This window comes from Canis lupus, chromosome 15, assembly GCF_003254725.2.
Source record: "Canis lupus dingo isolate Sandy chromosome 15, ASM325472v2, whole genome shotgun sequence".
Lineage (NCBI taxonomy): Eukaryota > Metazoa > Chordata > Mammalia > Carnivora > Canidae > Canis > Canis lupus.
The window spans coordinates 15,559,872-16,131,563 of record NC_064257.1 but is presented as its reverse complement, the minus strand read 5'-3'; the positions used below and the strand labels follow the sequence as shown (position 1 = coordinate 16,131,563).

Sequence of the window (571,692 nt, the reverse complement as noted above, 5' to 3'; positions counted from 1 at the left end):
ATTTCAATGACCTTTATTTTTTTTTTTTTTTTTTTTTTTTTTTCAATGACCTTTAAACAACAAGAGCTCCTCCTTCTGTGCCTCTTTCCTTCTGGTCTTGACATATTAGGTTGAATTATTTGTTCTGTTTTACCAATTAAAATAGGTTTTGTGTAGGATCCTTCCAGAAGCCCTCTCTGAGTCAGGGACCCATATGGAAGTGGCTTAGTAAGGAAAGTCCTCAGGAGAACAAGTGAGGGAGTGGTGAAGCAGTTTCCCAAAGGGCCAGGAACCAGAGTCAGATTGCGTGTGATGCCCCAGACACACCTGGACCTGCTGGGAGCTCTAGGGTAACAATTAGGCTTCAGTTTGTCCTGTCCTAAAGACAGAGGCTTTTGTACTCCTAGCCAATGACTGCTCAAGGGCTGGGGTGGGAGGTCAAGTGGATTTGTAATACTCCCAGGCACTTCCAACCCTCTGCACTGTGAGGCGGAGTTCAATGGTGTGTGGGGGTGGGGGAAGGCGAGGAGCAGCAGGAGTCCAGTGCTCAAGGGCAATCCTCAGAAAGCTGCAAGTGAGTGTAAGCTTGTAGCAGCAGAGCGTGCAGAAGCTGGAGGAAGGGTGTACAAAGCTGATAAGTGGGAACTGAGAACATGGGTGGGTGGGGGGAAGCCCTGCAGTGACCACTTCTTGCAGATCAATCTTTTCTCAAAGTACCTGTTATGCGCTGAATTGCTTTTCCCCCAAATTCGTATGCTGAATTCCTAACCCCCAGTTGGCCTTAGAATATGACTGTATTTGGAGATTAGGTCTTTAAAGAGGTAATTAAGTTAAAATGAGGACATTAGGATGAACCTTAATCCAATCTGACAGTTATCTTTATAAGACAAGGAGATTTTGACACAGACAGATATACAGAGAAGACCGTGGGAAGACCCAAGGAGAACAGAGACATCTACAAGCCAAGGAGAGAGGTTTCAAAAGAAACCAATCCTGACAACACCTTGATCTCAGCCTTCTAGCTTCTAGAACTGTGAGAAAATAAACTTCTATTGTTTAAGCCACCCAGTCTATGGCAGCCCTAGCAAACCAATATATATCCTTTGCATCAAGAAGCAGAAGAAGGTATCCCTTCTATAACTATATCACTTTTAACAAACAAACATCCAACAAGAGCCTTTCTGTACCTAGATACTTTGTAGGAAGGCCACAAAGTTAGTAAAAATACTTATATTTTAATTCAATATTTCTACTCTCTTAATGAAACGTTACTGCCTTCATTTCCAGTTGCCCCTAATTCAGCCACAACACTGTCCAACATGCCAACTACTGCTAAGTATTTTATAATAACTTATATAGCTTGATTCTACCTTCTTTGTTCCAACCTACGTAAAAGACATTCCAAGGCCTATGTATTTTACCAAACGATTTTAAAAGGTTTAAATAATATCATGTTTCCTGATTGCTTAGTCTCATTTAACATAATGATGATCTATTGCTCTTCCTTCAGTAGATGCCTGCAAAGAGAACAACTATCTTTCCTGTAAAGCCTAAACAAGCCATACTGCTTTTTTGAAAAAAAAATTACAGTTTTGGTGCCCTGAGTCCACTACCTGGAACATAATATCTCTGCATGGGAATAATATCTCTATAAGAGCCAAGAAACAGCTATTTTCGAGAATTCCAGACATACTACAATTTCACAGATGTACTCTTTACTGGGTATGATTAGATATGTTCTCTTTTCCTTTCATGAATAAGAATAAGAGAAATAAGACAAACCTATGACTAATGGAATTCTATATTCAAAAAATTTTTTTTTGTATTTAAATTAACATTATCCATAAGTATGAGATACCAGAACTACATACAGCACTTAACAAGCCTTAGTTGGTGATGCTTCCAGAGACATGGTGAGCAGGGGAAACAAATCAACATCAGAATGAGTGTCTATTCCATTGGAGGCAGGTCAGTACCACTTTATGGTATGATCAACCTGCCCCAAGGTGCCTGGCTGTCCCCAAGTGCATGTGGCTAAAGATTAGCCACTTTGCTGGTACATCGGGTAATAGTGATGTCAGTAAGCACATTAGTAAGGGGAAATCCATGTCATTGAGCCCATTTTATTTATGAATCCATTGAGCAAGTTCTGGGGTGATGGGGGGAGGAAGCTGACCAGCACTCACAGAATAGGTCCAGATGGTGGAAAGTCTCCTTCATTTTGAAGATGCACAAGATGCATAAATACTTTCATAGTCTAGACCCAATTTAAGAGGATCTTAAATCTATCCACATATCTCTTATCTTCCTTGTCATCTATTTTCTTACCTTCCCCCTCCAAGTCCCTGACATACAGCTAACAATTGGCCTCCTTTTTTTGTATCACTGTAGGACCTTATCTCAACCCAGCTCCCCTAATAGGGAAAGTGGACAACAAGATGTGCTACCTGAAGTTCTACCCACTAGAAGGAATTTTCTTCTCTACAGAATATAATATAATGGCGCATACAGTATAACAGTATAATTTTCACCACTGCCAGTCTCCTGTGCTGAGTAGCCTATAAAGGCTAAAAGCTTTCTCTCTTAGCTCACTGATCATAGGAAGCTCTCCGTGAGGTCCTAGGCATAGGCTGAGCATGGATGACACATGATAGGAGTAGACATACTGGGAATGGAAGCAGCTCATGTGGCTTACTTATATAGTTAGACTTGAGCCTGGTCTTAGAAGTATCACTTGTAATTAATGGGTGATGTGCACTCTATTTTATGGTTTGGGATCAGTTTGGGCTGTGGAGTCACCAAGTATTTCATGGCTGAGTGTTTTTATACCGTCCTGGAGTTCAGTAGCTTCTCAAAAGAGCCATTTGCTGAAGAAATGCTTTCTCAATGATACTCTATTAGGGCAAAGCTAGCTTCACCTGGCAATTTCAAATGCTTATCCTGCTGGCCTTAATGTACATATGTTTCTATCATACCAGTGTATCTCAAACCAAAGAGCCCTCATCTTTGCTTTGCTCTAACTGGTCAAATAAGAGATTATTTTATACCTCAAATTTTCTCCCACTTGCTCCTCCTACCTACTGATTAAAAAAAAAAATGAGGAAGAAATAAAGTATGGAGAGTTAGAGAGCCCTTTGGGAAATTTTCCTATATTGGGCTCTGGATCCCATAAAACTGCCATATAAGTATTTATCCTTCTCATGGGAAGCATATGGGATTAACAGACTGTGACAATGGTCTTTTATTTTTTCATAATATTTTAACTTCTATCTGTTAAAAGCCTTTCAAGACCAAAGAAAGCAACTTAAAGAAAGCAATTTATATTATAAAACTTTTATTCGATCTAACACTTTATCTTGCTCTTTTGAGTTCAATGGCTTCACCAGGGGAGATGTGAGTGAGGGAATTCATACCTTTTTATTATGGAAAGTTTCAAACATACATAGAGAGAATGGAATCTTAAGCCTCTATACACCCATCGCCCAGCTTCAGTGATTATCAACACTCTGTTCCTCTTATTTATATTTTGTCCTTCCCACCACGAGTTTTTTTTCTTTTGCTAGAGTATTTTAAAACAATCCAAGACATCATATCATTTCACTTGTAAATACTTCAATAAAAATCTCTTAACACATACAAATTTTATAGCCATAACATAACCATAACTTTATTATCATACCCAGCAAAATTAATAATTCCTAATTCATCTAAAAATCAGTCCATGTTCAGTTTTCCCCAGTTGTCTCAAAATGCCTTTTTATAGTTGGCTGATTTAAATCAAGATCTAAACATAATCTACATATTGCATTTGGTTGGTAGGTATCTTTAGCCTCTTTCTCTTTTAAAAAAGTTAAATACAAAAAAAAAAAAAAAAGTTAAATACAGGCTTTCTGCTGAAGTAATTTATATTTCTTCCTGTTTCCTAAAATAGACATCACATTTCTAAACCCAACAAAAAAGCCTTAGCTGAAGAGTCATGTATGAGACATTCAGACTGGCCCAAGAAAACTGATAATGAATAAATGAATTTGAATACATTAAGGTGAACTTGCACAACAGAACCATAGCCTTGGGCAGCCCCGGTGGTGCAGCGGTTTAGCGCCGCCTGCAGCCCAGGGCGTGATCCTGGAGACCCTGGATCGAGTCCCACGTCAGGCTCTCTGTATGGTGCCTGCTTCTCCCTCTGCCTGTGTCTCTGCCTCTCTCTGTCTCTATGAATAAATAAATAAAATCTTAAAAAAACAAAACAAAACAAAACCGTAGCCTTTAGTTAGAGACACCCGAACCAAAGGCAAAAATCTGCCAAGATTAAGGCAGGTTTCTTTCTTTTTTTTTTTTTTGTTAATTTTTTTTTATTGTTTATGATAGTCACAGAGAGAGGCAGAGACACAGGCAGAAGGAGAAGCAGGCTCCAAGCACCGGGAGCCCGACGTGGGATTCGATCTCCGGTCTCCAGGATCACGCCCTGGGCCAAAGGCAGGCGCCAAACCGCTGCGCCACCCAGGGATCCCTAAGGCAGGTTTCTTATTGTTACTTATTTATTTTTCTTTTACTGCTCCAGTCAATGAGAGGAAAACTTTACCGAGGCCCCAGGGCATTGGGGCTCTGGCAGGAGGCCACCCCCAGCCAAGGAAGAGCTGGTGCAGGAGCCTTATTCGACCTTCCTGGGGCCAGGTAGTTGGTGGGGCTGCACTACTTGGCAGGTGACAGTGCCGGGGTGCACTGAGCCTAACACTTGTGGCCAATCATCTTGTCGCAGTTGTATTTCTGGGCCAGCTGGCGGAGGGAGGCTCAATGATGCCCCCTCTCAGGTGAAGCACCGAGTGCAGGATGGACTTTTTCTGGCTATTGTTGTCTGAGACAATGGGGCTGTCCTCTGACTGTTGGCCAGCAAAAATCAGATGCTGCTGGGTCAGCAGGATGCCCTCCTTGTCTTGGATTTTGGCTTTGGCATTCTCAGTGGTGTCCCTGGGCTCGACCTCGAGGGTCATGGTCTTGCCGGTGAGGGTCTTCACAAAGATCTGCAACTCTGCGTCTGCCACAAGGCCATCTCCTTGAAGAGGAAATGTCTTTTATTTTTTAAAAATATATACAACACTACATGTTTTATTTTTTTCCCTCCAAGTTCATGTTGTGTTCATCTTTATATTATATAGTGTGAATACAAGCTTTCATTTTTTAAAAAAGATGTTATTTATTTATTCAAGAGACAGAGAGAGAGAGAGGCAGAGACACAGGCAGAAGGAGAAGCAGGCTCCATGTAGGGAGCCCGATGTGGGACTCGATCCCAGGACTCTAGGATCACGCCCTGGGCCGAAGGCAGGCGCTAAACCGCTGGGCCACCCAGGGATCCCACAAGCTTTTATTTTATTTTATTTTATTTTATTTTATTTTATATTTTATTTTTTAAGATTTTTTAATTTATTTATTCATTCTTGAGAGAGAGAGGCAGAGACACAGGCAGAGGGAGAAGCAGAGTCCGTGCAGGGAGCCCGATGTGGGACTCAATCCCGGGTCTCCAGGATCACACCCCAGACTGAAGGTGGCACTAAACTGCTGAGCCACCCAGGCTGCCCTTCCACAAGCTTTTATTTATTTATTTTTAAATAAATTTATTTTTTATTGGTGTTCAATTTACCAACATACAGAATAACACCCAGTGCTCATCCCGTCAAGTGCCCCTCTCAGTGCCCATCACCCAGTCACCCCACCCCCTGCCCTCCTCCCCTTCCACCACCCCTAGTTCATTTCCCAGAGTTAGGAGTCTTTATGTTCTGTCTCCCTTTCTGATATTTCCCACACATTTCTTCTTCCTTCCCTTCTATTCCCTTTCACTATTATTTATATTCCCCAAATGAATGAGAACATATAATGTTTGTCGTTCTCCTTTTTACTTATTTCACTCAGCATAATACCCTCCAGTTCCATCCACGTTGAAGCAAATGGTGGGTATTTGTAATTTCTAATGGCTGAGTAATATTCCATTGTATACATAAACCACATCTTCTTTATCCATTCATCTTTCGATGGACACCGAGTCTCCTTCCACAGTTTGGCTATTGTCCCACAAGTTTTTAAATACAGTTTAAAAATTTAACAGATATGGGGCCCCTGGGTAGCTCAGTCAGTTATGCTGCTGCCTTCGGCTGGGGTCATGATCTCAGGGTCCTGGGGTCAAGCCCTGACCTGCTCCCTGCTCAGCAGGTAGTCTGCTTCTCCCTCTCCCTCTGCCTCATGTTCACTCTCTCTCTCTCAAATAAATAAATAAAATCTTTGAAAACAAATTCAACAAATATTTAATGCAATTTCAAAAAAAGATGGCATAGAAAATTCCCTTTGGTTTAAATCTTGTACAAAAAAAAGTCCTCCTTGTACATATCAGCAGGATTTCCTTTTTGCCTTCACATACTTAGTGTAAGATATTACTGCACAATCGTGTGACTCCAAGGCAAACACTTGGGCACCGAGCAGGGTGACTGTCATTGTATGGAACTGCTTTTTTCCTGTGGGAGAAGCCACTCGCGCACATTGGTAGTTTCCAAGGAGGAAGTGGAAGGCTTCGGCAGAGATTGTTATCCGTCTCCAAGGGGCCACATCTAAAATAACTGTTTAGGATGTCCTCACAAAAGCGACATAGGCTGGAGAGCTGTTTCAAATGTTCTTATAACCAAACTTTAGAAAAGTACACTTTATTAAGAGGTGCAGGAAAACCAAACACACAGGCATCCAAAGTAGGCATATCTCCAAAGGAAAATGGACGTGTCCCCAGTCTGTTTGCCAGAAGGCTTAGGCACCCCCTGGCATGTCTGTGTATATGTGCTTCCACTTCTCAGAGGGGAGATTCTCCTCCCATCAGGAGAAAATTATGTTCAGTGCTCCTTAAGACATCCTTCCAGGCAGGATCAAACCAAAGAGAAAAGGAATTCGTGAAGCAAACCCAATAATTTTGTCACAGTAAAGAATTTGTGCCTCTCAATCAAGTGCCTTTTCTAGGAGAGCAATGTAAGCCAGTGTATCTGCCCCCTGTTTTGCCAAGAATTCATAGTCAGAACTGTACTTGTGTTCTTTTTTAATTTTTTGAATTTAAAAAAATTAATTTTAAAGATTTTATTTACTTATTCATAAGAGAGAGAGGCAGAGACAGGCAGAGGGAGGAGCAGTTTCCATGTGGGGAGCCCATGCGGGACTCGATCCCAGGACCCTAGGATCACCACCTGAAATGAAGGCAGATGCTCAACTGCTGAGCCACCCAGGCGTCCCCCCCCCCTTTTTTTAAGGTTTTATTTATTTGTTTGAGACAGAAGGAGAGAGAAGCATGAGTAGGGCAGAGGGAGAGGGAGAGGGAGAAGCAGTCCCCCACTGGGCCTGGAGCATGATGAGGCACTTGATCCCAGGACCTGGGGATCATGCCCTGAGCTGGAGGCAGATGCTTAACCGACTGAGCCACCCAGGTGCCCCTATATTTGCGTTCTTAAAAAATTTAGTGTTTTTGTCAGCTGAGAAATCATGTTGGTACCGCTCCTCTTGAACCTCTCAGCGTATTATCTATGACACTGATGTCCAAGAGTGCATCAGAAAATTTGGCCTAAACCATCACCACCAGGTTACACCACTGTGTACAATGGGAGCCTCCCCCCACTTCCCCAGCAGCTGAGCTCCAAGGCAGCCACCATCTTGCTGGGCCTGAACTTTGCCACTTTTAAGTCTCTCTCAATCAGTAGAATGGCTACTCTGTCTTTGTTACTGGTTTCATTTTGGTTTTGTTTTATTGAAGTAACTGGGTAATTTGTCATATGGGATTTCTCACATTATGGATTTGGGTTTGTAATCTTGTGATGTCATTTAACATTTTTCTAACCTCCGTATTCTTTATAAACTGATAACTGTATCTAGAGGCTTGATAATTTTTGTTTTTGTCACTCAGTACTTTGTGAGCAGTGCTCTCTAGGCTCCACTGCATCAGATCAGGGCGTGGTCCAATTTGTAGTGATGTTGAGATTAATCAGTGGGTTCAGGAGTTTCCAGCCTGGTTTAAAGTTTGTCATCAACTTTCCACCCCAAACTTTTAATAATAATTGATGATGATTGCTTAGATCCATTATTTCATAAAGGAATGCAAAGTAGTGATTTTTCTGTTTCCACCTTTTTTTTTTTTTTTGCATTTGTTAGCTGTGGTTTTTCTGTAAATTATTTTCTCTCACCATTGATTCTGATAGTTTGAAATACAAGACATGCAGGAAAGGCACCTGGATCTTTCCCTTTAAAAGAAAAATTTGGGATCCCTGGGTGGCGCAGCGGTTTAGCGCCTGCCTTTGGCCCAGGGCGTGATCCTGAAGACCCAGGATCGAATCCCACGTCGGGCTCCCAGTGCATGGAGCCTGCTTCTCCCTCTGCCTGTGTCTCCGCCTCTCTCTCTCTCTCTGTGACTATCATAAATAAATAAAAATAATAATAAAAAAAATAAAAAGTAAATAAAATTTAAAAAAATTTAACAGGACACCTGGGTGGCTCAGCAGTTCAGCGTCTGCCTTCAGCTCAGGTCTTGATCCCGGGGTCCTGGGATCGAGTCCCACATTAGCTTCCCGCAGGGAGCCTGCTCCTCCCTCTGCCTGTGTCTCTGTCTCTGTCTCTCTCTCTGTGTGTCTCGTGAATAAATAAATAAAATCTAAAAAAAAAAAAATCAACTTTCAGAATAATGAGATCATACTCTAGCAACGTCCAGGGGTGATCAACGAGGTTTTGTTTTTTTAAGCCATCACATTTTGGGGTGGGCTTATTATGCAGCAGTAGGTATGAGACACAAAGGGTTAGCATGTAGCAATGATGTTTCAAAAAATTATTATCATTATGAATTCATGGATGTTTATAAATTCCATGTGTTTTTATTCTTTGTAGTCAATAGTTTTCTTTATGCTGAAATTGTATGTAAAATTGTATATAAGGGACGCCTGGGTGGCTCAGTGGTTGAGCGTCTACCTTTGGCTCAGGGCGTGATCCCAGAGTCCTGGGATCGAGTCCCACATCGGGCTCCCCATGTGAAGCCTGCTTCTCCCTCTGCCTGTGTCTCTGCCTCTCTCTGTGTCTCTCATGAATAAATAAAATCTTTAAAAAATTATATATAAAGGTATGTATATTTATATACTTTTATTTTCCTTTCATTATTACATAAAAAATATAATACTATACACACCTTTTCGCATGTTACTTTTTTCACCTTTATTCTAGAGATCACTCTTCAGCAATATAGAGAGATTCTTCATTCTTTTTAGAGTTTAATAGTATTCCAGGGCATGTATGTCCCATGGTTTATTCACCTGTCCCATCCTCTATGGAAAGACATGCAGGGGGCGCCTGGCTGGCAGTTGGTAGAGCATGGGACTTTTAGCCTTGGGGCTGTGAGTTCAAGCCCCAGGTTGGATGTGAAGCCTACTTTAATTTTTTTTTTTTATTATTTATTTATGATAGGCAGACAGTGAGAGAGAGAGGCAGAGACACAGGCAGAGGGAGAAGCAGGCTCCATGCACCGGGAGCCCGACGTGGGATTCGATCCCGGGTCTCCAGGATCGCACCCTGGACCAAAGGCAGGCGCTAAACCGCTGCGCCACCCAGGGATCCCTGAAGCCTACTTTAAAGAAAAAAAGAAAGATATGCTGGCTGTTTGCAGCCTTTTATTATTACAAAATGTGCTACAATAAATAACCTTAAGCTTCCATCATTTCAAGGTTTTACCACTGTATCTCAAGTATATTTACCTAGAAAGGAGGTTGTTTGGGCAAAGGGTAAATGCACAGGTAATCCTGCTAGCTATTGTCAAATCTCTGTCCAGGGTCGTACCATTTTCATCCCCATCAGCAACACAGGAAAGCACATGCTTCTCTGCAGTCTCACCAACTTGGTGCGTTGTCAAGTTTGGGATTTTTGCCAATCTGATAGGTAAGTAATGGATCTCAGTTTAGTTTTAATGTGCAATTGTCTTATTATGAGCAAAGTTCAGCATTTTTCCATATATTTAAGAGCTATTAGCATTTATTTTTCTATAATTTTCACATTTTTCTACTGGGTTGTTAGACTAGGATTTGAGTTTCTTTTCAATATTTAGAAAATTTGGGTATATTAAGGATATTGGCCCTTTGTGATATTAGTTACAATTTTGTCCCATTTTTTAATTTAACTTTTGATATTCTTTTTTTAATACATATATTCTTGATGGTATGTTGGGTAGGCATTTAAATTTTAAAAAAATTTTAGACAAATTTTCCCATTTTCCTTTATTGATTCCAGATATAGAATCACAGTTAGGAAAGTCCTCCTCCTTCCTAGGTCGTAAAGAAATTGAGCTATATTTTCCTCTAGTATTTGTATGACTCAATATTTTTTACATGTAGGTATCTGATCCATTTGGCATTTATCCTAGTGTAAGGTGTGAGGAATGAATCCAATTTTATCTTTATCCACATGGCTATCAGTTGTTCCAACGCTATTTGTTTATCAAACACTAAATTTCCATATGCCTTTGGAGTCTATGGATTTTATGTTCTCTTCCATTAGCCATTTGTCTATTTATGCACCAATAGCATAATGTTTTAATTACAGGGGCTTTATAAATGTTTCAATGTGTAGGTAGTCCCCCATTGCTATTTTTTGGGGGTAGGGGGAGATTCCTGGCTAGTCTTGCATTTATTTTCCAAAATAAATAATAATCAACTTATCTAGCTCCAGAAAAAAATTAATAACTTGGATATTTTTATTGGAATCCCATTAAGTTTGTAAATTTTAACTTGGAGAAAGTTGATATCTTTCCGATATTGATTCTTCTGATGAAAAACATGGCATCTTTTCCCATTTGTTCAAGTCTACTTTTTGTCCTGTAAGAATGTTTTACAGTTTTTCTCATGTAGGTTTTACACAATTCTCATTAAATTTGCACCTACACTCAAAGGTTTAGCGCTTGCCTTTGGCCCACGGCGTGACCCCAGGGTCTGGGGATTGAGTCCCATGTTGGGCTCCTTGCAGGGAGCCTGCTTCTCCCTCTGCCTGTCTCTCTCTCTCTCTCTCTCTCTCTGTCTCTCATGAATAAATAAATAAAATCTTAAAAACAAAAACGTGTGCCTACATTTTGTTTTATCTTGCTTCTGCTATTGTAAATGGGATCTGGGATCTTTTCCATTATTTCTTCCAAGTGGTTACTGTTTCTTCTAAATGGTTATGAAAACTATTTCTATATGTTAATTTTATATCTTGCTACTTTACAAAATGGTTTTACTATTCATAGGAGGTTGTCATTTTAGGTTTCCTAGAAACATATCATCTGCACATGTATGTAATTTTATCTTGTCTTTTTAAATTCTTATGCCTCTAATTGCTTTTTGTTGTATTAAAATAGTGGCCACCCTTGTCTTGTTTCTGATTTTTGCAGTGAATTCCAACACCAATTATCTGATACTGAGTGTCCTACAATTCAGTTCAGTTTTGACAGTAACTACCTACAGGGGGTCTGTGAAGACCCTGACAGGTTAAAATTCTCAGTCATGATAGCACATGCAGCGTCATGGCCCTGCATCAGAAGCTGGCTGAAAATCCTGGATGGTGGGATACCTGGGTGGCTCAGTGGTTGGGTGTCTGCCTTTGGCTCAGGGCATGATCCTGGGGTCCCGGGATTGAGTCCCACATCGGGCTCCCGCGAGGAGCCTGGTTCTCCCTCTGCCTGTGTCTCTGCCTCTCTACGTCTCTCATGAATAAATAAATCAAATCTTTAAAAAAGAAAATCCTAGATGGTGTTCTTAAGCCATTTATGCTTCTGCCTTGCTGACTACAAACTGGAGGCTTCTTAAAACCTCCTCAGATTGGTAATTCACTATTTATAGTTATCATTTGATTATAAAGGATACTATTGAACAGCCAAATGAGGAATAGGGCAAGATCTTTAAGGGAAGGGCTTGACCAGAGTTCCCATGCCCTGTCCTTACAGAATCTAAGCCTGCTACCCTCTGAGCCTATCAAAGTATTTAGCAACTGGGGAAGCTCCCTTATGGTCCAGGATTATTAAATCATTGTTTTCATGGGTATCCCTGGGTGGCTCAGCTGTTTGGCGCCTGCCTTTGGCCCAGGGCACGACCCTGGAGTCCTGGGATCGACTCCCGCGTCCGGCTCCCGGCACGGAGCCTGCTTCTCCCTCCTCCTGTGTTTCTGCCTCTCTCTCTCTCTCTCCCTCTCTCTATGTCTATCATAAATAAATAAATCTTAAAAAAAAAGTCATTGTCTTCATGACTTATATCCAGTCCCTCTCCCTTTCCTCAAGTTGGTGTGTGTGTATGTTGGATGGCAGGTTGCTGAGATTTTCCAACCCTCTAATCACATGGTTGGTTCCTCTGGCCCTAGCCCCCATTCTGAAGCTATCAAACCCATCCCCCCCATCAATCATTACCACGAATCATCTTATCCTCATAAACTCAAGTACTGATCTTATAAAGTATTGAGTTTATAAACTCAACTATCAAGAGATTCATGAATAACAAGACATTCCTATCATTCAGGAAATTTCAAGGGTTTTTGAAGCTCTGTACCAGGAACCTGGGAAAAATACCAAATTTATTTTTTATTAGATCACAAACAAGGAAGACTCTAGTGTTTAATTAATTTGATGCCATTAATATTGATGCCAAATTTGGAATCAAGATATATAATGGAAGTATCCCTCAATTTCTGTTTCATTGAGTCTTTAACATGTATGGGCTTTGGATTTGTCAAATGCCTTTTCAGGGTCTGTGGAGTTGATCAGTTCATTTTCTCATTACATGTATAAATTTGATACATTATGTTAACAGATTTCCTGATGTTAAATGATCTTTGTATTCCTGAAATAAACCCTACTTATGTATTTATTTAAATGTGCTGAATTATGTTTGCTAATGTTTTACCCTTTTTATTGATTTACTATCAATGTTATACTTTGTTTCACAAAAAATAAATTGGAAGTATTTCTTCACCTTCTATGCTCTAGAATTGTTGAAGTAACATTCAGATGATCTTTGCTTTAAAGATTTAGTATAAATCCTCTGTGAAGTCATGTTGATCTGATACTTTTTTTTTTAAGATTATTTATTTCTTTATTTGAGGGAGAGAGAGAAAGACAAGATAGAGAAAGCAGGGCAGCCCGGTGGCTCAGCGGTTTAGCGCCGCCTTCAGCCCAGGGCCTGACCCTGGAGACCTGGGATCAAGTCCCATGTCAGGCTCCCTACATGGAGCCTGCTTCTCCCTCTGCCTCTCTCTCTCTCTCTCTCTCTGTATCTCTCATGAATAAATAAATAAAATCTTAAAAAAAAAAAAAAAAGATAGAGAAAGCATGAACAGAGTGAGGGGAAGAGGGAGAAGCAGACTCCACACTGAGCAAGGACTCTGGGATCATGACCTGAGTGGAAGGCAGATAGATGCTTAACCAACTGAGCCACCCAGGTGCCTTGGTCTGATAACTTTTTGTTGGGTTTCTGTTTTACAAATTTGTAGTTCTACATATGAGACTATGTCTCTACTGGGTTCAATTTTGGTAAATTATATTTACCTAGAAAGTTATCCATTTCATTGAGACTTTCATCTTCATTTACATAAAATTATACAACTTAGTAAGCTATGTTTTGGTGGCCACTATCCCTTATCATTTAGCTTGTATATTTGTACTTTCTCTCTTAAAGAAAAAGTTATCTAATAGTTTGTGTATATTATTAGTGTTTTCAAATAATAAGCCTTCTTATGTATGTACTACTTTTACCCTGTTTGTTTTTTTAATTCACTAATTTTTCACTCTTATCTTAATAATTCCTTCCTTATGCTTTCCTTTGATCTTTTTCTTTCTTTTTTTTTTTTTTTTTAAAGATTTCATTTTATTTATTCATGAGAGGCACAGAGAGAGAGAGATGCAAAGTCACAGGCAGAGGGAGAAGCAGGCTCCACGCAGGGAAGCCCAACGGGACTCGATTCCGGGTCTCCAGAATCATGCCCCGGGGTTAAGGCAGCGCTAAACCGCTGGGCTACCGAGGCTGCCCTCCTTTGATTTTTTCAATCAAATATTTCATTTATTTACCTTCATTTCATTGATATAGATATCTAGTGTATGAATTTCCCTCTGATGATTTTTACTGTAGATTGCTTATTCAGATGTGATGATTTCATTATTAGTAGTAGTATTTCCAAGAGTTCTACTTTTTCATTTTCCCTTTTTTTGCAGGAAGTACTTAAAAGTATGTGCATTAAAAAATTCGAGTGGAGGATCCCTGGGTGGCGCAGCGGTTTAGCGCCTGTCTTTGGCCCAGGGCGCGATCCTGGAGACCCGGGATCGAATCCCACGTCGGGCTCCCGGTGCATGGAGCCTGCTTCTCCCTCTGCCTGTGTCTCTGCCTCTCTTTCTCTCTCTCTGTGTGACTATCATAAATAAAAATTAAAAAAAAAAATTCGAGTGGAAGAAACTTGATTATCAGCTCTATCAGTTTCTAGCATTGTAGTCAGACAGCACTGTTGTGTTATTTGCATTTTATTGCAGTTTTTCTTTATGGCCTGACACATCCATATGAACATTCCAAGTGCACTTCAAAATGAGGCATATTCCCTAATATTGGGATTCATAATTTGGTATGTATTGATTGATTATGTCATTAGGTCAGCGCGGCTCAAAGTGGCCAGTCTACTGTGTCACCGTAAGCACATAACAGTTCAGCTGATCCCCCTGCTTTGGTGGCAAGACTTTATGAAGGAAGTGGTGTGTTGATTTATATTCTGGAGCAAGCTTCCTATCTCACTGCATCTGGTAACCACTGTTCATGAACTTGAAGCTGTCTCTAACCACATTTTTGGTGGCACTGGATTAGGTTTCCTAAATCCTTATTCATTTCTTCGTCCACTTGACTTGTCTTCAACTGAGAGTAATGTGTTAAACTTTCCTCTTATTGATATGTTTCTAGTTCATCTGCATCTCCTGTAGTTTTGTCTTTTGCTGGGTTGTGAAACAGATATATGTGTCCATTGTTAAATTCAGCCAGTAGCATTATAAAAAGCCCTTCTTTTTCTTTTTAATGCTTCTTGGTCAGAATTCTAACTTGATAGATAGGTGGAGGTCAGAATTCTAACTTGACCCTTGCATTTTCTGTGTTTTATATTTTGCCTGGTATATATTTGCCTGTCGATTCTTTTATTTTTAAACAGTCTCAGTATCTTTGTTTTCAGGTGTCTTCTATGGAACAGGGTTAGACTTTGCTTTGTTTGATGATTTGATGATTTGAAAATACTTTCATTCAATATGTGAGTTTGCCTCATTTATATTATTGATAAAGACTGACATCTTTTTTAATTTAAAATATTTCACTATATTGTCACCTGTTTTCTCTCTTTCTCTCTCTCTTGAGCTTCAAAAAATATTTCTTTTGGCATTTAGGGAGTTCTACATTTTGTCCTGTACATTTTCATAATAATACCTTTGCAAAATACTATGTCCTTCTTTTTTTAGATAATAGTACACTGGTCTTCTACTTTGAGCAATATTAAAGTTAATAAGCAACACGTTTTTCACATTCTGCTCCCTCTGCCTGACATCTAGTTAAAATGATACGTTATTATTCACTCTTAATAACTATAAGGCAGGGATCCCTGGGTGGCGCAGCGGTTTGGCGCCTGCCTTTGGCCCAGGGCACGATCCTGGAGACCCAGGATCAAGTCCCACATCAGGCTCCCGGTGCATGGAGCCTGCTTCTCCCTCTGCCTGTGTCTCTGCCTCTCTCTCTCTCTGTGACTATCATAAATAAATAAAAATTTAAAAAAAAATAACTATAAGGCAATTGGTGAGTTTACCCCATTTTTCATATATTCTCCTTTTCCCCCATTTTTGGAAAGGATTTTATTTATTTTTTCATGAGAGACACACAGAGAGAGGCAGAGACACAGGCAGAGGGAAAAGCAGACTTCCTGTGGGGAGCCTGATTCAGGACTCCATCCCAGGACCCTGGGATCATGCCCTGAGCCAAAGGCAGTCACTCAACCACTGAGCCACCCAGGTGCCCCCTTTCCCCCATTTTTGATATTGCACTTTACATACGTCATCAGAGCACATAACAACTACATGCCGTTCTATCATCCTTACTCTCGACATTTGCTTTTAGTTCTACAACTAAATACATTCAGTGTTTACTGCCAACCCTGTGTTGAAGCTTTTCTAATTATTTCACGGTTTTATGAAGTCCATGCTCTCTCTCTCTCTCTCTCTCTCTCTCTCATTTTTTTGGTTGAAGTCCATTCTCTAGTAGATTCCTCAGGATTGATCTCATGGGAACATTTGCTGAGTTTTCACATGTTCATAACACTTGTCTATGGCATTATACTTTCTGGTCATGTTAGCTGGATATAAAATGTTTGGTCCATATTTTCTTGAGTATTTTAAGGTTATTACTTTATTATCTTCTGGTATGAAGTGTTTTGATGAAAACATTGATGCAAAACTGATATCCTGGGATTCCTGGGTGGCTCAGCGGTTTAGCGCTGCCTTTAGCCCAGGGCCTGATCCTGGAGACCCGGGATCGAGTCCTGTGTTGGGCTCCCTGCATGGAGCCTGCTTCTCCCTCTGCCTGTGTCTCTGCCTCTCTCTCTATGTCTCTCATGAATGAATAAAATCTTTTTTAAAAAACCTGATTTTTAAAATTTATAAGTAATTTAGTCTTCTGGCCTCACTCAAGGTCAATCCCCTCCCCAGGATAGCCCACATCTGATGACTGGTTGGAATGGGAATACAAAGGCCTGGTCTCCTCACTCCATCTAGAGACAACTCTGAAGGGTCATCTCTCCTTCAGAGCACCTCACGTGCCAGCTGAGGACTTGCTGGGATTTTATCATAGTCCAACGTCTCCCTCAGACTAGTACAATAATGTTAATAATAGAAAAGCCCAAACCAGCTTTTCCCTTTTCCCTCTACAGATATTGGTACCAAGAGTACGATATAGGAGATATAATATCTCTGTTCCAGAGTATGCTTCTCAAGGACCTTAATAGTACTGTTTTTATGAGAAGAGAGGCAGAGACTCAAAACAATCCCTCATCCCACCTCCAACTTACTCTGCTCATTTGCTCTAAAATAACCTGTGTTTGCTCTTTCTTAGAGAAAGCTAAACCACAACTTTCTTTAGAACTCATCTGGATGGGGTTTCCTTTCTTCTTCTTTAAAAAAAAGGAATTGGGGCACAGTGGCTCAGTCAGTTGTCTGACTCTTGATTTCAGCTCAGGTCATGATCTCAAGGTTGTGAGGTAGAGTCCTGCATTGGGCTCTGTGCTCAGCCTGGAACCTGTTTAAGATTCTCTCTCTCTCTCTCTCCCTCTGCCTCCTCCACCCCACTCTTTCTGTCTTGTCTAAAATTTTTTTAAAAAGAAATAAACCTAGACTTTTCAGTATCTAAAACAAGGTAAAGTTGAGATAGGATATCAAAAGATTCCAACACTTCTGAGCATGAGGAGAGTAGTGAAAGGTGCCAGAGCCATTGGTATGACAGCATTTGTGCCCTTAGGGTGTGGCTGTCCCTCACTCAGACCCTCCTTTGTGCCACCAGCCCCCATTAGTTCATTGCCCTCATTTCCCCATTGCCAAAACCAGCTCTGGGTCTTAAATCTCTCCCTCAAGCAGAGGATAGGGACAGTCTGAATAAAATCTGGATAGTACTTGGCAATGGCTTTGATAGGTTAAAAAAAAAAAAGAAAAGAAAAGAAAATAAGACCCTTTGGGGGCACCTGGGTGGCTCAGTTGGTTAAGTGTCTGCCTTCAGCTCAGGTCATGATCCCAGGGTTTTGGAATCAAGCCCTGTGTCAGGCTCCCTGCTCCTCTGCCCCTCTCCTTGCTCACATGCTCACTCTCTCTCTCAAATATAAAATCTTTTTAAAAAGTAAAAAAATAAAAAAAGTTAAAAAATAAAAATAAAAAAAGAAAGTAAGACTCTTTTTATCAGTATCTATATCTGAGTGTGATTTCAACTTACATCCTATTTGTATAATATGAAACCAAAGTAGTCTTGTTTACAGAGGGGGCATTCCCCTGTATATTTTGTCAGACTCTGGAATGAGATCTGGTTAGGTTGTTACTCCCATTTTCTTTCTTTCTTTCTTTCTTTCTTTTTTTCTTTCTTTCTTTTTCTTTCTTTCTTTTTCTTTTTTCTTTCTTTCTTTCTTTCTTTCTTTCTTTCTTTCTTTCTCTTTTCTTTCTTTTGTTCTTTCTTTTTTAGATATATTTATTTATTTGAGAGAGAGGATACGTGTGTGGGGGGAGGGGCAGAGGGAGAGAATCTCAAGCAGACTCCCCACTGAGCATGAAGCTCATCACAGGGCTTGATCCCCAAACCAATGAGATCATGACCTGAACCCTCCAGTCGGTTGGATGCTCAACTGACTGAGCCACCTAGGCTCTTCTGTTACTCCCATTTTCAAATTCTGTTTCACTTTTACACGAAACAAATTTTGAGGGGCAGTGATAATTGCTGCCTTCCTGTTCCTGACTTTAATGGCAGTGCATTTAGCCACTTAATATGATGTTTGCTCTTTGTTTCTTGGAAAAGGAAAATTGACTAACTATTTATCATAGTTAAGGAATGTCCTGTGTCTTTTGTTTTACTTGGTGTTTTTTCCAGAAATGGTTCTTGAATTTCCTCAGCTGCTATGTAATTGTATAACTTTGAATTTGATTTTATTAATGTCATTAATTGGGTTGATGGATTTTCTAATTTTGTACTCCCTTTATTGGCCTGAGATAAATTCTATTTTTTAGGTTTATTCTTAGGTGGTTAATAGATTTTGTTGCAATTCTGAATGTAATTTTATTTTCTATTACATTTTCTAATTGGTTATTGCTGGTATATAGGAAAGCTATTGATTTTTGCACTTTGATCTTGTATGTAGTTACCTTGGTAAATTCTCTTATTCGTTTTAATAATTTGTCAGTTGATTTTTTTAGGTTTTTCTATGTAAGCAATAGTGTTATCTGCAAATAATCACAATTTGCCTCTTTCTTTTCTAATGTTTATACCTCTTATTGCTTTTCTTCCTTTCTTCAATTAGAACATCTGACACCATTTTGAATAGTAATGGTGATAAAGGTCATTCTTGTCCTATTCTTGACTTCAGTTGGAATGTATCTATTGTTTCACCAGTAAGTGTGGCATTTGCTGTGGAGTAGTTGTTGTTTTTAAAGATTTTATCTATTTTTAGAGAGACAGAGAGAAAGAGAAAGAGAAAAAGCAGGCAAGTGAGAGAGAGGGGCATCCCAAGCAGACTCTATGCTGAGTGCAGAGCTAGACAGGGGGCTTGATCTCATGACCCTGAGATCATGACCTGAGCCAAAACCAAGAGGCAGATGCTTAACCAACTGTGCCATCCAGGTGCCCCATTTGCTGTAGGTTTTTATCATTGTTTCATTAGAAATAAATAATGTATCAAATTAAGGCTATTCTTTTCCTAGTTTGCTAGGAGACTTTTTTCCTTTAGATCACTAAGGGGTATTGAATTTATTAAAACCATCATATTTAAACATTTAAAATTATTAATATAATTTAAATTGATTACATATTCATTATTTTTTTAAAATAATTTTTTGAGAGAGAGCCTGAGTGCATGCAGCAGCAGACAGGGGGAGGTGCAGAGGGAGAGAGAGAGAATCTTAAGCAGGCTCCATGACCAACCAGCACAGAGCCCGAGGCCAGGCTCAATCTCATGATCCTGAGATCATGACCTGAGCCAAAATCAAAAGTCAGAGGCTTAACTGACTGAGCCACACAGGCATCGCTAAATTGATATATTTCTAATCCTGAGCTATCTTAGCAATTCTGGGATAAATCCTCTTTGGATTTGATGAATTGTTCTTTTAAAACACTGCTAAATTTATTTATTTATTTATCTATTTATTTACTTATTCTTTTTACACAGCTGAATTTAGTTTGTTACATTTTATTTAAGATTTTGCTTCACTGTTCTTATGTGGGATCATGCATATATTTTTTATCTTGTCCTTCTCTAGCTTTGTTTTTCAGGACATACTAGTTAGTAAAATGTGTTAGATAGTTTTCTATCTCCTCTTCTCTTTCTTTTAAAAAATCTTTTCTTTTTTTGATGAATGACAATTTCATTTTTTACATTTAAAGGCTGATAAAAAATGATTAGTTATAAAGAAAATCTTATATCTCAACTGAAAAGTATGGTAACTATATTTACTCAATAAATAGTATTTAAGTTTTCTAAAACAACTGTAAAACATCCAATATGCATGTTGAATTTCAGTACAATGGTCTCAAGACCAAGTATACATGTTACATGCATCAAGGTTGGACTATAAATGATAGTGGCCATTGTCATCACTCTTATTACCATCTTCACATTTTGTTTTAATGCCTTTGATGAGTCATTGGTATTATTTTGCAATGAAAACGTTACTGGTGATGGATTAATCAGAACATTCTGAACTGCTGATATGGCAGGAATTGATGCTTTCACAGCTGAGAACTTTGAAATGGGTATCTGTACTGCAATCCTTTGCCTTGTGAGGGATGTTGGAGTCCCTGTCTTAGCCGAAACAGACATGGTTTGTGGGGATTGTGTGCCCATAGTGGGAGTACTTGGCCCGCTAGCAACTGAACCAACATTCAGTCATGGAACTGTTTTTCTTCTTGCCGAAGTAGTTGCTTTTTTTGGTAGAGGCTTGAGTGTGTAATTTGGAGCAGTTAAACAATGTCAATCAAGTGGCACTCTAGGGCCTGAATATGGCTTGATCAATGGAAAAGAGGGTTGATTACTTTGCCTGGAAATATCTTTTTTTTTTTTTAATTTTTATTTACTTATGATAGGCACACAGTGAGAGAGAGAGAGGCAGAGACACAGGCAGAGGGAAAAGCAGGCTCCATGCACCAGGAGCCCAGCGTGGGATTCGATCCTGGGTCTCCAGGATTGCGCCCTGGGCCAAAGGCAGGCGCTAAACTGCTACGCTACCCAGGGATCCCTGCCTGGAAATATCTAATAAAAACTCTCTCTAAGGAAGAGAAGTAAAAGACTGGTCAGAGCAACACTGGGTGGCCAGCGCACATGATCTGCACCAACAATAGCTATCGTAGCATGGCTTTGCATGAATTTTTGCATCATTTAGGATGGTGGTCATAATTTGTAAGGCAAACTCCAACACCTGATTTACAACTCATGCCTCGCATTCTGTATCTCCATATCCTTCAGGATTTCAGCCATCATCTGTGCATCTTTTGGCATCCTCTTGGGAGAAGCCTTCTCACCAGACTCCATGACATCCGGTGTTCAGACGTCTTGAGCTAAATCACTCACATGAATGTATTTCAGTCCTGGTCTTGATGCAAGTTCTTTGCCTGGCATGGTTTTTCCAACCTCTGGAGTAGCTTGACTGTCCCACTCTCCAGCTCTGCCCCACCATACATCCTGACTGGTGAGCAAAATGTTCAGCCTTTTCTGATTTCCTTAAATTGTTTATATAAGATGAGAATTATGTTCTCTTCAAAGCATTCCTCTCTTAGACTCTGATATGGTGCTAGTCTCAATTTGAATTGAGAAAAATGTCAATTTCTTATATGCTGTAAAGTCAACTTGAATAAATGAGAAATATTCTGTTCCTTGAAGGTCAACTAGAACTTATCTATTTATAATCTTCAGTCTGTTACCTTTTTTTTAAATAAAGATTTTATTTATTTATTTATTCATGAGAGATACAGAGAGAGAGGCAAAGACACAGGCAGAGGGAGAAGCAGGCTCCATGCAGGGAACCCAACATGGGACTTGATCCCGGGTCTCCAGGATCAGGCCCTGGGCTGAAGGCAGCGCTAAACCACTGAGCCCCCCGGGCTGCCCCAAAGTCTGTTACTTTTTAAAATTGAAGCTCAGTAACAATATTTTTAGTTTTTCTATGGTTATTGCTCTATTTGGTCTCCTAATTCTTCTTGGAACAATTTCGGCTGCTTGTTTTTATTAGAAAACATAACTAAAAATTATGGCTTTAACTAATAAAGACAGTCATGAATTTGGTATTTATTTTTGGGCAGTGAAAACCCAACTAACATCAAAGGCAGCCCTGGGCCTGCCACTAATTTACACCCACAATCACAATTGATTATCATCTGAATGAAAGTTGCACTGAAGGCAAAGCTTTGGGGAACTAAAATGGCCTCTGCTACGGAGCAGCATGAGGACTGGGGGCTTTGGGAACTTCAGTGAAGAGGGGTTTTTTTCTAGACAGAGTAAAGAAAAAGAATGTTGAGCTCCTGAAATTTTGGCTCAAGACAAGTCCTAATCCATTGACTTTTTATGTCTATAATAAAAATGATTTCTCTCTTGTAGTCATGGGGCTGATAATAATTGAAAATTAGATCTAAAGTGTGATACTGAGAATTGTTGTAGTACAATATCAGGTAAAAATGAGAGCCTTGCCAGGTCTCTTATGTGAATGTTGAAGCACTGATCAGAAAATAAAGCATTTGGGGAAAGGAGAAAACATAAGTGGGAAATATCCGAAAGGGAGACAGAACATAAAGACTCCTAACTCTGGGAAACGAACTAGGGGTGGTGGAAGGGGAGGAGGGCGGGGGGTGGGGGTGACTGGGTGGCGGGCACTGAGGGGGGCACTTGATGGGATGAGCATTGGGTGTTATTCTGTATGTTGACAAATTGAACACCAATAAAAAATAAATTTATTTTTAAAAAAGGCATTTGGATGACTTGCAGCATCCCAAATTTTACCTCCTTGAGCCTCCTTGCTGACAGAAGTTCCTCTTTCTTCCTCTGCTGAGGTTAATGAGTGACTCCTGACAATCCTGGTCAACAGGAGGAAATAGTGACATAGTTCTGTGAAAGCCTGTTGACACCTTCCGGTCAATCAAGAATGTGCTGAGGGCGAGGACACGCCTGGGTGGCACAGTGGGTTAAGTGGCCGTCTCTTGGTTTCGGCTCACGTTGTGATCTCAGGGTGGTGAGAGTGAGCCTGGCATCAGGCTCCACACTCAGCATGGAGACTGCTTGAGAGTCTCCCTCTCCCACTGCCCCTCCCCCCATGCTCTCCCTCTCTCTAAAATAAATAAATATGTTTTAAAAAGAAAAAAAAAAAGGCGGCGGTGGCGGGGGGATCCCTGGGTGGCTCAGTGGTTTGGAGCCTACCTTTGGCCCAGGGCATGTTCCTGAAGTCCCGGGATTGAGTCCTGAGTCGGGCTCCTGGCATGGAGCCTGCTTCTCCTTCCTCCTGTGTCTCTGCCTCTCTCTCTCTCTCTATGTCTATCACAAATAAATAAATAAATCTTAAAAAATTAAAAAATTAAAAAAAGAAAAAAAAAAAAGAATGTGCCAGGATCACAGCATCTGAGATTCAATGAAATCAAGTAAAACCCATGAAAACACACTTCAGGAGTGTTTCTGGAGGTCCAGTGTTGTAGTGAGTGTCACAGTGTCCCCTCTTAAGTACAGGTTGCTTCACCTTACGCCCTCCTACCATATGAAAGGGACAGAAAACTCTATTTCATTGGTTCACATTAAAAAAATAAAGTAAAATACACATAACATAAAATTAACCATTTTAACGTGAACAATTCAGTGGCATTTAGTACATTCACAACGTTTGTTTCCTCACATTTTAACATCTCTAACATGAGAATTCATCTTACAATTAATGGTATATTGTGGCTTAACTGATAGTACCTTTAAAAAAATCTTCATAGTGGAATATAAATGAAGGTGCACTCTTCAGTTGATGGTGACTTAGATTAGTTGAAATATGGTACTTGGTGTTCTTCTTGGATTTTTGAGGAGCATACATCATATTTGGGTGTCTTGCACCCCATTCATTTACTGAGTGACCTGAAAGGCTGTCAGCTTTGAGAGGAATCCAGAGCAAAGGAAAACTGTCCAGTTGGTCTAGGCTGCAATGTAAATAGGCCACTTGGTCTCCATGACCCACCAGATCCAATCACGTTGATGCCCCATGCTGATAGGGTCTATAGCAAGCCAGGAGGAACATTGCAGAAGAAGCCCCTGGGATTTATGAAGAAAGTCATGCCCTGTTTGGCAAGCAACTGATCTCCCTTTGAGAAACAGTTTTATCTTACTACGGGGCCCTGGTAAAGACGGAATGCTTGTCCATGGGACAACCAGGTGACCTTGCAAACTGAAGTGCCCAATGCAGCCTGCAAACTATTTGGTCCACTATAAAGTCTGTAGTGTCCACTAGCATTCATCATCAAGAAGAAAGGATACAGATGAGGCCAGGCTTAAGCTTGTTCTTTTTTGCTACCCATCCAACACCTATGGTCTCAAGAGGCAGAGATTGTCCAAAAGGATGAAAAAGAGTAAAAGTCAAATATGTATAACAGATGCAAAATGTAAATATACCAACAAGATGAGAGAAAATGGCAGGAAAAAGATATACCATGCAAATAGCAAGCTTGCAAAGGCTGGAGTGGCTATAATATCAATTAAATTACACTTCAATAAAAAAAGACTATTCCCAGAAATAAAGATAGATATTTCATAATAATAAATGGGTCAATTCACCAGGAAGATATAGCAATTATAAATGTGTATGTGCCTAGTAACAGAGCTTCAAAATATATGGAACAAAAATGGACAGAATTAAAGGAAGAAACAGATGATTCCACAATCATTGTTGGAGATTTTAAACCCCCCTCAGCAATTGATACAATAGGCCAAAAAAATCAAAAGAGGAGATTATTTGAAAATACTGTTTGGACGCCTGGGTGGCTCAGCGGTTTAGCATCACCTTCAGCCCAGGGCGTGATCCTGGAGTCATGGGATCGAGTCCCACATCGGGCTCCCTGCATGGAGCCTGCTTCTGCCTCTGCCTGTGTCTCTGCCTCTCTCTGTCTTTCTGTGTGTGTCTCTCATGAAGAGACATTAAAATAAAATATTTTAATAAAAAAAGAAAATACTGTCAATCATATTGACCTAATTGGTATTTATAGAACCCTATACCAAACTGTGGGACACATATTTTTTATACATGTTATATTCATCAATGGATCATATGCTGGGTCATAATACAAATCTCAATAAACTTAAAAGGATTGAAATTACATAGAACGTGTTCTCTGGCCACAGTGGAATTAAATTAGATATCAATGATCATAAGATACCTTGAAAACGCTCAAATATTTGGAAATATAGTAAGCCACATAGTTCTAAATGATCCATGGATCAAAGAAGCAATTGCAGGGAAATTAGAATGATAATGAAAATGTAACAAAATTTGCAGGATGCAGCTAAAGCAGTGATTATGGTGAAACTTAGAGCACTAAGTATTTATAATGGAAGAGAAGAAAGGTCTATATAACCCTTACATTTTATTTATTTATTTATTTTTAAGATTTTATTTATTTGTATGACAGAAAGAGAGAGCAAGCACAAGTGGGGGGTGGGTGGAGCAGAGCAGGAAGCCTGACGAAGACAACAAGGATGACAACATGAGCTGGGAGCCTGACAACAAGGATGAGGAGTGGGGAGCCCGATGATGAGCAGGGAGCCTGATGAGGGCTCGATCTCAGGACCCTGGGACCATGACCTGAGCCAAAGGCAGACACTTGACTGACTGAGCCACCCAGGAGCCCCTACATACTCCTTACATTTTAGCATGGAATGCCGACTTGCATCCCCACCTGTATGGTTCAGGGGATAGGACAATCCTCAGTTCACGTGGGGCAGTTCCAGTTTCCTACTTAGTGTCTCATGGGCAGGCACTGAGTTTCTACCAGTGGTACCAGAAACTGCTTTCCAAGTGGTAGCCACCTATTTGCAGGCAGGATCACAGCCTTACTGCAAAATCCTGGGTGCCTGTGCTGTGAGTCTCCCACTGGGGTTGCCTGAAGGTGCATATAAGATCCTTGGCACAAAATACTTCCCAGGGATCCCTGGGTGGCACAGTAGTTTAGCGCCTGCCTTTGGCCCAGGGCGCGATCCTGGAGACCCGGGATCGAATCCCACATCAGGCTCCCGATGCATGGAGCCTGCTTCTCCCTCTGCCTGTGTCTCTGCCTCTCTCTCTCTCTCTCACTGTGTGCCTATCATAAATTAAAAAAAAAAAAAAATACTTCCCAGACCACTGGGTCTGTTGGATAATCAGGCCAAATTGCTAACACAGCTCACATTGCAACCTGGATCTAATGGAGAACCTCTTTTTTGAGCCAGGCCCCTCTCTGACCTTAACGGTTACCTGGTGAATGAATCAGAGCAGCCTGTCCAAATGTGGAATGTGTGGCCTCCAAATCCAAAGAGGACCATTGAGCTCTGTAACACTTTATTTGACACGGCTGGTACAAGGTGCCATGTCTTGGGTCTGACATTGCTTTTTATTTATTTGCTTAATTTAGAAAAGCAAAAGAATTGACTTACAAAGATTTGTAAGGGACTCCAGACTTTAGAAGGATTGGCTCGCCAAATACAAACATGTATTTAAAAGAAAAATGTTTCGGTTTGAGCTGTTCTAACAGAACTATTACAGGCTGGGTGGCTTAAGCAATAGAAACTTATTTTATTTTATTTTTTTTAATTTTTTTTAAATTTATGATAGTCACAGAGAGAGAGAGAGAGAGAGGCAGAGACATAGGCAGAAGGAGAAGCAGGCTCCATGCACCAGGAGCCTGACGTGGGACTCGATCCCGGGTCTCCAGGATCGTGCCCTGGGCCAAAGGCAGGCGCTAAACTGCTGCGCCACCCAGGGATCTCCAGAAACTTATTTTATCACAGTTCTGGCAGCTGGGAAGTCCACTCTGCTAAAAAAATAAAATAAAATCAATAAAGAAGGAGCCAAATTATATAAAACAGTCCAGAGGTGAGGGTGGGGTGAGAGAAGGAGTCAGGAATCCACTCTGGAAAGCTGATAACTGTTGATAGGACACTGGCAGAGGAAGGAGAAGAGAGATGCATGCAAGGGAGAGAATTCCAGAAGAGTTGAAATGGCAAGGGGAGAGAGCTCCCCAGAGACCCTGGAGGTGAGGGGACCAACAGCAGTATTTTCCTTTGTGGCAGATGCAGGAGGAGGGACCCACTGGGCTGAACAACTGAAGACTCAGTGCTGGGGGTTGGGGGCTGCCCAGAGAGCCCTGCAAGAAGGCCTCAGTCCGCTCTGACTGCTGGGTGCTGGCGCGGGCTGTGTCCTTCAGTCATTCCTGGAAGAGGTCATCTTTCTTGATCACAAAACTGATGGGGGCCCACACGGTCCTCGTCAAAGCCCTTGTCCCAGCTTCTTGCCCCAGACATCCTGATCCCCAGCTCCCGATGGGCCTTTCCCCCAAAGGATCTTCCTGGAAGTCTGGGTGCCTTGGAGAGGGAGAGGGAGAAGCAGGCTCCCTGCTCAGCAGGTACCTGGGATCATGACCGAACTGAAGTCAGATGCTTAACCGACTAAGCCACCCCAGGTGCCCCTACTTGTTTCTTCTTCTTCTTCCTCCTCCTCTTCCTCTTCTTCTTCCTCCTCCTCCTCTTCTCCTTCTTCTTCGATTTTATTTATTTGAGAGACAGATTGAGAGACACAGAGGGAGGGGCAGAGGAGAAAAAGAGAGAGAATCTCAAGCAGACTCCCCGCTGCATGCAGATTCCCCACAAGGGGCTCTGATCCCACGACCCTGACACCATGACCTGAGCCAAAATCAAGAGTCAGACACTCAACTGACTGAGCCACTCAGTGCCCTGACTTGTTTCTTCTTATTAAGGAATAACTCTCATAGGATAAAGTGCACAGCTCTTAAAAGTACCAGCTGAAGGCAGCGATCACGTTTGTCTTTTCTGCTGTATGCTCAGGGCTAGCACAGGGCCTGGCATAGAGTGCCATGTGCTGCTGCTGCTTCTTTTTTAAAACTTTATTCACATAATCTCTACACTCAACATGGGGCTTGAACTTAGGACCTGAGATCATGAGTCGCGCGCTCCGCTGACAGCCAGCCAGGCGCCCCGAGTGCTGCACGTCTAAGTCGCTTATGCTTAGTGCTAAGCAATTTGTTGAGTGAACTAATGACCAAAACCAGGCCAATTTCCATTCTCATCAACAGGGTAGGCGGGTGGCTATTTCCGTAGTACTCTCATCAAGAATAGGTATCACAATTATGATTTAGGTTTTTACCTACCTGATAAGGCAAAACCTGGTCTCTCATTATAGTTTTCAATTTTTCATTTCTTTGAATACCAGTGATGCTGCATATTTACCTCTACAGTAATTGTAGCACTTTTTCTGTGACTTTCCTAATCACGCTCTTTGCCCATTTTAAAAAATGTGAAATTGGTCCTCGTTAGTTGGAAAATGTTCCTTATAATTAAGCTGAGCAAGACCAGGTCAGATTGAGATGCTCTGGATCTTGATCACACCACACACACACAGTGCCTCCCCTTTTTCACACTTTCTAAGGAGCCCGTGAAAATAAAGCACACACTCACCTGCTGGGGACGAGGAGACCCACTGCCATGGCTAAGGAGTGCACAGTCTGGGGGAGGAGCCTGGGTGGAGGTGGGAGAGGAAGAAGAGGAAAGGGAGGAGGGAGCCAGGCCAGGCACTCAGGAGCTCTGGTCTACTATTTCTAGGCCCAGGTGAGGAGGGATGGGCTACCAGGTCCCTTTGAAATTCTGCTTCCTCTATCCCCATCCAATGGGTTCCCGATTCCACTGCCTCCCCCCTGGTTCTCCTGCCTCCAGCTCTGCCCTCCCCACTGGCAGGCCAGCCAGCCTGCTCCCAAGCAGTGGCTTCCTGCTGTTCTTAGGGTTAAGTAAAACTTCCTTTAAAGTTGGCTCTGGGGACACCTGGGTGGCTCAGTGGTTGAGGTCTGCCTTCAGCTCAGGCCATGATCCCGGGGTCCTGGGATCGAGTCCCGCATCAGGCTCCCTGCATGGAGCCTGCTTCTCCCTCAGCCTGTGTCTTTGCTTCTGTCTCTCTGTGTCTCTCATGAAATTAAAAAAAAAAGAAGTTGCAGCCCCAGAGTGTCCCCACCTGAAGTCCCTCCCCCTGGCTCCTCACTCACTAGGTCACTGTAGTGCGAGAGCCTCTCCAGAAGTGATGCTGTGATCCCACAGAGGATTGGCTGGGTGAGTACAGCGGAGCAAGCCCCTCTCTGGATTGACGGTGGAACCTGTTGCCACCTGTAGTCTGGTTGAGGAAGTGTGGGCAGTGGCTCCTCTGAGGGTCAAGAGAGAGGCATCCTTCTCTTGTCCCCGTCTCCCAATCCTTGGACTCAGCTTCCCCAGGGGATGAGAAGCTCTGGACCGGTCATCCGGGGACCTTCCCAATGCCATCAGCTACTTGTTATTCTTCCTGCCTGAAACATTCCTTCTCCAGGTATGCTGTGCGGCTGCTTGCAGCAGTTAAACCTCAGCTCAGATTTCGGGGAAGGTTTCCCTGACCGCACTACTAAAGTAGTCCCCTATCCTATTACCCTATTTTATTTTTTTCGTAGCTCTCGTCACCATCAAAATGTACATTGTTTTATTGTTTATATGCTCAGTGTTTCTCTTCTCCCACTAGATATAAGCCCCACCCAGGGACATTTGTATTTCATTCACCCACTGCATCCCCAGAGCCTAGAACAATGCCTGATACACACATATATTTACATACCATGATTCTCATGGAAATAAATCTATCAGGGGTAGGGCACCTGGGTGGCTCAGTCAGCTAAGCATTGGACTCTTGATTTCAGCTCAGGTCGTGATCTCAGGGTTGTGAGATGGAGCTGGCATCGGGCTCTGCACTGGGCATGAAGCCTGCTGAAAATTCTCTCTTGCTCTCTCCCTCTGCTCCCCCACTACACCCTCACTCATGTGCTTTCTCTCTCTCAAAAAAACAAAAACAGGGATCCCTGGGTGGCGCAGCAGTTTGGTGCCTGCCTTTGGCCCAGGGCGCGATCCTGGAGACCCGGGATCGAGTCCCACATCGGGCTCCCGGTGCATGGAGCCTGCTTCTCCCTTGGCCTATGTCTCTGCCTCTCTCTCTCTCTCTCTCTCTCTCTCTCTCTCTCTGTGACTATCATAAATAAATAAAAATTACAAAACAAAAACAAACACCCCCAATAAATTTCAAAACAAACTCTTTTTGGGGAGATATATATTAAACAAATAATTACACAACTAACTACAAGTAGAGTCAAGTGTTTGAGGCAGAGGTGCAGGACTCTTTCCCATTGCTCTGTCCACTTCTGGCTGCAAGGACCATTCTCTTCTCCTGTGGGCAATTTCTGTAGCAAGACACTGGCTTTGCCTAGGAACTGTCTAGAGCCCACAGGTTTCACCCAGGAATCAGGTCTCTGGAAGAGGGCAAGGTTTCTACCTCCAGGCCCAGTTCTCCAAAGTTGTGGGGTGTAGCTGGGCTTGCAGCTGCAGCTGCTGTGTCCCTGTCTCCTCCAAGCCAGAAGAGGCTGCACACGGAGAGTTAACTTGCAGAGGCTGTGTGCCCTCCCGTCCCTGCTTGGTTCCTTGGCAGGCCGGCCTGGGGTGTGGTCTCCCCAATGCCTTAGGAAGCCTTCTTCCATGTTTGCAGGCGGGGATGCTGAGGCTGAAGTCTGAGCGCCTTTCTCTTTCCTCCTGCCCTCCTCAGGCGGTCCTGTTCTAGACATCTCTCTCTCCAGGGAGATTAGTTTCTTCCCTCAAAAGAGTTGTTCTTCTTCTTTTTCTTCAAGATTTTATTTATTCATGAGAGACACACAGAGAGAGGCAGAGACACAGGCAGAGGGAGAAGCAGGCTCCATGCAGGGATCCCCATGGGGGACTCGACCCCGGGACCCTGGGATCACGCCCTAAGCCAAAGGCAGACGCTCAATCCCTGAGCCACCCAGGTGCCCCTTGAAAAGAGACTTGTTGGGGCGCCTGGGTGGCTCGGTTGGTGGCCTCCTACGGTGACCCGGGGGGCCTGGGATGAGCCCCACAGCGTGCTCTCTGCTCAGCGGGAGTCTGCTTCTCCCTCTCCCTCGGCCTGGTGCTCCCCCTGCTTGTGCGCTCTGTTAAATAAATAAAATCTTAAAAAAAAAAAAAAAATCAAAGAGACTTCCTCCCTGCCCCCTGCTTGGCTGCAGTGCAGGCCGCCGCCGCCGGGATGCCCGCCCTGACCCGCTGGTCTCTTCGTCTCGGGCGCTCAGCGCCGGGCCTGGTACACGCTTAGCATTTCAGGGACAGGGGCGATTAACACCACTGATTCATTTAATAAAAAAAATTTTTTTTTTTTTAAACGTGCCAGGCTACTTGCTGATGTGTTGCGTGGACTGTCGGTGCCTCATTTAAGCAGGTGCCAGCACGATTTCCGTTTCGCAAGCGAGACGGGTGCGGAGGAATCAGGCGACTTGCAAGGTCACCGAGCGCTGTTCCTGCGGCGCAGGGCGCGGCGGAGCTACGGCGAGGCAGGGACGCCGGGGGCGCCGGGGGCGCCGGGGGCGCCGGGGGCCCGGGAGCCGAGGCCGCGAGCCGGGGCCCCGCAGGGTGCGGCTTCCCCGCGAGGCTGCCAGCCGGCCCCATTTCCGCGCAGCGCACACCGGAAGTGCTCCTGCCGGCGGAGTTTCGAGGGCGCACGGCCGGAAGTTTCTGTCCGCGGGTCTGCGGGGAGAGGCGAGCGGCGGCGGCGGCCGTCGGGGGATCCGGGTGCGGAGGCTCTGGGCCTGGGCGGCGGGCCGGGCCGCGAGGGAGACCCCGGCGGAGCCCCGCCCCGCGCCCGCTGCCCTCCCGCCGGCGGCCCGCCTCTCCCCGCTCCCGGGGGGCTGCAGTGGCTCCGCCCCCCTCACCCGAGCCTGCTCCCTCCCCAGGCGCTGACCCCTGACCTCGGGGCGCTCCCCCTGCTCTCCGGCGCGATGGCCACCGGCGCGGATGTGCGGGACATCCTGGAACTCGGGGGCCCAGAGGGGGACGCAGCCTCCGGGACCATCAGCAAGAAGGACATTATCAACCCGGACAAGGTGGCGGGGCGGCCGGGAGCCTTGGGTCCTGGGAGGGGGGCGGGGGGCAGAGCGGTGACGTCAGGGGACGGAGACCGTGTGCTGCCTCGGCGAGGTGTGGGGCACGCGTGGGAACCGGCGCGACCCCGTCAGCGATGAGCGGAGCAGCAGAGACGCTTGTGGGGTCGGGGGGTGGTGGCCCCAAGTCGCTGCCACCTGCCGAGAGGCGGTGGAAACGGATCTCCTAGTCGGACGGGTCGGAGGAGTGCCCCCGGGCGCGCTTTCATAGCCCGCCCTTGCCTGTGGCGGGGATTGAGCTCTAGCCTAGCTAGAGAATTTCAGGGAAGGAGGGGTCCAGGCTGTGCTTCCTATCCTGTGGCTTCCCTTCTCAGAAAAAGTCCAAGAAGTCCTCCGAGACACTGACCTTCAAGAGGCCCGAGGGCATGCACCGGGAGGTCTACGCGCTGCTCTACTCCGACAAGAAGCAAGTATTGGAACCCCACAGCCCCGGGCCTGGTCCCCCCTCCCCCGGCGTGCCCCCGTCTCCTGGTTTTCTCTGCTAGTTCTCTCCCTGCCGGCCCTCCCCGGCCAAGCCTCCCATTTGCTTAGCAGGGTGCAGGAGGAGCCCAGGCTTCCCACTCCAGGATGCGACTTCCTCTAGGGTGGCTCAGCCTGGGCCCAAAGGTTCCCTACACACCTCCGACTCTAAGCTCTCATCTCTCCGAACCTTGCTGCCAGGGATGCACCCCCGCTGCTACCCAGTGACACTGGTCAAGGCTACCGCACGGTGAAGGCCAAGCTGGGCTCTAAGAAGGTGCGGCCCTGGAAGTGGATGCCATTCACCAACCCAGCCCGCAAGGATGGAGCTATGTTCTTCCACTGGCGACGGGCAGCTGAGGAGGGAAAGGACTACCCCTTCGCCAGGTTCAATAAGGTGAGCCACCGCCATTCAGACGTGGGCCAAGGTTGCTCACCCCCTCTGAGCGCCTCCTGTGAGCTCTCAGCCTCCTGGGGTTGGCTCCAGAGGCGCACTCAGTCTGTGTCTCAATCACGGCTACCGGCTCCGTCCACATGACAACTGCCTGCCAAGTGAGACTTTGTGGGTCTCTTCTGCCTGTGGGATCCTGTCCTTCCCTGGACCTGGTCTGGTTTTTGGTGGCTTTTCTTGGCCCTTCAAATGTTGCTGTTTGGTTCCTCGGAGCTGTGTCCTGGTCTCTCTGCACTTTCTCCCTAGCGTGTCTCATTTTCTCTGTGGCTTCAGTTGCCCCCTGTATGCCAGGGACCCCACCTAATATCTCTAGGCCAGAGTGATAACAGTCATTTACTTAATGTCTCTCTCTGAAGGCCCCGCAGGTACTTCAGATCAAGTGGGTATCCTTGAGCAGAACTCATCCATTCCCTTTCTTTCTCACTTTTTTTTTTAAAGATTTATTTATTCATTCATTCATTCATTCATTCATTCATTCATTCATGAGAAACACAGAGAGAGAGAGAGAGAGAGGCAGAGACACAGGCAGAGGGAGAAGCAGGCTCCATGCAGGGAGCCTGATGTGGGACTCGATCCCCAGTCTCCAGGATCACCCCCTGGGCTGCAGGCGGCGCTAAACTGCTGCGCCACCGGGACTGCCCTTCTTCCTTACTCTTATCAGTGAATGTCACCACTGGTTATCCAGCTGCCCAGACCCGAAACTTGGGAATCATCCTTGACTTCTCCTATAGTCTCCCAATTATTTCAGTCAACAACAGGACAGAGGAGGTAGGGAAAGATAGATAACAAACACGGGAGCAAATAAATTGGGTTCTTTCAGATAAGAGCCATCAGTAGAATGAAGCCAGATATGAATGGAATATGAAATGAGTTGAGAGTGAACTTGTAGGCTTAGGGGAGGCCTAATTTAGATAAAGTGGTCATGGTGGGCCTCTTTGAGAAGGTGGCACCTGAACTAAATCTCTGCGATATGTGTGGTCATTGAGTCCTCCTGATTCTGTTTCCATAATAAATCACGTCTGCCTTTGTTCTTCATTCCCTGTGCTGGCATCCTAGTCCAAATTGAATCATCTCTGGTCTAGATTGAGGCCCACATAGAGCAGGGCCTTACAGGGCCTTATCCACACTACCCCAGCCAGTGAGAGGCAGAGCCGGGCTAGGCTAGGATTTCCTAGGCTGTTCAAGCCAGTATACAATATGGTGTCACAGTCCCTGCAGCCTGGAGCAGCCTAGACTTGGAGGCTGAAAACAGTAGGGGCCTGATCCCAGGATTTCAAGTCCCTCAGGCCAGTGTAGCCAGTTGTCCCTTGACAGCTCTGCCTGGATGGCTCACGGGCTTCTTGGACTGAGCACATCTGGGTGTGACTCATCATTCATCTGCTCAGGGAGACCTGGTTTTCCTCCATCTCACCACCATCCTCAGACCCCCTCAGGTCCAGTGGAGGGAGAGGCTGGAGGTGTAGGATTGAGAAAAGACAACCAAGAGGTGAGATGTTGAGTTAATGGGAGGGAAGGTTGGATGACACAATTTGAGGAAAAGACCAAAGAATTTTTTTAAAAGATTTTATTTATTTATTTGTGACAGACGCGCACACACACACACACACACACACACACACACACACACACACAGAGAGAGAGAGAGAGAGAGAGAAAAGCAGAGACAAAGGCAGAGGGAGAAGCAGGCTCCATGCAGGGAGCCCAATGCGGGACTCGATCCCGGGACTCCAGGATCACACCCTGGGCCGAAGGCAGGCGCCAAACCGCTGAGCCACCCAGGGATCCCCAGAATGTTCATTTTGTATTTGGTAAATGCTGCTTCATGCCAAGTCAGCACTGAGGACACAAAAATGCATCAGAAACAATATTGGCCCACAAAAAACTCTCGATATTGTGGGGGAGGGAGTAGGGAGAGGCACAGGCAATTATAGTTTGGTGGGATACATGCTGTTTGGGGAGGACCTGAAGGTCATGGAAGCTTCTGGAGCAGTTAGAGCTGGAGTTGAGCCCTAAAGGATGTCACCAGGTGATGTTAAGGAGTGTGGTGACTTTTTCAGGCAGAGGGGCCAGCAGGAGCAAAGGCATAAGGAGAAAGGAGTCACGTGAATGGCAGGCTGCCGGCATTTCCCTGTTGATGAAGCCTAGAGCCCAGGGTAGGACTTGGTGGAAGGTGAGGCCTGAGAGGTCAGCAGGGCCGGGTCAGGCAGGGCTTGGCAGCCAGGCTCGGGAATCTGGGCTCTGCCCTAATATCTTTGGAGAGCTACCGACCGATGTTTAAGTAGAGTAGGGTCGGATCTGATTTGAGTCTTAGAAAGATCATGGTGACTACAGGTGGAGAATGGAGTAAGGTGAACTCATGATTGTTCCTCCAGTACTGCTTGCTCCTGGGGCCCCACTCTCAGTCTGTGGCTCCCCAGCCACTCTTGCTCCAGCTTGGGACCCAGGAGTCACTTGTGATGGCATCTTCCTTCACCCCTCATCCAGGTGCCAAGTCTTGTGGTTTTAACCCAAAGTTATGTGTGTGCCCTGTTCTCTCCCTTCCACTGGTACTTTTAGTTCAGGCTTTTTCACTTCTCACTTGGATTATTTCCACAGCCTTCCAGCTGGCTTCCCAGGCTCTGGTTTCACCCCATCTGTCCTTACTGCTGCCAGGGTGGTCTTTATAAAAAGAGAATCATGATCATTTCACTCTCCTCTTTCAAAGTAACTTTAGTGTCTCCTGTCACCTGCTCTGGGACTAAGCCTTGTCCCCAGGCTGGATCAGGTGTCACTCATTACAGTTTTGTCATCAGACTTGCCACTCTGGACTAAATTATATTTTCAAGCTGGACTGTGAACTCTGAGAAGGTAAGGCCACTGTCTGTCTTATTCAGCACTGTGTTCCCAGCATAGGTCTGGCAGGCCCAGGATAAATATTTGTTGAATGAAGGGATATCTTCCTCACCTGACTGTGAGCTCCTTGAGAGAGCAGGACTGGCTACATAGTTCTGAGTTTTTTAGTTTTTTTTTTTCTTTTAATTGGATTAGAATGCATAGGAGGGATACTTAACCAAGCCTGGGAAACCAGAGACTTCCTAGAGGAGCTACTGCCTGAAAGAGAGCAAAAGGATGAGAAGTTGTCTATGTAGAAGAAAGAATATGGAAGTGGGAACACACGTTAGGCAAGAACAACAGAGGCTGAGGGGGAGAGCCTACTGTGTTCCCGACACTGCTAGTCATTTACTTCAGATGCACAAGGGACAGTGGCTGCAGAGAGAGGCCAGGTCATGCACCCATGTGTTCATTGGTTGATTCTGTAAATATTGATACTAGTGTGCCTGGCCCTGTGCTGAACCCTGAAGATAGGCAATGAACCAGACAACCCTTGCTCTTGAGGAGTTTGTGAATATCTAGAAGGCACTTTTAGTGCAGTGGAGAACTTCTGAGACTTTTAGTAAGAGATGGTTGGGTGACATGATATTTATTCTAGAATAATGCTTCTGAAATTATCTATGATGAAGGACTTTAAAAGAATATTTCCAATCCATCAGACTGATAAAGATAGTAAGATTAAAAGAAAAAACTAAATATAAGTCCGTGTGTGTGTGTGTTTTTTTTTTAAGATTTTATTTATTTATTTGAGAGAGAGTGAGCAGAAGCCTGTGGGGGGTAGTGGGAGAGGAAAAAGCCGACTCCTCACTGACCAGGGACCCCTCCCCACCGCCCCGACACAGGGCTTGATCCTCGAGCCTGAGATCACTGAGATCACGACCTGAGTCACGCAGGCGTCCCCTATATTTCTTCATATTCAATTCAGTAGCATGTGATTTCTGTGAAATTGTCATAAAGGTTTCTAATCGTCTACTCTGAACATACACGGACCAGTGGTACCAGTTTGGGAGCAGCACTGGTCTGCAGGCTGTCCTTTAGGTAACAGTGGTCCGAGAGATCACATCTTGGCTGCAGTTGGAGAATTGCTTGGAGGAGGATCAAATGGAGGCAGAGAGGCCAGTGGATAGGCTGTTTCTCTGATGCAGGCAGGTGGTGCTGTTCTGGACTGTGATGTGGCAGGTGGAGATAGAGATTCTGGAGGTAAAGCCACAGCTTTTGGAAGGGGAGGGGGCCTGCTTCCCAGGCCTCTGCTTGGGCACCTGTGTTGGCTAATGGTGACATGAGAACTGAACTGGAAGAGCTAGAGGTTCGAGGGAGGGTGATGAGTCCAGTACCAAACACATGCATATATTTCTGTTGAGGTATAATCAACACACAATATTGTTAGCTTCGGGTGCACATCATGATTGGTATTTGTGTATATTGCAAAATGATCACCACAGTAAGTCTGGTTCACATCCATCATCTGAACATACAAAGTTTGAGGTGTATGTGGGACCTCTGGGAGAAGTCCAAGAGGCAGCTGGCAATAGGGTCTTGAGAGCAGGTTCAGAGCCAGTGTGGTCTTGGAGAGAGAAAAGGGGCTTCCCTCGTCCAGCCTGACATCGACTCCTTCCTGGAGGCCTGGACTCCTGACTATGGGCCCTGCTGCTGGTGCTGCGTTTTGTCCCTGATGAAGACCTGGGAGTTGGAGCGTGGCCGCGGGGAAGCAGGGACATGTGCGCTGTGCTGGGTGCAGGTGCCGGGTGTGGGGCAGCATGTGCTGGGAGTAGGATTCAGGCCCCTCTTCTGTAGAGAAGAGCTGCAAGTCTCATTGTGACCACTGGGTGGCAGGAGTGCTTCAGACAAGTGTCCCACGCACTAGGGGATCCTGGGCCTTTCTCCAGTATTTAGGCATCTGCTCTACTCCAGAGTTAACCTTTGGACTCCACAGGAGCACTTACATGTGAGCCCCTCACCTTAGCCGTGGGGACAGGAGCACACATCCTGGTACTGAGGCTCCGCAGCAGAAGGCATGGTGAAGTAGCTCCAGGGCCCAAGCCAGAGGTGTCTAGGCGAGCCGTGGGTTTTGTCAAGTGGAAACATTATTCCCAGGCTGCCAGGGCAGGCTTCGCTTTGGTCCAGCCTAGGGACGGGCGGTAAACAGGAGGGGCTGTGGTCCCCAGGGCTGGGGCGGCCTGGACACGACCTGATATGGCGTGCCCCCCTCTGTGCCAGCAGACTGTGCAGGTTCCCGTGTACTCAGAGCAGGAGTACCAGCTGTACCTTCACGACGACGCTTGGACTAAGGCAGAGACCGACCATCTCTTTGACCTCAGCCGCCGCTTTGACTTACGTTTCGTGGTCATCCATGACCGGTACGACCACCAGCAGTTCAAGGTGAGCGGGCGTCAGGCATCTGCCTGTGTGCCCAGCCCTGGGCCTGGCAGGCCCCGCCTTCCCGCCACCCCTTCCAGGGGCCCTGGCCGTTCATCCTCCCTCCCGACCGCATCCCCATCCTCAGAAGCGTTCCGTGGAGGACCTGAAGGAGCGGTACTACCACATCTGTGCCAAGCTTGCCAACGTGCGGGCCGTGCCAGGCACAGACCTCAAGATCCCAGTGTTTGATGCGGGGCATGAGCGGCGGCGGAAGGAACAGCTGGAGCGGCTCTACAACCGGACCCCGGAGCAGGTCAGCCCCAGGCCTCGCCGCCTCTGCCTCGTGGCCTGGGTGCCTCCGTCCTGCACCCTTTCCCCCACCTCCCCCGTGGTTCCTTTCCTCCTGGAGTCCCTCACAGCCCAGTGGCCCCGCACCCCCGCCACCTGCACTCCCTCCCGTCTGCCCTCACCTCTGCATCTTGCATTCCCAGGTGGCCGAGGAGGAGTATCTGCTGCAGGAGCTGCGGAAGATCGAGGCCCGGAAGAAGGAGCGGGAGAAGCGCAGCCAGGACCTGCAGAAGCTGATAACGGCTGCAGACACCACTGCGGAGCAGCGGCGCACGGAACGCAAAGCCCCCAAGAAGAAGCTACCCCAGAAGAAGGAGGCCGAGAAGCCGGTGCGGAAGCGCAGTCAGCCCAGCTCAGGGTGGAGGGCTCCGAGAGCACCCAGCGTTAGAAGGGTGTGTGGGACTAACCCTGGGCTCTGTCCCTGCCGCACCTTGGTCTCCATAACCTATTCTCCCCCAGGCTGTTCCGGAGACTGCAGGCATCAAGTTTCCGGACTTCAAGTCTGCAGGCGTCACCCTGCGGAGCCAGCGGGTATGTGCCCCTCCGTGGTCGTGCCGGGCCCCGGGCTCCCCGCAGCCTGCATGCTGCAGGGGTGGCGCTGGAGCACCACGAGAGGTTGTGCCATGTGCTGCATGTGGGGAGGTCTCGGGATGTGGCCAGGCTGAAGTCAAAGCTCTCAAGCTCTTGCTTTGTTCCACCTGCTGGCTATTTCCTTTTTGGATGTAGAGCTGCCTCCAGGGGTTCACTTCTCTTCTGCTCCCCCTTGCCTTTGGTCCCCCTCATTCTTAACCACTTGCCCGGGAGAGGGCTTAGCAGCCTGGGTCATTGCAGATGAAGCTGCCAAGCTCTGTAGGACAGAAGAAGATCAAGGCCCTGGAGCAGATGCTGCTGGAGCTTGGTGTGGGTGAGTGGGGGCTGGGCAGGAGAGGGTATGTCCTGTGGCTGGCCTCCTCACACCCCCTGGCTCTGCCAACACCTTCCACCCACCACCCACAGAGCTGAGCCCGACACCCACGGAGGAGCTGGTGCACATGTTCAACGAGCTGCGGAGTGACCTAGTGCTGCTCTACGAGCTCAAGCAGGCCTGCGCCAACTGCGAGTACGAGCTGCAGATGCTGCGGCACAGGCACGAGGCCCTGGCGAGGGCAGGTGTGCTGGGGGGCCCTGCCACACCGGCATCGGGCCCGGCCCCAGCCTCTGCTGAGCCAGCAGTACCTGAACCCGGTCTCGGCCCTGACCCCACCAAGGATACCATCATTGATGTGGTGGGCGCACCCCTCACACCCAATTCGGTAAGAGCCTGGCTGGGTGAGGGGAGCACGGACTGGCTCAGCGGAAGAGCAAGCGCCCCAGTGTGTACGGGCCCCGCCGCTCCCTCTAGTGCCCACACTGGGAGTGGTCACTCTGATGGGTCCTGAGATGGAGGGTAGGAGTGGGTGGCCAGTGGGTATCACCTGCCCTGAGTGTGAAACGCATGCACCAAGCCCGAATCGAGCTTTGGGGGCCACTGACCCCAGCACCTTCTGTGTCTTCTCAGAGGAAGCGACGGGAATCGGCCTCCAGCTCCTCTTCTGTGAAGAAAGCCAAGAAGCCATAAGAGGCCACACGGGGTGTGGGTGCTGCTGTGTAAATAGAACTGCTGAGTCGGACTGGGCTGCTTCCTCTTCCTTCCCACCTCTTGTGATGCCCCTGGCTGGGAGGGTGGGCAGGAGCTGGTCGCCACACCCACTGCACAGGGGTGGCATTGGAACTTGCCTGTGCAGAGGCCCTTAGCAGCCCTCTTGCCACTGCCAGCTTTGCCCGAACACCTGTACTTGGTTCTGCACTCAAGATGGTTCACACACAGTAGTGGCCTCAGATACCAGCAACTTTGAATGTTGCCTTATGCTCAGACAGTCCCCATGGTGCTGTGCTCACTTGGGGAGGGTCTCCCAGGTACTCCAGTGGCTGCCGGCCACACCGGTGGCCTTCAGCACAGAGCAGCCCCCCAGTCCACACATACCCAGAGCCTTGTTTCCCCGAATTTATTCAGTGGCACGTTCACAGCGGGGATGGGGGTAGACACAAGGTGGGGCCTGATCTGTCCTGGAGCCCTGGGGGCACCACACACCATGCACTACAGATGGGAGGGGGCACAGGGGGGCTTGGTGGCCCCAGCAGAAGCCTGTGTACCAGGGAAGAGGCGGTGAGTGCCTGGGTTCCCCTAGCCCAGGCCCACAATGGGAGGGGCTAATACTGGGCTGAGGTTGAGGGGTTGGGGCAGGGGGGCACAAAGTGTCTGCTCCAGAGGGGCCGAGTGGCCAAGCCCTTACCCAGGGCATAAGCCCACAGGGCAGGCTGGGGGACACTCTGGATGTAGAGCTGTGCCACTCTCCCTTTTCCCCTCTGGTGAGGGAAAGGAGGGTTCTGGGCTGGGCCAAGCAGCTACCCTGTCCTGCCCCATCCCGTCCTCGGCCAATCAGAATGGCTTTGATGTCTGCTTGAAGATGAAGCCTTGATATGCAAGTGTCTTCATGATGTTGGCAATGTTCTTGCAGTCATCTAAGAAGAGAAAGAAGACATTTAGATGGGTCCCAGATCCTGCCCCTCTGTGCCCATGGGTGCTCTTAACGTGGGTGGGGGAGGGGAGCAGGCTCAGATTCTGGAGCCACAGGCTCTTAGCCAGGGGTCCTGTCCCTTGGTGGCAGCGTCTCCAGCCTCAGGTTAGGCTTCCTGCTAGGCCGGCAGGAAGTGTCTCCGTGCTGCTCAGTCCCATAATTCATGCTGGAAATTGGCCGGCATGTCCCGCCCCGGCCCCAGCGGTGATGTATGGGCACCGTCGCAGTAAGAAAAAGGCAGAGTAAATGTGTAATTTCTCCCTTGACGGCCCCCGGCCGCTGGGCGATCCTTCTTGTTGCCGCCGCGTGGGGACGGCCCGTCCGCCACACTCCGTCTTCCCGCCACCCGCCTTGATGTCTCCATTTCATTACTGTGCGGCCATTCATCACGCCCACGGCCAGGGTGACTTTGCCGGCACTTGCGTGCGTGTGAGAGATGGGGCCCGGGCCATAATCGCTGGTAATGAGGCACAAGCCTTGGCACTTCCGGGCTGGGTCCTGGGCACCTGCTCCTGCGTACCCCAGAGCGGCGAGGGTTCGCGGTCCCCATACCCTGGCCCGCAGTGCTCCTAGGCGGGCCTGTGCACCCCGGCTGCGCCCTGCCTCTCCACCCCGCTGCGTTCAAAGCTGGTGCTAGTCAGGCGTCAGTCCTGTCTCCAGCTCTACCTTATGTCTGTTCTTGCCGACCCTGTCCCTGTCCCCGTCCCCGCGGTCTTTCCAGCACTGGTCCCTGTGAGAAAGTCCACGCGCCAACTCCTGGAACCCCGGCAGCTGCAGGGGCAGTACAGTACCCTGGGCTTTCAGTATCACAGACACGGGCTAGGACCTGTTCCGATGCCACCAGCAGGAGGTGCAGCTGCCCAACACTTGTCCCCCTACAGGCGGCCAAGGGCAGAAATGGGCCAAGCGCCCAGGGGTCTTCTGTTCCGCTGCCCAGAGCACGGCCGGCTCTCCTCCCACCGCCTCCCGCCTCCCGCCCCCCGCAGTTGCTCCTGGGCCGCAACCAGGCCCCCCGGCTGCCAGCCCTCCTGGGATCGATGCTGCGACTGCAGAAGCATTATACTTCCATGTCCTAATCAGGTGCGGGCAGTGGCAAGGTCAAGGTGGGGTCAGGAGGCCTCCGCATCTGTCAAGGCCTAACCCCCTCCACTGAGCCCTCCAGCCTGACCCCGCCAGAAGCTCAGACTAGGAAACAGGGCCCAACGGGGCTAGGAAAGGGCTGTGGTGGCGGGAGTCCCGGTCAGCCCAGGTCCTGCGTCCTTAGCCAGACACGACTGCGAGCCCTGTCACGCAGGGTCCTGGCTCGCAGGCCTCAACGTGAATGTACCCGAGGGGGATGTGGGCTCAGAGAAGTGGACGCAGGACCCAGACGTGGGGACACCTTCCTCCAGGGACTCAGGAAGCCACGAGGGCTGGTCTGCGGCAGGACAGTGGGAAGACGGATGGGAGGGTGGTGGCGACCATGGCAACTCCAGACGTGACCCATCCCCGTGGTTTATGGGCCGGACACGCGCCCCGCTCAGCTGAGGCCCCGTCATTTGTCTCCCTTAGTGCGTGTGCCTGTGCTGTAGGGGTAGAGGGTGGAGGGCGGGGGAAGGGAGGAGGCAGCTGACGGGAAGGGGAAGGGGGCAGGAGGGCAGTGCAGGAGGGCGGGTTGGCCATGGGGCGGGAAGGGTCCGGGAGCAGGTGGGTTTAGGAAGGTCCGCGGGTGGTGATGGCACCGTCTACAGGGCTACGACAGGGTGATTTTCTTCCCAGAGAAGTCTGGCCTTGCCAGGGCACCTCCAATCCTTCCTGTCTCCTGTACTCTGGGGACCACGGCCGCTGTGCATATTAAGAATAAGTCCCCTCGTTATCTGCAATTACCCAGCGGCCACACACCTCATTTCTTCCAGCAGAAAAGAAAATTAGTTTTCTATTGACTTCATCTGGCTCCTCCCTCATTGCCGGACAAATCGCTCAATCTACCTCCCCCGGCCCAAGCGAGTGTGCCCGGCCCCTCCCCCAGGCCTCCAGCCATCCAGTGGGCGAGCGCTGACCTCCCACCTGTGCCTGGCCCGGCTGTCCTTGACCCCTGGGCGCTTGGCACCGGCGCTTCGGCAAGCCCCCAACATCGCCCTGAACATCGCCGTCCCCTGCCTGCGCCTCCCCTGACTCCGGAACAGCTCTCTCTAGATTTCCAGACAAACTCAAAACATGCAGCAATGCGCCAATTTCCTTCCCCACGTCTTCACTACCCAGTGTTCCCCCATCTCGGTGAACAGCACCTCAAGTGCTCCCAAAGAAGCCTGAGAAACTGGGCTTGACACTTCGCCCTCTCCCTTCCCAAATGTCAAGTATCAACTGTGGATTTCATCTTATTCATCATCTACTTCCCTTCCTTTGGGCAGCCCCCTCACCCCAGCGAAGACCCCATCACTCTTGCTCTTACACAACCTACCCTCTTTCTTCTCCCTCTAATCCATTCTCTCGTAGCCCAAGTGATCTTACAAATCTGATCACATCCTTGTCTCAATCCTTTCAATGGCTCCTGCTGCCCCCAAGTTCAAGGCTATCCTCTTTTTAAAAGGACTTAGAGCCAAAGGCCTGTACAAAGGGGTGCCTGCTGTCTCTGGTCTCATCTCTGCCATTTTCTACCCCCGATCCCTGTGTTCCAATCTCCAGGAACCACTGTTTTCTGAAAATGACAAGGATAGATCTGTTTCTAGTCTTAACTTTGCCCACTGGCTGTGTACTTGTGGCAAATGCTTAAGTTCCTTTTTCTTCAGGTTCCTCCACTAGGGGTGGCAAGGGACACCACCCGTGTTAACTGTGAGCACTGTGCAGGTGACCCCCACCCCCGTCTTTGTCCGTGCTTTAGGCTTAGAATACTTCCTTTTCTTGGAGGGGAGGCAAGGATGCTAGTTTCTTGGATGACCCAACGGTAGAAGGTATATACTGTATAACCTAAGGCACAGATGACAGGCCAGCACACTTGATGAAACCATCATTCATTCCACGAACTCACACTGACTACTGATCCCATTTACTGAGGTTTCTGGAGTCTAACTTGTTGTAACTGGTCCACTACAAGACAGAGAGGTGGGGGGGAGGGGAGAGGGAGAGCGATGGGGAGAGGGAGAGAGGGAAAGGGAGAGAGAGAGAGAGAGAGAGAGAGAAAGAGACCGACCCAGACTGGGGAACACACTTGTTTCAGTTCACCAAGTCAGTAGTATGGCAGTTACGGGCTTCTAGCCTAGGCTCTTTATCCAGCCCTTGAAACCTCATGAGTCAGTGCAACCTACTGATCAGTTTAAAAAGTTAATGGTGCAGCTAGAAAATGAGGAAATGGGGCAGAAGCGAAGAGAAAAATCTGGGCCTTTTAACAGGCCAGAAGTTCAGAGAGCGAGCGAGCAGCAGCAGGATGAGGCTGGTGACAACATGGCCTCTGGGAGAGTCCTCTGTGTGAAGCACTGGGGCCACATGGCTCAGCAGTAACCCCCATTACCTTCCCCGCCCCCCCGCACCTCTCACTGAGCTAATGAGGTCAACCTGAAGCCGTTATGGTGTAGAATTAGGTAAGGGGTGGGAGGCACACAGCCTTATGCCCACAGGGGAGGAGGCCCCCAAAGTAGATCTTCCTTACCTCCAAGTTCTAGAAGACTAACCTGGTTTTATGTTCCTGCAGCGTTATCAGCTTGTGACAAAATGACCCTCTTGTGTTTGGGGCATTAGTATTCTTTTTTTTTTTTTTTTTAAGATTTTATTTATTCATGAGTGTCATCAGAGAGAGAGACAGAGAAGCAGAGACACAGGCAGAGGGAAAAGCAGGCTCCATGCACCGGGAGCCCGACGTGGGACTCGATCCCGGGTCTCCAGGATCGCGCCCTGGGCCAAAAGCAGGAGCCAAACCGCTGCGCCACCCAGGGATCCCGGGCATTAGTATTCTTAATGTCGGAAATATTTTTATATTGCCAAGGCCATAATGGGAGATGTGCAGCCGTTTAAACTCCTCAGAGAGGTGAGTGAGGCTAGCACCTGACAAAGGATGAGCTTGTTGGCTGGGCCCAAGGGGCCAAATACCTGCTTGGCAAAGCTGCCAGTGGAAGGGTGGCTCAGACCACGTAGGGCAGCCAGTGAGGGCTGCGACAGGGCCGACAGGGCAGCGGCCTGAGGCTGACCGGCTCCAGTTAGCTGCACTTGTCTGGGAATTGAACAGTAGAGGGCAGGTGAGCAGGGCCTGGGCGAGGGTGCCAGGCCCTGCTCTTTTTCACCCTCAGGAGGAAAGGGGCCCAAGGGAGCTCCTGGAGAAGCATTTATTTGTGCACTTGCTCATTCAGCATACACGCACTGACACCTCTGTGTGCTGGGTGCACAAGGGCTGTGCTGGGACACAGGCCTGGCCGCACAGACTCCGTTGCTCCCTGCCCTCAAGGAGCTCAGAGGCAGACCTGTAAGTGGTGGGGTGTGAGCAGTGCTACGGGAAGAAGGGGCGCAGAAAAGGCCCCGAGAATTAGGAAAGGGTTCCCCAGAGGACAAAGCCAGGCAGATGTCTGAGGGTGTGTGGGAGGGGGCTGGCCAGCAAACTGGGCTTCAGGTGGGCCGGTGGTCCTGGCATAGTGAACAGCATAGGCACACTGCTGGGGGGAGGGGGGGGGGCCCAAACCTGCAAGTCTAGCAGGTGGGTGGGGGGTGAGGAAGAGGCAGGGGAGTGGTGAGAGGAAGCTGGCCAGGTCAGCAGCGACTGGCCAAAAGACACCCAGCAGGGATCCCTGGGTGGCGCAGCGGTTTGGCGCCTGCCTTTGGCCCAGGGCGCGATCCTGGAGACCCGGGATCGAATCCCACATCGGGCTCCCGGTGCATGGAGCCTGCTTCTCCCTCTGCCTGTGTCTCTGCCTCTCTCTCTCTCTGTGACTATCATAAATTAAAAAAAAAAAAAAAAAAAAAGACACCCAGCAGACTGCATGCTAAGCTAAGGAGCTTCAGAGTTGATTATTCGGGGACCGACGGGGAAACACTAACAGAGCCGAGGAGGAGGAAGACAGGACCACATCTGTGTTTCAGAATTATCATCAAGCCTTGGAGGGGTTAACCCTGAAGGCACAGGCACCCATTAGCAGACTGTACCACGGTCCAGGCCAGTGGTGGTGGAGATGCAGGTGGGGATGTCGGCGGCATGGAGAGGTGGACAGAGGCCAGAGATTTTAAGGGAAGAGAACGAGCAACCTTAACGGGGGCAGATGAGAGTGTGGGGCCGAGGCTGGGATCTTAGTCCCCACTCGCGGAGGTAAAGCAAATCGGAGGTGGCGTAGGTCTGAGGTGGTGACGACCTCAGTGTTAAATCTTAAGATTCCTATGGGACATTTAAACGGATCAGGCATTTCCTTTGCAGCTTCTAGGCTTTGTATCTCACTGAAAAAGGCCTCCCATATCCCACCGCTATTAGAAAACTATCATATATTTTCCTCTAATGCTTTTTCTATTTAACTTTTTAATCTACCTGGAATTTATTTTTGTATATGGTGAGAAATAGAAGATCTAACTTTACTTTCTTTCCCCTAATGGAGAGCCATTGTCCTATCAGCATTGATTGAACTGTCCGCATGTTCCCCACCCCTCTGAAACGATGCCTCTATTATACATAGAATTCCCTTACGTGAGTCTGTTGGAACGAGGAAAAGAGAATGAACATGAAATGATCAAAGAGGCGAACTGGACTGGAGACCTCAGGGACAGCAGGGTGATAAGCTGCTGACTTTCTGGGCCTGCAAGGGGGTGTGGCCTAAAAGAAGATTCAGACACACCTGAGGCCTCCTCTCCAAGAAGCCCAACCTGGGAAGCACCCTCTCTCAGTGATCTCCAGGAGCTGGTGAGGAACAGGGCCAGAGCCCACGGAGGAGGGGCCAGCAAGGATGGGCTAGGGTGCAGGAACCCCAGCGTGCTGACATTCTAGAACCTCATTCTGTTATTACATCTATCTGTCTGTCTGGACATCGTGGCAGCATCATGCCTGACAGCAAGGGGCCAGTGGGTCAATGCTGGGCCTGCCAGAGGAATAAGTCCCCAGCCCCAGAAGGGACATACTTATACTAAAAAGTTATCTGTTGTGTGGCTGAAGTTCAGATTTAATTGGTTTAATTGGAGTCCTACATTTTTATTTGCTAACCAGATAACTCTTTGCTGGGGGCCAGCACCTCAAACTACAGCTGGATACAATTCAAAGGTACAGCCGCAAATGGCAGCTCAGAAGGAAGACAGGCGCCAAAGCAGTGAATTTAGGACTGAACCAGCAGGGGGCCTTGGATATCCTGAGATTCTGGGTTCGAATCCAAACTCCATCACTTCGTAACTGTGAACTTGAGCAAGTTACCGCGCTTTTATTTCACCTCTCTGTGTCTCGGTTTCTTCTTTTCTAAAATGGGAACAATAATGATAATTATAGCAACTACTTCCCTCAAAGGGTTGTTGAAAAGATGAAATGAGTTTTTATTTGTGAAGTGCTTAAAACAGTGGCTGGGTTAGTGATTATTATTGTGGTTGCTATTCCAATAACATCCAATAATAATGTTATTCCAGCAGTAACACCTTGGTATCCCACAAGCCCCTGTGCCTCGTCCCAGACATGACTCACGCAGTCCCCTTGGGTGCCCAGACAGGGCTACCCTGGCCCACCTGACACCACTCCCAGATATAGACCCCTCTCCCCAGACACGGCTCCCACAGCTCCTTCTGCTCCCCCCCGAGACAGGGCCCTGACAGCCTCTACTCCAAAGTGACCCCTTCTTCCAGCCCCTCCCCTCCGCCCCCTCCGCCCCACCGAGGTGCCTGGAGGTGCCACAGGGCTGATGGTGAAGGATGACGGTGGTTCCACAATAAGGGGAAAAGGCAATTTCATCTTGATTAGCAGGCGATTTCTCTCTCCGTAATAAGCGCGCTCCAAATAATTAGCGTGTTTTACGTAATAATGAAATTACAGAAATGCAGTCCACTTATTCAAACAACTCACCATTACCATATTTTTAAATATTAGACTTAATTAGAGTTTATCACTTCAGAGAAGTATGCGGACCGAAGATGTTTTTAAAAAAATCCTCATAAAGTGTTTATTAAGCGCTGGTAAAGCTGGGATAATGATGTGTTTGGAAATTAAGGCAATCAAACACTTACCGCCGCTCCTGGAGGCCGGGCATGGAAATGAGGCCATTACACGCCCATTACCCGCCAGCTCACAGCCACTTGGGGGGCGGGGAGAGGATGTGCCTGGCCGAGAGGGCACTGTGCCCGGAAACGCCTGTGCCAACATCCCACAACAGCCTGGCCAGTAAGCAGGCGTCAAAGCCCTTATGTCACTTACATCACACTTGGCCACCAGAAGCCCAACTCAGACTTGGCCAGGCGAATGACCAGATCGGTCTCACATGCCAAAGCAGACACCCAAGACCAACCCTGATCCAGACTCCCAGGCTGGGTAGGACCTGTGACCTCCATTCAAACCGTAGCGCAGAGCAGGGACAGAAGCCAGCGATCCACTCCCACCTCTGGGCCACACAGGAAGGGCTAGTTATGGTGGGTGAGGAAGGGTCTAGGAGGGACCTGGGGAACTGAGCCCGGAGCCAGAGATACAGAGCAGCCAAGGGTCAGGCCCAGGAACACACCTGGGGACAGACCTGGATCAGGAAAGCAGGCAAGAAGGGTGGTGGGAGAGGGGCTGGAGGCTCCAGGTCCCATTTATCCCAGTGAATAACTAATTCCAGAATTTATAGTGCTGGGTTTTTGTTCTGTGGCCATTTATATCTGTGAGGGGAGGAAATGAAGAGGCAGCGCGGACGCCACATCTTTCTGTGTTATTGCTTGTCTGCCATTTGCAAATCATTATTAATTGTGGGCCCTGGTGGCGGGCTGGGTGGGGGCCAGGCTGGGTACATCCACATAGCTCTTCATCAAGGACCCCAGCCGCTGCCCCAGAGAGCCAATTACCCCGCCCTGATTGGGATCAGATAAAGAGGGAATTTTTACAAATTAGGGAATAAATAGAATTTCCACACAGGGCGCGGGCAGGACCTGAGAGGCTGTAATGAAAAACCATCCGTCACCATCAGCGCGGCCTGGGCACGCAGCCCCGGCACTCCCTCCCCTTGTGGGCCTGCCCTAATGCTCAGGGGCCTGGGTGTACAGGTCTCAGGACACCGCTGCCCGCTACTCCCAACCCCAGGCCCAGAAGCAGGGAGAGGACTTCCCTGGTGGGGTGTCACTACACCCCTTGGACCGAAGAGGCCTAGGCCCCAGCTCCAGCACTTTTTCTCCTGCCTCCTCTTCCTTTCCCTGTCCACCTCTCCCTCTGGATCTTCACAAGGATGACACTGGGGTGGTCGTGAGAAAGGCCAGAGGTGGAGACCACAGGGCAAAGAGCACATGCATGCCCCTACAGCTATGGCAGCCCTGGGCCAGAGCCCCGGCCCCGTGGACCACTCACTCTGGGCTCCCATTAGCGCTCCTCCCCTTGGATCATTAAATATGTATATCTTATTACACGCCTTGTTAGAGTATCGAGCTCTATTGACTGATGATAAATCCTGAGCCTCGTCCTGGCCATAAATTTATCTGGAGATGATGAAGACTCAATAATCTAGTCAGGCAGATAATATCATCGGGCCTTAAAAAAGATCATTACATTATATGTCAGAATTAAAAGTGAAATACGCCGTAGTAACAGGGCGGCTGCTCTGGCCATTACAATGGGTGCCCGCCTCCCCCACTCCTCCTCAGCCAAGGCCCCATCCAGGTAGAGGGGCCGCGAAGCCTTGCCCTCCTCCTGACTCTGGGATGCTACGGCTGGAAGTGCCAGAGGTAGCCAGACAACTAAGGCTGAGTGAGGGGACTTGGCTGGGCTGGGGACAAGACGCAGCCACTGAGAACAGCTGAGCACATCTGCCACACCTGGTAGCCACCTGCCCAGCCAAGCTTCCACCTTACCCGGTCCCTGGGGGTCTCCCATGAGACGATCTTCTGAGGGTCCCTGAGTGGCTCCAGCAGGAAGGTGACAGGGCCCTACCCCTTTCCAGAATGGCCTGACCAACCAGGGTGGATTTTTTTCCAAAAATGCGAACCCTGGGAGACAGATAGGTTGGGCCACTTGCCAGTACCACCCAGGCCCCTGTGGCCTGGCCCCAGACCGATGTGCCAGCAGCCTATCTGAAGCCTAGCAATCCAGACCCTGGCCACCTGCTTCCCAAGAGACCTGCTGTCACCGCCTCTACAACCTGTCCTTTGAGAAACTCGCTGCCAGCTCCTGGTTCTTTGACCTCAGCACTGACGGCTGTTTCTACTCTATCCTATTTCCACTCATTCCCACAGTTACACCTTCTACCTTTTTAACATCCTCCACTGCTCTTCCTTTGAAATATTAAATCCAAATCTCCCTAGTTACTGACAATAATACACTTTGCTTTCATCTCGCTGGAACCTTGCAACGTTACCACCTCTACTCTCCCCAGGTACCCCAGCCGCCGCCTCCCTCCACTTTCTCCCCTACTTCTGGTCGCTCACCCAGCAGTCATTCCCTTGCTGCCCACCTGCCAGGGCCCCTCCTCCCTCGCGTGACGGATGAGGCCTCTGGGTCTGAGCCTCCCACCATCATCCTGTCCCCCTGGCTGCTCATTGCATTCTGGCAACGGAGATGGGAGGCTACGTTTGCTGAAAGCCCTTCAAGGAAAACTTCTTCACTCTTATGAAGAGAAACACAAGGAGGAGACAGTCTTTTACATTCTGCCTCATGTTCTCATGTCTACACATCATGTCTGGGACTGCAGAAGCCACTGTCCGACCATTAGGGTAGTCAGCCTATAAGGAACATGCTGAAGATAAAAGGACAGAAAAATGGGAAAAGCCTAAGTCCTTTATGACATTGCTGAGGTGGTGAATTAACTAACCCTAGGATCACCTTATCTCCAAACTTTTGTGAGGCAATAAATCCCATTATTTAAGATATCTCACACTGGGTTTTCTTTTTTCTTGTAGCCAGAAGCATATTAACTGATACAGACTGTAAAGACAGGAAAGAGAATGACATAACAAATGGGCCCTATAACATAAACTTGGCTGAAGGGAGGCGGGAGGGCAAAGGGCAATGAGGGCGCTGTTATTTCAAGCCAGGAAGTTGGTAACTCTTATGCTCTCTTGAAACATTTGACCAAATTGTTTCCTGCTCTATCTCAAGACACAGGCCACTAAAAAGGCTAAAAGAGTCAAGTTTTGATGGGAACCTACATGAAAACAGGGAAGAAAACACAACTGAACGAAGAAAAAATTTTTATGTCTCTGGCTTGCGATCTGAGTTGCCTGAAAGTCCCACAGCTTCACAAAGTCATCAGGGGCTCAGACTTCTCCTTTCTGCCCCTCTCAGCATGTCGCTTCCAACGTCCAGGTTACCTCGGGTCCAAAATGGCTACGGGAGCTCCAAGGATCACATCCACATTTTAGGAAAGGGGAAGGAGGAAACACCAAGAATAATGTACTTCCTCCCGGGCAAGTCATTTCCTTTGAATATCATTCCCAGAGGTCTCACACCACCTTTTCCCTTTTATCTCACTGGCCAGAACTCAGGGACGTAACCATATCTAGCTGTATGAGGAACTTAAAACTGCAACAACAACTACGGTGTTTTAACTGGGTACACACCGCTGCCCCTGGGTATCCAAGGGCTCCATTTAGTGGGGAAGGAAGACAAAGGGTACTGGGTATGTACCACGCATTCCGTCCTCGCCACATAGCCGGCACACCGCCAACAGGAACCTGGATTCCATGGTTCATCGCCTCAGTCCTTTCTTGCCAATATTCTCAACTGTCTTGCTTCCTTTTCCTTCCATCATCCCTGCCTGGAAAAACCCACACTGCCTTCCTCTGTGCCTGCACCTAGACGGAGTGGGACTAGAGAGCATCACAACCACACAGACTCGCGCCGTTCCTAGAATCAGAGTCCTCAACCTCAAATGGGTGTCTAAAACCGCCCAGCTGATGTCCTGCGAGCAGTGTGCATGCCCTCGCCCTTCCTCCCTGTGGCATCGCCGAACTTTCTCTACTGTCCACTATTCCCAAGTCCCCTACCCCCGAACCTTCTCCCACAGTTTTGCCTCCTATTTCACAGGACACACAGGAGGCACTTTCCTCTCACCTGTCACGGAGAGAGGAGAGGGGGCACGTCCTGATGGCACTTCTAAAGCCCACCCTCACACCACCTGGGTTCTCCACCCCACTTCCTTTTCAGGGGACTTACGTGATGAGCAACCTCCTTTCTGATAGGGTCTCAACTGTTTTTCTGCACTACTTCTTTCACAGAAGCATGTAAACCTATCAGATCTCTCCCATCTCTAAAAACAACCTCCTCTTAGCTCTTCTACGAGCCTGGTACCCAACCTCTCCTCCTGTTCGTAGCCAAACTTCCCTGTTAACGCTCAAGGCCTCATTCCCTCATTCCCCACACTGCATTCTGATTGCCCCAACTGCGTCCCGCTGAACCGCTTTTTCTAATGACCCCTCTGACCTCACGGGGCTGAAGTCCAGTGGCTAAGACGGCCCTAGTGGACTAACTCCTGCCCTGACGCCCTTCTCCCCTGGTTCAGTGACAGCACCTTCCCTCCCTATCCAACTCTTCAGCTTCTTTGCACGCATCTTTCATGTGACCATCCCTACAAAATGGGTGTTGCTCAGAGCTGCCACTGGCCCCCCTTCTCTCTCTTCTCTCCTTGGGCATACTTACGCAGCCCTGAGCTATATCTACCATAGATGTCCCAGGGATTTCTAAACCTATATTCCCACTACCACCGCCCTGGTCCAGGGCGCCACCACCTCTCACCCAGGAGACAGCAGTGCCCCCGCCAATCTCCTCCAAGGTGTCCTTCTAAGCCACAAATCTGGTCATTTCACTCCCTGTCTTAAAACCCTGCAATGATCCTGGAACAGAAAAAGGACAGCATTGGAAACACTGGTAAAATCCAAATAAGACCTCCAGTTCAGCTGACAGTATAGTAGCCACGTTCATTTCCTGGTGCTGATAACCGTACCGTGATTATGTCAGATGCTAACACGAGAGAAAGCTGGGGAAGAGATGTATATAGAACCTTCTCTGCAATGTAAAATTGATTCAAAGTAAAAATTCTAAGAGTTAATAATTAAAACTACCACCAGTCCAATAGCGCCTCACTGCTCGCAGGATAGTGTCCACACTTCTTTATAAAGTTCTGGGGAATCTTCCCAGGTGTGCCCCCTCTTCCTCCCCCCGCCCACAGTCTCATTTTCCTCACTCTCTTGCTGGACCCAAGTTCAGGTTCTTTTGCTTCTCAGCTTTTTCACATGCCTGTCCTTCCACTGGAAAGTCCCGCCCCTCGCTATCATTTCCTCAAGTGCCTTACCTGGGCCCTCAGGTCTGTGTTAGCGATCCTTCTACGTGTTTCACAGCACCCAATGTTCCTCCACTGTGATGGCCTGTCACCTCCTGCTAGACCACAAACCTGAGGCACTAATGTTACCTGTGCAGAGCTCTCAGTAAACACGTATTAAGTGGAAGAAAGAAGAACTGGAAGAAAAGAAAGAGGGAAGGATGCAAGACAAGATCACGGCCCTGACATCCGTTGCCCGAAGCCTAGACATGTCCAGGCCCTGAAAATTAGTCAAGGTCCTTGTCTCCAGCTTCCAAAGTGCTGCAGGCTTCACCACTTTCCCCACCTCCATTCCTTCCTACTCTCTTGATTTCCCCCAAGACCTGCTGGGCCAAGACACTGGCTGGGACCTGAGCTCTCAGCAGTCTGGCCACCAGTCTGGCCAGCAAACCGAGGCATCTGGGGTGGCAGCAGCAGCGGTGTTGGGGCTCCCCAGTGCTAGCAGTGATGCCCTGGAGAAGGGGCTGGCTCTGCCTGGGGACTCTGCGAGGGGAGCTGCCCTCCCGAAGCCCAGTCCCACCTGGTAAATATTTCATCCTCAAGCTGCTCAGCTAATCCCTATTAATTTCAATACCGCCGCCTTGCCTGGCTCAGCTCCCAATGCATTATTTATCCCCTTTGTTTGTTTGTCGCTAACAGGTGGGCCCCAGCGGAGGCGCTGACTGGGGACAAGCCCACTCCATCACAGTGTGGCTGTGAATTAATCATGAGGACTAATGGGAAGCACCTCAGCTCCAGGCACTGCCCTAGCTGCCTCCCCCTGCCCTGGCACCCAGGGGTGGGCCAGGGCCACTTCAGCCCAACTTGATTCAAAGCAACACATTTTATTTACTATCTGCCTACATGAGTCAGACATAAGGTTACCCTTTGGGGATACAAGCTGAACAAACAGACATAAGTTCCTGCCCTCAGGGAACTTACAATCCAGTTGGGGAGACAGGTGTTAGACGACTATTTCTTAATTAGGATTGTGAGGAAATGCTGTGCAGGGAAGTGCTGGGTGTTAGGAGGGTGTGCACAGGGGAGGACCTAACCAACTCTAGGAGTCAGGGGAGGCATCCCTGGGGAAGCAAACTTTGAGCTGTGCTCTGAAGGATGAGCAGGAAGTCATCAGGGCAAGGGATGGGAATGGGGGGCTTCCAAGGGCCATAAAGGCACATGGGAAAGCCTTGAGGTAAGAGAAGGAATGGCAGTTTCCGGAAAATAGGGGAGGGCCTTGTGCTGGAGTACACAGGGCGTGAGGAGAGTGGCTTGAGAAGGGGTGGGGGGCAGGGCCCAGCTCAGGGGTGCTCTTCTCCCTAAATGACTGGCACTTGTTCCTGGTGGATTACCACGGACTCATCCTGTCATATGTCCTCTGCTGACTTGAGCAACATCCCGATTTCTTGACCTTTTGCTTGTGGCTCCTGAGAGATTGTCAAGATCATTAACCCTCAATTGCACAGATTAGGAAACTCAGATGTGCATTCAGCCTGGGGGTTATGAGAAGGCCTGTGTGGGCCCCTCAGTGCCCTGAAGCTCAGGTGTGCCCATGGCAGGACAGGGCTGGTTCTGGCCCATTGACTCTACGTGGGGACCAGGCACAGGGCTGGGAACAGAGCTGCTCCCAGCCAAGAGTGCTCACGTCACCTCCCAGGAAGGAACCTCCCTCAGCTCTGAAATCCAGCACTGCACTGGGCACCCAGGGGCCTGAGCAAGCATCTTCTGAAAGACTGAACAAAAGCAAATGCCCCTCTATCCTCCACAAATATCTTTTCCACAGACACTCTTCTCAAAAACTTCTACAGAGATGGAAAATAGACCAATGAGCCAACTGGTACTCAGTGGGAGGTTTACAGTATTTTCAGGCACATTACCTCCTTCCTCCTCACCATAAGCCTGGGAGGTAGAAGTCACCATCAGCCCCATTTTAAAGAAAAAGAGACAGAGGCCCAGAGTGGTGAGTGACTTACCCAGGACCACACAACCTGGGAGTGATGAGCCTTGACTAGAACGAGGTCTTCCCGTTTCCAGGCTCCTGGCTTCAGCATATCCATAGGTCTGTTCCCCTCTGTGCCTATTTCCCCAGGGATCTCCCTCGGTAGCTCCAGGGACCCGAGCTCTCAAGAACGATCCCAGAAGGACCCCCCCTCGTTTATGAACCAAATGTAGCTCCGCCAGGGCGGAGGCCTCACTGTGCATATGTCAGGGTTTGTAATTCTATTCAAAGTGGCCACTTTGAAAATCCATATGTCTCCAGGCTCCCTGTACATCATGGTGTCAAGTCCTGGAGCAGAGGCATCCATCAGCACCTCCCAACGCCATGGTCTGTGTGCCCACGTGCCTGTCCACACCGTGTGCCCGTCCCTGGCTCCCAGCTGCCGTGGCAGTGCTGCCCGGCCCTGCGCAAGAGCTCACACTGGCCTGGCTGCCTGGCCCAGCGGTCCCCTGGCCTTCAGGCTAGTCTGGCTGCTGGGCCCCACCCCTGCCCCAAGTGCCACCTCTGCCTTGCCTTCTTCTCTGCTCTTGGAGCTAGGCAGCCAGCACGGAGGCAGCCTCGATAACTCGCTAACGTGCTGCCCATGCTGTTCTTAAAAATTTATGACTGTGCAACATGAAAAATCCGGCTGAGGAGCCGTCATTAGCGGCGCTGCCTCCCTCCCCCACCAGAGCCGCCCTCGTAAATTGAGATTTATGGCTGCAGCAGGCGGGGTAGGGGCGTGTGCAGGCGGTGAGGATGTTGTGGGGGAGACAGGGAGACCGATGAGAGAGTGGTGGGGCCGGGGGCTCCCCCCTGCGGCAGCTCCAGTTTATCACAGTCTGCGGTGATACCCACGGAGAGCAAGGTCAGGTCTGGGGGGTCGGCCTGGCACAGATGCTGGATCCTGCCTCACAGAGGGGCTGGAGGGGGAAGGGCCTATCCTGTGCCAATCACCGGCTCCTTTAGGTGGAGGACCAGATCCCGAGGCCTGAGCAAAGGCCTCCCAGGAGGATGATTTGAGAAGGAGGAAAGTTGGAGCTAGGGAGGAAGCATCATCCTTGCTGGAGTCACAAGGCCTACGCCCTCAGAGCCAGTTTCTCTAACCAGAAGCACGTACGTTGGGCTGGGATTGTGGTATCCCACCCTAAGAACTGGAGAGCAGGCAGGGAGCGGGGCAGAAGGGTGCCAGCAGCCTTCCCTCCCGCCTCCTTTCTCTGGTAAGGAGGGTTGGTGGAGAGGACATTAGAGGGGGGAGTGCAAGTACTAGGCCTAGGCACAGAGCCCCGGCTGGGGCCAAAGGGGAGGTGATCCCACAAGCCACCGCCCCCTGGTGCTCCCCTCACGCCCCCCATCACAGGCCCTCCCTATTACCTCCCCGCTGCCTCCTCCCCTGCTCACTTAGCCCTGTCAGCCAGGCCATTATGAAATTGGGGTTTCATTTACAGACTAATTAAACATTACAGCTTGTTCACAATTACAACGCGGGGATGAGGGAGTAACTAATTACGGAAGAAATGAGCTAACATTTATCTCTGCTCCCACCCTCCCTCTCCCCACTGCCCCCCCAGTCTGGCTTCCTCCCACTCTCTGGTCAGTACCTGCTCTCTAGGCTGATATCCTGGGATGGGGGACTGGAAGGTCTCAGCACCCACCCACCCTGGCCACAAGATCCGACTGCTGTTCCCAGACACTCTGGGGAGGGGCTGAGCTCCCAGGGCCCTGCTGCAGGAGGCGGAGCCTTAGTGGGTGTGATAAAGTAAGGGACCCTGTGATGCTATGTGTGACTAGGACATTGGGGTGGGGGGGACGACACACGCTCTACTTTGGTGTGACAGTACCGTAGGGCTGTGTGGCTTTATGTAGCTTCCCCTTGCAGGGCAGGGTTTTGGCGTGATTGCTGCAGACAACTGTTTGTGTGATGGGGTAAGCGTGTGAATGAACCTACCCTCACCCTCAAACCCCAGACAGAACAGAAAAGAACTAGGTGGCTGTAGGAGGTGATGGTCAAAGCAGCCCTGGGCCCAAACCTCCACTGGGCAGCCCTATTCATTTCGGCCTCAGAAGCAAGAAAGGGAGCAAGGTTACCCTGTTCCAGGGGCTCAGCTCATCCCTGCCCTCAGGTTGGTCCTAGCCTCTGGCCAGATGCCCCCTGGGGCCCAAGAAGCCTCCTGGGGGCCTGGGGTGCCCCCTGTGGGCAGGAGTCCTGGGGTCTGGCTGGCCTGCCGCAGAGTTTAATAATAGTAACAGTGAGAGTAAGCGTTTCCATCCTTCCTGCCTTTGGGCAGAAGAAGAAAGGAAAGAGGAGGGAGAGGAGGGAGTGGAGGGAGTGGAGGGAGCGGGCTGAAGGGAGGCTTTGAGGCCTCAGAACTCACATCAAACGGCCGGATCTGGGCCTAATTGTCTGACCCCTGCCCCTGCCTTCAATCAGCTCTGCGGCTCCCCGCCCGCCCCTCGCCTAACTAGCAGCCATGTTCTCCTCATTAGGACAAGCTCCCCTTGCACACGTGTCCCCGGACATGTCCCCAGCACTCTCAGCTCCCAACCCTGCCTGGTAGGAGGGTACGGTGGGGACCCAGTTTTGGAGGGGCCCCTGGGACAGCGAGACCCTGTGCCCCCACAGCTGCCTGGACTGAGCTGCTCAGCCCCTCTCCTTGAGCTGCAGGGGCCTGGATGCCACATGTGGGGACAGATCCCTGGGCTGGCTCAGCCGCTGGGTGCGTTCTGTCCTCTGTGCGTCCTTCTTGCTACAGCCCGACTATCTCAGACACACTGCTCCTGACAGCGGGATGTGTTTGAATCCCGTCCCTTTTGGTCTGGCTCAGCCTGGCAAGGGGTCTGGTCTGGGTCACGGTCTGTGTTCAGAGGCTGGGAGCCGAAGGAACGGGGCTGCCCGGCGTACCAGGGTGGTTCCCTCCGCGGGCTCAGGCACACTAATGCGTAGGGCGCCCAGGGCTGCCGCCGCCGCAGTGAAGCCCAACTTGGTGGTTACAAACTCTGACCTTAGAGAGACATGCATTTACATCCCGGCGCTCCCACATCCTGGCTCCGCAGCCTTGGGTGAACAGTAACCTTCTCGAGCTCCAGATTTCTCACACCCACTAGTGGGGACAGCCCCTATCTTACAGGGTTTGGGAACTCAATGAGAGGACAGATGTGAACTCTTCTGTACTACATCTGGCACTCCGCAAATGTGGAGGGATGCAATCCAGACCAAGCTGCCCCCTCCACAGGCCACAGCCCCACTTTGCCCAGGTGGGGTCTGGACCCTGGTCAGCAGTGTCCAGGGCAGGAGGAGCTGTGGGGAAAGGTCCAGAGCCCTGCAGAAGAGGACAGCAGTTCCCAGAGGCACAGCTCATACCAGGGGCGGAAGCACCTATGCTGCAGCCTCAGCCTGGGGGCAGGGATGTCACACGGCAGCTTCAGGTGGCAAGGGCAGGGCCCAGCTTAGGGACTGCCAGGTCAGCTGGGGAGGTAGGTCTGGGGCTGGCCACGAGGCGTGGCGCATCCCAGGAGTACTGAGGGCCTGAGAGGAGCGATGCTGGGAACACGGCGAGAGTGAAGGCTGTCTCGCTACTCATGGAGCTCATTTTCAGGGTACCAAACCTGGATACAATCAGGGGAGGGTTGGCCTGCTCTGGGCCCTGACATTGTCTCTCACCTTAAACCAGTGGTAATGACTTGCAAATATTGATGAAAACGCAAACTACAGAGATTGTGTTTTTCGGGGAGTGAAGGTGGGGAGCGAGGATAAGGAGGAAAATAAACTGAAATGAAGTCCAGTTATCTCCCATCTGTGGCTGCTCCTAATCCCCCAGCCCAAAGGAATCCAATGCAGCCCCTTATCTGCCCTGTCAATCACTCCATCACCGCCCAGAGTGCTCGGTGGGCACCACACGCCTTCACACACACTCAAGCACATGCTCACACATGCACACACACGCACACACCCGTTCCACCGACTCTTGCTCCAACACTCCCGCCCACCCCCAGCCCATTACTCCTCTGAGTAGGAACAGCCAGCACGCAGGTCCTGCCAGATGGATGCAATTTGCATAATATCAGCGGTGGAGGCTGCAAGATCACCAGGGGTCAGGGCGCTGACATCCCCGCACAGTCTATCTGCAAGTGCTAATTTGGCCGGCATTGATCTGTCTTTCTGATTTCTTTGTCATTTACGTCTGCGATGGTTTGACAGGAGATACAGAGAGAGACAAGGGGAGGCCAGGCCGGGCCCGGGGCTAGGAAGGTAGGGAAACAAAGATTGTACTTCCCACTGCATCACACACACAGAACACATACATAAACATACCAGAACCTTCCCCCATCCATCCAGCAATCCACTCGTCCATCTGTCTATCCATTTTCCATCTGTGGTTTCTACTGAAGACTAGAACCTGGTGTCTAGGCAAGGACCGATTCCTCAGATGTCCCCCAGGACTCCAAGGGTGCCAGCTCAGAGAGGAGGGAGTGAGTACCCCTCTAGGTGAATACTGCCTCCAGGCAGGCCCATGCCCATGGAGCCCCTGTGGATGCCTGGAGAGTTATCCATTCTCATGACCATCCTCTCCCCAGCTGCTCACTTTCTCTGGGCCACACCAGAAGAACTAGACAGGAGTAGGGGGTGGCAGTAGTGCCGGGGAAGCACATACTCCAACTGTCTCTGCCCCCTCTTGAACCCAACTTGAGGATGCCCGAAGTGTGGGTAGGGGGGTGGGGGGTGGCCCGAGCAGCGCCTCTCTCTCTGGGACAGCCAGGGAGAGGGCTACTAGGTCCGCAGGGGCCTTTATCAATACTTCACCACCCTCAGGTGTTCCAAAGCCCAGACTGGTTTCTAGCTGATTCTGAAGCCCCCCTGGCTTATAGCCAGAAAGCCTTAGCTCAGATTAGATCTGAATGCTGTGCCCACTGAACCCTCAACCGCCGTCCCCACATTCTTCTGTGCCTCGGGAGAAGGGTTCCCCATCGGGATGGGGCACCACCTGGAAAGCTGTCATGGGAAAAGGGGAAGAGAGGATAAGATTGCAACTCTGGAAAGAAAGAACCCACTGCAGAAAAATGGATGTGGTCACTCTGTCAAGGGAAGCAGGAGGCCTGAGCCTTCCAAGGGTGGAAGCCCCCTCCCTCCCTGGCAGCCACGGTGGCTCTGCCTTGGCCCCACCTCCTTTCTCTCACTGAAGGTATCGGAGCAGGGTGATCAGAAGGCACTCCCTGCTGGGCAAGAGGGGGGCTGGCGTTTGGTGTGTGCTAATCCCGGGCCTGAGGTCTTCAGAGGGACCTGGGGAACTTCAAGGAGGGGAAGGCAAAGCTGTACTGCAGACGAGCTCATTAGCCGGCACCCCCACCCCCCCACGAGGAGGAAGGCGGGCGGCCCAGGGAGCGTGGCAACAGAGGCGGCAGAGAAAAGGCTGTCACTGTCCTTTCTTCCTTTTGGTACAAGCATCTCCCTGAGCCGACGATTCTCCTGCAGTGACACCTCTCACGGGAGCTAATGAGATCTGTGTCACAGAGCTAATGCGCTCTGACTGGACTCTTGATAGACACCCTACTCCTTCAGGGGAGACCACAGGCCAGTGCTGCCCCCCTGGGCCCAGGCCCCCACCTTGCCACCTGCCAGCCCAGCTCTTTTTGCCAAACCATGCTGGGAAACGAGCTCCTGAGAGTCCACTTGGGTGTTGGGTATCCCTCCTACCATGAGCCTCAGAGAGACCCTCCTCAGGGCCTGAGCAGGGGGGCTAAGGAGCCAGGGCAGGACCACCCGGCTGGGCATCAGGGAAGGTTCCCGTTATTCTCCCGGCCAGCTGAAAATCAGCAGTCTGTGGAGCGTTCCTGTCCCAACAACAGGTGAGATTTTACTGACATTTTCTGTGCAGATTTCTAAAAAGGAAGAAGGGAAGAAGGCCTGGGTCCTAGTGTTAGATCAAGTCTGTAGGGCCTGAACATCACACCCCCAAGACTGTAAGTGGGGCCCAAGGATGTATTTTGTACATTCACACTAGGAAATCAGGCAAGATTCCCAGAAGAGGTGGCCCTGGGAAAATGGGCAGGATTTTCCTGGTCAACAAGGTGAAGAGCAAACAAATCAGAGTAAGAACTGTCAGAAGGAGGTCAGAATTGCCGGGCTCTGGCTCGGAGGGCGACTGCAGCAGGGGTGAAGCGGTGGCAATGCCTCCTTTTTTCTCTTCCTTGGCAAGGCTTGGTCAAGGCCTGTATGTTTCACATTAACAGAGGGAAACAAGGGAAGTGAGCTTGTGTCCGTCCTCATCGTCTCTGTTGGAAGCACAAAGCCCGACACCAAAAAGGTGCTTCCTAGTTCAGCACAGTGGTAAGGACACAGACTCTGCACTCAGAAGGGCCTGGGTTTGAGTCCTGGCTCTTCAATTCAACTGGCTGTGTGACCTCAGGCCAGTCACTTAACTGAGTCTCAGCTTCCTAGTCTCTAAAACGGGGATGATAATGCCTGCCTTCCATAAAACTGGTGTGAAAATTACATTTGTTAATAAAAAGTACCCCTGAATACTTGCTGACCCTTTGCAGAAACACGAGAAGCACCACAGAGCACCCGCCTCCAAGCCTTTGGTCCACACCAAGGATGCAGACAGAGCCCACTGACAGCATGGGTGGCAGCAGTCCCACAGACACGGGGTCCTCTTTGCCCACAACCCGCTCCACGCCACCCTGCTCAACCAGGCTCACAAGGCCAAATCCAGCACCCCAGAAGGAAGTGTCCCTCTCTCGACAGAGGCCATGCCGACAGCCCCCGACACCCCCCCCGCCCTTTGTACCTGGAGCTCCACTGTCTCCACTCCTGAGCCTACCTCTCCCTCAGCTGCCAGGGCCAGCTGTACCTGTGTGGACGATCGGAGCTGAGCTCTGGGGGGCAGGGCACTCTGTCCGTTATCCTCATAGGTATGCCCAGCACAGCTCCTGACACAGAGCAGGTGTGAGGTAGACACTCACTGACCTGGTCCTCTGCTTCCGTTCCCAAGGCTACTGCTGGCTCTGAATTAACCGTCACTTCTGTGCACCCTAGTCAACTTCCTCTTCTATAGTTTCTCCTCGTTACCCTCCCTGTGCAAACTCTCAGACTGCTCTAAAGCCCAATTCTGACCACGTCACTCCTCTGCCAGGACGCTCCCACGGCTCCCCCTCAGACAGCTCAGCTGTGCACATCCATCCCAATGGGCCCCATCCCCTCCTACGGCCTACCTCCTGGCCCTGGCCCCGAGCCATTGCCCAACCCTCCAGCATGCCTGCCCCTTGCTCTCTTAGGGGCCACACACCCAGTGCTCAGCGGCAGTCCCCACCAGGTAGGCCCCACAAACCTCCCCCTGCCACTCATACCTTACAAAGAGGCTCAGAAGATCCCTCTAGGGCCTAGGATCATCAGTGATTTGCACACAGAACCACTGCCTCCCTCCCCGCCCCACCACTGTGGCATCATGGGAGAGCTGAGCAGATTCCAGAGATGGCCAAGCTGTGGGATCTGCAGAACCCTTGCCCAGCATCACCAATGCCACCCCCCCCCAACCAATATGCATACCACTCCCCACTTCAGGCTGGCAGCTCCTCATGCAGTTAATTAGCACTATGTCACTGAGGACCAGCCTGAGTGGCCAGTGACAGGAGCTGACCCTTGACCCCAGGGCTGGGAAACAGTCTACATCAAACTCTTACAGCGCGACCCTTTTAGCACGCACAGTAACTCGGGGCACCGCCAGCTGAAGCTCATTAAAGCTGTCTCTTTGGCGCGAGGGCCATTAACCTCACTGCTCAAAACCAACGCCTCCCCTCCCCGCCTCTCCCAGCCCAATTAATGCCCTGCATCCTCCCTCCCCTCCAAACACCCTCACCCACACCTCAGAGGCAGCTCGGAGCTGGCAGGACAGCCCTCTGCATTCAAAGATACAAAGACCCAGGGCCAGGAACCCCCAGTGCCCTGGGGAGACCATGGTGTGAGCCTGGCCATAGAGGAGGGGGCTACTTGAGCACCCACTGTGTGCCGGGCCAGGTACTACATAAGCACTTTACATAGGCGCTTCACTGAACCTCCCCAACAGCCCTGAGAGTCACTGGCAGGGTCCCTTGTCTAAAGTCACAGGGCTCTGGGTGGTAGAGCCAGAACTTCCTCTTGGTTCCATTATCACCTGTCACCTTGGACTGTCCTCTTGTGGCCCAGCCAGATGGAAAAACCTTCCCTGGAAAGGGAAGGAACATCTCAGGAGTCCTAACAGGCAAGAAGGAACCTCTTCGTCTCACAAACACACCTGGGACACATTCACAGACGCAGGGCACCCAGCTCAAGGCCGACCCAGTCCTGTGGGTCCTGCTGCAGCCCCTCCCCGCCTGGGCCAGGGCAAGTCTTCTCACTAATTCTCATTCTCTGGTCCCTCCCTTTCCCATCCCTCAGTCACTGACTCACTGACTCACTTGTTTATCCAGCCGCCCACCCCGCAGTGCTTACTGAGCATCTACTAAGAATCGAAGTGTGCAACGTGTGCTGCCCCGTCAGCTCTGAGAAAGAGCTCTGATAGCGCTGTCCTCTCCCTCCCAAACCTCTTGTCTCCTAAGAACCTCATCAAAAAGCCAACCCTTTAACCTGGCATTAAAGACCCGCTTATTTCCCCATTTCTTTTCCAGCTGTTCCCTGATCCAAATGTCCCCCCCATTCCAGTCACGGCAAACTATTTGTAGGGGTCTAAGTGGTCTTTAACGTGCCCTTGTGCTTTTGTACACACAGCTGCACTTAAGTAGAAAATCCTTCCCCCATTTTTCTACCTAGCGAACTCCTATTCATCTTTCAAGGATTTCCTGACTCGAGAGTCTTCTTCTCTAGGAAACTCCCTGCTGAGCTCCCAAGCATATCACCTTGCTAGGTTTGGGGTCTTCTCCAGGTTGTATGGAATAGCTCCTTCGGAGAACAGCAGTTGTTGTGGGGCAGCCCCAATTCCCTCAGGCATGTTGACTGCTTCCTCTTTTCCCCCTGGACCCCAGGAGAGCCTTGAGGTGTCCCAATAAGAATGATACAGAGCGTCCCTGAAGTCAGGGAGATGTAAATAAAGAAGCAGAAGTCACCTTGGCACCTGAGGTCAGGGGAACCCTCCCACAGAGCAGCCTAGGCATTCCTATCATGGCCCTCAGTACCCCGAGTACCCAGTTCATCCGTCTCGTCCTAGGATGTGGCCTCCTTGAGGACAAGAATCTCCACTTAGCATGCCCAGCACCCACTAGGCACCAGTGATGTCTGCGGGAAGGAGGAAGGGCTAGTCTCTGAGAGGTGACTGGGTCCTTCTGGTGTATCTTGCCAGTCCCCTCTGCTGTCACAGCTCCCCAAAGGTACACAAGTTATGATAATGTCATACCACCTCCCAGGAATACTCCCCCTCCTCCCCACTTGGAACAAAGCCTATCTTGTCAAGTACCAAGCCTGAAAGCATTTGCATGACGTGTGCTCACGCACAGAAAATGAGATACACAGAAATGAAAAGACACACTTTCTGGTGGATACACACACAAGTTGATGGTTGCTTCCATAAACAGACAAATGCCCTCAGGAAAATCAACCCAGATATATTGTTACACAGACACACACACACACCCCAATACTGATATATCGGAAGTTAGCCGAGCCTCCAATGCCTAGAACCACAGCCACTCCAGCCCCCTCCCAAGCAGGGATCCCTCTGAGGGTGCACCCCCACCTGGTACCCCAAGTGGCCCCTCCCAACCGAGGCACCGCTCAATGGAGGCTGCTGCTCCTGCAGGGGAGTCAATACCCTGTGGACGGAGCCATCGGTCAGAAGGACCCCGACTAATTAAAAGCTGGTGAGGTTTAAATAATTCATCTCCTTAACTCCCATTGATCGCCCAGTTTAGTAGCCACAGACTTGAAACAATATTAAACAGCCTCCTCTAGCTCCGTGGGGGTGGGTAAACAGACATGTGCCCACCCCTCTGAGGACATCACCCACCAGAGATGCAGGCAGGGTCAGGGATAGCTTGGCCTGAATCCAAGGCCACCTGCAACCCACCCAAAGCCCAGGCCCCACTGTCCTCCTAAACAGTGTTTTGAGAGATTTTTTCCAATGGTCTGGTTCCACTCTCCCCTACTCCACCCTCCTTCCCCACTCCCCCCATCTATGGAAAGCACCCCATTAGAGCACAGAATGAGCCGCAGAACCCCTCTGTGCACTAGGGGATGAGGGCATGCGGGCAGGGGGCTGACCAAGCTGCCAGGGGTATATGTGGAGGGACTGACCAATGCCGCTGTGGGGCCGGCCTATGTGCTGCAGGCTGAGGCCCTTGTTCATGTCTAGAAGTCCATTCTTGGGCCAGCAGCCCATGGCGAAGCTGTAAGCCTGGAAGACAGGAGGCAAGAATGGTTAACAGAGGCCCTGACCCCCAGTACTCACCACCTCCACCCTCCAGCCAAATCTTCCCACTAGGGGCTTCCTCTCATTGTGTCACTTCATGGGAGTCCCCCCTCACTGGGTCCCCTTGCCACCAAGACCCCCACCAGAAAATCCCTTCTTTCAGAGCTCCTTTTGTGCTAGGCATCTCCCCATCAGAGACCTCCAGCCCCCACTGGGTGCCCCTTTGCCAGGCTCCTCTAGAGAGCTCCCATTTACTAAGACCCTCCTTATCAGGACCATCCTGTCATCAGGGCACTCCCTTCACCAGACAGCCCTGTTAGTCTCCCGGTCTCCAGTGCACCCAGCACTGTGCTGGGCCCCTCACCACAGTACTGTTGGTCATAAAGCCTGGTGTCATGAAGGATGTGGAGACCAACATATCCAAACTTCACTCTACAGAGAGGACCAACTGCCCATGGTCTACTTGCTTTAGGTTGAGAGGCAGGCCAGGCTATGGAAGGCTGAGTGCCATGCATGGGCTCAACTGAGAGGGGTAAGGTCACCTGGTAGACTCAAGCAGCTGTGAGGGGAACACATGAAGAGAGCGTGCGCGCGCGTCTGTGTGTGTGTGTGTGTGTGTTAGGGGGGAACAGATCTCTGCTGAAGGTCAAGTGCTCACTTATGCATATTCAAAGCAGCCACCCATCGATCTGTACTTAATTGTTTTCCTGGGGTTGGGGAAGGAAGTGCTGGGGGCATCGATCTGCTCAGGCCCCTAGCACTTCATTGCCCCCCTCCATCCCCTACTCGCGCCACCTGGCCGCCACCAACCTCCACAGTGAGGGGTGGTACATAGCAGGACCAGGGATGGCACTTTCTTTCACAATCCCTTATAGGAACAACTGATTTGACATCACAGATGAGGAAACTGAGGCCCAGAAAGAAGAGACTTATACAAGGGTTAGAAAGCTATTAAGTTAGAACTGAATCCCTGCTCTGCCTGCTAGCCTGGGCTTTTGCGGGGCGGGGGGGGGGGGGGGTTGGGGGGGGGAGTTGTGTAGCTGGCTGGTCCTTCAGACATTACCCATCCCCTCACCTTTGAAGTCCTGGAATCCTAGGCTGCCCTGCTCCCAATGGCAGGAAGCATATGAGATGTGGTCAATAGGAATGTAGCCTGAGGAATTCCCAGAAGCTAGACCCGAGGGTCACTAGTCGAACTGAGGTGACTGCAGCCACGGTCAGATAGGCACTGTGGTGTCCCCACTCGTGCTCGGGTGTGGAGGTCCCCATCCCACCAGAGACTCCCTCACAGCAGGGAGGGCCTAACACTGGGTCAGAAACCAAAGACAGGAGAGGAGGCTGGATACAGAGTCTGTGCTGAGGCCAAGGGGCTGGTACCCTGCCTTCTCAGCTGCAGGAACCAAGCCCCGGCCCTGCAGGTCCTTCAACATCAGTGCCCTCCCGAGCTAGTTTCCTTGACCAAGAGGTACCAGCCACAACCTGACTTCCCAGCCAACCCTCCCACACTTTCCCAGGCCACAGCTGGACCCACAAACCGGGGGCTGAGTGCAAGGCTCAAGGGCAGGGGAGAGAACGCTGGTGTACAGCCAGGGCAGTGAAGGCAGCGCTGGGGAACGCAGGCAGCAAGGGAAAGCAGCCAGTGGGTGGTGCACAGCTGGATAAGCTGCTGAGCGTGGTCAGGGCCATGGCTGGAGCGCAGTGGGCCAGAGAGCAGTGGCGGGCCGGCTTTCAAGTACTTTAAAATCACTTACAAAGGCCGGATTAAACGATCAGAAATTCCATTTAATAGGACAAATAAAGAAATAACAATCTACCCTATCAGCCTGGAGAAGGCGAGCTGGATGGGTTTTTTTCCCCTCTAAAAAGGAAAAAGGGAAGGAAGGGGGAAAAAAGAAGGATAATGTGTGTTTACTCAAGCAAAGAAAAAAATATTTAAGTGATGTCGGGGAGAAGATTGCAGTAACTAGTGAAGAATAACATCGTCTACTTTGCTGTCAAATCACACCCGAATTTCAGTAATAGATTCTCGGCTGACACTCAATTCAATTCGAAGGTGATCCTGCTTTATCCCAGCCCATCAAATATTAAACACTTGCATTAGCAGGTGCTGCCGCTTCCCGGCTTAGAGCGGCGGGCGGGCAGCGGAGGCCCCTCTGCTCTGCTCGGGGCTGGGGGACAGGGCAGCTCAACGTTATCTGCACGTCATCCCGAGTCTTATCAAAGCTAAGCGGGAAGACCACTTCAGATAACATTAGACGCTTGCCCTGACGCGTCACTGTGACTAGATTATTATTATAACGACTCCCCCCCAAGATCGTCCTTAGACTGGGACATGCGCAAGGGGGAGGAGAGGGCCAGAGCCCAGGAGGGCCGGGCTGGGCCTGCCGGACCAGGATGAGCCGGGACCCAGGCAGGAAAGGAGAGGCAGCAGGCGAGGCGGCGGCCTGGGCCCGCCTGACGGATGCCTTTCAGGAAGGGCAGTCTAGCTTGTCAGAGCGAGGGCGAGATGAATTGGCGTCCCCAGCGTGGCCGTGGGTGTCATGCGCACAGTTTCATATTCCCAGATAAGGCATGATAACCAATTGCTGCTGTGACACGGCCTCATCCAGCACTTCCTCAGGGGGGCACAGGCGGGGGGAAGGGGGCAGCACGTGCACATGGGTCTGCCAAGCTCCTAATAAGAGGGATTTAATTTTTACAAATGCTGCTTCCAGCGGGGCCTTCACATACCAGCCAAAGTCCAAAATGATATTAAAAACGGTTAATTAAAACTGCTCTCCTTCAGCCTGGGCTCTCCCCCTGCTGCCCCTGCTGAGAACCCTGGCATGTCTCCCCCAGGTACCCCTGCAGAGTTGAACCTTCAGAAGTGACCACCAACCTCAAGGAACCCCCCCCAGGCACGTGCTAGGGCACGGCACCACAAGCTCCCTCCAGCTCCTGCCATCTGAGGTACCCCTCGGTCACAGCCAGGGGACACAGAAAGCCACCCAGAGAACACAGGGTCCTATGGCACTCTGTGTTCCTCCTACCAATGGGTGGTCTGGATCCTCACACCTGCTACCCACACCACCCCTGCCCCCCCTCTCCCCCAGCACGCACTTCTGAAGTGTCTCCCTGCCAGATACATACACTATCAAGCGTGCATACCCACACAGGCACCAAACTCTCCCTCAGGTTACTCGGCTTATCCTTCCACTCCCCGTTCCCTCCAGGCGTCCTCCCCAAGATTACATCTGTCTGTGAATCTGAGCAGAGCCTTCCCAGGAGCCCAGCTCAGGACAAGGTGATACGGGCTGTGTCTCAGAGATTCTGGCTGAGAAGGCAAGGCTGGGACCTAGGGAACCGGTAGACCAGGAGGATCGGGGAGACCATCCCCTGTGGCTGTCCACAGGGACAATAGAGATAAACAGGCCTGTCTGGCATTGGAGGCAGCTAGGAAAGCTTCCTGGAGGGAGTGGTAGTGGACAGCTGGGTGGGTGGTGGTGGTGGTGACGACAACACTGCAGGCAGGAGACACAGCAAGGACAAAGGAGAATGGCAGAAGCAAGCCCGGTGAGAGCACAGGCAAGGACCTGGGTGTGGCAGGGGCAGCCACCAAGGATGGAAAGAGCCAGAAAGACCCGTATCTTGAGGGGCCGCCTCTCACTTCCCTGTACCAATGGCAACATGGGCATCAATCAAGGAACCTAATTATTGTCCATCCTCTTTCTCTCGCTTGCTTCCTATCCCTGCTCCCTCCCTCTCTCCTGCCAGCCTGCACAGTGTGGGGGTAAGGGACCTACGAGCTTTCTGACCTCCAACAGCACAGGCAGGAATCGGTTTTGAGAGCTCTTGCCAAAAAGCCTGTTCCAAGTCCCTTTCCCAGACTGGTTCCAAATTCTTGGGGTGCCACTTCTCCAGCTGCACCTCTCCCAGCCACCAGGGACCCCCCCATCCCCGCCAGCCCAGCTGTGGCTTCCCGGCCAAAGAGTGGGGCAGACAGAAGGATGACTGAGGAGCCCCTGAGCCCTGTCCGGGGCAGGTGGGGTTGGAGTAAAAGACGCGGGGTTTAGCAAACCATCCCACCACAGCCCTGTGCCAGGCAGGCACGCACACTTCCCTTCCCCTGGGCTGCTGTAATTTCTATGCGCGGGGAAGCAGGTGCCGAGCTGCTCCCGGCTGGCTCTCCTCTCTCGCGGCTCTGCCCGCCTTGGCTGCTGCCCCATTAGCTTAGTGGCCAGCCATCTGCGACGGGCCTGCCGCGCAGCCCTGCTGTAGGCGCGGCGGGTGGCCCCCTGTGTAACAGGGAGCTTTGCCATTAGCGCCTTTAATATTCTGACACCTCAGCACAGCCTGCTATTACATGCAAACGCTGATCGCCCTGTGAAATTACATTGCTGGGCCCGCGAAATGGAATCGTGTATAATCAGCCTCCTCCATGCACTGTCAGTCCCATCACAAACACGGCGCCCGGCGGCTTACGGGGGCTTAGCAGCTGCGACAAGTGTATTGGGTTTAATAGATGAAGTAGCCCTCATCGGCAGCAGCATCAGATCCTTCAAAGAGGAAGGAAGAGGCATCGATGGCTGCTAGGGTGTCTCTGCCCACCCATTTGCTATCTGCCATGGCCCCAAGGATGGGGTGGCCACGGGGTGGGCGCGGCAGTAGTTGGGGTTATAACCCAGCTCAGACTGCACACAGAAGCGCAGGCTGCGCTGTTACTTCCAGAAAACCCAGAGCTTCCAAGCCAGAACCAGCACATTGGACCTCTCCAGCTTCCCATGAGGTGGGGAGGAGCAGGGCACCTCTGGGTGACGTGTCACCTGGTAGACCTAAGGCTAATGGGTCATTTCCCAAGCTGAGGAAGCAAATCAAATCACCTGCCATTCCCACAAACACCCAACAGATGAGGCTGTAAGGGGGATACTCTGGAGGATAGGGGAGAGAAAGCCTCACAGACACGACTACTCCTTAATCCCTTCTCTAATTGGCCGGCACTTCTCCAGCTGGTGAACCAGTACCAAGGCCACAGGTAAACACGAGGACGGCAGACCCAGCAGCCCAGGCCTCAGAGAAGGGCAGTGTGGTCAGGCTCAGGAGTCAGACAGACACGGGTTTGGTTCCCACTTCTGCCAGTCGGCACAGTCACTTCGGAGGAGTCATGGGAACTCGCCGAGCCTCGGTCTCCTGTCCTACAACATGGGATGACAGTTCTTTCCCCAGATATGTCTGAGGTCACTCGGGAACACCCCCTCCCACTGTGACCTCCAGATATTCTTGGTGCCATCACCCAAAATGCACATTGCTTTTGAGAATGCCGCTCCCTCTCCCTTTTCTGGGCTCAGCCTAGCACCAACGGGAGCAGACTCCGTTTTCCAGGGAGGGCTGCAACACCATCTCCCATCTCGCATGCTCTTACAATGTGACTTTGATACACCTGTTACCAAGAGAGGTGTCTGTGTGATAAACAGCAGAGGCCTTTGCGACTACTTCAACTAACAGAGTAACGCAGCAGCAAGACTACGGGACTTCAAGGCTATTTCAGAAACAGAGGAGGCAGCTTCCACCTCATTCACTGGAGCACTGGCCCTGGAGCCCAGAGCTGCTCTGTAAGTCGCCAGACTGCTCCAGGGCAGCCATGATGTGAGGAAGCCGAACAAGGTGTGTGCAGAGACCACATGCAGAAGCCGTGCGACTAGGCCGAGAGAGGCAGAGGCCCAGCCAGCCCCCGGCTGATCAATCACACCCGGGGCCAGCTTCAAGGACTAACTACAAATGGATGAGAGAGAAAAAAAAAAAAAAAAAAACAAATGGATGAGAGAAGCTGAACCAGAACCACCTCACTGAGCCCTTCCTGAATTCCTGACCCACAGAAACCACCAGATACAATAAACTAGCTGCTGTTAAGTCGCTAAATGTAGGGGTGATTAATTATGTGGCAATGCTAACTAGACCACCAACACCCTGGATATGCTCTGCCAATACCTTCAACTTCTGGTTGCTCCGACACTACTGTGCCCCTCTCTGGGACTTCACGCCAGGTCATCATCACGCCAGGTAACTTTAGTTTCTACAGGACAGTCTACCCATGAACACTGCCTTTCAGTTGCTCAAGTTCCGTGCTCTAAGAGCCTTCTCCTCTACCTGTTTCAGCCCTCCATCCCTACGGCCACACTCAGGGCCTTGTTATCCCTCAGAAATCTTATCATGACAGATTCTGCTCTGACCCCACCCTCCCATCCTTCCAGTTTTTGTACCCTCTGCTCTTGCTCTTCTCGTAAGCTCTCCATCCCCTTCTGGCCTCAATCCTTTTCCTACCAAGCCTGGAGCCCTGGGATCTATCACTTCAAGCACCCATTCCTCAGTCTTCACCTCCCCTGCCCACTTATCCTACTACACCTTCCCCGAAAAAACCCAGTTGTGACTCCATTTCTCCACATTTGCGCTTGAGCTAAGCCGGAAAGTCACTCATGCACAGACAGTGGCTACTGTGGGTACAAGATCACAACCTGAGCAATTCTCAGTGGTATGCAACAATCCTACTCCTTTCACAAAGCTAATAAAGCTGTGGCACAGAACTCTTTCAACTGCATACACCTCGTCTACAAGTGCACCTGTAGCCTTCCACACCTGCTGCTCCACCAAATCTGTTCTAATGGAAGGGACACCTCGCTTCTCACCTAAGGCCAATCCTGTACTTGTGCTTTATATCTCACCCTTCTCCTCCCTGCTTGGTCCTGCTCCTTCTGGGATCCCCTTTCTTTCTAAACCCTTACCCTCCCCCTCTCTGCTGGCTCCTTTGCACTAGTATTGTAGCCAGTGTTTGAATCTCTATCAACTTCATATATCTTCTTGTGTCTCAGGCTCCTCTTTGTAAAATGGAGGTAATAACAGTTCCTACTCCAGAGAGTTGATGTGAGGATTAAATGAATTATTGTGCATGAAGTGTTTAAAACACCTGGCCCTTTGAAAGTTACATCAGTATTAAATTATTATTTTTAAAGCCCTCCATATCCCTATCCGGTGACTGTTTTCCTGTTAGCAACCAAACTTCCCAAAGTTGTGCCCACTCGCCTCCACTTACCTTCCCATTGCTCCTTCACCCCTGCAGTCTGGTTTCCAGCCTTACTGACATCACTCGGCTCCTGCTAGAGCCGATGGTCCTCTCCACGCTGCCCATGTCTAGGGAGTTTCAAGGCTTTGCTAGCTCTACCTCTCTGTGGCCTGCTTCAGTTTTGAAACTCTTCTCCTTCAGTTCTCTTTTAAGTTTTCTTATCTCTCTATCCTGCCACTTGCCTCATAATCTCCCGGTCTCTTCTGCACACAGGCCACCTTTAGGAGCTCAGGTGCTCTCACTTCTGTTTTCCTCTACACTCTACTGCTTTCCCTGGGTGACTTTCAACCTCTTTGTCTTTCACCTTCTGACTTCCAAATCGATATTCTTTGCCAATACTTGAGTATCAGACACATATATTATTCTATTGTCCACCTGACATTTCCACCTGGATTTCACTCAGGTACTTTATTCTCAAACATTAAAACAAAACAAAACAAAAACAAAACCCAAAAATCTAAAAAAACAAAAACAACAACAAAAAAAACCCCTAACCATTTCAACATCTCATCTCCCAAGTTCTCCTTCTCTTGGGTTCCCAGATCCCTATGAAAGCCATTACCATCTCTGTACTATCAGTCTATCAGAAATGTGGGGTCAACTGTGCTTCCTTCTTCCTTACTGCCCCCTGCATCCTGGGATTGCTGTTTCACGCTCCAAGACTTGACTTGAGCAGTTCCTTCAGCCTGCCCAGGTTGCCCTCGGCCTTCTCTCATTTTCTGTCCTAGGGAACACATACTCTTCTTTCACGACTAACTGAAGTACCTTCCCTGACTCGTCCCTTCTTTAAACCCATCCATACTCTGAAAGGCATCTCTAACGGTGCACGTGGTGCACGTTTACAGAGACGTTACCCCACAATGCTGGGAGATTCCTAAAGGTGGGAGCTGTGTCTGCCCTTCCTCTACAGGGTCTCCACTGAGGGAAGGGAGAATGAGACCTCTCGATGGGCCTGATTCTGCCTGGTTTTCGGGGCTGCTGTTCCTGTTGACTATCTGGTCTCCTCCAGGAACCAGTTGTCCCTGCCCAGCACACCAGCAATGCCACCCCAGCCAACCTTAGAACTGGGGGCTCGGCTGCCTGTGTGAGGAGGGAATGGGAGACTGTTCTTGTCTCCCTTCTCTTTTTCTGAGCTCTCTGGCTTTACAGGTAGCTCCCACTCCATTCCCGTGGCCCAGCAGAGGCTTGGCGGGCATAACTATAGCAGCAGAGTGTGGACACTCACGTCGACTGACCAAACCCAACCTCTCTACCCCCAGTGAGTAGCTCTGTGTGCTCACAGTGTTCCCTGGCTACCGACATACTTCGGGGGCTCCAGAGTGGCCGCTGCCTCTGTCCACCAGCAGAACCTGAGTGGCATAATTACTGCTTCTGTGTACTTAATATGCCTGCGCATGGCCCCCAACAGGACAGCTGCCTCCAGTGCTGGACCGCCACCACAGCCAAGGCAGGGGCTGTACCACATGTCCAGGGCCCGCAGCATTTGGGAGACAGCTGACAACTCAGCTTGATCCCATGAGGGTCCGAAGTCCATTTTCAGGTGGAGTAATCCAGAGCCCTTGCTTCGTTGCTGAGTCAGGGGGGACTTGGGGACACTGGGGTTTCTGAGGTGAGGACCAGGTAAGGAGCTCCTGAGCCCCCACGGAAGAGTCTGGCCTCGCTGGGGCTCCACGTGCACTGTTACACAGTTGAAGGCAGCAGATCTCAGCCAGCTGCCCAGGGTGAGAGCTACCTTGTGAGTTTTCTTTGTTTTCATTACAATTTCCTCTCCCATTGCTTCTTTTTAGCTGGCCCTTTCCTCCCTGGGGTGCTGGGGATTGAATGAAACACCACCCCCGGCTCCAATAAGTGTATTTCAATTACATCTGTCACTGCATAACGATATAATGATATATCATGTGATATTAAATCCATGGTAATCATATCAGGGATTTTTTTTAATCGTGCACTAATCGCATTATTACATCTCTATAATTAACAACAGGAGGTATGGAAATTCAGTTAAGGCAGAAGGCTCAATGTACTCCCCTCACCCCATCCCCACCCTAGCTTCCCCAGATTAGGGCTCGATTAGGAGCTGGGAACTGCAGGGCACTAGCATGTTGGGTCAAAGCTCCCACCTCCCAGTGCCTGAGCCATGGGCAGAGCCTTCAGCATCCAGGACTGGCAGAGATAGGACAGATGGAGACCAGAGATGCTCAGTAAAGAGCCTGAGGTAGAGGCTACACAGAGGGGCCCAATGACAAGGCTCAGCTGGGCCTTCCAGACCTCCTGTCATTGCAGCACCAAATCTTCTCCATGGGGAGGAGTGTTACCTTTCCTTCCAACCAGTAAGGCTCTCAAAGGTGCTTGCAAGGCACAAGGCAAATTCCTGCCTCATGGTCTCCTAGATCAGAATGTCTTTGCTACTGCTACACATATTCCCTTTCTCTGACCTAGCCCTCTGTGGTGGTGGCTCTTAACATCACCAGGTCCAATAGCTGTGATGTCTTTGCCTCTTGGTCCTAAAATCCCTGAGCTGAACAAGCCCAATTCTTCCTGTGGCTGTTCCTCCCCAGTTCTCTCTCTGAAGCCTGGTCCTTCATATTGCATGACAAGTGGGTTTTTGGTAACCACTGGGGGTTGTTCCTCCACCCCCCCAAATGGTCCAGGTGCTTATGTCCTCCCACCCAGACCTATATGGAAAGGGGAGGGGCCTGAGACTGCAGCTTGAACTATGTCAAATGACCCTGTCTCTCCCACCACCCCCTTCCTGATACTGAGCTATTAGGGCTAATCCCCTCAGGGGTGTCAGAACCAGTCTGCAAAGCAGAATTCTGTGTTTCAAGTCCAAAGCTTTGAACTTGGCATGTAACTAGTCCTCAGTGAGGGGCAGGCATTTTGCTAAGTTTGACTCTCAGAAGTTGGACAGGCCTGAAGATAAAAGAGAAAAATCATGTCCTTTTTCCTAATAAAAAGGAGACACTAATAGCAGTCAGCACTTAGGCAAAGCACTTTAAGTTTCTAAAGTGCTTTCCAAATTAAAATATAATCCTTTACTGAGCATGTGACACCACCACCACCACCACTACTACCACCAACCCCTCACACACAAAAGCATGTGCCTGCTTACACATAGCACATACAACTTCACTTTCTTTCTCCCTGAGAAAAACGAAAAAGGTGTTCAAAACTTTCAACTCAGACCTCCCTCCATCTTCATTGGCTTGCTCATATAACACATACTTATTGAGTAACTACCGTGTGCCAAGCTCTGTGCTAGGTGGAGACACACAGATCACATGGACTAAGCCACTGCCTTTAAGGAGCTTCCAGGTTACAAAGAGAAACACAGAAGATCACATACAGTGGAGGGCCAAGATCCTGTAACAAGAGCCCCAACGTAGAAACCCTAACCAGGCCTGGAGGGAAATCATCTAGAAGACTGATGTGGCCTTCAGTAGGACATTCAAGGCAGGATGCCTAGGGATGGTGGACATGTGGGCCTGGAGCTCAGTTCAGAGGGGTGAGCTGAGACAAGAAAGTCCTAAGAATGTGTATGGGTGGCACTTGAAACTCTAGGTAAGATCAACCAGAAGAGAATAAAAAAGGCTTTAGGGTCAGAAGAGGCCCTCTCTTCGTTGATGTTTGGAGGGAAAAGAGAAAGGCCCAGACACGGAAGGGTGAAACTCTAGAGCCTCCCGAATCAATGCCCAAAGAGCCTCCTCTCTGGGCACGCCCTTATCACCACCACCTTCACTCCACCTGGATGCGGTTCGATGGAAGAGTGCAGGCTTTGCAATCACACTGACTCGCTCATGACAAACATTTACTGGCCTATTATACGCCAGACCACATGCATACATTAGCAATACAGACACAGTACTGTCCTCAGAGAGCTTCACTTTGTTGGAAAAAGCAGATGTTAAATAAACAGCAACATAAATAACCATTAAGTTGTACCTGTAGCAAGGACTCAAAGAAGAAAGGTAGATGGTTAGGATAGGATAGAAAACGAGAACCTGACCTAGATGGGGAAACACTTCCCTGAGGACAGGTAAGCTGAAACGGATGGACCGGGAGGGGGAGGTGTTTGGTGTCAAGGGAATGATGCACGCCAAGGCCTTTAGGCAAAGGGTAGTGGCACTTGGAAGGAATCAAACACTCGGTATCCTTGGAGCACAGGAGGCAAGTTTGAGATGAGTTTGATGAGGAAGGCAGGAGATGCATGGCCATGTAGGGCCTCAGAGGACACAATAAAGGGTTTCATTACTGTTTCCTAAGGTGATGGGAAGCCATCCAAAGGTCTACTACTGTCATGCGATGTGGTCTTAGGGCGCTGTACCAAAGTCAAAAGTTAGTTGCTTTGCACATCTACCCCTCCCTATTCCTAAGGGTAGTCAGGCCTGGGAAAAGCTAATAGAGAGCCAAGACCATTTTCTTCAGAAAGGAGAGGGACTCATTCATTCATTCATTCATTCATTCATTCATTCATCGAAGACACACACATTCGCTGAAGGCCTGCCAGACCCTGGCACCTCAACTGAATCACATGTACAGCCTGCCCTCAAGAACTCACAGTCCTTTGCAGGGAAATGAATACAGATGCCAGGAAGTGCTCAGTCACCGTGACAAAGTGATCAGTGAGAACTGCAGTAGTATTATGAAGGAACAAAGTACTTAGGCCCAGGGGCAGCTGGAGCCCAGAAGAGGTGTGCTGCCTCCTGGTCCTCTCCTCCCCGTGCAAACAGCAGGTGGCTGGTTGGGACAAGCACTCCCACACAGACTGCAGATTGGGCTGGGGGCAGAGCGGGAGGAGGACCCTGAGCCAAGGCTCTGGGGAAACGGCTGGAGACCGGGCAGCAATGAAATTGAGCCAGGATCTTCTGATTACACACATGAAGGATGGAAGGATGTGGCCAAAGCTATAGATGGCAGAGGAGGGAAAGGCTCACTGTATCATCCCAGGATGATGGAAAGGGCACTTTTAGAATAAGCAACAGTACTCAAATAGGAAATCATTTCAGGAAATGGTAACTCTAGTCCCCAGACCTGCTTCCTCTTTGGAAAGTAAGGGCTTAATTACTCCTTAGGTCTCTTCCTGATCTGAAATTCACAGGATCTGAGGGGAACCTCCCAAAACTCAGGTTCATTTCTGATCCCATATCTTTGCTTATGCTATCTCACCCCCCAAACACTGGCCTTCCTCCATCCTCTCCAAATCCTACTTGTCTGCCAGGACATCACCTTCAGGAAGCCCCTCCTGATTTCTCTTCCTCCCTCCCCCACATCCCACCCTGACCTCTACAGTCCATACTATGAACTGCACTATAGCACTCTGCTTAATTACGTATCACATGGGCTCCGGTTCTCTTACTTAACTGGTGTGGGGACTGTCTTGTCTCTCCCTGACCCCTGACATCCATTTTGGAGGCAGGAGGGGAGCTCCACTCTTGCAGGCCCCAGAAGCAGGCAGAAGTCTGGGTCCCCACTCCCTCTGTCCACAGTCCTTTGAGAACTCGAGAGGCCTCTACTTGAAAAGGGTGCTGAAAGCAATGATGTCTCCGAGTGCGATGGGAGATATTTGTGTCTGCTTTACCCTTGGCTTTTTGCTCTGGTTCAGGTAGGAGCGGGGTGGGCCGGCTGGCAGATCTGAGAGCGCGGCACGCCCCAGCGGGCAGGGCGCACAGCGCGGGGAAGGCGCGAGTCAGTCTGGAGTGCTCCCCATTTATCAAGCTCACGCAGGCCGCCAGCCGAGCGAGTCTTTCTATCATTACACCTCTCAAAATCCGATTCATACCACTAATCCTGCCTTCATTCTCCCAGATTAATAACATCTCTTTCAACCTTCACAGTGTGATAAATAGACAAAGAGAGAACAAAAGGAGAGACAGAAGAGAGAGAAAGAGCTGGAGCAAGTCCCCATAATAGAGAGAGCCGAGAAAGAGGAGAGGGAAAAAAGGAGAGCGAGCGAGAGCAGGCAGCGGCCAGAGACTACAGCTGCCTCACAGAGCCACCGAGGAGAGCGGGCCGCTGCGCCCCGCTATGCGCTCCGCTCCATCCCTGAAGAGAAAGAAAGGCTCGTTAACAGCTCCTTCCTGCCTGCACTTTTGTTCCGATTCTTTTCTTCCCTTCCAATCCTGCTTTAGGTCAAATTCTAGTGAAAATGAGTCTCCCGGCTTCCCGGGCTCCTCCCAGCCTCCCTGCCAGGCCCAGGGAACCAGTTGGGCCTCGGCAGGGCTGGATGTGGGCCCAGGCAGGGCTGGGAATGGGTTGAGCAAAGGTGGGCGAGCTGGCCTATGCTTCTGCGGGGCTGTTGCCTTAGCCCGGCCCCCTGCCTTGCTCTTTAGGCTGACCAGGAGAGGAGACAGAGCAGAGGGAGGGCCCAGGGTCCATTTCCTAAGGCTCTGTCCTGTGCATCTTTCCCTCCCAAAGCTCTGGCTCATCCCACGGGAGGCCATTTGCCCCCAGCAGCCCAAGTAGATGGTAAAAGTAGGCACCACTCAGGTTTGCTAAAACTGAGGTGTGACCCATCACATTATGATGGATAAGTATGCCTGGGAAAATAAACCCCACTGGGTCCCAGCCGTAACACAGCTGATCTGTGACGACTCTCCTTGTTCTCGCTGCCCAGAGGCTTGCCCACACTTGTCTCCATTGCACAGCCCCCATCCTCCTCACAGACTCAGTTCAAGAGGCACCCCCCCTTCTGGATGCCCCTCTGAGCTCTTCCAGGAGAATTCAGGCACTCCCTCTTCTGGGCTCTGGAAAGTAACACCATTTACATCACCCCGTAGTGACTATCTGTCTCCCTCACCCCACTGGGAGTCTGTAAGAATTCTGAGTTCTCTATTCCCAGGTCCAAGCTACCCATGATACTTCCGTTCCTTTTTGACTTTGACCAAACTAGCTGTAGCAGAAGACTAAGCCAAACAAGAGTTGACCCTCCCTCTGGACTGCAAAGTATTCCCAGGCAGACTGCAAAGTATTCCCAGGCTGCCTGCAAGCCCAGCTGCGAGGGACAGCTAGCTGGGAAACCCTCTCGGCCCTGCACACCCACTTCCTTCACAATCCATCAAAGTGGGGCAAGGTGGATTTTTTTTAACAATCCAAAACCTTTATTGACTTACATCTGATTAGAATGTGCCAGATGAGAATATTGCATAGAAAGTTGTACAAATTTTTTTTACATAGAAGTCTGCACCACATACATATGATGTGAACATTTTTTTTAAAGATTTTATTTGAGAGACAGAGAGCACACGCGCAAGAGCAGGGGAGGGGCAGAGAGAGAAGCAGACTTCCCGGCTAAGTGCAGCGCCCAATGCAGGGCTCGATCCCAGGACCCTGGGACCATGACCTGAGCTAAACGCAGACATTTAACTGACTGAGCCACCCAGGTGCCCCATCTGAAAAATTTTTTTATGGCAAGCTCCTCAGACTGCTCTATCCCTCAGTACATTCTCATGGTGGGAGGTGGGGTGGCGCATGTGCAGAAGGCCGGCCTACCTTGTCCAACCCAGCCTAGTAGGAGGAGCTGAGAGAGTCGAGGCTTCTCCAAGGACAGAGATTGGTGGCAAACAGCAGAGAAGCAGACCCAGCTGGTGGCGGGTCTGTTTAGGGGCAAGTCCTACTTAGGGAATGTCTTGCCGACACTTGCCAGGCTACTTTCCTCTAAAAAGCCTCCCCAGGCCCCCCTCCCCCTACACAGTCCTCCTTTTGGATCAAATTGGCTGCTACCTACCTACCATTCATTCCTGGGGACTCTATCACTTACAGCTCCAACCCTCAGATTTGGGGAAAGAACTTGAAAGCAGAGAGAACTGGAGGCTTCATAGGGCCAACTAAAAGAGCAAGTGGGTAGAGGGCAGCCCTTGGGACCATATCCCTCTCATGAAAAAAAAAAAACAGGAAATCTGGTAACCTTTTTTTTTTTTTAATTTTTTTATTTATTTATGATAGTCACACACAGAGAGAGAGAGAGGCAGAGACATAGGCAGAGGGAGAAGCAGGCTCCATGCACCAGGAGCCCGACGTGGGATTCGATCCCGGGTCTCCAGGATCGCGCCCTGGGCCAAAGGCAGGTGCTAAACCGCTGCGCCCCCCAGGGATCCCTCTGGTAACCTTTCTTTAGCCCTGTTTCAGGACTCTCTATGGTCACCTGTTCCACAAGACCTCCAGGATCAGACACTAACAACAGAGAGTGAAAAGAATGACAGTGGCTGATATCTGTCAATGAGTCCAAGTGACCCAAGGAGGTGGGTAAGAGAGAACCATACAGTCTCAGTGAAGGAGAATGGTCCCCCTACAACCAACCTAGCCCACTGGTACCCTGATCTCCACAGCAGGCTAGGTTCAGCTGGTACACAGGCCCATACTGCCTTCTAGCCTAAGGCCACAGGAGAATTCCAGAAACATGGATCTTGGCCCCTTCCTTCCCTAAGAGCCTATATTACTGGCAGATCAGAGAGCTCCTCGGCTAGTCAACACTGCAGCCCTCTAAACATGGGCAGTCAGCAGGCCTAGTAACACCTAAACTTACTCTAACTAACTTCAGGGCTCTAAACTCCCAGGCAACTTCCTGGGCAACTTCCCCAGGGGCTCAGAAAGATGCTCTAGTTGTTGCAGCCTTACCCCAGACAGGATGTCAATCCCCAGGCTCTGAGAAGAGAAGTCATGGCAGCTCCTCCATCTTCTGCCTCTATTGCCAATCTTTACTCAATATATAGTCTCAGCGCCAACCCTCTAGGTAAGCCTCCACTATGTCACCCAACTCGGAGGGATGAACCTCATTCCTTCAGGGGGTTTGACCCCTTCAACTGAGAGGGACAATCTAGACCCCATTAAGGGACCTATCTGGGGAGCAGATAGAAGGAAGTCAGCCAGACACAGCAGGGTCCCTAGCAGGTCAAGAAGCTAGATCCCAGTGGTGCTTTTCCTTGAACCAGACTTTGAAAGCTCACCCCTTGAGTGTCTAGTTCTAGAGCCCACTCCCCAGGCAGCCAGTGGCATAGAGCAGGGAAGAAGTTGGGTCCTAATGTGTAAAAAGCTCCAGCAAAGCAAAATCATTTACTCTTCGGTGTGACTGCTCAGCAGAGCTAATAAATCTTGCATGAGCAGGGCCGATTCTAATTTCCTAATATGAAAAGGCATTTGGATTGAGAGAGAGGGGGAGATAAAAGTGATTGAATCTCCAATAGTCCAGGTTACTGACAAGAAACATCCTGCTCAGCCCTGAGAGAAGGATGGCAGCACCCGCCCGCCCGCACACACCCATCCGTTCTGCCCCCCTCTTGGCGCGATACATCTCAGTCTCGTCTATTGACAGGACGTGGCTTTAAACACAGTTACACAAGTTATCATTTCTGCCTTCTGATCAATCTGAATTTTCAGGACAATTACCCTCTTAATCAATGATTGCTATCAGCAGCCCTGCGCCTGGACGGATTTCTCAGCAAGGTAATCATGCCGCCAGGCTGGACGGCGCGTGCATAGGCAATGAAGCTCCGGGTGGGGTCTCCTCCCTCCCTCCTGAGTCCCCCATATCCCAGCACCGCTGCCAGTATCGAGGACAAGGACGGCAAAGTGTGAAGGCCACTTCAAGGAGTGATGGGAATAGAAGGAAGGGAGGGGAGAGGGCCCAGCCACCCAGTCAGCCTTTCAGACCACCTGATTATGGAACAAACCTATTAAAACCCTAGATTTACTGCCCACCACCCTGATGCATCTCCACATGCCCTCCTGCCATCATTCCTACCTCCTAATTAGCCTAATAAAGCCCAATTCTAATTATGGGCTCAAACTATTAAGGTGAGTAAATGCAAAGAAAAGAGAAATATTGGTTTTACTAATCTCTCAGAGGCCATTGGTTCTAGAAATTCCTTTTCTTTTACAGACCTGGTTCATATGGGCTACTGGCTAGAATGGCAGGGGCAAACTCTTCTCCTCCTCAGATGCCCAGGCATCTGGAGCTGTCACAAAGCCAGCCTGGCCTAGAGCCGGGAGGCCACCCAGCTCAATACTCCCTCCAGGGTCTTTCCACAGATTCTACTCTCCTTGTATAAAACAATCCAGGGCCCCTCAGGAGAAGAGGGGAGGGGAGGGAGGAGGCAGTCTCTGCCACAGTGTTGAGTTAGCCAGAGACCTTACTGGTCTGATTTGCCATCAAGGGGGCAACTCAGGAAAGCTTCCCAGATTAGCTGTTGTTGGGCAAAGGACTTAACACCAGAAAGGCCAACAGTGGAACAGGTAGGGAATTGTCCAGGACACTGATGAATGAACTTACACGGCAACATGGGTTGCAGATATGCAAATACAGATATAGGGGGGCAGAGCAGCTTGGGGAATTTGCCATTACATCCCAAGGGGAAGAGAATTCGAAAGCATGCATGTATTTACCCACTGACATTTACTGAGTGCTAACCATGGGCTAAGTGGTGGGGATATAGCCATGATCAGTAGAGAAGGGACCCTTACTCTTAGGAGCTCACAGTCTACTCGGAAAGACAGGTATAAAACAAATAAACAGAACACTAAAAACTGCAAAAGTAATAAAGTGAACTTGTACACAAATATTCATAAAGGCATTATTCATAACAGCCAAAAAGTAGAAACTGAAATGTCTACCAACCTAACAAGTGGATAAATAAAATGTGATGTATCCATACAACGGAGTATTATTCAATAACGAAAAGAAATGAAGTGCTGATTCATAGTACCACATGGATGAATCTTGGAAATGATGTGAAGTGAAAGAAGCCAGTCACAAAGGTCACATATAAGAAATTCCCATAATTGCAAGAATAGGCAAATTTATAGACTGAAAGTAGATTAGTGGTTGGCTAGGGCTGGGGCATTCTGGGGAAATGGGAAGTGACTGCTAACAGAGTTTCTTTTAGGGGGGAGACAAAAAATGTTCTAAACTTAGATGCTGATGATGGTTGCACAGCCGTAGGAATATACTAAAAAATACTGAACGGTATACTTTAACTGAGTAAATTGTATGGTATGTGAATTGTAGCTCAAAAAACCCTTTAAATACAGTACCACAGAGGAGGTGCAAAGAGCTCACCTAAGTGAACAAAGCCAGAAAGCTCCACCACGCTATCCAGGCACTTAATATAGTGTCTGAAGGAAAAGGAAGTTCCCAATGGGAAATGCAACAAGTCTTCCAAGAGGACATAAAGGGGTTACGTTTTTGTTTTTAAGATCTGATACATTTATCTTACAGGGATAGAGAGAACATAAGCAGGGGGGCAAGCAGAGGGAGAAGGAGAAGCTGGTTCCCTGCTGAGCAAGGAGCCTGATGCAGGACACGATGCCAGGACCCTGGGATCATGACCTGTGCCGAAGGCAGACACTTAACTGACTGAGCCAGGTGTCCGGTCATGAAGGGTAAGTAGAAGCTCTCTAGGCAGAAATGCAGCAAAGTGCATTCCAGGTAAATGGAACAAATATGAATAAGGCCTGGGAGTGAGTGACCATGCAAGCTATCTTGGTATAGCTGAAAACCCAAAAGGGGTTTCATGAGGTAGGCCAGAGAGCTTGTATTTCACACAGCAGACAGCAAGATTTTTCAAGTAGAGAAGTTAGATGACAGGAATATCTTGGGCTTTGACGGTTTAGGTATGGGAAACATGTCACAGGTGCTAGGCCATGGTTTCTAGAGTCACATATCCAGCATTTAAATCCTTTAATTTTTCTCCCAATAAACTTGAATGACCAATGAAAGGGCTGGAATTCTGTCTATTTTGCTTGCTTTATTCCCAGTGGTTGGCAGAGTGCCTGACCCTAGTAGATGGTCAACAGCCATTTACTGAATGAAAATGAATGAAGGAATGACCACATTGAATCTAGTCCCATTTGGCAAACACTGATTTAACATCTACTACGAAGTTCACACTGGTTACACAGTGTGAGCTCTTCACAGGCAGGGTCTGTGTGTGAGCTCAACTTCAGTGACTCACCCAGGCTCTGTACGGCATAGGGCAAGTACTGGAATTGTATTAATTCCCCTCCCTCTCTTGTGGTCTAGGAGGTCTCCCTAAGACCCAGTGAATCTTGGATAGGTGTGGCACAAACCTGTTGCAGTGGCTGACAAGAAAAGAGGAGCTGAAGCTGTAGGGGTACAAGGTCTTAGGAGCAGGTGGTGGTGCCCAAGGTACGCGACCCACAGCAAGCCAGGGTGCTCTAGGACGCCAGTAGGCAATTCCAGTTATCAAAGCCAATGAGGACTTGAGAGGGAATGAGAGACCATTCCCACACCCGTCTGTAGAAGGGGGACCCAGCACCCAAGGCAGTGGGCCTACATGCAGGGAGGGGTGCCAGCATAGAGGCAGGGTGGGAACATAAGCTGCAGGTGGATGAGGAAGGGAAGGTCTGGGCCTTATTTCCTGAACACCCTGTTCTGACCCTAGAGATCCGCCATTTGCACTTCTCCCCTCTGGTCAGGAGAGCCCTTCAGCTCACGGCTGACCACAGTACGAAGGGGGCTCCTTAGTCTCCCAGCCCCCAATTCCTGTAGGGCCTCCCCTCCCCTCCCTGTTCTTCCCTCCCTTTCCTTCCTGCAGAGCTTCCCTTGAGCCATAAAAATAAAATAAAACACAAACACCCACAGTCCAGGAGGAGGGCGTCAGACAGATAATGGGCATTTTATATCTTTTTATGACACTCCCCATAGGCAGCTCGGCAATCACAGCGCAATAAAGGCAGGCATGCAGCTTGCATAGTTAAACAACTGCCGGGTAATTAGGCACAGCAAACACACCACTGGGGAGGCCTCAGGGTTGCCCTGGGATCTGCCTGCAGCCTGTCCTCTAGCCAGCAGCCAAGTAGGTGCAAAGCCCAGGCCTAGCACCATAAGCCCTGGTCATGGTGCTGAAGACGGACCTCTGGCTGCTACCCTATGCACACTTGGGTTCATGCCTGTGCACACTCACAGGCACAGCTGTCCACACCCATACATAAGCACTTGCCAAGCAGCTAGCCTGGACCTCATCTTCCCAGAAGGACCACTCCTCTTTACCAAGTAGGGCAGCCTAGCATCTCTAGAGGGTCCTGTGTTAAGGCCCTTGAAAAAGTGGCCTAGCTGCAGCTGGGATGAGCCACCCAGGTGGGTAGCTCTGAGCTTATTGAGTTACATAGGCAGCAGACATATAAACACAAACACATGCTTACGTGGACTCTCTTCTGTGAATTCTAACTCATACAAAGCTGAATCCAAAATAAGTTGTTTTTAAGAACACACCTAAACATGTTATACACATAATTCCTATTACTATACTTAACTATCTCTATTGTATTTTTCCTGATTTTCCCTGCTAGACCGGGAGCCCTGTAGAGGTAAAGACTAGACCTGATTCATCTCAGAGTCTAAATGCCCTGATACACAGGACTTTAGTGAGTGATTGGTGGCTGAGTGCGAATTTAGAGGTCCTGGTGCAGGCAGAGCACAAGTCACTTGCTACCTGGGGCCTAAGTCCAGGCTTATCCAAGCTCAACTTATAGATATCTGGCGCCGAGGATGCCTCCCTGTGAATCCACACAATGCCTGTTCCTTCTCTAGAGACCCAGCCAGTCAAACAGAAATTTCAGGGAACTGGTGGCTAATTCATGGGACAGAAGAGACAAAACCCTGCTACAATCTCATTTGAAGGCTGAGATAGCTAAAGGAGCCCCTCAAATCAGCTTTGAAGAATCAGCCTGGGGAAAATTAAAGCACCCAACCCTAAGCCACTCTTCCCCCAAAAGAGCTGACAGCAGGCTAAGTGAGCTCACACAATGACCTCGGGTTGAACGAGCAAGTCCCATATGAATGTGAACACATGTCCAGCTACTTGTTCTGGTCTCTACCTGCCTGCACCTGCCAAGATAAACAAGAGGGATCAGAGGCCAGAAGAAAAGCCTGGGCTGCACTCTGCCTTTAGAGTATCGAGAGGTCCCCTTACTACCACTCCCCTCAAGGAAGCAAGGAGACAACAAGCTTTACCTCACCCCATGGTCTCATGGAGAAATCCAAAGTCTTAATGGCATTCAACTCTAGGTCTCCCCAAACTGTGGACTAGCTATCTAAACCCCTCCCCAATACCTGAGCCCCAGCTCTCCCGACCTGATGCCAGGCAATGCTCTGCTTTCCCAGTGGGATAGTAGAGTAGTCCCAAGGCTCGAGATCAAAGGGGAACTTTTCTCACCTTCCTTCCTTCCATCTCATTTTTTTGCTGAGAACAAAAAAGAGGAAACCTAAGATACCATGAATGATCTCAGAATGGCAAAGGTAGAAGAGATTACCTTCTCTAGCTCCCTCATTTGTTAGATGAGGAAAGTAACAGCTCAGAAAAGGCAAGTGAGGGCACCTGGGTGGCTCAGTCGGTTAAGCATCTGCCTTTGGCTCAGGACGTGATGGCAGGGTCCTGAGATAGAGCCCTGTATTGGGCTCCCTGCTCAGCAGGAGAGTCTGCTTCTCCTTCTGCCCTCTGCCCCTGCTCATGTGCTCTCTCACTCACTCTCTTTCAAATAAATAAAATCTTAGGAAGGAAGGGAGGGAGGGGAAGGGAAGCCTAGTGTCTTAAGGGTCCTGTGAGGGAAGGGAAAGGAAGGAGAAGAAAGGAGGAAAGAAAAGGCAAGTGACCCAACACCAGAGCCCATGTCTTTAATCTTCTAGCTTCAAGTGCAGCCCAGGGTTCTTGTGGTATTGTGCCAAGCTGTTCTCTAGAGATAAGGGCCTCATCTGCTCACCTTTAGGTGGGCACATATATCCACAGATCCCATATTTACATCCGTATCATATTCTTACACATGGGCATGTGCAAACATGTCCCATGTGTCTGAGTATACACAGACACAAACCTCCCACGTGGACAAATATACTTCTTTAAACACATCAGATATCCACGTACACATGGGCACACGCCTGTACATAAACAGATAGATCCCCATTAAACAGGTGCCACTCCCAAGAGACCTAGATTATAAGGCCAATCCCTAACCTTCCCCAATCACTGCCTTTCACTGACCCTATAACTAGTAATGGCTGTGGTTATGTGTTTGCCCCAGGTTCCTGCTCCAACCAGGCTAGACCAAAGGAACTGCCTTTAGGTGGTATCTGCTATGGGATAAGTGACAAGAAAGAAGCCACAAAAAGAGAGAAGCTAAATTTATCTCCTGGTCATGGGGCCTTGGGCAAGCTTCTTAATTTCCGAGTCTCTACTTCAGTACCCATGAAACAAGGACAACAGCCCCTCCCTTGCTGAGTAGCTGTGAAGAGGAGATGAATTAACCTGTGTAAAGCACCTAGCAAAGAAGCTGGCACCAACTGGGGCTCCAAACGTGGGTGCTCTATTATTGATACTGACATGGTCAGCCCTGCTTTTCCAGAGCGGCAGTAGGGTGATATGGGAGGGAGAAGGGTGGCACGGCTGTGCCTCCTGACTTCAAGGAAGTGTCTTTGTCCTTTTCTCTCCTTTTCTGTAAGTCCTTTGGTTTCTAGGGTCCAGAGTAACAGTAACAATAATGACAACAAAAAAAAACAATACAAAAAAAAAAAAAAAAAAAAAAGAAACAAAACAAAAACTTGAAAGAAGTCACAGTAATTCCTGGTTCCCTTACTTCTCTTGGACTTAATACTGAGTGTGGATGAGTTGATCTCTCCCTTGCCTCGCCTCTCTCCCCAGCAGCTCTCCCTCAGTGTCCTGATGTTCCCTCTGCTGACCTAGCTCTGTGGACTGAGAATTCTGATGGATTCAAGAATGAGATCTAGTCCTTATCCCTATGCTTCAGTGTCTCATGGTCCCACACAAGGACAGACCAGACCACACAAAATAATCAAGAGGCATGGAGCTTGGGCTACTCTGGGTCCCAGAGGCAAGCCTGAGGGCTACAGTATAGGCTGGACATTTGGGGTGCCTAGGCTTAAATCCAAGCCCCAAAGAGACCCAGGAGAAGGCTCACACACTCCCTCATTCTCAGGATTCACATCCTCATGGACACAAAAGACAGAGGAGGCTCACAGTGGGACCAGGGGAAAGAGGTGGCATCATGTGACAGGACACATATGACAGGACACATGTGACTCTGAGCAGCAGCCAGCAAGAGGTAGGCCGACCATGTGGTGGGCCTCATTGCAAAGACCTGCCCTGGAGGGCACTGCAAGCAACTCCAGGGTAAAGGTCGATTTAGAGCAGTGGCAGGGAACCTCACCAAGGAAGGAGGAATGCCTTGAGCTGACTGCCTCACCTGTTCCATTTCCCCTTAAGGCCAGACTCGCCAGGGATACAGAGCAAGAGCAAGGTGGGCTAGCCCTCTGGGTGAGAGTGTGCTCAGCTAACCACTCACACACCGAGTGCCATACTCTTCTAAAAGCTTTACAAACACCTAGTGACCTAATTGATTCCTCGCACTATTCTTTTGGAGGGGGGAGGGGGAAAGAGAGAATCTTAAGCAGGCTCTGTGCTGGGCATGGAGCCTGAGGCAAGGCTTAATCTCACAGCCCTATAATCCTGATTTGAGTCAAAATCTAGAGTTAAAAGCCTTAACTGACTGAGCCTCCAGGCAACCCGATGCCTCACACTATACTCTGCTACATTCTGCCTTAAGGACAGGGAGGGAGGGATCCCTGGGTGGCGCAGCGGTTTGGCGCCTGCCTTTGGCCCAGGGCGCGATCCTAGAGACCCGGGATCGAATCCCACATCGGGCTCCCGGTGCATGGAGTCTGCTTCTACCTCTGCCTATGTCTCTGCCTCTCTCTCTCTCTGTGTGACTATCATAAATAAATAAAAATTAAAAAAACAAAACAAGATAAAAAAAAAAGGACAGGGAGGGAGGTCTTCTGGCGCAATAGTGTCGGACTGCCCATAGCCGATAACGCTACAAGGCATGGTGCCCTTTCCCTTCCCGCTATCCCGGGCCCATAGACTCTTTCTTCCCTCACCTGGACGTAATCATGACATTTTTCTGGAGTTACTGCCCCATTCTTAGAAGGAAACTTAGGCTGGCTCCATCTAGACATCAGGCAATGGTACCTAACTGTTCTCATTTGCTCTCTGGGAAAAGGCATACACATGGCTGGCCCACATAAGTAGCTTAAAAAACCTTCAAAACTGTCGTATGTTGTAGTTCCCCATCCAGCAAACTGCCACATTCCTTCGGGCCTTTGTGTAAGCTGCTCCCTCCACCTAGAATGCCCTCCCTACCCTGTCTCCCCAACACTTTCAAGGCCCAAGTCAAACGTTGTCAATGAAATCTTTGTTGACTCTCTCTTGTACCCCAGACAAAAATGACTCCTCCCTCCTCTGCACTGGAGGCAACACAGCAATAAGAGCATGGTCTCTGGAGTCTACTGCCTGGATCAGATACCGGCTCCATCACTCATTAGCTGTTAAACCCCATGGAATATACTTAACCTCTCTGGATCTCAGGCTCCTCATCTGTAAGATGCTAATAATAGTACTTATAGAATTGAGGATTAGTGAGCTAATTCACAAAAACCATTTAGAGCATTAGCTCTTCATTTTTATTAATTATCTCTATTTTATAAAGGAAGAAACCAAGTTTCTGAGAAACTAAGTAACTTGTCCAAGGTCATGACACCACCATGTGGTGGTGACAGAGCCAGGAATCATCTGAAGGTAAATGTGACTCTGTACTCCCACTGGACACCAGGCATGCTGATGGCAGCAGGACTCAAGAACATGAGATGATCAGGGCACCTGGCTGGCTCAGTGGTTGAGGCTCTGCCTTTGGGGTCCTGGGATCGAGTCCCGCATTGGGGTCCCCGCAGGGATCCTGTGTCTCCCTCTGCCTATGTCTCTGCTTCTCTGTGTCTCTCATGAATAAATGAAATCTTAATAAAAAATTAAAAAAAAAAAAAAGAACATGAGATAGTCAACTCTGTTCACTACCTTCACACTCGGGGTAAGCTCGTCCACAGGCAGCATGAGGCTCCTCCTCCCTGGTACTCACATGAATTCTGCTGGGGGAGCCTCTTTCTCCTACTTCCTATACACAAAGTCTACCTTTAGCTCCTCTCTCCTTCACCCTAGCCTAGTCACCTCAGTCCTAGTGGTCAGTATGAGGACAGAGGAGGAGCAGAGGCACAGCACTAACATTCATGTCTAAGACAACTCTAGGAGTGGGTAATGTTTTTCCTGTTCTACAAAGAATGATACTGAAGCTGAAAGAAGTGACTTTACTGAAACCCCATAGCTAGTAAGTGCAGTCAGGATTCTAAATCAAGCCTGCTGGACTCCAGAGCCCACATTCTGTGTGTCAGGTATTAGTTGTCTTTTATAGGTTCAGAGAGGTTAAGGAATTTGCTTTAGATCACATAGCTAGTTGGGAGCAATGTCTGAAGTTTGAGACAGACTCGTCTGATCCTAAAACTCTTTCTCTTGCACTAATGTTCTCCAGCCTGTGAGCTACATCCCCAGGGGCCAGTGTATACACTGAGCATCACCCTAAGTAAAGGGTACATCTCACCTATAGCCATACCATTTATTTATGTAGGTTTTTGCAGATAGTGTTGTCATTAACAAGAAGAAATCCATTTAAGAGCCAACCAAATTTACTGTAGCTTTTTTCATTATGGACTTCCCTTATCTTATCTCTAAACACCCAAAACCTACGTTCCATCAAGTGCTGAGGAGGAGAAGGAATGTCTGTCAAGTTTTCTGGCATTTCTAAGGGCTTCATGTACTCTGCCTGCCTACCTCCTTAAGAGCTCTCCAAAACCACATGCAGGCACTTTCTCAAGGCACTTTCCCAATCCTTAGTTACAAATGCACAGAAGAGAAGTGTCTTTTGTGTGGAATGACTGTCCAAAGGCCATTAGCAGTGACAGGAGGCACAATCCCATCTGGGACTTGAGGCCCATGAATGTTAAGAACCAATGCCATCTCTCGCAAAGAGGACTCCAATCCTGAGTTATGAAAGGAAGGAAGGAGTCAGGGAAGAGAGTTTCTGTCTTTTTTGACCCTGGCCTCCAGCCCCTTCCCTGCCCACCTGCCTAAGATATATGGTCTGGGGAAAAGAACTCCCTTAACTGGGCTCAAATCCTAGCTTTACCTCTTCCTGGCTATGTGCCCTTAGGCAAGTCACTTAGTGTCTCTAAGACTATCTGTCTGGGAAATCTGGCAGGGGAAAAGGCATCTGGACTCCAGGGCTCATTAGTCTAGTCCTATATTCAGTGTGGGTTCAGTTAGTTCTTGTTGATGCCTAGTGTGTGCCAAGTCCAGTGCTGAGCACTGGATATAGAGAGATGGATGGCACACAGACCTTAGAGCTCACAGTCGAGTAGGAAATAAAAACATATAAGTAGATAATTACAAAAGCACGTAATACATTCATTTACAAAGTGCTGAAACCATACAAAGGAGGAGGTAATCGACTATTTCTACCAGGGGTCGAGGAACATCAGAAAAGGCTTCATAGAGGAGGGTTTTGAAGGATGAACAGGAGTTTTCCCAACATACTAAAAGAGGAAAGGCAATGTAGGCAAAAGGAACAGAATGAGCAAAGGGAAGTGAACAGTCTCTTTGAAGAGTGTATTTGAAGAATGGCAAGAAGTTTGATATTGCCAAAATATTAGAGGGACAGGAGATACAAAGCTAGGGATGCTGCAATGAGACAGTCCATCCAGAGGCTTGGGTACTTTGCTCAAGGGACAGGTTGGGCCACAGCCTTCCATACCTACCCTCTTGGCTCCAGTGCTTTTCCTGTCAAAACAAGCACACTACAATCGCACCCTTTCCTGTGCCTTTGATTTAAGAGTTCCTCTCCTGGCCCTGACAGTAAGGCATTTCTGTCCCACAGATTATAACTCACTCTGGGCTATTATTCAGCTCCCCAGCCCTGGCCCTGCTGCAGTTAGTCCAAACATAATATCCTTCATGCATATATTATCTGTCTCCCTATTATCTGGAATCATTTCGGAATTAAATTTCAGTCCTGCAATATTGGCTTCAGGAGCGGCGCGCTTTATGGGCTAGTCAAAGGTTAGAATACCAATCAAAATAACAGTGCCGATGCAGCGAGACATTTTAATATTCCAAAACCCGGTAATTGTAAAAGGACATAATATTTTTTCCCTGATTACCCCAAAGGCAACACATGTTAACAAGGCGAGGGAAGGAGTGAAAGAAATTTCAGAGTTCAGACAGCTGTAAGACATATTTAAAGGAAAAGCCGGGCAGGGCACTACACCATGGGGGCAGGGAGATACGAAGAAAGGAGATATTCTCGCCAGCTCCAGCTGCCCCTGATCCCAAATACTGCACTGTTCCCTCTGCTACCTCTGGACCACATCCCAAAAGCTCATGCCCAAAGGCAGACATTGCAGAGGGTGAGATGATGGGAGAAAGAGCTCAGAATGTGGAGTCTTGAGGCCTGGGTTCTAGTTTCAGCTCTACAATTCAGGGGCCACCAGTCCCCAAGACTGGCTCCTCCCAGGACTTCAGCATCAAATCCAGCAGCAAGCGCTCCAGGCTGCTGTCCCACTCGCCCCCTTCCTTGTCCCATGCCTGCGTCCCCACTTCTTCCTCATTTATACCTGGTGCTCTGTATCCTGTCCTCTGTGTACATATTTCTTCCCAAAGACAGCTAGAGGCCCTGGCCTCAGAGCTGGCTCCCACCAGGATAGTGGCCCATAACTGCCCACTGCCCAACAGACAATGCTCTGTATTTTGGATGATGCCAAAGACTTGGACTACAGCCCATCTGGGTCTGACCACTGAGTGATCCAGAAGCATTCATCTTGGCACAAAACCCCAGTCCTCCAAAATAAAATAAAACACCTTGCAGGGCCCCTAGATCTTCACACCCCTGTCTTGGTTTTCAGTTCGGTTTTGTTTTTTTTCTTCCTCTTCCAAATTAGCTTCTGAATAACCCTAATGGAGGTGCTCTGCAGGTGGCACCATGTAGCCACCATGCTAAAGAGTCCCAGCCTCTGTCAGGCTGCCTATTACTGGAGCAGCTTTATCCCCACAGCTCCAAAATAGTGACCTGACCAACAGACTTTCAGGTCTTTTCACTCCTGATGGCTTCCCAGCTAGCTGAGCCCACTCGCTGGAGCCTCCAATCTGCATCATCCCGACCTGCTGACCTGCCTATGGCCCCCAGCAAAGAACTTCATTAAGGCCAAGAATTTATTCCTCCATAAGCCCTTAATTTATTACTGCACTGATTGGGACTCTGAATGCTCCAAGGTCAGAAAAAGTCGCGCTCAATCGTAGACACCAACCTTCCCTTCAGCAGTTTTTCCTGCTCTCCGCTCCCAGGGGAGGGGGGAGACAGAAAGGCTTCTTGGAGAAATGCTTCTCCTTCTTGGAGGGGCCCATGGAGGTCTCCTCCTCCTTACTCTCTCTTTCACAGCTGGTCCCACCCCCACCCCCTTCAGAATACCCAGAAATTACAGCAGGGCAGATAGCACAGACGGCAGAGGAAAAGTGGAACAGTGATCTTCACACCCTGGCACATCTGGGTCTGTTAAATTCTAGGTGGCCCCCTCCCTACAACTTCTGAGTATGACTGGTTGAGCCCTGTCGGACAGGACTGTCTCAGAATCCTCCTAAGACTGCCCGCCTGCTTCCCCCAAAGCCCATCTAAACAGGCGAGGGAATTCCAGATCATTTGCATGTTGTGCATGCGCTTGCATGGCCTGGTCTGAATGTACATGAACTGTATGTGCATACACGCAGACGTGTATCTATATATACATTTATCCCCATGTGTCCATGCACATGCAGTAAGAACATACACATTATGTGTGCATGTGTGTATCCACATACTCCCTTTCTTAACCTCTTGTTAACATTTTCCTCCACCCAATCTTAGCTACTCACTCCATGGGCACACCTTGGAACCTGTCAACACGGAGAACTGCCCCATCTCTGAATTCACTAACTCAGACATCCCAGTCTAACCATAACCTCTTATCTTTCCATGTGGCATGCTCAACTACACCTGATTTCTATATACCTTTCCTCGCCTTAAACTTTTTCCATATCCATCAGGCCCCCTGCTGTCTTGTCTTTCCTCAATATCCAGCTGAGATCTCATAGTCCATCTGGGCAACCAGTCTTGCCAGTATTTTCAACAACTCCTTTGTTTCTTTCATCACACTTCTTGGGAAAGTCTCCACTTTGGATGAATCTAAATGTCTGCTTTCGGCATGCCTACAGCCAGACAGCCAAGCTCTGCTAAAGAAAAGTCCTACAGGGCAGCCCGGGTGACTCAGTGGTTTAGCGCTGCCTTTGGCATGCTTTGCATGGAGCCTGCTTCTCCCTCTTCCTCTCTCTCTATTTCATGAATAAATAAATAAAATCTTAAAAAAAAAAAAAAAGAGGGACACATGGGTGGCTCAGCGGTTGGGTGTCTGCCTTTGACTCAGGGCATGATCCCAGGGTCTGGGATCGAGTCCCACATCGGGCTCCTGCAGAGAGCCTGCTTCTTCCTCTGCCTATGTCTCTGCCTCTCTTTCTGTGTCTCTCATGAATAAATAAATAAAATCTTTTAAAAAATAAAATAATAAAAATTAAAAAATAAAAATAAAAATAAATGTAAAAAAGAAAAGTCCTACAACTGAACAGTGGTTCCACCATGACTGAATGCCATCAAGCTCGATGGGACTCTCAATACTGCTTAGAAATCCTACTCTATGTCTCAAGTTGGCTCACATTTCTTTTTACTAAAACTACAACAATCCTTTCCTACTGTCTACACACCTTTCCAGTCCCTCCCCTATTAGTTATTAGCTCACTGGCTTCATTGAGAAAAATACAAGCCATCAGATGGGGACTACTTCCACTTGCCAGCAAGTTCGCACACCTTCCACCTCTACCGCACCTACCACCACCACCTTCCCTCTCGTGGCAGAAGAGGGGCCTTCTTCCTGCAGAGAGCCAATTTCCATTCCACTGTTTTCTCCACCCCACCTCTTCTCACCAGCTCCAAGACCTCACTCATGCCTGCCATTTTCCAACGTTCCTTCTCTAACACTGCCTACAAACAAGCACTTGTCTCCATCTTACAACATACCACCTGCCTCAACCCCACACTTGCCCCATCACGGCTCTTGTCCTTTCTCTCTCCTTCAAAGCAGCGTTTCTGAAAAGGTTAAAATTTCTCCATTGCCTCATTTACTCCCCAATTCGTTCCAATTTGGCTCCAGTCCCTCTCGCGCCACTGAGTTTTCACCAAGGTCCCGAAGCCCTTCCATCTTAGGCACTTGTTGCTCAGTCTTTCTGTTACATGGCTCTGAAACTGACCCAGTCCTCTTGTCCTGAAAACTCTTTCTTTCCTTGGTTTCCATGGCACCACCCACTCCTGGTCTACCCCTTCTCTACCACTCTTTACTCTCTTGTTTTTACCCTCTTTACTCTCTTTAGCACAAAGGGTCAGGTAAAGCTAAATTTACATTCTACCTCTGCCAGGTATCAATGTGGGACACAAACAAGTTGCATCATCACTACGTGCCTGTTTTTTCAACCTTAAAACGCAAAAGATAACCAAATAATAACAGGTGATCATTTCAAGAATAATATAAAAATTATTAGTGAACAAGAAAAAATTAATGAACTACGTTGTATTTAAGTGTGTAATTTAGACTTAAAGTACATGTCAATTCAGACACTAAACCTTCATTAGAAATACTAGATCTGTATTTAGATTGTAAACTGCTGACAGTTGAAAATGTAAACTCACCAACACAGGTTGTTCTAAATATACTTAAAAGTTCTTCAAGAAAGTTTATTTATATTTTTTTTTAAGTTTATTTATATTTTAATTGAACTTTAAAATGAAAAAAATTGGCAACTATATTGGATAACATAGGTCTACCACAGGAAATGCAATCAATAAATAAGAACTTTTATCACTACTTATCAGTGACCACTCCTTCTCTGTCTGACTCTTCCTCCTCTATTAAGTGTTGGTATTTCTCAGTGCTCATCCTAGGTCCTCATTTCTTCTTATCCTGTATACTCTATGCTCTCATGGCTTTAATGGTCATTCATACACCAGTGACTCCTCTGAATCTGTAGCTCATATCTATCCCTTATCCCTGAGCCCAGACCTATATATTCAACTACCCCTCTGTAGCTTCACGAGAACATCTGCAAGCCTCTGAACTCTACATGTCCCAATGCATCTTCTCTTCTTATCTCCAAACTTCTCCTCCTTCCATTAACTCAGTACGTTCACTTCAATTCACCCAGTTGCTCAAATCATAAACCTTGAGTCATTGTAGTTTCCTCTATCATCAACCTTCATAGCCAATCACCCTTTCCTGTCTTTTGTAGTCCATTCTGCTATAATACTTGTTTTTGAAAGAGTAAATTCTCATGTAGTCAATGTATTAGGAAACAGTTTAGCATAATGTAAATTTTGCTTTTGTTTATGTGTCATTTTGTCCATAATCAATACTAGATAAACACAGGAAAGTATACACAGCTGAAGAGAGCTATGTAAGAACATGCAGAATGCACACATGCTCACAGTTCAAACATAGTAGCTTTCTAGAACACTACATATATAAGTCACATCCACCTGGCTACAACTTACCAAATGATTCCAGAGAACTCTCCTGCGCAATAACTTTCTTACGCCCACTGCCAAGCAAACTTCAGGGTTTTTTTTCAAGGTAGAGTGCCATATTTACTGTAGTATTTATGTATTTCTTAGCCATTTAACATGCGTAAAATTATGCTACCATTTTTATTAAATTCCTATCTTTTTTATATGTCACTGATGAAGTTTTTGAGTATTGTGCTCCTAACCCCATTTTTTTTTTTTTCCTAACCCCATTTTTATTGCAACTTTTCATTACAACTTTTCATAGCACGGTGATTTTTAAGAAGGTCTATGTTGCATTATAGCAAAACGGACTGTACCACTTAACACCATAGAATCAATCCAGTCCTCTACATTCCCACTGCTATCAGTTCAATCCTGGTAACGATCATCTTTCACCTGGGCTGGAGCAATGCTCTAATTCTGTGGTTCTCAACCGGGGACAGTACCTCCCCACTTTCACCCATGTCTAGGCTGCTGGAAACGTATGTGTATCTGGCAGCGAGGGAGTGTTTTTGGTTGTCACAAGGACCTGGAGGGAGGCAGGGGGGACAAGAATGCTACAAGTTCAGCAATGTTGTCCATACAACGATTTCTCCCACCCCAAGATGCCAACTAATAGCCCCAGTAAGAAAAGCCAGTACTGATACCCCTGTATTAACTCTCAGCTCTTTCTACACTGTAGCAAGAGCTTTTTCAAAAAGCAAATCCGATGACACCTCTCCTACATTTAGTACCCTTCAATAGCCTCCCCCTAACCCTAAGGATAAGGATCAAAATCTAAAGTGTGGCCTCCCCCTCCAGTTTCATCCAATGCCACTCTCCTGTCTTCCCCACATTCTCTATGCTCTAAGCAGTCATTCATTCAACAAATAATGACTAAACATCACTGTGTGCTAGGAACTATTCAAAGTGATGAGAACAGACTAGTGAACAGAGGAGACAAAAATTCTCCACTCCCACGGAACTCACATTCTCATCCCATGAAGCTGCCAAGCCTCTCCTTACCTCAGGGCCTTGCCACATGCTTAGCCAATTTCTACTCATCCTTCAGATCTCAGCTTAGACACCCTTCCTCAGGGAACTATTTTCTGACCCTGCACCCACGCCCCTCCCAGTCAGGTGCACTTTTGAAATGATGCCATGACTCTGGATTTAGCAGGGTTATGACACAATAAGAATTATTTAATATCCATTTTTCCTGTTATGTCTCCAGGCCTAGTACAGTACCTGGAACACAGAGGGCACTTAAGAATATGTATTTATTGATGAAGGTATGTATGTTTATATATATACATATATGATATAGCTATATACATCTATCTATCTCCAAATGTCTTCATGTTTTACGATACGTATGTATAAAGGTGTGCCGGTGTATATTTCCGTATATTTCTGAAGGTGAATATGTGACTACGTATATACACCCCTACGTATGGATGGAAACATACATACAATTTTGGATATGCCTACTTGGGTATAATCATTCACATAAGTAAACATGTGTGTATTTTTGCACCTGTGTGTGTGTGTGTGTGTATGTGTTCTTCTGGCTCCTCAGTGACAGCTCTGACCTCCTGAAGGGAGCTGGGAGCAGGGCCCCAAGTCTTCTCTAAGCTGACAGTTCAATAAGAGTGTAAGATCATTCAATGACACTCCAAATGTCAGCAAACACTGGCTTGCTCCACTCTGCTACAGGGAAAGTAGGTGGAGGCGGGAGATGTGGAAGCCTGGCCACTGAAAAACTGCTCTTCCCTGACACAGTACACATCATTTCTGGACAGCAGAGGCCTTAAGAAATGGGGATGGTGAATTCAGCTCCAGTTCACTCACTGGGCAAATCTTGGCAGTCCTGGAGACAGCCAGGACCTGGGTCATACAGGGGGAAAGAAAGGCATGGAGTAATATGTTGCACAATACCCACGCAACCCTGGCAATGATCTCTCTGGCTTGCTCTTACTGTTACTCATTTTAAGGGAGGAGGAATCTTTGTGCACCATGCACTAATTCATGCAGTATAAGTCAAAAAGATCACCAGGCCCCTGGACCTCCAGAGCCCTGCAGCCTCTCTTTTGAATAGCTGCTGGCAAGGACTGGCCCAAAGTTCTGAACTGAGTCATCTCTCCTGCTGGGCCCTCTGACATAGCTGGAACATGATTTGGGGAAGGAAGAGATTAGACCCCTCTAATGCCACTCACCTCATGCCATTCTTGTTTTTCCTAAACCTGCTCAGTTTACCTACCAAGAGGCAATCACAAGGCCACCTGGGAACAGAGTCTCCAGTTTCTACCTGTACTCATTTCCCTCCTACGGTTCAGCACAGTCTGGCAGAGAACTATGCTGAACAGGCTCAGAACAGCCTGCCTCCAACCCCGGCAGCATCAAGGTAGCCATGAGTGGCAATGTTAACACACGGGTCGGCTGTTTTCCTCCTCTCTGCCAAGGAACCTGGAGGCAGAGAGTTATCCAGACACCAAAAAGTCTAGTGAACTTCACAGAGCAATTGTTCATGGTCAGCGCCTGCCTCGCCTGGCCGGGCCTTCACATTGCATTTGCTGAGGCCAGCAAGTAGCCTCAGATGCACTCTGACAGCTGGTATGCTGTCTTCCAGGAGCGCAGACCTAGCCACACCCTCGTGCAGAGCTCCGCCAAGCCCTGAGTGACAGGGCTTGTGGAGCCAGTTCTCAAAGATCATCAGCCAGCCACTAGCCACTGGCGCGTCCTCTGTACATAGCCCTGATCTGGCCACTTCAGACGCAGAGAGGAACCAGCCTCAATCTCCATGCTCCAGATGGATAGGTCTTTGAGGAAACATATAGGGACTCAGTTTCAATACTCAAAGATCACTGATATCCAAAGGGTCAAGGAGTCTCAAGACAAGAGATTGACTGCTGACCTCAGAAGAGGTGATATCTGAGCTGAATCCTCAAGATCGAATGTGCCTGATGAATATGACTGGGGGACGCTTCAGACTGAGGTAAGGCCATAGGCCACGACCTGAAGATAGGACAGAGCCTGGCCCCCTCAGCCAAAGATGGAAGGTAGTAAATAGCGACTGCTCCAGTCCAAGGGAGATCATTTGGAGAGGTGGGTAAGGGTTAAAGTACAAACAAGCCAAGGACCAAGTGTGAAGGATCTGAGTACCAGGCGAAAATAGAGGAGCTCACAAATGTCGCCATAAAGAATGGCTGCCCTGAGATCAATGGAACTAAGTCCAAAGTCATTCTCCTTTCCTCTTCTTCCACATGCTCACTTAGCTCCAACTCAAACATACACCAAAAGCATGCTGCTCCCTTTGCCCGGAAAGTCTTTCTCTCTTTCAGACCCATATTCCATCAAACACCCAGTTCAAGACCCAAATCCTCACAATACATCTTAGCCTTCAATGACCTCTCTCTTCTCTAAGCCCCCCGGGAGCCACCACTCTGAACCCTGGTGTGTTCTCTCTTCTCCGATTTCCTGGGTGTCACTAAGCTGATCAGCAGCATGGGGTTTTGAGGCTGCTCCAAGGCTATTACCCTTATATCAATATTATGGGAGTGAGTCTTTCTAGCAGACTGGGCCTCATGGAAGAAGTATCCCAACAGAGCAGGGATCTTGGGAATCTATACCTACACTTCCTTTCTTCTGCTTACCTGAGAAGTATAGCACACACTGGAAAAGTACACTTTTCTGGGTAATCCATTCTCCACTAGGGCCCAATTTCATAGCCACATGGGGTCCCTCCCAGCCCACAGCCCCGGCACCCACTCCCCTGGCACTTGGTGCTGCATTAGGGCCAATGTCCTTCCTCATACCCAGAGGTAACTGGACTCTAGTTTCCACGATCCTTCTCACATGAGCAAGGCTCCGCTGGGGCGAGGCAGGACCAAAGCCAGCCTGAACCAATTCTATCTCCCAACCAGAGGGACACCCCAGGGCCACTCAGGAGGGTCAGAGGCCACACTCATGATCACATCAAAGAAGGACACTTTCCCAGAGACTCAGCTAGCACCACAGCTCTCCTAAGGACAATGCAGCTCAGCCCAGGGACTCAGATCTGAGCAAGAACCTAGAAAATCCCCTTCTTTGGGACTTCTCTGCACATCTGGATGACACCACATAGGACGGTGTCATGCTCTACACTGAAGCCTGATCCCCAAGCAGCTCCCCACTCCCAGAAAGAACCACAATCTTCCAGTGCATATTAGTTAGGGAAAAGGAAGGAAGGATGTTGAGAAAAGAGAACACAAAGAAAAGGAAAGAGATGACAACAAAAAGAGAAATGAATAAAAAAAGTGAGTGAGGGAGGGGATTGAAGGCACAGGAGACCCAGAGGAAGCACCCACATGGGGCTCAGACACGGTTACCTTTTTCAGATTAATCCACTGCTTGAAGTAATCCGCCACTGGCAAGCCCAAGTACTGGCACTGGCCTGGGAGCCTACAAGAAAGGGAAAAGACAACAAGTTGGGAACATCCACATCCCAGGTATAGAGTCTGAGTCTAGGAAATGCAAACAGACCTCAGAAGGCTAATCCATTAGCCACAGGTCCCACCCTGCCCAAGAAAGGCACCCTGCCTCTAGCACCGTGGGCACTGGGCTCCAGATCTAAATGTGAGCACCTGGAGCCTCTAGCAGCTACTATTTTCTGATGGCCTGCAATATGCTAAGGATCTTACCTGCCTTGGCAGGTGATTCCTCAGTGTGATGATGCTAGAAGGTATTGTTGCCTACGTTCTACAGATGAGAAAATGAGAGGGGTCACCGCAGGTTCCATAGCTAAAAACTGACAGTGCCAAGAATTGAACCCAGGTCTACCTCACCCCAAAGCCTATGTTCTTTCCAATGCACCAGTTTGTAACTTTTATTACAGCAGAGAGGGAGGGATATAAGGTGGGAGGAGGGACAGAAGGAGCTTGCAAGTTGGTGATAGCTGGGCAGGGCCTTAAGTTCACATTTAAGTCTCTAGCAAGAAGCTTTCTACAAATAGAGAAGAGACCATGCAAAAGGATAAGAGGTCAGAATTTTTTTTTTTTAAGATTTTATTTACTTATTCATCAGAGAGAGAGGCAGAGACACAGGCAGAGGGAGAAGCAGGCTCCATGCAGGGAGCCTGATGAGGGACTCAATCCTGGGACTCCAGGATCACGTCCTGGGCCAAAGGCAGGCGCTAAACCACTGAGCCACCTGGGCTGCCCAAGAGGTCAGAATTTAAACTAAGGGGTTGTCCTTGTTTTTTCTTATAATTTATAAATGATCTTTCCCTCTAGATAGGATGTCGTATCCTCATAAATCCATTCAACCAAACATTTACTGATGTTTAATAATAGACAGGTACTTAGGGCTCAAAACGTAAGACTTAAAAAAACAAAAACAAAAACAAAAAAAACCGTAAGACTTAGCCCCTGCCTCTAAGGGGCTCACAATTTGTTCAATGGGACAGACAAGAAAAGAAATAAATAGACGAAACAGCCTTAAGTAGGAGCACTGGGATACATGGAAACATGGAAGAAGATACCAGAAATAGTAGCTGGGAAAGATCACAGAACTTTCTTGCTAAGAGAAGAGCTTGGCCACAGGCAAGGGAGAGCCTCTGAAGAGTTGTGGTTTACAAATATTTTTCTGGGACAACAAAAACAATACCCTGAAAAGGCTGGGTAGTAGCTCAGAGCTAGGCAAAGACTGTAGAGATAATGAGCAAGGAACAGATAGGAGATGTGAAGGAGGCCTTGGTAACCAAATGGGATGTGGGGCCAAAGGAGAGGAAGTGGTACAGACCAATTCAAAGCTCTGTGGCTTGACGAGCTTCACGCTACTCACTGGGTCAGGCAGAGGAGGAGGCAGGGGCAGAGAGAGGATATCTGACACCCAGAGCTGACTAGTGGCTAGTCAACTTTATTACTGTTTTTAAATTCTCTGCCCAAATCACAGTGAACTGCTCATTGTCTCACCCCTAATGCACCACTGGAAGGAGGCACAAGTTTGGGAACGCAGTTTTATATACATGCATGGTGCATGGTAAGCACTCAAAGTGCCTAGGAGACATGCGGCAGTGGGATGATAACTACAGAGGCAGCTGGATATCCAGTTTTGAGGAGAGGTCTGGACTGGAGATATAAACTACTAAATCATTAATGTAATTTTTTTTTTATTTTTATTTATTTATGATAGTCACACACACACACACAGAGAGAGAGAGAAGCAGAGACAGGCAGAGGGAGAAGCAGGCTCCATGCACCGGGAGCCCGACATGGGATTCGATCCCGGGTCCCTAGGATCGTGCCCTGGGTCAAAGGCAGGCGCCAAACCGCTGCGCCACCCAGAGATCCCTCATTAATGTAATTTAAATGAAATTAAAGCCACACAAGTAGATCAACAAGGAAGAGTATGGAGTGAGATGAGCAGAGGGCCCAGGCTAATGTCTCGTAAGTGTTACTGAACTAAAATGAAATGAAGTCATCCTAGAAGACCATCACCACACAGTGGAACTCACTACTTTACATGACAATCAGCTCTAGTTTGGGACTCCTTCAATTCTAGAACATCCTTCCTTAATACTAAACTAAAACCTATCTCTTTATATTTTCTACCCATGAGTCCTTAGAAACTAGAGAGTGAGACTTCCAACTCTTCCCTACAGAATACTTCCCAGATCTAAGGGCCCAGGAAGCTTCCCCCAGAGGTCCCTGCTCAGCTCCTTCCAGAATTCCACAGGAGATACTGGACTATGAGTCAGGACTTACCAACCCACCTTCATTCCTAGAGGGCAGAGCTCCTGGACCTTTTTCAGGGTATCAGATACCCAGAGCCACACATGCTCTTTAACCTCACTTTACATCAACTTGTAGTCAATCTAAACAATCTAAAAGCACATTTCCCCTTTCTGGAATATATACAACAGATTTCTGAGCTTAAATTACAGATCATTAGTATCAAATGGCATGGAGTAGTCAAGCAAGATGAGACCTGAGAAAAACCTAATGAATTTGGTATCAGTGGGTTGGTGGGAGCAGAAGGCAGCATGCAACATGTCAAACAAGGATTAAGAGATAAGAAAGTGGAGACCACACTGTAAGCTCCTTTTTGAGGAAGTTTGGCAGTAAGAATCCAGTTAAGATGATTGGTTCCGTCAGAGAAAGATCCAGGGCAGTCCAGCCTTCCCTCCATTATTTGACAGACTCTGAGAGGAAAGTGATACCCATATTTCAGGCAGTATAGTAAGGATTTACTTTTCTGAGACCTGAGATATCTTACTTGAAGGGAGGTTCCTCTCAAATATCCAGGCGGCTCAGGTACATTAATTACAACCAATTTCCCAGAAGGCAAATTCTGGCTGAGACCAAGATGAAGTAATATGCAGGGAGCACATCCCCATGTGGGAACTGAGGACCAAGAATGTAAAGAGACTAGGTAAGGCTTTTTTTCTGTTTTTTTAAAGATTTTATTTATTCATGAGAGAGAGAGAGAGAGAGAGAGAGAGAGACAGAAATACAGGCAGAGGGAGCAGCAGGCTCCTTGAAAGGAGCTTGATTCGGGACTTGATCCCAGGACCCCAGGATCACCACCTAAGCCAAAGGCAGACACTCAACTGCTGAGCCACCCAGGTGTCCCTAGGCAAGGTTTTGAAGGATGAAAGATAGATAGCCTTAGGAGCTAAAGTGTGGTTGCTTAAGGAGAACTGTATTGTCTAGATAATTTTCTTATTTCCTTCTATTTTTCTTTCATGTTCCTTACCCTTGTTATTTGTGAAAATGCTTGCTGAGCTCAGCTATTTTTGAAAACTCATATTAAGGTCTTGTGAGTGAAGGGGGTCACCAGAAGCAGCAGAATCTGCAAAGGAAGAGGTCAGGGGGACTGGCCAGCAAAAAGCAGGGGTCCTGGGCTACCTATCATATTCTCCCTTAGCCATTCCCAGTGCCTCAATTCTTTGAGATGGACCAGGAGCCCTACTGGCTGTGGCTACCCTTGGTTGGGGGTGCAGGCGGGGGGGCTCCCTCTCCAGCAAGATTTCAAAAGTAGCCATTTCTACCCAGGTAGGAAGGGTCTAGCACAGTAGAATCTTACCTGATCCTCTCAGAGGAGGACCCATACCAGAGAGGCCGTGTCAAAGACAGAGGAGTCAGACTGTCAGGCTGGATGGTCAGCCTCAGATGAGGCTCAGCAGCGACCCTGAGTGCTATCTGTACCCCATGGCTGACTGAAGCAGAGGAGGACGGGACTATAATTTTCACTCAGGCTCTAGTACTTGCAGGGACACATGCAGTTTGCAGACTCACAGGCATTTAGGTTGTTGAGTCCTCCAGTCTGTGGCTGGTTCTAGCCCTGTGACTCCAAGACACAAGCAGTAGAGATGTAGCATGGTCCAGGCCCATCTTCACAAGAGACTCAGAGCCAAATGCCAGAACTTGAACTTCCAGATGCCTCATGGGAAGACAGCTACGCATTTCTATGACAGAACCCTACCCAGCTTAGAGAGCACCAAGAGAAGCCATGGAGGAGGGTAGGTCAGAATAGTCATCAGACCCTACATAAAATAGGAAAGCAATGCCCAGAGAAGAAAAAGGATTTGCTCAATCACATAACAAACCAAGGGGAGAATGAGAAGTAGGATCTCAGCCTTCTGACTGCACAAGGCATCAGTCATGCACATGCACTCAGAGCTCTTTACAGTCCCCAGGGAGGTAAGGGCTGGGGCCTTAGAGAGGCAGGTAGCATGGTAGGCATGGCGGTTACTGCTCAAGGTCACATCTGGCTCCAAGGTTCTTAGGAGCCTAAGGCTAGGGTCTGTGGGTACCATGGGGTACATGGTTCCATCAACTTGTAAAGGAAAAGGGCAAAAGCCCCACTGGCACAAAGGGTCTAAATGCTGTGAGTTCCTACCAGATACTGATCCCAGGGAAAGAGCCACTGGCAGTGGGCCCTGAACTAGCCTGCGGGCATGAACGTGCAGGCAGGTTTATGGTGCCCAGGTCTCTGTGCAGCTGGAATCACTGGGCACAGAGCTCCGCAACTGCCCAAACATCATCTGGCCATGCTTATTACTGCTGCCCAATGAAATTTTATGCACCAAGTCCACAGGTGTGATTTCCCCTTCTTTATGAGGGTCGGAATGACATCACTGATGGCCAATAGAAAAGAGCCAATTATGTCCAGGCCATAAAAAGGAATGAGATTTTTTCAACCAAATCAAAACTTCCTTTAGCTTCATGAATGCAAGGGGCCCCCTTTAAGGAAGGGCCCCCCAGTCCTGCCGTGGGCTCTAAACCGAGGGATTATGATCACTTTCCAAATACTGTGGGGCCTAGGGCTACAAAGGGGCTCCACCTTCAGCACTTCTCATGTGACGCTGCTCTTATCACACTGGGCCCCAGGGTCATCAGCACAGAACATCAAACCCTGCTCAAAGAAGCCTGAGTAGCTCCTCGCTACTTCTAACTCCAGGCAAGAGCTAGAAAAGATGGGGTATTCCTCAAGTTCCCTCATTACTCCTTCCAAATAATAAAAAAAGGAAGCAGAGATCCCGCCATTTAGAAAGAATAGTGGGAGGAAGAGGGGTACAAGAAACTGCCCTCCTCCAACAAGTATCAGGCACAAAGCATAAGGGACCCAGCCCTCCCCACCCCTCATCCAGCCCCACCACCTGCAGTCCAGCGTTTGGGCTGGGCCCAGACAGCCCTGATGGCAAACAGGTGTGAGCAGCTCGGCGCCAGCCAAGTCAGGGGACTAGCTCGTTAAGGGAACACCACCCTCGCTAATGGGTAGGGGCAGGATGAAGCCATTGTGAACAGGAGCTCAGCTTTGAAGATTAGGTGAAACAGAGCTGGGGGGGCTCTGCTAGAACCGCTAGGCTTGGGTTGAGGAGGCCAGCAGCATCCATGGAGGTCTGACAGACAGACTGGCAGACACCAACAGCCATGACCAGCAGGAGCGCAGGCACCAGTGCTGGCAAAGGCTATGCAGCCTATTCCTTCTGTGCTTTTCTAAGTCTGAGGGCAACTCGATCCCAGGGAGATACAGGCCACTCTCACTTTTAGCAGACTTGAGCCCTTAAAGAACAGGAGGCCAGCTGAATCTGGAGCCGTACGTGATCCCTTTTCTGCTGCTCTGGGAAGGCCGTGAGACCCAGATCTTGAAGTAATGTAGGCTGTGAGTCCTGGTGTCCAAAAGCTCGAGGAGGCACATACTGCTCACCTACAACGGCAAACTATTTTATCCCATCTGATACGTGGAAACGGAGGAGTGTTAAGGAACAAAGAAAAGAGGTGGGAGAGAAAAAGGCTTGTCTCAGTCTTCTTCCAAGTCACAGTTTCACCATGGAGGGAGGGAAGGCCCAGCCCGGGGAAGGAGTAGGCCAAGAGACCCAACCAATCAGCCAGATGGATGCTCCTGCCAAAGGGACACCCATGAGGGGGAGTGGGGTTTACTTCCATGTAGGCTCCCTACGTTTGCTCATTCTGACACAAACGTGCCCACAGAATGTTGTCACCACTGTCCTATGTTTCAGAGCTGCCATGTTTCCTAGGCCTCGGGAAAGGTCCCGTTTCCACTGGATCCCAGTCTGGGAGGCGCACCTAGTCAGAGCCTTGCTGGCCGGTGTGATGAGCGTGCACCCGGCACACGCAGGCTGTCCCAGGCAAGGCAGCACTTAGCTAGGGACGCAGCTCTTTGTCTCTGTTTCCGTTCCCCCCCACCAGAGGAGATAAACAGACCCTGGGTGATAAACGGCCCGCCTTTCACGATCACTTTTCCTCAAGTTGAGGAGAGTAGCTAGTGATGGATGGGCTGGAATTTGGTTATCGGGAAGGGCTGTCAGCCAGAGGTGCCTATCTCCTCCCCCACTACGCAGGGCATCATTACACTGTGGCATCGAGGTAAAATATGAGCAAGGGGAGGGAAGGAAGAAAGAGGGGAAGGCTGGGCTTCCACACGGAGCAAATTGAGCTACAATGAGAGCGGGCACAAGGCTGGGACGTTAGTTATCTGCCACGACACCTTTATCTCTGCGCAAATTGGTCCCTCCTCCTCCCCCACCGCATCCTCTTGTACAAACAGAGGCAGGCACAATGTGTCACCACTGCAATAGCGTAGCAATTTAACCCGAATTAGTGAGGGGGTCAAGCCAGGAAATAGGGGTTTCTCATTTCAACAGGTTCCTTAGTCTCTGCTCTGAACACCTACACTGGGGGGGGCAGACTCATAATTGAATTCACTCACTCGGCCACTGCTGACGTATAAAAAATTAATGCTTGAGCCTCCTGCTTATCAAAGCTGGTTAGTTTCCGTCTCACCTGCGAGATGCACCATGGCAGGAGACATGGCCTGGGCCATCCGTGGCAGGCTGCACACTCGGGACTTTCAGACAATGCAGGGATCGGCAAGGTCAGGAAGGGAGACAAAAGTGCTGCCCGAGACAGCAGCCCCATGCCGGCAACCCCTCCTAGAAGCCTAGAGGAGAGGGTGCAGGGTGCGGTGAGGGATGGAGGCCAGGGGGGCTGGAGAAGGTGATCACTTAAAGATGATCCTGGGCAGTTCAAGAATGTACCTCAGTCTCCAGACAGAAGCAGCATTCTGGCTCCACTCTCCACCTGGAGATGTCCTGGGTGCTTTAAGAGAGGTGTCCAGTAACCCCTCTCTGCCCCTTAAGTAAACAGACACACACACACACACACACACACACACACACAGTTGTGCTGAAACTGAGGAAGCCAATGGCAGGACTGATGGCAACAAGGCTAAAAGAGCCAGGAGTAGAGGAGTCAGGCCCATTCCCTAATGGCTCCCCCACTGCAGACCCCCAGAGCTAGAAGGGGGCGGGAGGAGGGAGAGGGCAGTACGACCCCACCCAGCACATGGCTCTGCTGCACCAAGAGACAACTTGGTCAAGTGCCCATGTGTCCTTGAGCAAGTTACGTCACGTCCGTGCCCTGCTCTGTGAAGGTTGTAGGAGCTAGCCAAGGGAAACACATTCCTACATAAGCACTCATGAAGTGCTGGCTATAAGGAGGTCAGCTGTGACCAAACCTGCAACAGCCTTTAGAGAGGCTTCCAGGCCACCTGCCTTGAGAAGACAGTGCCTTAGTCAGGAAAAATACACCAGTGAAACTTTGCTAGGGATGACACAGAAAGGGAAGTTCTAAAACCACTGAACAATTACAAAAAAATGAATTCCAAGAAGCCTGGGGATGAGAGGAGTTGTGCATGGAGGAGGCACCTCGGAACTCATTCTCCAAATCTAAAGAATCAGTACACAAATCGGTGGGAACAAAAGTCAAGGCACCAAGACATTAAATGGGAGAACTTTCCACCTTAATTGTCACCACATACTTAAGGGCATCGCTGAGACCCAGGACCCTCAAGGGCAGAAACCAATCAAACCTGATTCCTAGATTCAGGGAGATTCCAAGACCACACAGAAGATAATCACAGCATGAAACATAAAGATCACCTTAGGAAAGATAAAAGGGCCATCCCATTTCTGATGATGGGAGAGCACTGCTGGGGAACATTTACAAACATTCTGCTTCAGTCCCCTCTGTTGGAACATGAACACACATACACACACACACACTTTCTCTCTCTCTCTCTCTCTCTCTCTCTCTCTCTCCCCCTCTCCCTCCATTCCTTCTTCTCTGCCTGCCTATAGCCCTGGGAGAGCACCGACTCCTCAGCCCACTTTGCTCTCACACTTGCCCCCATCCTCTGGGACAGCTGCAGGTTACAATTCCAACCACAGGCTTCAGAAAGATGATACACTTGCTGGAGCCTGCGAAGGGTCAGGAGAGAGTACTGTTTGAAATACCAGCGTGACAGCTGGCTCCTTGTCTGTCTCTTCCTCCCCCACCCCCCTCCCCAAACTTGTCATGGTACAAGAAGTCTATAAGCAGCCCATCAGCTTTAAATATCAGTGTGCGTGAAGCAGGAGCACGAGAGCGAGGGAGCGGGAAGCAGACAGTGAGCGCCTCTGTCGCCACTGCCTGTCAGGGAACACTAATGAATTTCACCACCAGCAGCCATGCTTCAGATGGGGGGGTGGGGGGGAATATGGGGGTGGGGAGTTTTCTAGGGAGAACCTCGCAGTATTAAAACATCTTTTCCCAAAGCCCTGTTAATAAATGTCACTGCAGAGCGGAGAACTATGGCCTACCGCTAGGACACCAAAGCAAAGGAGGGGTGGGGACAAGCCTCCCAACGGGAGAATGCTATGTATGAGGCTGGAGGGGGCCAGGTGAGCCCTGTAATTGGGAGGGTGACCACCACGACCCATAGACCAGGACAGGAAGGAAAGGCCTCAGGTGGGGGGAGATCACCAGCTATGCTTCCAGGCCAGACCTACTGCCCACCCCTTTTCCCCATCAACTTCAGCCAACTCACTTCACAGGAAGGCCCAGGGCAAGGGGCTCCAGGGACTCCCTTCCAGATCTAGGGGAGGTGAGGGGGGAGGAAACTGGCACCAGTCCCAACAGGAAGTACTTCCCCCACAGGTGGCAGGAACCAGAGCTTATCATAATCTCCATTTTACAGATAAGTATGTGGAGGTTGAGTGGGAATGTGACTTGCCCAAGATCCTACAACTCCTAAGTACTGGAGTCAGGACTCGAACCGAGGTCTCCTAATTCTAAAGGCCCATCTCTTTCCACAATACCATGTAGCTTCTCTGGGAAGGGCTGATCACCTCATTACCTCCTGTGTGTCCTCTTCTCCCAGGCCCTGCCCGTCTCCCTCCATTCCCTCCCACTGGTACACACACACCTCTGGCCTGGCATAGGCCACAGCTGCCATGTAGCACAGGGCTGGGCTCCAAGCCAGGGTGAATCCAGCCTGGCAAAGAAAGCTCTGGGAGTGAGCCAGGCCATCACCTGGGAGTCTCCACAGCTCAGAGGGCATAGCTGCAGGCATAAGCCTTCCCTCGGGTACCCTCTGCACAACTCTGATCAGCAGTGTCTGCTCTGGCAGCGACCTGCTGTGCAGGGGGCAAATGACATTTAATTTCCTCTTGGTTTCCCTATGGTACAGACGAAAGGCCGTCACCTGCGTCTGGGTCTGGCGGCACAGCTGGAAGTGTTCCCAGACATGCTGCTCTGGAGAGTTCCCAAACAGAAACCAGAACACAGGCAGAGCAGAGGGACGCCCCACAGGCCAGGCTGCTGGTTGTCCCTGAGAAAACCAACCTCAAATCCCCATTGCCAAGCAGATACCCAAAGCCTCCGAGAGGCAGTGATACGTAAACGGCACCTCCCTGCTCCACTGCTTGCCAGCCCACTTGCCAACCGTTTCCCCACACCAAGCCCACAAAAATGACAAGAAGCACACAAGTGCCACAGACACGCTGTGGAACAGTATAATACACATTTCCCCTGTGCCACAGAGAGTTCAAGAAATCAAACACCTTCTATCTCCCTAGCCCCTCTACAGTGGGAACAGTAGGACAAGCATCTCTCCGGAATTCCCTGAGGCCGATTCCTCCAAGGGAAGGGCACGGTGCCCCACCTGTTGTGACTGCGGGGAAGTGTCAGAGCTGCCACCGGTTCCTGGCGAGAGCTCTTTCCCAGATAGAATGGCAGAGGCCCCAGCAGGAGGCAGGCAGGAGTGGGGGGAGGAGGGGAGCAGGTGACAGGAGCTTTCCAGGACACTTTGGTCAGTGTCTCAGCTGATGAGCTGTCCTCTCTTTTGGCCAAGGAAATCGAGAGTTCCTTAGCAGTTTGAGCTGTTTCCAAGATATCTCACTCACCCCCCCACTACAGCCTCCACCTAGCCTATGGCCATCTTGACCCTTTGCCTGGGCTGCTTTTGTGTGGCCTACAATGCCCTCTGGAGGCTCCACGGAGAGGCATCTGCAGGCGGTCAGGTTCTGTCGATCTGCTCGGATACACTCAAGGACACAGCTGTTCCCCGAACCCTCTGGATGATCTCCTCCGCCCTGATCCCAACGCCCTGAACTCCTTCAAAACAGGTAAGCACGTGGCCTACACGGAGTGAACCCTTCCAGGTGGGCATCAGAACAGCCCAGTGGTTTTTAAACTGTGCTCGATGGGGTTCGAGGATTCTAGAAGGGACATCAGGCCACGTTGGGGACTGGGGGAATAGGAGGAAGAACGGTAGGTAGGGCCTTGCCCCAGCTTCAACCAGAGCAGCTCAACTTTTATATATTTTGTAATGTTAGGCTTTAATATTTTGGTTTTTTAAAAAGTTTCCTGCTAAAAAATACTACCCATTCAGTCTCTCTGCTGTCCTCCTCTGGGTTCTCAACGGCACTTGTTCGGTATCTTCCCTACGTGGTGCTCTCACACTCCACCTTACCCAGTGTGCAGGTGGTTTATTCACGTGCTACTTTCTGTCCTGATCACCTGGTGATCAGTCCTGACAGTCCCTAGCACAGGACTTCCCGGCCCGGAGCAGCTTTCAACAGGGGCTGACTTCAGGCTACTGCTGGAATATACCAGCACCTCCAGCATGCACAGCAGTCCGCACCTTCAGTGGCAGTTTCCAAAAGAATTCCTTGAGAGAGAAGAGCTGACATTTACAAAGAAGGGCCTAGTGAAGACACGTGGCATATGCCACTCCTAAATCACCAAATGGGGGCACACCTGCTACCCTCATCCATCACCTAAATCAACCTCAACCTCTGGGGGATCAAAGAGACTTTTCAATGGGCCAATCTTTGGGCAAAATGCAGATATTCCCACAGGAAATATCATTCATTAGAAGTTTCCAAAGCCTGAATGTGGGACCATCCATAGAAACACAAGATGACACTCCTCAGCTGAGTGCTCCTGGATCTGTTGCCTTGCAGAAGAGTCACTAGTCTCACAATTCTGCTTATAGGACTGGAAATGGGTGAAGACCCTTGGCCCCATAAACCAAGCCCCATTGCCTGGGCTCCTTCTCCAGCCAACTCTGGGGAAGGGGCAGGAGGGAGGCAGGGATCTGTGCTCCTTCTAGCTAAAGCCACTTGTTAATAGGCCCTAGATTCCCTTATCCCGGGGGAAAGAAAGGTAGCAATGAGCCCTCTCCCTTGCACCCCCCCCCCATATGCCTCCCAGCAGGGCCAGGGAAGAGAGCCATTAGTGTGTGCCTCAGCAGACAATGGGGAGGAGAAGTCTCCAGAGCAAAGGACAACTGCAGCAATTAGAATGCAGGGAGGTTCAGAAGCTATTTAACTGGGTGACCCCTGAGGTCGCTGCATCTGACTCCCATCCCTGGATAAATATTGTATGAGAGGGGAGGGGGGAGAGCGAGGGAGCCCTCAGAGTGCTGCTCCTCCTTCCACTCTGTTCCCTACCCCACATGGCTGCCTCCAGCCACACATACCAGGAACATTATTTACAGCCCTGACAGTCAGAGCAATCACTCTGCTAACCAAGAGGGAATGGACAAAGTCGACTTACCAAAAATTGACTATGGCAATTGAAGAAGAAACCAGGGCTGTGGGGGAAGGGAGCTGGGCCCACACTGAGGCATTCCCCCATAGTCTGACTCCAGCTGGAGCAAATATTTCCCATCACCCCAAAACCACTGGCAGAGTAAATCAGAAAGGGTGCATCCCTCCACCTTTTGAAGGCTTCATAATGTAAAAACTCCTGGATCTCATCACTACCCAGGTGTTCCTTAGCAAAGATGGGAGTCTGAGCTACCTGCCCAGAAGAAGTGGGACTAGCCACATGTCACTTATCCAGCTGCCTCCTCAGCTGACCTCTAGGAAAAGGCAACAAGCAGGAGAGTCAGCCATAGCAGAAAGGGGTCAGGCTGGGGGAAGAAGAGGAGAGCGTCTGAGTGCGGGCTGTGCCTTGGCCCCCACATGTGCCACTCCTCCAGTCCTGCTCTAATGCACCCTGACATGCCTCTGAAGACAGAGAGCTGTTTGCAGTCAGCACCGTGATTTGTTAGTAATTATTTCCATGGTGTCACATTGCTGTCACTCTGTTAACAAAGAGACAGGCTGCCTCAGGCTGCCTGCAAGAAAGAATCGCAGAGAAAAAGGCCTGTCAGGCTCTCGGGATTCTCTGGGCGGCTAGCTTTCTTCCCCAAACCAACATCCTTGCAGGCTTTGGAAGAAACAGTTTTACAGAACTATCAAGTCTGAGTATGTCACCCTTTAGCCAGGGACACTGAAAATTTATCCCACCCACTCACAGCCATCTTTCCCAAGCCCTACTGAGCTAAGCCTCCAAAGTCCACAGATCATTCAGGCACAGGTCACTACACCAGCTGCAGCCTGGAGTTCCCCAGCCTTCATCTTCTAAGACCCATCCTTCTGGACTCCTCTTCCTCACTGGGGTGTTTGCAGCCTCCCATGTGCTCTTAGAAGCCCAACAACTGGAAACGTATTTTAGACCAAACTGAGGCAACTGCCCCACAGGCATGGGTGGTGGTTAAAGAGAATACGATGGCAGGGCGTTTTCCCTCCTTGAATCTGCCAACTGCAATTCAGGACCAAAGGAGCTCAGGTGTCAATGCCCCTGCAGTCTCCAGATGACCGTGCACCTGTGAGATCCCCACAGACTGCCCCATCATTCCCAGTGCCTGGATCAGTTCCATATCGCCACAAGGAAAACTAGTGGTTTGCTTTAGCACAGAGTTATGTCTCCATTACCTACCCTTGCTGGGAATTATTTTTTTTTTTTTTTTTTTTTTTTAATTTATTTATGATAGTCACAGAGAGAGAGAGAGAGAGAGGCAGAGACATAGGCAGAGGGAGAAGCAGGCTCCATGCACCGGGAGCCTGACGTGGGATTCGATCCCGGGTCTCCAGGATCGCGCCCTGGGCCAAAGGCAGGCGCCAAACCGCTGCGCCACCCAGGGATCCCCTTGCTGGGAATTAGAGGACAGATTGGCAAGTGCTGACAAAACAGAGGTCACTCACCTTACAGGCATGGAAAGTTGGAGATTAATTCTCTCCTCTCACCGAGGGAATCAGACTCCTGGAGAGTAGAAAGGATGCACCAATACTGAGGAAACCCTTTCACTGCCAAGCAGCAGCAGCAGCAGCAGGAGAGGGAGACAAAAGCCCACATGCCCTACAGAGGCCTTGTCAAGATGGCAAGAGCCAATGCCACCCAGCTCCTGCAGAACCTCACAGAGGAGCCTGGACAAAACCAAGATTCTTCTGGCACCACGGTCCAAAGCGCAGAGGGCAGTGCTGGCTGCATGCCCTGGAATGTAAACTCCATGAAGGCAGGATGTTTTAAAGGTTTATCTCTTTGATCACTGCTGTATCCTCAATACCTAGAATAGTATGAGACACAGAGTGGGTATTCAATCAACATCTACTGAAAGACTAACTAAATGGGTCAGTATGGCCCAAAGACCACTTCCACAGGCCTGGGGCCAGCTTCTCCCTATCATAGGAGTTCAAAGAGGGAAGCTGGTGCAGATTCCAGAAGAGACAAGAAGGCCACATATCCAAAGGACTGGAATTAGGTTTTAAAGGAGGAGGGAGATTTGGACAAGCTGACAGGCCTCGGGATATTCTATCAGACTGAACATTCACATACTCATTCAACAAACATGTACCTAAGGGCTAAAGGTATGCAGTTCAACAAAAGGAGAAGGGATAAAGTACCCTAAGGAGATATAATGTAACACTATACAGCAATGAAAAGGCTGAATACTAATATATACAACAACCGTGGAGGACTCTCTCATAATGTTGAGCAAAGGAAGTCAGACATAAAAGAGTACATTTTGTATGATTCTACTTATTCAAAGTCAAGAACAGTCAAAATATTGGCCCAGGGCATGATCCTGGAGATCCGGGATCGAATCCCACGTCGGGCTCCCGGTGCATGGAGCCTGCTTCTCCCTCTGCCTGTGTCTCTGCCTCTCTCTCTCTCTCTCTCCCCGTGTGACTATCATAAATAAATAAAAATTAAAAAAATAAATAAAATAAAATAAAATAAAATAATAAAATAAAATAAAATAAAATAAAATAAAATAAAATAAAATAAAAAGAACAGTCAAAATGAACCAAAAGTAATAGAAGTCAGAACAGTGGTTACCTGACAGGCGGAGGGCATTACTAACTGAGGAGGGGCACGAGGCAATTTCTAGGATGATGGAAAAGGTTCTTTATCTTGATCTGGGTGGTGGTTACACAGGCCCATACTCGCATAAAAACATATGGAGCTGTGCATTTCATGTTTGTATGCTTTATGTACCCTACTGTGCCTGTTTCATACCTTGATTTCTAAAAATATTAGGGAAAAAAAAAAGAGTTGGGTCTCAAGAGTCACACAAGTTTAAAAAAAAAAAAAACAAACACAAAAATATCTCACCCGAAGCAAAACATTTTCCAGGAACAACAGTGGCTCCTTCTCCTTAGGAGTTCAGGGGCAAGCCCTCCAGCCTGCACTCTCTAGCTGCCAGAGGACAGAGGAGCCCAAACAAATGGCCAAGGCCTTGCAAGGTCCAGAAATACTCAAAACACAAAGAAGTGCAACCCAAGTCCCAGACCTAGGAGGTAGTAGCAGCCTCTATTCTGTACCAGGTGAGATGTGGGGAAGCAGAGATGGAACATATGGTTAAGCCATGGCCCCAGCTGGTTCTGAGGCTCTCTGAAGCAGCCTGTCAGATACTGCTACAAAGGATAGAACCAGACTTCCAGAGACAGTCCCAAAGAGCCACAGGACCAATTTGTCTTCTTGACAAGCCAGGCAGACACTGGCTGAGCTACTCCAACTCTGGGCCATACAAAGGTCTCAGTGCCTACGGCCCCCCCTGCCAGCAAGAGGAGGTGATAAGACTCTCACAGATGGTCAAGGGGAGTATAACTCTGAGGGCCCATACTTAGGCAGCAACACTTGCCTCAGGACACAGTAAAGAGCCATCCAGTCAGCAGCTCTGTAGCAGGCCAAAGCATGGGTCTCCCATTACCACACACATCTCAAAGCCTGAGGAGTTAATACACAAATGACTTTATCATTTTATCAGGATTTTAACCAAGCAAAACTTCCATTCCAGGGGTTCCAAAAATCACTGGAGTGCTTTAGACCCTTTGACACCTTCCTAGTGGATGAGATGAGGCCAACATTAGAGTCTTATCACTCAGCCCAGAAGTGGTAAGACTTCTGGGTAAAACTGCCCAGAAGGTGGATCACCAGAGGCTCTGCCTGCCAAGGAGGGACCGAACTTATTGATTGGACAACAAAGCTCCTCCCCAATGCCCCTCTAGGTCCAAAATCTTTCCAGAGCAGACTAATTGTCCCAAACTCAGGCTCTGAGGTAAGGATAAAAGCTGAGCTGCCTACTAACCTGTAGCTCCAGGACCACAAGGAGAAGAGCGGAAAGGGGGCGCAGGCAGGGGCCTAAGAGTTCCCATGGACTCCACAGAAACCTGCTCCTGCCCTAGAGACTGCCCATAGGAAATGGATAACCCGCACCAAGCCCACACTCAGGAGCCCCTTTACCACTAGTGCTAGGCACCAGGACATGTGCCAGAGGGAAGTCTCATGCATCTGTGAGTAGGCTGGCCCCAGAGGCCTGCAAGCTCTCAGGGGGAGGCGGGGCACCCCTCGCTCCTCAGAGCCCAAGAACTCTCGGCCCAAGGAGCTGTCAGGCTAACGAGGCTACCCCACCACCACTCCATCTGAGCGTGGCAGGCTGCACCGCACGACTGGCTTCAGGTGGCTCTTCTTTAATTAATGGCATCCCAGGCTCTGCAGGGAGCTTCACCCTACAATGAATGGCCCTCTCTCATTAGAGGCAGGCCTGCCATGATGTATTCAGGGCGAGGGCCAGGATTCATTTCCCTGTCTGTGGGTTGGGGATGGGAGGGAGGGGAGAGACAGCAGGGAGAGATTTATATCGAGTGACTTGGATTAGCTGCAGCTGAAACATGACCCCATCAACTCAAGCTGCCTTCTTGGGGCTAACCCGATGCACCTCTGCTGACGAGAGGGCTCTAGGGAAGCTGAAGGGAGGGCAGAAGGTCTGTTTCTTGTTCTCTCTGGGCTTAGGCTATAGCTTGAAGGCCCAGAATTCCTATACAACCTCCAGAACACCCTCCCCACCCGCCACACACACTCAGTGTGCACTGGAAGCCAGTCTTGCCCACTGAGAAAGCCTCTTCGTGGCCAGGAAGCTGACCCATTGGCCTCCAAACTGTAAGATTGACCACAGCTGGCGGCTCGCTTTCCTAACTACTTTGTGTAGGAAATACCCACCCTCCCTACTTCAGAGGAGGAGTCCACTGTCCCCCATATCTGCCCCCATATCTGCTGTCTGGACAGGATCCAAGTACATCCTGCCACAGAACATCTCAGGCTACCCAGCACTAGGGAAGAGGTGGGCATTGGCCTGACTCAAAAACATCCTGTCAGCTACTGCCTCACTATAGTGAGCCTCTAAGGTCAGGGGATTCTATACAATACTACTCCTTTTCTCCACCTCCCCCTGAGGCCGTCTCATAGCGATCACAAGACTGAACAGGGGAACCTGGGGTCTTCTGGTAAAACAGCGTCCACATTTCCAGCATACTTCTCAGAGACTTAGAAGAAAGGCTACCCTGAACGCTGTTATTCATACAGGTGGTTTTAGGCCTAGGGACTAGGTAGGTGGTTCAGGCTGGCGGCAAACAGCACACAGCCCTACAAACTCCTCCTGTTATATCCTGAATTTGACATTCAGTTTTGCCTGTGCTTGGGATAACAATCATACATCAAAGCCTGTCCTCTATCCATCCTCGGCCCTCTCAGAATGCCCAATTCACTAAAAGAGCTGGAGACTGGGCCCTCACCTGCCCCTGCCAGCCAATCAGAAGGCTGCTCTGCAAGCTCACCACGTCCCTAGGAGGGCCAGGGCAAAATGCCTATCATCTGTACACACACCCACTCCATGTCATCCACAGTTCTCCCTGGCCCTTGTGGGAGAGCATTCATTTACCCTTCCTTCCCTACTCGGAAAGAGATGTAGCTCAGTTCCGCTTTGCTAAGCCCTATTTGGCAATGTGTCTAAACACATGCAAACTTAATTAGTTCAGGAGGGGAGCCCAAGCACTTGCAGTGACAGATAAAAGTATCGGGAAATGAGACAAGTCAGAACTGCCAGGGAGTTCTTACTCAAGCCCCTTCCCCCAGCAGGCTGCTAATCAGAAGTGATATAGCTCAGAGCTGGGACCAACTGGCACACCCATGGGCAAGGGGTAAGGCTTTCATGAGCTTAGTGACATGATGAGGTCCCCCACATGCTTCCAGACATACTATAGGATAGAGGTATCCAAAATGATACTGGAAGTGGTTTCCTTAAAACAGATCTGAGGATTCATTCATTTGTAGCTCATCAAGGAGGCTCTCAGCAGCCCCAAATCATCCCTCAATACACCCCCTGGCCAACCATGCCCCCATACCAAAATACATGTAACAGTCCAGACCTCCACCAACACCACATGGGGTACCAGCAGCCTAGGGTGTCAGAGAACGTCAGCCACTCAGTGCAAACAAAGGAAAGCGGGAAGGGCATCCCCCCTATCATCACAAAGCCATGGGCCATGAAGGGCAGAAGCAGATGGTCAGATGGCATAGTGGTTAAACACGCTGGTTCTAGAGTCAGAATGCCTAGGTTCATACGCCTGCCACAAACTGGTTGTGTTCCCTTGACAAACTTACCTCCCTGGGCTCCAGTTTCCTCATCATTTAAAAAAAAAAAAAAAAGGTTATAAAAAGAATTTATTTCATAGTATTGTGGCAGAATTAAATGAGATGATGTGTAAATAAATAGCACAGCAGACTCCTGATATGATACGTAATAAGCGCTCGATACATGCTATTTTTCTTATGATATAAATGTCCCCAGAGCAATCCCAGCCCTCAGTGTTGGAAGGCACAAATCTCTGAGAAAGGCCTTCAGCCAGCTGAGGACCAAACTCCTCCACGACCCAGGCCTGTGGGCCATCTCACCCAGTACCCAACATGAAGGGAGGACCCAACACCCAGTGCTGGTGTGAGAAAATCCAGGGGCCACCTGGCATTAGCAGCATAGTTCTCCAACCCCTCACACTCAGATTGGTACAGGAAGGCCCAAGATTTCCTCTCCTGTTCCATTCTCCCTGAATCTACCTTCCATTGATCCTCTGTCATTCTTCCTGAGTACAAATACCACAAGCCCACTCCATTACTTAGCTGTCATTTATTCAACAAACATTTATTGAACAACTACTAAGTGCCAAACACTATCCAAGGTTATAATGGTGCCCACAATCTAGTAATAAGGAGAAGTAGAGGGAGGCACGATACAATCTCATGTATAAATAAGTACATGTCCAGACTGCTTTCTTCCAGCAAGATCTCTGCTGCCATGTCAAAGATGGAACCCCTCTACAGAGACATTCCCTGCCTGGGTAGGCAGAGAAGAGAAAAAACTAGAGAAAGAACACTAAATGCCATGAAGAGCTTCAAGAACCACAAGGTAAGGCAAAGAAAGGGTAGGTCAGGTAGGGGAGGCAAGCTGACCAAGCACCAAAGCCATAACAAGTGTCATGTCATTTCTTAAACAAGTTGAGAAGGAAAATTAAATCCATGCCCACTAAATTAAAACCCACCTCAGCAGGATCTGTGACTATAGCATCAAAGCCCACAGAGTATCAACTCATCTGGCTTTGACAAAAGATGGACACAAAATGTTTCTGTCGGGACCTGAGCAGATTTCTCTTCTCCAGTGGGATTTCTGCTGCCACTTCAGTTCCCATTTCTCAGTGGCTCACTAATCAGGCCCTTTCCAACAAAAGTGATGTGAAGCTGGTTGGGGGTGGGTGCTGGGAGAGAGGGGAAGGGCAGCAACGAGAAGGAGCCATGGCTCCAGGAAACTAGAGTGGGAAATGAAAATATTTGAATCCCTTAGACTTAGTTAAATCTGAAAATGGATGTCAAAATAAGAAGTAAGCCCCATACTAACAAGTTGCGGGTGTCAATTTAACACCACCCTTGTCAGGCTCCTCAGCAGCCTTTACCAGACGCATAAAAAGGTGATGGCTCTGATGAGAGCCATCTGACGAGAGGTTCCAGGAACACCGATAAGCTGTGCACTGTCACGAAGCACTACTTAGGTTTCCTCTCTGGCTGTTTTTATTTTGTTACACATTTAATTAAGAGCCTTCCCAGCAGTTATGCGGACTCCTGCTTCTAAAAGGCAGTCACAAAGCTCTCCTCCCCCCAGCTCCTGCCACCTGACATCTGCTTCCTTCCTGCATATTCTTTTTTAGAGCTTCAGTGGTCTTTTCAATACAAACCCAAACAGGCTACCAAAGTCTGCCCAACCCAGCTCTTTTAGAAGCAACGTGGTCTTAGAATTCAATTCTGTGTACCTATGAGTCTACCAATTTGGGCCTCAGTTTCAAATTGTTTTGTTTTGGTTTTTTTCTATCTATAAAGGGAGATATCCCCTTCTACCAAGGAAGATAGTTGGGAGGACTGAATGAAATTTGGTACATGCTCTTTAAAATTTGGTTTTGGGGCGCTTGGGTGGCTCAGTCAGTTAAGCATCTGACTCTTGGTTTTAGCTTAGGTCGTGATCTCAGAGTTCTGGGATGGAGCCCCCATGTCAGGCTCTGCGTTCAGTGTGGAGTCCCCTTGAGATTCTCTCTCTCCCTCTGCCCCTCCCACTCATGCTCGTTCTTTAAAATAAATGAATAAAATCTTTTTTAAAAAAATTGGGGTGGGGGTTTCTTTTCCTGTATGTTTTGACCCAATCCCTTTTCTTGATTACATCATTTCTTGTGAAGATGCAAAGCAGCCTCCAGAGCCAACAAAATCTGTCCCAGGCCTACTGAGGTGAACTGGTGCTATAGGCCAGAATGGGCCAGACCCAAAGAAGACAGCACTCTCTGAAAATCCCCCTCTCCTCATGGAGAAACCAAATCCAAACTTAGGAGGCCTGACCAGATAGTCCCCGCGTGGATGAACAGGGAAGTTTTCATATACACACATATGGACATGCCATTCACAGTTAATGCAGAAGATTCTGAAATGTGAGTATCTGGGATACAAACACACCAAAGAGTGAAAAACACTTGGAAGAATGGAAGTCCTGGAAGGCTATCTGGAGAAACTGGGCCTCTGGACTGGGCTACATGAGCCCCAGGTGCTGGGTATCAGCCTGAACCCTGCCCACCCCAAAGAGCTTCTCTTATATGCTACAGAGCTCCACCTAAATCCCTTCTCTGAAGATTCAAGTACTCAGAGCTGCCCAAGATGCCATAAATAAGAGCAACAGCCTCCTCCTCCTCACCTTCTCCATAGAATCCTCCCCTGATTCATATCTGCTTCCAGGTCCAGCCTCTGTAATTTCCCTGACACAGGAGTGTCAGCTGGGAACACAGAGATCCTCTGGAGCTCTGGGAGTCGTGTGCGCACACCTAGAGGTATGCAGTCAACGTGTGTACACGACCTGAGGGATGTGGAAATGTGTTTATGTGATCTGGACTTGTTCTTCCTCCTGTCACCTAGGGAAATGGTGTCCAAGAGCAGGCTTGACATCCACCTGAGTGCCTAACTTCACCTCAACATCCAGCATCCAAAAGGCATAAAAAAGGACCTCGTTGAGAAGACAATGCCTATTTGGTAGAAAATGTCACCTCAGAGCTACTATTCCTCACCCCCCAACAATACCCCACCTATGCACAAAAGCATGCACGCACACACACACACACACACACCCAGAATGCTTGCGGCTGCCTTCGGTCACAAAGAACACAGAGGTATCGATTCTATCAATCCTCAGCAAACAATGCCCCCACCACCTCCACCCCACTTTAGCTCCCTGGGGGCTGTCTGAAACCAGGTATCCATGAGGATAGACAAGAGGCAAAAGTGTCAACCCAGCAGAGGAACCAGTTCTGTCTTCTATAAGCAGGGCAGGACCCGGAGACAAAGGAGAAAAAGCAGTGGGAACGAAAGAGGAACAAGGAGGCTGGGGAATTGGGTAGTTCCCTAGAAGCAGCCCTCTCTCATCCCACTATAGGGCTTGCAGTTGAATCATCAGGGCCTTGTTCCCCAGATAAAAGGGTAGGCACGGCGTAATGGTTAAGACAGGACCCTGGAGCCAGGTTGCCTGGGTTTGAATCCTAGCTCTGTGTGTTCTTGGGCAAGTTACTTAACCTCTCTGTGCTTTAATTCCCTTATCTATAAAACAGGAACAAAAGTACCAAGGTTTATTAAATGCGTTACTATTTTTAAAGCATTAAGGGTAATAAACACTAAAAAAAAAAGATCTGCTTTTAACTCTTCCCTTCCAGGGCAACAATATGTAGCCCACAACCGGAAGGGCTGTCCTAAGCAGTGAGACCTGGCAAAGGCAGGAAGGCCCCAACAATAGCAGTCCCAGTAGGGTCCTTGACTTATCTACTCCCTGCTCCAGAGGCAGAAGGTAGGGTTCCCTGCCCTCTTCTCACCTTGGCAGCCCCAAAGATCCAGGGACTCTCTGACCCAGCTGCCCTGTAGGCTTGGACATGTAAGCCTGCGAAAGGCAAGACCTGGTCCCACTGATTCCAAGCCCTGTCAGCAAAGTAGTCCTTCTTATACTCACATGACTTTCAAGTCCCAGTCGCCACAGGTGACAAAAATTGACTTGACGTTTGGATCTAAGAGGCCTTCTTTCGCCATCCACTCATCGACCCTCTGAAAAGTACACAACAAGAACAGATGAGATTTTTCCTTTTTTTTTTCTTTCCAAGTCTGTGAAGAGCCACAACAGTGAAACGCAGATAAGCTGCTTGTAATCAGAGCAGGAGAAAACTGTAATCTTATCCAGCCATGGCTCTGTTCTGGGCTCTCAGCCTTGGCTCAGGGCTATGGGAGCACTAGGAGGATGATCCCTACAGGAAGATCCACAAGCCTGAGTGAGTCGGGGGAGGGAACCTCTCCACTGCCCCACTGCCGAGCAGCCTGCTCCAGATGGGATAAGGACATATCCCAGTAAGTCGGCCCTCAAAAGCAAAGCCTAGTACAGACACAGGATGCCCTTGGCCATGAGAACAGGCTGGAAGGAGGCCCCAAGAAGGGACTCCAATCCTCAGGTTCATTCATTCACTTATTCATTTCACCCTCCCACCAAAGGTTTATTAACCAAATTTATGAATTTGGTTATTCCCCCAAATGATGGTGAAGTTTATCTTCACTGTGAGTCTAGCAGAAAAAGCTCACTTGCTGGGCTGGAACCCCATTCCACTTCAGTCGCTGAAAGCTCATAAACTGGCCCCAGATTTTATGTTTCTCCTCTCCTGGTTGAGGATTCAAATTCAAATTCGGTGGAACCTTTTGAAGGCTGAGTTCAATTTCTAGACTAAGAGATAAAACAGCTCCTAAACACACTTTAAGTATTTCTTTCCTTTCATCTCTTTGATCAGTCTTATTATTTGCACTCACATTGGAAGTACAAATACTAAACTCAGTATTTAATGAGAGAATTATCATAAAACATTCATGAAGCATTGCCTATTTTTCAGAAGATCCCAGGCATGGGGTGAGAGTACAGCAGATCACTACCACTCCACTCACACAGACGGATTAGTTTTTAAAGGCTACATGGCAAAGTAGCTAGAAATGCAGGATTGAAAGTCAGACACATCTGGGTTCTAACCTTGGCTCTTCTATATCCTGACTGTGTCACTGATGGGAAGTCATTTAAAAGTCATTTAACCTCTCTGAACTTCAGTTTCCTTCATCTATAAAATGAGGCAGGATGACTAACCTTATGGGGTTGTTTTGAGAATTAAACATAATAATGTATTAAATGGCTACCACAAAATAGACAGTAGACTGAGGAGGAGAGAAAGTCAGATCATAATACAATATAATAAATGCAGCCATGGAGAAGTGACCAGAATGCTATAGGACCAAGAGGAGGAAGCGACTACCTCTACCTTTTACAGAGAAAGGAATTGGGAAGGAAGGCTTCACAAAGAAGACAATGGATCTAGGGACTTGGTGGTTGGGTCTGCCTGACAGGGTGGATGGAGCACAGCAAAGGATACCACAGGCAGAGACACAGGCACGGGCACAATCATTTTGTATTTGAGAAGCAATTATGTGTTTACTGTCTGCCTTCCCCACTGGACTACGAGCACCATGAAGGCAGGAACTTCTGTCTTAACTCACTGTCACAATCCCTAACCCCAGCAGTGTCTTCTCAACAGATACCTGCTGACTGACTGAAATATGAGTTAGGAGTAGTGTGACCCATGTACAATGTGTAGAAAGGCGGGCTAGGAAATGACGTTGGGGACTAGGTGGGCCAGACTGTGAAGACTCAGGCACGTAATGGAGAGCCCACTGAAGTCCTGAGTAAGATCACTTCTAGCAGGTGGAGGCTGGCTCCCTGGGACATCTCAGAGATCCTGAAGGCCTCGTCCACGCCGAAGCAGTCTTTGAGTAGGGCCAACGATCCTAGGTCGTTCCAAGGCTACAGCTGTCCTACCTCCCAGGAGGTCAGAGCTGCTCCTCGAGCCAGACTGTGCAGAACCTCTTCATAGTCTGTACACGGGAGAATCCCCCTCAGCTCAAGAGTCTCCCCAGCAAGCTAAATTCTAGACCTTCTGCTACTGAATGGCTTGTCTCCCCAGCCACTATGGCCCACTTACACTGAAGGACATGCACACACTCACACTCATGTATCCTTTCTAAGACTTAATATAAGAAAAGAAGGCAAACCTAGAGCTCCTATGTCAGCTAACCTTGCTCCAGCTCACTGGTGTTAAATCTCCAAGGTAAATGCCCCAACTGGGGGCAGTAGAGGAGGGCTCCCCAATGCCTCAAGTCCTACAAGGTGGTCTTGGAAAAGAGAGCAAGACAGGACTGTCAGGAGCCTGGTCAGCAAGACCTGGCCTTCCCCATGAGAAGCACTTAATACTCACAGAGGTCCTTGGAAGCTTAGGACCTACGCCATTCACTCATTCAATAGATATTTAGTGAAAACCTTGTACTATGAGCCTGTCCAGGAAAGTGATACTACATTTGGAATAAAGCCTGTCCTTTTCCTTTCCTACTCTGCTTATATGGATAAACAGTTGGAGGAATCACCAAGACAACCCCCAACCAGCTGGGTTAGCCCTCCCAGCTACGTCTAGCATGGGTCCTACCTGGACTAAATGAGTCAGGCAAAAATCCAGCTGGCCACCTGCTCAAGGCCTTGGTTAGAACAAGAATTCAGCTTTTTTAGATGTATGACAAACTCAGGGTTAATAGGACAAAGCAGAGCCCATTCTGGTCTCCTCGCCAGACTCCCTATTCAGGCTGATGCCAGGAACCTTCCCTCTTCACCCACAAAGTATGCTGAAATAGTAGACAGTAGCTTCATGGATGAGTCAGAATCCCTGGAGCATCCTGCTCCAGCCTGGCCTGAGGTTAGCAGGAGAAAGCCTCCTCAAGACCATCGCTCCCTCTCAACCAATACCACTGAGGAGAAAAAAAAAAAAAAAATCCCATAACCTCAAAAGCTCTGGTTCAGTGCTGACCTACAGCAAGCATCTTCCTCTTAGGATCCTGGCCAGAGACATTCCAGGGAATAGTTGCCTGCTATGTGGCCTCCCTCAGGGGCTAGGCCCTGCCTGGGCCATAGGAAACAATGAGTCCCCTCTTTCTCCATGAGTCTAGTCTTACAGGGAGCAGTCAATGTGGAGGAGACCCCTCAATAATAGGAGTGAATTTCCCCTCAAAAAAAGAGGGTCAGTAAGACTGGGAGACACCTCAGAGCTCATCTTCTCTTCTTCCAACCTATTGCAGGTACCCTAACACTAACCCTACCCAGAATTTGACCAGTCACAGAACCTAGGGAGCATACCTGCCACTGGGTGAGCTTAAACCTGACTCCATCCTGGGAAACCCCAGGAAATTCAGTCTGCATTTCTCTCTCCCATGGGACAGGGTCTCTTGGCTATATAGAGACCTTCCTCCCTCCCCCTGCCACCACCCAACCTCCTCTAGGCTGAATACCAGCAATGCAGATGTGTCCTGCTATCCCCCCCATACTCTGCTTTCTCCTGTGCTTTGATAGGAACTGAGCTTTGGGTTTACTAGTCTTAAAGATAAATAAAGCACCTAATGAGATCCACAGGCTTTTTTCTCTTCTCCCCTCCCCTTAGAGAGGAGGGAGGGAGAGAGGGATCCTCTCCCTCAATGCAAACCCCCAGGCCAAAAGCGGTGGGAGCCAAGCTGAGGCCAAGCGCAGCCCATCCTTATTCCCTCAGGCTGGAGCATAAGCAGCAGCGTCTTAACCTTTTCCAGCTCCCTGAGGAGAACATCCTAGAAGTGTGGTCTCTGCCAAGGGTTCTAAAGCCTTTAATTTGATTTCCTTCACATGGGCAATTGTTGTAATTATTCTGATTAGGAATCATTACCCAGTGCAGCCTCTGCACCCCTGACAGACACAATGCATCCAGCGGCAAGCTGCAGTGGGGCAGGCGGGCCCAACCGCACCTCCTGGAGGAGCTGACAGCAAACAAAAGCCATCGATGGGGAGTTCTGGGTGAGTTAATGAAGTGCTCACATGCCACAGGAAGCCAACACTAAAGCTAAACAAAAACACCTTCGGTCCCCAGGGCTAGTTCTGCAGTGCCATAGCTCAGCTCCCCTCCTTCCAACAAGCCCAGCACAGGCTGCATGGGCTGCCCAGCAGAGGGCCAGGGGCCAGGAGGGGGTGGGGGCCTGTGTGGAACTCGGGGCAGCACTCGGACATCTTGCCAGTAACCCTGACGGGAACAGCTGGAGATGACAGATCAATGGTTCGATACTCTCAACAGCATGTCACTGATGTGACAGCAAATGTTATTCTAATCAAGCCATAATCATAGTCAAATTACACGGCTACATTCACAGGAGGGGAGGGAGAGAAAGGCAGCAGGAAAGGGTCAGAGGTCAGGAATTAAAGGTCACTCAACTTACCTCCAGCACTTGCTGCAGGCTTGGCTGACCATCCACCATGGCTTGAATAATCCCGGTGAGCTGAAAGGAAAGAGAAACAGCCAATAGGTGGAACAGCAGGGTGCAGAGTCTCAAAGCCGGACTGGATCCTTTCCTTTTTCATTCTACGAAAGGCCCTGGCCTGCACTGCTTTCAGCTCAGAACTTGCCAGAAGCCTTGGGAATGAAGTCCCAGGACACAGGGTGAACTTTCCCCACAATATCCTGCCCTGAGAGGGAGAAACACATCTATATGCTGACTGCAGGGTGTGTTTCATACCTATTTCAGCTTTCATTTTGGGAGGGAAAAAAAAGATGTTATGTGTCTTGTATTCAATAGGCTCAATAAATCCCTACAAATTAGAATCTAAAGTTTACCTCCAAGCTTCACAGAAGTTCCTGTAGAACTTAGGGCAGCCACATTTGGATTCAAGTCCACCCCTTCTCTGGGTCTCAATGTCCAGCATTTCCTCCTCTAACATCGGTGAAGAACCAGGGGAGCCCCACAGGCATCCACCCTTTACCCTGAATACCTGGGCCCTCAATACCAACTAGGTAAGCAAGAAATAGGATCCTTTAACTGATGGGGAAACTCAGACGAAAGACCTAATAAAGGAACCTGGTCTACAGAACAACTGACTCAGGCTGCTCCACCCAGGTCAGGCCTAGGTTCAAACAAGCTTGTTACTTTGCTCTGCTTTGTTTTGATTTGAAGTGAAAATATCCCTCGAACACAGACAAAGACAAACTGCCTCAGGGATCTGAGGCAGGAGGCCCCTAGCCACAGACCTGGACCCAGCTGGAAATCACCATGTCCAATGTGCCCCTGGCTACCTCTACACAGAGTAAGATCTCAGGCTTGCTGGGGAATTTCTTCTTTTTTTTTTTAAGTGTTGGGGGGGGGGATTAAACTCCAATTAAACTATAATTACATTTAATGAATATCAAATACCCAACTCACAGGAACTGCTGGCTCTAAGAGGGAAGGTTATTTTCTCATAGCGACTTACATGGAATGGTAATACACACCTTTTAGGGAAGAAATTTTCATTTTAAGAACGCTGAGTTCCTCTAGGTGGGTTTCTGTAGTTCATCAAGTCATTATTAGGTGGTATTTTAAGGAAGTGTAAGGACACAGCCACTCTATTTTATATTCCAGAAACTGTTTTTATATTAATCTGTATTTTAATTGGGTAACAGCTGCTGCCTACAGACTTCCCATGGTCTAAAAGGAAAATAAATTAGAAAGATTAACTACACTGTTGTTTCGCAAGGCTTTAACCCACAGCATGCCCACCCGGCTGGCACCTCCACACCCTTTCTTTGCTTGGGAGACCAAAGAACTGCCCAGCAGAGGGAGGGCCTGAGCCAAAGAGAAGAAAAGTTGGTCCACTGAGGGCTAGGGGTGGGGCTGGCAGATGAGGGGTGAGAAAGAGCTCTGGGTCAGCGGCTTTAATCTTGGAGTGCTAAGACTTCTCCTTTTATTTAGTCAACAGCTATTCATTGCCAGCCTACAATGTGCTGGGCCCCATTCCAGAAATTAGGGATCCAGTCATAAGGAAAAACATGAAATCCCTGCCTCATGGAATCTGCGTTCTACTTGGCAGCCCCTCTATGCCCAGCCCAGCCAGCACCCAAAGCCTGTACACCTTCCAGAGCCCCACACTGAGCAGGCGGTGTCATAGCACAGCAGTGCCTGTGTTTTGTCTCAGGCACTTAGGGGCTAGAGTCCAGAGTAAGCTGTGGCTGACTCCAGGTGAACACCCAGATGACTGACTAGCACCCTTGTACCCACCACTGCCCTTCCTGGCCCTCCTCCTCTCCTGCTTAGTTCTTCCAGGGCCAAGCCATATCCCCAAGCTTACAGCTAGGGTTTAGGGTCAGGACTATCCTGGAAAACCTACAGCCACTCTTACGTAGAAAGCTCTGGGGTCTGCGTGCCAGTCTCACATCTAGTCTGAGTCTTGTGGGGCAAGGTTAGGTCTACCACTTCTCGACTCCTACACCAAGCAAGAGTCACTCGGATGAGCTGAACACTGAAGGACTTCCAGAAAGGCTCACTCACAGAAGAAACCAAAGGCACCCTTGCCAAGAGAGCCCCCTCCTTGGAGATGGGCCTTAGGTCAGCATCTGTGTATCCCACAAGCACCTGTTCTGGGCCCCAGGAAAATCACTAATGTGGGGAAAGAAAGTCACTGCCCTAAAAAGGAAAACTAGGGCTCTGCTCTGCAGTCTCTCACTACAGACGAGGCCTGCTTCTTCCACCCAGGTGGTAGGTGGTAGGGCTCCAGGGGCCTGGGGCTTTCTCACATTCCTGTCCACTGGTCAGCAATCCTAGAATTATTGGCCTGGAGGAGCCTCTCCAAGCCCAAGCCTCTCTCTCCATGCTTTCTAGACCACCTGCGGTTCAGCAAGACATGGCTTACAGCTGAGCTCCTAGAGGGCTTGAACTCAATCGCCAGAGACACAGGGGCTTGAACTATTGGTTCAGCTAGAGGCACTCTTCCAGGGGGAGGCCTTACTTCCCCATATGAATCCTTCCAGAGGATGGACTACATCTTGCTGGCTCTTCCAAGGCACTAGATGAATAGAGTGTGAAATTAAGAAATGAGTCCCTAGGGCAGCCCTGGTGGCTCAGCAGTTTAGCGCCGCCTTCAGCCCAGGGTGTGATCCTAGAGACCCGGGATCAAGTCCCATGTTGGGCTCCCGGCATGGAGCCTGCTTCTCCCTCTGCCTGTGTCTCTGCCTCTCTCTGTGTGTGTCTCTCATGAATAAATTAAAAAAAAAAATCTTTAAAAAAGAAAAAAAAAGAATGAGTCCTTTTACCTGGTACTGACACATTATAAGATGTCTCTAAGACTTACACAAGAAGCCATGAAAGAGACAGCCAATTAAAAAACATATATACTGGAAAGTTCTACCTTAGGCATAACTTAAATCCTTCATGCTGCAGTTTAAACCCAATCCCACTTGGGTTAATATATATTTGTAAAAAGCTTTCACATCCTCACAATGAAAGGTACTAGAGCAAAGCCAAGTATTATTAAGCTGAGAACCAGGGCTCACAGGCTAAACAGAGCTCAAAGACCTTAACCACTTAAAGCTGGAGAGGTGAGAGGAAGAATTAATGTGTGCTCTGTGGCTCCTTTCACCGAGGGATTACAGATTAACTCCCGCTTCTCCAGACTCGGAAACCACAAGGCGAGAGGCTTTTGACCCGGACTGATAACATGACTGGTTACTGAGATACCCTGCCCACACAAGGGCTTTGTCCAGGGACGAGCTGGCTTCATCATAAACACTAGCAACTACAGGAAGCAGCCCAGGACACTCAATGCCAATAGCATGTCAGCATCCAGCGCTTTCTCCTTTCACAGTTTATCTCCAACACAATCGTATTCTGACACCAAGACAGTTTGTTGATTACATAAGCACTTGTCTCTGTTGTGCAATCTGATAATCAGACCCACTCTTTCTCCTCAGACAAAGAGACCAATAAATCTCACCCTTTATAAGTACAGGTGCAAGACAAAGCCCTTTACTGGCATTTAGCAAAATTGGTAAATTTTTTTTCCTAGTTTTTTTCAAGACAGTGACAACAACAACAAAAAAAGACTACACATGGTCAGGGACTGTGCAGCAGCCCAGCTGCTACAGGCAGAGATCTGATGGGTTGGAGTAGACTCTAGAGGTGGTAGGGAAAGGGCTTGGAAGGGATGAAACTTATCCCATCCCGTCTCTGTCAGAAACGAGTCTCCAGGCAGACTGTCAACTGGAACTAAGAGAGATCTCAAGAAGGCTAACAACATGTCCATTACACAGAGCGGTAAGAGTGTCTGTATGTTGGCTGCAGACACAGAATCCCTCTTCCTGCTGCCCAGAACTGAGCCTGTCTCTCCCCCACAATCATGTGCTTATATAGGTACTCAGGTGTCCTGTGTGTGCACAGAGGTGCACGTGCATGCATGCATACACATGCACACAGGCCAGGGTTCTTAAGAACTGCTTGTGCACAACAGAAAATTCTACTAGAGGAGCTGCTTAGGCACAACCCAGAGGTTTTGGGTTGTTCCTCACACCAGGGAAAGATTCTCTCTAACTATGATGATCTCTATCTCTACCCCAAAGGCAGCTACTGCCACACTGAACAAGGTCCCACCTCTGTGGGGACCACAGGCCCCCATCCTGTGTCCATGCCTCTCTTGACATTACAACTCCATCTGATATGGAGACAGGATAATATTTAGATGATCTGAGAAGAGTTCACTTACTCAAAAGAACGTGTCAGCAGGACAGTTACTTTGTGGGGGGGGCAGGGGTAGGGCAGTGGGCAACAAGGTATTGTTGGATACTCTTTGACAATACTCATTCATTTAAGGAACACGTCTTAAGCATTTACTTGACACCAGGCCCTAATGATGGGCCAGAGATGGATCAGATCTAGTTTCTGCCCTGAAGGAACTCACAGTCTAGTGAGGAGACATGTAAATAAATACAGTATAATGCATTTGATCAGTGCTTTGGGTGGTGGGACCAGCCAGGGGCTCAGGGAAAGCTCCTCCGAGAAGGTGACCCTGAGCAAGTCCTAGAGGACAAGCAGGGGTGGGGGAGGAGAGTGGGAGTAGCATCTAGGCAAGAGTATCATGTGCAAAGGCAGACTGGGAGGGGGCAACCTTAGGTGAGGGAAGTGACGGGGCATGAAGCAGGGAGATGTGAGGCTGGACAAAAAGGCAGGGAGAGTTGGGGGCTCTGGAAGCCTGAGGTGAAACAGCACCCTAGGTGCCACAGTTACATCTTCACTTTCAGATAAGGCTTCAGGACAACAGTCCCAACCCCACCATGCCGCCTGCCCTCCAAATTATGTATGTGTTCCTGGAGTGAAACTTTCCAGAAAAAAGAAATATAGCTCTCATCACAGTCTCACAATCTCTCCTCCCCTCTCCCAGAGCAGCAGCAACAGCAGCCCTGACCTCAAAAAGATCCCTTTTCCCCAATACTCTCAAGCATCACCCCTGCCCGGGGCTGAGTTCCATCCCTAAATAGCTACTAGCAACCTTTCCCAAACGCAGCTTAGCTGCAGCTGGAGCCCCCAGGAGGGGAATCCGCTCACAAAGAGGAAGAGAAGCACAAGAGGATACTCCATTTTCAGTCCAGTGGAAGCTCAGGTAACTGGCTGGCTTAAGTTAGGAAAGTCTTCCCTTTCCACAAGGCGATTTTCACCTTTAAAGTGGTGATTTTTTTTCCCACAAGGGGCAAAAAGAGCAGATCAGCGCCCCCTGGTGGTACAGGTGATGTCCAGGGGCAAGGGGGGGAAAAGGGTAGATCCCAGAGGGAGCAGGAATCTCAACATTAGTGGGAACAATGAAGGGGGTGAGAGACTACACACCTTGGCAGATGGATTCCTGCACCTAAAGGCTTGTGTGGGTTGGGTGGCAAACACTGGCATCAAGCTCAGGAGTGACCCCTGAAACTTTGTATCTGAGCTTAAGGCAGCCTCAGAGCCCACGGGGCCCTCCCACCAGTGGCAGGCAGGCAGGCAGGCATTCCCCACGCCAAGACAATCTTTTTGGGATCATTCAAGAACTTCTCCCTCATGTTTCACTCATATGCAGAAAGATCTCTAAATGACAGCACGAAGTCTCAAATGTACTCTAGCCCCAAATTCTTAAAAACATTCCAGAAACACTCACGTTTTCCCATGACTTCTACTACCACACATACTTGGTCTATGATTCCACCACAGCCTGTGGCTACCAGAGTACCTAGCATGATAGGTCATGGGGGAAGGCAGTTACAGAGGGTCTCAAGAGTAAGACCTCTTCAGGGGCACCTCCTTGCTTCCATTAGCTCTTCTGAGCCCCCTAGCAAGCATCAAGATCTCAGCTCAATTTCACAATCCGCAAAATGGGGCCAATACTAACCTGCTGGCTGGCCAAGTACAACACCTGCACAGGATAAGGATAAGGACGTTTCAGCCTCATACCCCACTTGGCCTGCCCTCTCTTTCTTCAACGATGGAGCTGTGCTTCCTACAAACTCAATCAATGCTTCACGCAGGGCCACTTTGCTCAAGGACAGGAAAACCTCACCAGAAGCTGAGAGCCCGAACATAACCTGTCCTTCCAAGAAGCTGCAATCTTCACCTCTCATCAGGAGGCCCCAAGGGAAATGGAACTGAAAAGAAGCTGACTCCCAGAACCACCACCCTGCAGTGGTGCACCACTCCAAGTGCCTGGTCACCAGGAGGGGGAGGGACTATAAGGAAGGGAAAACACTGGGAAAGCTGGGACCGATTGTGCTATTTCTCCTTGGGTCCCCAGTGACCACAGTGGTGCAAGAGGAGTGACAGACTTTGTAAAAGGCCAACTGCTGGGTCCAGTGCACACCTGCTGTAACCACTAGGAGGACTAAAGCTGTCCCAAAGTGGCATGTATGGTGCACCAGTGACCCAAAGGCTCCTTTTCCAGCAGCCCGTGCTGCCCAGCTCCAGGGCCCTTACCTCTGTACAGAAGGGAGTAAGCTGTGGATGGACTACGGGCTGGACATACATGTGAAAGGTAGACTCAATCTCCATGGTCCGGCCATTTAGCTTCAGGATGGGGAACTCGATGATTTCCTGGAATGGCAAAGACAAAGAAAAAGAATACGATTTTTTCTAGCCAACCATTTCAAGTAACTCAGAGTCAAGAATGACACAGTGTTTTGGACTCATTAGCTCCTGCCAAGCCAGACCCAAGACTGAGTAAGATGGTGCCAGCTTAGCTCTAACCCTAACCTTCCCGCTGTTACTACCCTCACAGGTGACAGGACTAGATCCCCACCATCTCTGGAAAGGAGAAAGAAGACAGTAGTACAAGCTGCCCCAGTTACCCCAACTGGTTCTCTGCCAGAAGCCTTCACTGGAGCCCATAAAAGTAGCCCCGCCCCTTCCCCTTGCTCAGCCTTCTGCCCTGAATGGCCTGGATCTCCAGTCACCTAGACAACCAGCCATAAGACCAATCAGAGCCTTCTGCATTGAAAGTTTAAGCAGAACCGATGAGTTTCTTCATTCATTTTCAAAAAAAAAAAAAAAAAAGGATAAATAATAAATAAAGCCAAAGGGGATACTAAAGAGAAGAAGCAAAATGAGTAAGAGTAATAGGAGCTAGTGCCTCCCACCTTTCTTTCAGGCAGTACACCCTCCCCCAGGCTGCTCCCCCCAATCACTTAGCCAGCCCTTCCCAGTCCACTGGAACGTAATGGAAGAGAAGGAGGAGGAGTGACAATTTGTTTGGTGTCTCTAAGATTAATTTGTCTCCGTTATTTAATAGAGATGCACAGCACCAAGGTCCTGGTGTGCAAACAGGCTTGCAGAACGCTGGCTGTGCAGTATGCCTCCTACATCGCTCCTGGGAAGGGAGGAATGCACCAGAGGGGGGAGAGGGAGAGGGCAGGAGAGCACACACGCACCAGAGAGAAAAGGGAAAGCGAGGAGAGAGAATAAAAAAAATTATTGCTTTTTAATATTCAAAAACAGTTTGCAAAATTTAATCAAAGCAGAGGAAAAGCTAACATTTTTACCACTTTGACATTTTTATTAGCGCTTTCATAAATTTTTAAAACATGAATGGAATTAGTTTACAACACAAAAAAACTGCCCTGAAAACATCTGGAAGAGACAAATAGGAAATAATAAAAAAAATAAATAAAAGCAAAATCCTCCGAGTAAAATTAGCATGTGGAAAAGGCTTCCACTGCAGAGAGAGAAGGGGGGCTTTGCCCACTCTGTGGCCCCAGCAGTCAGCTCCAGTAGCATCCCTACCCCAGGTCCCCAGGTCTGGAAGGGACCTTTCTAGTACCACTAAAATCAAGGCAAACTGGTTCTCTCCAGGGACAGCCTGGAGAAACAGCACAGAAGCTGTTGACACCTGACCACGTGCAGGATGTGGACGAGTGAGAAGACAGGAGAAACAGCCAATGTCCTTGACATCCCAGGGCAGCCAGGTAGCCCCTCCCTCAAACACACCTATGAATGACTATCGGGCTTGTTTTTAAAGCATCTGTTTTTATCCAACACATTAAAGCAAGATGGAAGACCAAATCAAGGCAGAAAAATCCAAAGGTTCTGGTTGCATGGTTTCCCCAAAATGGGGAAGCTGACAGGAGCCCCCAGAGATAGGAAGGGTAACAAGGCTGAGCCAGAGGGGGCATGGCAAGGAGGCCCCAGCTTTGATTAGAGTAGGTGATACGTTTCCTTGCAACTTGAAGGGGGGGCTTATCCCCCAATTCCCTGGGCCCCTCTCACTCCTCACAAAGCACTCCTTAGCAGACCTGATGGACAATTTTGTGCTGAAAAATAAAATGGAGGCACATATGCATGCATGCACACGTGCACACACACACACGATAGATAGATAGATAGATAGATAGATAGATAGATAGATAGATAGATAGATATCGGGCCCCCTGAAAAACCAGATATCCAAGATTTCCAAACACTAACTCTGAAGTGGGAATCATCTGACACCCAAATTTATGATATATCTTGCTTCTCCCACTATGTAAAAGCAGCACTTCCCCAATAGGAGCTCCACTGGCTGGTGAGTTTGGCTGCCCTGGTGTCTAAAGAACAAATACAGCCAGTTCTCACTAACAATGTTAGCTGGGCCCACAATGAAATTTAACCTGTGACACAACTGTACTTTTCATTTAAACTTTCATTTGGAGAGAAGCAGTGTTTGGAGACCTGCAGTTTGTCCTGCTAATAAAGACAAGTGTTGGGACCTTTAAGGATGCCATTCATCTCTGGCTTTTATTAAATTCAATTTTCTTAAGCCCATGATACATTATGAAATTAGGAGTTGACATTCCTCTGGAAACAAAAATATCTATCAAACATAAATAGAAAAAAAACCCTCTATTACCAAGAATTTATGGCTTAAAGTTGATCTCTTTCCACTTTTTTACAAGCACATGGTTTGTTTTAGATATCTAAATGTTATTATAGACCTAGAATTTCATTAGTATTTATTATAAAATAGTAAGCGCTTCAGCTCCTGCTCTGACCAGCACCAAGTTGGCATCCCCAGTAGATTCTCTGAAAACCTGGCCTTTGGGTTTCCCCACTGCAGCTTGCTCTTCAAGCTCTCTTGCTGCTGGCTTCCTCACCCCTAGTGAAATGGAGCTAATCTGTGCTCACCCTCAGTTGTACCCTCCCAGAGAGGAAGAATAAGGCAGTCTCAGCTCTAAGCATAAAGAAGGGGAGATCCCTGAAAGGCATGGGCGTCAAGGACACAACGGACTGGACCTATGATAAACATACCTCTCCAGAGTCACTAGTCCATCAGCCACACCTCCTCAAGACCAAGAAGAGGGACTTTCAAGAGCCAATCTTAGAACATGACTCTGCATGGGCCCTTTCTCAGCACCATCAGCAGCTGTTGTAACAATGGCCCTGCACACTGGCAGACTCATTTAAGCCAATGAGGTGCCAAAGAGGAGCTTCTGACAGAAGACCCCCCTGGGGAGTCAGAGCAGAAAGGATCTCACTTAGGTACTTCTTATCTTCCCATATTACCCAACCAAGCCCAGAACCTCAAAATACTGGCCTCAACAGCCCTCTCCCTCATGGGAAAGGAACCCTAATCTCTACCAAGTTGGCAGGACTCTGCAGCCAGTGCAACTGCAGGAGGCCAAACACTTAAGCAGTTTTCAGTTTATGAGGATCAGAATGGTAACAACAAAGTTACAGGGCGATCACATTAATTCCAACCAGGAGCTTGGGAAGCTGTGCCTCCCTGCTATCTTCTAGAGGATTACTCCGATAATGAAACTGTTATTCCTGCCCCTCCTCTTTTTCCCTCTCTATCTCCTAATTCCCCTGGGAAGAAGTTTTTAGTAGTTGAGTGTCTACCTCTGTGGAGGTAGCACCAGGAAGGAAAGAAGAACCACTGTATGTTCACCAGCTCTCTCTTGCTCCCCTAAGAGCAGTTTCACAATTCCTTACATCCGTACGTCATTTGCATTCAATTAAACTGCCTGAGTAGCGTCTACTGGGTGCAGGGCACTGTACCAGCGTTGGAGTGGGATTTAGAGAGAAGATGTAGCCTCTGCTTTGGAGAAGTGCACAGACTAGTGAGCAGAGAAGATACTGAACAAATAATGATGCACTATGATAAATATCTTAGTGGGGGGACATACTGAATGTTAGGACTTTCAACTTACAGTGTGCTTGCAAATACATTTTCTTATCTTACCCTTATTAATCGTGGAAGATAGGTCATATCAGCAGCAGCAGCAGCTCATAAACCAATGCTATTAAGCGCCTAATATCTACCTGGCAGGGGCTGGGTATAGACACATAGACAAATACAATGAGATATGGCTCCTCTGTCTAAGGTGCTTGGAGTCTGGGCAAAAGGTAAAGAAGAGCTGGCCCGACACCCTCAGGGACACATGGAAAATGGAATCATTTCATTCCTTCATTTGTTCTTTACCACATGGCTGGCAGACTGCTAAATGCTTAACAGGAATGACCTCATTGAAGCTTCCTAACAACCAACAACTCAGGAGGTGGGAATCGCTAGGATCCTTATTTTACAGATAAACTAAGGCCCAAGAAGAAGTGGTAACTTGCTTGAGGGGCAGAGCTGGGACTCCAAATGTGGAAATGAGATTTAAAGAGAACAAAATTCGCAGTTTTCAAAATCTGACGGGTCAAGAGCTGATTCTTCCAGCCTGAAAGGGTGTCCTTAGGAAGCTCGGTCTGCTGTCTCCTAGCAAGAGAGGCTGCTCTCAGTTACAGGAGCCCTGAATGTGGCCTACCCAAGCAGAAAGTCTTGGAAGCCCACTGCTGCAGAGGCTCCACTGCAACTGTGGTGACACAGATGGCGCTATGCTCTGAGCTCAGGGAGGGTGAGAACCAGGAGCCTTCGGTTTGCATCTTCAGCACCCAGCTGTCCTTGTTCTCTCCCTGTCTAGTGAGTAACATCTGAAGGGGCCAATAAATGGAAAGATGGAAGCCAAGTACATGGCTCTAACAGAAACATCTCTGCTTTTGCAGAGCTATCCACAAGACCAGGGAGGCAAAGTGATCTACTGAAGGTGAAAAACAGGGTATATAGATGGTGGTGGAGCCAGGATTCAAACCCAGACACAAAACACCCTAAAGCACTTTTGTCTCTCATCTTTAAGTGGCTTCTCATCCTCCCTCCACAACTGCTACAAACCACAAACATCCCAGTTTTCTGTCTGTCCAGACCAAGGTTTTCTGGAACACAGAAATTTCAGAGGTAAAACTGGGACAGTTGGTCACCCTACACTGTCCACAGCTACCTATACTAGTAGGTTGTTCAAGGACAGAGCACAATAGTCAGAAAAAGCTGGTCTACTGGTGGTGGATGGGAACTAGCCACAACTTGACAACTGAAGACAAAAGCCTCAGAACTTGGATCTCTCAAAGTATACAGGGTTCCAAACCTACTGCGTCTGTTGTCTCCCTCAATAAAGTGCCAGCAGCAAGCCTTAATTTGTTTTTTAAGGTGAAGGTAGCAGATAAAAAGGACGCACCACATAAACATTCTTTTACGTTTTTAAGAGAGCAGAGGTAAAAGCTGGAGCAAAGGTTTTAGACACAGTTGCTTTCTAGTTGCTCAATAAGGAATACTAGAGATTGTCTTGATTAACTGAGGACAAAAGTGTAATAGCATCGCAAGTGAAATTTCACACCTACAATCAGTAGATTACAAGAAATAAACGTGTAGGTTGCTTTCAGGGTATTCAAACTCCCTTCAACTAAAGTGTCTTCAGTGATAAGATTATATTTGAAGATAGAACAACAACAAAAGGATTTTAAGCAGAAGGGACTTAGGTTAGACTGCTGGAATTTCTTGACAATGGGACAGAAGGCTTAATAGTGTCGTGTTCTTACAGACCTTTTCTCCAAAGAACAGATTCTCCTTTGCCTGAGCTGATGGTTCTATGGTCCTGTCTGAAATAAGGAATCGGCAAATCATTTTTCACAGCTTCCTCCTCTCAAGCTAGGAACTGGCATTCCTACAATTTAGAGATGGTAACAACTAATCTATCCCTTCCCTCCATCCCTCTGAAAAAAATTCCAAAACGTGTACACCCCTACACAGACTTGATAGATCCAAAAGTGACATCACACAAGGTAGAAAAGGCAGTACATGGCAAAAACATGAGTTTTATGCAAATACTTGGTTTTTGGCTACCAATCCCATGCAAAGGACGGCCCTTCCTCAAGGGATCAAGGAGCCTCCTGGCCACAGGGAAGAGGGGAAGTTGAGAGGGGAAAGTGAAGGCTGCACTGGGCAACGAATAGGGCACAGTTTGCTTAACAGTTTCTCCCTTGAGGAAAAAAAAAAAGACATTTTATGCACAAGGAGCTTATTTCTTAAACAAACACTCGTGGTTTTGATTTACACCACAGCCTGCTCCTAAATAATTTATGGCGGGTTAAATTTATTGCCGAGCCCTGGCTGGCTGCAAATTCGAATTGCCAAATAATTAGATTTTAGGGCAAAGCTTATAAATTACCCGTCGATTTGTCCGGACTTGTTTGTCAGTTGCTTTGTGCTTCGGGTCATCTTTGGCATTTGGCTGTTTGGGTTTTAATTGCTGATTTACACTTTGACAGATGAGAGCTGATGCTCGAAGTTTCAGGACAAGGAAGGGTAAAAAATCGGAGCTTTAAAAGGCTGATTTTTCACCTACATGTCCCTTTTCACTATCCCTATAGACCCCAAAGCAATTAAAATGTAGAAAAGGAGCTGAAAATAGACACTGCTATTCTTTATTGGGGGGCAGGGAGCGGTGTGCAGGATGATTTATAATTTACTTTTACTGAAATCTGAATTTAAAAAACAAAATGATAATACCAATAAATGAAGGAGACCAAAAGTTTCCAAAACTGCATCCTCACCCAGGAGTGTGCACACATGTGTCTACCTTCACATGACTCTGGATCCACCTCAGTTCAAGCATTCTTATGTACTCAATTGTAAATAACTGCAGATATTAGTGGCCTCTGTGAAGCTGACCCTTCAGGGCAGCAAGCAACCAAATGATTTCTTTGTAGCTACCTGTATATATATTGGTCATAAAATTAATTTAAGTAAATCTTGGGGTTGTGTGTAGGAGAAGCCCCCCAGAGGCAGGACTAAGGGAGGGTGTGGAAGTGGAAGGGTGCCAAGTCCAACTTACCATTCCAGTGGAGAGAAAAAAATATCTCTGGGTGGTGCCTCAGCTCTCCCCACTATGTTGATAGAGGACCTAAAGGCTTTCTCTATGTTTCCTGAAGCAGGGCGTGCTTCCCAGCCACCTGCTATATCCCAATACCCTGCAATGAGGCCATGAATAAGAACACTACTAGTACTAATTCTACTAATAAGAGCTAACTCCTATAGCTATTACATGTCAGGCACTGTTCTAAGCACTTATATTTTATCCTCCCAACAGTCCTGTTAAGACTGGTGCTATGATTAATCCCCTTTTTTGCCAATAGGGCAACTGAAGCATAAAGAGTACTAGTAATTTGCCTAAGGGCAAGTCATACTGTTCGTAGGTGATGGAGACTGGGTTCAAATCCAGATTCCAGTTCTGCAATCTACGCTCTATAAATTATTATGCTATATTGCTTCTCATCAGGACAGCCTCCACCTCAGTTTCCCTCATTCTGCAGGTCCAGAGTTCATATCCTGGGACTTGGGCACATGCAGTCAATGACTATTTATTTAATCAACCAATAAGGTGAGGAAAAGTCATGGAACATGCTCAGGATCACAAGATGAATCAGGGGTTTGGTTAGTCAAAGACCATTTCCCAATCAGTGCAAATACTGTACAAAGATCTGCTACCTTGGGGTAACAGGTGATCAAAACAGGCCCAGGCCCACTAAGGTAGACAGAGGTTCTGGGAAGTAGACCAGAGAAACTATCTGGGCTGTGGGAGCACCTCCTCCTGAAGGGGCTGCTGGTCTCTTCACAGAAGACTTATTTCCATGGGGTGCCTCATAGATTCCCTGTTCTTTGTACGAAGCAACTGGCCAGAAGCCAGGACAGGAAAACAGTTGTGCTGGTAGGACGGTAGATTTTTATTTTATTTTATTTTTTTTTTTCTTTTTTTTTTTTTTTTTGTTGGACGGTAGATTTTTAAAATCACTGACCATGGAGCAACCAATACACAAACTGACATCCCACCTACAATGCACTGAACTCTTTTCTCACACACTGGCTCATCTGATCTTACATCTCTGTGAGGCAGGCATGATCACTGCCCTATTTTACAGACGAAAAAGCTAGGGAGGGGATCCCTGGGTGGCTCAGCGGTTTAGCGTCTGCCTTTGGCCCGAGGCGCAATCCTGGAGTCCCACGTCAGGCTCCCAGCATGGGCCTGCTTCTCCCTCCTCCTGTGTCTCTGCCTCTCTCTCTCTATGTCTATCATAAATAAATAAATCTTAAAAAAAAAAAAAAGAAAAGAAAAAGCTAGGGAGGTCAGTGGTTCTCAAAGCATGCTCCCTCACAGGGAGCATCCCATCACTTGGGAATTTATTAGAAATACAAATTCGTGGCCTCCACCCCAGACTCTGGATCAGACACCCTGAGGGGCCAGTAAGCTGTGTTTTAACCAGCTGTCCAGGTGATTCTGATCACAATTCTGATTACTAAAGTTTAAGAACTATTGATGTAGACCAGAGCAGTGTCTCTCAGACTTCAAATTACTTCAAATTTGATCTTATCAAATTACAGATTCTATTTAGTGCTGGAGCAGGGCCTGATACTCTGCACTTCTAATAGGCTCCTAGAGGATGAAAATGCTGCTGGTTCTTAGACCACACTTCAAATAACAGAGGTGTACTCTGGAACATCTATGAGACTACCTCTTTCTCACAGATACACTGACCAAGTGAGAATCCAAGCCACAGGTTTTAGTTGCTTTCTCAGAACAAACCCTTACTTGGCCCACTCTCAAGCACCTGGGACAAGCCCTTTAGATCTGCTAACCACTCCTGGCTCTTGCCATCAGACATTTCATTAGCCTGGCCACCACAATCCTGGGGAGAAAAACTGGCATGTCATATCCCAGACTTTTATTGAGCAAGGTGGCACTCTCTGTTAGGAAGCCAGCAAGAGGTCTTCTTTCATGACAATGTGTGCTCCCTTAAAGAATACTGTCAAGATCAGGGCATCAGCTACCCACAGAGCACTCACCCTATCCTCTCCAGAGAAAAACCTTCCTTCTGTCCAAATGAATCAAAAAGCAGGATTGGATACTTTTCCAATGAAGACCTTCTTGAGAAAGACCTAACTGTGGCCACAGATCTGGAACAGGATCATAGCAATTCCTGCAATATCCTGAGGCACCAAGCTGGAGATTCTTCACCCACATCAACCAACCACCACATTCTACACCATCACCATTAGCTTCCTTTTAAGACCTACCCCCAGCCTTGTTTCTTTAGTCACTCATCTTTCTAGCCAAAGTGGACCTTATCAAAATGGCATGTTTCACATCCCATTCTTCAGTGCCTACCTCCTCCATTCCCAATTAACTACCAATCCCTTTCAGTCCCTCAGTTGGCATTTCATTCAAATGTTGCTAGCACTGGGGAAAGAAAAAACAACAACAACAACAAAACCCATGAACAATGCAGACAGACTCCCTGGAATTCCATTTTCAAACATCACAGTTTCAAGCCATGGCTCTCAGTTTCTATCACACTTTTGGAGAGCAAGATTCCAAGCTTTTTTTTCCAGTTATTAACCTATCTACCTAACAATCACTACCTATCTCCCATAGGCCAATGGCTAGTTCATCAAAAAGATCCTACTTACAACACCACTAAGGAACTCACCTTATTAGTTCTCACTAATATCGATTTTCAGAACACCCCATTTACAACAATAGGTTCCACCTTTACTCCTTGCCAAATCTCTTAGCACCACTGACTCCCAGGGGATCACCAGTATCCAAAGGAGCCACTAGCTACTTAACAGCATGGTTCTCAAGCTCACTTCTTTCCCAGCACATCTAAAAGCTACAATACATAACTTCTCCCCATCCCCACCATCACCACTTTAGTTCAACCTAACAACTCTTCCAAATAATGTCTCCTAATCAGGTTCCCCGCATCCATCTTTAACCCTCTGGAACACCTTCTCTTGCCATTCCTATGAACTTTGGCTTACAACATCTCTTTCTCTTTCTTCTATTCCATCCAACAACATCTTCACACTCCTTCTGGCTCACCAACCTTGCTCCCAGCCTCTGTACCATGGACTCCTTTCCTTTCAGCAACATCAGCATCTCCAAATAAGAAACTCAGCCAGTAGTTAGCCTCCAGACTAATCCTTGGCTGGAAGGGCCTCTCTCGGACTAGACAATGACCACAGCACTGGAATAGCAGTGGACTGCTACACAACAGATATGTTTTCCTGCCCACCGGCCAAGATCGCCCACTGCCCACTACATACAGGGACAGGACCAAAACAGCAGCCTATTCCAAGGTATCTGCATGTCAGGTACCTTGCTAATGTTTGTCTCTCCCTCCAGAGTCCACTTACCTCCTTTCCAACTCTCTCAGCACTGACAGGGCTTTGTCCATGGCAGCACTTCATGTGCACAAACCCTTCTCTGCCTGTCCCAGGCAGCTTGCCCTTCTGCTGCAGACCTACCAGCCTATGGGGCTAGTGCCAATCTGGGAACACTCTTATTTCAGGCTTTTAGGCTATAACTTAATTTTCACAGTTAGAGCTCAAAACTCATCACATAAATATATAGCTGTGGGTTTTGGTTTTTTTTAAAGTATTGTGAACACCCAGGATAAGAGAATAAAAAATAATCATCCCAATAGCATCTTAATCAAAATGATGCAGGATCCTTTTCCCCAACAAGACAAAGAGATGAAGAAAACATCTCCTAATATCAGTTTCCTCATGTCAAACAACCAAGATCAATCTACAAAGTAAGAAATGTAATCAATATCAGAGAGAAGAAAAACAAGACAGGATGGAGGCAGGGAGAAGAGAAGCCTATGGACCTACCCTAAACACTCCTTTGGATTTCTCTTCTTCACTACCCCATTCCAAACTACTCACTTTCTTTCTATGGCTGTGTACCTGTTGCTGCTGTTCAGAGGGAGAGCTAATCCCCCATCTCAACGCCCTCCAGTCACCTCTGCTCTAGCACATTTTCTCTTATTACCCAGGCCTGCCTGCCTCTTCCCTAATCCTTCCATCGTGTCTCTCAATGTCAGTCAGCCAGTTGTTTATCAGTTTGACGGGTCTAAACCTCCCCAGTCTATGGAAGGTAGGTCTTCCCAGGGATGTCTCACAGATCCAGATCCAAACTGCCAGTACTCCTGGGGGTTTGGGGGAGGTGTCGTGTCATTCTCCAGCCCTTCCTTCTCCCCAGAGGCCGAGTAGCCCAACCCTGACAATACCTCAGGGCCTCAGCTCACATATTTTTTTGTTGACCCTTACCTTTTTGTCCAAACTTTATTGGCTAAAATTCTCTCAAACCTATTCTAGCCTTCATACTCTCACAGACCCCACTAAGACTGTCTACCTTGCGGGGTGCCTGTACAGCTCAGTCAGTTAAGCATCTGCCTTTGGCTCAGGTCATTGTCCCGGGGTCCTAGGATGGAACCTCACATCAGACTCCTTGCTCAGCAGGGAGTCTGCTTCTCCCTCTCCCTCTGCCCCTTCCTGCCACTCTTGTGCACTTGTATTCTCTCTCTCTCTTAAATAAATAAATAAATAAATAAATAAATAAATAAATAAACCAAACAAACAAACAAATAAATAAATAAATGTAAAAACAAACAAACAAAAAACCTTCTAGCTTGAATGTGAGAAATACTATATAACCAATAGTGGATACTCCTACTAATTAAGCAAATGGTAAAATATCTGTCAGGTACAAAGTCTTCATTCTCTTTTCCTCTTTTTCAACACTCCCACAAACCACCCGGCAATCCAGGTCAGTTTTTCAGGCTTAGGTTAATTCATCCTGGCTTACTATGCAAGTACCTTCTTTCATTCCTGCTACAACAATTGTGAGAGGTGATAGGCTGATTTGGCCCCTCTTAGATCTACTAGATTTCTCTCTTTTTTTTTTTTTAATTTTTTTTTTTTTATTTATTTATGATAGTCACAGAGAGAGAGAGAGAGAGAGAGGCAGAGACATAGGCAGAGGGAGAAGCAGGCTCCATGCACCGGGAGCCCGATGTGGGATTCGATCCCGGGTCTCCAGGATCGCGCCCTGGGCCAAAGGCAGGCGCCAAACCGCTGCGCCACCCAGGGATCCCAGATCTACTAGATTTCTCTTAACATCAAACCTATGCAACCCCTCCTTCACCCCATGAGCAGGGTTGATCATTCTCCTCCCCTGACCCCTCACCACACCAAGTTCTCACCTGCATGATAAAATCAAATGCTTAACTGTGGTTACATATAGGTCTACCCTCCTCGACTATGAGCTCCTTGAGGGTAGGGACCATTTCTTACTTGTTTCTATGTCTCCAGCATCTAACGCAGAGCTTGAAGTTGCTATCTAAAGAGTAGAAAGAGGCCTTTTCATTGCCTCTAAAGTAGTTACAATGAGGTCAATGAGGTCCTCCCTATTCCTTTGCTTACTTGGTTGGTTTTGTCATGTCCAACAAAAACTTTAAAAGGCAGCTCAGTGTCACTGTTCGTTTACAGTCCCTGATTTCATTCATCATTTATCAATGGCCCTATTCTTTACAGCTCTTCCCCACCACCAACCTTAGCCCAGTGTCTAACAAAATCTGCATTCCAACAGCTGTCTCAGCCCTGGGGAGGCCACCAGGATAATAAGAGGCTAGGGGGAGGTTTCCTGATTTGTACTAAATTATGTGGTGATTTTGTTACCAATGACCCAATGCTCCCCAAGGAAAGTTCCTGGTCCCACCCCCAGGCAACTCCACAGCCCTAACTACACACCACAGCAGCTTAGAGGTATAAACCCTGGGGAAGATAGAGAAGCAATCTGAATAGAGCAAATAAACCCACTTCGATCTATGCCTCTGCTATGCCAAACACATAAGGCAGCACCACCACGCATCGGTGCTCCACTCCCCAGGATGTATATTTTACTTCTGCATTGCTATGTCTGCTCCAAATAAAGAAGGGTCCTTTGGCTTTCACATGAAGTTACAACAAGGCCAAGACCCGGACACAGCAAATGCTTGTTCCCATTCAGGGAGCCGTTGTGAGGACCCACAGTGACTGTCAGAGTAAAGGGATGGTGGGGATGGGGGTGGGGATCCCTGTGACAGACCACCAGGAAACAGCAGTCTGTGAAGGAGGGGGCTTTTTGGAGGTAGAGGGGGAAGCTTCCACTTTTATGGAAGCAGCAACAAAAAGGACAAAAGCGCCTAATGGGCTGTCCCATTCCCACCACCATCACTGGCCACCAATAGAGGAATTCATTTACGGTGACCCTGGAAAAAGAGATGTGTTAAAGCAGAAATATAACTAAAAAGAAAGGCAATAATTGGTCTGATGGGCAAGGGAAAAATTATACCAGGAGTCGGGAGCCTTTGCAAGAACACTTACAGCTCACACAGTCGTCATAACTCAGCCCCCTCAAGCATTTTGTGCTCTGCTTATGGTGTTAACTTTAATGTCTTAACATATAACACCATCCGCACTAACACAAAATACTACACACGCCAGATGAGGCTGAATTATAGTTGCTGTGGGAAGCATAACTTTGAATTTCCTGATTTGGGTGCATTTAATCTCAACCATAATGTTACATTAACGTCGGTTTTGCATTTCATTTCCCAGTTTAGAAGAATAGCGTCAGCGCCTTCGCCTGTCCATAGAGAAAAAAGTGCAGGCTGCCTGGGGCCCACAGGCTGATGGACCACAACCCAACAACTGGGCTCTGGCAATAGAAAACCTGGGCGGACCCCTCCTACTTGAAGGAGCCCTGACTAGGACAAGCAAATGGGGCGGGAAGGGTGGTTTCTTCTCTTGGGAACTGCCTTTCCATCCACTTGGAGTGCGCAAGAGCCAAGAGCAGGGAAAAGGCAAAGGTAAAATGCCCAGTGAGAGCAACGTGTGTATATGCAAATTGGCTGGATGCTGGGGGAGAGAGTGTGTGTGGGGGGGGGGGGGGGGGGAGGGTCCTGCTTTCAGCCCTGAATGCAAAAGGGAATCGATAGTTTGATTTGTAGGGATCTTAACCAATTTCCTATAAAGTTTTCCAAAATGTTTCTCTCACAAAGGACTAATAATGATGTATCAGTTCTAAGTCATACTGAAATCCTCCAAATGTCTCTCGGCTATATTATTATTTCTCCTGTCACCATTAACCTTCCTCTACCCTACCCTCCCAAAATAACCTAGCATCTGGACAATTTTCTATAAAAGAGAAACTCCTTTACTCATAGTTCTAACTCAAAATGCAGATGGGAGTTTCTTCAAGGTTTCCTTAAAAAAAAAAAGAAAAGAAAAAGAAAAAAAAGCCCCTGTGGACAAAGACCAAACACTAGAAAACCTCAACCCCAAAGGTCATTTTTCTCCAAAGTTATGGGCACTTGAATACAGATGAGAAGGAAAACAGTCACAGGGCAGCTGCAGAGCAGTGATAAAGAGACCATACCCAGGAACCTGATGGAGGGCCAGAGGGAACTCAGGGAGAGAGGGCAGCAGCAGCCAGGACTTCGTTCCCCAGGAAGGGAAAAACAGGGCTGCCTTCTCTCTGGCCTTCCCGATAGCTCAGGTTACTTCCTTCTCCTCCTGTGCTATGGCCTTACCTCATTGTCCTCACTTACATTTGCTTTGTTCCTTTCTAAACACGGAGGTGGTGAGAGAACTTGCCCCCAGGTTAAAGATGGACAATTTAAGATCCCACCAAAGCTTTCAGGCTGCTCTCTGGGCCTCAGGGTCACAACCACCATTATTCCATACACATCCACACCAAAATGAGCAACATGAACTCCTGCTAGCCAGGACAAAGGAGTCAGGACTCTCCCAAACCAGATGAAAACCTCCCTCCCTCCCAACCTACCCTAACATTTCCTAAAGCAAGAAAGGAATCCTATTCCCCAAACTTAAGAGTCTCTAAAGCAATTTAAACCACCTAAATTAATATTTAAGTGGAAAAATGTTTTCAAATGTAGAGTCTCATATTTTGCCAATATCTATCATGTTAATCGAAATCAAAACGTAAATCAAAAGGAGTGCAAAAATCAGAAAGTGAAGCCTATTATTGGTAAACCGACCACTCCAGTTTCACCTACCCGAACAAAGTACAAAAATAAACACCAAAAATGATGACAAATGGAAAATACTAGATGCTTCAACATGTTTATAACCAATATTGTTACTCATCCAAGCACAACAAAGCTTATACCTGTTAGTTCTCATGGTGCCATTCCTTAAGGACAGTCCCAATAAGCTGTCACACGGACTTCTGAAGACCAAAAATAGATCAGAAAAATGAACCCCATGCCAAGCCTCCAGAGAGATCTTGGCCCCAAACTTGTTTCTGCCTCCTACACCTCCTACACCTGGGAGTAATGGTGTAAGGATTAGAAACGGACTGGGTAGAGGCTTCAAGTATTGAAAGCAACTGGAAGCCAGGGAAAAGGAGGGCTGGGATGGTTCTGACTCACAGTCCCAATCTCATCCCCAGGAAGCACAGAGACTGCCCAGAAAGCATCTCTGTCAAGTGGACAGCCATTAAGCTGTTCTAAGAGAGCTAGGGAGGCCTGGATTCAACCTGCAGCTCATCTTCTAGTCCTTTTCCTGTCCCTCTAAAGGTTCATTCTCATCCCAAATCTCAATCTTTCCTGTTTCCATTTAAATTCATTTCTCTTTTTTTTTATCCTTATTAAAATGAGGAGCAAGTTATTAGTATACTCCTTGGAACAACTACCGCCCATATGACGAATTTTTTTTAGTCTGAATAAGAAATAAGTCACTAAAACATATTCAATGTCTCTTCTGTCTTTCTAAGCCCTATTTTCATACCCCTAATGATTTTTTTCCTCTTATCCTGAGCTTTTTCAATTTCTCCACTGCCCCCTACACAGCACAGAGGCTCTAATGACAACCTGACCTATGATGACCTCAGGAAAGGATGCTATCCTATGTGGAACTGACAGCTTCTCCAAACCATCTTCCAAAATCCTTCTGAATCCTACCAGGATCCTGCTATTTGCAAACTTTAGAGAAGATGTTTTTTTTTAAAAGAGAGAGACGCTTTAAGTTGCCACAAACAAGTCTCAAATCACTCCTGAGCTACCCATTCCTTTCCTGAGAATGATCCAATGGGTAGTCCAAGTGCCTGGCTGCCTGGCCCCAAACTCACCTTCCTACCTGTTGATCACAGCATTGTGGAGGCTTAATGAAGTAGAGATGCATTACATTTATCACTTACCCCAGATCCACTCAAATCCATCACTATGTCACAGCAAGAAGTTAGATTGATCTGACAGGATTTGCTCTTCTTCGCAAACCCATGTAAGTTATTACTCAGTACCCTATGCTCTTCTAGCTGTTTGCTGATTGATTATCTGACGATCAGGTCAAGTATCTTCTCTGGAATCACAGTAAACTAACGGGTCTATAATTTCCAAGATCATTCGTATTCCCCTTTTAAAGATAAGCAAGACAGTGAATGCTTCTTCTGGAGTTCTCTAAAGCAACAGCTAATGCTTTCTAATAATGAGCCAGGGCAGCCAATTCTTTAAGTGCCCTTGGAATCACATCATCAGGGTTCATTGATTCTGGAGATAATCTTTAATCAGGCCCCAGATCCTGGTCAACGGCATGAAGTCTTACCTCAGCCTAGGTCAGGAAGGCCTTGGTGCCTAAGTCTAGGTGGGAACTTGGTGATACGAATGATTTAAATCTGTATTGCATTATATCTTCAGCATTGCAATAAATAAATAAAAAGAACAATGCCCTTGAAAGAGAAATGAAAGGTGATACTGACAGACCAAATTGAGACATGAATCAGGCTTCACCTTCAGCAACATTGACAAGACCGTCTGTAGGACAAGAGAACAGAGCTACATAATTATCTGAGCTTACAATCTAACTGAAAAGTTCAGAAACAAACATACATAGGCATGTGCCAGAAAGCAGAATGTAGAAAATGCCTTAAAGGAGGTGTCAAGTGATTATGAGAGTTCAGAAGAGGGATGACTCATATCCAATAGGGATGTGTTGATTTTAGACTCATGTCCCACTAGGGCTTACTCAGTTATCAAAATCTACATCAGTAAGGGAGATAATATGGTGTGTTAGGATATGGATCCCTGATTTCTAACCTAGGAGAATCCATGTAACCAAAATTCCCTCCCACCACCCAAGAACAGCCAGCACAGAATCTCCAATAGTTTTGGGAGGCCAAGAAGACAACTCTACAGCACACACAGGAACAGGCAGCTGAGAAAGTAAGGGTGGTTCAGGCAGCACCTAAGCCACATTCCTTTTTATGCAAAGTTCCTTCCCTCAGGACATTCTCCTCATCCTGCTCCTGTCATCCCAAACCTCCACAGGCCTAATTCCACTGCTCCCAAAGACAGACCACAACTTGGGAGAATATGAAAGAGGAGAGAGAAGAGGGAAGGTAAAAGGGTGGTGGTATCTCCTTTATGGAAAATAATCTACTATTCTAAAGATAGAACCTCTTCATGGGGGAAAAAAACAAAACAAAACACAACCATGAGAAGTGAACCCAGTTTATCTTCGAATGGACCCCACTCTTCCCTGTCTCCCAATTGCCTGATGCTACCATCCCCTTTTCCCCTATCCTCCCTACCACTGAAAGCTGCTCTCAGACTAACATGTCTATACATCCCAAATTACACCTTAATAACCCAGCCCCAGGAGGAAGAGTTACATAGTCCTAGAGCTGGGGGTACTCAAGGCCTCCACAGTATAATGAACTGCCACATCGGTCCCAAATCATTCCCCCAAAACAAGTACCAAGCACACCATTGTCTCCAAACACAGGTGCCTCTCTGCTGTTAATCCAAACTTCCTAGTAGCACTACCTTAAAAGGTAAAACGTCTCTGAACACAGTTGACGAGTAAGGGAAAAAAAAAAAACAAGCAAAGAAATTTTCCTTTCCAACAGACCAACAGTTGTACTGGTTCAGGGTTTCTAATGCTGTGAAACACCATCACCCCCAAACTTAGTGACTCAAAACATCAACAATCACTTATCTCTCACAGTTTCTGCCAGCCAGGAATTCAGGAGTGGCTCGGCTACCCAGCCTGGCTCAGGGTCTCTCCTGAGGTTGACGTCAGATGGCCACTGGGGCTGGCAGATTCACTTCCAAGACAGTACCAAGAAACATGAATAGCAAGTGGTACTGGTATTTAGCTAAGAATCTCAGTTCCTGTACACATGTGCTTCCCTACAGGCCATCTTCCCTACAGGCCACTGGAGTCCTCAATGCATGGCAGCTGGCTTCCTCCAGAGCAAGTGATCCAAAAGAGCAAGGCCAACCGCAGTGCTTTTTATGACTTAACCTCAGAAGTCACACGATGTCTTTTCCTCTATATTCTCCTGGTTACACAAGGCTATCCCTGATTCAGTATGGGAGAGAAACTACCAAGGGTATGAATCTTAGAAGGCAAGGATCATTGGGTGCCATCTTAGAGGCTGACTACCACAGTATTCCTTAAAATAACATGTGGCAATAGCAGGAGAAGGAAGGAGGGAAGGGAAAGGAGAGAGGAAGGATGGGACAGAAGGAAATATTTTGATTCCCAAAGGCTGAGACCAGAGAGAAACAATATGCCCCGTTCTCTCCAGACACTTCTCAGGTCTACCTTACCCTAGCATGCCTGAACCAAGTCCGGCTTCCTAGGCAGGAACTCCCGATGAGTAGCTGAAAGCCAGGAAGACATGAGAAAGTTCCTCTGGAACACAGAAAGCAAGACTATCCTCCCTCCCTCTTTGCCCACCCCACCTTTCTGAAGCAATGATGCAACAGTTACCTGAGGATGAATCTGTGGCTTGTCGCACGTGGCCTCAAAGTCCAGCACTAAAAAGTAGTGATACCTCTGGGGAGGGAAGGGCACCATTGCCGCCATGGATGCGCCAAAGCCGTGGGCCGCCAGCTTTCTGGTGGATATGGAGCAGAACTCCGGAACACCACAGGGAGAAAATAAGTGGGAGCCCAGCACTTTTCTTGCTCTTGAAAGTAAATATGAAGAAAATCGAGCTGCTCCAGTCTGTAAAGGTGCTAGCATTGAACATCCAGAAGCATCTAAAACTTAGGGGAGGAAAGTTTAAAAAAAAAAAAAAAAAAAAAAAAAGAACAAAGAGCCTGGGTTACTCCCCTCCCACTGCGGCCCTGTTCCATCTGGTCTTCAGGAATAGTCACACAACATGAACCACTCCCCAGTGTTTCTGGACCCCTCTTCTAAATCAACAGTATTCATTACTGAAGTTCAAGACCCTAATACTGGTCCCTGCAGCATTAAGACACCTCTGGGTCTCCAAGATCATTCTCAGGACAACCTGTCACGCTGGCCTTCATCTTTAAATGGAGCTCTAAAGTTCAAAAGAGAGGGGAGAGAAAAATTCTGTGGTCATTTCTCAGGTGGCAACAGTTAACAACATAAAGCTAAGGTTCCCAAAGTAGCATGAGGTGACCCAGCTGCACAATCAGTCTCAGGAGCTAAGGAGCCTCAGACAGAAGAGTGGAAAATGCCAAAGATTCTCTCCTCAGCTCCATTACAAGCCAGTGGCCCCTTGGCTTTCCAGTGCGCTGCTCACGTCTCCACATACCCTCCCTCCGGTCTCCCAAGGTGAAATGGAACACAGCCAATCACAGGGGAGCTTGCTCCTGACGTGCGGGCGCTGCCCCCGCCCACGTGGCAGGAAGTGGCACCCTGGGGGAATGAATGCCGCCTGGAAAGCACAGCTGGCAACAGCCTCAGGCCTTCCCATTCGCTGCCTTCAGACTCTCTCTACTAGAGGCCCTGAATGACTGCGGAACTTTTTTAAACAGGGAAGAAAAAGAGAAAACCCAGATGTGGCAGTAATGGGAGCACTGCTTTAAAAAAAAAAAAAAAAAATCTAGTAAAGTTTTCTGACTGAACATGTGCAAAAAAAATTCCAAATCACTTTTCAAGTTTTCCCTTTAAATTTGCAGAATGTCTGCTCCTTAGAGGGTTAACTAAATATAAAAATCAAAGCCTAAGTTTTACTCACAAATAACTCAAGCTTCCCTTAAAAAAAAAAAAAGAGGAACAACCAGAAATTTTGTTTTTACGCCTCTTACACTCAATATTCAAATTCACTCAACTTTAATCCTCAAAGTTAAACAAGAAATCTCTCTGCTCAAAGCAGCAATGGCCATAATTTATGCCTTCTGAAGCCCCATTCTAATAGAACCAAAAGCTTGCCTCTGAAAGGCTGCAAATGGGCACTGGCTCCTTCCTGTAGGGCTGAGAGGATAGAAAGCCATGAAGTCCAGAGCACCCTCAGAGGCAATGAGGTCCCTACTACCTGAATGGACATGTACAATGCCAAGTATCACTTTTCCTCCCGGCTCTTCCCTGACTCACTGAATGACTTACAATAACTTGCCTATTTACTAAGACACATGCTAATGTGGGTCCTCAATTTCCCCATCCCTGTAGTGAGATTCCATGGAGATTCAGAGGTGCTAAGACTGAAAAGTATTATAAACTCATGGATCCTACAGAGCACAGCTTGCTCTCACCATGGCTTTACAGCATCTCCAAAAATGCAGCCTCAACTCTTCAGCTCAGGGTAGACAAAGGCTGGCTGGGATTTCATTATGGAAATCCTTGGAAAGCCAAAGGGGCCAACATTCCTTTGAAAACCAGATCCAAAATAACTTCACATCACCCCCACCCCCCTTCCTTGAACTGGAAGCCTTGCTGAGATGGGAGACACCAGTCTGTTCAGATTATGCAGATTATAGGATTATAGTTTGGATCCAAAGTCCCTCAGGGCCTTAGAACTCTCCTCTAACTCCTTAAAGTCAGGCCAGGATAAGGACATTTGAGAGTCCTAATGTTTGTTAATATGCAGAGAGTGTGTATATAGTATATATAGTCAACCAGACCCCATCTACCAAAAAATACCAGCAATTAAGCATAACTAAGGAGGGTTTCCAGGTCTGAATCCTGGCTTAGCCACTTTTTTGCCATGGCACCTTGGGCAAGCTCTGTTCTTCCATTTCTCACCTGTAAAATGACAACAGTAATAGCTCTTAGTCCTTAAGTGAGAATTAAATGAGAGGACACATGTAAAGCACTAAGAGCAGTGTATGGCACATAGAGGCTCAATAAATATTAGCTTACTATTATTACTACTACTATTTTATCGGGCTATACCCACCTGGCCAGGCCTGGATCCCCATGCTTGGGGGCTACATATCCAATTAATGTATAAGGCAACCTCAGAGAGTAACATCAAAATTTCCTGCATACCCAGAATGCTCTAAACCTCCCATATAGCATACTATATGTGCCCTCTTCCCTTCCAAGAACAACACATTGGTCTTCTTGCCTACAGGCCTTGCCTTCTCACCTGATTTCTTTCACCCACATCAAAAAGCTGCTCTTGCAGGTTAGTCCTGAGAATAAACAATAGGAGACCAGGCCTCCACATGTCAGTAATCACTGGATTCTGTACTTCCCTTACTTCTAAAAACCAAGTTCAACTCAAGACAAGACACAGAGGGCAGCTCTTCCTCTTCCCTTCCTGAAAAAGTCAATCTTACAGCTTTAGAGCCATTAGTTGTGGCAGAGTAAGGTTAAGTATCTACAAGTTGAGTGGGAGGAGCAGAAGAGTCTGGGGGTGGGGGTGGAGGGTATTAGAGCCCAAGCAGAGTAAGGAAGGAATCTGTACAGAGGCAAGAAGGTGTGATGTAGCATGTCATAGCCCATGTGGGGTGTGGAGGGCATGGGGAGGTGGGAGCAAGTCTGATGCAGGGAGTCATGGGCAGGGTAAAAGAGGCAGTCAAGAGGGGGAAAGAGCAATGGCAACAATGGGAGATTGGTTACATACAGAGGGATTGATCAAAGAAGAGCATATATTAAGGGTGATGAGAACCAGGTTTCTCACTGTTAGAGGATGGAATTAAAATATGGAAAGAGGAAAAAAAATCCCTAGTGTCAAATTAAAATTGGAGGAAACAGTGTGAACTCATGGTTTCTGGTATATAATATATAAAAATAAAGCTAGACATAATTGTGAATATGAATACACACACACACACACATACACACACACACACCCATCTATTTTCTAGCTCTGCCTATCAAAGGGCCAGGGAGCAGCAACACTCCAGCAGCAATGAGCACACCTAGCACCCAGCTGCCTTCTAAACAACATTCTTCAGTAGAAGAACCAGAACTCTTTGGAGAAATGGTTGATTCCACGACTGTGGCAAGAAAAGTACAAAATGAGTCTAGAACATTTTGTTTTGGGGCCAGAGAGCAAGCGAATGCTCAAGAATGATGGGAACTTATCAAAAGGATACAGAAGGGACACCTGGGTGGCTCAGAGGTTGAGCGCCCGCCTTGGGTCCAGGGTATGACCCCGGGGACCCAGGATGGAGTCCCGCATTGGGCTCCCTGCGGGGAACCTGCTTCTCCCTCCGCCTGTGTCTCTGCCTCTCTCTCTCTGTGTGTCTCTCATGAATTAATAAATAAATCTAAGAAAAAAAGAAGGATGCAGAAGCCAGCTTGAAGGGGCTCTGACTGGCAAATAAATGATGATATTAATAGATTATATTGCATTGACTAAAAAAGGAAACCATGAGTGTAAAATACACAAATTAATTAATTAATTAATTAATTAAGTCTGATAAGGGACAGTCACATAGTTTCAAACTATCTCCCCACAGAATGTTTATTAATCATAACAGGAAGTAAGTATACAATGGAGAAGCCTGGCAGACATCACCTTAATCAAGTGATCAAAATGAACATAATGGGATAAATCAAAATCATGCACATGACAGGATGCAATGAGAATAAAGCATCGTTTCTGTGATATTCCTGTCAAAGATGCATAATCTAACTCTAATCATGAGAAAATATCCAACAAACCCTAATTGAGGGAGAGTCTACATAATAACTAGCCTGTAATCTTCAAAAGTATCAAGGTCATGAATGTCAAGGAACTTTTACTGAGCAAAATTTGAAGGAGATTAAAGGGACTTGGCGAACTAAATGCAATGCACATTCTGAACTAGATCATTTTGCTACAAAGAACATTACTGGGACGATCGGCAAACTTGAATGGGGTTTCAGAATTAGAAGGAGGTAAAGTACCAATATTCATTTCCTGGTTTTGCTGGTTGAACTGTAGTTAGGAAAGAAAATGTCCTTGCGTGTAGGAAATGCACCCGAAGTATTCATTCAGGGTGACGGGGCATTAGGTCAACATTAACTCTCAAATAGTTTCACAAAAAATCCTTTGTACCATAATTCCAGCTTGTGTGTAAATTTGGCCTATTCCAAACTTTTTAAAAATTATTTTTTAAATCTATACACTGCACTGTGGTCTAAAAAAGAGAGAGAGGAAAAAAAAGAGAGAGAAGAGAGGGTATGTGAGGGCTCAACTCTCCATACTGCCCACGGAAGGCAGGCTGTAGGCTGTAGGCTCTCCTTCAGCAGGGAGGCTAGCAAAAGCCAGCCCGTAAAACATCAAGTTTCCAGGAGAAGAGCCCCCACTCAATGCCCCCTCACCAGGGATTCCTACCACCATTAGAGCCTTCTTAGGAAACACCCCTACACTCCCTGCAGAGGCATCCCACCTGCCTTGCACCCTCTGGCATCTTACAGATTCCCCTTTCCTACTGCTATCTTTATACTTTAGTCACAAGTTTGTAGACTATAAGCCTCTAACTTGTATCATCAATTGGGACTTTGAATGTCTAGTCAAGGGGCAGAACTCAAAAGGAACAGTTTATGATTCTATATATTTCTGCATACTGTCTCTCATCAGAGACCAAGACTCGCACACGTTTATTCTCAGACATCCTTTTTCTTTTCCTAGTAATTAAAGGCAGTAAGTAGCCTATGGCAAGGAGGAAAATAAATTATTCCCTCCTCAAAAATGAAAGGATCAGGGCCCCAGTGGGGACAGGGGAGTGGTAAATAGGGACTGCTGTGGGGCCAGGCCGATTTGGAGAAACAGGCCTGTGCCACAGCCCCTGGAGGATGGTCTCTGTGCAGAGTATTTACACAACAGACACCAATGGCTCCTCTGCAGCCATTACTGTCCGTCAGGTAAATAACGCATGTGCCAAAACACACATTTAATGAGGGAAATAATATGCCTTTATAAAAAGCCTCAATCTGTATTTACCTGAGAGACCAGAGAAGCACCAAATCACCAGATTAGTGGAACCACAGAGGAGTCATTCTGGTGTCTTGGGTAAATAGACATTTTATAGCCTTCCATTACTGAGGGGGGAAGAGAGAGCAAAGGGAGGGGGCCATCCTTTAACATCCACATACACAGGCCACGGGAACCTGGGGGATAGGATAGAAGAGAGGGCCATCATGAAATATAGGGTCTACTCCCACCCCACCTCCCCAACTGCAAATACATTGACCCTTGAACAACACAGGGGTTAGGGGACCAACTCCCCCACCCACAAAGTGGAAAATCCGCCTATAACTTTCGACTCTCCAAAAACTTAACTACTGATAGTACTGTTGACTGGAAGCCTTACCAATAACATAAACAGTCAATTAATACATATCTTATGTATGTATTATATACGTATTCCTATAATAAAGATAAAGAAAATGTCAAGAAGATCATAAGGAAGAGAAAATACATTTACGGTACTGTACTGTATTTACTGAAAAAAATCAACATGTAAGTGGATCTGTGCAGTACAAACCTGTGTTGTTCAAGGGTCAACTGTACTTGGAATCCCTGGGGAGGGTTTAGACTTGTACCATCCCTGGATTCAATCCATTCCATCAAAAACTAGACTGGGAGGACTGGGAGACAGGAGTACATTTCAGAGGAACTCTAAGGCACTACTGGCAGGCTCTGAGTCCAGCTGACTAGAAACACGGGAGAGAGCTGCAGCTTCCCCAGGTCCAGTCCCTGTCCCAATCTGACCTACAATATCACAAGGGCTCAGGTACCGGAGTCACAGAGGCATCAACAGAGGGCACGGTAATACCTGTCTGGAACCACTCAGTCACAGGCTCTGTATTAGGAAGCTAAAAATAGCCTGGAAAAAAGCTAAATAAACTGCATGCCCTCAAAAGTCATAATCTTCAATCTAATGAATGTATCCTTGCTGCCAGAGCACTTTCTGTGAAAATCACAAATTGCCAAAGGTAACAGAAAACCTAAGGGGAGACACAGTACAGCTAGCCAGGGAAAATGGGCCCCAGGAAGAGAAAAGGACTGCCCAAGATTCACATAGCAAGTAACACCAGAAGCCAGGGCTCCTGACTCCCCACCAGGGTCTCAGACCACTGGCCCAGCACAAGGAGCAGGCCTCACCGCTCACCTCCCAAGCTCCTCTGAAGTCTCACAGTGGAGGCCAAGGGTCTGAGGGCTTGGCCTAGTCAGCTGAAAGCCAGAGGTTGAGGCAGAACAAAGCCTGACATGCCCTCTACAAGTCTCTACACGACTTCCTGATGGCCCCAGCATGGAATGGAAGCAGCAACTCTGAAGCTAAGTCCTCATCTCAACAAAACCCTCTCCTCCTCTCTACAACCTGTCACTCCCTTGGCCTGTAGCTACAACTGCTTCTGTTCCAAAGTGGGGCTAGAGAGAGCATTCTCAGCATAAGAAGCAGCTACTAACCCTAAATTATCAGGAGAGCTACAGTCACTAAAGACCTTCAGGAACACAACATCCTGATGGCAACATCACAGGCCACAGGAGGCTTACTCTCCTCCTCGGTTGGCCATCTCAGCAGCTCAAGGCAGCACATAAAAAGAAGGGACTGTGATTTCCCTGCTGTTTGCTAACTCACCAGCTACACTCAGTAGTTTGGACAAACTCCTTTGAGGGGCAAAGCTGGGAAATAACTCTTTGCAAAGTCTTACAAGTCAGCTGTGATACCCATCATAGGTAAAAGAGGGCAAAGTTTCTAAGGACAGACATGGAGGAAGGGCAGAGTGTGCTACTCTTACCCCTTTAAGCACCTCTCACACTTATAGACAACATCTGACCCCAGAGGAGAGGTATCAAGAACCTTCCATTCCCCTGCTTCCAAGATGGAACTGTTCTAGAAACGAGTTACACAGCCCAGATGTTCAAACATTGGAATTAGGCAAGTCTACGTTCAAATCCTAATTCTACCACATATTCTTTTTTTTTTTTTTTTAAGTAGGTTCCACACCCAATGTGGGGCTTGAACTCTTGACCCCAGGATCAAGAGTTGCATGCTCTACCCACTGAACCAGCCAGGCGCCCCTCTACCACATATTCCTAATAATAGCTATAATAATAATATCTATCTCTTTGGGGTTCAGTTCACAACCACACAACGTATGTAAAGCACTTTGCACATTTAAAGGACTCAGTAAAAGAGAACTACTGTTGTTAATGCACGAGAAAGAGGAGAGGGAAACAAGATTATAAGCCAGGCATTGTATTAGTGACCTACATATTTCATCTCCTAACTCTCAAGCAAAATGGGTAACAGTATTCCCATTTTACATACAAGCAAACTAAGCCTCTGAGGTACTCAGCACTTCAAAGCTCTGTTCTCCTCTCCCATGTCTGGAGGGCCCACATTCCCTACTTGATTGAGTCCCCTACCTGCCAAAGAGCTAAAAATGCATATCAACTTCAGTTTTTCCCTTGAGGTTAGGATGTGGCTTTAACTAAAAGTAACTCAACCATAAGCAATGATCAAGTATGTCCAAATCAGGGATCCCTGGGTGGCGCAGCGGTTTGGCGCCTGCCTTTGGCCCAGGGCGTGATCCTGGAGACCCTGGATCGACTCCCACGTCGGGCTCCCTGCATGGAGCCTGCTTCTCCCTCTGCCTGTGTCTCTGCCTGTGTCTCTGCCTCTCTCTCTCTCTCTCTCTCTCTCTGTGTGACTATCATAAATAAATAAAAATTAAAAAAAAAAAAGTATGTCCAAATCATCCAAATTTGTTCTCATAATACATTTATCATATTTTAACAGGAAAAACAAATTGTAGCCCTGGATATAAAAAAGCAGAAACAGGAAGGGGAAGCCTGGACTAAAACTGCAGCACCAGAAACTCAAAGCCTCTTCTCAAACACAATTCCAGAGGAGCAGAGCAACTGGTAGGAGGCAGGGCAACTAGCTCTTGCTCAGGTCCCCAAATGTGATGTTTCCTTTTACAAATCTGTGCCGTCACCAATGCTGCACCCCCTGGTTTGGAATGTTACATCCATTTTCACCAGACTCCTTCTTCAAAATGCAGCTCAAAACTCCCTTTTAGTAGCTTTCTCTGATACTCCATCAGAAAGTTAATTACTTAAGTGTGATCCAGTAACAGACTCTATTCCTATTTCATAACTTTTGTCTCACTATATTGTAAAATTTTAATCTATTTCTCCTACTATAACTTTCAGAGAGTTAGGTGAGAAGGATTTAAGAGAGAAGGTATAGGGGTGTGTGTGTGTGTGTGTGTGTGTGTGTGTGTGTGTATGCGCGCGCGCATGTAGGTCTAAAAAAAAAAAAAAGCATAATTTCTTTGATTTGTTTGTCAGACCCTTTCATGCATTTTAAAATTTGAAGTAGCATTAAAGAAAAGTATAAGATTTTTTCACCTAAATAGTGCATGGGTTTAAAAACTGAGAAAAGGGACCTGAGTGGCTCAGCGGTAGAGCCTCTGCCTTTGACTCAGGGTGTGATCCTGGGGTTCCAGGATTAAGGGCTCCTGTGGAGGGCCTGCTTCTCCCTCTGCCTGTGTCTCTGCCTCTTTCTCTCATGAATAAATAAATAAAATCTTAAAAAAAAAAAAAGTTTAAAAACTCCAAGAAACACTAAGACATATACCCTTAAGGGCAAGGACCACATTTTATTCACTTCTGTAGTCCCAGCACCCAGCACAAGACCAGGCACAACGTTAGTGTGAATCAGTGTTTGTTGAATGAATATGCCCGACATCCTGATGTCATGTTAGAACAGAACAGACCCAGGGGCATATGGGTGGGACAATCATTTGAGCATCTGCTTTGGCTCAGGTCATGATCCCAGGGTCCAGCCCAATTCTCTCTCTCCCTCTGCGCTCCCCACCCCGACTTGTGCTCTCACTCTCTCTCTCAAATAAATAAAATCCTAAAAAAAAAAAAAAAAAAGAACAGAGCAGACCCTAAGCACCAAGCAAAGCTTTTTTTTTTTTTTTTTTTTCTCCCCTATCTCCTTCCTAGCCCACCCCATTCTGTCCTCCCCAGTTAAAGACAGAGAGATACCACACTGCCTTGGTGCAGGAATACTATTAAAAGGATTAATTTAGGGACCGGTGTTTGGACTGTCACATCCAATCACTACCCACAGATCTACAGCTTCCCAAATCAAGCTCATGCAAAGAGGAATCAATTGCAAGGACACAGAGGGTCTGAACAGGCATACTAATGGCCTCCTGAGGTGCCAGCGGCCAGCTCTGACACTCCCATAAATTATCCGCCTTTTGATTTTACCTGTAGCTGTGGGGCACAAGGCACAATTTTGAACATATCAAAGCAATCTCTTGTAACCCAAGGCTCCCCTAAGAATGTCCCCAAAGGAGGAGGGGCTAAAAACAATGACCCAAAGGGAATCTGCTTCCCTGGTCCAGCAGTCATCAATGAAAACCCACCAGGACCAAGTGGACAAAGTGGGACCCAAATCACTCCTGGCGCATCTGGACAAAGCATGCATCAGTGTGCTGTTCTGCAATGACTACACATCTTTCACTCAAAGGAAGAGAAATCACAGCAATAAACGAACACAATTTCATCTGGAGGCAAATCCGCTCTGACGGCACCTCACAGCATAACATGACCTCAGGCACCACACTTAACCTTCCAGGGCCTCAGTTTCCTCACAGGGGTAGCAGAGACAATAATACTGACCACCTGACTCATTCCCAGAGTGACGGTGAAAAGTAATAAAAAACATTCAAGAGGCACTTTACAAAGATATAGGGCCACAAGGGTGGCAACACTAATAAATAACCCTGACCAACTGGGAGAAATGACTGGTCACACTTTGGTGAATCTCTTTCAGATAGCTGCTCACTCGATTCGCTTCACTGATGGTACTGGGGCTAAGGTCTATCCTGAAGCAAGTTCTGGTTTTCTGGACTCCTGATGCCCGAAAATTTTCAATTATGAAGAGTGGCCCCTTGCATTAGTTATAACTTCCTCCTGTCTACTGGCTCTCACCACTAGTGGTTATATTTCTACCACATGGCCATAATGACAACTGTGAGGACCCAAAATAAATACTAAGCCAAAGGCCAACTCATCCATTTGTGGGCTGTTTTTTTAAAAAATTATTAATTGGGTAAAATACTATTAGTAACAAAAGTTATTAAAACACTTATCTCATTAAACCCATTAATCAACCCTCTTAAGTCCCATTATCTGCATTTCACAGATAGGAAGGTAAAACTCAGAGAGGTAAGTCACTTGCCCAAGGTTACATAAACGCTATAATGTAGTTATCAGAAACCTACAGGCTTCCTTCTAGCAAGGCAAGTAGGCTTGCAGGAGGAGGAAGACAATCCATCAGACATTCAACAAACACTCTGGCTCCTGTGCCTGGCATATACTATCATATCTGAACCAGGAGACGGTCCCCAAACCAGAAAAAGATCATCAATTTGCTATAAGCAAGGAAAGTTAAGACTGAGTGGGACATGGGCAGCCCCCGGGTGGCTCACCGGTTTAGCACTGCCCTCGGCCCAGGGAGTAATCCTGGAGTCCCGGGATTGAGTCCCACATCGGGTTCCCTGCATGGAGCCTGCTTCTCCCTCTGCCTGTGTCTCTGCCTCTCTCTCTGTGTCTCTCATGATTAAATAAATAAAATCTTAAAAAAAAAAAGAAAAGACGAAGTAGGATATGTAACAGAATGATGACAATTCCCTAGAAAACTTAAGAAAATGGGTCCTCCTTTGTTTATATTGTTCAAAAAGTTTAAAGCAATTGACATTAAGCTATGAGCCCTAAGACCAACATTCCTACCAGAGATCCATTTATTCCCCACTTCTTTGATTAGAAGAGTTCCCCAAACCTTTTCATTCATTTTATACCTACATCTTTTCTAGTCTGTAAAATAGAAGCTGGTTTTACCAACAAATTCTTTGGTAGGCTTGCTTTAAGTTCTAGTTGATGGCCAGGAAATTAATAGATAACCAGTATATACAATTTGCAAAAATTCAGTTACACTCAATTTTTAAGTGTCAAAATACTGCCTCAAGGGGTAAATATAAAATGCCCCCCCCCGCCCATGTAACTGTCACAGGCTCCTTAACTGGTCTCTGCCTCCAGTATTGTCCCCTTCAGTCCATTCTTAATACTGAAATCAGAGCAAATGTTCTAAAACACAAATCTAGTTATCAGTCCATGACTTAAAAAACTTTTTAACGGCTTCTTACTGCTCTTACGATAGTCTGATCCAGGTGTTGGCAAACTATGTTCCATGGGCCAAATCCAGCTGCCACTCATTTTTATAAAGTTTTACTCAAACATAGCCATGTTCATGCATTTTTGTACTATAGCCGCTTTCATGCTGTAACAGCAGGGTTGAATGGAGTTGTATAGTTGTGACAGAGACCCACAAGGCCTAAATAGTTACTATCTGGTCCTTTAAGAAAAAGGACCTAGTCTTTTGCTGACCTAGTCTAACCTTTTCTCTATCTACCACCTAATCCTGAGAGTTTATAAGGCCTTGGCCTCTGCTTACTTTTCCTGCTTCATTTCTCACCATATTCTCCAACCCTCTGCCTACTGATTATGCTGTTTTAATCACACTGAACTTCAGTTTCTCAAACTCAACAAAACTCTGACCTTCACACTTGGTCCCTCATGTTTTCATTTAATTCTAGATAAAGGGGTTCCTTCCTCTGAGAAGCCCTCTCTGAGCCTACAAGTCTGAGTTGAGGACCCTTGAGTACTCCCAAAGCACCTAAATTTACCTTATTATAGTATTCCTAGAGTGTATCAGAACTGATTTTTTACTACCTATCTCTAGACACCTGAATTTGTAAGCCCTCTGGCATCAGAGACAGCAGCTGTCTTACTCCTACTACAGTTCCAGTCCTAGCAAAGTGTCTGGCCCTTCATTATTGAACAAACAGACTCTGAGATCCTGGATATCAATCATCAGAGTCAGTCTTTTTAGCCAGCTCTGATCCTTGTAAAATGGAGATAGGCTGGGATTAACCATCCACCCAACGGTGACTCCCAACCCAAATCAAACCAAAATCCTAAAGGCCTTGGTCAAATGCATTATCAAAAGCCAAATCGATGTGTTCTTTCCTGTTATTTTTAAGCTGTGTATTTCTCAAGATGCAGGGTTATTCCAGCTCTATTCAGCCTTCCTGAACCTAAAGTAGGTGCTCATGCAATGCCCACAAAGAAATCATGACAGAACTTGAGAGTATGGATACCCTACCTCTAATTCTCACCACTTTATAGACTTTGGGTACATTTCAGTAGTCTTTGAGCTCATGGTGTCTAATCAGAAAAAGCCACAGAAAAATACAGTCTACACCGACCACCATCCCCTCACCCTTCAAACCCAAATAAATACTCATAAGAAAGAAGTCAAGCCAAACTTGACCATGAAAAAGATTCTCACCTCTCCTGACTTCGAAGATGCCAAGACTGCCAGCTGGGGATGCTGAAGGTTCTGTGAGAGCTGGAAAGCCCCAATGCTGTGGATAAATACACATCTCTGCAACAAGTCTATTTCAGTATAAAGGATCAAATCCCCTGGGGACTGCTGCTATTTGAAACAATTTAAGGACCATACCAAACCTCAAACTCCTAAACTCACACTACTTTGGGATTTATGTGGAAGAATAATCCTGAATAGAGCTTTCAGAAGCTACTAGTACAATATATTTTTGGAAGGATGAATTTCATGTTTTCTAGTAGCATACCTTTCTTCCTAAGGAGGTTAACTCCTAGAAACACTAAACATTTGTAATATCTGAGCTTGGACCAAGAAAGTAGTGTCTCTCAGGATAACACCAGAATCCTAGCCTAATCAAGAAGAGGACACTGGTAAGACTGACAATGTTCAGAACTCAGAAACTACGGACAGGATTGGGGGCGGGGCTGGTTTCCACAAACCCACAGGCCATACTGCAAATGGCCAAACAGACCTTTAAACACTTGCAATATACTTCCAGGTCTACCTCAAGTCCTAAGAAAGTCAAAGTGTAACCAAACCATAAGTCAAACCATTACTGGACACCTATCATATTTATCACCTAATTCAGATTTTCCAAAAGACTAGAAGCTGCAGAGGTGCTCTTGTAAGCTAGCAACGCCCTTTGCACAAAGAAACACTTGGGTTTGGAACCAATCTATTCCTGTATTCCTCTAGTCTAACACTCTACGCATTTAAGATTTTATGCTACTCAGATCCCCTGGGAAAGACCACTCACCGACTTACCCTACCACAAAGAAAACACTTTTCAAAATGAAAGGGAATAAAGGCACTTTTATTTGGAAATTTCAAGTTGGAAGGAGAGCTCTCAGCCAAGCTCTAGGACCTAGCTAGCCGATTATTTACAGGATCCTTGGGCAGGAATTGTTAATGAGCTTTTAATTTGGAGTGCTTAAGTTGCCAAAGTGCTCTGAGCTCCAGTGAAGCACCACAGAATCCATAAAGGAAACCTTATCAATCACTTCCCGGCAGCTCCCTTCCCCCACACCCCACCTCTCTGAGGAAAGGCAGCCAAGTGGGTTTCTAACCAAGATCACAGACACACACATTAGTGGAGTCACACTCCAAGTCCCTGTTTATAAATTGGCTTTTAAATGGTAGGGGATTCAGGTATAATATACTTAAGCTCCAGGCACGAACCCACTAAAACAAGGCATGCCATGTATGATAAAGTCAGAATAAAGCAGAATTTGATGAAGCCAATTTCTGGTAGAAACTCTACAATCAAAAACCACTCAGCCAATCACAAGCTACTATAGTTCAAATAGTGTATAGTCTTTAGCCAATGGGATTCGTGTTTTTTTGCCCTTTAGCTCGGAGATTGCTAAAATGTCTGATAAGAGCTAATACCATAGAGGTGGCCAGAGACCTAGAGCAGAGACAATGATGGGCATTATCAGTTTGCAAGAATCCAACCCTAAGGGTAGAACCCAAACCCCCCAGGAAGGGGCCACATTCAGCATCTTCCTTCCAAGTCAACCAGAAGTTACATTATGCAAGAACTCACAGTCAAGCCTCAATCCAAGTTCATGCTTTTTTGTTTTAAGAGAACACCTGTTGCTGGAACATTTGCAGTAAAAACAAAGAGAAAGCTAGCTAGGTTAGGCCCATTATTCACTCCTTCCACCATCTACATCTACACCAGCTACAGATCTACCAAGAGGTGAAGTGCTAACCTCGTGTATGTGCTGGAGAGGTAAGAGTGGGGTTATTCTATCCGATACCTCTTTGTTCAGTTTCTATTCTCCGTAGTCAAACCTCTTTTCCTCTTCCCTAGTAATCTCAAGTAAGAAGTCAGCACCCTAATCACCCCACCCAGTCGGTCTTCCAAAGCCCTGCCCCGCTCCCTCTCGGCCAGAACGTTACTCAGTAGATCATGCATCCAGGGCGAGCACACGGGCCAGCACCTCAGACTGCACAAACTGCGCGCCGCGACCCTCACCCCACATGCATTCACCAGGGCCCAATCTGGGGGGCCTCTCCGCATCACCCACCCCAGGGTGTTGCCCCCAACTCGGGCCCATCCAAGTCCAGGGGAGAGTAAGGGGAGGGGCAGGGGGCCAGGAGACCAGCCCTCCTTCCCAGGGCCGCCCCCGCCCCCCGTCAGCGGCGGGAGAGGCTGTCGCCATGGCAACGCCCCCTCCTCGGGGCCAGCGCGGCAGGCTCCCTCCAGGTGCAGGCCCCGACGTCTCCCTCGGCCTCAGCAGGCGCTCAGGGCAGTTTACGGCGGCGGGCGCGGCCCGCGCCGACTGCGGCGCCGGCCAGGCGGAGGCAAGGCCAGCTCCGCCCGCTCCCCACCGCCCGTTCCCGGCCGCCTCAACAGCGGCAGCCAGCACCACGAGTCCACAACACACCGACTCACCTCCGCGCACTCTGACCCCGGCCGACGCGACTGACGGGCGGGCGCGGTGGCCAACCGCTGAGCCCGCCGCTTTCGGCCCCGACCAATGGGCTGCAAGGGGGCGGGGCTTCTTCCCCCCAAATGCTCGCTCTCCCGCCGACATGCGCGCTAAAGTGTGTCAAGATGGTGCCTCCCCGCGGCTGGCCTTATGGGACTTGTAGTTTTGAGGTTGCACGTACTCAGAAGAAGTGAAGGGGGAGCTCGCTCACGAGCTGGGAAAGAAATGTTTTAAATAACGAAAACTTCCTAAGGCCTAGAGCGACCCAGGCCCCCCTCTTCCGTTTCCCCACCTCCCAATATACTTATGAGGTGAGTATAGGCTCATAACACGACGGGTTCGATTTAGGGGACACCTTCTCGCGACTTGTTGGTTCAACAAGTCATTATCCTCCACTCTCTGAGGGAGGACTGGGGAGAGCTAAGAGGAGGCCGATTTTAGGCTAAGAAGAAGATCCTTCGATTTTGGAGGGCCTTCCTACGGAAGAGAGAACGGATTTGTTTGAATTGGCCCCGGAGGGAACGGCGGAGTTGAAAGGATTCCGGCCTCCAGCTTCGGGAGCTACCGCATCTGTTCTGTCGCCCAGAGAGAAGTCTAGCTAAAGCCAGAGAGGGGCTCCTTCATCTTGTCTATGGCTCGTTGGGAAGTTATGGGTAACAGGTTCTAGGGGGGAACCCCCAGCCCTGGCCGAACCGGTGATGGCTCCAACAGCTTCCCAACCAGCAGGAGGCATCCTCCGAGCCCAGCTTTGGTCGTCAAGCCCCCTGTCTGCCATTTGCATATTTTCACATAAGAAAATGATGTCACTTCCGGGCCCAGCTTTGGTCGCCAAGCCCTCCGTCTGTCATTTGCATATTTTCGCATAAGAAAATGATGTCACTTCCGGGCCCAGCTTTGCTCGCCAAGCCCTCTCTCTGTCATTTGCATATTTTCGCATAAGAAAATGATGTCACTTCCGGGCCCAGCTTTGGTCGCCAAGCCCTCTCTCTGTCATTTGCATATTTTCGCATAACAAAATGATGTCACTTCTGGGCCCACCATTTCTGTGAGATCTGACCTTAACGTAATGGTTCCTGCCTGAGCTGGGAATGCTTGAGAATACCATATTAAAGGAATGTCTTGCTCAATCCCGCCTAACGAGTTAGGTGTTTCTACTCGGCACCTACAGAGCTCATCGTGTTGTTTTGTAATTACCGATTTCCTTGTTGTCTCTCCCACCCCAGGGCTGTAAATTCATTTAAGGTAAGCATTACTTCTGTATTGTTCATGGTGTATCCGTAATTCCCAGCGCAGTTCCGAATATAAAGCAGGAATCTGGTAAATGTTTGTGGACAAAGGAAGAAATAGACGTCAGCAAGGACAGATGTCACTTAACCCAAGGTCAGTAAAGTGGAGACATACCTTCCTATTCTCTGATTTTTGGAGCTGGGATTGGGTCTTCTTGCTCCTGTTAATGTCATCTAGACATTAATTGTGGTTAATTAGTCAGTCAACATATATTTATAATGCCTCTGCTAAGCGTCAGCACTGTTTCTGGTGCTAGGGATTCGCTAGGCAATAAGGCACACCTGTATCCTTGAGGCGCCTTTATACTGGGAAGGGGAAGGGAGAGGCAGAACAAACAATAAATAAGTAAGCAGATAAATTAAATTTGACAAATTAGAGGCCCTGAGATGGTTCCTCCTGTCCCTGTCTTTCATATGTCCTGAATCTGGCCTAAAAATAGGGCACAATCAACCTTCCTTGCTGTTAGAATGAAGTCAACCTACAGTGTCTGAATTGGAAGTTTCCTTTAAGGCCCAGCACCAATATCCTCCATGGAGCCTTCCATGGTGCCCTTAACTTCCCCAGCATGTGCTCTTTCCTCGGTGCTCTAGAGCTCACCCCTACACTTCCAGGACCTCACCAAACTATGTTATATATAAGCTCTTTTTGGACAAATTCCAGGCAGAGTGTATTCAAATAATAGAACAGTTTGGGATGCCTGGGTGGCTCAGCGGTTAAACGTCTGCCTTTGGCTCAGAGCATGATCCTGGGGACCTGGGATCAAGTCCCATGTTGGGCTCCCTGCATGGAACCTGCTTCTCCCTCTGCCTGTGTCTCTGCCTCTCTCTCTCTCTCTCTCTCTGTCTTTCATGAAGAAATCTTTTAAAAAATCTTTTTAAAAAATAGATCTTTTTAAATCTTTTAAATCTTTTCATCTTTTTAAAATCTTTTTAAAAAATAAAATAATAGAACAGTTTAAGAGATGAGTATACATTGGTGCCTTACACTGTTGCCTAACATACATTTGGTTCCCTTAAGCCTTTGGCTCTGTTGTAATTCCCTCTGTTTTCTGATTTCCTAGAAAACAGAGCCTAAGGTAAAGCTTATATGGTAAAACTTCATTGGGAAATATAATCCCAAGGCAGCAAGAGTTGAGGAGACAAAGGCAAGTGAGGCAGAGAAGAAAAGGAAGAAAATACAAGGTTGTATGTGAAAACAGAAACACAGCTAGTTGCTCTGTCATGGAGGCCATATAGAACCATCACTTTTAATTTTTTTTTTATTTTTATTTATTTATTTATGATAGTCACAGAGAGAGAGATGAGAGAGGCAGAAACATAGGCAGAGGGAGAAGCAGGCTCCATGCACCAGGAGTCCAACGTGGGATTCGACCCCCGGTCTCCAGGATCACACCCTGGGCCAAAGGCAGGCGCTAAACCACTGTACCACCCAGGGATCCCAAGCCATCACTTTTAAAAGGAAAGGGAGGTTGTGTTACCCCAAGCACTCCGGTAGCCACAGGGGGCGCCAGATCCCACACCCTAAAAGCTCAGGGATTCATCTGAGACTAGAAATGATGAGAGGAGTCACAGCCCTGGTTTGGCCAAATTGGGCCCATTGCAGTCCCCGTACAGTGGGCACACGGGAAGCTCTGTCAAAACGTAACCCTCCTCCTGAGGAGGCTAAGACAACCAGCTGTGTTAGTAAATGAGGTGACAGTAATGGCAGCTGGGCTGTCCAGAAGACAAGTGGCCAAGGCACGGGGTGGGGGTACAGATGGGGCAAGTGAATTTTTGGAGGCAGATGAACTGAGTCCAGGACACAGACACAGATATACCTGTGCATCAGGAGGCTGCCTGATGGATGAAGTGACTGAGCCAAAGTGAACACAGAGCAGGAATTAGACGGCCAGGTTGGTTCTTCGGCTGCTCTGTGAAACCACAAGGGAAAACAGCAAGATGGCCAGCAAAGCTGGGACCTTAACCAGCAATGGAGGAGACCCAAGGACAAGGACCCAACGACAGTGCCGGCATGACAGCCCACAAATTTGACAAGGCTGAGCGAACCCAGGCTGGGTCTGAAACCATTTTATCTAAAAATGGGGAAAACTGTACGCTGCATAAGCCCACACGGTGCAGTTAGGAGTGTGAGCCCAGAGACAGCCTGCTCAGGTTTGAGTCCTAACTCTGTGACCTTAGGCAAGCCACAGCAATGAGGCTGCATTGCTTCATTTCTAGAGTGGAGGTAACACTAGTATCTCCTTATTAGAATTAAATACAAACACGCTTAGTATAGCATCCAGCAGAAAGAGTTCAGTAAATACTGGCTGTTATTACTATTATTCTTGCCCCTCCCCCATGCCTCTGTCCAACTCCTCTTCCCACCATGACCACTCCCCCACCTTCCTACCCCCACCCCCAATCCTCTGCCCCCCACAGTCTGCTGCAGGAGCAGTGGGAGCCAGACCTGGTTGTGCCTTCTCTGCCTGGCTTTCCCCAAGGCTGTTCCCCATGAGCCCAAGCCATTCATCTCCCTGGTGACCTGAATCTGAACTGAGAGATGGATGTGGGGTGGCTGAGGCCAGGGTGGTAATGTGCTCCCTTATCTCCGTGCCCCTCACTGGGGCCCAGTTAATTTTCCCTTTGATTTTAATATAGATTTATTGAAAGTTTCAGTTATCAAAACAAACTGCGGCAGCAAATTGGTGTTCTTTGCAGGCCTACAAGTGCCTATAAAGCTGCCATGCTCGGGAACGAATGGCGCTCTCCTGGAGGTCAGTCATGGCAACAGGAAGTCCCTGGGGACACACACACTGCAGTTTAATATTTTTCTTATTAGCCTTTTTCTTCTTGGCCATCTAAGCCTCCCCTTTAAATCGGAAATCAAATGGAGCCACCTGCCCAGGGAGGCTCTCTTCCCCCAAGCTATTCCACCCTGCCTTCTCTGTCCTAGCCTCCCTGCCTCTCATCCTCAGACTTCTCCCTGCCTTGCCCACTGTTCCAGAGGGCGTGGTGATTCACATGGCCCAGGGGTATGGCTCACAGCCCTACCCTAAGTATGGAAGCTTGGCTTGGGTTGTCCAGTCCACTCTAGTCAGAGGCAAAGCATCCCTAGAAAAGATTGGGGGCCCCAGGCCTCTTCTAGATCTGATGCTCAGAGGGGAGGGAAAAGACAAGTTTTTAAAGCAAAAGAGGTGTTTCAAAAAGGCAGACAATCCTGTCAGGGTGTATTGAACTCAATAGAAGCAAAAAGGAGACTGGACAGGTTTTCCTTCCAGCCCCTAAACTGTCTGATTTCATTCCCATTTCCCTACTCCCATTCCCAATATGGGCTCTCCTCTCACTCCCAACTTGATTTTTGAGACACCCCCTCCCCTCCAATTTTCTGGTCCCAATCTGCCTCTCTAAGAAGCAGCCTGGTTTCTTGCCTCCAGTGGCTGACAGAACTAGAACCACACACTGCCACCTCTAGGCACTGGAATCAGTCTTGTCCTAGGGGAAGGCCTCCATGACCTGATAACCCTGAGGCCACCATCATCTATCTCTTCTTCTGGACCTGGGCTGCTGCTGGGTCACCTGTACATGTCCCATCCCAATTCCCAATGTCCTCTTCTTGCTCTTACAAACTCCTTGCGGTTTAGTGCCGCCTGCAGCCTGGGGTGTGATCCTGGAGATTCGGGATCAAGTCCCACGTCGGGCTTCCTGTAGGGGGCCTGCTTCTCCCTCTGCCTGTGTCTCTGCCTGTGTCTCTGCCTCTCTCTGTGTGTGTCTCTATGAATAAACAAACAAAATCTTTTAAAAAAACAAACAAATTCCTTGCCAGCTGCAGGGGCTACCCCTACTGCTGTTTCTCAGAACTTGGACTCTGACTAAGCTGACAACTATTATCATGCAGCTATGATGCAGCTAGCGGGGGCAGGCACTAAAGTTTGGATCCAGATAATCCAGGAATTGGATCCTGGCTCTGATACTTACTGACTCTGTGGCTTGGGGAACCTCTTTGTAGTGTCATTGCGCTTCATGCTTATGTCTTCCCTTGTCTGCCTCTGGACCAATATTCTGTGGTCCTCAAAGAAGAGGACTGTGTTTTAATCGTCTTTATATTCCAAGTGTGTATATTTGATGAATAAGCAAAGTCACCTTATCTTGGCCTGTTTCTTCCACTATGAAATGGAGATAATACCTGCATAACCAATAGAGTGAAGAAAGCACCAACCACAGTACACACCCAACGTCACATAGGATGCTCAGTGAGTCAAGTTTCCTTCATCAGGTGTCTCTTGAGGTTGGTCATCAGCCACCAGCGCTCCCCTCTTTTGCCTGTTTCCATCTCAGCTTCAAGTTCAGCTGTCTCCTGTTGCCTGTTATAGCTTCCCATCACTGATCAGATGCCAGTGTTCACCCTGGACCCTTTGGAGTGACACTGATGTCTCCTCTCCTCCAGGCCAGGCTCCCTCAGTTTTTGTAAACCCACTCACAAACTGCTGCCGCCTGATGGCTCTGTGTCTATTCCCCAGACTGCCTTGTAGCTTGTCTGATGCAAGGCCATTCCGGCTGGCGATACCAATGAGTCTATGTTAACATTAACACAACACGCCAGTCTTGCTAATCCTAGGACCCTACCTGCTCCTGTAGAAGCACCAGTCCCCAGCAATGTTTCTTTAAAAACCCTCAGTTGTTGGGATGCCTGGGTAGCTCAGTGGTTAAGCAACTGCCTTTGGCTCAGGACATGATCCTAAAGTCCCAGGATCTAGTACCACATCAGGCTCCCTGCATGGAGTCTGCTTCTCCCTCTGCCTCTCTCTCTCTCTCTCTCTCTCTCAAATAAATAAATACATAAATAAATAAATAAATAATAAAATCTTTAAAAAAAAACAAACCCCTCAGTTGTGACCATGGATCAATCCAAGCTACTGTGCTCTGCTGGCTTCTATCACTAAGTGCACCATAGATGCTGGCCTTGAATGCCTCTGCTTGGCGCGCTCAGTTCTAGTGACACCATGACAGTGTGAGAACACAGCATTCTTTCACGAAGTAAGAAGAATCCCTACATATTACATTCAGCTAGTAGGATATGAAGCCCTGCAGCAGGGTATTTGAGCTCTTAAGTGTTTTGGAGACAACTCTTTCCACTTATTCAACTAGTCCTTTTTCTTCTCATTCTGCATACCTCCTACCATGAGAGTAGCCAGGATTGGGTGAGTTTATGTAAAAATCACCATACTGAATCAGAGCCATGGTCCTCTTGAACCATTAGTCTTACTGTGGAAACTGGCTCATTGCCCCTCTATCATTAAGCCTCTCTCTCTCAAGCTCTATTGGCTATTCTGGCAATCTGCTATCCATTGGGTTGTCCATACTCCCGCACTGTAATCATGCTGGTATATACCTGATCCAGTTATGGTTCAGGCTTGGTTCAAATTAATTTGTTTGGCTGTGTAGCCCCATGTAAATGGTAGATTCAAATAGATGTTTGGGGATCCCTGGGTGGCGCAGCGGTTTGGCGCCTGCCTTTGGCCCAGGGCACGATCCTGGAGATCCGGGATCAAATCCCACATTGGGCTCCTGGTGCATGGAGCCTGCTTCTCCCTCTGCCTGTGTCTCTGCCTCTCTCTCTCTCTCTGTGTGTGACTATCATAAATAAAAAAAAAAAAAAAAAAAAACAAATAGATGTTTGGGTCAGGAGTGTTGCCTAACTCCCCACCATGGATGTAGCCCAGTATCAGCCCCAACCCACTAGGACCTCCATTACACTGCATATTCCCCCTAAGATTCAATGTATAAACTGGTACTGTCTGCCACTTTTCTTGGCCTTCTCAGACAAATACAGCCTTGTCCTTCCACTGGACCCCTTGTGATTTCATAGTTCCTCCTTCCTGATCTTGATTTGGCCTTCAAGTGCTTTACACACAGCTCCAACCTACACTTCCAGGCTTCTTTCCTAGTAGTTCTTTACCTCCCCTCTCTTCCAGCCCAAAAGGATTAATTGTTACTCATCAAGGTATTTGCACTTACTTCTCTGCTCCAAGACTTTCTTTGCTGATGATGTTCTCTCAACGAGGTGCCTTCCCTGTTTCCATCTCTACCATTGAACCTCCTGAGAAATGTGCCCTGCCCCAGGATGTGATTGCTTCTTTTCCTTCTCTCTCTAAGCCCTTAGACCCCATCTATGTGTCCTACCCTGCGTGGCACTCACTAATCCACAGGAGAGGGGCTTGCTCAGCATTCTTCTTCTTTTTCTCCCTTTCCTCCTCCTCTTCCTCCTCCTCCTTCTTCTTCTTTTTAAGTTGATTTCACATCCACTGTGGGGCTTGAACTCACAACCCTGAAATAGAGAGCCAGCCAGGTGCCCCTCAGCATTTTAATCTGTAGGCAGTGCCTGACCACACCCCCCAGGACCTGAGAATGCTGTAGGGCTTTTAGGAGGCATCCGAACACTTCAGGAGATCTCCTCCAGCAACCGCAGCTGAACTAAGAGCTTGAGCCCATCCTTCTCAAAGTATATACTTTCCCAAGATTCAACAATATTCTTTGAATATCTGCTTTGTACTTGGCTCCTTGAATGCACAGGACAGGAACAAGAACAAGAGACACAGTTCCGCCCTCATAGAGCTTACACTGTAATGAGGCAGACACTGGTAAAGAAATGTGTCACTCAGATAACTGTAATCATAGAGAGAGACCAATTGCAGTGAAAGTTTGAAGAGGAGGTACTGATCACAACTTGAACAGTTTAGCATTGAAGTCAAGTCTTTTTCTGAGTAGGAATTTCCCAGGCCAAGGAATAGTGGGGAAGAAAGGAGTGAAGAAGAGAGAGCAGTCCAGACAAAGGGAATAGCATGAGCAAAGCCATGAGGCAAGGAAATGAGTCACAAGGCAAAGAAATGAGCCCTACAAAGAAAAAAATTGGCATTACTGGAGCAGCAAGGGTGACAGAGCCCGTGGTGAAAGAGGAGTTTGAAGTAGGCAAGAGTTAGACCATGCTTAGTCTTAAAGTGAGCCTCCTTAATAGGTTTGGACTTGAGCTTGAGGGCAATAGAGAGCCACGGAAAAGCTTTAAAGTAGAGCAGTGATGAGGTCTGTTCCGTGCTAGCGCATTGCTTCTCAAACTAGTGTGCATTCCTGTCACCTGGGAACCTTGTTAAAATGCAAACTGTAATTATGGAGTCTAAGAAAGGCCTCAGATGCTGCATTTCTAACAAATTCCTAAGTGATGCTGCTGGCCCCCGGGCCACACACGGAGTAGCAATCCTTCTGGCCCACCTGCCCGCCTTCCCCGAATGCATCCACTCACATCTGCAAGCACAGAGCATTCTCCTTTCCACTGAAAATGGTCCAAGGCTGCTGTGGCTCTTTGCTTTTAAGTAGCCTCTATCTTTTAGAAGCTGTTTATTGAATATTTATTTGCTCCATGCCCGTCCAGCATAAGACCAGGTGCAGGGAGTAGGGGTAGGGGGTCTGGAGAAAAACAAAAAGCAAGACATTTTCCTGCCCAAAATGTTCGGCATCATCTCTGAAGGGGCAGCTTTCCCTGAGCTGCCCTCTGCCAGACCTGTCATAAACATGGTAAATGAGGCCTGTCTCAGTGGTACTCCCTGGGGCTCCCACTGCTTCTGCAACCCCATCCAGAGATGAGCCTGTTTATCCCTAACGGTTGTCTCTGACCTCTAAATCAATTCCCTATCTGATACAAAAACCCCGATCCTCCCAATCCAAGACCATGACAGTTTTTAAGACTGCAGACAGTATATGATGCAGCGGTTCCCAGCCCAGGCTCTGAAGTCAGACTGTCTGGATTCATAGCCAAACACTACTACTTATTAGCTGGGTGACCTTGGGCAAGTGGCTTAACGTCTCAAAACTTCAGTTTTCTCATCTGTAAATTGGGGATAATAATTCTTTCTGTATCACGAGGCTATTGTGAGACTGCGTATGACAATGCATATAAAACACAGCCCCTGAAACATGCAGAGAAAACCCAAGAACTGTTAGCCATTGTCTTTATAAATATGAAAACTTGTGTGTCTAGAAGCTTATGAAAGCCCCTTTGAAAGTCTGTATAAACAAAAATCCCTGCCATCCCCTTACGTGGGATGGTTTTTCCTACTGGCATCAGCCCCTCTCTAATGCTGGGGAGGCAGATGCAGCCTTGGAGGTCAGTGCAGAGAAGCCCTGCTGGATGAGGCAGCCTTTGGGGAACACTTTTGGGACAGGAGGTTTCAGTCTACAAAAGCTGAGGCTCTGTGTTGGAGAGGGATGCTTTGTGGATCCCCTCCCACCCCAACCCCATCCCACAGAGTGTCCCCTCTGTCCAGGGTCACCCAGGCTGCCCCTCCCCTTCTAGCTGCAGGGAAAGAGGCAGTTTCAATCATTCATCTTAATGTCTCTATTAAGCAGGGTTATGACCAGGACGAGACAAGAAACAAGGTCTTTTAGTGTAAAAACATGGCTCCCAGGGCATGGCCTCAGGGGATTCCTCCCCTGTGCTGCTGCTGCTGCTGCTGCTCCCAGCTACTGCTGCCAGAGGGCCAGATTGCACAGGATGATTCTGTCCTGAGTTCAGTCTCTGCCTTTTCTTCCCCGGATCCTGCGATGGGCCTGCCCAGAGCTTTCTTTTCCAAAGAGAAGAGCAATGACTTGGCATTTAGTGGCAACCACGGGGGACCTCAAGGCCTCTACCCTGACTTGGGATCACTATCCTCATCACCATCTCATCTCTCACTGGCAATGTGGAAGCAGCTACAGCCTTAACGATGGTCCCTGGGCATGCTACATCCTCACCTGGAGTCTGGGCTCAGAGCCTAGGGATAACAGGAATATTCCTGATTATGGAAAGATCTTAACAAGACCATATCAGAAGTCTTTTTGCTTTTAAGTAGCCTCTATCTTAGGCTAGACCCCCCATCTTTCATATTCAAGAAGGTTTAGGAGCCATTAGTGGAGTCAGCATATGCTTGGACCTGGGGTCTGGATTCTAGGGCGGTAGCTGTCTGCCAGAGGAGCCCAGTGCTTACTGATTTTGACTTCCACCTGTGCATGGGCAGAGGTGGGTGGGCAGCAGCAGGACCAACCCTCTCACCTGCAGAGAAGGGCTGAGGCTCCCAGAGAACTAGAATCAAAAGGCCTCAAAAAGAGTATATGCACAGACCCAGCCTTCAGAAGCATAGAAAGAGCCCAGATACTGCTCCCACGTGTTAGTAATGCCCTCATCAGAACACGAGTCCTTTAGCTAACTGGCGTTGGAGGCAAAGAAAGTGGAACCCAGAAAGGTCAGGTGCTGAAGAAGGAGACCGGTCACCCAGTACTGCTTGCTGACCACAGCCCTACTGAGGCTTAGGCTGCTGACCTCTACTCCCCACTGTGCTGCTGCCTTCACTGATCCCAGCATTGCTGTCTGGATCACAACTATCACAACTTACCCTAAACGTGACCTTTCTATGCGGGGTTCCCTGAGGTGGGCTGGCAGAGAGGAAAAGCACTAGCCGTGGGGCCAGGTGAAGCTGGGTTCCCATCCTGGCCCTAACCCTTCTAAGCAAAGTGGCCCTGCACAAGTCAGCACTGCTCCCTGAGCTTTAGCCTGTCCTTTTGTGTTAAGATCTTGGGGAGTCAGTAAGATAGCATGCATGTGTTTGTTTGGCTTCAAGTAGAACCTAGGATGCTGTGGAAAGGGAGGAGGCATGGAGCAGAGAACTGGGAGCCTCAGTCTTCTCCGTGTATAGGAGGGAAGGCTCTGGGCCTCAATGCAGGGAGCAGAAGGGGCGATCTTGGCCAAGGAGGGCTGCAAGAGCAGAGGGGACTGTGCAGGGAATGCCAGAGCAGCTGAGGGCAGCACAAAGTCAGAGTGAGTTAGCACTGGTCCCAGGGGCTGCATGAGCCAGGCAGGCTTTTACAGAGATATCCAGGGAACAAGAAATACCAGCAAGGAAGTTGCCCCATTAATAAATAAGAAGGCGGGGAAATTAATGATGGTCTGAAAATGGCTGAGCTACTGAACTCGTTCTTTAAATCTGTCTTTAACAAGAAAAATAAAGAAAAGAGATTTGGCCAATTAGGAGGTAATGAAGACATCGTAGAAATAGCACCTGACAAAAGCACACGTGGTGGTGGGGGCGGGGGTTGCTGAAGGAACATCCAATGGCTTAGACTCCCTTAGAAGAAGAATGCTAAAGGAGAGGAGGACTGGAAAGGGGTAGGGTACGAACTGGGGGCAGAGGCAGGGGGCAGGACACTGTCCCCTGGGAAGGCTAGAATGACAGTGAGAATGTGTGCTGGAGGGGACACAAGGAGGGCAGGTGGAGGTGATAGGAAGGGGCCCAGAGAGGTGAGATCTCTAAAGACAGAGAGAACCGGGATCCCTGGGTGGCGCAGCGGTTTAGCGCCTGCCTTTGGCCCAGGGCGCGATCCTGGAGACCCGGGATCGAATCCCACATCGGGCTCCCGGTGCATGGAGCCTGCTTCTCCCTCTGCCTGTGTCTCTGCCTCTCTCTCTCTCTCTCTCTCTCTCTCTCTCTCTCTGTGACTATCATAAAAAAAAAAAAAGACAGAGAGAACCAGAAGGATCCTGATTAGAATGACAAAAAGGTGAGGTTTCTGACAAATTTGGGGTGGTACCTTTTAGGAAGTCCTATAAATGGGGGAAGAGAATAGGAGAGGAGCCATGGGAGGGAAGGAGAGAGGGGCCAGGAGGAGAGACCTGGAGCCTGAGGGAGAGAGGAAAAGGTAACCATAGGGAGAAAGGAAAATTAAAGATGGTATTTGGGCAGGGCTTAAAGAAGCAGCTGGGGTGGAGGGTGGAAGGGAAAGGGGCCATTTTGCTAAACCAAGAAAAACCACACTGCTGGCCAGCTCTAGCACTCCACTGAGGCACAGGTAATCTGCCCACAGGGCAGAAGGGCAGCCTCAGTGACAGGTGGCAGTAGGATAGAGGGGTCACAGGTTGAGTGTAAGCAGAGGAGCCTCAAGAAATAAGGGGAGAGGGAGCTACAAAGATGAGGGGGAGAAGGAAGTCCCAGAGCAGGGGCAGCTTTGCCACAGTGGGGGAACTGGATGGGGAAGAGTCTGGGCGCTGCTCTGCACACCCCACCACCAGGGCCACTGCTACAGCAGTCCTCATCCCACCCATGTCTAGGAGGAGGTGAAGAAAGGGTGGGTGCCTGTGAGACTAGCGGTGTCACCGAGAAGGACATTTAAAGGAGGGCTCTTGGGAAGATCTAGGCAGGGAAGGAGTGGAAGGTCTTGAGAAAGAAAGGAAGGAATGAGAAGGCAGGTCCAGCCAGCCACCCTGGCTGCCACCACCACCACCACCCGCACCACCCCACCCCCTGCACACACAGAGAAATAAAGGTAGCTAGGAAGGGAGCCTCTGCTCTCTCATCCCTCCCATCATTTTCCAGGCCAGGGTCTCCCTCTACTGCAGCCCCTGGGTGCTGCCTCTGGGCTAACCCCTGCCATGTCCAGGGAAGCCGAGGCCCACAGCCCCCCAAGGGACAAAGGTGATCTGGCCTAGGAAGCTCACCAGCTCCAGGGTATGTCCTGAATCTCCGTCCAGAATTCAACCCCAAGTGGCTGGGCCGTAGCAACACTGACACCGTCTGCTTGGGGGTGTGGGGGGTACGAAGCAAGGAGGCCGCAGGAGGAAGGGAGGGCAGCCGGTGATGAATAGAGGCAGCCAGAGCCTCTTTAGAGGAGGGGTGTGGAGAGGCTGGCCGCTGCACGGATGAGCCCCGGGCCTGATTTATCATCTTCAGAGCTGATCTGAGCGAGAGGGGTTAAGTAGCAAGTTAATGAAATCCGCAGATGCCGCTAAATGGGGAGAGAGGGGAGCCCTGGGCTAGAAGGGGGTGCCAAGAGAGAAGCCGGTGGGCAGGCTGGCCCCTGAAGAAGGGGAGTCATCTGGGGAGTGGGGAAGAAGGACAGATATATTCCCCGCTGAGGGGATCCTATCCTAGTCCCTGGGATCGGGTTTGGGCCAGCCTGGGAGCTAGAGGTTTAGAGAGCAGGGATTGGGGGGGCAGGGGCCCCCAGCCCCCTGCCCCAGTCCCAGTGGGCTTCAGCAAACACTTACTGGGCGGCCCCTGAGCCCTGGAGACCAGAAGGTGAATCGAAAGGGGCCTCTGCCTCCCTTTCCCCCAGGCTGAGTGGCGAAACAAGTAACTACAGTTCGCGGTGATAAGTGCTGTTGAGCAACACAAAAGGAGGGAGCAATTAATTCTGACAGGGGAGGGCAGGGAGGTCAGGGTGACATTAAAGCATGGCTTGAAAAATAAGGATTTTACCAGGCAGAAAACGGAAAAGAGGGATTCTGGGCAGAAGGAACAGCATGAGCCACGGCCAGGAAAAGCACAAAGGAAGCCAAGGGAAAGGGCGCCGACCTGGCAGAGATGCCTGCTCCGAGAAGGGGAGCGACAGGCCGAGCCCAGCGCTGAGCCCTGCGAACCCTCGGCTCACCTGGGGACACTGGGTGTCGCCTGAGGCCGGTGGCGCTCTGTAGTGGGCTGAACCTGCAGGACAAGCACAGGAGCAGCAGCGAGTCTCACCAGCAGAGTCCTCCTGCACCCCTATCTCGGGCTCTCCTCTAACCGTAGGCCCGACCTCCCATCACAGGGTCAACTCAGAATAATGAAATGAAGTCATGCATAGAGCTTTTGGCACAAGGCCTGATACACAGTACATGCTCACTAAATGTAAATTATTACTATTTTGATAGTTAGTATTTCCAAGCTGAACTCAAAGCAAAACAAAACCAAAAAAAAAAGAAAAAAGAAAAAAGAAAATTTGGGCCAAGGTAGGACTGCACCTCCAAAATGCATGCAGGAGGCCAAGTAGACAGGTGGTTACTTGATAGGGAAACTTGAGGGGGGGGCGGGTAGAGAGTAACCAATCACTCTAGCGATGTGGTGGGTCAGGGTACAGGACCGAGATCCCCAAGGAAGGGAAGATGACACACAGGCCATAACTGAAGGGAACTCTGAGGACTAGACCATCAGTACTTCTGACCAGACCCATCAGGGGTAGCTCTTGAAGCAGAGGAAAGCGGTTGGCATCTTGGGCCAAATAGCCAATCCTATTATTCCTCCTCCAGCCCTCCGAGCTATCTGGGCCAAGGAGTACAGCCTTCCCTATAGAGGCCTTCCCTTTTCTGCTCCTGTCTCCAGCGGCAACCCTCCCCTTACAGAAGAACCTTCCCTAAGGGAAGTGGTGAGGGCATAATGGCAAGACATCTGTTTCACTCCTTATTATTCTCTAGTAACTAGGTATTCATTGAATGTTAGTTGGATAAAGGGTTGGATGAACTAGTAAAAATCCTGAAGCTCTTCAGCACAGCCGGTGCTAGAAAAATCTCCCCTGCCTGCCATAGGTGCACACACAGGCACATGCACATATGCACACGCGCGCGCACACACACCCTCTTTCCTCATTCTATCTCAAGGCAGCTGGCGTGAAGAGAATGGCTGATAGTATGTGGCTGTTTAAAGATTAAGCCTTGGAGTCAGACCATCCTGGGATTCAGACTTTGCTCCACTACTTGCCAGTGCCATGCGCTTTAAACCCCCTAAGTCCCAGTTTCACCTGTAAAATGGGAATAATAATAGTGCCCACTTCATATGTTGTGTGGATTGAATTAATAATTCATAACAGTTCATGTGAAGAAGTTAGTACAGTGCCTGGCTCATAGAACTTAAGTACTACGCAGATGGAGTAGGATTTATTTATTTTTATTTATTTTATTTTTTAAAGATTTTATCTATTTATTCATGAGAGACACACGAGAGAGAGGCAGAGACACAGGCAGAGGGAGAAGCAGGCTCCACACAGGGAGCCCGATGTGGGACTCGATCCCAGGTCTCCAGGATCACGCCCTGTGCTGAAGGCAGGCGCTAAACTGCTGAGCTACCCCGGATGCCCTGGAGTAGGATTCAATAGAATTAAAATGATAGAGAAAATTAAAACAGTCATAGAGAAAATATCTTAATGCTCCCTTTCTCCCCACTTTGTATGCCTTCAAACCTTCTCTGTGGGCCCGTACTCCCCCTGCTGCTGCGTGGTTTTTCAGGGAGGTCCTAGAACTTCATCCTTTCACTAAAACTGAGTTCCATTGGGTCCTGAGGAGGTGATACTCTATGAGAATGGGGCACCATCTTTTTGGATACTGGCTCTCAACTGGGGACAGTTTGCCCCATAGGGTCATTGGGTAATATCTGGAGACATGTTTCATTTTTGCACCTGGAGGAAGGGAAGGGAGGTAATGCTACTGGCATCTAGTAGATAGAAACTAGGAGTGTGCATCCTACAACGCACAGGACAATCTTGTCCCCCTCTGCCACACACCCAAATAATTATCCTGTGCAAGATGTCAGTAGTGCCAAGATTGAGAAACCCTGTTCTAGGGCACAGAACACATTTGAGGAGGGGGGAGTGACAGAGAGAGAGAGAGAGGCAGAAGCAAGCTCCATGCCCAATGCAAAGCCTGACGTGGGGCTCCATCTCACAACCCTGAAATCATCACCTGAGCCAAAATCAAGAGTCAGACGCTTAACCAACTAAGCCACCCAGGTGCCCCCTAGGACACAGTATCCATTTGTTTTTAAGATTTTATTTATTAAAAAAAAAGATTTTATTTATTAAAAAAATTATTTATTATTTATTCATGAGAGACACACAGAGAGAGAAAGGCAGAGACACAGGCAGAGGGAGAAGCAGGCTCCATGCAGGAAGCCCGATGTGGGACTCAATCCCGGGACTCCAGGATCACATCCTGAGCCGGAGGCAGTCACTTAACCACTGAGCCACCCAGGCATCCCCACAGTATCCATTTTAAATCAAAGATCTTTATATAGAGATGTGTCCCTAGTGGGGTCCAGAAACCACCGCATTTACAATTACTCCCAATGATCTACTTGTGGAATATACAATGCTGGGCTTGGCAAATTCAGAAGAGCTGACTCCTGAATGGGAACCCTTCTATTAGAAGACACAGCAAGAATCCCATTAAACTGTATGATATGGCTCCTGCCTAGGTCCTCCAGGTTCGTTATGTCAAGGACAACAGGCAAGCAGAAGTGACACCATATCTTGGCAAAGGTAATTGGCTCAGATCATCAGGGGCAGTAGGGCTGCTCTTACACGGTGGGAACAGCCTGGTGACCTACTTGATACTTGATCTATTGGTACTCACTTCTCCTAATTTGATGGTGTAAGTACAAGTGCAACAACCCCAGACTGAGAAGGGAATGGTAACCAGTCTGAGATCCCTCAAGGATGAGAGTCTGCATCATGCCACCAGCTAAGCTATCAAGACCAACAGATGTGCTAGCTGAGGGTGAAAGGAATCTAGAACTGTGAGAAGAGGAGGAGTATAATAGATATAAGCTGTGACCCTGAGACCAGCAGCAACTGTGGGGTCTGTATTTCATTCTTCAAACCTTGTTCTTCTAAGTTCCCCACGGAAAGAGATGCCCACAGAGAGCCTGACGGAGGTGCTCTCAGAACCAATATGAAAAAGGGAATCCAGGTGGTACCAGGGTCAAGTGCAGTGAATGCAGTGATCTGCTGCCTAGATCCCCCTTCAGAAATGAAGGACCAATTCCACCAATTACTGGCAGTGCTGCTAGCAGCCCTCAACAGCTAGCCTTGTTGGGGGCTGGCTGCAGCTGAAGAGAACTTCTTTGCCCGCCTTCTTCTTTTTTTTTTTTTTATTTATGATAGTCACAGAGAGAGAGAGAGAGAAAGAGAGAGAGAGAGGCAGAGACACAGGCAGAGGGAGAAGCAGGCTCCATGCACCGGGAGCCTGATGTGGGATTCGATCCCGGGTCTCCAGGATCACGCCCTGGGCCAAAGGCAGGCGCCAAACCGCTGCGCCACCCAGGGATCCCTGCCCGCCTTCTTCTAAGGACAATGACTGATCAATACTGGGGCATAATGATCAAGCCCCTTGTCCCAACTCCGGGTAATTTTGAAAGATCATCCCAGCTTTCCAGGGCTTCCTATGGGACTGGCTGAGGCCTTGCTGGGACTGCTTCACAACTGAGTTTCTCCCCCTGCCTAATCATGTTTCTCTCTACTGGTACTGATCCCAAGAGCAGTCTGCTACACATCTTGCATACTAATCTTTGTCTCAGAACCTTCTTCCTGGGGAACACTACATATGACAGTCAATAAACAGAATAAGACCTCTCTCCATGTTGAGCTTACGTTCTAGAGGGGGAAGCAGGCAAAAACCATAAACAAATAAGTAAGGAAATCATTGAGTATGTTGGAAGATGGTAAGTATGATAAGTTCTAAGGAATAAAGAAAAAGTAGAGCAGAGTCAGGAAATCAGTACTTCCTGGGTATAGGAGTTAGCAGACAGAATGGGCCTCATTGAGAAGATGAGATTTCAGCAAAATTTAAAGGAAGTAAGAGAGTTGAACAAGTGAGTATCTGGAGACATTCCGGGGAAAGAGAAGAGCAAAAGCAAAGATCCTAAGGCAGGAGGGTGATGATTTTTGCTTTAAGTAAAATGAGAAGTGTATGTGATTCACCTTCCTCCAGGAAGCTCTCCCTGACTGTCTCTGGCTGGATCTACTCTTCCTGGTGCCTCCTCTGTGCTCTCACAGCCTCCTAGGCTTCCATCATGGTTGCATTTATCACGTTCCATTGTAATTGCTTCATTACCTGTCTGTGTTCCCCCACTTACCCGTGAATTCCATGAGGACACATTGAGATTCTGTTGATAATAGAGGATCCTTGTGAGGACATAGAAAGAAATAAGGAAGGCAAGACAGGCACACCATGAGCCATCACAGAGCCTATAGAAACTCTGAGAATGCTGTTGTTTCAGACACAGTGTGTTTCTAGCAAGGAGGTGTGTTTATTTCTGCCTCTGAGTAAGCATGCATTGATCTCCACTCTTGTCTTTCACCAGTATAGTCACTTAGTACTCTGTCCTTGCTTCCGCAGCACCTAACACTTAAAATTAATAGTTTTTTTTTTAAGATTTTATTTATTTATTCATGAGAGACACAGAGAGAAAGAGAGAGAGAGGCAGAGACACAGGCAGAGGGAGAAGCAGGCTCCATGCAGGGAGCCCAATGTGGGACTCGATCCCGGGACTCCAGGATCACGCTCTGTGCCAAAGGCAGGCGCTAAGCCACTGAGCCACCCAGGAATCCCCCCTAACACTTAAAATTAACATGAGTTTATATTTTCTAAGGAAAAGGATCTAAATGGCTTGGCCGCATCCCAGTCAGTAACTCCACCGAGCAGAATTTCTAGCTAGACCACTTCATGGCCTCCTGACCAACAAATAGATTGGCTGCCTTTGGGTCACGTGTCCATCCCTGACCCAGTTAGCTGTGGCCAGAGTGAGTAGTAAAGTTACTTGATACAAAGCATGGTCATCTACGCATAAGGAAGCACCCAGAGCCCCTTCTCCTAGCAAGGAGCTATAGGTGTGGCAGTTATTCACTCTCTGGTATAAATGACTTACAACAGTGACTTTCAAATGGGAAACCTCAATCAATCAATCATTCTTATATATAATGTCCATCCCTCCCAAGGGCTCAGCACAGTGCCCAGCACAGAGTAGACAACAATAATTATGCAGAATGGAAGGCCAGTGCATCCAAACAACACAGCACAAAAGGAGGCAATACAGAGTAGTGGTTTAGCATGTGGATTCTTGCCAATGACTGCTTGAGTTCAGATCCCAGCTCTGCTCCCCAGCAACCATATGACTTTAAGTAAGCCTCTTAACCTCCCTGAGACTTAGTTCTTACATCTGGAAAGTGAAGCCACAATGGCACCAATGACATAGGAACCTCGGGTACAGTAAATGAGCCAATATATATAAAGTGCTTTTCTATAGTCCCTGGCACATGGTGATGCCTCAGTAATAGTATCATTGTGATTTTCCTTTGTGAGACTCATGCTAATAATCATAAAGCTCTAGGCTAGATATAGGTCTGGAAGGCAGGAGTCACATCTTTCCCTCACCTGAGTGGGTAGGGTCCTATCACACAGAGAGCTGCCTAAGCACGCACTGATCCTGAGGCTGGCAAGGCCATGGTCCGCAGGCTGGACTCACTGTTTTTTCCCTGTGGCCTCGCCTACCTGGTTACAAGTAACCTGGAGTTTATGTGTCATCTAGGCAGCTATTGCTGATTTTAGCAAAGAAAGCCACCGAATGTATCAAACCTTTCTGGATCAGCAATAAATATATTAGTTACTGGGCAAGCAGGTTGCTAGACCCTCAATCTCTTGAAGTTACAGGTATGTCCAACAGAGAATAAGGGGAGAGAAGAGAGAGAAACAAGAGGGTACGTTGACCGCAGTCAAGGATTCCACAAGTTATAACTCAGTATCTAACCAAGCCAATCTTAATATTTCCAGTGTGGAGGAGTCTTCTGGTCCCCCTGTCTCGGCAGCCAACGATGAGATGGAGATGGCTATCTGTGCCTTTATGTGAATGTAGACATGTCTGAGATTGGAGGTTCATTCAGGGCAAGGTGTGGCCAGGCTTACACCCTCTTGAGCTCCACTCCAGGCTGGCATACAGACTGAGACTGAATGCTGATAGAAGATGAGGTTCTTCTTTGGAACCTACTTAACCAGGAAGGGATCCCCATGGAAGAGACTATGAGAATGTTTTGGAAAAGGAATGCGAGTAGTTGCCTTGGGTCGGGGTATGTGGAGGAGGCAGAGGGGTGGTGGGCAGGGAGAAGGAATAGAGAGAGCAGAGGGAAGATGGGGTCCCTGCCACAGGCTGGACCCTCGGTAGACTGAGCAAAGAGCAACGACAGAGCTCCATGGTGGCCTGCACTGGAGGCTGGAGCCTGAACCACTTCACCTCCCTTTGGGGCTTTCTGGGCCAGTAAGGCTGGGCCTCTGGGTTCCCTCCAGGTGCTCCAACTGCTACAAAACCTGGTCTGCCGTCCCCCCTCCCCAAGGAACGCCACACAGCAACGCCAACTCTCCCTTTACTGTGCCTAGCACCTGGTAGCCTTGAGGCACACTTGTCAAGGGAGAAGTTTCCATTAGGAGATCACAATTTTCTCTCCCCCACGAATTCAGCCAGGCATTTCCTTTGAGGAAGTGGTGGTACGTCAGGCACCACCAGGGGGCACTAGGGCCTCTAGGCACCAGGGGCCAAGGAGCATGAAATCCCTGAAGCTTGGAGGCCCAGGTCCCTGGCTCAGCCCCCGCCTCAGCCCCCTCCGGCAGGATGGGGGGAGACTGCGCTGCTGGCTTATCTAACGAGAAACGAGGGGACTGGGCCAAAGAGCCCTATTTCTGTCCAGCCCTACACTACCTGCCATAAAATTAAATGATCACAATGAGTACATTAATTACCTGACACGAATGCTTTAACATAACAAAATTATTAGCCATTTTAGATTTAGTGTTTGTACAGCACTTTATATTTGCAAGGGCGTCGCAATAACTTTCCCTGCTGAGGGTGCATTTCAGCCCTGAACGACATCCTAAAGGGTTTCTTCTGGCCAGCCAGCTGTCTGGCCTCTGCCACAGCTGGTCCCCTGCCTTTCTTGCCTGCACTGACTGCTTCTCTTCTCCTCCAGCTGCCACCTGGCAGCCCCCCGGGCAGCCCCCTCATCCGTTCACCAAACCCCTTTTGTCAGAGGGCCATGAGACAATTTCTTCACTGGTGCCCAGGTTCCCTACTTGATCCTGTATCAGAATTCAAGGGTCCAAGGGCAAGAGCCCTGGGCAGGGTTGGCCTTGATGTCCAGCCCGTCTCTCTCCTGTGCTGGTGGTGGTGGCAAGTATGGACACATGATGGGATGGGTTCTGCACATAGTAGGAATTCTGAGTTTGGGGTCTGATGTTGCTCAAACCACAGGAATTGACAGCTATGCCAAGTGTTAACTGTACCCACGCCACAGCCAACCCTAGGCCGTTGGGGGGCATGGCATTGAGGGGACCCGCCACTGTGCAGATTCAACTGCAGACTGCATGGGATATTACAGGAAACTTCACTAGTAAAGCTTGTTGCAGTTGGCGTGGGTGTGAAATCTGCTTCCCGGGGCAGAGAGATCAAAAGCCCAGTTGATGGATGTCTGTGTACCCAGCTCTCCTTGCTCGCTTTCATCTTCCTTCCAGAAAGAGGAGTAAACATTCAGCTAGTGAGCACTGCAGGTGTTCCCTTGAGGAGTGGAAAGGAATATCATTGAGAGCAGACAAGACCACCAATGAAGGTGTCCACAGGATATCAAGGGTCTCAAGAAGGAGCAAAATGAAGGGCATTTGCTGCAGTGGTTCCAGAATTTCTATGTAGGAAGATCTTTGGGGCAGCAGCAATTTGACTGGAAGGCAGCTGGGGGATTTAACCTGAAGCTGAATTTGTGAAGCTTATATGATGCAGATCAATAATATTTCCTAACATGCTTTTAGTCATACATTACAAAAGTGGAGAAAACATAAATTTTCTATATAAGGTTTATCTTGGTGCATAGTAGAGTGGCTAAGGGCAGACCTTTGGATCTATATTGCTTGGGCTCAAACTTTAGCTTCACCATTAACCATTGAGGTGACCTCAAGCAAGGGCTTTAGCTTCTCTATGATCTAATTTCCTCATCTATAAAATGTGGATAACTGTAGTGTCTACCTTACAGACTTGTGAAGATTAAATGAGTTAATCCATATAAATTGTTGAGCATATAATAAGTCTTCTTTAAGAGCTAGCTAGCTGGGATCCCTGGGTGGCGCAGCGGTTTGGCGCCTGCCTTTGGCCCAGGGCGCTATCCTGGAGACCCGGGATCAAATCCCATGTCGGGCTCCCGGTGCATGGAGCCTGCTTCTCCCTCTGCCTCTCTCTCTCTCTCTCTCTCTGTGACTATCATAAATAAATAAAAATTAAAAAAAAAAAAAGAGCTAGCTAGCTACTGTTACTTATTGGGAAGAGACAAGAGGGCCTATGGGAGGCTGTGGTGCTCAAAATGGGTGTTTGGAAGTCAATTTCTAAGTCATTCAAAGTGAAGGGGAGTTGAGGAGAAGGACTGAAGATTTAGGCAGGAATGGTGTATATGGTGGGATGCTGAGTAGACTCCTGGTAAAGTCCAGATAGTTCCATCTCTGTAGGGTTTTTGGAAGGGAAAAGGCTGGGTTCCAGGTCATTAAAGACTCACAGCCTTTCAGGGTACATTAAGGAGTGGGAGCTGCCTGGCACCCCCTTTGACAAAACTGATGTTATACCTAAGAGTAGGGGGAGGAATGACTATTCTCTTGCCTTTCTGAGCACAGTCTAGGAAACCTGTAGAAGGAGGTCCAGAATGGGAGGGAAGAGTATACGGGCCCAGGCAGGGGAGTGGGAGAGGTGGCATTGCAGGCACTGCCCCAGGGGCAGGACATCTGTGCAGTGGGCAGGTGGCCCTGTACCCCTGCTCTACCCCTGCCTGACTGTCTGGATTTTGGAGGGAGAGTGGCTCTCATGGCTAATCACAATGACCAGCTAATTAGCTGGCCTCCTCTTACCCTCCCTGCTGCCCTCAGGATCTGGGCCTCCTAAAAACTCAAGGGGAATGAGGAACAGTGACCACTCTAGGGAAGAGGGAACATCCTGGTTCTTGGCCCTGACCCAAAGTGGTAATGGGATGGAGATGAGCTGAGTAGGTAAGGAAACCTGGTCTCTGGGTGGGTCCTGGAAAGCCACAGGCCTATGGAGTGGGGAGGCTTGTGCACCTCATGCCACGTTTCCCTCTAAAGTAAAACAAGGAACTCTGACAAGCTTCCCCTAAAAGCCTCTTCCAGCCACAAGCCTGTATGAGATTCTGTCTCTTATTGTGGTTGTTGCATAAAGGAAAATGAGAGAGCAGACCTGAGGTCTTACTATGACTCTTCTAAGCTCTGGAACCTTAAAACTTAAATGTATAGGCCAAACCCCTGGTCCTCTCCCACATTCCTGACACAGAGTAGGCTTACCCACCATCCAAGTGAACAAAAAGGCCCAGATGTACAGGTTTCTTCATTGGAAGAACATTTTCAGGAAAACTCTGGATTAAGAATTAGAGCCAGCTAGAAAACTTCCAACCTTGTTACTTGGAGACAGTCATCTAGTCTAGGGATCTTCAAAGGTGATTCCTTAGTCCAGGAAGAAAAGATTAGAATTTGTATGTATTTTAAATGTAAGGAAGAAAAAAAAAATAAATGTAAGGAAGAAAGAAATTGGGTTTTACTGATATTTGACATACACTTTGGGATAGGCACCCTACCTGGTAGGTCACCTTCATGAAGGAACACGATGTATCCTGAAAGGAAGCAGGGAATTCAACAATATGGAAGATTGACAGAGGTTCTTAAGATGTGTTGCAATTAACATGTGCCCAATTAAGGGATTTACTGATTATTTTAACTAGTTTTATTTTTTTTAATTAATTAATTAATTTATTTATGATAGGCACACAGTGAGAGAGAGAGAGAGGCAGAGACACAGACAGAGGGAGAAGCAGGCTCCATGCACCGGAGCCCGACGTGGGACTCGATCCCGGTTCTCCAGGATCGCGCCCTGGGCCAAAGGCAGGCGCTAAACCACTGCGCCATCCAGGGATCCCAATTTTAACTAGTTTTAGCTAAACATCTTCATAGAATGGACAGTGTTTAAAAGATTCCTATAGGGATCCCTGGGTGGCGCAGCGGTTTAGCGCCTGCCTTTGGCCCAGGGCGCGATCCTGGAGAACCAGGATCGAGTCCCACGTCGGGCTCCGGTGCATGGAGCCTGCTTCTCCCTCTGTCTGTGTCTCTGCCTCTCTCTCTCTCTCACTGTGTGCCTATCATAAATAAAATAAAATAAGATAAAATAAAATAAAAAAGATTCCTATAAAGAAAACATGATTTTTAAATAATGTTTACATTATTGTGTAATGTAATTTAGTGCTTACAAAAAATGTAAGCACAATGGCTTCTACTCCTAGTGGGAACCCTTAGACAGATTATCAGATAAAAACAATTGGAAGCCAATCAGATCTGACAAGGAGTCAGCAATAATCTTTTGAATTTATTTATTTATTTATTTAAAAGATTTATTTATTTAAAAGATTTATTTATTTATTTATTTATTTATTTATTCATGATAGACACACACAGAGAGAGAGAGAGAGGCAGAGAGAGAAGCAGGCTCCATGCAGGGAGCCCGACGTGGGACTCAATCCCTGGTCTCCAGGATTGTGCCCTGGGCCAAAGGCAGGCGCTAAACTGCTGCGCCACCCAAGGATCCCTACCTTTTGAATTTATTAAGAAGAGTATTTGAAATATGGATTTACATACATTATAGTGAATTCTACCCTAAGTATATATTGTACCTTAAGATATTAGCTGATGGTAGTAATTTAGAAATAAATATACATATATTGAGAGCTGGTGTGCTTTTTTTTTTTTTTTACCGAGTATGCACTGTCAAGAAGTTTGGAGACCACTATTTCAGTTTATCTGTATCTCAGGTTTTGTCAAAAATAATTATTGTTTTCCAGAAAAGTGATGGGATAAAACTTCACTTCTCTTAATTTATGATATGTTATTTGGTGTCTGGACTGTCATTTTCTGTCTGTGAAACCTTGTACAAGTGTCTTAAAACTCTCTGAACCTTGCTTTGCTTATCTGTAAATCATTATAGGTTTGTTATGAGATTATAGAAAAATGTTTAAATGTCTGTCACATTGTGGGCCCTTGATAAATGGTTGACATTATTACAAAGAAAGGTATTACTAAGCCAAATTGAGAGGATTAATAAGTTAATAGGACAAACAATGTTTTGGTGTACAACATTTTAAAAAAATACCTGAAGTTTCAAATTCCCTTAGGACTAAGGGCTGAGGATCTAGAGAGGAATTTTTTTTTTAATATTTTATTTATTCATGAGAGACACAGAAAGAGAGAGAGAGGCAGAGACAGGCAGAGGAAGAAGCAGGCTCCATGCAGGGAGCCTGACATGGGACTCGATCCCGGGTTTCCAGGATCATGCCCTGGGCCAAAGGCAGGCACTAAACCGCTGAGCTGCCCAGGCTGCCCTAGAGAGGAATTTGGTAGGGAGTCTATGGCCTAGAATTTGGAGCTGGCCTTGTCTAGGTTACTACAGCAGCCTCCAGACTAATGTCCCTGCCTTCCTTGTCACTCATTTCCATGCGTAAAAACCTTGGCTAACTCTTGTACTACACAATTCTCTGTTATATACTGTCTTGAAGTGCTCAGCAATCTTTCTTCAATTTAGACGTCTCTTCCCAGATAAAACTGTTGTAGTTAGGAAGGACTTAGAACTTGCAAATAAGGAAAATAAGGTTGCTCCTGAGAGAATCTAACTTAATGGGCAGGTGATGAAAGGAACCCGAGGTCTCCTGGGCCCCTGGGAACGGTTACTTGACTACTAATCAGTGATCTGAACACATATAAGGAAAGAAAGCTTCAGTGTGGTCTGCAATACAACTCAAAATAGAAGAAAGCCACAGAGATCAACGTTAACTGAATGCGTCCAGCATTGACCATGGGACAAAGAAAGACAGTTGGAAACAGGAGAACCTGGTCTTCCTCCCTTGTATGTCTCTAATAAAGATACTCAGCATTCTAGTCATCTTCGATCTCCTGGATGAAATAGTCCTCTTTTTTAAATTACTAGGTCTGGCAATCCCATCAGGCTACTGGTTTACTAATTCTGCTTCTTAGGTATTTAGATATTGAGATGGGGGCGCCTCTGATAGGATTTTAAGCATTCCAGTTAATTGAAAAGTATATCTCTATTCTTTGTGTGAATCTGACAATCTTAGTTTACGTGAATCTGATAATTTAGTAAAGATATTAGCAAAAAAAGATGAAACTTATGAGGTAGGAGAAAATACAGTAGAATATTTTTTTAATCATGTGGTTGAAATGCTCCTTTTAAGTAAGACCTACCATCCAGAATCTATAAAGGAAAATACTTAACTTCTATACAAAGAAAAACACTATAAACAAATTTGAAAGACACAATAGACTAGGATCACACATTGGCTACTTACATAATAAATAAAGGATTCCTATCCACCATGTATGAAGAAAACCTAATAATAAATAAGGAAAAGACAACTCAAGAGAAGAATGAGCAGAGGATATAAATTAGAAAAGTGACAGAAAATATATCTAATAATATGTCTCAGAAACATTTGAAAATGGTTCAAGTTCACTTTTAACCTCTTCCATAAGATTGCTATAATTTTAAAAAGATACATGAGAGGGGCATATAACTGCTATTTAATTTAAAAATTGTTAGTGTTTTTAATACAATTGATGAGGGTATGGGAAAACATATTTTCAAATACTGTTAATGGGCTGTGTTAGTACGGCTTCTTTTGGAGGATCACTTGGAAGGATATATCCAAATGTGACTTGCTATTATATAGGCACATCTCAGAGATATTGCAGGTTAGGTTCCAGGCCACCCCATTAAAGCAAATGTCACAATAAAGCGAATGTCACAATAAAGCCAGTCAAATGAATTTTTTATTTCCCAATGCATATAAAAGTTATATTTACACTACCCTGTAGTCTATTAAGTATGCAATAACGTTATGTCTAAAAAATACATATACCTTAATTAAAAAATGCTTTATTGGTAAAAAATGCTAACCTTCATCTGAGCTTTTAGTGAGACCTAATCTTTTTGCTGGTGGAGGGTCTTCCCTTGATGTTGATGGCTGCTGACTGGTCAGGGTGATGGTTGTTCAAAGCTGGGATGGCTGTGACAATTTCTTAAAATAAGACAACAGGGCAGTCTGTCTCATTGATTAACTCTTCCTTTCACAAAAGATTTCTCTATAGTATGCAATGCTATTCGACAGCATTTAACCCACATTAGAATTTCTTTCAAAATTGGACTTAATCTTTGCAAACTTAACCAACTAATTTTTTTTATAAATTTTTATTTATTTATGATAGTCACACACACAGAGAGAGAGAGAGAGAGAGAGAGAGAGGCAGAGACACAGGCAGAGGGAGAAGCAGGCTCCATGCACCAGGAGTCCGACGTGGGATTCGACCCCTGGTCTCCAGGATCACGTCCTGGGCCAAAGGCAGGCGCCAAACTGCTGCGCCACCCAGGGATCTCTTAACCAACTAATTTTATGTTATATCCTAAATCCTTTATCATTTCCACAATCTTCACAGTATCTTCATTGGAAGGAGATTCCATCTCAAGAAACCACTTTCTTTGTTCATCCATAGGAAACAACTCCTAATCCATTCAGGTTTTACTATGAGATTGCATCAATTCAGCCACATTTTGAGGCTCCCCTTCTAATTCTAGTTCTCTTGCTCCTTCTATCACATCTACTACTCCACATCGCAGCTACTTCTCCACTAAAGTCTTGAACCCTTCAAAGTCATCTATGAGGATTGGAATCAACTTCCTCCAAATTCCTATTAATGTTGCCGTTTTGACCTCTTCCCATGAATCACAAACGTTCTTAATGGCATCTGGAATAGTGAATCCTTTTGAGAAAGTTTTCAATGTACTTTGCCCAGATTCATCAGAGGAATCACTCTCTATGGCAGCTATAACTTTACAAAATGTATTTCTTAAATAATAAATTTGAAAGTTGAAATTACTCCTTGATCCAAGGGCACCAGAATGAATGCTGTGTTAGCAGGCACGAAAACAACATTAATCTCACTGTATAGGGCAGCCTGGGTGGCTCAGTGGTTTAAGTGCCTGCCTTCAGCCCAGGGCGTGATCTTGACGTCCCAGGATCGAGTCCCATATCAGACTCCCTGCTCCTCCCTCTGCCTGTGTCTCTGCCTCTCTCTCTCTTTCTCTCTGTCTCTCATGAATAAATAAATAAAATCTTTAAAAAAAAAAATCTCATTGTACATCCCCATTAGAGCTCTTGGGTAACCACGTGCACCATCAATGAGCAGCAATATTTTTTTTTAATTTTTTTAAATTTATGATAGTCACACAGAGAGAGAGAGAGAGAGAGGGGCAGAGACACAGGCAGAGGGAGAAGCAGGCTCCATGCACCGGGAGCCCGACGTGGGATTCGATCTCGGGTCTCCAGGATTGCGCCCTGGGCCAAAGGCAGGCGCCAAACCGCTGCGCCACCCAGGGATCCCAATGAGCAGCAATATTTTGAAAGGGATCTTTTCTCCTGAGCAGTAATTCTCAACGGTGGGCTTAAAGTATTCAGTAAACTATGTTGTAAACAGAATGATAAATGAGCATTTGCTTCAACTTAAAATTTCCCGCTGTAGTGACCTCTAGCAAGAGAGTCAGTCTGCCCTTTGATGCTTTGAAGCCAGGCATTGACTTCTCTCTAGCTATGAAAGTTTTAGATAGTATCTTCTTCCAATATAAGGCTGTTTTGTCTATATTGAATCTGTTGTTTAGTCTAACAATCTTCATTAATTGTCTTATAGCCAGATCTTCTGGATAATTTGCTGCGGCTTCTGCATCAGCACTTGCTGCTTCACCTTGCACTGTTCTGCTACAGAGATGACTTCATTCCTCCAACCTCATGAACCCACCTCTGCTAGCTTCCCACTTTTCTTCTGCAGTTTTGTCATCTCTTGGCCTTCACAGAATCGAAGGGAGTGAGGGCCTTTCTCTGGATTAGGTTTTGAGTTAAGAGAATATTGTGGTTGGTTTAATCTTCTATCCAGACCTCTCAAATTTTTTCTATATTAGCAATAAGGATGTTTTGTTTTCTTTTCGTTGATGTGTTCACTGGAATAGCACTTTTAATTTCTTTCTTTTTTTTTTTTTAAGATTTTATTTATTCATTCATGAGAGACAGAGGCAGAGACACAGGCAGAGGGAGAAGCAGGCTCCATGCAGGGATCCTGACGTGGGACTCTATGCCAGGTCTCCAGGATCACGCCCTGGGCCGAAGGCAGGTGCTAAACTGCTGAGCCGCCTGGGCTGCCCCTCCCTGGCACTTTTAATTTCATTCAAGAACTTTCCCTTTGCATTTGTGACTTGACTAACTATTTGGCTTAAGGGGCCTAGCTTTTGGCCTATTGCAGCTTTTGACATGCCTCCCTTGCTACACTTAATCATTTCTATCTTTTGACTAAAAATGAGAGATGTACAACCTTCCTTTTGCTCAAACACTTAAGAGGCCACTGTAGGGTTATTAACTGGCCTAACTTCAGTACAGTTTTATCTCAGAGACTAGGAAGGCCTGGGGAGAGAGACCAGGAGAACTGCCAGTTAGTGGAGCAGTTAGAACACATAAAAGATTTATGGATTAAGGTTGCCAGTTTAGGGGTGCCTGGGTGGCTCAGTGGTTGAGCATCTACCTTTAGTTCAGGGTGTGGTCCCAGGTCCGGGGATCGGGTTCTGCATCAGGCTGCTTGCAGGAAACCTGCTTCTCCCTCTGCCTGTGTCTCTGCCTCTCTCTGTATGTCTCTCATGAATAAATAAATAAAATCTTTTTTAAAAAGTTTGCCAGCTTATATATAAACACAGTTCATGGTGCCCCAAAACAATGACAATAGTAATATCAAAGGTCACTGATCACAGGTCACCATAACAAAACTAATAATAATGAAAAAGTTTGAGATATTGCAAGAATTACCAAAATGAGGGGCACCTGCCTGGTATAGTCAGTCAAGGCTCTGACTCTTGTTTTCAAATCAGGTTGTAATCTCATGGTTGTGGGATTAGGCCTGCCTTAGGCTCTGCGCTCAGCATGGAGTCTGCTTGAGATTCTCTCTCTATCCCTTCTGTTTATGCTATTACTCAAATAAAATATAAAGTAAATCTTTTTTAAAAGTTACCAATATGTGTCATAGAGACACAAAATGAGCAAATGCTGTTGGAAAAACGGTGCAAATAGACTTGCTTAATGCAGGATTGCCACAATTTATAAAAAACTATGAAATGCCATAAAGCGATGTACAATAAAACAAGATATAACTTACTTGAAAAACAACTCAACTAAGAAGAAAATTCATGGGTTGCATTTGCTTCTCCTCACACCCCTGAAGTCATGCTTCATTGTTTTTCTGATATTGAATGTTGCTTTACTTTTACCCCAGCACTTCCATTCATCTCTTGGTTGGCTTGATTTCATCTTAAGTTGTTTTTTCAGGAAGGATTGTATGTTATTTACTTCCCAAGTTCTTGCTTGTTTGAAAATGTGTGTTGTTGGCTTGTTGACTTAAATGACAACCTGACCAGATATTATATTCTTGGGCTCACTTTATTTCCCTAGAAACTTTGCAGGCACTGAATGCTGCTGTGGAGAAATCTGAGTCAGGCCTGATTCTTCCTTCTTATAAGTGACCTGTTTTTTCTGCAGAATTCTGCAAAAGAATTGCTTCTTTATCCTGAAAGCTGAAGAACTTAATCAGGATATATTTTAGTTTCAGTTGTTCATTGTTGGTTTTCTTGCAATACAGTATGTCCTTTTCATGTGTAGATTCAGTTCTCCACAGCTCTTCATATCAGGAAAAATTTCTTCTGTCATATATTAAAGCACCTTTTCTTTTTAATTTGTTGTGTTCTTGCACCTGGTTTTACGTTTCCAAAGCATGTGTCACTATTTGAAAGTATCTTATTTATTAGTTTAATGTCTTTCTAACCCTTGGAATGTAAATTCCATGAGAAAGGAATTTTATCTCTCTATTGTCATTTCTGTATCCCCACTATCATGAGCAGTGCCCAAGAAGACTATTGCTGTTTCAATAAATATTTATTTCCAATTTTATAAATTATGCAGTGAACATTCTCAGCATATATCTCTTTGAAACATTTAAATGATCTCTTTAGAGTAAATTTCTGGAGGTGGGATTACTATATCAAGAGGTACACACATTTCATATTATGTTCTCCATTGTCAAACTATTTCCAGAAAGATTGTTCAAATTTATGCTCCACCTACAGAGCAGGTTAGTGCCCATTCTCCTTACCTACACGAAATGTAGTCAACCTTTCTAATCTATAAGTAAAATGTAATAGCTTATTGTTTTATTTGTATTTTCTTTTTTAAAATATTTATTTATTTATGATAGACATAGAGAGAGAGAGAGGCAGAGACACAAGAGGAGGGAGAAGCAGGCTCCATGCCAGGAGCCCGACATGGGACTCCATCCCGGGACTCCAGGATCGCGCCCTGGGTCAAAGGCAGGTGCTAAACCACTGAGCCACCCAGGGATCCCCTATTTGTATTTTCTTTAGACTATTAGACACTTGTAGATCTTAGACTGAATTTTGTATTTATGCAGCTTGACCTTTTGCTAGTAGGTTGTTAATATTTTCTTGTTGATTTATAAGAGCTAGTTAGATATTTGTTATTAACTCCTTTTAATTAAGTATTATAAATATTTTCACTATTTGTTATTTGTCTTCTGGTCTTATTTATGGCTTTCTCACCATGCAGAATGTTTACATTGGTATGTGGTTACTGGTTGTTCTTTACAGCTTCTAACTTTTGGGACATGTTTTGAAAGGCTTTCTTCAACTCCAAGGTTATACAAATATTTCCCCATGTCTTCTTCAAGTATTTTTATGGTTTCATTCCCCCCACATACTTGGGTCTAAGAAGTGAGGTAGGGATAAATTTGTATTTTTTCTAAATGGATGGTCATTCTAAATGGATGACCAGTTATTCCAAAATCATTTACTGAATTATCCAACATATATCCACTGAATAGCATTTATTGATTATCATGTGCCAGGCACTAAATCCTTTACATGCATAATCTAGTTTAATCCTTACATCAAGAGATGACAAAATCTGGGCAGCCCGGGTGGCTAAGTGGTTTAGCGCCACCTTCCGCCCAGGGCGCTTCGGGCTCCCTGCAGGGAGCTTGCTTCTCCCTCTGCCTGTGTCTCTACCTCTCTCTCTCTCTTTCTGTTTCTTATGAATAAATAAATAAAATATTTAAAAAAAATAAATATAGAGAGATTATTTAAATTTGGGGAGATGTGAGAGAGGGAGATTCAAAGGTGATTCAGGTTTCTGGAAGGAATAGATTTAATGGGAAAGTGATGAGTTTTCTTTTAAACACGCTGAGTTGGAGATACCTTGGAGATATTCATTTGAAGATGTCAGGTAAGCAGGTATATCAATCTGGAGCTGAAACAAGAATTCTGAACTCGGGTATGAATTTGAGGAGTATATGCATACTGATAATAATTAAACCCATGGGAAGAGCTACAATTACTTAAGGAAAGGGTATTGAATCAAAAGAGAAAAGCTCCCAGGACAGATTGCTGAAACACTCCGACATTTAAAGGTTTAGTAATACAGGAGGGAGAAGCCAGTAAAAATGTCTGTAAAAGGCTGCCAGACAAGAGAAACCAGGAGAGTATGGTGTCTTAGAAGACAAGGAAAGAGTGCATTCAAGGAGGGAGTTCAAGGTTAATTCTAAGAGTGAGTGAAATGATGGACCATGAACACTAAGCTAGATAAACAGAGAAGTAAAGACAGGAAGGGGGTAATAGAAAGGAAGTGAAGTGATCAATAATCTTTTCAAACAAAGGGAAGGACAATTGCACTCAGACTGGTATAGTAAGTGAGCTGGAGGTATAGGTGATTGTGGTCAGAAAGTGGACTTTTAGAATTAGAGATTTTAGGGGAAGGGGGAAAAGAATTTAGTGATTTTAGGAATGAAGAAAGTAGAGGAGTTTTAGGAGATGATGACAAGGTCCAGGGAGTGACTGGGGCGGGGGGCGGTAGGTGGTCAAGTAACATTAGAGGAGGACGTTGGAGATTAGGTGGGTCTTTCATGAGGACTCTGAACTCACTTAGGATGAGTTCACTTGTACTGGCGGTACAAGATAACACAGTAATGAGTGCCAATATCTTCTGTGAACAATGAGTACATGGGAGGCAGATAGATTACAGTTAGTGAGGGAGAGGATGGCAGGGGTTTTTACAAAAGGGTGGGGGAAGCAGTGGACTCCAAATAGCACTGGGGAGTATCCTAGTCTCCTGACACTAAATAGGTGTGAAAGTGTGAGCAGACCTCACTGGAGGGAGCAGCACAGAAGGTACTGACCTAGAGAAGGCCAGGTTTACATAAGTATAGAAGTGGAAGGAGGGTAGCCCTGGTGGCCCAGCTGTTTAGCGCCACCTTCGGCCCAGGGCGTGATCCTGGAGACCTAGGATCGCGTCCCACATCAGGCTCCCTGCATGGAGCCTGCTTCTCCCTCTGCCTGTGTCTCTGCCTCACTCTCTCTCTCTCTCTCACTCTCTGTATCTGTTGTCTGTCATGAATAAATGGGTAAAATCTTTAAAAAAAAATTTTTTTTGAAAAGTGGAAGGAACATTCAGGAAAATGATTGTGTAGAAGTTGGAATTCCAGAGGACAAATGGAAGGTTTGCATAGGGAGAGAGAGGATAGGGATTGTACTAGGCTTAAGGAAGTTCAGAGCATTTTAGGAATGACAGTTCCATAGAGGACAGGGGTAGAGAGCAGGTAATTATATTTGGGGCTTTGACCTATCAAAATAGGAATGAAATAGGAAAGATGGGACACCTGGGTGGCTCAGCGGTTGAGCCCCTGCCTTTGGCTCAGGGCATATCCCATGGTCCCCAGATCAGGTCCCACATCGGACTCTCTGCATGGAGCCTGCTTCTCCCTCTGCCTGTGTCTCTGCCTTTCTGTGTCTCTTATGAATGAATAAATAAAATCTTTAAAACAACAACAAAATGGGAATGAAGCTTGCCAGATGTAGTCACAGCTGACTCTTGGAGAATAGTGGACATAAAGTCTTAATAAAAGTCAGCTGTAGTCTGTAAGATCCTACAAGTTTTTGTTTTCATGCACAAGTGTGATTAGTCACAGTAGATGCAACAGAGGACAGTAATGGGAGCTAAGAGGCTTGAAGTTCAAGTTTCTTTGAGGGAAGGAATGAACAGTGGTCCTAAGATTAAATTCTTAGGCGTAGCATCAACTGGTGCCCTCTTTAATCAGGGGTTGGAGGCCTTGGTACTTAGAGCTCGGGGTAGGGTATGAGAAAGAGGGACTTAGTAGTAGCCCAGGAACTGAGCCTAGAGCTACAGATGCAGGTCTAGTTTAGGGCTTCCACTGGTGGGGCCCCTGGGTGGCTCAGATGTTTGGCATCTGCCTTCAGCTCAGATCAGGATCTCCAGGTCCTGGGATGGAGCCCCATATCTGGCTCCCTGCTCAGCAGGGAGTCTGCCTCTCCCCCACATTTGTTCCCTCTCTCTCTCTCTCAAGTGAATAAATAAAATCTTAAAAGAACTTCCACTGGAGAAAAATTTTTATTTTTACTCTCTCAATGCCAAATGAGAAATGATGCCAAAACTATTATCTCAAAGTATTTTCACTCGTTATTACAGGCTCAAATTTTAAATGATCTGGGCCATTTGCCCCAAGTTTCCTTTGTATTTTAGCAAAGCGTGTATTTGCTTAATTCGTAATTTACATAATCGTTGGTAAGTTAAATTTTCCAATGCAAGAGAAATCATGGTTTCAGGTTGGTATAACTATAGAATTCAGAAGTCTCAACGAAACTTAAAGTTGTCACATTTCAGGAGGGAAAGTATAAATCTTAGTTTTTAATTTGTTCTTTTCTTGCCAATGTCTTATAGAATCGATAGAAAATACATTAGCAGAACTAGGCCAGTGTCATATACAGTGCATCTCCCTCACGGCCCTCAGCTCCTTGGGACTTCTTGTTCACTAAACTTCTGGGGATGCTTTTGGTTTCTAACACTTGGTATCTATTATGGATATATTCTATTTTTTCACCATGGAAGCTCTTTGTTTTTTACCCACATATAATCCCTTCTTAGATGCATATTTTTCTACATTTTAACAGCTCAGAAACTGATATACTTCTCATAATCCGAGCTGTCTTTTATTTGCTGAAATATAGTCCTTGGTATCCCTCCCCTCCCACAGCCTAACATAATTCCTGACACACAGGAAGCACTGAACAAATGTTTGTTTATTGATTGACTAATATGTAAATTAAGAAGAGGCCATACAAGTTGAATTATTTCTTAAATACCAATTTTAACTTGACCTCCAGCATTTATTCAGACTCTTAAGTTTCATAAGTCTTTATTCAATAAAATGTTAGGTTGTTACAAAAATAGAGGAAAGGAATAAAGAAAGTGTAATAATTCATCTGCCTTTATAATTATTTAAAATGGATTTAATATTTACAAGGCATTCCTTAACAGCACGTACCTTACTTTTGTGTAGAATTTTTCACCAAAACAACAAACCATGCTATATATAAGATATATATAGATAGATAGATATAGATATAGATATATGGCTATTAGAATAACAGAGGGATGCTTGACGCCTCAGTCCATAGAGCATGATCTTGGGATCATGAGTTCAAGCCCCACATTGGATGTAGGGATTACTATTTTTATTTTATTTTATTTTCTTAAAGATTTTATTTATTTATTCATGAAAGACACACAGAGAGAGGCAGAGACACAGGCAGAGGGAGAAGCAGGCTCTATGCAGGGAGCCTGACGTGGGACTCGATCCTGGGATTCCAAGGATCACGCCCTGGGCCAAAGGCAGATGCTCAACGGCTGAGCCACTCAGGTATCCCAGGATTACTTTTTAAAAAAAAAAAGGGATCCCTGGGCGGCTCAGCGGGTTGGCGCCTGCCTTCGGCCCAGGGCGTGATCCTGGAGTCCTGGGATCGAATCCCACGTCGGGCTCCCTGCATGGAGCCTGTTTCTCCCTCTGCCTATGTCTCTGCCTCTTTCTCTCTCTGTCTCTCATGAATAAATAAATAAAATCTTAAAAAAAAAAAAAACACTCACTTTATGGGATATGTGGCTGGCTCAGTCAGGGTAGCATGCAACTCTTAATCTTGGGGTTGTAATTTCGAGCCCCACATTAGGTGTAGGGATTACTTAAATAAATAAACTTTAAAAAATGAATAATAGGGAAAGTATATGATTTACCTAAGTTCCACAACTAGTCAGGCTTGGTTTCTTGGTTTATAGTACTTGTTCTTTACATTGAGCTGGGTTGTCCCATGGAAAGACACATGCACCAAAATCATTCTTAAATGCAGCGCATTTGTACAAAGTGCTTCTTAAAACTGATTGCTTTAAAGTGAAATTCTAACTGCATATGTGCTGTTGCATTAATCTCTTTCTAGTCTTCAGAAGAAGGAGAAAAGGGGAAAGGGAAAAGATGCAGCACAGCTGAAGTATAATTGCTTTTAGGCATCGTTCAATGAGGGAGGCAGTAAAAAAAGTGAAACTCCTATTATTACTTAGTAAAGAGCACCTTATTTAGCTCTTGGGAAAGATTGAAGGACATTTGCTGCTAAAATGCAATTTTCATTCACTTTGAAGGAATCATCACAAGTATCAACTAACTTAGAATCCTTAAGTCATCCTCATGAAATGTTTATATTCCTTTGTCTTACCTTTTCTGCCCATGCCGCTGTGGTGTCACTCTCCACTGCTTAGCTTTGATTCGACTTTCGGAGTAATCTTTGCCTCTACATATACATTTCCAGGCTCTCCTTAGGTTATTCCCTTTCTTGCTTTTGCTTTCATTGCAATGATATCTTCTCTGACATCCATTTTAGCAAGATTAAATTCCTTTTGCCCCTGAATATTTGGTTTTTCCCTACCTACAAGCTGGTTTTGAAGTCAGGTGTGTTCCAGGGTAGAAGTGTCTATTTTCCATTTCACTGAAGTTATTTCCTGGAGGGACACTTGGGTGGCTCAGGTTAAGCTGCTGCCTTTGGCTCAGGTCATGATCCCAGAGTCCTGGGATTCAGCCTCGCATCAGGCTCCCTTCTCAGCGGGGAGTCTGCTTCTCCCTCTGCCCCTCACCCTGCTCATGCTCACTCTCTTTCTCTCTCTCTCCATCTCTCTGTCAAATAAATAAAGTCTTTATTTAAAAAGTTACTTCCTGGAATTACTTGTCTCTTGGGGAAAGAAGGATGGTTTTCAATGAAGCTACTTCAGAAAATAGTGAGCAGTAATTTTGCAAGTTATAGTGAAGGATCTTGGTAGCAGTGGTTACCCTCCTTTATGGGGAAGTTACCATATCAATGCTTTATTTTTCCTTTCCCACTCAAGATGCTTACAAGTTATTGGAGAAGGGACTTCTTGTGACTTCCAGATATTTCCCCCTTTGACTTCTTTTTTCAATTATTCATTTATATTTAGTTAGTTTTGCTCTCTAGCTAGGTTTTACTTTTTTTTTTTTTTTTTCCAAAAAAGCTCTGGGGCAGCCGGGGTGGCTCAGCGGCTTAGCGCCGCCTTCAGTCCCTGGTGTGATCCTGGAGACCAGGGATCCAGTCCCATGTCAGGCTCCCTGCAGGGAGCCTGCTTCTCTCTCTGCCTGTGTCTCTGCCTCTCTCTCTCTCTCCTCTCTGTGTATTCTCATGAATAAATAAATAAAATCTTTAAAAACAAACAAACAAACAAACAAACAAGCTCTGGCCAATTTTATTAGAGAGAGATTTTTCATGTTTTGCTTTTCACCAGTCTGTTCTGACATGCTTCTAATGATATCAGAATCACCTGGATTAATGATAACCAGTGTGCATACTCCACAGTATTTCCCACATTCTAAACCCAATTCAATAGTCTTGCCACTGTACTGATGATGGACACCAGGTTTGGCCAACATGGCTTAATACTCTATTTCAGATTTCCTCAAAGCTGGGCAGTTGTTGGCAAGGATGATCAGTGTTGCTTTTGCCATCTCTGATTATTTTCAGATTCTGCTTGTACCCCAACACATACTTTCCACTTTTCATGATGAGTTGGAGCCCAGAGTAGAAAGATTCCAGTGGCCTTTTCATCTTCTATGCATCCACTGTATTTCCTGCCTTAGGTTTTTTTTTTTTTTTTTTTTTTTTAAGAATTTTTTTTTAATTTTTATTTATTTATGATAGTCACAGAGAGAGAGAGAGAGAGAGAGGCAGAGACATAGGCAGAGGGAGAAGCAGGCTCCATGCACCGGGAGCCCGATGTGGGATTCGATCCCGGGTCTCCAGGATCGCGCCCTGGGCCAAAGGCAGGCGCCAAACCGCTGCGCCACCCAGGGATCCCTCTGCCTTAGGTTTTGAGCAGGCCCCAACCAAGAGCAGCTGCTAAGATGGCTATGAGTGAGGAAAAGTCACTGTATTTTACTTATTAAGCTATATTTTAGCTAATTTTCTGAGTGGGTGTTTAATCTAAGCTTTGATTATTTTATCTATAAAATATGGATGGAAATGCCTACCTATCAGGGTTTTTGTGACATTGTCCATCCAGAAATGGTAGCTAGTTCATTTCATAGCTCTTTATAAAATGTCATTCAATTCAGTACATTCCTTCACTATCTACAACTCGAAATCACTGTAATTTCTTGCTCTGCTCTTGTCCTAAATGTTCTTGCCCTTAACTCACTTAACTTTTCCAAATTCACATGGTCTTCTGGTTGGCTGGTCATATAGTTTATTGGGCACTTTTTTTTTTTTTTTTTTTTTTTAAGTAAGCTGTATGGCCAACATGGGGCTTGATTCAAGACCCTGAGGTCAAGAGTTGCATGCTTTACCAACTGAGCCAACTGGGTACGCCTAATTTATTTGGACACTTTTAAGCATACAAGGCGGCAGCACCATCAATTATTATGTTAGGATAATAGGTGTAAACTGGGATTGTCCTAGGCAAATTAGAATGTATCCCATCCGTTAGCCTTCTCTGGCTCCAGCAGACTGCTTCCAACCTCGGGAATTATCTTCATGTTGCCATTTCAGGACTCCATGGCTTTACTGACTTTTTTTTTTTTGTGGTGAAAAATTTATATTTATATTGATAGCCAGCTGGACTCAGTTTAGATGACCCCAGTTTTGTTGGCAGCATCCAAAGCATCATAGTCAGGAGCCAGTCAAACATATGCTTTCTTCCCTCCATCAGGCCTGATCAAGGTGTTGACCTTGGCCACATCAATGTCATAGAGCTTCTTCACAGCCTGTTTGATCTGGTGCTTATTTGGCCTTGACATCCACAATGAACGCAAGTGTGTTGTTGTCTTCTATTTTCTTCATGGCTGACTCAGTAGTCAGGGGGAACTTGATGATGGCATAGTGATCAAGCTTGTTTCTCCTGGGGGTGCTCTTTCGAGGATATTTGCGCTGCCTTTGGAGACACAGGGTCTTGGGTCGTTGGAATGTAGGTGACGTATGGATCTTCTTCTTTTTTGTGTGTGTGTGACTGTGCATGCCTTTCAGCACCACTTTCTTAGCTTTCAAAGTCTTTGCTTTGGCTTCAGCTTTGGGAGGGGCAGGGGCTTCCTTCTTCGCCTTTGGCGCCATCTTTGTGAAAGGGCTTTAATGACTTTTTGTATAAACTCTCCCCTCTGTCACTACACTATCAATACCTATGCTCAGAACTGCATATATTTACTTTCTAAACCACCTTCCTTTACCAACTTTTCCATTTGTGTTAAAGGCTAGCCCACCCTTCAGAGTTTATCTTTGACTTTCTATATTCCTTCAGATCTCATATCCAGCCAGTTGGCAAAGTCTCTGTTAGTTCAATTCTATAAGCATAGATTGAGCATTCATTTTGTTCCAGACACCAAGTGAAGTGCTAGGGGCACAAAGAGAAATAAGATACAGATAGTATCTTTGGTATAGTGGTTATATATATATATATATATATATATATATATATATATATTTAATATTTTATTTATTCATGAGAGAGAGAGAGAGAGAGGCAGAGACACAGGCAAAGGGAGAAGCAGGCTCCATGCAGGGAGCCCGATGTGGGACTCGATCCCAGGTCTCCAGGATCATGCCCTGAGCCAAAGGCAGGCGCTAAACCGCTGAGCCACCCAGGGATCCCCTGTATAGTGGTTATATTAATATGAAAGTTACCAATTCTGCTTGAATGAGTCAAGGACGACTTGGCAGAAATAAAGGTGAAGCGGACCTATCACTGTATGAATGAATTAATATATATTTTATTGCCTAAATTTGTCAGATACTATACTATGCACTAATAATACATTGATAAGCATGGCAGGTATAGCCCCTGGAACTTATAGACAATTAGTTAAGGTAGACAATATAAAAGTGAGGAGTGTTACAAAGGATGAGAATGGGGCATAATGTGAATGTATAGAAGAAGAACTAGTCAATTTTGCTTTCAATTCAGCTGAAACCTGAAAAGACAAATACGAGTAGTTAGGTGAGGGGTAGAGATTGCTAGGGGAGTGGAGGAGAAATAGGTGTGAAAGAGGAGAGAGTATGATGCATTGAAGCACTGATGGGAAACTAGCATGTCAGCCGAGGAGAGAAAAGTGGGAGAAAAGAACATAGAATGAAGGTAGAAACACAGATAGGGGTCAGAACATATAAGACCTTGTAGACCGTATTAAGGATTTTGGACTTTATCCCCAGTTCAATGGACAGCTTTAATATAGGCATTGACAATGATATAAACAGATTTGCCCTTTTTAAAAGAAGACTGTTAAAAAAAAAAAAAAAAAAAAAAGACTGTTGCAGTAGCTTAGATAAGAAATGATGGTGGTAAAAATGGAGAAAAGATGGTTTTCAGAATATCTAGAAAGTATGATGACAAAATTAGTCATTGATTTGTAATGAATGATGAAGAAGGAATGGTCAGAGATGACTCTTAAAGCAGCTGGTATTATCATTTACTGAGCTGAGAAACACCAGAGAAGAACCAGGTTTGGGAATGAAGACGATGAGTCCAGGTTTGGATATGCTGAGTTTGAGGTGCCAGTGGAAAATTCAGGTAGAGGGCTTATGGAGGCAGTTGGATATGTGGATCTGGAGCTAGAGATTTGAGAGTTGCAGATATGCCATTGGTAATAAAGCCATGGGAGTGAATGCATTTTCCTTAGGAAAAAGCCAGAGTAGGAAGAGATGTGTGCATTAGAAAAGAACGTGAAAAACATTTAATGGTCTCACAAAGGGAGAGCTGTCAAAGATGGGTAAAAAGGAACATCTAGAGAAGAGAGAAGAAAATCAGAAATGTGTGATATCACAGAAGTTAAAGGAAGAAAGAATTTCAAACAGGTAATTGGTCAAAGCAAAATGAGAAATAAAATTTGATGATCTTACTGAGGCAGTTTTTGAGGATTGGCAGGCACAAATTCCAGTTTTGATGGGGTTGAGGAATAAGGGGTGGTTAATAAAATCAAGGCAGAGTCTGTTGGCCACACTTTCTACAACTTTAGAAAGGAGAGAAGGGAGAGAGAACATAAGGAAGATGTGGATGAAAGACTAAAGAGCATTTATCTTTTTTTTTCTTTTAATGAGGGATACTTGAGTATGTTTAAATATTGACTAGAAAGGAACCACTAAAGAGGAAGAGGTTGGAAACAGGAAAGAGACAATACTAAGGCAAAGACCTCCTATGAAAGCGAGGGCTCCAAAGCACAGGTGGAGGGGCCAGCCTTTAATTTAATTTAATTTTTAAAGATTTTATTTATTTATTCATGAGAAACAGAGAGAGAGACAGAGACAGAGACAGAGACAGAGACAGAGGGAGCAGGCTCCATGCAGGGAGCCCAATGTGAGACCTGATCCTAGGACTCCAGGGATCACGCCCTGAGCCAAAGGCAGACCTGAGCTAAAGGCAGATGCTCAAGCGCTGAGCCCCCCAGGAATCCCAAGCCCCTCCTCCTTTTAAAGGCTGGCCCCCTGGGTGGCTCAGCAGTTGAGCGTCTGCCTTTGGCTCAGGGCATGATCCCTGGGTCCTGGGATAGAGTCCGAGGATTGAGTCCTGCATCAGGCTCCCTGTCTATGTCTCTGTCTCTCTGTGTCTCTCATTAATAAATAAATAAAATCTGTAAAAATAAATAAATAAATAAATAAATAAATAAATAAATAAATAAATAAAGGAGGAGAGGCTCTTCTTCCCTCCTTGTGACAGAAGAGAACACAGAAAGGGAATTATAGGTGCAGGTAGGAGGTGGGAAGTGAAGTAGCTTCCCCTTGATGGCCTTTCATCTTTCAAAAATAGGTACTCAATAAATATTGATTAAATCAATGGATGAATAAATGCAAGTAACACAAATCTGAAATCCACATCATTTCTTATTTTCCTCTAGAAGCATTCTGTTGTCTAGAAAAGCATGGAGATGATAGTGGAGGTGAGCAGGATTCAGAATATTTTTCAGGAAGAGTATTCTTTAGGAAGAATGCTTCTTGGGAAAGGATGTTTCAAAATCAAACAATATGTATACTAAAGTCATGCTCCAAATGGAAATCAGCAGGGAAAATGCTGCTCTATTGGATAAAGTAAAAGCAAAAAAGCTGACTATCTGTTCTATGGCCTGCTTTGTTCTATACTTTTAATTTAAAAAATTCTTTTTCAATCTCTTGAAGTTTCAGACCACAAACTCTGACCTGGGGGGAGAGCATGGAATAGTCACCCTACTGAGCACTTATTTGCTGAGAACTATGGAGAGTAACTCTCATTTTATCTTCATACGGACTTTATGAAGCAGGCGTAATTAATACTGTCTCCGTTTTAAGATGGTGGAAACTGAGCTTCAGAGAGGATAAATGTGACAAGGCCACTCAACCAATTAGTGGTAGAGACAGGATTCAAACCCAGATCTGCCTTCATTTTTCTTAATTGTGGTGCTGTGGGTCCATCTCAGATTTTAACTCTTATCACTGCAGACTTATCACTCTTCATGGTACAGTCATCAGTAAAATGTTCCCTGGCATGCCATGGGCTTTATTCTCTTGTGATATTAACTGCTCTTCAAGATACAAATTCTATCTCCATTAGTGCCCTACTTAAATCCTACTTTCTCAGAACACCTGGATGGCTCAGTGGTTGAGCACCTGCCTTCAGCTCAGGTCATGATCCTGGAGTCCTAGGATCGGGTCCCACATTGGGCTCCCTGCATGGAGCTGCTTCTCCCTCTGCCTATGTCTCTGCCTCTCTCTGTGTGTCTCTCATGAATAAATAAATAATCTTTTTCAAAAAATCCTACTTTCTCACTAAACACTTCAGGACACCTCAAATCCTAATGGTCTCTCTGTCTTTGAAATCCTACAACAGTTTGTGCTTCTCACTTGGTGAAATTTTTCTGCATTGTAATTGAGAATGTTCACTTTTCTTTTGAGCTTTTCATAGGATTTTCTTATGATAATGACTTAACAGCACAATTCCACAAGCTTCTTAGGGGATAGGAGGTACATCCTATGCCTTTTTATTTTGTCTTTCTTTCTTTCTTTCTGAACATCTTTAAAACTTATTCTTAATGCCTTGTCCATGGTTTGTAGTCAATATTTATTGCTAAAGATTGTGGGGCCAGGGCAGCCCGGGTGGCTCAGCAGTTTGGCACCTCCTTCAGCCTGGGGTATGATCCTGGAGACCCGGGATCGAATCCCACGTCGGGCTCCCGGTGCATGGAGCCTGCTTCTCCCTCTGCCTGTGTCTCTGCTTATCTCTCTCTCTCTCTGTGTCTCTCATGAATAAATAAATAAAATCTTAAAAAATAAATAAATAAAAACAAAGATTGCTGGGCCAATCTCACCATGGATATGGGTTGATTGTTTCTGAGAACTGTCTGCAGCTACTTCAGAAAGTTTCTTGTTGATGTTAATTGGAGAAATGGAGGATTTAGGGCGCCTGGGTGGCTCAGTGGTTGAGTGTCTGCCTTTGGCTCAGGTTGTGATCCTGGGGTCCTGGGATCGAGTCCCACATCGGGCTCCCCTTGGGATGGGCTGCTTCTCCCTCTGCCTATGTCTCTGCCCCTCTCTCTGTGTCTGTCATGAATAAATAAATAAAATATTAAAAAAAAAAGAGAAATGGAAGATTTATTATTATTTCTGCAGTGGATTTTATTTTTCTTTTTTGGTTACAAAGCTGGGAATCTCAAAAAGAATATGGGTTTGTATGTGTATAAGGGCAGTGGGGGGTTCCTTTGAAAGGGACTGTAGAAAAGCAGACTTTTTATTTTGTAAAGGTTTTTCCAGCTTACAAGTTCTCATAAAAAAAAAAAAAAAAAAGCCCAAATTGGTTGAACTTGAAGTTTCCCTCCTCCTCCTTTCTCCTCCTTCAGAGCCTTTTTCTAAACCTACTTCCCTTAAAATGACTTTTATTGATTTTCACTCAATGAGAGTTATTCTTCAGAATGAGGATGGAGGGGTCAGAGAGAGAAATTTACCCTGTGTTACCTGTGGAATAGGTGTACCTCCGTATCTAGTCTTGTTTTATTTGTTCTGTTTCCTGTATCCAGAAACCTGCACACTAGGGATCATTAGGTCCTCTGTGTCTTGGTCGGAGCTTGAGTACAGTATACTAATAGATCAATTTATGTGTTCATTCATTCAGCAAACATTTATTGAGCAGGCATGTCCTAGGCATTGGAGATACTAAGATGAATAAGACGTAGTCACTGCCCTCAATGACCTCCAGATGTACATGAAGGCACCAACTTGGTGGGGGTTGGGGTCAGGGAAGGCTTTCTCAACGAGGTAACTGAATATTCTCCCTTAGGGAATCCTAAGAGACTAAAGAGGTCAGCCTTGTAAAATACATATAAACATCTAATCAAATTAGCCAATTAGAAAGACATTTATTAAGAAAGGACAGTCTTTTACCAGTATGTCCTATGTTTCTTTTTCAGTTTTTATCTTAATTTCTTTGTCGCCAGTCTTATCCCTCTCCAGCATACATTTAAAATTGCCCCCAAATCTATTGTTTCTAAACCTTGATCTGATGGTGTCATTCCTGACCTGAGAATTTTTAACGGCTCCTCATTCACTCATTTTGTATAGTCATCGATCACCTACTGTGATGTTAAGTGTTTGGGATGGGGTGGTAAGCAAACAGTCCTTCCCTTTAAGAAGCTTATAGTCTAGACCAGGAGACAAATAAGCAGATAGTTTCAGTATAGTTTAATACTAGCTTTGACAGAGGAAGCACACGATTCTGTGGGATTGTGTAGAGGAGCACCTTGTGCTGTCTTGGGAAGTCAAGTAGTGCTTCCTGAATCTTGTCCTTAGCTTTAAATCAATTCAATCTAACAGATACTAGTATCTATTGTGCAAAGTCCTATGCAAAACAACTGCTTCTAAACAGATCAAAGTCTAGTGGAGGTGCCTGAAAATTTAATCAATAATTCCAGCACAGCATGGTGAGTGGATAGATAAATACATAGCATGCTACAATAACACAGGTTGAGGAAAAGAGAGGACTGGTGGGTAGTGCAACTTCCTGGAAGAGACAAGCCTAAGCAGAGTCTGGAAGTATGAATAGGAGTTGGCTAGATACGGCATAATCTGGATCCTTAACCAACAAACAAAATCCTTCACAATTCATTGATCTACCTTTCCAGTGTGCCCTTATATCTTCTATGCCTTTGTTTTTCAAACTAGAAACAAGAGCCCCTGGATTATTTAGTGTTATACATGCGATATGAGAAAGCACTGGATAAATGTGGTGCATCTTTCTGGAGCATCAGTTTTATCAGCTGATAAATCACTGAGAACATTGTTTTATATTCAAACATAATATATTTGTGGAGTTGAAGGCAAAATTTCCATTAATTTTTTTCAAGATAAAACCTGATACATAAATTTCAGGCTTGCCCTTAGACACTGGTATCCACCATCACCCCTTTCTTGTAGAAAAGTTTGAAATGCAATATATGAATACACCAAGAACTTTCATGTCTCTATGCCTTAGCATATACTGTTCCCTCATCACTTTTCTCCTCCCTAGGTAAACTGGATCCTTCAAAGCGCAACTTAAGTGTTTTCCCATATAGTGTTTTTTGGGGGGAGGAGAGAGAGAGAAAAAGAGAACATGCCAATGGGAGGAGCATAGGGGAAGGCAGAGGAAGAGGGAGAGAGAGAATCTCAAGCAGGCTCCACACCCAGCATGGAGTTCATTGTGGGGATCGATCTCATGATCCTGAGATCATGCATGACCGGAGCCAAAATCAAGAGTCTGACACTTAACCAACTGAGCCACCCAGGCCCCCGCATAATAATCGTTCTTAACACTGTTTAAATGTCATCCCATATAATGGTTATTTTTAAGATCTCATTTATTTATTTGAGAGAAAAAGAACACAAGAAGGGGGGGGGGCAGAGGAAGAGGGAGAAGCAGACTCCCCACTGAGCAGGAAGCCTGACATTGGGCTCAATCCCAGGACCCTAAGATCATGACCTGAGTTGAAGGCAGACACTTAACCAACTGAGCCACCTAGGTGCCCCTAAAGTGGTTATTTTTTGAATACCCACTTCAACCCCTGCCTCCTTTCCTCATAGCTCCAGGCAGAGTGAGCACCTCCTGCCATCCTTTACTCAGAATCTCAGTCACAGCGCTGCTCACATTGTACAGCACTGCTCACCAGCTGCTTCCTCGGCTCTGCTCCTGGAATTGTAGGCTTCTCTAGGACAGGGATGGACTATTTTAAAATTTACCCTTTGTGTCCTTAGTGTCTGGCGCAATAAATGTCTATTGAAAGTAGTATTTATGGATCATTCCTTACTCTGCATCACCTCTACTCTTACATAAAGTAATATTTTCTTTACCTCTCATTTTCAGGGAATGATGTATTCTATGAACGTATGTTTTCCAGACAACTGAAATTTACTTCCTAAAGTATAAAAATCTGCTTTTGGTGCGAATTTATTTTTTTAAGCTTTTACATACTTGCTTGCTCTCATAAGTAAAATATACTAAGTATGGTGTGTTCCTTGATGGCTTATCCCTGAAAGCATTCGGGTTATGCTGGTTTGGAATTTGTGACATCCTCTAGGGGCCACTGATGGGATAGGACCTTTTGCCTCCACACTGAAGAACTCCATCCTCTTCTTTGAGTTCTTGTGCTCGCTTCTTGTATATTGGTCCCCACTTCTGGCTGTGAGTGTGTTTGTTCTAACCACATTGCCCTTTGCTCCTTTTATATGCTTTTTAATGGATATTAAAATGACAAAACTAATGTATGTTCCCTGAAACACAAATGGAAGCATTTGAAGCAAAAAATCCCTTCTTCATTCCTGCTCCACCCCCCCCCCCCCCCCCCCCCCCCCCCCCGCCCCCAGCACTCACCCACATCCCCACTCCCCCTCCTTGGCATAACCGTTGTTGGCAGTTTAATGTATATCCCCACAGGCCATTTCTGTCGATATGTGTGCATACTTGGGTACATACAAATATCCAATCATATTATGCATGCCCTTATACAACTTGCTTCTCTTCCCACCTGACAATATACAATAGATATTCTTGCATGTCAGTACATCCAAGTCTATCTCCTTCTTTTTAATGGCTGCCCCCTTTTAATTTGACAATCTTAATCAGCTGTAAATGGGAAAGCCAAATAATCAAGCTTATTAGAATTGTACCTAAGAAAGAGTAAATCGGCTCTGAGTGAAGGCTTGAGGAATTCTCCTAGGAGTAAAATGTGTTAACTTTAGTGCAAGGACTTTGTAGTGTTTATTTTGGCTATTCTGGGACCCTTTTTTGCTTGTTTCCTGGTCCATTGTGTTTTGGATAGCTGAGGTTGCTGGACAATGACCTGTGAATTCGTGAGGCATTACATATTCAATTTTGCATTATATAACTTTGCTATGATTTTGTGGATTTAATTTTTTCATTATTTCATGTAATTCTTCAGTAGTTGCATTACGTGCAAAGTATTGATATGGTAGCAGTTAAAAATGTTTGGCTTGATGATTGACATAGGGCTTCTTATCTGTATCATCTACCTGTGAGAATATCCACTGGATTTATGAAAACTTTAGAAGCTGATCTGAGGAAGCCCTTTACTACTAATGAATGTTAAAGTACTGATAGCATCTTGTTCCATAAATAATAAAATTCTATTTCAGATTTATATAGGGTCTCCCTTCTGCTTCATCTCCCATAGAAAGTGGCTAAATCCAGTTGTCCTTTTTTTTTAAGTAGACTCCACACCCAATGTGGAGCCGGAGGAGGGGCTTGAACTCACTACTCTGAGATCAAGACCTGAGCTGAAATCAAGAGTCCGAGGCTTAATTGAGCCACCCAGGCACCTCTGTCTTTTAAAATTTTTTAAATTTTTTTTTTAAAGTAATCTCCACACCCAATGTGGGACTCAAACTTAAACCCTGAGATCAAGAGTCACATGTTTTACCAACTGAGCCAGCCAGTGGCCCCTAAAACCTGTTAATTCACATTTTAGATCTGTAATGAGTCCCTTCTTCTCCATTTACTGTCTCAATACCTTGGTTCAGGCCCTACTAGATCCCAACTCACTTACCTGTAACAAACTTCTTAATTGGTCTTCCTGGCTCCTGTCTAACCTCCACCATGCTCACCCAGTAACTAGTACTTTTTTAAAGCAGAAATCTTACCATGTCACCCCCCTGAAAAACCCTCTAGGGATTTCTCATCAGCTATAGGATAAAGTCCACTTTCTTTGGTACACAGCTTTTTTTTTTTTTTTTTAAGATTTATTTATTCATGAGAGACACAGAAAGAGAGACAGAGACATAGGCAGAGGGAGAAGTAGGCTCCCTGTAGGGAGCCCGATGTGGGACTCGATCCCAGGATTCTGGGATCACACCTTGAGCAGAAGGCAGAAGTTCAACCACTGAGCCACCCAGGTGCCCCTAGTATACATAGCTTTTTGTGATTTGCCCCCACTTGTCTTGATTATCTCTTGCTGCTCAATGACTCATACTTCAATTTCTAGGGAAATCAAGTGGCTTATAGCTCCTTAAGCACATCACAGAAGAGAATTCTCAACAGATGCTTGTTAAATAAATGGATAAAACACCCTATGTAGCTGGGTTGACCATTTAACCTGCTCAGCTCAGGATGGTCCCTGTTCACACTGGGCATAGCAGCATAATTAATAATGCTCCTTTTCACCCTCAGATTTGTCTCACACCAATAAATTACACGGTCATCCCAATTGTTTTCTACCTCTAGTCTCCTCTACCAGATGATGAGCTCTTTGGGGGCAGAAATTTTGTTTGTCGATTTTATTTTTATAACCTCGCTTATGCATTCAACTAAGAGATTGCCACTGTTTAGATACTGAGGATATAATGTTGAATAAGACCAAAATGGTTCTTGCCCTCAGGAAGCTTACAATCCAACATAAAGAATTACCTAATGGGAAGAATAGCACCTAATACAACAAATGCTGCTGTGACTGAATGACTAAATGTGGATTAAGACTTAGAGGCTCCTAACAAACAGCCCTAGTCCGATGAATTACAGATACAGAAATAGTCATACCCATAGAACTCTAGATTGATCAAATCAATAATCATTTACTTAAAAGGGTTGCTAATTAAAATTTTGAAATACAAGCCACACATATACACATAAACATACATGACGTGTAGATGTTACCTTAATGTTACACATGAGAAAAAGAACCATGAAATAATAGCAAGAATGAGACTTTGAGGGCTCTGTGTTTTTTAAAGAGACAGTTTGTAATCCCATGTGGTTATTTGCTGAGTGGATTATCAGTATGTACCCTACCTCCCCCCCCCCCTTTTTTTTAGATGAGAAATCTGAGGTTTCAGAAACTGAGCCACAAACAAAGGAGTGATTTCTTAAACCAGGATTAGACTTTGGTTGGGCTTTGCTTTCAGAGCTAGGAGTACCTGCTATCCTAGATTTTTTAACCATGTTCCATGGGCAAATTGCAAAACCCTTTAAACTTCAGGTTCCTATTTTATATATAAAATAATGATAATATTATCTCCAGAATTAATCTAAGGGTTGAATGAGGTTATGTAAAGGCATTTAGTCCTGTAACCTGGCTCTTAGAAGGCTCTCGGGGAATGTTAGTTCTCCATCCATTTCCCCCTATTTATCTTTCTGTCCTTGGTGAATTAAAAAATGATATAAGATGATTTGGGGGGAAAAAGAACTGTAATACGGATACCAATAAAATTTTAAATTCTTGATTCTGGGTGCTAAGCTAGGCCTTCCCCACCATCTCTGAAAGTTGTAGTTTTACTTACATTCATCTGTTATCTTATTATTATAGGCAAAGACCCTGTGCAGCATTCCAGGAGCAAAGCAGTAGGTAAGATTTTTCTGGAAAAAAGACAAGAGTTTATGAGGGAGCCAGGATTTGGGGGTCATTTTGCTGCAGAGGGTGTCAGCCTCAAAGATGTACCCATTTACTCGTGATCACTTTGGGTTCCAAAAAGGAAGAAGAGCACCAAAGCATTCGTTGAGATTGGGGGGGGGGGGTGGCGGGGAAGGGATGGGGAAAATGTGAACAACAACAACAACAAAAAAAGCAAGAGCTCCCTTCGGTAACCCCAGTGTCCGGCGACCCCAAGACTTTGGAGCTCTTTGGTGAGGGCCAGCAGGTCTGTCTGTTCTCCAGGAGTGCCCTGGGTCTGGACTCCATTTCCCAGAGTCCCTTAGTGCCCTAATGTATTCAGTGCTCAGAGTGCCTGTATGTGTGTGAGTGTGAGAGAATGTGTGCGTGTGTGTGCGTGCGTGTGTGTGTGTGTGTGTCTCCGAGTCCCTGGGAGAGTGGAGGCTCATTCACTGATTAGAGCCAGCGCTGAGAGGCAGCACTGCTCCTTCTCTCACACCAACCGAGTCTCTTGATCTGTACATGCAATCCCAGGCAGCTCGCGACCACAAACCCGGGGCCGGCCGCCTGCTGCTGCCGCTGCCGCTGCCGCCGCCGCCGCCGCCGCTGCCTCCGCCGGCTCTGCGCACCCCGGACTTTTCATGCACCACACTCACCGCCTCCTTCCCTCCGTGTCCTGAAAAGTGCGACCGTTCTCCCAAGGAATTTCCACGGCAAGTACGGAGACCAGAAAGGGGTGTGGGTGTGTGCGCGTACCCAGAGGGGTGGGTGCGAGACCGGCGGGCTGCTCGGGAACCTCACTAACTTTCCGGGTCCGTTTCCTAGGGATTCGGGCGGCGCCTCCCGACAGGGGCGAGGGCTGGGACCCGGGCTGGCGCGTCTCTGATCGCCGCGACGGTGCCTCCCGGCATCGGTGCCCTGCGCGCTCCGTGCGCTCAAACTTTCCGTCTTGAGTTTTCCTTAATGCGTTTTATTTGGGGGGTGCGAGGGGGAGGGACCAGATGCGGGAATTGGACAAGCAGGGAGGGTGAGGGGACAGCCAGGGAAGGGAGCAGGACTTCTTTTCTCCATCTTCTAATAAGCCCCGTTCCCACTTTGTTGGGGGCGACGGGGAGAATGCCCGGTCGCCGCGCTCCCCCGCGTACCCCGCGGTGATTTCCGGCGGGGCCCGGCCGGGGCGGCGCACAGCGGGGAGCCCGAGGCGGCGGGCGGGAGGGCGGCGGGGAGACCCCGGGGCGGAGGGTCGCCGCCGCCCCCACGCCGCACGCGAGGCGCCCGGCGGGGTCCCCGCGCGCGGCTGGGAGCCTCCGGCCGCGGGGTGCTGGCTCACTTCTTCCCAGCGGGGGCGGGTGCGAAGGGCGTGGAGGGAGGGGGGGGAGTCGCGGCGCGCGGCGAGGAGGCAGGTGCTGGCACTGAGGTGCTCCGTTCTGAACGCAACCGGTAAACTCCCTGCTCCGCCCGGCGGACCGCCCGGCCCCGGAGCACAGGACCGCGGGGGGCCTCCCGGGATTTTCGGGGTCGGGACTCTGCGCCCCGCGCTCCTGCCGAGCGGGGCGGGAGGACCGCCGTGTAGACAGCGGCGCGTAGCTCTCGCCCTAGTTTTATTTTGATCTCAGACCTGCCTTCAACTGAGTAACAATTTCTCTTCCTCCGACTTGGGAACAAAACTTTTCAGCGAGCACGCAGGTCGCCGCAGTCCTGCGGCCGCCGCCGCGGTGCTCGTCCGCCCCCGCGGAGCGACCGGGTCGGCCCGGAGCCGGGCCCCGCCACCGCGCTCCCGAGCCCCGGGCCGGGCCCCCTCCCCAGCCCCGGGCTCTCAGGGCTCGGCCGGGGCGTTTCGCCTTTGTGCTTTGTAAGGGAAAGCCTTTTCTTCCAGGGCACCGCAAACTTGGGCGGAGCGCTTCCGTGTGGCCCCCCGGGCGAGGCCGCCCCCGCTGGGGAGGCCGTCTGAGGGGATGCCCGGGCCGCCCGTGGCTCCACGCGCCCCTCCGAGCGCTCGGGGCCCGGGGGGACCCCGGCCGGCGAGGGCGCGCGGGAGCCCCGAAGTGGCGGGGGCTCCGGCCGCCCGGAGGCGGAGGAAGAGCTCGCGCTTCCCGTTCGGAACGCGCCGCTCGTTTGGACCCCGGCCCCGGCCGCGGCTGCAGCGGAGGGCCGGGGCCCGGGCCCGGGGGCGGGGGCGGGGGCGCTCGGCGTGGGGTTCGGCGCTGCCCGGCGTGGCGTGGCGGGCCCGGGCGGCCGGGGTCCGTGGCCTGCGCCGCCTGCGCGCCCCGGGGCGGCCGAGGGGGAGGGCTGGGGCGCTCCCTGCCCGCCGATGCCCGCCGGTGCCCGCCGATGCCCGCCGGCCACGCCGCTCCTGCAGCCCCCGCTCCGGACCCGGCCCGAGGGGCAAAGGGGGAAGAAAGGAAAAATAAAGAGGCAAAAGGGCGGGCAGCGAGGAGGCGGCGGGTCGGCCCAGAGGGAGCAGAGCGGCCAGGGACGCCCGGCCTCCCCTTCTGCCCGTCGCGGGGGTTCTCGCCGAAAATGGAGAAGGAACCGCGGGGGGAAGGCAGGAAGAGCGTCGAGGAAGAGATGCGGGAGCCTTCCGTTCCCGTCCCTGCCGGCCCGCGGAAGCCCGGCCGAAGTGGCGTGAGTTCGCTCGCTGCGACCCGGGGCGAGGTGGGGGAAGGCCGCGGACAGGGCGGCGCCGGCCCGCTGCACTCCGACGGGGCCCGCCCGGGCGCCCCGCCGGCAGGACACACACCTGTTCTGCGAGCCGCGTCGTGGGCGGCGGCCGGGCCGCGGCGGCGCGACGGGCGGAGCCCGCCCGCCCTCGCCCCGGGGCCGCAGTCCCGGACCCCGGAGGGCTCGGGGGCTCCGCGCCGGCCCGCATCCGCGGGAGCGCCCGGTGGCTGCCCGGCGAGGCGGCGGCGCGCGGCGGGGAGACCCGGGTGACCCGCGGGGCGGGGTTGTGCGGGGGCACGAGGTCCTCGGACTTTGCCCGAAGGCATCCTCCCCCCCAGGCCGTGTCCCGCGGGCCCTGCCCTGCTGTGGACCTGGGCTCCGCGCCCTGCTCGGTTCTTCCCTGGCCGGCGCCCCGGTTCCCCAAAGTTCCAAGCAGCTTGTTTCGTGCGGAGGTTGTCGGGACCTAAAGTATTCTTTGTGCAGTGGCGGCCGAGAGCTGGAGGGAGAGGTCAGGCCGGGGAGCGGGGGGCCCGGCTCTACGTTGGCCCCAAGTTTTTGCAGGTCTCGCCTTCGCCTCTTCTTCCTCCGTTTTCCCTAAAAGAGTTGGTTTTCCCTGGTTGAGACTCCTACCGGCTGGATCTTGCACCTCTTAGCTGAGCTGGCAACCCCGCAGCCCCGCTCTCTTCTTCGACAGGCCGGGCCGATTCCGATTCGCACCCGTCGGCCAAGCCGGGCCTGGGGCCGGGTCCAAATCTGGGCCCGATACCCGGCCACGTCTGAATCGCAGGCGTTGGCCCCAGCCTTTGGAATAGTGTTAAGCTTATGCTTCCTGAGCTCTTGCATATGGTGGTAAAATTTCTGTTAGAGCGGTGTTTCCAAATACCCCCTGGGCGTTTGGTGTGCGGGAATTCTCTTCCAGCGAAGAAGTCTGTGAACTTAAAAAAAAAAAAAAAAAAAAAAAGGAAAAAAATTCTTTCCTGAGTTCTTCACCACCCCCCACTGCCCTGGCCCCATTTCCCATTGTTCTTTGCTTTTTAAGTTGCCTGTTAATTTTTTAAAAGTTTATTTATGCAAAGGAAAAATATCGTTTAATTTGTTCTATTATTTTAATTCCTGGCTTTTGGAAACGATTCAGAGACCACAAAAATGTCACCTGTTGTAATAAGCAGAGGGGTGTTGTGTGTGCGTTTTAATTGCCAGCAGAGTCGTAGTTTGGTGGGCGTTCAGAGCTAGGGCTCCGGGAAAGAGGCTTTGCAGCTTTTCTTTGTGGCAGTCATTTGCAAGTGGGTTTGGCTCCCAGCAGCCGCCGCAGCAGCGCCGCTTCCTTCCAAGCTGATCCCAGCGCGGGTCAGGAAGCCCAGACCCTGGACAGGGATGGTCCGAGGCTGGCCTGGGAGGATGCCCACTCTCCGGGACTTTCTTTCTGGCTTTCGGTTTTTCAATGCGAAAGTGGCGAGTTCGCGCCGCCGGAGAGCGCGGAGCGCTGCGCATCAGCCCAGCTTCAGACATTTTCACGTTCCCAAAGCCAGTTTCTTCGTTGCATTTGTCTTGGTTCTGGCATGTTTAACCACGCAATTAGTGATCTCCCCAATTATTCAGTTAGCTGGCGTTTTGTAATCACTTTAAACAAGGGTCGGTGTGCGATTTAACAAACAAAACTCCCACGCACGCAGACCCTGAACCAAGCCCATCACGTCAAGGATTTGAAATTTTTAAAACTCAATATTTGTTGGTCCCCTCCGTCCAACCTCACTGCCTGCCAGACAATTTATTTAGCTTCGTGGATTGATCCCTCCTCCTTGTTTAGTTAATTCAACAAAGACTTTTTGCAATCTGTTTGGAGTTTGTCTGATGCCGTGGAAAAGTAGCTGATGATTTATTTGGTTGCTTTTCGATTTCTGTCTTCAGCCCTTCTTTCTCCTCCTTTCAGCGGGGATGTCAGCTGTTATTACTTCCTATTGATCCCTTTGCAAAGTGAGAAGTGAACTAAAATTAATGTCAATTCCACTGCTCGGATCAATAGCTGGAGTTATTTTAATCTGGATTTGCACGAAGTGCTAAATTAAAAAAAATCAGCATAGAGGCAGAAAAGTAACAGTTACTTACTTTCCCTTTGCCTGGTTCTTTACAGTCGCCCAAATGCTCCATCAAGCTGATTATCTTACGATCCATATTTTTTTAATTAAGAGGGTCAGTTAGTTTTCTTATTTTGGGTTCTGTGTTTAAACCCATGACATTTTGACATTGGGAGTGTATTAACTATAGATTTTCATAATGAGTGTGGTCTGCTGAAGCCTCATCTATACAAGTTGTTAATGTGAGGAGGGGGTAAGAAAGAAAAGGAAAAAGAAAAAAAAAACACTCCCCCTGCCCCCACAGAGACCAACGCCCACACAGTGGAGTAAAAGAGATGTGGCCTGGAAAAATATTGTTGATTTATTTTCAGTATAATGAAGTTTCAAATGAATAACCAGGTTTGAGTGATTCACCGTGTCCTGCTGGAGTGTCCGGTGCTGTCGCCAGATTACTAATTTATGAAACTCATTTAACATAATGAGGTGATCCAGGAAGTAAAAATAGAAAGTGAATTCTCTGGGCAACGGGTTATTTGGGGGGGAAAACATTCCACCCTTCACCCCCAGTGTGGTATGTGTGTCCTTTTCCCCTGCTTGCCTCATGTAATATTGCTTGTTGAGAGACAAGTAGTTATTTCTGTTATGAAGAGATGCTCAGAACCCTTGGAACAGCCCTAGACCCACTTTTAGAACGTCCATGTTGTGTGACTATTAATCTGACTTGAAAACAGCCAAGAACAGGATTCCCAGACCAGACTTGTCAGGCTAACTGGCTGTCCTTGGCAGATCATTCCCTGCACTGCTGTAACTTGACAGGAAAGTTATTTAAAATTTGGAAGAGAGAAAAATCCGTTAATGTGAGATACATAATCTGGTAATTTAGCAATGATGTCTATAAGGAGAGATGCCAAATGAGGAAGCAGTCTGATGATGTGCACTCATCTTCCCAATTAATAACAGCCATTGACACGTCTGCTACAGGATGAGAGAAGGAAATACTCTCTTTGCACTGCATTAAGCCAAGGGAATTCATCTACTGTTTAACTGAGGCTTCTCCATTTGAGGGAATACCAAAGATACTCCATTATCTGGGTGTTGTTTTGTTTTGTTTTTTTAAGGGAGGGGGTATATTCTTATTTGAGATACGACTCTCGATTTTAAGGTAGTAATTTGTAGCAGATGGTGATTTTTTTTGGTTACACTTGGAGTTTCATTAAGTTTCTATCTAGGGTATATTTTTGAAGCTAATAAATTCTAGCATTCATCTTTTGTTAGCCTGACTTTTGATATCTAGCCCTTCTCCTCCCAACTCAAAATACATTTTGAAATGGAATCGGTGGCTATGGAAATGTGCAACCTAAATTTAAAAAGGGAATTGAAGGAAGTCTCTGAACTCCAGTTTGTTGCGGGGGCCTTTATCAGACATCAACTCTGACTGGTCCAATAAGCAGAGCAAAATAAGTCAGAAATTTTGTTAACATTTTGCTCCAAATGTTAATGGCAAATTCAAGGCTGTTTACAAATCTACTTAAGAGCGAGTGCATTAGTAACTAAAATTACCGATCGGTTCTTTGCTGCCCCTGGAAGACAGCCGCTTCTAGAGAACATATGCCAAAGGCACCCATTATGGTTTTAAATATTGTCAGAGATGCCAGGCATTTTACTGATGAAGGTTTTGTTCCTTCTCAGAAAAGAGAAAACCTGTGTGATTAGAGAGAGGTGTGCATCAAAAACAATGTTGCTCTTGTTTCTTCACATAGCACTTCTTTCTGGAAACGGTCTTAGGTGATACATGAAGATGTGTGTTTATATTTGTGCCAACATGTGTGGTTTATTTACACGTACAATTCGTACCAACTAGCATGTGCAGATGGTCTAGATGTGCCTGATTTAGGAATTTTTCAGCACCAGGGCATTGTTAGGGGAGATGAAGAGAGGCTGTGTTCCTGGGGGGGTCATATAGGGAGAACCCCGCCTCTGTCTGAACATCAGGCCTGCCACGAGTAGTGTGTGCAGGTGGAAGCCCTTTAAAATATAGACCCCACCTAATCTACTGGGTGACTTGGCCCTCCAAAGCTCATTTGCTCAGGGAATATTGTATTTGGAGGTTTTATGATTTTTTTTCCTTTGCTGGGCTCAGGCGCATTTCACCCGGAACGTGTAGGGACCAAAGTCAGCTATGCGTACATCACAGTAAGTTGTCTATTGATTTTCCTGAATGAAAATGGTCTGATGCTGCTGCCCACTGGCTCCTAAAGCCCGTGGTGTCTCTTGCCCGAGCATCTTGTAAGCCAGAAGGATGGTGTTTCGATCACTTGGGGTTTCCCTTTTTTTTCCTCCCCCTGACCTTCCTCCTCCCCTCTTTTTTTTTTTTTTTCTCTCTGCTGTTTCCACAGGTCGTAGAAGGGGATGATTCCCCAGTAATATTCCCTGCCCTGATCCAAGGTGCCACTCGGCCTCCCTCCCAGGGAAGACTGCTTCTTGTGTGACACCAGCCATAGAAAGAGACTCCGATGGACTTACACCGGGCAGCCTTCAAGATGGAGAACTCATCCTACCTCCCCAACCCACTGGCCTCCCCAGCACTGATGGTCCTGGCGTCCACAGCTGAGGCCAGCCGCGATGCTTCCATCCCTTGTCAGCAGCCACGACCCTTTGGTGTACCTGTCTCAGTAGACAAGGACGTGCATATTCCATTCACCAACGGTTCCTACACCTTTGCCTCTATGTACCATCGGCAAGGTGGGGTGCCAGGCACTTTTGCCAATCGTGATTTCCCCCCTTCTTTACTACACCTCCACCCTCAGTTCGCTCCCCCAAATCTAGATTGCACCCCGATCAGTATGCTGAATCATAGCGGAGTGGGGGCTTTCCGTCCCTTCGCCTCCACTGAGGACCGGGAGAGTTATCAGTCAGCCTTCACGCCGGCCAAGCGACTCAAGAACTGCCACGACACAGAGTCTCCCCACTTGCGCTTCTCAGATGCAGATGGCAAGGAATATGACTTTGGGACACAGCTGCCATCTAGCTCCCCCGGTTCACTTAAGGTTGACGATACTGGGAAGAAGATTTTTGCTGTCTCTGGCCTCATTTCGGATCGGGAAGCCTCTTCTAGCCCAGAGGATCGGAATGACAGATGTAAGTACTTTGGTGCGAGCCTTCCCTATCCCCAGCGAGCCCTGCCTCACAGTCGTGTTCAACAGGTCTCACGCTCCTAGTAACCGGGAGGGCCCACTACTTCCCACTCGATGGCTGCCGAGCGCTAACATTTACTTGTCTCTTGTCGCTGAGCGTTGACAGTTCCGATAGGACATGTTTTTCTGAAGGTAGCCAGAGGCAAGTTGGCCTCCACGCTGCCTCTCTCCGGGGCATGATTGGCTTATTCTCTGGGGACTCTGGAGTGAAGAGGGGTGCCAATGTATACTAGAGTGAATGTCATTTTATTAGAAAGCGTAGGTTCCTAGGGATTGGGGGGGGGGCTGAAGAAACTCATCCATCCCTCCCCTCTTTGTTATCCTCATTATATTTCCCTGAACTTGGCATTATTTTTTAGTTTTTCCATTGTATCACATCCAGTGGACTCCACATGATTTTATTTTCCCAACTCCCAGCCCTTGTCTACATCAGGCTGTTTTTCAGAGAAGGACAAAGGTGTCGTCAATCACCATAAAGCATTTCAAACAGCTGTGTTTTCCTTGCGATCGCAAGGCTAGAAAGCCGACTTCTCTTGGGATTTAACAGGTTTGCTGGATGCTTATCCTGGGGCTCACTTTTAGGACTAGACACGGTTAACCTGTGTAACTGCTCCATATTTGATGTTCACAACTATTATTAATTTCTGCTTATGGAACAGCTTTCTCGTGTTCTCCCAGTGCCTCGGTGAGCTTTGGCGACCCTCGCTAATATTTGGAACTAAACCTTTATTTGGAACTTGTAGACCAGGAGTGCTGAACCCTGCAATCTTCTCCTCTAACGGAATCAGAAAATAATTGCGTTCTGACGCTTTCGGGCTATGGGTAGGCAGAGCAGTTTTCTTCAAGCCTGGTGAGAATTTATGAACTGAGGGTGTTTTTCCACCCAACCCTTTGTTCTAAGACTTGGTTCATTTTATTTTCTTAAGAAAACTACATCTGAGGTTTGCTTTCCCCTCTTCTCTATTTCTTGTGCTCCTGTCCTCTCTATAACCACCAACACGAATACCATTTTTTTTTTCTCTTCTCTTTATGATGCCGAGGAGAGTAATAGAGACATTGCAGCTCTCTCCCCTGTCGGCACTGCTTCCTCAGGCTGTCTCCTTGAATTAGGCACTGTGTTAACTTTCCTGTGCTAAAAGGCATCTGCCTAAACCCAGCGTACCTTTTCAATAAAAGTCATCATAAAATCAACCTGCCTTGTAAATCCATCGCTCTTTGGTTTTGAAATATGTTGCAAGTGTGTCTTTTATGTCAGCGTCTGTAAGCCCGAGACCTCCTCACTTCAGGGAGAAGCTGCTGTATGCCAGCACGAGTGCCCGTGTGTTCTCTCACTTCCCCACTCTCCCCTTCTGGACAGCTGGTGTGTGTGTTACCATTTGCTTTCTGGGTACACCCGCCGGACACCCAGTTGGCATTGCGTTGGTCTGTTCTGTTTTACTTTCGGGCAGTGTTCATTTGTCAGTGTGCAGAGTGATCAAGGCGAGCTGTAGTCTGACCTCTGGCTAAAGCTGCCCTGGGTGAGGGTACGACGGGTTCTGTCCCTTTTTTTGCTCCAAATACAAGTTGAAAATGAAATCCTCTCAAAACTAATAGGCCACAAAGTGACATCTGGAGATCAAGATTCCTTTCTTCTCTCCCAACAGATCCGGCTTGTCTCCATTTTTCTCTCTTTTTAGCCCAAACCTGTGTCAGATCCCCAGAGCAGGAGCCAGCTTGTAAGTCAAGTCAGAACTCATAGATGTGGCTGTCCATTACCCCTCTGAGTGTCAAAGCCATAACTCTTCCGTTTGCCTGGTTTGCATTGTGTGGTGGTGCCATCCCCCATGGAGATGGATCCCTCACACAGGAATACGCCTGGGTGGAGAAAAATTAAATGAGTCTATCTCCCAAAGTGAAATGGAATTCTGACCTTGAAATTAATGAGATTCTGATCAGAAGGGTGGAGAAACTTCTTTATTTCAAATTGTGTTACAGAAATTGGAACCCTTGTCCCTTTTATTTGCTTAAAATATTCTTTCTTTAGAGAGTACTTTGTGTTCCTTTCTTCTCTCACACAAACATAAAACCTACGGGCTTGTCTATGAGTGTAGGATGTTTGCACACCCGCATTATTATCTAGAATTGCATTTGTGACTAATCTTTGACAAGAAACAAAGATGCAAAGTGAAGAGGAGCCTCTTTGCCTCTGATAGCCCTGGATCTGGGCTCCTTCCTCCTTTCCTTTCCTTAGGTGCCAGAGCCCCCTTCACAGGGTGGTACTGGGCAGCGTTTGTGCTTTTGATTTTGAGTTTTTGGAAGGCAGGAGAAACATTTTTCTGTAGGGAAGGGTTGAAGAGGCACTGTGACAAAGTCTGCAGCAGCTTTCTTGGCTCCTGTCATATGCCGACGTGTGTCGGAATATTTATGGTCTGTTTTATGTAAATACATATTTAAGGGCCGTTAGAAGGCCTGATTATTCCCACTAGATGCCTTTCAGGTCCTCCCTACAGAACCGTTTTGAAATAAGTAATATTTCTCAGATAATCGAGTGACAGTGTACAAGACTGCTTCCAAAGGGAGAGCTTAAGGGGCAGATGGGGCAGTGAGGGGGGTGGGGAGGCGAGAAGAGAGAGAGGATAGAAAGTGTTCAAAAGAGCAAAGTAGTAGGGATGCAGTAGCTTTTGGTCAGATGACCAAAATTAACTGTGTATATTCTAGTTTTTTATTCTGAAAATTTAAGAGTTCATTTCTGATGTGGTTGACTTATTTTTCAGTTTTCTTCATATAAATACATTTTTCTCATAAAATGTTTTTAAAAAAATCTTTTAATTAAATACAACAGTAAAACTCCTAAATAGGCACTTAGCTTAAGGGTTTTTTTGGGGGTGTGGGGGGTGGGGAGTGAGTATGGATGTGTGTATGTGTGTGTCCTTTACTTAGAGTAGAAGTTTTATGACTGAGTTTGAGGTCAATGAAAAATCAGTTTTACAATGGAAACACTGACAGTTTTTACTGTTGCAGCCACCCCCTGCTCACACACTGCATCCATATGCAGATATGTCCACATGTGAGAGCATTTGAAAGAGGGGCCTGCAGACATGGTGTAATGCACACATGTTCTCTCCTTAAATCTGGGTGCCGATAGGCAGGATGTCTTTTGTGATTAAATATGCATTTTTGCAGACCAAAATGTAGCTATTTGGGTTAAGTGTTGTCTCTCCTAGTGGATGGTTTCCAGTTTGCTTGCCTGTTCATCTACCTGGCATCACAGGTGGTTCGTGAGGTAGGTGTTGGGTTCTATGGAAAAAAGAAGCCTTTACTCCACAGGACTGACTTACTTGCCCTGGAGAAAGGGAGATGTTTTGTGAGAAGCCGTTCATGGAGGATGCGTAATTCCCCAGGAAGGGAACTGAGGTAACTCCTGTTTATTGTCACTCCCTGAACTGGTCTCCAAGGCTTCTTGTCCAGGGAAATGATGCTAAAATTTATGGACCAATTACGAATGGTCCACGTGTATCTTACATATGAAGTGTCTACAGATATGTTTCCCAGGGCTTTTAAAATAAACATTTCCTCATTAAGGAAACTTTACAACAAAAGGGAAGATAAGTATTGTCTGCTGCCTTGTGCTCAAATCTATACATTTATTACCCCCTTAGCGCCCTGGCTCTTATCATGTGCATTTCCTGATTGTTCTCTGTTGGCCACCTCTATGCCCAGATTCCTGCCTGCCTGGGTGACAGAGGGAGTTTTTTTGGTTTTGGTTTTGGGGTTTTTTTGTTGTTGTTGTTGTTTTGTTTTTGGCCAGCCTGCCAGTCATTCTACTCAGTCAGCCCAAATTGGAGTTGGCTAGTATGCATGCTCACCAGAGAGCTGAGAGGAACCAGAATTGTCCCAGTTGGAGCAGTGACTGGCCCTCTGATTTACCTCAGGGATGGCAGTGGGTACTGACCCCACAGTGGCCCTGTTTCCTTGGCCCTTCCCTGTGTCAGGCAGATTCACAGGTAGGCAGGAAACTGGGTGGCTCACAGCAGTTCCTGAATGTTCTGCTTTGCTCTCATCTTTGATGTATTTGAAAAGTCATTCTTGGGCCCCTAAAGCCCTGAGTAGAAAACAGTATTTTGTACTAGGAGAATGTGTCTTTATAAAACCATGTATCGCCGAAGATCCTGCGTCCTAACAATCAGATCAGCTGAGCCCACACAGGCCCAAGGGCAGCATGGAATGAGGAGTTCCCACTACATCATGGGGGTGGCATGAAGGGGGTTACTTCCCAAGGGCTCTGGGACTGGAGCGGCCAGGGACCCTAACCTGGGCTTTTAGAAGAATTGCTCTTGAGGGGGGAAAATGTTTGGGACAGTTGTCAGGTCACCAGGCTCAACTTCTGGGTTTTAGCTGGAGCAGATGACCCTGTGAAAGGGCCAGCAGATCACCAGGGGAGATGGGTGGGATGCTTCCCTCCATACTGAACGCCCAGACCCAGCCCAGTTGCGGCTCAGCTGCCCCCCGATTCCTCCCGGAGCCCCTTCTTCTCCTCCCTCTGGGGGTGGAGGGCAAGAACTCCTGTGATGTGGGGTTGTTTCTGGTTGTTCACTCCCAGCACAGTCATGGAGACTCCTTTTCATGCTGCCGGGTTTAATTGTCTTGTCGGGATAAAGAAATGTTTGCACAGCTAAAGTGGGGCCGGGCTGGACGGGAGCAGTCCCTGATGGCTGCAGAGCCATCTGGCCTGGCTTGGCTCGGCTCAGCGCGCCGCCCGCCGCCCGCCGCCCGCCGCCCGCCGCCCGCCGCCCGGGCTCGCTCCCGCGCCCGCGCCCGCTGTCCCGGTGCTCGCTCCGCGCCGCGCTGCCTGGCCGGCGGCCGCCTCCCCGCGCGGCCGGAATGCCTAATCACCATGGTGAGAAAGCGGCCGCCGCAGCCGTCCTCCCTCCGCGCCTCGCGCCCGCCCTCCCAGCAATTGTCATGCAGAAGCGATCCGGGCTGCCGTTTCCCGCGGCCGCCAGCCAGCCCTCGCCGCTCCGGCTGCGGGGTGGCTGGTAATTGATCGCCGGGGGGGGGGGGGGGGGGGGGCGGGGGAGCCGGGCCCGCGGGCGCGCCCCGTCGGCTCCCTTGGAGAGGACCCGGCCCCCGCCACCGAGATGGCCTTCAAGCGGCGGCAGAAATGTCGGTGACCTCGCCGTCGCTCGGCCGGACTCGGAGGCTGCGGGAGAAGTCCGGGGGCGCGCCCCGCCTCGCCCCGCCTCGCCCCGCCCCCCGCCGCCACCTGCGGCCCGGCCCCCGGGTCCCCCGGCCGCCTGGGCGCCCCACCCCCGCCCGCCCCGCGGCCGCGCCCCCGGGTCGCGCTAGGAGCGGAGCCCTCGGTCGGCTTCCTGTGCTGCCGTCTGAGCCGCACGGGGAGTGTGGGGATGGGGTGAGGGGACAGGGGGCGAGTGTGACGGGGGGCGCGGCGGGAGGTGCAGGTGGGCGGGTGGCGGCGGGAGGAGGCGGGGGACCCCGCGCGGGCGAGGGGGGCAGGGGACGCAGGGAGGGGACGAGGGGGGGCAGGGGTAGGGCAGTGGGAGTGGGGGCGGGGAGTGGGAGTGGGGGCAGGGGGCGTGGGGGGCAGGGGGCGGGCAGTGGGAGTGGGGGCAGGGTGTGGAGGGCAGGGGCGCAGGATGGGGGGCAGGGCGTGGGGGTCAAGGGAGCAGGGAGGGGGCGTGGGGGGCAGGGGTGGGGAGTGGGAGTGGGAGCAGGGCGTGGGAGGGCAGGGGGCGGGCAGTGAGGGTGGGGGCAGGGGGCGCAGGGAGGGGACATGGGGGGCAGGGGGCGGGGAGTGGGGGTGGGGGCGTGGGGAGAGCGCATGGGGGCGCGTCCCGGAGCACCGACGTGTGGGCCCTCGCATCGGGGCCCCGCATTTCCCCAGGCGCCCGAGGACTTTGCGGCTTCCCCTGTAGATTCGAAATGTGTCCCCGCCCCCCCCCCCCCCCCCCAGTCTTGCTTTGCAAATTTGTAAACCGTTCCGGGGACTGTCTCCGGAGCCCTGGCCTTGCTGAACCCGCAGGACGGCCGGTGATGTTCGGGCGAGGCGAGGTCGCAGCCAGCACAGCGGGGCTTGTTAAAAGTCCGGGCAATTTCTGGAACTCTTCCCACGGGAAGTTTTCCGGGGCTGCCTTCCGGTCAGCGGCCCCAGGTTGATTATTTGGTGGCCCTTTTTTGTTTGAAAACAAAAAACACACATTGTATCCTAATAACAAAAGTTGCTTTCCCCTCCCCATCCCCTTTCCTCATTAGGCAGAAGAGGAAACTGAAAAAATAGAATTATATTTTTTATAATAGTTTTTCTTATCTTTAACCCTTGTTAACTACATCCATCTGGTTAATAAACATTAGCACACGCTGCAATGTACTCTTTGTAAATACTCGGCATTTGGAGTGACAATACATTTAATAGAGTTCTATTTTCATAATTTTTTTTATATTTTTAACTTATTAACCACTTCCATCTGGTCAGTAAATATCAGTGTACATGCTGGAGTGTACTCTTTATAAATCTTTGGGATTTGGAGTGATGATACGTTTTAAGTGTAAAATCCACATGATTTAACATGAAAATTACAATAATTTTTGAATTGAATATTTTCTCCCCAACAGTTTAACAGCACTTCTCAATGCTATTTTAGCCCTCTTAAAGACAGATGAGTTGCAGACTTGAGGATAACTTATTGCTGTATAGCAGCTAACATGCCTTCACATTTAAAAAAAATACCATTTAAATGGTGGCATTTGTGGTTGAACAGAACCTAAAAGTGTGTGCTGTGGGTGGGAATTTGTAAATATCCCTTTCTTTGGACAAGGAGGAGAATTTTCTGCAAAAGAACTTTCACCTACTTAGTCTCTCTCTTATGCCTTTTCCAGGAAAAGATCCTGATTTGGGACCATGGGCTTAGGCCTAGAGAAATGATAGGCTGTGGTATGAATCAGTAAACCTCATAGATGCAAAGTAAACAGGAGAAATTCATTCCCTTCCGTTTTTACCCAATGGATTAGGTTTTTCTATAATCTTTTTTTTTTTTTAATTTTTATTTATTTATTTATGATAGGCACACAGTGAGAGAGAGAGAGGCAGAGACACAGGCAGAGGGAGAAGCAGGCTCCATGCACCGGGAGCCCAACGTGGGCCTCGATCCCGGGTCTCCAGGATCGCACCCTGGGCCAAAGGCAGGCGCTAAACCGCTGCGCCACCCAGGGATCCCAGGTTTTTCTATAATTTTAATCACAGTTTAGTTTTAGTGCTAAAAAAATTTTTTTTCTGGCATTGGTGCCAATCACGCCAAAGGGTTCAGTAAGTGTTAGTTGAGTACTGAATAAATTAATGGTGTGAGGGTAATCTAATTTTTTCTCTTAAGTTTTCATCAGTTTGCCACCACTCAGCATTGCACTGGATAATATCAGACTATGCTATCCCAAAGGTGTAGAATTTTGAGGGAAAAAAAAAGAATTTATTTTTGCCTTGAGGTTTAATAATGATAAAAGTAGGTAGGGAGTTTTTCAAGAAACATGTGAAATTGCCTTTCTCAAATACAGACTTACTGTGTTGATTATTTTGGGGTGCCAAAAGGATATTTCATAGCTTAAAAAACAATTTAAAATTTGCTTTTCTCACCTAACAACACTCTAGAAACCTAAGATCAGAGGCTATCCCCTTCCCAAATGTTTTCTCACAGCATTACATCCCCTATCATGGAGTCCACAAATGCTGATCCGCTTTTGATGTGTATTTTAAAAAAAACAAGTTCCTACCCAGGTCCTGGTTGAAGCTGGAAACAGACAAGTGATGTGGGGGTTTTGTAGACACATATAACCATCTGGCAATTCAGACATTTGACCGTCAATTTTCTCTGTGGAATGTGTTCTGATTGAAGATGACCTAGAGGAAATGAAAGTTGTGTTTTGGGGGGAAAGACATGGTGCTGCATCCAGTACATTCTGTCCGGGAGACATGGAGCTTTAGGGAGGTCCAGAGCTGGATGTGTGAAGAAGGAACCTTTTGGTACAGTCTCATGAGAAATCAAGCCCAGTAAGCCTGAGTGTGACTCACCAGATGAGGGTTGTCTTTTTCCACTGAAATTCATTTGCAGGCTGAGACTTATGGCTTTGCATCCATCTTAGAGCAGCAGACAGTGAGAAGCTGTAGGGAGGGGGCAAGGGCCAGCCCTGGAGAGACCTTTGCTTTATTTTCAGGTATATGATTCCCATTTAGGTGCCAGCTAAGCCTATAGTGCTGTCGTTTGGCCTTGCTTTTTGGGGTGTGATTTATACCAAGTCAGAGTGGCCTAACAGAATAAATACCTGTGAGAGGAATAAATGTTGCATTTGCCCCCTTGAGCCTCAACTTGAAGATGTTTCAGATCAAAGGTGGGGAGACCATAGTAACCTAGGAGTTATGAGTTCAGCCTCTGGAGTAAGATCCTGACCCTTTAGCTTACTTACTCTGTGACCCTAGGCAGATTACTTGACCTCCCTGGGCCTCGGTATTCTCAACTGTAAAATGGGAGTTATACAACAACCTTCAAGGGCTGTTGTGAAGGATTGAATGAGATTAAGTACACAGATAATGCTTAGAACAGTTCCCCATACATACTAAGCATTCAAGGCATAATGATTTACTTCAAGGATAATCTGGTGGTATAATCTTCATTGTCAGAAGCACCCATTTAGCCAAACACATTAACAACTAGCATGTATGTAGGATCCTTTCACATATCTGTGCCTTATGGCAATGTGGCAAAAGAGAGAGAGAAAGTCACAGAGTCCTTTTCTGTGACAGCCAGCTGCTTCACCTCCCTTCATTATTACCCATCCACCAGGATTAGCCCTGGTGGCCCTCTGACCTCTTTCTCCTCTGTTTTATTTAGAAGCAAGGCAATATTTAAAGAAAAACCAAGTCTGAGTCTGGAAGAGGCTTGACCAGGGTTAGGTGTCTAGGCAGTGGCCCAGGTCAGAGAGGCCAGATCTCATCATATTTTCTGATTCTGGAACTTTGTATTATCAGATGGCATTTGAAATAAATGGACCATTAGTATTTGTGGTAGAGATTTGAGCTCATAATCAGGTTTTCTGTAATGGTATTTGACTGTATTAGAATTCCAAGTCCCCGAGTTTCCAGGGTGTCCCTAGATTTTAAGTTATATAGGCACTTTTACCCTCTTGCCTGTGTGAGAGAAATCTGTGAACCTTCCCCCATCTGTGTGTGTCACAGCCTCAGAGCATGATGGATTGTCTCTGCTTGGGGGAGGCTTAGGACGGGGCTTGAAGGGGCCTTGTAGGTCAGGAGAGAAATACAGCAGCAGGACTGAGCTGGGAGAGCTGCTGGGGAGGGATTAGCAGGGGAAGGGGAGGGCAGGGTTGGGCGGGGATAGGCCTCTTCCATGGTGTCTGTGTGCATTTTCTAGGAGTAAAAGAGGGCTGTCCATTACCCTGAGTGCACAAATAAACTCAGTGTTTTCTTCTTTGTAGAAAGAAAGCCCCGTGGGGCTTGGGAGTATCAGAGAATGATTCTGCATATCAGTGGGAGAGGTGGGGAGTAGGGGGATGGGAGTGGGCAAGCCTGACCTTCTGCCTAAGGTCTTTGGATTTGAGTCTATTAAATATAGTGGTTCGTATTTGAAAAGTCTCCTGTTCACATAGGAATGTAGCATAAATAGCCATTGGAAGCCAACTGAGGCTGACCCCTCAATCCTTACTGGTTCCTACATGGCTTTGTTGCCAAGAAGGGGTTCACGTCACTGTTGGTGCTGTGTTGTGTCCCTACACAAAGGTGGACCGGGGGTAGGAAGGGAAATGCTCACCATTCTGAATTTTGAATTGTTAAAGAAGGAGGAAAGTCTGAGATCTAGGCCCAAATGCCAAAGTCATTGGAAGGAAGGAATTCCAGAAAAGAGTTCTGAGTTGGACCCAAGAGGTGGATGGAGAAGTAGAGGCAGTAGCTCATGGTAGGGTAAGGAATCAGCAGGACTGCAGTTAGGGCCTAGGCTTTCGACTTCCTTCCTGAGCAGTAAAATTAAAAAAAAAAAAAAATCCTTAGAACAACAAAAGTCTGGACGCATGGGCTTCCTTCCTGACAGGCCAACCTGGTGGGGGCTTCATTCAGCCTGAGCAGCAGTCAAGGCTGATTTACTGGTAAGAGATCCCAGACAGACGTTTAGGCTTAACCCTTTCCTAACTGCAGAGATGACTTATTGCCAAGGCTGCCCTCTTCTTCCAACTTCCCATCATGGGTGTGAGTTAGCTTCTTACTGCCATTTGTTCTTTATTTAAAGAGGGTACCTGCTGCTGAAGGGCTTCATACCCTCTTCATGAGAAAGAAAGCTGAGTCTACGAAAAGTTGAATGACTTGAAAGAGATCTCAGCATCCAGTCTGTGACAGGGCTGGCATTGTGGCTTATGGCCGATTTAACTCTCAGGCTCTTGGTGACGTTATATTGACTTTGGAGCATTATATCCATCCTTGGTCATGGGAAGTGCCTCCTGGAGTCTGTATCGGGTGATGCTGTGAGCCTCAGCTCTGCCTCCATACAGTACTGGCACCACAGAAGGACTGGTGCTGCTTGTCTTAGGTGTTTATTGGCGTATTATGGATAAAACTGGCAGAGTACATGAGGCATGATTCAGTTTCCATCTTGCTAGTATGATGCACTCATTAATTCATTTAATTATTCAATCAGTATTTACTAAGTAGCCGCATTGTTCCAGGTGCTTTGCTAAGTGCTGGGGACATAACCATGAGTGGAACATAGTCCCGGCTTTACTAGAATTTAAAGTTTAGCAAGCAATTGCAGGAAGTTGTGAAAAGTCCTATAAGAGAAGTATAAAATGCCATGGGATTAGAAACTGGAGCACCTAATCTTGTCTATGAGTGCAGATAACTTTCTGGAACCTAGTGATCTTTAAACTGGTATCTGGAAATCAAAAAGGAATTACTTATTCAAAGGGGCTAGGTGTGGCAGTTTGCCTTTCTGGACAAAGTATAGCATCTGAGAGAGGAAGAAGAACTTCAGAGCTGCCAAGGATTGCTCATGATAAAGTAAAAATAGAATTTCTGTCTGCCAGGACCTGAGACATGACCTCAGATCATGCTACGGCCAGGTGTTCTTGAGAACATTCGTTTGGTGCTTATATGGTTCAGAAGCCAAACATCCTATAGGGTTTTGCTTTTGAAGTAACCTTCTTTCGTTTTGTCCGTTTGTTTTGTTGAAGTATAATTAACTAAAGTAGTAGATGTAGTAGCTAATTAACATACAGTAGTAGCAGGCATTAGTTTCAGGCATACAATATAGTAATTCAACAATTCTATACATTACTCAGTGCAGTGCTCATCAAGATAAGTGTCCTCTTAATTCCCTTCACCTATTTCACCCATCCTTCCCCACTCACTTCCCCTCTGGTAACCACCTGTTTATTCTCTGTATTTAAGAGTCTGGGTTTTTTTGTCTTTTGTTTTGTTTATTAAACTCGGCATATGATTGAAATAGTAGGGTATTCAGCATATGATTGAAATAGTAGGGTATTTGTCTTTCTCTCACTGACTTAATTATAATTACTGAATTATACCTTCTAGGTCCCTCCATGTTGTTGAAAATGGCAAGATCCCATTCTTTTTTATGGCTGTGTTATAGTCTATAGTATATATATAACCACAACTTCTTTGCCAATGCATCTATAGATGTACACTAGGGTTGCTTTCATATCTTGGCTATTGTAAATAATGCTGCAATCAACATAGGGGCGCATATATCTTTTCAAAATAGTGTTTTCATTTTCTTTGGGTAGATACCCACTAGTGGAATTCCTGGATCATAGGGTAATTCTAGTTTTAAATTTTTTTTGAGAATACTCCATCTTGTTTTTCACAGTGGCTGCACCAATTCATATTCCCACCAACAGTGCACTTTCCTTCCACATCCTCCCCAACACTCGTTATTTTTTGTGTTTTTGAGTCTAGCCATTCTGACAGATATAAGGTAATATATCTCACCATAGTTTTGGTTTGCATTTCCCTGATAATTAGTGGTGTTGAGCATCTTACCATGTGTCTGTTGGCCATCTCTATGTCCACTTTGGAAAATTTTCTTTCTTTTTTTTGGAAAAATTTCTGTTCAGGTCCCCTGCCCATTTTTAATTGGATTATCTGTGGGTTTTTTTTTTTTTTTTTTGTATTGAGTTGTATAAATTCTTTATACACTTTGGATACTAACCCCTTATCAGATATATCACTTGCATATATCGCCTCCCATTCAGAGGGTCATCTTTCGCTATGCAAAACAAAAACAATACAAAACAAAATAACTTTCTAAACACAAGCCACTATAAAATACTTTCTAATGACATATGATATCTTAAGACCCATGAGCACCCAGAACCATGGTTGGTACAAAGTACTCAGGAAATATTTATTGAATATAAAAGACCATTACCCTGATGATGTTTAGGGGGGTAGGTCAGGAGCTCTGGCCTTTTTACTCAAGTTCATGCTCAGCTCTATACTTTGCTTGCACAGAGACCCAATAGGTCTCAAGATCTGTAGTTAAACTACCCTGACCGTTAAACTAAGCCACACAGCACCCAGGATTCTTGGCAGGATTTCTTGGCAAAGTTTCCTATGGGAGGTGCTTTGCTCAGGCATGACTTTCATGAGGGAGGTTAGACTTTTAGTGCCAAGACTATTGAAGAAGGAAAAAAAGAAGGCAAGGAAACCGTTGTTCCAGGCTGGCACATGTAGGCATACTAAAAACAGTTCACTCCAGCCAGGGCTTCGCACGCTGCCATCCCTCTTGTGGTTTTCCTTCCCCTGGCCTCTTATCGTGGTCATCACTCAACATCCACAGCGTTTCCTGTAGAGAGCAGTGCTAGGGGCTGTTTGCAGAGGAGTCAAAAAAGTAGATGATACTTCCTCTTCTTGAGGGCCTTATGGTTAAGGTGAGTGGATGGGATATATATATGAAAAAGAAATAATAGCATAAAATAACAGACAACAATGGCTCTGGGATTTCAAGAAGAGTCATTCCCAATGCTAGGTTTCTTAAAATGTGATCTTAGGACCACCAGCTTCCCCTACCACCTGTGAGGGAGGAGGGAGTGGTTTGGGGGTGAGGAGGGGAATATTGAATGCAGATTCCCAGGGCCCTCTCCAGACCAGCTAATCAGAATCACAGGGAATGTGACCTGGAAATCTGTACATTTAGCAAGCAGGGGATTCTTAGACTCCTTCAAGTGTGTCTTACCCTCCCCCCTTCCCCCAGAGTAAGAGTCTCAGAGGGAAGCTTTCACCAAGGAGTACACAGCTTTGGAGGAAGGGGAGTCAGCATAGGCGAGTAGAGAGGAAGAGGCTGGGATTCCACCCAGAAGCCCGGGATGGCAAGAGTGAAGATGAAGTCTCCGCTTAAGACAGTATCTTTCTTCTCTAGTCTCCTGTTATGGGTAGGATCTGCCCAACTGCTTCTAGTTGCCCCCTTGGCCTTTGCTCCTCCTCGGGTTGTTTCCCCTTTTCTCCCTTATTGCTGACCGGCTGATTGTACATGCTCAGACCGCCCCTTTCTTGGTGCAATATTGTAGCTGTAAGGTGGCCCAGTGGAGGGGCTCACGGTGCTTAGCCAGATGTGAGGGAGCCAGTGCGCGCTTTGGTGCTTCTTGGGCTCCAGCCAGCTTGGCTTTCTCACTGCTGTTACTGCCGAGTTGGGGCTGGAGAGGGTTTTTGCCAGCCTCCTCTCTCCTCTTCCCCAGCCCTTAAGCTTTCTTCTTATGCTAAAATGCTCATTTGTAAAGAAATAAGAGTGGCGGGTTGGAGAGTTAGAGGAATCTCTCTGAGGCTGAATTAGTCAACACCTGCAGATTGGCTCTCTGCTTCAAGCTTTAACCCTGCTGGGGACAGCTGCCAGTGGATAGAAAGTTAAATGAACCATGAGTAGGGGCTGGGGCTGAGGTTCAGGTGGTTCAGGCACCTGTACACACGAGTGGATACTCTCATCAGTTTTGGTCATGGACTTGGGAGTGGCGTCCTTTTCCCAACATACTCCTTTTAAACTATTCATCACATTGTAATCATTTGCCTAATTGTCCCTCCTCCGTCAGCTTGAGTCTGTCTCCTTATGTGACTCTACCCAGTGTTTCTCCTCGTGTAGCACCTGGCTCAATAAATATTTGTTGTGAGAATAAGTGAACCCAGGGTCACTGTTTCCTCGACCGAGTTATGCTGAGTGTTGCCAGCTGGCTCTACCCACTCTGACATAGTCTGAAGGACCACACAGAATCCACCACAGGGCTGGGCACCCCTTGGCACATTTACAAGTGGGAAGTGATGACTACAAATAGAAGCTTTGGAAACAGCTCAGCGACAGGGCGAAAGGACAAAGCCAGAGGCTCCAGCTTCTCATTTCCAAGCTGTGTACCTTTGGGTATGTCACTGTCTCTCTGAGCCCCAGTGCCTCATATATAAAATGAAAGGTGGCAAACAATCCCTGCCCTACTTTACAGGGTTGTTGAATCAGGAAAGGTAACACAGATGTGTTTTGTCATCCAAAAGTTACCGTATAAATGGCACACAAACACCGAGAGCACGGATAACGCATTCACTGTATAATGTATTCATCCCCTTCGGAGAGCATCTGTCTAAGGAGCAGCATGGTCTTGGGGGGCGGAGGGGTGGGGGGTAAAGCAGTTTATGAAATACCTGAATGTTCAACCTAGAGGGAGCCCTCCTACCTGCAGTTGCATCCTTGCTGCTGGACTCCAGAAGAGAGGCTGCGTTCCCTGCCACCGGCTGAAGCATTATTTTCCTCGGTGGTTTGGGACAAAAGTTTTGTAGACTCTTTGTGGATGTAGGTTGGCAGGCCACTCTCCGTACAGATCTGTGACATCAGAGCTGAAATATTATTTTGCTGGATTCCCACTGAAATGAATTCATCTTCTGCCTTTCTTCTCAGCAAAGTTCAGAGCACCTTTCTTTTTCAATTCCCAGGGCCCGTGACTCTCTCTTCCTACTTTGGGGAGGGAAATATTTTGACTTAGAAGGTCTTAGCCTAAGGAATGAGGGGCAGAAGAGAGGTGAAGAGGGCTTTCTGTCCTCGAGACCTTGCCTAGGCTGCAAGAATAGCCACTCTCTACAGGCGAGTATGACAAGATGAAGAGGGCCATCAGATTTGGAAGGATTTGGAAGGACTTGCCCTGCAGGCGAGATCTTTAGAAGTCAGAGCTTGAGCCAGGAGGATTGGAAAGAGCAAGCATTTGAAAAAGGCTTTACTTGTGCGGTAAACTTCATTGTGTGATTATTTAATAGACCATTAACAAGCAGATTCATTAACAAGATCTTAATTAACAAGTTCCAGGGTTATTCCTCCAACTTCCCAGGGGAACTGTTCTCCTCCTATTTAGTCCCAGAGACTTCCTATCCTCCTTAAACTAACCATTCCAGACGCATTTAAATTCGGTCTTTTTATTGCAAGAGAAATGACTGCGGGCAAAGGCAGGCACCGAGCACTACTCCTAATAAGAAAAGCTAACACCTTTTGAGTGCTTTCCACGAGTCAGACACTGTTCTGAGTCCTTTACAAGTAATTGTGTATTTAGTCCTCATAAAATCCCTCCAGGAGCAGGGTTGTTACCATGTCCATTTCACAGATGAGGAAACTGAGGCCCAGAGCATTTAAGTGGTGTACCCACTGTCGGAAAAGCTAGGGCTAGCAGAGAGGAGATTCAGATGCAGGCAGCTCTAGAGCCTATGGGAAGGTGGAAAACCCCAAAAGAGGGAAGTCGTGAGGTAGTAAGAATAGGACTTGTGTCTGTTCACAGCGTGCCAGATGCTTCTCGGCACCTCGTGTCTGTATGCCAGGCTGTGTCCACACTGGGAGAAATTGTGGGAGCCCTTCACAGTGAGGCAGCCCCAAGGCACAGTCTCTTTTAGCCCACTCACAGTCCTTGGTCACCCTGCCTGTGCTGTGAGTTCCTTGAGGTAGGGACTGTGTCTTACTCCTCTCTGATCTCAGTCTCTAACGTGTTGCCTGGAACTTACTAGTTGTGATCTAAAACAAAACCCAGTCTGTGTTGATGGGAGAGGGGGCAGATGGCTTAGCATCTGCTGACTCCTCATGCTGTTTGTGGTGCAGAGCCCGCCTGTGTGGTACCCTGCACTTCACAGAGCAGTGCAGGGAGAGCTAGCTCTGAGATGGATGCTTCTAGTCTTTCTGTGCCTCAGTTTTCTCAGGATAAAGCGGGACTAACACTAATACCAGTCCCTAGGGGTGTTATAAGGGTTAAAGGGGTTAATATAAGATGCAAATAAAGTGTCAAGAATAGTTCCTGGCCCCAAGTAGGCCTTAAACACATGTTAGATTTAATAATCTCTATTACAAGGGCTCAAGCACAGTTTTGAAGTCTCTTGAACAAGGCTCTTCCCCACCAGCCTCTATTCTTTTTTTTCTTTCAAAATTTTTTTTCTTTCAAATTTTTATTTAAATTCTAGTTAGTCCCAGTTTCTTTCTTTCTTTTTTTTTTTGTTTTTGTTTTTGTTTTTGTTTTCTTAAAGATTTTATTTATTTATTCATGAGAGACACACACAGAGAGAGACAGAGACACAGGCAGAGGGAGAAGCAGGCTCCATGCAGGGAACCCGATGTGGGACTCAATCCTGGGACTCCAGGATCAGGCCCTGGGCTGAAGGCAGCGCTAAACCGCCGAGCCACTGGGCTGCCCTAGTCCCAGTTTCTATTCCTGATTACATCATAGGGGCAGTGACTGGTGAGTCCTGATCTCTTAGGGGTTTGTGACAGTTCTTTCGATAGCTGAAAAAAATTCCCAATTGACATTAAGGAACTGGTACCTATGATGTTGTCTTTCCTTCTTGGCTCCAGTTAAATGGGGGCTGGAGCAAGAATGACTACAGCTCACCTCAATGATCGCCCCTTGTAACTACCCTAAATGGCACAGGGTAGAAATAACCAGAATTCCACACTACACTCCTACTTGGGGAAGGACAGGGAGCCATCAGGACTTTATCTGGGAATAAAGCGTTTGGTTAGTCTTGTTCTTGGCCTCTTCCTTGCCAGCCTTTCAGAGAGCAAGCTTGTGGACTCTGGCAGCTATACTTGGGAGAAGATAAGGAAGTGTCAGAGTGCCTGAAATCATTGGGAAAATTGACCTAGGAAGGAACTGTCGCAGGTTGCTTTATTTTGCTTGCTCTCTGATTACTTATGTGGAGCTTACATGAAGCCATGTTTTCCTCTTTATCGGAAGAAAACAATTACTTCTCTATTCAGATTCTCATCCCATTTGTACATTCTGTAAATACCCATCTCCTCAGTCTCAACTTGAAGACTCACAAGAGCACCTGTTCTCATGCTGGCTACTTTTGCTCCCATTCCTGCCCTATCATCTCTCATTAATGATAGATGCCCATAAATCCCCAAACTGGCCTCCCTCTTCCCAACTTAGCATCTTTGTGTTCTTTCTAAGTAGCTCGGCCATAATATCACTTTCTTTAGCAGCATTCTAACTTCTAAGAAGCTTAATAGGCAAGGAGATTGTAGGGTCTTTGACTTTTCTCTGAGCTTTAGCCCTAAGTGGTTTATTCTATTAAGCTGATTCTTGGTGGTGGATAGAGCTTTGCTGCATAAGAAGTTGGATGGGGTGGGGGGGTGTTGCAGTTTTAGGAATAGGATACTTTCACTCCCTCTTCCACTGTTCCCCACCCTCAAACCCATTCCTGCACTAGGATCCTGTTTTCAGAGCTCAGGAATGAAAGGGGTGGTGACGGAGCCAAAGTAAAGAACTTTTCTTTGAGGACTTAAGAAGTTGGCTTTTTTTTTTTTTTTTTTTTTCTTTTTGAGCTGTGCTTTGCCTCTTACCTCTATCCTTCCTGCCCATTTGTTCCTCTTCTTCAATCAGCCACTTTGGGATTTTTCCTTTTTTTCCTTCCACCCTTTGCCTCCTCTCTAATTCTAGCTACAAAAAAGGGAGCAATGACTAAAAATTATGAACTGTTGATTCAAAGAGAGGAAATCCAGGTGTGGAATGTAGAAAAAGAATAACAGATTCGATTCTAACAAAGGAAACAATGCAGAATTCTTCTCAATGTTCTTTTTCTTTAGAGTTACACCAAGATGAATTTATGCCTTCTGATATTTTGGCCCAGATTAAAGATCTTCAGATTTCCCTATTAACATTCTCTCTTGGTTCAGAAGGGCCAGCAGGTTGGGAGAGCAGGGCAGGGGAAGAGTGTTTTTTGTTAAACCATCTTGAGCTGCAGGAAAACTATAAAGGAAATTTGTGAGCAGGAAAACCAAGGTTGCTGGAGAAGTGAGGAAAGGAAATCAAGAGTGTAAGTGTAGAAAAAAAAGTACAGCGAGACAGGTGAAGGGGGGTTTAAGAGGTACAGACATCTAGTTATAAAATAAGTCAGGAAGCTAAAAAGAGAAACATAGGGAATATAGTCAATAATATTGTAATAAGCTTATATGGTGACGGGGATGACTGCATTTATCATGGTGAACCTTGTGTCATGTAGAGAGTTGTTGAATCACTATGTTGTACATCTGAAACTAATGTAATATTGTATGTCAACTCTACTTCAATAATAACATTTTTTTAAGAAAAGTACAGGACAGTCTCAGAGAGGGCAGGAAGAAAACCAAAAGTGATCAGAAAGCTAAAAAGAAGGAGAGAATGCTTGAAGATGGCTGTGGGAAGATGATGGAACATTGGAAACATTTAAGGAAATTACAAACCATTTGTTTCATAACATACCCCTTGTTGGTGAAGCTGTGGGGACACCAGGCCCTGTATGCATAGGTGGGAATGTAAAGTGGCCTAGTCTCTTTGTTTTGTTTTTTTTTTTATTTATTTTTATTTATTTATTTATGATAGTCACACAGAGAGAGAGAGAGAGAGAGAGGCAGAGACATAGGCAGAGGGAGAAGCAGGCTCCATGTACCGGGAGCCCGATGTGGGATTTGATCCCTGGTCTCCAGGATTGCGCCCTGGGCCAAAGGCAGGCGCTAAACCGCTGCGCCACCCAGGGATCCCGGCCTAGTCTCTTTGGAAGGCAATTTGGCAATATCTATGAAAATTTTAAATGCAAAAAAAAAAATTTTTTTTAATGCAAATATCCTTTGATGCAGTTCAACTGTAGGAAGATGTATGTACTTTATAATATTGTTAGTAATTTGAAAACCCCCTAAATGTACATTGATAGGGAATTGATAAGTTATCATACATCTCTCTTGTAGAAAACTGTGTCATGGTTTTAAAAAGTAAGTTAGGGCCGGGTGTGCTTATATATAAAACAAGGTACAGAAAAGTACAGGACTCCTTTGTACAGAAAAGAAGATACATACATATATATCTTTATATGCGTATAAAACTTTTGGAAGGGAACAAAAGAGGTTGTTAACAGTAGTTTTATTTGGGGAGTATGGGAAGGAAAGTAGAAATAGTACTTTTTATTTTATGCTCTTCTGCAGTATTTGAATAGGTAACATATGTATGTACTATTTTTACAATTTAAAAATCCAGTTTATGATTTAAAACGTAGTTTGGAGGTGCTAGAATAGATCAAGGATGTTAGGTGAAAAAACTAAAGAAATCTGAATAAAGTATGAACTTGAGTTAGTAATAGTGTATCAACATTGGCTCATTAGTTATAACAAATGCAGCATACTTAAAATAAGATGTAAATCATAGGGGCAACTGGGTGTGAGGAATATGGGAACTGCCTGTACTATCTTTGCAATTTTTCTGTAAATTTAAAAACTTCTAAAGAAGTTTATATTAGACAGACAATTTGGGGGCACCTGGGTGGCTCAGTTAGTTAAACATCCGGCTCTTGATCTCAGCTCAGGTCTTGATCTCAGGGTCATGAGTTCAAGCCCTGAATTGGACTCCACTTAAATAAAAAAGGACAATTAAAAAAAAAAAAAAGACAATTTGGAAGACTATATTACAGGAAAGGCCCATGACCTAGCCTTTAAAGATTGAATCTTAGAGAGATGATTTGATAAAGCTGGATGATTTCTGTAGTTCTAGAACTCATTACTGATTGGTTCTGTTTCTTCCGAATGCAAAGTGGAATGGGATGGATAGTCACAATTGCTGTGAAAGTGTCTGATTTTGTTGTTGTTTCTTAAAAAGTTAATTTTCTTTTCTGAATTAGTTTATAAAAAGATTAAATTAACTGATGGCTATTTCAGCTTCACCATCCAAAAAGTACAGGTGCAGGAGCTACCTAGTGAAGGGAGTTTAAACATGAAAAGAGACTTTATGGTGGCCAAATGCTTCCTGCTTTATTCAAGTGAGCACGGCGGGGTGAACAGAGAGCAGATGTGAGGATTAAATTGTATTCCACTTAAGCAGTTCTGTTTGTGGTTATTTATATGAGATTTGGCGCTATGGCCAAGTAGGAGCAGGCCAGAAGACTCTGTTCCTAAACCCATCTTCTAAGTGGGCTCTCTTCCCTTCTCAGGCACTGGCCAGGGCCAGTGCTGGCCATTAGCTGAGTTCTGTGCAGGATTAGGGTCTAGAGAATGCAGACCTGCCATTGGCTTAATATAATATGTGCTGCTCCTCCTCCTCCTCCTCCTCTTCTTCTTCTTCTTCTTCTTCTTCTTCTTCTTCTTCTTCTTTTTTTTTTTAAGATTTTATTTATTCATTCATGAGTGGTACAGAGAGAGAGGTAGAGAGAGAGGGAAGCAGGCTCTGTGCAGGGAACACGACCTGGGACTCGATCCCGGGTCTCCAGGATCATGCCCTGGGCTTAAGGCAGGTGCCAAACTGCTGAGCCACCCAGGTGTCCCAATATGTGCTCTTCTATCTTTCTGCCTCTGATAATAAGAAATAGTTAAGACCAAAGATAAGAATTTTCCCTTTGAACTAACTTACATGCCGGCCAGAGGAAGGCAGAGTTAGTTTTACCTTTCCATGTAGTAAAGGGAGATCTCTAGGCCTTACTCACATTGGCCCTAGCACCCAATTCAGAGGAGGGCTCCTTTGCAGTATTGGTTGCAACTAACTGCTGACTTCATATTTCTTGGAATTCCTACTCCCTTGGCTTCTGGGACATTATACTTCCATTGTTCTTCTCCTCCTCCTTTGCCCTTGTTTCTGTTCCCACAGTACCTGTGTTTCCCTGTATCACAGGAACCACTGTATCACAGCACTTACAACTTTTTTATTGTGATAGAGTATCATGTGCATTGGTGAGGGGAGTAAAGTGCTATGTTAGCCTGTAGAGGAATTTTAAAACACCAGTCACCTGAAAGTTGGTCTGCTTTTTAATGTCATTGTGTGCTGGCAATTTTAAATAACATCAGTTTGTCAGTTATAAAACATTTCTCCCCAAAAATCTCTTTTGTTGGCCTAAGTTCTAAAAATAAAGATTGCTGTAGTGACTCTTATATATATATATATGTAACTTTTAAATAAGCATGTTTAAATTTTATTCTTTTTTTTTTTTAATTTTTATTTATTTATGATAGTCTCACAGAGAGAGAGAGAGAGAGAGAGGCAGAGACACAGGCAGAGAGAGAAGCAGGCTCCATGCACCGGGAGCCCGACGTGGGATTCGATCCTGGGTCTCCAGGATTGCGCCCTGGGCCAAAGGCAGGTGCCAAACCGCTGCGCCACCCAGGGATCCCAATTTTATTCTTTAATTACATTGCATTCTATAGGGAAGAATTGAGAGAACTTTTAGTTATACTGTGGATCCATGACACCTGCAGGCTCACTTTGCTTTGAGAGCAGGGGCCTAACAGTTCAGAAGCAGTTGAGCTCACTTAGGACTCCAGCTCCTGTGATACTGCACCCTTCTGCATGTAAACAGTAAATTCAAAATAAAGCACATTAAGTGTAAAGATAAACAAAAATCGAGCTGTCTCAGGCTGCCATTCTTCTTGACTTCTTGGAGTCCTTTATGTTTAAATTTTGAAACAGTGATACAAACTACGAAGTGGGGTGTGACATTTTCATTTGGTATATGCAAATTTTAGTTCATCTAGTAAACAGTTTACTAGACTAGAATATCTTTAAAAATAAAACATTAAAAAAAAATGTTAGATTGTTAATCTAAAATGGGCAGCCCAGGTAGCTCAGCGGTTTAGCACCGCCTTCAGCCCAAGGCCTGATCCTGGAGACTGGGATCGAGTCCCACATAAGGCTCCCTGCATGGAACCTGCTTCTCCCTCTGCCTGTGTCTCTGCCTCTCTCTCTCTCTCTCTCTCTCTCTGTGTGTCTCTCATGAATAAATAAATAAAATCCTAAAAAAAAAAAAGATTGTTAATCACTTATGTTAAAACTGAAGAATCAATCAAGAAAATAATTGTTATCATTGATTATGACATGATTATTTATTTGTCATAAAAAATGATGCGCTGTGTCCAACATGCCCAGTATGGCCCTGGAGGTGATGTTTGAATTGAATATGAATGGTGAGCAAGTGACAACTACATAAGGGTTTGGGTCCTGGTACATTTGAGGGACAGAGAGTCTGAGGACTGGGATGGAGTGAACGTGGGGAAATACAGCAGTATAAGAAAGAAAGAACAGCCAGGTCTCCATGAATTTTTTTTTTTAAGATTGTATTTATTCATGAGAGAGAGAGAGAGAGAGAGGCAGAGACACAGGAAGAGGGAGAAGCAGACTCCAATGCAGGGAGCCCGACGTGGGACTCGATCCCGGGACTACAGGATCATGCCCTGGGCTGAAGGCAGGCACTAAACCACTGAGCCACCTGGGCTGCCCTTCGTGAATCTTTTAAATCATAGTTTGGATTTTATCCTCTATGCAGGATAAAAAGGATTTTATTCTCTAACAGGAAGCCACAGAGTGTTTTATTTTTTTTTTAAAAGATTTTATGTATTTATTCATGAGACACACACAGAGAGAGGCAGAGACACAGGCAGAGGGAGAAGCAGGCTCCTCATGGGGAGCCCCATGTGGGACTCGATCCTAGGGCCCCGGGATCACGCCCTGAGCCGAAGGCAGACGCTCAACCACTGAGCCACCCACGTGCCCCTACAGAGTGTTTTAAATGAAGAAATACCATGTTATGACTTATCATTTAAAAGATGACTGTGGCTATTGTGTGAATAATGGATTGAAGTAGGGTGTTAGTAAAAAAGATCATTGTAAAAAGGCCGTTGCAGTAGCCACAATGAGAGAAGGGGAAGGAATAGCACCTTATACTTCCTGAAATATCCACAATTCCCATGGTAGGTACCCAATAAATACTAAATAAATAAATATATAAACACTAAATGCTTTAAAAAAAAAAAAAAAAACACCAAAACTGCAGTAGAGCAGGTGGTAAGCCAAGACCATTGACTTTGTAGTTCAACAGGTTGGGCTTCAGTTGCAGCTCAGGCACTTATTAGATGTGCTACTTTGAGGTGGTAATTTAAACTCTTGGAGCCTCAGTTTCCTCGTCTGCAAAATAGGAATAAGCTGACACATTTTTTTTTTATTGAAACAAAATATTGATATTGTATTTTTAGCATAGTGTCTGATACACAGTAAGTACTCAATCAATCGCGACCATTATGGTTAGGACATGAGCTAGTGGTCAGGGAAGCTTTGATGTGGATATAGCCACAGGGAACAGAGCAGCTGGTGTTCCTTAGGATATCAGGAACACTTTGGACCTTTTACCAGTTGAGATCCCATATCCTGAATCTAAATTTTGCTAGCCTTTGAGTAACTGTGTTTGCGAGTCTTAAAAGGGAAAAAAATAGAAGAAATCTTGGGAGAGAGACAGTTATGGTTAGCATCTTCTTGGTTAGCTCAGTTCTTTCCCCTGATTTTGGGAAATCTCCTGTCCCTTAATTCCCAAATTGAACAGTGAAGTCCTAAAGTATGTGCTTCCTTCACACACAAACTAGCTACCCTCTGAGGCAAATTTCCAGTTTTCTCTGTAAAAGCTGGTGGGGGCACAGGAAGCTCTAGACTTGTACCTGGTTAAAACACCTCGAGGAGGGATGCAGTCGTAGCTGTTCAGCTCTGTGTATCATTTGACCCTCACCTACAGTGGCCCAGGCCTCTGAGGCCGCAGCAATGATCATTCTGAACCTGTGACGACTTGATGGAGCTAGAGACAGTTTTTATCCTTAGTGGGGAGATAGCTACTTCTTTGGGGGTAATAGAGTTTTCTTTTTCTTAAGATTCTCTTGCCAAGATGTATGTGTGTGTGTGTGTGTGTGTGTGTGTGTGTGTGTGTGTGAAAGAGAGAGAATAAGAAGAAGTTGAAAAATGGCCCAATAGTGCACAGAAACTGGTGGCACAAAGGCCAGGGGAGGGCCTTGCAGGGGAAGACAAGGAAGTGATTTTACCCAGTTTAAATCCCACTTGAACCGTGTGGTTTCTGAGTCCTGAACCTTTTGAGGTTCAAGTTGAGTGCACTCTTGACAAAACGTGATTTTCTGGTTCACATCAAAAAGGCTTTAAAAGACTTCGAAGTCTTTTCCTTGGGACATCAAACAGTCCTCAACAAAGCAGGGTGCTGATGAGATGCGTGCAAATGAACAGATTAAATTCTCCCGTGAGGATTAGATTCTCCTTAAGAAGCAGGCAAAGTTGGACACGGGAGACAAGGCTGTGCCCAAACACACACACAGGGACCCCAGAGTGCCCTCATGCCTGTGTTCCCGCAGTACCTCCCTGGGCCTAGGGGCTGACCTTATTTGTTATAAGGTTCACCTAGGAGTACCCAGGGAATTAGAAACCGAAAACAAACTCTTCTGTATTCTCTATCTTGCCTAAGGCCACACTTATGTTCCCCAATAAAAGGTGTAAATTAACTTAGAAAAGATAGGTCATTCCTTTGAAAAATTGTCAGTTGTCTTGGTGGCTCAGAGCAGAATTTTGCTTATTGAACCAACCTCAATCTTTCGAGAACTAAGGACGGAAATGTCTGCTGCCTTCTGGCAAATGGAGGAGCAGACTAGAGGATTGGTGTGGCAAGCTACCCAGTGCGGTTGAATTTCTGTTACCAAAGCAAGCCCCTGAAGCTAAAGCCGACTGCATAGACACAGCTGTGGGTGTGTCAACTGCAACAAGCACAGTTTCTGAGCTGAGCAGCTAAAATATTAATGGTTAGCTCTGAGGTGGAGCAACGGACTCAGGCCACTCTCTTGAAGAAACCTTAATTAGCAATTAAAATATATTTAAAAAACTGTTTCAACCAACAGCTTCTAAATAAATAATTGTCACTGCTGATTGAACTTGTTTTATTTTCCTGTGTTTTTTTTCTTATCTTTTCTTCCCTCTGCATAACTTACAACCCTGTAAATGCTCAGTAGCTGTTAATATGATTCCGTCAATACGTTTACCATGGTGACTTGGGCTGTATTTGGCGAGCATTTGAAGAAATCAGTCACTGGTTGAAGGGAGGAAAGACAAGCTGTCGATATCCAGGGAAAAATGCTAATAACCCCGGTGACAAATCGTCCTCTGGATTCTCCAAGGGTTAAGAAAAAGCACCTCTTAGACATGGGAGCTCCGGGCTAAGTGGTGGTGACTCGTTAGGAGGCACAGACATTAGCTGTCACAGAGCTGCAATGTCCTTTTCATTGTCATACTTTGCACCTTTCAAGCCACACGTGAGTTTAGGAGACAAATGGGCCTGGATTTGGATCCTGATTCTCCTGCTTTTTAACTGTGTGACCTTGAGCAATCACCAAACCTTCATTTTTCTCATCTGTGAGTCAGAGGTTGGAATATGTAGCCTCAAAAGTGGTTGGGAAAGGCCTTGCACAAAGACGTTATTCACTGCTTCTCAAATTCTTCTGGGAGAATACACAAATGATAAAAGAAAATGCACTTCTGGCCCTCAGCATTGTAATGGTATATAGGAAATAAAAAACATTTGGGAGTCTTGTATTACCTTAAACTTTTGTGGATTTTACCTTCTGGGTTTAATTTATGACAACAATGTTTAAATATGCTTATCATTAAGTAAAATTGGTGCTCTGATACAGTTCATTAATTGAACACATATTTTTTGAATGCCTACTAAGTGCCAAGCAATTCAAGATACCAGGGATACTGCAGGGAATAAGTTAGATAGGGTCCGTGCTCCCAGTGACTTACATCTACATCAACCAGGAAACCTAGTATTGGATATTTCTCAGGTTCTCTGTGACCCATTGAGGGGATGCCAAACCCTACACCAGATAATCCTGAGTAGGACCTCCCACTGGCTAACCGCCATGAATTTAAGTGAGGAAGAGCGAGAATCATTAATATTTTGGCATATGTCCTTCCAGATTCCTTTTCATGAGTTGATAGATAAGTAAGCTGACAAATATTCTTATACAAGTAGGATCCTACTAACATGCTTTTTTTTTTCACTTTTCCACTTATTTATTGACTTATTTTTTATAGATTTTATTTATTTATTCATGAGAGACACAGAGAGAGAGGCAGAGACATAGGCAGAGGGAGAAGCAGGCTTGATCCTGCAGGGAACCTGAGGCAGAAGTTGATCGCAGGACCCTGAGATCATGCCTTGAGCCAAAGGCAGATGCTCAACCACTGAGCCACCCAGGCGTCCCTCACCTTTTTATTTATTATAGATAATGCTCCACGTCAATAAATACAGATCTATAGCACCACCCTTAAATAGCTACTTAGTATTCCATTGCAGAGATGTATCATTTTATGTAACCAATGTCTGGTTAGCTAATTATTTTGTTTCCAGCTTTTCAGTGTTATAAACAACACTGCATAGAACATCTTTGTAACTTCACCTTCAGCAAATATCTGATTATTTTCTTTCTTTTTAAAAAATTTTTATTTATTTATTCATGAGAGACACAGAGAGGGAGAGAGAGAGGCAGAGACACAGGCAGAGGGAGAAGCAGGCTTCATGCAGGAGCCCAATGTGGGACTTGATCCTGGGTCTCCAGGATCAGGCCCTGGGCTGAAGGCATCGCTAAACTGCTGAGCCACCCGGGCTGCCCAAGTATCTGATTATTTTCTCAGGATATATTCCTGAAAGGAGAATTGTTGAATAAAAAAATGCACATATTTGGGGTGCCATGGTGGTTCAGTGGGTTAAGTGTCCTCTCTTAATTTCAGCCCAAGTCATTATCTCAGGGTCTCACATTGGCTCCACAATGGGTTTAGAGTCTGCTTAAGATTCTCTCTCTCTCCTTCTTCCTCTGCCCCTCCCCCCAATATGCAAGCTGTAAAAAAAAATATAGGGCATCGCTTCTCCGTCTTTTGGCTAAGATCAAGTGAAAACAATATGGGGCACCTGGTTGGCTCAGGGATTGAGCATCTGCCTTTGGCTCAGGTCGTGATCCCAGGATCCTGGGACCAGTCCCTCATCGGGCTCCCTGCAGGGAGTCTGCTTCTCCCCTCTGCCTGTGTCTCTGCCTCTCTGTGTGTGTCTCTTATGAATAAATAAGTAAAATATTTTTAAAATATATATTTATTGAAATTTTTATGCTTAAAAAATAAATTTTTATGCTTATTGCCCCATTACCTTTTTTTTTTTTTTACCTATTTCTTTATACTCTTTTTTTTTTTTTTTTTTTTTTAAGATTTTATTTATAGGGCAGCCCCGGTGGCCCAGCAGTTTAGCACTGCCTTCAGCCTGGGGTGTGATCCTGGAGACCCAGGATCGAGTCCCATGTCGGGCTCCCTGTGTGGAGCCTGCTTCTCCCTCTGCCTGTGTCTCTGCCTCTCTCTCTCTCTCTCTCTCTCTCTCTCTGTATCTGAATAAATAAATAAAATCTTAAAAATATATTTTATTTATTTATTCATGAGAGACACAGAGAGGCAGAGATATAGGCCGAGGGTGAAGCAGGCTCCATGCTGGGAGCCCGATGTGGGACTCGATCTGGAGACTCCAGGATCACAACACTAAGCCAAAGGCAGATGTTTAACTGCTGAGCCAACCAGGTGTCCCTCTTTATACTCTTATCAATGTATTATAAAACATTTTCATTTTATTTTATACTCATCAATGTATTATAAAGCATTTTCGTTTCAATTTGCTTTTTTTTTTATTTTTTAAAGATTTTATTTATTTGTTCATGAAACACAGAGAGAGAGGCAGAGACATAGGCAGAGGGAGAAGCAGGCTCCATGCAGGGAGCCTGATGTGGGACTTGATTCCTGGACTCCGGGATCACGCCCTCAGCCGAAGGCAGACACTTAACCACTGAGCCACCCAGGCATCCCCCATTTTGTCAATTCAATGGACAAAAAATTGTATTTTCTTTATTTCGTCTGCGTTCTTTAATTACTAATGGAGTTAAACATTTTAAAACTGTTTATTGACATTAGTCTTTTTGTTGTTTTTTTTGTTTTGTTTTTTTAAAGATTTTTTAAAATTTATTCATGAGAGATACAGAGACACAGGCAGAGGGAGAAGCAGGCCCCATGCAGGGAGCCCGACGTGGGACTCGATCCCGGGTCTCTAGGATCACACCCCAGGCTAAAGGCAGCGCTAAACCACTAAGCCACCAGGGCTGCCCCTAGTCTTTTTTTTTTAATTTCTTGTTTGTATCCTTTCTCTATCTTTCTCTTAGACTTTAAGAGCTCTTTTTAGAAGACTACTCATTCTTTTTTATGTATCATGTATGTTGTACATTTTTTCCCGTTATCATTTGTCTCGATATATTAAAATAATGGAGTTTTGTTGTTTACTTTGCATATAGAAGTTTTTAATTTTTAATGGGTCATTTTATGGTTTCTATTCTTTTTAGTTTCTGACTTAGGCTTATCCTGAGAAAGGTATAAGGATAATCTAGTATCAATCAATCCCTAAAGCATATTCAAATATGCAATAGTTATCTCAAAGATAATGGTCCCCAACTTGGAAAAAGTCTAAATCCCGAGCTCCTGTGGATGTCCACTAAAAAGAAGTATAGGCGGCATCCAGAACTGGGAGGTAGTCCATTGGTAGGATGACCAAAGAAGTTCACAACCTAATGGTAAATATGGACAGACAGTATCTAATAGGAGAAGCATAGATGATGCTTCAAAGGTAAAAAAGGGGAAACCAAACTGGGTCCGGTTTGGGGAACTTCTTTATACTGGGAACTTCTTTATTCTTCAGGATATGCATCCTGGAAGAATAAATGTTCAAGTTGGGATTTTAAGCCTGATTAGAAGTTAGCTAGGCAAAATGCATTTCACGCAGGGAATGGCAAACCCAGAGACCTATAGTCTAAAACTGTCAGTTATGTGGCCACCAGCTATGGGGGCTATTTAAATAGAATTGAATAAGATTAAAAAAATTTTTTTTCTCAGTCCCACTTGCTACAATTCAAGTGCTGACTACCCACATGTGACTAGTAGCTATTACAGTGACCAGCTCAGGTACAAAGCTTTTTCATTATTTTAGAAAGTTCTGTGGGACAGCACTGTGGAAAAAGAGCTTTATGTATTCAGGGAACTGAAAAGAGTTCACTCCAGTAGGTACATAGTGTACGACAGAGGGGGGTGGCAAAAGATGAAGAGGACAGAGCAAAGAATGCAGGGACTTAGTCGAAGCTGACTGTGGTATTGGGGCCAATGTTCCCAGCCTATTATAGAGGAAGTAGGAAGGAAACGGGAATAAATTTAACTTTTATTATACATCAACCTCTCTGGTAGATTTTATCTCCGTTTTATGGACAGTGCAGCAGAGACTGAGAGAACTCAAGACATTTGACCAACACACACCTCGTTAGTGACAGAACTGAGATTCAAAGTCAGACCTGTCTGATGCCAAAAATCTGTACTCTTTCCGTCACTTCAGTTGACTCAGAAAGCTCTACTGAGTGATCTATTGGATCAGGATAGAAGGGATTCTGACTTAGAACAGATCCCTTCTCAACTTGGTACTCTATTCTGGGAGTATTACTCAAGGGTGAGCTTAGGACCCAGCCTGGAAGTGTGAGAGGGAGAGAGAGGGAGAACTTAGAGGCAGAGCTTTCTTTGGAACTTTTTTTTTTTTTTTAAGATTATTTATTCATGAGAGACACACAGAAAGAGGCAGAGACACAGAGAGAGAAACAGGCTCGTTGCAGAGAGCCTGATGCGGGACTCAATTCCAGGATCCTGGAATCACGATCTGAGCCAAAGACAGATGCTCCACCACTGAGCCACCCAGGTGCCCCCTTTCTTTGGAACTTTAGGTCTCTTGATTCCTGAGTCTCCCAAGAGAAACTCCTTCAGCTGTCCAAGAGACCTTGATATTAGGCAAATTCAAGGGGAAGCTCTGTCCAGGGGCTGACTTTAGAACCAAGACTACAGGGATGCCTGGGTGGCCCAGTGGTTGAGCGTTTGCCTTTGGCTCAGGGTGTGATCCTGGTCCCGGGATCGAGTCCCGCATCGGGCTCCCTGCGTGGAGCCTGCTTCTCCCTCTGCCTGTGCCTCTGCCTTTCTCTCTGTCTCTCTCATGAATAAATAAATAAAATATTTAAAATAAAAAAAAATAAAAAAAAAGAACCAAGACTACATTACCAAAAAGAGCAACCAGCTTGAAGAACCCCATCTGAAACCTGTCAGAGGTCCTCATGAGTATCAGAATATGTGACTTAAGTCATCCCTGACCTAGAACCTATGTGGTGGCCACTTCCAAGATACTATCTTCAGAAAGGAAGAGTGCTGATCGCCAGCTAAAGAGGGAAGTCCTTGCCTTAATACAAGCCCATCTATCTCGTCCAGCAGTTGAGGAATGTGTTAGGCCCTGTCTGCCCCACCCCTAAGCAGTCATAGGGACTGAAGTTTTTATTTTTTAATTAAAAATTTTTTTGGAGAGGGTGAGCTGAAGCTTTTAATTTGCTGTCATAGCACCAAGCATTTTCTGAGCCAATGAAAGTCATACCTGGGAGGATATTAAAGAGAATATAACCAACAGAATGTGAACTCTACTTTAGTTTCATTCCCAAGTCTGGTATCTTCTAGGGTGAGTATGTTACCTTCACATTCTCCGAGCTGGTATGAGTGATTGAAGGGGAAGATAACATGTATGATCATTGAGATTGGGAACAATGAAGGTTGCAAATCTGAGAAAGAAGTGGGACAGATATAATTAAGGTGATAGATAAAATGGTTAGCTTTGGAGATGAGCAGCAAATCTAAGAAGAGTGATAGAAGAGAAAATTCTAAATGGATGAGGAGGAAGATGCCATGGCCTCCACATTTAAAGTAGGAAGCAAGATACATTGTGGAGAACTGTGGAGGAAAGGATAGAGTGACGGTTGGAAACAGTACGTGGAGAAGGTTCCTGATCTCTGCGGAGTGGAGTGCAGAGAATACTTGAGACGTTATGGTAAGAGAAGTGAACAGCAGGTCATCGTTTTCATTCACTTATTCCACAAATATATTGAATACTTGTTATGTGCTATGAACCATGAGGTCATCAGATTCCAGAATCCCAAGATCATGACCTGAGGCAAAGGCAGACACTTAACTGACTGAGCCACCCAGGGTCCCCATATACTTCTGATTCCTGATAAGATACAGCACCCTCTCATATTTCTTGGCCATTTGATTTTCTCTTTTGTTAAGTGCCTGTTGAGGGTTCTGCCCATTTTTCTACTGGGTTGTCTCTTCCCTGATTTCTTCACATAGACTTAGTATTTCTCCTACTCAGAGACTGCTCCTTATATAAAGATAGCTTATATATTCTTTTTTTTTTTTTTTTTAAAGAGAGAGTGAGCATGAGTAGGAGATTGGCAGAGGGAGAGGAAGAAGCAGACTCCCCAGCTGAGCAGGGAGCCCAAATTGGGGCTTGATCCCAAGACCCTGGGATCATGACGAGCCTAAGGCAGATGCTTAACCAACTGAGCCACCCACTCACCCCAACCCTATATATCCTTATTAATCTCCTCATTTCTACTCAGATCCTTTTATTCCATCTTTTTCATGGCTATGAGAGTTTTGTTTCTAAGACAAACCTTGTTCTTGTAATTCCCATGCCTGAAACCCTTTAGTGTCTCCCCATTGCCTCCTGGACAACATAACATGTGAGGCCCTCCATCATCTGCCCTAAAAGCCTCGGTTTTTGCTGGATCCACTCAACTGCCTTCTTCCTCTTTATTTACTGTAACCTCCAATTCTACTAAACTTGCTGTCCCTTGAACACACATAAAACCATTTTATACCTGCCTTTGTTCGAGTTATACTTTTTTTCCCCTTTGTCTTTAATTGGGAGAGTACCTACTTACCGTTTTTAAATTCATTTCAAAGGTCACTCCTTCTTTAAGACCTTTCCAGCTCTCTTTCTCATCCTTCATTAACCTCACCATCCTTTGTCCTCCTATTAAATACATTATTATTGCTAGTAGGTTACCTGTTTATTCTACTGCATATACTGGTTAATATACCTCCCTTGCCCACTAGGCTATACATACGTCCTCCGAAGGCATGGGGAGCCCCTTGAATGGAGCCATATTTCTTACTCCTCTCTCTCTCTCTTTTTTTTTAAAGATTTTATTTATTTATTCATGATAGTCACACAGAGAGAGAGAGAGAGAGGGGGGCAGAGACACAGGCAGAGGGAGAAGCAGGCTCCATTCAGGGAGCCCGATATGAGATTCGATCCTGGGTCCCCAGGATCGCGCCCTGGGCCAAAGGCAGGCGCTAAACCGCTGCGCCACCCAGGGATCCCACTCCTCTCTTTAATCTCGGGCCTACCACAGTGCCTGGTACAGAGAAAGTAGCAGTAAATAGTATAGTAGACATTGTCATTAGTATTATTAATGTTATTATGAGTACATGTCCACCTGTTTCCTTATTAGATTGTGAATTCCTTGAGGACCCCGCACAGGTGGCAAGCAGTGACATTTGTTGAATGAATAAATAACTTACAAAAACTTCTGAAAACATTGCTTGTTTTATTTATTTATTTATTTATTTATTTTTGTTTTTTTTAAGATTTTATTTATTTATTCATGAGAGACACAGAGAGAGGTAGAGACATAGGCAGAGGGAGAGGCAGGCTCCCTGGACTCTGGGATCACAACCTTGAGGCAAAGGCAGGCGCTCAACCCCTGAGCCACCCTGGTGCTCCAACAGTGATTGTTTTAAAGTGATATTTGAAGTAGGAATATAGAAGCCGTGTATATTATATTCTCAGAGGAACAGAGCTGATTTGCATCCACTTTACGAGGATGAAATTTTAATCTCAAATAAATTCAGAGTGAAATTTTAGAGGAACAAATGTAAAATTTTATGCTTGGGCTAAAAATTTAAGCTGTAAAAGTAAAAGTGGGAAAAGCCTGATGTGTCCGTTCCTGTGGAAGAGGAGCTGAAATCTGTTATTTGATATTGTCCTTCATCTAGAAAGATGAAGCTTTTGCAGCAGATTATAATTTGTATGTGAGTGTGACTGGAAAGATGCAAATCTAAGAACGAGGTCCTAGGAGATTATCCTTTGGTTAGCACCTATGTCTGCTGTCTGAAGAGCTTGTCAGTGTTACAGTGACATCTTGTAGATGGCTTGGCTAAGACTTTCTTTGCTCAAAAAGAACACCTCTTCCTTGGAGTAACCATTCTTAAGCTATTTTCATCTCCACACAGTAGATGAAGTTCCCTTGCATGGTAATCTGTCATAGACAAATCTACAGTGATGTATAATTTCTGGTCCTCCAGAGCTCTGGAGCTCGGCCTCCTTCTCTCTGTCTCCCCCACAAGAAAGCATATCATAATGGAAGTGTGCAATCATGACATAATTTATTATAGTGATAATCTCGATGTGCTCCAAGTTATGTTTTCTAAAAACTCAATCATTTCTCCAAACTTCAATACTTTAATTATTAGTGGTAAGAAATTACTATATTCCTCACAATTGACATCTTGGTTGAGAACCAAAGATATGAACAGTGGTATATTTTATTTGTAGAGAGATGAGAAACTTTGGAATGGTACCAATTGTGATTCATTTTGCTGTGTAGTCACTGCCATGTGATCCTGAGCTAGTTGCTTAATATCTCTGACTTTCATCTGAAAAATGGGCTACTTTATAAGTTGCTGTCAGGACTATAAATAATTGTGTAAAACACCCAGCATAGTGCCTACCTCCTAAATATCTTTCAAATCTGTATACATCTCTCTCGCCACTCCCTACTCCATACTGGCTGTAACCCTGTTTTGAGCCAGTAGTATCATGTTCCAGATTTCTGCAGCAGCCTTCTTACTGGTCTTTTGCTCCCACCCTTACTTGCCTTGTTTCCTTCAAAGCAAATATTCTCAAAGGCTGACCTGAACCCTTAACAGGTATGTCCCTGGTATGGAGATGGAGATAGAGCTGCCATTTACTGAGTGTCTATCACATGACAGAGGCTGGTCTAGCATTTTTCACATGACAGAGGCTGGTCTAGCATTTTATGCATGATCTCATTTAATCCTCCACAATAAACCTGAGATGTAGGTATCATCGTTCACCTTTCAAAAACTAGAGTTTGGAGAGATTGAGTGACTTGCCCACAGCCACTGTGCTGGGAAGCAAGGAGCTCTGTGTGTATCCAGGTTAATCTGGTTCCAAAGTTTTTGCTCTGTTCCTGTTCCATGCTGCCTCTGCGTCAGGTTATCAGAGCCTGGTGCTGTTAAACATCCTGATCCTATTATTAACTCCCTGTGTGCTGAATCTGAGATTACAATACGGTCTCCTAATAATTTGGCTTTGCACATCACTTGGCTATAGGGAGATGATGGTGAATGCAAATACCTAGTCGTGCATCAATAAACTAACATGCTAGTTTTTCAGTCTTTTATGACTTAGTGAACATGCGTAAACCTCCCTGGTTTCTCTCAACTGACAAGATTGAGTTTCTGGACCAGTGAGGGTGAGGGCCAGATTCTGGGCTTGGATAGATTTGCCAAGGGAAACATCTCTTGATGAGTCTTCTGGCAACCAGCCTACTGCTCCAGACTACAATTTTCTGATGCCTATCATTAACCTTGATGACAGTGATGAAAAAAAAATTTTTTATGAAAAAATCTTTTATTTGGTTTGAAACCTGACTGCCTCTATAGACTTTTTGATAGTAACAGAGATGGAGACTATCTGCACTTGGTTTCCCAAGACTTAGGTAGGCTAGCCTTTGTGAATGGCTGCTCATTTCTTAATGTTTTCTCAAGCATTCAATCAGCAAACATATTCTGGGTTTTTTTTTAAACCTGTTTTGAGCCTTATAACAACAGGGAATACAAGAAATTTAGTATTCTAAGATACTTTATGGTATAATTGGGAGCATTAGACATGAACAAAGAAATGACCAACAATTAAAAATACAAGATCACAGTACTTTCACATAGTAAGCATTTTATGAATGGGTTTGAAGTGAATGTTTGATATCATATGTGCCTGTAGCTTATATGGGGGCTCAATAAATATTTATTGAATGATTATTGAATGTTGACCTCCAAGATGGCACTCTCCCATAGACAACTTCCAATCCATATCTCTAGCTCTGACCTCCCTAAGAAGCTGCAGGCTTGTGATATCCAGCTGCCCCCTGGACAGCTCCACCTCAATGAATATCCCATTAGCATCTCAATCACAACATGTCAAAATTGATTTTATTAACTTTCCATCTTTGGAGAGGCACTGTAACCTCAGGATTAAGAGCATGGAGCCTGGGATATTGGTTTGATTCGCAGCTCCTGTACTTAATGGCTGCATGACCTTGGGAAAGTCTCTGAACTCTTCTTTCCTTGTGTGGGGTTGTTCCTCGGAGTCATTGTGAGAATGATAATGGATATAAAGCATTTAGCACAGGATCTGCACATAGTCAGTAATCATTAAATGGTAGCTATTATCATAATTCCCCCAAACTTCCTATGTTCTTTACTTGGTAATGACACCATTACCCACTCCAACCCTCACCTTCACTCCATCTCATCTACTTAGTTACCTAAAACTGTATGTTCTACTGTTTTGTTATCTTCCAGATGATGGCTCATTCGACATACACTTACTCAACATCTACTGAATGCCAAACACGTTGTTAGGCTCCAAAGACACAGAGAGGAATACTTACCAGTCTCTGTGTTTGTGAAGGCAGATACATACATAGTCACAGCCTTTAAGTGATCCACTTAATGGAAATGCACGAAGTGCATTAAAAGTGCATTAAAAAGAGCCTGGGAGAGATATTCTTTCCTCCTTTTCAAGTGCTCTCACTTCAACCTATGTCACCTCCAACTGTGGATATTACAGGAGTTCTTCCTTTTTCCTCTTCCTCTTCTTTCTCTTTTCTTTCTTCTTCCTTCTCCTGTCCTCCTCCACTTACCCCTCCTTCCCTCTTTCTCTCCTCCTCCTTATTGATTTCCAAAATATATAGGGAAACCAGAAATAGGTGCTCATTGGGAAAAAAAGTAAATTACAGAATAATTACAAAGTTAAAGTCTCTTTTACTCCATTTCTGTAATCCTACTCGCATCCACAAAGGTTAACACTATTTATAGTTTGCTAGGTACCTCCTTTAGACCTTTTCCCATTTATAGATGTGTATGCTTATATAGATAAAGATATAGTTAAATGTAGGTTAAGATATGTTTTTATACAAATGAGATCGTACCATAAACATATTTCTTGCTTTTTTTATTTAGCAATATATCTTTTTTTTAAAGATGTATTTATTTATTTGAGAGGGAGAGTGTGCAGCAGGGAGGGACAATGGACAGAGAGAGTCTTAGGCAGACTCTGCACCCTTGCAGAGCCCAATGCAGGGCTCGACCTTACAACCCCGAGGTCACAACCTGAGCTGAAACCAAGAGTCCGACGTCTAACCAACTGGGCCACCCAGGCACCCCTTAACAATATATCTTTAAATTTTTTTCATGTCAATACATAATAGAATCATCTTATTCTTTTAGCCCCTAGTGCTATTCCATATTTTGTAACTATCATAATTTATTTAGTTGCTTCCCTATTGAAATCCTTCTATTGCTTCATTTTTCACTATTATAAGCAATGCAGTGGTGAACTTTTTACACACGTTTTTATGGATGTATCTAATTGTTTCTGCAAGTAAGTTTCTGGTAGTGGAAGGGCTGAGATAAAAGATGTGAGAATTTAAGTTTTTGTTAGAGTGTGCTCCAAAAAGACTGTATCTGTTTACACTGCCATCCAACAGTGAATGAGAATACTCATTCAGATGTGGAAACACATCTCACCCAGACTGGCTATTATCAGTTCTTCAGTTTTTGCAAATCTAATGAGTAAAAAAGCTCTATTCATCTTTTACAGATTTGTATTACTGTGGTTACTAGTCAATTTGAGCATGCTTCCATATATTTATTGATCATTTGTATTTCTTCTGCAAATGGATGTCTTTATTATTTGCCTATTTCCCTATTAGATTGTTGTCTTTTTCTCATTGATTTGAAGGCTTGCATCATTACATTTCGATATTAATTCTTTCTCTGTTATATACATTACAGATATTTTTTCCAAACCTATTGCTTGTCTTTTTTTTTTCTTGTCTTCATTTACACTTTTATATCACACAAAAGGTTTTCTTATTAGTAAAACCTGCCAGTAAAAAAATAATAATAAAAAAGTAAAACCTGCCAGTCTTTTTCTATGATAATCTCTTAGATTTGTCTTTTGCTTAGAATGCCATTCCTTCTTTCAGAAGATTTTATATGTATATAATCCTTTTCTTTTCAATGCTTTCACAGTTTTATTGTCCAAGTTAGATCTTTAATACAATTAAAATAAATATCAACAGTGTGAATTAAGATTATAATCTTAGTTTTTTCTAAGGTAATTTCTAATTGTGCCAACATAATTAATTAAATACTCCACCTTCTCCCACTGATTTGAGATGCCAGGTTGTACACAGGTCTGTTTCTGGATTCTATCCTATTCCCTTGATTTTTTTTTTTTTTTTTTTTTTTTGTGTGTGTGTGTGTGCCAACACCACTCTGTTTCAATCACTATAGCATTATAGGACCTTTTTACATTTTATGGACCCCACAACTGCATATTCTACCTTTTTATTATGTTTCTCTTTTTTTTTTTTTGTCACATTGTTTTTCTTTCTCATAATTTTCTTGACTGCCTTTGTACATTTCCTCTACCAAGTGAACTTTGGAATCAATTTGCCAAGTTCTATAAAATATTCTATAAGTATTTTCATTGGAATTTCATTAAATTTATAGTTTAATTTGAGTTTCATCCAAGAACATGATGTATTCTTCATTTATTTTTGTCTTCTCTTAATGTCTTTCAATAAAGTTTACAGTTTCTTCATATAAATCTTAGACACATTGGTGAGTTTAGTTACATGTATTTTACAATTTGCTTCCTATGATAAATAAGATATTTTCCAATACATTTTTCTATTTGGTTATAGTTGGTGTGTAGGAAAGGAGTGGTTGTTATTGATCTTGTATCAAGCTTTTCCTGAAATCTAGTATTTGTTTTGTTATAGTTAATTTTTAGATTTTTTTTTTAAAGATTTTATTTATAGAGACACAGAGAGAGAGAGAGGCAGAGACACAGGCAGAGGGAGAAGCAGGCTCCATGCAGGGACGTGGGACTCGATCCAGGGTCTCCAGGATCACACCCTGGGCTGCAGGCAGCGCTAAACCGCTGCACCACCGGGGCTGCCCAATTTTTAGATTTTCTAAGTTGAAAATTAAATCATTTATAAATTGTGACCATTTTATGTCTGACTTTGTAATACTTCTATTTCTTTTTCTTGTCTTATTGGACCAGCTAGGACCTCCAGTGCCATGTTTAGTAGTTACAGTGATAGCAATGAAAGCTGGCATTTTTTTCTTCTTCCTGACTTTACTGGGAATAGTAAATGTCCTTTATCAAATTAAAGAAATTTCCTTCTATTGCTGGCTTGCCACGAGTTTTTAAATTTTTGCTTCATTTTTTCTTGGTCTGCTTGCTTGCCTCTTAGAATCAGAAATGGGAATTAAAATATATCACTTTTTAAAGTATCTTTTTGGGGACACCTGGGTGGCTCAGCGGTTAAGCATCTGCCTTCGGCCCAAGGGATGATCCTGGGGTCCTGGGATCGAGTCCCATGTCGGGCTCCCAGCATGGAGCCTGCCTCTCCCTCTGCCTATGTCTCTGCCTCTCTCTGTCTCTCATGAATAAATAAATAAAATCTTTAAAAATAAAGTATCTTTTTGTGTGGTAATCATGATGTTTTTCTCCTTTAATCTATTTTTTTAATTTTTTAAATTTTTTTATTTATTTATGATAGTCACACAGAGAGAGAGAGAAGCAGAGACATAGTCAGAGGGAGAAGGGAGAAGCAGGCTCCATGCACCGGGAGCCTGATGTGGGATTCGATCCCAGGTCTCCAGGATCGCGCCCTGGTCAAAGGCAGGCGCCAAACCGCTGTGCCACCCAGGGATCTCCCTAATCTATTTTTTAAAAAGATTTTATCTATTTATTCATGAGACACAGGGAGAGAGAGAGAGAGGCACAGACACAGGCAGCAGGAGAAGCAGGCTCCATGCAGGGAGCCCAATGTGGGACTTGATCCCTGGTCTCCAAGATCACACCCTGGGTCAAAGGCAGCACTAAACCGCTGAGCCACCCGTGCTGCCACTCCTTTAATCTATTGATGTAGAGAGTCAGCCCTTACATTTCTGGATAAATCTTATCTGTTATTAGTCATGAAAAAAGTTTTGTTTTTTTTTTTTAAGATTTTATTTATTTGTTCATGAGAGACACAGAGAGAGGCAGAGACATAAGCAGAGAGAGAAGCAGGCTCCATGCAGGGAGGCCAATACAGGACTCAATCCTGGGATTCTGGGATTACGCCCTGGGTGGAAGGCAGATGCGCAACCACTGAGACACCCACGCATCCTGAAAACAGTTTTTTAGAAAAATTAAGTTTAAGATATTTGTATTGATGTTCTTAAGTAAGTGGATAGTTTTCCTCTTGGTTTTTCATGTTGGGGTAATACTAGTTTACCTGAGAGAGTTTTTTTCTCCCAGGACCCATATACTCTTAAAAATTATTGAGAAACCTCAAAGGACTTTTGTTTATGTGTTTCCTGTCAAAAACTAAAATGAAGCAAGTTTTAAAATTCAACAATGTACAAGCACACATTTCATCAACTGCCAGAACAATGACATCATTACATCATATTCCATTAGTCTCTAGAAATGCCAACTACAGTTGTGTGAAAAAATGAAAATGAAAAAGTCAAAACATCTTAATATTATTAGCAAAATAGTTTTGACCTTATGGTCTACCAGAAGAGGCCCCAAGGATCTTAAAGGATCCCTAGACCACACTTTGAGAACTGCTGGCTAGCAGAATGGGTTGCAAAGTTTCCATTTTTCCCCCTGTACTATATAAATAACAAAGAAATTATTTGTGTCTTGAAGGTAGAACTTATCTGTAAATTATTTGGAACTTATGGTTTTTGGAATGTTATATCTTTGCCTACCATTTCAATTCCCCATATGATTATTGGCCTAATCAGGTTTTATATCTCTTCTTAAGTCAATTTATACATTCATCTTTACCTAGAAAAACATGCAATTTTATGTAGATTTTTATTTTTTAAGTATAAGTTATGATAATGCTTAAATTATAATTCTTAAATTTTCCTTATGTCACAAATTAAATCTGCTTTTTCATTTCCCATATTGTTTGCCTGTGTGTTTTCTCTTTTATTCTCATTTGAGTTTGCTAAAATTTTATCTATTGTATTGTTATGTATTGGTATATTTTAAAGGACCACTTTTTGTATTATTAATCACATTTATTGTTCTTTTGTTTGTTTCTGCATCTCTCCTTATTCTTTTATTTTGGTGGATTTATTTTTAAAGTCATATTTATTGACACATAATTTACACATAGTAAAATATACCCTTTATAGTGTACAGTTCTATGAGTTTTGACAAATGCATACAATCATGTAACCACTAGCCAATTAGGATACAGAAAAGTTTCTGTCATCCTCAAAAATTCCCTCATTCCCCTTTGCAGTCAGCTCCCCCTTGATCTTCAGTTTCTGGCATCATGTTTCCTGTTTTAGTAGTTTATTTGTTTTTTTTTCTCAGTAATATTCCATTATATGGATGCACTGCATCCATTCACCAGTTGAAGCATATATAGGTTGTTTCCAGTTTGGGGTGATTATGAATAAAGCCACTATGAACATTTGCAAATATGTTTTTGTATAAATTTTAGTTTTCATTTTTCTTGAATAAATACCTAGGAGTAGAATTTCTAGGTCATATGATAAGTGTATGTTTGACTTTATAAGAAACGCCAAATCGTTTTCCTATCATTCTCTGTTTACTGGATTTCTATTTGTTTTGTTCTTTCCCTTGCTTCTGTCAAATCTCTTTTTTTTAGAATGTGAGTTTGGTCTCCTCTTGCTAATTCACCTTAGCAAGGGCATAGGGCACACCACAATGCCTCAAGCATAAAACACCAGAGAGGACACCTCAGTGACAAGACTTGGGAAGTGGTTGAGCAAAATGATATTAAGTTTTTCCAAGTGAGACAACCCTGGGGGTCATAGGAGGGAGAGGAGGAAAATCGGAAAGATGAAAAAAGAAAGCAGAAGGGGAAGAAAATAAATGAAAATAAAAGTGCTACTGGGTAATACCTTAATGTCACATCATGGTGTCATGGTAGCCTAGAGCAGTGGCCTTGAGGACAGTAGGGTAGGGGAGGTGGGCCAGAAACTACTAGTGCAGATCCTGAAAGCCTGTGGTTCCAAGGTTCAATATGAGTAGAGAGGTTAAGCCACTGTGGACTTTGGGAAAGAGGAATGGTCTGATCCCAGTGATTATTGTGATGAGATTGGAGTTTGGGAAAAGGACAGAGGCTGAGATGGGCCCAGCTGTGAGGCTGCTCTAAGAGTCTCGGGCGATCATGATGTTACCAGAGAAAGAAAAAATTGTGGGATGGAAAATATAGTAGGTACTCAATAAATGCTTTTTTAATTAACAATTAAAGAACTTGGTATTTTATTTTATTAAAGATTTTACTTATTTATTTGAGAGAGAGCAAAATCTGTGGGGAGGGGTAGAGGGACAGGGACAAGCAGACCCCCCACTGAGCAGGGAGCCTGATGTGGGGCTCCATCCCAGTACCCTGAGATCATGACCTGAGCTGAAGGCAGACACTTAACCGACTAAGCCATCCAGGCGCCTCTAGAACTTGACATTTTAAGTTGGTTGCAGAAGTAGAAGTTCATTAGAACTACAAACAAATGAACCAAAGAGGTGAAAACAGTGAGAACAATACAGAAAGATGAGTAAGTTGAGAGGGGAAAAGAATCCTGTGAACTATTTTAATGGTCTAGGGTAAGGGAAGGATTTGGCAAGACTTAAAGCCGTAAATATAACACAAACCTTTTTCTTTTTTTTTAAGTTTTTTAAAAAATTTTTTATTTACGATAGTCACACACACACACACACACACAGAGAGAGAGAGAGAGAGAGGAGAGAGAGAGAGAGAGAGAGAGGCAGAGACATAGGCAGAGGGAGAAGCAGGCTCCATGCACCGGGAGCCCCACGTGGGATTCGATCCCGGGTCGCCAGGATCACGCCCTGAGCCAAAGGCAGGCTGCGCCACCCAGGGATCCCTAACACAAACTTTTTGAATAAACATGGAAACCTTGCAAAGACCAAGGATGAATTTCTGGGTTCTCGGGCTCTGGTACCTGACCTCTGACCCTGGTTGGTGTCTACGAGCTTGTCTACGGATACCCTGAGGCCAGACAGCTAAGTGTTGAGCAGAAATGTTCCTGAGGGGGTTTATGCTTTGGGGTGGGGGTGAGAGGTAGATGACATGACTCTGAAGCACTTTTCTAGCCTTATGATCTTCTCTAGCCTTAGGATCTTGTGATTCTAGTGAAAATACTACTCAAGTGTCACATTCCCGGAATAAGAGTAAGGACTCTCTTGGCTTGGAAAAAGGCCCCAAGGCCTTCAGTGGGAAAGAGCAAGTAAAGGCTTTTGGGCAATCTGAGCCAAGACAGTTCTCATCCATCCCTGGAAATGAGTTCTTGGGAGAGAATGAAACTCTTTTCCACGGCAGAATTGATGGGATTTTTTGTCCAGTGCTCCCATTATGAGGTCTGGTTACTCCATGTTGTAAGAGAAGGAGAGAATCTGGTGGCAAATGTCTCCTCCCTTCTGATTAAAGGGTTTTTTTTTTTTTTTTGATTAAATGGTTTTTATTCACAGCTCTAACAGTGCATTAAGTAGAACTTTGGTTTCCCTTTTACAAGAGAGATCATTTACCTCTCAGGCACTGGACAAGGCATGGAGACAGGATCCCTCCTATGTACAGAAATAACTTACAGTGGAGTGTGAGAAATTATATCATCGAGTGGCGTTATTTAGGTAACATTTATTAGGAACCTACTTAGTGCTGAGTACTGTCTAAGGCACTGAGGATACAGCAGTGGACAAACAGACCAAGGCCCTGCCCTCAGGAAGCTTCTCAGTTGGGTGGGAACACATGGGAGAAATCATTCTGTCTGCCTGGGACCAGGGAAGGCTTAAGGGAGGACCGACCCTGGCCACACTCCCTCCCAATCTGTCTCTATGAGGCAGCCAGAAATAATTTTTTTTTTTTCCAGAAAGAATTTTTTAAAATCACAGGCCTGAAAAGGTTATTCCCTTGCTGTCTCACCAACGGCTTCTCTTTGCCTTTCTGGTAAAGATCCCCAAGTCATGTTAGCCTGCCTGGGGCCCCCAAGGCCCTGGACTTATCTTCCTGCAGTCTCCCTTACGCCCTGCAATCCTGCACCGTTGCTTTCTTTCCGTTTTTCCAACATGTTCTCCCACCATCTGCCTCAGGAGCTTGGCACCTGCTGTTCCCTTGAATCTGGATCCTCCTGGGTGCCTGGGTGGCTCAGTGGTTGAGGGTCTGCCTTTGGCTCAGGTCGTGATCCCGGGGTCCTGGGATCGAGTCCCACATCAGGGTCCCCACAAGGAGCCTGCTTCTTCCTCTGCCTGTGTCTCTGCCTCTCCCTGCGTCTCTCATGAATAAATGAATAAAATCTTAAAAAAAAGGAATCTGTGTCCTCCTACAGCACTTCTTGCCCCTCCTGACCCCTGCTGCTAGCCCACTTTTCCCGTTAGTCCCACTTACCCTTTCTCAGCTCCAAATTGAATTCCTCGAAGTCCTCCTGACCATTCCCCTTTTCCTGTAAGCCGCATGTACTCCACTTGTGTGTACCCTGCTTGGCCACTTCTCCTCTCCCCTTTCCCTCAGACACCAAACACATGAACCAAAAAATAAAGAGAAAATAGGAAATTGTGGGTGATGCCTGGGTGGCTCCATCCATTAAGCATCTGCCTTCAATTCAGGTCATGATCTCAGGATCCTGGGATCGAGCCCCACATGGGGCTCCCTGCTGAATGGGGAGCTTGCTTCTCCCTCTCCCTCTGCCTGCCACTCCCCTTGCTTGTGCTCCCTCTCTCTGTCAAATAAATAAATAAAATCTTTAAAAAAAAAAAAGAAAAGAAAATGGGAAATTGTGATAAATGCTTTGTGGGGAAAAAGCACCTTATCATTCATTTCAGTGAGGACATATAAATATATATTATATATGTTGGTTTATGATTCACACAAATACATGTCCTGAATTATTTGTTGAATGAATGACAATTCATTATCAGTAAGATATCTCAAGTTGGAAAATACAGTAAGAGAATTCCAGGCCAAAAATATGGTATGTGCAAAGATACAGAAGCATGAATAGGCATGAAGTATGGGCACAGCTCAGAGATATTGCACGTTCAGTTCCAGACCACCCCAAAAAAAGCACATATTGCACTACAGCAAGTCAAATGAGTTTTTTGGTTTCCTAGTGCATATAAAAGTTATGTTTACACTATACTTAGCCTATTAAGTGAGCAATAGCATTATGTCTAAAAAAACAGCATACATACCTTAATGTAAGGATACTTTATTGCTCAGGTGCCTGGCTGGCTCTGTCGGTAGAGCATATGACTTGATCTCGGGGTCGTGTTTGAACCACATTGGGCGTGGAGTTTACTTAAAATAAAATCTTTAAAAAAATACTTTATTGCTAAAAAAATCATCTGAGTTTTCAGCAAGTCATAATTTTGCTGGTGGAGGGTCTTGCCTCATGTGGATGGCTGCAGCCTGGTCAGGGTGGTGGGTGCTGAAGGCTGAGGTGGCTGTGGCGATTTCTTAAAATGAGACAGCAGTGAGATTTGTCTCATCCTCATCGGTTGACTCTTCCTCTCACAAACAATTTCTCTGTAGCATGCAATGTTATTTGATAGCTTTTTACTCACAGTAGAACTTCTTTCAAAATTGCAGTTAATCCTCTCAACCCTGCTGCTGCTTTATCAACTAAGTTTATGCAATATTCTAAGTCCTTTGTTGCCATATCAACAATTTTCACAGCATCTTCTCCAGGAGGAGATTCCATCTCAAGAAACCACTTTCTTTGTTCATCCATAAGAAGCAACTCCATTCAAGTGTCATCATGAGATTACAGCATTTCAGTCACATCTTCAGGCTCCCCTTCTAATTCCAGTTCTCTTGCTCTTTCTACCCCATTTACAGTTACTTCCCCCACTGAAGTCTTTAACCCCTCAAAGTCATCCATGACGGTCGCAATCAACTTCCTCCAAACTCCTGTTCATGTTGCTGTTTTGACCTCTTCCCATGAATCATAAATGTTCTTTCTTAATGACATCTAGAATGGTGAATCTTTTACAGAAGGTTTTCAATATACTTTGCCCAAATTTGTCAGAGGAATCACTCTCTATGGCAGCTATAACCTTACAAAATGTATTTATTAAATAACAAGACTTGAAAGCTGAAATTAGTCTTTGATCCACAGACTGCAGAATGGATGATGTATTAGCAGATCTGTAAACAACATTAATCTCATTGTACATCTCCATTAGAGCTCTTGGATGACCAGGTGCATTGTCAATGAGCAGCAATATTTTGAAAGAAATCTTTTTTCTCAATAGTGGGATTAAAATATTCAGTACACCATGTTGTAAACAGAATGGTAAATGAGCATTGGCTTCAACTTAAAGTCACCAGCTGCATTAGCCTACAGCAAGAGAGTCAGCCTGTCCTTTGAAGCTTTGAAACCAGACATTGACTCTAACTAGTTATGAAAGTCCTAGATGACATCTTTTTCCAATATAAGGCTGTTTTCATCTACATTGAAGATCTATTGTTTAGTGTAACCACTTTCCTTAATGGTCTTAGCTAGATCTTCTAGATAATTTGCTTCTACATCAGCACTTGCTACTTTAACCTTGGACTTTCATGTTATGGGGATGACTTCTTTCCTCCAACCTCATGACCACCTTTGCTAGCTTCCAGCTTTTCTTCTGCAGCTTCCTCACCTCTCTCAGCCTTCACAGAATTGAAGAGAACCCTGAACCTTTGCTCTGGGTTAGGCTTTGATTTAAGGGAGTGTTGTGGCTGGTTTGATCTTCTATCCAGACCCCTCAAACTTTCTCCATATCAGGTTAGCCTGAGTGGCTCAGCGGTTTAGCGCCGCCTTTGGCCTGGGGTGTGATCCTGGAGACCCCGGATCGAGTCACATGTCTGGCTTACTGCATGGAGCCTGCTTCTCCCTCTGCCTGTGTCTCTGCCTCTCTCTCTCTCTGTGTGTCTTTCATGGATAAATAAATAAAATCTTTAAAAAAAAAAAACTTTCTCCATATCAGCAGTAAGATTGTTTTGCTTTCTTATCATTGGTGTGTTCACTGGAGTGGCACTTTTAATTTCCCTCAAGAACTTTTCCTTTGCATTCGCAACTTGGCTATTAGGCATGAGAGGGCCTAGCTTTTGGCCTGTGTTGGCTTTCCACATTTCTTCCTTGCTAAACTTAATCATTTCTAGCTTTTGATTTAAAGTGACAGATGTGCAACTCCTCCTTTTACTCAAACACTTAGACCTCCTTGTAGGTTATTCATCGCCTAATTTTACTATTGTGTCTCCATGGAATAGGAAGGGAGAGACACCAGGGGAACTGCTAGGTTAGCGGAACAGTCAGAACACTCACAACATTTATTGATTAGGTTCACTGTCTTATACGGGCAGGGTTCATGGCACCCCAAAACAATTACAATAGTAACCTCAAAGATCACCAATCACAGATCACCCTAAAAGTATAATAATAATGAAAAATTTTGAGATATTGCAAGCATTACCGAACTATGGCACTGACACACAAAGTGAGCAAATGCTGTTGGAAAAATGGCACCCATAGACTTTCACGACACAGGGTTGCCATAAAGCTTCAGTTTGTAAAAAACTCATTATCTGTGAAGCATAATAAAATGAGGTATGCCTGTAATTGGCAAAATATGAAATATGAATAAGGGGGTTGGCTGAAGATAAAATCATAAAGGTAAGCAGGAGCCTGTTTGTATCTTTGGATTTTTTCCCAGTTGGGAGTGAGGGAAAGGAATGGAAATCAAAGGCTTTTAAGCAAAAGAATGTTATTCAGATCTGTGTTTTCAGAAGATAACAGATTCTTTATCTCTTGGTATTCCATCTCCAAAATTTTAAATTCTAAAACAGCATTGCTACTAGGTTTATGAATCAAACTCAGTTAAAGTAGGAAATCATAAAAAGCACTACATAGATGTGTTCAACATTTTATTCTAATTTAGAACATATAAATCACAACCATGGACTGATCTTCAGGTACAGGTCCAAGGCCTTTCCTTAAGCGTGGAGTCCTTGATTCTTAAATGACTGCACCCATATGGAAGCATCTTTGGATCTTAGCTTCAACGTCTTTAAAGTCTTTAAAGTTGAACAAGAAACTTAAATATTTCTTGTAAAATAACCTTAGCATGATTTTTCAGGTTTTGTACATGATAGCATAATAATGATTAAGAGCATAGCCTCTCAAGCCAAACCACCTGGGTTCAAATGCCAGATGCACTGCTTCCTAACTCGGACAAGTTGTTTTGTCTCTTTGTGCTTCAGCTTCTTCAACACTCACTTCAGAGGGTTATCACAATGATCAAAAAGATATTTGATATAAAGGCTTTATGTGGTACCTGACACACAGGAAATGTTCTATAGATGTTAACTGTTTTCCTGTTGTCCTACTCATGCCCTAATTCAACAGCGTTTTATAAAAAGGAGATCTAGGGGGCACCTGGGTGGCTCAGTAGTTGAGTGTCTTTGGCTCAGGGTGTGATCCCAGGATCCTGGGATCGAGTCCCACATCAGGCTCCCTGCAGGGAGCCTGCTTCTCCCTCTGCCTATGTCTCTGCCTTTCTTTCTGTGTCTCTCATGAATAAATAAATAAAATCTTTAAAAATAAAAAAATATATAATAAATTAATTAAAAGGAGATCTAGGGGCACCTGGGTGGCCCGGTCCGTTAAGCATCCAACTCTTGGTTTCAGTTCTGGTCATGATCTCAGGGTCGTGAGATCGAGCCCTGCATCAGGCTCCATGCTCAGTGTGGAGTCTGCTTGAAATACTCTCTCTCTCCCTCTACTCTCCACCTCTGCTCTCTTGCTCTCTCTTTCTTTTTTTTTTCTTAAGATTTTACTTATTTATTCATGTGAGACAGAGAGAGAGAGAGGCAGAGACATAGGCAGAGGGAGAAGCAGGCTCCATGCAGGGAGCCCTACATGGGACTCCATTCCGGGTCTCCAGGATCATGCCTTGGGCTGAAGGTGGTGCTAAACTGCTGAGCCACCCGAGCTGCCCTCACTCTCTCTTTCTAAATTAAATACATACATAGAATGAAATGAAAAAGGGATTTACCTTTATTGAGACTTGCCAAAGCATTTGGTTTTGTATTCTTGGAAACATTCTCTTTATTTTTGTACTGTTGGTTTACAAAATATTTATTTAAATTTTATCAATTTAGTAACCATTACCATCGGCATAAACAAATTTGACATGAATTGGTGACTTACACTCAACTGGTGGAGGCAGACATGGACGTACTAGAGTAGCTTATTCACCAGGAATATTCAGGGTGCCGTGGTCATTAATTAGTGCATCTTACAATGGGGAGGAAAAGGTATATAGTGAGCCCAGTAGGTCAGTAAAGACACGATCAGTTAAGAGAGCATCTAATCCTGGATGACAACCTCTATCCTTCCAGCATCCTCTCTCCCTTGCTCCTATTCTAGCTATGTTTTTTTTTTTTTTTTTCTAGCTATGTTTTAATTTCATCAACTTCTTAGACCCAGGCCAGACCTTTAATCTTCCGAAGCACCAGAAAAGAGAATGCTCCCCTATGGAATTTAAAATAAAAACAATACTAACTTGTAAAATAAGCATAAGGAAGTCCAATAAAGTTCTGACTTTTCCCATGGTGATTATTTCAGTGCTTTGTTTTTTTGTTGTTTTTTCAATTTCAAATTCTTTCCCCAAAAATGTTGTAGGTGGTCCCTTTGCTTTGCTGGTGCCCTGAGAATGAATGTATCTATTGGGTAATCCCGCATTGCCTTTGACTCTTCCATTTTCTTGCCAATCTCTCAGCCTTCTAGAATCACTTTCCTCCTTTTTGAGCCTAGACCCTATGGTCCATTGCCTTTAACTGCTTTCTTGCCAATATCTTCTACCCCATTTCCTTACATACTTATCTTGACATAGAAGCCATCCAGTAGCCCCTTAAACACTGGATATATTGAATTTGGAGTGATTTTGCAGCTTCTGGGTAAAAATATCCAACAGGCAGTTGGACATAAAAGTCTAGAACCCAGGAGAAAGTAAAAGTAGATTTGGAAATCTTCGATAAGTAAGTGGGATTTGACCCCATGTGAGTATGTCACATCACTAAAACAGGGCATGAGAACTCTGGGGAATACTACTGTGTGGGGAATAGGTGGAAAAGGAGCTGCCGATGATAGAAGGAAGCCAGAATCCATGGAAAGAGGGCTTCAAGAAGGAGTGGTTACCAGTATTAAACATAACAAAGAGGTGAAGTAAGATTAGATGGTGCCCAGCACCACGTAGATACTCAGTGCACACTTGTTAACTGACTAATTAGGACTGAAATGATTAGGATGTTGGTGGTGATCTTGGTCCTAGGTTTGGGTTTCCCTAAGCAGACCCTGAGATAAGGATCGGTGTATTTGGAAGATGAAGAAACCCTGGGAGGTGGGATAGAGTGAAACAGGACTGGGGAACAGCCAATAAAGGATGAGTTACCAAGCCAGCAACCACAGTGAGCAGTTAAAGTTTAATTTCCCATGGAAAATTCGAGAGATCAGTGCAGAACACCCAGCTCATAGTTATCCCTCTTAAGGGATGAGGGACCTGGAATATTTATATACCAACTCCTGCGGGTCACTGGTTGAGAGCTGCTCTTGGAGGGCATAACTCAGTGACTTTTCCAACCTGCTGCTTGGGCAACAGAGCAGACCTTGCTTGTATAAGGAAGCGAATGAACGCAGGTCCTGGCAGTTGGAAGTCTGGTGTGCACTCTAGGAGTAGGGGCGGAGGTATGGACAGGGCAGTGACAGCACCTGTGACTCTTGGTATCTGCAGTTTCAGTAGCAGAAGCCAGATGTGTGTAGGTTAGTAGTAAATTGGAGGTGAGAAGTGGAAATAATGAGTGTAGGTATCTATTTCAAGGTGCTTGGCTGAAAGAAGGTAGAAGATAGGTCAACAGGCTGACTCTGTAGAGGGGAGGAAAGAAGGGCAGGTGTAACAGAAGGTCAGAACATCCTGGTGATGTTCATTGAAGAGCTTCACAGGGCACCTGAGTGGCACAGACTCTTGGTTTCAGCTCAGGTCAGGGTCTCAGGATCCTGGAATCGAGCCCTGCAGTGGGCTGCTCAGTGCAGAGTCTGCTGGAGATTTTCTCTCCCTCTCCCTCTGCCCCTCTCTACTGTGTGCTCACACATGCTCTTTCTCTCTCCAATAAATAAATCTTTTTAAAAATTTACGTTTTCCCATTTTTAGTTAGGATGAGTTGTACTTAGCTGCACTAACTACTACTCACTTCAGGGACCTTCTTCAGCTTCCTTGGACCAGCATCCAGAGTTTCCTCTGCTGGGCTTTGGGACCTGTGTTCTCCTGCTGGAGAAGCCCTACTGAGCAAGCCTTTTCTAGCCTCATGTTCCTAGAGGAAGAGGCTGACGGTGATGCCAAGCTGATCGCAGCAGGTGTGAGCTCAGGGGCCAGACTCTGAGCCCACAGAGAACCACAAGGTCAGAGGAGAGCTGCTCCTGAGGGGTCTTCCACTAAGTAGCTCCTTGCTTTCCTGGCCTTCCCCTCTCATGCCCACAAATCACAATAACCAGTTTGATCGGGGCATTAACAGGCATGTTAAAAGAATACTCTCATGATATTGATCTAAAGAATGACTCTTTGATTGCTGTCCATCTCTTAGCTAAAGCATAAGCTCATGAGAGACTGTGTTCATCTTAGCAGTACCCTACTCCTAGTGCCTGGCACATAGTCAGTATTCAATAAACATGTGCTTAATGGAGAAAACCCCACAAGTACTGCTGTCTTTTGATGGAGCCTAGACCAAGGGAAAGCTGAGATTGTTTTTACCCCCTAGAAGTAGATTTTCTATGAAGCTAATGAAATTGAAACTTAGAAGGGCCCCTTACTTACAGGGCTTCTTTGAAGATCCTGGGAGAGGCCTTAACAACACTTTTATATGGTCACACTTTTTAAAAAGATTTGCAAAAAGGAAATACTTTTATCAAAATTAAATGAGATCACTGATTCTGCTTGGACTTCACATATCCCCTTCCTGTGGAATGGCTTTGGAGTGACAGTGGGTGTTTGGGGGACCTGGTTAAGGGAAGTTGAATTGGGAATATATTTAGTTTATTTGGGTTTAATGAAATCTATTTATGTGGGCTGCAGTTTCTTCCATGCTGTGTCAACTTACTACTGGCTGTCTCGGTGTAGAAATGGCTCTCAGGGGTACCGCTCCTGTCCACTATGCTAACTCACTGGGTGTCAGGACACGAAGATGCATAGCCAGAGCTTGTAGGGAACATGAATGTGCCCCATGGCAGCCTGCAATAGAAGAGAAACAAGGCTTAAATTGTATGGATCCAGAAACTAGTCACCATATATGTAAAATTCTCAGTAGAAATTTTGTGGGTTTTTTTTTTTTTTCAGTGGAAATTTTTATTCTTATTAATGCCTGGTCAAAACAGAGCCTCTTGCCCATTGGGAATATACTTCTTAGTGGAGCGTATACAATGACAAAGGTATCACACACATTTTTAAAAAAGGAACTCATATAGGATAGAGTTTACTAAAATTCCTGTTTTTATAGGGCATAAGCCCATAGCAACACTATTAATAATGAGTGCATTCTTATGTGAAGTTCTATATTTTACATCTCTCCAGTATATTGGCATCACCCAAAGAAACATAAAACTCCTAATATGCCATTATAGCTAGGGCATCAATAATAAACTGGAAAAAGAAAAAAAAGAAGAGTCAATAAAGTCCAAGGAAAATTTGAAATGCCCTGAAATTTCACAGCTCCTGTATGAAAGAAACTTGATAGATGTTTCCCCAAATTTCACAATAGTCCTAAAAGATTTATATAACAGTACTGATAAGGAATTTTGAAGCTGAAAGAAAATCTTCTAAATTATAAATAATAAAGTTTGATCAACAATGATAGAAGACTGAATTATATTTCTATTTGTCTATAGAAAATGACGCTTAAAATTGTTCATATGAAGAGTCAATCAAAAAGTCTGCAGCCCAAAAATTGTAGGAAATAATCACTTAGGGGTATATCAGGCAATTTTAAAATCATATTAAAAAATTTTTGTGATATTTATGGTCAACTTTAAAAATTTTGTTATTTGTTGTGCTATCATTTGTCATGCTAAATAAATACTCACTTTTGAACCTAATTTTATAGTTTTACTTTTGTTTCTTTTCTTTTTAAGAGGGCCTTCAAAGTTGTATATGCTAGGATTTAGGTGCCACAAAACATGAATCTGCCCCTAATCCTCCTTTATCTTCCTAGTGTTCCGTAGTTTGGGATAAAAAAGCACTATCATCTTTAGCGTTCCAACTACAGACAATTGGTGTATGATTCTTTCCATGTCAACCTTTCAGATGGCTCCTGGCCTTTTTTGGTTTATAGAATAAGTTGAGTTTCTAGAATTAACCAGGAGCTGAAGACCACTCCCTTCTGATTCATTCATGGTGTTTGAGCTTGAAACTCTTAATTCTTAAGTCTCTTTGAGCCGAGGCCCCAAGGACAGATTCGTTCTTCCTTTGCCATTTGGCTGGCTCTAGAATGGAGGTAGAGTTGAAGGGAAGAGGGAGAAGAGGACCTCATGCATACAGAATTCTAATCTGATGACTTTTGGGGGTGCCTCCTAATTGGTCCCAGTTGGTATATCTTGCTGAGAAAGGAGAAGGCATATGATGACCAGGGAAAGGAAGTGAGGATATTTGGTCAGAGAAGAGATCTCTCTGTTGGAAACCTATCTTAGCAGCTCTTACCACAACATTGCATAACCACTGAAAATTCAGTGCTTGAAGTGGGTGGGTATTCATTTCTTGAGCGCACAGGTATTTGGATCAGCCAAGGTTTAGCTGATCTGGGCTGGCTCTGCCAGGCTTGGCTCCACTGTGGGTGAGGTCCAGGTCTGCTCCGTGTGTCCTTTATCCTCCTTGAACCAGCAGCTACCAGAGGCATGTTTTTTCTCATGGTGAAAGGCAAGAGCCCAAGGCCAACTTTGTAAGCACAGTTCAAGCCTCTGCTGGCATAATATCTGCTAACATTCCCCTGGATGAATCCTATCAATAGCCAGGCCCAAATTCAAGGGTAGGAAAAATCACTCTGCCTTGTTTTGAAGACAAAGCAAACCACATGGGCAAAGCAGCATCAGGGAGCAAGGAAGATGGAGGTGGAGGCATGGAAAGAGCAACTATCTGATGAACCATCATCTAATATGCCACAAGAGCTGTCATAGTGAAGAAAGATTAAATTTCCTCACCTCCCAGTCCTCAATGTACTAGTCTATTCTCTTTCCCTGCTTTTACCAAAACTGCTAAGTTTTCCTTATTTTGCTTCATTATATCTAGAATGTGGTTCTTCTTCATGCTTGCGTAGATGGCTGCTACAGCCTAATACCTGCTCTCCTTGTCTCTGGTCTTGTCCTTTCCCAATTCATCATCCACAGAGCTGCCAGCTATCATCAGTATCCTGTCAGCATCAGCATCAGCATCATTGTTTTGTATTTTGCATTACACTTACTGGTTTATGCACCTTGCTCCTTCATTGTATTGAGAGCTTCTGGACGGCAAGAACTGCATTTTACTTATCTTTGAATCTTCAGGATCCTTCAATAAGGAAAGAAGGAAGATGGGACTCCGATTAAAGTCTGCATGACCTTAAAGCCCAAGCTCTTTCTACTCTACCATAATTTAGACTTAGTCACAGATGTGTTGCTGATAAAAATAAGGATAAAGCTCAAACCCTCCCACTGCTACACCAGTGGGAAAGTAGGCTACTAGATCGAGATTAGTAAAGATTCTTTCTCCCATAATCACGATAATCCTTCCTAATCCTAATTCTTGGAAAATGGAAAGGTCTTGAAGCCACAAAAAGTTTTAAATGGCCATCAGCACTTTAAATATATAAAAAGATGTTTAACTTCTTTCTTAAATGCATATAGCCTTTTTGTACCAGGTTAGCAGGGATCAAAAAAATGTTTGAACATTGTATTGGTAAAGGGTGTGGAAAAACACATTCACACGTACTGCTGATGGGAGTGTAAATCATTCGTCCTCTGTGGAGGGCAGCTGGGCAATGCCAGTCAACTCTTTATGGACTGACACAGGGAAGTCTCCAGTACACCTTGTGTTGTAAGTAAGAAGGAAAGTTACAGAACAGTGGTTACTTTCTATGCCTGGGGTTGGGGGGAAACAGATCCCCATGTATGTTATTGTTGTTAAAGCAAGCTCTGGAAAGGTATCCAAGAAACTGTTATAAGCACTTGCCTTTGGGAGGGGAATTGAGCAGAACAAGGATGAGAGGAAGATTTCTTTGTGGATGTGTATCTTTTACATTTTGTTCCATTTAGAATACTGTTTAGATGACATCAACAGTATCAGAGGATCAACAAACTGGAAAACGTATTTGTAACATGATATGGCAAAGGGCTAATGTCCTTTACCTACAGAGTTTATAAATCAGTTAAATTAAGACATGGGGAGGGATGCCTGGGTGGCTCAGCGGTTGAGCATCTGCCTTTGGCTCAGGTCGTGATCCTGGGGTCCTGGGATCGAGTCCTGCATCAGGCTCCCCATAAGAATCCTGCTTCTCCCTCTGCCTATGTCTCTGCCTCTCTCTGTGTCTCTCATGAATAAATAAATACAATTTTAAAAAAAAGAAGAATAGAGAGAGACAGAGGGAGAAATAGGTAAAGGATATAAATACTAATTTTAGAAAAAAAATAAAAGGCCAGTAATTACATGGAAAAAAAATGCCCAACTCATGCATTATTAAAGAAAATAAAGGAAAAATCAGAAGGACTCCTTCAGAGAACAACTGAGCTTTGTTATTAGATGTGGAGACTCAGTGACGGATTACTAAGGTTGCCATTGAGGCGTCTCTTTTACACATCTGACACAGGAAAAGTTTCTAGCATCTGAAGGAAAGAATTCATTCTTGTCCTTAGAGGCCTTAATTCCTTCTGGTACCCAATGGAGGGGTGTTCACAAGGCCTAGGGTAAGAAGGAAAACGAAAATAACGAAAAGTCCCCTAGAAAGCACAAAATCTCGGAAATGCAAGGGAACCTGCCACCTAACACTCTGTCTCTTGAGACGCAGTCCCAGATTTGCCACTTGTTAACACTGGGCAAGTTTATTACTATATCATTCATTCAATAAATATTTACTGAGCTCCTCCTGTGTGTGTCAGGCACAGCCCCTGTCTTCATGGAGACAGACATTAATCAAATATTTATTCAAACAAATGTAAAATTGCTACTGTGGCAGGCTGTGAAAGCCTAAGGGTATGATGTGACCCCAACGGGGATTTTAGGGAAATTGAATAGGAGTTTAGTGAGGCAACAGGGAGAGGGGAAGGGTGCCTGAGGAGGGCTCCCCACAAGGCCTAGGAGGGCAAACAGTAGACTCGGTGATGACTGTGTGGTACGAGGGGAGGCTGAGGAGACAGGGGTCTGGCCTTCCGGAGCTCAGTCAGAACCCTCAGGGCCATGGAAACCCTCCGGAGAGTTTGGGGATAGAGGAGAAGGGGACCAGGGCCTGGAGCAGATGCACAGCTTTAAACTATTACTCTGGCTATGGGGGGGGGGGGGGAGTGACGAGGGGGAGGCAGGAGCGGATTGCACCCTGGAGGTGGGCTAGGAGGACGCCAGGGGTTCCAGCGCTGAAGTGGACCCAGGTGCAAAGATGCCTGGGAGGCGACCTGGGCAGGACCCCATGGTGGACTCCATCTGAGGAGTGACGGGGAGGAAGGAAAATGTCAATAATGCTTCCTGACTGGAGAGATGATGGTACTGTTCACAGAAAATAACCCAGAGAGAACTGGGTTTGGGGGGAAGCATCAGAGTTGGGGGTGGAAACAGATGCCTTTGAGAGGACACCTTGGTCAGCAGCATCTACTGTGGGGCATCTGCGGCACAGCTGGTGGTGGACTCATGGGTTTGCTTATTGGTAATAAAGGGGGTCAAAGAATTAAACACTGTACCCCCTCTGAGGCCCCTTCTGTTCCACTAGTCTGTTGTCCATTCCTTCTTCTGTCATTGGTCTATTTTCTGACTCTCTTCTCTCCTCCTCATCAGCTGGATGGAATGATCCAATACCTGACATGGATACCTCTTGGCCTATTAATTTCTAAAGACCTTTGTCACCACTCAGGTCACTGGTTAGCCCCACGGCCACACCGCGAACCTTTCCACTCGGAACTCACCAGCCTTGAACTTCTCGCACTGTGCTTCCCCGTCCTTGCACTTTCCCTCCCCTCTGCGTCCACGTCCTCCTGCATGTTCTGGCCTGTTGCTTTCCTTCCCATTATTTCCAGCCCTCCCAGAAGGATCTCCTCCGTATCATCACCTGACACATAGCAGGCATCCAGGGGATGATGGTCTCCTCTTCCTTAACCCACTGCAAGTGGCGGTGTTGACAGAATCCAGTGGGTACTCTCCAGCCTTTCTTTTATAAGGGCTCTTTGTTGTTGCTGGCCTTGTTGCCTTTCTTCTCACACTCTACATTCCTCGAAGTCTGCATTTCTGCCTGTCTACTTTTCCTTCGGCTTTTTTGAGGAATCCTAACCTTCAAGGAGTGTCTTCACCCTCCTTCATGCCTCATCTATCCATTGATCCTATCCACTCTCTGTGTTGTGAATCCCAAAATAGCTACATCCAGCTCAGAACTCTATCAAACTCTGAAAATGTGTTTCTACCTGCCTGCTGGATAGTCCCCCCAGACTCCTGGTAGGTATTTGTTAAATATTGGTAGAATGAATGAAGCACCTACAAACTCCCATAAGCACCTCACAATTGCCACGTCCAAAAAAGAAATCATCTTTTCCTTCCAACCCACTCCTCCTCTTTTTTTTTTTTCTTTCTTTTCCTGTTCTGGTTAATGGTAGGCTTGCCAGTCTAGTCATCCAAATGCCTCACATTAAACACTAAGATTTGATTTTTTTACCCCTAAATATGATTAAATCTGTATCTTCCTCTATCCCCACTACTACTATCTTTGTCCAGTCCCTCATCAGATCCCTGCTGTTTTTTCTTTTCTTACTCTTGTAGCTCACCTAGATTATTTGAATAGGTTTCTAAACTAGTCTCTCTGGCCTTTATCTTGTTCCTCTCCAGTCTTTTTTTTTTTTTTTAACTGAGATAAAATCCATCATTCTATCATTTTAAAGTGCACAACTTGGTGGTGTGTAGTCTGTTCACAATGTGGTACAGCCATCACCACTGACTAATTACAGGACTTTCCCATCACCCCAAAAAGAAACTCTGTGCTTCCCAGCCTCCATCTTTTGGCAACCACTAATCTACTTTCAGTATTTATGGATTTGCCTTTTCTGGACATTGTACATAAGTGGAATCATACAATGTATGGTTTTGTGTTTGGCTTTTTCACTTAACATAATATTTTTGAGGAACATTCATATTACAGCGTCTGTCAATACTTCATTCTTTTTTTATGGCTGAATAACATTCCATCATATGGATGTATCACATTTTCTTTATCCATTCATCAGTTGGTGAACATTGGGGTTGTCTCACCCTCTCAGCTATTATGAACAATGCTATTATGAGCACTAGCGTAGGTTTTATGTGGACACGTGTTTTCATTTCTCTTGGGTGTATACCTAGGAGTGGAATTGCTGGGTCATTCATTAACTCTGTGTTTAACATTTTAAGGAACTGCTATACAGTTTTCCATAGTGTCTGCACGATTGACAGCCACCATTCCCATTAATAGTGTATGAGGGTTCCACTTTTCTCCACATCCAATACTTGCTTTTATTCTGGTTGGTTTGTCTGGTTTTTAAATTTTTTTTATTTTTAGATTTTTAAATTTATTTATTCATGAGAGATACAGAGAGAGAGAGAGAGAGAGAGAGAGGCAGAGACACAGGCAGAGGTAGAAGCAGGCTACCTGACATGCAGGGAGCCTGACGTGGGACTCGATCCCGGGTCTCCAGGATCACGCCCTGGGCTGAAGGCGGCGCTAAATCACTGAGCCACCCAGGCTGCCCGGTTTGTCTGTTTTTAATGGTCATCCTACTGGATGTGGAGTGGCATATCATTGTGGTTTTAATTTGCATTTCTCTAACAACTAATGATGTTGAGCATCTTTTCATTTTTTGGCCACTTGTACATCTTCTTTGGATGCAGAGTCTTTTTAAAAAAGCAATTTCATCATGGCACTTCAGTACTAAAAATTTTTAATTACTCCCTATTGTCTAAATAAAAAAACGAAAATTTCTCGGTGTGTCCTACAAGGCCCTTCAGGATATGGCCTCAGCTTTTTTTCTGTTCAACACCTTCTGTTACTCTCCTCCCCTGGGTTGATGTTTTTGCCATATTGAACTGAGGAGAGGTAGGGGGACTGTACTTTTTGTATCCTTTTTTGTTGACTCGGTCTCCAGTAATGGAGGATGCTTAACCAAAGTTAAGAGTCATCTGAGCAGTGAAGTGATGAGGTGGGATCAGGACACCTGCAAGCCCTGCTGGTGTTTCCTTTCTTACTCTTAATCTCTTGGCAGCACTCACTTTGTCCTGATCAAACCATGTGAGTGCCACATAGGACTATATTTATGTCTCTAGACCTTACTGAATGGTTCTTGCTTAGGCCATCCTGGACGTTGTGTGTTTCTTTGTGTCACTACACATCCTGGGACTCTACAACCCAGGAGGAGGCAGGTGGGCAGAGGAATAGTGGCCAGTTTTCTCTGTAGGCCCTTTCCTCTCTTGTCTTGCCTGCAAAGGGCTGGAAAGTCAGCTTCTATTGTGATTAAGTTATAATTTAAGGCAGTGAACATGTGCTCTGCTGGCGGCTATAAAGATTCAAATCATAAAGTTTTACAGTGGAACGGTTTCTGTAAAAGCATCGTTAGGAAGTGGGAACCATGCCTTTAATTCTTATGACATATGGGACTGCCTGGTTTGTTTTGGTTGCAGTGGAGTTTAGTAGGGTGATGGTCTGACTAATTAAAGTCAGGCCTTTTTCCTCACCGCAGTGCTGTGCCCTGTCAGAGGACAATGTAGTAGGGTGGAACCTTCTCTCTACCTCTGTTCCTATCTCAAGTTTATCAGGGACAAAGAACCCTTAGAAAGCAAAAGCAACCCTTCAATAACTGAGTGTTTTAGAAATCTCCTCCATCCTACCAGGCTTCATTCACTGGGGAGTCCATGTCTTCCTCTGTCCCTCACTGGCCAAGGGGCAAACCTAGACAATGAACCAAGCTTAATGTAAGTTGATTATCTCATTCAGGGAGCTCAGCTGAGGAGATAGATGGGCCTTGTAACTGTCAGTGGTAGAAACAAAGAGAATAGTAGTTGAGTAGCTCTCTTAACCAACTTTCACTTAACATCCTTGGCTGGTTAACCATCGCTCTCTATGCCCTGTGTAAAATGTACTAGTGCCTGTAGTGTCCTCTCAGGTGATGGTTACCTTTGATGTTATTCTTGAACAATATGCCATCTCACTGCTCCTCCCACCAGCTGATTTATATGCTAACCAAGACCCAGCTAGACTTGGCCCTAAGCCTGTTTATGCCAGTGGTACCTGCTATTACAACTGCCCAATTTCATTAAATATTTTGTAAACTCAACAATAAAATTGGAGAGGTGTTTTTTGCTGTTGTTTTATGAAAGCCAAGTTGAACACGAAAGTGAGTTTTTAAAATAATGGCTGCTGAAAGAGCCGTGAGTAATACTGATTGAGGCAAAACATCACAACGATCTGAGAATCTGCACTCAAATTTCTCTAAGTTCTTGTTCTGCTATAAAAAAATCTAAAACCAAGAATTGTAGACAATGTATTATGGGTGTGATTTATGCAGGAGAGATCTGGAAAGCCAGTCAGCGGACACATTCCTTGGCTTTACATCAAAAAATTGGAGAATGAATCTACATTTGTATATTTTAAGTTAAAATAAAATGTTTGAGGTAAGTATATATCTTTTAAAGTGATATTCTGCTTTACAGGACTTTTTGATAATCAACCAGTGCGTTGGATGAGAGGGTTTCCCTGTAATAAGATTTATCATTTATTGGTATCATTATTGAGTGTGTTAAATCTTTGAGGAGGAAGGCATTGCTATCCCCATTTTACAAGTTAGGAAACTGAGGCTTAGAATAGTTCAGTTGTGCTAGTTCACACAGAGAGGGTGACCACTTCAGGTCCATTAGCTAAAGAACCAAGAATAAATGAAAAGTCTACTGTGGAATACAGGACCACATGGATATTTGTGTTTGATCAAAAAAGTAATTATAAGTAGAAGCCAGTAGACTGCTGGAAATATGCGTTGGTGTCAACACTTTGGAAAAATGTAACATTATCTTCATTTATTCAATCAATAACTACTGAGTTGCCTACTCTGTGCCAAGCACTGTTCTATATTTTGGGGGTATGGTAATGAACAGAATAGACTGGAAACACTGACCTCATGCATTGTAGCTTACATTCTTGTAGAGCTGAACATGTATATATCATATCCCCTAGCACTTCCACCCCTTGGTATACTCCCTAGAGAAACTCTTGCTCACATACTCCAAAAGATGTGTGTACAAGAATGTTCACAGCAGAATTGTTCATAATAGCAACAAAACAAGGCCTGTAAATAACCTATGTGTCCATTAACAAGAGAATGGATTAACAGATTGTGGTGTATTTATATAACTGAATACTATAAAGAGGTGAAAATGAAAGCACTATAACCATATGAGTCAACATAGAGAACTCTTAGAAATATAATATTGAGGGATGCCTGCAGGGGCTCAGTGGTTGAGTGTCTGTCTTAGTCTTAGGCTGTGATCCCAGGGTCCTGCGATCGAGTCCCACACCGGGCTCCCTGCAAGGAGCCTGCTTCTCCCTCTGCTTATGTCTCTACCTCTCTCTGTGTGTCTCTAATGAATAAATAAATAAAATCTTTAAAAATATATATAATATTGAGTAAAACAAAATAAAAACAGTTGCAAAAGAACACACACAAGTCTGGGAAGGGATAAGAGAGGTAGGGAGATGGGATCCAGAAGATGCACATAACTATTAGTGGTTATGTTCTATTTAAGTTTGGATCATGGTTCACAAATGTTCATTTTATTATTATGTTTCATATCTTCAGGTCATATCTTCATATCATATAGGATATATCTGTATAATATATCTTTGTACCATACAATTCATATAATATTTAATAAAATGTGAGTGCCTGAACAAAGAAGAAAAAGTAGAAAAGTATAGAGATTAAAGTCAAAGGTCTTGGAGCACCTAGCTGGTGCTCAGTCAGTAGAGCATGTGACTCTTGATCTTGGGGTCATAATTTCAAGCCCAATGTTGGACACAGAGCTTACTTCCAAAAAAGAAAAAGAAAAGAAAAAGATAAAACATCAAAGATCTTGACTTGAGAGGCTTGGGGTTAGAAAAGCTAGAAAGCCAAACGATCTGTGTAGCTTACACCAGGATCTAGGACCTGGCTTTTCTTTCTACTTCTCCCTTATAGGAGGACCTTCATGCTCTGGAACCCCTCTGTTCCTTCACAGTATGTGGTCCATGGCTTCAGAAACATTGTAGAGACTGACATGGGGACCATGTAGCAGGAGCAGCAAATGCTACAGGGAGGAAGCTAATGGTAGCTTGGGGAAGAAATGTGTTAGGTTGCCAGGCTCTGGGCTTGGAGTCATCAGGCTGATGATAGAAAATATCTTTGTGCTTCAGGTTTCTGCCATAGCCTTGAACCAAAGTTCTGTGTATCTGCATGTGTTTTTATGGGTATGCTTATGTTTTTGGAGTGGATGGAATACATCAACCAAGCTTGGTGACAAAATTTGCTCTGACCTTGGCAGAACAGCAGGTGGCCTCATCTACATCTTTGACCCTAAGTCACAATATCTGTCCCAAAGCAGTCAGACATAGCATAAAGAAGGAGCCCATTAGTTATGTAATTTAGCTAGGTTGGTTGGTTTGGTTACCAACCTAATTCCTTGGGAAGCATAGCTCATTAGGAAGGGAACAAAGCAGTTACTATTAAAAATAAGAAGAGAGTTGCCTGGGGTGGCTCAGTTGGTTGAGCAGCCAACTCTTGATTTTGGCTAGGGTCATGGTCTCGGGGTCCTGGAGTTGCGCCTTGTGTTGGACTCTGCACTAAGCAGGGAGTCTGCTTCAGGATTCTCTCCCTCCCTCTGCCCCTCCCCTGGCTCTTTCTCTCTCTCTCTCAAACAAGTAAACAAACCTTAGTGTGCCTGGCTGACTCAGTAAGTTAAGCATCTGCCTTCAGCTCAGGTCATGATCCCAGGGTCCCTGGATTGAGCCCCGCATCTCCTCCCTGCTCAGTGGGAAGCCTGCTTCTCCTTCTCCCTCTGCCATTCTCCCAGCTTGTGTGCTCTCATTCTTGCTGTCTCTCAAATTAGTTAATTAATTAATTTTTTTAAAACTTTAAAAATATGGGCAGCCCCGGTGGCTCAGCCGTTTAAGCACCGCCTTCAGTCCGGGGCATGATCCTGCAGACCTGGGATCAAGTCCCACATCGGGCTCCCTGCATGGAGCCTGCTTCTCCCTCTGCCTGTGTCTCTGCCTCTTTCTCTGTGTCTCTCATGAATAAATAAATAAAATCTTAAAAAAAAAAAAACCTTTAAAAATATTTTTTAACATATGAAGAATAGAAATAAATTGAATTACACTTTCTAAAGCTGTTTTCTGAGTAGCCCAAAGAATATTCCAAGTATTTCCCAACATATCTAGGTTCATTCACTCACTTTAAAAATTCCTTTACTCAACAAATAATTACTAATAACCTACTATGCACCAATACTAATCCAAGCCTTTCAAATTGCATTAGTGAATAAGTGGATATGGTCCTTCCCCTTACAAGGCCTATAGTCCAGTGGGGAAAGCAAAAAAAAAAAACAAAATATTTATTATTACACATGGGATGAATGTTATGAAATAAATGTCATAATAATGTAGAATAGTTGAGTGATCTACTAAAGGTGGTCTCTGAAGAAATGCATTTGTATTAAGACCTGCAATGAGCAAAAGGCACATTCAAAAATAAGGAACAGGTTATTTCAATAGTCTTGAAGCAGGAGAGTGCTTGTTGCATTTGAAGAATTAGAAAGAACCTGTTAGCTATAACTACATAACAAACAACCACGAAAATCTCAGTTGCATCCAACAGTAACACACGCTTCTCATGCATCCGTAAGTCCACTGATCTAGCTTCAGCTTGGTCAGACATCTTTGCGCCTTGCAAATGGGTTGAACTCTAGTCTGATACATGGATGCTCATTCTGCAGCTTGGTCTGGAGAGATAGCAGCTATGTAGGGAGAACTTCTCTTCACATAAGTACATTTCAAGCCCATGCTTGGGACATATCTGACCCAATGTACCATCATTAGCCCAGACAATCACATAATTGAGCCAAAAGTCAAGAACCAGGAAAGTAAACTTCTCCATGGAGGCAGCAGGGTAGTGAATATTTTTGGACAATAATCTAATCTAGCAAGTCTACCTCTTGTTCATGAATATTCATATTCCTCTCACTTGCAAAATACACTTATCTACAATTTCAAGACTCCCCCAGTTTTTATCTAAATCATGGCATCTGGCTTATTAAAGTCCAGCATCTTATAATCTCTACATTGGACATAACTATGGTTTCTCTTCATCTGAAGACCTAAGAATGAAAATGAATAAATAACCCCCCAACCCCGTTTAATACACGGTGGCGGAATTAGGTACAAGATAACAGCAATAAACTCCATTCAAAAAAGGGAATAACTAGATGCATATAGAAATCATCAATCCATAGCAGTTCTGAAATTCTACCAGACGAATATTGATAAAGTTGGGAATTCTTTGATTAGTCCTTGTTTCTGTTTTCTGAGAGTAGATCTCCAATCCATTGTTTTCTATGGCTCTTTGTTATGTCCTCTAGAAGTTCTTCCTTTTCCATCAACCTTGGATGCTTTTTTTCTCCCCTTTTTTAAGAGAGAAAGAGGGCATGTGCACACATGCAAGCAAGCCAGGGAAGGAGGTTGTGGGGAGGGGCAGAGGGAGAGAGAGAATCTTAAGCAGACTCCATGCCCAGTAGGGAGCCCAACATGGGGCTCAATCTCATGACCCTGAGATCATGACCTGAGCTGAAATCAAGAGTCAGATCCTTAAAAAAAATAAAAATTAAAAATTTTAAAAATTAAAAAAACAGAGATCCTTAACTGACTGAGCCACCTGAGCCACCAAGCCAGTGTCCTGCCTTGGTCACTTCTAAAGGGGGCATTAAATAATATGTCTTTTTGATCATTGAGCAGCTTTTTCTGCCTACTGTCTGCCTATAGAAATCTGAGGACTCAAAAGATCTTTTTACATCTTGAACAGTCTCAGTCTCTTTTAGTTGGAGCTGGCAGTGCTTTTGCCAATACAACTGTCTCACAAACTTTGTGGGTTTCCTATGTATATGATACTAGTCTACTCTGTGTGCCACAAGCCATATCCATAATTTTTGCAAGACTTGATCTATCTAGACTTAATTACTAGCAGTCTGGACCTGTCAGGCTGCTGGAGAACCACACTCACAAGCTATCTAGGAGCCTCTTTTCCAACTGAAAGAACCTGCTAGATGCCATCTTATTTCCCTCAGAGCTTCATCAAGACCCTTGATTTTTACTTCAACAATTTTTACTTGAACAATCTCTTCTGGCAGCATCCCGAATTTGATCATTAGCTCCAGGATGGATGTTACTTTGAAAATCATTTACTGAAGAAGCTAAAGTTGAGAAAATTTTATGTTTCAACTCATTAAGTTCTGAGTTCTTTATATTTCCACTGAGTTCTGCTTGCAGACTAGCTAGTTCTTTTTAAAATTTATCTCTCTTCTTAGTTAGTGCCTCATCAAATGTAGCTCAAAGCAACCAGCTCATGGTTTCAATATTTTCCATAAAATCTCCAACTCGGGGCACCTGGGTGGCTCAGTGGTTGAGTGTCTGCCTTCGGCTCAGGTGCAGGGAGCCTGCTTCTCCCTCTGCCTATGTCTCTGTCTCTCATGAATAAATAAAATCTTTTTAAAAAAATCTCTTCCAACTCTACTAGTTCACCAGATACATTCTCTGTCTTTCAGATTACTATTGTTGAACCAAGTGTTTACCTCTACATGATACAAGTTGCTATTTTTCTAGTCTTTTATATCAGCTTCCTTGCAGCTCTGTCCAGTTCCAAAGCCAATGCATGGTCCTATATTTTAGATGTTTTGTTATTTTGTTATATTTTAGATGTTTTGTTATTTTGTTATAGCACCATCTGAATATTGGGAGTGATTAAAAAAGATGAAATCCCCAAGACAAATCATGTTAAAAAGGGGAAAATAAAAGGGCACAGATCCAACCCTCAGTGAACTGTAACATTTAAGGATTTAGTAGAAGAGGAAGAGGAAAGGAGTCTGAGAAGGATAGTAAAACCAAGAAGCAAAAGGGGGAAATGTTTTAAGAAAAGAGCAAATGGTGAACTATGTCAAATGCTACTGAGAGATCAAGTAAAGGGTTGTGCCTGCAGGGTTTGGCAATATGGAAGGTGATTGGTAGCCTTGAGAGTCATTTTAGTGGAGTGACAGGGCAAATTCAAATTGTCATGAATTGAAGAGTTAATGAAAGGTGAGAAAAGGTACATAGCATATGTAGACAACACTGGATATGTTTGGCTATAAAGAAGAGCATAAAAATACGATGGCAAGTGAAGAGATGGGAAGTTAAGTGAGGGATTTTTTTTTAATAGAGTATACAAGGACATGTGTAAATGCTGATGGAAATGATTCAGACAAAGAAAATGACTGATAGTGCAAGAAAAAGAGATGACGATTAATGATGCAGTTTTTAAAAGGCAAGAAGGGATAGGATCCAGAGCACACACATGTGGAGGGCTAGAGTTTAATAGGAAGAGGATCATGGTTTTCAACAGGAAGATGGGTATTAATCCAGAGATAGGAAACCAAAACAATGATAGCCAACGTTTCCTGGGTACCTCTTATTTGTCAGGCATTGTGCTAAATGTTTTGCATTCAATACTTCAATCCCTGTGAACTTGGTTTTATTTCATCCCCACTTTACAGATGAGAAAACAGAGGCTTAAAGAGGTGAAGTAATTTTCCTAAGATTGTTCCACTTACAAGTAGCAGAACTAGAACTTGAACCCAATCAGTCTGACTCTGAATCTACACTCTTTTCTTTTCAAGATTTCCTTCTTTATTTGGGGGAAGGAGGAGAGGGCAGAGGGAAAGAGAGAGAGAATTCCAAGCAGACTCCACACTAAACAGGGAGCCTGACACAAAGCTCTGTCTGACAACCCTGAGATCAGACCTGAGCCTAAACCAAGAGTTGGTTGCTCAACTGCCTGTGCCACCCAGGGGTCCCTGAACCCACACTCCTAACTTCTATTCCAAACTGATTCAATTCATTTTTCCATAGAGGAATATTTTTTAATAAGATAAACCAAGAATGCATAAAGGCCAGAACTGGTCTAGATGAGATCTCTGTAGGCTCCCTTCTCAAGCGAGCAGGAGGAATAGGGAGAGAGGGCTACAGTAAAGACATTTAAAGGAAAGAGGCAGATCAGACCAATGCTAACACCGATCTGTTCCCCTTTTGTTTTTAAAGATTTTATTTATTTATTCATGAGAGACAGAGAGGCAGAAACACAGGCAGAGGGAGAAGCAGGCTCCATGCAGGGAGCCCAATGTGGGACTCGATCCCGGGACCCCAGGATCACGCCCTGGGCCCAAGGCAGTGCTAAATCACTGAGCCACCTAGGCTGCCCTGTTTCCCTTTTATATACTACAGATTTTTCAAAGCATTTTGTGTTCCTTCTCTCAGTGAGTAATGAATATTTTATATGGAGCTAGCAGTCTTTCTATAGGAAGAAAAGGGGCTTTTTCTGGTAGCCATGAGGTACTTGAGTACTAGGGGATCTGAAATGAGATTCTTCACATTTCACATTGCTAGCCCTTGGCGTGGCCTGTGGCTAATTCAATCTTGGTGTTAATTAACCTACACCTTTCAAGGGGATCAGTTCATCTCCTCCTGGGCCAGTTAGCTCTGCTCCACCCTGCTCAGTGCCCGAAGGCCAGCTTGCAGATGCCTGCTCTGGAACAGAAAGAAAGCTGAAAGAAGTATGGGGAGGAACCATCAGCATCTCCAGTATCAACAGCACTACTTTAGAAAGCACCCCAACGTGTAGAGTAAGGAGAGGGGGGGAGTGCCATGCCTGTATCAGGAGATATACTCATCACATTAACGTGTGCAGTGTCTTGTACACCCATTCATTCGGCAGATATTGTGCTAGTCCTGGGTTCCAGGCCCCAGGCTGACCAAAGGGGGGGTAGAGTGAAATGAGGCTCCTCTCCTGACCTTGAAGAGCTCCCAAGCTTGTGGGCAAGCAGATTTCCTTGCAAAGATGTTTGATGAAGACATGTCCAAGGAGCTGGAGAACAAGCAGTACTAGGCAAGAGTAGACAAGTAACCAGATGAGAGAGGGCCAAAATGTGCAACTTGACCAGATTTGAGATTATGATATATAGTTTGCTTTCATATACATGTTTATTAATCTGTTTGAATCAGATTTTTCAGACCCGCCCTCCCCCATTACCTTTTCTCCTCGAGCCTTCCAAAGCCTATCAAAATGAAATTGTCAACTGTATGAGGGACCAAGAAATCCCAAATGCTGCGAACACCCTTTTCCAGGCCTAGAGTCCAGCTCACAGCTGGCCTTTGCCATCCTCAGTCATTTATCCTCTCCAAAATCTGGCTTCCCAGCCTTGGACTCCAGACTCTCCTTCCTCACCTACCCGTCACAAGCTGTTGAGCCTCCTGAGGAAGGGGCTGGGTCAGCTCACTTTCAGAGTTTATTAGTCAGGGTAAGGTCATTTTTATACCAAGCAAACCCTGTTCAGAGGACAGCTTCTTAGTAGTGATTGGAATTCAGATCCATCAACCCCTGGGGTTCAAAATCCTCGGCTGGATGTTCTAGCCGGCATAAAGGATCAAGTAGGAGACTTCCATTGGCCCAGGGGAAATAGCATAGCACACATCACCTTTACCTACGATCCAGTGACCAGAGTTCAGTCATCTCTAACCACAAGGGAAGCTAGGAAAGACCATCTAGTGTGCCCAGAAGGAAGAAACAGGTTTCAGTGGGCACACAGTAGACTCTGCCACACAACAGGCGGAACTGACACAGTAGACTACTGATCTCTGGTGATGATGATGACAACGAAGCAGCAACAGGATCCCTCAACTTCCGTGTCTGGAGACCAAGAATCCTACTTCAGGTTTTAGGTGGATGGCTGGTAGAGGCATGATCCACCTCATGAATGAAAGGAGCCCCCCGTGAAGGGATGAGGGAGACCTACTCTGAATAGGATGGGGGTGGGCAAACTCACGTGGCCTGGAGGAGGTTTCTCTGGTGGGTTCTCCGAATGATGCTGTAGGCATCTGTTTGTCAGCCTTTCCAACCAGGGTAAGCAGACGCCCCAAGCCCCCCTTCAACATAATGGATTAACTTCTCTCTTACGCATATACTGTCTAGATGGACTAATTGTACCATCCTTAGGAGAATGAAAAAAAAAACGCTACTCAAGTAATATTTCTGTCCCTGAGGTTTCAGTCTAGGAACCCTGGTTGAGAACCGTTGCCTGTGGAGGGGCGGACAGCATTTTATATCTGAAGCAAATGCTCTGGGCTCTTTCCCCTCTTCCCCCAGCCTCCTGCCCCCTGAAAGGAAACAAACTGATGTCATGAGAAATTCCTTTCTAATAACAAAAACAAATGGGAGGTCTCAGGGGATCAGTTCGTGTGGAGAGACAGTGGTCTTTTAAGAATGAGGAAATGGTGACTCCTGCTCAGAGTTCTGGTTAAGTATCAGGTAAAATCTTTCCAACATCATTCTGAATCAAGAGAGGCAGTGAAATCACTTTAGTAAAATCTTGGAGTGGGAAAAATGTAAAGAAAACAAAATCCAACTAAGGCTGCTTTTCCCCAGGAAAGGCATTAGTCAGGCAACCGTTGGAGCCAGCCGCCTCTCAAGAGCCTGTTTTTCAGTGTCACTACGATGACTCTCCATGCTCTGGGTTTTAATTCTAGCCTCTAATCTCAGTTGCTTCTGTGATAAATTAATTGTAATGATAGAGGCCCCAGTTACGAGGTCTGCACCGTTTGCTTGTAATGTGAGCGACAGGTTTAGGACCTGCTTTATTTAAGATGCTGGGGTAATTACATGGGAGTTAGCATATGCAGGCAGAGATATGATTCATTCTTCCAGCCACAAGCATGACACAGCTGTTTGCGGGATAAAATAGGGGAACCGTGTTGTTACAAAATGTTCCCCTTATTATACCTCATTAAAAACAAGGCTGTGATAAGTCAGGACTGGCAATGAAGAAAATCTATTGCCCCTCTGTAAAACCTGATAGGAGAGAGACTCAGAGCTGTGCTGTGTCATTTTATTCTTTATTTATTTTTATTTATTTTTTTATTTTTTTGTCCTTTCTCTGACTCTTCTCCCTGTTATTTAGCAACTCGCTGAATACTTGGGGAAGGAACAGTCTCCCAGACCCTCTTCCTTTCTTCCAATGAATAGGGTCTGCCCTTTCCCTTTCTTAGATAAAGCTGAGGATTTTCAGAAAGAGAGCATTCACTGGGAACAAAGGATGGGGGTCTTTTTGGCGACCTGGCCCAATTTTGTCCTCATCACCTTCAACGGGAGCACTGTGGGCTGAGAGAGCGCCCAGAGCTGAGAGAGCTCGGAGGCTCCAGCAGGAAGCAGAGCTTCAAAGCCAGAGAAAACCACGGGCAAGAGACAGAGGCTCATTCCTTTCAAGAGACAGATATATGCTCGCTTCCCCCATCATCTTGCTTTTTAAAAATAGCCCTAAAAATTGAAATGCATTTTTGGCCTCATTTTCCTCCTTTTCTCTCTCTCCAAAGGAACTAGTGAGAGAAACCAACCTGCAGATTAACATTGAAACCAGGCCCAAATAACTTAGGCTGTTCTTCATCAAAATGGATGGTTAGGAAAGATGGGAGCTACAGTGGAAAGAATATTCTTCAGGAGATAACTACTCAAGCCCATTCCAGAAGAGTTGTTCCTTAAGATATGCATGTGTCTGCCCAACAGTGATGCCCACTTGGGAAGCCACATATCTTAGTGATTAAGAGCATGGGCTAAAATGCTAGACTCCATGGATTCAAATAGCTCCACCACCTCGTAGCAATGTGGCTGTGGGGACATTGAGTCAATATACCTGTGCCTCAGTCTCCCTAATTTATAAAATGAAACTGGCGATAGTGTTATCTACCTCTAGGGTTACTGTGAGGAGTAAATATGATTATACGTGTAAAGAGTTTAGAAAAATGCCTGGCAAACACCAAATGCCAAATAACTGCTAATTATTATTATAAGTAGCACAATTAACAGCAGTGAACTGCTGTGAGCCAGGTTGTGTGTTGGATTTGAAAGGATAGTTTGGGTTTATTTTTTTTAATGTTGTTGTTGCAACAGAAGTAAGTACTCTAACCTGATTTGAGATCCTTCTTCAGAGTTTGGGCTTGAGGACAAATTTTGACTAGACATAAAGGGAGAGAAGTTCACAGGCATTCTTAGTTGTTTGATTACAAACCAAAGAGCTGCTCATCTTGGTAATATGGGTGTCTTAGAGTAGTAGCCTTCCAACTTTATGGTTTATATTTTAAAAAATATGTTTTACAATGTGACTCAGTACACACCAACTGAAACAGAAGTTTCACAAAGAAAACATTATCCTTACTTTATGTGATGCACTCTACAATTTTCTGTCTTACTCTGTTCTATTGTATTTCATTTAAAGGTGCTGATGATCACTCTTAAGTTGATATTACCCTCCACTAATGGATCTCACTTTGTGATAGTTACTTTGTTAGTTCTCAAAAACTGCTTGTTGAATTGAGTTGAAGTATTCTGAAATAGGGATTAGAATATGAGAAGGATAGAAACAAGTGCATATGGCATGTTCAAGTTTTAAAATACTGCTGAAGTGATAAAAGTTGATGCTGAATATATATATGGAGATATATCTCCAGTAGGATCAGGAAAGCATTAGAGCCTAACAGAACAGATAATGTAGATTTATAGATTACTATGAAATCAAAGTTGTTAAACACTATAAGAACAATTCTGAGAAGCTGGGGGAATTCAGAGAAAGCTGAGATGGCTTTCAGCTGGTAATTCCTGGTATCCTTCAGGATTCTGTTCAACATATTGTTCATTCATTCATTTGTTGGATGAGTATTTTTTGTGTTCTCACTATGTGCCAGGCACTCTCCCTTGGCTCTCATACATCTCCTTAGTTTCAACAAATGAGGATAACTTGGGTTTTTAGCTGTTCATTAGGCACTTTCCAGCATGGAAAGGCAAATCGTTTTACTCAAAATCCCAGTTGAAGTCCCAGTACCTCCTTTTGGCTTTGACTTGTGTCATCCTGAGCTAATTATTTTGTCCAGGACAACATAATGCTCGAATTGTCTTATGTCTGGGTGACATCCATTACCCTGGATTGAGGGGTGGAAACTGCTTTACCAGAATTTCATAGTCTGAGGATGGGGGAAAGGGTGGTCTTGAATTCCATATTTTGTTTCACAACCTAAGTCTATACATTCTGTTTCCACTGCCTGGGAAATAGTCCTTCATAATTTTGCCTAACTAATGAGTTATTATTTGTCCTTTAAAACCCTGCTTAGTAATTATCTCTATTGTAAGATTTACTCTGATAAACGGAGCTAATTATTTTCTTTTCTAAATTCTTTTGAACTTTAAACATAAGTCTGTCATTGAATTTATCAACCTATATTATACTTATCTGTTTCAGGGTCATCTCTCCCACTGTACTGTGAATTACTTCAGTGCAGGAACTGTCTTAAACATTTTTGTATTCCCAACCCTCAGCTTGAATATAGTAGGTACTCAAGAAATGTTTACTAAACCAAACTGTTCTTCATAAGACTAGTCAGGCAGCAAAATGTAATATCAAGTAGAAAAGGAAATACTGGATATGTTTCTTAGGGACAGTTAAAGATACATAAGGAGGTATCAAAGAAGAAATCAAAGGGAAATTAGAAATTGAGATGAATTAAAATGATAACACAACACACCAAAACTTAAGAGATGCAGCTAAAGCAGTGCTCAGAGGGAAATTTATAGCTCTAGTCACCTATAGTTTAAAAAGAAGAAATATCTCAGATCAATAACCTAACTTTTCAGCTTAAGAAACTAGAAAAAGGAAAGCAAACTAAACCCAAAGCAAACAGAAGGAAGGAAATAATAAAGATCAGGCAATAAAATAAATGAAATACAAAATTAAAAAACAAAAGAGAAAATCAACAAAACCAAAACGTGGTTCTTCAGAAAGATCAACAAATGGACAAACCTTTAGCTAGACTGATTAAGAAAAAAAGGGAAAATTTTCAAATTACCAAAATCCAGGAATGAAAGAGGAGACATCACTACCAGCCTTGCAGAAAATAAATAAACAAACATTATTAGGGAATACAGTAAACAACTATATACCAAAAACAGTAGATAACCTAGGTAAAATGGACAAATTTCTGGAAAAATGAAAACTACCAAAAATGACTCAAAAAAGAAAGAAAATCTGAGTAGACCTATAACAGGTAAAGAAATTGAATTAATAATTTTAAAACTTCCCACAAAGAAAAGCCCACCCCAGATGGCTTTACTGGTGAATTCTCCCAAACTTTTAAAGAACAATATTTCACAAACTCTTCCAAAACATAGAAGAGGAGGGAACCCTTCCTTCCCAGGTGAGGTATCCTGTGAGGACAATACTACTGTGATAACAAACCAGGTAAATCGATCATAAGAAAATAAAATTACAGATCCTATATGAATATATGCACAAAAATCCCCAATAAAATTATAACAAACAAAATCCAGCAACATCTAAACAGGAAGGATCATGCACCATAACTAAACAGAAATGCAGGGAACCCTGGGTGGCTCAGCAGTTTAGCTGCCTGCCTTTGGCCCAGGGCGCGATCCTGGAGACCCGGGAGCAAATCCCACGTCGGGCTCCCAGTGCATGGAGCCTACTTCTCCCTCTGCCTGTGTCTCTGCCTCTCTCTCTCTCTCTCTCTCTGTGTGTGTGTGTGACTATCATAAATAAATAAAAATTAAAAAAAAGAAAAAAACAGAAATGCAAAGTTGGTTTAACATTTGAAAAAAATCAATGTAATACACCACATTAATAGAATAGAGGACAAAAACCATATGAGCATCTCAATAGAAGGGGGAAAAACATTTGACAAATTCAGCAGCCTTTCATGGTAAAATACTCAAGAAACTAGAAATAGAAGGGAACTTCCTCAATGATGAAAGGTTGGGAGTATTAAAAAAGAAGACAAGAAGTCCACTCTCACCACTTATGTTCAACATTGTACTGGAGAGTCTAGCCAGAGCAATTATGCAAGAAAATAAAATAAAAGACATCCAATTGGGAAGAAAGAAGTAAACTCAATAATAAAAAAGAATAACCCGATATTAAAATTGGTAAAGGATTTGAATAGCTATTTCTCTAAAGAAGAAATGAAAAATAAATTTTTTTAAAAAATCACAATGAGATTCTACTTCATACCCACTAGGGTGGCTATAATCAAAAAGTCAGATAAACAAATGTTGGTGAGGATGTGGAGAATCAGAACATTTATAAATTCCTATTGGGAATGTAAAATGATATAGCCACTTTGGAAAACAGTCTGGTAATTCCCCAAAAACTTAAATGTAAAATTACCCTTTGACCCAGCATTTCTGACTCCTACACATTGCTCCAAAGAACTGAAAACATATATCCACCCAAAAATTTGTACACAGATGTTCCTAGAAGCATTATTCAAAATAGCCAAAAAAGTGGAAAGAACCCAAATATTCATCAAGTGATGAATGGATAACCAAAATGTGTTTTATCCATACAATGAAATAGTATTCAGCCATAAAATGGATGGTACATGAAGTACCAAACATTTAAAGAAGCATTAATACTAATCTTTCTCAAACTCTGCCAAAAAATTGAAGAGGAGGAAACACTCCCAAATTCATTTTACAGGGCCAGCATTACCTTGATACCAAAGGCAGTTAAGGCCACTATAAGAAAAGAAAACTACAGGCCAATACTTTTGATGACTATAGATGCAAAAATTCTTTTTTTTTTTTTTTTTTTTTAATTTTTTATTTATTTATGATAGTCACAGAGAGAGAGAGAGGCAGAGGAAGAAGCAGGCTCCATGCCGGGAGCCTGACGCGGGACTCGATCCCGGGTCTCCAGGATCGTGCTCTGGGCCAAAGGCAGGCGCCAAACCACTGCGCCACCCAGGGATCCCCTAGATGCAAAAATTCTTAACAAAATATTAACAAGCTGAATTCAACAGCACTTTAGAAAAAGGATCATACACCATGATCAAGTGGGATTTATCCCTGGTTTGAAAGATGGTTCAATATATGCAAATCAATAAGTCTGATAAACTACACTAATAGAATAAAACATAAAAATCATATAATCATCTCAATAGATGCAGAAAAAGCATTTAACAAAATGCCACATCCTTTAATAATAAAAATTCTCTTGGGGTGTCTGGGTGACCCAGTTGGTTAAGTGTTCCAACTCTTGGTTTCAGCTCAGGTCTGATCTCAGGTTTGTGAGATCAAGCCCTGCCACAGGCTCTGCACCTCCATCAGGCTCTGTAGAGAGACTGCTTAGGTTTGTCTCTCCCTCTCCCTCTGCCCTCTCTGCCTCTCTCTCTCTCTCTCTCTAAAATAAATAAATAAGCTTAAAAATTTTTCTTAACAAATTGATATGATAGAAACATACCTAATCATAATAAAGGCCATATGACCAGCTCACAGCTAACATCTTAGTGATGAAAGATTCAAAAAGCTTCTCCTCTAAGATCAGGAATGATATAAGGATTCCCACCCTCACCACTCCTATTCAACATTGTACTGGAAGTCTTAGCTGGAACTTTGAGGCTAAATAAATAAATAAATAGCATCCAAATTAGAAAGAAGGAAAATTGTCTGTTTGCAGATGATATTATACTGTATAAAGGAAATCCTAAAGACTTCACACACACACACACACACACACACACACACACACACACACAAAACCTATTAGAACAAATCAACAAAATCAGTAAGGTTACAAGATACAAAATCAATATACACTAACAGTGGAATATCTGAAAAAGAAGTAAAGAAAACAATTCCATTCACAATAGCATCAAAAACAATAATTACTTAAGAATAACTTTAACCAAGATGGTAAAAGAGATGTACACTGAAAACTATAAGACTTTGATGAAAGAAATTGAGAAAGACACAAATCAATGGAAAGATAACCCATGTTCATGGATCAGAAGAATTAATACTGGTAAAATGTCCATACTACACAGAACCACCTATGCATTCAATGCAATCCTCATCAAAATTCCAATGGCATTTTTCACAGAAATAAAGCAAACAATTTGCATGAAACCACAATGAACACTGAATAGTCAAAGCAATCCTGAAAAAGAACAGAGCTGGAGGCATCATACTTCCCGACCTCAAACTATCTACAAAGCTATAATAATCAAAACTGTGTGGTATTGGCATGAAAATAGATACACAGAGCAATGAAACTGCTGAACTGAGATAACTGAGAGCCCAGAAATAAACCCTCATATATACAGTCAACTGATATTTGACAAGGGACTTCAGACTACTCAGTGGAGAAAGGATAGTCTCTTCAATAACTGAATAACTGAACTGGGAAAACTGAATAATCGCATGCAGAAGAATGAAATTGGACTCCTGTCTTACACCATTCGCAAATTTTAACTCAAAATGGATTAAAGACTTAAATGTAAGGTCTGAAACCATAAAATTCCTGGGAGAAAACAGAGAAAATTCTCCTTGATGTTGTTCTTTGGCAACAATTTCTTAGGTTTGACACCAGAAGCATGAACAACAAAAGCACAAATAAGTATGTGGGACTACATCAAACTAAAAAGTTTCTGCACAGCAAAAGAAACCATTAACAAAATGTAAAGGCAATGGAGCACCTGGGTGGCTCAGTCCGTTAAATGTCTGCCTTCGGCTCAGGTCATGATCCTGGGGTCCTGGGATGGAGCCTCAAATTGGGTTCCCTTCTCTACTTGCTTCTCCCTCTCCTGCCCACTGCTCCCCCTGCTTGTGCTCTCTTTGTGTCAAATAAATAAATAAAATCTTTTTTAAAAATGAAAAGGCAATATACTGAGTGGGAGAAGATATTTGCAAATCATTTATTGGATAAGGAGTTAACATCCAAAATATATAAGAAACTCATACAACTCAACAGCCCCAAAAAAACCTAATGAAAAATTGAGCAGAGGATCTGAATATTTTTCCAAAGAAAACATCAAATGTCCAATAAATACATGAAATGTGCTCAACATCACTAATCATCAGGGAAATGCAAATTAAAACCACAATGAGATATCATCTCACACCTGTTAGAATGACTGTCACCAAAAACACAAGAGGTAACAAGTGTTGGTGAGGATCTGGAGAAAAGGGAGCCCTTGGGCACCATTGGTGGGGATGTATCTTGGCACAGCTACGACAGAAAACAGTATGGAGGTTCCTCAAAAAACTAAAAATACAACTACCATATGAACAGTAATTCCACTTCTTGGTATATATCCAAAGGAAATGAAATCAGAATCTCAAAGAGATATCCCTGCTCGCATTTATTGCAGCATTATTCACAGTAGCCGACACAGAAACAACCTAAGTGTCCATCAACAGATGAATGGATAAACAAAATGTGCTGCATACATATACAGTGTAATTGTATTCAACTATAAAAAAAAAAGAAGGAAATCCTGTCATTTGCAGTAATGTGGATGGACCTTAAGAGCATTATGCTAAGTGAAATATGTCAGACAGAGAAAGACATATTGTAGGAAATCACTTATATGTGGAATCTAAAAGAGCCAAACTTAAAAAAAAAAAAAAAAAAGAGCCAAACTTGAGGGTGCCTAGCTGGCTCCATCGGTAGAGTACACAACTTACACAACTCTTGATCTTGGGGTCGTGAGTTTGAGCCTCACATTGGGGGTAGAGGTGACTTAAAAAAGAAAAAATAAAAATAAATTAAAAAGCCAAACTCATAGAAGGAGACATTAGAATGGCATTTCCAAGGGCTGGTGGGTGGGGGAAATGGAGAGAAGTTGGGCAAAGAGCACAAATATCTAGTTATAAGATGGATAAGTTCTGGGGGATCTAATGTACAGCATGGTGATTATAGTTAACAATGCTATATTATATACTTGAAAATTGCTAAGGGAGTAAGTCTTAAATGTTCTCACCACAAAAAGAAATGGTAATTAGGTGAGGTGATGGAAATGTTAACTAACCCTATTGTGATAATTATTTTGTAATATGTGTGCATCAAATTAACACAATGTATACCCTAAACTTATGCAATGTTATATGTCACCTATATCTCAATAAAGCTGGAAAAAACCAAGGATGAATTACTGATACGTGCTATAACATGGGCGAACTTTGAATACATCACACAAAAGGCCAGGCCATGCGTTGTTTGATTCCATTTATATGAAAGCTCCAGAATAGGCAAAGCTGTAGAGACAGAAAGTAGATTAGTGGTTGGTAGGACTGTGGGGAATAAGAGGACTGGGGGTGATAGCTTAAAGGTATAGCTTTTGCGATAGGTGATGAAAATGTTCTAAAGTTCATTGTAGTGTTAGCTACATAACTGCCTCTGAATATATCCAAATCATTGCATTTTACACTTTAAATGGGTCTGTTGTGTGGTATGTAAATTACACCTCAGTAAAGATATATTTAAAAAGACAAGAAAGCTGAGGACTTGAACTGGAACAGTAATAGTGAGAATAAAAAAGAGAGGATAAACTAAAGAAAGTGGACAGAGCTAGAGGATCTATTGGACTTAGCTAAGATTTTGAGTTATGGACTCATAAGAAGAAATAAGTTCTTGGACCCCTGGGTGGCACAGCGGTTTGGCGCCTGCCTTTGGCCCAGGGCGCGATCCCGGACATCCGGGATCGAATCCCACATCGGGCTCCCGGTGCATGGAGCCTGCTTCTCCCTCTGCCTGTGTCTCTGCCTCTCTCTCTCTCTCTCTCTCTGTGTGACTATCATAAATAAATAAATTAAAAAAAAAAAAAGAAAGAAAGAAATTCTTGATAAAGTTTCTAAGTTGGGTGCCTGTATGCAATGAGTAACACTACTAATAAGAACAGGAAATACAGATTTTTAAAAAAGATTTTATTTATTCATGAGAGACACAGAGAGACTGCTCTATCCCACCGGTTGGAATACTGTCTGGCGCAAAGTAAGCACTCAATGCATGGTCACTGAAGGAATGGATAAGTGAAGCAGTGACAAGAGATGATGGGGGAGAGGTAGGCAAAAGCCAGCCGTGTGGGGCTTTCAAAAGCCCAGGTAAGGAGCTTGGATCGAATCCTAAAGACAATGGGAAACCATTGAAGGGTTTTAAGTTTTAGGAAACACCGCAGATTTGTACTTTAGAAAGAGCAGTGTGGCTCTAGAGTGGAGATTAAAGAGTAGCTCCAGGATAGACCGGGTGATAGAGTGAACAGAAGGACCCTCCGTGGAGATGGAAGGACAAATTAATGTGAAGGGGCGAGAGAATGAGCTCTACTTTTGACAGGTGCCTATGGGGCTCCTGGTGAAGCTGGACAGTTTTCCCAGGATTGAATTGAGAAGAGGGGTCTGGGCAGGTGATAGAGTCACTAACATTTCTATAATAACTAAAGCTGTGGATGTGAATGAGATATGGAAGAGGGGTGGAATGGCATGAAAATGAGTGAATGAATGAATGAATGAATCACAGAAACCTGCTCTGAAGAGCTTTGACTAAAAACCTGCAGGATGAGGAATGCTATGAAAAGAAGGGAAGGCTTAAATGGATGAACCAGTGCGCCCTCCCAACCCCATGCTGCACAGCTGGTGTAAGAGAAGACAGGTGTGTGCCACGGAGTAGGCAAGGGCCACTCGCCACCTCGGCAGCTCCCACTTTTTACCCCTGCCCTGTTCACCTCCCTCATCCCTGTGGTGCTGATGTGTATAGATTTGTGTGATGTGGGCTGACAGTCCAGAGCCTCGCTCTTCATCTAGTTCTTCCCTCCCCCACCTCAACAATGAACCAGCCCCCCCTTTCCACCTAGCAAGTTGCTAAAATTAAAACTTAATCAAGCATGTTCACATAGGAATGCTGAATAATTTTGCAGCCTGCGCTAGAGAACGAGGAACCGCTAGGCAGAAAATTCTAGCACGAGAGCTGCAAAAGGTGCTTCCACTTTGCTGTAGTCCCTCTCCAAACCCTTGATGAACAGAATGACAGTGGCACCTTCCTCCTGCCCATTGCTTTATTTTTTTAAATATTTTATGTATTTATTCATGAGAGATCCAGAGAGAGAGAGAGAGGCAGAGACACAGGCAAGGGAGAAGCAGGTTCCACGCAAGGAGCCTGACTCAGGACTCGATCCTGGGTCTCCAGGATCACGCCCCCCGCCAAAGGCGGCGCTAAACCACTGAGCCACCCAGGCTGCCCTGCCTATTGCTTCAAAGATGAAGAGTCCTGGCCACTAACATCTCCTGGCCCGAGGATGGGGGCAGGACCTTCAGGACGATTTCTCCTATGACCGCTTCCCCCTTTCCCTGGACACAGAGCAAGAGTTACACACATGTTACCTTTCAAATAAATTCCGAGTTGTAGAGCCCAGAATTCCTGAGGCATCTCCGGGGCTTCTTTTCAGTGCTGTTATGACAGAGTATTTCATGTGTCCGTTCCCTCCGTTCTGATGGTATCCACCTGGCCCCACAGTCCAGATATATTCTCAAGGGTATTAGCGATTCCAGGCATGTATGTACTTGATAATTCCTTCCCCACCACCACAGTTCTCCCCTACGCTTAGAGACCAAGCTCTTCCTGTATGAAATCGCCTGCCCTTTATGCTCTTGGATCTTTACGCACTTGTCGGGGTTAATCTGGAATCCTAAGTGAATGTCAGATCTCACCAGAGTATGATCAGACTCCAGTGTATGGCAAGTCCTCCTATCCACCTGTGGGTGATAATCATTTATCGCCCCATCACCGCCAGGCAGTAATCCTTCTCTTTGGCCTTAGTGTTTTATTATATGAGAGAATCTCCCCCAGTCAAGTCCTCCCACATAGAGGCCAAACCTCATGAGTATAGGATCATCCTTACTCCTTTTCCCCAGTACATGATAATCTCCCCATTCCTCCCAAATTCAACAATTCTCATTTCTCAGTTTATTGATTATCCACATTTATTCAGCACATATAATACTGCTCTCAAAAACCCCTTTTCTGCTTGAAGTTGCCTCCTAAATTCTTAGGGTACATCTCCCTCCAAAGCTAATTATGTTCCTTCTCTTATCTGAACCCCCAAGGCATCTGGACTGGACGTGGAGGCCAAGATGCCTGATGCATGAAAAGCTGCTTGTGCTTCCGTGAGAACAAACCGGCTGGGGAAAGCCTGGTCTGGCCAGGGAGCTCCCTGATTGGAGGCAGTGGATCAGCAGAGACCCTGCCAGGCCTTGGCTCAGACAGTACTTGCTTCCCTAGACCTGGGCAGGCCCAGAGGCAGCCAGCATTTACCACAGAGTGCACCTGGTGTGCAGTGAACCCCCCTCTTTCATTTATAGATCTGTCTGTCCTCCGAAACAACATTTCTTCTGGATTCCTGGAAGAGAAAGACACCCTGGCAGGTATGAAGTGGAAACTCCAGAGGTCCACATGCTCCTAATCATACTGCCACTCCTTCAGTGCTAGCACAGCCAGCCTCACCACCAAATTCTGCCCCAGAGTCCACCTGGACCAGTATCATCATGCTTTCTGTTTGCTGCACTCACCACAAAACCCCCCTGGGTCCCAGGACGTCTTCATCAGCTGGACCCTGTCATTCCTTAGGGCTCTGTATATCCCATAATCTAGTGGTTCTCAACCTTGCCTGCATATTGGAACCATGGGACAAACTTTTTTAAATACTCATATCCTCAAATTCCCCATCCCTGACAGATTATAATTTCATTGACTCCACCCTACATCCTGGGCACTGGGGTTTTTAAAGCTCTCCTGGTGATTCTAAAACTGTGTGGCTGGGGTTGAGAACTGCTGCCCTAATCTGACCCCACTCTCACCCCCTCTCAACCCACACAATCCAACAAAACCCGCAATACCAGTAATTGTCAAATTTTTTACATCATCAACTCATCCAGGAGGGTTGGATTTCTGGGCCCTCCCCTCTGAGTTTCTGAGCGCGTAGGTCTGGAGTGCAGCCCCAAGATGCGTGCTTCTAACAAGTTCACAAGTGTTGTCAGTGCTGCTGGTCCAAGGACCCCACTCTGAGAACCATTTCCAGTTCCCTGCTCTCTTGGTTCTTAGACCTTCTCCCTTCCAGTAATCTTGTTTTCCACCCTACCTCAGTCAGGGACCTTGAAGTTCATCCCCCAAACCTTGTCATTACCAATAACTGTACCCCCCTCTGTAATATCTATGTTGAGCATCCTTCCCTCCAGCCACCAATTCACTTCCTCTAAGTGTCCCAGTTCCAACCCTAGTGGGACAATACTCTGCTGGTCCTACCAGCATTTCACTGTCCCTCACCACACCATGCCCTAACTTCTCTCCTCAGCTAGCATAGATTTCGTGGCCCACTGTTATTTCTGTTGCCTTGCGCGTACCCTCAACCAATCCCATTACCCCTCTCCCTTTCATTATCCTCTCTTAGTAAAACTCCAAAGCTTGTTGAGTCTACCTCTTGCCTTCTCTCTACTTAATTCTTGCTTCTCATTTAATTGAGAAAATGGAGCCATCGGAAGATAATTTCAACCTCCTCCCACCATCTCATGAACCACGTCTCATTTGTGTCTGTACTCGTTTTTGAGCCCTCTCCTATTGTATGGGTGACTTGTCCTTCTTCTCTAGAAGGAGAACTCCTGCACTTATGCTCTGGATCCCAGTCCCTCCCACTCCCTTAAGGACACTCACTTTCCCAGTTGTCTCCTCTCCATCTCATCATCAGATTTTTCTCTCTCTGCTGGATCATTCCCATCAACATGCAAACATCTATTAATATTGACCATATTCTTTTTATTTAAGATTTTATTTATTTATTCATGAGAGACACAGAGAGAGAAGCAGAGACATAGGCAGAGGGAGAAACAGGCTCCCTGCAAGGAGCCCTATGTGAAACTCAATCCCAGACCCTAGAATCACATCCTGAGCTGAAGGCAGACACTCAACAGCTGAGCCACCCAGGCGTCCCTATAAATCACCTTCTAAAGAACTTTTCCATTTGTCCCATTCCTCCCTTATGTCCATCCTTGTGGTCACCCTCTCCTTTCGTTGTCACTCAAGCCCCAATGTGAGTCAGATTCTTCGTCAATCTTTCCTCTGAAATGACTTTTGTCAAGGTCCCTAGTGACTTCCCCTATCTCCAAATCCAATGACCAGTCCTCAGTCCACATCACACTCAACCTATCATTCCTTTCTCCCAGCCTTTCTTCACCAGCCTTTTGGGACACCTCTTTCCCTTGGTTCTCCTGCCTCACTGCTTGCTCCTCTTTTGTTGGTTCCTCTTCCTCTCTCGGACCCCTAAACTTTGGTGTACCCTTGGACTTGGCCCACAGATTTCTCCTCTTTTCTAGCTACACTCCCATCCTAGGCAATCTCAGCCAGGCTCGTGGCTTTAATACCAGCCCTGTGCTGGTGACTCTTGGATGTACATCTGTAGCCCAGGCCTTCCTCCTGAACTTCAAACCTCTGTCCCCAGTTGCTTACGGGACATCTCCACTTGGATGTCTAAGAGGCAGCTCAGATTTATAAGCCCAGAACTGAACTCCTCATTCTTCTAAGCACATAGGCCCAAAGACATATCCCTTTTATCTCTACCTTATCAATAAATGGCTACTTCAGTCTTTCATTTGGATCAGGCCCCACACCCTGAAGTCATCCTGGATTCCTTTCTGTCACATCTTCCATACAACCAAACAGCAAATCCTGTTGGCTCTACTAGCGGACATATCCAAAATCTGGCCACTCCTCTCCATTTCTACCACAGTCCCTGGCCCGAGCCACCATCCTCTCTCACCCAGGTAATTTCAACCGTCTCCTGATAAGGTCTCCCCTCTTTGCATCTGCCCTGAGAACTTTTATTTATTTTTTTTGTTTAAATTTTTTTTAATTTTTTATTTATTCATGATAGTCACACAGAGAGAGAGAGAGAGACAGAGACACAGGCAGAGGGAGAAGCAGGCTCCATGCACCAGGAGCCCGATGTGGGATTCGATCCCGGGTCTCCAGGATCGCGCCCTGGGCCAAAGGCAGGCGCTAAACCGCTGCGCCACCCAGGGATCCCTGCCCTGAGAACTTTTAAAACATAAATTATCTGACCCCTCAGGCTTCCCACCCATTCAGAGTAAAATCCAAACCCCTTATCAAGGCTTAAGAGACCCTACATTATCTGGTCTCCCTGCTCCTCTCTAATCTCATGCTTACAGTCTCCCTTTGATCTCACTACTTCAGCCTTTCTCTTCCTTAATCAATAATTTAGGGCCTCTGCTCTTGCTGTTCCCGCAGGCTGGGATCTTCCTTTCCCAGACACTTCCTCGAGATAGGTCTCCATCTAAATTCTGACTCTATCAGGAGGCCTTCATGACACACCCTTCTCTCCCCCATTAACAATACCCCACCTGGCGCTCTCTGGCCCCTTTTGTGTCTCTATTTTTCCATATAGACTTATACCTGAATATTATGTATTGATTCGATCTCTTGATTATCTCTCACCCACTAGAATGTAAGCTCTGCAAGGAAGACCTTTATTTCGTTCACTGCCATTTCCCCAGTGAGCATATGGTAGGTGCTCAATAAATACTTGTTGAATTAATTAATTAATTGAAAATTGTTTAGATTTTTCCTCCCCAGTGGCTGCCGCCCTGCTCAGGGAGGTGTCCCCAGGCTGCCTTTCTCTATTCTCTAATAGCCTCCTGGCCACCACCTGGGCCCCCACCCCTCCCCAGAGCCTCCCAGAGCATTCTAATTGCTCCTGCAGCTGAGGGAGGGAGGGAGCCTCTAAACAGGAAAGAGGGAGGGAGGATCTCCATCTGGTGTCCAGGAAAACAAGGGAGTAAGCTTGGGTCTGCTGTTCTAGGTCTGCTCTCAAGCCCAGCATGTGTGGCTAAGGAGCCATGAGGCCAGGCCCTCTTTTGCCCTAGACTTGCTCTCAATTCTTTTTCCTTCTATCAGAGGGTGGGCCTTGAGCCTCCACAGAGGGCCCCAACTTCTCTTGGTTTGGTCAACTAAGCTGGTCCCAGCATTAGGCCTCCTAGCTGCAGAAGGCAGTGGGGGTGGGGATGGCCCGAGACAATGGAGAGCCCAGAGCCAGCTCTCCTTTCCACCAGCCTCAAGTGATACAATGATACAAAGGGAGAGTCTTGTGCTTGGGGGAAGGGGGTGGGAGAGCCCTTTGTCCCTCTATTTTATGCATTGCTGGGGGGGGTGAGGGGTTGGAAGGTTGGTTGGGGGGGCTGGTGAGCGGCTGTCAATATGGGGAGGAGTAGAGAGAGTGGTGCCGAGGCCCTGGAAAGTTTTTGAATTTCAATCAGATTGGCTTTGAAAGAGTTTGGCTTTTGTTGTAAGAGAGAGAAAGGTTAATGCTAAAGTTGAGGGGGAGGGGGTGGGTTCTGGAGATGGAGTCCTGTTTGCAGGCCAGTCAGCTGTGGGACCCCCAGGCCGGCAGAAAGGCTGGGATGGGAGAGCAGGAAGGCGCAGGAGTCCCAGCTCCCTCCACCGGAAGCGGATTGAGGAGAGAGGAGCTAGAGAAGGAGCAGAGAAGCCTCCCTCGGGAGTCTTGGATGGGTTGGGAAGAAGCTGGTCAGCTGGGAAGCACCGCTGGGCAGGGCCCAGGATCTTCCTTCTCCCCTTCTCCAGTCTTACCAAGCCTTTGACTTATTTTAAGCCAGCAAAGAACAGAGTTCCCTCCCTGTCTCCCCTCCCCGCCCCCAGGGGCCACAGCGCCTGTGCCAGGACTTTGTGATAAGTGCAGGCTTGGGGGTGGGGGTGGGGAGGAGGCTAGGGTGGCTTAGGAACCCCTGGCGGTCAAGAATCAGCTGGTTTCCCTGCTCTGGGCCTCTGCTGACCGCCCCCCTGCCAGCACCCTAACTCCCCCAAAAATGAAACATAAAGTCGGGGGCACTGTTGGAGTCCTTGGAACAGCAGGAAAAGAGAAAGGAGGAGGGACCCCTAGCCAGGAAACAGGGGTCAGCCATTCCCCAGCTCAGTGCCTGGAGGAAGACCCATAGGCCTGGGCCTCTGGTCTTTCCCTTCCCTGAACTGGTGGCAGGAATACACCCCCTCACACACACTTTATAAGACTGTGGCACAATCCGATGGGGTTTTCTGGGAGTCCGTGGGGTGTTCTGGGAGTCCTGGCGGAGGAATCTCCATGTTCTCCAACTGGTACTACCGTGTGCTTTTAGGTCCACGGGGTACAGACCTGCCTGGACTGTAGCCTGGACTCCAGCCTAGAAATACTTGAGAGGAAGAGAGTCTGAGGAAGAGAGAAGGAGAATCGGTGACTGGACTTATTCTCATTTTTACATTTAATAAACACTGTGCATGGTGCTAGGCCTCTTCCTCATGGAGCAGTGTGTGTCCATTAAATATTTGTTAAATAAATAATAAATATTTGTTAAACATTCCTTATGTTAAACATTATGCGAGGCCCTTGGGGACAAGAGGGAATAAGAACTGTCTCTGTCCTCAAGGAGCTCACAGTCTAGAATAGAAAAAGATTAACAAATAATTATAATCCAATGAGATAATAATGCTGTCACCACACCACGCAACGACATAAATCACATCTATTTTCATTTGACAGGAAAATACTAGAGAGCTTTGTGTGAATTTGTGTGTCCTCTCCCCAGTTACAGGGCAAGGCTTCGCCTGGAGTTCACACCCTGAGCCAAAAGCAGAGGCTCAACCGCTGAGCAACCCAGGTGCCCACATTTTTTGTCTTTAATTCTGGTACATTTGAAAGGTTTACAAAGGAAAAGTATTCCAGAGGTGAAAACTTGCCCCAGGGAGCAAGAAGAGGCATGGACCCCAAATCCTGGCTAAAGGAATAAAGGAGGAAAACACCCATTTTTGTGTGCACACCAATTTATGTGCTAAGAGAGGTCCATAACTGTGCTGCCCTTCATCCAGTGGCACACTGAAAGTACTTTCCTTATTTTGTTCTCTCTCTGGTTTGCAGCCAAAAAATAATCCCAGGCCCCCTCAACCCCAACCCTCATCCCCACCTCCACCAGGGGGTCTTTCAGTTCATCTTTCAGGTCCTGGTCACAGGTGAAGAGAGGGCACTGGAGTAGTTGACCAGAGGAAGATTTCTAGGCCAGTGTTCTCAAAGCCTGGTCCCTGGACCAGTAATGTCAACATCACCTGGGAATTTAGAAACGTGAATCCTCAGGCCCCACTCCAGATCTATTAAACCGGAAATTCTGGGTGTGAGCCCAGCAATTTGTGTTTTAACAAGCTCCCAACGGATTCTGATGCTCCTTAAAGTTGTAGGCACGCTGATCAACTACTCTTGGTTAGATAATCATGATGCGCCTCAAAAATAACCTGCTCTGGGGGATCCCTGGGTGGCTCAGCAGTTTAGCGCCTGCCTTTGGCCCAGGGCGTGATCCTAGAGTCCCAGGATCAAGTCCCATGTCAGGCTCCCAGCATGGAGCCTGCTTCTCTCTCCTCCTGTGTCTCTGCCTCTCTCTCTATGTCTATAATAAATCAATCAATCAATCAATCTTAAAAAAGGTAAATAACCTGCTCTGGGTAGAAGCCAAGCCAGTGGGCCCACCCAGCCCAGCACCTGTCTTTGGGTTAGATCGTTGGCTCATCTGCCCAAGGGTGTGAACATGAGTGGCTGTCACACAGAAGCTTTAAGGGCCCCTCATCGTGGATACCTGGGGCCCAGGCCCTTCTGATCCTCACTGGCCTCCTGTGCTCAAAATCAGAGAATAGGGCCTGGCAAGAGGAGGAGAGGCCGGTAGAAGCACAGAGTGGCAACCTGGTGCGGCTGGTTCCTTTGAGATTCCCATCAGGAATCCAGACTTGTAACAACACCTAACGCAGTTTGATTCTCTGGGGTTCTGGATGGGCACAGGTTATGAAGAGTTGGTTAGAACAGGGCAGGGGAAAGCGCAAAGCCCCTTCTTCCATATTTGATTTTGCACAAAGTATCTGATGCCTCAGGAACAAGGCTCAAGAGACCCCAGCACCTGCATCTCTTTGGTGTCAGTATCTTTCTTGCCATAGATGGACAGTGTCTTGTTGGAGGCCGCATAACCATTTCTGTCTTAAGAAGGTGGCATGTCTCCTTTTATCCAATCTGTGTCTCTGGCCTCTCACCTTGCGCTGGAAACCTTTGGCATCCTCAGGATTTCAGATTGCTGTGATCACATGACCAGTTTTGATCTATAAAAGTGAGGCTAAGAATTCCTTTCCTTTTAGGTGATTCCTAAAATCACCATTAGGTAGATACTGAGTGCCAAGCACTATGATCCCTGCTTTACATTCATTTTATTTATCTTCATGGCACCCCTCGAAACTACACGTCCTGTCCCCTATTTTGTCACTAGGAAAACTGCAGCTTGAAGAGATTGCCTCTTGTGCAGGGTCCGCTGGCTTTTAAGGAACAGTAGGATTTGAACCCAGATCTGACTGACGTCAGAGCTCCTGTTCATACCCCTTTACCATACCATTTTCAGAGAGTTCCTGGAGGTCCTGGCTCCCTCCCAGGCAGCCATCAAGGAGACAGGTCGCTGGCCAAGTCCATGGGCCACGTCGGTCCTGGCTCGATTCCATCTTGGTTAGGCCCTGGGTCAGGCCTTCCCTACTTTCTGGCCTTCCCTTGTGGCTTGTTGTGCTGTGTGCCCTCCTGGCCCTTCATGGGCTCCCCAGGGAGAGGGCAGAGGGAGGCCTAGACAGGTCGCTGGGAGCATCCCTTGCATCCCCTGTTAACCCCTGCGGCTGGCCCACAGCAGGGAAGCGCTCTTGCCTAGCTCTGCCCGGACTGCTCGCCTGCCTGAGTTTGCATTATTTATTTAATGTCTTGTACCGTAAATAATGGTAACTTTATGGTTATTAGGAACGGGTTAAGGTACATGCGGGTAGCACCAGGCTGCCTTCAAAAGGAACAGTCCTGGCATAAAATGTTGCGATAATTGCTTTACTGCTGAGTGTTGGTCTTTATTTTGTGTCTGATTTGTCCCTTAAGCCAGCGTAACATTCTCCCCACGGCAGGAGAATGCAGAGAGCAAATTGAAGGGCTGAGCATGAACAATGCGACATGGCGCACTGCTGGGTTTTTCTTTTTTCCTTTTTCTTCGTTTCTCCCTTGACCTCCCTCCAATCCTGGCCGCTCCCCTCCTCCCATGCCCTGCCCAGTCTCCGCCCTGCTCTGGTTGGTAGGATCGCTTTCCCCCACCCTTCCCACCTCAGGAAGGTATCCCTCCCTACCTGCACCCCCTTATTTTGAAAAATTAGATGAAAAGAGCACTCCTACCCCTGACTTCTCCCCTGGGCAGCAAACAGGACAGAACAAAAGAATAAACACAAACACCGAGGCTTCCTCCGCATGGACTCAGTGCCCAAGGGATGCCCGGGCCTCCGGGCCCAGAGGTGGTTGTCCCTTCATTCAGGGAAGCGGGGCACTGGCGCTCACTAGGACACGGATCTCCTTAGGGCGCACCTGTCCAGGCTGACGGGCCTGCGGGGGTCGGAGAGGGCAGGTGCGCAGAAGACTGGGTTGGCCAGCAACCTCTGATGGTGGGACTGGGAAATGGACTCCAGTGGCCACCGCGACTCTTCCTCTTGTCTTCATCATGCTGTCACACCAGGCCCCACATCTCCCTGGCTTGCTGGGGAAGACCATCGTCATGACCCGGGAATGGTGAAGGGGGAAGGTGCCCTGGGTGTCTGGGTCAATCTTCTGCTTCTCCAGAGGTGAGAGCTCCCAGCCTTCATCTGTTTGCCCCGAGGGTTATCTCTCAGCCTCTGGCAATGCCCCATAGGCTGGGGTGACCCAAGAAAAGTAAAACCTCAACTCCCTCTTCCCTAAGAGCGAGCCCAGAATCACTGGAAAGGGCACTCTCCTTGGGCCTGACATTTGGGGCACTTGGCTGAGGAGGGCACACGACAGTAGGAGTTGGGGCCCTGGGCTCTTGGCTCAGTTTTTCCCACCAAATGGTAGTGAACTGTGGTAATGGAAGTTCCTTGGAACCTTTCCATCTCAATTTCAAAGTAAAGTGAAGGCAAAAATACCTGCCTTGTGAGATTATGAAGATCAAGAAGGAGGTAAGAGATGAATACAAACCCCAGAACCATTGCCGTAGGGTTTGTCATGGGGGCTCAGATGTCCCATCATGCTCTCCAGCCAAAGGCAAGGGGCTAATTCTGGCCAAGGAAGGGAAGATGGGAGCCGGGAGATTTGGGGTGGTACAAAAGAAGGGGAGAGGAGGAAGGCAGAGCTCTCCCACCCAGCGCCCGCCCCCAGGGCTCCCCTTGGGGGCGGATCTCTGTCCCTCTCCTCCACCTAGCTGGTCATCAGGGCAGGTCCCCCCCCACCCCCGGCTGCGTAGGACCTAGTGGGATCCCATTCAACCCCTCTCCACTTCGGGCCCATTCCCTTCTCCTTCTTGGGCTCCTTTGCCTCGAGCTCCTTTTCTGCCCCCGCCCCCAGGATTTCTCCCTCTCGGCTATAAGGGAGGGACCCCAGAGTCCAAGCATGTTGAAGCTACAGGAGGCTTCGGAGATTTGTACCTCTCTCCACTCACCCCACCTCTCCAGAGCCTAGTAACTCATCAATAGCGGAAATTTGAACAAAGTGGAGAACCTGGGATGAAAGGAGAAATGCTGCGGTGATTGGGGTGGGGGGGGCGGGGGCAGGGGGATGGCTTTAATTAGGGCTTCTTGGCCTCTTTAGTCCTGGGGCTGGTTGGGGTAATCCAGTTAGAGTCCTCGGCTTTCATCTCAGCTGGCTGGCCTCTCTGGGGCCCTGTCAGAGCCTTGAGGGGCAACAAGTAGCGGGCTGCTCCAAGTGGGGGGGTGAGGGTGGGGGTTGGGACCGCACTCGCTTCCAGCTGGACGCAGAGGGGGGTGCGGAATGAAGCCCAGCCAGCACAGCAGTTGGTGGTGGGCAGTGAAGTGGCCTGTGCGGGCGGCTTGGGCGCTGGACGGCTGTCTCCTGACACCAGAAACTCTCTTTATGAAAGGATCAAGTCGGGAGCATTGTTCCCTGGGCCAGGGAACCAAGGGCTCAGAATGCTCTTTTGTGTGGAGGTGCCCCCCCCCACCCTCCCCCTTCTCTTTTCTCCCTTTGAGCCACTGCTGGCGGTGCCTCTGCCCCCGTGCTTGGGAGGGGGGACCAATGGAGTGGTAGAGATAGGCTTGGGACAGACAGTCCTGGGGGAGCCATCTGTGCTGGGGTAGGATCCACTGGAGCTGAAAAATTAAACAGCATTTTCAATTAACTTTTCCTCTCTTGTTTGGGGGTGGGCGTGAGGGGGGTGGTGGAGCGGGCTGGTTGAATTTAACCTTTGAAAAGCTGCTGTGGAGACGAGGAGGAGGGAATGACCTTTCTTCCTGAGGCAGGGTTGGGCGGGGGTGGGGAGCAGTGGGATTGTTTCCTTAGGCCAGCCGGAGCACCCTCTCCTCTGGTGACTATTCTGAGAAGCCCTTGGTGTCCTTGGCCTGAGGTCCCACCTGTGTAGATTGGGTTTGTTCGTGAATCCGGGGAGTGCCCAATCTAGGAGAGATGGGGGTAACTGCATGGAGGCAGCAGGTGGAGTGCAGACCCACTGCTGGGCAGTGAGAACCTTCTTCACTACCCTTCAGTTGCCCCTTGATGGCGATCGGTGTTCTCTACACCTCTGCCCTTCTTCGCCTCAAGAAGTCCTGCCTTTTAGTGTCAACTCTTGGGAGGGGCGCCCCAGAACACGGGGAGAACACTCATAGAAGGGATTGTGCTCACGTGGTGTTGGACTTCCATGTGCTCAAAGGCCTTTCCAACCCTGTTCCGATGGCAACGTAGAATCTACCTACAATACAATATGGCCAGAAATCACCACCATTCTTACATCCCCAGGGCTGCATCCCGTGGCCTTGCCCATCTTCCTGGGGCTCTGGGGGCAGATCTTCCAATGGGCTTTGCTGGTCTCTTCCTCCCTCTAGGCCACACAGCAATGGCAGGGCCCCCAGCTCTTCCTGGGTCCCCACAGTGAAAACTTCTCTCACCATTCTAACTACTGGTACCTGAAGAACACTCTGTAGTTCTCAAAAGATTCATGTGAGTCTTCTCTTCATCCGTGGAGACAGGTGGATAAGGCTAATCTCTTTTCTATGATGAGGAAACTGGGACTTCAAGAGGGGTTAATTTTGAAAAATTAACCCTTAGATGGCACATCAGCCTCCCCGAGGGGCCTCTTACAAATTGCCCATCCATCCCCAAAGATTCCAAAACTTTCACCCCTCCTACCTCTACCTTCACTCCAGAGTAGAATTGTTTCATGGAATTGTATCTTTCGCATTTTCCTTTAGCTAAGCATAGAGTCCCATTTGTGGGTGAGAAAATCAGGAAGGTCACTTGAGTTAGCTAAGGCAAAAGAGAGAATAAACCCAACGGTTTCACTTGATTTTTTTTTTTTTTTTACCAGCTCTGGTTTTCATCAAAGCAATAGGGGAGATGATACTGGAATATTCCAAAGTATTAGAAATGAGTTGTCCCTCAACTCTTCAAAGGCACAGTAGAGCATAATTTTCCTTCCCAAGCCCATTCCTTGTCTTGAATTTCATGCTCAGTTCGGGGCACTCTTCTCTAGCCTCAGCTCAGGGCTTCTCCTCTTCCCTGTGTTCAGTCAACTACTTTTCCTTTGGTTCATCAAATGCTCAAATTTCATTTTAGGCATCTGAGGGTATACTTCACCCATCTCTTACCCATCCTTCCCAGTTCTGCAAATTTTACTGCCTAAAGAAGCCTGTCCCATCCTCCCAATGTAAGTTTGGTCCTCCGGTTTTACTTTCTCATCGCACTCGGAGAATGTTTAACATCTCTCCCAAGAACTGTGAGAGCAGACGTCCTGCCATTTTGTTTACTACTCTCTCCCCAGTGCTTGTGGTGGGTACTCAAGCACTTAGTACATGTTGAATGAATGAATGAATGCAAGCAGAAGGAGGAGGAAAGGTAGCAACTCAAAGAGAAAATGAGCAAAATGAAAACCAAGTCTTTCCAGAGGTAAAAGTGAGGACTGGGTGTTGCTTTGACCTCTAGAAAATTTCTTTAGAACCCCATAATGGAAGCCAGAGAGCCTGAATGGTACAGAGAACACTTTCAGGGCAGGGGGTGGGAGAAAATGGGAATGATAGTTGAGGTCTTTCAGGTGAGGCAGGCAAGGCAGACAGCCAGCTTCAGTTTTTCCCTTATGTTCCAAAGATGCCAGTCCAATTTTGGAGCCCTGAAGAGGAGAAGGCTGAAGAATGCTCAGAACTGCAGCCAGTTCTGATGCAGAGTAAGAGACAAGAAAGGTTTTGCTGGCTAGAATAGCTTTGGGTGAGGTCACCCTAGTATTCAGCAAAATAAAAGGATTGTCTGTGGTAGGCAATAGAGGAGCGATCCTGGGGCCTGTGGGCAAAAGGACAAACCAGAGGAGGTGGAGAGAAACTTGAACTAGTGAAGAGTTAAAGGGAATAAACATGTTTTGCAATATATTGAGGGTGAGGGGCAGGGAAAGGTGGGGGAAAGACCAGCGAGCATATAGACCTTTAATAAATGAGGAGAAGTGGGAGATTCATCTTACCTCCTACAGGGCAGAGATACTCAGCTCATTTTTTAGATCAGTCTTTAAAAAGAAAAATGACAAAAAGGAATTTGGATAATTAGGAAGTAAATGCAGACGGTGCAAAAATCGTTACTGATAGAAAGCAGGTAGGAGAATACTCAGAAAATGTAAAGGTTTCACAAATCAGCAAGCCAGGATGACATCCATCATGAGGTATTAAGGCTAGTGTTCTGGGAACATGCTAAGCAGGGAGCTGATTGAACCACTTATAATTATGTCTGGAAAATCATAGAAAGTAAAAGGGGCCATCAGGAGCCTGGGCAAGTGAAACAGATGTGACTTCTACAAAATGGTACAACAGCCCTAAAAATGTTCATCCAGTTAGTTTGGAGCTGGATACAGTGGGAGGGGGAGGGATCTGTCATCCTCGAGAGGAAAATTGAACTGAGAGGAGTGCATGCGTGTGTGTGCACGCGCGCACGCGCGCGCGCATATGTGTTTGTGCACGTGTGTGCACGTGCTTGTGCATGTGTGTAAGTGTGCCTAAGGGCCAAACCACACCAAACAGAATAGTACTAAGTGAGCAAATTGGAAACAGAACAACAGATGTGTTATAATAGGTGCACTACAAGTGGCTGTTGTTAAGACAGGTTCAGGTTTTTGCCAGTGGTGTAGACATGGAAGCGAAGACTGCACAGAAAGGGAAAATCAGTGGCAGAGAATCCAGTCAGGGAGGAGGATACCCTCCCAATGGACAGGGATTCTGAGCCCATTGACAAGGTCTCACTTTGGTCCCGGGTGGGGCAGGGGGAGGACTGTGTGCGCTGAAGAAGCTGATGGGGATGAGGCTGGGGAGTAACGCAGGAGCCTGAACAAGTCGTGGATGTCAGCACCTACTTATGCGCGTGCGTGCGTGTGTGTGTGTGTGTGTGTGTGTGTGTGTGTGTGTGTGTGGTGGGGACCCTCTGGGCTGGAACAAATGAATGCGGGGATGGGGGTGGGGAAGACGACTCTCCCTGGTCTTCCAAGAGAGCCATAGCATTGGGGGCTCCATGCACAAAGTTTGGATGCAGAGCTCTCAGGCCTACAAGGGGGGGGTGACACTCTGGAGTGGCTTGGAAAGAGTGGGGAAGGCCCCTACGGGTGGCTGAGAGGGAGTGGCCTCTCATGGTAATGATCCTAACTGACTCCACAGCCCCAGCGCCCTGCACGCTTTTACAAGGTTAAAGCAACAGCTTGAACCTGTATGGGGTGAGCATTTGTTTCCTTTCCAGATTGCCAGCTAATGAGGAAAGATTAAAGGAGCTAAATCTGTTTAGCTTGGCTAAGTGACGACGGAGGCGGCGGGAGTGGAGCGGCATGCTGGGCCTGCCTGGCCGGGCTGGGGGTGTGATAACTGTCTGCAGATTTCGGAAAGGTGTAATTCCAGGGCAGGAGGAGCGGCTGGCTCAGGTGGGGCACGGGCCTCGGCCTCCTCCCTTGGAAAGAGATGCAGGGAGGGGTTCCCAACGGTGAGCTCAGAGCTCCTGGAGTAGCCATGTTGACCAGAGGAGCAGAAGAGAGCACAGAACATCCCTGCTGAGCTAAGGGAGGGACCCAGCCAACCCACATTCTTAGCAGGCAAGACTGTCCCAATGGATCAGCTTTCATTTCACCTTCTGCTAAGAAGAGCACCTTCCGTGTTCCTGAGGGTCCTCTCTGACCCACCGGCCCCACCACAGCCAATGACTTAGGAGGGTTGGAACCCAAAAAGATTACCCTGCTTTCTGGCCTGACATTCTTTGTAGCTGGTCTGGTGGTTCATAGCCAGGCCAGTCCCTCAGGATGTCTTCTGATGGAGTCTTTCCAAAGCTGTGAGATCAGCACCTGTGAGAAGAGCTCCTCTAGGAGCAGAAAGAACTTGTCCAAAAAGGGGGGACAAGGCCCAGGGGTCCCCAAGCCTGGACCCTCAGGAGAGCTGGGCTGCCTGTCGTCATGCTTCCTGTTGGCAATCTCACAGTTAAACACTTAAACAATCTTTCTTTCTCCTCTTTTCTCTCTCCCCCTCTCTCTCTTTCTCTCTTCTTTTCAGAGTTGACAGGGGCCAAATAAAGGCCCTTTTAAAAAAAACACACAAAACAATTTTGTTCCTTCTGAAAGTGATGGAGCGAAAGTGAGTGCAGATTATAGGCCTGTGAGGCGAGGGCCTTCCTGACGGGGAGAAGCGGTGACATGATGGGAACCTAATGGCAGTAATTGGCCCTGGCTTTGACAGGGCCCATATCACAGCTCAGGAAAAGAGAGATGTTTAAAGTAAAAATTTACACAAAATTATATGTTTTCGGGGTGAAAAAGACTGTTTGGATTTCATTTTTTTTTCTTCCTCTTCTTCCCTCCAGGGCATGTTTCATGGGTCTTCCTCTGCTGGGTGTGTGTGTGTGTGTGTGTGTGTGTGTGTGTGTGTGTGAGCATGCTCCTGTGTGTATATGCACATGTGTATGCACACATGGCCATGCATCTGTCCCCTAGGTACATGTGCATTGCGTACCTGCATTGTCAATGCCTTCTATTTTCTCCCTTACTCAACTGGAAACATTGGTTAGCTTTGGAAGTTTCTCTTTCAGAAGTAGAAGGAGCCTACAAGAAGGGAGAAAAAGAGAATCATTTGAGTAATATATTAGGTCACCCTTAATCGTTTCACCTTAGCATTGCTTGTTCAGATCCACTATAGAGTCTGCTGGCATCTTGCATTTATCCTTGTAGCACTTCATCCTAAATATAACCAAGTAATAGATTGGGTAATTGTATTTGTTTAGTGTCTGACTCCTACTCCTGCGACTGTGAGCCCTTTGAATGCAGGACTTTATCTTGCTCAGTGCCGTAATCTCAGCACCCAGCACAGTGCCCAGCGCACAGCAGGCATTTGGTATTTGGTGGCCCTGGATCACAGAATTATGTTGAAACAGTAGCTGAGTTGGAAGACTGTACCTTCCTGAGTATAAAATGCTGAAGAATCAGACTTTTGTCTTGGGTACTAAAATATTCAGGGAATTGATTCTTCATTGCTTATTGGAAATGTGGCCAGACAGGAAGACTTCTGAGGTGGTGGTGAAACTAGAACATTAGGTGTTGATCACTTGTTCTTAGTAGTTCAGACTTTCTCCGTTGTGAACTGTACTAGAAGCTCTACAGTCAACTCCAATCAACTCATTAATGCTAGTGACCATTTCCAGTGTAGACTGGTCCACTTGGGCCTTGCAAGATGGACCGTAGCTCCCTGTTTGATCTGGACATTAAGCACAAGGTGTGGGCTAAGCTGAGCAATAGTCAGCTATCCAGCTACTTTTTAGATTTTCAAAAAAATAGGGGCACCTGGGTGGCATCTGCCTTCAGCTCAGATCATGATCCCCAGGTCCTGGGATCAAGCCATGCTTTGGGCTCCCTCCTCAGTGGAGAGTCTGTTTCTCCTTCTCCCTCTGCTTTCCCCCTGCTTGTACACAGTCTCTCTCTGTCAAATAAAAAAAAGTCTAGATTTTCAAAAAATGTATACCCTTTGACTAAAGTAGTAATGAGATGTGTGAATGAAACTAAATCAAATGTTTTCTTCAGGTGACCTCAACGTGAGGTACCAGAATCACAGAATCTCAGATTGGGATATGGTTTTACAGGTTCTGATTGAAGTCCAGCTTTTACTAGTTGCATCCCTAACCTCAACAATGACCCCTCAAGCTCCAAAATGCAAAGATGGGTATGTCCAGCAGGAGTCAAGAAATGAGGGGGCTAGGAACTGGGCTGGGCAAGAGCTTGTCCTTAGAAATGGGTCAGTCGTGGGGAACAAAGTTAGAAAGGGAAGGGATCCCTGGGTGGCGCAGCGGTTTGGCGCCTGCCTTTGGCCCAGGGCGCGATCCTGGAGACCCGGATCGAATCCCACGTCGGGCTCCCGGTGCATGGAGCCTGCTTCTCCTTCTGCCTATGTCTCTGCCTCTCTCTCTCTCTGTGTGTGACTATCATAAATAAAAAAATAAAAAAATAAAAAAATTAATAAAAAACAAAGTTAGAAAGGGAAGACCCAGTGGGGACTGTGCCAGGGAGTTGCTGTGGTGTGGAAACCAGTTTTGGAAGGAGAGTCCAGGGCAGCCCGGGTGGCTCAGCGGTTTAGCACCGCCTTCGGCCTAGGGCCTAATCCTGGGGACCCGGGATCGAGTCCCATATTGGGCTCCCTGCATGGAGCCTGCTTCTCCCTCTGCCTGTGTCTCTGTCTCTGTCTCTATCTCTCTCTCTGTCTCTCATGAATAAATAAATAAAATCTTAAGAAAGAAAGAAAGGAGAGTCCAGGAAACTGGTATAGAACAGGAATGGACAGGTACCAGCAGCAGAGACAAGGCAATATTCTACATCCTCTCCATTTTACCTCATGAACTGAAGAAACTTTCAACCCAGGCAAAGTAGAAGGTTCCAAGACCACCAGAGGAATCCAGAACCCTGGCCATGTGGACATTGCTGGGGGTCAGAGAGGGCAGCAGTGGCTAGAATCGAATGGAATGATACTCCTGGAGCTGTGACGATCACTGAGATGCCAACTGAGGATGAGTAGATACATTTCAGGGGACAGTTCTGGAATAATATCAGGTGTGGCCCATGTGGTCAGTATGGAATTAGGTACAGTGATAACAAGTGATATAAATGATTCATAAGATTTCTCTAGGAGGAGAGAGGACAAAGTGATTGTCTACGCTCAGAATACAGATTCTAAAAGAAAAACTGAGGCATTTGGGGTTTTAGAATCATTTATTTGTGCCAATATTTATGGGAGGCCCACTCTGCTTGGCCAAAGCCCTCCAGACCTACTGTTTAAGTCACTTCCCTTTTATTTTCCCTTTATATGCTGAATCGAGAGTGTGAGTAAAGGAAAAAAAAAATGGCTGGCATTCCCTGAAGGAAAATCACAAAATATGAGAAGGCTCTCTTGGCAACCTCAGGGTTCTCCAAGCTCTGTAGACGCTCCCAGAGTCTAGGGGAACAGCTGCAGCTTACAGAATTTTCCTTCTTTTTGGCATTTAGCACAGAGATGATAACCTTGTCCTCCTATATTACCTCGGTGTAGGAATATTAAAATTGTAAATTACAGACATTTTCCTAAAATACAGTCCTTTCACTGGGATCTGGAATGATGACTTGGCTGCAGGTGCCTCTGGGTACCACTTGGCTTGCCAGTCAATGCAGCGTGTTGATCTGAAGACAAGATGCTAAAACCTTCCAGCCTGATTCCCTTGGACGTGATCTTAGCTGTTATAGCATACACCCTCCTAAAAAGATATCAAAGGAGCTGTGGGTGGTGCTTGCTTTTTCACTCATCTAAACTTTTTGCTTCAAATTATGGGATCTCAGAGCCTTGGAGGTCATGCGACATTTTTTAATAGACTGCCTACTCTAACTTAAATGCTGGAGATGGAGAGATTTAAAAATAGTTCCTGCTTCAAGGAAGTCATAGTTCATGGAGGAGACAGCCCAGCTAAAGAGTTCATTTCAATGTGCTATGATAGGTGCCAAGATAGATGTATGAACAAGTTGCAGCACCACCCAGAAGCAAGCACCTAAGTCAGCTAGAGACCTCGGGAAAGCGTCACAGAGCTGGCAAAACTGGGAATGATGCTTTAGGGAGAACACAAGTGTGATAAGCAGCCGAAGAGCAAAAGAAGAGTGTTCCAAGCAGAAGGCAGAGTAATTGTTGAAAGCATGAATTTTAAGTCAACTAATCCTGGCCCTGAGTTCCTTAGCCATTTCTAAGAAGCTCACTCCTCATTTTTGTGACAATTGTGCACAAGGTATAGGGACAGTGAGAAAGGAAAGGGGCTCAAAGAGCCACTAAGGGAAAGGAAGATGGGGGCGCCTGGGCGGCTTGGTGGGTGAGCATCTGCCTTTGGCTCAGGGCGTGATCCTGGGGTCCTGGGATCGAGTCCCGCATCAGGCTCCCCACAGCGAGCCTGCTTCTCCCTCTGCTTGTGTCTCTGCCTCTCTCTCTATGTCTCTCATGAATAAATAAATAAAATCTTCAAAAAAAGAAGGGAGGAAGGAAGGTGGGCATAAATTAAAGGGAAAGAGGAAGAAAAAGGAAGGAAAGCAGCATTCACTGAGTGCCTGTTATATGCCAGGAGGCTTTACATGATCTCATTTCATGTTATTGCTCCCACTTTAGAAGTGAAGAAGATGTGGTTCAGAGAGATGAATGAATTTCTTCATCCTTCCTCGCTCTTCCGTCCTCTCCCGCCCACCTCCCTCCCCCCCTTCCCTCTCCAAGTTTACCTCGACCCTTCTTTGAAGCCCCCACCTGCTGTTTACTACCACCACTTGGATCTCTGACAGACACTCCAACTTACCTGTCCAGATGCTGCCAATAACTCACCCCCTCAAATCTGCTCCTTCTCCACTCTTCCCATGCCATCTCCCTAGCCACTTGCTTGTACAAGAAACTAGAGCCACTCTTGACCTTTCCCTCTTGCTCAGCCCCACATTCGATGCATCACTCCATCCTGACCATGCTGCATCTAAAACTTCTCTCAAATGCATGCGTTTCTACCCCGCTTAGCTCCACCACTCCCAATCAGGCCATCATCTCCTATCATCTGTTACTGCAGAAATAGTCTTCCTTGATATCTTTCTTCCATTCTTGCCACCTCCCAATCCAGACTCTCTAGCCCGGCAACCCAGAAATCTCTTTAACATGCATGGCCCCTAGAGTCAGCTCATCATCCCTAACCTGGCAAGACGGGCTCCCTGTCTGCCCAGACTCTTCCCTCACTTTAAGGGTCTTTGCATCCCACCCACCTCTTCACATAGCTGGGTCCTTATGCTTCAGATCTTAGCTTAAATGCCATTTCCCCCAGAGAACTCTTCTCAATCTAATAAAAATACCTCTGATTTTTTCTATTTATTATCTTTGTCTTTAAGTGTTTATGATGAATTCTAGTGATATGTTTGTTTATGTGTTTAATATCTGTCTCCTCCACTAAGCCTAAATTCTGTGCAGGCAGTGCTATGTCTCATTTGTTCTCCACTGAGTCATGGCCACCTTGCACAACAGCAAGCATTGAGTAGGCATTGATATTATATATATATGTATATATATACATATACATATATATGTATATATATACATATATTTGGATATTATATTTTTAAATATTATATGTTTCATTTAAAAAATAATATTAAATGAAACTGATTCAGGGTAAAGAAGAGCTTGGATTTAAGCCCACCTCTTCCTGAGGCCAAAGCCCTGGAACTTTCCTCTCCACCATCCTGCCCTCCTATGGGTGAGAACCAGCATAGATAGGCAGGCAGCATGTGGTCTTCCTGGAATTCTTTTCAGAGACAGGATGGAGAGCCCTCAGAAACTTAGTCCTGACTGGATAGGGAACTCTGTGAAGCCAGAGGCTATGTCCTCACTGTTTAGCAAAGTGCCTGGCACAAAGTAGGTGTTCAATAAATGTTGAATGAACAAATGAACCATGAGAAAGTCTTCAGTTTCTGATATGAACCAGTGGGCATAGGTACCACTTACTGAGGTGGACAGGGGAGAGGAGGAGGCGATTCACTGGTGGGCGGGGAGAAGTGGGGAGGAATGAAGAGCTCAGTTTCAGAACTGACCTGCAGAGAAGGCACAGTCATCAATAAGAATGTGTTTCAGGAACAATGAGAAGTTTATCCATTCATTTATTCACTTATATGATCATTCTTTAATTGACAAATGTCTATTCAAAGTTTAGTACCATGCTACATGCTTAACATAAGACAGTCAGATGAAGTCAAATAAGTCAAATAAGGGAAAGGGATCAGAAAGCAGATTAAAACAGAGTGGTTTTGCCCTTAGAAAAGTGAGCACATAGTTCTGTGGGACTTCAGAAGTGGAGGCAGGAAGACTTTCTGGAGAAAGTAACACCTCCCTTGCATTCTGAAAACTGGGGGAAGGAGGTGCCAGCCTGACTTAAAGCCAGGGAAAGGGATGTTCCAAGCAAAGGAAGTAGCATGTGCAAAAGCCCAGTGGCAAAAGAAAGAAAGCATTCAGGGAACTATAAATAACTCGGCAAGTGGGAATCATGGTGTTGGGAGCAGGATGCTCCATGGGAAGTAGTAAGAGATCCAAGCCATGGACCTCTTCAACATCCCTCCTGTCTCCCCATTCAGAGAGAATAAATGATGCTGGAAGTCAAGTGCACATGTTAGTAGAGTCACTGTGGCTCCCCGTGATGCATGTGAGGAGAAAGTGGGCTTGGAATCATAAGCTTGCACCAAGAGCCTTATTTGCCATAATAAAGAATCTGACTTCTAGGGGTAATTGGTAACCACTGAAAGCTTTAAATCAGGAAGGGTGGTGGTGGTGATATGATCAGATACATATCTTAGAAACATAACTCATAGCTAGTATGAAAAATGGAGTAACAGAGACATAACCAGAAGCCACTTTCTGTCATATTTTCTGCCAAGAAGACATTCTTCAGATTGGAAAAAAAGAATGGTAAGAAAATTTTGAAGTCCGAGATAATGTGGCGTGTGTATATGATTATAAGAAGCTATCTACAAAAGTCCCTATTCTGACCCTCGTGAGTCAACTGAACTACTTGCCATGTATTGACCTCACATGTCCTGGATTTGCCTCTATGCCAAGATACATTTGCCTCCTCTTCTTGAAAAGTCCTCCCTGCCTCGTGTCCATCTTAAATTATTTCTTAGTTCAGCCTTCCCTACCCCTCTTGCCCAGCCAGATTTAGCAGTTCCATTCTCTGGGCATAACAACAGCTCCAGAACTACTAGTTTTCTTATTTATTTATTTATTTATTTACTTACTTACTTATTTATTTATTTATTTATTTATTTATTTATGAGAGAGAGAGAGAGAGAGAGAGAGAGAATGTGTAAGCAGGGGGGCCGGGGGAGGGGAGAGGGAGAGAAAATCTCAAGTAGACTCCCTTCCAAGGGTGTAGCCTAATGAGAGGCTCAATATCACGACCCTGAGAACGTGACCTGAGCCAAAACCAAGATTCAGATGCTCAACTGACTGAGGCACCCAGGTGCCCCTAGAACTACTAGTTTTCTTATCTATCTCCCAAACTAGACTATCAGCTCCTAGAGCTAAGACTGTGCTAGTTTCTTTGTATTTCCCAACATCAGGTACATTCAGGGTAAACAGTAGGTGCTCTAAATATTAGAAAGATTGAGATTTATTAGAATACTAATATCTGGGATGGTCTAATGTGAAATTTAATAAATGCAAATTCCTGTACTTGGATCCCAAACTTCAGCTGCCCCAGGATAGGATGTGAAAGCAAGATTATTCATTCAGCAAACATCTGTTGAATATCAAGTACATGCCAGGTACTGTGCTTGACAATAGATATCAAGCAGGCAACCAAGGAGATACATTCTTTGCCCTCATGGAGTTTACAGTCTGTAGGGAGGATAGATCTTAAACAAGTAGTTCATGTAAGTGAAACGCTGTAGAGAAGAATATAGAGAGCAATGGAGATCTAACCTGGTCTGGAGGACCAGGGAAGACTGCGAAGAAGTGCTATATAAGCTGACCTGAGGGACACCTGGGTGGTTCAGCGGTTTAGTGCCTGGCTTCAGCCCAGGGCATGATCCTGTAGTCCCAGGATCGATTCCCACACCAGGCTCCCTGCATGGAGCCTGCTTCTCTCTCTGCCTATGTCTCTGCTTCTCTCTCTCTCTCTCTCTCTCTCTGTCTCATGAATAAATAAATAAAATCTTTTTAAAAACCAGGTTATGATATGATTTAAAAAAAAAAAAAAAAAAAAGCTGACCTGAAAGACTGCTGGAGTTTTCTAGGCAAAGTCAAGGGTTGGTGGGGCCTGGTGGTGGGGGTTGGGATAGGAGGTGTGGTTCTCAGCAGATCTCATCTCTGTTATTACTTCCCATAAGTCAACTTGCCCTGACCTTCCTGACAAGGTCCCATCTCCTATAGCACCCAGGGTGGCTCTTGCAGAACTTACCTCTGTCGCAGACTCACGTGTATTTCTGTTGTTACTTGACAAATGCCCGTTCCGTCCCTATACTGTAAGTGCAGTGAAGAGATTTGTCTCTTTCTGTTCACCAGTGTATTCCCAGAGCCTAGTACCATACCTGGCATGTTGTAGGCTCTCAACTGATGTTTATTGAATGAATGAAAGAGTAAATGAATGAATTAGCAAGAGAATGAATGGGGTGGTAGACATCCCAGGCAGAGGGAACAAGCACCAAAGGCCAGTGTGTCTGGGAACATAGTGTGGGTGGGGAGACACCACATAGTGTGGGGGACACCTAGAGCCTGAGAAAAGCTCAGGCTCAGGGTTTGGTTACCTGTCAGCTATGTATGAAACAACAAAGTAAGATAGATGACTACAAACTTAGGCTTCATTGAGAGAAACCTTTCTAGTCTCTGCCCTGGCTAGACTAAACCTAGGGTGTAATTTTCTTTCCTGAGGGCCACACTTTAGAAAGGACTGCGACAAACATTTGCAAAACATTTGCATGTGGGAAGTTCCACCACATAATGGAAAGAACATGGGATTTCTGATTCAGACAGACCCGAGTTTGAATTCCAGCTCTACTACTTGCTCACTGGATTGGACGAATCACTCTAGAGCCTGTTTTCTTGCCTATAAAATAGAAATTATAATATCTAGAGTTCTGGGCAGCCCTGGTGGCTCAGTGGTTTAGCGCCGCCTTCGGCCCAGGACATGATCCTGGAGACCCGGGATCGAGTCCCACGTCGCGCTCCCTGCATGGAGCCTGCTTCTCCCTCTGCCTGTGTCTCTGCCTCTCTCTCTCTCTCTCTCTCTCTCTCTGTGTGTGTGTCCCATGAATAAATAAATAAATAATCTTAAAAAAAATATCTAGAGTTCTGAAACCTAAATAAAATAACACGTAAAATGCCTAACGTGGTGCCTGGTACACAAGAGGCAGCTAGTACATGTCTATTAGAAGAAAAAGAACTCTGGACTATTTGAGTTAAGGAAGGCTTCTTCATTTTTTTTTCCAAGATTTTATTTATTTATTTGAGAGAGAGAAAGCATGATCAGGAGGGGGGTGAGGGACTTGAGAGGAGGAGGCAAGGAGCAGAAACAGAGGGAGAGAGACAAGCAGAGTCTTGGCTGAGCAAGGAGCCTGACTCAGGGCTCTATCCCAGGACCCTGAGATCATGACCTGAGCTGGCCGACTGGACCACTCAAGGAAGGCTTTTTGATAGGGGCAAAATCTGAGCAGGTCATTTAGGGACTGGGGGATTCTATTTTATTAAAGAAAAGAGAGAGGCCTTAGCTGAGGGGGTGGGCAATTACCGAGCACGGCAATATGCTGGGCCCTGTGCATGGATAAAGAACCAAGTAAAGCCTATTCCAAACTCGAGGCCAAAAATTTCCCTTCTGGGCAGCAACCTTCTATCCCTTATCTCACCTTCCCAATAGGAATAAAATGCCCAGGAAACCATCTCTGACTGGTGTACAGGTTTTGGAAAGTAGGGAACTTATGGCCTGGTTCAGGATTTGCTCACAAACTTGGGCAACTCCTGAGAACCTGCACTCTTTGAACTTGTATAGTACACGCCCTCCACCAATGGAGCTTTGAGCAAATGTTCTCGCGCACGGGTGCATGTGTGCCCGGACGCACACGTGCACACACTAAAGCATGCAGCCAAGCCAAAACAAAGCATGCTACCCACCCTAGAGCTTGGCCCTAACAACCAACAGCAGCCCATCCAGAGGGTAGCTTTAGGTATGGAAGGACTAGTAAGGGAGAAGGGAGGCGAGAGATGGGAAAGAACATATGTTCAAAAATAAACACTGCCTCCTGCTAAATGGTCTAGAAAGCATCTGTAAGAGGGGCTCTGGGCTGTGGGGTTTCCGAGGATGGTTAGTGCGGGAATGTTTTGTCTGTGCAGTTGGGGTTGGGGGCTTCCACATCCTGCCCCACTGCCACATCTGGGGAAGTCATCTGTGCTGGGCTGATGGCTCCCTGAGCACTCCTATTTTAATGGCTCGTGGTGCCGCAAGAAGTGGCCCTGGAATGGCCATTCCAGGCCGCCCCGGGGAAGGGTCTGGGACAGGCCCCAGGCAGCCTGTTTGCTTTTCTCCCACCCATCTACCACCCGGCCCATCTACCACCTTCCAGGCCCTCTCGGCCTAGGTGAGCTGGCCTGCCTCCTGGTTGGCATCCTCCAGCTGCCCGCGGGGTGACCGTGGGACTGGAGGACTTCGGCATTCAGAGCAGGGAAAGGACTTGGCCCTGCTCTCCTGGACTGCCATCTCCCCGATGAGGCACTGGCTCCTACATCCATCACCGTTTTCTTTCTTCTTTTGATGCAGCTCCGTCTCATCTCTTTGCAAAAGAGGGAGGTTCGGGGTTATGGGGTCACTTCCAAGACCAAGTGGTGCAGAAAGGGCAGGCACAGCACATTTTGAAAGAAGTGCTTCTTTCTGTGAAGCATGGTATTAGGGCAAGAAATGAAAAGAGCAGAGCAGAGAGATGTGCTGAGGGCTCCTGCCTCTGCTGTCCCCTCAGGTCTAAGAGGACCCCCTAGTCATTTTTGCCCTCATGCTCCAAGGCAGCCCAACCCAGAGACAGTCCCTCGGCCTGAGATACATGGTGGATGTATTGAGAACTGAGATAGATGGTGGGTGTAGGCAGACCTGCTCACCGAAGAGCCCTGGGAGGGGGTGGATTGAGGGTGCAGCCCCCCTGCCTTGCTGATGGCCCAGGAGACATCACCTGGATGGAAGACCCGAGGGAAGGAGAAGGAGCACTGCCTGCAGAGATACCTGCAGCAGGACCTCCCCCTCCTGCACACACACACACACACACACACACACACACCAGTGCCCCCACTGCGGCCTGGCTCGAGTGGGGGCCCACAGTGGACGGGGAGAAGCAGGAGGGGGTGGAGGAGGGGGGGCTCGTGCTCCCCTCTCGGCGAGGGCTCGTAAAGCTGCAGGTGTGAGATGTTGTTATTTAGTCTAGAGCCTGGTATGTGACAGCCCGGGCCCTCTCTCCTGCGACTGCCGCCACCGCCTCTGCTGGCCAGATAATTAGTCCATTACGACTCTCCCACCTCGGGTGGGTGGGGGCAGGGCGGGAGCCCACCCTCAGACTCCTTGTAATTCAACTTCCTGTGTTTTATGGAAGCGGCTGTTGGGGGCAGAGAGTGAAAGGCCCTCCCTAGGCTCGGCCGAGCCCTCGCTGCCTCCAGCCCCCGCCTCTGCCTTCCACCCAAAGCCAGTTGCTTGGTGACCAAAGGTTATTTCCCAGCTTCGCATTCAAACTAATTCGTAAAAGTTTTTTTTTTTTTTTTTTAACCGCCTCTTACCTGCCGAAAACATGAATACGAGCCGGGGCTCTATCTCGTCCCGGGTCTCTCTCTGCCCGGCTCGCTTCCTCCGCATCTCTCCTCTGTCTCTCTCTATTTTTATTACACGCTTATCGCCTTTTTCCCTCCTGCTTTTGAAATTGATTTCCTTTCCTTTCTCCCCCTATTCAGGACCTAAACGCTGAATGTTCGATATTTCATTTGAGACCGCTAATCGCATTACTGCCCTTGACGTTTTACAGATATCATATTATGGGCGCAAATTTGGCAAATTATTAGCGCTGTAATGTATAGCTTGTCAGAGGTATTTAAGACGCTAAGAGCCCAAGGCTTATCGGGGTTAGCAGAGAGCTCTCGTTGAGCTTTTGAAATGCAGAGAGCCAGTTATAAAACACACTGTGACTCTCTCTTCAGCTGGTGAAAAAAAGGAAAAGAGAAAAAGAGAAAGAAAAAGAAAAAAAAATGTCACCCGTCTATCAGAGGCTTCCAGGGCTGATAACAAGCAAAATTCTTCTCTGTGGGTTTCACTGGAAATGTGAGAAGCTTTTAAAACATTTCTCAAGCTGTCTGGAAAAGAAAAAAAATCTTTATTGAAAGGATGTAGCAATCTTTTTTACTGTGGCCTATTTATCTCTGGGGAAAAAGCTGTAACAAGAAGATCCCCTACCGGCCATCAGCCGTGTCAGGGCCTGCCTGGCTTTGGTGGCAGGACTTTGGTGTGGGGGGCTTGCTGAGAGAGAGTGGGGCCACCTTTGGCAAAAAGGGGAAAGGCTGCTGGCTCCAGTGCATTGCTCCCGAAGAGGTAGGCTCGGTGCAACCCCTGGCACGGTGCTCGGGGCCCAGGGACCCGTCTCATCAAGTCCCTTTTGAGTGAACGGTTGGTGATGGAACCAACCAACAAAATAAACAGAGCCTGGACACCGCCGCCCCGCTTTGGGTGGCCTACCTGTGCCCCGAACCTGTTGGCCCCTGGTGCCCGCAGCAGATGCGTGCAGGCTGCCAGGGTCCAGGGGCGCACAAGGTCGAGGGTCGAGCTTTCCGCCTCACACAAGCAGCCCTGCTGCTCTCTGGCCTGTGCCAGCCTCTTCACCCTCTCGGCACTGCCGTCTCCTGATGTCACCCCACCCCCTGTCCACCGTGGACTTTGGCCCTTGGCTCTCTGTCTCCCGGAACCCTATTCCCACCTTCAGCCTGGGGATTTCAGCACCCACGGGGACCACCCAAATCCCGGACTCCCTGCCCCAGTCTCTACTCCTGTAGCAGAAGGCCACGCACGTGGCCCCAGCCTCCGTCTGTACCCCAGAATTTCTCCACCTCAGATCCCACCTTCTAACCAGACCTTCTATGCCGACATCCGTGCTCCTTCCTCACTCCCCATGACACTGGTTTTGGACTCAATCCTTGGACCATTTCCAATGTAACAAGCCCATCATTCCCTCTTGGGTTCACTTTTTTTCTTACCCAAACTTGGCCCTTTGATCGGTCTCTTTAAAGAATTTCTTGGTCCACTTTCCTTACCCCTTTGCCTTTCTGCCTATCTCAGATCCAGCTCCATGTGAGTATTTGCCTCCTCCTTTACGTCCGCCCTGCGACGCTTGACTGAGAAAAATCACACAACCGGTGTGCCTAGTATGAACCTTAGCCAGGCCCTGAATGCTTCTCACCAGTCTCTGGGCTTGGCCTATAGTCCATTCCCTTTTCCATTTCCCACAGCATTTGTTTTAGGGCCTTCCTTTCTCTCAAAAAATTTCCTTCCGGGGGCACCTGGGTGGCTTAGGAGTAGAGCGTCTGCCTTCAGCTCAGGGCGTGATCCTGGAGTCCTCTGATCAAGTCCCACATTGGGCTCCCCGTAGAGAGCCTGCTTCTCCCTCTGCCTGTGTCTCTGCCTCTCTCTCTCTCTCTCTCTCTCTGTCTCTCATGAATAAATAAATAAACTCTTAAGAAAAAAATTTCCTTCCTTGCCTCTGTTTACCTCATTCTCCCTAGATGACTTCAGTTTCCTACTTTACAGAGAGACTAGAGGCCAAAAGCTCAACTTTTCTCTCCTCCTAACCATGGCCCCCACCCAGGGGGTCATCTTCACAGCCTTGCACCCTGACTCAGTATTAATCCTCTCCCCGTACCCTAGTGCGTCAACGCTGCTCCTTGAGACCTGGCACCACCACGTCTTCATCAATCACCCTCTTCCTACAGGTGCCTTTCCGCTGCCCCATCTTCCTCTTCCTCTTTACTGATAAACTTGTTCAACAGCAGTCATAACTCTTGCACGTCCACTGGCCCATCTCCAGCTCGCTCAGCTCATTGTAGACTATGTTCTGTCTTACTACTTTATGGGTACTTTGATCACCTTTTCCATCTTCAAATTCTCTTTTTCCTCAACTTCTCCAACTCATTTCTTTGGATTTTATCTCCTCCTTCTCATTCCCTAGATTCTCCTCCTTTGTATGTTCCTTCAATATGCTTGCTGCCCAGAATACCTACACTCGTCTCTTTTTACTTTATACATCTGCCCTGCATGAGCTTATCCATGCCATACCACTTGCCCTCCACACACTGATGACTCCATGTCTACAACTTTGGCCTCGACCTCTCACCTGAGCTTCATGCCCATATTCTGACTGCCAACTCACTACCTCCCCTTGAACCCTTGCAGGGCACCTCATATTCAACATATTCAAAAGTGACCTCATTATATTTTTTCAGCCTGCAACTTAAATGATCCTTAAGCACCATCCAACTAAACACACAAGCAAAACCTGGTTCAGTCTAGATTCTTCCCTTTCCCTGCCCTTTACCTTTCCTCCTTCACCTTAAAAGAAAAGGAATATTGGGAGGTGGCAAAGGAGTAAGTCCCTTGCCTTATACCTCATATCAAAATAAATTCCAGATGAATTAAAAAGCCAAATACAGGGCCACTGGGTGGTTCAGTCAGTTAAGTGTCTGCCTTTGGCTCAGGTCATGATCCTAGGGTCCTGGGATCGAATCCCGCATCCTGCTCCCTGCTCATTAAGGAGTCTGCTTCTCCCTCCACCCCACCTCTCTGCTCATGCTCTTTCTCTTCCCCTCCCTCTTCTCAAATAAATAAATAAAATCTTTTTAAAAAACTGAAATGCAAAGGATAAAGCAATAGCTAAATCTGTATCAAATATGGGTATGTATCTGGTTAGGGAAGGACCTTCTTAGCATAAACAGAATGGAATAAGTTACCAAAGCTTTTAAATTTTTTTTTTTAAGATTTTATTTATTCATGAGAGGCACAGAGAGAGGCAGAGACATAGAGGGAGAAGCAGGCTCCTCGCAGGAAGCCTGATGTGGGACTCGATCCCAGGAGTATGGGATCACTCCCTGAGCCAAAGGCAGATGCTCAACTGCTGAGCCACCCAGGCATCCCAGCTTTTAAATTTCTATACAACAAAAGTCCCACTATAAACAAAAATAAAAGACAAATATCAAAATGACTCCTGAGGGATCCCTGGGTGGCTCAGCGGTTTGGTGCCTGCCTTTGCCCAGGGTGTGATCTTGGAGACCCGGGATCAAGTCCCACGTCGGGCTCCCTGCATGGAGCCTGCTTCTCCCTCTGCCTGTGTCTCTGCCTCTCTCTCTCTCTCTCTCTGTCTCTCATGAATAAATAAAAATCTTAAAAAACAAAAACAAAATGACTCCTGGAAAACAAAGATTTGCTGTAAACACAGTAGAACAGTTGATATTTCTCATATATAAAGAGCTCTTACAAATCAATAAAAAGGGGCAGCCCTGGTGGCTCAGCGGTTTAGCGCCGCCTTCAGCCCAGGGTGTGATCCTGGAGACCCGAGGTCGAGTCCCACATCTGGCTCCCTGCATGGAGGAGCCTGCTTCTCTTTCTGCCTCTCTCTCTCTGTCTCTCTCTGAGTCTCTCATGGATAAATAAATAAAATCTTTAAAAAAATCAATAAAAAGTATTACTAGCTCAATAGAAAATGAACTAAGGCATGAGCAAGCAGTTTGCAAAAGAAATATGAAAGCCTGCAAATTAATGCAGCTAGTATAAATTGATGAGGTAACATTTTGCCTATACAAATGGACAACTTTTAAAATTATGAAGTTCAATAATAATGAAGGTGGAGTTAGGTATTTTCATATACTATCAGTAAAAGCACATATTTGTCTGGAAGCAACTTCATAATATGTTGCAAAAGCCTTAAAATATTCATGTCTTTAATTTTAGTAATTTCTCTTTTGGAATCTATTCTAAGAAAATAACTGGACATGTGGTCAATGATTTATGCAAACCATTTCAGTAGTATTTGTAGTCTGGAAAATCTGAAAATAACCTAAATGTTCAACAACAAAGGAATGGTTACATAAAGTATAGTAAAGTCATATGATGGAATATTGCACAGCCATTAAAATATCATGTTTTTGAAGGATATTTCAGCAGAGCTCCTAAAATAAGGTTAAAACTATGCAGAGAAAAAAATAAAAAGAATCACACCAACATATTATGCTGAGTGGTGGGATCCTTCCTTAAAATTCTCTTGATTTTCTAAACTATCTACAATGGGCATATGTTACATTTACAATTAGGAAAAAACTTGGAGGGGGGGGCCTGAGGGGCTCAGTTGGTTAAGTGGCTGACTCTTGAATTGGCTCAGGTCCTGATCTCGGGGTCCTGGGATGGAGACCTGTGTTGGGCTCTGTGCCCAATGGGGAGTCTGCTTCAGGATTCTCTGTCTCCCTCTGCCCCCGCCACTTCATGTGCTCTCTCTCTATCTCTCTCTCTCTCTCAAATAAATAAATAAATATTTTTAAAAATTCTGAGCATGTGTCACCAATCATCCTTCCCTGCTTGTGCTTCCACTTACCATAGTCTCCTTCCACTTCAGTCCTTTCTTATGGCCCGTGACAGTGATCATTTTTAAATGCAGTGACTGTGTCCCTGTTTGCAATCCCCACCATGCTTCCCATAACCCTTCCCGTACATCAGAGGGGTCCTCAGTAAGTTGCACCAAGTGCCTCACCCGAACCGATGTCTTCAGTCTCATTCCCCACATACCTCATCTTCCCTGGTTGTGCCCTGTTTGTGCAGGATGCCATGGTTTTACACGTCTTGTCGCTTCGACCTGTTGTATTCTCTCTCCCCTTTTCCATCCAGTAAAAGCATTTCTTCAAGACTCAGCTCGAGGACTCCTGGCACCTAGTTATTCTCTCTGGCTTGCACCCGGGCATTAGGCCAGACCTCTGCCGTGGCGGTTAACCCTATTAGACTGTAAGAGCGCCAAGGCCAAAATCTTTTCCTTATTTTTGCTTATTTTCTCAGTATCTAGCACAGTGCCTGGCATGCACTAGATGTCTAATGAATGTCGGATAAGTGATCGATTTGAGGATTTCTGACTCTTCCCTGCCCCTTTGGTGATAGAGAACAGGAGGCAAAGAGCCCTTCTAGCCATGACATTTCAGTGTAGGAGAGCTCTGGTCCCGACCTCCTTGTCTGGATTCCCTCTATTAGGACCAACTAACATCAACCATCCTCTACTTGAATACCTCTTATGAGGGGGAGCTCATTACTTTTCAAAGCAGTCCTTGTCTGGATATCTTGTCTGTCAGAAAATACTTTTCTTAAAAAGAATCCGAATTTGAGGAGTCTAAATGAGCTTTCACTTCCCTGTTCTTGGGTTTTCCTTAAGGGGGACATACAGGAATCAGTTCTCTCTGGGATCATCAGCCTCCTTTTTACAAACTGATGATCCCTCCTTTCTTTCTATGGTGCTAAGTCCCCTGCCCTGCCTTTCAGTACTGTTTGCTCCCCTCTGAAGTCACTATGGATTATCTCTACCTCACTTATTAATATATTGCTGCTGGCTCAAAGTACTGCTATCCATGTATAAAAGCTCTATGGTTTATAGTAGGTCTTCACATATATGGTCATTGGGGCTCTTGGAGAATAGTGCCCGGACCTGCCCTGCCCGAGGCAGCTGACCAAGGACAGAGCCGGGTGAGCCTGTCACCGCTTTGTGAATGCAGTGGCATCTCTCATCAGCTGCTGGCTCCTCTTGAGCTGCTTACCAACCCAAACCCCAAACAGTTCATTGCTGAGTCACATCTCTTTCACCCCATTCTACGCTGTTGGGTTTTTAGATCCAAATTCAGACCTTTACATTTTATTATTATTATTATCTTTACTATTCATTGGGTCCCTGCTGTTTGCCAGGGGTAGGCACTTCAGATTTATGCATATATTGGTAACTTCTATCAAATTTTTTGGCCCTTATTAGCATTATGGGTGGGCTTTATTAATTCCATTTTATAGGTAGGAAAACTGGAGCTGAGAAAGCCAAGCAGTTTTCCCAAGGATGAATAGCTTAGAAGAGACAGAAGTGTTTTCAGACTTCCAAGCCCATGTTCTTTTTTTTTCCCCTCCTCTTCTCATCATAACACACCATTGGTGTGTCTTCCAATGGGGAAGAAGGTTAGCACATCCTCTGGACTATGGCTTGGACTGCATGGTCCAATGCCAGTGCTTGGTGGGTGGCTGACACAGTGTCAGGAGTGCTGCATCAGTGGGCTCAGTTCCTCTCGGTCATTACCCTGGGGAAGGTATCAGTAGCCCACTCTGGTCCACCGAAGGCTCCTGCAGATGGGAGCAGCCCAGAGCAGAGGGGGGGGTCCTGGGGCTTTCTGTTGAACAGTCCCCGAACACCCACTGCCCACTGCATGGGAGGAAGAGGGTCCTCGGGGAGTGGGAGTGGTGGCCTGCAGGACTGAGCCACAGTGGAGTTGTCCCGGGACCGGGTCAGTCGCTACCTGCACCCTTAGGATGAGACTCAAAGGAAGGAGAAAGTAGATGACAATGAAGCAAAAAGGCTTTCAGTATCACAGAAACAGTAATACTTCTCTCTGGTTTCGGAGAGGACTGCTTGGCTTTGAGTGCCTCACACATGCTGGATTAGTGTTTGTTAACTAGAGGGTAAACCAAAGTCCACCGAAGTTTGTGTCTGGTTTGGGATGCCGGTGTGAGTCTAAAAAACTTCAATCCACAGCGGATGTCTCAAACTGCGATAAGTAGAAACATGTACTAAGTGCTTGGTCTGGGTCAGGCCCTATGCTAGGTGCTGGGGCTGTAGGGAGTAAGACACCCGCCCCGCAGAGGTTCCAAAGCTGCTGGTCCACACTGAGGTAGAGGTAAGTACAGCACATGAGGGCAGATTAGATCAGGTGAGGGGTGGAGTATTGGAAAAAGCTTCTGCAGGAGATAATGCCCAACCCAAGGCATGAAGAGATGGCAGTGGAAAAAAGTTGATGGGCATTCCAGGCAGAGGGATCGGAACAAGCACACGGAAAGCCTCCTTTGGTAGGGGGAACTAGACCCAACCCAGCGTTGCAGGGGCCTTGGGGGAGGGGCAGAGCACAGAAGATGGAGTGAAGAGCAAGGTGGGTACCCATCCACAGGAGATCTTATAGCCTCTGCTAAAGAACTTGAGCTTGATTCTTTAGTCAATTCACATAACAATTGCCCCTATATCCCAACTACCGTTTATTTGTCCCGAACTCTGCTGCGTTTATTCTAGAGACACAAGTCACCTTTCAGCCTGCTGTTCTCTCCTTGGACTTGGGGACTATCGGGTGTCACGATGAGGTGGCGTTCTTTTATCATCTTTGCCATCATCGTTAGCATCATGGTTATCATGATAACCGAATAATAAAATGGAATTGCGTGTGAGAGAGAATGTTGATCCTCCATTTCCTTGACCTAAAGTCTCTGGGACATGAAAGCATGCCTCTGGCATTAGAAGAGAGTCCAAGAGTCACTTCTCTGGCCATCTGTAGTCTGATTCAGACAGATATTTAAAGGGTATAGAATTGGGGCACCTGCGTGGCTCAGAGATTGAGCGTCTACCTTTGGCTGAGGTTGTGATCCCGGGGTCCTGGGATGGAGTCCCATATCGGGTTCCCTGCATGGGGCCTGCTTCTCCCTCTACCTGTGTCTCTGCCTATGTCTCTGTCTCTCTCGCTGTGTCTCTCATGAATAAATAAATAAAATCTTTTTAAAAAATAATAAAAATAAAGGGTGTAGAATTAAGACAACAAAGAACGTATCTAGAACAGAAAGTTCTGACATATCATTAAGCTCTTCAAGTGGCGATGTCATTCACAGGGAGAAAAGGGAGCTACTGAGTTGTCCAGGGGGCAGTAACAGCATGGATGTATGTATATACAAACCACATATACAGCATGTGTATGGCCAGTGGGTCGTTAAAGCATGTTCTCTTGTTAGGAATAAAGCCACGTGGCTTCGTGACGGTGGTGGCCATGTAGACCAAACAGCTCCATTCCATCCCTACCTTCCATGTGGGGAGGGGCTTCTGGGAATTTAGTGGAACTCCTATTGCTATTGCCTTGTCTTGCTTATAATCATTTGGGTTCTTGGGAAGGAGCCCAGAGTCTAGGACAAATGCATTCGAAGTTTGAATTTAATGAGTGAATTAGCAGATCCACCGTGGATCAGTAAAGGAAGTGTGGCTATTAATGGACACCCCCAGCCTTTGCTGTTGACATGCATTTCCTGGAACCCACATGCATCCTTTGGTACTTCAAGACAGCACAGAGCAAGACAAAATTGACTCATTGTCCTGCCACGGCTCCCGGGGAACTACTAAAGTCGATGTCCCCACGCAGGTCTGAGAGGACACCCAGGGCCTAGCTAAGGCTTCTTGGATCCTGTGGCCAGCCCATTCCTGACAACGAGGCTGTCAAGAGCTGGTCATATGCTGTGGTGCCACCCAAAAGAGACCTTGCCAGCCAAGTGCAGTGAGAGCTCAGCGATTGTCCGGCAGCCTGGGGCGAGGTGAGGAGGGGTGACAGGGTCCCAGAGCCTCTTCCTGCTCCATCACTAAATAAAGGGGATCTAACAGAGAAACTGAGAAGGGGGACTCTCTGTTTTCCAATCCCAGCACCATTATGGGCCTCTCCTGTGTCTGCTGGTGATGATGGAGTAGAGTGACCATGAGAGGTGTGGCCTGGGCCCAATTCCTGGGGAGTTCCCTCACTTGCCACCAGCTTCCCCTGCAGAGTGGAGCACTGGGGTGTAGGAGTGTCTCGGCACCGAGGCAGAAAGCACCTCTTCGCAAGAACCACTGATCTCTGGACCGTCTTCCCCAAACAAGGCTGCGGGGTGAGGCAGTGGGGACCAAGTGTTGCTTTGAACTGGGTTACTTGAGCCACTGCTCTGGAAGGTTGGAAAGCAAGTGGTACAGATTTACAAGGTCTCATTAAACAGCCTGTGGGCCTGATTCAGGATGCTGCCCCTGGCGGATCTGGGCTGTCCAAAGGGCCACGGGGGCTGTGTCTCCAGGTCCCGAGCCATGGGCCTGCAGCCCTCCTTGGGGCCCACCCTCCTTGCTTTCCACCCGCCCCCCAGCTGCCGAGATGGGGAAGGATGGGATCTCGATGCTTCACTCTCATGAAATGGCGCATCAGTAAGTGCTACTTAAGAAAACACATGGTCTGCCCCTCGAAAAGGCCCCCCTCTGCTGCTGCCGCCACCAACACCTTTCTTTATTCCGCCCAAACCTCACCAAGGGGAATTCGAAACAACTGTGGTGATAAATCCGCCTGCAGATAATTGGCAAGAAAACAACACTTGTGCAGTATATAACGTTTTATGGTTGTTTCATGTACTTTATTATAATACTAATGAGCAGTTATATATCAGGAGCTAACTGCACGCCGGATTAGCTTGTTAGCATGATATGAAATGGCAGAGCAAACAGTCCAGGCCCCTCGCTCCCTGCATGCCTCCCCCACCCTCCCTCCCTACCCCTCGGTCCCATTTGCACTCAGTAATTAGTATGCAAATTAGGCCCCGGGACCACACAAGTTCTAGTATATTACAAGGGCTTTATTATGCTCTTGTGAGTACATGATGGAAACGGCCCATGACAGTGTTTATCTCAGTACCTCTGTCTTGCCTTCTCCTTTATCTCTCTCCCTCTCTCTATCTCTCTCCCCTTCTGCACACACACACACACACACACACACACACTCACACCTCTTCCTTTGCATGGTCTACAGCCAACCTCTTCCCAAATCAGACCTCCAAACTTGATAGAGGTTTAACTAGGTCTTTCTGCCTCTATTTGAGCATATCTAGTACTGGGAAGCCTGCTCCTTCTGGAAATCATAGTTCCATTCCAATTGCCATAATTGAGAGACAGATCTCGTGTGTGTGTGTGTGTGTGTGGCAGACCCCTTTAAAAATGTGTCGAAAATCACTGACTGGACCCCATACATTTTATATTTGGCTTTAGGAATCCTAAAACTCATGCATAGGGTGGGAGGGAAATCCATAGACTTCTTACCTCATATGAGGCCAAAATTGAATTTGCCTTTATTTAATTCTTGCCCTGGGATTAAAGTTCTGCCCTGTGAATCTCTTCGGAAGAAATCTCTCCTCTTTACTATATGATAACCTGACGAATACTTAAGAATTCCTATCACATGTCTCAAATTATTCTTTCCCCAGCTTCCACAACCATTGATCACAAATCACGGTCCCAAGACATCTTTCCACCCTGACCAAACCCGCCCTAGTTATCAATGGCCCGCCCGTAGTGTGAAGCCTGAGTCAGAGCAGAGCGTCTCCACCGAGCCGTGGTGTGACCAGACTCCTTTGTTCTGTACACTGCATGTACCTCACTAATGTGGCCAAAGTGTTCACAAGTCTTTCAGCAAATGTAAACTCACCCGGAACCCCCAGGTCTTCGTCCTAAGAATTCTTCTCAAGGTAGAACTCCTCCAACGTATACTTTCTCAAATTTTATATATTTTTTAGCCTGCATGTAGAATACTTACTTTTTCTGTTAAATTTCACTTGTGATCCAACTCGTGGAAGTGACTTTTTTTTTTAAATTAAACTTTCTTTAAAAAAAAAAAGAGAGATTTTATTTATTCATTCATGAGAGACACAGAGAGAGAGAGAGAGAGGCAGAGACACAGGCTCAGGGAGAAGCAGCTCCATGCAGGGAGCCTGACGTGGGACTCGATCCCAGGACTCCAGGCAGCACTTAAACCACTGAGCCACCCAGGCTGCCCGGAAGTGACTTTTGAATCCTGATCCTGCAGTCCATCCTGGCTGTCGTTAGCCTTGTCTCACTTACACCTTTGTTAGCCTTATTGTTTACGACTTCAAGTTGTTGATAAAAATGCTGAACAGGGCAAAGGCCATAATCCTGCTGTGTGTCACTGAAGACCTCTTTTCCAAACCCTGATCAATATTCTGTGGATATGCTTATCCAGTGTGCTCCGGATCTACCTAACTTGCTCCTTGTATGTGTGTCACTTCTTTTTTCTGTCTGGTTTGACCCTACAAATGTTTTTTAAACCCTCCTCCTTCCTGAAAACGTCTCCCCTTGACCCTGTATTTCCCCTGAAGTACTCCTATGTGTCACATTCCCTTCTTGAAAAAGGAGTCCACACTTTCTTGCTTCTCATCCAGAAGTGAACTGGCTGCTCCGGCTTCTGCACTCACTCCAATTAAACTGCTCTCACAAAGATCGCTAACAACCTCTGAATTGCCAAATCCCATGGACGTTTTTCTCTCTGTCTTATTTAATTTCACTCTTGCATTTGGCACCAAAAACCATTGCCTTTTCTTATTTTAAGAGAGAGAGAGAGAGAGAGCATGTGCCAGCAGGGAGAGAAGAAGGTCAGAGGGAGAGGGAGAGAATCTCAAGCAGACTCCCCATGGAGCACAGAGCCCAGCAGAGGGGTTCAATCTCACAACCCTGAGATCATGACCTGAGCTGAAATCAAGAGTCAGATGCTCAACTGACAGAGCCACTCAGGCGCCTCTTGTTACCTTCTTCTTAAAAAGCTCCTATTCCCATGACTTGCCACGAGCCCATGACGTGATTCTCAGAGTTCTGTCTTAACTCTGAATATTCCTTCTTAGTCTCCTTGGGTGGCTCCGCTTCTTGCACCTGCTCCAGACCCCTCAGCTTTCTACCTCTAGTTCTGTTTTCCCTCTTCTTTTTATTCGTTCATTTGTTTACTTTTTCAAAATAGGTGCCACTGAGTAATTCTATGTGCCATCCACATGTTAGCTGGTAAGATTCAAGGATTCATGTAGCACAGACCCTACCTTCAAAGAGCTCAAGTTAATAGTCATAATACAATGTGATGAGTGTTTGAAGGGAGGAGAGGTATGAGAAAGATATTATAGGAGCCAAGAGGAATGAGTGAGCCAATCTGGAGAGGGTGGAAATGATTTCACAGCAAAGGTAATACTAAAATGAGTCTTAAAGGATGAGTAGAGGTTTACTAAACTGTCCTAAAAAAAAAAATCTCTTATTGATGAATCTGCTACCTTATCCTTTTTCCGTCTGTATCACTGCAACACTCTTCCAGAATTTCCAGATTCCAGTCTCATTCCTTGCTCCCTTCAACCTGCACGACTCCTCAATCTATCCGCCACGCTCATCATGAGAGTCTAAAAGATAAATCCGATTATTTATAAAATACTTTCTTGACTCCTTTTGCTTATAAGATAAACTCCAAATTCTCCAGCGTGGTACGCACAATCTCTCTTACAAGCTTGGGCTCTGTTAATGTTTTGGCTCTCTCTGGGTGCTTTTTGCCTCGCAGGTGGTCTTGCCTGTTCTGATAGGGTCCATCATAGTTGGCCATGAGAACTCCAGCCTCTAAGAGCCATTCTCTCCCATACCTTCAGTTGAACTTTGAAGAATGCTCCCCCACCCACCGAAGCTCAAAGTCTACACCTGAAGGCCTCCCACCCATACTTCTGAGCCACCGTCCTCTCTCACTGCCTACATCTCTTTCCCAGGGTGCAGCAAAGCCCTTCAGTAGAAGCAGGAGGAGAGAGTAGGGCAGTTGCTGCCCAAAGGAGAAAGACAGAAAGGAAGAATCTGTAAAGCAGGAGCACAGAATAATGGGCTTCATGAATACTTAGCATAAGGAAGAGAGGAAAAAAAATCTGTGTAGCAGGCAGTTTTTGTAAAGCGTTGAACTGTACCACACATCACCCCCTGACAGGCCCTGATGTTAGCTCCTGGAATGGATCACAAGAGACTCATTAGAAAAAACAAATATTATCGCACGCTGAAATGATTTATGGAGAAAAATGAAAAATTTTGTGTTGTTGCGTTCCCTCTCACTCACTCCCCCTCGCCTCTGCCTTCTTATGGGGAAGTTATTTATGGCTCCAGACCCTTAACAAGAGAACAGCAAAGCTCTGAGCTGATCACTCCTGCAAACTGCCTACATTTGATTTTTATTAGTGACTTAAAGCTTCCTTTTTTTTCTTTATTGTCCTGGGTGAACCAAAATGCATTTTAATGCCTACTATTCAGGCCAGATAAGAAATGTGTATATGCATCCCACACAAACCAGCCACTGCAGCGCCTCTGCCCAGAACCAGGGGTGATGTGGAAGTAGAGAGGAAGAAGGATCAAACTCTTTGAGAGGACAAGCCAGGTGCCATGAAAAGGGGTGCTTAACACATCTCCCCCTTCCATGGTGGCCACTGGGTACAATATATTGGGTTTCCTCGTTGAGGCAGAGACTGAACCAAGGAAGTTCCAGATAAGGAAAAGGAGACAGTAATTGACATTTATTGTGATGTTTGCTGTAAACCTGGCTTTATTCTAGGTGTTTTCCCTTAGATTATTTCACTCAATCTTCCTAACAACCGGGAGTTAGGTATCCTTATGCTCATTTTATGGAGTAGGAAACTGAACCTCAGAAGAGTCAAGTAACTTATCCAAAGTCACGTAGCTAGTAATCAACTGAGCTGGGAGTCCAGTCCAGATCCATCTCATACCATTGTCTGGATGTGTTCCTCTGTACACACTGTCTCCTAGATTGGATCATGAAATCTCTAGAAGCATAACTTCTGAGCACTAATTGGAAAGCTCCTCCAAGACCTATATCATAGTCCCATCTTTTACCAGCCATAGAATCTTCCCCTTTTCTGTCCTGGATAGGTGTCACCAAGCCCCTGCTGGAGGGTGTTACTTTTCAAGGCAGCCCGTGGAATGAATAGTTCTAGATGTGTGCTTCTCACAGTGGATAGTGACCTGAACATCTCCAGTTTGGTCAGATGCTTTCCCATTCTGGTCGCCTCACTCTGGCCCATGGCAACTGTTAGCATCCCTCTTACCATACGTCTCTTGGATATAGGTAATTTCACAAAATGAAATATTGAGAAAGTCCTCTTGAGAACAATTTTAGCATTTGAAGTCCTCAGATGGAAAGTAGCCTTGCTTCCCTCACGGTGGTGACCAGGATGGGTGCTGCAGGAGAGCCTGGGCTTGACATAACTAATGCTGATCACCTGCGGCTGCCTGGTCTTCCTGAGCTTTGACCTCCGTCTTGGCACTCTGGTCCTTCTAAGGCCCTAGAGTCTCTCTAGTTCCTTCTTCTATAAATAATGGCAGCACTGGGCCAAGAACAGAGTGGGTACCAGTACGGACCCCTGCGGACCCTCAAGACATGTTTACAGCCAACTATCATTTTCCCTTTCCTGGTTCTTTCCATTCTGACGCAGCAAGTAGCAAGCTCTTACCGTGAAACAAATAGGTAACTAAGAAATCTCAGCGAGCAGGAGCTCACCGAATCTTTCATTTGTCTCTGAGTACTGCTAGTCTAAGGACAGTCACCGGTGGGTGAAAAACCAAGTGCCCACCCCCCATGACTAGCCTTGGGAAATGCCCTGCTAATGCCTCTATGCTTCAGACTGCCTCTCTCGCGGGATGGGGAGGATGTTGGGAGTGGCAAGGTGGTCAACAGGATGTACAGAATTACAGAGCCATGGCCTGGGTGTACAGTCCAGCTAATCCTAATCCGTGCTCTCCCTTCCACAGTTCGTCTCAGGGAAAGCTAGAGTCCCTGGAGATAAGACAGTGGTATTGGCACCATGGGCCTGGGAGCCCCGGATGAAAGGCCACAGGAGCTGCACTCTGGTGTGATCTGTAACTCACTCTGACATCTGAACAGAAGGAGGGGCCACTGACTAAAAAGCAGCCCCTCCCCCTACACCCCCTCCCTTCTTGTCTAAACCCCAGGAGAACTGGCAGTCCAACCTGGACATTGCTAGCAGTTCCTCCCTGGAGCGCCAAGTTCTTTTTGGCAAATTGGCCTGGGCCAAAGAAACCTGGAGACAGGAGCAAGGGAGTGCTAGAGAAAGCGGGGGTTACCTAGCAGGCTGGAGTCCGGAGGGTCTGAGCCTCGAGGCCCTGCCCCAGCCCTTCCCGGGCCTACTCCAGGGCCAGCCACACGGGGCCTCATTCCTGCAGGGCCCCGTCTCTCGGCAGTGTTGCTAGGTGCGGTGAGCCCGGCGCCTGCCACCGGCTGGCCAAGGCTCTGCCTGGAGACCACTGGGGAGGCTGGGAAGAAGGAGCTGCATTATTTGGTTGATCCCTCCCTCCCTCCCCCAGCCTCAGCACAGTGAGCTTTCCGGAGGGATGGTTATGAGCCAGCCCATCCCCAGGCCTTCCTCTTTGTGCAGAGACCTCCCCGTCAGACCCCCCACCTTCGCTCACCACCCCCTCCCCCTTCCCTCCGGTTCAGCAGAGCCAGAGTTAAGCCCGGGGTTAATGCCCAGTGACACCTGCAGGTTGGCTAGTGTTGTTGACATGGGGCTGGGGGGAGGGGAGGGGTGATGGGGGAGATCGTTGGTGGCTTTATTATGGAGAACTCAGCAGGCCTGGGGCCTTCTATTGTCCAAGTGGCAAATAAATAAATAGGAGAAAGTAAGTCTTCCCCATGGCTTACCGACGGGAGGTTAACAGCTGGACATGACATGACAAATTGGGCATTTTTCTTTGGGGACTGATCCTTACAGCAGCTAGCAGGGAGAATGAGAGAGAGAGGGAGGGGGGAGTTGAGAGAGAGAGAAAAAAAGAGAAAGCTGGAGCACAGACCCAGCTAGTCAATGTTGAAGCCGCATGTGCGTGGACAGGGGTACATGACTGGGGGTGTACAGTGAACATGGCATCATATTTTGGACATTTGAAAAAAAACACAGTAATTTTGCACGACTGCCTCAGGAGTGAATCCCAGAGCCCCAGAGGTTGGGTATCTAGCTCTGTCTCCTTGGACCCTCTCCCCCATCCTGCCAAATGGAAAACCAAAAGGTCAACATTGGCCCCAATCTTAAAGGACCTCGCCGTCCAGATGAGTGGAATGTTGAGCGTGGTGAAGCCCATATACCAAGCCTGAGACTGCAGGCATGTGCCCAGTTGGCTGGAGATGGTCCCAGCTGGGCAGCAGAGAGCATCCGCCTTGTACCTGTAGCTCAGGTCAGGGAGCTGGGGCTCTCCCCTGGTCCCATCCCACCTTCCTTCTCTTCCCCCAGGAGTGCCCAGCAGGAGGGCTGGAAGCCCAGAGGAGATGACCTCTGGGACAATCGTGAAGTCGGGAGTGGGAGGAGCAGCAAAACATAGCAAAAGCAGATGGAGAATGCTTGCTCTCTATCAGGGCCTCAGAACCATTCAAGCCAAGGACTGGGCTCCACCTTTTTCTGAGGCAGCAGAAAGTAGTGATTAATAGCTTGTCCTGGAGCCAGACAGTTCTAGGATCCCATCCTGTTCCTTTTCTTCTTGGCCCTGTGACCTTGGCATGTTTTTTAACCTCTGTAAGCCTTGGTTTCCTTACCGGTAAAATGGAGATCATACTAGTACCTTCCACATAGGCCGATGCGGAGTTTAAATGAGTTAATGCATGAAGTGTTGAATGTAGAGTCTGGCATGTGATCAACCCTTTATAAATGCTACATAGTAGTATTCTGGGGTTGGCCAACCTTATTTTCCCTTTTGCCCTGTATTTTAAGATTGACAAGAGGAATTGCTTTATCGAACTGTCCTCCGCAGAGGGAAGGAAGTGCATATCCAGTCCACATCCACAGAAGTTATATCTCCACTGTCTCTAAAAACCAGGCGTGGATGAGCCTAGAACCTTCATAAAGTCTTTATTGCAAGAATCACCCTTTCCGCCTCATCCTTCTGAAACTCATGTTTCTAGCAGTGGGTTGCAAGGAGAATCCTTGCTGGCAGTGATTCTACTCCCTGCCCACTCTGTGGCAGAAGCCTGGCCAACATTCCAAGGCCATTTAAAGGGAAGAGAGGATTCCTGACTTTCAGGAGGGTTTGCAGTATGTTTTTCTAGAAGGCCATCTATCCATTCTCCTTCTAGAACCATAGGAAAATGGTAAGAGAAACTGAAGTGATTGATTCACTCAAGAAAACCTCCTGAACACTTACCAAGTGTTGAGCACTGTTCTAGACACAGGGAATAGAGCCAGAAACAGGGGGTGGGGGGCAAAAATCCCTGCCCTCAGGAAGCTTACCCCCAGGTCTATAAGGAAGGTACCTCAGAGTTGGAACACCTCAGAATTGCCTCTGGCCCTGCCATGGGCTGTCCAGTGTGGCCATGGCCTACCATGGTCTTTGAGGCTCTTCCTGTCGGATCCAGGCCCACAAGGGAGCCTGAGAAATGTGCAGGATGTGAGAGAAGAGATGATGGGACATCTGGTACCTTTGGCTGCATGGAGGGCAGTTTCCAGTGATTAGCAGAGAAGCTTTATGGAAGAGAAACTTGAGGGGAGGAAGAGAGATGTGGGAAAAGGAAAAGGAAGCTAGAGCCTATCACATGCCGGAATGTCAGGCACTTCACCTACGCTGTCCGATTTCACCTCAGAGGTGCTCTGCGAGGCAGTTAATATTATTCTCCCCACCCAGGTAAGGACACTGAGAGTCAGAAGAGAATGGGACATAACCAAGACCCGTAGCTGGTCCGTGACAAGAACTGGATTTGAATCCAGAGCTGTGGGCCTTTCCTTTGCTGCGTAAGGTCCCATATGGGTTTGCGGAGAAAGGCTGCCAGAGGTCCAGAGGCAGCAACTCTGGAGGGGGAGACGTGGGGAGAGCAGGCCAGAGTTTGGAGTGTGAAAAGGTCAAAGGAGAGGCGAGATGTAGGGGGGACCTGGAAAGCAGGTGAGACCTCAGCCTCCCTAAGCCATCAACCCTCTTATCCTTTCAAAGTTACAGTCCCTGTCCCGGCCAGATCCTACTGCAAACCTCTCTGTTCTAGGTGAGGAACCATCTAAACCTGAGCAGGAGGGAGGGACGAGTTCTCTAAAGATCCCTGCCAGACTGCAGAACCAGAGGGGCAGAAGGTTGATAGAAAGGAGATTTGAAAGCCAGAGGGCCTTCATCTGTGGCAGAGATAGGATGCGCACCCCAGGGTGCTCCGTGCTTCAGGTGGGTGGCTCCCCCCAAGCCTTGGCTGTTCTGACCCTGCAGCCTCCTCACAGCCAGTACCAGAGGCTCAATCTCTTGTCTTCCTCCCCAGGCTCAGAGCCTTGGCTTGGTGGGGGGACCCCTGGGCCTGGCTTTCTACCTGGAGGACCACTTCCGCTGCCAGGATCGGAGAGCAGGAGCCGCCCAGGAGTGCTCATCTTCCAGGAAGCCCTTCCCCCAGCCCCCGCTACTCACTCCCCTATATAATATTCCACGTTAGAGCTCATAAATGCTGCTGCGGGTCCCCAGCCTGATTGAATTTGGAAGCCATTGTTTACAGACGTCTGGCTGTACAGGGGGATTTATTGAATTTTCCATGAAATGTTGCTCCCCTAATGCTGTAAAAGGCAAGCAGCCCACATCAGAGGAGCCCTGCGTTACAGGATCATGTTACCCCGAGATGGAGTGCCTGCTTCAGAACCATTGACGCCCCCCAGCTCTGGCTGTGAGCAGGCCAGAAGGGCCTTGGGCCTCGATCCTGACCCCGCCGCCCCAGCACCCCGAAGCTGCAACTTCTAAGGTGACATCTGCCCCTCTCTTTCCCCTCAGCCCTCTTCCAATTAGTCTCAAAGGCCTGAGTCTCTCTCAAACACAGCCCTCAGAGCTACGCTCCTCTCCCCACACCTGCTGCTGTCCACCTCACACCGCTCACTGCCGCAGCCCGGCCAGACCCCCTGCCCTGCCTCCCCTCTCTGCAGGCCTTGCCGGCTGTACAGGGCCACCTAAGGCAGGTGACACAGAATAGGGGTTCAGTAAATGTTTGTTTTGCAAAGGAATAGGAGGAGTCAGGGCAGAAAGAAGGGGGGAGTGCCTCGAGGGGTTCATGAGTCGCAGGTGGAAGGGGCCCCCTCCCCCAGCATTGCTAGCACACTGGCCCCAGGGATCTATGACCACAAGAGGCCCCAGGACAAGGGAAGGGCACCGCCAACAGCCCCATGAGAGGACTGAAGTGCACGTGACCTGGCGTGCATCACAGAAATGCAACTGGGCCAAGTCTTAACTCATTTTAAAAATCTGTACCCTTCACTGCCACGTGGCAGCTCCAAGGGTTGTTTACACTTAACCGCCTCTACTTCTCAGCACCTCCTAGCTAACCTGCTGGCCACCCTGGTGGCCCGCTCCTGGCTCTTGCAGACAGCTCCTCCTCCGGCTCTGTGGCCCCCTCCCACCCTAAAAAGAAGTAGGTGTCTTCCAGCATTCTCTCTTTGACCCTCTGCTCACCGTACACACTTGCATCTGATGATCTCATCCGTTCTGCAGCTGCAACTATCATCTTGACTCCGAGGACTCCTGAATATAAAGCTCCAAATCTGACCTCGGGCTGCTCTGATCCCATTTTTCCAACTGCCTGGTGAATACCTTCGGTGCTACGTCCCGTAGACATCACAAAATTCAATCCATCATCTCGCCCCCACCCCATCATAATTCACCTTCAGTGGTCCTTATTTCTGTTGATGACATTATCATCCTTTCAATTACCCAGTCATGAAATCCTGGAGTGATCTTTGGTATAGAGGCTCTAGACCCGTAAACCCACTGCATACTGAATATCCCCAGCTGGGCCAGGGCTGTCTCCGCACAGCATTATGACGCCTCGACACGCACGCACGTACACACACGACTTGTCCTCTTTCCTTTATTTCTCTCTCAGCATGAACAGCACCACACTTTCTCAGGCACGTAATCCAGAAACCGAGGCATCCTCGCTCTCTTCTCTCTGGGCCTTGCATCTCTCATGTTCCATCAGTCACTAAGTCCTACGGACTCCTTACCATCCTTTGCGTATGTCTGCTCATCTCTAGCCCGTGCTACCGACTTAGCTCAGGATGGGTCCTCCATATGTCTCACTTATATTATCTAGAAATCCTCCCAACTGGTGTTCACCATCCAGTCTTTCTCTCTCCCAGCCATCCTCCACCTTGCTGCTAGTGCGATGTTGCTAGAATGCCATTCTCATACCTGTCTAAAGCCCGGGAAGGGCTCCTCACTGCTCCAGGATAATCCCCAAGGCCCCCAACTCTCCACGCAGTTGCTCATGCTCATTTACTTGGCGTGTGCTCTTCCACCCGAGCACCCCACCCCGACCTTGTCATTCAGCCTCTATCACATACACTCCCAATCGTTGTTTAAGACCCAGCTCAGGCCGGGATCGAGTCCCACATCGGGCTCCCTGCATGGAGCCTGCTTCTCCCTCTGCTGTGTCTCTGTCTCTCTCTCTGTGTGTGCCTCTCATGAATAAATAAATAAATAAAATCTTAAAAAAAGAAAAAAAAAGACCCAGCTCAGAGGCCCTCTCCTGTGTGAAGTCTAAGTCTTCCAACCCCTCCATGCACAAAGGAGCCCCACTTCCCACCGAGCACTTTGTTCACGGCCACTGTGAGAACAGACACGCTAGAGCCTTGGCGTTCTCAGTACACTGGATGGCTGTCTCTCTAGCTAGGCCATGTCATACTAGTTCCTAGCCCCAGCAGCTAGCACAGCACCTTCCATCTAGAAGGATCTCTGTGAACCAGTGCTAAAGGCAGGTCAAGGGCAGCCCTGGTGGCTCAGTGGTTTGGCGCCGCCTGCAGCTCAGGGTGTGATCCTGGAGACCCAGGATCGAGTCCCATGTCGGGCTCCCTGCGTGGAGCCTGCTTCTCCCTCTGCCTGTGTCTCTGCCCTCTCTCTCTGTGTCTCTCATGAATAAATAAATAAAATCTTAAAAAAAAAAAGGTCAAATTTAAGTAAAGGAAGCACAGCATACCTAAGGAAACTTCATCTAAGCTGGCATTTTTTTCTCTCCACCTTTTCTGAGGTTCTCAAAAGAGGCAGAGTCCAAAAGTGATCATCTCTGTCTTGCATCACAATTGTTCCCAGCCCGATCCTGGTGTGTGGCTAGGAGGCATTCACCAACCTCAAGTTTCTGAAGTCTGGGAACTCCCTCTTTCCCCAAGGCTGATCTGTCGCTGCTCCCCACTCTGCCTCCCCAACCTTACAACCCCTTCCCCTTCCTCTCCCTGCCTCTTAGCTGGGGGACACCTGGCCTCTCCCATTCCTTCCTCCAGTGTAACTGAAGGACCTCAGAGAGAAAACAATGATCCTCCAGAGACATGTGTTCACCACGTTAGGAAAATACGGCACGCTGCAGGCGCCAGCCTGAAGGAGGGGGTCTCTAGCCAGGGATGGGGAGAGTCCTCACACCAGCCTCTTAGCTCTCAGACAGACCCACCCTCACTCTGACTCAGGGGGTGGGCAGTGGTTCTGGAGAGAAGTAGCAGGACGTTGTTTTCTCAGATTTAATTGGTTTATTTATCCTATGCCTGGGCTCCATCTGTCCAACCTCCAAAAAGAGAAGCAGTAAGGGCCCCAAGCCACCATAGAGCCCCGTCCTCAGACGTAGCTCTGCAGGGACCTGGAGCCAGCTGAGAAGTTTGGAGTTTGTTCCCTGCAGGGCCAAAGCCTGGGAGGCCCTCAGGCCCTAAGGGCCAATTGCCCAGAGGAATAGAAAGAGAGCAAATCAACCAAGAAGAGAGCGGAAGGGCATGCCTGGGCCTTCCTGGCTGCTGATTGGTGTCCCTCCATAGTCCTCTTGTCTAGGCCTGGAGGTCCAGGGGGTTTCGGAGAGGTGGCCCAAGGCTGGTCCAGAGAAAAACCCAGAGGGCTCAGGTCTGACCTCTTCTACTGCAGCTGTGTGAGGCAGGTTTGATGAGGAGGCGGGTGGAGATATTTGGGGTCAGGGAGACATCCATAAGAGAACCCACCATGTGCCCGTCTCAGGGTGCATTAGCTGGGAAGGCCACTGAGTGCCAGCAGCCGCCCTTGAGTCTGCAGTGTTTGAGCAGCATTCAGTCCCCTGAACTCAGGGACAACAGGGCAAAGCTCCTCCCCGGGGCATCTAGGGAGAACCTGAGGGCTTGTCATCAATGATGAGCTGAGGGGAAAAATAAAAATGGGGAAATCAGGAGAGCCAGAGATTCTAAAGAGATGCAGAAAAATGTGTTTTTCCACCCTCGTGAGCGAGAACCTCTCCAGAGAGCAAAATTATATCTGCTGAGGACTTGTCCCAGACACCTGCCCCGCCTTGTCCCAGCCCCGAGGTTACACTGGCTGGGGCTGTACCAAAGTGTATCATAAGCCTGTATCGTATGGATCATAAGGACAACACAAGCCTGGGAGCAGCTTCAGTGGCAGCTTACAGCTTAGTGGAGACACACAGAAAGTTCTTGGGCCTCTCTGTGATGCTTCCTCTGGGTAGGTGGGCCCCATTCGTCTCATTCCCTCTCTCCACCCCTGAATGTGTGCCTTCTCCTAGCCTACATGGTGTACTGAAACCATGGTTCCCAGAACCATGGGGACCCCCAGGCAGGCCCTGACCTCCCACTCAGGTTGTTCAGGGAACATTGGCTATCCCCTAGCACCTCTATCCCAGCAGAGCAAAAGCCAAAGTCATTGTCTTCCCCCAGCACCCAGCAACACTGGCCCCTCTCTGGACGTAGCGACTACGTGTGCTTCCATCTTCAATCCTTGACTCTTCATCACCTCATCAGATGGGAAGTCCTATCCATTCTATCCCCCTGTCCTTTCTCTTCCCACGACAACCCCCAAGGGGGAAAGAAAGGAATATGACTCCACCTCCCAGAGATAACCTGCTATTAACCGTTGATACTGTGTTTCTTTTTTTTTTTTTTTTTAAGATTTTATTTATTTATTCATGAGAGACCCAGAAAGAGACAGAGGGAGGCAGAGACACAGGTAGGGGGAGAAGCAGGCTCCATGTGGGACTCGATCCCGGGCCTCCAGGATCACACCCTGGGCTGCAGACAGTGCTAAACCGCTGAGCCACCTGGGCTGCCCTGTGTTTCTTTTTTCGATGCAGAATTGAAAAAGCGCAGAATCAAGAATATCTGAATTCAAATCCCGGCTCTACTACTTAGAGGCTGTGTGACTTGGAGCCTCCATTTCCTCGTCTCTACAGTGGGCTATGACAGTACCTACCTCATAAGAGAGTAATGAGGATTAAATTAAATATTGTAGGGGATCCCTGGGTGGCTCAGCAGTTTAGCGCCTGCCTTTGGCCCAGGGCGCGATCGAGTCCCACGTCGGGCTCCCGGCATGGAGCCTGCTTCTCCCTCTGCCTGTGTCTCTGCCTCTCTCTCTCTATGTCTATCATGAATAAATAAATAAAATCTGAAAGAAAAAAGAAAGAAAGAAAGAAAGAAAGAAAGAAAGAAAGAAAGAAAGAAAGAAATATTTTTTTTTTTTTAAAGATTTTATTTATTTATTCATGATAGTCACAGAGAGAGAGAGAGGCAGAGACACAGGCAGAGGGAGAAGCAGGCTCCATGCAGGGAGCCCGACGTGGGATTCGATCCCGGGTCTCCAGGATCGCGCCCTGGGCCAAAGGCAGGCTCCAAACCGCTGCGCCACCCAGGGATCCCGAAAGAAAGAAATATTGTAAGGAAGGTAGTTTACACAACGCCTGACATGTAGCAAGCCTCAAAAAATGTTAGCTACAGATTTACAGGAAAAATTATAGAGATCGATAAAGCGTTCCCATAAACCCCTCATCCAGCTCCCCCTAATGTTAACATCTTAGATCACCATGTTTATCAGAACTAGGAATTAGTTAACACCAGTACAATGTTATTATTAACAAGCTATTGGACTATAACTACAAACTCCATTTAGATTTCCAGTTTTTCCACTGGTATCTTTTCTCTGTCCAGGATTCAATCCAAGATACAAAATTTCATTTGTATTGTGATTTTACCACTTATCACTCTACCGTGAACATTTCCTAATTCTGTTTAAATATGCTTCCAACTCCTTCTTCCCAATGATGTTAAAATAATTCATCATTTATTTTCCTTGTTATTTCTTTGCATTTTAATTTATTGAACCATTCTCCCTTTATGGGTACTTAGATGGTTCTTTCTTTCTTTCGCTATTATTAATAATACATTAATGAGCATTTTTGAGCATACATATTTTTGAGAATTTCTGACAATTAATTACCTTAGATTAGATTCCTAGCAAAGAAATTATTGGATCTGATAGTATGAACTTTTAAAAATTTGTTGATACATATTGGTAGAAAGCTTTCCAGAAAGGTTATATCTTTTTTTTTATAAATTTATTTTTTATTGGTGTTCAATTTGCCAACATATAGAATAACACCCAGTGCTCATCCCATCAAGTGCCCCCCTCAGTGCCTGTCACCCATTCACCCCCACCCGCCCGCCCACCTCCCTTTCTACCACCCCTAGTTCGTTTCCCAGTTAGGTGTCTCTCATGTTCTGTCTCCCCCAGAAAGGTTATATCAATTCACAGTCTCCTCAGCAGTGAAGACTATCCATTTTCTTTTCTTTTCTCCATGCCCAGCATGGAACCTCACATGGGGCTTGAACTCACAACCCTGAGATCAAGACCTCAGCTGAGATCACGAGTTGGATGCTTAACCAACTGAGCCACCCAGGGACCCCAACAACACCCATTTTTTTAAACCATTAACCACATTATCAATTTTTAAACCTTTACTAATTGATTAGCATTAGAAAACACTATACAACCAACAAACATTTTCTTTTCTTTTCTTTTCTTTTTTTTAAAGATTTTATCTATCCACCCATGAGAGACACACAGAGATTGAGAGAGGCAGAGACACAGGCAGAGGGAGAAGCAGACTCCATGCAGGGAGCCCGACATGGGATTCCATCCCAGGCCCCCAGGATCATGCCAAGGGCCAAAGGCAGTGCTAAACCTCTAAGCCACCAGGGCTGCCCCAACAAACATTTTCTGAATTATTGTGGCATCTTCCCTACCTCCACCCCATTTACCATCAGGTTACATATCCTAAGGTTACGGTTTCACCATGTTCCTTCCCTACTCAGAATCTTCAGTCCTGCTCCTAGGCTCACGTGCTGCATAAGGCAAAGCTCCTCAGCTGACATTCCACAAGCTAGACCATATATTTTGTCTCCTCCTGACATGTACCTCCATTTTACCTCCTTATGGGAGATGGATGGGAGCCACCACCTCTGGGAGCCTGACCCAGAGTTGGAACTGGTTTGATGTATGCGAGTGGGAGCTAGTGCCCCTCCAGTGCTAGGAGATGCCATCAAAGAACAGGCAGCAGGCTATCGGGACAGGAAGTATGGAGGCACTTAGTGGTTCTGATAAACCTCACCCGGGATCATGTCAGGGTGCTCCAAAAAAAGATGCTCAACAGCGGGCTGAGAACTTGTGAATATGGAAACCCCAGTTCCCTGTAACCAGCATCCTTTAGGTTGTCCTCAGACATGTGCATCTAACATCTCCTCAAGGATGCAAATAAACTCATCTTCGACCTCCCACCAGACCAGCTCTTCCCCTCTTCCTTCAACTCTCTGCAGACACCAAGTTGGAAATAGGAGCAGCCCCTGACTCTTCTGTCTTCCCACTCTTCCCAACAGCGATCACTCACTAGCCAGTATTTGATCAAGTCTTGCCGTCCCCGCTCCTGTCCCTGTCTCAGCCTCTGAGATGGTCCCCTCCTTCCATCTTGCCTTTTCCAGCCCATTCCCCACAGTACAGCTGGTTACTTTGGTACTAAACTGATTGTGTGCATTCCCTAGTTAAAAACCACCAGTGGCTCCCCATTGCTCTTGGAACAGAGTCCAAACTCCTTATGCAGTCTAGAAGGCTCTATATGATGTGGTCTACCACTTTTCCAGACTAATGTCTCACTACCCTGCCCCTGACTTACCAACTCCAGCCGTACTGGCTTACTTCAGCTTTCCATCATGCCAGGTTCCCACTCCTTGCCTTTGTACATGCTGTTCCCCCCTCCATACCCCTACTCTCCGCTCCTGCCAATTTCAAGATTTCCTTCAGATCATAGCTTAGACTCACTTCCTCTGGGAAGCCTTCTCTGCCCCACCCCCCAAGATTAGGATAGGTGCCACATTTATATATTTCCACTACACCCCATTTACATCCCTCTAATAAGGTCAACTTACTATAATTGCCTAATTACTCCTTTGTCTCTCCAACAAAATCACATGTGCAGTGAGTCCAGGATTATATTTTGTTTACTGTTGGTTGTATCCATGGTGCCTAGTGTAGTATCTAGAACATGGTGAGTGCTCCACAAATATTTGCTAAGGATAAAAATGAATGAATGAATGAATGAATGAATGAATGAATGCTTCAATCCCTCCAGCTTCTGAGTTCTAACATTCTGTGTCTCAGTTTAACTTCTTTTTCACCATTGTACTCTCCGCAAAGCTAGTAGGAATGAACATCTAAGTAGAGCTCTCTGAGAAGCTGCCTAGACTAAGAGCATGGAATTTAATTTGTTTGGCTCTACAGTCTGCCCATCAACCCAGCAGGGAGCGACATTTACTAATACAATCCTGAAAGGCCCGTGGTAGACAAAATAGGATGGAACTGAAGAGAACTTGCTAGAACAAATGTATGTCTAGCTAGCATGATATATCCGAGGATGCCTGCCGTATTAGTCAGGATTCTAGCAGGAAACAGAGGTCCACAAATGGAATAACTGAGGAAAGTCTGCTGAAGGGTCTGTCGGCAAAGAGAGGGTGAAGTGCAGCAGGGGAGCTGTTAACAATTTGGCCTGAGGGAGCAAACGCCAGATCCCAGACAGAGCTGTGGCCACGGCTATGGGGCTATGGCTGTGCTTAGGAGCTCTGACCACCAGTAGAGGAAGAAGGAGCCAGGATAATATTATCCCAACTGCTTCTCTCCTCCTGTCCACCAGTGTCCTCCATGTGTCAAACCCAGTAAGAATCCTGAAGGCAAGGGCGCTTGGTTGAGGCCATCCGTAGTAGTCAGCTTCCTGGGCACAGGATAGGATGGAGAAGGCCGGTGTGTGGAACTGGAGGGGCAAACAGATTTCACCAGCCCCTGCTCCTGAAATGGAGGCAGGATGGAGATGAGGAGGGCTGGCTCTCCTCCACTCAGGCTTCACTGAGACAAAGAGCAAGAGTCTCTGAAGAGGCAAAGTCTAGAATGTGGGGAGCTGGCAGCCAGCTGGGCATTGAGAAGAGACTTTGGCCAAAAAGTGAGAACCTCTTATCACTGTATAGGGAGCGTCCTTCTCCCCTGCCCTACTCCTCTGCTATCTCACACCCCAAGCATGGTACTAGGCCCCAAGTGAAGCAGAGTAGGATCCTGGCACATATCTCAAGATTACATTCCCTGGTCTATCCATGCTCAACAGAGCTGTCTGTCCTATATAGGCAAGAACCATCCTATAGCTTCTTCAGCGCGTAGAAGGAAGAGCTCTGATATAGACCCAAGAACAGGAAACAGGTGGGCTGGGAGGGAGTAGAGCATTGACCAGGGACCCAGAATCAACTGACGAGAGAATGGAGAGACAGAAAGATCTACCCTTTCCCTAGAAATCATCTGAGGCAAACCCTTGGGGCCCTGCCACCCAGTGCTCCAGAATAGAGCAGGTCCTCACGACCAGCCAGGTGGAGAGCCAGTCTAGGTCCTGCCTGGAATTTCAGAGCAAGCAGGTAAAAGGCAATGGCCTTCCCACCTCACCTTCCCCTCTCGCCTCTTCACTCTGTTTTGATCTGTCCTCTTTATTCCAACTGCTCCCATTGTTCAAGCTCAGGCCTGTCCTCATCCTTTCGCCTAGACTTCTACAATAGCTCCTCAGCTAGTCTCCCTGCCAGCAATTCTGATGCCTTAATTTCTCCTCCATGCTGCTTCTGGATTGATACCTCAAACCTGACCATGTCTCACCTTTTCCTTAACTCCGTCAATGGCTCCTTTTTGCCTATAGGATCAAGTCCAGTCTCAGCCCCTATGGCACCTCCATGCATACCCTCAATTCCGGCCATACTAAAGTACTTCCTTTCCAAATACTAACTTATTTTTACCTCCTTGACTGCACATACTCTTCCCTCTGCCTAGAATGCCCTCTGTCCCTTCATCCACCTGCTGAACTCCCATTCATGGTCCAAGATGCAGCTCAACTGACATAGCCTCCTTAAAGCACTCCTCGATGTTGCTGACCATCCCCTGCCTGGTACTCACCCAGAACTTACTCTTCTAACCACACCATGTTCTAATGATCTGTCCATATGTCTCTCTCCCCTCCCAGACTGTGAGCTTCTTAAAGACAGGTTCTGTATTTCCTTGGATCTAGCACAGTGCCTGGCACATAAAACATGCTCCATAAGTTGCTAGTTAATAACAACTCGAATGAACATATGACTCCCTTCTCTGTCCCAAGATGCGGCCGCTGCCTTCTAGTAAACCCGCCCTCTTTTTAACAGATCTCTCCCAGCCTGGCTGCACCAAATTCTAATATCTCTTCCCTCTCTTGTCTCTTCCTGGCTGCTCCTGATGTTCACTTTTTTTTTTTTTTTAAGATTTTATTTATTGATTGATGAGAGACACAGAGAGAGAGAAAGAGGCAGAGACACAGGCAGAGGGAGAAGCAGGCTCCATGCAGGGAGCCCGATGTGGGACTCCAGGATCACGGCCCTGGCTGAGGGTGGCGCTAAACCTCTGAGCCACCAGGGCTGCCCCTGATGTTCACTTTTAATCAAATTTCCCCTCTGTACAAATGTTGCTGGACAGGGAGGGAGTATCCAGGGAGCTCACAGCGTGACTGAGCTCCATGTTCTTGCTCACTAAGAACCCCAGGAGGCCAGACATGGCAAAGACCATTTCTGTACTAATGGGGAACCATGGGGCCTCATTCTGCATCTCCCTAGGGGCTGAGCTGAAGGAGCTTCTTTCTGCTTAGCTCTGGAATCTACTGGCTATTTTGAGTCTTAAATTCAAGAGCTACCCTAATCTCTGCTCCTTTCCATCTCAGGGCCCAGTTGTCAGAGGATCTTCAGGATCTTGCCTTGGGAATTCAGACTCTGCCTTTAGTAAAGGGCAGCCTAGGCTTTCCTTTACTATTCAACAGACATTGCTCTGTTCTTCTCCATGTCTCTTCTCTCCCTCCCAATCCCTCTCTCTTGCTCCCATTCCCCTCCTTCCCACCCCTTCTTACTATACTTACTATCTATACCTAAACATGTCCTTTTATTTTTCCACCTCTACATCTTGGGATTTGTCATTCCATCTTTCTGGGATACCTTTATTTCCTTTGCCACTTGCTAAAAACCAACTTGTTCTTCAACTTGTTCTTTAAATACCACCTCCTTCATAAAATCTTTTTTGATCCCTTTTCCAAACCTTACCTAATCTCTCTTCTGTGAGTGCCCATGGCCTCTCACATTTTTCCTCATGATGCTCTCCCTGTGTTGACACTGTGCTTTCTAATCCTCTTATAAAAGTGTAAGCTTCTGGATAGAAACTGTTCAGGTTTACATCCTGCACAATGCTTTGTCATAGTAGGTACTCCATGAATATTTATTGCATTGAATTGAAATACCTTAAAAAACTGGGATCATTCATATTCATTGGTTCATTCCCTGAACAAACCCTGATCAAGGGACATATAGGACTCTGTCTTTCATAAATTTGTCCATATACTTTTTAATTCATTTATGTTTTCAGCTAGACCCAGCACTTGGGCTAATGTATTTCTGAAGTTTACTGGCCCCTGTGTAAAATGGCAATCACCTTTGTTCATCTCCAATGTGCTCAAGCTTTCAAAGTGAACCCACTTGCCTAGGGTTTCAGGATTTCATGAGTAAGTCTTTAATCACCTTTTCTACACCGCTTGTGATTTCCGGCATATCCCCTCCACCCCCCTCAGCCTTCAACTTTGCAGACTTGAGAGTAAGGCATTTACCCTTTCCCACTGAGGAAGTCTCGCATCCGCCTGGATCTCCTCCAGGACAGGACAGAGTGACACAGCAGAGCCCTGCAGGTAGGAGTGTTCCGGCTGGACACCTCGAGAAGTAGGTTCTCCTTCTTTTTTCATATCTTATTCACAATTCTCTTAGTCTTTTGGCCAACGGCCTCAGGGAACTGTCTAAATGAAGAAGGATTTCCAGGTCCTTTGCCAGAACCGTGGCTGACCATGCAGAGTTGAACACTGGAGAGAGAATTTTGATGTGTTTATCACAAAAGGCGCTGCCTTGCACTTGCTCACATTTAATTGAGTCTGTACCCTTTTGCCCTGAAGTCTTCCTGCCAACTAGATCCAGAAGGATCCTGGAAAACAGCATCCCCTGGCTCATCCTCCCCCTCTCTATATATATGTATATATTCACACATACACTCTAAGGGTCATACCTTTCTTTGGCTGGATGCCTGGTGCTCTTTTCTGGGAGAGTCCTTGCACCATGTAAAATAGCAATCTCTCCCAGTTCTCCATGTCTAATCAGACACAAAGCCTATACGACTTTGTCCAAGTTTTCAAGGACCTCATGGTAGGCTTGGGGGGGAAATAGACACAGATGATGGGACTATTAGCAGCAACATCTACTACTGCTCATTGAGCATGTCCTACACGCCAGGTACTTTATACATTCTTTACAATGAGGATCAAGTTTAATCTACAATACCCCCACAAGGTGGGTACTTTAACCCCATTTTACAGATGAAGATATCAAGGCACAGAGAGGTTAACTCACTTCCCCAAGATCACACAGCTAGTAAGTTCGCAGCTGGAATTCAAGTATAGGTGTGTCTTGCTCCAAAGTCTCTGTCCTTTGCCGCTATATTACGTGGTCTAAACACATAACAGTTACACAACATGCAGTAGCCCTGGTGAAAGAGCAGTTATTGGGCTTCTCTGGTCTCTCCCTGGTCACCTGTCACCTGTCTCAGCCAGTCTTTTCAGACTTTAGCTTATACCTCATTTCCTGAGGGAAGCTTTCCTCAGACCCCATTATTCATTCCCATGACACCTGTCATTGGCTCTCACAGGACCTGATTTATTTAGTAAATTGTTCTGCTGTTTTCCTTTCTTGCTGGAAAGCAAGTCCATGAGGGCAGGGCTCGTGAAAATTTCGTTCACCATTTTGCCCCTAGCATCTAGCCCAGGTCCCAGCATATAGTAGATGTTCATTAAACATACCTTTGTCAGCATGTCTCCCCCATGGAGCTCCACTGGCTTCCAACCCCACCCCGTCCCCCGCTTGGAGCAGGACACCCCAGGCCAGCTCTGCCCGGCCACCTCCACCTTGCTTCTATAACTTCCTTCAATAGTGGTGGCTCTGACACCCCCTGGCCTCAGTCTTCAGCCTTCCTGTCTCTTGGCTACCAGGCGCTTATTTGCATTTTCTAGCTTTTCTGTGGAAGCAGGGCATCCCCTCAGCTCAGCCTCAGCAGGGCAGGGCACTGACAGGAGCAGCCAATAGCCAGGATACCAGGTTTCCCTTTGCTAAGCTTTTTCCTAGGAGTGATTTAAGACCCCGAACAGATAAGTGAAGAGCAAACCCGCAATGAAGTCAGCACTCTGCTTATTAAGTGGAAAAAGCTGTGCTCGGCTTATTGAAATGTTCATTAGACAGATATATAGAGATGAGAAGGAGGAAGGGGGGCGGGCAGCTCCACAGGATCTGACCAAGCTCATGTAGGCGAGGCAGGGGGCATGTCGGGGGAGACCTCCCTCGAGTCCAGAAGGAAAAGGAGTGGGAGCTGGAGCAGGTGGGTGGTGCCTGCGAGGCAGAGGGGCCGAAGCTCTGACTCACAGAGAGGAGGGCACAGGGGGAGAACCGTGACCACTGAAGCTGCTGTCAATCCAGTGCAGTGGATGGAGGGACTTGGCCCTAGGTCGTCAAGGCATTTGAGCCCACTTTTATTTATTCATGAGAGACACAGAGAGAGAGGCAGAGACACAGGCAGAGGGAGAAGCAGGCTCCTTGCAGGGAGCCCGATGTGGGACTCCATCCTGAACCCCAGGATCATCACGACCTGAGCCGAAGGCAGATGCTCAACCGCTGAGCCACCCAGGTGCCCTGCATCTTGGCGCACTTTGAGGATGCTCACTCCTCTGCATCAAATGTCATTCCCTTCGCCCTGGGCACATAGTTCCTGAAGAACTCTGACCGTATTCGCTGGCCTACTGTGAAGGCAAGAGGATGACCTGTGCTTTGTGGGAGGTTGGACCTATACAGGGAAGCATGGTGAAGTGGCCCCCTCCAAGGGAGCGCAGGGTCTAGCAGAGCACCACCCCCTCCCGCTTCCTCTGGGAAGGGCTGTTCCTGAGGTGGGACTTGGGGCTTGCCTGCCAAGCCATGGCTCCTTGAGCCCCCTCCATGCTCCCTGGCTTCCACACTCTTCCATGCTCACCTGGATAGCTCCAGCAGAGCTCAGCACCTTGGAGTGAGGTGGCCACTGGCTAACTATAGCGCCTCCAGAGACATGGTGAGAGCTCGTGGGGAGCAGGAACTTGTCAGATGCTTCTTTGTCCCCAGCACTAGCATGGAGCCTGGCTCAGAGCTGGGCTTCTTCTACAGAAGGTCACCTTGGGGGCTGAGGGAGTGAGGGAAGACTCCTGTACCCCCTCGCACCCTTCAGATGCTGAGAGGGGAGAGGACCATGAGGTACTCGAGGAGCAGGTGTAGTTTCTCAACAGGAAAAGCAGCCTCAAGGTCTTCCAGTATTTTCAGATTCCTGTCTGGACTTTGTCAGTTTGGCTCCAGGAGAATAGAGGTGGTGGTGACCAAACAGACAAGAAAACGGACACTAGCAGGAAACACAGGGAAGCAGGACAAGAAAAACAGGATCTTTAGAGTTTGAACGTTTTCCCATACACTGTCTCATTTAATCCTCATTCACATACTCCATAAATAGCTGAACTCTTCTTATTCAACTCCTGTACCTAGCAAGTGAGCAAGCTGTGTTCGAACCTCCTCTGCAGCATCTGACCCATCCTGCCCCTCCTCCCCAGTGTTGCCACCCTGGTGAGATGCACCCCCTCTCCCTGGGCCGGGGCATCGGGGTCAGGGTCGCTGCCCCTACCCTTGTGTAGTGTGCAGCCCTGTGGAGTGCACACTTCATAACGATTCCACATTCGTCCTTTCGTTCAGCAAACCATGATGCCAAGCCAGGCAGCCAGGGATGGAGAAATGAATCAGACATGAATCCTGCCCTAGAGGAGTTCATAGTCTCTGAAGCCCTTGTACAAGGAATTGCGATGATCCAACATTGGGATGAGTGCATTGAGGGGTTAGGGAAGCCTTCCTAAAAATGTCTCAGCTAAGGCCCCATAAAAGAGCACATGTTTACCAAGCATTTGGGGACAAGGCATTTCTTGGTCGACAACACATGGATCTAGGAGGAAATTCAAATTGCTCGGCCGTGGAGGAAATAATGGAAAATAGTGTGAGAGAGAGGTCAAGGAGGGGCCCAAGTCCTGAAGGAATGTCCATGCTAGGTCAAGGACTTAGCCCCATTCTAAAGGCAGCTAGAGGTCACTGAAAAGGGATGATCACCTCAGCAGCAGTGGGAGAGGTTGTCCTAGAGAGACCGACCGAAAACCAAATGCTACAGCCCTTTGGGAGGCTGCCTGGATGGGCCTAGTGAGAGGTGGTGCGTCTGACCAGGGCAGCTGCCTGGGGAGGAGGGGCAGGATGGGTCAGATGCTTCAGAGGAGGTTTGAAGTCAGTGTGGTGACCTTCTAGATGCGGGAAAAGAAGAAGAAGTTTCTTTTTTTTTAATTTTTTATTTATTTATGATAGTCACAGAGAGAGAGAGAGGCAGAGACACAGGCAGAGGGAGAAGCAGGCTCCATGCACCGGGAGCCCGATGTGGGATTCGATCCCAGGTCTCCAGGATCGCGCCCTGGGCCAAAGGCAGGCGCCAAACCGCTGTGCCACCCAGGGATCCCAGAAGTTTCTGTTTCACAAGGTGGGAGAGCTCTGGGCCCATGCCCCATCCAGGTAGACCCAGGGTGCTGCAGGGAGCTGTTGCCTCCTCAGCCCACAGGGCACTCTCTGCCTCCGATGCAATGTGGAAGCAGCTGACACCTGCTCCCAGGCCTTGATGACTCCATTCCCAGCTCCCTCCCTCTGCCTCGCTGACTTTGGAGGTGATTAGTAATAAAACTTTAACAAGCATCCATAGGTGCGTCTCCCTGTCACTTTTATGAGGCCATTTCCTGAGCAAAGATATAGGAGCGCCTTCAGCCTCTCCTGGCCATGTCGTTGCTGCCACTGTTTCAATCTGTGCCTCAGATTCAGTAGGTCCCAGGCAACCACGGGGGCTGAGTGGGGGTGCCTGGAAGGGACTGGAACATGCTTAGCTCAAGGAAGCCCAAAAAAGCAGGTACAAGCTCCCTATGCGCCCCCAGTGGTTCTTCTCAAGGACTGGAAGTGTTGCCTGAAAGCCCAGGGCCATTTGTGCTGCTTGGGCCATTATAAATCCCAAAAGGCCTCATTTCTCCTACCTTCCCCTCTTCTACCCCACGTGTCCCCTTCCAGCCTTGTCCTAGAGTTTCTTGCGTCATTCCATCTGTGTGTATTTATCCAATGCCACACCACAGAGAATGTCGGGGATCTGGTCAAGAATCATACTTGCTTCCTGCCCTTGGGTAGCTGGTTGACCTGACTCGGGCCAAGAATAACACCTACCAGGTCACGGAATACACTGTGATCAAGTTCTCACAGGCCCAAATGAATGAAGCGCTGTGGTGGGGATGCAGGGAAGGGAGCAGGAGTGCTTCGGGAGGCCAGGCAGTGGGGAGTAGATTTGGGATATTGCACCAAGAAGGGGGCGATGGGCCGGGGCCTTACCAAATTAGGATTTTGTGAGCTGGAGGGAAAGGAGGCAGCCCCTTCTTTCCCGGCACCATCCTAGGTCCGCAGGGTAAGGCTAGGCTGGGCCTCTCTGAGTTGATCATGCACCAACTGGGCTGAGCTGCGGCTCAAGCAGACCCCCTGACACCCCTGCCCCAGAGCCTGGGCTGCTGGGCCCCTGCTGCTGGAGGAGCCTGAAATGGCCCAGTGACTGTGGAAAAAGGGGCTCTATCCAAAAGAGCTGAGGACTTGGGGGCGCTGTGCTTTCCTCTCAGCCCTGATGGTGCCTGTTCCAAGGCCGTCCAGGCAGGTGGGGCCGGATGAACAGGATAAAGGGAAGCTCCTTCCTGTTCCTTGAAATCCCCTGTCACTGGGCTCCGTGACCCCTTGGTATGCGGGGGTGTGTCTGGGGGTGTGCCATCGTGCAAGATGCCTACGATTGGACAGACATGGTTTCACATCTTCGCTCCTGAATTTGGGTTCCCTAACCTGCAATGAGTTACGCTCTCTGGGCCTGGATCTCCACCTATAAAACAAAGACAGAGCACTTCCTTCAAAAGGTGAAGTTCAAATGCAGTGGTAACTCTTGGGCACCCAGGACAGCACTGCAGGACTGTCGGTTTGCTCCCTCCTCCACAACCCCGTCCCCCCTCTGATCATCCCCTCTGTCTCCTTCCTGCACTCCTTTCCTCTCACAAGCCCCTTGGTCTTCCCCAGGGCTGCTGTCCCCCCAGTCTGTGTCTTCTCCTCACATCTGTCCCCTGAGCTGGGGACCCATACTTCTAGGTTGCCCGCTAGTCAATTCAGTTCAGGGTCTATTAGGTGCTTATCCTGCAGGGAGTTCCACTGACCCCTGTGAATTGAGAACTGCTGCCTGCCTGCGGGGACTTACCATCCTACAGAGTTTTGCCCAGTGGCCTCAGTTTCTTCTGTGAAGTCAGGATTGAGGTCAGATGATAAGAGTGGTGGGAGCAGAGGTTGAATGGGGGACCAGAGAGTGTGACCAGTTAGAAACAGCTGCAAGAAAAACAGTTCTCAAATTTCCTCTCCCTTCCGTCCATGCCATTGATACTCTTGTTCAGATCACTGTCTTCTGCTTGGACTATTGCAGTAGACTTCTCGTTCACTGGTTTTCAACCTTGGCTCGGGGACGTTGGAATCTCCTGATAGGGTAGGCTTTTTAAAACCTGACACCTGGATCTCTCCCCAGAGATTCCTCTGTGTGGCCTGAGCATCATCGCTTAATGCTCCCCGGTTAATTCTATTGTGTGGCCAGAGCTGAGAACTATTCTGCTCTCCTGCCCTTACTCCCATCCCCAGCTCCTTCTGCGCTCCACCCCACGGGGACAAGTTTGGTTGTGCTGCTCCCTTGCTCACCTGCCTTTCAATCTTAAGTTCCCCCAGGATGGAGATGTACCCGAATCAGCTCAGTACCCCCAGGACCCAGCCCAGAGCCCTCAATAGACAGCGTTCAGTCCACACTCGCTGAGTGAGTGAATGAATTAATGAATCAGTGACCCACAACCTGATAGGCGTCGGTTCTGTCTCTAGCAGTATGTTGGGGAATGACCGCACTTTACCCCAGAGCCAGGAGAATATGGCCAGTTGGGTCCAGATCTGGAAGCCTGGGGAGGCGGCTGCGCAGGGGGAGGGCGGGAGTGGGGGAGGAGGCAACGAGAGGTCAGAAAGGCAGTTTCCTGAGAGGTGAATTATCAGTGGGAGCACCATGGGTCGGGTAAGCACCTCAGCCTGGGAATAATGGAGTTAGGGAGGAAGGCCCAGGGAGAGCGATGGGCGCAGCTCAATCTGCCCCCAGGAAGTGCAGGCTGGGGACAAGCAGGCGGGAGGCAGCAGGCCATTCCTCAGCGCTAATGCCCCCAGCCTAACCCAATTCCTTCTTGGAGCCCAGGCAAGGGGGAGGTTGCAGGGAGGGCAAGCATGCCCCGCAGCTGGGAGGGTGGGGGCCCGGCTGGAAATGCAATCAGGAGTTCCACTTCTGTCTTAGCCCTTCTGTCTTAGCCCGAGCTACCCTGTGCAGCCGGGGGGGGGGGGGGGGGGGGCTGGCGAAGGGGGTGGGTGGGAGCTGGGGGGCAGAGGTGCTGCCCCCCGGAAAGCTTGGGTGCCCACCACTGGGACTTGATCTGGCGACTCCTGTCCCCGGGCCTGAGCCAGTGCTCCCGCCAGGGCCTCCCCTCTTCTCTGAAGCCACTGAGCCACACGGGGCTTGCCCCCAGTGCTGCTCCTCACTCCCCCGCCACAGCCTCTCGCCCTCCCTCCCTGCTCCACATTGATATAAATGGAGGCTTCGGCTGCCTTTAAATAGTCCGATCTATCAGAGGGGCGCACGCTGCCCATAAATCTGCCGGGGCTGATGGCTCCCTAAGTGGACTGATGGGAGCTATTTCCGGCAAGGTGTTCAGTTACTGTGCCCCTCCCGTCCCTCCCCCAGCTTGCCCTTCCCCAGGGGCAGGGACCCTTTTTGTCATCTGGTAATTGGCGTTTTTTTTCACTTGCACTTGGTCCTACAGAGGGAGTGCAGCGCCCTAGCCTGGCCCCTAACCCGATTAGCATTGGCTTTCAGAGGAGGCCCCTCTGGAGTCAACCTTCCTGTTCAAGAGATCAAGATCGAGCTGTTGGCTCAACAAGGAAGGGGGCCAAAGTGGGAGGACGGTGCCCAGGGGAGCCAAGACTCCCCTGTTGGGGGGTGGAGTGTGGATCAAGTCCCAGCCCCTCTCCGGGGAAACCTGCCTATTTCCCAGGCCTCGGCCTGTAGGGCATGGAAGGGATCAGAGGATGGGCTCCAGAGTTGGGGACCTCCACCCTGCCTGGCAGATCTCTGTCCCCCTCCCCATCAAGGCCACTTCGGGCTAGCCTTGAGCTTTCCTTCTCCAGAAGTGACCCAGTATTGAACAGGGGATGGGGTCTCTCCAGACAAGGGGCGTGGATCTGAAACAGAGCTGCGGAAGCCTCAGGGCTGGCTGTTACAGCGTTGGGCCTGTGCAGGAGCACATACATTATCCTAATTCGGAGGGCAACTACTAATGGATAGATTTCCCTGAGGGAGGAGGAAAGACCTCTGGAACTCTGCATGGCCTTCTGGCCCCAGGGCCCTGCTCGGGGAGACATAGAGATGCCCTTGGAGGTCACCCCAGGGGCCTCTGGTCAAGAGGTCACTATGTCACTCTGAGAACATCACTAACATAGCTCCGTTTCCCACCCCACCCTCGCTGTTTTCAGAGGGCAGAGAACTAAGCCAGCCTGATTATAGGGACCTGGGCCCTTGTCTCTGCCAAGGACTCCCAGAATACTCCTAAGGGTTTGGTGTTTAAAGGGGAGGAACAGCCAGAGATGGCGAAAGGCAGGGAAGAACTGGTGGAGAATTATCCTGGAATATGTCCATAGAGCCCTTGTCAGGCTTCTCTCCTGAAATCTGGGCTCTCGCAACCGAATCGAGTGGGTGGGTTTGTGTTCCTAATCTGGGCACAAGAGGTGGGATGTTCCTGCTATGGACTCTGGTTAGGGAACCAGGAAGGGTCCAGACAGAAGGCTTAGAAAAATATTATTTTGAACAAAACAAGATTTTCTTATCACAGTGGCCCCATTTCTGACCAGCTACTGGGGATCAGGACATAGCAAGAAGGTAGAGGGAAGGGCATGTGACGAGGTTCCCAGCTGGGCGGGATCCTGGGGCAGGGACACAAGTTGACCACCCAGAGTTTCAGATCTGAGGGGGCCCATTTCTCCTGCTCCACTCAAAGCAGTGACAGACAGAGGGAGCCCTATGAATGACCTCAAGAATGCCCCATATCATGGCAGTTGTTAAGGTCCTCAGTAGCACTTCTCACATGATCTTTTGGAGACTTGGAGAGAGCCTACCTTTCCTGGAGTCTAGATGGGGGTGGGGGTAGCCTTTGTTTAGAGCAATCCAGAGAGATTCTAAAGCGCCCCCCAAGACCACAGGGGGTGCCTCACAGAGCATAAGCAATGCTCCCCCTCCCTTCATTCACTCATTGGTTCATTTGCTTGTTTAGTGCCCTCTGGCTGCCAGCAACTGCTGCGTAACCTGCCCTACGCTGGTGACCAAGGATGGAGAAATTAGCCCAGCCCAGTTCTTGCCCCAAGGAGCTCAAGTACTAGTAGAGAGAAACAGACCTGTAAACACAGATGACGATATGGAGCATGCAAGGCACCTCCCAGCCCAGAGGCCCCTGGCTGAAACCAGTCCGCAGAGCCCAACCTCACCCCACCGCTCCAGATTCCACCTGGGCTTCTGGACACTCATACTTGTTTGACTGCCACACTCCTCAGATTCAACTTGTCCAAAATTGAACATGTCCTCTGTCCCCAAATCGGTTCCCCCATCAGTGTCCCTAACTCGGTGAATGGCACCGCAGCCAAAATTACGACTCATCCTAGATGGCTTCCTCACCCTCGACCTCCACAGCCAACTAGCAGTCCATCAGTGGGGGGAACACTATGCCACCCCTCTGCTGAGAACATTCTGGTGACCGTTCCTCTCACCCAGGGTAACATCCTTACTGTGGCCACAAGATCCTGCAGGATCTGCCTCTCCTGCCTTCATTCTGCTCCAGCCACACGGGCTGCCAGGCCATTCCTCAAACATATAATTGATAATAATAATAATAATAATAAACACTTGCTATGAAATAAGCATGTGTTATTTCCATGGGTGCTTGTGTACCTGTTATTGTCTTTTCCACTTGTGATCTTAACTCTTAGTGGATAAATTCATCCTTGTAATGCTGGTGCCTAGGATGGTGCCTGGCACATGGCTGATGTTTAATGTCTGCTGAATAACTGAATGGGCAAATGTTAAATGGGATATCCCTGAATGAAGAAAGACCACGGAGAAAGGCTAACCACTCTACAGAATTTGGAAAATGTTCCCCTACAAGCTGAAGAGACAGGAGAGGAGAGGCTTGGAGGCTGTCCACCTGCAGAGGGGCAAGGAGGGTCACTTGGGCTAAGTCCCTGCTTTCCCCACGACTCACTATGTGGCATAGAATAACCCATCCCCACTCTCTACCCTTTTTTCCCTCTCATTTATAGACAGGGATGGGGGGATTAGATGGAAAGATTTCTGAGGGCCATTCTTCCTTGAATATTCTAGGATGCTATAAAAACAGTTTGGGTCCAGACTGATTGGATCTGGAAGCCCAGCAGAGGAGCCTGGCTTTGGTCTTGTTATTAGAATGGTTTCCAGGCAGAAAAGTTTGTCTTGGGAACTTGGTCCGTTCGAGGACCAGAGGCAAAACTTCCTTCCTGCCCTCCAAACAGACCTTGAGGTTTTTGGAAAATTGATAAAGAACAAAGACTTCACTTGCGGACAGTCTGGGGTGCGTAGAGCTGAAGAGTGGTGGCTGTGGCAAAGGCGTCGTCCCCCCAGGGAGACTTTGGAAGGGGGCTTTTGTCTGTTTTTAGACTAGCCTCTCTCCCCGCCACACTCTCCCCAAAAATTATTATAAAGAATTATTGCCATTAGTACGTCTTTCCTACTGAAAGGAGAAAATCGCCTCATTCATAATTTATACCCTCAATTACTATTAATAAAGAAATATTTCAGCAGAAAATCGCCTGGGAAAATTACACGTAACATTGCATTAACATTCTATTTGAACATTTTCATCACATTTGTTATAGAGTTAATAAGAGGGATACGGTCCCCTGACTTCTTCATGAAATTATGGGCTGACGATGATAGTTTAATCTTTTAGACTTTATATAATATATTCACTTTACTAATTGAGCTATCCAAGGAGCAGTTAGAGATGTTCTTAAACGTGGAGACAGAGGAGTCAGGGCCATGACTTTGCTGCCAGAGGCACCGCCTGTCAGGGTGGGGCTGTGGGCAAAGCCTGCTGACTTAGGCTGACTGGCCTAGACCCCACCCTGACAGAGTTCAGGATCTTTGCATGACCTCCAGGGGCAGACGCTGGCCAGGACCCCGTGGGAAGGTGTAGAGAGCACTGAGAGAGAACAAGAGAAAGGGAGCTGGGAGGCCATGGCGAGATGAGAGGAGAAAAGGAGGCAGAAGGGGCATTCTTTCTAGACTATTCCTTCCATAGTCATTTACTTAGATGCCTTCTGCCTTCAGTGTCCTGGGCCCCAATGGGAGCTTAGCTCCATGACGATTTGTGGGACGGCACTTGGTGGTGGTTCTAGATACCAAGAGCTCCTGGAAGACCTGGCATCCTTGGGATAATCCTGTGAAGTCCCCTAGAGACAGGGGCTGGAGAAGGAGTTGTGGGTTTGTTTGTTTGTTTGTTTGTTTGTTTGTTTGTTTGTTTTTTCGGGCCTTACCAGAAATGATGGATGCGTATTTGGGGGAAGAGAGCTGAGCCAAGTTAAAACTATCATCTGTAACTGCTTTCACCAGTGTGCTTTTCTATCGATTGTCTCGGTGAACACCCAGCCAAGCTGGGGGACAGACTCAGCAAGGGGTGCAGTTCTGACTCCTGACTCAGCTCAAGTGTCCCCTCCACGAGAGCTTTTCTTACACGTCCTCCTTTCCTTGTCACTCCCTATGACAGGACTCTGCCTGATTTTTGGGGTAATGTTTATTTACTTCCTCAAATTGCTTGTTTTCCTTCCTACTAGAATTTCAGCTCTTCTGCTCCACACCTGGGACAGAGCCTGCATACCGTAGGCGCTCCCTACCTGTTTGTTGGATGAATGTAAATGCGGCAGAGGATGGTCAGATACCAGACCCGAGACCAAAGAGTTAGAGCGGAACAGAGAGGAAAACCGAAGTCTCCTCCTTTCTAATCCCCCTCTGATTCTTGGACCTCTTCTTACCTTGCTTGTCCAATACATCAGCCAATGGAAATGCGTTCAGACCACTTCTCACCACCTTCATTGCTCCTGTGGTCACGCAGGCCACCAGCACGTCTCACTGCACTACTGCAGTAGTCAGTCTCCCACTTCCTTTCTTGCCCTCCCACAATCTGTTCTCGGCACAGCCACCAGAGTAATCCTTTGCAGCGTAAGTCAGATTATTTTACTCCCTGCTCCAAACTTTTCCAGGCCTTCCTGTCACACATAGAAGAAAATCCAGTTCCTCATCCTGGCCGGCAGGACCCCCTGGTCTGGCCCCTGGCTTCTCTCCGCCCCCATTTCCTGCTCCTCTCCCAAATGCTCCCTCCACTCCAGCCACATGGGCCTGCTGCTCCCTAATACACCAGGCATATTCCCCATTAGGGCCTTTGACCTTGTTTCCTCTGCCTGAAACACTCTTCCCACAGACTCCCAGGAGTCTCTTGCTCACTTCATTCAGATGTTTGCTCAAATGTCACCTCTTCAGAGAGCCCCTCCCAGACTGCCTACCACTGCTCTCCGCATCTCCTCACCCTGCTTTACTTTTCTTCGTCGTACCTGTCCCTTTCTGACCTCCTGTTCTATTTTTATTTGTCCATTGTCTGTTTCCACCAATAGAAGGTAAACTCCGTGTTCACTGTTTTACTTCTAGCATCTGGAACAGTACCCGGAATTCGGTAAGTGCCCAGTAAATGTATTGAATGAATGAATGAATGAATGAATGATGAATGAATGCATTAACGAATCAATTTTTGCTCCGCTTTTCTCTGCACACAGCCTGTCTGGGCGATCTCATCCACTCAAATATAAATCTTACTCCACTATGCCAATGGCTTCCAAATCTCAACTTCAGTCCAAATCAACCTCCTGAGCTTCCAACCCACTTTCCAACTACCCACTGGACATCTTCTCATAAAGATATCTAAAGTGCAGTACATATCATTTCCCCCCTCTTTTCATTCCCATCTCATTAAATGGCACCATAATCTTAGACATCTGATCCAGATTTTTTTTTTTTAAGATTTTATTTTTAAGTAATCTCTACACCCAGTATGGGGCTCGAACTTCACAACCCAGAGGCCAGGAGTCACATGTTCTACCAACTGGGCCAGCCAGGTGCCGCACCCTGGGATCATTTTTGGACTCCTCCTTCTTTCTTACCGGTATATCCATTCAATCGCCCATTGAATCATCTATTCAAATTCTGCTAATCCTGCTCTTAAAAAGCTCTCAGATCTACCAGCTATCTTGGTCTCTCAGGTTCCTGGCCTAATCCAACCCAGAGCCATCACCTCCCCACTGAATTACTACATCAGCCTCGAGCTGGTCTCCCGGCCTCCAGTCTCCTTTCCCTCTAATCCATCCTCTACAGAATATTTTATATTTCATCTAAAACATAAATCTTGGAGTCAGAGATAATGTCCAGGCTTGTAGCTTGAGGAATTAAATGATAATGATTCCTATCACATTAAATGGAAGAAAAGGCAATCTGGAGACACGCGACATTTGACTGCTTTTGTGGCATTTTTAAGCTTGGCTGTCTCCTCCCACTAGGTGGCGGAAATCATCTCATTCATCTTTGTGTCCTCTGTGTCCTCAGCACCTAGCACAGTGCCTGACACAGGACCATGAATGTTTATTGCAGGTAATTGTCACCCTGAAATTCATTAAGGAAGGGATTCTTGGGAATCCCTGGGTGGCTCAGCGGTTTAGCGCCTGCCTTTGGCCCAGAGTGTGATCCTGGAGTCCCGGATCGAGTCCCACGTCAGGCTCCCTGCTCGGAGCCTGCTTCTTCCTCTGCCTGTGTCTCTGCCTCTCTCTCTCCTCTGTGTCTTTCATGAATAAATAAATAAAATATTTTTTTTTTAAAAAGGAAGGGATTCTTTTTGAAAACCATGTCTCAATGGCACCTCACCACTGCTATTATTCTAATATTTATCATATTGGACTGTAATGCCTGTTTACTTGTCTGATCCCTCACTAAATGATGAGCCCTTCTTTCACAGCTAAATTGTCAACACAGAGTGGGTGCCCAGTCATGTGTGCTAACTAAACAACAGACTGGGGATCCCTGGGTGGCGCAGCGGTTTGGCGCCTGCCTTTGGCCCAGGGCGCGATCCTGGAGACCCGGGATCGAATCCCACATCGGGCTCCCTGTGCATGGAGCCTGCTTCTCCCTCTGCCTGTGTCTCTGCGCCTCTCTCTCTCTCTGTGACTATCATAAATAAATAAAAATTAAAAAAAAAATAAATAAACAACAGACTGATTCTCTCCTTGGTACATTACAACATCCAGTAAATACCTGTCCTTCTTCTCCTCCTGACCAGCCGGCCGCCACAGCTGTAAGGCCAGCCATCCCGCCAGGCCCATTCTCTCCGGCCCAGCTGCTTCTCAGCTCTCTGGGTGTCTGTGACTCACTGCCCCAAGAGTGGCTTCTGATCTCTACCATCAGCTACTGCCACTAAAGATTTGAGTCATTGTCACCTGTCGCCCCTCCTCTCTACAACACCAAGAAACCCTTGCTGTCTAAGAGAAATGCGTGTTCGTAGACTTTTGCTCTTCTGCTCTGCTTGTGGAGAGACGCTTGTGAGGAAGGATGATGAGGAGTTGATTGAGTAAAAAATAAAAGGAAGGGTCCTCCAGGCTGAAATGAGTTTGGATAAAATGGACAAGGACATGGAGGCTTGACAGAGGAGTTCTCTAGGAGCTCGTGGAAGAAAGCATGGAGGAGAATGGCATAAAAGGAGACTGAAGAGAAAGACGGGCTGCAGAATGTGGGTTGGAGGGAGCTTAGAATATGATTATAATATGATATTAATTGTATACTTATTATGATGATAGTAATAATACCTATTATTACTTGAATGCCCAAAATGTCCCAGGTGGCATGCCAAATGCTTTATGCACATCACCTTCCCTAGAATTCTACGAGTTCAGTGCTAAGGAGTTTGAAACTCATCTTGTTTATCCTGAAGGCGTGGGGATCCATTGAAGGCTTCGAAGGAGGGGAGTTGCACGGTCAGATTTGTGTAGGGCCTGCACGTGGAATGCTGCATACAAAAAAGGGAGATGTTGGGATCAGGAAAACAATGAGGTGGGTGTTGAGCTATCGGTCCATGGGGACACCAGGTCAGAAGGAAGAGGCCAGACCCGAACCAGGGCAGAGGCCTATACTAGGATCAGGACTAAGTTCGGAAGGAGACCAGGGGGAGCTCCTATTGATTAGTTTGAGTTTCCGGTGTTTACAACCAGTGACAATTGGATATGAGAGTCTGATACCCCCAGGAGAGCTCCAGGGTAAAGATACAAATTTAAAATCAACAGAATGTAAATTCTGCAGTTGACTCCATGGAAGTGTATCCCCATTCAGGACAAAGAGCTGGGTTTACAAGACCTTCATCAACCAGCCTTTGCCTACCTCTCAGGAATCAGCCCTCAGGGCCCCCTGTCTCCCCCAGAGTTATTCTCCCCTCTGGCCTCATTGTAATTCTTGGATTTCCCTAGCTAGACCTTGCTGGTCCACCTGCAGCCTGTTTCTTGGGCTCTCCCCACCACTTCTGGCTTGGAACTATCTCTTCCCTACCCTCTTTCACTTGCCTAACTCCTACTTGTCCTTCTGATCGTATTTAAAGATTACGCTTTGGGCAGCCCAGGTGGCTCAGTGGTTTAGCACTGCCTTCAGCCCAGGGTGTGATCCTGGAGACCAGGGATCGAGTCCCACGTTGGGCTCCCTGCATGGAGCCTGCTTCTCCCTCTGCCTGTGTCTCTGCCTCTCTCTCTCTCTCTCTCTCTGTATCTCTCATGAATAAATAAATAAAATCTTTAAAACATAAAAAAAAAAAAAAAGATCAAGCTTCAAATTGCTTGCCCGTGAGAAGGTTGATGCACTAAGTCCAGGAGAACATACGGTTACCGTGTGCTTCCTGCAGCCCACAAGTGCATTGACGCTTCCCCCTTCCTGCTCCAGTTGAAGAGGATTGGGTAGTGTGGACAAAGGCTTCCCAAGGCTCCACAGGATTCCTTAATAGGTTCACTAGATCCAGACAGTTCACTGACCTCAGGGCCCAAGAGCCTAAAGCCAGGCCCTTTAGTACTACTTGGGAGGAAAAGGGAATAAGAGAGATCACCCACGTTACCCTGCCCCTGCACTGCCATTTAGGGATTCGGCAAGTTCCTTCTTCACTTTATCAGCACATTTGTTCACTGTATCTTGGATGCTGCTACCTCAGAGGAGCCTTCCCTGACCTCTAGGCCAGGGAGGATGCATCGTCCTCTGTACTTACTCAGACCCTGTGCTCGTTCCTGTTCTATCGTTGCTCACACTGTGTTTTTATGACCTGTCTCTCCCACCAGTCTGAAAGTTTCTTGAGAAATATTTGTTTAATAAATGAAATAATTGTGCCCCCACCGTGTGCCATGCTCCACGATGGGCCCTGAGTCCACCAAGTTGACCGGAACAAGGGCCTTGCCTTGAGCAGCTGCCGATCTAGGGCTGGAGATCATCTGTGTCATTTCAATGAATTACTGCAGATCATTTCATCATAGTAACAAGTGCTTTTCAAGTCTTGGCATACACATAATTTCCTTTGATCCTCAGCTTTGAGGATGGTGGCAGATAAGGCAGAGAGCAGTTCCCAGACCTTAGCTACCAGGAAGAATGTGGGGGGGCAGGGGCTGCCATCTTTGTTATCACAACTTCACCACCTGAAAGAACAGAGACAGAGGCCATGGGATTCCAGCAGTTTTTCTTTCTCTGGGGCTCCTAAGGGCAGAAGTTTGGCTTTGGGGCCAGGTCTTACTCCATTCTCACTCTGTCTTGAGGCCAGTGCCTTCCCTGGGCACTGGGCATCCAGGATCCCCCAGCCCATTGCTCCCCAGCCTGAGAAAGAGACTGAGGAGCTCTGGGCCATGAGAGGCCACTGTCTGGGCTCTGACTTGAACTCCCAGCCCAGCCAGGACAGGATGGGCCCCAGCGTAAACCGGAATCGCCTTGTAAACAGCTGAGCAGCTGGGCTCCATCTTGGCGGGGGAGCCCCAGCAACAACCCAGCAGGACAGCCCCAACCCAGCAGGGCATTGTCCAAAGAAAAAGGTGGGGGAAAAGCTGAGTAAACAAAGAGGGCTGGCCAGTTTTTCAGTCTCTGACTTGTTATTTCAGCCGGACAGTGGCTATGCTGACTGTGGGACAGGGGCGGGCTGGGCTGAGCTAAAGTCTGAGGAATCTTCCTCACCACATCTCCTCTCCCTCACCTCAACTCCCTCTTCCTTCTCTACTCTAGGCTCACTTCTGGGAAAGGGGCCAAAGATGGAGACTGCAAACAAGTGGGGCCAGGCTCCAGGAGCTGATGGGAGGGTAAGGAACTGGGCATTTGCCAAGTTTCCGCGCATCCATGGGGTTGTGTCCAAGGTACTGAGAGAACATAAAGCAGAGATCCAACCAGTCAAGACAGCTTGAGCTACATTGTCTCGGACGCCCCTACTCTGTTTCTGCAAAGCAAGGTCACCCTAACCTTGCCGTGATCTTGACCCCAAGGTTCCATTTGGAACCCTAGGACTGTCCTTCCTATCTGATGTCACATCCCAGCCATCCCCAGTCACTGCCCAAGTACATGCCCCTACAGTCTTTCTCCCCAGGGTTTTCATCCCCAAATTAATATGTCCCTCCTCCCCTGACCCACTGTCTCCCAGATCTTCCCCTCTGCCACACGTAGCCACCAGTCAATTCCACACAACGTCAGCTTCTGAGTCTTCCCTCTACTTCTCACCCTGCCTGAAATGCAGCTTTCTGCAAAGGCCTCATCTCAGCTCTTGTCCCCATTCTCCTGGATCCCAGCTTCATGCTCCTCTCCTGGGCCACTTTAGGCTGTCACTAGTCTACCCTCATGTAAAGAGAAAATCCCTTTTCCCTTCAAGCTCTTGATATTTCATCAGACCACTTCTCTTTGCTATCTTTGTCATCTACTGGCTTCTTTCTTGTTCCCCAATGCATATACCCGTGTCAGTCTTATCTCCCCCATTCCCTCCCTCATCTTAGGGGATCTCAAGGCCCGTGAAGTGATGAGCCATCCAGTGCTCCCTGTTCTTGGGGCTTGACCACCTCAACTTGAGTGGTCTTTACCACGACTTTATTTGTCCATCCCTGATTGCATGTCATTCATTCATTTCACACATGTTCATTGAGCGCCTACTCTGTCCTCAGCACCGGAGATAGAGTGCTAAACAAAACCCCGTTGTTTTCAAAAACTTTTGTGTTTGAGGCAGGAAACAAATAATGAAAAAAACACCAGGTAATTAGAGTGATCGGTACTATGAAGGAAATAAACAGCAAGCTAAATAGAGGGTCATAGTGGGAGGGACTCCTCTGCTTAGGATGGTCAGGGAATGGACTCCTCCGTGATGTTTGAGCTCAGAACTGCTAGATGAAATGGAGGCAGGCATGCCAAGAAAGGTCCCAGGAAGGGAAAGAAGTGGGAGTAATCAAAGACCTGATAAGGAGGCCAGAGTAGATAAAATGCATTAAGAGGAAGATGGTATAAGATGAAGTCAGAGAGGCAGGAAAGAGCCAGATTATGTAGGGCCTTTTAGCCTATGGCATGAAGCTTGGGTATATTCTAAGTACAAGTGGAAGGTGTCTAAGGATTAAGTCACTGGATAAAACTGCATTACCTTTGAAAATGTCCACTCCAGCCATCTATGCTTTCCTGTCTCTCACCCCCAGACTCCCACTTCATGTCCTACCCGCCTCCCAAGGGAGGGGCAAAGACAGTATCCACCAGGTTCCACTCTTGTATCCCTGGCCCAGGGTTGGTTCCCAATAAGTGTTGCTTGCATGAGGGAATGAATAATCGAATAAATCACAGTTGAACATCTCCCCTTTGACCTCATAAAGACATCCAGTACCCAATTCTAACATTTTACCCCAGGATATCAGCACACCCTGCTCATTATTTCATTACCCAGACTCAACCCCTGAACTCTCCTGTCACCAGTACTCCTCAAGTCCTCTGCACCTGTCCTATGGCACTACTTAGCAAATCCCTAACTCTTGGATCATTGCCACAATCTGTCTCTACACCCATGGCTGAGAGCTGGTAAACAAAATCACTCAACTCTACAGACCTGTCCTCTACATCATCTGAGCCTCAGTGTTGATTCGCTTCTATTCCTCTACCACTCTCGCTTCCTACTTTACATAGAAACCCAGGATACCTGACATCTCTCAACTTTGAGCTTTTCCCTTCAACTTCACTTAAGCCTTTTCTTCTCCCCTTCTTTCTTTTCCAGAGGTCTGCCTCCTCTTGTTCCAGACCAAGCTTCTCTGCCTGCATCCAAGTCCCCATGTGATCCGATTTCTACCTTTTCCTTCTCATCTCCCTTCATTCTATGCCTTATCCTTTAACACCAAACCACGCTGTACCCAATAGCCACCATAACTAATGTTTATTGAGACCTTATTATGTATCTTGTCTTGGTTCTTTTTTTTTTTTTTTTTTTGTCTTGGTTCTAAGCACTTGACATGTGTTAACTCATTTCATCATCACCCTGGCCATATTACACTGTGTTACTCTTAAAATATTTTACCATGCACACTCTGCTAGAATCATCCCCCTTTTGGAGATGAAGAAACTGAGGCACAGAGAGGCTCAATAACTTTACCAAAGTCAGGTAGCTAGTACATGGTAGAATTAGGATTCAAATCTAGGCAGTCTGGGTAGCCTGGGTGGCTGAGCAGTTTAGCGCCGCCTTCAGCCCAGGGCCTGATCCTGGAGACCCAGGATTGAGTCCCACTTCAGGCTCCCTGCATGGAGCCTGCTTCTCCCTCTGCCTCTCTCTCTCTCTCTCTCTCTCTCTCTGTGTTTCTCATGAATAAATAAATCTTAAAAAAAAAAAAAAAAAACAAATCTACACAGTCTGACCACAGAGTTCATGCTTTTTGCCCTACTGTTCTTCTGCTGAGCACATCCTTTGCCTCTACTTCTTTGCCTAATATCTACTCCTCCATGAAGACTAGGCTCAAGCATCATTCACTCCAGGGAATGTCTCTTTACCCCCTTCCCCAAACTGTCTCCCAGCCCCCAGTTCTGCTGCTACCAATATTTAGTATGTAGTAGATGCCTGATAAATTTTTTAAAAAGAGCATTATGAGGGGTGCCTGAGTGGCTCAGTCAGTTAAGCATCTGACTCTTGGTTTTGGCTCAGGTCATGATCTCAAGGTCGTGAGATGGTGTCCCCTGCCCGGGCTTTGCACTCAGCATGGAGTCTGCCTGAGATTCTCTCAAGCAGAGAATCTCTCCCTTTGCTCCTCCCCCTGCTCTCTCTCAAATAAACAAACAAACAAACAAATGCAAGCATTGTTGAGATAGAATTCACATGCCATACGATTTAAAATGTAGAGTTGAATATAATTGGGATTTTTTTAAAGTGTATTCACAGGACTGTGCAACCATCACCAGAATCCAGAATCTAATTTTAGAACACTTTGTCCCTCCTAAGGGAAACCCCATTAGAAGTCAAACTCCCTCTTCCTCCTCCCCAACCCTAAGCAACCACTAAACTACCATCTCTAAAAATTTGCGATTCATATCAATGGAATTCTATTATATATGGGGGATTTTTTGAGACTGGCTTCTTCCATTTAGTATGCTTTCCATTTTTCCATGCTGTACAATGTGTCAGTACCTCATTCCTTTTTATGACCGAATAATATTCCATTGTATGGATATAGCACATTTTATTTATTGGTTCATCAGTTGAAGGGCATTTGAGTTGTTTCCACTTCTTGGCTCTGATGAATAATGCTGCCATGAACATTCACATAAATGTTTTTGTATGAAAGCATGTTTTCTCTTCTCTTGGGTTACACCTCAGAGTGGAATTGCTTGGTCTTATGTTAACTCCATATTTAATATTTTTAGAAACTGCCAAACTGTTTTTCAAAGCAGCTGCACCATCTTATGTTCCCACCAGCAAATAATGAGGGTCCCGGTTTCTCTACATCCTCACCAGCACTTGGTATAGTCCTTTTGGTTATAGTCTTCTTAGTGAGTATAAAGTATTCTGACAAATGTTTTTTTAAAAACTAAATATTAGTGCAGGGTTTTTTTTTGTTTTTGTTTTTGTTTTTGTTTTTGTTTTGTTTTGTTTTTTTCTCTTCTTCTTTGGGATTCTTGGCCTTTTATTTTTTACTACTTTGTTTTTAGTGCAGGGTTTTTAAGAAAGCTTGACATTGGTGTTAGGTCCTGAAGGGCGAGAATGAATTTACCAGGTGAACAAGGAAGATTTGAAACAGCTGGCTGCCTGGGAGAGGGTATATTTTCTCTCTGCTGGCTCTGAACTATGGAATTTCACAAAAGATCTAAAACCATGTTGATGAGACCTGCAGAAGACACAACTCTAGAAGGAAAGATGACTGAATCGGAATATCAAGTGATCTTGATTGGCTCAAATAATGGGTAGAAACTTCCAGCCAGATGAAATGCAACCAGGATCAACATTTGATTTTGAGTACATGCAGAGGGAAGGGAGCTAGAAAAGCTCTGGGGAATCTTTGATAGTAAATTCAGGAGACTCCAGCAAGTGCTAAGGCTTACCCCCCAAGTATCTGGTATCATTGGGATCCCATAACAATCGAAGAGACAGACAGTTCTGCTCCACTTTGCACTGATCAGACCAACTGGAGGCCTAGGTCCAATGCAGGAGAATAGGCAGGCAACAACTCGAATCACAGAGCTTGATTGTTTGCCAAGAATGACCTGTTCCTATTATCTAGCACCCATGACCTTCACAGCTGTCCTAGGTGTGGGATAATACTAATAGCCAATATTTATTGAGTGCTTACCGTGTGCTCAACTCTCTTTGTTCTAAGTGTTTTCCATGTATAAGATCACATAATCCTTGCAACAACCTGGAGGTAGGTAAATTATCAGCATATTTCAAATGAAGGAACAGGTACAGAGGGTTAAGTAACTTGGCCAAGGGCACACAATTAGCAAGCTGTTAGACCAAGATTCAAACCCAGGTAACAGAAGAGTCTGAGCAAGCCCAAGACCTGGAGACTCTCTGGGAATCAGCACTAGTTGCTAGGGCAGGCAGTGCAGGGCTGGATCTTAATCTCTCCCTGGACTTGGGGAGCCCCCTCTGAGCCAAGATACTTGCATTCTGGTGCTGTGGGGCCTAAGAAGGAAGTGGCTCCCTTACCGAGATGAGCAGTCTCTTGCACGTTGGCTTGTTTGTCCGAGCACGAAGGGCAAGAATGGGTTCAGACTGTGTGTTTGAAGCTTTTGACTGGGATTTGGGGCAGTTAGTTCTGGGCACTCATCTGGGACAAGGAGCTATTTGGGGATAGTGTTTACTTTTTCTGCCCTTCATCCTATGACCTCTGCTGACCTCTGACTGGGTGGGTCTCCACTGAGGTCCTGGCCTGTCCTTCGACCACATTCTGAAGAGGTTGTCCCGGGGAGGAAGCTGTTGATTCACCTAGTGTTACAATAAAAAAAAACTGTATCTCAAAAAGGTGAAGCACCTTACTCAACTTCTTATCATTATTAAATAATGAGGCTGGGATTTTGGGCTCTGACTCCGGTGCTTGCTCTTTCCTCCCTTTATCATGCAGACTTCCTTTGCCCATGATGACAGTAGAAAATGGGCATAACAGAACTGGGTGCCTAAGGGTGGTGATATGTGAAGTGGGGTCATCTTGGGAATCAGCGAATGGACTGGGAATGTTTGCCCTGGAGAAAAGAAGACTCCAGGGAACATCCTTAGTGTTTTCAGACTCCCAAAAGGCTATTGTGTAAAACAGAGATCAAACCTTTTCTGTCTGAGGCCCAAGGGGTTAAACACAGACTAGCGGGTGGAACTTCCAGCGAAATAGATTCTAGTTCAAGCTGTGTGTGAACTTTCTAAACAGCCAATGCTCTCCAGAGCCAAAATGCTTCCTGGGGATGTCTGGAGTCTCCCCGCCTTGGAGGTGTTTAGGCAGACCACCTGTCAGGAATATTGTAGAGATAAGCTAGACCATGGGAACAGTGAGGATTTAAACAGAAGAGTCTGGGGTTCTCGGCCCCAAGTCCAGCCTCTCCTGGCCTTCAGGGCTCTGGAAGCCTCTAAGCATCACATTTGCCACCCAGGCAGCTCTCTCTGGTTATATGTCCTTCCTTCTGGAAGTGTCCTCTAGGTTCTCCAGGAGACCAAGGGGAGGAGACCCACATGCCTAGGGCCTGTGTCTATAGGACATCAACTTCTGGGGGACTCCCGCCTCTAGGTCTTGCTTTTTCCCCTGATGCCAGGTAGACCTTCCTAAACCAGGAAGTGGAGCCAAGGCCAGATGCCGAGCCAGGGTCTGAACCAGGAAACTTCGTGGGAGAAAAGTTTATCTGTGTTCCAGAGCTAAGGTCTAGGGCCAAACCTTGGCTAAGAGAAGGAGTGTCCTAAAGGACTGCCTGTCTGGGGCTTGAGGAGGGAAGGCTCATCTGATGACATCTTCATTAGGATTTTCCTCTCGTCATACAGACTCTGCACCACACTCACACACATATATAACTATTGGAAAAACGATTTTAATACCCATGGCACATTGTCCTTGTGTGATATAAAATCCAATGACATGTGGCATTTGGAAAAGGTCACTTCTCCCATCAGGATTCATTAGCCTGTTTCAGCCTCTACGCCTGCAGGACGGGACCCAGCTGCCTGTCCCCTGCAGTAGGGCCAGCTGGACAGGTGGAGCCCACAGGGACCCTCCCTGGAGAGCAAAAGGACTCCTCAGGGCACTAGCCAGGGAATCTTTGCTTTGGCCAAGCTCTTTCCCACACATGCCTGAGGAGGAAGGAGGGCTGGTAGCCAGAACATGAATTCTCTGGCCAGGGAACCATGACTTTCAGGTCAGGAATGCATGGAAAGGGGAAAGACAGAACCAAAGCCTCAGTGTTTCCCCAAGAGTATCATCCTTTGGGCAGAAGGAAGGAGACGTGAGGAGCTCTTCAGAGAGAGCTGAGGGTACAGAGTGGATGCTCTGAGTAAATAGAGGATGTGGGGGGAGAGAAAGGCCTGGGAGGCCACAGTGGGCAGGATCCTGGGTCTTCCTTTGGGAGCCTGGACAGAACCTGGGATCTCCTGGTCTTTGATTCATTCCTCTTTGGCAAGGCCGGAGCCCAAGCCTGGTCTTCTCGCTCCACCCTTGTGCTCCTTATGCTGTCAGGTTCCATCTCTAGGACGGAGCAGCTGGGCACACTGGCCAGGTCCGTGGGAGGGGCAGCCATCAGTCAATGCTGGCATCCGTGGGCCCAAGGGATGGGCCAGGAGGCACCGGCATCTGTGCCTTCTCCACCTCCCGTGTGTGACCTGCACTGGTACATGGAGCACCCAGCCCTCCCCTTGGGAGGCCATCTCTTTACCAGCCACATGGGAGACACCTTGGTCTCTGCGGTGGTTTGTCTGGAGGGAGCTACCAACAGATCACAGAGGAACTCTAGTTTCACAGTAAAACAAGGACAGTCAGAGTTAGAGAGACACTTTGAAAACACTGGAACTGGAGGCCGGTGAGCTAGGAGGAGGGGAGCTGGAAAGGGCTACTCCCTGAGGGAAAGCCTGAGAAACCGGCACCCCAGCACAAGCAGAGGACCCTGCAGCCCCCACGGCGTGTGAGTTGGCTTACACTTGGCTCACAGGCTCCTGTGCACCTTCCTGAGGACCTGGCCTCGCACTCCAGTATTTAGGGGATCAGAAAAGGAGGGATCTCCAGCAAGGAGACTCAGAAGGCGCATCCAGTGAGGCAAGAAGAAGCCAGGAGGGCGGGTTGTGACAGAAGCCAAGTTAAACAGATGGTTCGAGGAGGAAGGAGTGAGCTCCTGCTCTAGAGTTGCTGCCCGTAGAGTAAGGCGAGGGTCACTGAGTTCTAACCACGCCGATTGGCAAATGGGATGACACTGGCAAGAGCACGTTCAAAAGAGGGTGGAAGGGCAGCCCGGGTAGCTCAGTGGTTTAGTGCTGCCTTCAGCCCAGGGCGTGATCCCAGAGACCCAGGATCGAGTCCCCCGTCGGGCTCCCTGCGTGGAGCCTGCTTCTCCCTCTGCCTGTGTCTCTGCCTCTCTCTCTACCAGTGTATTTCAGGAATAAATAAATAAAATATTTTTTAAAAAAGAGGATGGGAGAGAAGGAAGGGACCATGAGGAATACATTGATGACTCTCTTGGGGAGTGTTGCCCCCAGAAGCAGATAAACACATCCACGCAGAGATTCTCATGTTCATCTGAAAAACACTTCCTGGGGCCCTGATCTCTGCGAGCTTCCACCCTCGGCCCTCTGCATCCAGAAGTAAGCAGCACAGCCCTTGACTTTGGCAACCTCCCGAAGTAATGGGTGGATGGATGAGGTGAAGCCTCGGTTCCCTCGCTGACAACTTTAGCTTCATTTTCCTGACCGCTCAGAGATCCTGAAGTCCCTGCCTTCTCTTGCTTCTGGAACTCGGTGTGTCACAGAGTTTTTAAACTGCCCAAATTCCAAGTGTTCTGAGCTACTGTCACGCCAGGTGGTCACTGGGTTCTAATTTTTGACTTAGAAAATGTGGTCGTTATGGGATTGCTGTGAGAATCAAAAGAATGAATCACGTGGAAGTATTCTGTGACCTGCCAAGCACTCTATCAGAACAAGGCATTATTCAGGCTGGCATAGACGAGACAGCCAGGCTTGGCCCCTCCTTTCTTTGTGCTTCTAGAATAACTTGCACATCACTCCTTCCCAGCACTGGTCTCTTTGCATTTACAGGGGTTTTAAAGTATGTGCCTCTTGCACCAAACTGTGTGTGACACAGGGCCTGGCACACAGCGTAACCTCTTCATGAAGACTTATGGGGTTTCTGAAGGAATGGGTGAATGGTAAGAGGGACATAGACGAATAAATAGCAGGTGACAAGGTGAGACCGAGGACGGTGGTTATCACCTTGATTAGGGGCTGATGCTAATTTCTTCACACGTGGTACCTCACATCTTTGTCACGGCTGGTGTCATCCCTCTCTTTCTTACAGATGAGGCTCAGAGATGTTAAATGACTTGCCCAAGATGCAACGATCCTGAGAGCCTGGGGGCTCCAGCTCACTGCAGCCTACCAGAGGGTTGCGGAAAGGGTCCTTGGGCCCTTGGATTGTCCCTCCTCTGGTCCTGTCGGCCCAGACCCCAGATGGCTGGCCATGAACCCACCACTTCAGTCTTCTCCCCTCCCTCACCAGGGTGGGCCTGGCCAGGCTGATCTAACCCTAAGTAGCCACTAGGGAAAGAGCTGCCCAGAGCATTCATTCCTCTTTTACGGCCCTTGTCAAACTCCAAAGCAAGTCGTAAATTCATTAACCTCCACGGATTAAGCTGTACAGCTTACTTAGCACCATAAACAAGATCATTGGGATGTTGATTTTCCCCTTTTATTGCTTCACTCAAGGAAAGCATAGCTGGCTCCAGCTCTGGAAATTGGGGTTGGCTCCGCCAGTCAGGGTGTAAGATGCAGTGGGGGGATACTCACTGGCTGTCCCCTAGTAGCTAGCTGCTGGTCCCAGCAAGACTGGGGCTTGGGGGCTCAGGTTCTCATAGCCCAAGGGTTGCCCTCCCCTACCCCCACCCCCACCCCAGCTTGTCTTGGCACAGACAGAAGTAGCCATTTCTGATCCAGCCACCCGAGCCCCTCTCTCCAGATCACTGGCTGTCCCAGCAAAGATCGTGTTAAGGAGGTGTCCCTCTCCTCCAGGCTCTCCAGCCCCTGGGGTTTCCTCAGCTCAGGCCTTCCCTAGTGAGGCTGCCATGATCTGTTTAACTCCTATCTCTCTCCAACAGAGCCACATCCCTCCTGGTCAGGATTCGCCCCCTTTCCTGGTGCTTGGGATCCTATTCCTTGGGTCCTCTCTGATGCCTGGCTCCGGCACTGGTGCTCCCTCCTAGAGCCCCAACCCTTTTCCGTACACTAAAACAAAACACACCACAGTCACAACCCAGACCCTGTGCCCCTCTCTCTCCTCCCTCCAAGTTCTTGAATGGCTGGTCCACACCTGACACCCCCATAGCCTCCTTCCCCCCCATTCACTCCTTACACCACTGCAGCTTTCCCTGCGATCCTGTCTCTTCCCTTACCCCGCTTTTGCCAAGGTCAGCAACTACTCAAGCTATCAAATCCAACAGGTGCATTTTGGCCATTTATCTGTCCTCTTCTACGCAACAGATATTTAACGGGTTCCTGGATGCTGGTGACACAATAGTAAGCAAAACGGAACAAAACCAGGGATCCCTGGGTGGCGCAGCAGTTTGGCGCCTGCCTTTGGCCCAGGGCGCGATCCTGGAGACCCGGGATCGAATCCCACGTCAGGCTTCCGGCGTGGAGCCTGCTTCTCCCTCTGCCTATGTCTCTGCCTCTCTCTCTCTCTCTGTGTGACTATCATAAATCAATAAAAAAAATTAAAAAAAAAAAACCGGAACAAAACCGAGACCCTAAGAGGTTAAATATAGCAAAGTGGTCATAAGTACAGGCCGCCAGCCTGCCTGGGTCCATCCTTGGGTTCTGCCACTTACTAAGCTATGTGACCTAGGGCAGATTCCTTTACCTCTCTGAGGTCCTTCTGTTTTTCCAATATCTAAAATGGAATAATTATGATGATATTGTGAAGATGTTGGTGAGGATGAGGTGGATTAGATGGGCAGGGCCTTTATGTCAGGGTATGGCAAAGAGGAAGCACTCTCTGTTCAAGTAACTTGCCTAATAGCACGTAGCGGACAAGTGGTGGTGGGGCCAGCCTTTGGACCCAAATCTAACCTGATTCCCAAGCCTTCCCCCTCAGTGGCATCGTACTACTCTCTGTCCTGCCTCCCAGCTCCACCCCCACCACCCTGGGCTATTTGGGCTTTGCACATGAAGTTACCTGGAAAATATTTGCTCAGTGTTATTAATTTAATCAGTGGACCTGGTGTTTGGGGAGGCGGGGCAGCCAGAACAAGAGTTATTTCATGGATAGAAATGAGGTGGAGGAAAGTGAGCCATTTTGAAGAAAGGTGATCACCAATTTCAGCACGTTTCATTGGAAGTGGCAGTAGAGCGTCTGAGCAGTTATGTCCTTTGGACAGTTGACAACTCAGGATGGGAATTCAGGAGAAACATCAAATTGGAGGCAGCTCTGGGAGTCACATAGAGAGGGGGAAAGTCAAAGTCGCCGAGGATAAATTGTCTAAGAGCAAAGAGCACAGGAGCGAGTCTTGAGTCTGGAGGACTGGGAAGAGGAGACAAGATACCGGCATCGGGTCAGCTGAAGAGGAGGGGGCGACAAAGGACAGGAGGGACAGCAGAGGTGAGGGGAGATGGCAGGGCAGGGCCATGAGATATAGCTACAGATGCCATGAGAAGGAGGCCATGGAGGACCTAAGGGTCACAGCTTCTGTGGGGCACCGGTGAGCAGCCAGGGGTGAGGCCACGGTAGTGACGCCAGTGGTGATGGGCCCTCCATCCTAGAGGGTGAAGGCCCTCACTCCAGGAGGCGGATGAGAAGACAGAAGAAACTTAGGGCGTAGAGGGATTTCCCAGATCAAGGGAAGGGCTGGCCTTGGTCAGGGAGAAATTTCACACACGATTGAAGACTGCGAAGAAAGAACTAATCTACGGGCAAAAACTCAAGAGTGAGAGGAAGAGGACCGGCCCTGAGAGTGGAGCCCCCGCTGAGGACTGTGACAGGCTGGCCCTCGGGGACAGTAGGCACTAGCTTTGGGGAAATTCTGAGACCTGAGAAAATGGGAGGCAGCTAGAGGCAAATGCTATGTGAGCCCAAGAGGAATGGTGGACCTCTTCTGCAGGGTCTTCCCAGGAAGAGGATAGTAATAAGAACAAGAATGACAATAATGATAATAAAACCAGTATATTGAGTAGCTCAAACTTGGGAGACACAAATATGAAACTTCTCCCCTCCCTACCAACTATCCTTTCTTGAGTGCCCTTTGTCAGATGGGCAGTCGATCTTTTCACAACATGGGCAAATCCTACCTAATTCCCAATGACTTTTTTTTTTAACATTTTATTTATTCATTTGAGACAGAAAGAGACAGAGAGATTGAGAGCATGAGCAGGGGGCGGCGGAGGCAGAGGGAGAGGGAGCAGCAGACTCCCCGCTGAGCCGGGAGCCTGACGTGGGACCCCATCCCAGGACCTGGAGATCATGATCTGAGCTGAAGGCAGACGCTTAACCATCTGAGCCACCCAGGCACCCACCCCCCACCTGCAATGACTTGTGACTTTTTAAAGTTTGTGCACTTTTCAGTTCCAGTCTCATCTGGTTAAGGCGTTCCTCTCCTGGTTTTTAGTCTCCCTTCTATCATTTTGCAGGGGGCCCAGGGGGAGATCTGCTTCTGGAACATTCTCTTCCACTCTGAACCAGCCTCTAGGTCCTGATGGGGAAGAGGGAGGCGGGATGGGATGGCCTGGCTTACCACCCCACTCCCTAGGCTGCTGTAGTGCCAGTTCTCCGACGGATTTACCGTTTCCCTGGCCAACTGTGCTGACATCGCGGCTCTGTGCAGAGCCAGTTCCCTTGTTGGGCACATGAGCTCAAATGACTTAACCTGCCTGAGCCTTGGTTTGCTTCCTCTTCTATAAAACGAGTAGCACTGCTTCAACCTTACAGGATTGGTGTTAAGGATTAGACAAATGCCTGTGAGGCACCTAACACACCATACTTGCTCCACAAATGGAACTCCCATTACCGAATGTGCCAGTAGGAGAGCTCCTGGGCGTGAACGTGCATCTGTGTCTCTGTCGAGATGTGTGCATGTGTACCTGTGTGTGCAAAAGAGAGTTATGTGTGGGCTGGAAATGGGGCACCCTCGTGAGTCAGCTATTGTGTGTGTCATTGCCTACAGCTGACCCCAGAGCTGTAAATCCTGCCTCTATGCCGGCTACAGTGAGCACTTTATAGCTGAAGGTCAGGCCCATGAATCATAAGTGGGGCTGGCAGGAAGCAATCAGACTGGGCTGGGTGGGGCCGCCCTGGGTGGGGAGCTGGGCTGGAGGAGTTCCCAGTATCAAGACCACTTGGAGAGGAGCCCCGGGCATATCCTTCAATCCCAGATCTCTGGAAGCCCAAATGTCCTCAGTGCTTTCCCTGGACCTCCCCTGGCAGGGGGCCCTTCTCTGCTGATGGCACCACTCACACCCGGGCTATGAGCGGAGGCCCGGCCTTCCCAGGACAGACCTCTCCTGTCTTCTGGGGCCCAGCACTGCTGGTGGGTGAGCTATGCTTCAGGCTTTGGCGGATGCGGGTCCGGAACCCCGAGCTCTCAACCTAGTGGATGGGGAGCACCCAGCCCTTTGAGCCAGATGCTTTTATTTCTTCTTTTCCTTTCCAATCTGTCTTGGGGAAAGTGGCCCCAATAAGGCAGCCCTTTCACTCTGAAACCTTTTTATGACTCCAGCCATAATTAACTTGAGTAATAAAATTTTTCAAATCCAAATAGATATAATTAACATTTAATGCCCCTGGTTGGTGCTGGTGGCTGGGCCCATTAAGAGCACAGTATTGATTGAGAAGGTGAGCCAGCTGGGCCTGCTGCTGGGCCAGGGGGCAGAGGTAGTAGGAGCCCAGGGCTGCCCACGGGCTGGGCCCCAGCCCAGGTGCAAGGAGTCTGGCAGGTGGCCAGGCGCCAGCCCTGCCTGCGGAAGCAGGGTATGAAGAGTACCAGGGCTGGCTGGACCCATCTCTGCCACCCATTTCCGATGGCTCTCCCACCTTCAGATGCTGTGATCTCAAGCCTCCCTCACCATCCCGCCCCGCCACCCAACTCACCCGCTGCCTTTCCTGTGTCTGGGGCCTGCCTCCCCTCCCAGAATTAAATCCGGCACCCAGAAGACAAGGCCATGTGTTCTCCCTGAGGAGCCCCCTGGCTTCAGGCAGGCCCCTCCCCACTACTTCTCCCTTCTGGTTCACCCTGCCAAACTGTGTGCTTCGGGTTGAACTCCATACCCCACAAGATCCTTACCTGTCTCCCCTTCTTGATTTACATATCCCCACCTGCAGCCAAACCCCCACCCACCGGCTTCAAACTGGAGAGCAGCAGAGAGGGGAAGAGGATTCATCTGAATCCCAGGCGCTTCCACTTCCCTGCTGTGTGACCCTGGGCAAGTCCTCAAGCTTCTCTGAGCCCCAAGTGCTTATCTGTGAAATAGAGATAAAGGAACATCCACCTCTTAAAAGTGGACTAATGCCTATCTTAATCTCACTTGTGCTTCCCGAGGATCCCAGGCGATGGGGAATTACTGTCTCTGTTATACATGTAGCAAAACAGGCTTGAGGGTGCCAAAGCCCTCATCCCTTATCCTATACGTCTCTGTCCCTCCCTATAGTTAAAATTTAACATATATTTACAAACAATATGTAGGCTGGGAACTGCAAAAAATCGAGATGATTCTTTTTTTTTTTTTTTAAGATTTGTTGATTTATTTATTTTAGAGAGAAAGAGAGAGAGAGAGCGAAGGGCAGAGGAAGAGAGAAAGAATCCTGAAGCAGGCTCCCCGCTGAGTGCGGAGCCCAGCATGGGGCTTTATCTAATGAGATCACGACCAGAGCCAAAATCAAGAGGCGGATGCTAAACCCACTGAGCCACCCAGCCGCCCAGGAACAACATGATTCTAAAACAAAGCCCCTGCATTCAGGGAGCTCCTACTCTGGAGGAGGTACAGTGCAGGCAGAGGGGGTGCCTGCAATCAGTAGGGGTGAGTTGCGGCTGCATGGACAGGTGAGCGGGCTGTGGACTCTGGCACAGGTCAAGATGCAAAGTGCTGTAAGAGAAATGAGGGCAGTCGCTGGCCCAAGGCAAAGCCAGATATGAGGATGGAGGCCCGGGAGGGATGGGCAGGGCACACTGGGACTGACATGTGCGTGGCTCTGTGACCAGGGGGTGCTGGCTCATGGTATGGTCCTCAGACAATGTGCTTTCCGTGGTAAGCCCTGAGCTGGGGCACGGGCACCCACAGGTGTAGTTATGACACCTTGGGGCATCCACTCAGCATGTTAGAGGGACCAGCCTCCCAGGTAACCCCATATGGTGCCCTCTGGGCAGAGAGTCTTGGTAGGGAGCCGAATTCCTTCCTCTGTAGTGTTTGTTCCCACTCATTCCCGGGGATGTCCTCTGCTCTGCAGGAAGCTTGGCATTCCCTATCCTTCAAGGGCCTTCGTCCCAGAGGCACCTCTGCAGCCTTTAGGAGGAGCCCCCTTTCCTCCCCGAAGTCTCACCAGGCCTGCGTTAGGCCAGGTGCTACACTGACCTTAAATACCCATGCGTCTCTGCTTTCTCCAGCGCTCCCCCGCCCCCTGACCCTTTGCTCCTGGCAGGCCCAGGAGCATCCTTAGCACCTCCTGTGTTGGTCAGGTCCCGGTGCCCCTCCTTCCCATGTGGAGGGGTGCTGCTGATGCCACAGCTAGATAGGAAGGCTGGGGTGGGCCTGAGCTCACTTGACATCACTGCGCCAGGCCCTGTTGAGAAAACAGACCAGGAGAGTGTAATCACAATGTGACAGGTGAGGCTTGGAGGCTGCGGGGACGCACGGTGGAGCCAAAAGATTCAAAATAGTAGTGCTTCCCGGACGGTTCACCGCGAAGCCGAGATCGGAGAGGCCTGCCATCCATGCGGAGGGAACAGCATATGGTAAGGCCCACAGGTGAGAGAAAGTGGCCCACTTGAGAAACCAAAAGAATCTGGTGTGGCCGGAACAGTGGGGTACACAGCAGGAAGTGGGGAAGAGACGAGGCTGGCCGGTAAACAGTGGTCGACCATGAACCAACCTTGCAAGTCCCAGCTCCATCATGTGCCGCTGGGGGACGTCAGGCATCTCACCTGACGCCTCTCACCGCCTCATCAGTAAAATGGGGATGATAATCCCAGCTACCTCCCCCGTGTGCAAGGATCCAGCTGCTGCAGGCTTGCCAGTGGCTGGCTGATGGGAGTTACAGACATGGCCAAGACGCGTCCTCCTGCAAAGGACTCTTCTGGTTGCAAGCCTCAATGCCCTGTCTAAAGATTGAGGGGGGTCAATGGCATGGGCTGTAAGTCTCCCCAGACCATTTCATGGTCTGAAATGCCAAGGCCTTGTTTTTCCCTGGCTCACAACACATCCCTCGCTCCTGATGCCTATAGCACAGAGGCCCAGGGGACCCCCCCCCCCCCCCGCCAGCCTATGTCACCCAGCCCCATTACTGCTCCATCCTCCTCTCTTGCAGCCATGTTCTCAAGCCTTGCTGGGCTGTCTCCCCGCCTTTGCCTTGGTTACTGCTCCACCCTTGCTTCTCCTGCCATCTCATCTACAAGCCAGGCTTCTGGGGCTCCCTCCTCCAGGAAGCCCTGTCCTCCTCAGTCCCTTCCCCTTCGGCCCTGCAATGGGATCTTCTGTGCCCAGCCCTGGAGCATGGGCTGCTTTTCTTTCCCAAGCACTGGCCCCCAAACTTTGAGGGTGTTCCAGGACTAAGTTTGGAACAGCTCATAATAAAATTGAAAAGAGAGCGAAAGGGACAGACAACCCAGTGGACAGAGGGAGAGGGAGCAGAGGGCAGGCTCTCTCTTGAGCAGACCCAGCCTGAGCTGTGGGACACTTCACCAAATTCCTCAGCCCCACGTCACAGTTAGAACCGAGAACTAGGACACAGGAGCCCAGGGCTGGTGACTTCCAGCTACAGGGTGCTGGTGGGGGCAGGGTGGAGAGCCCCAGGGCGCAGCTGGTAACAGGCTGTGCCTGGCCAGGCCACCCAGCTCCCCCCGCCTCACGCCCTCTCTGCACAGAACCTCCAGCCCAGCCCCCCACACAGCTGCCTTCCTCATGACACAGGCCTGTGTTGTCCTGATGACCACTGACCACTCTGCCTGGGGGAGGGTTCGGCCTGTGTGGAAGGAGGAGCCCTAGAGCCAGTGGCCAAGGGTACCCCAAGGTTCCCAGGCTGTCAGCCTGGGCCCCCTACACTCCTCAGCCTGCAGCGGCCCCTGGCACCCCCACTTCCAGGCAGGGCAGGGAGGCATGCTGACACCTAGCCGTGCGGATCTTTGTGCTTCAGGCTGTGCATGCTGATTCATTCCTCAGAGCAACCTGGGAGCCTAATAGCATTACCCTCAGCCTCTAGGTGTGAGGAAGTGGAGACTCACGTAGAGTAAGGCCCTTGCCCAAAGGGTGCGTGGCTGGTAATGCTAAGGTAGGTTTCGGGACCAGATCTCTGACTCCAAAACTCACGTTCCACCCACCAGGCTCCTTACTCCTACCGCCTACCTTTAGCCCACCCCTGGCCTGGAAGAGAATGCCAATGTGGAAACGAAAAAGACACAAGCTTGAGGAGAGGAAAATGTTTCTGGTGGGGGGATCGGGTCTAGAGCTGCGTGGTTAAGGGTCATGGGAGCCCAGCCGACAGCCACAGAACAGATCCAGGAGCAGGGCCTACCCAGTCTCCTGCCCCCACTCCCACCCCCCTTCAGTTCCCACACTCAACAAGGGGAAGCTAGGCCTCCTCCTCTGTTCCCTCCATGCCCTAGACCCCCCAGAGGGTCTAAGACCCTACCCTTCTCCCCACTCAGTCTCTGTTTCCTGATAGGGATTGCTTTGGCCGGATGTGTTTAATGTGGTTAGGATACAGCACCGGACCAAAGAAGCCAAAGTTTTCTTTTTTTTTTTTTCAAAGTTTTCATTTTTGTAGTCTTTTTTTTTTTTTCAGTAGGCTCCATGTCCAACATGGGACTTGAACTCACCACCCTGAGATCAGCAGTCACACGCTGTGCCCACTAAGCCAGCCAGGCATCCCAAGAGATTCATTTCTAAGCTTACCAGCAGCAGACTTTGGACAAGTACTTTCACCTACCCCGATCTACAGAGACTTTCCCTACCTCAGGTGCTAAATATCCTGGGATATTAGTAATAACAACAGCAGCAATAATGATAGCAAACACTTGACATAAAGGGCTTAGATGTGCCAGGAACTACTCAAATGACTTGATGCATAACCCTGTGAAGCAGCTACTTCTATTCTTCCTATTTTACAGATGAGAAAACTGAGGCACAGGGGAGTGAAGGAATTTTTCCAAGGTCTCCAAAAGGGTCTTTTCCCATAAATGGTTGATGAGAAGTGATTTGTAAAACTATAGAGTTACTTTGTTTTTTGTTTTTTTTTTTAAAGATTTACATTGGGGCAGCTCTGGTGGCTCAGGGGTTTAGCGCCGCCTTCAGCCTAGGGCGTGATTCTGGAGACCCGGGATTGAGTCCCATGTCAGGCTCCCTGCATGGAGCCTGTTTCTCCCTCTGCCTGTGTCTCTGCCTCTCTCTCCTTTCTGTGTATTCTCATGAATAAATAAATAAATCTTAAAAAAATAAAGATTTATTCATTTATGATAGACACAGAGGGAGAGAGAGGCAGAGACACAGGAGGAGGGAGAAGCAGGCCCATGCCAGGAGCCTGCTGTGGGACTCGATCCCGGGACTCCAGGATCGTGCCCTAGACCAAAGGCAGACGCTAAACTGCTGAGCCACCCAGGGATCCCCTATAGAGTTACTTTGTAAACGTGGACATGTTCTAGAAACTAGTTTCCTACGTAGAGCTACGTATAAATGGAGAAGGGGAGTGCTTTTTATTTTTTTTTAATTTTTTAAATTTATTTATGATAGTCACAGAGAGAGAGAGAGAGAGAGAGAGGCAGAGACACAGGCAGAGGAAGAAGCAGGCTCCATGCACCGGGAGCCGGATGTGGGATTCGATCCCGGGTCTCCAGGATCACGCCCCGGGCCAAAGGCAGGCCCTAAACCGCTGCGCCATCCAGGGATCCCGGGGAGTGCTTTTTAAAGGCAGAAGTGTTTGACACAGGTAGAAGTATTTTTTGTTATTCAGTGCCTCACGGTGTGAGAAATGGTTCTTCTCTGATTTGAGCCACTCCTGCACCCCAGAGTTGGAGAATGGGTCACAGTGGGTAGTCCACCAGGGCAAAACCAAATAATTCCTATTTAAAGTTGCATTCTTTCTTTAAAAATCACAAAATGGGGGGAACCCTGGGTGGCCCAGAGGTTTGGCGCCTGCCTTCAGCCCAGGGCGTGATCCTGGAGTCCTGGGATTGAGTCCCACATCCGGCTCCCTGCATGGAGCCTGCTTCTCCCTGTGCCTGTGTCTCTCCCTAATAAATAAATAAATCTTTAAAATAAAAATCACAAAATGTCCGACCTGTAATAATCAGCTTCTGTCGTTCCCGAGAGGACCAGATAGTAGACAGAGCTGGGAAAAGAGGAGGGCCTCTCAGAAAAACCTTGATTCAGGAAAAAAAAAAAAAAAAAAAAGCCCTAGAGGGTGCTTTGCTTGCTTCACTCCCCAGCACGCGCGCGTGTGCACACACACACACTATATCCTCCTTTTTCACCTGCAATCAGGCTGGGCTAATGGATATACTTCCTCCCTGCCTTCTCCAACACCCCAAAAAATGGAGCCTTTAGGACGGAGAATATAGACCAAGGACAAGATTTCTCACTCTCTCCAGCAGAAAGGAAACTTCCAGAAAATGTGTGGGAATGCCTACCCTCAACCAGGCTGCTAAATTGCTTTTTCCCTCTGCTTGGGGCAAACGCCTGAGCTCTGCTGCTAAGGCGGGCCTGGACCAGCTTGATGAGGCAATTGTTCTCAGATCCTATTGCCCCACTGTTCTGGCTCAAACTGGTCTCTAGAAGAGTATGGCAGGGGGCCAGGAAGATTATCGGGGAGGCTGGGGGGACATTCAGTCCTGGGACAGGCCTGAAGCAATGGATGGTACAATTGTTGGATTTAGATTAAAGGGGCACGAGAGCTGGGCTGAGGCTGGTGTCAGGATATAGCTCTGACGGTGGGAACTGGGGTTATTTTGGGAAATTGGGAGTAGATTCAGGTTTAGGTTTAAATTTAGGAGTTGAGCTAGGTGGTGAGGCTGGGCAGACTCAGAAGACTGGAGTTAGATTTTGCTTCAGAGCTTCCCTGTAGACTGCCTGCTTCGTGCTGGTCTCCAAAAAGATGGAATCTCTACTAGGTACCCCATCCTCTGGTCTGGGATCTTTGTCGAGGAAGTGGGAGTGAGGGTGAGTGTTGGCTCTGGAAGGGAGGACAGACAGGGTCCCCCAGCTAGGGAGCTGTCTCCCCTAGGACCTTGCTACTCAGAGGGTGGTCACAGACCAGCAGCATCAGCTTTACCTGCGAACTCTTTAGAAATTCAAATAAAAAACAGTAATTCATGACTCCTGGGTGGCTCAGCGGTCAAGCGTCTGCCTTGGGCCCAGGGTGTGATCCTGGAGTCTTGGGATCGAGTCCCATGTCGGGCTCCCTGCAGGGAGCCTGCTTCTCCCTCTGCCTGTGTGTCTCTTGCCTCTCTCTGTGTGTCTCATGAATGAATAAATAAAATCTTAAAAAAAAAAATCTTTGGGACCCACCTCAGAGCTACCAAATCCAAATCTACATTTTAACGTGAACTTCCAAGAGTTCTGTTCACTTAAAGTTTGAGAAGCATCCGGGAAGCTTTTCTGGCAGAAAGGAGAGAGGCCAGGGCAGGAAGGCCAGAGGGCGTGGAGCCCCAGGGCCTCCTCCAGGGCCCCCTGCCAGGCACCCCCTCCCACTGCTGGAGCCACAGCGACACCTACTGGCCACGGGCACCTAGGCCACCCCCTCCAGGACATCTGGACCCCACGGTCCCGCCCTGCCTGGCCTCTACCCTGAAGCTGGCTTTCCTGAGATCTGGGGCTCTGACTTCCCCAGCTAGGCTGGAGCAGATGTAGGATGGACCCGGGCTTCAAATGGGTCAGGGCTGCATGCGGGCCAGGGCCCTGAGGCCTCCGTGTGAAGAAGGCAGGGCAAGTACACGGGTGCACAGGGCTCAGGACACACCCCGATCCCTGGTGTGCTCTCCACACTCAGCGACACAGAGCACATGCGTGCCCTCTTCTCCAGGCCCTCAGCCAAACGGGCAGGGTGCCACTTCCTAGTCCAACCAGCCTACAGCTGCTGCCCATCAAGGAGGTGGGATTTGAACCCATGTCTGAACGACTCTTCCCGGAAGCAGTCTTTTAGGAACTACAATTGAAAAGCAACTCGGAGAAGGCGAACAGCTAGGATATTTCTGGTGCAGGGTGGTGGTTGCTGGAGACTGAATTCCCGTGACAGGATTCTAGGTCAAAAGGGTAGACTGAGGCCAAAGGGCAGAGAAGTGAGAGGACGGGGAAGGAAGGCAACTCATTTCAAGGTAGGGCTCAGCTGACCCACCCCAGGGGACCTGACTGCTCCGGAGGGCCCTTGGCCCAGAGGGCACCCCTCCCCACCCCGGGTGGGGAGAGAAGAGCCTCCTCTGGGTACCAGTCACCCCCTCACTCCCCTTCCTAGTCCCAGTTATTGTTGAACCCACACACCCCAGCCCCACCCTGGGCTGCTCTCAACTATGAGAAGGGGTTTGCTTGGGAACTAAATGATTGTGATTGCCCACCAGTGTCTGCCATTAGTGGTGATTAGTTAAAACATCAGAGTCTAAACAGTCAATTGGCTCTAATAATTAATACTATGGCTCAGCTGTGACTGTGAGCGCACGAGGTAAGAGAGAGGAAAAAGAGAGGGGGAGACAGGATGGGCAGGGCAACCTCAGCTCTGTAGCTACTACTTCTTGACCCACACGCCAGGTGCTGGGCCACGGTGCATCTGGCTCCTAATTCTGTGTGCTCACAAGACACTTTAATAAATTACTTCCCTGGGTTCTCATCATTGCCCTGTTAGTCTCCGCTTTACAGGTAAGAAAAATGAGGCACTGAAGGGAAAAGCTAGTAAATGCTCAGTAAACGTCAGGCGAGCGAACGGATAAATAAGTGAATGAAGTACCCAGCACTGACATTCAAACCCAGGCTAGCCTGACCCCAGAAAATCTGTGGGGGGGGTGGGGGTGGGAGGTGCTAGAAACTGCAGAGAAAGAAAGTACACACCCAGCCCTCTGTCCCACATCTTCTGCCCCTATACACACTCCCTCCTCTCTCCAGCACCTTCCCAATCCTGTCTACACACCCACTGTCACACCAAGGGCTCCCAGGCGCTCCCTCACACCTGCCCTCCTCTCTCCTCCTGCCTCTCCTGTGAACCTCTCCCTCGCTCAGGGGTTCACACCTCTCTCTCTCCCCCAACTGCTCTCTCTTTACACTGCTCCCTTCCGCTCACACACACACCCCCTCTGTCTCAGGGCCCTGTCTGTCCTCCCCAGTGCTGTGCTTCCAGCTCTTAGAAAACCACTTGGCCCGTAGGCAGCACTCATGGAGTGTTTGGGAAATGAAATCAGGGACCCCCTGCTCCCCATGCCCTACACCCCCCACACACACCCCGTGCACACAGGTGTCTGCTTCAGGCCTTCACCTGGAACCGGCCCCTCCAGGAGCAGGCCCCAGAGGCCTCCCACGGGGCAGTCTGGGCCAGGCGCTCACCTGTCCATGGGGCTCCGTGTCTGGGGGGGCTCCCATGCGGACCCCCAGGTTATCCTGGAGCAGGCTCAGCCGCTCCCCACCCCCTCCCGGGCCAGGGAGCAGGATGGCTGTGTGTGCATTGCTATTAATCACCCCTCCTGGTCCGCTAACGAGGCTAATGCGGTAAGTGACAATAGCCCATCTTGGTTCCTGATTTAGGGGCTCAGGACGGAAGCTGGGCTCCTGGGAGTGAAGACGTGAATTCTCCACGACACTAAACCTTCAAATAAATCTCCTCCAGTCAGAGAAGCCCAGGGCACTAAATCCCATGCGCCGGTAATTGAAACCCTTAGAGCTTTCTTGGGTAGGGAAATTGCTGAGAGAGGGAGCAGCCCAGGGGTTCTGGGTGGGGTGCTGGGCTAGCATAGAGGCCCCCGGAGGGCTCGGAGATGGGGGAGGCTCCTGGAGACCCTCTGTGAGCACGTGAGTATCTGTCTGTCCTGTCAGTGTTTCTAGGCACAGGATTTGACTGGCCAGCTGCGTTCAGGGGACCACTGCCCACCTCCTTCCCACCAGGTCTGTGGACACTGTTATTTTTTCTAGAACAGTTAGAGCTTCTGTGTTTCAAGGGCTCCTCCCTTTGAAAGTCATTGGGCCTCGTCCCTGTCACTGACCATGAAACCAGGCTTTATTTAAACAAAAGAAATTGACAGCATTCCCTCAACTGCCGACCTTCCCCTACTCCTACCTGTCACCCTCGCACCTCCACCTCCCACCCACCCCAGCTTTCACTGTCTTTTCAGCCATTCTCCTGCAGCCCCTTCAAGTTCTCCTCCCACTGGCTTGGCCACTGAGTCCTTCAGCAGCCTAACTGCCACGCACTCTGCGCCGGGCCCTGTGTCAGGCCCTGAGCGGACCAGGCAAATCAGAGAAGCTCCCTGCCATCAAGGAGCTCAGAGTCCACCAGGGGAGACGGATGGACAAACAAACCATTGCAATGTTATATGCATGATGTGTGCGAGAAGAGGTAAAGACATGTAAGACATAGCATGGGAGGGTAATACCAGGGAAGGCTGCGAAGAGGAAGGATTGTCTGGGTGCAGTCTTCAGGAATAAATAAGGAATTATGGGTTGCCCATAGGGAGATGGATGTCGTGGGCACCGTTGGCGGTAAGGACACCATGCGAAGAGCTGGGGCTTGTCCACACAGCATTGCCGGAGAGGCTACAGGCTGGAGAGGTGCTCGCGGGATAAGGAGTCCGGAATTTATGCTGTGGGCTTCGGGAGCCGAAGAAGGGTCTTAAGTGGCTGAACGATAGGACCCAATTTGTGTTTTAGGAGGATCCTGCTGGCTGTAGAGAGAGAAATGGATTAGAGGGGACAGAGATGTGTTAGGAGATGACAGGAAAGACTGGAGATGATGCCTGAACCAAAGCAATGTAGAAAAGATGGTGCCAGGGGCTGCTTAGGACATAAAGACAAGTACGATGTAGACTTACTTGATGGAGGGGCCAGAGTAAAGAGTAAGACTCCCAGATGCAGGGAATCTGGGGCGGGGCGGGGGGGGGGGGGCGGGGGCGGGGTTTAAGTGTCTCATGCAAATGGAAAAAGCAGGTGGAAGGCAGGTCCAGAGAAGGTAAATCCTATTTCAGGTGCACTGGGCTTGAAGAGCCTGCGGGTCATCCTAGCAGAGGATCCTGCATGGTGACAGGCATGGGACAGGACTGGAGGTAGGGATGGGGGTGGGGGGCAGAGAGAGGAGTGGGCGAAGACAAGGTGATAGCTGGCCCCAGGGAGTGGGGTGGAAGGGTTAAGAGCCCGGGTTCTGGCCTTGCCCTGCTTAGGCTGGAGGTCCAGCACCACCGCTTACAGGGTGACCATGAGCAGGTTATGGAGCTTCTTGCCCGTTCCCTCAGTTACGAAGTAGTAAAGTGCTTGGCACAGGGAAGGATTTGATCGATGTTATTCTCTTTCCTTCCTCCTCATCTGTACAGCTTGTACCTACCCATCACGTCTCAGCCTGCGTCTCGTCCTCAGGGAGGCCTTGCTGGCTTCCTCTGAGCAGGGCAAAACTGCATTTCCAGGTCCGCATGAGCACTGTTCACCTCTCTTTGGCATGACTACAGTTGTTTGTATAATTTTATTGTGTGTTTCCTCCTACTTTGTAAGCTCCATTAGGACGTAGATTTGGTTGTATCCTTAGAGTTCGGTGCAGTGCCTAGCACATGGAAGACCCTCAATAAATATTAAAGTGTGGGGCAGTGGGGGTGCAGATCACAGGGAGTTAAGAAGTGCTAAGAGAGGGCCACCAGGGTGGCTCAGTGGTTGAGCGTCTGCATTGGGCTCAGGTTGTGATCCCAGGGTCCTGGATCAAGCCCTGCATGGAGCCTGTTTCTCCCTCTGCCTGTGTCTCTGCCTCTCTCTTGTGTCTCTCATGAATAAATAAAATCTTAAAAAAAAAAACAAAAAAAAAAAGAACTACTAAGAGAAAGGAGTATGGACAGCAAGCAAGGCTCCTTGGAGCATCTTAGGTGAGATGGGAAGAAGAGGGCCTTTGTCACAAGGTGCCATACAGAAGGGAGAGAGGAGTTGTTGATATTGTTGCAGTGGAGGTGACTCCAAGCATGTAGATACTGATGGATGGAGGCCTGAGGAGGGAAGGGGGGGCGCAGGAGAGAGGGCACCCACAGCAGCTTTCCCCACAGACATAGGCAGGAGTGAGATTCTAAACCCAGGAGAAGGGATCCTGGCTAGAACAGGGAGACGGATGCCTCTTCCACTGAAACTGGAAGAGAAAAAGAGGTGTGTGTGGATCTGGAAGTTGAGGGAACTCCTCCCTAAGGACTTCAGATTTCTGAGCAAAGTGGGAAGCAAGGCCACCTAGTAAGAGAGCTGGGGACAGGAGATGGGGCGGTGGGGAGGGGGCTCCAGATAGTAAAATATTATTGGATTGTCTCTGTGGGAAAAAGGAGACAGAGCTGACCAAGGGCATGTGAAGGGATTGTTTAGGAGTGCCGAGATTGGAAACTGTGAATTTTTATTGGCACATATCTGCGCGGTTTTGTGATTTTCCCCAGCTGCGTTTAGCCGCCTGTGTGTCTGAGACAAAAAGGAGAACAGTTGGATTGTGGAGGCAGAGGATGCAAGAGGGAGTTGAGGTGATGGGCCCTAGGACTCGGGCTACAGTCCACGAGTGAGTGGTGTCTCGGGAGGTGGGAGGAGGAGAGCGGGAGAAGCAAGTGTGATGGGCGTAAGGCCCTAGGAGGGTGGGCGGAGAGGGAGTTGTAGCCACAGAGCAATTGGGGCTGTTGAGCAGGTCCTCCAGGAGGAAGTGAGTACAGGGGAAAGAACGGCCATCGAGGAGGGGAGGTCAGTGGTGGGGCTTGGGTGGACGAGTGGGAGCAGGCCCAGGGATGCGGGGCACAGGGCGGTGCTTGACATCAGAGCCCACAGCGCGGGAGGCCGAGGGCCGGCCTGGCAGTGAGCACCCACCAGCCACTGACCCCACCTCCCAGGGCCTGAGCCACCTGGACTTGGGAGAAGAGACCACCTGCACCTGGACGACTCCAGGGAGTGGTGTCTCCAGGGGAGGGGCCCATTTCAGGGAAAAGGGATGAGAAAAAGTGAAGGAAGCATCTAGGGATGGAGGAAGGAGAGCTTCTGGCGGGGCACAGAGCCCTGGAGATGTCCAGAGACCCCGGAGCCACCTCCCCTCTCCTCCCCCAGCATCTCTCCTCCGACCTCCGCCCTCCAGCCGGCCTCCCCCAGCTTGCCAGGGCTCCTGCCTCACCTTCCCTTCCCTGGCCCACCTCCGAGTGCCCCATCCCCAGGTGCCCCCACCTGCTCCCCAGCCCCTCCCCCTGCCCTGCCCCACCCCAGCCGGCCTGAGCGAGCAGGAACCCCTGCACCTTCATTTCTCAGGTCACTGCTTGGCTAATGGGCTATTAATTTGCTCAATCGTCCCCTGTGAGGCAAACTCAATTTCTGCCAGCCAGTCGTCCCTCCCTGTCGACAGCGTGATTGATTGGAGGAACAGCTGTCACCGCCCGGGCCGCCCGGCCGCCGGCTCCCTGCCTCCCTTCCTGAGAGTCCCCACCACCCCTCCTCCTCGGGCCGCTGCCCCGCGCCCGCAGAGGCAGCGCACCCCTGCCACCTGCCCGAGGATCTGTCGCCAGCAATGAAAAATGACAGAAATATTTAAGGACAAATAAGGTTTCCCAACGCAATTGAAAATGATTACAGGCAGCTACAGATGGGGCCAATCTGATGCGCAGCAGCAAATCAAATCGAATTTCCTTATCGGCGTATTATTTTAGGCGTTATCTGGCACGTTGATGCAGTTATCAATTCAATTTCAGCCGCCGGTCCGCTGTTTACTGTCTCGCCTTTGCTGGGAAAAGGTAAACACGCTCAGCCCAGCAAATTAATTTCTGGCTGAAGCCAGAGGCAGCAAAGGACTGCTCCGCGGGCCCCACGGCCCCCACCTGCGCCCCGGGCTAGTGGGCCAGGCCGGGGGACCCCGGAGGCGGAGTTGCCCGAAGCCCGCTGCCCGCCCCTCGGCCTGGCCCGGCCCAGCAGGATTCAGGGCTCCTAGGAGACTGGGGTGACCGCTGCGGGCTCCGCGGCTGCTGCCAGGGAGAGGTGAAGGTCTCCCATTAATTCCCAGCTAAAAATGACAAATTCATCTTGGACGACAATTAAATGAAGTCAGTAATTGATGCTAATTGATCTCCAGATGCGAGGGCTCCCCTCAGCCTTAGCAGCACGTGCCTGTCTTACTCGCTCTCCCCACCCCAGCCTCCTCCTCCTCCTCCTCCTCCTCTTCCCCTCCCTACATCTCTCTGCTCCAGTCTCTCTCTCTCTCTCTCTCTCTCTCTCTCTCTCTCTCTGTCCTTGCCCACCGGCCAGCCTGGGCTCAGGGGTTCCAGGCTCCCGACCCCGCAGGTCTGTGGGGCACAGCTGGCCGGGGCTGGGCTAGCAGGCAGTGCCTGAGGCCGAGGAGCTGGCCTGCTGCCCACCCAGCCTGCAGGCCCCTGTAACCAGTGCCCCAAGTCCCACCCATCAGCCCAGAACGCAGGTAACGTGCCCTCCTCCGCAGTTCAGGATTTATTGCCCACAGCTGCAGAGGTTCCCCACTTCATTTTTATAAGCCCATAGTCAGAGCCAGCGGGGGGTAAAGCACACTTGGATTTACTTTACTTTAAACAGTACAGTCCTAGCACTTGGGCTCCATGGCAAGGAAGGCGCTGGGGGAGAGTGAAGTGGGTGGGCAGGCCGGGGAGAGCGTCCAGGTATACTCTGTCTACACTCGCAGATGTAGAACCTACACTCTGGCGAGGTTCTCTAGACGTGCTCGTGTGAGCCCCTACCTGTGTGTGCCACTGCCCTCACGTGAACGTGTGTCCAGACATTTGAGAGGATCTGTGTGCGTGTCCACATGTGGAGATTTTCCTGACTTGGGCCCTTTCCTACCGTCAGTAATGGGGAACCCTGGGAGGCTACATCTGCTGCCACCCACCACTGGCCTGGCCCAGCACAGGGCTCTGTCTGGAAGTTATTAGCTAAGGGAGGAGGGGAGCTGAACTGCAGCTCCAGAGAGGAGAGAGGCTGCAGTTGTGTTTGGGACAGCCAAGGTCAGGGCTATGAAATACCTGTGACCCCCGAAGCCCCATCAGTCCCTAAACAGGTTGGCTGGTGCCCTTGGTGGAGCAAAGGCTGATGGTGGCAACAACTGGGGTTCCATGCCCCAGACCCAGTGAGCTCGATCGTGTGTTGGCCTAGAACCCTTGGCTCCAGTTCGAGCCCAAGTCTGAGCCTAAACCTGTCCATGGCTGACCTCCGCCTGGCTGTCCTGCATATGTTGGCCACTGGCCACCCGGGAGACCTGCCCGGCTCAATCCAGGCCCCCTCTACTGCTAGGGTAGGGTGTAAATCGTACCCATAACAGTGGGGGTCAGGGCACCAGCCAAGCTCTTGTTTCCTAAGGACCTAGAGGTGGTTGGAGGCCGTGTGGGGTGGGCAGTGCCAATCTGAGCTAATGGTATGCAGGCAGAAATGTGTCACCCTGTGTATTCTATGTATAAATGCTGCATGTAAAGAACCTGGTGCTGTGTGAGGGGGTCTGCACCGTCTCATGGGAGGATGGGGAGCAAATGAAGGAACAAGCATAGATAGTAGGATAGATGAGCAGAGCAGATGCTGGGTAAGGGTCAGGGTGGAGGCAGGAAGTCAAGAAAACTGCCACGACGTCTCCCAGCAAATGCCTGCGTCCTTTGGGGAGTTGAGCAAGGTCAGTGGTCATTTATTCAGTCGTTCCCTCGAAGAATATGTATTGATTTCTACTATTACTATTACTCTTCTCTTACTTCGGGCTGTGTCTTCTGCTAGATGCTGAAGCTATAGCAGTAAACAAGTTAATCCTTGCCCTCAAGAAATGTATAGTCTAAAGAGGGTGACCGACACAGAATAGGCAATTGTAACACTGTGTCACTGGAGATGGCACAAGAGGCTGTGGGGACACAGAAAAGGTACCTCGTACAGTCTGTGGGAGTCAGGGAAGGCTCCCTGGAAGAAGGACTTGTGAGTCCTTTAGAGTAAGAGTTAGCAGGCTTGTGCAGATGGCCCCGGCCATATCCTTTTTGGTTGTGTGGCAAGCCCAAAGCAGAGACGGATGGGCCTATCTGGTCCAAGTGACTCGGGAACTGCTCAAAATGTCACCCTCCCCCGAGCACCAGCCACTGCCCTGGGGGCTGGGCAGGAGGGTACACGGTTGTTTTCAGGGCATCCTTGGGTACTGGCAGATAAATACGGGCCATCACTAGATGCACATCTCTCCTCTGGCTGCCCCACCCCCACCCCCTCGACCAGGGATGCCTATTAATCCTGACAAATGATGACTTACGAACATGTAATGCAAACTGATTCATCATACATTCAAATCCGCCGCCCCGCCCCAGCGGGAGGCCCCAGCCAGACAAGTGTATTACACGGATAATGTATTTGACGTATTAATAAAACCAGCCGCATTGCTCTGGCGCGGGGACTGGGGAATGCCAATATACGATGACAGATCACATATTGATGAAATCCAGATGTTTGGAATCATAGTCTTGGGGCCTTGTTCATATTGACTGAAGGTAAAAAATGCCATCTGTCAGCATGTTAACTCTTCCTGCCCCACACTCACCAGAGGCACCAATCATGGTTTTCTGGAGGGAAGAGAAGGAGAAAGGGGACGAGTGAGAGGGGGCAGGATGAGTAATTAGATGGTCTGGACGGCGATGGACGGATGAAGTGGGGTAGACAGTTGTGGATACAATGGGTGGAGGGGACACCTTCATGCCTTATGTTCTTGACCTCTCAGCAGCACGTGACCCTATCAGTGACACTCCCTACCCCTTGAAACTCAGTCCTTCTTGGCTTTGATGACATTGCACCTGTTTTCATCCTCCTCTTGACTGTTCTTTCTTAGCCTTTGATGACTTGAACTTCCTCTACCTGTTGGAATTATTCAGGGCTCTGTTCCAGCCTCTTCTTACTGTATCCTTGCTCCCTAGGTGATCTTACCTACTCACAACTTCAGTAAATGGTTTGTTCATTCAATAGTATTTACTGGCTGTTTACCATATGCCAGACATTGTGCCAGGCACAGAGAATGCCTTGGTGAACCTTGGCTCTTACCTACGTGTCAATGTCTCCAGCTCTGGAACTCTGGCTCTGGCTCCCGTAGAGTGCCTAGAAAGCATTTTCACATGGATGTCTTAACAGCTCCTCCAACTAAGCACATCGTCCAAACCTGAACTCATTTTCTTCCTCACCAAGCCTGCAGCTCTTCCTCCTGTTGCTCAAACCAGAAACCCTGGAGTCATCCTTGGCTCCTTTAGTCCTTTATCCCTACATCCAACCCATCCACCTTCTGTTCACCTCCATCATCATCACCAGCAGCAGCAGCATCTCCCTCCAGCAAGGCACCAGCCCGTCTCGCCTGAGTTAGTGAGAGCACCTTCTAAACGGCCTTCCTGCATTCTCTACTTTGCCCCTTCAGACCATTCTCTGCAGTTAGGATGATCTTTTTTATTATTTTATTTTATTTTTAAGATTTTATTTATTTATTCATGAGGGACACCGAGAGAGGCAGAGACACAGGCTGAGGGAGAAGCAGGCTCCCTGTGGGGAGCCCAATGCGGTACTCCATCCCAGGACCCCAGGATCAAGACCTGAGCCGAAGGCAGATGTTCATCCACTGAGCCACCCAGGTGCCCCTAGAATGATCTTTTTTAAATGCAAGTCTGATATGTCTCTTGCTTCTGCTTAAAACTCTCCTGTAGGTTAAAAAATAATAATAGTAATGATAATTTAAACATGATTAAAAAGTCCTCCAGGATCTGGCCTCTCTCTCTCATTATATCTCAACACTCTGGCCCTCACTCACTCTGCTGCAGTCACCCTGGACATTTTTCAGTTCTTCAGTTGGGCTTTTTCCCCTTCTCTACCTTCAAACATGCTGTGTGTGCCTAGAGCAATCATCACCTGACTGGTTCCCACTCATCCTTCACACCTTTGCTTGAATGTTATTTCCTTCACCTCCCAGGCCAACGGATATACTCCCACAGTTCCACATGCTTTCCTTTTTCTAAAACCTCTCCAGAGATGTTTGTATGATGTCCCTATCTGTAGTTGGTTCCTAAGCTCCTTGAGGACAGAAGAGTGTACCTGTTTTGTTTATTTTTGCATGGCATCCCTACGATAGCAGACCCATTGTCAATATCCAGTTGACATTGGTTGAATGTCAACTAGGACGCAACTACTGAATTATTGCCTAGGTGAGTGGATAGGTGGGTAAGTAGCTGGGTCTTGCGCAGTGGTTAGGAGCACTAGCTTTGGAGTCAGACAGACCCAAATTTAAATCCTGCTCTGAACCTTCTAACTGTCGCTTCATTGTTCCAAACTCCATTTTCCTCATCAGCGTGATCGCAGGAATAGTATCTGTACCACAGGACTGTTGTAAAGATGAAATGAGATAAAATATACACATTAAGCCTACAGCCTGGCATACAGTAACACCCAATGGTTATTAATACACAGACAGCGGATAAATGGTTAGATGGACAGACAGATGGATATATTGGCATACAAACCAATCAAGAGATATATGGGGATGATGGATAGAAGAAGGACCTCCATGGAGGCCGGAAGGGCCAGGGCCAGGGTACATACTGAATGATACACAGTCTTACCTACGTGTCAATGTCTCAAGCTCTATAATTTGCAGGGAAGGAGGCCAGATCCAGGGCAAGGACAGGCTGGTGTCAGAAGGGGACAGATACAAGCACAAACAACTGTGATGATGATCACAAAAACAGATGATGACTCATCACTTTGTGCAGAGCCCTGGTTTAACTGAATCCTCACAAAAGTCCTGGGAGTTAGATATCATTATACCTGTGTCACACAAAGAATGTGTGACACACACTTAAGCTCAGAAGTGTTAAGTGATTTGTCCAAGGTCTCAGGGCCAGTAAGAGACAACTCTGTTGAATTCTGCTTGAAGGTTCCTCTGTGTCTTGGTCACCAGGAAATGGAAGCCCTTCTATGCAGGGGGGAGTTCAGGGAAGGGAAGGGTGGAGCACACACGTGTGTACACACAAACACACATGTACACACATACCTTCTCTTAAAGGGGCCAGCTTCCATCGCCATGTGTCATTAGCAGTACCTTCGCCCTCGTGTTAACCTTCCTGCTTCTTTCTTAAATCAGACACCTGGTGGTCAAGCCCTGCCTCTTGTGGTCTATAGAGAAAAGATCATGAAGATGGGACTTGCTGCTTGAACAGAGAGGCAAGAATGGAACCTGTGGGCAACAGAACTAGGACACAACCAAACAGGCCAAGCCACAGAAGCAATCCCATGACAGGGTGTTGCAGGGTGGGTTGTGGGTTAGTGAGGGCTAGGAAGGGAGGGCTTTCCCTCCGAATGAGCCCCCATCCTCCAGCCTGTGCACGGGCTTCACCGGGGAAGATGGCAGAGGAGGAGCAGCTCCGTGGGCCCTCGAGTGGCCTGCTCCCAGTGGTCAGCACTTCCCAACAGACGGGGGCAGCAGAGGGCTGATGTGGGACGCCAGGTGCCTGAGGCCCAAGGCCTGAGGGCGGGACTGCTGGGAGCCTGGCCCCCCAGACACACACCCCAAAGAAGAGGGCTACTTGGCTTGACCCCTGTCCTCTCCTCAGCATGCCTCTCTGGCCTCAAGGCCTCTCAGCCCCCAGTTGGCCACTTCTTGGCGGAGCCGAACCAGCTGGGTGGGGACCTTGTGAGGTCACACAGCTCGGGGGAGCTTGACCCCATAATCCCCTCCCTTTGAGCTGGTGGCACCCTAGGGAGGGCTAAGGACCGGGTGGGGCCCTCTGAACCTGCCCTCTTCCTGCTCAGAGTACCCAGTCCTCCTCCTCGGGGTACCTGGTCCTCTTGCTCGGGGTACCCAATGCTCCTCCTCCTCGGGGTAGCTGGTGCTCCTCTTCCTCGGGGTACCCAGTGCTCCTCCTGGGGGTGCCCGGTGCTCCTCCCGGGGTGCCCGGTGCTCCTCCTGGGGCGCCGGGTGCTCCTGCTCGGGGTGCTCGGTGCTCCTGCCGGGGCGCCTGGTGCTCCTGCCCGGGTACCTGCGGCGGCGGGCGGGCGGGCGGGCGAGAGCGAGCGGGGGCGGCGCGGTAATGAATGTGGACGCGAGGCGGAATGAGCGATCCATCTTTGCGTGGGAGGCGGGGGCTGCGGGCGTCCCCCCCACACACTCACACACTCAATCAGGCGCTGTCAGACCTCGGGCCGCCTGGCATTTTGGTGAAGAATCTCTCAGCTAAAAATTGTTGTCAGTCCCATTTCCTCGTTATCAGTGCGAGGGCCGAGGCAGCGCCCGGGGATTAGCAGGAGCGGCGCGCCCGCACCGCCAGCCGCACCGATAACACTGGGCCTCCCGCCTCACCTCCCCCATTCATCATCTTTAGCACTGACAGCCCGTCCCAGTCCCTGTCCCCGGTCCCTCGTGCTTCTCACGTCCCCCACTAGGCTGCTCGGCCTGCCTCCTGACCTCCCCGTGGAGCCTGGCCTTGAAGAGGGGCCCGATGGAGCCGACGCCCAGTGACCCAGGCCCACCTGTGGCCCAGGGCCTGGCTGCTGGGGTGCCCGGAGGGGGCGGGGGGGGGGGGAATGAGGGATGTTCCAGAAGGAGATGCGTTCTGACAGTCTGCCTGGGCTGCCTACCTGTGAGGCTGGCGTTGGCGTTGGAGAAGCGCCTCCTACGTGGATGGGCAGCTGAACTAGGGCTTCCCAGAAGCCTCTCCAGCCTGAGGAGGACTCTCAGGTTCTGGGACCCGTGGAAGAGATGGGCCAGGATGCCCACTCCCAGGCCTAAGGAGAGACAGGGGTTGAGGACTTGGTTCCCACCCCCGCAAGACCACAGCCCCCTCCTCTTGGCCATTCCCAGCGGTTTTATGGCCCGTTTTATGGCCACCGTAATGGCCCAGGTCAAAAGCTTCAGGGAGCTGTATTCTGGGAATTATGCAAACGAGGAGCAGGCCCAGGGCCAGAGTATGGATTTTGTCATTAAACCTGGGCAGGCCATGTCGTTAGTGCAGTAAAACCCACGTCATGACCACAGGTCTCAATATAAAATTATAGGAAACACAGCGGGGGAGGGGAAGCAGGGGGCCCATGGCCAGGCTGACACCTGCCACTCTAACCCCTGAGAAAATGGGGGTGGGATGGAGGGCATAGGCTCAGGGTTCCTCTGCTGATCCCTGTCAATGCTATTCCTAAAGCTGGGGCCAGGAAGAGGACCCATTGTCCCGATAGGGAAACTGAGGCCAAGCTCAGAAAAGTGGATCTCTGTGGCACCAAAGCAGATGAACTGAGAACAAGTGTCTGGGAATGCGGATTTGTGGTCCCAGCCTTGAAGGAAAGACCCTGGGCTCTAGGAATCCCTAAGAACCAGAGTTGGGGTCCCAGCCTAAAAGGGCACAAACCCTGATATTTCCACCTCAGCCCCTGTGCCCTGGATCCTCCTCTTTCTCAGGTCTCCTCCCTTACCATTTCCCTCAGTGATGCCCCAAGCCCTGCCTCAATGATCTGTTTCAACAGCCCTGTCAACTCTCCCTTATTCACCCTTCATGCCTTCCATCAGGCCCTGCCTCCTCCCCACCCCACGCCCCACCAACCATCCTCTGGCCTCCACCCTGGAGCCCCCATTCGAACCTCCCTCAGCCCTGGCTACACTGAATGAACCCGTGGACCTTTCTTTGGCTTTCCCATTACTTTGTGACCTCCTTCAGGCCAAGAATGTGTTTAATTCTCTCTGAATTCCAATTTCTCCCAGAATAATACTTGAAGTTAAATAATTGTTTAAAAAATATTTGCTGAGTGGATAAATAAATGAAGGATTGAGATCATGAGCTGGGTACAGGGGTCACTATCCAATTTGGAGCCTCGGTTTCCCCAACTGTAAAACAAAGGTAGTGGCCTGCAGAATGTCTAGGGTCTCACTCACCTTGGAGAGTCCCTGGCTAAATGAAGTTTGAGGCGGAGCTGAGACTAGAATCTTCGTCTCCCATCTTCCAGACCAGGCCACATCTGCTTCTTTTACTCAGAGCTGCCTTCCAGCTGTCCTCTGAGCATCTGAGGTGTAGCCACCAAAGCATATGATCAGTGGGGCCCCTTCCCCTCTCCGAGAGCTGACCACACAGACTCGAGCTACACCTGCCCCACCCTGCACACACCAAGCTTCCACGGTGGGCATCCCAGCTCTGCGAAGATCATCTGGCTTCTAGGACGATCTGCTCTTTGTTCCTACCCCCTCTCCCTTCCTCTTTTCTTCTCCTTCGCTTCATTACTGCACATCTAGTCAACGCCGGGTCTGTTTTCAATTGTCTATAAAGTTGGATAAGAAATGGCCCCTGCCTACAAGAAACTCACAACTCATTCGTCTGCTCCTGTTCTCTGCCTGAAACACATCTGAAGTGCAACTTAAATTTCATTTCTTTGGTTAAGACTTCCCTTTTTTCACTCCTCAAAATGTACACCCAGAATAAACTACGCCCTCCTCTGAGTGCTCAGATGACTCATTCTGGGCATCCAGGAGAGCTGTGACCAACGTCAGCCTTGTGTCAAGGGGAAGTGGGTTCTTGTGCTCAGCCTGAACTGGGAGCTCCCTCAGACATGGAGTTGCCAGAGTTAGCAAATAAAAATATAAGACTGGGGATCCCTGGGTGGCTCAGCGGTTTGGCACCTTCCTTTGGCCCAGGGCATGTTCCTGGAGTCCTGGATCGAGTCCTGCGTCGGGCTCCCGGCATGGAGCCTGCTTCTCCCTCTGCCTGTGACTCTGCTTCTCTCTCTCTCTCTCTCTCTCTCTCTCTCTCTCTGTCTATCATGAATAAATAAATAAATAAATAAATCTTTAAAAAATAAATAAATAGATAAATAAAAAAATAAAAATATAAGGCCTCCAGGTCAATTTGACTTTTAGAAAAACAATGATAACTTTTAGCATAAGTACGTACCATGCAATATTTGGGACATACTTATACTTAAGAAGTATTTGTTGTTTACCTGAAATTCAAATGTAACCGAGTATTTTTATTTTTTAAGATTGTATTTATTTATTTGAGAGAAAGAGAGAGAGAGAGAAAGCACAGAGAGAGAGGGAGAAGCAGATTCCCTCCTGAGCAGAGAGCCCAACATAGGGCTCGATTCCAGGACTCTGAGATCATGACCCAAGCCGAAGGCAGATGCTGAACCAACTGAGCCACCCAGGTGCCTCATAATATATTTAATCTGAGCATTTTATATTTAATCTGGCAACCCAACTCAACCACCTCCGTCATTACTGGCAGGGCCTTTATCTCTCTGAAAGCTAATTGTGACCCTCCCTGGGCAAAAGTGGGAAGAAGACGCAGGGAGGAAAAGTTTGGCTAAAGCTAAAGAAGTCTTTCTACAGTCAGCATTTACATGGATAGGCAAGGATGTTTCTGAACGAATAGGCCTCTTCAGCCCCACGCCTTAAGCAGAGGGCAGAGGAGCAGTGGGTAGAGAGAGTAACAAAGGAGAGGGTTTAGGGTCCCCCAAGAGGTATGCAACCTTCAGCCTCCTTTCTAGAATAGTATGCTCTGGATACCATCAGCGACAGAGACAGTGACAGAGTTGGGACAGAGTTTAGGTTCCCAGCTGGCCCCCAAGCCAGCACAATACCCACTTGTATTCCCATACAATTTGAAGGGTATTCTAGAGGGGGAAACCCAAAATCTGTTAGGCTTACAAGAGGCCAATGAGGTTATCCATGTGAGAGGTAGTGAGACCCAAACAGGAAGAGTATAGATTCCAGGAATACTGAGGAAGCAGAACAGACAGGACCTGGTAGTTAAATGAATGTGGGAGGGACAGTAGACAAGGGCAAGGGCCTCAGGGGAGGCATAGTTTCCAGGCTTGGGTGACTGGGTGAGTGCTGGTGTCATTTACTAAGACGGGTGGTGCTACAGGGGGAACAGTTTTGCAAGGGGTGAAGAAACTGAAGAACTTGTTTTTGGCTCATCGAGTTTCAGATTCTTGGGGGACATGCAGGCACTGATGTCCATTAGGTGCTTGGTCCAGGGGCTGAGAGAATCAGGGAGGGATCTGGGGCAGAGACACAGATTCTGGAGTCTACAGGGCACAGATGGGAGTTAGGGCCACAGAAGGAAGATCGTCCTGCATGCAGAATAGGGAAAGAAGAGGCTCAAGCAGAGTCCTGGGAAGGTGAGGAACTGCTGGAGAACACTACCCCCAAAAGTCACATGGGTCCTTTTTGCTCCTTCCCACTCTACTGTGAGGGCCTCAAGGGCAGGAACTAGATCCGATTGTATTCTGTGGTCCCACAGTTCTGCACCGGGGCTGATTCAGAGGAGACCCCAGACAACGTTTGTTGAATGACTGCAGGAATGAATCCCCTTTCTCCCTCTTTTCTTCCTTCTCCATATTTGGAGAATATGAAAGCCAGTGAAGAAAGGAGAGACAGAGGGGGCACTGGATATTCTGGGTGATGGTATGATTAAACCAAGACCTTCACTAACCTGTATGAAATGAAGCGATCCAGGTTGGATTGCGCGGAGCATTCACTGTGTCCCGATAGATTTCCCAGAGGAGCAGACAGCTGAGGAGGTGGCATTTGCGGCTCCGAGCCACAAAGTAGAGTGAATGGTCAGGGTCTCCAAGACCCTCGGGCTCAACCCTCCTCTAGGCCAGGAAGCCCTGGGACGCAGCAGGCTTGGATTGCAGGATCGGGACGCTGGGTTTCCATCCACAGACTAGCCCAGCTTATATGTCTGTCTCTTCTTCTTCCCTCCCCAGGTAAGAAAAAGGCAGCAGCATTGTTTGACAGCCAGGCCCCTATTTGCCCCATCTGCCAGGTCCTGCTAAGGCCCAGTGAGTTGCAGGAGCATATGGAGCAAGAACTGGAACAGCTGGCCCAGCTGCCTGCCAGGTAAGCCACCCGCCGGGGGGAGCCTGCCTGCCAGAGGATTGCGCTCAGGGTTCTAGACACCAGGCCCCAGGAACGGCCGCCTGGCGCACTCCCCAGTCTCTAGGTAGAAGGCAAGGCCCTCCTGTTACTCTCCTCTACTCTCCTTTCAGTCCTCGGATCCTCCAGCTGAATGGCGATGCCTTTTCCCTTCTTGCTGTTTTTTTCTGAGATTGGGAAGAGAGTCGTCCCCTCTTCAGGCCTCAGCCTCAAAAGGGCACAAGATGAGCTGGAAAGGGATGAGCCACTGCCCCACGGGCCTTGCACGGCCGTGCTAAGCCTCAGGGTAGGGTAACAGAAGCAGGGACCGGGCCTGGCAGCCTGACCAGAGAAGTGTGGCCTCGTGCTGCCATCCAGGGGAGTAAGCCCTACCTTCTCTGTGAATCTCAGGGTCTGAAAGGTGACGATCAAGGATGTGCTCAGGCGTGTCCCCTAAGCCCCTGCTCTCCCCTACCTCCTTCCTCCCTGCCTGAAGGACCAGGTGAGGAGGATCTCAGGTGAGAAGGACCAACCTCTCAGAGGGTCTTATAGAGGACCCAGGTTATCAAAGGAACAGAGCAAGGATGTGACAAATTTCCCCCAAATCTTAGTGATTTAAAGCAGCCATTTCACTGTACTCGTGGAATCTGTGGGTTCAGGAATTCAGACAGGCTTATGTCTGCTCCGGGATCCTGGGGCCCCAGCTAGGAAGACTCAATGGCTGGGAACCAGGATCATCTGGAGCCCTCTTCACTCACTTGTCTGATGACCGATTCTGGCTGTCCGCTGGGATCTCAGCTGTGGCTGTGACCGAAGCACCTACACTTGGTTTCTCCAGGAGGCCTGAGCTCTCTCCTAGCCGGGCAGCCTCCGGGTGGTTGCATGTTCTCTACATGACAGCTTAGGGCACTAAAGCAAACAGTCCAGCCGACCAGATGGATTCTGGATCACCTTTTACAAAAGTCTAGCCTCAAAAGTCACTTAAAGCCACTTCTGCTGTTCTCTATTGGTCGAGGCAGTATCAGTCCAGCCGGACTAAAGGGAAGCAGACACACACTCCACCTCTTGATGGGAGGGTGGCAAGGTCGTATGATAGGAGAACATGTGGGATAGGAGACATGGTTGCAGCCACCTCTGGGACATTTGTCTGCCAGAGGGGGACAGCCTGCACCACGACTCCCAGCTCCACCCCATCCCTTGTTCAATCCAAGTCATCAGACTTGACTGATCTTCCTTCTACCCTCTCACCTAATCCCCCTTGTGGGGTGCAGAGACCCGAAGGTGAACCAGGACTGGTCCCACCCCAGAAGCTCCCTGCATGGGAGTAAGGGGGGTGCAGCCACAGAAACTGTGAGGGGTAGAGGCTGCTCTACGGGAAGAACTATGGGGTGTGGAGAAAGCACCAACCCTAGCACAGAGCAGAGGAGGCCTCCTAGGGGAGGGGCAGCCTGAGCTGAGTTTTAAAGGAAGAAGTATTAGTTATCTATTGCTGTGTTACAAATTACCCTCAAACCTAGTGGCTTGAAACAACAAACATTTATTATCTACAGTGTCTATGGACCATCAATTCAGAAACAGCTTAGTTGGGTAGCTGTGGGTCGTCGTGGCTTCTGGCTCAGTCTCTCGTGAGACTGCAGTTCAGATGTCAGCCAAGGCTGCAGTCCTCTGGTTTGATGCAGGGACTTTGGGAGCCATTCCCAAGAAGGCTCCTCCACACGTGGGTGTCTCCAGAGGACAGCTTGAGTTTCCCGAGGACATGGCTGCTGACTTCCCACAGAGGAAGTGATCCCAGAGAGAGGCCAGGGAGGAAGCCACAACGCCTTACATGATCTTGTCTCAGAAGTCATACACTATTGCTTCCAGTGTATTCTATTCCCTTTATTAGAAGCAAGTCACCAAGTCCAGCCCCGACCCCAGAGAGGAGAACTAAAGTCTATTAACTCTCCTTAACAGGAGGAATATCAAAGAATTTGTGAGAATACTTAAAACTACCACAGCAGACTGTACAAATGATAAAAATAATAATCCGATTTGAACACTTGCTCTATGCCAAGTACTTACCATGCCATTAATCTATGTAACCTTCCCAACAACCGTCTAGGGTAGGTGATAATGATTAACTCCATTTTACAGATGGGGAAAACTGAGGATCAGAGGGGCTAGGTGACTTTTCTAAGGTTGCACAGCTTGTAAAGTGGTAAGGATAAGATTCCAATCCAAGCGCTCTGACTGTAGTGCCATGCTTTTATGCTTTTTAACCAATTCCCAGCATACACACACACAGCCCTGAACCCCCAAACCTACACACCTGGGACTAGCCTAGAACCAGCAGAGCGTGAGAAATGCCCTTCCGCAGCTGTCTGGAGGGTCTCCGAGTAATTTACTTCCCGCAGAGGGACTTCCCCTGAGTAAGAACAGAGCATAGAGACAGGTACGTGGGGGGACCTGCGGCGCCCTGTAAAAGCCGGGGACCCCTAAGGATCTGGCAAATGGGGGCCCAAGCTCTCTCTTGCGGCCTCGTCAGGGGCGGCCCCACCCCTGCACCGCCCGGGGCATCGCATCTACCCGCAGACGCGCCCCGCACCCACACCCCCAACCCGCCCCCACGTCTTCTCGGGGCACCCCCTCCCCCAGGCCCTCTCCCCACCCCCACGCCCTCCCCCGCCCCTCCCGGCCGCGCCCTGCGTCCCCCACCTCTGTGCCCCTCACGTGCGGGCCCGGCGCTGCACCCCTAACCCCTGGCACGCCCCCCACCCGGTGTCTGACAGCCGGACAGCGGGATCTGCACAGCAAGTGAAATTCCCGTCGGATCGATAAAGCCGAAGCGCTGGCGGCGACGGGTCGATGGTTTTATCTGTCTCGGCCCCGCCGCGCCCGGCGCTGACAGTCCGACCGGCCGGCAAAGGCGTTCAAGGGCAGCCGCGCCCCCGCGCCCCCGCGCCCCCGCCCCCCTGCACCCCGCCCCGCCCTGCGGCCGCTGCGCCCACCCGGCTGCGGGCAGGACTGGCCGCCGCCGCCCTCGTGATTTATCTGGATTTTTAATTGGAAAAAATTTGCGAATTAATTGATTTCAGGAACTTGCCAATTAACATTGTAATTGGGTGCGTGATAAATTCCCGAGGAGCGTGTCAGCTCCCTCCGGGCGGGACAGCCTGGCCCTGCCGCCCTTGCCCCGCCCCTGCCGGGCCTCGGAGGGGGGAGGCGGGGAGGGGGCCGCCCCTGGGCTCCCGGGCTCCCGGGCTCCCGGGCTCCTCCGTCCTCCCTCCCAGCCACCGGCTCCCCGAGCTGAACGGGACCTCCAACCGGCCATTTCACAGATGGGGAAACTGAGTCCTGCAGGAGGGCGGAGCTTGCGTGTGCCTGGGCGTCCCCCACCCACCGCACGGAGCCCTCCTCCCGGGCTCTCCAGTCTCTCCTTTCCCTCCCGCCTCGTGGCCCTTCTCTTCTCTCCAGCGGCCCCCTTCCTTCTCTTACCCCGCCTTTGCCTCTCTTCCCCCACCCCTGCGGGTTGGGGAGTCTGTGGGTGCTGCTGCAGGGGCCTCTCCACCACCGGGGACGCCTCCCTCCCGCCCTCCCCCCGAAGTTCTTCAGAATGGGCCTGGTTGTTATGTGTGCCTCCTGCCTCCCTTAGTACAGAGCAGCAACCTCCTCCCACCCCCCACCCCTCACCCCCTGACCAACACCATCCCCCCACCCAGCAGGCTGTTACTTCAGACACACCTGAGGGCTCACCCAGAGAAGCAGGGACCTCTCGCTCCCAAACGAGAGCTGGCTGGTTTTCACAGACAGGCAAACGTGTACATGACATACAGGCACATGCACACCCCCACATTCCAACACACGTAGATACGCACACACATGCACCCTGAAAGAACCGCTTCCCACCCGTGCTCATTCCCACAGGGAATGGGCGCACAGACACCTACAAGGAGAAGACTCAAAACTCCTGCTGACAAGGCACTTACTTAGACTTTTCAAAGTACTTTTATTTTTTATGCTTTTAAGATTTTATTTATTTATTCATGAGAGAGAGAGAGAGAGGCAGAGTCACAGGCAGAGGGAGAAGCAGGCTCCATGCAGGGAGCCCGATGTGGGACTCAATCACGGGACCCCAGGATCATGACCCTGGCGAAAGGCAGACGCTCAACCGCTGAGCCACCTGGACGCCCCTCAAAGTACTTTTACACTTGGGATTAGAGTCTGTGCCCACGCACGCTCCTTCACCCCAGCCTCCCCTTTCTCCGTCCTGTCCAGGAGCACAAACGGACCCCAGGACTCAGCTAGTTAGAACAAGGAGGGCAAAGTTAGACTAAGGGCAGACTGTAGGGGGCTCCCAGGGCTGGAGGGTTGTCCTGGATGCAGTGGGGGTGTTAGAAGATTGCTGAGCCGCCAAGAAACTTGACCAGATTGCAGACCTGTAGGAGAATCACTCCGGAGGCCAGCGTGGAGCGTGAATCCAGGAGAGAAGCAGGAAGGCAAGTGAGGAGGTTTGGCAGGGCCAAGGGACAGATGACGAACTGACCCACTGACCTGGGACAATGGCGGTGGCAATGGGAACGGGGAAGAGGGAATGATGAGAGACTGGTGGAGGGAGAAGCAGGAGGAGGTAGCTGATTACTCACAAGGTACTCACTAGGAAGCGCTTCCCGACCTGGGTGACCCGAAGGCTGATGGTGGCAGAGAAGCAAGTTTCTGAGGAAACGAGGAGACAATGGACAGGGCTCTGCTAAACCTAAGATGTCTCTGGGATGGCGATGGGGTGGAGACTGGATGTGTGCAAAGGCCTGAGCCCCGGGACCTCTTCTGGAAGGCTTCTGGCCTCTAGGATGGGAAGCCAGCTCTCTGGTCAGTGCTTTCAAAGTGCTGAGAGGAGCCACAGGGAGGCTGGGTGACTCTAGAAAGGCGGGGTATGGAGATGGCAGTGCCCCCACCCCCACTTAAGCCTTATTTAAGGCCGGCCTCGGTGTTTGGTTGGGTAATGAACTAGATAAACAATTCCCCAAATAGATTAAAACGAAGTGTAACTTACAAAGGCGGCTGGTGATGATGGTTTATTCCCGGGCAGCACACCATTTCTTTATTTCCAAGGATAATTCAGTGTAAATCACCTTAATTAAAAGTGTCAGCCCAGCCCATGAATATTGTACTTAGGAACGCGTTTCCTGGGTCCCAGTTATAATTTAAAACCCATGGATCACTAGGCAGCGAGTGACTGAGAAGGGAGGAAATCGTTGGGGGCGGGCTGTGGAAACAGGGAGGGATGGAAAGCAGAGGAGTGGATGGGCTGGGTAGGAGCCATCTGCCTGTAGCTCTGGGGCTCGGACCTCTCCTTCCCGAGGCAGGCTTTTCACCAGCCTCCTGTCCCTGGGGCACCAAGCACACTTGGGGCGATCAGGTTGTTGGAAGAAAGGGGGGGCACTTGCGCACAGAGAGGGAAGGAGCCTGAGGCAGTACCAGTCCAACCTGAGGGAAAGGGAAGAGAATTGGCAAAAGGGAGAGGCTGGATGTTCTCCCCCTAGATGTCCTTATTTCTGCTCACCAGCAGAGGAAACTAAAGCCCAGAGCCAGTGGGATGCTCCCCAAAGTGGAGAGAGCAAAAGAACTCCAAGCTCCGTCCTCCATCCTAAGCCCCTGAGTATCTTTAGAGAAGCAGCTTGAGCAGTCGAAAAGCAGGGCTTCGGACTTGGTGCGGCAGGAACTCAAATCCCAAACCCTACGTGGACTGTGTGAACAGAGAGGTGTCATTTACCTGTTAGGCAACTTTGTAAAGTTTTTGGTGAAGATCAAAACCAGAACACATATAAAGTCCCTGGCCCACAGCTGCCAGACCCATCACATGTGGTTGGTGCACGATCATGGTTCACCCTTTCCTTTTCTGTCCCAACCTGATCCTGTTCAGACAAAGCTCAGACCTCAGGCTGGGAGTCCAGTGAGAACATTGTCACAAGGTAGATGCTTCATTTCTGTACCTGTCCAGATACAGGTGTAATGGGATGTCCATCCTTGTGGACTGAAGGGATGCTAAAAGGAATCAAGTCACCAACTAGTTGCTCCTCGAGGGCACCCAGTTTCCTCTCTGTGTCCCCATTGCCTAGATCAGGGCCTGGCAGGGCACAGGAATACAGGGACTGTTCAGGAACCAAATGGAACTGAATAGAAACCTGGTCTGGCTGTCCTCCCCAGTGTATGATGGCCACACTGTGTGATCAGACAGGCAGACAGCTCTGTTTTTACACTCAGACCTTGGCCTCAACCCTGCTGCTCAGCCTGGTGGCCCCTGCACTGTGATGCGTGTGTCTGTGTGGGTGTGTGTCCATATGTGTCTGCATGTGTGGACACCTGAGTATCTGGCTGAGTTTCAGTGCATGTGGGTATCTGTATCTATGCATGCATTTATGTGGATGTTGGGGCCTGAGCAGCTCTTCACCCACGTCTGGGTGACCGTTGTGAACGTGTCTTTATTTACAACACGTTTGAGCCTCTGGCTGTGACCACATGTGTCAGAGTGACTGTTGACAGAATTATGGACGGTGGGTATGTGAGTATTTGCCTTTACACCAGGGTTCCTCAACCTCAGCACCCTTGACATTTGGGGCCAGATAATTCTTCATTGTGAGGGGCTACCCCATACATGGTAGGATGGCCAATATCCCCTACCCACCAGGTGCCAGTAGCAAACTCCCTGCCCCCGGTCATAACGGTCAGAAAGGTCTCCAGTGGCCACAGGTCCCCCGGGCGACAACGACTGCTTTATCTGAATCTGCCTAAAAGCCTTTGCTCACATACTGGGTGTGTCTGTGTCTGCCTCTGTGGGTGCTCCCTGTGCATTTGCCCTGTGACTCCGTGCGTGCTTCGTGCATCCTGCCTTGGGTGTGTCGATGTGTCTTTTGTGCCTTACGGGTCTCTCTGTGGGTATGCCCGGCCTGCAGGGCTGGCCTGTGCAGGGGCCCGTGTGAACGGGCTGTGTCTGCCTCCTGCATGGCTCAGCCAGTGCCTCTGTGTGCACGTATTTGTATGTGTGTGTGAGTGCACGTGCGTGAATGTGTGAGCACAGATGTGGTGAGCACAGTGGGGGCAGCAGGGAGGGAGGGACAGGAACAGGGATATTAATGTTTCTGAAGTGGATCTGATTTGATACGTCTTGTTCCATTGTCAGCATCTGTTTAGCAGGGATTTGTAATACTTTGTGGCTCTGGATCACTCATGCTTAGCGCGGGATGTGGCCTTGCATACCAATTTTGTTATTAAACACAGTCCTCGCCTCCCCCACAGCCCATCCATCACCTCCCGCCCCCGCCCCCGCCTGCTCCAAGCCGCCCACCATATTTCAGGGCCCAGCTCCCGCCCGCCTGCCGCGCCCGATGCCGGAGGGCCTGGGGCTGACAAATTGAATCAGGGGGAGATCATTCCTGGCCTAACGCAGTTTGCAGCGTGTTGGAGGGAGAATTGACAAGAGCCATGTCAGCTCCATCACCCCAATCCCATAGGAGCTAAGAGCAGGCTGGGGACAGGAGGTGGAGGGAAGGGGGCATCCAGGACAAGCAAAATCCTCAGGGCTGATACCAGGAGTCAGGTAAAGCCCCCTACTCAGCGCACGAGGGAGCCCTCCATGCCTAGTGTCTCCGTCCCCCTCCCAGAGGCCAGCTCTGACCACTGGTCCCTGATGGAGGCTGAGCTAGTCAGGGCCAGCGGGGGTTGAATGGCCTTGGTGGAGCTTGGCTGAACGGGGCTGGGCTAAGCTGGCTATGCCTTCTCTTTTTGGGGTCTTCTTGCTATTCTTCTCTTGCATGCCCTGGGCAGCAAGTGGGATGGTCACCCTGTTCTCTTCTTTCTTGGCAGCAAGAATTCCCTTCTGAAGGATGCCATGGCTCCAGGCACCCCCAAGGTAGGTGGACAATTGTGTGTTTTCCTCCTACGCATCCTAACCTAGGCCTCTAGGCCTACCCATAACTGATTCCCCTTGAGGAAAAGGAGCTCTTCCTGGACCCCCCACCCCCCAGCTGTCTCCAGGGTTTGATCATCAGCCTGAGGCTTAGGGCTGCCCTGTGTGCTTGAGAGAGAGTGTGTGTGTGTGTGTGTGTGTGTGTGTGCGCGCGTGTGCGTGTGCATGTGTGTGTGTAGTCTGAGTGTGAGCCAGAGTATGTTCATCTGACTTCTTCCCCTTCCAGTCAGGACAGGGGGCAAAGCTAAGAATGACCTGGGGGCAAGGGGAACTCAGACACCAAGACCCAAAGGAGGAAAGGGAGCTGTAACACGTTAAGAAAAAATATGGAAGTGCAGGTCAAGACAGATAGGGCACAGGCCTTAGAAGCCAGACTGTGGTGTGTGGGTGTGCGTGGGTGTGCACTTTGTCCTGAGGGCAGCAGGGAGCCAGGGAGGATGTTGGGCTTCTCTGGGGGGACAGTCTGCCCCCTCTAAACAGATACTATGGGAGAGAAGTTTGAGAGCATCAGATGGAGAAAGGAAAAATGAAGGGCATGTAGCTGGCTCGAAGGAGGAGCCAGAGAGGTCTTAGCACAATGACACACGATTTGTACCAAGCACTCCCATAGGTGGCCACAGAGGCAGATGGTACTGCTTCCCCGAAGGTGATGATTTTGAGGGAGTGGGGACATGGGGAGGAGAACTAAACCCTACTCACTGAGTGTCCCCTTCCTCACCCTCGGTAAGGCAACATCCTTTCTTAAAAGTTCTCACATGACTTGCAAAGGCAGGAATCTCTGGCCCTTTTTCTAGGGAGTGAGGAGTGAGTGTTAAAGCTTCAGAAATGGATGGAATCAATCAGGAGGAGAGCCCAGAGAAATCAGAGCAAAAGCCAAGAAGAGATTCTGGGGACCCCTGCACTGGGAAGTCAAGATAAGGCGCAGGTACCAGGAAAGGGGCAGAGGAGGAACAGTCACAAGTTAGGAGGGGCACAGGAGAGCATGGTGCCCTAGGGGAGACTCCTAGGGCAGAAAAGTTCTAACACCTATGGGGTGGCCAGCAGTCAGAGAGAGAAAGTCTGGAGAAGGGGGTCACTGTATTGAGAAGCACTGGTGACATCTGAGAGGGCAGCTTGGAGGAAAGGAGCCAGAGGGATAATATTACCTCCAGGGGTTGGCCCAAGTACCCTGGAGGCCTTAGTAAGGGTGAGTGGATTTTGCACCTTCACTCAGGACATCACTCAACACAGAAAGCTGGACAGAGGAGGGGCAGAGACAGATGCAGGCCCTGCCCAAGGAAGCAAAGCCCTCCTGCCCCAAAGAGAAAAGGTGGGGGCTGCCGCACAGCTGTGGACCTTACAGGTGGGGGAGCCACACTCCGAGGTTGGCCCGGCCCCGTAGCATTCGGTGCATGTGGTCAAGCTGCCAGGTCAGCCACCACAGCTGCTGACTCCTGACACCTGAGCACGTCTGTCAGGACTAGGGAGTGGACCCCAGTGAGGCCTGTGCTCGAAAGATAAACACAGATACAACCCACGTCCATATCTAGTCCCGTGCAAACGCAGGTGCATGCACGCTGAGGTCAGAATACTGACACAGGAGGTCTTAAAACATGCGTGGATCTTGCAACTACAGACACAGGCATGTGGATAATCAGACTCCCAGGCAAGGGCCCCCAACCGCTCCTAGATTCATGCTCATGCCCCCAAAGCTGACCATCTCAGGGTCTGTCCCCCTGCCTGTAGCTGAGGCTTTAGGGAAGCAGGTCATGAGTGGAAGAGGCGTGAGGCAGAAGGTTCAAACCAGAGACTGAGAGGACAGGGAGGAGGAGGGAGGGGGGAGGAGGAGAGGGCGAGGGGGCCTTAGACAAGATTGATGGCCTCATTGCCATTAAGAAAAAAATTAGCCGGTGGCGGCTATCATATTAAAGGGTGAAGAAGCCGTGAATTATTTTCTTAAAGATCTTATCGCTTACAATGATAATTTTACCTTCCAAAAGGCCACTTTTAATGAGGCGAAGAGCCAGGCAAAAAGTCATGATTTAATGCCTGGATTTTTTTTTCAAAACACATTTTACTGCTTTTTGGTCCATGTTTAAAAAGCGCCAGTGACCTTTTTTTATTCTGCTTGCCCCAGGTATAATGCTGGGGCCTCCCAGGGCTTCTAACCTAGAGAGAATGAGAGAGAGAGAGAGAAAGCACACAAGAGCGAGCTCTCTCATGGTGGGGGGGCAGGGACCCCACATTGTTTCCCCTCCTCAGCATCCTCCCTGGGACCAGCGGAGAGGGACCTTGCCTGGAAGCCCACCTCACTGTGCCCTGGGCCTGGCGGGGTGAAGAAAGGGCTCCAAGTTGCAGGCCCTTCCCAGCTCTTGCCTCCGCCTGCTCCCTGCTCCGGGGGAGAGAGGCTGAGTCAGGGAGCCCTGCCAGACCAGCAGCTGCCCCTCCCCTCCCAGGGCCCTTGCCTGAGGATGTGCAAGCTTGGCCACCGCATGCGGGTCACATCCTAAGGCTCGGTCGGAGATGAAGGATAAATGGCTGCTCCATCTTTCCCAAATTGCTTTCTTTGGGCTGTCACTGGCGATTTGGCATGGTTTCTAGGCTGGGGAGGCCTCCTAGGGAATTGTACGCTTCCGGCTCAGGGCTGTGCAGGCTGGAGAGGGTGGGGGAAGGAAGTGGGGATTGCTTTCAGGCCTCCAGGCCCCCCGTTTGCAGCTGAACAGGCCTTGGCAAGAGCCAGCAAGTGCAGGCTGAACGTGCCATGTGGTATTTAGAATTGTGGCGCTCGCACACAATGTAAAGCAGACAGTTTATTAATCTAAACTGCAGGCGCATGTAGGAGAGGCCGCGCAGGATTGACGTGGGGGGGTTAGTTCCGCCGGGGTTCTTGCTGGGGTCACTGCCGCAGCGCAGGGATAAATGGACCCAGCGTACATCCCAAGCTGCATGCGGGAAACTCATACATACTATTTAATTTACTGTCTCCCTAGCAGGGCTGCCGCCAGTCTGTATTAGGGGCAGGCAGGGCAGCGGGTATGTGGCCTTACCCCCAGCCCTTCAGGGGGGTCCTAGAGTCTCTGTCTGCTAAGGGAGAACAAAGCCCACCGGGAGGGGGCAGGGAGTCCTGCCTCCCGTGGGGCAGAGGTCACCGGGGGTCTGGGAGGTTTGGACACTCTTGGGAGGTCCCTACCCATTCCTAGAATCAAGCCATCCTCTCCCATGACCACACCGCCAGGGCCCCAGAGACTGCCTCCCGAGGCGCAAGAGTAGTGGAGGACATGCCCTCTGCCTTCCTCTCTGCCCCTCTCCCCAAAGCTCTGTTGGACTGGAAACTCTAGGGGGCTGAACTGCAGGTCTCATTTGGCCTGAGGCGACATGTCCTCTTTCTTCTTCCAGTCCCTGTTGTTGTCTGCTTCCATCAAGAGAGAAGGAGAGTCTCCAACAGCGTCACCACACTCCTCTGCCACCGACGACCTGCACCACTCAGACAGATACCAGGTGAGGGAGGGGTGGGTGGGCAGCAGAGGGAAGCTCACACGCTGAAAGGTTAGAGGGGCTTACCTGGTGCTAACTCGTCCCTTCCTCATGGCGGGGGTGTGTGTGTAGAGAAACCTGAGCTGTATTTAGTTCTCTCTGGGTCCCCCAAGTGAACCCAGACACAGGTGTCAGGGAATGGGCCTCAACGGACGGGTTTTAAGGAGTGATGCCAAGGTCACCTGGGTTCGGGCAGCCTCTGAGCACCTCTGAAGCATCTCATTCATCAAGAGAGATCCTATGTGGTTTGGTCTAATGAGGGACCCAGAGACGTAGTCCTAAATCCCCTGAAGACTTCAGACTTTAAGACCAGGATCCTTTGAGCAAATAACTACTCAATCCGGCCAGACCTTGGTATCAGACCCAGAGAGAGAAACAAGCAGACAGGAAGGGAGTAATCACACAATCCTAAAAGATCATAGCAAGAGGGGGCCTACGGGTAACATCCTAGCTCTATATGGATCTCCTCTGTAATAGGAAAGGGAAAGAACTCCCCCAGGAACTTCTGAGGAGAGGTAGAGTCCTGCCCTTGGGAGCCTTGGTCAGATGGAAGAAAACAGAGCCCTGCTCCAAGAAACATTTGTCTAAATGGCAATGGGGCTTCTCAGGGACCCCAGTGCGAAAGGAGAAAACAGCTCTGACTTGGAAACCGTAGTCTGACATGCAAAGACAAGGCAGCAGGGCCCATAATCCTGGATAGGAGGCCTGGGTCACTGCTGGCACACAGGAAGCCTCTGTTAGAATTAGAGGTGTTCTCCTTGGACCCCCCCCCGTCCTCCCAACTGCACATCATTGTGCAGAGTTTAGAGAAGGGAGTGGACAGCAGCCTCCAAGGGTACCTCCTGTGCTGGATGCCTCTCTATAGGGGACTCAAACTCTACATGGGACCCAAAGCCCTAGCCCTGGGGAGGGAGCCCCACCCTCATAGACCTTGGTTCAAGAGAGGCAGCCAAGTCCAGCCCCTGGGGAACACAGCTCTCACCCAGACAACCCTAGTATAAGTGGAGAAATGACCCAACCTAATCTCCCTAATCTGACAGGGAGACAAGGCTCTGTACCAGAGAGTTCCACTCCAAAGGGATGGACAGAGCCCTGCCCTTAGGGGTCATCCTGCCTCCCTGTCTACTTCAGTCATGGCGTTCAGCCTCAGCACCCACCAAACTAGGAAAAGAACTGCCATCAGGCATAGGCATGGCACTAAGGTCTTCTGCGATTTAGGTTCAATCCGTATTTCCAGCTTCTATCCCTAACACTGCCCCCCGTGAGTCCTGTGGGCTATCCTCACAGAATTAATGCTAACCACTCTCTGGCTGTGCCATTCCTTTCTTGCCCGCGCTTTTACACATGCTCTTTCTTCTAATGGGACTATTTTACCCCATCACATTTCTTTTTTTTTTTTTTTTAAGATTTTATTTATTTATTCATGACAGACAGAGAGAGAGAGAGAGAGAGAGAGAGGCGGAGACACAGGCAGAGGGAGAAGCAGGCTCCATGCAGGGAGCCCGACATGGAACTTGATCCCGGGTCTCCAGGATCAGGCCCTGGTCCGAAGGCAGGCGCTAAACCGCTGAGCCACCCAGGCTGCCCCCCATCACATTTCTATTTACCCTTCAAAATCCTACCCAAAACCTGTCTCCCCTAGGAAGCCTTTCTGAATTAGCTACCCTCTTCTCATGACCCCGGTATGTCCCTATGATTGCTCTTATCATCCTATATTGATCACCTGTTCTTTTTTTTATTTTTTTTAAGGTTTTATTTATTTATTCATAGAGACACAGAGAGAGAGAGAGAGGGGGGCAGAGGCACAGGCAGAGGGAGAAGCAGGCTCCATGCAGGGAGCCGGATGTGGGACTTGATCCCAGGTCTCCAGGATCACACCCAGGCTGTAGGCGGCGCTAAACCACTGCACCACCGGGGCTGCCCTGATCACCTGTTTAGCTATATTTCCATTATTCATTGACGTATAACAAGCCATCCCAAACGTAGTGGCTTAACACAATTTATTATTTCTCATGATTTTGTTGGTTGACTGGGCCTTTGTTCATTTATGCAGTTCATTCAGCTGGAGGACTGACTACTAGGCTGAAAAGCCTCGCATTCTGGGAGATCAGGGTGCCTTGGTTCTCTTTCATGTGGCCTCCTATCCTCCAGTAGGTCAGATCAGCTTCTTTACTTGGCAGCCTCAGGGCAGTGTCACACCAAGAGGGTGAAGGCCAAAACTGCAAAGCCTCTTGAGGCCCAGACACTGGAACTCACACATTACTTGGCAAAACAAGTCGCAAAGCTAACCCATAATCAAGGGATGAGGAAATGCAGCTCTTGACAGAAGGAGCTGCAAAGAAGTGTGGCCACATTTAATCTATCACAGTGAGCATGACTGTTTCACGAGACTGGGAGTTCCTCCAAGGCAAGGACCTTGTCTCATCCTTCTTCACTCCCTTCCTGTACTCAAACGTGCTTAGCCCAGTGTCCTTGTCTTCAAGGGGTTAGATTTGCAAATAAATAATTATAGCCCAGTATTTTAAGTGCTATGACAGTTATAAATAAGTTTCTGGGACCACACAGTATAAAGAGGGACAAATCAGAGCAAGCTTCATGGAGGAGGTAACAACTGAACAGGGCTTCAGAGGACAAGTAGGAGTTCACTTTGGTGGACAAAGAAGAAAATCCGCCATTTCAAGGCAACCCTGTGTGCAAAGGACATGAGGTATAACGGAAGGATGTATTTGGGGACCTGCTGGCAGTTCCGTTTTGTTAGTGTGTAAAACACACAGGGAATTGGTAGGGGGTGAAGCTGAAAGTACCCCAGGGGCTAGCTGGGTATCCCAACCCCTGATCTTTGTACAATGCCTGGCATGTACTAGTTGATCAGTTAAGTTTGATTTTTTTTTTTTTTTAATCATCAAACTAGATTTTGAAAGTGGAGGGTAGTGGTTCCTGGTTTGGATTCCCATTTACTTAGCTTCTGCTGGGTTACCTAACCCCCTTAACCATGACCTCATTTTACCTTCATAGCAACTGTGCATGCTAGGATTCACTGCCCCCAATTCACTGCTAAGGAAACAGGCCTAGAGAGGGGATGTGGCTTTTTTGGGAACATGTAAATTAGGAGTAACAGAGTCAGAATTTGAACTGGAATCTGTCTGGCCCTGAATCCTAGATTGTTTTCCAGCTCTGCACCAGGCTCAAAGGCTTCCCACATAAACACCCTTCTCCCCTTCCCACTGGTATCTCTTGCAAGGCTAGACCCTGTGCTGGGTGACTAGATAGAGATGACCCTACCCCCAGTAGAAGGGACACACATGCAAACAATCACAATACTCAAGACCAGAGGGAAGCCAAGGGATGGGGAAAACTCGGGGGAGTTTTCAACCTTTGGGGAAAAGCGAAGCCTTCCCGGAGTCCTGAAGGGATGAACAACCATTTACCAAGCAGGGAAGATGGAGGCATGGAGGATAATTAAGTCCAGAGCCCAGACACTCAGCAAAGCTGAGTGTCAAGATGGCAAAGGAACAGAGCAAAACTGGTAGAAGAAGGAGAGTCTGAGGGAAAAAAGCAGGTCACATAAGGCCCGTGTGCCAGGCTGCAGATATTCTAGGTGGAGAATCACTGAAGGATTTAACCACGTTGCGGGGAAGGAGACGGGGTCAATCTTGCACAATACAAAGATCACATTGTGTGCAGCCTGAGGGATGGGTCGCAGGGAGAGAAACCGAAGGCCAGAAAGCCAGATGAGAGACAAATTCTGAGAGCTCAGGGACTACGAACTAGAGCAATAACATTCAAGACAGCTGCAGCCACTGAGGCTGCACGCTTCGCAAGCCTTGTGGGGGGCCCTGGGGTCACCCGGCTGACCCACACGTGGCCCCACCCCTGGAGCGGTCAGCGCCCCATAAAAATGTGTAGGAGCTACAACGAAGAGAGCGATGGAAGTACTCTAACGGGGGAGGGAAAGAATTTTGCTTAGGCCTGGAACGAGGAGTCGGAGCTGCACAGAGGTGGAGAGAACTTTGAGGAGACCTTTCAAGCTGGGCTGTCCCACATCTGCGGCCGGATTGAAGGAGGGTGGGGCCGGCGGGTGCCCCCCCCCCGGGTGCCTCCCCCCCCTCCCCCGGAACCGAGCCCCCTGGAGGGACGCGGAGCCCCCTGGCGGGACGCGGCTGGGGGGGCCTAGGCGCGCGGTGCAGGTGAACCCTCCAGAGGCTGTCCCACGGCCTCTAACAGTCCCCCCGCACCCGCAGAGAGCCCGGGGTCAGGACACTCGGTGGGATCGCCCGGAGCCACCCGGGACCCAGGCGCCCCCCCCACCCCCCAGCAGAGCGCAGGCCGCGCGGAGGCGGGGTCCCGGCCGGGGTCCGACGCGAGGCTCTGGGCCGGAAGACGCCCCGCGCGGGCAGGGGGCGCGGGGGTGGCTGGGAAGACCCGGCGGCAGCTGAACCTCGGGCCGGTAGGCTTGGCGGACGGTGGGAGGGGCCCCAGGGCGGCCCCAGCCGGTTGCTACCGGAGTACGAGCAGCTGTTTCCTAGTCCCGGTCCGGCCGCCGTGCCCCCACCCCCCCGTGAACTTTCACCCCGGCGCGCGACGGCAGCGGGTCACGTGATCAGGGCCAACATGGCCGCCGCCGCCGGTGGGAGCTGAAGTGCCGCCGCCGCCGGGCAGCCGGGGGGAATCCGCCCGCATCGCCGCCCTCGCCGGCCGGGCGGCCGCAGGGCCCAGAGCGCCAGAGACCGGGGTTGGGGCGGCACCGTGCGGCGGCCACGGGGTCCCGTTAGAGCATCCCCCGGCGGCTATGCCGAGGGCCCGGAGCGGCCGGCGGAGCAGGGGGGCCGGCGGGAGGGAGGAAGTAGGTTTGTTTACGGGCTGTTTGGGGCGGGGCAGGCGGGGCCCGGGGTCTAGTGCTGGGGCGGGGGCCAGGGCTCCAGGCCGCGCCTGACGCTATTTTTTTTTTTTCTTTTTTCTTTTTTTTTTTTTCTTTTTTTTCGCTTCTGCTCGGGATCTTCTCCCAGACCTTCCTGCGAGTGCGAGCCAACCGGCAGACCCGACTGAATGGTGAGTCTTGCCCGGCCCCTCCCACCGCCCCACCCCCGGCCTCCTCCCTCCCTCGCTGCGAGCGGCTCCAGGCTCGCCTGGGGCTCCTCGACATTGGGGCCCTTTGGCTCGGTCGCAGTCACCGCGCATGAGAACGTGCTAACCGCGGCGGCCGCCCTCAGTTTCCCCGTCTGTCTAATGGAGGTTATGGTTCCAGCTCTTGCCCACGCCTCTCTAAAGGCCTTCAAGAACCCTGGCGGGCAATAAGTACCAGAGAATGAGGAACAGGCTACACAATTCCACTCGGGAGCCCAGCTTTGAATTTGCAGACTGCTGGGACCTCACTGTACAAGCCGGCAGGGCGCTGGAAATGTTTTTCTTCCAGTTTTTAATCAGTGCCCAGTAGCGTGAATACAGCCTCTCTGCTGAGACTTGACAATGCAGTGAGATCTGGAGTTCCCACGGCAACAGGAACTAACTCGTCCCAGGGCTCTTTGAGTTATCAGTCGGCCCACATTTCACAAAGGTGATCAGCGTGGGCCCGACAGCTCTTAGAGGCCTTCTCTGAAAGGACGTCGTGTATGCACTACCTGGTGCCCCCCCCCCCCCCTTTTGGATTCAAACCTCTAGAGCATTACTATTTGCTGAACACAATTGGATGATCCTAGTTTTTTGTGCTGAGTAGGGTGTGGTACATCTGGGTGCCGGCTGCAAGGGGCTGAGGGTCTCTGGGCCAGCTGGTAAGTGAGCGAGGCTATGGACAGTCACCATCCCCAGGTCCTGCCACTTGGTTTCCGCTGCCTGGCCCAGCCCCGATCCGGGAAGAGGAAAGCTTTCGTTATGGGCTGACACCATGTTAAGCGTTATCATTATGAGGCCGCTGAGAAGAAAGTAGGAACATATTTTGTAGATAAGGAAACTGTGGTTGGAAGAAGGTGAAGGTGATTTGTTTAAAATCACGTAGCTGGATTAGTGAACCATGATTTAGACTGAAGTTTACCTCGACAGCCTGTGCTTCTGTACCCATGTCATGCTACCTCCTTAAGCAAATACAGACCTTTCCCTACCTGTGCCTTTAGTAAGCTTAGTTCAGGACTTCCAAAATGAATGGCAAGTTAAACCAAACCGACCTTGCATATCTGAGACTATTCAGGTGGTGTCCAACCCATGAGGGTGCCTTCCTGGCGTTATAAGGGACCTCCTGTTCTGAGTGGCTTGGGCAAGAACAGCGTCCAGTATCACGCTCTCCTTGGCAGTTCTGTAAGATTGATTTCTTTATTCAGTCACCAGCGTCTATCATAGGCCCTTTGAATTGGCACACTGCTCCACATGGTCTTCGAGAACTGTCAAGGTCCCTTGCCTTTCTGATGTTTAGCATCCCTTCCCCATCCCAGCACAGGCTGCAGGGTGCCATAGTGGCTCAAGCCTGAAATTCCAAGGGTTAGGATGGTCAAGGTGGAGGGATCTAGATCTTTGTCTACAAACCCAAAGAGATCACTAGAACATAGTCCCCTCTCCTGTAGTGAGAACACAGGAAATTGAAGATAAGGGTCAGGCTACAGACCAAGACTTCTCAAACTCCATGCCACCTCTGGTGGGGTGATGGCTTTCCTATTGATTTGGGTCTTTCTAGAGCTACTATTCTGGAGTTGGAGTAGCTCCCTGCCTCTCAGACTCAACAGGAAAGAGGTAGGTCCCCACGTGCACATTCTTACTGCCCTAGCACACTCAGGGATCAGTCTTTGTTGCTACTCTCAAGTCAGTGGGGGGAACTGGGGAGACCTCTTAGGACAGGAGACCATTTTAACCTGTGGAGGGAGGCCTGATTTCTTATCCTGCCTTTGCCACTTTTTAGCTACTCGAACAAGTGTCTTGTTCTCTCAGCCTTGAGTTTCTTCTGTTAAAATGGTTAATGCAACCTTGCTTTCAGGTTGAACATAGAATTAAACAAGCTACCCTTGTAAGGTATTTAATGCTGAGTCTGATACACAGCTGAAGCTCTAAATTGTAACATCAGCTTTCACCTGTGTTCCCCTCCCTAAACAGAATTCATGAGCTTTCCACCAGGGTCAGTGTCCTTGAGAAAGTTTTTCCTGGCCCTACAGGGGGGAACCTTTTTCTCCCTGGCTGGTTCCCCCACACACACACCCCCCCCATCAGTCTGATCTCAGAGTGCCTAGCTCTGCTCTTGATAGTGCATGAGGAAGGTGGCAGTCCCTTGTTTTGACCCCTTCCTGCTTCAGTGACAGGAGGGCTGCGGAGAGGGATTAGTGAGCTAATTAGAAATGATTGCATCTCTCAGCATTAATTAGCAGTGCTGTGGGCTTACAGTGTGCACTTTGGAATTGAGCCCCCTGCGGGACAGCATGGCAGGCAGCCGTCTGCCTCAGGGGCCTGCCAGCCCCCTGCACTGATTAGAAATGATGGAACAGGTTTGGGTAGGCACAATTAAGGCTGTCTTCTCAAGTAGCTTGGGCTCTCTGATTCAGATCCTCTATACCTTTATGACTGGTCTCAGTCTTCTCTTCTGTAAAATGGGACCAGTGGAGTGCTTACTTCGGCAGCACATACACTAAAATTGGAATGATACAAAAAAAAAAAAGATACAGAAATTAGCGTGGCCCCTGCACAAGGATGATATGCAAATTCATAAAGCGTTCCATAAAAATTAACAAGGGATCAGTGGACATGAGAGAAAATCTTCCTGAGGAATTCTAGGTAGGATACTAAGGGCTGTGCCTCAAGGCCCTTGGCCCAAGAACAAAGGGATTTTAGGTGAGGAGTGAACAGCAGGCCAGATTGGCCCCCCGGGGGACCTTGGGTTCTAGCCAAGAGATGTTCTCTATGGGAGCCCATGGTCTTCTGGGCTGATACCTAGCAACTTGGAGTGTCTTTGCTCATTGGACCTACTGAGCACTGCTGGTAGGGAGGTATGGGTTGAAGTTGAGCCAGCTGTGGCCAAAAAGTGGACACTTTGCTGCCCTAGCACCAATCTCCTTCCCAGGTGCCCTTGGCAAGGCCCAGTCCCCAAAGGAGCAGAAGGTGCTGCATAATGAGGGCCAGATCAGGCACTGAACAAAAGGGCTAATGGCTGCCAAGAGGTCAGGATGTGTCAGTTCCACTGGGACCCTGGGAGCTACAGTGACCGTCTGCCTGTTCTGTGCTTTGTTTTCGGTTTCTCCATGCAGCTCGGATTGGGAAAATGAAACGGAGGAAGCAAGATGAAGGGCAGGTATGTCCCCTGTGCAACCGCCCCCTGGCAGGATCGGAGCAGGAGATGAGTAGGCATGTGGAGCATTGCCTTTCTAAGGTAGAGGGGCTATCACTACCTACCTCTTCTCCCCTCCCTCCCTCCCTTCCCCTGACACTAGCTGCTGGCTGCCCCCAGGTTTATGGGCTATGTTGGGGTCTCCATGTGGGCTCAGCAGCTTCTTCCTCTTTGTTCTTCACCCTCTTCCTTTGCTTTTACTCTTCTTCCCCTCCCCTGGGGCTCCAGTGGAAAATTATTGGGAAGAGGCCCAGATCTTTGACTTCTAGATTTGTTTACTTGAAAGGAGCACTGGAGCCAGGAGCCCATCTGGCACACCAAACTGGGGGCCAGGCCTGTGCCTTCCTCGTACACTCTGGGGAGCAGGTAGTGTGGCCTGGGACCCGCATGATCCTACTCTGCTCTTCACAGAGGGAAGGCTCCTGCGTGGCTGAGGATGATGCCGTGGACATCGAGCACGAGAACAGCAACCGCTTTGAGGAATATGAGTGGTGCGGGCAGAAGCGGATACGGGCCACCACTCTCCTGGAAGGTGGTTTCCGAGGTACAAGCAGCTGACACATAAAGCAGTGGCACTCTGGTGGCCAGGCCTCCACTGGGGATCCATCTGTTGGGAGCTGAGAGGCCAGGGCCGGTGGCTGGTCATCCGTTCCACCACGTGGGAACCGCTGCTGGCGGGGCTCCTTTGTGACCGTGCTGCCTGCCTGTGATGTGCATATTAAAATGGATGTATTTGGGTGGGGAAATGGAATTGTGAGGCTGCAAGCTAGGAGTGACGAGGGGGGCTCTCAGCCTCGGGTGATGCATTGAAGGTGACAGCCAAGCCGCGTTAGTACCTGCATAAAATATTAAAGGGACGGTTATGCATTTATCACTCCATCCCTCTTAAGGCTGATAAATGAGAATCCAGCAACCTGCTGTACACCTCCAGCACTGGGGGCCCTGAGGGCTTCCAGGCAAACACATTGGATTTTCCTCCTCCTCCTCCTCAGCCCCATGTCAGGGAAATCAGTTGCAGAGGAGAGAGTGAGTTATGGCAAAATCTGACCTCCCATGAGCTTCATTGGTGAATCTAATTTTAGCTCTGATCCCATCCCTTCTCCCTGGGCGCCCTCTGCCCTGCAGCAAGAAGGGCCTAGGCCCAGCTGCTCGTTGCTTCCCTTGGGCTCTCTCCCGTGCTGCATAGGGGTCTGCAGGGCTTTGCCCAGCTCCATTGCCCTGCCAGCTCCACAGGGGGACATGGCTCAGTGGAATTCTCCCACCAAGGGGCTCAGCTCAGTGGAATTCTCCCACCAGGTCGGACAGTAGACCGACCGGTTGGATGCCTAGGGTCATGTCCTCTTGTCAGACTCCCCTGCTTTGGGCAGGAGGAAAGGGAAAGAGTCTGCCGCCTGGCCTCTAGCTCTCCTCTTTCTGTGCACGAGCACAGCTGGCACTGTAACTTACGATCATTAAGTGAACCAATCTGCTTCCCGTCTGCCTCCAATTCCCTGGGCAACACCCTTGGGAGTACTGGTGGGTCTGGTCCCCGGGGAATCTCACAGCAGCTGGGCAGAGGGTCTCTGCCTTGTTGGGGCCATGCTGTGTGGGCTGGTCCTGAGGAGCGGTCTCCATAGCACCGGTGCAGTGCAGACTGGACACGTGAAGGGCTCCGAGTCCAGGTGAGGCTTTCTGCCTCTGGGTTTCTCTCCATCCCCCAAGCATTTGGGGCAATCCAGAGTGTAAATCAGTACAGTAAATCAGCCCAAACCATTGCCAGAGCCTGAGCTGGAGAAAGTTCATTTGCCATTTCATTCTGGTCCTAGAGTTTTAGAGTGTGTGAGGCCCTGGGAGGATGAGCAGCAAAAAAAAACGAGGATCCTGGGAATCGCACACACAGGTGTCTGGTGGTGGCCCATGCAGGGTCTGTTGCAGCATGCCGCCCTAGGTTCACTCTGTTGGCAGCTGCAGATACTCACATCTTCCATGACTGTGGCAACCTCTTAGGTTTCCTGGCACAGAACTGGACCTGATGGCTTCTGGGCACCAGACAAGGCTTCCAGGGGGTAAAGCTGCATACATGGGGCCTGCTGGTTTGACAGAGTATTTCCCCTGCGCTGGGACACACTTGCAGAGCGGGTGTGCTGTGCTCTTAGGCCCTGGGCGGGTGTCAGTTTTCCCTGAGTGTTTACAGTGTGAGGTTGTTCCTTTCAAGAATTCCTGAGGGTAGTTCAAAGGGGGGCTTTTCTTTGAGCGATTTGGAGAGCGAGAATGAGAGTGAGGCTTGAAGAGGGAGCAGGGCCGGAGGTGCCTTTATCTGCAGAGAATGGCTCCAGCTTGCCTGATAGAAGCTGCTGCCGCCTCTTAAACAGCTTAGTGCAGTCAAAAGACAGGCAGACTTGAAAGGCTGTTTTACAGCAAGATCAGCGGGGGCCACGAGGCAGAGAGCGGGGCGCAGTGGAGCAGAGGAGGCTGAGGCTCCTCGGTGGGGGGGCGGGAGGGGCATCAAAGGAGACCCTGGTTGATCCTGCCTGCCTCTGCCCCTGAAACCCTGTCTGCAGAAGCTGGCCATCTGTCAGTCTACCCTCCCTGGCCAGGACCGGTAGGCCTCAACTCTTGGGGGGTTGGGTGTGGCCCCGCCAGGCGGGCTGGTGTCAGTGCTGCGCATTGATCGCCCGCCGGGCGGGCCGGGCCGCAAGCCGGGCAGCGCGTGCTTAATGTGATTGAAAGGCAGTTAAAATGGCGGTGACCTTTTCAGGAGGAATTAGATTGCCTGCCAAGACCGGTTAGAGGGAGTGATAACGCCGGCTGAAGAAGCTGCCCAGCCGACTTCAGAGAGAGGGAGCAGAGGCAGGATGAGCGGGCAAGTGGTGAGGCCCATTTAAGCGGCACTGTGCGTGCTGACAGAACAGAGATTGCTGTCCTTGTTAGATATGAAAGAATTGAAGAATTGCAGATAAGTTCCTGTATCCGATCATCCCCTATCCCTCCTCCCAGACCAGAGCCCCTTCATCATCCTCAGCAAAGCTTCCCACCAAGCCCACTGGGAACTGGTCTGATGGAGCAGATCTGTTACCTTGAATGTGATCTGCTTTGGAGCCAGGGAGTGAGCAAGAGTTTTGGTGGAGACACTTGGCTGAGGGGAACAGGCCTTGGAGATGGACCTGTGGCTATCGAAGGCAAAGCCCAGCTAGCTCAGGCCCTGGATTGCTTGGAGTTGGAATCTAGAACAAAATGAAATACCAGACAGAACAGGTAAGTAAGCACCAAGATAGGTCTAGCTAGGATTAGATCTTTAAGAGGCTAAAGGAAATAAAGATTTCAAGACAGTAGGTTGGAAGACCTAAAACATTGGGAAATACGGTGGCCTTCCCAGTTCTCAGAAGTCATGGACTGTGCCCGAGCTGCTGACGTCCTCTCAGAACCCAAGGGATGCTCAGTGGCTCCTGCCATTTCCTCCACTGAGCATTAGAATTGCATAAAGGGTGGCACAGGGCCTGGTGCTTCCCCAACATCTCCCTGAGAGAGCTTAGCAGGTAGAAGAAAAAGATCCTCTTCTGGGACATCATGCCAGCATGGGCAGAGCAAGGGGCCTCTAGGCTAGAGCAGCAGGCCTCAGGGAAACCTAATTACACAGCCCTTTGGGACAAAACTCTCCCATCTGTAGGCAAAGGAAGTATGTGATGAATGAGCCACACCTTTCCTCTTTGCCTGTCTCTGGCCCCTGGGTCCTAGAAGAGACTTATGTTGAGCTTTCATCCTTGCCCTGTATTGGTTGCTAGTGAAAGTTCACCCTGCTGGATTTAAGGAGCCTGGAGCCCGTCGTGTCTGGAATGGACAGGCTGGAGAGAGGACACAGGAATGGTTGGTTTCAGAAAAGGTAACAGGGATGGGGCAGGCACAAGAGTGTGGTGACATGGAAAAATTTCCCGGGAGGCCACACAGGAACTAGAAGGTGCCGCAGCTGCATCTGTGAGCCCTGACAGGAGGCACACTGCTAGACTCTGTGCCTGAGCACGTTTGAATCAAACAGGTGGAGGGGAGGGAGAATGAGGCCACTAGAGAATCAGCTGTGCAGGCGTCTGCCCTGCGACTGCATCTTTCTCAAGTTCCCGTCTCAGCTTTAGGCGGGTTCCAAGTAGCCAGGGATGAGATCTCACAGAGAGGACAGGCAGGACAGCTAAAAGACCTGGCAGGTCTCCCGGATGTTTTGACCAGCTGTGGCTTGCTAAAACCACCCGATTCTGGGTCAGGAGGTGAGAGGTACTGGGAGTCCCAGGGCACAGAGAGCTAGGCTCTCCCCTAGCCGCTGCCCCCTTTAGCACATTAGTCCCCAAAAGATGGGAGCCCCCACGGCTACAAGCACCCCCCAGTGCAGCCCCGCTGCTTGGTCTGGTCAGTGACAGGTGCTGGAGCACCGGTGGCCGTCTTGGAGTGGGGATGGCTAGGGCTTCTGCCTTCTAGCTCCCTACTGCCTTTAGTTCTAACTGCTGCCTGGTGGGAGGGGTGAGGAGAGGTGGCAGGGAGCAGGGCACCTTCTGTCCCCTGTGGCAACTGACGGGGATTTAATCGCCTTTTGGAACACAATTGTTAAGCTGGGACAGAGGGAGTGCAGGCAGAAGGAGCAAGTATCAATGGTTTTAAACGGCGTCTGTCTCTCTGCGTCTCTCCTGACGTGAGGCAGTGAAACGCGTTATTGAGGAGGCCCGGAAAGTGGCTAAGTGCGTTTGACACACGCCAACTCCCTGCCTCCACACTGGATAATTGCATTGTCAACTGTTCAGCGAGGTGGCAGGTGACACTGCAGGCCGATTGATTGTCCCGCATCGCAGCTCCCCAGACTGTCAGCTCCCCAATCGATGGCGTTTACACAAGACACCGTAACTGCATCTGTAACTAATTCCAGTGTAAAACTCTCCGGAAGCTGCTGCCCCAGTCTCTCCCCCCGCCCCTCCCCTCAAGAGCATGGCCTCTGGAGGGCCCCAAGACTTTCCTTTCTCCCTGGGCTCAGGTTTTGTTAAGAGCAGCAGGTGAGGAAATTGATGGCTCCTTTATTTTGTGGTTTCGGGTTCCAGGACGTTAGTGTCCCCAGTAAACGGGCATCTCCAGTTTCTCAATCGATCACCTAATCAATTGATTAAATTAACACTGATTTTTTTTTTCCCCCTTTTCTCCTTGATGACCCAGGAAGAATTGAGTTTATGGGAGAGGGGTCATTTTTATAAAATTTAGACTTGCTTATCATTTCTGCATTTAAATCTCTTCTGTTGCTAAGTCTTCATTTGGAGGGAAGTGGTTTTTCACACTGCCTGCCCTCCCAGAACCCACTCTGCTGAGCGTCGTTGACAGTCAGGCTTAGCTTGACTGTAGACAGCAGCCCATCGTGTTGTGCCACTTGAGGTGGGGTTGAGCCCCAGCAAGGGGCCTGCCCTGTAGACTGGAGGGTACTCCAGGTCATCTTGGAGGTCCTGGGAGCTGAGTTGCTTCCCTGGATAGCAGCAGCAGGAGTGGCAGCTTGCTTGTTATCCCCAGAGCTACATGGAACAGGAGCCAGAGGCTTGGAAAGGAGCTCTGTGTGCCATCTTGCCTCTGAGTACTGGCTTGGGATGTTCCAGCAGCTGAGAACATAAAACAGCTATGGAGCCTTCCTCTCAAAGCAGGGGGGGAGGGCAAGCTGGTGGGGGCGCTGTCTGCATAAAACGGCTTTATGGCAGTTTCTTTTTATTATGATTCTGCCAGAAGTCAGCAAGTGACATTTCATTAAGAAAATAAAGTTTAATGTGCTGGGAAGGAGATTGGAGCAGGCTAGGGCAGCATAAGAGGGAAATTGGCAGTAGCAGCCTGTTCTGAACACCTGTGGGGGCAGGGAGAGGTTCCCTACACCTGTCTGCACTGGGGGATGGGGTCAGGGTCACAGCATGTGTCATGCTCCCCGTCCTACCTAGCTGGTCAGAGGAGCAGGAAGTCACCTGCTTCAGGCCTCAGCCTCCTTTCTGACACAGGGCTCTCGGGCCCTACCAGGTTGGGGCCAGCCATCACTGCTGTGGGCCTGGCCAGCTCTGCTGGATGATGCTGAGACCACAGCAGTGTATCAGACCTGGGTTTTGAATCTGGTGAGGGACCATGGCGATACAAATAAATATGATTGGAGTTGCCCGGGAGTCTGGGTGGACACCAAGGAAGAGGACAGCTATGTAGAAATACCTGGGGACATCTCTGCCCTCAGCACTGGAGGGTACAGATCAGGTCTTGAAACTCTTGGGTCTCAGATGCCAAACCAGGCAGAGGATGATGAGTTCAGTAAAAGTTGAAAGAATGTTGCTGGGGTGAGTTCATTCAGGAGGTATTTCTGGAGCAGCTATGCGCATAGGCACTGTGAGTTCATAGCAGGAGGCATGGCTGAGCTGGGTCAGACTTGTGAACAAGCCAGCCGGGTTTGTTTTGTAGACCAGGAGGCAGAAGAATTAACAGGATGTACAAAGGCAAGGGCACAGGCTTGGGGAAAGCTCCTGTCCACTGGAGCAGGAGTCCTGGTCAGGGCCTGGCAGAGGAGAGGACTTCAGGCCACAGGGCTGCTCTCTGTGTTGAGAAACTGGGACTCTTCCTGGCAGCCTTGTGGGACCCTGCTCTCAGCTTCGCCACCAGTTCTTTGCTTTCTTTTTTGCACACTCACCAGACAGGGCTGGGCAGGGCCAGGCTGAGGAGAGGATGTGAGGCTGACTGCTGAGCTGTGTGTACTTGGGGGAGGGGGCGTTGGCAGGGTTCGGGGGCACAGGCTGTAAGTGAACCTGATAGCTACATTCTGATTGATGGCGGAGTTTGTCTCCCAAACTGTCAGAGGGTTTATAGAGGTGCCACTCACCCACAAGGAGGGAATTGCTTGTCAGGACACCTGGCCGTGAACAGGAGACAGAGCTGTAACTTGGTGTTTTCTCAGCTTAATGGCCCTGCTGCTGACCTGCCTGCTGCCTCAGTGTGTCAGTTTGTTGGTGCCTCAGTGTGGAGGGGAAATGAGGATTGTCAGGGAGGGGTGGAGCCAAGGCAGTGCCTAGCGCCTCTCCTTCCTTCGTGCTACTTGCCTTTGGGATGGACGGAACTTCCGTGAGACCAGAGACTGGAAGCGTAGGTGGCGGAAGGAAGGTCAGGAAGAAAGTGGGCTTGAAAGATGGAGAACATTCCACATGGAGTGAAGAGCATGAGCAAAGGTCTCAAGAGCAGGACATACGGGCTCGTGTGAGGTGCAGTACGTTGTCTGTAGGCATAGTGCTCATGGAGGGAAATGAGCAAAGGTGGAGAAGTAGGTGCATCCACATGTTGATAGATCTGGCTGAGATTATACACCTGGTGGGAGCCATAGCTGGTTTTGGAGCCAGGAACAGAAGGGTCAGAACATGTGGCAAGCAGGATGGAGGAACAGATGAGAGGCTTGAGGGCCCCCTGTAAGACTGTTGTCCTGGTGAGAATGGAAAGAACGACAAGAACAAGTTCTGGAGCTTCCTCGCCTCTGAGGGTTTCCTTGCTGATTCTACCTGCCACAGATTCCATTGTTCTCATCTCTCTGTGTCCTGGCGGGGCTGCTGTGCCTGCCAGGGGATGTGGTGTGAGACCACTGGGAGGAGGAGGCAGGGGCAGGGAGGGAGAAGCACCTTTGTGGCCCCTGACCCTGGCTCTCAGGAAAGGTGATGGGAGCACAGGGCAGGTAAGGAGCCCTGAGGTGGCTTTGGCAGCTCACCCGTCCCTGTTGGCCAGGGGTTTGCCTGAGGCTGGGCCAGATGCACCTTGGTAGGGTCAGCAGCTTCCTGGCCCATGGCCCTGCCTCCATGCAGCCCGGTTGCCTTTGTGGATTGCTCTGAGAAGCAGGTGTGCGTGCCTATCCTCCCTCGTCTGTCCCTTCCTAATCCCTTTATAACTGCACTTGTCCAGGAATCTGGGCTGAGTGAGGTGGAGATGAATAATTAATGTCAGGCGCTTCAGACACCAAATATTTGAACAGCTGCCTGGTGTTTTTGCTGGCAAGGACCTGGCGGCCAAAATCAGGACGTTGGCTGGGGGTCTTGCAGTGTGGCTCTGACTGGCCCTAGCCAGTTTGCTCTTCCCTCTGATGGACTGTCACGGTGGACCATGGGCCACAGGGGATGCCCAGGTCCTCGGTGCGAGTGGCTTCTTCGTAGACCTGAATTTCTTGTCCTCTTTCTGCTCGTCCTAGACCTGGAAGACAGGTGGACAGCAGGGCCAGCTTGAGTGTCTCCTGAGGACCTGACGTAGTATATGAATGGGCTAGTTTATGAGTAGAGGCCACTGGGAGCAGCGAGAAGTGGCATAGGAGGAAGAGGAAGAGATACACAGAGTGAAAGGGATTGAAACATCAGAGCCAAGAGCACCTGAGTAATTGGCTCTCTGTGTTCCAGGCCCAAATTTCTATCTGGGCCTCGCCTGGCCCCAAACCTGAGCCCTACCTAGAAACAAAGAAGGGGCACCCTTGGCGTCATCTTGTTGGCCCCTGGCCCTGCTCACATCCTGCTTCCCACAGGCTCTGGCTTCGTCATGTGCAGCGGCAAGGAGAATCCGGACAGCGATGCTGACCTGGATGTGGATGGGGATGACACTCTGGAGTACGGGAAGCCGCAGTATCCTTGGGGCATTGTGGGACAAGGGGGGGGCTGGTGGGACAGGCCAAAGGGAATTTAAAAAGTAGCCAGCACCTCTACCTCTGGTACTTGCTCATACCGTCCACCCCCGCTTGGGGTCAGTGTAAAAGCTTTAACCTTCATGGCCTATTGCAAACTAGGATCTGTTGTCCTTGACCACCATGCCAGATACACGGAGGCTGATGTCATCCCCTGCACAGGCGAGGAGCCTGGTGAAGCCAAGGAAAGAGAGGCACTTCGGGGCGCAGTCCTAAAGCAAGTGTGGGCATAGGCTTGGGTGGGTGGGGTGGGATAGAGGGATGGGAAGTCCTGAAGGCAAGGGTCAACCCCGTACCCACCCCAGGGCTCCCCTTTAGGGCTCCCCTTTAGGAGCCCCTTTAGGGCTCACTCTGTTTTCTCCTCCTCTCCCTAGTGGCGGCCCTCCCAGCACACGCATCACGCCTGAGTTCTCTAAATGGGCCAGTGACGGTAAGTCCTGACCCACCTTAGGAGTAATGGGGGAGAAGGGACATCCTTTGGGTGGTGGTGACTGACTCAAGCCCAATCCCTCACCTGTGCTGCCCCGTCTGGCCAGAGTATGAGTTGCCCCTCTGTCCCAGCAGAGATGCCATCTACCAGCAATGGTGAGAGCAGCAAGCAGGAGGCCATGCAGAAGACCTGCAAGAATAGTGACATCGAGAAGTGAGTGTCTGGCCAGGAGAGAGGGGCGCCTGGGAGGGCAGTGCAGGGGGTGGGGGGTGCTCTTTGCTAGCAGAAAGGTCTGCTGCCAGGGCTCCTGGCTCTCCAGAGCACAGCTTAGTCCTGCAGCCCTGGGCACACGACCGGCAGTGGGGCCCAGCTGGTGCTAAGCGTGACTCTGTGAATTGATCGCTGGGCCACTGCCCTGGGAGTCCTGGCGGAGGGAGGAGCAGTCGGCCTGCCTGCCTGCCCGCTGCGGCGGCCTCCGCCCGGGAATGTGATGTATGGCTGCCCAGCCCAGCCGGCGCACTTGATTCATCTCTAGTTTCTGTTTCTTAATCGGGAGCTAAATTGGTTTCATTTTTCTTGTCCCGGGTGGCGCTCGCAGTGGGTTTTAGGCAGGAGCATTGGGTCTCATCACTTCTGGTAGGAATTTTTGGCCTGGGTTCAGTGGCAGGGGAAAGGGGATCTGATCCGTTAGCACTTTACATGGGGCTGGGCAGCCCCTGGCCTGGATCCCCAGGCGACACAAGGACTTGGAATCAGCCGAGCGTCTTACTGCCTTTCCGGGAGCCCAAGCAAGGCCAGCTCTGGCCCTAAGAGTGGCATTGTCCAGTTCTGGCTGCCTGGAGTTGCTGCTGTTGGCCACTGCTTACCTCCCCTCACCCCACCCCTCTCTCTCTGCTGGAGGCTAGGTTGCCTGGGGTTAAAAGGCAGCCTCTTCATTCCAGGGCCAGTGTTCCATCTTGCCTCCTGCCAGGAGAGTGGATTGCAGGCCGGTGCAAGGCCGGGTCGGTGGCCCAGGGTCACCTCCCATTTGTTTCCCTCCATTTTGTGTTGTCATAAATTCATTCCAGCCCGTTGTGGTTGATCAGTTTATCTCGGCTGGGGCCGCGAGTGCTGCTGGCATGATGTATGGGCCGCGGCTCGGGGCCCGGCTGCCCATGAATCACCGCAGCTGCTCCGTGTCAGTGCTGGAGCGGGCCGCACGGGTTCGGCGCAACCAGCTTGGGGGGGGGAGGAATGACGTATGGATGTTTATTTAATAATTCTCTCCTACTCCAGCTGAGCGGGGCGGGCGGGGCCGCAAGGGGCGCCCACCCTCGTCTGGAGGGGCTGCTCATAAATCAGAAAGACAAGATCATTAATCAGGGATGGCGCCCGAGGGGGAGGTGGGGGCCAGAGCCAGTGGCCATCCATGAAGGTACTACCTACCCAAGGCTGGGGGAAGTTGCAACTTCTGTCCCACCTGTGTGAGCACAGGCACCAGTAGGTGAGGTTCTCTGGGATGAGTCGTAGACTAGCCCAGGTATATGCAGAGATCTCCACTGGGTCTGGATCTGCCAAGATTAGGACTCTCCAGTCCCTAGGACTTCTCTCTTCCTGGTACAGAACGTGTGTTCCTACCCTAGATCTTTTTCACAACCCAGGGGAAGCAGGAAGGCGGGATGCCATGGCTTCTTCCAGGAAATTTTCCACCCCCTGCCCTGGATGGTCTCTGGAATAACAACTCACAAGCAGCCTGGGTCAGGAACTAGAGAATTGGGTGTCGCACCAGAGCAGAGATTACAGGCCAGGTGTATGCTGAGCAAATCCACGATAAGGTGGGCTCTGCAGTTGGATGTGGCCTGTGGAGCTTTTGAAGATGAAGCAGGGGATGGCTTCATTCTCTCCTGGCCCCATCCTTTTTGCTTTTCTAGCTCTAACTCGTCTGATACAGGGTTTGAGAGTGCTCTGCTCTGTTCTGGGGTCGGCCTGTGCCCCTAGTTCCAGGCCTTAGTTTCTCAATTTTTTAAATTACTGCATAAGGGGCACCTGGGTGGCTCAAGGCTGAGCATCTTCCTTCAGCTCAGGTTGTGATCCCGGGGTCCTGGCAGCCTGCTTCTCCCTCTGTCTTCTGTGTGTGTCTCGTGAATAAAAAAAACAGAATGTTTTAAAAATTTAAAAAATAATAATAAAAATAACTGTGTAAGGGCAGCCTGGGTGGCTCAGCAGTTTAGCACTTTCCTTCAGCCCAGGGCATGATCCTGGAGACCCAGGATCGAGTCCCGCGTCAGGCTCCCTGTGTGGAGCCTGCTTCTCCCTCTGTGTGTCTGCCTCTTTCTCTCTGGATCTCTCATAAATAAAACCTTTAAAAAAATAAATAAATAAATAACTGCAAAAGACGAGGCAGATGTCCAGCCTGGTTCTTGGAGAGCAAGGGAGCACAGCTACCTTGTCCCCTTGTCAGGAATTTACCAGCAGTCCAGATGAGGATGGCACACATGGCGTTGGGCAGAGTGCCAGGGGAAGCGTCAGCTGTGCCAGTGTTTGTAAGGTTCGAGAGGGTGGTGAAGGCCTCCAGATTGGAAAGTCAAATGGACCCTCCCAGAGAAATCAGCCAGTGCAGACCCTTCGCAGCTCCCCTGGAGAGAGGCAGGGCAGAGAGGGTCCGGAACCCGTGGAGTAATAGATGGAGGGCATCCCTGATACAGGGACAGCCATCAAGAAGTCACATTCTTTGTTGCTGCTAGTGCATAAGAGAGAAAAGTCAGAGATCAGAGTTTGTTGTTGTCCATGGAATGTTACCTACCATCCTCCCCATGCCCCCCAGTACTGCTTAGGCCCAACAGGGAAAGACCACCTGTAAGATTTCAGGTTTTTTTTAAGCCAGTTGTCTGCTCCAGGCTGGCAGGACGGGCCATCGCTGCCCGCACAGCACCACGCTTACGATTCTCCCTCAGTCCGCTCTTACTTCCCCTTTAAACCTCGGCTCCTCCCTGTCACAGCCTCCTCCAGGGCGCCCAGCAACTTCTGGTTGTCACTGAGTGTGGCCCCCGAAGTCTGCCCGGATACTGTCTCCTTTCCCACTGGAGCACGCTGTGCTTGCCCACGGGCGAGTGGTGCCTGGGCCTAGAGACCCAGCTCCTCCTGGGCGTTGCCAGTGCGGTAATGGTAGTCACGTAGTTTTTGGTTGATCACAGCATGGGTCTGCGGGGTTTGCATCCCACCTCCCTCACTCTGAGCCAGAGGCAAGCTACTTAATGTTCCTCTGCTGCTTTAGTTTCCTCGTATATAAAATGGGAATATTACAATCTCCTCATGGGGTTTTTGTGAGGTATAAATAAAATAATTTTTAATCCCTCTCAGTACAATTTCTGGCATTTAGTAAGCGCTTAATAAATTTTGGTTCTTTTATTTGTATTATTATCATTATTATCCCCTAAGGCCCATCTCTGGTAGCATCTTTTCTGTTCCTTCAGGCAGCATTCTTACTCTTCCCCATCTGGGAGCTCCTCTCGGTTCTGTTCACTTGTTTTAGAAGGGATGGGAGGGATCCCTCCACTCCTTGAGATAGTCCTGGCTCTTCACTGTTCAGTACCGCGGCCCACAGAGCCTTCTGGAAGTTACAAGGACTTTCATGGGCAGGGCTTGAACCAGCAGGTGAGGACTCTTCAGGGCATCCGATGTGCCCAGGAAGAAACAGTAAGGAGCCCTTGAGGCCTATGGCCCAGGACCTGGATTCTGTGAGACTTGTGCAGTCCCCACATCTCTTAATTACGTGGCATTTCAGTCAACAAACATTTACTCGTACTCATGTGCCCGCCGTGGGGCTCATGTCCATAGACCGTATTGGTAGTGTGAGCAGTTTGCCCTTGGGAAACTACGTCTTGCACAGGAGACCAGGACGTTTGCAGCTGTGCCTCTGTGTGGTCCGGCGCAGGGTGCTGGAGAGCACAGGGCAGCAGCCACCAGCGGTGGTGCTGGCAGAAGGGTCAGGAGAGGCTTCTGGTGAGTTAGGAGGTGGGGTGGTCCCGAGCAAGCAGAAGGTGCCGGAGAGGCCAAGGGAGTGAATAACGGTGCTGTGTGTGGGCAGCTTCTTCTTTGGTGGATGGAGCAGCACGTGGTGGATGGCTAGACCAAGGAGTTCCTGGTCAGCTTGTGAGGGGTTTGGTAGAGCCTTATTCTGAGGGCAACTGGGATGTTGGAAGTAGAAGTGGTCAGATTTGCCAAATTCTAGGTGCTAAGAGAATAGAATGAGGGATCTGGAGGCAGAAGGGCCATTCAGGTCAGCGGTGGAATCGGGGGAGAGATCATGAGAGCCTGGACCAGTGGTGGCAGTGGAGAGACTACAGAAAGACTGAGAACGAGGGGACAGATTGGAGGGGTCGAGGGGACAGTTGGAGAATGGCTCCCAGGTATCTGGTTTGGAGGCGGAGGAACTAGGAGTTCAGTTCTAGAAGGTGGAATTTACAGATAGGGGATTTGGGCAAGCAGGGGGCAGGGACATTTGAGAGACATTTATATATGTGTGTGCTTCTAGAATTCAAGGGAGGTGTGGGCTGGAGGTTCAGATTAGAGATGCCAGGCTGCTGCCTGCCCAACCATGCCGTCCTCTTTACAGAATCACCGAAGATTCAGCTGTGACCACGTTTGAGGCCCTGAAGGCTCGGGTCAGGGAGCTTGAACGGCAGCTATCCCGTGGGGACCGTTACAAATGCCTCATCTGTATGGTGAGAGAAAGGGAACCTGGGAGGCCTCTGGTCAGGCTTCAGTGCCCTCTGGGGGGTGGACAGGGCCTCTGCACTGTGATCAGAGCGCTTTAGAGGGCGGGCCAGCCTCAGGGTGACTCCTTCTCTGCCCCCTCCTCCCTAGGACTCCTACTCGATGCCCCTCACGTCCATCCAGTGTTGGCATGTGCACTGCGAGGAGTGCTGGCTGCGGACCCTGGTGAGGTGGCATGGGGGTCGGGGAGTGGGTGGCTGTTTCCGGTGATGCTTGAACCTGCTTAAGGGGAGGGAGATGCACACAGCCAGGGGAGCACGAGCCTCGAACACAGCGGCGGGAAGCCAGGATAGTCACCCCCCCAGGTCCCCCCACTCTTTGCTCCCCCACCAGGTTTATTAAATTCCCTCCCTCCGTGGGTTCACTGCCTGCCCACCCCCAAAGCCCACTCTCACACTAGTGGTGAGATCCCGGGTCAGGAGGAGGCTGAGTGTGGGTAAGCAGGACCGGGGCCTCGGCCCCTCCCCCTGCCATTACTAAGCTCCTTCTGCTCCTGCCCGTTCTTCGCTCCGGAGCAGCCATTAAAATGTCGCCCGGAGACAGCAATAAAAGGCCCGGACGTGGGCTCTGTGTCCTGATCAAAGGCCGCATGTAATCTCGTTAGGGCCGCCGCAGCCACAGCTGGACCCAGCCTTGTTCTCATTACCGGGGCTCCCGCTGCGGGGCTGGCCAGGCGGGTTTGATCCTGGCGTCCCCCCAGCACAGGAGCGTGCCTGCCTGCTTGCAGAGGCCGCCCGTGCATCCCCGGCCTGGGCCGGCAGGACCAAGGTGCCAGCGCACAACTGGTGCGGGGAGACGTGGCTGCAGGCCCGGTGCTCTCCCGAGCAAACATGCGGCAGCGTGTCTAACCGGAGCCCCCCTGTTCTCCCTGCAGGGCGCCAAGAAGCTCTGCCCTCAGTGCAACACCATCACAGCGCCCGGAGACCTGCGGAGAATCTACTTGTGAGCTAGCCACCCCTGGCAGGCCTTGCCTCAAGCAGCCCCGCCTGCCCGCCTCTGTGACCTGACCCTCCCCCTTGTACATACTTGCACACAGGTTCCCCATGTACATACATGCGCGCACACATGCCCACACATGTGCGTGCACGCACGCACACACAACACACACACACACACAGGACTCTGGAGCCAGAGCAGAGGCTGAGGCCCAGGCCCTGCCTGCTAGCTGCCACTAAGCCTGGGGACCATACCTGTTCCAGGTCCTGTTCCCAGGGTAGGGCAGGGAGGTGGAGGTGAGGGGGAGTAGTGGGGCGAGGCTCCTGAGATCCAGCCCCCAGACTGACAGACGGACAGACAGACATGCAAACACCAGACTGAAGCACATGTAATATAGACTGTGTATGTTTACAATGTTGTGTATAAATGGGACAACTCCTTGCCCTCCATCCCCTCCCCTTTGGTTGTATGATTTTCTTCTTTTTTTAAGAACACCTGGAAGCAGTGTCCCCTTCAGGGCTGGCTGGGGGCTCGGCCCATCCACCTCTCAGGGTGCCTGCCTCTCCCCCATGGTATCCCTCTCCCTCTCCCATGTGCTCGGTGTTCAGTGGTGTATATTTCTTCCCCCAGACATGGGGCACATGCCCCAAGGGACACGATCCTCTCCTTAGTCTTAGCTCCTGGGGCTCTTTATAAGGAGTTGGGGGAGTGGGGAGACACAGGAAACGGGAACCGAGCTGAAGCAGGGGCTGAGATGGGGCCTGGAAGAGTGTGCTCCTGGCTGCCCAGCCTTCTGCCAAGAACCATTTCTGGGATTAGGACTGCTGTTCCCAGGGAAAGTGGTCTCCCCCGCCCCTCCCATGGGCCCCACGGTGTGATGCTGTGTCTGTATATTCTATACAAAGGTACTTGTCCTTTCCCTTTGTAAACTACATTTGACATGGATTAAACCGATATAAACAGCTGCTGCCTCTGTGTGTGTGTGCAGGGAGGGGTCTGTGATGGGGCCGCGTGGACAGGGGGCAGGTGAGGGGTTAATTCCTGGCAGCAGTGTAGGGGAGAGGACTAGAATGTGGGTGTGCAAAGCAGTGTGGGGTTGGTCTGTTCAGGGGGGCCCTGGAGCACTCTGTCAGGAGTGGGGGTGGGGCCGGGGACCTGGACTCCTCTGACTATTGATGGGTAGGGGCTCCAGGTTAATTCCTTATCGATGCAGAATCGTCAGCTCATTAATCACAGAAGAGGTCAGAGCTTGGGGGTACATAGCTCTATGCCCCAATCTAGAGCAGCAGCAGCTATGAGCTGGGCAAAGACACAAACCCCAAGCCTCTAGACCCTGCTAGTCCCCTCAAATGAGCCACGGACCAAAATGAGCATCTCAGCCCCCAAGGCTTTCTTGCTAGTGACCAACCAACACTCCAATAGAGCTACTGCCTGGATCCTCAGCTGGCTACGGTAGGAACCCCCAGTTGTCCAGTTGGACTCCCGTCGGGAACAGAAGCTGGGCAGCCAGCACTGGAGATGGCACCTTATCAAACTGTCATCCCTGAGGCTGCCTACTGCCAGTGAGTCATCTGCATCCTGAGTGCTCAGGTGGGTGCTCAAAGCTGCAGGTGAGTCCTGTCCTTTACACATTCTCATACCCCAGGCCCAAACTCCATCTTCCCAGGACCCCCCACCTTAGACACCCCGACATCTGGGGTGCCTGTGGTACATTCTACAGAACAGGGCCCAGTTGGCAGCTCCAGCCTCCAGCACCCAGGTGACAAGTCACCCTGCTTGGAGCCCAGCGAAGGCCCTGCATGGCCCCAGGCCCAGCCTGATGGCACCAAATATCCTGAATACAACAATCCTGGGGCCTAAGATTCTAGGGAATGTCCGTGGCCTGTCACAGCAGAGCGGCCCCGTGGGGTTAAGGTTTTGGAAGGTAAGTAGGTAATGCCCAGTCCCAGTGGGCTGGCTCCCCTCAGGTCTCGCTCGACTCTCCCCTTGCCTTGCCGTGGGCTCCATAGGTCCCGATGGCTGGTTACTCTCCCCACCCCCAGGGTGGGGGGCATATGCTCTCTAAGAGGGGACTTAACCCTGAGCGAGGTCGTGAAGCCCACCCTGCTACGGGATCCTGAGGCCTGGTCTCATGGCCCAGGCAGCACTGCCACCTGTTGGCCATGGCTAGGAATGCAGCCACACAGCTTGGGGATCAGTGGCAGCGCCCCGAGGGCCCAGAGGCCTGACAAGATGCACACGGAGTCGGCTCTGGAGGTAAAGGGTGCGTCAGCCCGGAGAACCTAAGGGTCAGCTCCCTCACTGCCAAACTTCCAAAGCCCATCCCCGCCCAGCCAAGTCCCCGAATGCCACAGTAAGCTCAGTCAGCTGACCTTGATTACCTACTACGCGCCAGCATTGTGCAGCAGGGACTGACAGCCCGAGCGACGATGGAGAACCCCGGAAGCCACCCCTCCTGCCTGGAGATGATCCAAGCGGGTCTCTTGAGGAGATGGGAGTTCGTTGTTTTAGCCAAATGGCTCCTGGCCCCAGTTCTGGTCTTCGGGGCTACTCACTTAGCTCGCCCTGGCTCCTCCTGGCACTGAGGGCTTCCTACCTGCCTGTGAAACACCCTGCAGCTTTCCTGGACCAGTGGCTTCCTGGCGAAGCGTGGGGGGCCAGGCAGGCCTGCCTCCTCTGCATCCTCAGCTTCGCATCTGGCTCCTACCTCAGACTCTCCAGCAGGGAGGAGAGAGCAGCGTCTCCACGTGAACTACTAAGTGGGGTCTGTGCGGAGCTGCTTCATGCTGCAGGGCCTCGCTCTCCCGGGGTTTTGGGGCAGAAGCAGCGCCCGCACCAGCCTGACCCTATTGTCTGGCACCTCCCCGCAGGGCTCACCGTCCTTCCAAGAAGCTAGAGACCAACCCTGAGGCTCATCAACCCCACTGTCCCCACTTGGTTGACCCTACAGAGCCTAGAGCCACAGGAACCAGCAGCCTGCGCGCACCTGCCCACATGCAGCCACTGCGAGACTCCTACGTTAACCCGTCCAGGCGCTCCCGGGATGCCGGGACAACCAGTCACCGCGGCAGAGCTTCAGTGGGAATCCTCTACTTGCGGGACGACAGTCCCCAAGGGCTACAGGGGAGTTGAAGCAAAAGAGGACCCCACCCATGGATACAGGTTGCGGGAGGTGTTGGGCATTTATTTCTGGAACAGAGGCGGGGTGAGTGGGTGGGGCAGGGGGCTCAGCAGTGGACGCAGCTGCGCATGAAGTTGACGCAGAGGCTCGTGTAGTAAGTGGGGTAGTCGCGGAGGTGGCTGACATGTGCAGACGACACGAAGTCCACTGAGCGCACCAGGACCCGGTGTGCCAGGCGGGCCTCCACCATGCGCTCCACGTCCCTGGCCAGCACCACCTCGTCGGCCCTCGAGTAGAGGTAGAGCTCGGGCCAGCGTGAGGCGGCGTCGAGCAGCCGGTCATAGAAGTGGGTGTGGAAGAGGGCCGTGAGGGGCGCGAGCAGGCCGTGGAACAGGACCGCCACCAGGGCGAAGGCCACCAGGAGCAGCAGGCGCAGCGCGGCAGGCCGGCGCTCCAGGACGGCGGCCAGCGCCCGCAGGGCCCCCACCAGGTTGCTGTCGCCGGGCCCGCTGTCAAAGATGGTGCCCACGACGCGCAGGCGGCAGAAGCGCCGGTGGGTCTGCAGCAGCTCCAGCACGTACCGGTACAGCATGACCCCCGCGTTGCTGAAGACATGGAAGAGCAGGGGCTCCTTCTCCACCTCGTGATCAAAGAGCAGCTCAAGTAGCTTCTGGGCCAAAACGCGAAGTGAAGGGATGCCCAGGGACTCGGAGAAGAAGACCATGTGCCACGGGGCTGTGTATCGGATGACGATGCAGCCCTGGGGAGAGGAGAGAGGCCTGCTGGGTCCCGGGGGGGGGGGGGGGGAGGGGGCAGACGGCCGGCAGCTCCAACCACCAGCCCGCGGGGGCCCATGGGCCTGGCACGCTCCAGGCACGGGCTCCCCGCCCAGACACAGGCCCTCCCAACTGGAGGCGGCACTCAAGGCCCACGTCCGGAATGATCATTCCAGGCTGGCCCGTGGCCCGTGCCCCGTCTCCCGTCTCCCTCTTACGGTCCCCTGTGCCTCATCTGCTGCACGCTGCTGGCGTACTCAGGCCTCCCTCTTGGCCACGCCGGCTGCAGTGACCCTCCTCTGCACCGGCCCCCCGCCTGGCACCGGGGGCACCCCAGGCAACCCCACGCCGGGACACGGCCTGCATGCCCCAGCCCTGCCAGAGGCCACTTGTGCGCCGGGCCCGCATCGCAATAGCCAGTGGCCTCAGCTGCCCCGTCGCAGACCCCCAGGGTCCCTCCCGGGCCTGGCAGGGCCTAGGGCCTGGCACCCAACCCGGGCTCCCTCCTTCCACTCGCCCTGAAATTCGGAACATGGTAACACTGTTGTTCCTCAAATTCTACAACCTGAGCCAATCTCTCCGGCTCCCGGACCCCTCCGTGCCCAGGTCAAGCACGCCTCCAAGTCTCCACGCACATCCTCCTCTAGGTCATTTAGGAACAGTGGCCTAGGGGCAGCCCTGGTGGCGCAGCGGTTTAGCGCCGCCTGCAGCCCAGGGCGTGATCCTGGAGACCCGGGATCGAATCCCACGTCAGGCTCTCTGCATGGAGCCTGCTTCTCCCTCTGCCTGTGTCTCTGCCTCTCTCTGTCTCTATGAATAAATAAATAAAATCTTAAAAAAAAAAAAGAACGACGGCCTACGCCATGCGCCTGGGCTCCCCCTCACTGTCCCACTCGGGAGACCAAGGGCCCATTGCCAGGGGGGCCTGAGGTCGGCCCAGGGGGTCACACGGGTCGGGGTTCGCTTCCTGGCACCACTTATCAACAGCACGAGCGAAGAGTAATTTCCTGGGCCTGTGCGTCCACCTGTAAACTGGGATGACATCCATCTCACAGGGTTAAGGTGGAGACTGAATGACAAAATGCACTTTAGGGGCCCCACGCCGCCCTGGCCCAGTAACCCGACGGGACGGCCAGCGGTGCGAAGGAGCACGGCGCTCGGCCGCAGCACTTGAGGACGAACGACCCAGAGCTAAACACGTCGCCGAGCTAACCCTGCCACCAGCCCCCTAGCCTCACCCTTCCCACGGACTCCAGGGTGACATCTGCCTCCGACCCCTCCTGGCATTATTCTCACCAAGGCCCTGACCTGCCCGCCTCCTCTTATTCTGCAGACGGGGTCACTGATGCCACCTGGCCCCTCAGGCTCTGGGACACTCCATAAAGTGCTCTGTTCTAACTTCCCAACCACCCCAACCGACACACAGCATCTCCACAAACGCACACACACTCCCGCCTCACACCACCGCACACACGCAACTCCCAGAACTAAACCCATGTCGCATCCCACAGGTGCAGACACTTGCACCCCCCACTCACTCGTGCACTCATCACACCATCTGTGAATACAGATGCACATGCACACATACCACAGGTGGGTGCATGGTTACATGCTGCACACCCTCCAAAACACACACACACACACACACACACACTCCTCCCCTGGAGCATTCACATGCAGAAATAAACCACAATTCCTGGGAATATGTCATCTATGGGGACACACACGGTGTGTACCCTCTAGCTCCGCATCATCTGAGGGTGCACACACGGGACTTGTCCTACAAGGGCCCAACACTCCTGAGGGAGGGCACACATGTGCCAAGGCTCCCTGTGCCCATGGGTCTGGGCCTCACTTCGAGGCTTCCCAGGTGCCTGGCATCCCCGAGGCCACCTCCCCAGGCAGATGCTCCCAGAAGTCCCGCGTGTCAGATCCCAGGTTCCCCCCAAGCATTTCCCCATCTCTGGGCACACTGGGCCCGGGGCCCTGTGTGGCTCCTTGCCTCTCTCTCCTGTATTTTCAGTCTCCTCCTCTCTCTAGATTCCTGTCAAATCAATTTCATCAAAGAAAAGTGGCAGCAGCAGCAACAGCAGCCACCCCTTCGGGGCACCTGGGTGGCACAGTCGGTTACGCATCTAACTCTTGGTTTGGGCTCAGGTCGTGACCTCAGGGTCCAGAGACGGAGCCCCACATCCGGCTCTGTGCTCAGCGGGGAGTCCACTTAAAGAGTCTCTCTCCCTCTCCCTGTGCCCCTTCCGCATCCCCTCTTCCACATGTGCTCTCTCTTAAATAAATAACATTACTATTTTTTTTAAAGCCTCTATTATACTGTGTTCCCCTCTAACTCTCTCCTACCCTCTCTCCACCTTCCTGGATAATCTTTGACACCTGCCCTCTCCACCTCGTCCCCTCCCACTGACTCCCCCGCCCTGCTCTCACCAAGGTCACCCCTCAATTCCCCAAATGGCCAAATCCCATGACACCTCCTCATGCCCACTGTACTCTCCTTCCAGCAGCGCTGGTGACCACTCACTCCTGACTATACTCTCTGGTAGCCCCACGTTGGGTATAGAGATTACTTAAAAATAGAATCTTCAAAAAAATAAAAAATAGGGATGCCTGAGTGCCTCAGTGGTTGAGTGCCTGCCTTCAGCCCAGGGTGTGATCCCAGAGTCAATGGATTGAGTCCCACATTGGGCTCCCTGCATGGAGCCTGCTTCTCCCTCTGCCTGTGTCTCTGCCTCTATGTGTCTCTCATGAATAAATAAATAAAATCTTTTTAAAAAAATAAAAATAAAAAATAAAAGTGCCTTAAGGAACAAAGTAACTAGATGCAGTGGGTGATCCTGGATTGGATCCCAGTTTGGGACATTCTGGGGACCGTGAGAGAATCTGAATATGGACTGGGGACTCAAGGAGATAAAAACAGATTAACATGGCAAGGTGGAGATCATGATCTGAAAAAAGTAAATAAATAAGCAGGATACAAAAAAAGTATATAAAATAGATCTCGTCCCAGGATCGAGTCCCAAGTCGGGCTCCCTGCGTAAAGCCTGCTTCTCCCTCTGCCTGTGTCTCTGCCTCTCTCTCTCTCTGTGTGTGTGTCTCTCGTGAGTAAATAAATATAATATTTTTAAAAATTAAAGTAAAATAAAATAAAATAGATCTCATTTAGTGAAAGAAAAGCTATACCCGGAGAAAAGCTGGAAGGATGGGCACTGCCGGTCAACACAGGTGGTAGATAGGGCATTTTTACTTTCTTTTTAAAAATCAAGTATCCAGACTTTGGGGTTAGAAAATGCTTTTCTCCACACCCATCCTGTCCTGACCCCCTTCCTTTCCCAGAGGACCCTGGGATCTAACCCCACACCCCCGCGTCAACCCCCCCAGGACCTTCCCCAGCCTCCGCTCTGCACACTTGCCCTTCCCCGCAGTCTCTGCTCTGGCCACGCTCACCTACTCCTAGTCTCCCCCTGCCCTCAGGGATCTTAGTCCATTGGAGAAGCCAGACAACCAACCTGGCCCAGTGAGTGGAATTCGGAAGTGGCTGAAACTACCTGCAGAGCAAGGCCATTCATAAAGGGCGTAAAGGGCGATGCCAGAGGACCGGCCCTCTGGTCGGGGGGAAGGCCTCGGGCTCAGAACTACATCCCCACCCCAGCCCCGAGCCCCTCTCTCATCCTGGGGCCCCCACACTCGACAGGCCCACTGCAAACGGCGGTCAGGGGAGGGAGGCCGAGGCAAGGGGCTGGGGGCACCGGCACTGGCCTTTCTCCCAGAAGATTCCCACTCCCCCTCAGCCCAGGGCTTCGGGGTGCCAACCAGGGCTGTCAGCACTGGCTCTCCCTGCTTTGGGAGGTCTGGGCTGAGGAGGGCAGGCCCCGGCCAGGGGCCAAAGATGTGAAAGGGGCCTCTAAACTATAACCAGAGCCCCCTCAGGCTCTCTCCGGTTACCACAAGCTCTGCGTCCCGAACTCTTGGGGTGGCCTCAGAAGAAGCCAGAAAACGTCCAGCCTGAGTCTCTTCCAAGAGGCCCTCCTACGGGAGGCATGTGGCGGTGCCAGGTCGACCCTAAGACACCGACCTGGTCAGCAAGGGGCCATCCCGGGAGTACCCGCTCCGCCCAGCACCCTGGGCCCAGGCTCTCGCTCAGCAAGAGCTTGAGGTGTGGGCCGACTCCACAGCTGGGGGCTGCCCGCTGTGGGGCTGGGGGAAGCGGGTCGAAGGAGACAGAGCGGCCGCAGAGCTGGCAGCAAAGACGGGATAACCCTGCCGAAGTCCCCGTGGCCCCGGCCGTTCTGGGTGCCAGGCCTGCCGCGCTGGCGGTGGTGGGGGGGCTGAGCGCCCCACAGAGCAGCCCCCCAGGCAGCGCCCCCCCCCCCCCCCCCCCCCCCGCCCCGAGCCTGCGGTACTCACCCTCTTGTGGTAGATGGCGCTGTACTTGGCAAGGTTCTTGTCGGTGCAGCCACCCCAGCCCAAGAGAATCACCAAAGGCTGCCGGGCCCCCACCTCCTTCCGGCCTGGGTCGGAGCTGCTCTCTGAAACACAGACATGGTGGGGCTGTGAGCACCGAGTGGCCACGCGGGGTGTGGGGCGAGGCCCACTGGCCAGCCCGGAGCCCACCTAGCTGTAGGCCAGGAGCCAACAGGTGCCAGACGCAGGCACTCGGGTCCCCATGGGGCACCCTCCTCTAATTCTGCCTCAAGTGGCATTTAGGCCTCTCGGGAGGCGATGCGGGGTCACTGGAAAAACCCACATGAGGGCGCCTTTCTTTAGCAACTCAAAGATGTAGCCCTGGTGAGAGAAGTGAGAACCTTCTCCATGCAATTTCACCTTCTAATCCAGGGGTCAGCCAACTACAAGCCATGGGCCGAATCCAGCCCATGGTCTGGTTTTGTAGGAACCACACACTAAAAATAATAGAGGTTTTTATATTTTTAAATGGTTAAAAAAAATCAAAGGAAATAACATTTTGTGACACATGAAAGTTATATAAAATTTCAGTCTGATTGTCCACAATAAAGTTTTATTGGAACACGGCCATGCTCATTCATCTACTCGCTGTGTGTAGCTGCTTTCATGCTAAAACAGCAGAGCTGAGTAGTGGCAACGGAGTCCCTGTGGTTCGCAAAGCCTAAAATACTTAGGGCCCTTTACAGAAAAAGCCTGCCAGCCCTATTCTAATTTCACAAGTAGTTGGAAGGAGAGGACCTTAAACGGAGAAAGGGATAGGTCAGTAACACCAGGGAGGAAGAGCACGCAGCCCCTAAGGGCCCGTACCAACCTGCCCACCCCATCCTGTAATCCTTGCCGATGTGTACTGAGCCTTCACACTCAGAACATCACTAGCAGGTATATTATTGCAGATGATGAAATTAGGGCACAGAGAGGTTAGGGTAGTGGCCTAAGGTCACACAGGAAGCATATGGCTGGGAATCTGGCCACTGCCCCCTCCCTGTCCGAACTAAGCCACCTGAGACCTATGTGCCACCAGCACCGTCCCCAGCTAAGAAGCACATCATGAGGTGCCCAGGCACAAGCCAGCTGCCTCCTCTGTGGCTAGTTTCCCAGAGGCCTCCCTGTAACCTTGTTGGCCAGATCTCACTCATTTCCCGGGCCGAGTAGGGACCCAGCCACTTCGGGGGACTTCTGTGCAGGGTCTGTCCATTACTAGTTCTCTGCCCTCCCAAAAGGGCTGGGCTGTGCCCTTCCAAGTATCAAGCCACTTGGCCATGCTCAGCTGCCACCTCGAGATTTATGGATGCCAGTGGTGACCTGGCAACAGTAAATTTCAAGGCTAGTTAAGAGGATGGTAAATATAAATCACTAACCTTTGGACAAAAGGAAGACAACAATTTCCTGTGGAAATTAATGTGATTGAAAAGTTCAGTGTTCCTGCTCTCCAGCAGTGGTGACTCTGGCCTTCAGAGATTAACTGCCCGCCCCCAGGGGATCCCAGGCTGGACTGCAACCTGGCCTGGAGCAGAAGCTGCCAAGCGCCTCAGGCCCTGCAGACGCCTGCCAGCCCTCCCAGAATCCCCGGATGCTGGCCTGGCCCCTGGTGAGGGAGACGGGCCCACAGATCTCACTCAGGCCACTCCAAATAATCGCACTGCTTTTCCTGGCCCGGTGTCCCCATCGGGTGTCCCCCTCTGCTGCTAGGGCAGCTCTCCAACTGCCCTGGCCCTTCTGGCGGAGAGGCCACATCTGCGCCTCCCTGGGGCCCTAGACCTACATCACTGGGGGTGACCACCCATGAAGCTCAGGCCGCAACAGCCTCCTACCAATCAACAGCCACCCATTTGGATCTGCCTTGGAATCCCTGAGATCCTGGAACTAGATTCCTGAGACCTGCCCCAAGGAGGCTCCCTCACCTCTGTGCAGCCGCCTGAGCACAGGCTCCCCTCCCCTACGGTGGTTTGCAGTGGTCCCCCCCGTGCCACCACCAAGACACAGCAAACGGCCTCGGCATTTATCTCACATACGCAGAAGGCAGCCAAGGGACGTCACAACCCCTGGTGGCCCCCGAAGTTAAGGCCAGCCCCCACCAGCAGTGATGGTGCATTCTGGGTTGGGGAAGGTTCCAACAGCTTCTGCTGGGCCTGACCTGACCCTCTCCCACAGCTGGACTTGGAACCCCATTCTGCTCCACCGGGTCTTACGGGAACCCTTGGCATCACCGACTTAGGTAGGCATTTCCATGAAGAAACTCTCACAATATAGACATCCTGGGGCATCCAGGTGGCTCAGTCGGTTAAGCGTCTGCCTTGGGCTCAGGTCATGATCCCTGGACCCTGGGATCAAGCCCCACATCAGGCTCCCTGTTCAGCGGGGAGCCTGCTTCTCCCTCTCACTCTCCCTTTCTCTCTCCCTCTCTCTCAAGTAAATCAATAAAATCTAAAAAAATAAAAAAATAATATATATATATAGACACCCTGAACACACTGCCTCTCTGACCCCAACCTCTCCGTACTGCCCCTCACGGGAGGGGATTGATCCCTCCCTCCAGCCAGGCACTCGAGGCTTCCCCTGAGCCACAGGTGTTCTTTCTGTCTATGGGCATCTCCTATTCCCCCAACAATCTCCTCCCGGGGCCCCATTCTCAATACTGGTTCCTAACTTAAGCCTTTATCCTGACCTTCTCCCACCGGAGCCATGCTGTCCCTTCTGATTCTGTATTTCAAGGGCTACAACCCAGAAAAGTCCGAGGTGCTCTGGCTGAGATTGCTAGAGACCAGGAAAGGCCTCCCAAAGGAAGACACATCTGCTGCACTGGCCCGGAGGCCCAGTAGGAACATGCCAGGCAGAGAGAGGTCATGAGCGGGGGCAGGAGGCCATGGAGATGCTACAGTCGGTCTGGGGCCCAGCAAACAGTCCTGGGGGGCTAGAACCTGGGTGAGGAGGAGCAGTGGTTGGGAGAGCTGCCCAGAGTGGGCCTGGGGCCTGATCCCACAGGGCCTTTCAGGCCATGCATAGGAGTTGGGATTTTATTTCACAGGAGTAGAGAGCAAATGATGATTCTGGAATTGGGGGAAGCGGCAGGATCCCATCTGTACTGATTAATGACTTGCACGATTAATGTGTGTCTCTGCCTTTAGCCAGCGGGCTCCGTGAAGGCAGGCACCGAGTGTGGCATGTTTATCACCGCATCCCCAGTGCCTAGCCCCGCAGCTGGCCCATTCAGGCACTCAGGAGAAACGTGCTGGAATGAACATGTGGCTGCAAAGTGAAGGATGGATCCAAGGAGAAAGAGCTAGCATTCTCCTTGTTACCCATTGCCCTTTCCAAAGTAATAAAAGTGATTGTTATGGCTATTGTTATTTATTGCCACCTCCAGATCATGATTCCTCCATCCTTTTATAAAAGCCCCTGTTCCCTTTATGCTTATTCCACGGCCATATCACCCACTTCCCTCCTGTGGCTGATATCTCAGGGCCTCTGGCTGCTGTCCCTTAGGGGCAAGACTCAGGCACTGGCTCCATCTCTCATTTGTACTCTAAGACTTCCCATGACCCGGTGCGGGCAATCAAATCCACCTCCTAAGCCATCACAGACGGGTTCCAGCCCATCTGAAATCCACATCTCCGTCCAGCTCTTACCTCCCCCTCTTTCCCATCACCAAGAAAAACAATAATGATACCAGGAAAAAGAGCATTATGTGTCAAGCACTGTTCTACGCACTTTATATATCAACTCATTTATTTTTATTTTTATTTTTTTTATATATCAACTCATTTAATCTTTACAACAATCCTATGAAAAATGTACTGTCATTATTCTCATTTTACCAATGAACAACCAAGTCACAGAGATAATCGATAACTGGCTCAAGGTCACACAACTAATAAGCAGTGAAAGTGGAATCCAAACCCAAGTGGTCTAGAGACCAGCTTGTAACCACTGTCCCAGCTGGCGCCTTGGGTAACAAAACCCAAGCCCACAGTCTGAACCACATCTCTATCACCTCAGTTCCAAACGAGTACACATAGCTACCTTTGCATGTCAACAGATCCAACTCTGACCTCTTTCACCTCCTCCTCCTCCTCAGGGATCGGTCACCCCAGCCAGAGCCCCAGCATATGTTACATCATTTGGCTCTGCAACCATCCTAGGAGTCAGTCACTATTGTTCCCATTTTAAAGACAAGAAAACTAAAACAGAGAGAGAGTAAGTCCCTCTCCCCCAAGAACACGCAGCCAAAGCCGGCTTCCATCTCTCTGGACCACCATGCCACCCCACTCCCACCCCCAAGACTTCGCACGTGCTCCTCCCTCCCTGGCCCAGGATGCTGATGCTCCACATTTATGATTGGCTAATGCCCACTCCACCTACTGAGTCAGGTCACTCTTCATTTCCAGGAAGCCTCGCCTGATGCCTTCCTCAACCCCTTCTCATCTCCCACCCCAATCACCAGACTGGGGTAGATGCCCCTCCTCTGTACTGTCACAGCACCCATCATCACCATGTCACTGCGCTTATCACACTGCCAAGCAGTGTCCATCTGGAACAGGTAGGAGGCTGCTCTAACATGCACGGTGAGAGATGGCAAAGGTCTGACCCAGAACAGTGGAAGACAGGTAGGCAGGTAGAGGGAAAGGACAGGGACAAGAGTAATTTTGGAACATATATCAAAAGTCTCAAAAATATGCAATCTTTGACATAGAAATTCCACTTCTGAGAAAGAAAAATGTTTAATCATATGGTAATGTTTGATAATACATTAAGCAAATTAGACACATAACTATAAGAGCTAAAACCATAAAACTCTTAAAAGAAAACACAGGAGTAAACTCTTGTGGCCTTGCATTAAGCAGTGGTTTCTTGGATGTGACCAAAAGTGCAAGGAATAAAAGAAAAAAAAAGGATAAATTGGGACTTCATCAAAAAAATTTTTACGGGACTTCATCAAAATTAAAAACATTTGTACTTCAGAGGACAGCATCAAAAAAAATGAAAATAACAACCTGCAGAACAGGAGGCAATATCTGCAAATCACATATCTGATAGGGGGCTTGTATCTGACGCATACCAAAAAACTCTTACAATTCAACAATAAAAAAACAATCCGATTAAGATGGGCAAAGGATCTGAATACACATTTCTCCAAAGTAGATATATGAATAACCAATAAGCACATGAGAAGATGCTCAACATCACAGTCATTAGGGAAATAAAAATCAAAACTATGAGATCCCACGTTATACCCACTAGGATGGCTATAATCAAAAAGCCAGATATTAACAAGTGTTGATGAAGATGTAGAGAAATCAGATTACTCGTACACTACCGGTTAGAATCCAAAAAGGTGCAGTTAGTTTGGAAAACGGTTTGGCATTTCCTAAAATAAATAAATAAATAAATAAATAAATAAATAAATAAATAAATAAATAAATAAATAAATAAATAAATAAATAAAAAAACATCAAGTTATCATAGGACCCAGCACTTCTCTTCCTAGGTAAATATACACTTAAGAGAAGTGAAGAGACGGGGACACCCGGGTGGCTCAGCGGTTGATCATCTGACTTCGGCTCAGGGTGTGATCCCAGGGTCCCGGGATCGAGTCCCACATCGGGCTCCCTACATGGAATCTGCTTCTCCCTCTGCCTGTATCACTGCCTCTCTCTCTGTGACTCTCATAAATAAATAAATATAATTTTTAAAAAAGAGAAATGAAGACATGAACACAAAAACCTGTACACAAATGTTCATAGCAGCTTTCTTCAGAATAGCCAATAGCCACCAAGTAGAAACCATCCAAATGCCTATCACCTTTAAAAATGAGATGGTATATCCATACAACAAAATACTATTTGGTCATAAAAAGCAATCAAGTACCAACACAGGCTACAACATGGATGAACCTTGGAAATCTGTGCTAAGTAAAAGAAGCCAGCCACAAAAGACTATCTACCGCATGATTCCATTTTATGAAATGTCCAGAACAGGTAAATCCGTAGAGGAGTAGAGCAGTGGTTGCCAGGAGCTGAAGGGAGGGGGGAACAGGGAGTGACTACTAATGGGTATAGGGTTTCTTCTGAGGTGTCGGAAATGTTCTGGAGTTAGTGGCGTGGTTGCACCATCCTGCCAATATACTAAAAACCAATGAATTGTACATCTTAAAAGGGTGAGTTTTATGGCATGTGAATTATATCCCAACAATACTATCATTTAAAAAAAATTAATAGTAATAGGGGTGCCTGGCTGGCTCAGTCTGCAGAGCGTACAATTCGTGACCTTGATGTTGTAAGTTCAAGTCCCATGGTGGGTCAAGAGATTACTTAAAAATAAAATCTTTAAGAAAAAAATAGTAGTAATAAATTAAGTGAAAAAGCAAGTTGAAAAGCAGCATATGTAACAGAATATACATATATATATATATATATATACACACATACATACACACCTATATACTGATACATAGAAAAAAACACATCAAATATTAATAGCAATTATTTCTAGGATTAGAAGCAATTCCTTTTTCATTCTTTTTTTTTTACCCATTTTCTAAAATCAGTAATGCATTACTTTTGCAATGAGAGTTAAAATGTTATTTTAGCCCTTTGGCAAAGCAGAAGTATGCTTTTCGATCCCGGCAATTCTTGAGCACGCACAAAACAATTTATTCTCACAGGCTCCCTGTCCTCTAGAATTTCTCAACAAAACAACACTGACACCAATAATATAAGAATTACAGATACATATATTGTACAACAGTTTAAGTCATAAAACTAAGGCATAAATTAGATTTTTTATATCCCAGGGGCATGTGGAGAAGACAAAGGAAAGGCTGACAAGGCATGAGGGTCTGTGGCACAATATGTGCTTTTTATCTGTAAGCCAGAATCAAAATGCAAAGAATCTATGTTTTCTTTTTAAAATGCAAAGAATAAAAGAATCCTCAGTTTCCTCTACTCCCCAGAAATACTTTCTAGAATCTCATATACCTGGTTCTGGTTGTTTTTTTTTTTTTTTTTTTTTTTTTTTTGCTTTTTTTTTTTTAAGTAAACTCTGTCCCAAACATGGGCTTGAACTCATGACCCCAAGATCAAGAATTACATGCTCAGGTGCCTGGGTGGCTCAGTGGTTGAACATCTGCCTTTGGCTCAGGTCGTGGTCCCAGGGTCCTGGGATCAAGTCCTGTATCAGGCTCCCTGCCTGAAGAATCACATGCTCTACCAAACGAGCCAGCCAGGTTTCCCCCAGTTCCCATATTTATATATTTGAATTACTTTACTTAAAATTACCTTTTTTTTTAACTTTTTGAAATAATAGCCTACCTAGGAAAGTAGCACCATATCTATTTTTTTAAGATTTTATTTATTTATTCATGAGAGACACAGAAAGAAAGGCAGAGACACAGAGGGAGAAGCAGGCTCCCCACAGGGAGCCCGAGGTGGGACCCCAGGACCCCGGGGATCTCGCCCTGAGACAAAGGTAGACGCTCAACCACTGAGCCACCCAGGGGCCCCAGTAGCACAGTATCTTAAGAGTACATACTTTATAAAACCATATCCGAATTCAAGAGAAGGAGACAAACCAAGAAAAAGACTCTTAAGGATACAGAACTGATGCTGACCAGGGCGCGGGGAGGGGGAGATGAGTGAAGCAAGGGATGGGGATTAAGGAGCTGTGATGAGCACCAGGCGATGTATGGAAGTGCTGAATCACTATATTGTATGTATGGAACTAATGATACATTAATTGGAATTAAAGTTAAAAAGTTGGGCAGCGGGGGATGCCTGGGTGGCTCAGCGGTTTAGCACCTGCCTTTGGCCCAGGGCGCGATCCTGGAGTCCCGGGATCGAGTCCTTCATCTGGCTCCCTGCGTGGAGCCTGCTTCTCCCTCTGCCTGTGTCTGTCTCTATCTGTGTCTCAAATAAATAAATAAAATCTTTTTAAAAAATTAAATAAAAAACTTTACAAAAATAAAACAAAAACCTTATTTGCATCCAAATCCCTGGCTCTGCCACGAATAACTATAAGTCAGACCTTGAGCAATCTCTCTAAACTTCAACTTCCTTATCTGTAAAATGGGGCTGTTGATATATAGATTAAATAAGATATCTGTGCATCGTATCCGGCACAAAGAAAGAGTTCAATGAACCCGAGACACCGTTCCTTCACGAGGAACACGTGCGTACAGGAGAAAAGGAGAAAATGTCTAATAAAATTGGAATCCCACTGTTTTGTAATCTGCTTTCTTCCACTTAGCAATATATTGTGAACGTCTCTCCATGTCAGTTTATATATTTCTCCATGACTCTTTTTAGTGGCTATGGAGGGATTCCTGGGTGGCGCAGCGGTTTGGCGCCTGCCTTTGGTCCAGGGCGCGATCCTGGAGACCCGGGATCGAGTCCCACGTCGGGCTCCCGGTGCATGGAGCCTGCTTCTCCCTCTGCCTATGTCTCTGCCCCTCTCTCTCTCTCTCTCTCTCTCTCTGTGACTATCATAAATAAATAAAAATTTAAAAAAATATATGTTTAGTGGCTATGGAGCGACTGTAGAATATTTCATAATTTGTGGTGACCAATCTCCCATTATCGGACATGATGTTTCCAATTTTTGCTATTATAAAAAAAAACTTTATTGGACACCTCTTTCCTTGTGTGTGTCCTTAATTGTTTCCTAGAAATGGAACTGTATTCAAGCAACACCTTCCAAATGGCAACCGAAAGCTACACACCACTGGCTTAGGAGTGGAGCTCCAGAGCTGAAATCTGGGACCACGTGGGGTAAGATACTTCAGCTCCCCAAGTGTCTGCTCCTCATAGGTAAAAGGGTGTAAGAGCCCTCCCTATATAAGGTGGCTGCCCATTAATCAAATCGCAACAGGTGCTCTTGGCAGGCCTGGCATGTGAGCAGGACATGGTCAATGGCATAAGAGCAGCGGAAACCCCAGTAAGCTCAGGGACAGGAGACCTGAAAAGGGTCCACCAGGTCTGAAGCTCACATCCAGAGCCTAGCACAGCGCCTGGTATAGAGTAAACAAAGTCTAAAGCATTTTTATTAATGTGTAAAAGAGATTATGATTCAAAAAACACAGGCATACCTCAAAGCTATTATGGGCTCATTTCCAGACAACCCCGATAAAGCGAGTATCACAATAACGAATTTTTTGGTTTCCCAGAGCATGCAAGAGTTATGTTTATATTATACTGGTAGTCTATTAAGTAGCCACTAACATTATATCCAAAAAAAAAAAAAAAAAAAAACAACCCAACAACAACATACATACCTTAGTTTAAAAACACTATATCGCTGGGGCACCTGGCTGGCTCAGTCAGGAGAGCATGCAACTCTTAATCTCAGGGTTGTGGGTTCAAGCCCCACATCGGGTGTAGAGTTTACTTAAAAAAACAAAATCTTTAGGGGCGCCTGGGTGGCTCAGAAGTTGAGCATCTACCTTCGGTTCAGGGCATGATCCCGGGGTCCTGGGATCAAGTTCCACATTGGCCTCCCCGTAGCAGCCTGCTTCTCTGCCTCTCTCTCTCTCTGTCTCAAATAAATAAATAAATAAATAAATAAATAAATAAATAAATAAATAAATAAATAAATAAAAAAAATCTTTAAAAATACATTGCTAAAAAATGCAAACCATCATCTGGGCTTTCAGTGAGTCATCATCTTTTCGCTGGTGGAGGGTCTTGCCCTGATGTCAATGGCTGCAGCCTGGTCAGGGAGGTGTGTGCTGAAAGCTGGGGTGGCTGTGGTGATTTCTTAAAATAGGACAATAAGGAAGTTTGCCACACTGATTGACTCTTCCTCTCACAAGTGATTTTCCTGTAGCATGTGATGCTGCTTGATAGCATTTTTCCCACAGCAGAACTTCTTTCAAAATTGGAGTCAATCCTCTGAAACCCTGAAACTGCTTTAGCAACTAAGTCTATGGAATGTCCTAAATCCTTTGTTTTCATTTCCACAATCTTCACAGCATCTTTACCAGGAGTAGATTCCATCTCAAGAAATTACTTTGTTTGTCCATAAGATGTAACTCCTCATCTGTTCAGGTTTATCATGAGATTGCAGCGTTTCAGTCACATCTTCAGACTCCACTTCTAATTCTAGTTCTCTTGCTCTCTCCACCACATCTGTAGTTACTTCCTCCCCTGAAGTCTTACACCTCAAAGTCATCCATGAAGGTTGGAATCAACTTCTTCCAAAGTCCTGGTAATGTTGCTATTTTGACCTCTTCCCATGAACCACAAATATTCTTAATTGCACTTAGAATGGTGAATCCTTTCCAGAAGGTTTTCAATTTACTCTGCCTAGGTCCATCAGAGAGTCACTATCTGTGGCAGCTGTAGCCTTAAGAAATGTATTTCTTAAATAATAGGACTCGAAAGTTGAAACTACTCCTTGATCTAGGGCTGCAGAATAGATGTTGTGTTATCAGTCATGAAAACAACATTAATCTCATCATATGTCTCCATCAGAGCTCTTGGGTGACCAGCTACATTGTCAATGAGCAGCAATATTTTGAAAAGAATCTTTTTTTTTCTGAGCAGAAGGTCTCAACAGTGGGCTTAAACTATTCAGTAAACCTAGTTGTAAACAGATGTGCTGTCATCCAGGCTTTGCTTTTCAATTTATAAAGCACAGGGAGAGTAGATTTATCATAATTCTTAAGGGTCCTAGAATTTTCGGAATGGTAAGTGAGCATTGGCTTCAACTTAAAGTCACCAGCTGCCTTAGCCCCTAGCAAGAGAATCAGCCTGTCCTTGGAAGCTTTGAAGCCAAGCATTGACTTCTCTCTAGCTATGAGAGTCCTAAATCATATCTTCTTCCAGTATAAGACTGTTTCATCTACACTGAAAATCTGTTCTTGGGATGCCTGGGTGGCTCAGCGGTTGAGCATCTGCCTTCGGCTTGGGGCATGATCCTGGGTTCCTGGGATGGAGTCCAGCATCGGGCTCCCTGCAGGGAGCTTGCTTCCCCCTCTGCCTGTGTCTCTGCCTCTCTCTCTGTATCTCTCACGAATAAATAAATAAAATATTAAAAAAAAAAAGAAAGAAAATCTGTTCTTTAGTGTAGCCACCTTCATGAATTATCTTAACCAAATCTCCTGGATAACTTTGCTGTGCTTTCTATACCATAACTTGTTGCTTCACCTTACACTTTCATGTCATGGAAACGGCTTCTTTCCTCCAGCCTCATGACCCCACTTGTGCTAGCTTCCAGCTTTTTTTTTTTTTTTCTTCCAGCTTTTCTTCTGCAGCTTCTTCCCCTCTTTCAGCCTTCACAGAATTGAAGAGAACGAGGGTCTTGCTCGGGATGAGGCTTCGGCTTAAAGGAACGTTTAGTCTTCTATCCAGATGACACAAACTTTCTCTACATTACCAGTAAGGTTGTTTTCTTATCATGCATGTGTTCACTGGAGTAGCACTTTATTTCCTTCAAGAACTTTTCCTTTGGTTTTTTTTTTTTTTTTTTTTTTTTTTTTATGATAGTCACACAGAGAGAGAGAGAGAGGCAGAGACACAGGCAGAGGGAGAAGCAGGCTCCATGCAGGGAGCCCGACGTGGGATTCGATCCCGGGTCTCCAGGATCGCACCCTGGGCCAAAGGCAGGCGCTAAACCGCTGCGCCACCCAGGGATCCCAAGAACTTTTCCTTTGCATTCGCAGCTTGGCTCTCTGGCACAACAGAACTGGTGTTCAGCCTCTCAGTGTTCCATAGTCCTTCCTTAATAAGCTTACTCATTTCTAGCTTTGGATTGAAAGTCAGAGACTCCTGTTTCTTCCTTTGACTTGAACACTTAGAGGCCACTAGTGAGTTATTAACTAACCTAATTTCCATACTGTGTCTCAGGGAAGAGGGAGGCCCAAGGAGAGGGAGAGAGAAGATGGAATAGCCAATCAATTAAGTTTGCTGTCTTGTATTGGCGGGGTTCATGGTGCCTCAAAACAACAACAATAGTAATATCAAAGGTGATCATAGATCACCATAAAAAATATAATAATAATGAAAATGTTTGAAACATTATGGGAATTACTAAAATGTGACACAGAGACACGAAATGAGCAAATACTGTTGGAAAACATGGCATCCATACACTTGCTTGATGCAAGGTTGCCACAAACCTTCAATCTGTAAAAAAAAAAAAAAAAAAAAAAAAAAAAAGCACATCTGCGAAGTGCAATAAAGCAAAACACAATAAAAGAAGGTAGGCCTATGGGGATCCCTGGGTGGCTCAGCGGTTTAGTGCCTGCCTTTGGCCCAGGGTGCGATCCTGGAGTCCTGGGATCGAGTCTCACGTCGGGCTCCTGGCATGGAGCCTGCTTCTCCCTCTGCCTGTGTCTCTGCCTCTCTCTCTCTCTCTCTCTCTCTATGTCTATCATAAATAAATCTTTTTAAAAAGTAAAAAAAAAAGAAGGTAGGCCTGTAAATTAAACTCCTCTGTTTAAAAAAACAAAAACAAACAAAAAATAAAACCCTTTGGGAGCCCCACAGGCAAAGAGAGGATTGAGTCCCAACTCCCTCTTCACCTGGGTCTCTAAGACTTCTCTGGTGTGACAGGTCTGTGGGACCACCTCAGTTTCCCCCAGCGCCCCTACTTCTTGCACTTTCTTTCTCACACCATCTACCTATCAGCCCTGTGAAGCTCTAGATCCAGCTTGGGCCACTGTTCTCCAGAAGCCATCCCGACCAATGCAGCCCACCATGGTGTTCAAAACTCTGAACTGTTTCCTGGGTGCCAGTGAAAGCTAACTGAAGGTTAAATGGCCTTTCCCTCCTCATTCTTTTTTTTTTTTTTTTTTTTTTTTTTTTTTTGCTAGAGCTTAGCAGAAAAGCAGAGTCACAATAAAACCTGGGCTCACAATAAACTCCTCACTTCCCCTTCTGTGACCTCCGAAAGCCTTCCTTGTACCCAGACCCTGTGAATCAATTATTTCTGAAAATGTTTACTTAACATGAGAGCAATATAGTGCCGTTAAGAAGGCCTGCTGGCCTGCCTGCAAGCCAAAGAGGGGCCCTGGGGCAGAACTTGGCTGCCCATTCTCTGGCTGGGAGAAAACGTAGCGTAGCCTTGGCCTGGGATGTCAGAGCATCTCTGGCTCAGGCCCACATTCAGCTCATTTAGCACCTCATCCATACCAGGCTCTAGCAACAGTGAGCAAAACCAACAAAAGCACTACAAAAGGGATCCCTGATGTGGAAGTCAGAACAGAACCTTCCTCAAGAAAATGAGACGGGAGCACAGTATTAGGAGGGGAAGGGGATCACTGGTCAGACAAGAAGGATGTAGGGAGATTCCAGGTCAAGAGATCAGCTTCAGCAAAGCACCAGGCAACTAGTCTCCCGGCATGAGCATCCCACAACCTACTGGCTGGTGGGATTCCCAACAGAAGGTTCCTAGGCTGCCCAGCCTGGGCTCTGAACACCCCGGAGCTGCAGCTGCCTTCCAGCTAACTGATGTGCCAGCAGCAGCCGCTCACCTGTCAACTCAGAGCAGCGTTGGGCACTGCGTTTTTTATGTTTAAATATGGAGGACAGAAATTCCAGAAACCAAATATGACTGTCCTATATACTTCTCCACCATTAAATGCAAAAGAAAGACAATCTTCAGGATCCCCACAGGCTGTCCCCGTGTGAAGCCATCTCAGCCTGGAGGGAGCTCTCTGAAGATGGGAAACAGATTCAGGGGATCATGGTGTTATTATCTCCTTCTGAGGGGGTCCTACAACCTCCAGCTCAGCTCTGGGGCATGCACTTTGAGAGGGAAAGGCATGATGAACTAAAGCCATCCAGAGGAGGCTCTCGGGACCACATCAGAGGAAGGGCAGTTGACAGCCCTAGAGTTATTTCTCTTGGAGAAGAGAGATGTGAGGAAGGCATGAGCTGACCTCTTGAAGAGAGAGGAAGGGAGATTACCTTGCTGTATTGTACCCACCATGACCCTCTTGTCCTGCAGTTACCGCATCATTGCGACCTGCTTATAAATCCTCACCCCTCCCCAGAACCACAGCTCCTTGCAGTGAGCCCATGTGTGAATCATTTCCGAGGCAACAGCAATGAGCCTGTGGCCAGGACACAGCAAATACTGAACTAAAAGCAGAAATGACAGGAAGGCCTATCACGGCTCAAGAAAGGGAAGTGTTTTCTAACAATCCCAGGTACCTACAACAGGCCAGCATGTCTGGGAGGAAGCATCCTGTCAGGGAAGGGTCTGAAAGCAACAGAATACCCTCATGCCAGTAGGACTAAATGCCCCCCCGAGGTTTCTTCCAACTCTAAGACCTCTCCCCCTGAAGCAGTGCCCCGACCCATTAGCAGAGGGGATACACCGATGCCAGGCACACACATCAGTCACTATCCTGTGAACCCTAACAAGCCCATGAAGTAGGCACGGCCATTCTACAGTGGAGGAATCTGAGGCCCAGGAAGGTTCAGTAACTTGCCAAAGCCATAAAGCCAGTAGAGGGTAAAAGTGAATTGTGAACCGAGATCACCAGGCTGCCCACCTGCACCGAGGGAAAACGTGCCCTCCTAGCCACACGGAGGGCAGCTTCCAGCCCTTTCCAGCTGGTGTGGCTCTCCGAGGGCAGTAACATTAACTGGCTTCATCTCCCCCTGATGCCAAAACTCTTCAAAAGCATTTCTACATCCCTAAGCCCAAGAGCCCTGCGCCACCATACCCAGTTCTAAGGAAACAGAGTTGGGCTAGGGCCAGCTGTCCCGTGGGAGCCTAGGGGTCACCCTCTCCTCCTAGATCTGAACCAAGTAACACAGGATGCTATGGGAGGGGGCCAGGAAGGGTTCTCCTGAAGAAGGCAATGCCTGAGCGAAGCCTTCAGTGAGAAGCTGGACAAGGATAAGCGAGGGGGCAGTGTGGGCCAGTGGAGGGGAAAGGGCATCTCAGACAGAGGAACAGCAGGAGCAAAGGCAGAGAAGCCTTTGCTTTGTGTGTGGGGAAGCACAGTGAGCACAGTGGGGAAGCAGTTTGGGTTGCCAGAACATAAAACTCGGGGATCCCTGGATGGCTCAGCAGTTTAGCACCTGGGTGTGATGCTGGAGTCCCAGGATCAAGTCCCGCATTGGGCTCCCTGCATGGAGTCTGCTTCTCCCTCTGCCTGTGTCTCTGCCTCTCTCTCTTTCTGTGTCTCTCATGAATAAATAAATAAAATCCTTAAAAAAAAAAAAAGAACATAAAACTCAAATTGATCAGTGAGTAGAAGGGCACGGTGATCAGAGAGACAAGCAGGGGCTGCCAAACGATGAGAACTTTGAACGCCACCTTCAGGAACCTGGACTTGATTTATCCTGAGGCCAAGCAGGAGCCACTGAGGGGTCTTGGGGAGACGGGTGGTGCGAGCCAACCTCTACATTAAGGACGATCACTGTGGTAGCCAAACCTGGAGGGCGGAGAGGCCACGGGGACTAAGGCAGGGAGGCAGATGCTGGTCTCCGGGCCTCAAGCCTCCTCTAGCAGCATTCCCTGTCCCAGCCACACGTTCCACTGTCTGGGCCCCAGCCCAACTCCCAACTGCAGGGGCCCAGGCCTGCTCTACAGGCTGCTCATCTCTTGGAGCCTCCCCCACACCTGTCTTTAATGATAGGACTGTAGGAAGGAGTAATGCTAACCACTCTACTTACTCCACGCCAGACACTATGCTGGGTCCTTTACACAAGTTGCCTCAGTTGTGCAACCCACAGCCCTGGAAGGGAGGCTGCTGTCAGGAGCCTCGCTCTGCAGATGAGGAAACTGCCAAGGGTCATCCAGCTACTGAACGGAGGGTCTGAACCGACTTCTCCCTGCCGGCGGCAGGCACTGCGGGGCTACCCGCGGCCACGGAGAGCGCGGGGAGGAGTCCCGTGTCCGGCGGCTTCTGCAAGGACCCCCGGGAAAACAGCTGGTGAAAAATGGGTGGGGCCCCTACGCACACCGCCGCAGAGGCTGGAGGCGGGAGGCCCGATCCCAAACACAGGAATCAGGGCCGCCCCCCGAGCTCGGCAGCCGTCAGCCGCGGGGGCAGCCGCGAGGCCCGCGGCCTGCAAGCTGCGGCTGCAAGGACAGAAAGAGCCCGGCGCCGAGCCGCGGCCGCGGGGGGCGGAGACCACTCGGGGGCGGGGCGGGGGCGGGGCGGGGCTCGGGGCCCGACCGCGTCCGGGACCCGCGGCCCCCTGAGGGGGCGGGGCGCGAGGGGGCGGGGCTGCGGGAGGGGCGGGGCCACGGCTGCGCCCGCGACCCGCAGGCTCGTTCGGCCACCTCCCCACGGTGGGCCCGACCCTCGTTCCATACCCTGGCTCCGGCAGGGCTCATCCGGGATCTCGATGGTGTAGTCCAGCTCAGCCGAGGCCATGGTGAAGGCGCCAGCCCTCGGCACGGGCCTCCGCCGGAACTCCCGCTCGCGCGCCCGCGCCTCACCCGGGAGCCTCCCGGGCGCCGCCCAATCACCACCCACCGCCCCCGTCGCCGCCCAATCCCCGAGCCGCGCTCTGTGACCTCCGGTCCTAGCAACCGCCGAGTCCCTCTCCGACCGTCGCCGCGCCCCGCGGCCCGGCCCTAGCAACCGTGCCCCGCCCCTTCTGGCCCTGCTTCGCCGCCATTGGCTGGCTCGCCCGGCCTGGGCCAGGTATTGGTCAGCGGAGACGCCGGTCGGGGAGAGTCCCCGCCCCCCGTGTAGGTGAGAGGGTCTGCGGGAGATTTGCGGTGTTCTGCAAACGGGAGGGTCTCCCTTCCCGACCTGTCCTTTCCTACGGGATGGACGGCAGTGCCTCTTGACTTACCTCACCCGCTACCTCCACCATCCTTTACGAGACGCAGCTCCGAGGGCTGGAGGTAGAAAACCGTACAAAAAACGGCCAAGGGGACGCGTGCCAGCCCATCCATCACCCAGTAGGTTGAGGCCTATCCTGGCCGGTGGGGTGAGTGGTAGGCGGGGGAGTGGTGTCCTCAGGGGAAGGCTCTAGAGAATGCTTTGTACCTGGACGACACAAAGGAGCTAAAGAGTACAGTTTTCTTGAATTTATCCATGCATTTAAAAATTTTTACTGAGCACCTATTAGGTGGCTGAGCTCTAGTGAAGATGAAGCTTTTGGCCATGACTTCCATAAGTCTTAAAAGGAGAGGGAGACAAACCATGCCTGAACCAACTCTAATTCTGTGTGAGAGATAAATACTACAGAGGAGTGGGCCCGAAGTATTTTAGGGGCTCGGGAAGTGTTGAAGGGGCATTTATGACAATGGGGATGTGTCTTGAGCTGGGCGGTGAACAGTTGTGGGGATATGGAGAACAAAGGACTCCTCGCAGGAACTCCAAGACAGGAAGCAGGGGTGAGTGCCAGAAATTTTGAGCGTCTTCTGGCCAGAGGAGATACTAAGGTGAGAGTTAACTTGGAAGAACAGTTCGGCCCAGGTCCTGGAGGGTCTTGGATGTCAAACTCAGCTGTGAGCTTATAGGTAGATGGTAAAAATCTTCTAGTGTGTTTTATACCTATGAGTGCAAATGTTCAGACGATATCCTGAGGACAGTGGGGAATCATATCCTTAGGACAGTGGGGAATCACGGAAGGCCTTTAAGCAAAGGAGGAGCAATCAAATTTGCATTTTAGAAAGATCAATGATCATTGCAGAGAATGGATTGGGAATTGGGAGGAGGGAGACAAGTTAGGAAGTCGTTTCAATAATGAGGAAAGATTATGGTGGCCTAAAGAATGGGGAGGTAGCGGAATGAAGGTGGGGATGGATTCCTTAGACACTTGGGAGCTAAAAAAGAGCTGGACTTGGTGCCTGGTGGGGCATGTAGGAGAAACGAAGAATGACTTCTAAATTCCTGGCTTGAGTAAACAGAAGGAAGAGGTGGCAGGGTTTTTAGGAGAGGATATGTTCTGGCTCTGATGAGTTTGAGATGCCAGTGGGACATCCAAGTGCAAGTGTCCCATGGGCAGTGGAATACGCCTGACTGGAGCCTGCGAGAATAGTCTAAATCAGAAATAGAAATGTGGTGGCCTGTAGTGCCTTGTAGACATCTGCCACACCAGTGGATGGGTTTGTTGGGCTTTCCAGAAAGTATATACAGGCGTAAGAAAAGAAGGCCTAGGACAGAGCCCTGAGAAGTCCCCAAGTCTGATGTCTGCAAAGGAGGCTGAACCTGCAAAGTTAATTGAGGTGAACTGTGCAGATGGCAAGATAGTCAGTGGTAGACCATGGTGTCTCAGAAGCCAAGGGAAGAAAGTGTTGAAGGCTGATGAATAATCAAGAAAATAAGGTCTGAAAAAATCCACTGGATTTAGAAATAAGGAAGTTGTTGGTGATCTTTGCAAAAGTGGTTTCAGTGGAGCGATGGGAACAGAGGTCAAATTACAGTGAGTTGAGAAGTGAGTGGGAAGGTGAGGAAGTGAAGACTTTTGAGACATTTGGCTCTTCCCAAGAAAAAAAAAGGAGAAGGCAATAGCTGGAAGGAGACAAAGGTTTTTATTCAGATAAGAGAAATGCTGTTGGCATAGATCCAGCAAAAGGAAAAAAGAAAAAATAACAGAGAAAAGGAGATAACTGAGACAATAACACCCCCCAGAAAAGGAATAAGGTCAGGGATCCAAAGCACTGGTGGAGAAATTCATCTAGAAAGCAGAGAGACACTCGCATTGTGACAAAAAGGAAGCATGTGAGATCAGTACATTAGTAGTTTTGGTGGCAGGAAGTTGAGGAAATCCTTGTTTGGTGGTTTGTACTTTCTCTGAAATGCAGACATGATATCAGACAGTGAGAGTAGGATTGGAGGTGGTGTGCGAGATCTGAGAAGAGCAGAGAAGGACTGAACTAGCCTCAGTGAGTGAAGAGTGGGTGCAAGATGACTGAGCAGCATACAGATTTCTGGGCAGTTATGAGGCCTGTTGAGGTTGGTGACCATTCATTGTAGCAGCAGCGGTCTACATGGTTGTGTGGGAGATATTTTTCCCCAAAAGTTATTCAGCCATCTAGCGCAGAGAGGTTAATTGAATCCTTTCAGGTTTGGGTTTCATCAGGTAGATGAAATGGAAGGACGAAGGACAGGAAGTGGATGATCCTGGCAAAAGGCTGAGATGATGGAGCTTAGAACCTACCCTACACTGCATAAAAGAGCAGTATGACAGTGTTATGGACTGGGTGGCCCAGTGAAGTCATAGAACACATATCTTGGAAATAGTTGAATGAGACAGGTGTGATCAGAAAGTGGAATCATGAAGCTTGAGTTGTTCCAAGTGATGACAAGGTCCAGGGTGTAGCCATGGGAGTTGGTGGCTGGAGTGGAATATAGAACACAATCAAGATGTTGACATGGCCAGTCCCCTTAGGTGATGGCAGGACTTGAAGAGGGAAAGGATGCTTGTGAGCCAGGTACCAAAGCCCTTGATGAATTAAGTACATTGTTCTGGAGTCTATAGGTGATGATATGAATATGAGGAAGGGTAATGGTCAATACAGCAGAGTGGCATGACCCTCAAAGTAGTAAAGGTTCTTGCAAGAAAAAAGTGGAATAAGGAACTGGGTGGGCCTTGGCCAGAAAACACTACCAGCCCCCCACCCCCCACCCCCCCCACCCCCACCCCCCCCCCACCCCCGCCCACCCGCCGCCGCCCGTGCCAATCCTGAGACCTCTGGGGTGTAAGAATTTAAGCAACTTCCACCTGGGAGGGCTCTGCAGAAGTGGCACCTGGGGTAGAGCCAACTTTGGAGACAAGCTGAGGGGAGGCAGAAGCTAAGGGTGGAGAAGGCTGCTGATTGGGAACAGAGGCCTTTGAGGGTAGAGTAAAAGCCTGGGAAGGAAGGAGGGTAGGAAATCAGGTTAGGGAAGGGGAAGCACAGAGCAGTGCAGGGGTGAGGAGAATGTGGGTAGAAAGATGATGGTTGGCCTAGAGAGTTTTTTTGTGGGGAGAGCACGCGAGCAGGTCTGTGGAGCAGAGTTGGGGGCAGAAGTGATCTGAGAGGAAAAGTGGGATCTGGGTAGAGTGAGGGTAAGTCTGAGGAGGGATGAAGCCAGAGGGCTTTGCAGGAGGGAGATGGGAAGAAAGGTGGTCTCTGGGGAGAAGATGGAGGGAAAGGCAGCTGTGGGGGGAAAGATGGGGTATGGGGGAGTCTGTAGGGAACCAATGAGTGGCTGGAGGGACCTGTGAAGAAAGTATGAGGGGGGAGCAGAAGGAAGGGAATCTATGAGAAGGAAGTGACCGGTTGTAGCGTGTATGCCCTGAAGGAGAAGTAAAGGCCAGAACACCCTCTGGCTGGGCCTGAGGTCTGAAGGAGAATGTTCTTTCTCTGTCTCTCTTCTCCCTCCTTCCCTCCCTCTTTCCAAATGGGGAGCTGAGAGTGAGGAGTTCGGATGGGAGCCCAAGGAGAAGGCCCCTGTCACATTCTGCAGGTGGATCTTGCAAGAACAGGGGACAGTGACTGCCTTGTCTCCAAGGCCATCTGGGGACAGGGAGCCAGGCTGGCAATGCCCTGGAGGCTTCTTGCTTTTAGAAACGTGTCTTTGATTTAGGAGGAGAAAAAAAAGCCCTCTGAGAAATTTTATTTAGAAACGAGACCAAGTGACCTTTTGGTTTTTAATACCTCCTCTCTTGTCACTAAGGACTTTTGACTTAGTACAATAGCTGGGCTTTTTGAGATTTTTGTGATTTTTAGTTTCCCTGCATGAAGAAGAGCCATTCGCCTGCTATAGAAATGATTTATGGATGAGTCCAGATTTATTAATCACCTCTGAAAATGGAGAGGAAATTAAAAACAAAGAGTTGACTCTGGGCTGAAGACAAAGTAGGTTTGTCGTCCTTTCAGAAGACTTTGCCAAGGTGAAAAGGCCACAAACAAACCAATTTGGACCATGGTTCCTAATCCGGATTTTAATTTCATGTGCTTTGATTTTTCAGACCATTTTCTCTCCAAGGTAAAATAATGACTATTTTAATTGGCTGCCACTTACAGAGAGATTCCAATAAGCGTGATGGCTTACGTATATTTTTCTCCTGCATTCCATGTGTGCTCTATTCTTATGATCAAGCTGGTGAGGCTGACTTTTACTGCATGCTGCATGCCATGATCAGTTGACTATAAATTAAATCCTCTTTTCCAAAAGCCATTTTCCATTAGTGCTAATTTGTTTGCTTCTCATTTCCACTGATCATTAGAGTCTCTGGTTGTGAGCACCAAATTGGAAATAATTTCCTTGACATTTCAAAAAAATCTCTCCCCTTCTTGAATGCCATTTGGCTGCAGCTAAAGAACATTATGGTTTGCAGAGGAACAGTTCACTCCAATTACAATTTAACTGACCGTTCATGGCACTGAATCCCTTCCTCAGTGTCCAGGGATGACACCGTTGCTGACATTGCTATTTCTTGTCATAGCTGTAAAATGCCTCATAGACTTCGCACTGGCCTTCTTGGATAGAGATTCTGCTACTCTGCACATGGCGGCTTTGGGAAGTTGGTAGTTTTATGGACCTACATATCATGGACCTTCGGAAATAACCATCCAAACAGGAGCTCGCTGATTTCTTCATCCATTCACCCAGCACACATTTATTAAACATCTATTTTGTTCCAGGCATTATGCCAGGCCACAAAGATAGGGAAGGGGACACAAAGATAGGGAAGACCAACCCCTGCCCTTGAGGAACTCACACTCTAGTGGGATGGATGGTTAAGTTTTACAAAATAGTAGGGAAAGAGGGGAAATAGGGGACCACAGAACCAACAGCACCTGCTGTCTTGGGGAATTAGCCAAAGGACAAAAAGGAAGCTGGCCATTCTTGATGTTAGAGCAGCAATGAGAAGCAGAGGGCCTGGGAAAGGCCTGGGAAGTTAAGAAGTGAGATGAGGTTAGCCTGGGACCAAGTTTGAAGGGCCTTGTACATTCATGTGGTGTTTAGACTTTACCCTGTAGGCCAGTAGGAGAAAGTTTGGGGAAAAGAAGAGAGAAAGGATAGAAGCTGGCAGGAAAGGGAGTCAAGGAAGACACTATTTATTTATTTATTTATTTATTTATTTAAATTTTTGGAAGACACCATTTACATACTGATTTTGGTTGATGAAAATTGAGCAGGTGTTTAAGGGGAGTCAGAAAGATGGAAAGATTGAAGACGGAGGGGCGGACTCGCACACACATGGAAGGGCTGGGTACTGACCTGATAGGGTAGAGAAGGGCGGTGCGCCTGATGGGCCCTATTTTCTCTGTGAAGTCAGAAACAGTGGGATGGGCATCCTGATTCCTCCCCCATTTTCATCCTCCATTGCCCGTCACCAGGTCCTGTTGCTTCTCCCTCTTTGGCGTTTCTGCTTCTCTCCAGCCCTACTGTCACCAGCATCTTTTCCCAAGATAAGGGAGACAGCCAGCTTCCTAACCGGTGCCCCACTTCCCGTCTCGCCCCCTTACGGTCACCTTTCTACACTGCAGTCAAGATGATATTTCTAGAACAGACTCTCTTCTTGTCACTCTGGACTTCAAACCCTTCAGTACCTTCACATGGCCCTCTAGATGAAGGGCCCACCCTGCAGCACAGCACGCACAGCCCATTCATTCTCTGGCCTCTGCCTGTTTCCTCAGTTTAATCTCTTGCCGCTTTCACCCTCAGACTGTGCTCCAGCCATTCTGAACAACCTCAGCAATGAAAATAGGAGCTAAGCTTTTTATGTGAGGTGGTCTACTGGCCCTGTGAGGTATCACCTCTTCTCATGTAAGAGAACTGACGCTTAAAGGATTTAAGTACTTTGTGTGAGGTCACAGAGCCAGGAGGAAGGAGATCATGGAGCTCTGGTGTCTGGGTTCCTAACCACAGCCTGTACTGCCTTCCACTTGCCTACTTGAGAGACAGTTCCATCATTCTTCACCTAGCTATCTACAGATCACCTTTCAGCTCAAATGGCATCTTTTCTGGAATGCCCTCCAGAACAGCCACTACCCCAATCATGGCTGGTTAGAAGTCCGCCTTTGTTCACATTCTCAGAGTATCCTGTGCTCACCCCATTGTAGTGCTTTAGCACCCTTTAAAAAAAAAAAAAAAGATTTTATTTATTCATGAGACACACAGAGAGAAAGGCAGACACATCCGCAGAGGAAGAAATAGGCTCCCTGTGGGGAGCCTAATGTGGGACTCGATCCCAGGACCCCGGGATCACACCCTGAGCTGAAGGCAGATAGATGCTCAACCACTAAGCCACCCAGGTGCCCCTAGTACACTATTGAAACTGAAGTTGCTTATCTAGAGGGCTCAATGCCACCCCAAACCGTGTCTTTTTCACACTTATCTCTAGAAGCCTAGCATAAAGATGGGACACACTTGTCTACCACGATTTGTTGAATTTCATGTTTAATGGAATGTGAGACTGGAAGTCAGACAGAGACTCCCAATTGTGTTTGAAGCAACTTACTGAGGCCTTCGTGCAATGCGACAGGTTCCAGAGGCCTGAGATGGGACAGAGGGAGGCAGCTGTCCGAGATGCAGGCAGACCAGGAGATGTCATGATGCAGAGGCATCAGGGAAGCAAGCCTTCTGAGCAGGAGGGCACGGTCAGTGGTGTTAGTTATTGCAGTAACAGGACAAGTGAGCAAAAGACTGAACTGTCCTCACTGAACTGAGCAATTAGGAGGTTAGAGACACTGGGTATAGTGGTGGGAGTGGAGTGTGGGGGATGGGTAGTGAGGGAGGGAAAAGTCAAATCACAGTGGGTTGAGGAGAGAATGGTCAGTGGGAGAACAGGAAAGAGTACATAGAGGTTTTTAAGAAGCTTTGCTGTGAAGAAAAAAAAAAGCTTTGCTGTGAAGTGAGAAAACCAGAGAGGTAACTGGAAGAAGTCATGTGGTTGAGGTAAGTAGGTTGGTGTTCATGTTTTGCTTTTGTTTTAAGTACATAAACAGAAAAATGCCTAAATAGAGCAGTTGAGGATACAGAGGAGAGAGCAGTGGATGGAGTGAGGGCCCTACGGAGGCAGGAAGGATGGATAGCTCCGGAAGGGGAAGGAAGACAGGACAGGTGTGGGTACAGATCACATGAGGGACTGTGAGGACATTCTTGCTTTGTGGCAAGAATAGATGTCTTGAGAACAGATGGAAGACGTGGGAGGGTAAGGAGCTGGGGATTGCAGACATCACAGGCAAGTCACAGCATTTAGCATGTGGATCATGAGTATCAGTGCTGGGTTAGTTGGAAGTACAGGTTCAAGGTCATTATAGTCTTGATTTTGTGCCTCTCCTACCTGCTCCAGCACATCCTGGGATTTACCCCATCAGAGCACTTTTCACTTTTAATTAAAATCACCAGGTTGCCTTTCTCTCCACCCACCAAATCTCTGAGAATCTTGAGGGTTCAAAGACTTTGTTTGTCATGTTAACCAGTCCCAATGGCAGTGCTTGGCTAGGGGTTGGCACCCAGGACATCTGTTTAATTAATTACTGTGTGGAGTTAAGGAAATTAAAGTGCTCATTATGAGCACACTGTGTCGGATGTCAGTTTAAATAACACTTGTTGAGGGATCCCTGGGTGGCGCAGCGGTTTGGCGCCTGCCTTTGGCCCAGGGCGTGATCCTGGAGACCCGGGATCGAATCCCACATCAGGCTCCTGGTGCATGGAGCCTGCTTCTCCCTCTGCCTGTGTCTCTGCCTCTCTCTCTCTCTGTGTGTGTGACTATCATAAATAAATAAAAAAAAAAAAATTAAAAAAAAAAAAAAAAAAATAACACTTGTTGAGCACCCGTTATGTGCCAGGGACGATACCAGCCACCCAGAGTGCAAAGATAGAACATGGTGATGTTGACACTGCCCAGCCGCGCTTGGGTAAACAGGAAGACAGGTGCCCACGCCCTCGTGGGCAGGAGGGAGTGGCCCATAAATGAGCGCCAAGGCACAGCAGGGGGGAAGGACAGGAGGCTTGAGCTACAGGAAAAGACAGGATTTAGTTCGGGAATGTAGACACCGGTTTGTGAAGCCTGGGGACGCTGGCAGCCTCCTCTTAATTCCCACTAGAAGCCGTGACAAGGGGCGGGGCCGAAGGGAAGTCAGATTTCAGTTGTGGCGGAATTGAGACAAGTTCTTTGGGCTGAGATGTTTGAAACTCTATCTTGAGGGTAATGAGGAACAACCGAAAAGTTTAAAGTAGGGACATCTGTCAAATATGCATTTTTAAAGGTTTATTTATTTGAAGGGGTGAGCTGAGGGAGGGAGGGAGCTCCAGCAGACTCCCCACTGAGAGCAGGGCCCAACAACACAGGGCTTGATCCCAGGACCCTCAGATCACGACCTGAGCCAAAATCAAGAGTCAGATGCTGGGCAGCCCTGGTGGCTTAGTGGTTTAATGCCGCCTTCAGCCCAGGGCCTGATCCTGGAGACCCAGGATTGAGTCCAGTGTCAGGCTCCCTGCGTGGAGCCTGCTTCTCCCTCTGCCTGTGTCTCTCCCTCTCTCTCTCTCTCTCTCTCTCTCTCTGTGTCTCATGCATAAATATAAATAAAATCTTAAAAAAAAAGAAAAAGAAAAAGAGGGCAGCCCCGGTGGCGCAGCGGTTTAGCGCCACCTGCAGCCCAGGGCGTGATCCTGGAGACCCTGGATCGAGTCTCACGTCAGGCTCTCTGCATGGAGCCTGCTTCTCCCTCTGCCTGTGTCTCTGCCTCTCTCTCCCTCTCTCTGCATCTCTATGAATAAATAAATAAAATCTTAAAAAAAAAAAAAGAGTCAGATGCTTAACCAACTGAGCCACCCTGGGGACTTAGGATTTGAAGAATGTGTGAAACATAAGGATGAAGACTTCCCCTAGCTCTTTAGATACAGGCATCTGGTCCTCAGGAGGGAGACCCAGGCTGACAACATGGGTTTGGGAATCCGGAAGCCTACATGTGTAATACAAAGTGATGGGATTGAAGAAGATTACAAAGCATGAGAAATAACAGAGAACAGAACGGACATACGAAGGAGTCTGAGGAGGCTCTAGGGAGGGATAGAACCAGGAGGAAGTGAGGTCAGGAAAGAAATGTTTGGAGAGTCATCCACAACCCATCAGAAGCCAAGCAAGATTGGACTGCAAGTTAGCCAGGGAATTTGACAACAAGAGGTTATTGGTGTGATGCCTGGGTGGCTCAACAGTTGAGTGCCTGCCTTTGGCCCAGGGGCTGATCCTGGAGTCCCGGGATCAAGTCCTACATCGGGCTCCCTACGTGGAGCCTGCTTCTCCCTCTGCCTGTGTCTCTGCCCCTCTCTCTCTTCTGTGTCTCTCATGAATAAATAAAATCTTAAAAAAAAAAAAAAGGTTACTGATGACATTTTGCAATACATGGGAGAGCAGAATGAATGCTTTTAGTTTAAAGGAGAGAACCTGGACTCGAGTTTTACACAATCTGAGTGCAGTTTGTTTACACCCCTGTTGAGCTGTGAGACCTTCAATAAAAGAGCAAACCTAAAAAAATAAAATAAAACAAAATAAAAATAAAAAAGAGCAAACCTCTCTAAACCTTAGTTTTTACATCTGAGAAGTAGGGATAATAATAACTACCTCCTCAGGAACTTAAGAGAATTAAAACAAATAATGTCCATAAAACATATTCTATGTGACTAGCTCTTATAAACACTAAAAAAATGTTGGTTTCTTCTCCCTGCCATCATCTCTCCTCCCTGCACCTTGAAAGACACATTATGTATCCCCTCAAGAAAAAACTCAAGATACAGAATTTATCCCAGCAACTCCCTCCTGAAGTTGGCACATTTCTCTCCTTTTCCCACTCTTTCCTTCTTTTTAATCCTTTTGAAAATTGTATTTACTGGTTGGTTTGGGAGTTTTTGGAAGGAGGGGAGGTTTATAATCCTTATCAAGTCTTATTTTGTGGTGGAAGACCTAAATATGAGACAGGAATCCATCAGAATCCTAGAGGAGGGCACCTGGGTGGCTCAGTGGTTGAGCATCTGCCTTTGGCTCAGGTCATGATCCCGAGGCCCTGGGATCGAGTCCCACATTGGGCTCCCCACAGGGAGCCTGCTTCTCTTTCTGTCTATGTCTCAGCCTCTCTCTCTCTCTCTCTCTCATGAGTAAATAAATAAAATCTTTAAAAAAAATCCTAGAGGAGAACACAGGCAGCAAGCAACCTCTTCGACCTCGGCCTTGCTAGACAAGTCTCCAAAGGCAAGGAAAACAAAGGCAAAAATGAACTATTGGGACTTCATCAAGATAAAAAGCTTTTGCACAGCAAAGGAAACAGTTGACAAAACCAAAAGACAACCTACAGAATGGGAGACGATATTTGTAAATGTCTTATCAGATAAAGGGCTAGAAAAAATCTATAATAAACTTATCAAACTCAACACCCAAAGAACAAATAATCCAGTCAAGAATTGGGCAGAGGATGTGAACAGACATTTCTCAAAAAAAGACATACAAATGGCCAACAGACACATGAAAAAATGTTTAACATCACTCATCATCAGGGAAATACAAATCAAAGCCACAATGAGATACCACCTCACACAGGTCAGAATGGCTAAAATTAACAAGTCAGGAAATGATGGATGTTGGAGAAAATGTAGAGAAAGAGAACCCTCACACTGTTAGCAGGAATGTAACCTGGTGTGGCCACTCTGGAAAACAATATGGAGGTTCCTCAAGAAGTTAAAAATAGAACTACCCTACAACCTAGCAATTGCACTACTAGTTATTTACGCCAAAGATACAAATATAGTGATCAGAAGGGACACCTGCACCTGAGTGTTTATAGCAGTAATGTCCACAATTGCCAAACTATGAAAAGAGCCCAGATGTCCATTGACAGATGAATGGATAAAGAAGATATGATATATATATGATATATCATATATATAAATGATATATATATGATGTATCATATATACATATATATGGAGGATATATATATCCTCATACACACACACACACACACACACACACACACACACACACAAAATGGACCACTACTCAGCCATAAAAAAAAAAAAGAAATCTTGCCATTTGCAACGACAGGGATCGAACTAGTCATCAAGTCAATCAGAGAAAGACAATTACATGATTTCACTCATATGTAGAAGTTAAACAACACAGAGGAGCTTAGGGGAAGGGAAGGAAAAATAAAACAAGATTAAATCAGAGAGGGATCCCTGGGTGGCGCAGCGGTTTAGCGCCTGCCTTTGGCCCGGGGCGCGATCCTGGAGACCCGGGATCGAATCCCACATCGGGCTCCCGGTGCATGGAGCCTGCTTCTCCCTCTGCCTGTGTCTCTGCCTCTCTCTCTCTCTCACTGTGTGCCTATCATAAATAAATAAAAAAAAAAAATTTAAATTAAAAAAAAAAAAAAAAAAAGATTAAATCAGAGAGAGAGACAAACCATAAGAGACTTAGTCATAGGAAAAAACAGGGTTGCTGGTGGGGAGGCAGGGTGGGAGGATGGGGTAACTAGGTGATGGACGTTAAGGAGGGCACATGATGTAATGAACACTGGGTATTATATACAACTGATGGGTCACTGGCCTCTATCTCTGAAACTAATACTACACTATATGTATTTAATTTAAATAAAATAAATTTAAAAAATTTTAAAAGGTCTTATTTTGAAGAAAGGTTGAGATAAAAATAAATGACTAGAGACTCTTAATTAAACATGACTATAGTCCTGTATCTCCCCTACCTCTCCAAACCTCCCTGACATAACACTAAAGAAATACAGAGGCAGGGTACCTGGGTGGCTCAGTTAAGTGACCGACTCTTGGATTTAGCTGATTGTGGTCTCAAGGCTGTGAGATGGAGCCCCATGTCAGGCTCTGCACTCAGCGCAGAGTCTGCTTAAGTTTTTCTCTCCCTGTCTGCCCCTCCCTGCCTAAAAAAAAATAAGTAAAACCTTTAAAAGTAAATATAAAGGCTCCTGGGTGGCTCAGTCAGTTAAGCATCTGCCATCAGCTCAGGTCATGATCCCAGGGTCATGCTTCTCCCTCTCCCCTCCCCCAACTCATTCTCTCTCTCTCTCTCTCTCTCTCTCAAATAAATAAATCTTAAAAAAAAAAAAAAAAAAAAGAGGGATCCCTGGGTGGCGCAGTGGTTTAGCGCCTGCCTTTGGCCCGGGGCGCAATCCTGGAGACCTGGGATCGAATCCCACGTCGGGCTCCCGGTGCATGGAGCCTGCTTCTCCCTCTGCCTGTGTCTCTGCCTCTCTCTCTCTCTCTGTGACTATCATAAATAAATAAAAATTAAAAAAAAAAGAAATATAGGAAGGTATTAAGTCACAAAAGTTCAGAGGTGGAGGCAACAGCAGATGAAAGCTCAACAAATATTTGAAAGGTAGAAGGCAGGTGGGGGAATGTTACCTGGCTTGAAACATCCTAAGAAGTTACAAACTAAGTGCCCACCAGGAGAGATTACCAAGAAGCAAGTCAGTTCACCCAGTTTAACCTCCAAAAATCTTAGTGCATTGGAGGCCCAAGTTACCACAGGTTAGACATGAGGAGTGGGGCTAAGCATAGGGGGACTGGCTGAAGCCTGTATGCAGAGCACTTTGCCCCCACCCTAGAGCTCTCCTTTCTCAAAAGCCGCATGCCCAAAAAATAAAAAAATAATTTTAAAAATTAAAAAAAAAAAAAGCCACATGCCCACCCTAAGCTCTCTTGCTGCATAAGGAGGAAGGAAATTGAATTCTGGAGGCCTTCATACTCAGAGACCTCAGGCATAGTTTGAAAGACAGGAATGAGATATAGGGTGGAAAGTGAGTGATGGAGGGAAAGCCTACACACCGTGTGTGGCAGCCCCAGCCCCTCCCTCACTCCACTCCCAGGATGCCAGATGCCAGGCATCCAGCACCCCCACCCTCTCATCACACACACACACCCAAAAGTAGAAAAGTCCCGAAGACCCCAGGAGTCAGAAAAAAAGCCTCCAGACCAACATTTATGTGTTCCTCAATGAAAAGATTAGGTATTGCCTGAAATTTCCAAAACCCAAAGGATATAGCACCTGATCAAGAGCCCACCAAGGGCCTAGAACACTAAGTGAAAAAGACTTGTAACATGACATACAACACTACAATTTCAGAAAAGTATTTAAAAGCATCAAGAATTAAAACAAGCCACATCAGAATGATGTCAGACTTCTCCACCAGCAACACTAGGGAGGCTCAAACCGAGGGAAGTTTATTTCCGACATGTATTGTATACCCAACCAGTATAACACAAAGTCAATATACTTTCAGACTGTCAAGGATACACACAAGAAGTAATTTTCATTTCTTAGGAAACTACTGAGGAATGTGCTTCGACCAAATAAGAGAGCAGACCAAAAAGGAGGAAGAGCCAGGTCCGGGAAACAGGACAGTCAACAGAGAAAACTGGCAGAGGGAAATCCCAGGATGTTTGTGTGCCAGGCTTAGCAAGCCACCGGTCCAAACTGGAGCAGAAAGAGAGAGGACTGTGGGAGAGCAGTCGCCAGGGGAAAGATGGAACTGATCACTTAGGGGTTGAACGTTTGGAAAAATTGCTGTGTGTTTGGAATACTTGGAAGAAAATACCACTAGGTAGTCAGAAATATTAATCCAGGTGAAGCCAACTGGCAAGAGAAAGGAAATGTAATGGTGGTTTATAGCTTGAGTGAACCGTGTGTCTCTATCTGGTCAATAATGTAAATACTAACAGGTTTAAGTGAAGTAAGGGCACTACTTCGATCCTGGAGCTGCCATAACAAAGCACGATAGGCTGGAGGGTCTTAAACAACAGGACTTAGTTATCTCAGGGTCTAGAGGTCCTGACCAAGGTGTCTGAGATCAAGGAGTTGCAGGATTGGCTTCTTCAGAGGCCTCTCTCCTTGGCTCCCAGAACATGAGATCTGCCTCCAGATCTCACGTCCTTCCCCTATACCTCAAGGTCTGGGGCTCCCCCAGGGCCCCGGCAGTGCCGTATTCATCTCCTCATCTCCCACGGCACCTCACAGGGTGCCACAGGCTGTCCCTGCACTGCAGGGTCACTGGTTTACAGCTGCATCGCTGTGACTTTTAAAGCTGCCATTTGTGGTTTCCTTTTCCTGTTAAGAAAAGAGTAAGATTAAAAAAAGAAAGAAAGAAAGAAGAAAGAGAAAGAAAGAAAGAAAGAAAGAAAGAAAGAAAGAAAGAAAGAGAAAGAAAGAAAGAAAGAAAGAAAGAAAGAAAGAAAGAAAGAAAGAAAGAAAGAAAGAAAGAAAGAAAAGGAAGAAAGGAAGAAAAGAAAGAAAGAGAAAGAAGAAAGAAAGAAAGAAAGAAAGAAAGAAAGAAAGAAAGAAAGAAAGAAAGAGAAAGGAAGAAAGAAAAGAAAGAGAGAGAAAGGAAGAAAGAAAGAAGAAAGAAAAAGAAAAGAGTAAGATAGGGAAGATCCAAGGGGGATAACGTGGAGCTAGAAGTTTCCCTCCCTCTGTGTCCTAGAATTTAGAATTGCTGGGTGCATCTCTGGTGGCACTTTAAGTTTTGATGCTAGGGAGGGTCCACCCACACCAGGGGTGGGGGCAGCTGGGTGGGCACAGGGTGCTTTCCTGCCTTATAAAATAGCCAATGGTGGTGTTTCGACTCCTCTTCCCTTGGGTCCAGAAGAGCCACTCGTCTCTATTTTCTTGAGGCCTGTTTGGCTGTTGCAAGTGGCCATGGCCCTTGAAAGTTATTGTCAGACTTAGGGCTATAATGTCATTCCCGGTGATGGATCCCTGATCCTAGGAGGGATTTTAGTCATTTTTGTGTTTAGGTTGATCCACAGCCCTTCACCTGGCTGCTAAGGCTGACAGGAATCCATGGTTGTCTCCGCTCCCGAGGTTACGTGGACGCCCTTCCCCGGGAGCACATATCCAGTGTCCTCTGGGGAGTAGTGGAGGTTGGTGTGTATGTATGTCTGTCTCCGTGTGCCTCAGATTATTGCTTCCTAATAAAATTCTGATAGCTGGGCCCCATCAATATCTCAAATACATGTGAGGAAACGTTAATTTAGAATCAATTTTAGGATGTTTCAGACTGTAAAGTCCTTTTAACTAGATCTCTGGCGAAGATGTAGAAGCACTTTATGGGACTGTAAATTTCATGTTGAACAGTCTTCGTGAAATACACATCTCCCCTACACACAAGCTGTTCTCTCCATATCAATCATGGCCCCTGCAAGTAATGTTTCACAAATATTCTGTAAATCACAGAAAACCCCATGATAATGTGAAATATGACTTTCACTTGTCTGTTAGACAAAAGAATCACACATGCCTCTCTCCCATCAGCACTAACATTTGTTATGGATAATAACACTTTCAATCACAACTATTTTTGGAAAACGGGTTTATTTTAAACCTTCCCTCCCCCACTGAAAACACTCTCCCAAGGACACAGACTCCTACAAACCACAGCCCATTAATCCAACTATGGAATGGGAACTTTTTCTTCTCACTAACTTTTTTTTAAAGTTGTTTTTAAGAGAGTTAGTATAAAAAGCCCAAGGTACAAGGTTAAGGAGCATTTTTCCTTAGCTGATTGGTATGAGAAGGGCCAGGTCTCTAAAGGCCCCAAATCTCTGGCCCCATGTGAAGTGAGGGGTGAAACGGGACCCAGGTTTTTAGCAGGCATCTTCATCTCAGCTGGTCCTTTTAGTTGCTGCCATCAGCAGAGGATCCCAAGAGCTAAAATGCTAGCTCTTAAACGTGAATCAGACCTTTACCACCTTGGAATTCTGTGACAACACAGCTAAATCCTCCCTGTCCGAGTAGGAGGTGATCTGTTCTAGAGGTGTATTTTTTTTTTTGCGGGGGGGGGGGGGGACTTTTGAATGTTACAACGTCCACACAGGTGACAGAGGCTCGCCTGCCTCCAGCTGATTGCTGGAAAAGTCAAACCCACAGAGTAACAGGACTTGCGTGGTTCTAAACATCTTGGTAACCTGTCTGTTTTCCCTCCCCTGTAGCCAACTTCAGGCCTGACTGACCATGACTTCCATAAAGGAACAGGCAGCAATTAGCCGGCTCTTGAGTTTCTTACATGATTGGGACAACGCCGGCAAAGTTGCAAGGAGTCACATCCTTGACAGTTTCATCAAGGCCAACCAAGGCAAGACGGCTCCTGAACTGGAGCAAGAGTTTTCACAGGGAGGCAGCTTGTTCCTGGTACGCTTGACCACCTGGCTTAGACTCATGTATCCTTTGCCAAACAGAAATAAACTGGGAAGTCTTCAAAGGAGAAAAGGAACAAAGATTACTGAGAGGGCTCTTCTCTCGATTCTCTAAAATTTTAAATCAGGATGTCTGCTGATCAAAGTAGCATCCCCAAAGTCAAGAACTCCTTCCCTTCCTGTCTTGCCAACCGATAAATGTATCCTCATTCTCACTCGTAACCTCTTCTGCTACCATCAGATTGGAAGTGGGTATTCCTTCTGTCTGGGGTTAATCCTCTCTCTGCCCTCACGGCCTTTATTCTTTCTCTCTGATGACCTCCTCTTTTGCCTCCTTACCAGCTTTTGCATCAGCATTTGCCTACTCAAATCTCTCTACCTTAAAAAATTAAATCCCCATCTCAAACCAGTGTGCCACCTGTTTCCTGCTCTTCATGGTGATGTTTGTTGAAGAGGTTATTGACTTTCCCTGTCTACACTAGTTCACCTCCCTTATCTCCTCTGCCCACTGCAGTGTGACTTCTGTCTCCATCACTGATGCAGGTCTCACCAAGGTTACCAATGCTGTTCTAATTGTAAAACCCAGTGGCCACATCCTTGGTCATTACACATGACCTCTCAGCGGCATTGTCAGCCATTACCACTTCCCAAAACGCTCTTCCCTAAACTCATATAACGTTCTATGCCAATTAAACTTCAGTAAAAAAAAAAAAGAAAGAAAAAAAGGAAGAAGAAAAAGCACATGGAGATCATCACAAAAACAAAAAACTGCACACTCTTCCTTGGTGTCTGTGATACCAGTTCTCTTGGTTTTCTCCTTTCTTTCTGCCCATCTCTAATTTTCCTCGGCCTTCCCTGAAATGTGGATGTTCCTTGAGACTCCACCCACATCCCTCTCCCTCAGTGACCCAATCCAGTATCAGGATGTCAACCCCACTCCACCTGAAGGGCTCTCCGGTTGTGTGCCCCAGCCCACATTTCTCTCTGGGATCTGATTCCATACCTATTAATCCAACTACCATCTGCACTTCTGTCCCACAGAATGACTCACATTTCTGGCTTGGGAAACCAGGTAAATGGGTTGCCATTATGTGGGAAGGGAATACAAAAAAAGGTGGTGTAGATAAGTCTGGTTTGGGACATGTCGTATGTGAAGTGCCTCGGCTCAGGAATCCCAGAGACAGATGGGTTGAAGATAGATTTGAAAGTTCAGGTTATGAATGTGTTTGAGGATATTCCTGCTCTGTGTGCCCACAGCATTCCATGGATCATCTCAGATCCTTTTTTGTTTTTCTTTTTTTTTTTCTTTTTTTTAGGATTTTATTTTTTAGTAATCTCTACACCCAATGTGGGGCTCAAACTCACAACCCTGAGATTGAGAGCTGCATACTCCACCAAGCCATCCAGGCACCTCTCAGATCCTTTTATTATATATTTTTCTCCTTGCCTGAACCCTCTCCTCTTCTCTAAACCTACTCCTTGGGACGCTTGGGTGGCTCAGCAGTTGAGCGTCTGCCTTCAGCTCAGGTCATGATCCCGGAATCCTGGGATCAAGTCCCACATCAGGCTCTCCGCATGGAGCCTGCTTCTCCCTCAGCCTGTGTCTCTACCTCTCTCTGTGTCTCTCATGAATAAATAAATTCTTAAAATAATAATAATAATAAATAAAATAAATTTAAAAAAATAAACCTACTGCTTATTTGACTAATTCTTCTCCATTACTGAGATCTCAGTGTAAACATCCCTTCCTCAGGAAGCCCTTTTCTGAGCCTAGGCTGACCTAGGTTCCCCCGTTACATGTGCTTATGGCAGCCCCTCTGTCTCAGTCACCATAACATTGTATTGTTCGTACCTACTTAATATTGGGGCACCTGCATAGTTCAGTCAGTTAAGCATCCAGCTCTTAATTTCAGCTCAGGTCATGATCTCAGGGTCCTGGGAAAGCCCCTCATTAGGCTCTCTCTTTGTCAAATAAATAAATCTTTAAAAAATATATCTCGAGTGCTTGGGTGGCTCAGTCGATTAAGCATCGAATCTTGGTTTCAGCTCAAGTCGTGATCTCAGGGGTGAGAGAGCAAGCCCTGCATTGGACTCCATGCTCAGCACAGTCTGCTTCGTTTCTTTCTCCCTCAACCCTCTGCCTGTGTCTCTGCCTCTCTGTGTGTGTGTGTGTGTGTGTGTGTGTGTGTGTGTGTGTCTCATGAATAAATAAATAAAATCTTTTTTAAAAGATTTATTTATTTGAGAGAGAGAGGTGGGGGACAGGCATGAGGGAGAAGCAGGCTCCATCCAGGGAGCCCGACGTGGGGACTCGATCCCGGGTCTCCAGGATCACACCCCAGGCTGAAGGCGGCGCTAAACCACTGAGCCACCCAGGCTGCCCTCAAATAAATAAATCTGAAGATATATATATATATATACTGGACTCTGGACTCTGGAGGGTAGGAATCACATCTCTTCTCATCTTTATATTCCTAATGCCCAGGACCATGCCTGGCACATAAGGGGTACTTATTACATGTTTGTTCAGTAAAGGAATGAGTGAACCAGAGTCTGCAACTGGACAGAACTAAAGGCTAAAGTAACCACAACTCTTTTCCTTACAGTTAAGTCATTGACAAAATTACTAATGAGACTCAGGCCTGGAACAGGCCAAGGGAAATACTACAGATGGTGTCTCTAGGTTGAACCCAATGTCCTCAGACATTAGTGTGCATGAAAGAGCTTTAAAATGCATATTACCATGGGGTGCCTGGGTGGCTCAGACGGTTAAGCATCTGCCTTCAGCTCATGTTATGGTCCTAGGATCCTGGGATTGAGCTCCCTGCTCAGTGGGGAATCTGCTTCTCCCTCTCCCTCTGCCCTTGCACCACCTCCCAGCCCCACCCCGCTCATGCTCTCTCTCTCAAATAAATAAAATAATTTTTTAAAGATTTTTTTATTTACTATTCATGAGAGATACAGAGAGAGAGAGGCAGAGACACAGGCAGAGGGAGAAGCAGGCTCCATGCAGGGAGCCTGACATGAGATTCGATCCCGGGACTCCAGGATCACACCCTGGGCCAAAGGCAGACGCTCAACCCCTAATCCACCCAGGCATCCCATAAAATAATTTGTTAAATAAATAAATAAATAAAATGCAGTTAACCAGGCTGCCTCCCCACCCCAACCACACTTTCTGATTTAGTAGATTTAAGGAGAGTCCCTTGGCCTCTTTGTTTCTCATAAGCACCCTGGAGGACTCTGATGCCTGCCGTCCAAAGATGATACATTGAGAAACATCAGCACCTATAATCTGGCTTCCACCTCACAACTTGTGACACTAACCTCACCAAGGTTAGCAGAAACCTCTTTGTCACCAAATCCAGACTACCCTTTTCCCGCCTCATCTTACTTGGCAGCATCTTCCATGTGACCTCAGGACGAGGTGAATGAGGCAGGCAGGGTTGTACAAGTGCAGGGGCAGATCCCATCTTCATTTAAAACTTGGGAGTATCTCATTCATCGTGGATTTTTTGGTATTAATTTTGATTTTTTTACGTAGTGCTATGGAACATTATTTGATTACTGAGTTGGTTGATGCCCCCTGAAATTTCACAACTGAAGCAAATGGCGCACTCACCTCCCTCTAGCCCCAGTCCTGCTTGATCACTGCCCCTTCCTACAATGTCCTGTCCCCCACCTTCTCCCATGGCCAGTTCTCAGTCTCTGTTGCAGGATCTTTCCTCCCTCCCCCTTAAGTGGTAATGTTTTCTTACTTAGTCATTGCACTTACCGCTCTAGGCATTGTATTGTCCTTCCCCATCTCCCAAGTGCAGGTCAGAATGCCCAATATTGATGAGACACTCACAGCACACTTATTGAATGACTGAAAGAAACATGCTTTCAGGGGTGCCTGGGTGGCTCAGTGGTTGAGCATCTGCCTTTGGCTCAAGTCGTGATCCCAGGGTCCTGGGCCTGAGTCTCGCTTCAGGGTCCCCAAAGGGAGTCTGTTCTCCCTCTGCCTATGTCTCTGCTTCTCTCTCTGTATGTCTCTCATAAATAAACAAATTAAAAATCTTTTTTTTTAAAAAAAGAGAAGAACCATGCTTTCAGTATATAGCTGTATGTTCAGTTTCTATGCCTGAAATTATGCCGTTTCCTAAATTTTGTGACCTTGTCATGCAACAGAGAAAAGAGAGCAGCTGAAGTGATAGAGTGTGTTAAATCAATGACCTCACATCTCCTCCCCACCCCTCTAGTTATGGTGGATTTGGAAGGAAAACATATCAGCATCACTATGCTTTGTAAAATTGACTACCACCTAATCTCACAGTAGCTTCAAACCCCTTTTCTAACCTTGAACTTCCAGAAGAGACCAGTAACACTAAGGATTTATCTATTATAATGACAAAAGTATTAGTTGCCACTTACTATGTCTTTTTATCCTCTGGGCACTGAGCTATGTGATGTACAAATATTATCTTGTTGGAGCCGAACACCAAGCCTAATAGGTGATTGGCATTATCCCGTTTTATAGATAAGAGAGATGAGCTTTGAAAGGTTGAGTAATTTACTAGCGAATGGCAGAGATGAGGTTTGCAGTGGGTCTGTCTGGCCCAAAGCCCTTACCCATCCACCCTCCTTCACTGCCTCCCTCCCCAGGGCCCTGGGCAGACCCACAGCTCCATGTCCAACACCATCCCCAGAGATGAGCTGTGTAAATAGTCCTACACCCTCCATCTGTCCACAGGCGGAAGGCCTGACAAGAGGAACCCTGAGCTAGACTGCCAGGTTCAAATTCCAGTTCTGTCCATTAACTCTGAGACCTGGACAGGTCATTAACCTATCTGAGATTGCTTCCTCATGAAGTAAATGGCCATATTAATAGCAGCCACCCCAGGGTGCGGTGAGAATTAAATGAGACCACGCAAGCAGAGCAGCACAGTGCCTGGCACACAATAAAGGCTTAGGACTAGTTAGCACCGGCTGACATTGTGGCAAACTTCTGGAACTAATTGCTGGAAATAATGGGCCAGAAACATGTGTAATGAGTGACTGTGAAAGCAAGACTAGCCTGGGACAGAGGAAAAGCAGGTGATGGCAGTTGGTGAGCCTGGCTGGCAACTGAGGAAAAGAGGGAGAAGGCAGTGAGGCAGGAACAGGGTCTGGGGTCATGGGGAGATGGGTGGAGGACAGTGTAGGAGAATACAAGGACCACCCTTTGGGCTGACAGCCTGGCCTCCAGCTGTAGCTGCAACAGGCAGGGGGAGCCTGGCTCCGGAGCAAACACTGTGTTTGCAGTAAAGAGCCTTTCCTAATGAGCCAATCTGTCTCCACTTCTATTGGCATCCTGGGAACCAGGGTGCAGCAGAGATAATTTGCCTCATGCGCCCTCCCCCCCAACAAAGCACCATTACCTCCAACCCATTACATTAGCCTTTATCAGTCTTGGAAGCTCTCAGTCATCCTCCACGAGCTGCAATAATTTCAGCTAATTTCTTAAGTGTTCTAAGAGCCTGTGATGTGTTATGAGCCTAGTAATTGTTGACTGGTTCCTTTTCTGTTGTGGGTTGATTTCGTACCTTATATCCGAGCCGATGCGTGCTCTGGATGCTTTATTGCAATGAAGCTTTTTGCAAGGCTCACATTAAAAAATAACACTAAATACCGAGGTTGTTTTAAATCAGAGTTTAATTTTTCCACCATCTCCCGTTGTTCTTATTAGGAAGGCACGCAATTCTTCATAAAGATAGTGACCTCCAGTATAAAGCTTTGAGCAAGTACAAAATTGAGAATTAATGATGAAGCCGATTATTTTTAGAGAAGTCTAAAAATGAGGCATAAAGTAATGAACTGTGCTGAGACCCAAGGGTGCAATGGTCATGGCGTAGAAAGGCTTGGAAAATTGACTATGCTTTCTCCATGCGCCTCTTATTCATCAGAGCCTTCTTGCTCTCTAGGGGGCCTGTCAGACCCAAGGTGCCTAAACTGCCCCAGAAAAGCTTCCTGGGGGAATGGCGAACATGCCTGCTAGCACCATCCCTTGTGTCCCCCCACTATGTGTTTGTTGCCACTTCCCCTTCGACCTAGCGGCCCCTCTCAGATAAAGGACACAATTCAACTGTTGGTCATCCTGGGCCATAGATGCTATGAGGAATCAACACAGGATCCGGTTTCTGTGTGGAAAACCACCCTGGAATTCACTCTTTAACTTGTCGTACAGCTATATGACTGGCTCCTGTTTAGATAAGCTTCTAAAGTCTATTGGCATCTTCCTGTCTGCTGTGAGCAGGTGAGTTCCATTCTAGAGAGATTCTGGGATCTCAGTGCATATGGGCTCATGGTGTCCTTGGCATTCACACCACATGGGACCACCACATTCTACCACATGGGTAGAAATCCATATTTTAGGCCTGGCTAGATCCAGGGGCTCAAAAAATGTCATCAGTACTTGGCCTCTCTCTCTCTCTCTCTTTCTTCATTTCTCAGCTCTCTCCCTCTCTGTATTCATAGGCCTTCATGTGCTGTGGCCTTCAGAGGCTCCAGACATGCATCCTTCTTGCTCAGCCACACCCAAAAAAAAAGAGCATATCTTTGCCAGGGGTTCCCACGAAAGTTCCAGGTTTTGAGCCTCATTGGACCAACTGAGGTCACATGGCTGGTCCCAACCAATTGCTGCAGTCAGAATGATGGCATGCCCTGTAACCTGCTCACCCTGCCAAAACCGCATGGCCCATGAGAGGCAGAGGGGTGATTCCCCAAAGGATAGTTGAGGTGCTATTTCAAGAAGAGGAGGAACAGATTCTGGAAAACCAAATACAAGAAATGTCCAATGTACTTAACTTTTGCATTTATTGCTAGAAGGAAAAACTTCCAAATTATTGTGTCACTTTGCCCATGAACACTGCCTGGACCTCGGGATCCCTTAGAAAGGTGAGTGCCCAGGAACATGACAAGTGTCTTATTTCTACTCTTGTATTCCTCTGGACAGTAATCGGTACCTTAAAGAATTTCTTGAGGTTGGAGGAGTCCTGACACTCTTGGAAATACTTGGGATGGAGAAGATCAAGGAGGAGGACAAGAAGGAATCCATCAGGCTACTTCAGGTTATTGCAAACACTGGCAGGAAGTACAAGGAGCTCATCTGTGAAAGTTATGGTGGGTACTGTGTTATGTCAGGGGTGGCAATTCCCTGTCTCCCTAGGGGCCTGGGTGAAATGGTGGCAGTACCCAGCACTGCTCTAGGAAAACATGTCATGGGCAGGTTGCACAGAAGCACTTTGTACAGTGGAGTCAACTAGCTCCTGTCCATATCACCATCATGAGAGTCAGATTTATGATTTTCCTGATTCATCATTTGCTCAAAATCTTTCCATGGTGGTTTTGGAAATACTTCTCCATTTTAAATATATCCTCTTTCATGCATCCATTCAACAAAGATTTATTAAGCCATTGCCTAAAATCCTTTGTGAAATTAAGTGAGTTATGAATAACTCTAGAAATAAAATGGAAATAAAATCATTGAATATGTGTGATAGATTAGATAGATAGATAGATAGATAGATAGATAGGTAGGGAGTGCTGAGAATATGAAGATGAATAAAATACAGTCCTTCTCCTCAAAGAGCTTACAGTGTGGTGAGAAGGGTAAATAACCCTGTCATTTCCATATGTTCCATCCTGTGCTCTGATGGAGGTGGATGGGGAAGATATCATGTCCCCACGCATCCCTTTTTCAAAGCACTTCCCTCTCTTAACTTTTCATCATTGTTCTCGTCTATGTCTCCCCATGGCCTCTCCTGGGCCTCACTGTACACATCCATAAAATGGGACTAACACCTTCCTCTCAGTATGTTTCTGGGATCAAATGAGGCAGCATCTGTCAGGAACATCTAGTAAATTCCTGGATGCTGCACATGTGTTAATTATCATATGGCAGGGCGCCTGGGTGGCTCAGTGGTTGAGCGGCTGCCTTCGGCTCAGATTGTGATCCTGGGGTCCTGGGATCGAGTCCCACATCAGGCTCCCCACCGGGAACGCTTCTCCCTCTGCCTTTATCTCTCTCTCATGAAAAAATAAATCAAATCTTAAAAAAATAATTATCATATGGCAATCCCAAACACATGTTTAATTGTGCATTTTGCAGAGCCATTTTATTTACTTATTTTATATTTTCATTTATTTATTCATGAGAGACACAGAGAGAGAGAGGCAGAGACCCAGGCAGAGGGAGAAGCAGGCTCCGTGCAGGGAGCCTGACATGGGACTCCATCCCAGGTATCCAGGATCAGGCCCTGGGCCAAAGGCAGGCGCCAAACCGCTGAGCCACCCAGGGATCCCTGCAGAGCCATTTTAAACTTTAGAACAGACTTTGACAAGCTGACATGCCTATGTTGAAACAAAATCCTCTAGCCACAGAGCCTTAAAGTAAACAAGACAGTGAGGCAACATGAGAATTGAGCCTGGATTCTGCTTCGTTTGAACAGGCCTGGTTAACACATCTCAGTTGTCCCCCTCCCCCATATTATGTAAAAGGCGAAAGATTTATACGATCTGAAGAGAAACCAGAGCATGATATTATGTAATCTTGAATGAGGATTGTTTTCATAACTCTCTTCCAATTGAGCATTTCCTTTCTTCTTTGCTCAGGTGTACGATCCATAGCAGAGTTTTTGGCAAAGTCTAAATCAGAAGAGACCCAGGAAGAAGTGCAGATTCTGATGGATTCTTTGGTCCACGGTAATCCCAAGTACCAGAATCAAGTGTACAAAGGTCTAATAGCTTTGCTGCCCTGTGCGTCCCCAAAAGCTCAGCAGCTGTCCCTGCAGACTCTCAGGACTGCGCAGGTAAGTCCAGGCTGCATGCTCCTGTGGTTCTGATTCAACACACTAACCTTAAAATTACCTACCACAGTTGCACTTCACACAGGCATGAGAAACAGAGCTCAGCCTCCCGCTGTATGTCTGCTATTCAATCAGCGTTACTTCCAGAAGGCCAAGGCAGGGCAAAGAGTTCATGCCTCCCAGCAGAGTGATTTGTCCTGTTTACTTAAGGATCAGAAAGATGTTGGCAGACTTAAAAGTGGTTGAGACAAGCAACAAGGATGATGAAAAGACTGTAGAAAAGCTCACAGGAGTCAATTTGGTAGGGAAGGAATCCCCGTGCGTTTGTAGATAGCATGGAAGTGAGAGGCCAGATCGCCAGGGCTTGGGAAATCTCCTCTTCTCTTACTGGCTTCTGCCTTCCTGAATGTGAATAGAATCGGATTTGGGACACGGTGGCCACATGAATACTCGGTGCTAGTAAGGAGGTAAGAGAGGCTCCAAGAGTGATCTTGAGATGAATTCTCAAAAGCTCTCAAAACAGCCCCATGCTCAGTGGAGACAGGGAGACAAGAGATCAAAGGGATGGTAAGGCCTGACCTGTGGCACTGGGAATAGAAGTGACATGGTCAGACAGACCTTTCTGAGGTGGAGTGCATGGGATGGAGGGCAGTAAAACAAAAGCAGCCAAAAATGACACCCAACTTTGGACTAGCAGCAGGCTGAGTTGTGTGCCACCAGGAGAGAGCAGGAAAAAGCCGAGTTAATTTGGGAGGAGTTAGGTTTTGACTCCATGAGCCTTGGTGGCTCCCAACTGCCATCAAAGGAGCCGGCCTAGCCGGCTGCAGAAGATACAATAGGCCATTTGTGTAAAAAAAAAAAAAAAAAAAAAAAAAAAAAAGGGATCCTGGAACCCCCTCCCATAGATCTTGACAGCTCTCAGGCAGCCTTTGGCAATGCTTATTCTTTCTAAGCTCCCCCAAGTAATTCTGATTCCTAGCTCAATTGAGGAATTAGTGTTGAGGATATTTTCTAGAGGCGCCGACAGTAGAAAATAAGTCTGAAGCCTCAGAAAGAGACCCGAGATGAGGATGGCAGTTGGGTTTCCTGAACAGAGAAGTAATCACTGAGACAACAGAAGGGAGCAAGCTCAGCCCGGTAAGATGAAGCAAGAGAAGGAGCATCGCCAGCATTAAAGAGAGGAGCTGAGCAAGACAGTCCAGCGGAACAGCTGGATTATCATTATTATTTCCAGGTTTCCATTTATTAAGTGCCTCCTACCCACCAGGCACTGTGCCAGGAGCTTACCTCTGCGATGCCTTTTAGTCTTTACAATAGCTGATGGAGGCAGACATTTCAAAGATGATGTAACTGAGCCTTGAGGGGTGTGCTGTGACGCACTCAAGGCCACACACGAAGAGGCAACTTGGTACAAATCCAACTCTCCCTAACTCCAGAGTTCTCAGTCTTTCCATATGCCACTCTGCCTCCTTGAAAAAGACCAATGGAAGCCATTAAAGGGAAACGGGGAAAAAACACAGGGCTGTGATAAATGAAGGGAAAAGAGTTCCAACAGGGAGAACGTGAAACTTCTGTGGGTCAAATACTGCAGAGACTAAGCATGGGTAGAACAGAAGGATGGTCCCTGCATGAAAAGTTGGGGTTCACCCCAACTTTGGTCCCATAGCAGAACTTAAATTGCAGCAGCCTGTCAAAGGATGCATGAAGGGCAAAGTGGCTTCCCCTGGGCTCCTGGGAGGCTTAGGTGCGGGGGTGGGGAGGTGGGGGAAAGGCATGATAGCAAGAGAGGATGGAGACAGTTGTGTGTAAGTGGGTGAGCTTGTGGGTGTTTCATGTGAAAGGACAGGAAATGAGAGGATAAAGGTTGAAGAGGTAGAAAGGCGTCTTCCCCAATCCTGTGAGGTCCCTGAGGACAGAAGATGTAGGATCCTGGCTGAGTTCAGCCTCCCCCAGCACGGTAGCCAGCCTGGCCCTGCACCTCTAGCAGGTGACCGGCTAACCCCTCACTGAATGCCTCCTGAGCGAGAGGGGTCGGTGGCAACCTCAACAGACTGTCGGTCTGATTCTTGGATGCCCATCTCTGTACTTTATCTGGAGAAGAAGTTTCCTTGTACAGCACAGGGGCCAAGGCCCAGGGACTCAGAACAGCCCTCCCGCTCCCCATTCAGCCAGGCTGCCATGCAGTTTGGAAGTCTGCCCTTCATGTCTTCCTGGTAGACTGGATCTGAGGAGTAACCACCTTGTCCTGTTGTCTGTCTTGTCAGTCGATCATTGGAACCACACACCCCAGCATCGTGGACTGCGTGCTCAAGGTACTGTGCACGATGCACCTGGAAGTCCAGTATGAAGGTAAGGGAGGTAGCTGGCTCTGCTCCTGCTCACAGATGACGGAAGGTGGCCTTGAGAACCAGACAGACTAGCTATTAAAAGTTTTCCCTTAGTCACAAAGAACCTCGTTGGGTGTGCTGGAGAGCCTTGGCTGATGGTAGGTGCTGGCCCGGTCTGGTCAGAAGTTATTCAGACAATGACAGTCACTGCTGGTACTCCAGCCTCGAGGTACTTTACCATTTGCTATGGTCCACCTGGCTCTGGTTCCCAGTCATGTGTGGTACTTCCCCACTAAGCAGAAATCACCCAGAGGACTCTCCTTCTTCTAAGAAACTAAACCGGACAGTGGTAGGACTGATGAGTTTTCACCTATTCGGTACTGCTATGTGCCAGCTACTTTCCTTGTGTCACTTCATTTAATCCTCAAAAGAGCCCCAAGAGTACAGAGCCTGGCTCATATTAGGTATTCGAATGCTCCGATGAATGAATGATGGAGGTACTTTTATGTTTTTCAAGCTAAGGCATTGAACACAAAGATATTAAGAATGCTTCCCAAGGTTATGCAGCCAACCAGAATCAAACCAGATTTGGCTTCAAAGCATATGCTTTTTTTTTTTAGCTAAAAAAAATAAAAGATTTATTTATTTGAGAGAGAGAGGGTGTGTATGCGTTTGCCCAGAGGGGTGGGGACAGGGCAGATGGAAAGGGAGAAAGAAAGTCTTAAATGGACTCCACACTGAGCTTGGAGTCCAACGTGGGGCTTGACCTCACAACCCTGAGATCACGACCTGAGCCACCGAAGCGCCCAGTTTCAGTGCACTTCTTGCCACGTCTGTCCTGATGTCCTCAGAGCAGTCTCTGCATGTTTGTTGAGGGAGAGAGGGAGGGAGTCCTGCACAGACACCCTAAACCCTGGCGGAGGCAGAGAAGCTTGATGTCTGCTCCTGTGATAACAGTGAACTGTGAGACCCAAGATAATTTCAAATAGGCCAGACTCATACATAACAGGTGCTCAAGGTATATCTGTTGAATGAAGAATTATTATTTTCACCGACTTCAAAGTCGTCTTGGTGTGACTGGGAACACAGAGCGTGTATGTGTGTGGTTGTCCACTAGGGGGAGTTATTTCACACGATTCTCAGAGTGGAGGTTCAGGGAGAGAACACCGTGTTTGGCTCCCCCTGAAAATCCTCCTAAAGCAGAGGAGGGAAGGTCTGACAGGTCTTAGATGTGGTCCTAACAGTGCTGACCAGAGAGGATCAGAGAGGAATTTCTCTGAGCTGGAGGACACCAAATTGCAAGACCAAGGTCAAGTCCTCCCAATGTGATGGCCACAGTCATGGTAGAGAAGACTGTGACCAGGAGGATTGGGTGATACAGCTGAAGGAACTAACCTTAAAAGGGTAGTGTTGGGGACGCCTGGGTGGCTCAGTGGTTGAGCGTCTGCCTTCGGTTCAGGGCCTGATTCTGGGGTCCTGGGATCAAGTCCTGCATCGGGCTCCCCACAGGGAGCCTGCTTCTCCCTCTGCCTGTGTCTCTACCTCTCACTCTGTGTGTCTCTAATGAATAAATAAATAAACTCTTTTTTTTTTTTTAAAGGGCAGGGTTAGTTTGTTTTTAAAAACCAAATATTGATTGAACATGGTGTGCCAAGCACCATGCCAAGTACTGGGGGGTTGCTTGTGTTTGTTTGCATTGAGGAGAAAAAGGACTAGTTCAGAAGGAGGAGGGGAAAGAGGATGAGCGCCCCTCCTCCCATGCTGGAAAGGGGTAGTGACCTTGTTCCCCTGAGAAGGCTACAGAGAAAGTGGAATTCTCAGGGAAAGTCCAATGAAAATGGAGTGGAGAAGCTTAGGGGGCAAAGTGACTCTTTCCCTCATAGTGGATCAGTGGTGCAGGAGCCAGGTGACAGCTTCACCTCTTTTTTCATTGAGAACCACACCTCCCCACCTCCACCAAATCTACCAACCTGCCTGGCCTGTTACCCACATTCTCTGCTCTCTTTCCCATTACAACCCTGTGTCCCTGCTCCCACCACAAGTCAGCTCTTCTGCTTCTGCTTATTCTCTGAGGTACATTCATAAAGCCTTCTCATAAACAGAGCTTCTCTCTTTCTCCTGGGCTTAAATCTAGGGATTAAAAGAGATTTAAAAGACGTGCACTCTCAGGATGCCTGGGTGGCTCAGTGGTTGAGCGTCTGTCTTCAGCTCAGGTTGTGATCCCATGGTCCCGGGATCGAGTCCTACATCAGGCTCCCTTCATGAAGACTGCTTCTCCCTCTGCCTGTGTCTCTGCCTCTCTCTCATGAATAAATAAATAAAATCTTTTTAAAATAGATAAATAGGGCAGCCTGGGTGGCTCAGCGGTTTAGCGCCACCTTTGGTCCAGGGCGTGATCCTGGAGACCCGGGATCGAGTCCCACGTGGGGCTCCCTGCGTGGAGCCTGCTTCTCCCTCTGCCTGTGTCTCTGCCTCTCTCTCTCTGTATCTCTAATAAATAAAATCTTAAAAAATAAAATAAAATAATATAATAAATAAATAAATAAAACATTTGCACCCCCAAGTTAAATTAAATGATAGCATTTAAGGACTCATACCCCTCTTTGACCCCAAATTCGCCTCCACTCACTCATTGTTCCATTTTCTTCCTACTTGATCTCACACACGCACAGCGGCTTTTGACCCAATTGGCCCAAAGCAACCGGCTTTCTTCTCTGGGCTTCTGTGATACCGCTCCCAATTTTCCTCCTGCCAGCTGCGTCTTCCATGTTTGCTATACTTTCTCCTTTTTCTCTACCAGACTGTTGGGTCAGCCTACTTCGCATCTCTTTACCAACACCTTCTGCCTGCATGATTTTGTCCAGCCCCCTAGCTTTACACACCACATAAATGTTATATATTCGAGTCCCAGACTGCGTCCCTGGCCTGATCTCTCCCCTGATATCTCCCCAGACATCTGAAATTCATAGCCAAAACAGAACTCTTGACTTTCTTCCCAAATCCTGTTCTGTCTCCTATTTTCAGTAAAAGGTGCCACCACCACCCCAACTGCTCAAGTAAAAAGTGAAGGACTAGGGAAGTCCTGGTGGCTCAGCGGTTTAGTGCCTACCTTCGGCCCAGGGTGTGATCCCGGAGTCCAGGGATCGAGTCCTACATCGGGCTCCCTGCATGGAGCCTGCTTTTCCTCCCTCTGCCTGTGTCTCTGCCTCTCTCTGTTTCTCATGAGTAAACAAATAAAATCTTTTTTTAAAAAAAGTGTAGGACTAGTACCAAATGATCTGCATTCTCTCACCTCCTCCCTGTCCCACCCTTACCGAGTCCTCCCAGCTCTGTCCCTACTTACACTGTCCCTACCGCAATGGCCCTCTGCTAACCCGCCATTCTGCCTGCTAGTTTCTGCTTCCATCCTGGCCTCCTGTGATCCATTCTGCCATTGTGGCCAGAACAGTCATTTCAAAAATAGCTTCCCATTGCACCTACACTAAAATCTACACATTTGCCATGGCCAGCAAAACTTCCGGAAGTCTCTTCCCCTAGACCTAGGATTGATGGACAACTTCTCCAACTTCAGATCAGACATCGCCTCTGGGAGAGGCCTCTGACCACGCTCTCTAAAGTTTGCCCACTGCCTCCCACAGCCCCCCTCAGGCTTTCTCCACCTCACCACATCACTGCACTTCCCTCCTGCAGAAATTACCTCATTCGTTCATTTACTTGTCTAGTGTCTGTGCTCTGTAAGAAACTCCACTCCAGGGGCAGCCCGAGTGGCTCAGCGGTTTAGTGCCGCCTTCAGCCCAGTGCCTGATCCTGGAGACCCCGGATCGAGTCCCGCGTCAGGCTCCCTGCATGGAGCCTGCTTCTCCCTCTCCCTGTGTCTCTGCCTCTCTCTCTCTCTCTCTCTATGTCTATAAAAAATAAATAAATAAATCTAGAAAGAAAGAAAGAAAGAAAGAAGAAAGAAAGAAAGAAAGAAAGAAAGAAAGAAAGAAAGAAAGAAAGAAAGAAAGAAAGAAACTCCACTCCAGAAGAGCTGAGACTTCATCTTCTTTGTCTACCACCGTACCCTGGTGTCTAGACAGTATTGGCCAGTGTAGCCTCTTAGATATTCGTTGAAGGAATGAATGGAGATGAGTGAATCATGTATATCCTGGCTTATACTGACAGTCATCATACTGAAATAGAATTTGAAATGCCTTGTTTTTTCAGCCCAGATGGCTAAGTGGAGGCTGTGTGTATTAAATGACCCTTTATTTCCTGAGAGTTGTTAGGGCCAAGGAAGAAGGTTTGGAGGGGAGAAAAAAGGAAAGTTTCCTGGAGGAAGGTAAGAGATGGGAAGGCCACAAGTACACAGAGTGGATGCTCTGGTCACCTATTACTTATAACAAACCACCCCAAATTTAGTGTCATAGAACTATCAACTATTTTACTCTCGCATAATATGTAGGTTAGGTATTACAACAGGACACAACAGAGGGGGGTGATCTCTGCTCCACGTTTTCTGGGGCCCACCTGGAAGACAGCTGGGGACCACAACTAGAACTCGAGGCTAGTACTGATTCTTCCTTTCACCTCAGGCCCCAGTATGGTTCACATGGCACCTTATTTCCTCCGAAAGAGTAGAAGAGAAACCTGTGCGCCAAAGAATGGCTTTCTAGTCCTTGGTGCAGGGGCTTCTGGTTGTCCATTCTTGTCTACTCTTCACTTTGAAGTAGAAATAACCAGGGAAAGGGTACTGATGTCCACTAATTTCAGAGGGAGTTTTTTCCCATTAGAATTGAGATTTTAGAATTTCTTTTAATGATGATCCCACTTAACATTTGAGAGCCAAAATTAAAATTAAGAGAGGCCATCTTCAAAGTGGTACTGCCTGGAATTTATCTCCATTTATGATTTCTGTGAAGTGAAAAATGGCGGTTTCCTCCCAGGGAGGATTGCTATTCCAGGAATTGGTGGCAGGCAGGGACTTAATCATGACGAGCAGTCTAAAGCCACAGAAGTACTCGCTCACTGGTCTCGCTTCCTAGAGAAGAGAAATTTCAAAGTCATAGAAAGTTTCGCAGAGGAAGAAATTAATGAGTTCTGTTGGGAATTTGAAACATATATGTGTGTGTAAATATATCTTTTGCAAATAAATTATTACCTCAGGATCATAAAAATTACTATGTATGACTTAATTAGAAGCAGACCAATCACTGTAAGTTAATTTGCCAAATATATGCCTGCCAAAAATCAATTAACCAACTGAGTGCCCAGCTCACCAAATTACCAATTTACTGACAACATGTTTCCTTTAAACATTTGTAAAGTTTGGAGATCCCTCGGCGGTTTGGCGCCTGCCTTTGGCCCAGAGCACGACTCTGGAGTCCCGGGATCGAGTCCTGTGTTGGGCTCCTAGCATGGAGCCTGCTTCTCCCTCTACCTGTGTCTCTGCCTCTCTATATATATATGTCTATCATGAATAAATAAATAAAATCTATAAACATTTGTAAAGTTTAGAGCATTGGTTGTATCGTTAGGGCCTGAAAGCTAGAAGTTGGAATTTTCGGCCCATGAGCCCTTTGTTGGGTGCCCTCTCTGGCCCCTGGTCTCTGTTTCTCTGTCCCCCCTCTCCACATCTCCTCTTCTCAAGGATGGGGGGTCTAGGCCGTGCAGTACAATGACCTCCAGCAGGGTCCCGCACCCGGCCCCCCTTCCCTGCCACAGCAGCTACAGAGCTCGGGCAGACACAAATGAAGTTTCCTTAAAATGCTGCTTTGAAGACAAAATGAAAGCCATTCTATTCAAACTTTGCAGAAATCTGCAAAAGCTGTTAAATCAATCCATCTATATCCATTACCCATTGCTATATAACAAATTACCTCAAAACTTAGTGGCTAAAAAATATAAACATATTTTATCTCACAGTTTTTCTGGGAACAGGTTAACTCAGTGGTTTTGGCTCTGGGTATCTCATGAGATTGCAGTCAAGCGGTCAGCTGGTGGTGCGGTCATCCAGAGGTGTGACGGGGCCTGGAGGACCCCCTTCCAGTGTGGCTCACTCACACACCTGGAGAGTTAGAGCCAGTTGTTGACAGGAAGCCTCGAGTCTTCACCATGAGGGCCTCTCCATCGGGCTTCTTGACTGTCTTCACAACAGGGCAGCTGGCTTCTCTCAGAGTGAGTGATCCAAGAGTGAGTGCAAAGAAGGGACCCCACTACTTTTTGTAATCTAATCTCAGAAGTTGCACACTGTCACTTGTGTTTTACCCTCTTCGTTAGAAACGAGGGGAAAAATGGGCTCTACCCCTTGAGAGGAAACATACTAAAACTTTTGTGGATGTATTTTTTTTATTAAAGATTTTTATATATTTATTCATGAGAGACACAGTGAGAGAGACAGGCAGAGACACAGGCAGAGGGAGAAGCAGGCTCCATGCAGGGAGCCCAATGTGAGACTTGATCTCAGACCCCAGGATCACACCCTGGATTAAAGGCAGATGCTCAACCACTGAGCCACCCAGGAATCCTTGTGGACATATTTTAAAACCACTGTACCATCTCAAAAACACAAACAAAAACAAAAACAAAAAACACCCCACTGTATCATCTTATAAGAATTGCTGAAAAATGGGGATCCCTGGGTGGCGCAGCGGTTTAGCGCCTGCCTTTGGCCCAGGGCGCGATCCTGGAGACCCGGGATCGAATCCCACGTCGGGCTCCCAGTGCATGGAGCCTGCTTCTCCCTCTGCCTGTGTCTCTGCCTCTCTCTCTCTCTCTCTCTGTGACTATAATAAATAAATAAATAAAAAATTAAAAAAAAAAAAAAAGAATTGCTGAAAAATGAACACATAGGTATAAGAAACAGGTTATCCCTTGGGGGACAATAAGTGGGAAAGTTGTGATTCACACCCAGGGTGTCTGACCTCTGCACCTGAATTATCACTACCACACTCTCCTGTCTCTCCAGTATTATGAAAACAAGACTTCTAAATTTTTTTCCACTTTTGAGAAACAGTCAAAAATCTGAGGAGAGACAATATTATTAGTACCATAAAACATAATTATGTTTTCTTAGCTTCATGCCCTTCTGAGGGTCATGCAAATACTATAATATCTCATTTTTTAAAATTTATTTATTTATTTATTTATTTGAGAGCGAGCAAGTGTGAGACAGAGAGAGCACAAGCTGGGGGGAGGGGTAGAGGGAGAAGCAGGCTCTCCGCTGAGCAGGGAGCCCAGAAGCAGAACTTGATCCCAAGACCCTGGGATCATGACCTGAGCCAAAGGCAGATGCCACCCAGGTGCCCCAGTAAGATCTTATTTTTAAAACTACACCTTCTGCCCCATAGAACCTTGTGCCTTTACTTTCGTCTTCTGAGCTAATCCACATCAGCAGGAGGAGTTTCAGCCTTTCGGGCTGTGTAAGAGGCCACCTGTCCTGTGTGACTTCATTGAACAACAGCCACAAGGCTCTGACACTAAAGGATAGTTTGCCATAAAGATCTACTGAATATTCTTAAAAGATATGTTATCTCCCCAAAATCTTATACTTTGACTGCCACACTTAATTCACTGTTCATAAGTTTTATTATAAAATCTCCCATAGTTGGAGCAGCCCAGGTGGCTCAGCGGTTTAACGCTGCCTTCAGCCCAGGGTGTGATCCTGGAGACCGGGGATCGAGTCCCATGTCGGGCTTCCTGTGTGGAGCCTGCTTCTGTCTCTGCCTCTCTCTCTCTCTCTTTCTCTGACTCTCATGAATAAATAAATAAAATCTTTTAAAAAATAAAAAATAAAATCTCCCATAGTTGTTTATTTTTAAATAGAAAGTCCTTGGGGGGGATCCCTGGGTGGCGCAGTGGTTTGGCGCCTGCCTTTGGCCCAGGGCACGATCCTGGAGACCCAGGATCGAGTCCCATGTCGGGCTCCTGGTGCATGGAGCCTGCTTCTCCCTCTGCCTATGTCTCTGCCTCTCTCTCTCTCTCTCTCTCTCTCTCTCTCTCTCTCTGTGTGTGACTATCATAAATAAATAAAAATTAAAAAAAAATAAAAAAAAAAAAAAGAAAGTCCTTGGGGAACACTCCTTTCTAATGGCCCGGTTTGCCCGGCCCTCCACACCTGTGTCTGCACCACCTCCCCCTTGTGTCCCGGGGGCCACCAGTGCTGGGCGCTCCACTCGGGTGTTAGGGCCAATACACAGCACCCGTGCACAGGCTGGCTGGACTTGGTGAGCCTTGCCCAGAGGAGCAAATACCCATGGAAGACACACGACAGTCATTCTGAATTCAGCAGTATATATACCACCAGAGTACATAACATGGGTTACTTTATTGATTGACTTTTTTACAAGAAATAGTGTGTAAAATATGCTCTTTTTTTTTCCCAACAAGGAGTTTTTTGTTTTTTTTTAAGATTTTATTTATTTAATCATGAGAGAGAGAGAGAGGCAGAGAGACAGAGGCAGAGACACAGGCAGAGGGAGAAGCAGGCTGCACGCAGAGAGCCGGACATGGGACTCGATCCTGGGACCCCAGGACCACACCCTGGGCCAAAGGCAGGTGCTGAAACCGCTTAGCCACCAGGGCTGCCCCCCAACAAGGAGCTTTGAACAGGATGTGGTGAAAGAGGTGGTGAGATGTCCAGGAATCAGAGGTAGGAGGCAGCTGGTCAGGGAGATAGATGCCTGACCCGGGTCTCTACCACCCAGTAGCCACTTGCCCAATGTTCTCACTCTCTTACCGGCTGCAAAAGGAAGCAGCAAACCCGTGTCCGGACCTCACTGAAGCGCGTTTCTCCCGTGTGGCCAGGAGGTGGCAGTCTCGCGTGGAGGTGAAGGCCCAGAACTCGGGCTTTCTTCCCGAGGCTCAGGAGCAAAGACTTATTAAAAAAACAAAACAAAACAAAAAACTTCCTCAGTGCTGAGTCCCTTAGAGAGAGCTACGTGCTGGGGCGCCTGATTGGTGCAGGCAGTTTAGCAACCGGCTCTTGGTTTGGGTTCAGGTCGTGATCTTAGGGCCCTGATCTCAGGGTGAGTCCACATAAGATTCTCTCTCCTTTAACCCCCACACCCCCAACCCCCGACGCGATCACTCTCTCTCAAATAAATCAATCAATCAACCTTTAATTTTTTATTTATTTATGATAGTCACACAGAGAGAAAGAGGCAGAGACACAGGCAGAGGGAGAAGCAGGCTCCATGCAGGGAGCCCGACATGGGACTCAATCCCAGGTCTCCAGGATCAGGCCCTGGGCCAAAGGCAGGCACTAAACTGCTGCGCCACCCAGGGAATCCCTAAATCAACCTTTAAAAAGAAGGAAGGGGAACCCTGGGTGGCTCAGCCTGCCTTCAAACCAGGGTGTGATCCTGGGACCCAGGATTGAGTCCCCCGTCCGGCTCCCTGCATGGAGCCTGCTTCTCCCTCTGCCTGTGTCTCTGCCTCTCTGTGTGTCTCTCATGAATAAATAAATAAAATCTTTAAAAATAAATAAATAAACAGAAGGAAAGATGGGATGCCTGGGTGGCTCAGCGGTTGAGCGTCTGCCTTTGGCTCAGGGCCTGATCCTGGAGTTCCGAGATCGAGTCCTGAATCAGGCTCCTGCAGAAAGCCCGCCTGCTTCTCCCTCTGCCTCTCTGTCTCTCATGAATAAATAAATAAATCTTAAAAAAAAAAAAAAAAAAAGAAGGAAAGAAAGAGCTATAGTTGCATGCCATCGCCGCAGCCCCCGGGTGCAATGCCATTTCTAAGGTGTCTGCCCCAAACCACGCTGAGCCAGCTGCTGCAAGCCTGTCTCCTCATTGTGATTCCCAGAGCAAGGCATTCTTTCAGCGTTTCTTCAACTATCAGACAGGGGATCACGGAACTTTCTTCCGCAGCTGACAGGCTGTGGGTTCCAGAGTCTCTTACATTGAAGTCTGCAGGGCGGCCTTTGCGTCTGTGCCGCCTGCTGCTGTCAGGGCAGCCCTGCCACCCAGTTGCTTGTCCATGAGGGCCTGAGCCCTGTGGAGCTGCTTCTCAGCCTCCTGGGCCGTGACCTCCTGGTGGCTCAGACCCCCCCAGATCATACTCCCCTTTCACAGTCCCCTCCCTGAACACACTGAGCACTTCCTCCCCTGAGCCCGAGCTCTCCTAGTTTCCTCCTGTCTCTCTGGAAACCGAGGCGCAGTCCTTTGTACCTTCTGGTCCCTCCACCAATCCCTTAAGTGCAGGCTTCTTTTTCTCTCATGATTCCATCCCGGGTCCCCTGCTCTCGGTAGGGGTACCCAGAGGTACCTCATCTACTCCCACGGTTTCAATTACCGTCTATAAGGATAGAAACACCAAGGGCTGGCCTTTATGAGGTGCCTCTTCCCTGTCAGTACTGCTGCGGCTCTCTGCACATGAAGCCTCACAACAAGCTGACAGGGTAGACACAATTATTATTCCCATGTTGTGGCAAACGGACAGAGCAGTTGAATGACCTCTCTCTGACCCTGTTCAGAACTGGACTCCTCAGATTCTGGCTATAAGGTCCCAGTCTCAGTGAAAAGCTCCCAATGCTGGAAATGGAGGTCATGGCCCTCTCTTCCTGCTTCCCACCTGCAACCAACGTCTAACACGACCAGTCAACTTTAACACCTTCATATCGTTCAAATCTCCCTCTTCTTCATTCTGTTTCCACTGTTATAACTCATGTCTCTGTATTTCTCACCTCTAAACCGATCTCCATCTCTCCAGCACAGTGGCTACTGTCCTCCCACCCCTCCACCCAAACGGAGGCAGCAGAGCTTAGTGGTGAAGAATGTGAGTTTTGGAATCCGAAATAGCAGAGCTATTCTGCTACTTTTTCATGTTTGACCTTAGGCAAGCTACTCAACCTTTTTGAGTTAGTTTCCTCTGAAATGAAAGACAAGAGGGACAACTCGGTGGTTCAGCCAGTTGAGTGTCGGACTCTTGATTTCAGCTCAGGTCAAGATCTTGGGGTCATGGGATAGAGCCCTGCATGAGGTTCTGTGCTCAGTGCAGAGTTTGCTTGGGATTCTCTCTCGTCCTCTCCCTCTGCCCCTCCCCCTGCTCTCAGGTGTGCTCTTGCACGCTCGCACTCTCTCTCTCTAAATAAATTAAATGAGGGCAGCCCAAGTAGCTCAGCGGTTTAGCACCGCCTTCAGCCCAGGGCCTGATCCTGGAGACCTGGGATCGAGTCCCACATCGGGCATGGGACCTGCTTCTCCTTCTGCCTGTGTCTCTGCCTCTCTCTGTGTGTCTCTTGTGAATAAATAAATAAAATCTTAAAAAAAAAAAATCTTTGAAATGAAAGACAAGAAGAAACACCTGCCAAGTCCTCAGAAGCCAGTCTGTCTCCTCAAGCTTAGCTCTCACTCTGTGACCCAACACCCCATGTCCCAGCCACACCTCTCTGCTTGGCTGGCCACAATGGTGACATGCACTTGCCACATTCTTCATTCCAGTCCCTCCCTTCTCCTCCATGGATTTTTAGCTCACATGTCCCCTTCTCCAAGAGAGCCTTCTCCGGATTCCCTATCCCCAGTTCCTCAACATACTTCACACCAACTGACTTCCTTTGTGTTCCCGTGGTTCTTACAATGCTATGGCCTACATACCAGTTTCCTTACTGGCATCCCCTATTAAACTGTGTCATCCCTGAGGGCAGAGATTGTATCTTAGTCCTCCTCATAGCCCTAGCACAGGGGTCTGGCACACAGAAGATGCTCAGTATTTTGTTAGGTAAATGAATGAACCAATGAATAAATCAGGGGCTGATCCAATTTAGGAAAGGTGGGTGTTGTCAGCAACTCAGGTTTCAGTCAAAGCTGCCAAAGACAGTAATCCCCTGTTGCTCTCTGCTCTCTGAATGACTCTGCTATGCTTAGGAACGAGCACAGTGTATGAAGAGTTGTAACTGCGGTTCTTGTGGAGACATTTGGACAGAGTCTAGCACTTTCACTTTGGGTGTAAACATTGACAGCTGTGAATTTTAAAACTCAATCAAAAATGATTCAGTGACTAAATCTTCATTTTTCCGAGGTGTTCCAAGTATTGCAGATACACTAGCAGTGACGGCTTGAGCATTTAGGGTGAAGTGAGCAGGCAAAAGTAGATATTTATCTCCTGGAGTACTTGGTCCTCCACAGGCTGAGAATACCGTTTGTGGTAGGGGAAATTTCATAAAAATATTTTCATTCATTCTTTCCACCCTGAATATTCTCTGAGTCATTTCTCTCTGCAGTCTCTCTTAGACGCAAGCGTTTTTCCCCAGTGTCCTGGCACTGACGTGTGCCAAGAGCCCAACTACTAGGGCAGAGCATGCTGCAGCTGACAGGGCCCCCCAGAGGTGGGTGGGAGGGGGGTGCCGACCACCCAGAGAGGGAAGGGCTGCCATCCAAGGCCTGTCCCCAGAATACTAAGCACTAGAAGGGGTACAGGGATGTCTTTAAGAGTTCTCCTACCAGAGAGTAAAACTTTGATTCTGTGATTGGGAAAAATATGCCGAGACAAGACTGGCTTTGTGTGGGGCTTCAGGCCTGGATCTCTGCGCACCCCATGGCTCTGCGGTGTGGGTGGATGGGAGGCTCCCCAGGGCTTGAGACAAGGGCATTTTCGGGGAGGCCTTACTGGTACCTTTCCTTATACCAGCTCACCAGCCAAAGAACACTCTGAGCCCTGGGGTGGAGAAGTCGGCACTCCTCCTTCTGGTGCTCAGCACCAGGCAGGAGGGTAGAGTGTAGGGCGTATGAGACACAGGATGGGGTACTGGCCTCCTCCCCAGCCTCTGCCTCTGGTAGACAGGCCACTGTGCTGTTGGTGACTGTTGGTGACAGTATTCTGACAAGATTATAAATCACCAGCACATGCTCATGGGCAAGCAACATATGTTTGTTTGTAGTTAAGCAAGTAAAGCTTCCAAGAGCTGCAGGCAGCCTCCCATACACACTCCTGTGTGCTCTGCAGATCCGTGCGGTCCCTGTCACTGGCCATTTTGCTGGCTGCCCCTCGTCCCCCACCATACAGGAGGGGCTGCAGTCCCTTCACTTCTCCATACACCTGCTTTATATGGAGCGAGTAGTCATGGTATGTGGCTCAGTTCTGGGCTGACTGGGAAGTATAAGGTCCTGGCTTCAAAGAACTCTCTCAGAGTCAGCCATGGGGGATGGAAGGATGGCACTGTGGCAGTGCTGGCTGGCTCTCCAGCCTGTGAAGGGGCAGAGCCAGGAATGGTTCCATGGCTCAGTGTGGACAAGGGCTGCGGTGGGCAGCACAGAGCCTCTCCTGACATCATCTCCCACCAGGCTGGCAGTTTCTGAGCAGAGTTCTAGGTTGCCATTACCTGAGTGGTCTCTAATGCGCAGGAACATAGGATCTAGTCAATTCTATTCAGCATTTATGGACTGGACTGGTTTGAGGCTCTGGGAAGGCAGAGATGTCTCATATATGTTCACTGGAGTTCACAGTAGTGGAGAGACTGTTACTGGATGACGCCGGTACTCCATGGTGAGAAAATGGTGTCATAGAGCTAGAGACACAGGACATCTACTCCTGAGTGGTCCAGAGTGGAGGCAGAGGGAGAACAGGCCAGACAACACTACTTGAAAGCTAATTTCTTTTTTTTTTTCTTTAAGATTTATTTATTTATTTGAGGGACACCTGGGTGGCTCAGTGGTTGAGCATCTGCCTTCGGCTCAGGGTGTGATCCCAGAGTCCCGGGGTCGAGTCCCACATTGGGCTATGTGTGGGAGCCTGCTTCTTCCTCTGCCTGTGTCTCTGCCCTTGTCTCTGTGTGTCTCTCATGAATAAATAAATTAAATCTTTTTAAAAAAATTTATTTAATTATTTGAGAAAGAGAACATGTGCACATGGTGGGGAAGGATAGGAGGAGAGAGAGAGAATCTTAAGCAGACTCACGTTGAGTACAGAGTCGGACTCAAGGTTCAATCTCACACCCTGACACCACCTGAGCTGAAACCAAGCTTTGGACACTTAACTGACTGTGCCAGCCAGGTGCCCCTTGAAAGCTAATTTCGGAGGTGAGTCTAAAAGAATAAGTAACAATAGTTAGGTGGAAAAAACTCTTTTTCCTAATAATAGTAGACTAGGAAATTTGGATCAGTCCTCCTTCTGGAGGGCTTGATGTTGAGTTGTTTTTCCTCACAGCACTTCTAATACCAAATAGGTTTCCACACCAAGCAGTTGTCCAGGTCTCCGCAGACATCAAGTGGGTATCCTACAATTCACTTCAATTCAATTGTGACACTAACTACCCAGAATCAGCTTCAGACTCCACAGGATTAAGGGCTCAGCACCACAAAACTGCACTCACTTCAAATGCCAGTCATAAGTATTGGGTCCCCATATTATTGATACTTCTGTCCCACTTGGCTTCAAAGCCAGGGGTGTTCTTGTAACCCTTCCTTCCTTCCTTTCAGTTTCAATCATTTACTAGAACAACTCATAAAATTCAGGAAAGCATTTTGCTTACTATTAGCAGTGTAGTATAAAGGCTACAGCTCAGGAACAAGAAAATGGAAGAGATGTATAGGGCAAGGTATGGGTTGGGGACTGCCCCAGGCACACCACCCTCCCACACCTCAATGTGTTCACCAATCCAGAAGTTCTCTGAAACTATCACTTCAAGGTATTTAAGGAAGTTTCATTGTGTAAGCACGGTTATTAATGATTGATGAGCAAATCATTGGCTATTCATGATTAAATCACTATCCAGGCCCTCTCCCCTCCCCAGAGGTCAGGGGATTGAGCTGAACATTCCAATCCTGTAATCACTCCTTGGTCTTTCTACTGATTAGCCCCCATCCTAATGCCATCTAGAGGCTTCCAGTCACCAGTTATTTCATTTGACATATAAAGGATACTCTTCACATCTCTTCACATTCTGGAGATTCCATGGGTTTTTAGAAGATGTGTGTTAGGAACCAGGGGCAAAAAAAATATTTCCCATCATATCATAAATATCTAAAAGGAAAAAGAATTGTAAAAGAAAAATTGGCCTGTCTCAGGTGGGAGATGTGATACCTCAAGCATAAATACATTAAGCTGGGACCCCAGAAGACAACGTCCTCCTGATAAGGATGAGCCAGAAGTAAGCCAGCCCTCAAATGACCTTGCATGGATTATACAAACACCTGTGTGGTCCAGGAAACTTCAAGTCTTGAACTTAGACAAAAGTGGTTCAGAACTGTTAGTGCCCAGGTGACTGACAGAAAGAAAGGACAATGCTCTCTGGAAGAAAGTATCTCCATCCTGCAGTTTTTTCCTACAAATAATTTTCCAAATACAAGGGCAACACAAAGAATAAGACAATCATGCACACCAGTAGACTAGAAGGTGACTGACTCAGAAAGACTTCCACCTATCAAAAACTAAGGGTTTTTCTTTTTAAGATTTTATTTATTTATTCATGAGAGACACAGAGAGAGAGAGAAGCAGAGAGAGAAGCAGGCTCCACACAGGGAGCCCGATGTGGGACTTGATCCCAGGTCTCTAGGATCACGCCCTGGGCCAAAGGCAGGCGTTTGACTGCTGAGCCACCCAGGTGTCCCTCAAAAACTAAGTTTTAAAAAATCTGGTAAATAACTTTAGGAAACAAAAAGTTATAAAAAGTGACATAATAGATTTAAGAAGTAACCAGATGGAATTTCTCAAACTTAAAAATATATAGCTAAGGACGTCTGGGTGGCTCAGTCAGTTAAGCATCTGCCTTCAGCTCAGGTCATGATCCCAGGGTCCTGGGATGGAGTCCCATGTCAGGCTTTATGCTCAGCAGGAAGTCTGCTTGTTCTTCTGACTTTCCCTCTACCCCTCCCTCACCACTGTGCTCATTCTCTCTCTCTCAAATAAATAAATAAAATCTTAGAAAGAAATATCAGACAAAGTAGACTTCAGAGCAAAGAAAATTACCAGAGATGGAGAGGGACATCATATAATGATGAAAAGATAGGTCCACCAAGAAGATAAAGCGATCCTAAATGCATATGTGCTGACAAGACACTTTAAAAATATGTGAAACAAAAATGGGAGAATTGAAAAGAAAGATCTACAATTACAGAGACATCTATACCCCTCCCTCAACAATGTATAGAACAACTAGTAAAATCAGCAAGTAGAGGTGCCTGGCTGGCTCAGTCAGTAGAGCATGCAACTCTTGATCTCAGTTAGTGCGTTCAAGCCACACATTGGGCAAGGAGGCTACTTAAAATAAATTTTTACAAAAGAAAAAGAAAAAGAAAAGAAAAATCACCAAGTATATAGAACTCAACAACACTATCAACCAGCAGGGTGTAATTGACATTTATAGAACACAATTCTATATTTCTAGAAAGGGAAGGGAATAATTCCAAACTAATTTTATGAGGCTAGTATTACCCTAATATCAAAACCAGACAGTGACAGTACAAGAAAAGTACAGATCACTATCCATCATCAATACAGAGGCAAAAATCCTTAACAAAAGATTAGCAATTAGGATTCAGCAATATATAAAAAGAATTATATATCATGACCAACTGGGGTTCATTCCAAGAATGCAAGGCTGGTTCAATAGCCAAAAAAATAAATTTAATCTACCAAATTAACAGACTAAAGAAAAAAACTCATATTATTATGTCAATCAGTGCATAAAATGCATTTGACAAAGTCAGCACCCATTGATGATAAAAACCCTAAAGAAAATAGAACTAGGGACCCCTGGGTGGCGCAGCGGTTTGGCACCTGCCTTTGGCCCAGGGCGCGATTCTGGAGACCCGGGATCGAATCCCATGTCAGGCTCCAGGTGCATGGAGCCTGCTTCTCCCTCTGCCTGTGTCTCTGCCTCTCTCTCTCTCTCTCTGTGTGACTATCATAAATAAATAAAATTTAAAAAAAAGAAAAGAAAATAGAACTAGAGAAGGACTTCCCCGACTTGATAAAAAAGCATCTACCAAAAAATCTACAGCTAACATTATACTTAATAGTGAAACACTGAGTGTTTTGTCCCTAAGTTCAGGAAAAAGGCAAGGATGTTTACTGAAGGATTACTACTACCAAAAGAAAAATGATCCTAGGAGACAATTCTCTACAGATCTGTCACATTTCTGCATGTCTTTCAAGTGAAATACCAACTGCTCTTTGTCCCAGACTGTCTTTTTTAGGATGTTGGTGAGCAAACAGCTTTGGAAAATAAAGATATTTCCCCCTTTAGAGCAAAAGGCAGGCATGCTTACTGACTATAACATTCAGGTTCTCTGAGATCAGGGTTTCTTTTTGTAGTGCACACCATTGCACAAGCAGGCATCCGTGTGTGTTACCTCAATGGGACTTGGGGGCAAATGGATTTGAGGCAAAAAGAGAAAAGTCACATAATCAATATGAAGAATATAAAAGGAGACATCACTAAAGATGCTACAGTCATTAAAATGATAAAAAAGATAATATAATGGGGATCCCTGGGTATCTCAGTGGTTTGGCACCTGCCTTTGGCCCAGGGCATGATTCTGGAGTCCCGGGATCAAGTCCCGCATCGGGCTCCCTGCATGGAGCCTGCCTCTTGCTCTCTCTGTGTCTCTCTTGACTAAACAGATAAAATCTAAAAAAAAAAAAAAAAAGATGATATAATGAACTTTTTAAAATATGCTTGAAAATGTAGATGAAAAGTGCTATAAATTATAACCTACTAAATGGACTTGTGACGAAAGAGAAAACACAAATAGTCCTCTAACCAACAAAGAAAATGTATCAGTAATTTTTTCCATAAAATCAGTTCAGAGAATCTATCAAACATTCAAGATAAAATTCTAGTTTTACACAAACTCTTCCCAAGATTAGAAAAAGAGAATACAAACCCCAATTCATTTTCTAAGGTTAGCCTAATCTTTTTTTAAGGTTAGCCTAATCTTAATATAAAAATCCATCAATGATAGCATGAAAAAGAGAAATTATACACCAATCTGCATAAACCCTACCCAAAATATTAGCAAATTAAATCTAACAGCATATGCTAAGGATAATAGGTCATCTTGGAATGCACATATATCATCATAATAGGAAAAAAGTCTGAAAAAAATGTAATGTCTGTCCAATAAGAGATATCTACAGAAAACTATAGCAAATGCCATACCTATACCTAATAGATGAAACATTGGAAACTTTTCCTTTGAGCTCAAAAATAAGACAAACTCACAAATATTCCTCTCCATGGAAATCTTTAGTAAAAGGCAAGACATGCAATCTGAAGAGAAACCAGAGTATACTCAGCTATGTTTGCCACTCTTTCCACAATTGACTGCAGTTCCCCAAGACTGGTGTCTATTCCTGTGCTACCGCCACTCTGCTAGAAAAACTTGTGAAAGGAATTTTGGGAAAAGATGTAAGTTGGTCCAAGTAAACAGGGAAATGTGCAGTTTTAAACCTAAATGTAGTATCGAGGCTGGCACCCTGGTTAAGCAAATGTGCCCTCTGGATGAGATGCTAGGGTTGGCGGACAGTGGTGCAAGGTTCACAACCTGCCCCACCCACTGCTTTGAGTGTGAGGGACCCCAAAACATTGTTTATTTATTTTTTTTCCAAAACATTGTTTAAAGAGTGCCTGGGAAAGAAGAAAAGAAAGAAAAGAAAAAAGAAAAGAAGAAAAGAAAAGAAAAGAAAAAAAAGAAAAGAAAGAAGAGAAAAGAAAAAAGAAAAGAAAAGAAAAAGCGCTTGGGTAGCTCAGCTGGTTAGGGTGGGGCTCTGGTTTCATCTCAGGTCATGATCTCGCGGACTCCTCGCCCAGTGGGGTGACTGCTTGAAAGATGCTCTTTCTCTACCCCTCGCCCCCAACACGTGTACTCTAAATAAATGAGTCCTTAAAAAAAAAAAAAAGCATTTCCATGATAGGACAATAATTAGTGACTTTAAAAATATTTTTTAAAGGTGTTGCCCAACTCTGGAAGGCTCTGGGGGCCCTAAGAAGCCTGGGCCCCTAATCCATATGGCGACCCAAACTTAGGTTCTCTCTTAATTCATCCTTGAGCTTGCAAAAGACACACCCCAAAATAACAACAAAACCCAGCGGGATTGAGTCCCACATAGGGCTTCCTGCCTGGAGCCTGCTTCTCCCTCTGCCTCTCTCTCTCTCTGCATGTCTCATGGATAAATAAGTAAAATCTTATAAAAAAAAAAAAAAAAACCTTAGTTATTCGCTAAGCATTAAATCAGGAACCTAATAACACTTTCACAAGCCAAGCATCTGTCTTTTAGACACTCAACACTTAGCCTCGCCTAAGCAAGGCCTCCAAAAATTTCACTACCAATTCTCTCGTGCTTCATCCCACAAAAGCCTTCGGCAGCTACACTAAAGGCCCAAATTAAAGTGGAAAGAAAAAAAAATAAATAAAGTGGAAAGAAACAAAATATGCAGGGGAGCCCTATGCCCACCGCTCCAGATACGGGCTGATCCCCCTACACTTGCCGTGCCTTTGCACCTGCCCACCAAAGCTTTTCTTCCATTGCAGAGAATTATCTCAAGCATAGCCTTACTGGGTAAAAATTCCCCGACAAGGAAATAAAAGGTTAATTTTTCATTATTTGAAGAGATAATACTGGTAATAGTTCCCAGGTGTCTATGTGAGTCCTGGTATGCAAATGACCTAGTCAGAGACCCCAGCCTTCCTGAAGTCTTGGCTCCCCTGGGGGTCAGCGGAGGGGGGGGGGGACCTGTCTCCTGTGCAGGGGAACAGCACATCCTGTCTTCCAATAGCATATACCAACTCACCCTGTCCCCTTCCAGCTCGGCCTCTCTGTGATTCCTTTCTCTCTGCAAAAATATTCCATTTCCCCCACCTTCCCAGCGCCCCCCCCCCCCCCCCCGCCGCAGCCTGACCCCTATGAAGAACACCACACTGTACACCTGGCACAATAGGTGTTGGGTGCAGATTTGCTCCAAGGCTGTGTGAATGCCGGAATGAGTGAATGCCTGGAAAGTACCTGTAGAAAAACCTCAATAAATTCTAGTTCCCTTCCCCTCCCTATCCCTAACCAAGTCTTGCCTTTTGCTTCCACCCCTATCTTGGCCATGGGACCTTAGCCAAACTGCTTTACCTCTGTGGCTCGTTCCCTCAAACCTAAAATGGGCCAACGGTCACAGGGTTATTGCAAAGCAAACCTCTTTTCAAACCTCTTTTCAGCTCTTCCTTCGATGGGCTGCTGTGTGGAGAACCCAGGTGAAGGTTTCTCCAAACCGCAGCCTCTCCTGTTTCCACCCTTCTCACTCCCTGCCACACGTCCTCCACCCACTAGTTCTGTCTCCCTCTCACCCAGGGTCTTTGCCCATCCTTTCTCCATTTGAAGACCTAGCTGCTCCCACCTCCAGGACACCGGGATTGCCCTGAGCCACCGCCGAGGGGCCTCCGGCTCTGCCAGCCTCTAAGCCTCCTTGATGGGTAGGCTCACCACCCAGCGCTTCCTCCTGCCTCTGCGCCTAGTTCTTCGAGGGCTGATTGTGGGGGATGAGGTTCTGCCCCCTCCTCCTCTTTAGCCCCAGACAGAGGACGGCAGAACTGAGATGTTGCCTGCCCAGCTCTCCACACACACACACGGTTCTGGCCAGTAAAAGGTGCTAGGACAGGTGCATGAAGGGGATGCAGGTAAAGGGAAGAGACTCGGTTCAAGGGCGTCTTGGCTTGCTTGGTGGGGACGGGGCGTGTTGGAGCGTCAGGCCTCCCCAGGCTTCTGCTTTTCTGCAGCCATCGAGCTGATCAAGGACCTGGTCAACTACGACGTGTGCCAGGCGCTGCTCAAGGGCCTCGTGGCGCTGTTGATACCGTCCGTCAAGGAGACCAGCAAACCGCAGCCCAAGATCCTCAACGGTAGGGAGCGGCTCGGCCTGAGGTCGCGGAGGGGGGTGGAGGGGGGTGCGTGTTGGGCTTGGGGAGCCCGGCCTCGCGCCTCACACCTCCCGCCCCCGGGCCTCCACCAGACTCCTCGGTTCCCCAGTTCACCGCCCACCTGCCGGTGTTCCTGCAGCAGGCCGCGGCGGCCAAGGCCATCGGGTAAGCGGGCAGCGGGAGTGGGGGGAGGCGGCGAGCCAGGAGCGCCGCGGGGTGCCGAGGGGTCGCCGCCGCCGGTTCCCCGCGCAGGGTCCTGGCGCGCAGCAACACGAGCGTCGCGGAGGAGCTGCTGCACCAGCGCGTGGTGCACAGCCTGATGGCCGCCATGGGCAACACGGACCACAGCAACAGCCAGCGGCAGGCCAGCCTCACGCTCGAGGTGGGCGGCGGGCGGCGGGCGGCGGGCGGCGGGCGGCGGGCGGGCCCCGGGCGGGCGCAGAGCCGTCACCCTCCCGCCCGCCGCCGCAGTACTTGGTGCAGATGTTCCCGGTGGTGGAGGAGCACGTGCGCAGGTCCATGGGAGAGGGGCTCTATCAGCTCTTCCTCGTGAGTGCTCCGCCCCCCGAGCGAGAACCCCGCGGGACTCCCGCCTCGGAGGGGGCCCGGTGGCCTCGCCCCGGGCGGTGGCCCCTCCCCAGCCCACCCCTCGCCCCGCCCCTCCTCCCAGCCCCGCCCCGCATCCCGGACACGCCCCTCGCCGCCCCGCCCGCCCCCCGCAGCCCCGCCCCGCGCCCCCCGCAGCCCAGGAGCCCCCACTGCCTCGGGCCCCTGGCTCCCGTCCTCAGAGCAATGCCGAGGACTTGTACATGAAAATAGACAGCATTCAGGCGGACATCTTAGCGGCCAACAAAGTCAACGTCTCCAAAGGTGAGTGGGGAGCGAGGGGACCCGGCGCCAGGAGCTGCGGCCCCCCAGGCTCAGCCCCGCGCCCCGCGCCCCGCGCCCCGCCCGCAGCGTTGTGCTTCAGCGGCGTTTCCCACCGCAACTCGAGCTTTCCCCGCGGCGCTCACGAGCCCGAGAGGCCGGCTTACGTCACCTACTTCCAGAAGGAAGATACGGAAGGAAAGGAGTGACGGAGCCTTGCGGGCCTTCCGGAGGGGCCGGGGCCGCGGTTCAGGGAGCCCGGCAGGCGGGCCCTGGGGTCACGCTCACCGCGACTCCACCGGCCCCAGGCGGGAGGCTGCGGGGGGCCAGGGGGAGCTGCCGGCTGGCGAGGACTCAATAAATAGTCTTGCTGTCTGTCTGTCTGTCCTCTCTGTGGGGGCAGGGGGGAAATGAGAGCTTTGTGGAGGGCTGGGGCGCCTCTGCTCAGCAGGGGGAAAGCGGGTGCAGAGGGAAGCAACATCGACAGCCCGGAAGGTTTAAGGCCCGGCCTGGGGCGAGCCTCCCCCTGCTCCCACCGGCCCCTGGCTCTCCCGGGAGACCACGGCCACCCGCTCTTTCCCCTCCCTCTGGTTGCTTCTTCCTCTCACTCCCTATTGCTGATTCATTCTCTCAACCCAGCTGCTTTCAAATTGAAGTGACCTTGACGCTCTTTATCTACTTTTTTACCCTGGTGATCTCATCCAGTCTCCGCTTTCAAGGCCATCTGTATGCCAGTGACTCCCACGTTTCTACTTCCGGTTAAATATTTCCACTTCTCTGCGGCCAAAACTGAACTGATCCCCTCCCGCCTTCCCCAACGCAGCTGATGGCGACCCATCCTCTCTGCGACTCAGAACGAAATAGCGTCGTCCTTAATGTCTCTCTTCAACATCTGTATCCATTTGTCTGTTGACTCTACCTTCCGAGTACATCCAGAATCCAGCCATAATCTCACTACTCTGTTGCTGATACCCTAGCCTGAGCCACCATCATTTTTCCTGCTTCGTTTTCCCACCACTACTTAGACTACTCTAGAGGTCTTTCTTTTCTTTCTTTCTTTTTTCTTTCATAACGTTTTTATTTATTCGAGAGAGGCAGAGACATAGAGGGAGAAGCAGGCTCCTCGCAGGGAGCCCTATACAGGACTCAATCCCAGGACCCTCAGGACCCCAGGATCATGACCTGAGGCAAAGGCAGACACTCAACCACTAGCCACCCAGGTGTCCTCTAGTGGTCTTTCTACCCCATTCCCTTTTCAATATAGCAGTAGGGTAGTCTTTTAAACTTAGATTCTAGTCTAAGTCAGCCTTCCACTCAGGTCATGATCCCTGGGTCCCTGGGATTGAGCCCAGCATCTAGCTCCTGCTCGGTGGAGAGACTGCTCCCTGCTTGTGCACATGTGCTCTGTCACTGTCAAATACATTAATAAATCTTTTTTAAAAAACAACAGGGACGGGACACCTGGGTGGCTCAGCGGTTAAAGCATCTGCCTTTGGTTCAGGGCATGATCCTGGAGTCCCGGGATCGAGTCCCACATTAGGCTCCCTGCGTGGAGCCTGCTTCTCCCTCTGCCTGTGTCTCTGCCCCTCTCTGTGTCTCTCATGAATAAATAAATAAAATCTTTTAAAAAAAATAATAAGGGCAGCCCCAGTGGCGCAGCGGTTTGGTGCCGCCTGCAGCCTGGGGTGTGATCCTGGAGACCCGGGATCGAGTCCCGCATCGGGCTTCCTGCATGGGGCCTGCTTCTCCCTCTGCCTGTGTCTCTGCCTCTCTCTGAATGAATAAATAAATAAATCTTAAAAAAAATAAAATAAAAATAAATAAATAATTTTAAAAAACAACAGGGATGCCTGGGTAGCTCAGCAGTTGAGCATCTGCCTTTGGCTCAAGTTGTGATCCTGTGGTCCCAGGATCAAGTCCCACATCCGGCTCCCTGCAGGGAGCCTGCTTCTCCCTCTGCCTGTGTCTCTGTGTCTTTCATGAATTAAAAAAAAAAAAAAAAAATCTTAAAAAAAAAATCATACATGGCTCTCCATTTCAGGAACAGTAAAGCTAAAGTCCTTCCTGTGGCCTGCAGGGAGGACTGTAGGCAATCTAGTCTTCTGTGACCTCTGAACTGTCTCCTACTTCTTTCCCCTTCACTGGAGAGCATAACTACATGGTTCTTAGAACCTTTCACCTCAGCGGTGTAGCTACATGGTGAACCCCCTCACCTCCTTGCAACTCTATACATAATTTACCTTCTCGATGAGGGCTAACCTACATTACCACTCCCTATACTCTGGCCCTCAAGTCCCTTAAGCTGCTATTTTCCCCCCAAACACATTTATTACTTTATTTGTGTATGGCCTGTCTCTCCACCTGTATGTATACATAAGCTCAACGAGGGCAGGGGTATTTTTGTTCCTTACAAAACATCCCTAACACTGAGAATAATGCCTGCCATGCCCATGTTAATGACTGAGGTCTGAGGAAATTGTCCATCAAATCAGAGGAAATGAAATCAGAAAGCCGTAATTCCCCAAGTGGCCACAGGAGGGCATCACCGGCCCTGATATTGTTAATCTAAGGCGGGCCAGCGTTTCCCTCAAACCGACCCGGCTTTGAGAGAAAAGTTAACAAAATGTAGTTATGCTTTACATAAAGCTAAAGGGGTTTTCTGTTTTAAAGAAGTGCCCGTTTTTATTCTTCAGATGCTCTTTGTTTTGTAGAATGATGGTAAAAAAAAAAAAAAGTACCCCAGAAATTTTTTGGAAACTTTAATAATCAGAAAATCCAAAAATCTGGAAGCCACTGGTCTAAGGTGACCATAATTTTTTTGAATTTATTTTTATTGGTGTTCAATTTACTAACATACAGAATAACCCGCAGTGCCCGTCACCCATTCACCCCCACCCCCCGCCCTCCTCCCTTCCACCACCCCTAGCTCGTTTCCCAGAGTTAGCAGTCTTTACGTTCTGTCTTCCTTTCTGATATTTCCCACACATTTCTTCTCCCTTCCCTTATATTCCCTTTCACTATTATTTATATTCCCCAAATGAATGAGAACATATAATGTTTGTCCTTCACCGACTGACTTACTTCACTCAGCATAATACCCTCCAGTTCCATCCACGTTGAAGCAAATGGTGGGTATTGGTCATTTCTAATGTCAGAGTAATATTCCATTGTATACATAAACCACATCTTCTTTATCCATTCATCTTTCGTTGGACACCGAGGCTCCTTCCACAGTTTGGCTATTGTGGACATTGCTGCTAGAAACATCTGGGTGCAGGTGTCCCAGTGATTCACTGCATCTGTATCTTTGGGGTAAATCCCCAACAGTGCAATTGTTGGGTCATAGGGCAGGTCTATTTTTAACTCTTTGAGGAACCTCCACACAGTTTTCCAGAGTGGCTGCACCAGTTCACATTCCCACCAACAGTGTAAGAGGGTTCCCTTTTCTCCACATCCTCTCCAACATTTGTGGTTTCCTGCCTTGTTAATGTTCCCCATTCTCACTGGTGTGAGGTGGGATCTCATTGTGGTTTTGATTTGTATTTCCCTGATGGCAAGTGATGCGGAGCATTTTCTCATATGCACGTTGGCCATGTCTATGTCTTCCTCTGTGAGATTTCTGTTCATGTCTTTTGCCCATTTCATGATTGGATTGTTTGTTTCTTTGGTGTTGAGTTTAGTAAGTTCTTTATAGATCTTGGAAACTAGCCCTTTATCTGATACGTCTTTTGCAGATATCTTCTCCCATCCTGTAGGTTGTCTTTTAGCTTTGTTGACTGTATCCTTTGTTGTGCGAAAGCTTCTTTGCTTGATGAAGTCCCAATAGTTCATTTTTGCTTTTGTTTCTTTTGCCTTCGTGCATGTATCTTGCAAGAAGTTACTGAGGCCGAGTTCCGAAAGGGTGTTGCCTGTGTTCTTCTCTAGGATTTTGATGGAATCTTGTCTCACATTTAGATCTTTCATCCATTTTGAGTTTATCTTTGTGTATGGTGAAAGAGAGTGGTCTAGTTTCATTCTTCTGCGTGTGGATGTCCAATTTTCCCAGCACCATTTACTGAAGAGACTGTCTTTCTTCCAATGGATAGTCTTTCTCCTTTATCGAATATTAGTTGACCATAAAGTTCAGGGTCCACTTCTGGGTTCTCTATTCTGTTCCATTGATCTATGTGTCTGTTTTTGTGCCAGTACCACACTGTCTTGATGACCACAGCTTTGTAGTACAACCTGAAATCTGGCATTGTGATGCCCCCAGATATGGTTTTCTTTTTTAAAATTCCCCTGGCTATTCGGGGTCTTTTCTGATAAGGTGACCATAATTTAATAAAAACAATGGAACTTTTGTGCTCGCTTTGGCAGCACATATACTAAAATTGGAACCATGGAACCTTTTTTAAAGATTTTATTTATTTATTCCTGAGAGACACACGGAGGCAGACATAGGCAGAGGGAGAAGCAGGCTCCTCACAGGGAGCCAGATGCAGGACTCGATCCCAGGACCCTGGGATCACACACGGAGACACCAGACATCCCAACAATGGAACTCTTAAAATTGAATCTTAAATATAATATAAATATCTAAAACATCCTACATGAAATTAATACATATTTTCCCCACTCTTTACAAGTTCAGAGCTATAACAAAGTTGAAAGGAAAATACAACCAATACCTATATACCTATCACTCTTGGACACATTTGCTTTCTCTCCATTTGAAAGTTGAAGTTATTGGGGCACCTGGCTGGCTCCGTCGATAGATCGTGCAACTCTTGATCTCATGATCCTGAGTTTAAACTCCACATCCAGGGTAGAGATTACTTTAAAAAATAAAGTTTCAGGGATCCCTGGGTGGCGCAGCGGTTTGGTGCCTGCCTTTGGCCCAGGGCGCGATCCTGGAGACCCGGGATCGAATCCCACATTGGGCTCCCGGTGCATGGAGCCTGCTTCTCCCTCTGCTTGTGTCTCTGCCTCTTTCTCTCTCTCTGTGACTATCATAAAATTAAAAAATTTTAAAAAAAATAAAAATAAAAATAAAAAAAATAAAGTTTCAGGGGGATCCCTGAGTGGCCCAGCAGTTTGGCACCTGCCTTTGGCCCAGGGCACTGTCCTGGGGTCCCAGGATCAAGTCCCACGTCGGGCTCCCTGCATGGAGCCTGCTTCTCCCTCTGTGTCTCTCCCTCTCTCTCTATGGCTATAATAAATAAATACTTTTTAAAGAAATAAAAGTTTCAGGTATCATGACACGTCACTAAATACTTCACATTATGCTTCTACTAAGAATAAGGACATTCCACGTAATTACAATATTATTTTGGTGATCTGAGTAATGGTTCACAAATATGTCCACATCCTATGCCTGGAACCTGTGAATCTGTTACTTTACATGGTGTAAAGAATTTTGTGGGTGTGATTAAGGGTCTCGAGATGGGGAGATTATTCTGGATTAGCCAGGTGGGCCAGAGGTAATCACAAGAGTCCTTATAGAGAGAGACAGGAGGATCCAGAGTTAGAACTAAAAGATGACAAGACAGAAGCAAGAGGCTGGAGTGGGTGGTGAAGGGGTCACAGACAGGCAGCTTCTAGAAGCTGAAAGAAGCAAGGAAACATCCTCTCCTAAAGCCTCTAGAAGGAAGGCAGCCCTGCCCTTAACTGGAGACTGCGGACCTCCAGAACTGTAAGAGAACCAATATACATAAAGTCACAAAGTTTGTAGTTTCTTGTTGCAGCAGCAATAAAATCTATCCAACTACTAACATCTAAAATAGCGTAAGATTTCCACAGTTGTCCCCAAACCATACCTTATTTTCATGTCTATTTTGGAAGATTTTCGTTCAGGAGAGAAGCCAAAAAACGAGACCTCCTATTAACTGCAGAAACTGATATGATAGGAACCTCAAATTCAGGGTCCTAGATCAAAGCTCGGAATAGACACTTTAACAGAGGCATATAGTTTTAACTTTAAAATATCACAAACGCCACACACAAAAAACTTAGTAACAACAGAACAACTACTTAAAGATTTTTTTTTTTTTGAAAGCCAAGCAGGGACAAAGAACACAAATAAGGTCTGTTTTTCACACGCGATAATAAGCCTTGCAAGCGCAAGGCCTCAAAAAATTGGGTAAACACTCAGAATTGTTCCTCTCCACGGAAATCTTTAGTAAAAGGCGAAAGATTTATACGATCTGAAGAGAAACCAGAGTATGCCCGCGGTCCTGCTCATACAGCTCTCGGATAACTGTCACTCCTAAATCAGCAATGGTAGTTATTTATCCAAAAGAGCCAGGAACTTCTGCCTTTCTCTCAGTCAATCCTGTGACGGCAGTCTCCTTTCTGGGAGGGGAAAAAAAAGTTGAAAGAAAAAGAAAAATCTAGCCGTTTTAAAATAAGTAATAATCCGGGTGCAATGCATTGTGGGTATGTAAATGAAGCTGTCACCCGCCCCAGGTTGCCGGAAATTCCTCCAAGCTCCTTTCCCCGCTGAGGCCGAGAGCCACCGCCAGGGGGCAGAGCAGAAGCCAGATTGGCAGGAAATCGGACGCCTGGTCCAACCAGAAAGTCTCCTTTTGGTTTTTTGTTTTCATTTTGTTTTACAATTGGCACTCCAAGGTGAAGTTTCTCTTGAATTAAAATCGATTTTTTTTTTTAATTTTTGGAAATAAAAAACAATTTAAAAAATTCTTGAATATCATTGTCTTCATACATTCATTCAACAAAAATGTATTGAACACTGTGTCAAAGCCTGTGCTGGGTCTTAGGTACGCGTGGTGAGCACGATGTTCAGTGACACACGGGCCAAGCATGAAAGGATTCACCAGAGGCGGGTGATGAGGGCCTTCAGGGCAGCCCCATAAGCAGGACGAACAAGGTAGAGAAAGGCAAGAGGCTCAGTGGCAAGGACCAGATTTTGATGGGCCTTCAAGGCCAAGCAAAGAGCTTGCACTTACCTTGAGGGGAAGGGGGGGCAACGGAAGCTCTTTATTCCTGAAGCAGCATCAGCATCAGCATCAGCTGCGATACTGGTGTTACAGTTGAATCGCCTCCTCCAGGCTCCCTGCTCTGTGGAGGGTCCGCTTCTCCCTCTGCCCCTGCTCCCGCTCGCTCTCTCCTCCTCTCTCTCAAATAAATAAAATCTTTACATTGTGCCTCCCCAAATTCGTCTTTTGAAGTCTTAACTCGAAGTCTCTCAGAATATGACTTTATTGGGAAATAGGGTCATTCCAGGTGTGACTAGTTGAGGCTTCTAGAACTGTGAGACCACACATTTCTGTGGTTTAAGCCCCACAGTCTGTGGTACTTTGTTATGAAATTCTAGAAAATACACCTGGGTACGTGTTAGAAACGCAAATGATCGACCCGCATCCCAGATCTACCAAGTCAGAAACTGGGGGAGGAGGTGGGACCCAAGTGTCTGTGTCGACAATCGAGGGTTGTTTTTTTTTGTTTGTTTTTGTTTTTGTTTTTAAGATTTTATTTATTCATGAGAGACACAGAGAGAGGCAGAGACACAAAGAGAGAAAGAGGCAGAGACACAGGCAGAGGGAGAAGCAGGCTCCCTGCAGGGAGCCCGAGGCGGGACTCGATCCCGGGACCCGGGGTCGTGACCCGAGCCACCCAGGCGCCCCTGGGGATTCTGATGCAGCTGAAGCGAGAACCACCGAGCGCCTGCTCGGGCTAACGCCTGGAGGTTCTGGAGGCGAGAAGTTTTGCGACCTCGGGGAGAGCCAGCAGGAAAGGCCGCGAGTATGCCGGGAGGGGAGGGCAGGGGAGCAGCGGCCGCGGGAGGGGCGGCGGGAGCACTTGGCGGAAAACCGGGAGCAGAGGGCAGTCCCGGGAAGGGGGTGGTGAGGCCCGCGGGCCGAGGGGAGGCACCGCCCAGGGCGGTCCCGGGGGGCACGGAGCCCGCGGCCGGGGCGGGCACCCTACGGAGGCGGGGAGCCCCAGAGCCCTTTCTGGAAAGGCCAGAGATCCCAGGCTAGCCCTCCGCCTGCTCTCCCCGCCCCCCAAGGTCAGCGGAGGGCAGGTCCGGGAGGCGGGGTGCGGGTGCGGGTGCGCAGCCCCGGGACGACCGCCCGCCGGCCTCCCGCCCCCCGCGCACCCCTCAACCTTCCGCCAGGTCGGCATCGCCCGGAGCCGCCGTACCTGCGGCTCCCCGCGCCCTGCAGCCGCCCCTCCTCCGCTAGGACCCCACCTAGACGGCGGGCACCCACCCCGGCCCCTGGGGGCTTCTTCCCCCTCTCCCTGGGTAGTCCCCGCGGGCCCAGGGGCTCCTCCTCTCCCAGCCGAAGAAGAAAATGGGGAGAGGGGTAGGGGGTGGGAAGAGCCGGCTCGCCCTCCAACCACATTCTCCTTTTGGAGTATAATGAAAAACCACGACCAAACAACTTCACCCTATGCTTTTGTTTCAGAAAAAGTTCTGATGGAAATCTTTTCATTAAAAACAAATTTTCCAAAAAAAATAAAAAATAAAATAAATAAAATTTTCCTGGGGGGAGGCAGAGAGATGGGTGAACTAGGTGATGGGGGTTAAGGAGCTGTGATGAGGGCCAGGTGATTATGGAGGTGCTGAATCCCTATACTGTACACCTGAAACTAATATAACGCTTAACGATACTGGAATCACAATAATGCACTGAAAACATTAAAAAATGATGAAAGTGCATTATAAGAGTAAGAAAAGGGATGCCTGGCTGGCTGGGTTGTAGGAGTATGTGACTCTTGATCTTCCAGTCATCAGTTCCAGCCTCACCTAGGGTGCAGAGATTACTTAAATAAACTTAAAAAAAAAAAAAAAAATGTTCCCGCAGCCCAAGACAACAAATGGGATTTTTATTCTAAATGGATAGCTCCCACTGAGTTTCCCCTTAAAGAACCTTCACTGTGGATGCATTTACATTGGTACAATTTGGGGATTTTTTTAAAAAAGATTTTATTTATTCATGAGAGAGAGAGAGAGAGAGAGATGCAGAGACACAAGCAGAGGGAGAAGCAGGCTCCATGCAGGGAGCCCAACGTGGGACTCAATCCCAGGTCTCCAGGATCACGCCCTGGGCCAAAGGCAGGCGCCAAACCGCTGAGCCATCCAGGGATCCCGGGAGTATTTTTTTTTAAGATTTTATTTATTTATTCATTAGAGACCCAGAAAGAGGCAGAGACACAGGCAGAGGGAAAACCAGGCTCCAAGCAAGGAGCCCGATGTGGGTCTCAATCCCAACACCCCGGGGATCATGCCCTTAGCCAAAGGCAGACACTCAACCACTGAGCCACCCAGGCATCCCAGATTATCAGTGTAGATTCATTCACTATCTTATCCGCTCCATTTAATAATTTCCCCCACTTTTGTTATGAAAAATTTCAAAAAAAAATTTCAGACAATAAGGTTGAAGGACTACTATAGCAACCACCTATATACCAACCAACCTAATTCAACATCTCTTAACATTGTGCCGTCTCACCCTTAGCTTATTTGTATGTTATTATAGGGGAAGAAAAATATTCTTTCCTTCTACCCTTCTAGGTTCTCAGTTGGGGTTCTGTAACAATAGATGGATTAAAAAAGCAAAGGGTGAGGGGTGGGGGTGCCTGGCTGGCTCAGTCAACACATATAGCATGTATTCTCAATTCTCAATCTCAGGATCCTGAATTCAAGCCCCATATTGGGCATGGAACCTATTAAAAAAAAAAAAAAGTAATGAGAAAAACAAACAGTAGTACATTAATATGTGTATCTCCTGTATACATGGGAAAATTTTAAGGATTAGTAACTTAAAGAGGTGGCCAGAACTTGGGCTTATATAGCATCTTGAACAAAGAATGATAAAGTTGTAGAGAAATAACAGGACAAAGGAAAAAAGTTTTAGGCTCCAAGAACAGGAAACCCCGGGAAGATAAATATATGGGGGGGACGGGGAGGCTAATGGAGTTAAAGCTTGTTTGCAGATTCCTCTGGTGCCATTACTGGGTGGGTAAGGGTCTAGAGTCCCCCCAGTAAAGGAAAATTGATATTCTGGCTTTAGGCAGAAAGGGGAAGGGTAAAGAGAACTTTTTCTGTATATGCTGCTTCATAATTGGCTTCAACTCAAAATAATTCTTATGTCAAAGAGGCACATTTTAGAGTGACATCCTGGTTTTCTTCATTACTTTTTCTGAACTAGTTGAAAGTTGCAAACATGGGACACCTGGGTGGCTCTGCGGTTGAACATCTGCCTTTGGCCCAGGGCGTGATCCTGGAGTCCCAGGATCGAGTCCCACATCGGGCTCCCTGCATGGAGCCTGCTTCTCCCTCCGCCTATGTCTGCCTCTCTCTCTGTGTCTCCCATGAATAAATAAATCTTAAAAAAAAAAAAAAAAAGTTGCAAACATCATGACTCTCTTGCTCTAAGTATTTCATGCATCTCCCAAGAATAAGAATATTCTCTCACATAATCATGGCATCATTATTATACTTCAGTAAATTAGAACTAATTCCCTAAAATCTTTCATACCTATTCCATCTTCAAGTTTCTCCAGTGCAGAGGCGCGGGCGGGGGGAGCCCCCCCCCGCAGCGTCTCGGCCGGTCGGTTCGGAGCGGAGCAGCAACTGCAGCCGTCTAATAACTCCCTACGGGTCCCTTGGCTTCGCGACCCCGCCCCTCACCATTACTGCGCCCTCCACGGCCTTTTGGGATATGTAGTCTCGGCAGGATTCTTCCGGCGCCTAGGCCCGCCCACCCGCCTGGCCACACCCCCGCCCGCCCGGCGGGAGGGTTCCGGTTGCCCGCCTTCCGCGCGGAGCGGCAGCAGGCAGAGGGAGAGGGGGCGGGCAGGCTGCCAGGGCCCTGGGATCAGGACCTGAGCCGGAGGCAGGCGCCCTTCCATTATTTCCTATCTCCACCGTCAGTTTCCCTCGGGGCACTTAGCACAATTCATAATTGTTACTTCTTTTGTTCCCTGTTTATATGAGAAATGTTAGGTCAAGGAGGGCAAGAACTGTATCCTGGTCACTATTATTGTCCTGAGCCCCCAGCACTGTCCCGCACGTGGCAGACCATAAACATCCAGGTAATCTGTGTCTCCCAGGCACTTTAAACGTAGTTCCTCATTTAAAATTCGCAGTAGGGATCCCTGGGTGGCGCAGCGGTTTGGCGCCTGCCTTTGGCCCAGGGCGCGATCCTGGAGACCCGGGATCGAGTCCCACGTCGGGCTCCCGGTGCATGGAGCCTGCTTCTCCCTCTGCCTGTGTCTCTGCCTCTCTCTCTCTCTGTGACTATCATAAATAAATAAAAATTAAAAAAAAAAACAATAACAACAAGAAAAAAATTTAAAAAAAATAAAATAAAAAATAAAATAAAATAAAATTCGCAGTAACTCCGTGAGGAAGAAAGCGTGCTCCTCACTGTGCGAAGAAGGAAACCCAGAGTCCAGTTTCTAAACTGCCCAAGTTCACTGAGCTAGTAACCGAAGAAGTCGGGATTCGAACCCACGGCTGAAGGAGTGCACAGCCCTCGGTCTCTAACCTCCAGCAGGTGCTCAGCTCCGGGCAGCTCAACCACGCTGCCGCTCGGCGCGGAAGGCCGGCGACCGGAACCCTCCCGCCGGGCGGGCGGGGGCGTGGCCAGGCGGGTGGGCGGGCCTAGGCGCCGGAAGAATCCTGCCGAGACTACATATCCCAAAAGGCCGTGGAGGGCGCCGGCGACTGGCGGAAGCGAGGTGGGCGGCGGCGTGGTGTTCCCCAGGGAGGCGGGCGCGCGGGGTTTAAATTGCGGCGGTTTGCGCGGCGTTGTAGTGGAGCAGTTGTTGCTCTTCCCTTTTGCGTTTCGCGTTTCTCTTCCCGACGACTGCCCATGGACTCGTCGCTTCAGTCTCGCCTGTTTCCCGGTCTCACCATCAATATCCAACGCAGTAATGGTGAGGGGCGGGGTCGCGAAGCCAAGGGGACGCGGGGGGGGGGGGTTAGACGGCTGCAGTTGCTGCTCCGCTCCGAACGGCGGGGCCGAGACGCTGCGGGGGGTTCCCCCGCCCGCGCCTCGTCTGCGTCTCTGCACTGGCCGTCGGTCTTTTCCACCCGGGTCCGGGGGCCTCCGGCGGCGGTGGATTCCCCTGCCTGTCCTCGGAAGTGGGCGGGGCTAGGGAAGTTAGGGTTAGAGTTCTCCCCTGAAACTCCCTTGCTTTTGTAGGGACCTCGGCTTCCTGGCCCCTTTACTCTCCTCCAAATATTCCACACTTGCAGTACGTCAGGCACTGGGATTCAGGGTTCATCAGGCAGAAAAGACCCTTGGCTCTTCAGGAGCTTATAGTTCTGTCTTTTTTTTTTTTTTTGTTAAACAGCTGCCGCATCTCTGGCAGGTCTAATACTTTGTCATTAGGAGTCAGTCAGTCAGACATAACCTTTCAGGAGCGAGATAGGGAAACCCGAGGGCGCCAGACCCTCCGTGCGTGGTGAGGAACAGTACCTAAGGACTAGAGTGACTCCCTTGCCTAGACATACCTAGGCTCCTTTGAGTGGAGGTGAGTCCTTATCCCCTGCAGCTCGGTTTCAAGACCTGTTCCCTGCCTGCGTCATCATGTGATGTTCTAAGGGTGAGGTGCCAGGAGGTTTATTTGGCTTTTAGTGTTAAAAAGAAAGAAAAAGGCAGCTGTCCCTTCCTTCAGGTCAACTCCATATTGAGAGTCTCTGTGGGATCCTAAAAGTGGAAAAGATGGGTAAACTGGACCTTTCATACTGTAGGCATAATTCACAGTGCCAATGTAAGGACTGTGAACTTGGAGAAATCCTGCGTTTCAGTTGAATGGACAGAAGGAGATGCCACAAAGGGCAAAGAGGTAAGTTCTATGAGAATGCCTCTACTGCATTTAACACCTTCCTCCCTAAAAGATCTGTGTGAAGGGGCACCTGGCTGGCTCAGTTGGTAGAGCATGTGACGCTTGATCTCGGGGTCCTGAGTTCGAGCCCCATATTGGGCAGAGATTACTTTAAAGAAATAAACAGGGGCATCTGTGTGGCTCAGTCAGTTAAGCCTCTGCCTTTGGCTCAGGTCATGATCCCAAGGTCCTGGGATGGAGCCCCGCATGGAGCTCCCTGCTCAGCGCAGAGTCAGCTGCTCTCTCTCCCTCTGCCCCTCCCCCTCCCCCTGCTCATGCTTGCTCTCTCGCTCACCCGCTCTGTCTATCTCAAATAAAATCTTAAAAACAAACAAAAAGATCTGTGTGGAAATGGAACTTGTGAGGTCCTTGTCGCTGATGTTGCCTTTCTTAAACATGGTCCCCTTTGGACACATTGGGATTTTGTTTAGTCAAGCCTGATCTAAATTGAAGCAATCAACAGTTTCTGGTGTGTTTGTGGAAGACAAGCTGCACAGAATCCTAAAACCTTACTTATGTACACTAGCTTCTGAGCGCAAACTACCTATGACATTGACTTCAGGAGGAAAACTGATAACCCAGTTGAGCAGACAAAAGCATTTCTGAAACCAAATAACAAAGTATCTGATAAATGGCACAGCTGAATAGTGTTAGAGCAGCTCAGGTGGTAGCTCACTGTGGATGAGCTTGACTTAATGGGGGCATGATGGGTAGGCTAAGCAGAAATAGTGAGCTGGCCCTGATGGGGACTAGTGAAGAAGCTCACTTCAGGCAGTGGAAGGCTCAGGATGCTGGACAGTTGATAAAGGAGACCAGAGGGTCTTCATCTCTTGCACTAAGATGTTTAAGGTTTTATTCTGCAGGCACTAGCGAGCCTTGGAAAGATTTTGAGAAGAGGAAAGATATGACTAAGGCATTTATGTTTGTTTGTTTTTTAAGATTTTATTTATGCATGAGAGGCAGAGACACAGGCAGAGGGAGAAGCAGGCTCCATGCAGAGAGCCTGACATGGGACTCAACCCTGAGTCTCTAGGATCACACCCTGGGCCAAAGGCGGCGCTAAACTGCTGAGCCACCGGGGCTGCCTGGCATTTATGTTTTAGAGGCATTGTCGTGTGATAAAAAGTTCACCAGGTTAGAAGTATGAAAACCTGGATTCTAGTCTGGGTCTGCCACTATTTTGTGTTCTCAGGCAGGTTTCCAACTCTCTTAGAAATTCAGTTTCCGGCTAGCCCCAGTGGTGCAGCGGTTTAGCGCCGCCTGCAGCCCAGGGCGTGATCCTGGAGACCCGGGATCGAGACCCACGTCGGGCTCCCTGCATGGAGCCTGCTTCTCCCTCTGCCTGTGTCTCTGCCTCTCTCTCTCTTTGTGTGTGTGTGTGTCTCTATAAATAAATAAATAAAATCTTTTTTTAAAAAAAAAATCAGTTTCCTCACCCAGAAATGAGGATGATAATAATATCTTCCTGATGAGGTTGTTGTGAGGATTTATTCAACAGATATTTTTGTGCTGGTTCCAAAATGCCAGATACTACACTGAGGCAGGTGAGATAGACCTGGACCCTCTTTCATAGAGCATAATGTGGTAACACATGAAAGGGACTTGCCTGGCATAGTGCCTTATGGTAGGTATGCAGATATTTAGGGGGTACTTTTGAGAAATAAAAGGACTGAATACTTTACACTATCTGCCCTTGAATCGAGATTCCTAAAATTCTTTTCAACCAGCTGTTTAATAATTCCTTGGGATTTTTGTTCATTAGCTTATTTTTGTTGTTTAGAAATATAGCTCTTGTTGGGCCTCACTCCAGCTCAGATACTGCCTGTGGAATAAGGTCTAAACTTCTTAGCGAGGCATTCAAAGCCTTTTCAGGATCTGACCTCAGTCAGCTTTTTTCTTTGTACCATACACTCTACTTCCAAAGTATGCTGTGCCAGGGGCAAATGGGTCAGGTGCCCACTCTGTGACCATGCCTAGTACCTTGTTGCCTTCACAGTCACTCTTTAACTCCTTCTTCCTGGGATACTCATCATGAATCATCAGCATCAGAGTTAATGTCAGAACTAGGGTTAGATCATTGGTCTCCTATGTTGTTTTTCTATGGTTTGTCAGAAACAGGAGTATGTAGTATAAAGGTTTGTAGCTGTCCAAGAAACGGACAAAAGTGTAGTTACCAAAGTACTTGCCAGCTTTTATGTTTGGTGATTCTATCTTCGTCTGTCCTTTGCTGCTTTGGTTTCTAGCCCTCTGTGCATATGATTTCTCCATTAGACTATGAGCTAATTGAAGGCAAAGGCAATGTATGTCTTAATTCATCTTTAAATATTTTCCCCCTACTGCCTTAATCGCATCTAATAAATGTTTAAGTAAGCTAGTTAATAAATATAGGTTGCATATATAGGAGGTAAAGCTGTCATCCTGGAGTACATGATTCAGCTTTGAAACATTTCAGGAGGGGCAGCCCAGGTGGCTCAGCAGTTTAGCGCCGCTTTCAGCCCAGTGCCTGATCCTGGAGACCTGGGATCGAGTCCCATGTCAGGCTCCCTGCATGGAGCCTGCTTTTCCCTCTGCCTTTCTCTCTCTCTCTCTCTCTCTCTCTCTCTCATAAATAAAATATTTTTAAAAATTTTCAAGATACAGATAACCAAGTTGGTACTGTGTTGGCTTATTGGTACTGTGAAGTTTGCTGATAAAGTTTGAGTTGTTCCTGGAGGGTTGCAGGACTCTGGTGATGTAAACCTAGAATTGTGACCTCATTATAGGCATGAGCAGAAGTAGGAAAGGCATGAACAGGCAGCCCTGACTCAGGTAGAAGTTTCTGGGCCCAGTAGAAAATGTAGGTAGACTTAGGGTTAGGTAACAGCTCTTGGGAACTTGTCCCTGCCCATAAGATCCTGAAGGGCCCTCCATTTTTGTCTATCTCCGGGACAGTTAGAACTTGTTTCCTCCTCCAAGTCAGCCAACAAGAGGTGCTCAGAGACTGTGCCCAGCAGAACAATAGGGGAGCCAAGTGGCCTAGATCTACTGTGGACTACCTGTTTGCCTGTGTGTCTGCCCAGCTCTTTACCTCGTTCTCATCAGTGACGTCTACCATTGGCTTGGCAATCAGAAACCAATATCCATCTAGATGGTAAACTATGACTAAGGACTATTTGTTTATAGCTATTGGTACTTGGTGGAACTTAAAGTTGGTAAATTCTGAATCTAGGGGCAACCTTGGTGGCAGAGATGCACTTGGATTGAAGAAGCTATATTGTTCCACTGAAACTTTTTATTTGCTCTTTGCAGATTGATTTTGATGATGTGGCCGCAATAAACCCAGAACTTTTACAACTTCTTCCCTTACACCCAAAGGACAATCTGTCCCTGCAGGAGAATGTAACGGTCCAGGTAGGTGCTTGTCATCTGGTCAAACCAGTGCCCCAGATGATTTGCTTGGCTTGTTGGCTTTTGCTTACTCTCTAGGACTGCCTAGGACTTGAGTATAAAACATGGACCTAAGATAGGTCCTTGAACATTGATAGGAGCCATATATTGTGATGGTTCGTTTTGTTTTTCAGAAACAAAAACGCAGATCAGTCCACTCCAAAATTCCTGCTCCAAAGGAAGGTAAATAGATTTCTATTGGCTTTTCATGGGGTTTGTGCCAGGATTAATGTTCGTGGGGCACAGGAAGTTGTGACATAAACTCATTGCTCCACTTTGACAGGTGGCTCTATGTTGGCTGAGTCCTGCCCTGTCTTCTAAGCATTTTCATGAGGAAGAAGCCAACCTACGGAAAGGGAGAAATAGGGAGACTGTAGTCGAAGAGTCCAAAGTTTTATGAGATGCTTCACTTATGGGAAGTTAATTCTGGAGATCTAATGTACAACATCTGGCCTATGATTAACAACACTCTACTGTATACTTAAAATTTTTCTATTAGAGTAGATCTTATATTAACAACAAAGCAGGGCAGCCCCGGTGGCGCAGCGGTTTAGCGCTGCCTGCAGCCCCGGGTGTGATCCTGGAGACCCGGGATCGAGTCCCACGTCGGGCTCCCTGCATGGAGCCTCCTTCTCCCTCTGCCTGTGTCTCTGCCTCTCTCTCTCTCTCTCTCTCTGTCTCTATGAATGAATAAATAAAATCTTAAAAATAAAGAAATCAAAGCAAAAATAAAATACAAAACAAGGGGAGCAGGAACAAACCTTAAGAAGTGATGGGTAAGCTTATGGCATTGATTATAATGATAGTTTCATGGGTGTTTTATCTCTAGACATGTTGAGTTTTGAATACATTAAATATCTATAGCTTTTTTTTTTTTTTTAAATATTTATTTATTCACTTGAGAGAGAGAGAGACAGAGCACAAGCAAAGGAAGAAGCAGACTCCCAACTGAGCTGGGAGCCCAACATGAGGCTTGATCCCAGGCCCTAGGGATCACGACCTGAGCCAAAGGCAGACGCCCAACCATTTGAGCCACCCAAAAAGCCCCAGGTGTTTGGGTTTTTTTGGTTTTTTTGGTTTTGTTTTGTTTTTTTTTTTTTTTTTAGATTTTAATTAGAGACAGAGCACAGTTAGAGGGGGAGAGGCAGAGGTAGAGGGAAGAGCAGACTTCCTGCTGAGCAAGGAACCTGATGTGGGGCTTGATCCAGGACCCCAAGATCATGACCTGAGCTAAAGACAGATGCTTAACTGACTAAGCCACCCAGGCACCCCAAATATCTACAGTATTTCAGTCATACTTTGATGAAGTGCTTTCAGAAAAAAAAAAATCCAGTGTTTAGGCCAACCTCTCAGGGACCTGATGCATGTGGGTGATTTGCCAATTCCTTTAGAATCCAGGGCAATAATCAGCCATTAATGGGCTTGTTTTCTTTCCTCAAGAGAACAGTGTGCTTTGGAGTGAGGTGGTAAGCAGGCCTTGAGGAAAGCTAGGTCTGGGCTGTATAATCAACAGTGCTATGGAGCTCTGGGGGTGGGGTGGGATGGGAGGAATAGTAGTGTTGCCTTGAAGTATAGAAGGTTTTCTCTGCAGAAGTAGTTAACATAAACCAACTGACTACAGTGGTCTCTAACTATAGGGGGTGAGGTGGCTATAGGTGCAAAGTGCCCAAGAAATCTAACTTAGGACTCAGAGCCAGCTGTATCTTGCAGCCTGCATGGCCTATCCCAGCCAGAGGTGATCTCACTGCCCTGACATCTCACTGCCCTTAGCCCTTACTCTAAGCTACCACAGGGGCCCAGGAACTACTTGCCAGGAGCTTCAGGTTTGGAGGAGCCCAGGTGAAAGGTGGTACATTTGCAAGCTTGGGCTGGGCCTGAGTGGTGTGGTGCTGGCCACCTTGTTAGCTGTACCATAAGGACCTGCAAGAGAAATGGGAATGGTCTTTATGTATGTCCCCAAAGGACATTGCCACAGCCCCTGTCAGTGAAAAACCATCCTAATAAAGGTGCATGCTATTCAGTAGTAGAAATGAAACATGAGATTACCAAACAGGAAATCTTTTGAGAAACAGGAAAATTATAATTATCTATGCTCTTAATGAAAGACCTGGATTATACAGAGCCATCAGATCAGCCTAGACTTAGGAGACTCAGAAATTCAGTACGGGGCAGCCTGGGGGGCTCAGCGGTTTAGCACCTGCCTTTGGCCCAGGGCGTGATCCTGGGGTCCTGGGATCAAGTCCTGTGTCGGGCTCCCTGTGTGGAGCCTGCTTCTCCCTCTGTGCCTCTGCCTCTCTCTCTCTCTGTGTCTCTCATGAATAAATAAAATCTTTTTTAAAAAGTTGGGATCCCTGGGTGGCGCAGCGGTTTGGCGCCTGCCTTTGGCCCAGGGCGCGATCCTGGAGACCTGGGATCGAATCCCACGTCGGGCTCCCGGTGCATGGAGCCTGCTTCTCCCTCTGCCTGTGTCTCTGCCTCTCTTCTCTCTCTCTCTCTCTCTCTCTCTCTCTCTCTCTCTCTCTCTCTGTGACTATCATAAATAAAAATTTTAAAAAAATAAAAAGTTGATATTTACTTATTTTGTACCGTGTATTCTATTTTTCAAGTTTCCGACTTCATAGGTGATAAAGCATTTCTCTCTTATGGAGGGAAACTATGTGAGTCGGTAGAGTTAATGATTCAAAATGTGGCTCAGTTGTTGGTCTCAGCATTCTTTTAAGATTCCAGAAAATCAGTATAGCTGACCCTGATGATGCAGGGATCTGGTGACATGGCCTGCGCCTGGCTCTGTAAAGGATCCTGGAGCAGTGGAAAAAGCCCGGAGTTTGGAATCTGACACTCTTGGGTTCACATACTGGCTCTAACATTTACTAATTGAGTGACAATGAGTAAGCCACTTAATTTCTCTGAGCCTTCATGCCCCCCCCCCCCTTCCATCAGATGGGAAGAATGTTATTTACCTTACGGTGGTGTTTTGAAATATGAGAAAATTGGGGGATCCCTGGGTGGCTCAGCGGTTTAGCGCCTGCCCTGCCTTTGGTCCAGGGCGAGGTCCTGGAGTCCGGGGATCGAGTTCCCCATCGGGCTCCCGGCATGGAGCCTGCTTCTCCCTCTGCCTGTGTCTCTGCCTCTCTCTCTCTCTAGGTCTATCATAAATAATTAAATAAATCTTTAAAAAAATATATGAGAAGATTGTACAGTGGTGGGTGTCACTGCTCTTAAGGCTTAATAGTGCTTCCCCTCCCCCCCCCCCCCCCCCCCAGAGATTAGGTCTGGCCCTTCAGAAAGGATTTTGGATTGGCTATAGGGTTTCTCCATTTACTCAAGACAGATGTTCTTGTGGGAGATGTCCTTGCTCTTGGAAGCTCTCAGATTGGCAGAACGAACAGAGTAGTTTTGGGGTCACTAGTACTTGGCCTTTCTAATCTTTCCTTGGATGGAAGGAATGGGAAGTTGGTGGGTAGGGTCCTTTCCTGGTGGTCTGGACCCATCTCTCCCTATAGAGAATCTTGGAGGGCTGCCCCCTAATGGCCCCCACTGGCCCTTCTGTTCATGCCGCACCGACTGGCTGTCACCCTTGGTTCTGCAGGTCTCCGCAGCCGCTCCACTCGAATGTCCACTGTCTCAGAGGTTCGCATTACCACTCAGGAGAATGATATGGAGGTAGAGCTACCAGCATCTACAAATTCCCAGCAAGCATCTTTCAGTTCCCAGTGAGTAATGAATCTCTTTGCCCTGTTTGAGGTTCTGGAACAGCTCTTCACACATTTCCCTGTCCCTATTCTGGAGTATCCTGAGATTCCTATATTCCCCCTAGCTTCAGTTCTGTTTTTCCCCCACTCCATTGCTCCCTTATTTGGAAATTAGTTTTGCTCTTTTAATTTTATTGAAACATCATATATATACAGAAATGCAAACATCTCATTGAGTATATAGTTCACAAACTGAACACACTCACATAACTAACGCCCAGATCACAGAGCATTACCAGCAACCCAGAAGTCCCCCTCAAACTCCTTGCCAGTTCCTAATCCCCTAAGAGTACCTATACTCGTGACTTCTGATAGCATAAATTAACCTTTTCCCTTTTGGGACTTTGCATAAATGGAATTTTAAAAAATATTTTTAATTGTTAACTTTTATTAGCTAAAGCAGGTGCAGAGTTTGTAAGATAAAGTCATTGCATCTTACGTGTATCAAATTCAGCTCTAATAAAATGAAGGGAAACAAAAGGGTCACAAACAGGTATGGGAAGTAACGAATTATCATAGGATGTACCTTTCTGGGTTGAATCAGTATGTTTAGTTGTTGCTCAGATTCCTGTCATTCCTGCCTTTTCAGTCTTTGTTCCTGTTAGCCATCCAGGCTGCAAAGCTTTGGAGAAGTTAGAAAGTCCTGGCTTTTCTTCCAAAAGAGTATAAAGTCCTGGCCTGAGAACCCATGCTTGGGTCAAGCCTAAAGTCTTCAGGCTTTTCCTTCATAGTAAAGTCCATACTGAGCTACTCACATACCCTTTAAGATCTAGATTTTTTTTTTTTAAGATTTTATTTTTTAAGTTTTTTTTGTTTTTTGTTTTTAAGATTTTATTTAATCATGAGAGACACAGAGAGAGGCAGAGACACAGGCAGAGGGAGAAGCAGGCTCCACGCAGGGAGCCTAACGTGGGACTCGATCCCGGGACCTCCAGGATTACACCCTGGGCCGAAGGCAGGCACTAAACCACTGAGCCACCCAGGCATCCCCTGTTTGTTTATTTTAGAGAGAAAGGGGTGGAGGCAGAGAGAGGAGAATCTCAAGCAGACTCCCCTGACGTAGGGCTCGATCTCATGACCCTGAAACCACAACCAGAGCCAAAATCAAGAGTCAGATATTCAGGGCAGTCCCGGTGGCTCATCAGTTTAGCGCCGCCTTCTGCCTGGGGCCTGCTCCTGGAGACCCGGGATCGAGTCCCACGTCAGGCTCCCTGCATGGAGCCTGCTTCTCCCTCTGCCTGTGTCTCTGCCTCTCTCTCTGTCTCTCATTAATAAAATCTTAAAAAAAAAAAAAAAAAAAAAGTCAGATGTTCAACTGACTGAGCCACCCTGGCGCCCCTTAAAGATTTTATTTTTGGGACACCTGGGTGGTTCAGTGGTTAAGCATCTGCCTTTGTCTGCTTAGGGTGTGATCCTGGAGTCCTGGGATCGAGTCCCACGTTGGGCTCCCTGCATGGAGCCTGCTTCTCCCTCTGTGTCTCTGCCTCTCTCTCTCTGTGTCTCTCATTAATAAATAAGATCTTTTAAAAAATTTATTTGTAACTAATCTCTATACCCAACCTAGGGCTCAAACTTCGAGTCACCTGCTCTACTGACTGAGCCAGCCAGGTGCCCAACCTCCCAAGATTTTTGATTCCAAGAGCCAGCCCCTGCAGAGACTGACTGGGTTCAGGGTTATGACTGAAGTGAAGAGAAAAGCCCCAGCTCTGCTCTCAGCCCTTGCTGAGCTAGCACTCAGTTGCGTTCCTCCTGGCCCATGATGTGCTCAAGCTCAAAGGAGCACAGCTCTGGTATGCCTGCCTGCTTCTCCAATGACTCTTATTCTCCCACAGCTGGCCCCCCTAGGCCCTCCTGCCCTGCAGTGGCTGAAATACCATTGACGATGGTCAGCGAGGAGGTGGAGGAGCAAGTCCATTCTGTACGAGGCAGCTCTTCTGCAAACCCTGTGAACTCAGGTAGACACACTGAGCTGTCTGCTGTTCTGCTCTCTAGTGCGGGACACGTCGTTACATCCTGTCCCAAACCTGGCCTGTTTTGGCACCTGAGTTCAAACCATGTTTGTCACATGGAGGCATGTTTTCCTGTGGCCGTGGCATCAGTCTTTCATAAGAAGTAGCCCTGTCCCCACCAGCTGACCAGAGCCCTCTTATGTAGTCGAGATGTTGTCACAGCTCAAGTCTTGGCCAACACCTGAAGAACAGCCCAGAATGACCATCAAGAGCAATTAGGGAAAATTTGAGAAAATGCCACAAAGGCATGGAGAGAACTTCGGTTAGGCCTAGACTTGTGCAAGTCTTTACTTTGCAGGCTTGGCTCTCCCAATAGTCCCACTATTGCTGCTTCTCCTTGCATATGGCCATTTAAGAGCAAGGGTCTAGGGAAGGCCTTGTCCTGGGAAAGGCCAGGACTCAGTACAGTAGCTGGAGAAGAGTAGGCTGGCGGGCCTAGACAGGTAAAAGTGGGCTTCCTTTTTCCCCTTTCCCCCACAGTTCGGAGGAAATCATGTATTGTGAAGGAAATGGAAAAAATGAAGAACAAGAGAGAAGAGAAGAGGGCCCAGAACTCTGAAATGAGAATAAAACGAGCACAGGTACTTTTCTTAGGTCAAGGGTTTTGGACAGCTCTCCTTAACTACACCTTTACTAGCAACAGAGATACAGTTGGGCCCCAGCATTTTTTTTTTTTTTTTTTTTTTAATGTTACTTATTTGAGAGAGCATGAGTGGGGAGGAGAGGGAGAAGCAGGCTCCCCGCTGAGCAGGGAGCCCAACACCAGGCTGGATCCCAGGACCCTGGGATCATGACCTGAACTGAAGGCAGACACTTAACCAACTGAACCAGCCAGGCACCTTGAGCCCCACCATTTCTTAAGCTTCAGTTCTGATATCTAGAAGATTTAACTGGTTTCTCATTAGGATTCAGAGGAAAAAATAAGTCAGATATTTTTGTGAAGACTTCGGGTGAGGAATATTTCATGCTGATTGATAGGCACACCCGTCACAGTGCAGTAGCAACAGAGCAGCTGGACAGTTGCCTGCTTCCAGCCCTCCTCTCCCCTACTTATGGGTATGGCATGGGGTGGGGTGGGGGAAGTGCTGCAATGGAATTCCAGTTTGGTGCATTTCCCCTTAATTGGGTTCATTGTTCCAAGGAAGTAAGATTGGGGGGGTGGGGGGGCTTTGTCACCTGAAGTGCTGTGTCCATAATATAAAGAACTGTTGCTGATGCTGCTTAGCACTGAGCTCTGAAAGCAATTATGTGTCAACAGTCCATCCTTTTTCGCCCTTGTCCCAAACAGGAGTATGACAACAACTTTCCAAACTGGGAATTTGCCCGGATGATTAAAGAATTTCGGACTACTTTGGAATGCCATCCACTTACTATGACTGATCCTGTAAGTAAACCCAAAGGGCTTCTACTTCTCCTTCCTGACTAAATGTACAATTAAGAGACAGATCTCCCCTCTAGGGGAGTGAGAGCCTGCAGGAACCTCCACTCACCCTTGAAGTATTTTCAGCTTTTGGTGGACTGGAGCTAGTAAGGCTAGATGAGAGTCTGATCTCCCAAACTCCCACATTCCTTGCTTCCATAGGTTGGCTAGATCCTTACTAATAATCATGGAAGTAGCACTGAAACCCGTAGGCAACAGAGTGAGAAAACTGGGAAGGAAATTCAGAGCTGCCGCTGTGCTCCAGAATAACAAATGGTGGAGGCAGGGGTCCTAGGGTCAGGTTGTGGCCCCTGAGTGGGCTGGATGTGGGATCAGAAGAGGAGGGCTTCTTTCACTATTGCTCTGACCTTTCGCTGGTTGGTTGTCTTCTCTCATCCTTCTGAAGATCGAGGAGCACAGGATATGTGTCTGTGTGAGGAAACGTCCACTAAATAAACAAGGTAAGCCCTGATCAATCAGGAGGAGGCTCTGGACTGACCGTGATTCCATGTCCAGGAATCATCCCCTGAAATAACTCTCCTTCTGCAGAATTGGCCAAGAAAGAAATTGATGTGATTTCCATTCCCAGCAAGTGTCTCCTCTTGGTCCATGAGCCCAAGTTAAAAGTGGACTTAACAAAGTATCTGGAGAACCAAGCCTTCTGCTTTGACTTTGCATTTGATGAAACAGCTTCAAATGAAGTTGTCTACAGGTTGGTTTCTCGCCTCTTTTTTCCTTTCCCCAGCCTTCCTCTTATCAATGTGGGACATTGTGGTAACACTACTCATGGCCGCACTGAACTCTGAGGCCCTTCCTGGCCTGGCCTCCTTGTATTTTCTTAGGATCAGCCATCCCCGAGCTAGCTCTAGCTCCAACTCTGACTCCTGGGCACCAGGAAGACCCAGTTTGGGCTTGTCACATCCCATTTTGCATCGGTAGTAGCCCATCCTTGAATGGGACAGAAGTGAGGTACTACCCATTGCGCTCCTCTGAGGCTGGGCTGGACAGGCTATAGGGGCTTTTCCAGCGTCTTGTGTGGCCACCCTGCTCCCCACGGAGGTTAGCAGACTCAGAAAATACTAGGACTGCTTTGGCTAATATAGCACCCATTAGCTTCATGTGGTTTTGCTTTTTGTTTGTTATTCAGAGTTTTATTTTATTTTATTTTATTTTTTTTTAATTTATTTATGATAGTTACAGAGAGAGAGAGAGAGAGAGGCAGAGACACAGGCAGAGGGAGAGGGAGAAGCAGGCTCCATGCAGGGAGCCCGATGTGGGACTCGATCCCGGATCTCCAGGATCAGGCCCTGGGCCGAAGGCAGGCGCTAAACCGCTGAGCCACCCAGGGATCCTCATCATGTGACTATCTAAATAACAAACAAAATTAAGAATTTCCTTTCTTTTTTTTCCTTAAACTCATGACCCTGAGATCAAGTCACATGCTCTACCAACTGAGCCAGCCAGGCATCCCAGAATTCAATTCTTTAGTCATACTAGCACACTTTAAGTGCTTCATGACCACATGTGGCAGCAGCTGCTATTAGAAGCATTTCTATCATCACAGAAAGTTGTTTGTTTTTAAGAGTCACTTACAGGACACCTGGGTGGCTCAGTGGTTTAGTATCTGCCTTTGGCACAGGGTGTGATCCTGGAGTCCTGGGATTGAGTCCCACATCAGGCTCCCTGCATGGAGTGTGCTTCTCCCTCTTCCTGTGTCTCTGCTTCTTTCTCTCTCTGTCTCTCACGAATAAATACATAAAATCTTAAAAAAAAAAAAAAAAAAAATAGGGATCCCTGGGTGGCGCAGCGGTTTAGCGCCTGCCTTTGGCCCAGGGCCTGATCCTGGAGACCCGGGATCGAGTCCCGCATCGGGCTCCCTGCATGGAGCCTGCTTCTCCCTCTGCCTATGTCTCTGCCTCTCTCTCTCTCTCTCTCTCTCTCTCTCTCTCTCTCTCTCTCTCTGACTATCATAAAGAAGTAAAAAATTAAAAATAAATAAATAAATAAAAATACTCATTTACTTATATGAGAGCACATGCACACATGGGGCAAAGGGAGAATATCTTTCAAACAGACTCCCTGCTGATTGCAAAGCTGATCGCAAAGCCCAACGTGGGGCTTGATCTCATGACCTGAGCTGAAACCGAGAGTCCAGCACTTAACCGACCAAGCTGCCCATGCACCCCATCACAGAAAGTTCTATTAACAGAACTGCTCCAGACCAGAGGATGACAAACTACAGCCCACAGGCCAAATTTGGCTAACAATCTCTTTTTTTAAAAAAGGGATCTCAAATTTAAAAACTTAAAATGAATAGTTTCTGTTTTTGAAGGATTTTTTTTTTTTTTTTCCAATGTGACAGCAGGGTGCCTGGCTGGCTCTGTTGGAGGAGCATGCAACTCTTGATCTCAGGGTTGTGAGTTCAAACCCATATTGGGTGTAGATTGGGTGTAGAGATGACTTTAAAATCTTTTAAAGTGACAGAGACCTATGTGGCCTACAAAGCCTAAAATATTTTAGGTTCCTGCTTTATAGAGTTTCCACTGATCTTTGTAGTGTTTCTTATGCTGGCAGTCAGCTACAAAGCTCAGGTTTTCACCTTGGGGTCTCCAGGGTCGGAGGGTGGGCTGGTGGCTCAGTTGGAGTGGAGGCCCCCTGCTTACTCTTGGCACGTCAAGCCAGCCAGCCCTCCCCAGTTGGCTGGGAGAATTTTAGATTTATAAGTGGGGCTGGGGTCCAGGGGGACCACTTTGCAGGAGAGGAGTGCTAATGCTTGGAAGGAGAGGACCTCAGGAGTTCTGCAGTGGAAGAACAGCAGGACCACATTCTGGGGAGAGATAAATATTCTTTACTATGCTTTCTCCTAGGTTCACAGCAAGGCCACTGGTCCAGACAATCTTTGAAGGGGGAAAAGCAACCTGTTTTGCATATGGCCAGACAGGAAGTGGCAAGACACATGTGAGTATTGAGGCCTGGCTGGGAACAAACCTGCCCATGGTGTCATACCGGGTCCCTAAAAAAGAAGCAAATAAGTTCCTTGCAGAAGGTTCCCTTGGTACAGATGCCCCTGCCCAGGTGCTCTTGCTGTGCCAGATGCCTTAGCCGGTGCAGCTTCTCACTGTGGTGCGGTGGCCCACAGTGGCAGTGGAGCCTGTAGGGCTCTGGCCTAGGCCTGGAGCCCTTTTACCACAGTTTTCTGCCCCTTCCCTTTGCAGACGATGGGCGGAGACCTGTCTGGCAAAGCCCAGAATGCATCCAAAGGGATCTATGCCATGGCCTGTAAGTACTGTGTTGTGTCACAGTGGGGTTGGGCACAGACAGGCAGGTTGCTGACTTAACCCAAGCTCTCTCCCATAGCCCGAGATGTCTTCATCCTGAAGAATCAGCCTCGCTACCAGAACCTGGGCCTGGAAGTCTATGTGACATTCTTCGAGATCTATAATGGGAAGGTAACTAGCTGCCAGGGAGCTCCTGTTTATACCACTGGGGTCCCTGAACTTTCTAAATCCTTGAGGTTAGTTAGAAATTGTAAAAACCAAACAACCTATGGGCTGCCAAACCTTTGATGGGCTGCTCTGCCCTGGCATCTGATGGTACGATGGGGCCCAGGCTCAGCAGGTGTGACAGGAGCACTCCTCAGGGCTCCCTCCCACATGGGAAGTGTGCCCTGTGTGTACCCTGTTCCTCCTTTGACCCACCCCCTTTATAACCTTCCTACCCTTCCCCTGATCATGCATGTTCCTTCTCATGTTCATACTCTTTCACTCTCTCCTCCACCCCTTACACTCTGTACCTTCCATCACCACTTCTATATTGTGTTTTTGCAGAGTTGCCTTTCCCAGAGCAGGATCTTGATAATTATAGCTAATGTTGATTATCGGTACGGTATCATGTGCTAAGCACTCATCTCAACTCATTCAGTCATTACAATAACCTATGAGGAGGTATTACCATCATTATTCTGCAGATGAGGAATAAGTCTGGGTCCAGGCTCCCATAGCTGGCAAAGTAGCAGAGTCCTAGCAAGCTTGAGGGCAGCCCCGTTCTGCTCAAGTGGACTGCCCTCCACCCAGCTTCGCTTCTTTCTGCCTTCCCTCCTGCCAGCCCTTCTCTAAGCTGGGACAGGCCCAGAGGGATGGGGTGTCGGGTGGGGTGCCTGCCACCTAATGGTTTTAGCCTCGTTCCCCTGCCTGGCACAGCTGTTTGATCTGCTCAACAAGAAAGCCAAGCTGCGTGTGCTGGAGGACGGCAAGCAGCAGGTGCAGGTGGTGGGGCTGCAGGAGCACCTGGTGAACTGTGCTAATGATGTCATCAAGATGATCGACTTAGGCAGTGCCTGCAGGTCAGAGTCCTGGGGAGGGGAGGGGACCCCCTGATGCCTGGTTCAGGTGACAGACTCTCGCCCTGAGCCCATTGCTGTTTCCACACAGCACCGCCACTCTCTGAAGTTTTTTGAGCGCTATGAGGGCCCTGCCTTGAGGACTCTCAATAGGACAGATGACCCAGGGCCGGAGGCTCATCAGGAACAAGTCAAAGTATCTTAAGTCTAACCAGGGCAGATATATTTCCAGGCTCTTACCCCAAAGCATGCTTTCTGACTTCTCTAGGTTTTTCCTTGATGTTCCCTCCCTCTGTGGTAGGAACTAGGAGCTCTGGGTCTGTTCTAGGCTGGAAGTGGTGGGATCATAACTCCTATACAGACTTAGGGAAATGCTCTTCCACCCGGCATGGTACAGTGGGATGCTGGGTGACTTACAGAGGCCCGGGGAGGGGGCTGGCCTCCTCCTCAGGGCCATCAAGCTTTGACAAGTGGTTCATGATGACCCCTACTTCCCATGTGCCCAGGAACACAGGCAACTCCTCCTTCCTCGTGTGTTGTTGGGCCCTCAGGTCTGACTAAGACCCTAGCACAGAGTCTAGTATTTTCACTACCAGGAAAACTTGCTAAGTCCAGAACTAGAGGGAGAGCTGCTGCCTAGGGAGGACAAAACTGAAGTCTGGGTAGGACACAGGACTGTTCAGAGTCCTGACCTGTGCCCCTTGTACCAGAGAGCTTAGTGCTGTGGAATGGGGTGGCTTGAACTCTGGGGAGCCACAGTGGCTGGTAACCTCACAGGCTCATGCCCTTTCTTTGCTTTCCATTGACAGGACCTCTGGGCAGACATTTGCCAACTCCAACTCATCCCGCTCCCACGCCTGCTTCCAGATTCTTCTTCGAGCCAAAGGGAGAGTGCATGGCAAGTTCTCTTTGGTGGATCTGGCAGGGAATGAGAGAGGTGCAGACACTTCCAGTGCTGACCGGCAGACCCGCATGGAGGGTGCAGAAATCAACAAGAGTCTCCTGGCTCTGAAGGTAACAGAGCCTAGCCAGAGGTGGTTGGCCTGGAGGGCTCCTGGCCGAGGGGGAGAGGGAATAGGTGGCTCCAAAGGACAGAAGGGACCTCAGTGGCTCCTGCTGTCTGCCCCACAGGAGTGCATCAGAGCCCTCGGACAGAACAAGGCTCACACCCCGTTTCGAGAGAGTAAGCTGACACAGGTGCTGAGGGACTCCTTTATCGGGGAGAACTCAAGGACCTGCATGGTGAGTAGGGTCACTTTGCAGGAGGTGTAGGACGACACGGAGTTGCAAAAATTTATTTATTTGAGAGAGAGAACATTAGCATGCGTGAGTTAGGAGGAGAGGCACATGGAGAAGGACAGAGAATCTTCTAGCAGACTCCTCACCAAGTGCAGAGCCCAATGTGGGGCTTGATCCCAGGACCCTGAGCCCAAATCAAGAGTAGGATGCCAAACTGACTGCACCACCCAGGCAGGTCCCCTCCACACCGATGCCTTAGTACCAAGTTCCTCTTTACCTATTTAAGAAGGAAGGAAAGAAAAAAAAAGGGGGGGGGGGGAAGGAAAGGATCTATTCTCTTTATATCTGGGCAGCTCTTGGTTTGGGGATGGTCAGTACTCCCTGGTGTAATGGGGCCCCAGAATTCAGAAGAAGGACCAGGGGAAAGCAGGAGAAATTCTCATCTCTTCTATGGCTTCCTTCAGGTTCATTGGCTCCCAGCTTTGTAAATAGGAAAGGGCTATGGTTTGTTTTTTGTTTTTTAATGAGAGAATGTGAGTGGACTGGGAAGGCATGGGGTAGAGGGAGAAGACTCCCCGCCAAGCAGGGAGCCTGATGCAGGACTCTATCCCAGCACCCTGGGGTCATGACTGGGGCTGAAGGCAGATGTTTAACTGACTGAACCGCCCAAGGCCATGGCCTTGAATGCTTTTTGTTCCCTTCCTTATTTTCTCTATAAGCCCTGCTAGCTAGGGTCTGCCCTCCTTCCCCTCCAGGGAATCTCCTCCTCTTCCCTGCCTACTAGGGAAGGTGGGAAGTTCTAACTAAGCTCTAAACCATCATTCAAAAAAAAAAAAAAAACAAACCATCATTCCTGAGCTTTGGTGAATGGAAGGTTCCAGCAGGAGCCACAAAGCCTTGAGATATGACCTTGGCGAGAGGGACAATAAAGAGATAAAGCAACAGGGGGTAACCAGATGCACCTTAAAAGGCAGGGGACCAGTTTTCAAGATGCCCTAATTTTCACTACCCATGGGGCAAGTTGCCAGGCACAGAGTAGGTGCTTAATTAACTCCCTGCTCCAATACTGTGGGTGTCAGCAGCCCATAGACAATGCCTGGCAGTCTCCAGCAGCAATCTGGTGCCCTTACCCTCTGATCCCTAACCCTTAACCACCTATTTACCCCTTTTGCAGATCGCCATGATCTCACCAGGCATAAGCTCCTGTGAATATACTTTAAACACACTAAGATATGCAGACAGGTACTGGTACTCGTGGCCAGTGGGATGGGGAGAGGGGTGCAGGAGGGAGGAAAGGAAGAGAGAGGAAGCCCTGGATTCACAGGGCCTATTCTATATTCTCTGACTCAGTGAATCTGAGACTTGGGAGTTCTGACATGATGCTAGTTGCTTTGTCCCCTTGCCCTTTCAGGCCTTGGTTGGGCACCAGCATGGGTCCTCTAGGCCAAAATCAAAGCTGCTACTCCCCTTGAACCACGTGGCCGATGGTGCTACAGTCTTGTGAGTGCCAAGAAGGCTCCTATGGGATCTGACACCTTCTTGTTTTCTTCCTCAGGGTCAAGGAGCTGAGCCCCCACAGTGGGTCCAGTGGGGAGCAGCCAGTTCAAATGGAAACAGAAGAGATGGAATCCAGCTCTCATGGGTCCCTGATCTCAGGCAATGTAAGGTGTAGGGTGGGGCCAGGCAGAACAGAAACATGGCCTACTGAGACGGGACTTAGGCCACACTGTTGTACCTCTCCTTTTGGCCCCTTCAGTTCTCCAAGGAAGATGAGGAACTATCTTCCCAGATGTCCAGCTTTAATGAAGCCATGTCTCAGATCAGAGAATTGGAGGAAAGGGCTATGGAGGAGCTCAAGGAGATTATACAAGTGAGGAGCTGGCCCTGGCTGGGGTGGGATTGGATATACACCCTCACAGGCCCTCAGTAGTGCTCAGCACCATTCCTTGAACGTGACTGGGCTTTGCTCCCACGGGTCTTCAGATAGGGATGGCATGAGGCAGGCCTCCACCTACCATTCCTTCATTCTCCCATCTATTCATCTAGCTGTTCTAGAACAACAAATTACCATACCCACCCCCACCCACCCCCAGCCTGGCCCACACAGGCTTGCCTCCTCCATTATACTAGCTGGAGTTAGTGTCTCTCCTCTGTCCTCCTGATTGAAATTTTGGAGGGTGACTTTAATATGCAAAGACCTTGATTTATTTATTCAGTGAGTGTTTGAGGAGTACTTTCTATATGTCAATCACTGTGCTGAAACCAAGGACCAAAAACATGAGGTATGGGTAGTACGCCCTAAAATAAGACCAGATCAGTCCTGACTCTTCTATTTATAAGCTGATTTCCTTACGAAAGTCATTTATCATCACTAGGCCTCAGTTTCTTCATCTCTAAAATGGGCAAGGCAGGAGAGTTGCATCTGAGGATTAGGTAGTGCCCAGCACGTAGCAAGTGGTAGATGCTGGTGCTGATGTGACTCCTGCTGCGGGAGGGGAGGGTGAGGGGAGGCCAAAGTGCACTCTGCCAGTAGGGTGCTTAGGGTGCAGCACAGAAAGGAGCATGGGCCACTTAGAACCAAGGAGGGAACATGAAGAGTGAGCATTTAAGCATGTCCTCCCTGGAGTGCTCAGAGTTACAGACGTGTGAAAGGACATGGTACTTTCAGGAAGAATGAGAGGTTCGCTCTGGTCAAGCAAAAGCAGTGAGCAGATGATGGAGATGAAGGCTGTGGCTGGGTCAGCAAGATCTGATGCTAAGGGACCTATGGTTCACTCCGAACACCTGGACTTGGTTATGAGGGCAGTGGATGCCTTTGAAAGGAGTAAAGCAGAGTGTGGTGGGATCAGATGACCTGGTCTTCTCAGAGCTTTAGATACAATGTGGAGCTTGGTTTGGGAACGTGGGAGGGCATGAGTGGAGGCACTTAAGAGTTAGCAGTTAGGAGATTGTTAAGAGTTCAAGAGAGGTGTTGGTGCCTAGATGGATTATGGCCGGGGCCTAGACTGGAGTGAGGACGTGAGACTCAGGTACCAGTTAGGGGCAAAATTGGTAGGATCTGGGGATACTGGGGATAAGGAGGGTTAAGAATAAAGTTGTTGCTCTCATTTCTGACTTGGTGTTAAGACAGATTGTGACATTCATTTGGGGAGAGAGGGACAGTTCAAGGTGGGAAAGAGGAGGAATTCAAGCTGAAGATAAAGATAATCTGCTGGAGGAGGTCCAGAGGTGGAATACAGGCTATGGCTGGAGGAATGAGCATCTGGTGTGTGTTGTCTGCTTTGGAGGGTAGGGGCCCAGGAAGGATTTGCTAAATTGGTTGGGTCATTTTTGAGTGGACAAGCTTCCCCCATGTCACTGCAGCAAGGGCCAGGCTGGCTTGAGCTCTCCGAGATGACTGAACAGCCAGACTATGACCTGGAGACCTTCGTGAACAAGGCAGAGTCTGTCATGATCCAGCAAGCCAAGCACTTCTCAGCCCTGCAAGGTAAAGTGGGTGTGGCTGGAGATGGGGCCTCCACCCTGAGGGAGAGGGGCCTCTGAGACACTCACTAATCCCGAGTGCACCACCACCCCTTCCTTCCAGATGTCATCAAGGCCTTGCGTCTGGCCATGCAGCTGGAAGAGCAGGCCAGCAAACAAATAAGCAACAAGAAACGGCCCCAGTGACGACTGCAAATAAAAGATCTGTTTGTTTTCACACCTAGCCTCTTCCCCTCCTCTTCCCTCCCCAGCAAACTTTGGGCACCTGGTGGGTCTAGTCAGGGTCTGAACTGGGACAGGCTTTGGTAAATGCCAAGTATGGGGGCAGCTGGGGAGGGGGGTCAAAGTGATGTAGGACACTACTTTCTTCTCCTCTTTGCTCCTTGGATGGCTACAACCGAGAAAACGGAAAGACCCTTTTACTTATCCTGGGTGTTGCCCTCTCTCCAGGAGGAGAAGACTGGTAGAAAGTTTTCCCTTGGATGGCCTTCTGCCTATGTGGACTGGCGACTGGTGGAGCCCCCCCGCCCCCCGCCCCCCGCCCTGCCCCATCTCGTCCTGGCTCTGGGAGGAGGGAAGGAGCCTTTAGTCCAGCTGTCTGCTGACTCTGGCCTGCCTTCCATGCCCTTGGGTCATGCACTATGTCTTATAATTTAAAAAAAAAAGTCTTTGGGATCTCTTCCTTCCCTGGTATTTTATGTGTTTACACACTGTCTAGCAATAAAGAGGAAAAAAAAATCCGTCTGTTGAGTGGTGTACAGGAAGGTCTTGAAAACTTAGAAGTTTGCCAGGTGGACTAAGAAACCAAGCATAAAAAAAAAAAAAAGAGAAACCAAGCATAGAGGATGGACAGTTTGGGAGCTGGAGGATTCCAGATTGTCATGGAACATTAGTTCTCTGAATAGTAATATGCTACTGAAACCTGCCACACAACCAAATGTGTGTTCTAGAAAGGCCCCCGGAAGATGGGTGGGGCGCATGGGGTGTATGGGCTACTGCAGAAACTCTAGAGAGGAGTTGGGTTGAACAGACTAGGCCCTGGCTCTCCCAGCCTCAGTTACTTCATTTGTAAAACAGGCACAGTCTCTGCCTCATTAATGAGTGGAAGGTGCCATTCAGTAACCAACTATGGCACCTGGGTTCAGAAATTCAGCTGAAAAAATTTTTTTCAGCTGAATCAAGTTCACAAAGCTGGCACTAGCTCTGAGGCCTTAAAAGCTTCCAGATACTTAACATTTCCCCCCACCCCCACCCCTATCTGTGAAATGCTACCAAAACCCACCTCACAGAATTGGAGAGATTACTTGAAGACCTTACCAGACCTCCCCTGGAATACTATGCATCACAAACAGGACCAGCCAGGGACATCCTTACAAGGCATCCCTTGCTTCGAGCCCTTTAATAGCATCCCTTCACACAACAGATAAATTCAGAATGTCCTACTGTGGCCTGGTCAGCTCCTTGCTCTATTGGTCCAGTTGGAATGCAGTTTGGGCAGAACAGTTTGGAGGTTAAAAGCCCCCAGCTTCTGAAGCCACACATCATTCTGTGACTGTAGAACTTTATGTGGGTTTAACATCTCTGTGCTGTGACATGGGGATAATACTGGCATAGAGGTGTTAGGAAGATTGAGTTGACATACACAAAGTAGTAAGTACAATGTCTCACATTTAATAAATGCTATCTAAGTGCTAGCTATTTAAGCACACAAGGACAAAGATTGTTCAATACTGTAGCCACAATGTCTAGAACATATGGTAAGCATACAACATATATTTTTGGACGAGTAAACACTATCTCCTACGGCTCACTGTTCTCCAGCTACACTGGCCTTTATTTCTTGAGTATGCCAAAAGTTTTTATTTTTTAAAAAGGTTTTATTTTTAAGATTTTTTAAAATTTATTTATTCATAGAGACACACAGAGAGAGAGGCAGAGACACAGAGGGAGAAGCGGGCTCCATGTAGGGAGCCTGATGTGGGACTCGATCCCAAGTCTCCAGGATCACGCCGGAGGCCGCAGGCGGCGCTAAACCGCTGTGCCACTGGGGCTGCCCAAAAAGGTTTTATTTACTCATGAGAGACACAGAGAGGCAGAGGGAGAAGCAGGCTCCATGCAGGAAGCCCGATGTGAGACTCAATCCTGGGTCTCCAGGATCATGCCCTGGACTAAAGGCAGTGCTAAACCACTGAGTCACCTGGACTACCTTTGTTTATTTTTTTTTAAAAGATTTTATTTATTCATGAGAGACAGAGAGAGGCAGAGGGAGAAGCAGGCTCCATGCAGGGAGCCCGATGCAGGACTCGATCCCGGGACTCCAGGATCACGCTCTGGGCCAAAGGCAGGCGCTAAACCGCTGAGCCACCCAAGGGTCCCCCCTTGTTTATTTTTAAATAACAGCTTTATTGAGATATAATTCACATACTATAAGATTCACCCTTTTAAAATTCACAGGAAGGACACCTGGGTGGCTCAGTGGGTTAAGCTTCTGCCTTTGACTCAGGTTATGATCCAGAGTCCTGGGATTGAGCCCCGCATCAGATTCCCTGCTCAGCACAGAGTCTGCTGCTCACTTTCCCTCTGCCTCTCCCCTGCTCATTCTCTCAAATAAAATCTTTTAAAAAATAAAATTCATATACTATAAATTCAGTGGTTTTGATATATTCATTTAATTGGGCAACCTCAGGGCGCCTGGGTGGCTCAGTCAGTTCAGCATCTGCCTTCAGCTCAGGTCATGATCCCAGGGTCCTGTGATGGAGCTCTGCATCGGACTCCCTGCTTCAGCAGGGGTCTGCTTCTCCCTCTCCCTCTGCCCTTCTCCTCTGCTCATGCTCTCACTCTCACTCTCAGATTATTTTTTAAAAAATTAATTGGGCAGCCATCACCACTAATTTAGAATATTTTCATCCAAAATGAAAACCAAGTACCTGTTAGCAGGTACCCCCCACTCAACTCTTCCCCCCAGCCTCAGGCAACCACTAATCTGTACTTTCTCTATGGACTTGCGATTCTGGGTATTTTAAGTAAATGGAATAATACTGGGGTGCCTGGGTGGTTCAGTAGGTTAAGTGTCTGCCTTGGGCTCAAGACATGTTATCAGGGTCCTGAGTTCAAGCCCCATATTGGGTGTAGAGATTACTTGGAAAAATTAAAAGATTTGTCCATGTTGGTCCAGTGCTTCATTCCCTTTTATGGCCAAATATCCCATTCTGGGTACCACATTCTGTGTATCCGTGAGCTGGTGGACATTTAGGTTGCTTCTTTTTGGTATCAGGAATAATGCTCCTCTGAACGTTTGTGTACAAATTTCTGTCTGGGCCTGGGTTTTCAATTTTCTTGGGTATATTCAGTCCTTTGCCCATTTTTTTTTATAAAGATTTTTTTTTTTTAATTACTGATGAGAGACACAGGACGGGGGGGTGCGGGGGGAAGCAGGCTCCATGCAGGGAGCCTGATGCAGGACTCGATCCCGGGTCTCCAGGATCATGCCCTGGGCTGAAGGCGGTGCTAAACCGCTGGGCCACCTGGGCTGCCCAAGAGTTCTTTATATATTCTGGATATTACACTCTTATCGTGTATGATTTGCAAATACTTGCCCTCATTCTGTGAGTTACCTTCACTTTCTTGCTAATGCCCAGGAAAGCACAGAAGTTTTCCATTTTGATGAAATCTAACTTACCTTTTTTCTTTTGCTCCTTGTGCTTCTGGTGTCATATCTAACATTCCATTGCTGAATCCAAGCCTGTGAAGATTTGTTTTCTTATAAGAATATTATGGTTTTAGCTCTTAAAATTAAATCATTGATCCAATTTGAGTTAATTTTTGTAAATGGTGTAAGGGGTCTGAATTCACTTTTTGGCATGTGGCTATCCAGTTTTAATAGCACTGTTTGTTGAAAAGACTGTTGTTTTCCCATTGAATTGACATGGCACCCTTGTTGAAAATCAATTGACCATATAGATGTATGGAGTGATTTCTGGACTTTTTTCTTTTTGATACATTATTCAAATACCTGTCTGATCACAGATGATCCAAGCACACTCAAATAATAAACCAAATATAAATAGATGTTAAAGATTGATCTTCAAACATTATCCCAATAGTGCCTTGCTTGTTTATTAACTCACCAACATAAAAATCACATCCACACCTTGGTGGCCACCAAGCCATTCAGCAGAGCTTCCTTAACTATGAGCTGTTTGAAGGACCCAGTTTGACCATTCTTGACTATTTTTTTCAAGCTCTAAATAGCTGTAGGGATCTCAGTGGGGGTTGGAAGAACCAGCTGAACCTTGGCATAGTGCCGAAATGTGGCCAATTGGGTCATTAAGGCTTAGAGTAAGTCACTGTAGTTTTATTTTTTTAATTTATTTATTTATTCATGAGAGACACACAGAGACAGAGAGAGAGAGGCAGGCTCCAGCAGGGAGCCCGATGTGGGACTCGATCCCGGGTCTCCAGGATCTTCCTGGGCTGAAGGCGGCGTTAAACCACTGAGCCACCCAGGCTGCCCCGTCACTGTAGTTTTCACTTGCACCAGAACCTTCTCTCCAAGGTTACAGACAAAACTGGGCCATGGTTTCAGGATAGAAAGTTGATTTCTGGACTTTAAATGCTATTCCATTTGTTTGTATGTCTGTCCTTATGCCAATACTAGACTGTTTGATTACTATAGTTTTTTTTTTTTTAAGATTTTATTTATTCATAGAGATGCAGAGAGAGAGAGAGGCAGAGGGAGAAGCAGTCTCCATGCAGAGAGCCTGATGTGGGACTCTCTCTCTCTCTCAAATAAAATCTTTAAAAAGTATGATTTTAGCTACAAGTTCAAAAAAAATTTTTTTTAATTTTATTTATTCATGAGAGAGAGAGAGAGAGAGGCAGAGACACAGGCAGAGGGAGAAGCAGGCTCCATGCAGGGAGCCCAACATGGGACTCTATCCGGGGTCTCCAGGATCATGCCCTGGGCCAAAGGCAGATGCTTAACCGCTGAGCCACCCAGGCATCCCTAGCTATGTTTTTTGTAGATAATCTTTATCAAAATGGAGGAAGTTCAAAAATTTTTTAAGATTTATTTATTTATGATAGAGAGAGAGAGAGGCAGAGACACAGGCAGAGGGAGAAGAAGGCCCCATGCCAGGAGCCCGACATGGGACTCGACCCTGGGACTCCAGGATCATGTCCTGGGCTGAAGGCAGGCGCCAAACCGCTGAGCCACCCAGGGATCCCCGAGGAAGTTCAATTTTGTTTCTAGTTTAAGTGTTTTTATCATGAAAGGTTATTGGATTTTGTCAAATGCTTTTTCTGTATTTTGAAGTGATCATATGTTTTTTCTCATGCCATTAACAAAGTGTATTATGTTAATTGATTTTCAGATGTTTAACCAATGTTGCAAACCTGGGATAAATCCCACTTGCCCATGGTGTATAACCTTCACTTTTTGCTTGTGCAGCTCCAAGATCAGCTGTATCTTACAAATAGCCAATATTGGGATCCCTGGGTGGGGCAGCAGTTTGGCGCCTGCCTTTGGCCCAGGGCGCGATCCTGGAGACCCGGGATCAAATCCCATATCGGGCTCCCGGTGCATGGAGCCTGCTTCTCCCTCTGCCTGTGTCTCTGCCTCTCGCTCTCTCTCTCTGTGACTATCATAAATTAGAGAAAAAAAAAAAAAACACAAATAACCAATATTAGGGTCTTCTCAGGTCTTCTGGGTATGTACTCAGCCCTGAACATGCATGTGGCCTTTAAATTCCCAGGAATATGTGGGAGTTTCCCCAATCCCCACATTCCCCTGCTTTTCCTTTTCAGTTTGTTTATTGATTTTGGGGGTTTTTGGTCAGCCTCTTTTTAGCCCCAACTGGTAATGGCACCTCAGCAGCTGTGCTGCCCCTGATTGATTGATTGATTTTTTTTTTTTTACAAACACCCTTAGGGATAGGGCTGTTTCCAGAGTGAACTGTGAGTGAGGTCAAATAAAGACAAGCACTGAGAATGGAGCTTTTCAGCAAGCTGCCAGACAGGTCCCATGGTGATGATTCTTTAGTGATGGGGCTTTGGGGAGCTCGAGACCCATCTTCCCCCTCCAATTGCTGGTCAGGCTGCTGTTTTTCACAACTAACATAGTTGAAAGGCTACTGGTTTTCTTTTTTTTTTTTTTTTTTTTTTTTTTTTTTTTTTTTTTTAAAGATTTTATTTATTCATAGAGACAGAGAGAGAGAGAGAGGCAGAGACACAGGCAGAGGGAGAAGCAGGCTCCATACAGGAAGCCTGATGCGGGACTCCATCCTGGGTCCCCAGGATCACACCCCAGTCTGTAGGCGGCGCTAAACCGCTGCGCCACCAGGGCTGCCCGGCTACTGGTTTTCAAAGCCTCCATGGAACTAGGGGAAGAAGATGGGACTAGGGCAAATTAAAAAGCAACAAAGATCACTATTCCCAGAGTCAGCTGCTATTTTTTTTTAACTTTATCCATTTATCATGAGAGACACACAGAGAGGCAGAGACATAGGCAGAGGGAGAAGCAGGCTCATGCAGGACTTGATCCCAGGACCCCGGGATCATGATCTGAGTCAAAGGTAGATAGATGCTCAACCACTGAGCCATCCAAGTGCCCCTCAGCTGCTATTCTTGAGTAAGGTCTCCTTGGATTGTTGCAAACCTTAGTTAATTTCAGAGTTCCGGAAAAGCTGATTTTGACAATTTGGATCAGTGTTCTTGTTGCTTTTATGGAGGAGTGGTTTTCTGAAGGTCCTTATTCCACCATTTCCAAAGTGCCAACCCTTCTCAGGGCTTTTTACATTTGACATCCTTTCTGCATGAAACCATCTTTGCTCTTCAAAAGGTTCTATTTGGGGAGTTGTCTGGTTGGCCCAGTCAGTAGAGCAGGTGACTCTTGATCTCAGGATCATGAGTTCAAGCCCCACATTGAGTACTGGGCCTACTTAGAGTACAAATTAAAACCATACAGGGGATCCCTGGATGGCTCAGCAGTTTGGCACCTGCCTTTGGCCCAGGGCGCGATCCTGGAGTCCCCTGCATCGGGCTCCTAGCGTGAAGCCTGCTCCTCCCTCTGCCTGTGTCTCTGCCTCTCTGCCTCTCTCTCTCTCTCTCTCTCTCTCTCTCTCTCTCTCTATCGTGAATAAATAAATAAAATCTTAAAAAAAAAGAAACATACAGTTTCTTTTTTTTCTTTCAGGTTTCAGTTTACTGCAGATCTCTGCCACCCTAGAGAGGGCATCTCACACCATCTTACCTCATTTGCCCCTTTACCTCATGATAGCATATTATTTCCTTCACAGCATTTATTAAAAATCTATTTATAATGTCTTCTCCAGTCAAGTTTATGCTTCAGGTAAGTCTTTCATTATAAAGATTTTCCAAAGTCTAATACCAGTTATTTTTAATTTCTAATGTTATTAGTCTGCAAGAGTTACATGACTTTATCTAGGTATCAGGGACAAGAGGTTGGATTGATCCCAGGTTTAAGGACTTACTGGGTGAGGAGGTGGTGAAAGGTAAAAGTGGAAAGAGATAAAGACACACATGTGTAGGCATCCAAAATATAACAGGAGTAGTAGTAATGAGAAAGTTACCATGACTCGAGATCTAAAATCTAGGCACAGGTTGGTGAGAACCAAAATTTATAGGTAACTACAGAAAAGAGGAGTAATGAGTGTTACTGTCTTTTTTATTATTATTCATGAGAGACACACACAGAGAGAGAGAGAGAGAGAATGAGAGAGACAGGCAGAGGGAGAAGCAGGCTCCATGCAGAGAGCCTGACGTGGGACTTGATCCCGGGTCTCCAGGATCACACCCTGGGCAGCACTAAACTGCTGAGCCACCTGGGCTGCCCTGAGTGTTACTGTTTTATAGCATAAGATTCAAAATCTACGGTTTTTAGGATAGAGTAAGAATGGTCCAAAATTGGCCAACACTTGTCTCTCATCCAGAGGAGTGTAGTCGTCCCCCACTTGAGAAGACCGACAAGGAAGAAAACCATGAGAGAACCAGATTTCTGTTAGAAGGCTATTATGAAGGCAAAGGAAACATTTCCAGAAGAGGTTGAAGAGACAGAGGATTTTTCACATAGGACATGATGAGATTTTAGGAAATAGAGAATGGTGAGATATCAGTTTTATTTTTATTTTTTAAAATATTTTATTTATCCATGAGAGACAGAGAGAGAAGCAGTCTCCCCGCATCACGCCCTGAGCTAAAGGCAGATGCTCAACCACTGAGCAACCCAGGCGTCCCAAGAGAGATCGATTTTAAAAAGATATTGTAGTAACCTATGTCAGGATTAGAATGTGGGTGATGGATTCAATTTGGGAGATTTTTTTTAAGGTGACTAATGAAAATAAGGACAAAGGCATAGTACGATTAATGCCAATGGTCTCAAAGCAAATGGAGTTGTTGCCAGGGTAAGGTGTTGGAGGGGAGCAGGAGAAAAAAAAAATCTCTCCAGGATGACACAGAATTAGAGCTCCTATTTGACTTCTGCTAAAGCCAGAGTAGAAGCATGGTGTGGGACATGGAGAACTGTCATAGTCTGATTTCAAGAGCTACAGAGATGCCTCTAGAATATTACCCCCAAGAGATGCATATGCATTTATAATTATTCTGCTACTGAAGTACGTGACTGAAAAACCATGCTCATGTGATGCAAACTGGCTGACAGGGTGGAACCCTAAGTTAGATGCATAAAGGACCAAAACCATGGTGCACGGGGATGGGAATTATCAGTTCCCTTCTCTTCCAGGCTTCACACTCTGCTTTCCAATTACTTGCAATACAAAGAATAACCACCTATATGCTCCACAGGCAATTCAAGCTCATCCTAAGATTGAACTTTCTAGAAACCTGCCTGTGTTCTCTATTAATTGGAATCGCTCCCACTATTCACATGGTTACTCTTCTCTCATCTCCCTAATCCAGTCTACCTAATTCCATCACCTACCAAGTGCCCCTGGAAATCAACTCCTTTTTATGTCCAATACAATTGCCTTTTCCTTTTCTTGTGCCAAAGAGCTGGAGGTGGAAAGATGATTAAGATTCTTGCACCAGGCCCGGGTGGCTCAGTGGTTTAGTGCTGTTTTCAGCCCAGGGTGTGATCCTGGAGACCCAGGATCAAGTCCCATGTCAGGCTCCCTGCATGGAGCCTGCTTCTCCCTCTGCCTGTGTCTGTGCTTCTCTCTCTGTGTCTCTCATGAATAAATAAATAAATTAAAAAAAAAAAAAAAAAGATTCTTGCACCAGGGATGCCTGGGTGGCTCAGCGGTTTGACGCCTGCCTTCAGCACGGCATGATCCTGGAGTACCAGGATCGGGTCCCACATCGGGCTCCCTGCATAGAACCCAATGCTTCTCCCTCTGCCTACGTCTCTGCCTCTCTCTCTTTCTGTGTCTCTCATGAATAAATAAGTAAATAAAATATTTTTAAAAAAAGGTCCTTGCACTGTACTCAAAGATCTCACAGTCTACTGGGGAAACATATTGAATAAAATGTGGTAAGTAGAACAAGAATTTGTTCAAATATTTGAGTGCCACTCAAGTATTTATTAATGCTTACTAAATGCTCGGCATTATTCTAAGTGTTAGAAACACAGTAGTTAAGCAACATAGTTTTTTTTTTTTTAATGTTATTTATTCGTGAGAGACACAGAAGCAGAGACATAGGCAGAGGGAGAAGCAGGCTCTCCGCGGGGAGCCTGATACAGGGCTCGATCCTAGGACCCTGGGATCACGACCTGAGCCTAAGGCATATGCTCAACCACTGAGCCATCCAGGTGCCCCAACAACACAGTTTCTACTCTCATGTTTATTATATTTTAGTGGGGAAGGCAGATAATGAATATGTAAAAACATTGTTAGTATTAAGTGAGTAAAGAAAGAGGAGTGTTGCTACTTTAGAGAAGTTTTTTTGGTTTGTTTTTAAGTAAACTCTACCCACAATATGGAGCTTGAACTCGCAACCTGGAGGTCAAGAGTCAAATGCTCTACAGACTAAGCAGGCCAGGCACCCCAAATGTTGCCACTTTAGAAAGCAGGCTCAGGGATCCCTGGGTGGCGCAGCGGTTTGGCACCTGCCTTTGTTTTTTTTTGTTGTTGTTGTTGTTGTTTTTGTTTTTTAAAGATTTTATTTATTTATTCGTGAGAGACACAGAGAGAGAGAGAGAGAGGCAGAGACGCAGGCAGAGGGAGAAGCAGGCTCCATGCAGGGAGCCTGATACGGGACTCGATCCTGGGTCTCCAGGATCACACCCCAGGCTGCAGGCGGCGCTAAACCGCTGCGCCACCGGGGCTGCCCTGGCACCTGCCTTTGGCCCAGGGCGCGATCCGGGAGACCCTGAATCGAATCCCACGTCGGGCTCCTGGTGCATGGAGCCTGCTTCTCCCTCTGCCTGTGTCTCTGCCTCTATCTCTCTCTCTGTGTGACTATCATAAATAAATAAATAAATAAATAAATAAATAAATAAATAAATAAATAAATAAATAAATAAAAATTAAAAAAAGAAAAAAAAAAGAAAGAAAGCAGGCTCAGGAGATCCCTGGGTGGTGCAGCGGCTTAGTGCCTGCCTTCAGCTCAGGGCGTGATCCTGGAGACCTGGGATGGAGTCCCAACATCGGGCTCCCTGCATGGAGCCTGCTTCTCCCTCTGCCTGTGTCTCTGCCTCTCTCTCTCTCTCTCTCTCTCTCTCTTTCTCTGTGTGTTTCTCATGAATAAATAAATAAAATCTTAAAAAAAAAAAAGCAGGCTCAGAAAAGTCCTCCCAGCGTGTGTATGTATGTAGAGGTGAGATTTTGAGCAGAAACTTGAAATGAGAGAAGCCATGCTAAGACTTAAGAGCATTTTCTCTCAACTCACAAGGGCCTGAGGCAAGAACAGCAAGGTCACAGTGCCAGGAGTTGAGTGAGGGAGATAGTAGGAGATAAGAAGTCAAATTGGTAAAGCCAACGAGATAAGCAGAGGTCAGATATTCCTGGGCCATAACAAGGAATTGAGATTTTATTCTGAATGTGGTAGGAAACCAGTGGAAGGTTGAAGATACAGGAGAAAGGATGATGTTGAGAGATTCCCTTCAAAGGGATGGGATAGGATTTGGAGCCGACTGTAAAAAGGCTTATTCTTCTTTCAATACTGCTGCATGATTCCCTCCAGCCACCAGCCTAATCGTCTCCTCCCATTTATTTTTTTTCTTTCTAATTTAAGTAATCTCTTCACCCAACGTGGGACTTGAATTTACAACCCGAAGATCAAGAGCTGCATCTTCTATTGACTGAGCCAGCCAGGCGCCCCTGTTTTTTTTTTTTTTTTTAAGTTTAAATTTAAGTAATCTGGCAGCCCCAGTGGCTCAACAGTTTAACACCGCCTTCAGCCCAGGGTGTGATCCTGGAGACCCGGGATCGAGTTCCCACATCAGGCTCCCTGCATGGAGCCTGCTTCTCCCTCTGCCTGTGTCTCTGCCTCTCTCTGTGTCTCTCATGAATAAATAAAATCTGAAAAAAAAAATAGTTTAATTTCTGCACTCAACGTGGGACTCAAATTCATGATCTCCCAAATCAAGAGCCACCACCTTCTTCAACTGAGCCAGGCAGGCACTCTTACTCTTCTCTCCTTGCTTTTTTGTTTTTTTTAAATTTTTATTTATTTATGATAGTCACAGAGAGAGAGAGAGGCAGAGACATAGGCAGAGGGAGAAGCAGGCTCCATGCACCGGGAGCCCGACGTGGGATTCGATTCCGGGTCTCCAGGATCGCGCCCTGAGCCAAAGGCAGGCGCCAAACCACTGCGCCACCCAGGGATCCCTCGCCTTGCTTTTATTTTTATTTTTTTTTTTCCTCGCCTTGCTTTTAAAGTCATACTTCTTGAAAGAATTGCTTACATATGCTGTATTTTTTTCTTTTCTGTTTTTTTTTTTTAATTTTATTTATTCATGAGAGACAGAGGGAGAGAGGCAGAGACACAGGCAGAGGGAGAAGCAGGCTCCACACAGGGAGCCCAATGTGGGACTCAATACCGGGTCTCCAGGATC

The 571,692-nt window shown here is 47.8% G+C and overlaps 6 protein-coding genes, 6 long non-coding RNA genes, 2 other non-coding genes and 3 pseudogenes across 49 annotated transcripts; 6 read left to right on the top strand and 11 right to left on the bottom strand.

Moving 5' to 3' along the window:
* Nucleotides 1–4,671: 4,671 nt before the first annotated feature.
* LOC112642221 (ubiquitin-60S ribosomal protein L40-like) lies at nt 4,672–31,479 on the bottom strand (annotated as a pseudogene).
* On the top strand, nt 31,470–40,106 carry DMAP1 (DNA methyltransferase 1 associated protein 1). Its single transcript, XM_025420366.3, has 11 exons — nt 31,470–31,602; nt 31,764–31,913; nt 32,285–32,376; nt 32,631–32,826; nt 37,972–38,130; nt 38,255–38,422; nt 38,601–38,786; nt 38,917–38,988; nt 39,289–39,361; nt 39,454–39,749; nt 39,995–40,106. The coding sequence occupies exons 2-11, from the start codon at nt 31,809–31,811 to the stop codon at nt 40,052–40,054; spliced, it is 1,407 nt and encodes a 468-aa protein (XP_025276151.1). The 5' UTR covers nt 31,470–31,602; nt 31,764–31,808; the 3' UTR covers nt 40,055–40,106.
* A 360-nt stretch (nt 40,107–40,466) lies between these two features.
* ERI3 (ERI1 exoribonuclease family member 3) lies at nt 40,467–168,604 on the bottom strand. 20 transcript variants are annotated; one of them, XM_035698965.2, is made up of 10 exons: nt 168,537–168,604; nt 166,079–166,154; nt 153,279–153,556; nt 153,116–153,169; nt 134,789–134,905; nt 128,273–128,332; nt 123,921–124,012; nt 101,777–101,849; nt 65,683–65,782; nt 40,467–40,998 (listed from the first exon to the last, which is right to left on the bottom strand). In XM_035698965.2, the coding sequence occupies exons 3-10, from the start codon at nt 153,531–153,533 to the stop codon at nt 40,916–40,918; spliced, it is 834 nt and encodes a 277-aa protein (XP_035554858.1). In that variant the 5' UTR covers nt 153,534–153,556; nt 166,079–166,154; nt 168,537–168,604; the 3' UTR covers nt 40,467–40,915. The 20 variants fall into 20 exon arrangements, 17 of the variants coding, with proteins under 17 accessions (XP_035554858.1, XP_035554849.1, XP_048950256.1 ...); XM_035698956.2 differs by lacking the exon at nt 168,537–168,604 and adding an exon at nt 168,169–168,528; XM_035698957.2 differs by lacking the exons at nt 40,467–40,998; nt 168,537–168,604 and adding exons at nt 47,147–47,445; nt 168,169–168,484.
* On the top strand, nt 168,528–169,700 carry LOC112642617 (uncharacterized). Its single transcript, XR_003125345.3, has 2 exons — nt 168,528–168,884; nt 169,015–169,700. It is a non-coding gene; the product is annotated as an uncharacterized LOC112642617 (long non-coding RNA).
* Nucleotides 169,701–172,339: 2,639 nt separating this feature from the next.
* LOC112642239 (uncharacterized) lies at nt 172,340–183,000 on the bottom strand. Of its 4 annotated transcripts, XR_003125107.3 has the most exons (7): nt 182,635–183,000; nt 182,286–182,338; nt 181,903–182,013; nt 181,354–181,592; nt 176,035–176,163; nt 173,462–173,609; nt 172,340–172,636 (listed from the first exon to the last, which is right to left on the bottom strand). It is a non-coding gene; the product is annotated as an uncharacterized LOC112642239 (long non-coding RNA). The 4 variants fall into 4 exon arrangements; XR_003125106.3 differs by having other exon boundaries at nt 182,286–183,000; XR_004805052.2 differs by lacking the exon at nt 181,903–182,013.
* A 21,889-nt stretch (nt 183,001–204,889) lies between these two features.
* On the bottom strand, nt 204,890–206,572 carry LOC112642219 (60S ribosomal protein L30-like; annotated as a pseudogene).
* Nucleotides 206,573–219,376: 12,804 nt separating this feature from the next.
* RNF220 (ring finger protein 220) lies at nt 219,377–453,837 on the top strand. Of its 6 annotated transcripts, none has more exons than XM_025420349.3 (15): nt 219,377–219,533; nt 225,953–226,694; nt 418,191–418,323; nt 426,178–426,223; nt 429,656–429,757; nt 434,800–434,842; nt 438,010–438,053; nt 438,501–438,633; nt 446,599–446,695; nt 446,885–446,971; nt 447,129–447,184; nt 447,319–447,397; nt 451,779–451,887; nt 452,030–452,104; nt 452,814–453,837. In XM_025420349.3, exons 2-15 carry the CDS (start codon nt 226,070–226,072, stop codon nt 452,883–452,885), a joined length of 1,701 nt encoding a protein of 566 aa, XP_025276134.1. In that variant the 5' UTR covers nt 219,377–219,533; nt 225,953–226,069; the 3' UTR covers nt 452,886–453,837. The 6 variants fall into 6 exon arrangements, with proteins under 6 accessions (XP_025276134.1, XP_025276128.1, XP_025276131.1 ...); XM_025420343.3 differs by having other exon boundaries at nt 438,010–438,131; XM_025420346.3 differs by lacking the exon at nt 219,377–219,533 and adding an exon at nt 220,211–220,260 and having other exon boundaries at nt 438,010–438,131.
* LOC112642608 (uncharacterized) lies at nt 232,710–244,784 on the bottom strand. Of its 2 annotated transcripts, XR_003125338.3 has the most exons (4): nt 244,603–244,784; nt 241,466–241,611; nt 234,509–234,635; nt 232,710–232,916 (listed from the first exon to the last, which is right to left on the bottom strand). It is a non-coding gene; the product is annotated as an uncharacterized LOC112642608 (long non-coding RNA). The 2 variants fall into 2 exon arrangements; XR_007402369.1 differs by lacking the exons at nt 232,710–232,916; nt 234,509–234,635 and adding an exon at nt 239,149–239,671.
* On the bottom strand, nt 409,806–415,866 carry LOC112642604 (uncharacterized). 2 transcript variants are annotated; one of them, XR_003125334.3, is made up of 7 exons: nt 415,589–415,866; nt 415,360–415,487; nt 414,078–414,224; nt 413,280–413,479; nt 412,495–412,616; nt 410,508–410,664; nt 409,806–410,035 (listed from the first exon to the last, which is right to left on the bottom strand). It is a non-coding gene; the product is annotated as an uncharacterized LOC112642604 (long non-coding RNA). The 2 variants fall into 2 exon arrangements; XR_003125332.3 differs by lacking the exons at nt 413,280–413,479; nt 414,078–414,224; nt 415,360–415,487; nt 415,589–415,866 and adding an exon at nt 413,009–413,198.
* On the top strand, nt 437,370–437,490 carry LOC112642677 (U6 spliceosomal RNA; annotated as a pseudogene).
* On the bottom strand, nt 438,347–446,602 carry LOC112642611 (uncharacterized). Its single transcript, XR_004805048.2, has 2 exons — nt 439,536–446,602; nt 438,347–438,925 (listed from the first exon to the last, which is right to left on the bottom strand). It is a non-coding gene; the product is annotated as an uncharacterized LOC112642611 (long non-coding RNA).
* Nucleotides 453,838–456,032: 2,195 nt separating the features above from the next.
* TMEM53 (transmembrane protein 53) lies at nt 456,033–477,745 on the bottom strand. Of its 4 annotated transcripts, XM_025420363.3 has the most exons (5): nt 477,515–477,672; nt 476,869–477,101; nt 476,510–476,627; nt 461,189–461,310; nt 456,033–456,756 (listed from the first exon to the last, which is right to left on the bottom strand). In XM_025420363.3, the coding sequence occupies exon 5, from the start codon at nt 456,718–456,720 to the stop codon at nt 456,103–456,105; it is 618 nt and encodes a 205-aa protein (XP_025276148.1). In that variant the 5' UTR covers nt 456,721–456,756; nt 461,189–461,310; nt 476,510–476,627; nt 476,869–477,101; nt 477,515–477,672; the 3' UTR covers nt 456,033–456,102. The 4 variants fall into 4 exon arrangements, with proteins under 4 accessions (XP_025276148.1, XP_025276147.1, XP_025276146.1 ...); XM_025420362.3 differs by lacking the exon at nt 476,510–476,627; XM_025420361.2 differs by lacking the exons at nt 476,510–476,627; nt 476,869–477,101 and having other exon boundaries at nt 477,515–477,745.
* Nucleotides 477,746–477,811: 66 nt separating this feature from the next.
* ARMH1 (armadillo like helical domain containing 1) lies at nt 477,812–527,531 on the top strand. 4 transcript variants are annotated; one of them, XM_025420350.3, is made up of 13 exons: nt 477,812–478,111; nt 492,918–493,043; nt 494,112–494,339; nt 500,521–500,589; nt 501,289–501,455; nt 502,947–503,143; nt 505,405–505,489; nt 526,131–526,271; nt 526,382–526,454; nt 526,542–526,671; nt 526,761–526,838; nt 527,078–527,159; nt 527,339–527,531. In XM_025420350.3, exons 3-13 carry the CDS (start codon nt 494,134–494,136, stop codon nt 527,515–527,517), a joined length of 1,407 nt encoding a protein of 468 aa, XP_025276135.1. In that variant the 5' UTR covers nt 477,812–478,111; nt 492,918–493,043; nt 494,112–494,133; the 3' UTR covers nt 527,518–527,531. The 4 variants fall into 4 exon arrangements, with proteins under 4 accessions (XP_025276135.1, XP_025276141.1, XP_025276143.1 ...); XM_025420356.3 differs by having other exon boundaries at nt 477,814–478,111; nt 527,208–527,531; XM_025420358.3 differs by having other exon boundaries at nt 477,819–478,111; nt 527,247–527,531.
* On the bottom strand, nt 509,864–514,681 carry LOC112642610 (uncharacterized). Its single transcript, XR_003125340.2, has 2 exons — nt 514,184–514,681; nt 509,864–510,487 (listed from the first exon to the last, which is right to left on the bottom strand). It is a non-coding gene; the product is annotated as an uncharacterized LOC112642610 (long non-coding RNA).
* LOC112642666 (U5 spliceosomal RNA) lies at nt 523,565–523,677 on the bottom strand. Its single transcript, XR_003125370.1, has one exon. It is a non-coding gene; the product is annotated as a U5 spliceosomal RNA (small nuclear RNA).
* Nucleotides 527,532–533,242: 5,711 nt separating the features above from the next.
* On the bottom strand, nt 533,243–533,358 carry LOC112642664 (U5 spliceosomal RNA). The gene has a single exon (XR_003125368.1). It is a non-coding gene; the product is annotated as a U5 spliceosomal RNA (small nuclear RNA).
* A 5,505-nt stretch (nt 533,359–538,863) lies between these two features.
* On the top strand, nt 538,864–559,878 carry KIF2C (kinesin family member 2C). Its single transcript, XM_049094302.1, has 22 exons — nt 538,864–539,039; nt 539,860–539,954; nt 543,282–543,383; nt 543,554–543,602; nt 547,009–547,125; nt 548,367–548,372; nt 549,004–549,126; nt 549,661–549,761; nt 550,469–550,564; nt 551,007–551,061; nt 551,150–551,312; nt 553,468–553,558; nt 553,816–553,879; nt 553,958–554,049; nt 554,800–554,942; nt 555,749–555,953; nt 556,071–556,181; nt 557,353–557,420; nt 557,734–557,839; nt 557,935–558,048; nt 559,542–559,665; nt 559,765–559,878. The coding sequence occupies exons 1-22, from the start codon at nt 538,976–538,978 to the stop codon at nt 559,845–559,847; spliced, it is 2,172 nt and encodes a 723-aa protein (XP_048950259.1). The 5' UTR covers nt 538,864–538,975; the 3' UTR covers nt 559,848–559,878.
* The last annotated feature ends 11,814 nt before the right edge of the window (nt 559,879–571,692 follow it).

What these genes read in the sequence shown, in the direction of transcription:
- DMAP1 (XM_025420366.3), top strand. Translation starts at nt 31,809, where the DNA reads ATGGCCACCGGCGCGGATGTGCGGGACATCCTGGAACTCGGGGGCCCA. An exon ending in ACGACCACCAGCAGTTCAAG is followed by an intron (nt 38,131 to 38,254) that starts GTGAGCGGGCGT and finishes CCCCATCCTCAG; the next exon opens with AAGCGTTCCGTGGAGGACCT. An exon ending in TCACCCTGCGGAGCCAGCGG is followed by an intron (nt 38,989 to 39,288) that starts GTATGTGCCCCT and finishes GGGTCATTGCAG; the next exon opens with ATGAAGCTGCCAAGCTCTGT.
- ERI3 (XM_035698956.2), bottom strand. Translation starts at nt 168,303, where the DNA reads ATGGCGACAGCCTCTCCCGCCGCTGACGGGGGGCGGGGGCGGCCCTGG. An exon ending in CTTGGTTCAGGCATGCTAGG is followed by an intron (nt 134,906 to 153,115) that starts GTAAGGTAGACC and finishes TTGCCATTCCAG; the next exon opens with GAAATCATCGAGTTCCCCAT. An exon ending in TTACTCCCTTCTGTACAGAG is followed by an intron (nt 128,333 to 134,788) that starts GTAAGGGCCCTG and finishes CTTTCCTTTCAG; the next exon opens with CTCACCGGGATTATTCAAGC.
- RNF220 (XM_025420343.3), top strand. Translation starts at nt 226,070, where the DNA reads ATGGACTTACACCGGGCAGCCTTCAAGATGGAGAACTCATCCTACCTC. An exon ending in AGAGGATCGGAATGACAGAT is followed by an intron (nt 226,695 to 418,190) that starts GTAAGTACTTTG and finishes TTCCCTCCCCAG; the next exon opens with GTAAGAAAAAGGCAGCAGCA. An exon ending in ACCACTCAGACAGATACCAG is followed by an intron (nt 429,758 to 434,799) that starts GTGAGGGAGGGG and finishes ATCTTCTCCCAG; the next exon opens with ACCTTCCTGCGAGTGCGAGC.
- TMEM53 (XM_025420361.2), bottom strand. Translation starts at nt 477,575, where the DNA reads ATGGCCTCGGCTGAGCTGGACTACACCATCGAGATCCCGGATGAGCCC. An exon ending in TGAGCCCTGCCGGAGCCAGG is followed by an intron (nt 461,311 to 477,514) that starts GTATGGAACGAG and finishes TCTGTGTTTCAG; the next exon opens with AGAGCAGCTCCGACCCAGGC. An exon ending in GCGCCATCTACCACAAGAGG is followed by an intron (nt 456,757 to 461,188) that starts GTGAGTACCGCA and finishes TCCTCTCCCCAG; the next exon opens with GGCTGCATCGTCATCCGATA.
- ARMH1 (XM_025420350.3), top strand. Translation starts at nt 494,134, where the DNA reads ATGACTTCCATAAAGGAACAGGCAGCAATTAGCCGGCTCTTGAGTTTC. An exon ending in ACCACCTGGCTTAGACTCAT is followed by an intron (nt 494,340 to 500,520) that starts GTATCCTTTGCC and finishes CTTGTCGTACAG; the next exon opens with CTATATGACTGGCTCCTGTT. An exon ending in CAAAGTCAACGTCTCCAAAG is followed by an intron (nt 527,160 to 527,338) that starts GTGAGTGGGGAG and finishes ACCTACTTCCAG; the next exon opens with AAGGAAGATACGGAAGGAAA.
- KIF2C (XM_049094302.1), top strand. Translation starts at nt 538,976, where the DNA reads ATGGACTCGTCGCTTCAGTCTCGCCTGTTTCCCGGTCTCACCATCAAT. An exon ending in AATTCCTGCTCCAAAGGAAG is followed by an intron (nt 543,603 to 547,008) that starts GTAAATAGATTT and finishes TTGGTTCTGCAG; the next exon opens with GTCTCCGCAGCCGCTCCACT. An exon ending in CAGGAAGTGGCAAGACACAT is followed by an intron (nt 553,559 to 553,815) that starts GTGAGTATTGAG and finishes TTCCCTTTGCAG; the next exon opens with ACGATGGGCGGAGACCTGTC.